General features: G+C 44.8%; 148 protein-coding genes across 148 annotated transcripts; 72 read left to right on the top strand and 76 right to left on the bottom strand.

Moving 5' to 3' along the window:
- Positions 1-31,022: 31,022 nt before the first annotated feature.
- Positions 31,023-33,853, bottom strand: K444DRAFT_7330 (Rho GTPase activation protein). The gene is made up of 5 exons (XM_024888672.1): positions 33,558-33,853; positions 33,369-33,502; positions 33,064-33,312; positions 31,414-33,007; positions 31,023-31,358 (listed from the first exon to the last, which is right to left on the bottom strand). Exons 1-5 carry the CDS (start codon positions 33,757-33,759, stop codon positions 31,198-31,200), a joined length of 2,340 nt encoding a protein of 779 aa, XP_024744069.1. The 5' UTR covers positions 33,760-33,853; the 3' UTR covers positions 31,023-31,197.
- Positions 33,773-34,451, top strand: K444DRAFT_7390 (uncharacterized protein). The gene has a single exon (XM_024888674.1). The coding sequence runs from the start codon at positions 33,949-33,951 to the stop codon at positions 34,339-34,341; it is 393 nt and encodes a 130-aa protein (XP_024744068.1). The 5' UTR covers positions 33,773-33,948; the 3' UTR covers positions 34,342-34,451.
- On the top strand, positions 34,452-35,523 carry K444DRAFT_7391 (uncharacterized protein). The gene is made up of 2 exons (XM_024888675.1): positions 34,452-35,019; positions 35,128-35,523. Exons 1-2 carry the CDS (start codon positions 34,561-34,563, stop codon positions 35,215-35,217), a joined length of 549 nt encoding a protein of 182 aa, XP_024744067.1. The 5' UTR covers positions 34,452-34,560; the 3' UTR covers positions 35,218-35,523.
- Positions 35,524-35,828: 305 nt separating this feature from the next.
- On the bottom strand, positions 35,829-37,007 carry K444DRAFT_578564 (transcriptional regulator, MarR family with acetyltransferase activity; the record flags this gene model as incomplete). The annotated part of the gene is made up of 2 exons (XM_024877620.1): positions 36,098-37,007; positions 35,829-35,941 (listed from the first exon to the last, which is right to left on the bottom strand). Exons 1-2 carry the CDS (start codon positions 36,939-36,941, stop codon positions 35,829-35,831), a joined length of 957 nt encoding a protein of 318 aa, XP_024744066.1. The 5' UTR covers positions 36,942-37,007.
- Positions 37,008-37,349: 342 nt separating this feature from the next.
- On the bottom strand, positions 37,350-38,633 carry K444DRAFT_639196 (glycosyltransferase family 25 protein; the record flags this gene model as incomplete). The annotated part of the gene is made up of 3 exons (XM_024884349.1): positions 37,350-38,070; positions 38,125-38,415; positions 38,539-38,633. The coding sequence occupies 3 exons, from the start codon at positions 38,631-38,633 to the stop codon at positions 37,350-37,352; spliced, it is 1,107 nt and encodes a 368-aa protein (XP_024744065.1).
- Positions 38,634-38,898: 265 nt separating this feature from the next.
- On the bottom strand, positions 38,899-40,898 carry K444DRAFT_7335 (uncharacterized protein). Its single transcript, XM_024888673.1, has 3 exons — positions 40,757-40,898; positions 39,435-40,704; positions 38,899-39,352 (listed from the first exon to the last, which is right to left on the bottom strand). The coding sequence occupies exons 2-3, from the start codon at positions 40,663-40,665 to the stop codon at positions 39,078-39,080; spliced, it is 1,506 nt and encodes a 501-aa protein (XP_024744064.1). The 5' UTR covers positions 40,666-40,704; positions 40,757-40,898; the 3' UTR covers positions 38,899-39,077.
- An 808-nt stretch (positions 40,899-41,706) lies between these two features.
- On the top strand, positions 41,707-46,936 carry K444DRAFT_658273 (uncharacterized protein). Its single transcript, XM_024886242.1, has 3 exons — positions 41,707-41,898; positions 41,950-44,935; positions 45,055-46,936. Exons 1-3 carry the CDS (start codon positions 41,880-41,882, stop codon positions 46,652-46,654), a joined length of 4,605 nt encoding a protein of 1,534 aa, XP_024744063.1. The 5' UTR covers positions 41,707-41,879; the 3' UTR covers positions 46,655-46,936.
- A 1,106-nt stretch (positions 46,937-48,042) lies between these two features.
- K444DRAFT_623368 (uncharacterized protein) lies at positions 48,043-48,574 on the top strand (the record flags this gene model as incomplete). The annotated part of the gene is made up of 2 exons (XM_024882273.1): positions 48,043-48,304; positions 48,378-48,574. 2 exons carry the CDS (start codon positions 48,043-48,045, stop codon positions 48,572-48,574), a joined length of 459 nt encoding a protein of 152 aa, XP_024744062.1.
- A 93-nt stretch (positions 48,575-48,667) lies between these two features.
- K444DRAFT_7290 (uncharacterized protein) lies at positions 48,668-50,507 on the bottom strand. Its single transcript, XM_024888669.1, has one exon. It carries the CDS (start codon positions 50,399-50,401, stop codon positions 48,761-48,763), a length of 1,641 nt encoding a protein of 546 aa, XP_024744061.1. The 5' UTR covers positions 50,402-50,507; the 3' UTR covers positions 48,668-48,760.
- A 158-nt stretch (positions 50,508-50,665) lies between these two features.
- Positions 50,666-52,523, top strand: K444DRAFT_658271 (WD40 repeat-like protein). Its single transcript, XM_024886241.1, has 3 exons — positions 50,666-51,246; positions 51,294-52,078; positions 52,132-52,523. The coding sequence occupies exons 1-3, from the start codon at positions 50,724-50,726 to the stop codon at positions 52,381-52,383; spliced, it is 1,560 nt and encodes a 519-aa protein (XP_024744060.1). The 5' UTR covers positions 50,666-50,723; the 3' UTR covers positions 52,384-52,523.
- Positions 52,524-53,045: 522 nt separating this feature from the next.
- K444DRAFT_639193 (glycosyltransferase family 1 protein) lies at positions 53,046-57,437 on the top strand (the record flags this gene model as incomplete). The annotated part of the gene is made up of 5 exons (XM_024884348.1): positions 53,046-53,730; positions 53,776-53,873; positions 53,919-54,362; positions 54,415-57,210; positions 57,258-57,437. The coding sequence occupies 5 exons, from the start codon at positions 53,046-53,048 to the stop codon at positions 57,435-57,437; spliced, it is 4,203 nt and encodes a 1,400-aa protein (XP_024744059.1).
- Positions 57,438-58,573: 1,136 nt separating this feature from the next.
- On the top strand, positions 58,574-61,990 carry K444DRAFT_550343 (uncharacterized protein). The gene is made up of 5 exons (XM_024876506.1): positions 58,574-60,504; positions 60,552-60,620; positions 60,714-60,764; positions 60,812-60,971; positions 61,021-61,990. Exons 1-5 carry the CDS (start codon positions 58,895-58,897, stop codon positions 61,693-61,695), a joined length of 2,565 nt encoding a protein of 854 aa, XP_024744058.1. The 5' UTR covers positions 58,574-58,894; the 3' UTR covers positions 61,696-61,990.
- Positions 61,991-62,168: 178 nt separating this feature from the next.
- Positions 62,169-62,819, top strand: K444DRAFT_639191 (uncharacterized protein; the record flags this gene model as incomplete). The annotated part of the gene is made up of 4 exons (XM_024884347.1): positions 62,169-62,219; positions 62,360-62,466; positions 62,548-62,700; positions 62,771-62,819. The coding sequence occupies 4 exons, from the start codon at positions 62,169-62,171 to the stop codon at positions 62,817-62,819; spliced, it is 360 nt and encodes a 119-aa protein (XP_024744057.1).
- A 226-nt stretch (positions 62,820-63,045) lies between these two features.
- K444DRAFT_516331 (2-dehydropantoate 2-reductase) lies at positions 63,046-64,164 on the bottom strand (the record flags this gene model as incomplete). The annotated part of the gene is made up of 1 exon (XM_024873677.1): positions 63,046-64,164. One exon carries the CDS (start codon positions 64,162-64,164, stop codon positions 63,046-63,048), a length of 1,119 nt encoding a protein of 372 aa, XP_024744056.1.
- A 545-nt stretch (positions 64,165-64,709) lies between these two features.
- On the top strand, positions 64,710-67,556 carry K444DRAFT_606083 (uncharacterized protein). Its single transcript, XM_024878917.1, has 2 exons — positions 64,710-65,740; positions 65,888-67,556. The coding sequence occupies exons 1-2, from the start codon at positions 64,988-64,990 to the stop codon at positions 67,433-67,435; spliced, it is 2,301 nt and encodes a 766-aa protein (XP_024744055.1). The 5' UTR covers positions 64,710-64,987; the 3' UTR covers positions 67,436-67,556.
- A 476-nt stretch (positions 67,557-68,032) lies between these two features.
- Positions 68,033-68,749, top strand: K444DRAFT_516196 (nucleic acid-binding protein; the record flags this gene model as incomplete). Its single annotated transcript, XM_024873664.1, has 2 exons — positions 68,033-68,161; positions 68,261-68,749. 2 exons carry the CDS (start codon positions 68,033-68,035, stop codon positions 68,747-68,749), a joined length of 618 nt encoding a protein of 205 aa, XP_024744054.1.
- Positions 68,750-69,125: 376 nt separating this feature from the next.
- Positions 69,126-71,550, bottom strand: K444DRAFT_515807 (AAA-domain-containing protein; the record flags this gene model as incomplete). Its single annotated transcript, XM_024873628.1, has 2 exons — positions 69,126-69,346; positions 69,396-71,550. 2 exons carry the CDS (start codon positions 71,548-71,550, stop codon positions 69,126-69,128), a joined length of 2,376 nt encoding a protein of 791 aa, XP_024744053.1.
- Positions 71,551-72,701: 1,151 nt separating this feature from the next.
- On the top strand, positions 72,702-74,376 carry K444DRAFT_489832 (uncharacterized protein; the record flags this gene model as incomplete). Its single annotated transcript, XM_024873188.1, has 2 exons — positions 72,702-73,141; positions 73,215-74,376. Coding segments are annotated over 2 exons (1,602 nt in total), but the record flags the coding sequence as incomplete, so codon positions are not given.
- A 2,322-nt stretch (positions 74,377-76,698) lies between these two features.
- K444DRAFT_639187 (mitochondrial RNA splicing protein-like protein) lies at positions 76,699-78,045 on the bottom strand (the record flags this gene model as incomplete). The annotated part of the gene is made up of 7 exons (XM_024884346.1): positions 76,699-76,735; positions 76,791-77,262; positions 77,424-77,516; positions 77,568-77,700; positions 77,770-77,805; positions 77,868-77,937; positions 78,008-78,045. 7 exons carry the CDS (start codon positions 78,043-78,045, stop codon positions 76,699-76,701), a joined length of 879 nt encoding a protein of 292 aa, XP_024744051.1.
- A 1,413-nt stretch (positions 78,046-79,458) lies between these two features.
- Positions 79,459-82,333, bottom strand: K444DRAFT_515533 (autophagy-related protein-like protein 9; the record flags this gene model as incomplete). Its single annotated transcript, XM_024873604.1, has 3 exons — positions 79,459-80,796; positions 80,845-81,565; positions 81,621-82,333. 3 exons carry the CDS (start codon positions 82,331-82,333, stop codon positions 79,459-79,461), a joined length of 2,772 nt encoding a protein of 923 aa, XP_024744050.1.
- Positions 82,334-82,781: 448 nt separating this feature from the next.
- On the top strand, positions 82,782-84,976 carry K444DRAFT_578535 (oligomeric Golgi complex subunit 6). The gene is made up of 2 exons (XM_024877619.1): positions 82,782-83,091; positions 83,138-84,976. Exons 1-2 carry the CDS (start codon positions 82,801-82,803, stop codon positions 84,932-84,934), a joined length of 2,088 nt encoding a protein of 695 aa, XP_024744049.1. The 5' UTR covers positions 82,782-82,800; the 3' UTR covers positions 84,935-84,976.
- Positions 84,977-85,739: 763 nt separating this feature from the next.
- K444DRAFT_639184 (GMC oxidoreductase) lies at positions 85,740-87,850 on the top strand (the record flags this gene model as incomplete). Its single annotated transcript, XM_024884345.1, has 5 exons — positions 85,740-85,938; positions 85,991-86,022; positions 86,072-86,130; positions 86,181-86,510; positions 86,563-87,850. 5 exons carry the CDS (start codon positions 85,740-85,742, stop codon positions 87,848-87,850), a joined length of 1,908 nt encoding a protein of 635 aa, XP_024744048.1.
- A 1,787-nt stretch (positions 87,851-89,637) lies between these two features.
- Positions 89,638-91,144, bottom strand: K444DRAFT_578530 (uncharacterized protein; the record flags this gene model as incomplete). The annotated part of the gene is made up of 2 exons (XM_024877618.1): positions 89,638-90,454; positions 90,791-91,144. The coding sequence occupies 2 exons, from the start codon at positions 91,142-91,144 to the stop codon at positions 90,080-90,082; spliced, it is 729 nt and encodes a 242-aa protein (XP_024744047.1). The 3' UTR covers positions 89,638-90,079.
- A 1,904-nt stretch (positions 91,145-93,048) lies between these two features.
- On the top strand, positions 93,049-94,640 carry K444DRAFT_516106 (glycosyltransferase family 20 protein; the record flags this gene model as incomplete). Its single annotated transcript, XM_024873656.1, has 3 exons — positions 93,049-93,352; positions 93,402-93,774; positions 93,821-94,640. 3 exons carry the CDS (start codon positions 93,049-93,051, stop codon positions 94,638-94,640), a joined length of 1,497 nt encoding a protein of 498 aa, XP_024744046.1.
- An 850-nt stretch (positions 94,641-95,490) lies between these two features.
- K444DRAFT_510290 (acid phosphatase/Vanadium-dependent haloperoxidase) lies at positions 95,491-96,601 on the top strand (the record flags this gene model as incomplete). The annotated part of the gene is made up of 2 exons (XM_024873434.1): positions 95,491-95,794; positions 95,850-96,601. Coding segments are annotated over 2 exons (1,056 nt in total), but the record flags the coding sequence as incomplete, so codon positions are not given.
- Positions 96,602-98,288: 1,687 nt separating this feature from the next.
- Positions 98,289-99,048, top strand: K444DRAFT_623352 (uncharacterized protein; the record flags this gene model as incomplete). Its single annotated transcript, XM_024882272.1, has 3 exons — positions 98,289-98,307; positions 98,375-98,678; positions 98,880-99,048. 3 exons carry the CDS (start codon positions 98,289-98,291, stop codon positions 99,046-99,048), a joined length of 492 nt encoding a protein of 163 aa, XP_024744044.1.
- Positions 99,049-99,275: 227 nt separating this feature from the next.
- On the bottom strand, positions 99,276-102,226 carry K444DRAFT_550313 (VID27-domain-containing protein). The gene is made up of 2 exons (XM_024876505.1): positions 102,080-102,226; positions 99,276-101,959 (listed from the first exon to the last, which is right to left on the bottom strand). The coding sequence occupies exons 1-2, from the start codon at positions 102,096-102,098 to the stop codon at positions 99,534-99,536; spliced, it is 2,445 nt and encodes an 814-aa protein (XP_024744043.1). The 5' UTR covers positions 102,099-102,226; the 3' UTR covers positions 99,276-99,533.
- A 1,598-nt stretch (positions 102,227-103,824) lies between these two features.
- On the top strand, positions 103,825-105,750 carry K444DRAFT_639180 (cytochrome P450 monooxygenase-like protein; the record flags this gene model as incomplete). Its single annotated transcript, XM_024884344.1, has 8 exons — positions 103,825-104,222; positions 104,273-104,454; positions 104,510-104,685; positions 104,731-104,886; positions 104,937-105,165; positions 105,196-105,363; positions 105,414-105,515; positions 105,560-105,750. The coding sequence occupies 8 exons, from the start codon at positions 103,825-103,827 to the stop codon at positions 105,748-105,750; spliced, it is 1,602 nt and encodes a 533-aa protein (XP_024744042.1).
- A 1,117-nt stretch (positions 105,751-106,867) lies between these two features.
- On the bottom strand, positions 106,868-111,635 carry K444DRAFT_550311 (TPR-like protein). Its single transcript, XM_024876504.1, has 2 exons — positions 111,405-111,635; positions 106,868-111,321 (listed from the first exon to the last, which is right to left on the bottom strand). The coding sequence occupies exons 1-2, from the start codon at positions 111,521-111,523 to the stop codon at positions 107,172-107,174; spliced, it is 4,269 nt and encodes a 1,422-aa protein (XP_024744041.1). The 5' UTR covers positions 111,524-111,635; the 3' UTR covers positions 106,868-107,171.
- A 175-nt stretch (positions 111,636-111,810) lies between these two features.
- K444DRAFT_578516 (glycoside hydrolase family 5 protein) lies at positions 111,811-114,696 on the top strand. Its single transcript, XM_024877617.1, has 3 exons — positions 111,811-112,509; positions 112,564-113,814; positions 113,862-114,696. Exons 1-3 carry the CDS (start codon positions 112,123-112,125, stop codon positions 114,510-114,512), a joined length of 2,289 nt encoding a protein of 762 aa, XP_024744040.1. The 5' UTR covers positions 111,811-112,122; the 3' UTR covers positions 114,513-114,696.
- A 631-nt stretch (positions 114,697-115,327) lies between these two features.
- K444DRAFT_516004 (ARM repeat-containing protein) lies at positions 115,328-119,620 on the top strand (the record flags this gene model as incomplete). The annotated part of the gene is made up of 11 exons (XM_024873641.1): positions 115,328-116,227; positions 116,276-116,464; positions 116,520-116,985; positions 117,037-117,161; positions 117,211-117,282; positions 117,337-117,561; positions 117,612-117,715; positions 117,782-118,040; positions 118,096-118,238; positions 118,290-118,891; positions 118,947-119,620. The coding sequence occupies 11 exons, from the start codon at positions 115,328-115,330 to the stop codon at positions 119,618-119,620; spliced, it is 3,759 nt and encodes a 1,252-aa protein (XP_024744039.1).
- Positions 119,621-121,546: 1,926 nt separating this feature from the next.
- Positions 121,547-123,923, top strand: K444DRAFT_6614 (uncharacterized protein). The gene is made up of 4 exons (XM_024886579.1): positions 121,547-121,909; positions 121,972-122,583; positions 122,630-122,770; positions 122,818-123,923. The coding sequence occupies exons 1-4, from the start codon at positions 121,850-121,852 to the stop codon at positions 123,634-123,636; spliced, it is 1,632 nt and encodes a 543-aa protein (XP_024744038.1). The 5' UTR covers positions 121,547-121,849; the 3' UTR covers positions 123,637-123,923.
- A 1,162-nt stretch (positions 123,924-125,085) lies between these two features.
- On the bottom strand, positions 125,086-125,816 carry K444DRAFT_550300 (uncharacterized protein). The gene is made up of 2 exons (XM_024876503.1): positions 125,628-125,816; positions 125,086-125,579 (listed from the first exon to the last, which is right to left on the bottom strand). The coding sequence occupies exons 1-2, from the start codon at positions 125,675-125,677 to the stop codon at positions 125,258-125,260; spliced, it is 372 nt and encodes a 123-aa protein (XP_024744037.1). The 5' UTR covers positions 125,678-125,816; the 3' UTR covers positions 125,086-125,257.
- A 113-nt stretch (positions 125,817-125,929) lies between these two features.
- On the top strand, positions 125,930-129,269 carry K444DRAFT_649198 (transport protein-like protein SEC24). The gene is made up of 2 exons (XM_024885554.1): positions 125,930-126,861; positions 126,914-129,269. Exons 1-2 carry the CDS (start codon positions 126,214-126,216, stop codon positions 129,137-129,139), a joined length of 2,874 nt encoding a protein of 957 aa, XP_024744036.1. The 5' UTR covers positions 125,930-126,213; the 3' UTR covers positions 129,140-129,269.
- On the bottom strand, positions 129,200-129,686 carry K444DRAFT_6571 (uncharacterized protein). The gene has a single exon (XM_024886129.1). The coding sequence runs from the start codon at positions 129,560-129,562 to the stop codon at positions 129,302-129,304; it is 261 nt and encodes an 86-aa protein (XP_024744035.1). The 5' UTR covers positions 129,563-129,686; the 3' UTR covers positions 129,200-129,301.
- A 565-nt stretch (positions 129,687-130,251) lies between these two features.
- Positions 130,252-130,929, top strand: K444DRAFT_578502 (uncharacterized protein; the record flags this gene model as incomplete). Its single annotated transcript, XM_024877616.1, has 1 exon — positions 130,252-130,929. A coding segment is annotated over one exon (460 nt), but the record flags the coding sequence as incomplete, so codon positions are not given.
- A 238-nt stretch (positions 130,930-131,167) lies between these two features.
- K444DRAFT_6435 (mitogen-activated protein kinase) lies at positions 131,168-133,001 on the top strand. The gene is made up of 4 exons (XM_024884866.1): positions 131,168-131,487; positions 131,646-131,841; positions 131,912-132,293; positions 132,344-133,001. Exons 1-4 carry the CDS (start codon positions 131,375-131,377, stop codon positions 132,718-132,720), a joined length of 1,068 nt encoding a protein of 355 aa, XP_024744033.1. The 5' UTR covers positions 131,168-131,374; the 3' UTR covers positions 132,721-133,001.
- A 307-nt stretch (positions 133,002-133,308) lies between these two features.
- Positions 133,309-134,064, bottom strand: K444DRAFT_489224 (uncharacterized protein; the record flags this gene model as incomplete). Its single annotated transcript, XM_024873180.1, has 1 exon — positions 133,309-134,064. A coding segment is annotated over one exon (756 nt), but the record flags the coding sequence as incomplete, so codon positions are not given.
- Positions 134,065-134,318: 254 nt separating this feature from the next.
- K444DRAFT_515017 (uncharacterized protein) lies at positions 134,319-135,233 on the top strand (the record flags this gene model as incomplete). The annotated part of the gene is made up of 1 exon (XM_024873563.1): positions 134,319-135,233. One exon carries the CDS (start codon positions 134,319-134,321, stop codon positions 135,231-135,233), a length of 915 nt encoding a protein of 304 aa, XP_024744031.1.
- An 83-nt stretch (positions 135,234-135,316) lies between these two features.
- Positions 135,317-136,472, bottom strand: K444DRAFT_515454 (NGG1p interacting factor 3; the record flags this gene model as incomplete). The annotated part of the gene is made up of 5 exons (XM_024873599.1): positions 135,317-135,863; positions 135,908-136,088; positions 136,145-136,267; positions 136,317-136,360; positions 136,408-136,472. 5 exons carry the CDS (start codon positions 136,470-136,472, stop codon positions 135,317-135,319), a joined length of 960 nt encoding a protein of 319 aa, XP_024744030.1.
- A 180-nt stretch (positions 136,473-136,652) lies between these two features.
- On the top strand, positions 136,653-137,334 carry K444DRAFT_606065 (bola-like protein). Its single transcript, XM_024878916.1, has 2 exons — positions 136,653-136,794; positions 136,865-137,334. Exons 1-2 carry the CDS (start codon positions 136,701-136,703, stop codon positions 137,101-137,103), a joined length of 333 nt encoding a protein of 110 aa, XP_024744029.1. The 5' UTR covers positions 136,653-136,700; the 3' UTR covers positions 137,104-137,334.
- A 228-nt stretch (positions 137,335-137,562) lies between these two features.
- K444DRAFT_515755 (uncharacterized protein) lies at positions 137,563-137,794 on the bottom strand (the record flags this gene model as incomplete). The annotated part of the gene is made up of 2 exons (XM_024873623.1): positions 137,563-137,643; positions 137,693-137,794. 2 exons carry the CDS (start codon positions 137,792-137,794, stop codon positions 137,563-137,565), a joined length of 183 nt encoding a protein of 60 aa, XP_024744028.1.
- A 403-nt stretch (positions 137,795-138,197) lies between these two features.
- On the top strand, positions 138,198-140,551 carry K444DRAFT_515659 (Adaptor protein complex beta subunit; the record flags this gene model as incomplete). Its single annotated transcript, XM_024873617.1, has 4 exons — positions 138,198-138,427; positions 138,483-139,120; positions 139,169-139,914; positions 139,961-140,551. 4 exons carry the CDS (start codon positions 138,198-138,200, stop codon positions 140,549-140,551), a joined length of 2,205 nt encoding a protein of 734 aa, XP_024744027.1.
- An 86-nt stretch (positions 140,552-140,637) lies between these two features.
- On the bottom strand, positions 140,638-142,503 carry K444DRAFT_6425 (uncharacterized protein). Its single transcript, XM_024884744.1, has 2 exons — positions 142,247-142,503; positions 140,638-142,193 (listed from the first exon to the last, which is right to left on the bottom strand). The coding sequence occupies exons 1-2, from the start codon at positions 142,442-142,444 to the stop codon at positions 140,724-140,726; spliced, it is 1,668 nt and encodes a 555-aa protein (XP_024744026.1). The 5' UTR covers positions 142,445-142,503; the 3' UTR covers positions 140,638-140,723.
- Positions 142,504-143,889: 1,386 nt separating this feature from the next.
- K444DRAFT_623336 (uncharacterized protein) lies at positions 143,890-144,758 on the bottom strand (the record flags this gene model as incomplete). Its single annotated transcript, XM_024882271.1, has 3 exons — positions 143,890-144,041; positions 144,118-144,486; positions 144,593-144,758. 3 exons carry the CDS (start codon positions 144,756-144,758, stop codon positions 143,890-143,892), a joined length of 687 nt encoding a protein of 228 aa, XP_024744025.1.
- Positions 144,759-146,756: 1,998 nt separating this feature from the next.
- Positions 146,757-147,809, top strand: K444DRAFT_516469 (HET-domain-containing protein; the record flags this gene model as incomplete). The annotated part of the gene is made up of 2 exons (XM_024873688.1): positions 146,757-147,282; positions 147,334-147,809. Coding segments are annotated over 2 exons (1,002 nt in total), but the record flags the coding sequence as incomplete, so codon positions are not given.
- Positions 147,810-149,024: 1,215 nt separating this feature from the next.
- Positions 149,025-152,312, bottom strand: K444DRAFT_578488 (uncharacterized protein). The gene is made up of 9 exons (XM_024877615.1): positions 151,584-152,312; positions 151,342-151,534; positions 151,249-151,292; positions 150,643-151,201; positions 150,352-150,587; positions 149,823-150,304; positions 149,658-149,766; positions 149,516-149,609; positions 149,025-149,462 (listed from the first exon to the last, which is right to left on the bottom strand). Exons 1-9 carry the CDS (start codon positions 152,142-152,144, stop codon positions 149,059-149,061), a joined length of 2,682 nt encoding a protein of 893 aa, XP_024744023.1. The 5' UTR covers positions 152,145-152,312; the 3' UTR covers positions 149,025-149,058.
- A 1,121-nt stretch (positions 152,313-153,433) lies between these two features.
- Positions 153,434-154,352, bottom strand: K444DRAFT_649191 (mitochondrial FAD-linked sulfhydryl oxidase-like protein ERV1). The gene is made up of 2 exons (XM_024885553.1): positions 154,204-154,352; positions 153,434-154,148 (listed from the first exon to the last, which is right to left on the bottom strand). Exons 1-2 carry the CDS (start codon positions 154,317-154,319, stop codon positions 153,710-153,712), a joined length of 555 nt encoding a protein of 184 aa, XP_024744022.1. The 5' UTR covers positions 154,320-154,352; the 3' UTR covers positions 153,434-153,709.
- A 139-nt stretch (positions 154,353-154,491) lies between these two features.
- Positions 154,492-155,955, top strand: K444DRAFT_606058 (uroporphyrinogen-III synthase-like protein). The gene is made up of 2 exons (XM_024878915.1): positions 154,492-154,820; positions 154,871-155,955. The coding sequence occupies exons 1-2, from the start codon at positions 154,523-154,525 to the stop codon at positions 155,500-155,502; spliced, it is 930 nt and encodes a 309-aa protein (XP_024744021.1). The 5' UTR covers positions 154,492-154,522; the 3' UTR covers positions 155,503-155,955.
- A 720-nt stretch (positions 155,956-156,675) lies between these two features.
- K444DRAFT_658242 (uncharacterized protein) lies at positions 156,676-158,880 on the top strand (the record flags this gene model as incomplete). Its single annotated transcript, XM_024886240.1, has 5 exons — positions 156,676-156,694; positions 156,779-157,019; positions 157,112-157,474; positions 157,525-157,883; positions 158,316-158,880. The coding sequence occupies 5 exons, from the start codon at positions 156,676-156,678 to the stop codon at positions 158,603-158,605; spliced, it is 1,272 nt and encodes a 423-aa protein (XP_024744020.1). The 3' UTR covers positions 158,606-158,880.
- Positions 158,881-159,111: 231 nt separating this feature from the next.
- Positions 159,112-160,289, top strand: K444DRAFT_515612 (TLD-domain-containing protein; the record flags this gene model as incomplete). Its single annotated transcript, XM_024873612.1, has 2 exons — positions 159,112-159,651; positions 159,726-160,289. 2 exons carry the CDS (start codon positions 159,112-159,114, stop codon positions 160,287-160,289), a joined length of 1,104 nt encoding a protein of 367 aa, XP_024744019.1.
- Positions 160,290-160,879: 590 nt separating this feature from the next.
- On the bottom strand, positions 160,880-162,376 carry K444DRAFT_623329 (uncharacterized protein; the record flags this gene model as incomplete). Its single annotated transcript, XM_024882270.1, has 2 exons — positions 160,880-161,969; positions 162,048-162,376. The coding sequence occupies 2 exons, from the start codon at positions 162,374-162,376 to the stop codon at positions 160,880-160,882; spliced, it is 1,419 nt and encodes a 472-aa protein (XP_024744018.1).
- A 531-nt stretch (positions 162,377-162,907) lies between these two features.
- K444DRAFT_623328 (DUF1917-domain-containing protein) lies at positions 162,908-164,089 on the top strand (the record flags this gene model as incomplete). The annotated part of the gene is made up of 4 exons (XM_024882269.1): positions 162,908-162,983; positions 163,028-163,566; positions 163,614-163,860; positions 163,911-164,089. The coding sequence occupies 4 exons, from the start codon at positions 162,908-162,910 to the stop codon at positions 164,087-164,089; spliced, it is 1,041 nt and encodes a 346-aa protein (XP_024744017.1).
- Positions 164,090-164,251: 162 nt separating this feature from the next.
- On the bottom strand, positions 164,252-164,875 carry K444DRAFT_639159 (acetyltransferase; the record flags this gene model as incomplete). The annotated part of the gene is made up of 2 exons (XM_024884343.1): positions 164,252-164,614; positions 164,678-164,875. 2 exons carry the CDS (start codon positions 164,873-164,875, stop codon positions 164,252-164,254), a joined length of 561 nt encoding a protein of 186 aa, XP_024744016.1.
- A 233-nt stretch (positions 164,876-165,108) lies between these two features.
- K444DRAFT_578475 (LACT-domain-containing protein) lies at positions 165,109-167,242 on the top strand (the record flags this gene model as incomplete). Its single annotated transcript, XM_024877614.1, has 3 exons — positions 165,109-165,534; positions 165,601-166,729; positions 166,782-167,242. Exons 1-3 carry the CDS (start codon positions 165,223-165,225, stop codon positions 167,240-167,242), a joined length of 1,902 nt encoding a protein of 633 aa, XP_024744015.1. The 5' UTR covers positions 165,109-165,222.
- Positions 167,243-180,334: 13,092 nt separating this feature from the next.
- K444DRAFT_516123 (uncharacterized protein) lies at positions 180,335-180,505 on the top strand (the record flags this gene model as incomplete). The annotated part of the gene is made up of 1 exon (XM_024873659.1): positions 180,335-180,505. A coding segment is annotated over one exon (171 nt), but the record flags the coding sequence as incomplete, so codon positions are not given.
- Positions 180,506-193,726: 13,221 nt separating this feature from the next.
- On the top strand, positions 193,727-194,430 carry K444DRAFT_6083 (uncharacterized protein). The gene is made up of 4 exons (XM_024879353.1): positions 193,727-193,853; positions 193,907-193,956; positions 194,028-194,216; positions 194,312-194,430. The coding sequence occupies exons 2-4, from the start codon at positions 193,953-193,955 to the stop codon at positions 194,395-194,397; spliced, it is 279 nt and encodes a 92-aa protein (XP_024744013.1). The 5' UTR covers positions 193,727-193,853; positions 193,907-193,952; the 3' UTR covers positions 194,398-194,430.
- Positions 194,431-195,220: 790 nt separating this feature from the next.
- On the top strand, positions 195,221-196,050 carry K444DRAFT_6070 (uncharacterized protein). The gene is made up of 2 exons (XM_024879091.1): positions 195,221-195,937; positions 195,997-196,050. The coding sequence occupies exon 1, from the start codon at positions 195,426-195,428 to the stop codon at positions 195,885-195,887; it is 462 nt and encodes a 153-aa protein (XP_024744012.1). The 5' UTR covers positions 195,221-195,425; the 3' UTR covers positions 195,888-195,937; positions 195,997-196,050.
- Positions 196,051-196,102: 52 nt separating this feature from the next.
- On the bottom strand, positions 196,103-196,877 carry K444DRAFT_606053 (uncharacterized protein). Its single transcript, XM_024878914.1, has 2 exons — positions 196,224-196,877; positions 196,103-196,158 (listed from the first exon to the last, which is right to left on the bottom strand). Exons 1-2 carry the CDS (start codon positions 196,420-196,422, stop codon positions 196,154-196,156), a joined length of 204 nt encoding a protein of 67 aa, XP_024744011.1. The 5' UTR covers positions 196,423-196,877; the 3' UTR covers positions 196,103-196,153.
- K444DRAFT_6072 (uncharacterized protein) lies at positions 196,608-197,068 on the top strand. Its single transcript, XM_024879129.1, has one exon. The coding sequence runs from the start codon at positions 196,793-196,795 to the stop codon at positions 197,027-197,029; it is 237 nt and encodes a 78-aa protein (XP_024744010.1). The 5' UTR covers positions 196,608-196,792; the 3' UTR covers positions 197,030-197,068.
- A 96-nt stretch (positions 197,069-197,164) lies between these two features.
- On the bottom strand, positions 197,165-197,926 carry K444DRAFT_623326 (uncharacterized protein; the record flags this gene model as incomplete). The annotated part of the gene is made up of 1 exon (XM_024882268.1): positions 197,165-197,926. The coding sequence occupies one exon, from the start codon at positions 197,924-197,926 to the stop codon at positions 197,165-197,167; it is 762 nt and encodes a 253-aa protein (XP_024744009.1).
- A 1,101-nt stretch (positions 197,927-199,027) lies between these two features.
- Positions 199,028-199,189, bottom strand: K444DRAFT_606051 (uncharacterized protein; the record flags this gene model as incomplete). The annotated part of the gene is made up of 1 exon (XM_024878913.1): positions 199,028-199,189. One exon carries the CDS (start codon positions 199,187-199,189, stop codon positions 199,028-199,030), a length of 162 nt encoding a protein of 53 aa, XP_024744008.1.
- A 5,269-nt stretch (positions 199,190-204,458) lies between these two features.
- On the bottom strand, positions 204,459-207,291 carry K444DRAFT_639157 (ATP-dependent RNA helicase CHL1; the record flags this gene model as incomplete). The annotated part of the gene is made up of 5 exons (XM_024884342.1): positions 204,459-205,724; positions 205,775-206,479; positions 206,525-206,892; positions 206,938-207,031; positions 207,166-207,291. 5 exons carry the CDS (start codon positions 207,289-207,291, stop codon positions 204,459-204,461), a joined length of 2,559 nt encoding a protein of 852 aa, XP_024744007.1.
- A 1,389-nt stretch (positions 207,292-208,680) lies between these two features.
- On the top strand, positions 208,681-211,524 carry K444DRAFT_516101 (HCP-like protein; the record flags this gene model as incomplete). Its single annotated transcript, XM_024873654.1, has 3 exons — positions 208,681-208,775; positions 208,869-210,621; positions 210,769-211,524. 3 exons carry the CDS (start codon positions 208,681-208,683, stop codon positions 211,522-211,524), a joined length of 2,604 nt encoding a protein of 867 aa, XP_024744006.1.
- Positions 211,525-211,878: 354 nt separating this feature from the next.
- On the top strand, positions 211,879-212,936 carry K444DRAFT_514948 (TBPIP-domain-containing protein; the record flags this gene model as incomplete). The annotated part of the gene is made up of 3 exons (XM_024873557.1): positions 211,879-212,253; positions 212,327-212,444; positions 212,500-212,936. 3 exons carry the CDS (start codon positions 211,879-211,881, stop codon positions 212,934-212,936), a joined length of 930 nt encoding a protein of 309 aa, XP_024744005.1.
- A 2,578-nt stretch (positions 212,937-215,514) lies between these two features.
- K444DRAFT_515219 (uncharacterized protein) lies at positions 215,515-217,448 on the top strand (the record flags this gene model as incomplete). Its single annotated transcript, XM_024873576.1, has 3 exons — positions 215,515-215,656; positions 215,711-215,829; positions 215,877-217,448. 3 exons carry the CDS (start codon positions 215,515-215,517, stop codon positions 217,446-217,448), a joined length of 1,833 nt encoding a protein of 610 aa, XP_024744004.1.
- A 1,617-nt stretch (positions 217,449-219,065) lies between these two features.
- On the bottom strand, positions 219,066-220,802 carry K444DRAFT_515873 (uncharacterized protein; the record flags this gene model as incomplete). Its single annotated transcript, XM_024873633.1, has 2 exons — positions 219,066-220,349; positions 220,401-220,802. 2 exons carry the CDS (start codon positions 220,800-220,802, stop codon positions 219,066-219,068), a joined length of 1,686 nt encoding a protein of 561 aa, XP_024744003.1.
- A 966-nt stretch (positions 220,803-221,768) lies between these two features.
- Positions 221,769-223,096, top strand: K444DRAFT_550250 (putative 60S ribosomal protein L27a; the record flags this gene model as incomplete). The annotated part of the gene is made up of 3 exons (XM_024876502.1): positions 221,769-221,800; positions 222,005-222,203; positions 222,399-223,096. 3 exons carry the CDS (start codon positions 221,769-221,771, stop codon positions 222,615-222,617), a joined length of 450 nt encoding a protein of 149 aa, XP_024744002.1. The 3' UTR covers positions 222,618-223,096.
- Positions 222,928-224,392, bottom strand: K444DRAFT_623317 (kinase-like protein; the record flags this gene model as incomplete). The annotated part of the gene is made up of 2 exons (XM_024882267.1): positions 222,928-224,075; positions 224,125-224,392. 2 exons carry the CDS (start codon positions 224,390-224,392, stop codon positions 222,928-222,930), a joined length of 1,416 nt encoding a protein of 471 aa, XP_024744001.1.
- A 229-nt stretch (positions 224,393-224,621) lies between these two features.
- Positions 224,622-228,612, top strand: K444DRAFT_649179 (uncharacterized protein). The gene is made up of 4 exons (XM_024885552.1): positions 224,622-224,936; positions 225,012-225,526; positions 225,579-228,223; positions 228,279-228,612. The coding sequence occupies exons 1-4, from the start codon at positions 224,704-224,706 to the stop codon at positions 228,447-228,449; spliced, it is 3,564 nt and encodes a 1,187-aa protein (XP_024744000.1). The 5' UTR covers positions 224,622-224,703; the 3' UTR covers positions 228,450-228,612.
- A 2,363-nt stretch (positions 228,613-230,975) lies between these two features.
- Positions 230,976-231,820, bottom strand: K444DRAFT_5710 (uncharacterized protein). The gene is made up of 2 exons (XM_024877292.1): positions 231,487-231,820; positions 230,976-231,425 (listed from the first exon to the last, which is right to left on the bottom strand). Exons 1-2 carry the CDS (start codon positions 231,643-231,645, stop codon positions 231,021-231,023), a joined length of 564 nt encoding a protein of 187 aa, XP_024743999.1. The 5' UTR covers positions 231,646-231,820; the 3' UTR covers positions 230,976-231,020.
- Positions 231,821-234,185: 2,365 nt separating this feature from the next.
- K444DRAFT_658227 (uncharacterized protein) lies at positions 234,186-240,576 on the top strand (the record flags this gene model as incomplete). Its single annotated transcript, XM_024886239.1, has 9 exons — positions 234,186-234,352; positions 234,401-235,214; positions 235,273-236,867; positions 236,919-237,233; positions 237,287-237,592; positions 237,651-237,968; positions 238,016-238,660; positions 238,706-240,152; positions 240,232-240,576. 9 exons carry the CDS (start codon positions 234,186-234,188, stop codon positions 240,412-240,414), a joined length of 5,790 nt encoding a protein of 1,929 aa, XP_024743998.1. The 3' UTR covers positions 240,415-240,576.
- A 9,840-nt stretch (positions 240,577-250,416) lies between these two features.
- K444DRAFT_689589 (uncharacterized protein) lies at positions 250,417-250,744 on the bottom strand (the record flags this gene model as incomplete). Its single annotated transcript, XM_024887751.1, has 1 exon — positions 250,417-250,744. One exon carries the CDS (start codon positions 250,742-250,744, stop codon positions 250,430-250,432), a length of 315 nt encoding a protein of 104 aa, XP_024743997.1. The 3' UTR covers positions 250,417-250,429.
- Positions 250,745-251,472: 728 nt separating this feature from the next.
- K444DRAFT_606040 (uncharacterized protein) lies at positions 251,473-252,579 on the top strand. Its single transcript, XM_024878912.1, has 2 exons — positions 251,473-252,065; positions 252,144-252,579. The coding sequence occupies exons 1-2, from the start codon at positions 251,532-251,534 to the stop codon at positions 252,426-252,428; spliced, it is 819 nt and encodes a 272-aa protein (XP_024743996.1). The 5' UTR covers positions 251,473-251,531; the 3' UTR covers positions 252,429-252,579.
- On the bottom strand, positions 252,254-256,640 carry K444DRAFT_689582 (Coatomer, alpha subunit; the record flags this gene model as incomplete). The annotated part of the gene is made up of 6 exons (XM_024887750.1): positions 252,254-252,944; positions 253,000-254,123; positions 254,175-256,073; positions 256,128-256,447; positions 256,495-256,544; positions 256,605-256,640. 6 exons carry the CDS (start codon positions 256,638-256,640, stop codon positions 252,702-252,704), a joined length of 3,672 nt encoding a protein of 1,223 aa, XP_024743995.1. The 3' UTR covers positions 252,254-252,701.
- Positions 256,641-256,958: 318 nt separating this feature from the next.
- On the top strand, positions 256,959-261,950 carry K444DRAFT_550235 (glycosyltransferase family 24 protein). The gene is made up of 4 exons (XM_024876501.1): positions 256,959-257,325; positions 257,372-257,725; positions 257,776-258,607; positions 258,656-261,950. Exons 1-4 carry the CDS (start codon positions 257,180-257,182, stop codon positions 261,821-261,823), a joined length of 4,500 nt encoding a protein of 1,499 aa, XP_024743994.1. The 5' UTR covers positions 256,959-257,179; the 3' UTR covers positions 261,824-261,950.
- A 1,601-nt stretch (positions 261,951-263,551) lies between these two features.
- Positions 263,552-264,929, top strand: K444DRAFT_623310 (uncharacterized protein; the record flags this gene model as incomplete). Its single annotated transcript, XM_024882266.1, has 2 exons — positions 263,552-263,883; positions 263,915-264,929. The coding sequence occupies 2 exons, from the start codon at positions 263,552-263,554 to the stop codon at positions 264,927-264,929; spliced, it is 1,347 nt and encodes a 448-aa protein (XP_024743993.1).
- Positions 264,930-266,323: 1,394 nt separating this feature from the next.
- K444DRAFT_623309 (uncharacterized protein) lies at positions 266,324-268,192 on the top strand (the record flags this gene model as incomplete). Its single annotated transcript, XM_024882265.1, has 1 exon — positions 266,324-268,192. The coding sequence occupies one exon, from the start codon at positions 266,324-266,326 to the stop codon at positions 268,190-268,192; it is 1,869 nt and encodes a 622-aa protein (XP_024743992.1).
- A 1,286-nt stretch (positions 268,193-269,478) lies between these two features.
- K444DRAFT_639147 (uncharacterized protein) lies at positions 269,479-270,418 on the bottom strand (the record flags this gene model as incomplete). Its single annotated transcript, XM_024884341.1, has 3 exons — positions 269,479-269,758; positions 269,812-270,000; positions 270,156-270,418. 3 exons carry the CDS (start codon positions 270,416-270,418, stop codon positions 269,479-269,481), a joined length of 732 nt encoding a protein of 243 aa, XP_024743991.1.
- Positions 270,419-273,143: 2,725 nt separating this feature from the next.
- K444DRAFT_623307 (uncharacterized protein) lies at positions 273,144-274,305 on the top strand (the record flags this gene model as incomplete). The annotated part of the gene is made up of 3 exons (XM_024882264.1): positions 273,144-273,216; positions 273,269-273,516; positions 273,568-274,305. The coding sequence occupies 3 exons, from the start codon at positions 273,144-273,146 to the stop codon at positions 274,303-274,305; spliced, it is 1,059 nt and encodes a 352-aa protein (XP_024743990.1).
- A 1,712-nt stretch (positions 274,306-276,017) lies between these two features.
- K444DRAFT_5553 (uncharacterized protein) lies at positions 276,018-277,040 on the top strand. The gene has a single exon (XM_024876697.1). It carries the CDS (start codon positions 276,098-276,100, stop codon positions 276,635-276,637), a length of 540 nt encoding a protein of 179 aa, XP_024743989.1. The 5' UTR covers positions 276,018-276,097; the 3' UTR covers positions 276,638-277,040.
- Positions 276,688-277,629, bottom strand: K444DRAFT_5523 (uncharacterized protein). Its single transcript, XM_024876580.1, has one exon. The coding sequence runs from the start codon at positions 277,434-277,436 to the stop codon at positions 276,738-276,740; it is 699 nt and encodes a 232-aa protein (XP_024743988.1). The 5' UTR covers positions 277,437-277,629; the 3' UTR covers positions 276,688-276,737.
- Positions 277,630-279,461: 1,832 nt separating this feature from the next.
- Positions 279,462-281,899, bottom strand: K444DRAFT_689566 (uncharacterized protein; the record flags this gene model as incomplete). The annotated part of the gene is made up of 7 exons (XM_024887749.1): positions 279,462-280,009; positions 280,059-280,112; positions 280,271-280,727; positions 280,947-281,213; positions 281,327-281,409; positions 281,527-281,647; positions 281,700-281,899. The coding sequence occupies 7 exons, from the start codon at positions 281,897-281,899 to the stop codon at positions 279,746-279,748; spliced, it is 1,446 nt and encodes a 481-aa protein (XP_024743987.1). The 3' UTR covers positions 279,462-279,745.
- Positions 281,900-284,432: 2,533 nt separating this feature from the next.
- Positions 284,433-285,055, bottom strand: K444DRAFT_623304 (uncharacterized protein; the record flags this gene model as incomplete). Its single annotated transcript, XM_024882263.1, has 3 exons — positions 284,433-284,558; positions 284,613-284,818; positions 284,890-285,055. The coding sequence occupies 3 exons, from the start codon at positions 285,053-285,055 to the stop codon at positions 284,433-284,435; spliced, it is 498 nt and encodes a 165-aa protein (XP_024743986.1).
- Positions 285,056-285,768: 713 nt separating this feature from the next.
- On the bottom strand, positions 285,769-286,745 carry K444DRAFT_689564 (uncharacterized protein; the record flags this gene model as incomplete). The annotated part of the gene is made up of 4 exons (XM_024887748.1): positions 285,769-285,828; positions 285,879-286,217; positions 286,267-286,455; positions 286,503-286,745. The coding sequence occupies 4 exons, from the start codon at positions 286,743-286,745 to the stop codon at positions 285,769-285,771; spliced, it is 831 nt and encodes a 276-aa protein (XP_024743985.1).
- A 4,727-nt stretch (positions 286,746-291,472) lies between these two features.
- K444DRAFT_689562 (uncharacterized protein) lies at positions 291,473-293,332 on the bottom strand (the record flags this gene model as incomplete). The annotated part of the gene is made up of 2 exons (XM_024887747.1): positions 291,473-292,828; positions 292,886-293,332. 2 exons carry the CDS (start codon positions 293,330-293,332, stop codon positions 291,713-291,715), a joined length of 1,563 nt encoding a protein of 520 aa, XP_024743984.1. The 3' UTR covers positions 291,473-291,712.
- A 2,198-nt stretch (positions 293,333-295,530) lies between these two features.
- Positions 295,531-297,105, top strand: K444DRAFT_578439 (MFS general substrate transporter; the record flags this gene model as incomplete). Its single annotated transcript, XM_024877613.1, has 1 exon — positions 295,531-297,105. Exon 1 carries the CDS (start codon positions 295,744-295,746, stop codon positions 297,103-297,105), a length of 1,362 nt encoding a protein of 453 aa, XP_024743983.1. The 5' UTR covers positions 295,531-295,743.
- Positions 297,106-297,278: 173 nt separating this feature from the next.
- On the bottom strand, positions 297,279-300,190 carry K444DRAFT_689560 (uncharacterized protein; the record flags this gene model as incomplete). The annotated part of the gene is made up of 7 exons (XM_024887746.1): positions 297,279-297,819; positions 298,122-298,176; positions 298,235-298,416; positions 298,815-299,230; positions 299,278-299,562; positions 299,626-299,652; positions 299,708-300,190. The coding sequence occupies 7 exons, from the start codon at positions 300,188-300,190 to the stop codon at positions 297,279-297,281; spliced, it is 1,989 nt and encodes a 662-aa protein (XP_024743982.1).
- A 5,203-nt stretch (positions 300,191-305,393) lies between these two features.
- On the top strand, positions 305,394-305,573 carry K444DRAFT_516307 (uncharacterized protein; the record flags this gene model as incomplete). The annotated part of the gene is made up of 1 exon (XM_024873674.1): positions 305,394-305,573. A coding segment is annotated over one exon (180 nt), but the record flags the coding sequence as incomplete, so codon positions are not given.
- Positions 305,574-307,032: 1,459 nt separating this feature from the next.
- Positions 307,033-308,193, bottom strand: K444DRAFT_516281 (acyl-CoA N-acyltransferase; the record flags this gene model as incomplete). Its single annotated transcript, XM_024873671.1, has 2 exons — positions 307,033-307,704; positions 307,771-308,193. The coding sequence occupies 2 exons, from the start codon at positions 308,191-308,193 to the stop codon at positions 307,033-307,035; spliced, it is 1,095 nt and encodes a 364-aa protein (XP_024743980.1).
- A 994-nt stretch (positions 308,194-309,187) lies between these two features.
- K444DRAFT_550225 (uncharacterized protein) lies at positions 309,188-311,633 on the bottom strand. Its single transcript, XM_024876500.1, has 3 exons — positions 311,135-311,633; positions 309,764-311,073; positions 309,188-309,715 (listed from the first exon to the last, which is right to left on the bottom strand). The coding sequence occupies exons 1-3, from the start codon at positions 311,430-311,432 to the stop codon at positions 309,572-309,574; spliced, it is 1,752 nt and encodes a 583-aa protein (XP_024743979.1). The 5' UTR covers positions 311,433-311,633; the 3' UTR covers positions 309,188-309,571.
- Positions 311,634-313,356: 1,723 nt separating this feature from the next.
- K444DRAFT_578430 (uncharacterized protein) lies at positions 313,357-315,849 on the bottom strand. The gene is made up of 2 exons (XM_024877612.1): positions 314,081-315,849; positions 313,357-313,978 (listed from the first exon to the last, which is right to left on the bottom strand). Exons 1-2 carry the CDS (start codon positions 315,692-315,694, stop codon positions 313,721-313,723), a joined length of 1,872 nt encoding a protein of 623 aa, XP_024743978.1. The 5' UTR covers positions 315,695-315,849; the 3' UTR covers positions 313,357-313,720.
- A 740-nt stretch (positions 315,850-316,589) lies between these two features.
- On the bottom strand, positions 316,590-317,516 carry K444DRAFT_639143 (uncharacterized protein; the record flags this gene model as incomplete). Its single annotated transcript, XM_024884340.1, has 1 exon — positions 316,590-317,516. The coding sequence occupies one exon, from the start codon at positions 317,514-317,516 to the stop codon at positions 316,590-316,592; it is 927 nt and encodes a 308-aa protein (XP_024743977.1).
- A 1,398-nt stretch (positions 317,517-318,914) lies between these two features.
- On the top strand, positions 318,915-320,827 carry K444DRAFT_689548 (uncharacterized protein; the record flags this gene model as incomplete). Its single annotated transcript, XM_024887745.1, has 5 exons — positions 318,915-318,979; positions 319,026-319,665; positions 319,828-319,834; positions 319,991-320,082; positions 320,150-320,827. 5 exons carry the CDS (start codon positions 318,915-318,917, stop codon positions 320,402-320,404), a joined length of 1,059 nt encoding a protein of 352 aa, XP_024743976.1. The 3' UTR covers positions 320,405-320,827.
- A 1,030-nt stretch (positions 320,828-321,857) lies between these two features.
- Positions 321,858-323,289, top strand: K444DRAFT_515649 (uncharacterized protein; the record flags this gene model as incomplete). The annotated part of the gene is made up of 3 exons (XM_024873616.1): positions 321,858-322,666; positions 322,716-323,124; positions 323,191-323,289. 3 exons carry the CDS (start codon positions 321,858-321,860, stop codon positions 323,287-323,289), a joined length of 1,317 nt encoding a protein of 438 aa, XP_024743975.1.
- Positions 323,290-325,763: 2,474 nt separating this feature from the next.
- Positions 325,764-327,326, bottom strand: K444DRAFT_550213 (FAD-binding domain-containing protein). Its single transcript, XM_024876499.1, has 3 exons — positions 327,251-327,326; positions 326,787-327,205; positions 325,764-326,734 (listed from the first exon to the last, which is right to left on the bottom strand). Exons 1-3 carry the CDS (start codon positions 327,309-327,311, stop codon positions 325,769-325,771), a joined length of 1,446 nt encoding a protein of 481 aa, XP_024743974.1. The 5' UTR covers positions 327,312-327,326; the 3' UTR covers positions 325,764-325,768.
- A 6,955-nt stretch (positions 327,327-334,281) lies between these two features.
- On the bottom strand, positions 334,282-337,796 carry K444DRAFT_5283 (FabD/lysophospholipase-like protein). The gene is made up of 8 exons (XM_024874711.1): positions 337,471-337,796; positions 337,274-337,418; positions 336,970-337,224; positions 336,823-336,906; positions 336,289-336,767; positions 336,056-336,085; positions 334,603-336,009; positions 334,282-334,555 (listed from the first exon to the last, which is right to left on the bottom strand). Exons 1-8 carry the CDS (start codon positions 337,496-337,498, stop codon positions 334,422-334,424), a joined length of 2,562 nt encoding a protein of 853 aa, XP_024743973.1. The 5' UTR covers positions 337,499-337,796; the 3' UTR covers positions 334,282-334,421.
- A 718-nt stretch (positions 337,797-338,514) lies between these two features.
- K444DRAFT_481443 (HET-domain-containing protein) lies at positions 338,515-338,901 on the bottom strand (the record flags this gene model as incomplete). Its single annotated transcript, XM_024873004.1, has 1 exon — positions 338,515-338,901. A coding segment is annotated over one exon (387 nt), but the record flags the coding sequence as incomplete, so codon positions are not given.
- Positions 338,902-340,492: 1,591 nt separating this feature from the next.
- Positions 340,493-342,040, bottom strand: K444DRAFT_689534 (uncharacterized protein; the record flags this gene model as incomplete). Its single annotated transcript, XM_024887744.1, has 5 exons — positions 341,536-342,040; positions 341,260-341,473; positions 340,932-341,216; positions 340,602-340,839; positions 340,493-340,550 (listed from the first exon to the last, which is right to left on the bottom strand). Exons 1-5 carry the CDS (start codon positions 341,605-341,607, stop codon positions 340,493-340,495), a joined length of 867 nt encoding a protein of 288 aa, XP_024743971.1. The 5' UTR covers positions 341,608-342,040.
- Positions 342,041-343,315: 1,275 nt separating this feature from the next.
- K444DRAFT_606019 (uncharacterized protein) lies at positions 343,316-344,035 on the top strand. The gene has a single exon (XM_024878911.1). The coding sequence runs from the start codon at positions 343,590-343,592 to the stop codon at positions 344,004-344,006; it is 417 nt and encodes a 138-aa protein (XP_024743970.1). The 5' UTR covers positions 343,316-343,589; the 3' UTR covers positions 344,007-344,035.
- Positions 344,036-345,984: 1,949 nt separating this feature from the next.
- K444DRAFT_550204 (HET-domain-containing protein) lies at positions 345,985-348,029 on the top strand. Its single transcript, XM_024876498.1, has 2 exons — positions 345,985-346,486; positions 346,550-348,029. The coding sequence occupies exons 1-2, from the start codon at positions 346,038-346,040 to the stop codon at positions 347,976-347,978; spliced, it is 1,878 nt and encodes a 625-aa protein (XP_024743969.1). The 5' UTR covers positions 345,985-346,037; the 3' UTR covers positions 347,979-348,029.
- A 3,377-nt stretch (positions 348,030-351,406) lies between these two features.
- Positions 351,407-352,478, top strand: K444DRAFT_639138 (Phosphoenolpyruvate/pyruvate domain-containing protein; the record flags this gene model as incomplete). Its single annotated transcript, XM_024884339.1, has 4 exons — positions 351,407-351,448; positions 351,530-351,697; positions 351,752-351,804; positions 351,857-352,478. 4 exons carry the CDS (start codon positions 351,407-351,409, stop codon positions 352,476-352,478), a joined length of 885 nt encoding a protein of 294 aa, XP_024743968.1.
- A 622-nt stretch (positions 352,479-353,100) lies between these two features.
- K444DRAFT_493259 (uncharacterized protein) lies at positions 353,101-353,999 on the top strand (the record flags this gene model as incomplete). Its single annotated transcript, XM_024873237.1, has 3 exons — positions 353,101-353,368; positions 353,453-353,865; positions 353,925-353,999. Coding segments are annotated over 3 exons (756 nt in total), but the record flags the coding sequence as incomplete, so codon positions are not given.
- Positions 354,000-355,574: 1,575 nt separating this feature from the next.
- Positions 355,575-356,640, top strand: K444DRAFT_5093 (uncharacterized protein). The gene is made up of 2 exons (XM_024873419.1): positions 355,575-356,031; positions 356,081-356,640. The coding sequence occupies exons 1-2, from the start codon at positions 355,844-355,846 to the stop codon at positions 356,592-356,594; spliced, it is 702 nt and encodes a 233-aa protein (XP_024743966.1). The 5' UTR covers positions 355,575-355,843; the 3' UTR covers positions 356,595-356,640.
- K444DRAFT_5082 (uncharacterized protein) lies at positions 356,641-357,411 on the bottom strand. Its single transcript, XM_024873410.1, has one exon. It carries the CDS (start codon positions 357,080-357,082, stop codon positions 356,687-356,689), a length of 396 nt encoding a protein of 131 aa, XP_024743965.1. The 5' UTR covers positions 357,083-357,411; the 3' UTR covers positions 356,641-356,686.
- Positions 357,412-359,207: 1,796 nt separating this feature from the next.
- On the bottom strand, positions 359,208-363,539 carry K444DRAFT_5133 (uncharacterized protein). Its single transcript, XM_024873509.1, has 3 exons — positions 363,333-363,539; positions 359,871-363,234; positions 359,208-359,701 (listed from the first exon to the last, which is right to left on the bottom strand). Exons 1-3 carry the CDS (start codon positions 363,412-363,414, stop codon positions 359,512-359,514), a joined length of 3,636 nt encoding a protein of 1,211 aa, XP_024743964.1. The 5' UTR covers positions 363,415-363,539; the 3' UTR covers positions 359,208-359,511.
- A 3,829-nt stretch (positions 363,540-367,368) lies between these two features.
- On the bottom strand, positions 367,369-368,285 carry K444DRAFT_497585 (uncharacterized protein; the record flags this gene model as incomplete). Its single annotated transcript, XM_024873304.1, has 2 exons — positions 367,369-367,668; positions 367,719-368,285. Coding segments are annotated over 2 exons (867 nt in total), but the record flags the coding sequence as incomplete, so codon positions are not given.
- Positions 368,286-369,524: 1,239 nt separating this feature from the next.
- On the bottom strand, positions 369,525-370,376 carry K444DRAFT_5007 (uncharacterized protein). The gene has a single exon (XM_024873343.1). The coding sequence runs from the start codon at positions 370,181-370,183 to the stop codon at positions 369,653-369,655; it is 531 nt and encodes a 176-aa protein (XP_024743962.1). The 5' UTR covers positions 370,184-370,376; the 3' UTR covers positions 369,525-369,652.
- Positions 370,377-371,371: 995 nt separating this feature from the next.
- Positions 371,372-372,926, top strand: K444DRAFT_639137 (uncharacterized protein; the record flags this gene model as incomplete). Its single annotated transcript, XM_024884338.1, has 2 exons — positions 371,372-372,403; positions 372,489-372,926. The coding sequence occupies 2 exons, from the start codon at positions 371,372-371,374 to the stop codon at positions 372,924-372,926; spliced, it is 1,470 nt and encodes a 489-aa protein (XP_024743961.1).
- Positions 372,927-373,564: 638 nt separating this feature from the next.
- Positions 373,565-376,625, bottom strand: K444DRAFT_550193 (uncharacterized protein). Its single transcript, XM_024876497.1, has 3 exons — positions 376,315-376,625; positions 375,612-376,234; positions 373,565-375,482 (listed from the first exon to the last, which is right to left on the bottom strand). Exons 1-3 carry the CDS (start codon positions 376,508-376,510, stop codon positions 373,866-373,868), a joined length of 2,436 nt encoding a protein of 811 aa, XP_024743960.1. The 5' UTR covers positions 376,511-376,625; the 3' UTR covers positions 373,565-373,865.
- A 565-nt stretch (positions 376,626-377,190) lies between these two features.
- Positions 377,191-377,513, bottom strand: K444DRAFT_606004 (uncharacterized protein). The gene has a single exon (XM_024878910.1). The coding sequence runs from the start codon at positions 377,501-377,503 to the stop codon at positions 377,222-377,224; it is 282 nt and encodes a 93-aa protein (XP_024743959.1). The 5' UTR covers positions 377,504-377,513; the 3' UTR covers positions 377,191-377,221.
- A 228-nt stretch (positions 377,514-377,741) lies between these two features.
- Positions 377,742-380,051, bottom strand: K444DRAFT_649165 (allantoate permease). The gene is made up of 7 exons (XM_024885551.1): positions 379,730-380,051; positions 379,475-379,671; positions 379,200-379,421; positions 379,063-379,141; positions 378,532-379,016; positions 378,261-378,480; positions 377,742-378,206 (listed from the first exon to the last, which is right to left on the bottom strand). Exons 1-7 carry the CDS (start codon positions 379,823-379,825, stop codon positions 377,952-377,954), a joined length of 1,554 nt encoding a protein of 517 aa, XP_024743958.1. The 5' UTR covers positions 379,826-380,051; the 3' UTR covers positions 377,742-377,951.
- A 494-nt stretch (positions 380,052-380,545) lies between these two features.
- K444DRAFT_4952 (uncharacterized protein) lies at positions 380,546-383,345 on the top strand. Its single transcript, XM_024873269.1, has 6 exons — positions 380,546-380,723; positions 380,773-380,843; positions 380,890-380,970; positions 381,025-381,626; positions 381,672-382,225; positions 382,275-383,345. The coding sequence occupies exons 1-6, from the start codon at positions 380,626-380,628 to the stop codon at positions 383,290-383,292; spliced, it is 2,424 nt and encodes an 807-aa protein (XP_024743957.1). The 5' UTR covers positions 380,546-380,625; the 3' UTR covers positions 383,293-383,345.
- A 92-nt stretch (positions 383,346-383,437) lies between these two features.
- Positions 383,438-385,228, bottom strand: K444DRAFT_639133 (glycoside hydrolase family 88 protein; the record flags this gene model as incomplete). Its single annotated transcript, XM_024884337.1, has 5 exons — positions 383,438-384,223; positions 384,303-384,567; positions 384,668-384,846; positions 384,933-385,100; positions 385,166-385,228. The coding sequence occupies 5 exons, from the start codon at positions 385,226-385,228 to the stop codon at positions 383,438-383,440; spliced, it is 1,461 nt and encodes a 486-aa protein (XP_024743956.1).
- A 1,934-nt stretch (positions 385,229-387,162) lies between these two features.
- On the bottom strand, positions 387,163-389,331 carry K444DRAFT_550182 (HET-domain-containing protein). The gene is made up of 2 exons (XM_024876496.1): positions 388,912-389,331; positions 387,163-388,859 (listed from the first exon to the last, which is right to left on the bottom strand). The coding sequence occupies exons 1-2, from the start codon at positions 389,318-389,320 to the stop codon at positions 387,199-387,201; spliced, it is 2,070 nt and encodes a 689-aa protein (XP_024743955.1). The 5' UTR covers positions 389,321-389,331; the 3' UTR covers positions 387,163-387,198.
- Positions 389,332-390,348: 1,017 nt separating this feature from the next.
- K444DRAFT_516081 (HET-domain-containing protein) lies at positions 390,349-392,629 on the top strand (the record flags this gene model as incomplete). Its single annotated transcript, XM_024873651.1, has 2 exons — positions 390,349-390,940; positions 391,005-392,629. The coding sequence occupies 2 exons, from the start codon at positions 390,349-390,351 to the stop codon at positions 392,627-392,629; spliced, it is 2,217 nt and encodes a 738-aa protein (XP_024743954.1).
- Positions 392,630-397,464: 4,835 nt separating this feature from the next.
- Positions 397,465-399,010, top strand: K444DRAFT_649162 (uncharacterized protein). The gene is made up of 2 exons (XM_024885550.1): positions 397,465-398,101; positions 398,162-399,010. Exons 1-2 carry the CDS (start codon positions 397,575-397,577, stop codon positions 398,898-398,900), a joined length of 1,266 nt encoding a protein of 421 aa, XP_024743953.1. The 5' UTR covers positions 397,465-397,574; the 3' UTR covers positions 398,901-399,010.
- A 94-nt stretch (positions 399,011-399,104) lies between these two features.
- Positions 399,105-400,448, bottom strand: K444DRAFT_689522 (uncharacterized protein). The gene has a single exon (XM_024887743.1). It carries the CDS (start codon positions 400,284-400,286, stop codon positions 399,390-399,392), a length of 897 nt encoding a protein of 298 aa, XP_024743952.1. The 5' UTR covers positions 400,287-400,448; the 3' UTR covers positions 399,105-399,389.
- Positions 400,449-401,416: 968 nt separating this feature from the next.
- K444DRAFT_689519 (phthalate transporter) lies at positions 401,417-403,746 on the bottom strand (the record flags this gene model as incomplete). Its single annotated transcript, XM_024887742.1, has 11 exons — positions 401,417-401,504; positions 401,557-401,776; positions 401,869-402,163; positions 402,217-402,259; positions 402,313-402,365; positions 402,416-402,781; positions 402,836-402,851; positions 402,916-403,017; positions 403,071-403,194; positions 403,253-403,298; positions 403,408-403,746. The coding sequence occupies 11 exons, from the start codon at positions 403,744-403,746 to the stop codon at positions 401,417-401,419; spliced, it is 1,692 nt and encodes a 563-aa protein (XP_024743951.1).
- A 1,075-nt stretch (positions 403,747-404,821) lies between these two features.
- Positions 404,822-405,792, bottom strand: K444DRAFT_550173 (carbohydrate esterase family 5 protein; the record flags this gene model as incomplete). Its single annotated transcript, XM_024876495.1, has 2 exons — positions 405,181-405,792; positions 404,822-405,131 (listed from the first exon to the last, which is right to left on the bottom strand). Coding segments are annotated over exons 1-2 (906 nt in total), but the record flags the coding sequence as incomplete, so codon positions are not given.
- A 1,307-nt stretch (positions 405,793-407,099) lies between these two features.
- Positions 407,100-408,451, bottom strand: K444DRAFT_605997 (uncharacterized protein). Its single transcript, XM_024878909.1, has one exon. The coding sequence runs from the start codon at positions 408,067-408,069 to the stop codon at positions 407,149-407,151; it is 921 nt and encodes a 306-aa protein (XP_024743949.1). The 5' UTR covers positions 408,070-408,451; the 3' UTR covers positions 407,100-407,148.
- Positions 408,452-411,235: 2,784 nt separating this feature from the next.
- On the bottom strand, positions 411,236-411,651 carry K444DRAFT_658197 (uncharacterized protein; the record flags this gene model as incomplete). Its single annotated transcript, XM_024886238.1, has 2 exons — positions 411,601-411,651; positions 411,236-411,547 (listed from the first exon to the last, which is right to left on the bottom strand). A coding segment is annotated over exon 2 (237 nt), but the record flags the coding sequence as incomplete, so codon positions are not given.
- Positions 411,652-412,198: 547 nt separating this feature from the next.
- Positions 412,199-417,046, bottom strand: K444DRAFT_4861 (uncharacterized protein). Its single transcript, XM_024873114.1, has 6 exons — positions 416,985-417,046; positions 416,760-416,911; positions 414,184-416,710; positions 413,076-414,119; positions 412,895-413,030; positions 412,199-412,840 (listed from the first exon to the last, which is right to left on the bottom strand). The coding sequence occupies exons 2-6, from the start codon at positions 416,798-416,800 to the stop codon at positions 412,293-412,295; spliced, it is 4,296 nt and encodes a 1,431-aa protein (XP_024743947.1). The 5' UTR covers positions 416,801-416,911; positions 416,985-417,046; the 3' UTR covers positions 412,199-412,292.
- Positions 417,047-418,030: 984 nt separating this feature from the next.
- Positions 418,031-419,232, bottom strand: K444DRAFT_516102 (glycoside hydrolase family 28 protein; the record flags this gene model as incomplete). The annotated part of the gene is made up of 3 exons (XM_024873655.1): positions 418,031-418,399; positions 418,449-418,833; positions 418,880-419,232. The coding sequence occupies 3 exons, from the start codon at positions 419,230-419,232 to the stop codon at positions 418,031-418,033; spliced, it is 1,107 nt and encodes a 368-aa protein (XP_024743946.1).
- A 925-nt stretch (positions 419,233-420,157) lies between these two features.
- K444DRAFT_4645 (uncharacterized protein) lies at positions 420,158-420,897 on the top strand. Its single transcript, XM_024872874.1, has one exon. It carries the CDS (start codon positions 420,302-420,304, stop codon positions 420,764-420,766), a length of 465 nt encoding a protein of 154 aa, XP_024743945.1. The 5' UTR covers positions 420,158-420,301; the 3' UTR covers positions 420,767-420,897.
- Positions 420,898-421,217: 320 nt separating this feature from the next.
- On the top strand, positions 421,218-422,633 carry K444DRAFT_4695 (uncharacterized protein). The gene is made up of 3 exons (XM_024872877.1): positions 421,218-421,448; positions 421,635-421,668; positions 421,721-422,633. Exons 1-3 carry the CDS (start codon positions 421,309-421,311, stop codon positions 422,372-422,374), a joined length of 828 nt encoding a protein of 275 aa, XP_024743944.1. The 5' UTR covers positions 421,218-421,308; the 3' UTR covers positions 422,375-422,633.
- Positions 422,634-424,013: 1,380 nt separating this feature from the next.
- On the top strand, positions 424,014-424,557 carry K444DRAFT_605989 (uncharacterized protein). The gene has a single exon (XM_024878908.1). It carries the CDS (start codon positions 424,082-424,084, stop codon positions 424,259-424,261), a length of 180 nt encoding a protein of 59 aa, XP_024743943.1. The 5' UTR covers positions 424,014-424,081; the 3' UTR covers positions 424,262-424,557.
- Positions 424,558-425,795: 1,238 nt separating this feature from the next.
- On the bottom strand, positions 425,796-427,753 carry K444DRAFT_605987 (uncharacterized protein). The gene has a single exon (XM_024878907.1). It carries the CDS (start codon positions 427,591-427,593, stop codon positions 426,019-426,021), a length of 1,575 nt encoding a protein of 524 aa, XP_024743942.1. The 5' UTR covers positions 427,594-427,753; the 3' UTR covers positions 425,796-426,018.
- A 14-nt stretch (positions 427,754-427,767) lies between these two features.
- K444DRAFT_4627 (uncharacterized protein) lies at positions 427,768-430,985 on the bottom strand. The gene is made up of 3 exons (XM_024872873.1): positions 430,361-430,985; positions 430,090-430,307; positions 427,768-430,036 (listed from the first exon to the last, which is right to left on the bottom strand). The coding sequence occupies exons 1-3, from the start codon at positions 430,500-430,502 to the stop codon at positions 427,943-427,945; spliced, it is 2,454 nt and encodes an 817-aa protein (XP_024743941.1). The 5' UTR covers positions 430,503-430,985; the 3' UTR covers positions 427,768-427,942.
- A 1,654-nt stretch (positions 430,986-432,639) lies between these two features.
- K444DRAFT_605985 (uncharacterized protein) lies at positions 432,640-434,976 on the top strand. The gene is made up of 3 exons (XM_024878906.1): positions 432,640-433,271; positions 433,322-433,554; positions 433,604-434,976. The coding sequence occupies exons 1-3, from the start codon at positions 432,669-432,671 to the stop codon at positions 434,580-434,582; spliced, it is 1,815 nt and encodes a 604-aa protein (XP_024743940.1). The 5' UTR covers positions 432,640-432,668; the 3' UTR covers positions 434,583-434,976.
- A 505-nt stretch (positions 434,977-435,481) lies between these two features.
- Positions 435,482-436,839, top strand: K444DRAFT_658191 (uncharacterized protein). Its single transcript, XM_024886237.1, has 2 exons — positions 435,482-436,418; positions 436,474-436,839. Exons 1-2 carry the CDS (start codon positions 435,628-435,630, stop codon positions 436,535-436,537), a joined length of 855 nt encoding a protein of 284 aa, XP_024743939.1. The 5' UTR covers positions 435,482-435,627; the 3' UTR covers positions 436,538-436,839.
- Positions 436,840-438,231: 1,392 nt separating this feature from the next.
- Positions 438,232-440,095, bottom strand: K444DRAFT_578371 (NAD(P)-binding protein). The gene is made up of 4 exons (XM_024877611.1): positions 439,498-440,095; positions 438,809-439,416; positions 438,548-438,749; positions 438,232-438,500 (listed from the first exon to the last, which is right to left on the bottom strand). Exons 1-4 carry the CDS (start codon positions 439,712-439,714, stop codon positions 438,445-438,447), a joined length of 1,083 nt encoding a protein of 360 aa, XP_024743938.1. The 5' UTR covers positions 439,715-440,095; the 3' UTR covers positions 438,232-438,444.
- Positions 440,096-449,441: 9,346 nt separating this feature from the next.
- K444DRAFT_4540 (uncharacterized protein) lies at positions 449,442-450,447 on the top strand. Its single transcript, XM_024872868.1, has one exon. It carries the CDS (start codon positions 449,837-449,839, stop codon positions 450,380-450,382), a length of 546 nt encoding a protein of 181 aa, XP_024743937.1. The 5' UTR covers positions 449,442-449,836; the 3' UTR covers positions 450,383-450,447.
- A 1,748-nt stretch (positions 450,448-452,195) lies between these two features.
- On the bottom strand, positions 452,196-452,970 carry K444DRAFT_4543 (uncharacterized protein). The gene has a single exon (XM_024872869.1). The coding sequence runs from the start codon at positions 452,896-452,898 to the stop codon at positions 452,425-452,427; it is 474 nt and encodes a 157-aa protein (XP_024743936.1). The 5' UTR covers positions 452,899-452,970; the 3' UTR covers positions 452,196-452,424.
- A 272-nt stretch (positions 452,971-453,242) lies between these two features.
- Positions 453,243-454,175, top strand: K444DRAFT_623264 (uncharacterized protein; the record flags this gene model as incomplete). The annotated part of the gene is made up of 1 exon (XM_024882262.1): positions 453,243-454,175. The coding sequence occupies one exon, from the start codon at positions 453,243-453,245 to the stop codon at positions 454,173-454,175; it is 933 nt and encodes a 310-aa protein (XP_024743935.1).
- Positions 454,176-454,722: 547 nt separating this feature from the next.
- K444DRAFT_689480 (uncharacterized protein) lies at positions 454,723-455,887 on the bottom strand (the record flags this gene model as incomplete). The annotated part of the gene is made up of 4 exons (XM_024887740.1): positions 454,723-455,441; positions 455,499-455,561; positions 455,613-455,765; positions 455,831-455,887. The coding sequence occupies 4 exons, from the start codon at positions 455,885-455,887 to the stop codon at positions 454,764-454,766; spliced, it is 951 nt and encodes a 316-aa protein (XP_024743934.1). The 3' UTR covers positions 454,723-454,763.
- Positions 455,888-456,759: 872 nt separating this feature from the next.
- Positions 456,760-457,146, bottom strand: K444DRAFT_515747 (uncharacterized protein; the record flags this gene model as incomplete). Its single annotated transcript, XM_024873622.1, has 1 exon — positions 456,760-457,146. One exon carries the CDS (start codon positions 457,144-457,146, stop codon positions 456,760-456,762), a length of 387 nt encoding a protein of 128 aa, XP_024743933.1.
- A 1,496-nt stretch (positions 457,147-458,642) lies between these two features.
- K444DRAFT_689458 (uncharacterized protein) lies at positions 458,643-459,591 on the bottom strand. The gene has a single exon (XM_024887739.1). The coding sequence runs from the start codon at positions 459,533-459,535 to the stop codon at positions 459,098-459,100; it is 438 nt and encodes a 145-aa protein (XP_024743932.1). The 5' UTR covers positions 459,536-459,591; the 3' UTR covers positions 458,643-459,097.
- Positions 459,592-460,185: 594 nt separating this feature from the next.
- Positions 460,186-461,261, bottom strand: K444DRAFT_623262 (uncharacterized protein; the record flags this gene model as incomplete). Its single annotated transcript, XM_024882261.1, has 3 exons — positions 460,186-460,229; positions 460,295-460,452; positions 460,855-461,261. The coding sequence occupies 3 exons, from the start codon at positions 461,259-461,261 to the stop codon at positions 460,186-460,188; spliced, it is 609 nt and encodes a 202-aa protein (XP_024743931.1).
- A 1,021-nt stretch (positions 461,262-462,282) lies between these two features.
- Positions 462,283-463,233, bottom strand: K444DRAFT_623261 (uncharacterized protein; the record flags this gene model as incomplete). The annotated part of the gene is made up of 6 exons (XM_024882260.1): positions 462,283-462,443; positions 462,520-462,778; positions 462,837-462,883; positions 462,935-462,947; positions 463,002-463,064; positions 463,129-463,233. 6 exons carry the CDS (start codon positions 463,231-463,233, stop codon positions 462,283-462,285), a joined length of 648 nt encoding a protein of 215 aa, XP_024743930.1.
- A 4,390-nt stretch (positions 463,234-467,623) lies between these two features.
- On the top strand, positions 467,624-468,469 carry K444DRAFT_623260 (uncharacterized protein; the record flags this gene model as incomplete). The annotated part of the gene is made up of 2 exons (XM_024882259.1): positions 467,624-467,737; positions 467,951-468,469. 2 exons carry the CDS (start codon positions 467,624-467,626, stop codon positions 468,467-468,469), a joined length of 633 nt encoding a protein of 210 aa, XP_024743929.1.
- A 365-nt stretch (positions 468,470-468,834) lies between these two features.
- K444DRAFT_515942 (uncharacterized protein) lies at positions 468,835-469,575 on the bottom strand (the record flags this gene model as incomplete). The annotated part of the gene is made up of 2 exons (XM_024873635.1): positions 468,835-469,232; positions 469,290-469,575. The coding sequence occupies 2 exons, from the start codon at positions 469,573-469,575 to the stop codon at positions 468,835-468,837; spliced, it is 684 nt and encodes a 227-aa protein (XP_024743928.1).
- A 205-nt stretch (positions 469,576-469,780) lies between these two features.
- Positions 469,781-471,488, bottom strand: K444DRAFT_658186 (uncharacterized protein). Its single transcript, XM_024886236.1, has 2 exons — positions 471,098-471,488; positions 469,781-471,036 (listed from the first exon to the last, which is right to left on the bottom strand). The coding sequence occupies exons 1-2, from the start codon at positions 471,222-471,224 to the stop codon at positions 470,222-470,224; spliced, it is 942 nt and encodes a 313-aa protein (XP_024743927.1). The 5' UTR covers positions 471,225-471,488; the 3' UTR covers positions 469,781-470,221.
- A 570-nt stretch (positions 471,489-472,058) lies between these two features.
- Positions 472,059-474,668, bottom strand: K444DRAFT_649156 (MFS general substrate transporter; the record flags this gene model as incomplete). The annotated part of the gene is made up of 6 exons (XM_024885549.1): positions 474,520-474,668; positions 474,099-474,470; positions 473,946-474,068; positions 473,854-473,866; positions 473,321-473,769; positions 472,059-472,293 (listed from the first exon to the last, which is right to left on the bottom strand). The coding sequence occupies exons 1-6, from the start codon at positions 474,657-474,659 to the stop codon at positions 472,059-472,061; spliced, it is 1,332 nt and encodes a 443-aa protein (XP_024743926.1). The 5' UTR covers positions 474,660-474,668.
- A 2,011-nt stretch (positions 474,669-476,679) lies between these two features.
- Positions 476,680-477,907, bottom strand: K444DRAFT_658184 (uncharacterized protein). The gene is made up of 3 exons (XM_024886235.1): positions 477,370-477,907; positions 477,249-477,316; positions 476,680-477,190 (listed from the first exon to the last, which is right to left on the bottom strand). Exons 1-3 carry the CDS (start codon positions 477,723-477,725, stop codon positions 477,174-477,176), a joined length of 441 nt encoding a protein of 146 aa, XP_024743925.1. The 5' UTR covers positions 477,726-477,907; the 3' UTR covers positions 476,680-477,173.
- Positions 477,908-486,139: 8,232 nt separating this feature from the next.
- Positions 486,140-487,824, top strand: K444DRAFT_515155 (allantoinase; the record flags this gene model as incomplete). Its single annotated transcript, XM_024873571.1, has 2 exons — positions 486,140-486,706; positions 486,754-487,824. The coding sequence occupies 2 exons, from the start codon at positions 486,140-486,142 to the stop codon at positions 487,822-487,824; spliced, it is 1,638 nt and encodes a 545-aa protein (XP_024743924.1).
- A 2,286-nt stretch (positions 487,825-490,110) lies between these two features.
- Positions 490,111-490,344, top strand: K444DRAFT_515411 (uncharacterized protein; the record flags this gene model as incomplete). Its single annotated transcript, XM_024873596.1, has 1 exon — positions 490,111-490,344. A coding segment is annotated over one exon (234 nt), but the record flags the coding sequence as incomplete, so codon positions are not given.
- Positions 490,345-491,900: 1,556 nt separating this feature from the next.
- K444DRAFT_510514 (uncharacterized protein) lies at positions 491,901-492,209 on the top strand (the record flags this gene model as incomplete). The annotated part of the gene is made up of 1 exon (XM_024873439.1): positions 491,901-492,209. A coding segment is annotated over one exon (309 nt), but the record flags the coding sequence as incomplete, so codon positions are not given.
- Between the last annotated feature and the right edge of the window lie 12,275 nt (positions 492,210-504,484).

Here is a 504,484-nt window from a genome sequence, read left to right as displayed (position 1 = left end):
CTTCGACAAGTACGCTAATGAGTGCGGCCGAGGCCCAGTGTCGTCCGGTAATAGCGTTAGTTTGGCGGAGGGGAACGCTGACTTTACGCAATGTGTGGTCTTTTTAATAGAGATGATAGTAGGGTAGTACTAGTTATATAGAGTTACTTGCTTCTCTTAATATTCTTGAATACTAATTAGTTTATTATAGAGTATTTATTCTTTATTAAAGAATTAAAACGGCGAATTCCGGAAAGTATTAGCTAATTCTTTATTAAGTCCTAAATAAGACCGGTATTTAGTATTCTTGCTTTAGGAATTAGGAATTTATAGGAATTAGAATTTATTTATTTAAGATACTTATAGCTAGTTTACTTATAATAAATCTTTCTTAATTCTAAACTTTTTTCTAATAATTTAAATATAATTCTTATAAGCCTTAATAAAACCCTAGAAAACCTTTATAAGTAAAAAACCCAGAGAAAAAGTATCTCTATTATAGTTCCGGGCTCTTTCTTAGCTATCTAGGTTCTCTTTTTCTTTTAAGTAATCTTTTTCTTAGTAGTTTAGAATTCTTTTTAATCTTAAAAGATTATTAAAAGATAATTTCGGATTCTAAGCTATAATTTCGATTATATAATTTTAAGATTAGGAAAAGCAAGTAACTAGGTATTATAATCTTTAGACTAGGCTTTCTATTTAATTAAATACTATTACTTCTTACTTTTACTATCTTATTAGTAATTAATAATAGCTTTTATTTCCTATTCTTATTCTTTATTATTATCTACTAATTCCGGAAGTTTTCTAAAAAAGTATAGGTATAGCTCCTAATTCTTTTTTATTATATATTTTTTAAGAAAAAATATATAGAAAGTTAGATATAAATAATTATATATACTTAGTAATTCTAACTTATATACCAAATTACTAATATATTTAAGAATCCTAAATAGATCTATAAATTTTAACTCAAGCTTTCCTGCCTTAAGTTTAATATTTCTTATTAATAGTATTATTTAGGCTTCTTTAAAATAATATTTAGCTTACTAGTACCTATTATAATAGGTTTCCCAGTTATTTTATATATAATATTATAAATCCTTAAGCTTTTTCCGCTTTATTTTAAGGGTTTCTAGCCTCCTATATATAGCTAGTATTTTCTTTATAATTCTATTCTCAGGATTTTATAGAATTAAAAGTAATATCCGTAATATATATAGAAAGATATATTTTATAAAACCTAATATTTTAAGTTATTATATATAAATTCCGTAAAAGATAACTTCTTAAACTAGTTATTTTTTTAGGTATTATAATAATATTTTAGGTAATATTCTAGGGCCTAGTTCTACTTTTCTATCTAACTATTTATCTAAAAATAGTAAGCTATACTCAAATACTATTTATATATTAAGTAAAAGTAAAAAGCAAACCAGAACTAGCTAGTAAATACTATTTCTCGATCGGAAATAATTCTATTAAAAGAGCTAAAAATTAAGAAAATATATTTCTATATAATCTTAGTAAGCTCTAGAGAATTAATAGTCTTATAATATATAATATACCTTATTATTTTAGAGTACCGGTTAATAATTACAAGAATTATATTAAAATCGGGATCTTTTATTAGGTTCTTATATAATAGTAAACCTATAATAAAATCTATAGAGATCTTATCTTAGGATCTCTTAGGCTATAGTAAACTACTAAGCAAACTATATAATAAATACTTCTTTATCTTAACTTTCTAGTAAATATTATATTCTTAATAATAATTATAAATATTTTCTTTTATATTCTCTTAATACTAGAATCTTCTAAGAAGTTCGAAAGTTTTCTTTATTTTATAGTATTCGGCTATTAGGTTATTATAATAAAGCTTTATAACTTCTTAATATAAAGCAGGATTATTAGATATAATAATTCTTAAATAATACCTAAGTAGGCCCGAATTATTTTTCTAGATTTCTTTTCTCTTAGTATTTTTCTTACTAAGCCTCTATTTTATAATATTCTAATATCGAGAATTATTTCTCTAAGCTATCTAGATAATATCCAGAAGGAATTTAGATAAAAAAGCTAGTACTATAGCTCTTTTAGTAGCCGTATATATCTATATATAGGGAATTAGATATTTATAACTATCTAATTCAAAAACTCGAGGAACTAAGAAGTCTTTAGTTTTATTAAATAATATAGTTATAGATATCCCTATTACCTTAGCTATAGTAATAAAGCCTTTAAGGCATTTTCCTATATCTTATTTCTTAACTAATTCTATAGTTAAGAAATCTATAAAATAATTTATTTACTTGTCTTATAATAAATATTTCTTCTTAGCTATTACGAATATAGCAAGTATTAAATAATACTTATTTTAAAGAGGGAACTCTTTAGATATTTATAAAAATCTCTGAATTATAATTATAAAAGCTTTTTTTAGCTTATTCTAAAAAATTAGAAGCCAAGTTATATTAATAGGACCTTTTTTATAATTAGGTATTTTACTAGGTTCGTCTATTAGATTTAAGGCGCCTTTATAATAAATAATATTAAAATTATATATTATAAGATATATTACCTAATATACTTAATAATTCTTTAGATACTTTATTTCTATAATGTATTAGAGATTATTATAGTCTATAATAACCTTAATTATAACCCTGGACTTTTTAAAGTAATAGTACTAATACTTAAAGGCTTTAATAATTATAAGTAGCTCTCTATTATAAGTACTATAATTATATTTAGCTCCGGAGAGTTTCCGGGACTAGAATACTATTAGATACTAGTATTTTTTTGGGCTATTACTAGAATTAACTTATTATAAAATAGTACTAGTAATTACAAATTTTAATATATTAGTTTTAATATAAATTTTCTTAGAAAAGTCGAAATAGACTAGGATAAATATTATAATAAAAGCTTTTTTTAAAGTCTTAAAGCTTTTAGTTACTTTATTTATCTATATAAAGAGACCGGATTTCCGGCCCTTTTCTATTTCTTTTAAGAGGTCTATTAAGCCTATAGTTACCTAAAAGTAATAATAGATAAACCTATAGTAAAAATTAGTAAATCTAAAAAATACTTAAATATTATTTATAAAATAATTCTAGTTCTGGGTTTATTAATAATATTATAAACCCTGTTTTAGGATCCGTATAAATATCTTCTATTCTAATAAGAAAGCCTAAAAATTCAATTTCTTTAATATTAAAACTTGTATTTTTACATAAGTTTATAAAATAGGTTATTTTTTATATAGGCCTAATTAAGTTTCTAGTAAATAATTAATTATAGGATTACTTATTTAGTTTTATTTATAGAGATATTATCTTATAGAATATTATCTAAATAATAACTATTAAAAATAATTTAAGGAGTCCTATAAATATAGTATTAATATATACTTAAAATATAGGCTAGTATACTTAGCTAGCCCAAAAGATATTATAAGATATTTAAAATAGTATAATAGTTCTAAAGCTATTTTTTATTTATATTCTTTTATAAATTCTTAACCTAATAATATATATTCTTGAGATCTAGCTTTATAAAAAATCTTGGCTTTCCTCGGAGCTAAGTTTAAAAGTTTTTTTTTTTTTTTTTTTTTTTTTTAAAAGAGCTAAAAATTAAGAAAATATATTTCTATATAATCTTAGTAAGCTCTAGAGAATTAATAGTCTTATAATATATAATATACCTTATTATTTTAGAGTACCGGTTAATAATTACAAGAATTATATTAAAATCGGGATCTTTTATTAGGTTCTTATATAATAGTAAACCTATAATAAAATCTATAGAGATCTTATCTTAGGATCTCTTAGGCTATAGTAAACTACTAAGCAAACTATATAATAAATACTTCTTTATCTTAACTTTCTAGTAAATATTATATTCTTAATAATAATTATAAATATTTTCTTTTATATTCTCTTAATACTAGAATCTTCTAAGAAGTTCGAAAGTTTTCTTTATTTTATAGTATTCGGCTATTAGGTTATTATAATAAAGCTTTATAACTTCTTAATATAAAGCAGGATTATTAGATATAATAATTCTTAAATAATACCTAAGTAGGCCCGAATTATTTTTCTAGATTTCTTTTCTCTTAGTATTTTTCTTACTAAGCCTCTATTTTATAATATTCTAATATCGAGAATTATTTCTCTAAGCTATCTAGATAATATCCAGAAGGAATTTAGATAAAAAAGCTAGTACTATAGCTCTTTTAGTAGCCGTATATATCTATATATAGGGAATTAGATATTTATAACTATCTAATTCAAAAACTCGAGGAACTAAGAAGTCTTTAGTTTTATTAAATAATATAGTTATAGATATCCCTATTACCTTAGCTATAGTAATAAAGCCTTTAAGGCATTTTCCTATATCTTATTTCTTAACTAATTCTATAGTTAAGAAATCTATAAAATAATTTATTTACTTGTCTTATAATAAATATTTCTTCTTAGCTATTACGAATATAGCAAGTATTAAATAATACTTATTTTAAAGAGGGAACTCTTTAGATATTTATAAAAATCTCTGAATTATAATTATAAAAGCTTTTTTTAGCTTATTCTAAAAAATTAGAAGCCAAGTTATATTAATAGGACCTTTTTTATAATTAGGTATTTTACTAGGTTCGTCTATTAGATTTAAGGCGCCTTTATAATAAATAATATTAAAATTATATATTATAAGATATATTACCTAATATACTTAATAATTCTTTAGATACTTTATTTCTATAATGTATTAGAGATTATTATAGTCTATAATAACCTTAATTATAACCCTGGACTTTTTAAAGTAATAGTACTAATACTTAAAGGCTTTAATAATTATAAGTAGCTCTCTATTATAAGTACTATAATTATATTTAGCTCCGGAGAGTTTCCGGGACTAGAATACTATTAGATACTAGTATTTTTTTGGGCTATTACTAGAATTAACTTATTATAAAATAGTACTAGTAATTACAAATTTTAATATATTAGTTTTAATATAAATTTTCTTAGAAAAGTCGAAATAGACTAGGATAAATATTATAATAAAAGCTTTTTTTAAAGTCTTAAAGCTTTTAGTTACTTTATTTATCTATATAAAGAGACCGGATTTCCGGCCCTTTTCTATTTCTTTTAAGAGGTCTATTAAGCCTATAGTTACCTAAAAGTAATAATAGATAAACCTATAGTAAAAATTAGTAAATCTAAAAAATACTTAAATATTATAAAATAATTCTAGTTCTGGTTATTTAATAATATTATAAACCTGTTTAGGATCCGTATAAATATCTTCTATTCTAATAAGAAAGCCTAAAAATTCAATTTCCTTAATATTAAACTTGTATTTACTAAGTTTATAAAATAGGTTATTTTTATATAGCCTAGTAAGTATCTAGTAAATATAATTATAGTATTTACTTTTATTTTAGAAATAAATAAGAATATTATCTAAATAAATAACTATAAAATAATTTAGGAGTCCTATAAATATAGTATTAATATATACTTAAAATATAGCTAGTATATTAGCTAGCCCAAAAGATATTATAAGATATTTAAAATAGCTATAATAAGTTCTAAAAGCTATTTTTTATTTATATTCTTTATAAATTCTTACCTAATAATATATATTCTTGAGATCTAGCTTTATAAAAATCTTGGCTTCTCGGAGCTAGTTAAAAGTCTTATTAATAAGAGAAAGCAAATACTAATTCTTAATTATAACTTAGTTAAGTCTATAATAATTAATATAAAAATATAGTTCTCTATTTTTCTTGGAAATAAAAAGAATAAGTACTCTTACTAGGCTTTTACTAGACCTTATCTAATATTTACGAAATATATCCTATAAATATAGATATAATACTTCTAGTTAAGTCTCTAATAAATTATATAAAGGCCTATACGGGACTATACTATTTATATTAATAGAGTATTTAATACTACTAAGATTAGGAAGTTCTAAAGCTTTATTAGAATTAAAAACTTCTAAAAAGTCTTTATATTTATTATTCCGGAAATAGACAGGTATCTCTAAGGCCCCTTTCTAAAGAATATTAATTTACTATATTAAAAACTCCTATTTAGTATTACTAGAATTATATAATAAAATAGAGATCTAGTAACTATTACAAATATATAAAGCCTATTATCTAGGATAATTATATTTGCCTTTAGTTAAGAATAAGACTTGAGATACTAGTTTAGGGTACTAGTTAAGCTCCTTACTAAATTCTTTTAGTATTAGGATCTTAATATTATTAGGCTATATAAGTATATATATCTATTATTTCTTAATATAGTCTATATATTATATAAGGGTTACTTTATAAAATTTTATACTAAAGATAAGGCTATAAGAGCTAATATTTTTATACCTATAAAACTAGAGTTTAAAAAGATATATCTTACTATAATTATTTATAATAAATACCTTAAGATTATAGGCTTAATAGATCTTAAATTAGTTCTTATAAAAAATTACAAATTCTTAATTATATTTAGCTAAAATAATAAAGCCCTGGCTTTAAGTCTAATTATTATTAAGGAAGTTATAATCTAATCCGGTATTACCGAGTTTACTATATATTTCTAAGGTACTTATTTCTGGCTATATTAATCTTACTTAAATAATTATATAAAATAATATATCTTTTTTATTATAGCCAAAATTATTAATATTTAAGATTTAGCCTTCCCTTTTCCTTATTTTTTAGGAGGATTTCCTCTAGAATATTTCTTTATAGCTATAGTATTAACCTGCTTCTATAAATACCTTAACTCTTCTATAGTTTTGGCCTTATTAGAGTTCTATTAAGCCTATTTAGTATATTTAAAATACTTTACATTTCCTAAGAAATATTCTTTCTATTTATAAATCTAATAAATTATACCTAAAATAGAACTAGTATTCTATTAAGGCCTTAAAAGAGCTAAAGTATTATCTAAGGATTTCTTATATAATCTTTAGAACTTATTCTTCCTTTTTTAATAGCCTTATAAATCAGAATTCGCTAAGTTAGGGTCTTTGGGAATAGAGTTACTCTTACTAGACTTCTCTATTTTTACTTTTCTTAATTTAGGATAAGTAATATATTCTATTTTCTAAGCTTTCTTAAGCTATTTGAAAATAGATACTACCTTATTTTCTAAGAAAATAGATATAAGTATCTAATAAGTCTTATAGTTAAATAAAGTAATATCGAGAGTCCGGATCCGGTTTCTCTTAGGATATAAGTTCTAGTTAATTTCGAAACTAATTATCCGAATATATAACTCAATAACTATCTTACTATTTTTCTAATAAAAATCTCGGAGTTCCTTAAAGGCATTTTATTAATGGGTTTAAGATACTTAGAGTATATTAGCTAAGTAGGCCTTAAATTACTTCTAATAAACCTTATATAATAATAGGCTTTACTTTATTATAGCCTCTCAAATATTATAAGATTCGTCTCTAAGGGCACTTATAGTAGAGTTAACTCTAGAAAAGTATCTATTATAAATCCAAGATTAGGTTCTAAAAACTACTTTCTAGAAAAATATAAATATTCTCTATTTCTTAAAGAACTTTCTATAATATAAGTTAGGTATCCGGATTTTAAAAAGCTTCTCTTAGTTTAAATATATCTTTAGGATATTATATAGTAGCTTCTAATAAATAGTATTAAGATTACTTTCAAAGCTTATTATATTAGGAAAAGGAATAAGTTCTAATCCTATTTTAGGAAGTTCCCTAATAGGAATTACTAAGGAAAATAAAATAGATTTATAAATAGAGTTTTTATAAGATATAGTAAACCGTAAGGTATTTCTAAGGGTACTCTTATATTACTCTAATTATAGGATATATTAGTTAATTATATTTACTAATTCTTGCTTTTATTAGAGTGTTTTAACTTTAGTATATAAGCCCTATTTCATAACTTGGGTAATAGTAACTCGGGTATTAATCTTAGTATTTTAATTATTACCGGGATTATTTCCATTATTATTACTAGCTCTCGGAGGCTCCTAAAGGGCCCTATTAAAAGTATTAGACAAGCCTTTGCTATTATCCGTATTAAGATTAATCTGGTCGACTTCCTCTATAGGAATAGCTTTAGTAAGGGGTTATATATTTCGCAGATTTCGAGATATAATTACTTATTAAACTACTTTCTTTAAGGGTAAAGAGATTAGCTTATAAGGTATTTATTAGTAAATAATAAGATAATAGAATAAATTAGTATATTATAAAACCATAGTATTAAATTTAGTATAAAAACTAATCTCTATTTCTCTTATAAGGTCTAGGGAAGCCTCCTCTAAATAGGAGGCCCTAATAGTATATATATAATTAGTAATTTATAAGCCTAATATATATAATATAAATAGTAGTTAGTTAGGATATTAAAGGGCTACTAATCTCCCTAATTAATACCCGTAATATCCGAGGTTCGTTATATGTTCTTAAGTTACATATAACCCTATATATATTATATCTAGTTCCGAAAACTTTCCGGAATTAAATATAACTATAATATCTATAATAAAAAGCTATTTATAATTATTAAAGTTTTTAAATATTAGTATTATTATTTTAAAGAATTTAGATTTATAATTAAGATTATTATAAACTATAATAATCTCTAATATTTTATAGAAATAAAATATTTAGAGAATTATTAAATATATTAAATAATATATAATTTTATTATTATTTATTATAAAGATATCTTAAATCTAATAAATAAATCTAATAAAAAGTCTAATTATAAAAAAAGTTCTATTAATATAACTTGGCTTCTAATTTTTTAGAATAAGCTAAAAGAAGCTTTTATAATTATAATTTAGAAATTCTTATAAATATCTAAAAAGTTCTTTTTTTAGAATAAATATTATTTATTATTTATTATATTTATTATTTATTATATTTATTATTTATTATATTTATTATTTATTATATTTATTATTTATTATATTTATTATTTATTATATTTATTATTTATTATTTATTAAAAATTATTATTTATTAATTATTATTTATTATTATTATTTACTTTATTATATTTATTATTAATTATATTTATTATTTATTATATTTATTATTTATTATATTATATTTATTAATTATTATTTTAGTTATATTTATTATTATATTTATTATTTATTATATTTATTATTTATTATATTTATTATTTATTATATTTATTATTTATTATATTTATTATTTATTATATTTATTATAAAATAAGTAAATAAATTATTTTATAGATTTCTTAATTATAGAATTAGTTAAGAAATAAGATATAGAGAAATATCTTAAAGGCTTTATTATTATAGTTAAAATAATAAGAATATTTATAATTATATTATTTAATAGAACTAAAGACTTTTTAATTTCTCGAGTTTTTAAATTAAATAATTATAAACATATACGGCTATTAAAAGAGCTATAATACTAGTTCCTTTATCTAAATTCTTTCTAAATATTATTTAGATAATTTAGAGAAATAATTCTTAATATTAAAATATTTTAAAATAAAAGCTTAATAAAAGAAATACTAAAAAAAAGAAATCTAGAAAAATAATTTAGGCCTATTTAGGTATTATTTAAGAATTATTATATTTAATAATTCTACTTTATATTAAGAAGTTATAAAGCTTTATTATAATAATCTAATAACTAAATATTATAAAATAAAATAAACTTTCGAGCTTTTTAGAAAATTCTAATATTAGAAAAATATAAAAAAAGACATTTATAAGTATTATTAAGAATATAATATTTATTAGAGAATTAAGACTAAAAAGTATTTACTATATAGTCTATTTAATAATTTATTATAGCCTAAAAAAATTTAAAATAAGATTTCTATAGATTTTATTATAGGTTTATTATTATATAAAAACCTAATAAAAGATTCTAATTTTAATATAATTCTTATAATTATTAATTAATACTTTAGAATAATAAGATATATTATATATTATAAAATAGTTAACTTTCCGAAATTTACTAAAATTATATAAAAATATATTTTCTTAATTTTTAGTTCTTTTAATAGAAGTATTTCTAATTAAAAAATAGTATTTACTAGCTAGTTTTAATTTACTTTCTACTTTTATTTAATATATAAATAATTAAATAAAAAGACAGAATTAGATCTCGAAATATTATTTGAAATATTATTATAATACTTAAAAAAATAACTAATTTAAGAAATTATCTTTTATAGAATTTATATATAATAATTTAAAATATTAGATTTTATAAAATATACTTTTTTATATATATTATAAATACTATTATTAATTTCTATAAAATTCTAAGAATGAAATTATAAAAAAGATATTAGCTATATATAAAAAGCTAGAAATCCTTAAAATAAAATTAAAAAAACTTAAGAATTTATAGTATTATATATAAAATAATCGGGAAATCTATTATAATAAATATTAGTTAGCTAAATACTATTTCAAAAAAGCCTAGATAATATTATTAATAAGAAATATTAAATTTAAAATAAAAAAGCTTAAATTAAAATTTATAGATTTATTTAAAATCCTTAAATATATTAATAAATTAATATATAAATTAAAACTACTAAATATATATAATTATTTATATTTAACTTTTTATATTTCTTTTTTAAAAAATATATAATAAAAAAAAATTAAAAGCTATATTTATATTTCTTTAAAAAACTTCTAGAATTAGTAAATAATAATAAAAAATAAAAATAAGAAATAGAAGCTATTATTAATTACTAATAAGATAATAAAAGTAAAAAGTAATAGTATTTAATTAAATAGAAAGTCTAACCTAAAAATTATAATATCTAGTTATTTATTTATTTTTATTTTAAAAATTCTAAGAAACTTTTAAAATTTTATAACTAAAACTATAGCTTGAAATTTAAAATTATTTTTTAATAATTTCTTAAAATTAAAAAGAATTCTAGATTATTAAGAAAAAGGCTATTTAAAAAAAGAAAAAAGATCTAGATAACTAAAAAAAAGGCCCGAAATAATAATAGAAATATTCTTTTTCTAGGGTTTTTTTATTTATAAAGGTTTTCTAGAATTTTATTAAGGTTTATAAGAATTATATTTAAATTATTAGAAAAAGATTTAGGATTAAAAAAGATTTATTATAGATAAACTAGTTATAAATATCTTAAATAAATAAAATTTAATTCTTTTAAATTCCTAATTTCTAATTCCTAAAATACTAAATACTGGCCTTATTTAGGATTTAGTAAAGAATTAGGTAATACTTTCCGGAATTCGCTTATTTCTTAATAAAATATAGTTATATTATAATAATATTAATATTAAAGATATTAAAAAAAGTAAATAAGGAATTTATAATTATTATATATATTTTATAAAAGACCCGAATTTCTAAAATCAGGTTTTAAATAATTATAAATATTATATTATTAGTATTTAAAATACTAGTAATAAATTATTTAAAAATCTTAGTAATAATCTTAGTAATAAGATTAATATTTTAAAAATAGGCTTTATAGTATTTCTTTAAGAAATTAGTAAATATCTAAATATATTTAAAAAAACTTATTTTTAGAATATTAATTCAAGTAGTATTATTATTTACCTTATTAAAATAAAAAAAAGAATTCCGTAACTTATTAGTCTTTTTCTAGTTTTCGAAAACCTAATTAATAATATTATTTATATTAGTATAATACTATTTAGAATATTCTTTAAAAAATTTCTTAAAAGTTATAATAATATTTTTCTAGAATTAATAAACTTCTAATAAATAATAAGAAATCTGAAATTATATTAGCTTTAATAAATATTAAAGCTAGAGAACTTATTAATATATAAGATTTAAAGCCCTTATTATAATAGTTATAATTCTTCTTATTAGATATTATAATATATAAGTATTAGTTTACTAGTAATATATAATACTATTATATAGGTATAGAAATGCTAGTTATATTAATTAGTAAAGTTATTATTTAAAAGTAAGAATTATAGTATTATAGTATTAATATATAATTCTTAAATCTGCTAAGCCTAAAGGAATCTAGTTTACTAGTCAAGTTACTAATAAAATATAAGGTTATATAACTATATCCTGTATCTCATATCTTATTATCTATATTCCATTACTTATATCCTATTACCTATATCTTATATCTCGTATCCTATAACTATATATATAATTCCTAAAGAAATAGCTATACTAATACTAGAAACTTTCTAAAAAATACGAAAAATAATATTTCCTTCTAATTATATATAAATTCCCTAATCCGGCCTAGTACTAGATTTCCTAAACGCTTTATATATTTATATTACTTCTGAGATTTTAGTTATATATTAAAGGCTATAGCCTTTTATATATAACTTCCCTTCTTATAATATCCTCTTATCCTATATATCTATTTCCTGTTCTATTTATACTCGACTTATTTCTCTATATCTAATTATATAATATTCGTATTAATTAGATACTTAAGAGTATTTATTAGTTTCGATTTTATTATAAAATCGGCAGGATTCGATTCTCCTTTAATCTATTTAATTTCTGTAATCTTTTATTATTTATATATCTAGTAAAGATATATTATATTAATTATTAGATGCTTTTCTCGAGTAGTCCCTAATTTAATAAGGCATTTATATAATAACTTCGAATTTATATAGACTATTAGTAATAGTTCTATTTCTAGTACTTTATTAATTATAGATTTAACTAAAGTACTTATATTAAAGGTATAAGCCATACTATAAAGTTCCGAAACTAGAATACTTCTAGTAACTCTCTTATATTTAGTAAAGAACTAGTAAATAATATTAGTATATCTAATTCTGTTTACTAGAACTAAAATATATCCGATTTAGGAAAAGAGGTCTCTATTATTTATAAATAAAGCGTCTATAAAAACGATTAAATATAAGGACTTCTTTACTAGCTTTATAAATTTTAGTTCTCTAGTAATATTCTCAATTTGCTATTAAATATACTTATTAAGTATCTTTATATTAGTTTCTAAGGATTTAATAGCTTAAGTAATAATTAATAGGTTATATAAAGCTTCTGGTTAATAGACTAATATAATATATATTCCTCTAGTATATTAAGTAATATATTAGTTCTTAATAAAGAGATCTTAATAAATAGTATCCCTATTACTTATAATAGTAGTATTTTTTATAGAAATAGTTCAGAGGTTTTTATACTAGTATTCTTATATAAAAGTAATTCTAGTAGTATTTATATAAATAATACCTCTATTAAACTTGAGATTATAATTAATAATAAGGTATTTATATTTCTTAGCTAAGAACTTAGCCTTATAAAGCTTTAGTTACTTTGCCTTTATAAAATTATTAGTTCTAATAAATAGGATATTATTAGTTTAAAGGCTAATAATTCCGAAAGATTACTTACTATAGAAAAGGCAAGAGTTATAAGTTAACTGTTCTATAAAAAGCTTATTAATATAGTAGAAATAATAGATCTTAAACTAGTAGTTCCCGGCTTCCGATATACTATATAGTAGTTTTATAATTTTTAGAACTAAATTATTATTCAGATTTAGCTCTCTAGTAAGCTCTCGAGGTGAATTAATATAAAAATTACAATTAAGTAAGATTATTAATTAGATATAAGCTTATGAGATATTATATAAATATAGTTCTATAGTATCTATTATTATAGTAATAATACTAAGAATAATTCTCTAGCTAATATATTAAATAGTAAGCGATTATATTAATACTATATATTTATTACTATTATTATAAGCTTGAATAACTAGTCTCGACTTTTTAAACTCTTTCTTTATACTCTTATTTTTAATCTCATTAATAAACCGGGAATTAAAAATATATATTTCTTTTAGTACCTGAGATCTAGAAATAACCTCAAATATATCCTTTTCTAGAAAGCTAGTAACTTTAACTTAATGAGAGTTCTTATATAGGTTATTATTCTATAGAAATACTATAAAATCCGGATTCTTATAAGAGTATTCTCTATTATACTTTAGTAAAACAGCGGGAATAATAGAAGGAATTATATTTGTATTACTTTTAGCCTTATTATAAAATTCGGGAATAGATTTAGGTTCGGAGCTATTAGTAATAACCTTAATATCTCCTATATAAAAGGACTTTATAGAGGTTAAACGGAAGGTAGTATTACTATATAATAGAGCTAGTATATAGTTCTTTCTATTAATAGCTATTAGCTTATATAGCTTATTCTAATTACTAGATTAACTAGTATTTCTTTTATACTATATAAAAATATTCGAATTTAAGGAAAGTTTATAGATATTAGTAGTACTAGAACTATTTCGGGTATTTAGGGTATTTATAATCTAGTATCTAGCTTAAAGCTTCTGAATTTCTATTATTATTTTCTTAAGTACTACTAATTACTATAATATAATTAGTAATAGGATATTATATTTAGTTATTTAAAATAAAGTACTATAAATTAAAAAAGTTAAAATAATACTATTAGGTCTTATAGAATTATTAATAGCCTTAAAAGCTATTTGAAGTATAGTATCCTTATTAATTTTATTAATTTCGGCTATAATAATAAAATAAGTATATTAAATTAGGCTATAGTAATATTCTATAATTCTAATAGAATTATAAGCTTCTATAGAAATAATTTTAACTTTAGTTCTTATAATATTTATAAGCTAAACAAACTTCTTATTAGTAAATTACTTTCCGGTATTTACTAAAATCTAATTAGGAAGGCCTAAATAGGTATTAATTTAATACTATTTTAGGGTATCCCAAATATATAATATTCTAATATTTTAAAGTTATTAGCCGGCTTAATATCGAGTACCTTTATTAATAATATAGAATATAGGCTTACCGGAAATATAGAAAATATTAATAATAATAGAATAGTTAAAGCTAATATTATTTCTTAGGTTAAACTTGAATTATTCTAGTAATTATTCAAATTTCTAGTATTACTTATAGTACTTTATAAGGTACTTAAGGGCTTTTATATTAATATTATAGCCTGTTTATTCTAGTATATTTCGGAGCTTATTAATAAATAGATAACTAAAACGGTAGTATAAATATTATAATTCGACTTCTATAAGAAAGCAGGAATTATAAATAAAGAATTCGAAAATAAAGCTTTATAAAATAGTATTTTAAAACAGGAAAAAGTATTTAAAACATTATACTATAGATATAAAGCATCTATTAGAAATAATAAGATAATTAGTAAGATTATTAAAGTAGACCTCTAGCTTGTCTATATTAGTTAAACTAAATAGAAATAAAGTCTTTATAAATATAATATGGAATTATACTTATCTAATTAGTATTCTTACTATTATAGATCTAATAAAGAATATAGATCTAATATTAAATTAGATATTAACTTAATCTTTAGTAATTTTATTAAATTTAATACTATTATTAATCTATTATAAAGCTTGGAATTAGTTAGAACTAGTAGTTAAGAATCTAGAAGCTCTAGTATTAATTATAACTTTATAAAAGTAATAAGTATTATATCTTAATATATTATTAATTATAAATATCTGAGTATCCTCTATCTATTTAGTAAGCTCTAAGGTATGGTTTTCGCCTATTATTTAGTATATAAGAGAAAGGGAAGTAAGATTATTTATAAAAGTATTAGTTATAGAAATAGTAGAAATAGGAATTATAAGAGTGGCTAAGAAGCTTTTAATAGAAATAAAATAGAAATCAGAGTAATATTTCTCTCCTTTATTTATTTCCGCTAGTAAGGCTTTAAAAATATTATTTACTAGTTTATTCTTACTATTCTTATTATCTTTTTCTCTTTTAAATTCAGTAATATACTATATATAAATACTACTAAAGCATTTATTAAAGTTATAGGTATTTCGGAATCTAAATTAGTAAATATTTCTATTCTTGAATTAAGCCTTTTTAGTTTCTTATTTCTCTAATATATATTTCTATAAATAGTATTCGGGTCTCTTATATATAAAATATAACTTCGAAATATAATTATTATAATTATAAGATTCGAAATAGTTATTATAGGTTCCGAAATTATAGCTAGGTCTATATTAATAATTTCCGGACAAATAGTAGTTTAAAAAGTTTTGAGAATAATATTATTAATTAATAAAGAAAATATAGGTATTAATCTATTATTTCTTCTTATAAGTTATAATAAATAATTAAAGCTTATTAATAAGCTAGCCGAGATTATTAGGAGAATTCGAGACTATATATTAGTATACTAGTAAGCCTTAATAGGAGGTAATAATCTTATTATATAGGAATTTAGTACTTTATAAGATAAAAGTAAGGCTATACTATAATTTATATAGGTTATTAATTAGTATTTAAATAAGTTCAAATATTGTCTTTTTAGAATTCTTTATTACTATAATTACTAAGGTAATAGTATTTTATTTATCTAAATTTTAATAATAGAAACCGGGGCCTTTAAAGAAGCTATGAATATTTATATAAGCCTCTTTATATATATGGCTCGAGAGCTAGTTATTATAAAAGTAGTCTTATACTAGTTCCTTTAATATAATAAGAAAAGCTCTTACTAGTACCTCTTCTAGAAGCTTTATATATTAGTAAATATTAAGGAAAATAGTAAGTTTATAATTAAAACTATTATTAGTTCCGTTATACTTCTATATTTCGGAATATATTTATAATAAATACACGTAATAATATATAGACAGGTATTAGATATTATAGATCTAGTTCCCTATTTTGGATAAAGCTTGCAATTAGAATTATATGAATTATATTAGCTTGCATTTCTTAGTTAAGTAAAGGGCTTTATATACTTGGCTAAATACTAGGAAATATATAGAAAGATACTTCTAGCTTTAGAAAGGGGTATTAATTAGTCTTTTATTAGAATTAATTCTTGGAATTAGTTATACTTGCAAGTATTATTCTATAACTTATTTATTTTAACTACTTATATATTATCCTACTATTAAGTACCTTATATTCTAATTAATTCAACTTTCGGGAAGTAGTTTATTATAAGGTAGTCAAGCTATTAATAGATAAAAAATTAATAGCTAGAATATTAATTAGGAGAAGCGCCTCTATTATTACTAAGGCAATCTAACCGGGTATCTAGGGAAGTACTCAGTTAAATACTCTTTATACTACCTAATTAGGAAAAGGAAATAGAACTCAGATATCCCCAGAACTAGTAGATAAGATAATAATAATAGAGAAATTAGTAGCGGCTCGCTATTATATTATTGAGTTAGAAATAGAAATATAATAGAGAAAAGATCTAGAAAAGCTAGAAGCTCAGATCTATTATCTTAAAGATATTCAGATATCTAGTATAGAACCCGTTATATCCCCGGTAGTATTCTTAGTTCAGAGGGCTCCAAAAATCCGAGAATTACCTATTTACTAGGGAAAGAGTATTAAAGAAGCCCAGGACTTCTTTTATTAGACAGAATTAAAATAGTATAAAAATAATAGGATTATTTAGGCTACTAATATAGTAAAGGTTATATATTATATTTCCTGTTTTAAGAATATAGCCAGGAATATCTAGAAGTATAAAAAGTAATTAGTAAGTATTAATACTATAGATTAGGAAACCTTTATTAAGTTTATAAAGAATTCTATTTTAAATCCGGAAAACTATAATAATAATACTTTTACTAAGTTTAAGAATACTAAATAATAGCTAGGCTAAAGTATTTAAAGCTTTATATTTTATTTAGATAGCCTATTAAATAACTTGGAATATACGGATTTATTATAAGAATAAGATAATTTATTTAGTAGCTTAAGGCAGGAAATTCGGGATAAAATTAATTATTAAAAGAATATCCTATAAAAAAAAAAGCTTATTTCTATAGCTATAAGAGTTAAGAATAATTTAAACCTGTCTACTTAATAGGAATATAATAATAAGCTAATAGGATAGTAAAAGAAAAAGAATAAGAGAAAAAAAAAAGGAAATAATAAAAGAAAATAGAAAAGAAATATATTTCTATTATAAGATTTATAAAACCGAAATAGTAAAAATATAATAATAGAGTTTAATATAGTACTTATATTAGGATCTATAAAACCAGATATAATTTATTTTACTTACTAGAAAAAGAATTATTATATTACTACTTGCCCTAATTAAGAGAAACCAATTTACTATAACTATAATAAATCTAGCTATAAATTATATAAATATCCAGAACTAAAGAAGCCAAGAAACGAATATATCCTATAATAGTTATACTCGTTTATATTATAGAAAATAAGGTCTTTAAAACGAGAATAGTAATTAAGGTTACTATTAAGACAAGGAAAAGTAACTAAAGAGTTAGAGTATTAGTAGACTTAAATATAGAAGCTAATTATATAAAAGGGAAATTAGCTTTAGATATAGGTATTCTATTAATATTAAGGGCAATTCCCTTATTCTTACTAGAGAAAAAAAGAATCTATTTATATAGAAATTATATTTTTGGGATTATTATTAAGGATATATTAGGGAACTAAAAAAAGACTAATATATACTTTATATTATATGATTTTAATCTAAATTATATTAATATAATACTTGAATTCCTATAGCTTTATTAGGTTAATTCTCTAATTTCTTTTAGGGAAATAATATAGAGATATTAGATTTAATTATAAGAGATTAAAATTCTAAATACTAGGAAGTTTATTAAAGTAATAAAATATAAAATATATGTTTTTTTATTAATTACCTATTTTATAATAAATAGCTAAAGAATTATTACTATTACTACTAATAGAATAGTTATATTTCCTAAAAAGTATTAGGACCTTTTTCAAGTATTCTTTATAAAAGCTATAAATATATTATTTAATTATTATATAATAAAGTATTATATAGATCTGGAACCAGGATTCTAATTACTATATAGTTCTATATATACTTTATTAGAAAGAGAGCTTAAAGTTCTTTGGGAATATCTAGATACTAGCCTAGAAAAAAAATAGATCTATTATTTTACTAGCCTAGCTAGTATTTTAATTATATTTATTCTAAAGAAAAAAGGCAGCCTATATTTATATATTAATTACCGGAGTCTAAATAGAATTACTATTAAAAACCAAATACTATTACTACTTATTAATAAGACTATAAATAGGCTTTATAGAATAAAGATATATATAAAGCTAGATTTAAAGAATATTTATTATTAGTTATAAATACGAAAGAGTAATAAATAGAAAATAGTATTCCGAATATACTATAGATATTTTAAATACTATATTATATTCTTTAAACTATCTAATATTCCGGTAATATTTCAGGTATATATTAATTATATATTAGTAGGCCTTATAAATATTATTTATATAATTTATCTGAATAATATTCTAATTTATTTAGAGAACCCAGAATAATATATAATAGTAGTCTAATATATACTTAAATAGCTATAATAATACTAGCTCTTTATAAACTTAGTAAAATATAAGTTTAATATTATTAGAGAGTGCCTGGGCATCCTTGGTAGCACGTGCGTATGCGGGTGGTCCGTGTGCAAGCCCTTAAGGCTTCGCACCTCCCACACCTCACTTCCTTCTTCAAGTTTCAGTTAATTAATACAATTGGATTGCTTCCTAACTGGCTACTTTTGGTAATATCTATTACAAATATAGAGAGAATAAAGTTCCTGGGGTTTATAATTAGCCTAGATAATATAGAAATAGAAGCTAGTAGAGTTATAGCTATTAGGAAATAGCCGGTTCTAAAGAATAATATTCGAGAAATTCAAGTATTCCTGGGTTTTACTAACTTTTACTAGAGGTTTATTTATAGATATTTCAGGGTAATAAAAGAGTTAATTGATTTATTAAGAACTAATAAAAACCTATAATATTATTTTAGCTAGATAAATAAGGCAAATAGGGCTTTTAGAAAATTATAAATTATATTTATAATAGTACTAATCTTTTATTATTTTAATCTAGCCTTAAAAATTTATATAGAAATAGATATTTCAGGATTTGTAATTATAGATATAATTTCCTAGTTCTTTAGTAAGAGAATAAAAGCCAGGTAATACTCTATTATTTTCTATTTAAAAAAAATAACTATAATTAAGAATAAGTATAAAATATATAATTCTAAGCTCTTGGCTATTATTCTAGTATTTTATACTTAGTAATATTACCTAATATATATCTAATATATTATTATTATTAAAATAAATTATAATAAATTGAAATATTTTATAACTAAGAGAAAACTAAATAGTTAATAGATAAGATAGACAGAAAAACTAGCTATTTTCGACTTCATTTTAAAGTACTAGCCGGAGTATAGTAATCCTACTAATAGGCTATTAAGAAAGCCAGACTTTATAATAAATATAAATAAAGATACTTTACTATTTATATTTTATAATAAGCTATAAAATATAAAATAGAGAGCTCTATAGATAGTAATAATAGAATACTATACTATTTCTATAATACTATAATTTAAGGCCTAAAAGAAAGAAAATAGGTATTTCTTAATTAGTAAAATACTAAAGAATTCTAAAAAGGAAATCTATTTTAGTAATAAAATAATACCGGAAATACTATTACTTAAGCCTATTATTAGTATAGCTAGTTATAAATAGTATATATTAAGGATTCTAGCTATATAAGTAGCTAGGTTCGAAATAGTATATAAGGAAAGCAAAAAGATACTATTTAAACTATTATTATAATACTACAGGCTTAATCTATTAGTATAATACTAGTAATATAAATAGTTCTTAAAAGAGATTTTTATTAGAGCTATTAATATTTGGGAATTTAATATATTTGGGTTATTAAGATATTAGGGTATTATCTATATATTAAATAAGCCAGTTCTTAAAAAAGAATTATTATAAGCTAATTATAATAATTCTATAAATAGATATTTTAATATTAGTAAAATACTAGAGATTTTCTAGAAAAAGTACTTCTAATAAAATATAAAAAAGAATATAAAAGACTATATTAGAACTTGTTCTATATATTAATAAACTAAAATAAAGAAATATCTGCTATATAGTATATTTAGTTTATTTCTCCTTTCCTTTAAGCTATAGTAAGAAATTACTATAGACTTTATTATAGAACTATTTCTTTTTAGGTTTTATAATAAGATATATAATTTTATATTTATTATTATTAATAGATATATGAAAATAGTATAATATATTCCGATTACTAAAGAAATCTCGGCTCCTGAGTTAGTAAAGCTATTTATATATTATATTATTAAAGACTTTAGTATATCTATAGATATAATCTCTAATAAAGAATTTGTTTTTATAAGTAAGTTCTAGTCAAGTCTATATTTCTATTTAAAGGTTTAATAATAGCTAAATATAGTATTTTATTTATAAACTAATAAATAAATAAAGAATCTAAACCAAACTCTAGAATAGTACTTGAGGTATTATACTAGCTACTAATAAGATAACTAGGTAATAAAGCTTTTTTTTATAGAATTTATATATAATAATTCTATATATTTAATAATAGAAATTTCTTTATTCTATATATTATATAGATTCTATTCTAGTATTAAATTATATATTAAAAATAATATTTCAGAAAAAGAAATACCGGTAATATAAGAAAGAATATAGAGAATTTAAATAAAATAGAAGATACTAGAGAAGTAATAATAAGAAGTAATAAATATATTAATAAGGAATTTAATATATATAATAAAGTTATATTTTATATAAAGAATATTTAATAGCTATAATCTAGTATAAAGCTAGTAAATAAATATCTTAATTTCTTTAAAGTTCTAGAAATTATATAAATATATAAATAGATATATTACTTAGAATTATTATTATTATATTAGATCTATAATATTTTCTATATTTCTCTTTTAGAACTATAGTATTTATAAACTAGTATTATAATAAAACTAGAACTAGTCGAGATTAAAGGTAAAGAAGAATTTGAGGTAAAATCTATTATAGCTTATAAAAAGAATAGAATAGAAAAGAAATATTTTATTTATTAAAAGAGCTACTTATTAGTAAATAATATATAAGAACTACTAAATAATCTAGAGAATATAATTTAAGTATTATAAGAATATTTAGAAAAGAGTAATATTATAATATTATTAGCTAAATAGAAATATAAAAAATAAATACTTTTATTAGGAAACTATTAAAAACTATATATTTATTCTTGGAAAAACTATATAAAAATTATTAAAAACTTTAAAAACTCTAATTTTTATATCCTATAAATATCCTATTCTTATAACTATTTTCTATTATTCTTATTATTATTCTTATTAGGATTCTCTTAAGAAATAAGTAATAAATTAGCCTATAAAGCTATTAGCTATTAGTAAGAAATAAAAAAGAAATAAGTTTACTTAATACTAAAGAATATTAACTATATTATTAAGAGTATTTTATATTTATATTAAACTAGTAATAATTACTTAATTTATTTCTTGAATTATTAAGGGAATTTATTAGTCTCAAATAATAGCTTTAATATAAAAAAAAATATTATTTAATATAAAAGAAGAATAGTAATAGCCTTTTCTCTTTTAGGTAAAGAATAAAAAAGATACTTATATATATTAATAGCTTAAAAAAGGTAATTTAATTATATTATATATATTTAAGAAACCTTAAATAGTATTAGAATAAGAAATAAATAAAAGAAATTATAACTTATAGGATTATATTTCTTATTCTTAGAGTAATAATAATTATATATTAAGTAATTATTACTTTTAATATAAGTAAGATTAGGAAACTTAGTAATATTTTTGGAATATTAAAAATAATAAAAATAAATTAAGAATATAGGAATATTAGCTAAATAGATAATAATAGGCTAATAAGTACTAAGAGAAGTATTTATCTTAATAAATAAAGAAGTAGAAAAGAGAATTAGAAGGAAACTTAAATAAAGCTTAAATAAAGCTTAAATAAAGCTTAAATAAAGCTTAAAGAAGCTTAAAGAAGCTTAAAGAAGGCTTAAAGAAGAAAGACAAGAGATAAGGAAAAGCTAGATATAGTATTATAGTTAAGGAAAAGGAAGATTAGTTAGTAGAAAAAGAAAAGCCTTTTTATAATACTTTTTTCCTAAATAGTAATTACAAATTCAGAACTAGTTCTATACTAGAAATATCTAGAAAATTCTAAAAAAGGAATTTATAAATAAACTAGAAGATTAGATTAATTTTTCTAAGCTCTTAGGCCTATAAAGTAATAATTTATTTATAAATAGAGGCTAAGTTAGGATTTATAAACTAATTAGGAGACCGGAAGAGCTTTATATCTAATAATATATACTATATCTATATTATTTTTATAAGAAGGAATTACTAAAGGTAATTTATAAGTTAATTAGGTAAGATTAGTAAATTATATTCTTAATTCCATTATCTAATATAATAATAGGGTAATTATAGGAAGTTTTTGGGAAGAATTAATAGCCGGAAAAGTTTTAGGAGATTATTTATAAAGCTATTTATAGTTTTTTCAGGCCTCTTATAAATAAGAGCCTAGAGAGGAAGTTAATATAATAGGTATATATAATAATATATAAATAGATATTAGATATTATAGATCTAGTTCCCTATTTTAGGTAAAGCTTATAATTAGAATTATATGAATTATATTAGCTTATATTTCCTAGTTAAGTAAAAGGCTTTATATACTTAACTAAATACTAGGGAATATATAGGGAGATACTTCTAGTTTTAGAAAGGGATATTAATTAGTCTTTTATTAGAATTAATTCTTAGAATTAGTTATACTTATAAGTATTACTCTATAGCTTACTTACCTTAACTACTTATATATTATCTTACTATTAAATACTTTATAATATCTTTACTACTTCTCTAATAAGCTTTCTAGTAAAAATAGTAAGTACTAATTAATAGTAATTCGGGTTTAGTAGTAATACTAATAGTAGTAAAAATAGAAGTAGTAAATAGCCTTAATTTAGAAAAGGTAAATAAATAGCTTGATTTCTTAACTGAGATTATTTAGTTCTCTTATATCTAGTTCTATTTAGAGTAAGATAAACTAATATAATAGGTCTCTAAAAAAGATCTATTCTAATTAGATTATTATTAATAATATTAGCTTTATTTTATATATTCTTTATTTCTTTTTAGGTAAGATTAATAAAGAATTATATAATAGTAAGGTTTCTATAGTTCTATTTAATATAGATACTATTATACTAAAGTTGAGCTCAAAGATTTTATATGAGTATATAATTAATTAGGCTATATACTATAGTATTAAAGTTTTTAAAGTTATCCTGGAATAGATCCTATAGATTATTATTACTCTTCCTATATAAGATATACTAATATATCTTAGTAGTTATATATTCCTGAAGTTTAGCCTTTATTATAGTTACCGGATTAATACCATTCTCCTATTTCTTAATTAGTTCCTTTCCCTCGTTAGTATCCATACTAAACCGAGTTCAGGTTCTTCCCAGTATATATATGTGGTTCATAGCAGGAGGGGTTCGAAGGTAAGGTAGTTCGTAGTAGGTTCGTGGAAAGGGTTCGGTGGTAAAGGTGTCCAGATGCCTGGTTCAGATGCCAGATGCCCAGTTTAGATGCCTGGTTGAGATGCCAGATGCCTGGTTCAGATGCCTGGTTGAGATGCCTGGTTGAGATGCCTGGTTGAGATACCAGATACCTAGTTATTGAGATACCAGATATCTGGTGGTTAAGATGCCAGATGCCTGGTTCAGATGCCAGATGCCTGGTAGGATATTAAAGTAAATATTTCGCCCTTAAATATTTCGTCTATAATAAGAAATTTAGGAAGTGAAATATTACGATTCCGGGAGGGTCTAAAGCTCGAAGGACTCGATTTAATAGTAAAATCGAAGTAGTAGTTAAAGAGCTTTAAGGGTATATGCAGGGCATATATTCCGGAGAGGGGTTCCCGTAAATACGGGTATTATATAAGTAGAAAAGATAGTTTCCAAGAAGGTAGTCTTGGGGCCAAAAGAAGTTGGTTTTGAAGGATAGTAGAAGTTAAATAGATAGATAGTCAAATGGCTAACTGCTTATTAATTAGCAAGAGCTAGATATCTTCTCTATAGGCTACCGAATGCTTTTGTAAAGTTAATAAGTAGTTCCCCCCTTTAATATAGAATAAACTAGATTTGTCTTAGGCTACCGAATACTTTTAGGATTAATCTAAAATCTTCTCTGATCTATATATACAAACTAATTAGTATTAGTTTACTAGTAATATATAGTACTATTATATAGGTATGGAAATACTAGTTATATTAGTTAGTAAAGTTATTGTTTAGAAATAAGGATCGCAGTATCGTGGTATTAATATATAATCCCTAAATCTACTAAGCCTAAAGGGGTCTAGTCTACTAGTCGAGTTACTAATAGGATGCGAGGTCATATAGCCATATCCCGTATCCTATATCCCATTACCCATGTCCCATTGCCCATATCCCGTATCCCGTATCCCGTAACTATATACGTAACTCCCAAAGGAATAGCTATACTAATAATAAGATAAAGAAATTAATAAATAAATACTTGAAATATTTTAAGTATTTATTAATAATAATAAAAGAGATTATAAGATTACTTTTATATTTATAATTATATTAGTAAATAATAAAACCAAAAGATATTATAGAAATAATTAAAAATAATTAAAGAAAACTTTAAAAAAAAAGCCAAAAAAAAACTAGAAAATAATAATAAAAGAAGTTATTATATATATAATTATTAGAAAAAAAGAGAATATATAATAATATAAAAAGGTTCTTTTATAGAAACAAAGAATTACCTGAATTAATTACTAGTTTTTATACTAGTTTTAATTAGTAATTAGTATAACTAATTAATATATATTTCTAGAAGTCTATAAATAATTTTTAGGACCTTAGAAATATTTATATAAGTTTCTTATATAAATATTTTATTAAATTCTTTTTATATAGCTATTTAGATTATTCTAATATAAGATCTAATAAATTTTATTAATTTTATAAAATAATACTTTAGTATTTTAAATTAAGCTAATTAGAATACTTAAATCTTAAATGAAATTATAATTACTAGCTAGTTTTTATATCTGAAATATAATTACTTTTTTTTTACTTATTTAGTTCTAATTTAATTAAATGATTTTTATATCTATTATTTAGATTATATTAGTAAAACTACTTTCTAAAATATTAGAAGTTTATTTCAATTAAATAATTAATTAAATATTTACTAGAATAAATTAATAAATCTTAGAAATAAGATCCTAGAAAAGAAATATAATTATAATATATATAGAATTATATATAACTTAAAAATATATAATAAATCTCGAATATTACAAGTATTAATTAGAGAGATTAATAGCCCTTTAATATTATAACTAATTATTATTTATATTATAAGTATTAAACTTATAAATTACTAATTATATATATATTATTAGGGCCTTTTATTTAGAGAAAGCTTTCCTGAATCTTATAAAAGAAATAAAGATTAGTTTTATACTAAATTTAATATTATAGTTTTATAATTTACTAATTTATTTTAATGTTTTATAATTTCTAATAAAGCTTAATTATAATATATATAATAATAAAATATTTATTATAATATAAATATTAGAAAAATAAAAACTAAACTAAAAAGTCTTTAAAATACTTCCTTTAAGATTTATTCTAATTATTATATTTTAAAATACTTTATAATTATTAAAAGGCTTTTTTTTTAATAAATTAAATAGGCTAAGCTTTTATTTTATTATTATTTTAAGTTTATATATTATTTTAAAAAAAATTAAATAAATAAATAAATACTTTATTATAAAAATAAAATAAAATAAATATTTAAAAACAAATTAAAAAGAAGTTATAAACTTAAATATTTCTTTTTAGTAATAAAATTAATTTAGAGATTATTTATAATTTATAGCTATAATTTATAGCTTATAATAATATTTTATAAAGTCGGCTTATTTAATTCGGAATTCAGTTCTAAAAATTAAATATATATTAAAAACTTTTTAAAGAAATATATTTTTATTAAAGATATATATTTTTATTAAAGATATATATTTTTATTAAAGATATATATTTTTATTAAAGATATATATTTTTATTAAAGATATAATATATTTTTATTAAAGATATATATTTTTATTAAAGATATATATTTTTATTAAAGATATATATTTTTATTAAAGATATAATTTCTTTAAAAAAAAGTATTTTTTTAAAAGCTTTAATAGCCTCTATTATAATTACTTTTATAAAACTATTATTAAAAGCTCTTATTAAATATAATAGCTTCTAATTAGTAAATAGAATTTTATAAACTAATTATATATTACTAGATTTAGAAAAGCTATATATAATAACTTAAAATAAAAATAATATTTAAATATTATAAAATAATCTTTTTTTATATTATAAAAGACTTTATATTATAAAAAATAAAATAAATCCCGAATTATTTTTATAAATTATTTTAATTTATAAAATATATAATAAATTTCTTTTTAAATACCTTAAATATATAAAGCTTTATTAATTATTTAAAAAATAATATTACTAGCTATTTATAAGTAAAAATATTAATTAATACTATAGTAATTATTATATTTATAAGAAATAAAAAGCCTAATTTATTTTATTTCTTTCTAGTAATATATTATTATAAATTTTAAGAATTATTTAAAAAATAAAAAATAATAATAATATAATTATTATATTTATAAATTAATTATTTAAATATCTAATTACTATTTTTATATAAAATATAATTATAATTAAATAGGTAATACTTTTATTTTTATTTTATATAATATATTAAATAATTATATTAAATTAAAAACTTTAATTTATATTCGATTTTTAAAGCAAATTTTATATAAGAATTAGTATTAAGCTTAAGCTTTTAATAACTAATTACTTTTAAATAAATAAATAGAAATTATTAATTAGTACTTTAATTAAAGATTATATTTATATATTAATTATTATTAAATAAATTATTAATAAACTTTTTTTTAATATAAAATTATTAACTAGTTTTTATTTATAACTAAAAAGAATTATAAGTCTTCTATTTCTCTAAACTAGAATTTCTTTATTAAAGCTAGCTTATTTAAAAAGAAGCTAAATAGAAATAAAACCAAAGTATTAGTAAATTAATTATATGAATTATAATAATTTACTTAAAGTTATATAAAATAAATATAGAAATAATATATAATATAAACTAATAAATATAATTATTTAATTAATTTTAAAATCAGAAATAAAATATAAGTTATTATAAAATACTAGAAATCTAATTATTTGAACCGGAAATTAAGTAATTAAATAAAGAATTTATTTGAGATTTTAGAAAAATACAATTATTTGTTTTTTTAAAAATTACTAAAAACTTTAAAAAAATATATCTAGTCTTTTATATAAAGAAGCTATAAAAGAATTCTTAGAATTCTTTATTAAGTTAAATAAACCCGGAACTACTTTTATTAATACTAGAAAATAATAAATAAAAATATAATATTAAATAATTATAATTAAACTAATAAAAAATAAATTAAAATACAGAATTTAGTAAATTAATTAAAATAAGAATCTAGTATAATATCTAGCTTTAATATTAAATAATAATTCTCTAATTTTATAAAGCTTTTATAATAATAATATTAATATATTAGAATTTTTATAAAACCTATAATATTAGTTAAATTATATAAAAAATTAGATTTATTCGAAATTATATAGAAATAATAATAAATATTTTTAGGTTATATATTAAAGATTTTTATCTTTTATATATAATATTTATATTTAAAATATTAGTTTATTTTAAAAAAGAAAATAATATAAAATTAAATAAATTAATAGTTTTTATAAAGCTTAAAAATAAGCTTATTTTAAAAATAAAAATAATATTATAATTTAGTTTTTAATCTTATTAGCTAATATAATTACTTAATATAATTACTTATATTTTATTATTTATATTTTATTACTTATATTTTATTACTTATATTTTATTACTTATATTTTATTACTTATATTTTATTACTTATATTTTATTAAAGAAATATATTTGAAATATTTAGAAAGCTAAATTCCTTATAAACTAGTATATTATAAGATATATATATTTCCTTATAGCTTCCTATATTCTAGTTTTCTTTTTTTTAGCTTTAAATTATTTTTATAAAGAATCTTTTATTTTACTTTTTAAGCCCTAAATATTATATTTATAATAAATAATCAGAATTATAAAAGGGCTATTAAAGTACTAAAATATACTTTTTTATTATATTACTTATTAATTAGTATTAGAGACAATTTAATAATTAAATTAATTATTTAGAAATAATTCAAATATTTCCTTTTATTTAATTAGATATTATAATTTTATTGCTTTTATTATAATTGAAGCAAAATTAGTCTCGAAAAGAAGCAGAAAACCTAATAATATTGAGTTACTTAGAGCGGGCTTATTAATAAAAGAATAGTACTACTATTATATTCGGGTTTAGTTATGAAAGCAATACCTCACTCGTTAGCCCTAGCAATATAACTCCGTACTCTATTCTATATATTTAAAGTTAAATACATTTGATAAGTAATTATAAAACGTTCATAACTCATGTTTTTAGTATCTCTTATTTACTCTGAGTCTCTCAACTTAGCCTCGAGAAGAAGGGAAGATGCCAAGAGGTCCAATCCGGGCCAGGAGAATGGTTGGGGGAGGTGTTTCCTATTGGGCCCTTCCGTTTCGCCCTTCAAAGTCGCGATTGCCTCCCCAGCACGGACAAAGTTACCCAAAGTCATGGCCACACCCAAAGCCTTATTCTCCCTCAAATAGAGAAGAGACAGAACAAATGGGCTAAGGAAGATCTCAAGCCCAGTCCACGCGGCGATCCAGGCTTCGTTGAATCATAGTCCTTGCTCGAATCGACTATAGACTCATTCTTGCCAGTGCGTTTGGCGTTTGGCACTGGAGTGCTCGACTTTAGTGGTATGCCGTATTGATTAGGGAGAGTTGCTAGAGAGAAGAGCCCAGGTCAAACCGGTTGAAAGTCTCGCCAGCCCACTGATTGTGGCTGATGATCGAAAGACAGGCAGCAGGACATCAGCGTTCGAGTCGACGGGCTTTTTGATCTGAACAATGGCAGAGTCCATGCTCGAACGCGAGATGGAAGGCAATGCAGATTGAAATAGTAGTACGATTTTCGGAGAGGCAACCAGGAAGATATAGATGGAAAGAGTTGTTTGGCTCTTCAATTTCGATGGTTTGGGCGATGTGAGATACCCAACCTACCCCTCCTTGCACATGAGAATGCCTCCATCGGAGTGTGCTAGAGAAAGACGTAATGTCCAGATAAAATCAATGCCATCCCCATGGGGAAGCTAGCCTTTAGCCCCCATAAGGATTTCAGCAACATTTTACGATCCAATCCAACCTCTTCAGAACTACAGAAGAGTGTGCCGCCCAATAATCAAAATAGATCCTCTGCAAAACAGAGGCTCAAACAATGTCTGCAGCTGAAAAGTTGCGAGGAAACCGCCATCAAGACAGCAACGGGCATCCGCAGACATGGCGAGGCCAATCATCGGATTCAAGGCTAGTTCCCCATCGCGAGACCAATATGGTTACTCGTTCATGATATTACACGTAAATCCTCCCAAGACTTCACATAACCGTTCCCCATGCCGTATGAAAGCATAAACCCCGACCTCCGCCCCCAACCATTCGCAAAGCCGTGTATAAAGTCCACCAACCCATAACTCGTACGCCTCCGCCTCTTTGGCCTCCAATTAGCCAACCATTTCATCCTGTACTGTCTTAGATTGTTCCACAATCATGCCCCGGACCAGCAAGACATAGTTTTCACTCAGTCCAAAGACGACGTAACAGACTTCCAAGCACAGTCGCCATCGATTAAGACAAGGATATTTGAACCAATGCAAAAAGTAGGGAGAAAGGTATAGATCGAACCATTCGACAACTCCACTTACGCCAATTCGAGCGACCGACCACCAAATGTAATATTGAAGCAACACGGCATTGCCAACCCGCCAGAAAAGTATTTCATCGGTCATCTCAAGACCCCTAAAGCCGGCAACGGCCGCCTCACACGTCGGACCGGTTTGATGCCGACTGGCACACATTTCGAACAGGATATCACCATCCTTTCTTCCGTGCGAAGCGTTTGTTCAAGAGAGCTAAAACTTTCGGGACATTGAACTGAACGTATTCAAGATCAAGATCTTCTTGGTTATCCTTTTGCATCTCAAGCAGATCATCGAGCTTCAGGTCAAGCTCTAGAAGTCCACGATTTCGTCCTACGAATTGTCAAATTTTTGTCCTGCCGTACGTAACATAAGCAGAAGATCATACCTTTGTAATGCAGTGAAATAACAAATGTCCCCGGCAAAGGACTTGTGAAATTGAAATAGATATTCGCTCGTCTATTGTCCGGCACATTGCTCTTCTGGATGACGCCCTCCTTCTCTAAAGCTTGGTGTGTGAACTTGTATGGGCCCAGAACTTGATGTTTCTGCTGTTTTCTCCGGGTGCCTTCGCTTTGGCTTCGAACGTTGTGAAGGTAGCTCTTATAGGTCTCCAATTGACCTACCAGATAGGTGTTGTGATCTCTGATCGTCTTGAAAACTTCTTCCAGCTTTTGTGTCTCCACGATCACCCCATCTTTGAGGGACCCGAGATGCTGTAGTTCTTGCTCAACCTCGTCTCGGAGGAGACTGAACTGGTCAGACTTGTCAATCACTTGAAGTTCTTGTAACTGGCTAAGAAGTTCCATCGCTCGGATACCCTTCCTCACCATAACAGCATCATTGCGAGATGTTGCCGCGGCGTCCGCAACTCGCTCAAGCCGAAGAGGTCTTCGGGCAACTGCACTATTTGTTGGTATAGAACGCATAATCTGCACAAATGTAGATTTAGCTTCCATGAAATAAACCTCTTCTTGCGTTATGTCGAGCGCTGCCGTCAGATCATCGATTGCTGTCTCCCACTTGCTGAACAGAGGCAAATTGATTGCTCTGTTCTCCTTTCGTGGTAACTGTGCCGGGGCGGGGCCCAGATCGTTCAGAATGACTGCCAGATGAGAATTTTCGTCCCTGTTCAACTCGGCACTGTGTTTTTCCAGTAAAGCATGCGTTGCGTAAACCTCGTTCAGGGTGATGGAGAGCTCCAAATCCTTCTTTGAAAGGGCGACGTAGTTGTCCATCTCAAGGCTCTCATAGAAATCTTGCACTTCACACAGGTCCAGCATGAATTTGTTAACCCGCTCCTTGTTGTGTTGAATGAACGGCTGTAGTTTGGCCATGTAGGGCTCTTTGGCATATGACGGCTTGTTTGCAAGATTTTGAAGCATCTTCGCAATCAAGGTCAGCGTCCTCCGTGGTCTTTCTGCCGGTGTTCCGTCGATGAGCATGTATGATTTTGGGGTGACAATGGCGGGATTGATGAACCGGAGGAAGAAGAAGCCCCCAATCAAGGTACAAATAACTTGATCGTTTGCATCTGGGTATTTCCGCTTCGTCAAACTTCTGATTTGTTTGCAAATCCACCGAATTCCGTAAGGTGTTTCCTCCAGCCCGTCAATGATCGTGGTGAGGAATCCATTGGCAATTTCCATAAGCATGGTAAGTCTTGGCTCAATAATGGCCTGCACTTGCGCATTCTCTGCGGCTTGCTCGGCAGTAACTCCCTTTGGTAGAGAGGCTGGCAGGTTCCCGGTGTCTTCCTCAATCTGCTCAATCATTCTCTCATAGACCTTCAGTGGGTTGATTTCGAGATCCAGATCCTTTAATTCAATCAATCCGTTTATGCGATCAGCTAACACTGTCTTGAGGTAGCTCTGCCCAGGGCCTCGCCGGGTGTAGGTTGTCATCATTCGTGAAACAGGGGTATTTGCTCGGAGGAGTGAAGAGTATTCGGGGGTGTTGTCGAATTGATATGTCAAGACGGACTAGTTAAAACGAAGTAAGCATTGCCCACCGGGCTTGAAAGGGTGCTTGGTTGTACCTGAAACATGGTCAGAAGTAAATGTTCTTCACGGCTTTCGTATTGGTTCCCGTAGATTGTAAACATGACAGTTTGGAGGAGGGAGTCGATCTCAGCCATCGTGACTAGACGGCAAAGGTGTGCGATGTGTCGGGGCTCGGATTGTAAGAGGAAGAGTAGGTTGCCGTATTTCTGAGTCTTTTCGTCATTTGGAAAGAACCCCTCTTGCAGATCTGCAGCATCTTCGAGGTGGCTTGCCACTTCATTTTGCTGTTTACTGTCAGCGCCGTGTACAGAGGACTGGGAATTGGGAATTCGCTACAGACCTCTTCCAGGGCCATCCGATTCTGAATCAACAACGCAATACGAGAGTCTAGATATCTAACATCCTTCTCCAGAACGAAATTCTTCTTCGATTGTGAGGAGATCTTGGACTTCAGGTCCCGAAGTATTTTCTGGGCTTGGAGGCATGTTAGCAGGTGTACTCGAACTCCTCCGATGGGAATAATCCATACCCTTTGCCAAATCATCTTCAATTTCCAAGTCTTTCTCATTTGCCGACATAGACAGATACAGAGTGGTCATCGAATAACGCTTCGACTGTCGGACAGACCTTCCCCCATCGTGCGACGACATTGTGTTCTGGCGGGAGACTGGCTGGAAGGAGGAGGAGGAGGCTGTTGAAGCCCGCGAAGGGGTCTGAAGCATGACGCTCATTGCCGCAATCGGCTTGCGCAATGAATGTTGGGGAATGTAGGTTGTTTCGCGGTGCTCGGTCGCGCCTGTCACGGATTATTGAGATGAGATCAACGGCGTTGTTGGTGGGATACTGGATTACCGTGGCTGATGGTGTGGAGGGAGGGGTGCCGGAGGTGAAGGAGCGTTTATCGGCCAGCGATCGAATCGATGCGGTCAAAGACGAGGCTGGGAAGCTGTCGCTCCTCAGCTGGGCGTTGTCGAGATTCAGAGCTTGCTGGTGGATGGAGTTTCTTCCGGATGTTGGGGCGGAAGTCGATGACTGACTGCCTTGGTCGCAAGGTGCGAGTTGGCCCCTTCACGGGTCAACAACTTTCAGGCCCCTCGGCGGCAGGCGCAGGTGCCGGTGCAGGTGCAGGTGTAGGTGTAGGTGCAGAGGTGCAGGCGGCACGCGAGAATAGGTCGAGGAAGCTGGCTGGGGCGGGGGAACCAGGCGCAGATGGAGGAGGGAACGACGAGAATGCGATGTTACAGTATGTTGGGGCGGGAGCGATTGCGAGGGTTGGAAAAGGGAAGGGGGGGTGGGGTGGTATCTTGTCTTGAAACACTCACGCAGGGCCAATCATTTGGAGCGAAGTGTAACCCTGCTCGTGCGAGTGCAACTTGGTCGTGGACAAGGAGCGGAGGGGATTGAGGACTGGAATCGCTATCTGAATCTGAGTCTGAATCTGTTTCTGTATCTGTACAGTATCTGTATCTCTCTCTACCTTAGTTTACCTCTGTACCTCTGCGCGGCTATTACCGTTCTGGGGAGGGGCAGGCATGCAGGCATCAGCCCTTCGCACTTTAACCTTCACTTCACTCTTTGTTTGGTTGCCGTTTCCGCTCTGCCCTGCCCTGCTCTGCTCTGCTCTCCTCTACGCTGCTCTACGCTGCTCTACGCTGCGCTGCTCTCTTCTGCGCTACTACTACTGGACTTGTGGGATTGACTTCGCCTCTAACAGCCCACCATGCCGTCTGTCGAACACTATTGGACGGCCCTTGCCTCGATGCAGCGAGGTGTGGTACGCGGTTCGCGGTGCGTGGTGCCCTGCACCGGTGTGGGTGGAGGCCGCGCACGGTCCTTTCGTTTTGTTCCTGATTTCATTGTTTGTTCCTGAGCACGTGCACGTGCACGTGCATCTTCATGGGGCGCAGCGAGTAGCCAGAGGCGGAGGCCATTCTAGAAAGCGAAGGTTGGGTCGGCTATCATTTGGGGCTGGATTTATTAGTGGGCGAAATGTGAGTGAGTTTCGTAGCGCATCGAGAAGTGCGGTGCATGTTGCCTTGCTTGCTTGCCTGCTTGCCCCCCCCCCCTCCCCCCGAAAGCGAAGCTAAACGCTAAAATAGTGCCCGTGCCCTTCTCTGACCAGGATCGGAGGAGCTTCTGCGAGAAAAGTACGGGAGTGTGGCCAGCCATCGTGCAAGAGCTGTCCTTAAACTTTTGGAAAGCTGCAGCGTTGTTCCCAGGCCTCTTTCCCGAAGCAAGGAGCAGCGCTTAAAGCGCTAGGAACCCAACGACACAGGCCTCCGATCTATGGTTTCATGTTTTAGCTTTGTTGGTCTTTGTCATCTCTTCCCCCCCTCCCTTTCTCACTCTCACCAGCCGCCCTTCGCGGCAGAATATTCCCTCAATTAATTGCACATCAATATTCAAACCGCACACTATTCGAATATCTCGCAGACATTCTAATATATGAAGGTCCTACGCTCTCCGACTTCAGACAAACGTTTGAATTGGAGTAGGGACGGAAGTTTAACGTCGCCTTTTCAGTCTGCGCGAGGTTGCTTTCTCCTGATCAGTTTCTAGGGAGACCCCCCTCACGATAGCAATCGAACGATTCGCCGGCTGATGCAACCACAATAGCCTCTTCCTTGCAGCTCTGGTGGCTGTTCCTTGCACTATCCCCGATCTAATTTAGTAGAGGGACGAGTTCAAAGCAAATTTTCATTGGGGGCTTTCGCCGGGCCGTCCCGAACTGGCGCACATCGAGAAACACCAAACCCAATGGGGGATTAAGGTAATGTTCGACTACTGTACCGGAGTCGGATTATCTAGAAGGAGTGCGAACAAAATGTTGGATCATCATTTCCTTCCCCCATTTATTGCTCAGAGCCTCTTCTGCCAAGGCAAAGCCACAAGACTCGTACAATCTCCTCGCCGCTACGACCCCGAGTGCACGCATTAGTATTGTGTCAAAGGAGGTTATGTAGAGTAGGGAGGCGCTGTATTGCGAGCAGTCTCCCAAGAGACGTCTAGGGAATGGGTAGCTCCCAGGACGTGCGAAGTGGGGAGTTTTGCTCAGAGAAGTTGACTTACCATCAAGTCCCCTGAAAGTGTACAGGTGCGTCTCAGTAAAGGCATGATCATCTACGAATGAGATGGCCTTTCCAATGAGCTTCCGACCCAATCCCCGACCTCTCAAGGTATCGTCCACGATGAAAGCCCTGAGGTGAGCTTTGCCTTCACCCAATCCTTCTCCATCGATGAAGACTGTCCCACAGATCTTCGTCCCATCTGTCACAACCCATGCCTCACTCCTCGGGCTATCCAGCCTGTTCAGCAACTCTCCCAATCCAGTCGCAAGCTGAGCTTCAAAAGCGCCTCCAAAGCCAACAGCGCGGGAATAATACTGCATGTGCATCTCCAAGCAACGACCAAGCAATCCGGGCCGATATCCACTGATAATGGCCATTCCCTCGACAGGCTTCACCTCCTCACCAAGCCTTTGCGCTCTCAATGCCGTAGCATACGCCCGAATTCCACCCAAGATCTGCTCCGGTGCTGAGCCAGCTGGCAGGTTCTTCAAAGCCTTCATCACCTGCTCGTTGGCAAACTTGTCAATCCTGCCCGAAATTTCCTTGCCTTCGTCCGTAATTGACAGTATCTTTTGTCTTCCATCCGAGGCATTTGGTGTCTCAATCACGGCGCCTGCTTCCACAAGCTTGGCCAGTACTCGGCTGATGTTTGATCGATCAAGATTCAATGTTTTGCTGAGTGATGAAGCCGTCGTTGGCGTGGAATGGCTGATTTCTATGATGGCATGAACGGCAGAAGCAGGAAGTTCTGTTCCTGCTAGAGTCGGGGACATAAAACCCAATTCTCGCACGAGAAGGCGCGATGCTTCGCGGATATTGGACACCATTTCGTTAGCGGTATGCATTTTGATGGGGTTGAGGTGTGGATTGATGAGATTGTTGCTTATCGCAACTAGTTTTGGGGAAGCTGCAACGCGTTTTACCAAGGCTGAACTTTCCTGTTTCGGCCAGTGTGACAAGTCAGTGGGAGACCGACGTCGATAGTGGTGAAGTGTGTAACTAGATTAGCATAACGGCAGGCGCGCGAGTTGCTTGGGTCTGTGGTGTGGCTATTGTATGGGCAGCATCACAACAGTCTAACGCTGAAATCAGCTCCTTGGGGCAGAGGAGTTTTGCAGGCAACGCATCTTGATTTCGTAGCACGTTATGTAGTTATGCATTCATTAGCCCATCAATTTTCCGAACGTCTCCCCTTGAGCTCCATGCTCGGACAATTTACCGGTCGTGATCACAAGTATACCCTCGAACACTCCCTAGCTAAACTGGCTCTCCATTATACCGCCGACCAAACTGTTTCTAATGTTACGCCTCGCACTCCAGACAATATTCTCAGTTGTACCGACCTCCCTCAACTCCCCAGCGCCGATCGATTGGATGTCCGAATCACCATTGACCGCCCCTTTTGCTCTGTGATGCACAAACAACGGCGGCGTCACGCTTAAGCATCTCATCCCTAGCCTCTCCTTCCCTCTTCCCCATCTGCAAAGCCCAGCTAGCGCATTGTCAAACGGCCCTGCCAAATGATCAACGCTAAGATCGAAGAGAACTTTCCTCGCCCCCTGCTGAGACAAAGCATAGGCGAAACTACAGATTGGGCCTCCACTCGTATGGACCCAGCGTGTATATGGATGTGCAGAGAAGTTTTGAAAGCCACGAGTATGTTCTGGAGGTGGCACCGTCGAGTCTGGATAGATGGTATACTTCCGAAAGACAGACACGAGATCAGGATCCGTGGGAGGTTCTATTGCGTTCTCCTCGAGCAGCTCAGGGAAGACCTCGCCGCAGTGGCCGAGCCATAATATATCCCAATCATTGCCATATGGAGAGCTTTCTGGAAGCGGCGACGTCTTTGTGGACGGATATTGGAGATCGAGGGCACCGACAGCGATCAATTTGAGTTGGGACTTCAAGCGTACGTCCCAGTCCATGTCGTCCTCTAGGATCAAGGCGGTGGATATTCCTTCCGCCACGATTCTGAAAGAGATGGGTTAATACTTCCTTTCGTATATTAAACTGAAGAGAACTCACGTTCGCACCGCGTTCATATGCCCTCTCCAGCTTCCCAAATTGGTTTCCCACAGCTTCAGCCTGTCAACGCCGAAGGGCAAAGCCTTGTCCGGAATAGTCTCCCCTCTGACTCCGTCGATCCAGTCAATCTTGAACCCCGTCAAGCTGCTTGTCAGGGCTAGTGCGTCTCTCTTGTCACTCCGCTCCGGAAGGCCAACTACAAAGACTTTCTCGAAGCCCAGGGTGCTGTTCTCAATATTGTTCGCCAGTGGTTGTCTAGCATGAGGCCCGATAATATGATATGGGTATTGCCTGGTTAGTCCAACGGTCAGCGATTGCTTGATACAAATTGTCCGGGGAAAACTAGGACATTGCCCCAAAATATAATCACAAAATAGCTAGGAATTCGGATCGAGTTTCTCCTCCAACACCCACCTGAAGAAGTACAGCTTTGAAACGTAGAAAAAGAGCAGCAAGAGGAGACTCGTGAAAAAACCGAGGCCGAACGGAAACGAGCGTGGTTGAATCATTGCCAAGGGCCTAGAGAGGGGGGGGCTTGGGATAGGGGGGATTGTATCAAACGGAAGGGGGCGTCCATGAGTAGATGCGGAGGCCATATTGCGATAGAAGGTGTTGTTGACGAAATTACCCGGAATTGACTTGATAGCCCCTGCCTTATTTACCTCACAAGTTCCGCCACCAAGAAATAGCCCACCAAGACGTAATTAGCACTGAATAACCTGATTCTGTACTGTATCGGCCGCGCTCTCAAAAGACCAACTCGCTGGGGGGTCATGTCCCGATGCTATGCTAATTGTAAGTCATAAACTCATTACCAATGCTGCCATCCAAACCCATGCGCCAGAATGCCTGACCCAAGCCTACGCTCCCAACCATTTGCCCAAATCGATGGGATTCTCCTGCCCCTGAAACGCCGCACTCTATATATGCTTGAAAAAAGCAAAGTAAACTCCCTAAAACGCCAAGGTATGTTTGGAAATATACGCAGCCAACATCTCTTCGCAGAAATCATCCAACTCGATCACTTTAAATCGACCTTCCCATCTGTTTACGAATCTTTGGGATCTATACTCTTGGCTAAGCCCATCGCTCCAGGCTACAATTTCGACTTGCCATCCCTTGGAAAGAGCACGTTCGACGCATTTGAGAAAGCCCCCAGAAAATTCTGCTTCAGCAGCATCTCCACTGGCAAGGACAACTGTCGACGGATTGTGTGTATCAACCAAGCCTAGAAAGTAACGGTCAGCGTAGGTGCCCAATTTTGCACCAGATGTTCGACAATTCGATAGTTAATGAACTGGGATACGCACTTTCGAGGAGTTTCATTTGTAAAATTTCGTCTACACCCTGCTCTGCAACAACAGGCATGCCCGAAAAGGTTGTCTCGGAACCAGATGACTGCCCTGAAGTTGTAGCATACCCATTGCCGGAGCCATTCTTTTTCTTTCGTAGCGTTGGCCGCTTCAGCTTTTGAACCCGTTCTAGCATGTTCACCTCGTAACCGCACATCTGAGCTTCCTGCATGTAGTCGGGCAAGTCTCGTTCTGAAGCATAAGGTCGCGGATTTGATCCTACGAGGACTCGTCGAGCGACGGTGCGCCCTCTCTCGAGGAGAAGAGCCAACGAATGGTAGGAAAATGGTGGTTGTCTCACATATGCGACTGGGCTGATCTTCCTGTTGTACTTCAATCGATTATAGAAACCGATGATGATGTTCGAACAGTCTACGAAGACATGTATGCCGTCATCGTCTTTGTTTCCCACGTGAGATATTGAGTTTGAAATGTCCGACTCGTCAGGGAACCTTCTGAGCAATTTTTTGACGAGTTTGGCCTTCTGTTCGTTGACAGTCAGGGTGTAGAATGGTTGTATTACTGATGGATCAACTCGTATTGTTGGGATAGGAGGAGGAGGTCGGCCGATAAAGGATCTCTTGGGTGGTGTCACAGACGCTGGGAGAAACGCTGTAGGATCACTTCGATGACTGAGAGTTGGAGAATGTACGGATCTCTCTCGATTTGGTGAATGTATGGGCCGCCGAGTATTGGAAGATGGTTCGGAGTCAGATTCGTAGCCATCGTCCTCGATCAATCGAGCAATGACAGCGGCGTCAAAGTCTCCAACTGCGCCATGTGCGCTTCTCCTGCGTACTTCTGTGAGTTCTCTGCCTAACTGGTCCTTCCACCGAACCTCCTTCCCCTTCGACTTGCTGTTGTGGTTGTCAAATTGTTCAGCCGTAACTGGAGCATCGTCATCAGGAGCGGACGAAGGTGGCGTAGACCCCGTTGATCGGGCGGATGAGGAGTCATTGGATCTGCGGTGGCTTCTCGGCGTGGTTATCTCCAGTGGTTTTCCGCAGAAGGAGAAGAATCTGTCGAAATCACCCAGACTCTTTGGGACAGTGCTTTTCGGGTTGTAGAGGAGCGGATCAGGAGCGGACGAAGCTTCAGGAGCGTCGGTCTCGGAATCGAAGGCACGCAAAAACTGGCGCACGGGTCGGAAGCTCCAAAGCCCCAATTCATTGTCGGATTCTGAATCCATTATTCAAGGTGCGACTTTGGAAGTAGTGATGTGTGGGGTCTCTTTGCCATTAGCTTTGTTTGGGGGGAGAAGTGCAGGGCAGAATACATACGACGCGGAGGGTAATCGAAGGGGGGCATGTAGGCACACTTGGAAGTCCATGTCTCTATAGTTTTTTGCCAAAAGCAAGCTGAGTTACCGCACGTACAACCTTATAAGTGAATTGGAAGCAGTCCGAGTTGACTCGATGTCAACTATGCGATGACTGGGCAGTGCCACTCGGCTGTCTTCCGGGAGTTCGGCGCTGCTAGCCCCCGAGGCTGAACCGAGAGTCATGGGGCTCTTGGAATGGGCGTTGGTAGCAACTGTGACCTGGATTGAAAAGATGGAAAGAATTTGTTGGACAATGATTAACAAGTCAGCATCATGCTCTCGACATATTCAGTCACTATTAAATAGAAGATCACTGTAGCAGTTTCTAGAAAGAAGTGGCAAGAGCTGTTGCAATTACTCTATGTCCAACGTAGTTCCACATTATATCGATGTAGAAGAGGTTCTGGTACATTCATTAACGCCTCCTATTCCGATGTCCCTCGAAATGCTATACATTCGATTATTTGATTTGAGCTAGAGATTTGGAATGTACGAACTTTTGTGGGACATTTTGACATAGGTACGTGGGCGCAAAGCTTTGAGCAGTGCATTTACTCTTAGGACATTCTTACTATACTTCTCACAAGGCAGAGGTGTAAAGAAAAAGCCTTTATATTGCCCTCAGATCGGAAATCAAGACAGCAGCTCTGGCGCAAGGGTTCCAACACAGTGCTCATGGGCAAGAATGAAAGACATTCTGGATGTAAATTTTGGGTTGTGTCTGACTTGCGCCATCGGCTTACCTAAAGCGGAAGTGTGTTTAAAGAGTGGCTGGGACGCGTTCCCTTGCATGTTGAGGGAACGCCTGGAGACGTTTTCGTGCCTCCAAAGCCACCACCAGAACAGACAGTCTGAAGACGGGTGGACTTCGCCTTTGACTGTCTGAAAATGTTAGCATTATGTCCAATTAATCTTTCGAAATTCACCTCAATCACTCGAGATGCCTCGAAGTTTTGTGCACGCTATTTCAGATCTCGATCTAATCGTGCACCTCAAACATATGCCTCTCCTCCCAATTTGCACAATTAACTGCAATCTGGCTGAACTGGATTGCTTCTAGGATTGAGGTGCTTTGAATAAACATGCCGCCTATGATATTGGGTAAATCTGCTCCATGTCGAGAGAGTTCACCCAGTACTGACAAGAAACCAGATCAATTCGAGAACCCCTTCCGGTCTTCCTCGAGCAATTCCTTCCATGATGCTGCGAACTCATTCTCTCCGAACCATGTCGCTACCGAGCCTCTGTTCAAAGACCAAGACGAGATTAGTGAAGAGGGCGAAAGCTCCTCAGCGTCCAGCACACAATGGGCAGGCTTCTCAAGCCCAGCCGGATCGCCAGTCTGCGAGTCAAACCAAGATCCCGACAAGAGTGAAAGCGAGAGCGAGCTCGATGAAAATGTTTTCGGTTCAGATAGCCACGATCAACCTCTTGTATCCGAGTCGGAAAATCTCCGGGGAAGTTTTCAACAAAGTCATGGCCAAGCATCCCTTCAGCCTTCGCAATTGACGATCCCACGATCACAATATTACGGATACAAACCTCCTCTCGATATTTGCGAGGAAAAAGTGGCTGTTAAGGATCTGATGGATGCTCTGAAACAACAAAAGCTTGCCAATCAGTCTTCGGGGCCCAACAATGGCGAATACGATGCATATTTTGAAGAGCTCGAGCTTTCAAATTTTGCTGTATATCTTCCGCCGAGCAACACATGGCATCCGTGTGAGATGCAAGGTTTGCAGGTTCTTGCGACCAAAACCGGTCGCGGGAGTTTTTATTTTGACGGAATCCTGAGCACAGGCAGTACAAGACGTTATGTGCAAGGAGTTCCGTTCGAGATCTGCTCTATCGGAAATTATGGCAAGGATTCTGACGAAGTTGGAAGGGATATTTGGATCCAGTCAGTATTGAACGAAAAGTCAAAGTCGAATATCTTTTACAGCTTGGCAACGCCATCATCCGAATACGAGCGCTTCCATGAAGGCTTTCTCTGGTTGGCAAATCTGGCAAAACATTTTGTGGATTTTTGCCAATCGAGCGAGCATCCAGTTTCTATCCACCATTTCAGATTAGACTTTTATGCCTGGTTGAAGCAGACTCATGGGGCCTCGTTGGCGTTCAACAGTTGGTACCAGGAATATGGTAACCAAGATTTTAGACGAGCTGTTGCTCGAAATATCCCCTTTCTTTTCAAGGAGAGCATTGGGGTGGACGGGGGCCTGAGGTCTCAGCCGATCTGGCGCGAGACCATGGAAAGAGATTCGGTTCCAAACCAGCAAATACAAGAAAAAATGACGGTGGTCACTCCGTATGTCTATGAGTGCTTCAAGGACATCAGCTTTGGGCATCACTTGCTTCCCATCGAACCGTCAAGCATCTCAAAAATGCAGCAAACAACGCAAGGCAAAATTCTAGACCTGACTACCAGCTCCCTATCAGCAAGCAAACCCGATAAATCACCAGCGAGTCGCATTCCTAACCGGCTCACCGAAGTCACAGTTCAGGTCCACACAGTGCAGAAAAAGATCAAACACATCAAGATTGGCGATGTTCTATCTGTCACTAAAGATGGGCGGGGCTCAGTCTGGAAGGACGAAGCCAGTCAATGGAAAGCAGCTAGCGACTGTTGGTATGTTTGCGTTCAGGGGATCCATGAGCCAAACAATGGCCAAAAATCCTACGACGCAATCTGGCTGTACTCTCCGGCGGACACCATGTGCGGTCTCATGAAATACCCATGGCCCAATGAACTGTTTCTTTCAGACAACTGTACTTGTTCGCACAAAAGGATTGAAGAGGACGAAATTTTGGACGTTGTTAGCGTTCTATGGCATGGCTATCCATCAGAAGCAGGCCGAAGACTTGTTGTTCGACAAACCTATCTAGAGAACGAAAGATTTGTCACCTTGCAGGAAGCACACAAAAAGTGTGAGCATCTGAAGGAGCGGGACCAGACTGGGACATCAATAAACCTGAGCAAATACCCAATCGGCCAGACTGTCCTTATCGCTCCATCTCAGAAGTCCCGGCACGGATTGGAGCCCTACGAGATTGTAAAGTATATCACAGAAGGGTCTAAACATTTCGCAGTTCTGAACCGCCTTCGGAGGAGACGAGAGATCGATGGCACAGGCCGGCCCAACGAATTGGTCTATACCACGAGCCACACAGAAAAAGTTAGCGTCAACAAGCTTGAACGTACATGCCTCGTTCGTCTCTACCGAGAATCCGACGCGGAAGATCGTCGTATCCCAGCTCCATACAGTAGGGATGGTACTGGGAACGCATTTTACATCACCTCTCGGTTAAGGGAAGAGAATGGCATCTCAAAATTGATTCCCATTGAAGAAGATCTTCCACAAACTCTGATACAGGGCTTTGATCCAACCAGCATCCTGCCGGAAAGCCGCAAAGTACTCAGAGGGATGGATCTTTATTGTGGCGGTGGAAATTTCGGCAGAGGTATTGAAGAAGGCGGTGCTGTTCACAACGAATGGGCTGTGGACCTCAACAAGAACGCTATCCACACATATTCAGCTAACTTGAAGGACCCTGCGGGAACGAAGCTTTTTTATGGCTCAGTGGACGATCTCCTCAAACAAGCATTGCAGGAGAATCCCAAGAAGTCTGACCTGATACCATTTCCAGGTGAAGTCGATTGTATCTCTGCTGGAAGCCCTTGCCAAGGGTTCAGCAAGCTGAATGTTGCACGGAACAATGATACTGGCCTCAAGAACCAGTCTCTTGTCGCCTCGGTGGCGTCTTACGTCGACTTTTACCGACCCAAGTACGGCATCTTGGAGAACGTCATGGCAATGGCACAGAAGTCCGGCAACCGAGACAAAGACGTCTTATCTCAACTAATTTGTGCTATCGTTGGGATCGGGTTTCAACTTCAAGTGTTCGTTCTTGACGCTTGGAGCACCGGAAGCCCTCAGTCGAGGACTCGACTGTTCGTCGCGTTCGCAGCTCCTGGTCTCGAGCCGCTCAAGCATCCAGAATTATCCCATTCTCATCCGCCAAAGGTTAGAGATTTTGGGCTTGGTAAATTAGCAAACGGCCAGAGCTTTGGTCATCGAATTCGAGGGCTAACCCCATTTGAATATGTCACTGCTGGTGATGCGACAAAAGATCTCCCGTAGGTTTTGGGCGAGAAACCCTTTCCTATCTTCAACTGTTTCATGAGATTCTCCTAAGACAATACCTCTCCCGAAACAACCCTAAATGAGCAATTGCTGACTGACTCCCCCGTTACAGAAGAATTGGAGACGGATGCACATATCAGTGCACGAAGGAGCCTGACCACGTCTCGGGATCTGGGATGTCAACAGACCTCAGAAACCAGATCAGAGCAATCCCCACCTTTCCCCGAGGGATGAACTTCTCAAAAGCCTGGAATGAGTCAAATGGTGTAATGACACAAGAGCAAAGAGATCTCTTCCCGCTGTATACCAGAGAAGGAAAACTCCGTGAAAACACAAAGCACGGTTCCCATGCATGGGGTCGAGTCAGTCCAAAGGGGCTCTTCCCAACAATCGTCGTCGCCCTCTCCGCAGCTGACAGTAGAGTCGGTTGTAACTTGCATTGGGACGATCACAGATACTTGACGACAATGGAAGCCAGAAGGGCCCAAAGCTTCCCGGATGACGAAATCCTTCTTGGTAGCCCTGCTGAGGGGTGGAAGTTAATGGGCAACAGCGTTGCTAGGAGTGTTGCGCTCGCCCTTGGACTCTCGCTGCGGGAAGCATGGTTAAAGAACGATCCCGACAATGAACCGCTGCCAACGAAAGACAACATTTCCTCACCTGTTTTGAAGGAACGACGATCCGGCATCGAGATCGTTATACACACCTCGGCTCGGCGCAGTAAACCTAAGACAGAACAGGTCAAAGCCTCCGCAAAGCAGCAAACTACCCCTGTTGTTGATGCCGAACTGGCCTCGAAGAGTCTTGGTAAGGCAAACCGTCGGACCGTCGCACCCAAAAAAGCTCGGGGAAGTAGACTTGTGCCAGATTTGGAATCACCCATGGGCGAAGAGGGTGCATCATCGATTAGTTCCATTAACCGACCTGTCTTTACCAACACGGGTCGAAGCAGAAGAGAAATTCCCGATTCTATGGAGGCTTCGGCCGACGAAGACAGTCTTCCTAAGGAGACTTTCCATCGTTTCCTGGGTTCACTTGAGCTTAGGACCCCTAGCAGTCGCGATGAGCTCGCGTTATCCGAAAGTGGCGAAAACTCGAAATCTAGGCAAGCCAAACTCACGTCACGCAAAAGACCGCACGGCATGATACAGAAATCGGAGGAGATGGCACATGAACGGAGTCGCAAAGTGCCCAGGGTCATAATTCCCTCGACCACGTCCTCAAGCGGTCCGGCATCCCGCCCTACAAATCGGCAACACCCAAAAGCACAATCCTTGAATGCATCAACTCTCGTTAAGAAGCTAGACGATGTTAGGAGGGATCAGAGTCGTCGAAGACCGGAACCTCTCAGCAACGATGACGACGATGGGGATTCCAACAAAGAGATCGCCGCTGCCCCGTCTTACTCAGCTCAGCCATCTAGTCTGAAGAGCAGCGTCAAGTCAAGAGCGAATCAAACAGCAAACAGCAGCAGTTCTAAAACTCCATCGAAGGAAAATGCTAAGGATCGAGTTGTTATCAGTCTCGTGACCGAGGACGAGCACGAGGACGAGGATGAGGATCTGGGAACTACAGCAGGACTACTTGGGCGGGCAGGTGTACCCTCAGCCTCCAAATATGTGCCAGTTGACAACGGCAACCTCTTGGCATATGCACAAACAAATCGATTCATGAACCATGGGAAGAACAGGAAGCGGGTTACAGTGAGATAGCGGGACCATACAGGAGAGCGAGAGGTAGCATTTGCTTTGGTTTGTAGTCATTTAGCGAGCATATGACAACACGGGCGTTCAGGGTCAACGATTTGAGGTTACAATGATACCCGTTCCCGTGTTCACACGGAGCACTTTCCGTTCTTGTACTTCCAGACGGCGACTTCTGGACGCAGATGGGATTCCGGTTCTGAATGGGGGAGATCTCTCTGACGACGGGGGGATTTGCAGCATCGCAGATAGGACAAAGTAATCAATCAATCAATCGTAATAATACTTTTTCACATGTCTTCGAATATTGATCGATGTGAGAGGTGTGGTGGGACTTTGCAACCGTGTTCTCGAACATTTCTGCTTTTGTGCGAGGCTTCGGGATGGAAAGCTGCATGGCAAGCGATGCCGTCAATCTCGAGTAAGATTGCCTCGAGGGAGGCGGGAAAAGCAATGTGGGGGACGGGTAACTCCACGCCACTGGCCATTTCCGATGCGGACCGAGTGAGACTTTGCTGTATTGTATTGCACTGTGCTGTATTTTTGCGTTCTCTCTCTCTCTCTCTCTCTCTCGCTTGCATTCTTGAGTTGAAGAAGGTGATGGGTGTCGCGTGAGGGCGTGAGAGCGTGAGAGCCGTGTGCAACCCCGCCTCGCCTTATCTCTCCCCCTGCCGCCCCGCACTGGGCGATTGACCGATCAGATCTGCATTCCTCCATGCTGCCGCAGCTCCACGGTCCACCAGAAAAAGCTTGTCATTGCTTGCCAGGCTTGGCAGGGGTTTGCCGGCACGGCAGCGCTCCATGCGGCCATGCCACTGAAGCCAGACCAGCCCCCTTCCACACGCTTGCACACGCCCTCGGCCAGCCACCGATAAGCATTCTGCTCCGCATTGGGTCCCGCGCCCAGCCTCCACGCCTCCACACCTCCACACCTCCAGTGAGGAGCCCCCCTGGGCAGCCCTCCTCCTCTGCTCTTTCCCGTTCTGTGGTCCACGATCTGCCCCCCCGGGCCCCGGCCCCCCATTGAACGGCAGGCGGAGCGAAATGAGGTCAGGAGCCATCAGCAGCCATCAGCGGCCCATCAGCAGCCATCAGCAGCCGCAAGCAGCTGCCCGCCACGGCGAATGGCGTTGTGTCCGGTTATCTCTCTCTGTCGCGCGACGTGTTGCTTTCCTGCCAGAGAGGATATATATGTATGCCAGTGCCAAGCCCCCAGTCGCTGACAGCTCCCGCTGCACCCCCCTCCCTTCCCCAACGCTCCGACTTTACTCTCATCCTCCTCCCTGTCAGTCGTCGATCACAGCCCTACCTATCGTGCCATTGTGCCGTAGTTTGCCACCCCCCCGACAGGCATGATCTCCCTATCTATATCCGCCTCCTCGTTGCATCTTGACCACATGTCTGCCCCTCCCAGCCTGAGATACCAAGCGAGCATCTATAGCACCCATTCCCACAGCCACCCATATCGATACGGATACAGATCGAATCGCAATACGAGTCTTGAGCAGTTGGTCCCAAAGAAGAGAGTGCGGTTTGACGGGAAAGCTCCGCCAGCCGACCGAACACACAAGTCGAAGCCAAGGATGTCTGCATCTGAGGACGGTGGGATTACCATTGAGCGGAAAAAGAGCTATGGCATTGGTGGTGCGGGAAACATTCGTAGGTTCCATTCTTAGTGGGATTGGCGGTCGGGGCGCTTCTAGAGGCTGATGTGCAACTTTTCGTCTTGCAGGGCGACCTTCGGATGTGATATATCCCGTTAGGTTGAATGCGGACGGCACAAGACGGCGATCCAGTGTCTTCTCCACCAGCCCAGATGGCAAACGCGCCGGCATCATGAGTTTCTTCAGGAGGAGCAGTTCGCAGAGTGAAGCGTCGAATGGAGCTCCGGAAAGAGACCCAGACGAAAACGCAAATGGACGAGGGTAGGATAGGGGAATGAAAGGGGGCCACGATGACACCAAAAGACCGTGCTTGTGAAAGAGTGCATGTGAAAGCATATGATGGGGAGGGCATAAAACGATACCACAGATGATATATTAAGGTCTGGTTGGTACAATGATGTTATACAAAAGCGTTCCCCAAGCACGTACGCCTTCTGCTCGCCTTGATCGGTCAATGCCTGGCCTCGTTCCTCTCGTATATTGCTCTGTGAATGCTGCCCCTCCAAAATTCGAATTTGCGGTGGGAGAATTCAGGCATGCTCCACAAGGCTTTTATAGCAGGTCCCTTAGCACCGAAATGAATACTCCTTTGGGCCTTAATGACATCGAGAACAATCCCAAGGGTCTCGTCGTCGACGTCAAGAGCCGAGCTTTCCATCTCGGCCAGAAGATCGAGCATCCCGCGAAAGTCGTCTTGTCGGTAGTGGTAGATCCTGAGGAGCTCGTTGTAAAATTGCGTACTTGCGCCCAGCACGTGTGAGGTAAAGCCGAAGGATTTGATTCTGGGTAGGAGAGCGAGTGCGAGGGGAGACGGTTTAGCAAAACCGCGGTCTAGGAGACGGAGACCAAGGAGGAGGTACGATGGATACAGGGGGCCATATAGCGACAGAGGCGAGACCCCATTTTCTGCTTCGATGAGTGGGCTGGGCTCGGCCAGTTCTTTCACCTCTGGGGTCTCTTCGGTATTTGTTTTCTTCGCACCCTTCTTCTTGCTCTTGGCCACTTTAGTAACCTCAGAATTCTGGGAAGTGGACGGCGCGTCCTCCAGCCCCAATTTTGCAATCAAGGGGAAAACCTCCACCTCCATGACGTCCCACAGTTCGAAATCAGTCTTGGCCTTTTTCATCAACCCTTCAACTCTAGTACACTCGGGTTTCCTCAAAGCCTCAAGTGCTTCCTCACTCAATTCCTGGCGGTCTAATGAAGCAGCCCTTTCCGCTTCACCAGCAGTGAAGCCCAGAGCTCTGGCAGCGGCTGGCCGGAGAGCTGGAGGATATCGTTCGATTACTGCTTCTAAACTTTCTTCGTTGCCCAGCGACTCCCTTGACTCCCTTAGTATGGCGCTGGTGAGAATGTCATCGAGCTTAGATTTCGCTTTCTTTTTACTTTTCGGTCCGACAACCATTTCCAGATCATCATTGCCGAACAGGCCTTCCTTTCTGCGGCTTGGACGCTGAGAACTCTTCAACATGTCTGAAAAAATCTTCTGGAATGCGTGTCTCTCGGCAAGTGTTATGGTAGATCCGCGATTTGAGTGCCTGTCAGTCAACTCGTGGATTTCGTCTTTGCCCCAGAGGTTACCGGCTTGACCATCAAATTCCTCATCGAAATCAATGTCTTTCGGCATCGTGAATGCATTCCCGTCCAAATCTTCCAAGTCTCCCACTTCATCCGGTTCGAATGACTTCGTGAAATGTTGTCTGATCTTGAATTCTTTCTGTCCTTCCTTCGAGCTGCGAAAGGAGCTCTTATCAAGATCATATTCCCAGCTGCCCCTCGATGGGGGCTCCGAACCTGACATATTGGTGGTTCTCTTTATAGAAAACCCGCCCTTGTTACCAATTTTTGGCGCGGAGGTTGTAGTGGCTATCCTGGCTCCCTCTCGCAATCGCTGAAGTCGACTTGAGCCGCTGAAATTCCTATACATGCATCTGCTTCCACAATTGGCCTGGCAGATAGCATTGTATCTTTTCCATGCGAAACTGGTCAAAGTCCTGGTGTGGTACAGGAATGGCGCCGCTGTTGTTGCTGTTGTTGACATTTGAGAAAATGGGACTGGCATATTTTTTGCCGCCGTCCGGCTCGAAATCATTGCTGCAAAAAGGTGATGGAGCACCGGGAGATCATAATCGTATTATTCGAGTCATGGAGTCTGCGGATCGTTGTTTCGTTGTTGAAGACTAGGCGTTGAAAATGAGAAGGTCAAGTGAGATTCGAGAAAAGATGTTGACTTGGTCCGGACAAATAGTAACTCCGCAAAATAAGCTATCCGGATACAGTTAGCTTTTGTCCACGTGCCATCGAACGCGTCAGGGTGAAAGCGCGCCTTTTCGCGTAAATCACTTTAACGACTTCAACGACCTCGACCGTCGTGACAATCAGATCCATACACATAGGCTCACAAGATCGGAAAGATGCCTCCAGTCAAGAAAGAAAAGGCTGAGATGAGCGCCTTCGAGCGCAAGCGCCTCGAGAATATTGCTGCCAACCAGGCAATATTGAAAGACCTTAGTACATCCGCGGAAAAGATTATGCCAAAGCCCGTCTCAAAACCAAAGTCAACAACCACTCGAAAGAAGGCGACTCCCGTAAAGAGAGAGGAGCCGCGGCCTACGAGGACAAGTTCGCGGATTGCGGGCTTGGAAGCCGATAGTGAAACTGCGAAACGCAAAGCGGAAGTCGACTATGAATTTGCCAAAGAACAGGCCAAGGCCAAGAAACTGAGGGTCTCGGGAGACCTCAATTTCAATGACATTGTTGTTGAGGGAAAGAAGTGGAACAAGGATGACAACTTCCTGTCTGGCATCATGAGAGGCGCGCAGCCAAACGTGAGAACCTTCACCGAGGATGATATCCAGGAGACGACCGATGAAGGCTTGAAGGCGTTACGGGAGAAAATGAGTGGATTGCAGTTATACGAAGGATATGAACCGAATCGTATGTATGGCCCCACACACTCAGAAATCTTTGCTGATTCGTCCCAGAGATAAAAATAACTCCTGAGAGAATATACTCACTTGGATTTCACCCCTCACCAGAGAAACCTCTCATATTTGCTGGAGATAAAATGGGGAATATGGGGATTTTCGATGCATCACAAACTGGACCCGAAGTGAAAGCCGAGGATAATGGCGATGATGAAGAGGAGCCAGATGCCCCTGAGCCTGCTATTACTGCTTTAAAGCTCCATTCGAGAACAATCACATCCTTTGTCTTTCCTGCAGACGGCAATCATTTATACTCTGGCTCCTACGATTCCTCTGTGCGAAAATTCGATCTTCAGAAGGGCCTTGCCGTGGAAGTATTTGCTCCCGCCTCTCTTGATGAGGATCTACCAATATCTAGCATCGCCATTCCCTCCACGGATCCAAACCTGCTTTACTTCTCCACACTGGAAGGATCATTTGGCAGGCACGATATGCGCACGCCCTCTAACACCGAGATCTGGCAGCTCACAGACAAGAAGATTGGTGGCTTTTCCTTGCATCCACTCCATCCTCATCTTGTTGCAACGGCCTCTCTGGATCGGATGCTAAAGGTCTGGGACTTGCGGAGCATCAAGGGCAAAGGAGATGCACGAGTACCAGATTTGATGGGAGAGCACGAGTCACGGCTCTCAGTGTCCCATGCTTCTTGGTCAGCTGGTGGCCATGTCGCAACAGCCTCTTATGATGATACAATAAAGATCCATTCATTCCCCAGTGCTGGATCCTTCAAAATTGGCCACGATTTGGATAGTGATGCTATGGAACCAACCTCCATCATCAAAGTAAGTGACTTAACAGAACTCAAAATAAAGCACATTAACCTAATACTTTTCAGCACAATAATCAAACAGGTCGTTGGGTAACGATTCTCAAGCCGCAGTGGCAGGAGAGGCCGGAAGATGGAATTCAGAAATTCGTCATTGGGAATATGAACAGATTCGTGGACGTATTTAGTTCTGATGGAGAGCAATTGGCACAGCTTAGTGGTGAGGGCATTACTGCTGTCCCAGCTGTTGCCCAGTTCCATCCAACGCGGGATTGGGTTGCTGGTGGAACAGCGAGTGGGAAACTCTGCTTGTGGATGTGAGACTGGTATTATGATATGATTGTTTGATTATAGGCTGTGGATATACCGGAGTTGTGCGGAGACTTCTTGTAGTAATGAAACAACGGTCGACTTCTCTTTGACTAGAAGTGATTTGTTATGTTTCGCCGCAGCACTCGGGTGGAAAACTCTCTGCGAAACCCAGAATGATGTCATGGGAAGAAGAACAAAGGCTCTTTGATGGAATGCCGCAGCCCTGGAGCCCCTAATTACTCTACGGATGGCTCTTTGTGGAGTATCCTTCAAGTGAAGGATGTACGGAGTGACTCAACTGACTAGGCCCTGCAGCCAGTGACTTGACGCCAGGCATAACTGGTCAAGGCAAACCTTCTTGCTGGCTGGACCCTTGTCCTGCCTTCACTCAGCAAAATTTCACCACAGTCAACAGTTATCCCGCATGCCCAGTGATTCGCCGCAAGCTCGTGAAGTCGGCAACATGTATCTCTATTTATCCTTTGTTGGCCTCTGATCGCATGTGACAGTGTTTCGGCTCCCGCGTTCTTTCACGGCTTTCACGATTCCGGTTAGCTCAAGGCTTATCGATAACCTTCTTCTTTTCCCTACCTCACATACCTTGCACCTCGCCATCTGCTGAGCACGCTGCACGCCTGGAACTCGACGTGCTGTCGCCAGAGCCAGTTCCCATGGCGCCGGAGGAGGATCTGAAGAAGCGCATGGCGCGCAAGTTGACCAAGAGGAGAAGGGAGGGTCACAAGGTCACTGTCGAGCTTCCGGAGCGATTTCGAGATGGCGACGACGTGGAGGAGGACTGTACAGCCATGCATGGCGCGAACGCGTACATGAACCAGTCTGTCTTTGGCATGATCGCGGCTGCTGGATCCCAGGTCGACTTCAATGCTAGATTCGATGGACAGTCGAGCGACGAAGACGATGATTCGGGAGAACCCTCCTCGCAGGCCTCCGACTTACAGGTAGACAAGCCTCGACGGGGGAAGATATCCCCCAAACCAGAGCGGCATCACAGACGAAAGTTCTCGGAGAACAGACTTCTGCGATCAATATCTGGGTTGGGGTCCAAGTCCAAATCGAAATCCTCCCCAAAACGATCCGACACTTCCACACCCGAGTCTCCCAGCGAATCTAAAACCCCCGGAGCGCAAGAGTCTCGAATACACTTTAATCATGCACCCGTTATGAGTCGAATGCTTGAAGCGCGTGCAGAGTTATCTATGAGGCCAAGTTTTGACCTGCAGCGGACACTGGATGGTCCTACGTCAATGGATGATTCCGATGAAGGAGTATCTAGCAGCCTGGCCAAGAGACTCCAGGAGATCTTCCAGTTCGAAAAAGCTGAAGATGTGATAGAAGGTAAGGTTTAAAAGCCCTGCCTACTGCCATGCTAATCTGAGATAGAATATCCCTGCTGGCTATTAAAGAGCGTTCTCCTTCAAGGTTATATGTACATTACGACCAAGCACATTTGTTTCTATGCATACCTACCCAAGAAATCTGTGGGTCTCCATCTACTGTCAAAGATTCAAGCTGACCTTTCTTAGAATGAGGTTGTCAAGTCCGGATACCTCTCTAAATCGGGTCGACGAAACCCAAAATTTAATCGATACTGGTTCCGACTTAAGGGCGATGTCTTGTCTTACTACTCAGATCCTTCCGACTTATACTTCCCAAGCGGCAATATAGACTTGCGTTACGGCATTTCAGCGAACGTTGTGGATAAGGACAAGGGCAAAGACGCAACACATTTTACAGTCGTCACACATCAGCGGAAATACAACTTCAAGGCGGACAGCATACCGAGTGCCAAAGAATGGGTGAAGGCTCTGCAAAAGATTATCTTTCGCTCTCACAACGAGGGTGATAGTGTTAAGATATCATTGCCCATTGAGAATATCATCGACATTGAAGACAGTCAAATCGTCGATTTCGCTGATACTTGCAAGATTCGTGTCATCGACAATGATGAGACTTATGCAATTGACGAGGCAAGTGATGTCTATCTCTGGTCTCAAGACTTTTTCTGACGGTTTCTCGCAGTACTTTTTCTCCTTTTTCAGTTTCGGGAAAGAAGCCTTGAATGTTCTGAAGATTCTGGTAGAGGATACGACAGCTCAACAGATCCCTGATCACATGCTAGTCCCACCAACGGTCGATGGAACCCATAGCCCAAAGAGTGCTTGCAGCTCAAAACGTACCTCTATGCAATCCCCTAGGGAACACCGGCCGCCTGCCCCTCCGCCTATCCGCACTACGACGCCTCTTCTTGAGGAGAGTGTCAGAGCAACTCTGTCACCAATCGGTGGTCCAAGTCCTCGTCCAAGTGCAGAACTTAGCCGCGCAAGCTCTGATGCTTTTCGAAGGAGCATGGACCTGAAGAATTTTGGCAGGCGAAGTGTAGACCTCAGCAGACTGAATATGGATGGTGCTGGACCTCGCAGTGCAAATACAAGCCGACGAAGCTTTAGCAGGAATCGTCTGGAAGGGGAAAAGAGGCCATCTGAAAAGCAAGGATCATCCGACTCTTATGTGCATTCGCTAGAAGAACCTGGATCCTCAGGAGCTTTACCTTCCGCAAGCGATGAAACTCAGGCTTCGGCAAGCCAAATATTAAGGGATTCGGACGTGTTCCTGTCGCCAACTATTCGGCGGTCAGCATCAGCCTCTCGTTGCCTGGACCGAGAGGTACCGGGGAACGTCGACTCAAGGTCTGATTCACCGTCGCGGAATACAGTAAATTTGGGGACTGTATTACCAAGATCCAAAAGCACTAACACAGTCGCACACGCGGAAGCTTCTCACGCAATTCCGGCTGAGCCTTCAGCCTCGGCACCGACATTGCAAAGTCTTGTAAAGGCCGGATCATATCCATTGCAACGAGCTGCAGGCTTTGCAGGATATCTCAACAAGCACTCGAAACGCATGAGTAACCTACTGGCCACGGAATCGATGGGTTACGTCGAGAAAGTATCGGGCATGTGGAAAGGAGGCAAGAAGCATTACGATGAACCACAGGGCCTTGCGCCAAATGATGACTTATATGACGATGCCGACGATGAGCAGGCCGCCGGATCCGGCGATCGATTCAGAGATCACTTCGCTCTACCCGCTACGGAGAAACTCCAAGCTGCATATTTTGGATTCTTGCATCGAGTCTTACCGTTATATGGCAAAATCTACATCAGCGACAGGTCTTTCTGCTTTCGTAGTCTTCTACCTGGCACAAGAACTAAGCTCATCCTGCCACTGAAGGACATCGAGAACGTAGACAAAGAGAAAGGGTTCCGATTTGGCTATTCTGGCCTTGTTGTGGTGATTAAAGGCCACGAAGAACTTTTTTTCGAATTCAGTCAGCTGGATACTCGAGACGACTGCGCCATTACCCTCCTCCAAAATTTGGAGACTATGCGGTACCTCAAAGAATCTGGATTATTAACAATGGAAGAGAAAGAGAGCGCTGAAAATGCCAGTGCAGAGCACAAAGCCCTCCAGCAAGCTAGGTACGAAGGTCACGCAGAACACGATGTCCAGATGCCAAAGACTGCAGAAGAAGTCAGGGCTGAAGCACCGGCAATATTGTTTGATGACCCTCGAGCTTCGATTCTCAATTTCAAGCCGAACGAGTCTCTACGGATTACTTGCTTAACCATTGGATCACGCGGCGACGTCCAGCCCTACATTGCTCTATGCAAAGGATTGCTTGCCGAAGGACACAAACCGAGGATAGCCACTCATAGCGAATTCAAGGTCTGGGTTGAAAGTTATGGCATCCAATTTGAGCCGGTAGCCGGCGATCCTGCCGAATTGATGCGATTATGCATTGAAAATGGCATGTTCACGTATTCATTCCTGAAAGAAGCATCAGGAAAATTCCGCGCTTGGATCGACGAGCTACTTACATCTGGCTGGAAAGCTTGCCAGAACTCCGATATTCTGATAGAGAGTCCAAGTGCCATGGGCGGTATCCATATTGCTGAAGCCTTGGGTATTCCGTACTTCCGAGCATTCTCTATGCCGTGGACGAGGACACGAGCGTACCCGCATGCGTTTGCTGTCCCAGAGCATAAAATGGGCGGGGCGTATAATTACATTACATACGTTATGTTTGATAATGTATTTTGGAAAGCTGTCGCAGGCCAAGTCAATCGTTGGAGAAAGAGGGAGCTAGGTCTGCAGGCAACGAACCTCGAAAAGATGCAGCCGAACAAAGTGCCCTTCTTATACAACTTCAGTCCCTCAGTTGTTATTCCGCCACTCGATTATAGTGACTGGATTCGAGTCACTGGCTATTGGTTTTTGGACGAAGGCACGGCCTGGACACCTCCGAAAGAATTGTCAGACTTCATCAAGAAGGCTCGGGATGACGGCAAAAAACTAGTCTATGTAGGTTTTGGGTCGATAGTTGTTCAAGACTCCGCCGCAATGACGAATACGATCATCAAATCCATTCTGAAGGCCGACGTAAGATGCATTCTTGCCAAGGGATGGTCGGATCGTCTCGACAAGAAGGATGCCAACGAAATCGAGGTTCCTCTGCCACCTGAAATCCTTTCCATCAAATCAGCTCCCCACGACTGGCTGTTCAAGCAGATCGATGCCGCTGCTCATCACGGCGGCGCTGGGACCACAGGTGCCAGCCTGCGAGCTGGAGTCCCTACCATTATCAAACCTTTCTTTGGCGATCAATACTTCTTTGGCTCGCGTGTTGAGGATCTAGGAGTTGGTATCCACCTCAGGAAACTGAATGTTAGTGTCTTCTCTCGAGCATTATGGGAAGCCTGCAACAGCCAGAGAATGATTGTCAAGGCCAAAGTTCTCGGGGAGACGATCAGAAAGGTAAAAACAGGCCCTCGCTGGTGGTGTAATGCTAATTGTGAATGTAGGAGGACGGAGTTGACACGGCAATTCAATCTCTCTATCGGGATCTGGAATACGCCAAATCTCTCATCAAGGGGAGAAATGGGAAGACCGTTGACGATCCACTCGAAGATTCGGAAGAGAGCTGGACCTTCATCGGCGATGATGGAGATCCAGAACTCGTCCGACGCATTCATGACTGTTAGTATTGAGGCGAACCCCGTTCCCTATCCCTTATTGCCACCATTCTCTCCAAGACGATATCCTTCTATTGACCCGATGTTTTTCGATCAACTGCTAACTCCTCCGTCACGCAAGGGGAGACAATGGCGCAGAGTGGGTCTCTGGCGACGAAACGCACTATGAGCTCCGACATGTCAGGAGTCAAGATATCGGGGAACGAGATCCCCACTGGATAATGCGTGATGTTTAATAGAGAAGAGGACGGTTTGAGTATTCGGAGTGTGAAGGGTTTTTTTCCGGGCTTGGACATCGAATCTCTCGAAGCATCATTGAGATGAGGAATGCATTGTAACGCAGCGATAATTTGTATACAGACAGCGAGCCCGCACGACGGCATTGGGGATCATGGGTGGGCATTGGGTGTAGACTTACAGCGATAGAGACTATATTGGACATATGCTAATTGAAAGAACGAGGTGCATTTAAGTTCGCGCCGAGCAGCGTTTGTCGGACACCACGGTTTAGTTCTTAATTTCTCGATCCCGTCAACCTTGAATAGCTTGCTTTGTTTAGGCCGCTCACCCCAAGCAAGTTTCCATCATCACACAATGCGAGCCTTTCTCCAGCTGCTTTCGGGGACTTCAGGTTGAGGTTGACCCTTCGCGAGGCTGAACATCCCATTCCACCGCGGCGATGAGCGAGTCACGTTGTGAAAATCAGCAGATGAAAGCAGCCCGGGCCGCCCCTGCATGACCGATGAGCAGCAGCCAATCAGAGGCTCATCCGTACGGACCCACTTTTATTCCACAACACTTAAGGCGGCCCTTCCGCTCCTGACCAGCAGCAGGCAGGCAAAGCAAGCAAGCTCTACCGAACGCGAAGCGACCACCGCACACCACACCGCACACCGCGCACCGCCCGCAACGCGCAGAACGAACGTCACCCGTCGTCTACGGCACACCATAAAGGCCTCGTGCGCAGTCGCTTTCTCCTGTACACACATCGACATACATTTTGTCGCCGGCCCTCTTCGCATCTCGATCCACAACCAGTAATTGCATCGCGCAACGAGCTTCCGGGCACCTCTCGCCATCCCAAATCAAGAAGCCGCCGGACCTGACTGTCAAAGGTGAATATTGCGTGCAGGGGAGGTGATGCACGGGAGCCTATACATCGCTGTAGCTGTACCCCACGCGACATCTATGAGAGCTCTTACACGGCTCAAATTGAGATCGTAGGTCTTCCAACAGCTTGTAGACTCCCACTCGTGTATGCTTGGAGCATGCGCAAGCTCTTCCGACGTGCCTCACGGTCTCCCTTGCGGAATTCGTAGACTCGCTGCTTGCCCCAGACTCGAGACTCGCGCGCTTCCCCTCTCTTCCACCCATCATCGAGCATTCACTAATCGCGCGTTGGAACAGGCCGCAAGACCCAGAAACCGCATGATCACAAGAGGTGCGACACCGCGACGGAGGACACCATGGGGAAGCTACTGAGCTTAGGGACGAAGCTCAAATATCCCATCACTATCAATAAGCTCCTCAAGCATCCCGGCAATGAGATCAAGCGTAAAGAACCCATCCTGTCATACAAGTTCACGTGGATGCAAACAGTTGGCGACCCCCTTGGGGAAAATTGGGAGGAGGAGCAGACAACCATCGCGGACTGGGATAGTCCAGCAGATGGCACCATAAAGGAGTGGAAGATTAAGGAAGGAGCAGTCATCCAGAGTGATCTGAAGTTCGTCGATATCGAAGAGACATGTCCACACTCAGTTCAGTTCCAGGGACTCTGCGGAATGTGTGGGAAGGACATGACGGAAATGAGCTGGGCGTCCGCGTCGGACGACACAGATCGAGCGAAAATCAACATGATCCATGATCAGACTGCCCTTCGAGTCAGTGAAGATGAAGCTTCAAGAGCTGAGGAAGAATCACAACGGCGGCTGCTCAAGCACAGAAAGCTTTCTCTCGTGGTCGATCTAGACCAAACGATTATACACGCATGCATCGAGCCCACTGTTGGAGACTGGCAAGACGATCCGAACTCACCGAACCACGAAGCTGTCAAGGACGTGGCAAAATTTCAGCTGAAAGATGAAGGTGTCCGAGGTCTAGCTTCAGCTTGCTGGTACTATATCAAGATGCGGCCTGGTCTGAAGGAATTCTTAAACAAGGTTGCGGAGATGTATGAACTACATGTTTACACCATGGGCACTCGCGCATACGCCATGAACATCGCCAAGATCGTCGATCCCGACAGAAAGCTGTTTGGAGATAGGATTATCAGCAGAGACGAGAATGGCAACATCACTACGAAAAGTCTGGCACGGCTTTTCCCGGTGGACACAAAAATGGTGGTTATCATTGACGACCGGGCAGATGTTTGGCCAAAGAACCGACCAAATCTGATCAAGGTCGTTCCATACGACTTCTTCCTCGGAATTGGAGACATCAATTCAAGCTTCCTACCCAAGAGAGAGGAACTGCCTAAGATGACACAAGCACCGAAGAAGAAGCACACGAAAATCGATACGGATGAGACAGATTCAACCAAGAATGGAGAAGATTCTACCCCGGACCCGGACGCGAGCAAGCCAGCGGACCAAGAAAAGGCACAGGAAGAACCGGAGGCAGATGGCTCTCGAGTCAGTGCTTTAGAAGAGCTGGTAAGAATGGGTGGTGGAGATGATCTGGCATTGCGACTCGAACAGGCTGCTGAACAGGAGAAATTTTTGGAAAAGCAATTGACTGAACGCCCATTATTGCATATGCAAGAGAAGCTCGATCAGGAAGAAGACGATGATGCTACCATTACGGATGAGTCCAGGAATGGAGATACAGCACATGAACATCCACACCACAAACACAATCTTCTCAAAGATGACGATGTTGAACTGACATACCTTGAGAAGCATTTGGCTCAATTGCACAAGGCGTTCTATGAGGAGTACGATCGTGCTCTTGTCAATGCACATGGAGGACGTGTCGCACAGCTGAAACCTGGACACAACAAGAAAGTATCCATCAAAGACGAGTCAGCAGATCTGAGAATTGTTCCTGATATCGGAAATGTCATGCCGCGACTGAAGTGAGTGTGCTGATGTACTATTGTGGACTCCACTAACGGTCTAATAGAGCAAAGACTTTGGCTGGCTGCACGATAGTAATGTCCGGTTTGGTGCCACTCCAAGCGGATATTATGAGGTATATAGACTTTTTTTTTTCGCAATATCATTATGATCTTAAGTTGTCACCCCACGAGAATGGTTAGAATGCTAAATCGCTCGCGCGTCGTAGAACCGAGATTGCTATCCAAGCCATTAGCTTTGGGGCAGAGATCCAAACCAAGTAAGTTGTCATCCGGCTAATTCATTGGGATCACTAATAGTGGGTAGGGTCAATCGAAAGGTCACCCATTTGGTTGCCTCAACAAGCAGAACTCGCACACATAAAGTACGGCAAGCTGCTAAATACGAACATATCAAGATCGTGAATCAACAATGGCTACTCAATTCTATAAGCAAGTGGGAGAAGGATGATGAAACCTCATATCTTGTGAGAACTACTCACTGAGTACTAGTAAGTTCTCGCTGACGCTTTATAGGTGGAGATTCACGAGCAAGACAAGATCCGAGAGGAGGGCTTCAACTCCAGCGCACCGTCTTCCATTCATGACTCCGACGAAAGCTCTGAAGACTCCGCTAGCGACGAAGAGGAGAGTGATCATGTCCCGGCCAGGGAAGAAGAAGTAGCCGAAGACTTAGAAGGTGTTATGCCTGAAGCAATCGAAGAAGGTCATTCCCCAGTCGACGATCTGAAAGGTTTCAACTGGGGTGAGATCGACGAAGAACTTGAGTCTTTCATGGGTTCTGACGATTCCGAGTCAGAAAACGACAGTGGTGCAGAGAGCGTCGCTTCCGATATCAGCATTCGAAGTCGAACGAGCAACAAGATCGTACCGAAGAAGAGAAAAGTTGGTGATATAACCGACGACGAAAATAGCGGAGACGAGAGCACCTTGGCGAAGAAACAACGAATTGCAAATTCGAGGTCGACGGGATTGAAGACTGTCAAGACCCCGAATAGTATGCAATCTGAGAGCAGCTTGCCCACACCGGGTCCAACTGGTGATGAGGATGGCGAAGAAGATGCAGTAGATCAGATTCCTACTGGAGATGATGATGACGGCGACGATCCATTTGGTGACGACTTGGAAGCTGATCTGATGGCCGAATTCGAACGAGAGGAAGAAGAATTTAAAGATGGCGGGGGTGGATAGCGAGATCCAATACCTTGGAGAGGTGAAACGATGTTAGGAATTGTCTTCTTGTTTATTACCCTTTTTACGTATTTTCAGCAGAGGAGCAGCAGAGTTCTTGCATACCCGATGGTGAACGGGTTGGCGTTTTACGGCTCAACGGTATGGATGAATGGCGGCGTAATTCCTGCTGAGATGTGGACTGGACCTGGTGTTATTTGGGTTCTTACTTTTAGCATAGCAGGATGGCGCGACATTGTCGATTCATGAAACTCGAAATCCGTTCCTCGTAGAGGACCCCATACATAATACTTCCATTCTCACCTGGAGCTAAAAAAGTGATCCTGAATCTGTGTCAGAGACGGGGCGGGGTGGAAATAGCTGGCAGAAAATCCCGAATTAGTTTAGCGTGTTTCTCTATGAGCTCCATCACGGGACGAACCAACCTCACTCAAGAGCACAAGGAGGACAATTGGAACAGCCACAGCGTCACAATGCCTCAAGATTTGCCCCCATCTGGCGGCTATGGGCCCGTTCAATACAAGGTGCGTCGTTTACCGCACAATTTGCAGATCACAACTCCTAGGCTCCGAATTAGACGATCATACAATCCCCATGAACTCACCTTCAACGGGAAATCGTAGGCAAATATGCGGGATACGCGCTAACGAAGGTGTGAATCCAGAGAAACCTTCCCGCGCGGGGATTTAGACCGGGTGTTATGCTGTTTGCGGTGGCGGGCGTGATGACGTTTGGATTCTGGAAGGTTGGGAAGGGAATTCGGGAACAGAAGTACGCCCTCGTACACCATTCTCTTCAGAAACCCTCGGAGGTAGACGAGCATGGGGCATTTTACTGATGATGGCGCAATAGTGAGCTTGCGCGCGAGAAGATGTGGTCGAGGATCCACCTCATCCCTTTGTTGACTGCGGAGGAGGATAGGGATTTGGTTAGAAGGCATTATGCGGATCAGGCAAGGGAGAAGGAGCTACTTGGCAGCCAGACGAGTCCTTATAACTCGGACAGGTATGTTGTTCCTCCCCGTCCTGGATTGACGAGTTGGAAAATGGATTGCGCTCTTGCTAACAATCCACAGGTTCGTACGACCCACATTCGCAGTCACGCCGAGTCAGAAATCGAAATAGAAGTGGAGGTGGAGGATCAAATTGAATACAGAGAGGGGTATGGTTACTGGGTGAGAAGAGAATGCTGTATATATTGCATCCGCATCATGCAACAATGCTGAATCGTACCGAAAGCCAACTTCCCGGCTCAACTTCGACTTTTGGGTCGTCAGCACACACCACTTTCCCTTCCTTCACTAGCTGTGTCAATGTTTCATTTGGCTTGCATTCCTGCCCTGTCCCTTTGCTATCTCAACGATGAAGCCGTTGAAAGAATGTCGAACACATCGAACACATCGAACACAACCTCAAGCCAACTTTCCGGCACAAACTCTGACTTTGTGTCCTCGACCTCTATCACTTTCCCTTCCTTTACCAACTGTATTAATTTCTCGTTCATGTTGCATTCTACACCTTGTTCCTTTCCCCTTTTCACAATGTACCCATTGATGTAGTCAATTTCTGTAGCTCGACCAGCGCGGACGTCTTGTAGCATGGAACTTGTGTTCTGGGCTGTCTTCTCCGCCACATCCAGCACTATCGTCTCGAGGTTCTGCGTTGAGAATCTTGAGGCAATTTCTGGGTCATCGCGAAGCTCTGGTAGGGATTGTATGACTTGGCTCGCTTCTGCTAGTAGAAGTCTCATCAAGTAGACGATTGAAGCACGATTGAAGAGTACTCCGTTTTTGCAATCGAAGATAACTGTCAGAGGATTGATCATTGCGTTTACGACGAGCTTCTCTATTTGGAGGCGGATGAGCTCTTGTGGGTCGACTTCTCTTGCCGCAAGCCCTGGAGAGCTGACGATTCTGTCTATGAGAGATTTGGATTTGGAGGGATTTCCGGTATCAGATTGTCCTGGAAGAATAGCTCGGCCGATCGTGACGTTTGCTAACCCAGCGTGGACGGACCGAAAGGGGCCGAGAGAGTAGACTCCGTGCGATGTGATGCTTTTTAGATAATGAGGTCTCGTGGAAGGACTTGGGAATACGGCACTCGTGACCTCCTCAACCGTGCCCATTCCATTCTGGGTAAAGAGGACCGTGGAGTTGTATGTGAGGCGATGCCTGACAGATGACAAAGCCTTCACTGTATTGAGAGTCTTGGTAGCCACAATCAAGCTCTCAATAACCCCCTCTTGTGTTTGAGACACAAGCTCAACATCGTAATTCGAGGACGAGGAGACGACACCATCAGTCGTAATCTCAATCTTTTCCCCAGCCGCTTCCCATTCATCGAGCAGACCTTGCCTGTGCAGTAGTAAGGTAATAGCCGGCGGTTTTGGTTGTAAAGCCAGTTCGTGGGCGAACAGCCTTCCAAGGTTGCCAAGGCCCAGCACGTGAATTCGGCCAGAGCTCGCGCTCATGATTCGGGATGTCTGACTCTTCCAAGACCTTTGTGGGTAACGCTGAGTGTCACGGAGGCGGCCTGTGACTCGTGAATGGGCAAGGCGTCTCAGTGAAACTACTTCAGGACGAAACAGCCAAGGTTGTATCGAAGTCCTTATTCGAACTCCGGTGGCCAAGGCAGCATTCATCGGAGGGATTGAGCTCTGGGCTCTGAGCCCACAGAATGAGGTGGCGGCTTATAAATGTATTAGGTTGGCACATTGCTCTTGCTAAAGGTATACTGTAGCAGTTGTCGAAGCATTCTACTTTCTCAAGAAGATGTGGGAGAGCAAGCCACAAGCCACAAGCCAAGCCACACTCTTAATTAATCCTAGCCCTGGCACGTGACCAGCAGGACAAAAGACTGTCCCAGGAGCCCTCCTCGCACCTTCCTGATGCAGCCTTGCGGCGACGAGCGTCTCCAGCAACCAATAATCCGGCTCCCTCTCCCACCACAATCTATCATCGGTGGGGAATCTCCAAGGTGCTGGATCTGTAGCATTCATTCGTTCATTCATTGCCATTCTTTCTGCCTGCCTGCATACCTGCTACGCACCGGCACGCCATGCTCTCCATGACACACACTGCTTAATTTGACATCTTATATTCCCCCGTGCTTACGCCTCGGTGCTTGAAGTGTTTTGCCACAAGTATCTCGTCCTTCATCTTATCTCCTCATCTTTTGCGACCGAGAGGCGTCTGGTCTTGCTTCCTCCAGGCAACAATTTATTGCTTCCCACTTCACACTTTCATCGCGTCGACATCTCCAGGCTCCAGCATACGGACCCTGCGGAAGCTCAGATGCCCCACCAAGACAACCTTTACTCTGTAGAGGAGTCGGACAATGAATCGTTTAGTGACGAATTAAGCCCCGCAGATGGATACTTCAATCGTGGGGAGATCTCGGCCCAGGCCATGGTCCCCGACCCTTCAATTGAGGATTCGAAGGAGCCAGAGGCAAAGACGTTGATCCCCCCGCATCTCCTGGAAAGCATGGGAAGAGACTCGAGGATATCGCAACACTCGTCGTCGTTACCGTCACAGAGTTACGCGTCAGCGCACTCCGCTGGCACTTCCGTCCCCTCCCACTCTTCATATATACCGACGTCTCCAGTGTCCTCTCGTCGACTTGATGACTTGTTTCCAAGGCGGCCTGCTTCGATGAACGGTCCCCCTCCAGCATACACGCCGTCCCCCGAACCAACATCCTCCCCCACTCAGGAACCAAGCCAACCAAGCCAACCAATTCAGCCAATTCAACCAATTCAACCTCCACCAAGTCAACCTGTTCAACCAAGTCAACAGAGCCCGCCAAGCCCAATTACCTACAACACATTCCCAGAGCAACACCTTGAGCGAGGATTCCTCCCACGACGAGAGGAGCCAGAGAGCATGGGAAGTCCAGAAGAAATACCCAGCGAGTCAACTTCCCTATCACGGAGTACTAGAAGACGTTCTCCCTGCCGAACTTTCCTTCGGAAGCTGCTCCTGGTTGCGCTTGCCTTTACTGTGACAAGCACTATCTTGACTGCCATCTTCGGTGGTTCTAAATCTGTAAGCTCAAGCTTCCCCGCCCAAGCACAATTGTGGCCTATATGCGACTTTTTCCAGTCTCCAGTGGAGTGAAACAAACATCTCATCACATCTAATGGCCTCTTGAAATTAACGTTCGCATATTATAATTGGCTGATAAAGTCCTAGGGCCACGACCTAAACCCACCAAAAGACATGCCGCCATCTAATGATCGGCCGGACGATGCTGCGGGACCGTACTGTCCCTCGGCTACACATAACGAAGATGTGGCTACCTACGAATTCCCAATTGGTGCGGACCTGACTATCGTTCAAATGACTTATGATGGAGATGACGGATACCGCACGGTCAACGTGGGAACTGCGGGCGAGATCCGTTTGAGGCGAATACCAAAGGATTCGAGCCATGGCAACCAGGCATTCATCACTGTTGACGCCCGTGTCAGCGACCCCAGTTTAAAGGTGAGGAAGACTTGGAACCACGCAACTAGAGTTTTGCATGTCAGTACCCCAAAATATGCTCGACTTGATGGCAGAGGCCCGCATTGCGTCTCTCTCGAGATTACAGCATGGTTTCCAGAGGATGCAGAGTTTACGAGCTTAATGATCGAGGCTATCCATCTTACCTTGAGGGTGGTGGAAGACATTAAGATCAATGTGAGTGGACAGTCAATATTTGGCACCACCACTGGTCAAGTGGCGTTTCCAGAGACCAGCCTTTTGGGGTCGACCACCGAGCTCCCCGCATTGTCCGAGATTTCTCCTTCCACGGATTTGGATAAGAGTGGTGGCGTTTCGTCGTCTACCGCCCGGGCCAATCCTCCCTTCTCATCACGGCGCATCCTCGTGGAAACCGTGTCGGGCTCAATTACTGGATGTTACCCTCTCATGGACTACCTCGGCCTGTCTTCACAATCGGGATCCATAAAAGTAAATGTATTCCCACAGCCCGTCTTGCCTGCTGCGCCAGCGCCAGCAGAACTCGAGGCCCAGACTGCTTCCGGTTCGATCGAAGTCAATTTGCCAGTTAGAGGCGCAGTAAATCCGACTTACGTTCCTCCTCCTCGAAATTACACCACTCGGGTCCATTCAAGCGCCGGTAGCATCAATGGGTCATTCTACCTCGGCTCGGTCAGCAATTTCAATTCCGTATCTGGCAGCATTCACATCGCCACGATGCCAGTCCTGCAAGCGGGGAGCGCCAACGTGTCGGGACTCCCGCCAAATTCGTTCAACACCCATACCGTCAGTGGAGGTATTGACATCGATGTATTGGACCCCATCTTCATCACTATGGTACCGTATGTAGATGAAAGACCAGAGCGGCGGCCTCAGTCAAATCCTTACCTTCCCATCCACGACGATGATCCTTACCTCATTTCCCCCCCAAGCATGGAGAAGGCGCTATTCACGGTGGATGACCCAGATGCCTTCAAGAAAAAGACGCTACGAAACCTCCAGTCAAGCCATGGTTCACAATCCTCAAGTATCTCCGTTCGCTATCCTGCCGTATGGGAAGGCACGTTATACGCGAAGACGATGACAGGGAGCATTAAGGCGGCAGGTCATGGTCTGCGAATGATTCGTGAGAAGAGAGGTTTTGCCTCCAGTGAACTCTTGATGAGGAAAGGAGTTGATACGGATGATGATGGCTGTTTTGTTGAGATGTCAAATATTGCTGGGGGCTTGAATTTCCTTGTTGGGTCCCCTGTTTGATCAAATATGATTAATGCCTTCGCTTGATGGCGTTCGGTATACACGAAAGGCAAGGAATTTGGCGTTTTGGGTCTGGTCTGAAGTACAAAACAAACAGTACAGCGAATTTACAAAAATATATCTCCTGATTTGAGATTAATTAGGTTGATCAGGGAATACTTCCACCCCTGGTCCTACACATCGGGTTTTAGCGTGTTCGATTGCTTCCGACCAATACTTAAGCTCATCAGCTTCCAAGTCTGGATTTAAACAAGCCGGCCGTTCCATTCAGACAGAGTCAGGGAATAAGCTGAAGCGCCAACCACAGCCAGACTCACCAAACTTCCGAAGAAAAAAAGCCAAAGACCCACTTCCCAAAGAGGCCTTCTGTGAGTGCACGAATACACAGCTTGTACCATCCTCGTTATATGTTGATGTTCAGATCCATTAAAGGTTCCTTTCTTGGACATTGAGCGCATCACGTGCCAATCTCGGAACGGAAAAATATTCTCCCGACCAAAAGTTCAATCTCGAGCTCACCTCACGCCCCCAGCTCCCATCGTGATTTGTGAACCCAATCGACTCCACAACTCGAGCACGAATTGACATTTGATCAAGATGTCTGTTCAAAAGATTGCCGCATCGGTGACACGGCAAACGAACGCCGTTGTCGTGTCCGCGGGCCTCATGGAGAAGACTGTGAAAGTGAGGGTCGGCGTGCAGAAATGGAACAACCATATTGGAAAAGTGTGCCTTTCTCTCCATCCTATTTTATTCCCCTCCCTCTTCTTGCCTTCCTCCGCCCCTTCAATTCAATAGGACTCAGGTGCTAACAATGGTGTCTAGCATTTCAACCAGTCCCGCAACATCCTCGTCCACGACCCTAACTCCTCCCTCAGAATTGGCGATGTGATCTCCATCTCTCCTGGCTGGCGGGCTAGCAAACAAGTGCATCATGTTGTTAATAGCATTCTCGCGCCGTTTGGTGAGCCGATTGAAAGTCGCCCGCCCGTACCGACGCTGGAGGAGAGGCTGGGGATGAGAGAGGAGAAGAGGAGGGCGAGGGAGGAGAGGAGGAAGGCTAAGCGGAGGGAGGGGGCGGCTGGGGCTGAGAGTGAGAGGGCAAAGGGAGGGGAGAGTAAGGAGGGTGGGGAAGCCGTTGTGCAGGCTGCGCGTGTGCAGGAGGTGAAAGAAGCAGAGCAGATACAGGTGGGGAGTGCGGAGGGGAGAGAGGAGAGTTCTGTTTCTGAGGATGAAAAGGCAGCGAAGGAAGCGAAAGAGGAAGCGAAAGAAGAAGATGAGGCGCAGAAGCCGAAGTCTTGGTGGCGGTTATAGATTGGTGGGAGGGGGCAAATTTGAAGGCGTTTGGGACTGGGTGTATTCTATGACGGGCATTGCATGGAGTGATGCATTAGATGAGCAGTGTAAGAAACGAAAGCTCTCATCGGTTTCCCCGATACCCCGAGTCGAGATATGATGATTGAGTTTTGTATTGGCGAGAGGTGAAGAGTGAGATTAAGGAAATGCGACCTCATCAATCAGAGTCCGCGTTTGAATACCTCTACACAACCATCACAGTTCGTATTATCAGGGTACAGACATCTAAATATAAGCATTTGTCTTCTTCATGATCCAATAACGGTATCATCAGACCCGGTAACCTTCTATTCCTTTCCTTGACCCTAATATATTACAGCAAGAAAACGAGACCCTAGCCACCCCTCTCGCCAAACTCCCTTGCCCATTCTTCAAATTCCTTCAGGCCTTGCTTACTAACACTAGGTCTGATATTGATCAAACTAGCTTCAAAATCCTGGAACTGGATCGGTCGAATTTGATCCATGGACATGTGGAGTAAGGCTTCGCCTAGAGATCTTAAAGGGCCCATTGCTGCATCTTTTGCCAATGCAGTGATATCAGAACCAGAGAAACCTTTCAAATAAATCAGTATTATGTCCATAATGAAGAACAGGAAACAAACCATCAGTTAGTTCCACCAGTCTCTGGATATCATCTTCGTCTAGGTTGTGTTTCTGATGTCCTAACAGGGTCCTCAATTGGGTAGCTCTTGTCTCGTCTTCCGGCAACGGAATATATTGCCTTCTCACAAATCTTCGTCTGGCCGCCTCATCAATTGCCCAAGGCAAATTTGTTGCAGCCAGTACAAGCACCCGACTCGCATCGCCTCTTTCCTTTTCTTTCTCGCTTTGCTCTCTCCCTGCTGCAGCACGTTGCAAATCACTCCATTGAATCAGAAACTCGGTCTTAATCCTTCTTGTCGCCTCATGTTCACCTGAACCGGACCGTGAAGAAAGTAAGGAATCGATCTCGTCGACAAAGATAATGCTAGGGGCGAGAGCTTTCGCCAGAGAAAACAACGCTCGAACGAGCTTCTCGGACTCTCCAAGATATTTGCTTGTTAAGCTACTTGCAGAAATCGAGAAAAATGTTGACCTCGACTCGGTGGCCACAGCTCTGGCTAGCATGGTCTTTCCTGTGCCAGGGGGACCGAATAGCAGCATGCCTCGAGCTGGTTCACGAAGACCCATGAAGAGATCTGGTCGTAGGAAAGGGTACACAACTGCTTCTTTGAGAGCATTCTTGGCGATGTCGAGACCCGCGACATCGTCCCAATGAACCTCATCGCCATGGACTACAATCTCGTTGAAAATTTGTTTTGCAGCGCCCTCATCAACTCCTTTGGGCAAATGTTTCATAAGCTGCTTGACTTTCTCTTCCCAAGCCTTCTTCGCATCGTCCGTGTCGGAGGCTGCAGAATCATCAGAAGTTGGAGTAGTGGGTTCGGCGAGTATCGGTTTTTCTTTCTGTTTCTGTTTCAACTTTCTCTTCGGCTTTGAGGCCTGACCTCCACTGCTATTTGTGTCATCGTCGACACTCTGGGAAGATACCTCTTCATCTCTGGGCTTCTTGGCTTCCCTCCTCTGCGCTCTTCTTGCATCGTCCCTTTCTTGATGTCGATCACGATGTCGTGGTGGCAAAGTATTTGCAGAAACAGGCTTTCTGGAAACTTTGCTGGAAGAGCTTTCAACATCTGTTCCTTCCTTGGCCACATGTTTCCGCCGTATGGGCAAGCCCTTTTCTGCCTTACTCCTCCTGGAGCCAGTCTCCGGGTATTCTTTCAAATAGGTAGGATAAGATACAGGCTCAAACTTTGTTGGTGATCTTGAGTGCGGTGGAGGTGGTGGAGGAGTCTTTCTTGGTTCAGCGACAGGAGGTGTTGGAGGTTCGAGATCTATCAAGTCTCGAAGGGAAGATGTACTGAGGATGGACCCAGAAACCAGACCTGGTCGGCCTGGGTCTGTTGGAGGGAAAGGGTAGCCGTTTGAGCGGCCAGTAGTATTAAATAGCTCCACCTTCCCAGTCAGCAGATCCGGAGGGCTTGATACGGGAAGATGTGAGTGAGATTCGTGGACAAGAGTTCTCGTTCTGCTATCATAGCGAATATTATTCGATGACGATGGTCGAACTGGTGCCGGATCGCTAGTGCTATCTTTTCGACCAGGCTCTGGGAGTGTCGTAGAGCTTTGATCAGCTTCCGCATCGAGGCTACGTCCAAGCCTATCCCTGCTTGACCTCCCCACTGATTGCCATGCCAATGATGCAGCCTTATTCGTGATAGGGTTTTCTCTTTTGACGCCTGATGCCCGCGTTTTCCTCGAACTCCTATCGCCAGATCGTAATGTGTGGAGCATTGTTCGGCCCTTCTCGGGACTTGGACTTCTCGAGGTCTTCGTTGGCGGTGCTAATGTAGCGGAATAAGTAGGTGTGATTGTTCTTGAAGAAGACGAAGGAGGATATAAGGATGGGCAATTGGCTGCTGATCTTAACCCCACGACTGCTTGTTCAGAGCTGTTCTTGGATACCATCGCAGGTCGTTGAGGCAGAGGCGGAGCAGGCCTCGAGAGGTCAGGGTATCCAACAGCCGGAATGGTCCCATTTCCAATGAAGCCTCGATCACGATTCTCGGACTCAGAGCTCTGTCTTGGTATCCTCGACGAACTCTTATGTATTTTCCCACTGTGTTCTTCTGTGGACGCATCTGCTGCTGCTTTCTCTTGTCTGGACTGTCTCAATGCTTCCAACAAGTCAACCCGCTCTTTGCACTGCATTTCCATGTCCCGAAGACTGTCTTTCAGCGCCTTTTCGGTCTCGGATTTCGGGACATAACCTGCAGGCACGCGGTACGCGTTGTGATAGTAGATTTGGTCGAGGGCGGAGCGCCATGATCGTAAAGCCTCTGCTTCATTTCCCTGCCATAATCGCCGTTAGCCTATTGTATTTCACTCAAGTATCTGAGCTCCGGCAGTGTTTGAGAGCTCAAAGTCCATAGGAATTCTGACCTGGCCCTCGAAATACACGGCAGTCGAACATATCAGATAGCATTCATCGTACGTCTTCTGCAAGGACGACGAGGTCTTGTTTCGCATCATGGCCGCACCGTTCGTGAGTCCCCTTTCGCCGGCTCATGAATGTCGTTTCGTAGAGAGGATGCTGTGCTCGAAATACCGTCTTTGTATATGTTGAAGGTCTGAAGAGAGCTGATCATGTGCTTCCTGCCTGGGTGGCCCTGGATGACGTACGAAGCGAGACAAGTCCCTGCCCCGCGAAGTTAAGACTAATGGGGGCTCGTGAATAATCCTCCCCTCTCTTCTTCATTTGTCCTCTCGATCGATATGATGAATGTCGCAGCTTCCTACGATGAGGGAAGCCTCGCAGAGGTGAATCGTGGAAGAAGACGAGGCAGGCTGTGTTGAGTTGAAGCGCTTTCTAGCGGCCGATGTTGATCCTGTCCAGAGGTGGGGCTGTGGTGGCCTGTGGCGGATGCAGCCTCACGCCTCACTACACTCGCCAAATCCGATCTGACTCGAAGGAGCATACTCTTCGCTACAGTACACAACACAGCACAAAGCAAGGTCAACAGTGAGAATGGGGCGTGAGCACGAGCCAGTGCTACGTGAATATTGAGGTTGATGCTGCTTCCACATCGACCTTGTCCCCACGTGGGATCAACGACTGCATTCCACAAATTCTCAAACCTTCTGAGCAGCGAAGTACAAAAGCTAGCCTGGGAAGAAAAGAGCTACATGTCGACGAATCAATAGTATTGGGTGGTCAAGCGACTCTCGCGATGGGCGAACCTCAAGGCTGACTGCGGCTGTGTTGGCAAGTGGCCTGTCGATTTCTTCACGACCGTCAACCTGCCTCTTTTCTGTCCTGCAAAGCCTCGCCTCTCCGTTCATGATTTTTCCCCGCATTTTCGGCTGTGATGGACCCGCTCTCGGCGCTGGATATTGCGGCAGCTGTCGCTCAACTCGTCCAGTTTGGTGGCAGCCTCGTCTCGAAGTCGCAGCAACTCTACAGGCATGGAGCGCTACTGGACCATATCGAGTGTGGGAATGCCACCCGGCGATTGATTGAATTAACAAACGGTGTCAGGAGTTCGTGGAGAGAACTTGAAAGATTGGGCGACCTGTCGCCCGACGCGAAAGCGCTCGAAATTATCTGCTGCGTTTGTGTCAAGCTGTCTGGGGAGCTGCTTTCCCGTTTGGAAAAGGTTCAACTTGATGAAAAAAATACATCTCGGAAGTGGAAGAGCTTCAGGCAAGCACTCAAGGCCGTGTGCATGAAAGATGGTGTAGACTCTCTGGCGAGGAGAATTGCCGATTGTCGCGAGGAGCTCAATTCACATCTCATTGCCTCCATCAGGTATATCTTCTCCTTTCCATCCCGAGGCAGAACATAGATTTTCTCCTGCGCAGAGGCTCATCACCCCATGTAGGAAAAAAGCCGGAGCTCTGTTACTTCGGCAAGATGAGGTTATCTCATCCTTGAATGCGTATGCTTCCAAAAGTATAGCAGCCCTTCTCGAGACCCGCACCCTGATTAGGGAAGACCTTCTCAACCACAGAGATCATATTTTTCGGAAGTCAACCGAGAACGCTAGCAGTACTCAGTCCTCAACTTTGCTAGCAATATCAGAAGCGCAGACAATCGAAGTGGAAATGGTACAGAACCTTCATTTCACCATGATTGATGATCGCCATGATGCCATTCCTGAAGCGCACCGCCAGACTTTCAGATGGATTTTCGATGAAACCCGAAAAGAAGGCTGTCCTTGGAGCAATTTCCGGGAATGGCTCAGGACAGGAAGTGGGCTCTATTGGATCAACGGCAAAGCTGGCAGTGGCAAGTCGACCTTGATGCGATATATATTCAATAACGCCAAAACTCGTCAGCAGCTCAATTATTGGGCTGGCGAGTCAAGTCTCGACATATCAGGATTTTTTTTCTGGAACAGTGGCTCTCCCATCCAGCGATCACAAGCAGGACTTCTCAAATCCTTACTTTTTCAAGCTTTACAGCAACAACCAAACCTTGTTCGCGTCGTGTTTCCGGAGGAATGGGCCATGTATTCCTCTTCTACGGTCAATCACACAAAAATTCGCGACCATCTTTACTCCTTGTCGACACTACAGAAAGCTTTTAAACGTTGGATTGTCCTTCTCCCCAGCTCCTCAAAGGTGTGCTTCTTCATCGACGGGCTGGATGAATATGACGGTGACCACGAGGAAATCGCCGAATTCTTCAAAGGTCTATCCTCGAGAACCTCAAACGTAAAGTTATGTGTGTCGAGTAGACCTTGGGTGGTATTTGATGATGCCTTCAAAGGCATGCCCATGCTTCGGCTGCAAGACCTCACATTCGACGATATACAAGCTTATGTCTTTGACAAACTCGAAGGCCATGATAGAATGCGACTCCTCAAGGATGCCGAACCTGCCCATGCTGCAGAATTGGTGAATGAAGTGGTTACAAAAGCTTCTGGGGTCTTTCTATGGGTCACGCTCGTTGTCAAGTCACTTTTGAATGGGCTCAGAAATCGCGATTGTATCGGCGACCTTCGAAGGCGACTTTCTGAACTCCCCTCGGATCTAGATAAGTTCTATACGCACATGCTGACCCATGTCGATCCTCTCTACCGGGAGCAAGCCGCCCGAACTTTTCGAATCTTTGAAACACTTGTGAGGTTGTCTTGTAGGAACGTTTCCGCACTCGAATTTGAATTTGCACTTAAGGGAACATTCCAGAACATGCTACTTGACGAGGGCAAAGGGCCAATTGGCCATGATGAAGCCAACTCTCGAATTCAAGAATTGGATATTCATTTGAAAAGTCGGTGCGGTGGGCTGCTAGAATTACACAATTTGGACGGCGCCAGTGTAGTTCCCAACTGCTATTCGACGGTGCATTTTATGCATAAAACTGTCAAGGACTTCCTCGACACAGCGAGGGCGAGGGTTCTGATCTCAGCCGCAATCAGTACCCCCGACTTTGATCCTAACCTATCTATAGCAATATCATGTGTCATCATGATAAAGAGGGATCTCTTTTGCGGTAATGCAGGCATTCAAATAATTATGCCTCCCTACGATAACGCTGATGTATTGGCTTCAATAAGCACAACCATGGGCTATGCTACGGAGGTGAAAGACGCTGATAAGCTTAATTATTTGTCCGTCATTGACGAGCTTTCTCGCGTGGGGATGCAAAAATGGCGAATAGATGGGGGGCCGCTGAGTGCAAGTCTTGTCTCCAGTTATTTTCTTCCCATTGAGTCATGGATGGCCTGCGACAAACCACGGAAATGGAAACGAAACTTCATTGTACTTGCGATCCGACATGGGCTTCACTTCTATGTTGAGAGGGAGGTGAGAGAAGACAGATCGCTCGTACTTGAGCAGCGAGTAACCCCATTACTGTTTGAGGCACTCATCCGTGGGAACGATCAACAACTAATGCCATGGTCTCCTCGAATGGCCGATATACTTTTGAGACATGGTGCAAACCCCAATCAACTTTGGCGCGGGAACAGTCCATGGCAATACGCCTTGACCAATGCTCACATAAAATACTCACGCTATGATCCACGTCTTTTCACAACCATGCTGACCTACGGCGCAAGTGTATTCACTACATGTACACTCAACCACCCAATCAACTGGTCGTTAAGAACCCCGGACCATACGTCTCACACGGTCGAGGATGTGATCGAGGATATGATCGAGAATCGTTGGAGAATCCTGTTTCCTTCAGATTTTTCAGAACTTCAACGGGTCTTGAGATATCAAAAGGCCTTGCAACAGCCGAGCCCAGATCCCATAGAGTTCAAGGGTGATGCTGAAAGAAAGACCAAGAGAAATTGCGATGAAATTGCGACTTATGAGTCGAGGAAACGTTGGAGAAGATGATGCTCTCGACGATTCATAGTTAAGAACTTGAACCTAGATGTTCGCAACTATTCGACACGTCAGAACCACCCTCTTTGATGCTAAGAGGACAATCTAAGAGGCGGACAAAGTAGTCTTACTTTTAGTGTGCATCCCTTTTCTAAACTCGTTAAAGGGGCGAGGCACGGCATTTGAAATTTTGTTTACCTATACCCATGTATCGTTCTATCCGAATATATCTATCTCTATCAGATACGCTGTCGCCAGAAGCATCCGACTTGTTTAAAACCCCCAGACTCTTTCCTTCCTTTCTCGTAGGAACTTTGCCTTCTGTTCTTGAACCCCCTTTCACTCACGAAGTTCATCGCTGTAGAGCACACTTGAAACCAACACAGCACAACTCGCACCTCTCTGCAATTCTCATCTAAGACTGAACACAAAATTCATCGAAAGCATTGAAATCTGGCGATTAACTTCTTTATTCATCAACACCTCATCTCTCCCAGATATTCCCCATTATCATCGATGATCTCTCCATCGTTCGCTCGCCAGTTGCCTGCCTACTCTACAAGTACAAATCACACATTTCATGATATTTTCTCCTCATTCCTCTTTTCTGCCCGTCTTTGCTCACAGCGCTCGCTCTAAACACACTGCCTCCCTTCTCCACCCAAGTCCACATTCAAAGTGTTGTGGACCGGAAACGAAAATGCCATGCACGCAGCAATGCACCGCACCATTGCTCAGATTAAAGAAACTCAAGTCAAAACGCCATGTAACCCCTGCCAGCTACTATCAGTTTAGCCAGACGTGCGAACCAAAACAGAATGTGCGTGCGTGAGAGACGAACACCCCCGGAAAGAGATCTAGTGGTTGTAGAAGAAGTATGTACAGATGAAGGTAGGTGGAGGTGGATGAATGCTTTTGTGTAATCCGTACGCCGGAGGTATCCAAGCAAGTAGGGGCAGATCGTGGATGTATTATTGGTGGTTGTTTTGGTGTGGTGATCCTCGAAGATTGTCAAATGGAGTGGCATTAGACTACTGAATCGTTTTGGCGGATGAAGTAAGCCCTGTAATTACGTTAGAATTTTGAGGTGGAACATGGATAGGGGGGAGAGGACTCACTTGCAAGCCTCGTACGCCGACCAACAGATTGCTGTACTCGGCATCGTGGTCACAACTCTTGGTCTTACTCCCTTAAAGAACCCTCTTAGTCCCTCTCTCCTCTTTAGTAATCTGCAGCCCTCTAGAAAACCATTTACATTCCTCAACTCCGGATCATTTGCCGTTCCTCTCGTCTGCAGCATCGTCTTCACTACATCCATCGGCGTCGTGAGTGCTGCCGCAAAACCTCCCGCTACTCCTCCCGCAGCGCAATGTGTCAAGGGATCATAAGTCTTCGTTGGGTTCATGGCCGTGGAAATCGATTCGTAGGCGAGGAATTGCAGCGCGGTGAACGGGACGGTCATGGATAGCGTGGTGGGGTATGAGACGTAGAACGCGGATAAACCTTCGCTTCGGTAGACGTATCTTGCGCAGTCGGCCATCGATTTGTACATCTTTTGGGAATCATGGATTTGCATTCGTTGCTTGATGACTGCTAGATATTAGCATAGCCAAGACAAAATTATGCAGGTTAGCTTGCCGTCGAATGGGTTCATGAGGGCATCGCTTGCAATTGTTGCGCAAGCTCCACTGGTGGCTGGAGCTTCATTAGCAAAAATCCGCCCCAAGGCCAGAAATTTTATGTCAACATACCTGCTGCCAGAGGATGGTGTACGCCTGCTTGGTTACCTCCCATCAGATGCTTTACAGCTTCATAAGTAGCAAAGTAGACGGCATGTGCCGGACCTGGAGTCACTCTCAGTCCATGTCACATCTAGTTTCACCCAGTTTACATACCAGCTCCTACCACTACACTGGACATGCCACGCCATAAACTGAGGACTCCCTCCCCGGTGGCTATTCGGTAGCCTCCTTGTATCATGCCATTGACGACTGCGGAGGGCGTCGGGTTTAGAATCTGCATCCGGGTCTGCGTGGCGGTCAGTCGGCACAAACTCCTCACATCATGATCCCAATGTAGATATTAAATATTGCGCACCTTGATAGCATCAATCGGGTACATGACCGTATGCTCCTGTAAACTCATCAGTCTGCGAGATTCGTGGAATGGCTGGTGGGGAGGCCAGTGACGCCTACAGCTATGCCAGCAAAAGCGCCCGCGGTCATGTTCTGCAGCAACGAAAAATTGGGCGGCAGTCCTTCATAGCTATCGAGGGGGTCAGCGATCTGAAGGCTTTAGACAGGAAAGGGGGGGTGTGATGCTTGCGTGCACATACTCGTACTCTTCTACTGGCTCTGCATTTGGCTGGGCCATTGGGGAGGCCACGGCCACAGATCCTCCCGCGTACGTCGTCGATTGCAGAGCCAGGATGTCGACTGTCTCGATAACACCGGGGCCAACAAGAGGAGGATCGAAGGCGTCTGCTGGAGATGCTGTCGCAGATGTCGGAGGGAGGGTCGCGGCGGCGTGGTGGAGGAGAGGGCAAGAGGCTGGAGCGAGACTCACTTGACTTTTCGTGGTGATGATGATTGTCGAGAAAACAGATTCGGAGAAGGGAACAGGGGTAGGGGGGGAGGGGGGTAGGGTCACCGGAGCGCGCAGAGTCGCAGACGGCGTTTTGGGGTGGAGCCTCTCGCCTCTCGCCGAACTCTCCACCGGCTCTAGAACACCACTTTACCAATCCAGCAACTGAATCTTCAAAATGCCGAAAAGCTATGGCGGTAGCTCTGTGCTGGCCCGACCATCGCTGCTGGGGCAGTGACACATCGGAAGGCGCGCTCTTTCTTATATGAATGATATGAAGAGTTTTCCATCTCACTCAAAAGGCAGCGTCCTGCATCACCAGCATGGCTTCTCCGGAGACAAAGATTCCAGGTCCGCTTTCGCAGCAGCAGCCGCCTCACGGGGCACTTTAGACGTCTCCACCACTTCGGACCCTCAGAAAATCCGTCGCCAGGGGCATTCAGAGCGCTATTCCCAGCCAGCACGGACCAGCCCATCTTGCATGAAGGATCTGGGGTAGCTACATTTCGTCATTGTGGTCTTCACAAACATCGTACGACTGTGAGATCTCAGCATACATTTGCATGCAAATCAGAAATCCCATTCCCAGGAATTCGGGATCCCATCAGAGTGGTCAGACGGCTGTGGAGAAGGTGGCTGTGGGGAACTTGCTGCCCAATTGTGGCTCCATTTCGTTTTTGGCGCTGTGAAGCGTGCAGATAACGTTAACGTTGTGCAAGCGCCTCATCTATGAGCCGTGCGACCAACCTGTGAGGCTGACGCCATGTTCTACTGCGGGGACAGATATAAAGAAAACATTGTGGGCTTTCTCGATTGAAGGGCGGACCTCCTCAGCAGCGGTTGGCATTTGGAAACGGCTGCGGGACATGCCTTATGTGAAAGGATCAAGGCAACTCGCTTCTTGCTCTTATTAGGGTCCCGCCTTTAAGGGGTAAATACGGCTTGCTACCTTACATTGGAGCTTTCGACTGTTGAGTAATTTAGGAGCATGAAGTTCTTTGGTGTACCCCTTCAACACCCCTTTCAAGCCCAGGTTTGTGAAGATTGCACCCCATTCAGAAAGTCTTCCTATCAAACACCAGAATACCAGTGCAAGGGCGATCGATTTGATCCAGCCTACGATGAATACATAGTTAATGCAATGCCCCTAACCCATGCCGTATGCCTTGCCACCAAAACTCCGCAAAAAATGCACAAATACCCTCAAATATTAACACCTGGTCTGCCGTCCGTTTGTGCTTTCTGAAATTGATACAGCAACCCAAGCACTCCCCCTCCAGTAGGCCCATTGTCTAACTCTTCCTCTTCGGCATCTTTGGGCGCGTTTCTCGTGGGTGACACCTCCCATCTAGACTCATCAAGCCCAGTCTCACTCTCATACGCACCTCCCGAGTCACCACCTCTACCAACCCCGGATTCGTCCTCATCTTCAATGGGTTCCTCGATAATATTGCGTCGTGTCTGGTACCGGGACCGGGAATTGCGTCGCCCGCTGCGAGCCCCAAAGCCTGAATTCGAAGGCTGATGATGAGGATCAAGCAGGATCGATTGCATTGGTGATTCGTGTGCTCTAGCAGGCGGGAATCTTGGGGTCCGTGGTGGTCTGCCAATTGGCGCCCGGCTTCCCGGGAGTCTCTCACTGCGTCCCAGTCTAGATGTCTGCATCTCTGCAGCCAGAGTGGGTGACATGAGTCCGGGAAAGGCGGGCGGAGGATGGAATTGGTGGCGCATCCCAGGAGGTATGTGACCCTGAACAGCAGTCTTCGGATTGAAGATGTAATTATCCAAGAATCCATAGTATGAAGCAGCCATCTTGCCATGCTTTGTTGAATAGTAGTCGTCTCGTACATCGGCGTTTCCGCCGCCATGCAGCCCCCCCTTTCTACCAGCACCCTTTTTGAAGTCAAAGACTGCAAAAGAGCATACGTATCCAACTCCATCCACGTGAATAGTGAACTCCCTGAAGAAGTCTATGATCTGGTCGCTGCAATTTGGCAGACTAAACCAGAGAATGAACGGGGTAATAATGATGCTGAAAACCTCCTCGAGGAAGATGACGATCTTCAACTGATAGAGAGTGGCAAATTCCCTCTTGACTTCGTCGCTGTGAAGTCGGTCCTGCCAGTGATTTGGCATGTAGTGGGTGTACTCAATGACCTGACGCAATGCGTATTCGGGCTCGAACACCAGATTCTCCTCAGGGATCGTCCCATTTACAAGAGCCCACAGGCCACCAAACACCCCAAGATAGAAAAGGGCAGACTTGTCGTGGGTGATTTCGAAACTCAAGAAGTTGTCGGGATCCCAAATGGAGACCAGAAAAAGGACCGACGCAATGGCTCCAGAAACGAACGCAACAAACCTCGCACACCTCTCGGTTTTGACTTTCGGGAACTGATCAAGATATCGTGATGCAAATGGGTATGACATGTTTATCCGCTTGTGGAATAGGTGATGAAGCTCATTAAACTCTCTGAACTTCCATTCGGCTAAGGGTGTGTATTGCCGTGAACCGATTTTAGATGGGTTCTTTTGATATTCCTAGGTTTCCATTAGCCACGGATACACATAGTGAGAAGGGGGCTGTACGTTGAAATATCTCAAAAAATACACAATCATAAGGTAGATAACAATGATGGGTGCAAATAGGGCATTCATGAAACCGGCGAACAAAAACCGCTGCCGCAGGCCATCACTCAACTGTCTTCGATGGGAATCCTTCAGGATCAGTTGCCTGACTTGGCCGGTTTCGTTGAATACCAAGTCCATGATGCACCAATCCAGGTTCCATAACAGAGTTCTCGAAAACAGCTGACGGCCTTGCAAAAACGGCAAAGGCAGCGTCAAGTCTAATATCTCTTTGTTGAACAACGCAATGAGATAGTTCTCCTTTCTCATCAGTCTATTGGCGATATCATGTGCATCTAATCTTTGCTTCGATTGACTACCGAGGTACTTTCGATTCGACGGTGATATCTTTTCGACCGTAACAGGGTTGGCGTCTCTCAAGGCCATGATCCTTCCAACAATATCTTGCCATGAGATGGTTTGCATGTCTGTATCAGGGATTTCCAGAAGATACAAATAGAAATCGCGAACGCGTATCAAACGAGGAATATCAATCAAGAGCTCGTAAACCCTCCAGAAGACATGCAAGGTAAAGAGCCAAATGGCAACGTTTGGCATTCCCGAGATGTTCTTGGTGCACTGGGGCACAAGGACTTCGGATAACTTCCTGCTCTGGGGAATAGCTTTGAAATCAACGCACTGCGTTAGAAAGGTGACGAAGACTGCCACAAATATCGTTTGGCTGGGCCCGCCAAGTTAGCTACCGCCAGTAGATATGGTTGATTTTAGAGACTTACGCTAGACTGAGAGCTCTTTCGAGAGTGATACACCGAAGTCCGGATCCAGTATAGTAATCATAGACCTCCTTCATAAAGTTGTCCAAATTCGTAATGTTTATCCATCGCCACATTGCCTTTTCTCGAGGACTGCCGGAAAATGGTCCGATGTTTTGTCGGACTGGCTGTGGCCCAGCGGGAGGGTTGTCGTCATCCTGATGTAGCCTTTGTTGAGCCTGCGCAGCTTCCCAATGTGCCCGAGTCTCTCTATTTGATGGGCCTGGTATTGCAGGTTCTTTCCTCTTGGCCGCCCCTTGTATAATGCGTGGTTGAGCTGGAGAACGGGGACCTGCCATATCGTCCCCCTCTATTAACAAAGACGCCGGTACATCGTCATCCCCATCCTCTTCGAGCAGCCTGGGAGATTGTGCAATCCATTTTGATCGCCGGCCTTGTGGTTTGCCTCTCGAGTCATTCCCTGCTCCTTGGTTTTGGGTTTGTCGTTGACCGGCCAGGAACGCGGTGCTTCCAGTCGTAATGCGGCTATCTTCCAAAGCATCTGCATTGCCAAGATCGTCATCATGAAACCTGAGATTCTCCTCATCTATAGCCAGGCCTGCGTGTTCCTCCAAGTCTGATTCAGATGCTTCGTCATGGGCCCGGAGGTCATCGTAAATCGAGCGGCCGGTGGGGTTGGAGGGGAGGAGGCGGGAGAGGAGGTTTGAAGTCATCATCGTAATGAAAGGATCGGGTTCGTAGGAGGAGAATTGAGGCCCGTACAGTTCAAAGTGCCAAAGTAAATCGGCGAACTTTGAACGCTGGACTGGCGGATTAGCAAGAAGCCGTTGTGGTGAACCACACAAGTAGGCAGCATGTGAATGAGCATCTGGGAGGCGAGAATGCTTGACTACCGGTGTCTCAGTACGATACCCAGAACACGAATTATGCCATATTGTTGTGATCGGTCTGTCACCTGGGTCATGAACTCGTGGTGGTGGATGCCTCCAGGCATGGGGAAGGGGAGGACGATGACCACGAGCGGCAGGGGAGTGACTTGCCGCCTTCAGCCTCGTTTTAGTCTGAAAACAGACGGGCAATGGGGCGAATCTATCAGCTGCTAAACACACCCCAGCCACGACAGTTCGCGAGATTTGTCCACAAACTTCAACAACTATGAACAGCACCGACTCTCACGATTACAATGACGACTGACTATTTCCAGACTCGGAAACAGTCAGGCTTGAGTGATGTCGTGGAATCACCCATACCACCAGCAAGCTCCCAGGCAAGGAGCAATCCTTTGACAACGAAAGTTACGAGCGTCCTCTCGGCGTCCTATGCCGATTCCGATATCAGAGATGCTCTGAATCTGTTGGACAAGCGTGGCGTCCAGAACAGTTCAGAGACTCGGCGTCAACTTAGACTTGACGTTCAAAAGGAGGTTATCGAAAGCAATGGGGATATCATTCGAGAATTTGGTCACGTGGCCGAAGTATGGTTTCTTCAAGCTTGAATGTTCACTGCTGACCCTCCTCCAGCAACTCAAACGCATCGGGCTCACAATAGCAAGCCTAAATCAAGGCTGTGAGGAGATGAAGCGGCATATTTCGGCAGCACACCAAGAGACAGCTCCAGTTCTGGAAGAAGCCTCTGAGCTCATGAAGCAGAAGGAACAAGTCGAGGCAAAACAACAACTTCTGAAGGCATTCAATGCTCATTTCATCATGTCAGACGACGACATTGCACGTCTCACTTCTACGGCGGAACCGGTCAACGACAAGTTCTTTTCTCTTCTAGCTAGAGCGAAGAAGATTCAGAACGACTGCGAGATACTGCTCGGTACTGAAAACCAACGCCTAGGGCTTGAGATTATGGAACAGACCTCGAAGAATCTTAATGGAGCCTTCCAGAAACTATATAGGTGGATTCAACGAGAATTCAAATCTCTCAACTTGGAAAATCCCCAGATCAGTTCGGCAATCCGGAGAGCTCTCCGAGTTCTTGCAGAACGTCCTTCTCTATTTCAGAATTGCCTAGACTTCTTTGCTGAAGCTAGGGAACACATTCTCTCTGATGCCTTCTATACTGCTCTCACGGGCACGTCGGCAACTGGCGAAGAGGATACGTCCGTGAAACCTATTGAGTTGGTTGCTCATGATCCGTTACGCTATGTTGGAGATATGCTAGCGTGGACCCACTCTGCAACCGTCAGCGAGAGGGAAGCTCTCGAAGTCTTGTTTATCTCGGACGGTGATGAGATTGCCAAGGGCATTCAAGCTGGTCGCGATAGTGAACCATGGAATCGTATCTCTGACGAAAATGAGGCCAGCGACTTTGACGGGCTGAAAGCTCTGAATGAGTTAGTGGATCGAGACGTCGCCGGAGTTGCTAGGGTCTTGCGCCAACGCATTGGGCAAGTGATCCAAAGTCATGAAGAAACGATCATGGCTTACAAAATTGCAAATCTACTCAATTTCTATCGCGTTACATTCTCAAAGCTGCTCGGGGAGGATTCAGTCTTGCTCGAATCACTAACGACGCTCGAAGAGTCCGCTCTGCGGCAATTCAGGATCCTCATGCGTGACCATGTTGCTGGCCTGCAAGCAGAAACTCACACCGCTCCTCCAGACCTTGGACCGCCAGACTTCTTACAGGATAGTTTGAAGCAGCTTACAGCAATTATGAAGACTTACGAGACATCTTTCATGTCTCTGAATAGTAGAGAAGCCGACTTTCAGCCAATCCTGGCTGAGGCTTTCGATCCCTTCATGAATGGTAGCGAGGCTATCGCCAAAGACCTTGAGGCACCGGCAAGTTCCATATTCGCAATCAACTGCCTGCTGGCAGCTAGGAACATATTAGCACCTTTCGATTTCAACAGCGAGAGGCTTCTTGAAATCACAGGCAATATCGAGCAGTATTCCGCCAGCCTCGTTGATCATCAGTACTCTTTTTTTCGGAACAGCTCTGCATTACAGCCTCTACTTCGGGCACTGACCTCACTGTCAGATACAAAAGAGGGCTTGGAATCCATTCGAACTTTAGATACCTTTCAACCGGATGCTTTGACACAGGCTAGCCAAACATTGGATAATTTCCTCCCTTCAGCGTTGATGGATGCCATGGAGAATTTAAAAGATCTCCAAAGCTCCAAGCTAGCAAGAGAGATTACGGAAGAGGCTGCAGACAAGTTTTGTGACGACTTCGAGCAAGTGGAGGAGAAATTGATTGCGGCAGATGAACTGCTGGAAGAGGTAGACGATGGATCAGCACCGGAGCCATTGCGGGCTTTATTCCCCCGAACCAGCGCAGAAATCAGGGTTTTACTTTCTTGACAAGCAAAACTTCAGACGAAAAATATCAATATCTCTCAAACCTCTGCGCCGCGAATCGCGAGTTGATACATGACCCCTGGGCTGAGATGCAGACCTGTGGGCGCCGCGTGCGTAATATTTTGTCGAGATCGACCATGCGCGTCAAGTTACGAGCTAGCCGAGCTTGAAGAAGCATCCGGACATTAGTACGAACTTTCACTTTTGTCATCAGCCCTACCTTTATGGAAGTTGCAAAACTGTGGCCGCTGACGGCTCACCTCCCCTGTGCGGCGCATCGGCGACCAATAGTGTCAGTTCGCGTCAATGAGCCAGTCGCTGTCATCCAGTCAGCTTACTTAGTAGTCATACGAAGTCCCTGTCAGCACATGTCATGAATCCCCCAAGGCTGCTGTCTTCTCAAATACGTACTACTCCATACATCAGAGCTACAAACCTAGAATAAGTGTTCAGCTCTGCTGACGTGTTTTCGCCTCCGCGTGAGAAGTCACGTATGCAACTGACCAGCGTATTTAGACAGCCTTCGATATAGGAAGTAGTCTAATCGTCAGCTTATTTCCCTGATTGATTCGATAGATTCCTGACCTGGAATTCTCAGTCTTTCTTTAGAATCAAAGGAACTCGCAAGTGCCTGTTCAGCCCTGGCTGACCACCCTGGTGTCTAAGCTTGTTCCGAAGCGAGTGAAGTTGCACGCGTATAAGTCTATGCCCCGGACCAATTGATATTCCTCAGATTTCATAATTCTGTTTCCCGCTTCACTCGTTCTTGTACCCTTTCTTTTAGTAAAAAGTATATCTTCCAATCAAGATGCTCGTGGATTCTCCGGCCGAGTTTGCCGCTAAAAGATACGACTTCGTTATTGTTGGAGGCGGAACTGCGGGTTTGACATTAGCTGCTCGCCTCACTGAAGACCCCAAAATTACAGTTGGCGTCATTGAAGCTGGGCAGAATCGTCTTGCTGATCCAAATATATTAATTCCTGGCTGTAAGATGTCAGAAATTCACCGTGGGTTTCGGACTAACGACGACAGTGGACTTTAATGCAATTGGACATCCAGAATACGACTGGGGGTTCAAAACAACTGCTCAAGTAGGGTTCAACTCCTCAGACAGCACTAAAATTGCTAACACGTATGTAGAAGTACATGAATGGCCGTGTCGTTTCGCAACCACGTGGAAAAGTGTTGGGAGGATCTAGGCAAACAGTCCCCTGACATCAGATAAACCAATTCTTCTAACAAGACTAAGCGCGATAAATGGAATGATGTGCACCTACTCTTCGAAAGAAGATATTGATAGCTGGGAAAAGCTGGGCAATCCTGGCTGGTCTCATGAAGATTTAGCTCCTTACTACAAGAAATTCGCAACCTTCACGGAGCCATCGAAGAAGACTGCTGAATTCTACCATATTGATAATAAAGTTATCGACAAGGAACTACATAATGCCAATGGCCCAGTCCGGACAGCTTTTACTAACAGCAAAAGGGTTGGGGGAAACGCCTGGGTCAAGACATTTGACAAGCTTGGTTTGAAAATGAAAGAAGATTCTCAGTCAGGCCACGGCAATGGAGGTTATAGGTCAGTGTTACTCCTAATTTCGTTGGACATACTTTAACTAATGGTTCTCTAGCAATCTAATAACTATTGACCCCGCTTCAGGCACCAGAAGTTACGCAGGAACTGCATACTACCAACCCAACGTTAATCGACCCAACCTCACAGTTCTCACAGAAGCACAAGTTAACAAGATTACGTTGAATCGTCACGATGGTGAGATCTTTGCGAGCGGCGTTGATTTTACTTCGTTTGGTTTCAAGTACCATGTTAAAGCAGAACACGAAGTTCTGCTTTGTGCCGGGAGCCTTCAAAGTCCTCAAATTTTAGAGCTATCTGGCATCGGTTCAAGAAATGTTCTTGAACCACTCGGAATAAAAGTGGTGGTCGAGAACGCAAACGTCGGGGAGAATTTGCAAGACCATGGAATAGTGCCCTTGTCTTTCCAGGCCGCGGAAGGTGCGACAACTTTTGACAGTTTTAGCATAGCTGGCGTCGAAGCAGCCGCAACGACAGAATTCTACGCCAGTCAGACAGGTCTCTTGAGCTCTCTCATCGACAGTAATGCGAATCTCTCCTATCAGCAAGTCGACCAAAGAACAGGCCATGTATCCTCAACGCCAATCTCCGAACTTATACAAGTGGCTGTATTGAAAGCACCTCCTATCTTACAGAAGCAGTATAAGTTGTTGGGCGAGGCGCTCCTGAACCCAAAAGACAGCGCATTCCAAATGATGTATATCCCACTCGGGATACAGAAAGGTTTCGATAACGGAGGAGGAACTTTAAGTCCGGGAAATTTCATCACTCTCTACGTCTCTGTTTCTCGACCATACTCTCGCGGAAGCGTACACATTACCTCCAAGGACCCCACTGTTCCTCCCATAATTGACCCGAATTACCTATCTCACCCTCTGGACGTCGAGCTTTTCAGCGATGGTGTCCTTTTCCTGCAATACCTCGCCACCAAAGAGCCATTTGCATCTCTTCTGAAAGACGGAGGGAAGGCCTTCCACCCTGGGTTTGAGCACCTCACGAAAGCAACTGCCGGCGAATTCTGCAGAGAATCGTTGACCTCTGAATATGATCCTCTTGGCACCTGTTCAATGATGCCAGAAGAAGAAGGTGGTGTGGTAGACCTGAAACTCAAGGTCTATGGGGTGGCGAATCTGCGGGTCATTGATGCGAGTATCTTCCCACTAGGGATCAGGAATAATCTGCAGAGTTCTGTCTATGCGGTTGCCGAAAAGGCGGCTGATATTATTAGGAATGATTGGAAGGAGAGCAAGGGTGTTAAGATTGGGCGTAAGAGGGAGGCATCACCAACGGTGAAGAAGAGTGGAAAGAGGGCTAGGAAGTCCTAGCCAGCTCTGTGTCTAAGTATCTTTTTATTCTGGAGGCGTTCGGTTTTTGCTTTTACTGGGCGGCATATTTGCATTGAGCACTGGGTGTTTATTTTGTGCCAGCCGGCCTACTAGGCATATTTCGCATCGAGTTTGGGATATATATTTACAACCACTTGATTTTATCGTTCAGCAAGGCTCTATAGAGTATTTTTTTAACACCAAAGGAGTCGAGCACGGGCCCAAGGATGCGCCACTGGAGGGAGGGAAAGTGGAGAGCAGGCCAGGAAGCCCTGGCAAATGGGGGTCTGTCTGTATACCTGTTCATTCTGTTGCGTCTTGACCTGTTTCATTTCCTAGTCATATTTCATAGGAATTTTGGGTCCCTCTACCATCTGGTTCTATCGTTCAGCAAGACTCAATAGCGCATAGTTAACAAGTGTTTTCCCACGCAGAATTATACAGCTTGAAATCCAATATTAAACCTTCACAACGGACAATTCTCTACAGCCATTCATAGCGATACCCAAATGCTGACACAAGCCCAAGCCAGTAATATATGAAGACTGGGACCTGGGGCTCGAACAGATACCCCGGATTTGCCATTCCCCCACTCCATTGTTATTCCCTTGAATAATATTCCAAAAGGTGTAGTAGAAAAATAATCTGGTTTGTTTTCTTTCTTCAAACTGCCCTCTCTAACTGCAATTCTCCTCAGTCGAGGCTTCCTGGAAGCACCGTATGATGGCAACATCGTCCTTCCCATGTACACCCTAGCAGAAAACTTGCTAAGGTGAATCTGCTCAGTTCTGGCATGCCAGGTGAACTCCATTTCCATTCTTCTGGCAAGCGCATCTGCTTACTCTCAAACAGCGCCTTCATACACTTCCATTTCCCCCGCCAAAAACCATACGCAGTACACGACGACGCGACTATTCACATCTCCATCCGTAGCATCAACTCTCGAAGGTGATGCTTCGCGATCCGCTCGTGTCCCTTGGAGGCACCAACACTGGATTCGTTGTCCTTGTTGCTTGGAGACTGTAATGGGGAAGTGGTTTGATATGATTACGGTGTTGGATACTGTGTTTTCTGCTTTAGATACAGCTGTTGTGAATGCGAAGTTGGCTTAGTTGAGGAAGTGAGGGTTAGGAAGCTTTGAGGGTGAAATTATTTTTTGTGATTTTGCTTCGATTTTCAAATACAAGAGCTTAGAATATGAATAAGGACTGGGATGCTAGACGCACTCGACAATCATTCAGCTCACGGAAGACGGGATAAGGTAAAGCTTGTGATCACGTGAATGCATACCCCTTTCTTGATGCCCTGTGTTTAGCGAGCCTCATCTCCATTTGAGCGATGGAAAGAGAGACAGTCGTTGATTCGTAAGTAATGGGAGGTCCCCTGTTGCGCACAAGCTCTCGTGGGAATCGTCCCCCTTGTAATCTTCCGAGATTCCTCTCAGCTCTTGTAATACCTCTTCCCTTCCATGTTTCAATTACGCGCAGGCGTTCTGGACAATCAGGTGCAGGAGGTCGGGGGCCCCTTCCAGATCAATCACGTTATCCATATCTTGTTCTCCCGAGTTCAATAGCGGCTTCTGGTCTGCTGCCGGGCCCCTCGCGTAGTCCGGTCTTCACCTCCTTCGCGCTCTGCCTCTGCCACTTCGTTCTCTGGGTCGTTTCTCTTCAGCCAGTTTCTGAATTGTATCCAGCTGGCGTGGTGTTTGGCTAAGTACCAGTTATGGATGTGGCGGATGGCTGCCGTGCCTGCTGTTGGAGAATTCACATCTAGATCTTCTTGCTGCCAAACTTGCCTCCTTTTACCTGGTACGCAAAGAATCTGCGGTTGTTCTCGTCATTGAAGTTTGGGCTCCAAAGGGTAACTCTTCCGTTAGCTGTTATCAGAGCCTCGATGCCTGCTTCTCTGGTTGCTTCATCCTCGAAGTCCATATCCGGCTCGGGTTCTCCGAAGGCGCCGGAAATGTACGCAGCCCCGTCCCACATGTGAGGTGGCTTGATTCGTCGTGCCATCTTGCTTGTTCCCGGGAGGCCCCCCGGTGTTGGTTTGGCTATTGCTGTCGATATTAGATAATATGGGGAAAGGTTGAGCTCTGCTTTTGCGATAGAAGCTTGTTGTTAGTTGTTGCTATTGCGCGCCTTTCCTGGGGAAAGTTGTGAAGTCGGAGATCAACAAAGGTGAGGGTGAGTTTTGTGCTCTTAGCCTCGCTCACAAATAGTGCTGCAACCATTACATTTCGAAAACTCCTCTTCTCCCACTTGGCCTTCCCTCTCTAATGAAGCTATCTGCACGGCGAGACTTAGAATTGTCTCTGATATGCTGCAACTGGGCAGCCAAGGCTCTTCGTTGGTACCATAACGCAGCAATACCAAGCAAGAGAGCAAAAACACCAATTACGATACCGGCAGTCTCTCCGTTGGACAGGCTACTGCTGCTGCTAACCCCAGATACCGCCTTCGTTGGCGGCGAGGAGGCAGGTGTAGATGATGATGTGGGAGAGGAGGCGGTCCGAACAGTGGAAGATAATGTGGTACTCGTTCCCGCTGGCGAGTCTACTCGGATGCTCTGTGTTGTCGCAGGAGTTTGTGTTTGCGGTGGGGTTGTCTGAACCGCGGTTGACAATGGCGCCGTATTCGATGCTACAGCTTGGAAAGCATATGGATGTCCTGTCTCGGAACAGTGGCTGTAGTAGATGGCTACTGCTGTTGATACGTCGAGGTTGTCGGTGCACAGGTTTGTGATGCAGCTAGATATATGACTTGTTGCCGACGGAGCGATGTTCGAAGAGCACCAGTATTAGTTGTAAAATGGAGATCCGCACCCAGCGCTTGGAGCTACGTCGCCGTTGCCGTATAAGCAGGAAGTAACGCATGGCCTTAGGGCTCTGAAGTCATTGCGACTGTAAATTGAGACTACATGTAGATCAACAGAGGTGGCGACAGGTCTTGCGACATCTTTTGGGATGGGAAATCCTGCCTTCGAGCAGTAGTCGTAATATATATCTATCCCAGTGGCCACGTCAATGCTGTCGGAACATAATGTCGGAATACAAGTCGAGATGTATCTGGTTGCTGAGGGAACTATATTGATCGAAGAGCACCAACACTGGTTGTACCATGGGGCTCCACAACCGTCGCCTGGAGCGACATCGCCGTTACCAAATAGGCAGGTGTGTATGCATGGACGGAGGACTTTGAAATCAGCACGATCGGCAATTGAGACAGTTTGTAGATCTTGAGATGCAGCACAGGTGACAAAGCCGTTGATGAGAAAGCAGTAGAGTAATTGCTTCATAGTAGACCTTGCAAAGAGGATATTTGGCGAAGGCCACCAGGCATCGCCCGTGACATATATTCGGATCATAGGCAGTGGCTTGGAAAACATCACGAGGAGGCCAAGGTAACCCAGCCCCTCTGGCTGCTTGCTGTGAGACATTTGTAACGAATCGAATGGGTGAACTTCCGTTGTATATCTTCGAGATCCCAGCCTGGCTGACTACCTTCGAGTAGTTCATTGCGTTTTCCGCCTCGTTATGCCGGTGAGCAGGCTGGGCTTGAGTCGCCCATACATCATTCGTGGGTTCAAGGCTGAGCTGGGGAGCTTTTATAAACGTCTTACACCACACGCAAAGTGTGACGGAAATAGGTAGAAGGCTGGCTTGTGGTAAATAGATAGGGCTTTGAAAACCTGTATAATCACAGGGAAATCGCCCAAGAAGCTGCCGTACTCTAGCGCCGTCTGAGGATTGGACTTCGCAAGTTGAAGTTGAATAGACTTCCTCCCGGCCGATTTAGCAACTTGTTGTCAAGCGGCTATAAAATGCATGAGCACCGCTCGGTGTTAGGATCTCAGAGAACACGGCACCAGAAAGGATATCAAACACAGATATGGGATTGCAATTTGCCGGCATCAAATTTTAGATTGGCCGTCATCCTCAATCAAGCCTCTTGGGAACACATCGACAAGACTGCACAGATGACAGAGAAAAGGGAGATCTCGGACAAATATGGCAACGCGGTTAGTTGAAAATGGCTTTATGTATCGTGTACATCCACTCAGGCCACTCGATTCGAGTTGAAGTGGTGAACAAGCTCGGAAAGGTCAACGTGTAGTAGTCACGTGTTTCTACCCCTGTCTCTGAGGTAAGGTGCAGTCTTTAGTACCTACCCAGGTATCGAACCTGGCCCTCACATGCGTCGACTTCAAGCTTTCGCCGCCTTTTCTCCTTGTGTTCGATTTATTCAGCCTTCATCAGAGGTGTCGTGAAATGCTCAGTTCGTGCCATGTGGAGTTGCGGAAACCACGCAGATGCTCCCGCTGCACGCTCAAAAATGTGGCAATTTCGTTGGCTCCGGGCCTCCTGCAGAATGCCATGTTTGGCAGCCCTGCCAGTCGGTCCCTGTTGATCGAGCCCATGTCGGGTCAGCAGCGGGTTTGGCAGCTGTTAAAAGACTCATAGGAAGACGAAAAGAATTGGGCAGCACTGGGCCGGAATGGTGTGACGGAGCCAGAAACGAGTGTATCTTTAACTGCATGGGCCCCTTTTGAGGCAGAAGCTCTCCTCCCCGCTGCTTGGAACTAACTCGGGCATAAATGCACAAGATACACCATACAGTTGTTCTAAGGCAAGCCATAAAAAAATACGCTGCACCCCTGCAAGAAAAAAAGAGGGCGCTGGCGCTCTGCTGGGCAATCGTCATCGGCCCGCGACCCTCTTCCCCCTCTCCGCAAGCAAGGCACGGCAAACCAGGACAAGGTTTGAAGGTGCTGCGAGTCTCCCATGGAGTATTTCCCCATTGCGTGTATCACAACTCGGAAAAAAGAGGAACGACCTATTGACCGAGATAGAACACCTCACCTCTCCTCACCTCTCCTCACCTCACCTCTCCTCTCCTCACCTCACCTCTCCTCTCCTCACCTCACCCTGTCGCAGATGTCCTCACCCTACCCTTCTCCAGCAAATATTTCTACGATAGCGAAGTAGCTGTAATCGATCTTAAAGCTGCGCAGCTTCGACATCGAAAACAACATTCACCCTACTCTGCCTCTCTATCTCTCTCCCGAATTGCATCATCCCGCCACCGAGCATAGCCGTTCGGACTACCTAAACAGCATCTCGAACTACGTTTACGCAGCCACAGCTGCGCAGCATTGTTTCCGCCTTCCACGAATCTCCCGATACCTCAAACATATCCCCGATGCCTTCCGTAGTCCAAGAGCCCCATGTGCAGGGCAGATTGCTCCTTGTGTCGAACCGGCTCCCCATAACTATCAAACGCTCTGACGATGGCTCGTACGCCTTCTCTATGTCGTCTGGAGGGCTGGTCTCTGGCCTCAGCGGATTGTCCAAAACTACAACCTTCGTATGGTATGGCTGGCCGGGCCTGGAGGTTCCAGATGCAGAAGCTGGACCTATGATCCAAAAGCTACATGATGAATACGGTTCTGTACCGGTCTTCATTGATGATGATCTTTCGGAGCGTCATTACAATGGCTTTTCCAGTAGGCCTTCGTCCAAAAGGCTCTTGACAAACGCTGACGAGCTCTGCAGATTCTATCCTCTGGCCCCTCTTCCATTATCATCCCGGTGAGATTACGTTCGACGAGTCGGCATGGGCTGCATACAAGGAGGTCAATCGCCTGTTCGCGAGGGCAGTGGCTAAGGACGTACAAGATGGTGATCTGATCTGGGTGCACGATTATCACCTGATGTTGCTGCCAGAGATGCTGCGGGAGGAGATTGGAACAACGAAGAAAAATGTCAAGATTGGTTTCTTCTTGCACACGCCATTCCCCAGCAGTGAGATCTACAGAATTCTCCCAGTTAGAGAGGCTTTACTGCTTGGGGTTCTTCACAGCGACTTGATTGGATTTCACACATACGACTATGCTAGGCATTTCCTGAGCAGCTGTTCGAGAATATTGTAAGTCTCTGAGCTGGCCGTTGAAGTAGCTAGCTAATGCAATCAGGGAAACACCAACTACCCCGAACGGCGTCGAGTTCAGAGGAAAATATGTCACCGTCGCTGCATTCCCAATTGGAATTGATCCCGAGAAATTCGTCGAAGGCCTAGAGATGAAATCAGTCAAGGACCGAATCGCTGTTTTGGAACGCAAATTCGAGGGAGTCAAGCTTATTGTTGGGGTTGACCGGCTTGATTATATTAAGGGAGTCCCCCAAAAGCTGCACGCTCTCGAAGTCTTCCTCACGGAACACCCTGAATGGATCGGCAAAGTAGTTCTCGTGCAAGTGGCCGTTCCTAGCCGACAAGATGTCGAAGAATACCAAAATCTTCGCGCCGTTGTCAACGAACTTGTTGGTCGAATCAACGGCAAATTTGGAACCATCGAATTCATGCCTATCCACTTCCTGCATCAATCTGTCTCTTTCGAAGAACTTACAGCGCTATATGCTGTTTCCGATGCCTGCTTGGTGTCCTCAACCCGAGATGGCATGAACTTGGTATCCTATGAATACATTGCTACGCAAAGAAAACGGCACGGCGTCATGATTCTGTCCGAATTTACAGGCGCAGCGCAATCTCTTAACGGTGCACTCATCGTCAACCCGTGGAACACCGAAGAACTCGCAGGCGCCATCCACGATGCTGTCACCATGTCACCCGAGCAAAGAGAAATCAACTTTAAGAAATTGGAGAAGTATGTTTTCAAGTATACTAGTGCCTGGTGGGGTGAAAGTTTCGTGAGCGAACTGGTACGGATCAGCGAGCACGCGGGGAAGAAGCACAGGAAATTAAGCAGTGCTCTACCAGGGCTTCTTGACGGATGAAAAGCGAAGTCTTGAGCAGCGTTTGTTGAAGGAGAGGATACGAGTTATGAGGATACGATATGAGTCGCTCGCTCTGCGCTGCCTGCGCTGCTGTATAATGATTGGGCTGGGATAGCGATGCTGGGAGTTTGTGCGTGGGAAATGAAGACTCGCATTCAGAATTGGATTTTCTTGCACCAGGAACCAGTTCTTGAGAGCTTCAGGATGCAGGGTCTGAAAATTAGATAAAGTCATAGGATGTGGCTCGAGCTGTTTATTCCCAGGAACCGCTCTTCTTGCACCTACCTCACCTACTCTCATTTTGAAGGCCACGTGAGAATCCAATTGACTGCCTGAAGGTACTTAACAATTTAGAACCTGGAATCCAACCCAGTGGGTTGTGGAATTCTCAATTAAACCATCTCGTCATGCGCATCTCCCACCCCCATTCTCGTTTTCATCACCGATTTACTTGCCCAGTCTCAAGCGAGTGACATCTTTCTCGGCGCCAAGTGGCTCTAAGGATTCCCCCGGCTTTTTGAACGACAACCTAATCACGACTTCAAGTCTACATACCTCCCATCTGCAATATTTCACGCGTTAAGAAGGCGAGGTCAATGGTAATTGTTTTTACAACTGCGGAGGCAATTCTCCGTCTCAAACAGATCGAGATGCAGGACCTAATTTCCCTGCTCAATTTCCTTGTTTTATGACGTACCGCGTCTCGGCAGACTATGCTTCGTGAATATCAACGCGACGCAAGACCGCCTTTTCAACTTTCCCATTCTCATTCTCTGTGCCTAAGAAAGTATCCGTCATTTGGTAATAATTTAGTAATTGAGGAGCGTACTTCTTCATTGAAACTGACGTCATGGGCCTCTTCAGCCGCCGTCAGCACGGCGCTGCGACTGCAGACACAACCACCACCACGACTACGCGCCATCGCGAGAAGAGAGGACCGATTGTCATGGATATGAGCAGACGCCCGAGTTTTGGGCAATGGCTTAAAGTAACATGGCTAGACATTGCGACAATGGCAGTCATGGGTATCATCGGACTCGGTGTCTATGAAGCCCATCCTGCACCTTCGCGGTCCTTCCCTGTTTACTTCCAGGATGGAGAGATCGTGTACCCGCAGTTTGCGTACCCAATGCGAAAGGAGATTGTGCCGATTTGTATGATTATATCATGTTATGTTGTACAATGGAGAGGAAGACTAACTGGATGAAGGGGCTGCTGCACTCCTTGGATCGCTTGTTCCTATTGCTGTTATTCTCATATGCCAGATACGGATCCGCAGCTTTTGGGATGTCAACAATGCTGTCATCGGCCTGCTCTACTCCCTCATCACGGCTGCTGTTTTCCAAGTGTTCTTAAAATGGCTCATCGGCGGTCTTCGACCCCACTTCCTCACAGTCTGCAAGCCCAACATCCCCGAAATCACAGCCCAAGAAACAGGCAACGGCCTCCGCCAAATAATGTACGACCGCACAATCTGCACCGGCGACCAGAATGAAATCGACGACTCCCTCGAGTCCTTCCCATCGGGCCACTCCACTGCTGCCTTCGCAGGCTTCGTGTTCTTGTACCTGTACCTGAACGCCAAGCTGAAGGTATGGTCCAACTACCATCCTGCGATGTGGAAACTCATCGCCACCTACGCCCCGATTCTCGGCGCTACGTTGATCGCGGGTGCGTTGACGATCGATGAGTATCATAATTGGTATGATTGTTTGGCTGGCGCGATCATTGGCACGGTCATGGCGTTTAGCAGTTATAGGATGGTTTATGCGGGGATTTGGGATTGGAGGGTTAACCATATCCCGTTGAATCGCGCGGTACCGCTCTCGGGAGCGGGAGCGGACCTGGAGAACGCTGTTTTTACACGCCAGGCGGGCTGGGGAGGTGGTGTTAGAGGGTACGAGGAGAAACCTGTCATGGGCGGTGGAAATGGTGGGAGGGTTGGCACGGGTAATGGGCATGATTATGTGTCGTCTCCTTCAAGGAAGCCTGTTGGGAGTGGACCTCATGCGCGTGTTGGGTCGGATAACATTGTGTAGAGAAGGGAGAGAATTCTTTTGGTGAGGGGGCATGGAAGGATACATGAAGGATATACCCAACGCCAGTTATCGTGAGCGTACTTCTGCATACAGGTAATCAGTTGAAGTGAAGGAAAGTTTTAACAATACAATTTCAATCCTAGTGATTTTTGCCCTTGTCTAACGTAACTAGTCAAGCAAGATTTAGATCGTCAGGTAGTGCCTTCTCTTCTTATATGAACGAGTGTTCTTTCTTCGCAGATGCAAACCACTTCTTGAACATAAGTTGATGCATCTTCTTTGAATTCGTTCTATCTTGGGGACAGATTATTCATTCGCGATTAAGTGACCCCCTGGAGCTTTGCGAACTATTGCAATGATGGGTTTCGCTTTTAACAGAGACATTGGTTATGGAGCAGGAGGTATCTGCTGATCTTAGGACAGGGGAATGCGCTTTCATGTGATGGCTTCTACTTTGCTGTCGGGCATCTGCGATCCAAGAAGGTGGGGAGACTGGGGAGGCTCGTAAGCAAATTGAACTCACATGCTTTTGTTTTCAATAGAGGCGTGGCGTGGTTATGGAGCAAGAAGTTTCTGCTAATATCCCTATGTTGAGTCGATTTATAGTATAGGACCAGGGACTTGTGGTGCGGCTCGCTTGGCAAGTGCCCGAGCAAGAATGATGTGCATGTCCCGTTGGACCCGCCGGAAGACTAGCTGGGGCCACGGCCGGACCATGGCGAAGGGGTAGTCCAGACTTTCCTTTGACTTTCATCTCGGTGATTTCGCCTTCGGAGACTTCCAATCCCATCACTTCTGCTGTTACGAGGAAGAGCTGATGAATATAGCAGAATGGTAATTATTCCAGCGATCATTCGGCTCGGTAGCGAGCTCGCTAATTCTTAAATAGGGGTAATGGGAGACACGAGCAAGTTTCATTGGTGGCTCGTCAGAAACGGGACTTTTCCACCACTAAGCAACGGAAATCCTTCACGATCGCCTCAAGGATTTCTATAAGTCGGTATGGAGGCTTTGGGTTGTTTACTCATATATACGATACGTATGAGGCTTTTGGACATGGTGTTCAGGTACAATGCGGCGGGTATTTACAGAACATCTGGTGGGTCTATTCCTACATTTGGGTATTTTACCCAAGCTGAAATCCATAAATGGTCGGTATCAACCTATTCTTGGCGTTTGGAACGTTACGGAGCGCTACGACCGAAGATCCATTCTAGCATGCTTGCTCAAAGTGGACGGTTGAAATATTCAGTGGCTTTCATTCGCCCACCAAAAAAGAAAAATCGCCCAGAACTGGCATGGATGACAAAATTGATGCATTTGATGAAGCCACAACGGTATTATACTGCCGATATGCCTTTCGAACAATACCATGGGCATGTTGATGATCGTGGTGAAACTTTCCATGTGCGATTATTACTACTTCTGTCTTGCGTGGATTCATACCAACGGAGATCGGATGTTTTAAGTGAAAGTTGGGGTCAAAGCCTGAAGGGGCTTGGGACCACCTTAAAATGAGCCCAGTTCCTTGATTATCTTCCTATTCTTTCTTTCGATTTTCTGAGTTTTCGGTTGGGTTCCAGTGCCAGATTAGTGAGGATAATTTGCAATGGCCAACCAACTCGGCGGTATGTTGTATGGAATGCTGAAAAGTCCAGCACTGTGTTCAAAGTGACAAGAAACTGACGATTTCAGAGATGGCTCCACCGGCATCCTATCTGGTAGCAGTCCTGTGTTGTATTTGTGTACTTCTCACTTCAAACATTGTTCCAAGTTTCAGTCTTCCGGGATTCGCTCTCAGGCATAGAGATTTGAACCCGCCACCCAATGTCATTGGCCCCTTTTTGGAAAGAAAGGATGTAGTGAGGGAGGATACTGAAGAGGATGGAAGTGATTTGGGGGCCGAGTTCTTAGATGCAGCGTCAACAACGACAGAATCGGGATCGTCACAACGACGTACATCGTCAACTCGAGTTGTCCCGCCTCCTAGGTCGACGACGTCAGTGAGAAGGTTTGCACCTACAACATCGGCCCGGGCCCTCTCATCAACATCTGTGTTCCCTCCCCCCCAACAGAGTTCTTGTCGGCACAGCGTCAAGGCATCCTGTTCTTTCACCATGACCGCCTCCACGGCAGTGGCCCCCGGAGGGCCAGCGGAGCTTAATCAACGTACTGGTACCTACTACCTCACTCAATGTAGCTTACTCACTTTGTTCCCTACTTTCTCGCTCGGTGACCCGGTAGCCAAAACCGAAATTAGCTCGCTACTTGGCACGGGCTTGTCGCCTACCCTGGACTCGACACCAGGGAATTATGATAACACTTGGGTGGATCAACTCCTAGTGCAAGGCTGGTATATTGCTGTCTGATACAGTTTTAGATAATTGAGTATGAAGTGAAAGAAAGATGGGGCATAATAGGAAAATTCCAAATTTTGCCCATAATTTGGGTATTATTGTGTATATTTATCTCCTCGGGGTGAACACTTGTTTTTGGGATGAGGAGTCATTCAGATAAAAAGCTATTAGTGGAAACACTTGTTGAGAGGACGCGACGGCGATATTGCCTTCAGATAAAAGTACTTTTACATTTTATTCCCAGTCCAATGCAGTGCGAAAAGATTACAAAGTTGAGACTTAGACTTCGGGCTGAAGTGAAATTGGGGTATTGGTATTTCTCTGCTAAATACATGAAGTGTCGAATAATGCTGACAAGTTCAGCTGCACTGAATGACGCATTCGTCATTAATAAAAGAATCCAGGGAGATTGTCGTCTCCGCCATCCATCAACCCATACCAGAATGAAGCCAAAACGCCCGCCGTCGTGAAGTCGTGAAGAAAACAAAATTCCCAGCTCAATAAGGAGAATTAACCATGTCGTCCTTTCCAAGCTTGTATCTGGCACTGTCTCGGGTCCCGACTCTACCAGAGCTTCTTCTGCCACCAAGGCTGCTTCCGCCGATCCTAACTGGGGTAGCAATGCTTTCCCTGGTTGGCTTCTTGAATGATTGCTTCGCAACCATGTTGACCTCATTAGGCAATGCCACAATGACATTCTTGTCGCTTCCATACTTGAAATTGTCCGCCTTGACCTCTTCAGCATATCTCTTGATGCTGTACGGATCCTTGCTGCCTCTCAACACCTTCTTCATGTTCCAAGTGACGATGAATGGTCCCGTGGCAGTAATGATAGAGGTTTCTGACAAGCCCTCCCCGGTATTGAATCGTGCAGGTGTGAATGATAATGGTGCTCCAGTCTCGTGTTGGAATTGTGCAACATGAGAAGGAGTCAAGCCCAGGCGGCGAGGCTGAGGCTTCGAATCCTTGCCAAAGGACTTCTCAAAGCCGAGCTTTCCTTGGTTCTTGCCTTCCTTTTGCAGAGCATCAATGAGCAGGAGATAAGTGCGGCAGGTCGCAAGAACCCAGCGACCATCAGCGCTGACATCAAGACCGATGATAGGCTCTCCGAGGGCGGGAATATGAGTTTTCGCGTTGATGCCAAGACGATCAAACATGCGGATATCTCCTTTGTTGCTGGCGACTGCAATATATCCCTTCTCGGTTGTGGCAGCTGCAGAGAAATCGTTCTTGGAGACGTACTGCTTGAGCTCGGAGTCGACCAACTTGTTACCAGCGAGACGAGGATCAATTCTGTAGAGAGCATTTCGGGACAGACCAAGGAAGGTTTGCTCGCCAGTCATCTGAGAGAATTTGCTCTCGGGAGCGAATGTATTGACCGGGATATCATCGTGCACTTTCCATTCGTCTACAATCTTTCCATACTCCAAATCCATACGATAGAGTGAGTTGGGGTCGGCCTCATTCTGCAGGATCATGTTTGTATCCTCGGCATGCAGCATGACTTTCTTGGGACTGAAAAGCTTGCCCTTGGGAGTCTCCACCTTCGAAATATTCGTCGAGAATTCGAGATTATTGTTTGGTGTATGCTTGAATACGCCAATCTTAGATCCACGAACGACAAAGGATCGATCATGCTTGTAGCCGACTGCAAGTTGCGAATTGACGTTGCCATCGTCGTCCCTGGTGACCACATCGTCCTCCTCCTCATCGCTATCGTAATGCTCGCTTCGCTGACCATCATCTTCGACCACCTCCTCCTCTTCTTCCTCACCCTCGCCTTCCGGAGCATCGTCCATTGCAAGATCTTGGAATGCCTCAAGAACGTAATCACGCTCTTCTTCCTTGTTTTTGTTCCACTTGATCTCATTCAATTGTTCCCACAACGCTTGCATTAACCCTTCCTGGAAACGAGTCTCAGTCTCTTGGTCTTTGAATCGAAGAAGCCAGGAGTATGCATCCCCGTTTGGGGTGTATGCATTGAAGATGAAGGATAAGTATTCAAAGTTGAACACTGGATTGATATCAGCAATGACTTCTTGACCAAGCCAATCTTTGTCTTCGCTCGAGATCTGCAACCAGTATTTCCACGTCCCAACTTCAGCTACAGTTGCCTCGACGTTCGGGTCCTGGAGAATGAATGCCCCTGATTGGAAGTCAAAGAGGTGTAATTCTGCATGCTCAACAGCCAAAACAGACCTCAATTCAGGATGTGTAGCGACCGGTGGTGCCGCTGTGGGAGTCTCTTCTCGAACAGGAATCTTGCGAGAAGCCTTAGTGGACGTGCTATCCCTCTTCAGTGCCGAATTGGCAGTACTTCTTGTTCCCGATGGTCCGGGCATAGTGGCTACTGGCGACAGAGCAACGGGACTGTGTGTAGGACTCGCACGGGGTATGGGTTGTTCGCCCTCGAAAGCGAACTCGGCAAGATCTTGTTCGGATGCTGTGTTGTAATTCTTGCGGTGCTTTCGCTCATATTGGCAGTGGACAGCAGTTATCTCGAACTGCTGAACTTGAGCGTCGTCGATCGAATTGTCGCAAACGAATTCGTAGAGGTCACCCGCGTCCCCACTCAAGTCTCTCCAGGCCAGAACCTTCTCTCCACCTTCCCGAATCTCAGATCTGAAATGCAGGCTTTCGTCAAGCAGGAATGTTTTCTCGTCTCGCTCGGCAGCTAAGGCAGCAAGTTCTGGGTCTTCACCATCTTCGTCGTCAGCAAGATCCTCCTCGCCTTCTTCGTATGCCCGCTGTATGACCAGTTGGTATTGGTACTCCTGGTTCGTTCGTCGGATTCTCGCGGCAGCGTCTTTGAAGATGAGCTCTGAGTATCCCTTAGGAGAAAGCGGTCGGACGAGGTAAAGTTGCCCTTGCGGTAGTTCGACCAAAGATTCCTTGGAGGTATCGCCGAAGATCAGCTTACCCACTGCACGATATGTTAGCACTGGTTTACAGACGGAGTATCGGTCAAGCGGTCGCGCCTGCATTTTCCGACGCGACGAGGGGGGCGTCACTTCCTTTGATAAACAAAAATTAGGGGACTTACCATTTCTGAGGACAAACATTTTCAAAAGAACGTCGCGCGTAATCTGGGAGTATATCTTTCTCTGGAGTACCAGAAAATACCTTGAGCTCTCTCAGATTTTATGAATGGATGTTGCGGAGAACGATGGTCGTGTGCGGGCAGTCAAAGAAATACTCAATGAAATCTTGCTGGTAGAGGGGTTGATCGCCGTCGCGTCATAAAGTGGCTAGATTGGGTTTAGCCAGTGCCACCTTGTGGCTGATTCATCACGTGGACACTCACACTTTCTCGGTGGCAAACTGTTCCTCGCAACCAGATCTTTGCCACATCAATACGGAGTCTCAGAAGAAATTTATTTGAAACTTTAGCACTCCACCCTCTCGGTCAAAGGCGTTACTTCAGGCCAGATTCGCACCAAGTACCATTAGTCATGTGACAATGCGGGGTAAAGGGGTTTGTTTACTTGAAACCTGTTCCTTTCTGAGCTGTGGTCTTACCTGCTTTTCATTGATCGTCGCAAAAGGCATTCCCTCGTGAGGAATTGTGATTGTGATGGGGTGTAGTTTATTTGGGGCCGTATGGGTTTGATGCTCTTCTTTTTTGAATACCACTCGTCGTTAAGATGGGAGCTGGATTCGTCCTTTGTGTTGTGTTTTCGATCCATCTGCATTTTGGAATACTTCTATTGTATACTGTTTGCTTTGGTAAAGAGCAAATACCTATGATAAACAAGGTGTGCCTCGACTCTAAAGGTTCGAAAGAAGATCTGAGGTGAGCTTATGTGTGAGACCTAAATGGAATTTGGCGTACCACTATACGGTGGCTCCGGACTTGCAGGAGGCGAGAATTAGCACGACCAGATGCAGTTCTGGTTATTTAAAGGAATGAGAGAAGATGGGTTCAGTTATCCAAAGAAATCTTTCTGAGCGAGCTGCGCAACTGTGGCTCGAAGCCGAGCCTTCGAACACTGCGATAGTAGACTTGAAGTTGAATGCTCTTAGATAGTGCAAAATTGCTGGACTTCCTTACCTGATCCATCATCGACTCTGATTGATTGTTACTCTTGAAATCCTGGGTTCGGAGCCATTCCGCTTGTTATCGATTTGTTTACACGAAGCGGTGCCTATTCCGTCAAGCGAAACCTGTTCGTCATTCAAATATTCAAATAAGGATTTTTCTGTTCAGAGATCTCCAGTCGTGAATTAAGATTCGAGTATGGTATGGGTTAATAACCTAGCTATACTCACCCTAGCTGCTACATCGGGTACAGCTATAATGGGTTCGGCTTAGAAGAGAGCTGCTCTGCCACAGACCACATGCATAGTTTCTGGTCCCAAGGCTTCAGGTTTCCATAATTCCTGGCCTTGTGGATTCTTTTGCCATTATGAGGTTTTGCGGAAAAAGGTTTAATTCCCTTCTCTTTTTTGTAAATTTTGGTGGTTTGCGATCTGGTGAAGGTGAAGGCGAAGGAGAAGCTCGCTTAGCGCTTCCCCCCTTTCAAAGGTGGGCGCATCCAGCTATATCTGGTCTGGAGAAGTCTGCCAGTCAAGCCTGTTCCTCAATTTCTCTTGAATATAATCCAGCTTCCTTTCTACTTTTATTTCGGGACGTTCAAACCCCTTACTGTAGTGCTTGTGGCGGACTTAAGAAACGTTTCGTGTTAGAGAAACGTAAGGGATGATATAATCGTGCATTCTCTTCACGACGACAATGCTCTGCAAAGCTTGATCGACTTTATCTAAACGCCACTGAGATTTGTTTTCGAGATGCTGACACCAGGAAGCCTTGCCAGCCTCGGGGCCGTACTTGGCGTGAGCTCTCATTTGGGCTACTTCATACATGGCGAGCATCACAGGCAAGCCGTCCGTCTCTTCACAGTCCTCACTACTTCACCGGTCGCTATTTTCATACTCATCAGCAAGCTCGACGAACCTGCATCTATCACATTCGCCGCACAGAAAACCGCAATTGCAATGCTTTCATACCTGGCTTCTTTGATCGCAAGCATCTTGACCTATCGGATCTTCTTCCACCCACTCCGACACTTCCCTGGACCATTTACCGCAAAACTTACCAAGCTCAGCCATGTACTACGCCTTCTTGAAAAATCGGATAATTATATTCAAGCAGATCAGCTACATAAAGAGTATGGAGATGTTGTGAGGTGAGTTTTCTGTTCAATTAATATGCCACGGACCGCTGAACCAGCACCAGAATTGGACCCAACGAGCTGTCGATTAAGATTCCCGAGATCGTGCCTCTCATCTATGGACCTGGTTCAAAATGTTCCAAGATAGCATGGTATGATGTCGTCGGCCTTCCGAATAAATCGTTGCAGCTAGAGCGTGACCGTCTTACTCACGATAAACGAAGAAAAGTTTGGGATCGAGCATTCAGTGCAAAATATAAATTTCTTCCGATTTTTCTTCATAGCTTTGACAGACTTTTAAGCACTTCGTGACTACGAGAGCCGCGTAGTCGGACACGCCAGTACGCTTATAAACCAGCTGCAGGCTCGCTCCGGCCATGAAGTTGATGCTTCCCTTTGGTTCAACTTCTATTCTTTCGATGTCATGGGTGACCTTGCATTTGGGCGTAGTTTTGATATGCTCATATCCGGCAAGAAGGTCAGGATTCGTCCACTCTTTTAGAAGTATTCTAACACGGGACAGCATTACGGTCTCGAGGCATTGCAAGAAGGAATGGCACCCCTTGGTATCATCAACCCCCTTCCATGGGCCATTCCGATTTTCCAAGCCCTACCACAACCTGCTGGCATTGATCAGTGGGTTGAGTTCTCGAACAAGCAAATTCTGGCTCGAAAAAAGGTAGGTTTCTCCTCAAACCTATGTTGGGGCACTGATAAATTTGACTGTAGTATACCCCAGAAAACCCCGACATAATGAGTTGGTTAATTGAAGCTGAGAATGGACACACGGATCCCGTCGCCAGCGATCCACGGTGGCTCTGGGGCGACACTCGCCTCGTGATCGTAGTCGGGAGCGACACTACCTCATCGGCACTAACCCATATCTTCTACCACTTAGCTAAAGAACCTCATATTGTTTCTAAGCTCTGGGCAGAGCTGGAACTAATATATACCCCTGGTTCCGAGACTGAGGTGAGAGATATCTAAGATGCGAGGTATCTGAATGGTGTTATAAATGAAGCGCTGCGCTTGCACCCTCTTGTTCTGAGTGGGTTGTTGCGACAGACGCCGCCGGAGGGGACTATGGTCGGAAATACGTTCATACTGGGAGGTATACGCATAACGGTGTTAGCTCCTACTTGGAGTATGGGGAGATGTAAGTGTACTTAATGTTTAAGAGGTGATTGTGTTACTGATGTGGAGTAGTGGAGTCATGCTATGAGAGTGCTGAGGAATTCTTGCCTGAGAGGTGGGGTGAAAGACCGGAGCTAGTACTTAACAAGGCAGTTTTCATGCCTTTCTCATTAGGTCAGTTCGTCGAGAGATCATGAAATCTGCTGACCGTTCTCAAGGAACGTACTCGTGTATTGGAAAGCAGCTAGCATTGATGGAGCTTCGCGTAGTCACAGCTCGGATTGTGACCCAGTTAGATATTGCATTTGCTCCCGGCAAAGATGATACTGATTTATTGGAGAAGACGAAGGATGTCTTTACTTTAGAGGTTGCTCCACTCGGAATGGTGTTTTCGCCGCGAAGAAAATGAAACTCTGCATTGCGGAAAAGTGCCTCGTGTGTGAGCCGAATAATAGCAGCTACGGTGCGACTAACTCCTCGAGATGTCGAACTACCCGAGTGGGGTGTGTTGAATAACAACGCAAAATGCGCCTCTTTAAAGGGTCTAAAATTCCTATTGTAGTTTTTTCTTTCCTCAACATTACCAACACAAAATCAATTTCTATCAAGTCTCTCACATTCCTCTACCAATTCCAAGACCAACAAACGCTGCATGGGGATGTGCGGAAGGAGAATGCGTGTGTGGGAATGCAATCACTATACTTGTGGCAACACTACAAATGCGGCTTGAAGGATTGTTCTCGCCAAAAAAAAAATCCTAAAAGCAACTGCCTATAATGTCCGAATATTTCGAAAAGGGGACATGCGAGGACTGCAGAGCCGGACGCTGGAGCTGGCTCCCCATTTGCGTACCAAAACCGCAGAATCCCTTGATGCTGCCTCCCCTGCAACGGCATATCAGAAAGAGGAGGGACAACGACAAGGGCAAAAACAGCAGAGGAGAGTCGGGAGACAAACCGCCACCAAGGAGTGGCCACGTCCGGTAGGAGTAAAGGAAAAGCCAAGATTGTTCGAGAATTGCCCACGTTTGATTGAATAGTTGATGCTTCTGTATTTACTTTCGGCACTGCAAGGCTTTCGGAGCTTGGAGTCTTCGCTTGTACAACCCCCATGCTTTGGCATGGTTTTTCGTATGGTTTTCTGCATGGCTTTAGCAGTCTCCCATTGTTCGGACACAATATGTACGATTCAGCTTCTCGATTTCTTTGCATGGCTTTTGGGAACTTGGGTTTGATGGACAGGTATTTTTGGCGCTCGGAAGGTCCTGTACTTAGTCCTACACTGCAGGATTACTGGCATTCTCTGGCACATCTTGTCAAGCAATTGGCGTTGAATGTGTAGACTTTGTAATCTTACAACCAATGGTTTCGGTGAACAGGACTTAGGTTGCAGGAGTAGAGACATTTTGGCATGGAATTTGTAGGCTTGTAAAATATTTATAACACATGGGTTGTGTTACCGCGTTACATGATTACAATGAAAGAGTCGCGAATCATCAAGCTTCTTGAATCAGGAATTGTGGCCATGCAGGAAAACAGCGACCAACGACAGCAGTTACTCATACCGGAACCCGAACATGGAGCATTGCCTTGGTCTTGAATTAGGATAATGAAGAGTAATAGCAGAGAAGAAATGCAGATGCATCTGCAATATGAGAGATTTGGCCACTACCCCTATTCGTTGGCTAGCAGGAGGCTTCGCGAGATCCCGGGGTCCACTAACCACGATACCACTGCACCGGATCAGGGGGTGGAATTTTCATATGACATTATAATTTCTCATCATCGTATAAGAACCTCCATCTATCATGCACCAAGTCTAATGACTTCATCAATCCCGTCCAGACAATGCAGCGCTCAAAGATAACCACCCCTCATTACCCCAAGGCGCAAACATAACCGCCCTCTGCGCATCTCCAACTTTTCCCGTTCCCCCAAACGCCCTCGAAAGATCATCAGCCTCAAGCTCACCCCTTGGAGGAACAGCCTCTAACGCCGTCTTCAGCGCCATCTCAGCCGTATATTCATCGCCCTCAATCTCAGCAAGGCGACCCCATCCATGAGGGAGATTAGGATGTAAGAAGATATCCGTCTGGACCTTCGTCAAGACCTCCTTCTCATGATTACTTCCGGATAAAGCAGCAATGGCGCGAAGCACTTCGCCAACCTGTCCCTGTTCACGATTACTTATTGTGCTCGTAGCGCGGATATCTTGAAGGCTGGCAGTGACAGCCTCGAGGCTTTCACTGTCTTGGTCGAGGATGGCGATAATTCCGAGGAGGAGGACGGACTGCACATGTTCTGGGTGGTTCTCAACGCAGTCAAAGAGGTTGTCTCGAGCTTTGTTGCGGGAGCCTTCGTCTCCTGTTGCCCACAGTACTTGTGCCAGCAGACAAAATGCATCTGGATTTCCATTTGACTCTTCGAGGGCAGGTAAGAAGTACTGGAGAGCAGTTTCTGGCTTCTCGGAGTAATAGTGGGCCAGACCGACCGTCAGATGGGCAGAGAGCCGACATTTCTGGCGAGCTTCTGTTGAAAGTTCATTGCCAGCATCATCGGCACTTAGTTGAAGAGCAGTTTCGCCATTATCGATAGCTTCTGGATAAGACCTAGCAGACAATTGAGATCGAGCAAGATCTGCTTTTCCAAGGGCAAATCGAGAAAGCGATGAAGGAGATTCAGAGACTTCGTAGTCAGCCTCAACTGTTGTGCAGATCTTTGACAGTGCGACCACGGCAGAAGGAAGATCATTAATCCGCTCCAAGAATAAGGTGGACAGATGTTGGTATGTTAGATCTGTAGGAGCCATAGCCTGCAGCTGATTAAGTGCAAACAAAGGTTGAACAAGTTCTGTAATACTAGATGGCGTCTTGGAGGCAAGAATCTGATCGAAGGCAGATTGTGCGTATTGCCGCTGTACGATTAAAGAGGAAGACTCGGATATCCCCATGGCGTGGGTGAAGAGTAGATTTGCTTCCTTTATATCTCCTGTCATCAAGAGAGCAAGCAACCCTTGTCCCACCCAGGCATGGGCGAAGTCTGGGTCACTGGACTGTGCACGCGTAAATGCATCATTGGCAAGGCCAAAGTCATTTTGCAACAAGTACAAAGTTCCGAGATTCGTCCACGCCTGAGCGCTTCTCTCGTTCAAGAATAAACTCCGGACAAACGAGTGCTGAGCAACCTTCGGATTCAGCTCGCTGGTGACCGCACCTAGGGCGTTCCAGAACTCGGAATTGCCTGCTTCAAGTTCGATAGCTCTCTTGAAACAACGCACAGATGCCTTAAGATATCTTGTAGATTTCTTCTTGAGTTCGGGACTAACACAAACGTGAGCCCGATGTTCGGCCCAACCCAAGTTGTAGTATGCAACAGCCTGAGCATGTAAATCATGCGCTGAAGCATGGATAGCTCTCTTGTGAGCAAGAATAGCTGCATGGAAGCACCTCGTAAGATTCAACCCGTCTTCCTCGGCGGCAGAATAGAGTCCGTTTGCGAAGACAATATCCACCCCAACACCATCGACCTCGTCGAAGACACTGTAAGCACTTCGATTGTCTCCAGCTTGTAAAAGCTGTCTGACTTTTGCATGCGGGAAATCTGAAATGCGACTTTGCACCCATGTGAATATGGAGCAAGCATCTCCCGCTGCTCTCCAAAGATTAAATGCATCAGCTCGGCTTTCGACGAGACCGAGGGCTGCATCAATGGTTTCCGTGGCGCGGCGGATAGCATGTCCAAATAGACCCTTCTCGACGCTATCCCAGGCACTCTCCACCAACGCTTGAATCAATGCCATTGCGACCCCAGATTCGGTCGGCCGTCCCTCCAGCACTCCTTTATATCCCTCAATTGCTTCATCGTAGTCACCCAATTCCCGCTTGACATTGGCTAGCATATGCTTGGCGAACCATGTCTCACCAGACTTCCGTTGTTCAACCTCGTGCTCGAACTTTTCTGCGTGCTGAAATGCCTTGGTTGCTGCAATGTATCTCCCAGAATTGTGGTAACTCTCCCCAAGCCCGACCCAGCAATGATAATCACTGGGTGTGATCCGGAGTGCTGATTGAAAGGAAACAATGCTTTTCGCATACTCTTGCTTGTTTAATTCGGCCACCCCAAGTGCCGCAAATGGCCAGCTGACACCTTTCTTCTTTGATCCAGGCGACGGCCTTACCTTGCCGGAATCAACAACCCGCCGAGCAACAACTTCTACAAGTTCCCATTCCCCTTGCTCTGCGAAGATCCTAGCCAGTCGTTCGGCTGCCTCGACCTCTGAAGAAGATAATTCGAATGCTTTTTGGAAGCATTTTCTGGATCTCTTTTTGTCCTTTGAATAGTCGGCATAGTAGATTCCGAGACTCGTATATGCAGGTGCAAAGTTGAGATTGCTCTTCAAAGCAGCCAAGAAGTAAGAGTAGGCGCCGCTCCTATCTTTCCGGGCTGCCTTTGTAGTATCGATGTTCCACATGCAGACTCCAATCCGATATTGAGTTTGGGCAAGTAGTTCTCGCATTTTTTGATCCTTAGTGTCAATATTGGACATCGAATCTTCCAATTCCTCCTTGCCTTGAGAATAATCGCCGTTCAACGCCTTTACCCATGCAGCTTCTGTCTTGATTTTAATATTGCCCGAGTCTCTTTTCAGGGCCCGCCCCAGGAATTCTATAGCAGCCGGATAGTCTTCCTCCTCTTCATAGATGAGCCCGATACCTATCAAGGCAGGCGTTGAGCTAGGATTTCGGACGAGCAATCCGTCGAATAAAACCTTCGCCTCAGGATGGTTTTTCGGCGATTGGTAGAAGACCAAGGCAGTTGCAAGTAGAGCAGTCATTGACTCGGAAGAGTTTTCAAACTTAAGGCCAATTTTGTTCGCCTCCTCCATCACCAAGCGTCGGCCATTTCGCATGAGTTCTACCACGCTCTCGTACTCCTCAAGAAACTGATAGTATTCTCCCATCAGCCGATGAGCAAGAATTGACTTTCCTGAATCTGCCATCCCTTCGGTCATAATGAGTAGGCGGTCCTCGAGAAGCGCTGGGCCCTCAAGAGAGACTCCACCCCCTTCGTCTTCATCGCCATCACTTTCGTCTGATGCGGTATCATTCTGAACGGGTGTTGGAGGTGGAGGCTTTGGGAATGGCGATATTTCGCTGCTCAAGAATCCTTGTAGAACTTGAGCAAGGCCACTAGTAGGAAATGCCATGCAATATTCGCGTAAGATGTTCACATCTAGCTCTTGAATATTTTTTGGGTCTGTCCATCCAATTGCAATGTCCCATGCCAGTTTGTAAGGGTGCTTGATGATGACCATGTCGTTTGCCAATTTCAAAACTTTGTTGCGTCTCTCGACCTTTTGCTCTCCTGGTGGAAGGATAATCAATACATCTAGACATCTTTGGAGGAGCTTTTCTTCATATTGGCGTCGTATCTCATCATCATTACTCCAGTCAATGATTTTTTCGTATAATTCTTCCAAATCACTGTCTCGTAACACCTCGCGTTTGACCTCAACAGTGACTTGTCCAATTTTCGCTCCAAGTCTGGTCCTTCGTTCTCCAATATCCTTGTTGATGCGTTCTTTCTCCTCAAACTCCGTAATCTGTGCCATAATCTGGTATGTGTGGCCTGGGTGCGGGATGCGACCTTCTAGGTAATCGTAGATGGGACTGGTTGGTAGGACAATCTCTTGGGCTTTCTTACATTGGAGACGAGTGCCTTGGTTCTTTGCAAATCCGAGGAACGTGTCAACGACAACTTGACATTTGTACTTGTCGTCCGCTGCTTGGTAGATTTCGGCCAATCTCAAAGCCGCAGTCTGGTATAACTCCAATTTGTGACTGCCCTGCTTCTCGTATAGCTGGATAAGCCCTTGCCATGCTTGAGGATCGGAGGATTTGAGTTTCGTCGCAGACTCGTACGCCTTCTCGGCCTCTTCGTTTTTATTCTGTTTGCTGAGGGCGAACCCTAGGAATAGAGACCTTTCAAAGAATCAGCTGCGCTTCTACAACAAGCTACATCAGTTTCGTGACCCGATAAGGGCCCATCCAAAGACACAACATACCCTTGATAGCTCTTGGGGTCTGCGGCCAGCAACTTCTGGGCCTCCTGGATGGCATCGTCATATTTTTGGGACTTGATGGCCGCGCCGATGGCTTTCAGCGCTGCCTTGGGTCCTGACATGATTCAAATGCCTCGATGCCTGGCATATCTGGGTTCAGCAGAGAGCGGCACGTGCGAGTGATTTGCTCTGTTCTGTTGCGATGCGTGATGTGTGATGTCTGTGGGCGATGCTGATCACCCCTCGTTTTCGACAGCCTTGTGTTCCTGAGATCATCCCCCACCCCACGGCCATCCCTGTTCGGAATTTGGCCCGAGTTCGTCTTGCGACGGGTGAACTTCGGGCTGCGGCGACGAATCACCTCCTTCACGAACGCCATTGCTGGGGTTATTCAGCAGCTTCACTTGACCGAAGACACGCCTTGGCCGAGCATAAATTACCTTGGAGTCCTACGTCTGCCATCCTACACCTCTTCCTATGTTCTATAAAACCCAATGATTCCTTCATGCGCCACCCAGGATAGCAGATGACCGGACACCTCGAAAGTTGAAGCTCTGTACGAGGATTCAACAGTGTCATTGATCAGCCTCCGCCTGCATTTAGCCCTGCCACGATTGGAATTCCCGTTCTGGCCGGCCGTATCTTCTCGAGAAGGCTTCGAATATATCAAAGGCCTATCCGCAGCCTTTCGAGATTGGAGACTAGGACAGCACCAGTTTCAATGATGTCGCCCCTGAGACTTACAATTGAGGACGGCCACTTCCGCGATTCCCACAGAAGACAAGTAACACTGCGTGGAATCAACGTTGCAGGAGACGCAAAGTTCCCGAGCAATCCAGATCAGCCTTCTCATGTCCCCGAGGACTTCTTTGACGGAGACAACGTCAATTTCCACTCGCGACCATTCCCGCAGGAAGACGCCCACCTCCACTTCTCTCGACTAAAACGCTGGGGTTATAACACCATAAGATATGTCTTTACCTGGGAGGCAATTGAGTCTGCGGGCCCAGGGATCTACGACGAAGAATGGATCCAGCATACGATTGAGATCCTGAGACTGGCAAAAAACTATGGCTTTTATATTTTCATGGATCCTCACCAGGATGTTGTATGTATCCTTTGCCTCTCCCCACCCCTGTCCTTACTGACGTTTTCCATACAGTGGTCTAGATTCTCTGGAGGTTCTGGTGCCCCAATGTGGACGGTCTATGCCTGCGGGTTGAATCCCCAAAGCTTTGCTGCAACAGAAGCTGCTCTTGTACACAACACATACCCGGACCCAGAAAACTTCCCGAAAATGATATGGTCGACAAACTACACTCGGCTGGCATGCCAAGCAATATTCACAATGTTCTTTGCGGGCCGGGACTTCACACCTAAATGCATCATCGACGGGAAGAATATTCAAGACTATTTGCAGGACCACTTTGTCAATGCTGTTGCGCACCTTGCCAAGCGAATACACGAGGCTGGGGACCTGGAAAATGAGGTTGTCATTGGCTACGAGAGCATGAACGAGCCAAACCGTGGGCTGGTGGGATGGCCTGACATTACAGCAATCCCCAGCGAGCAAAAGTTACAGAAAGGCACGAGTCCAACGGCATGGCAAGCTATCTTAACGGGCTCGGGTAGAGCATGTGAGATTGACACTTGGGACATGGGTGGCATTGGTCCATATAAGTCAGGACGCGTGTTGGTAGATCCTCAAGGTGAAAGTGCATGGCTCCCGGCCAGTTATGACGACTCGAGATACGGATATAAACGAGACCCTGGATGGAAGCTTGGAGAGTGTATCTGGGCTCAGCATGGCGTTTGGGACCCGAGTACGGACACAATCTTGAAAAAGGACTATTTCAAGAAGAACCCACGGACCGGCGAGGTTCTCGATTACGAGCAATTCACAAACATCTACTACATGGACCATTATCGGAAATACAGAGATGCGATTCGAAGCCATCACAAAGAGTCCATCCTTTTCTGCCAACCTCCTGTTTTGGAGATCCCTCCATCTATCAAAGGCACCAAAGACGACGACCCGAAGATGGTTTACGCACCTCATTATTATGATGGTATCACCCTTATGACCAAAAAATGGAATCGCTACTGGAATGTGGATGTTTTCGGCATTTTGAGAGGGCGGTACTTGACCCCTGCCTTCGCCGTCAAAATTGGAGAAACTGCTATTCGGAATTGTTTCAAAGATCAACTATCGGCCATCCGACAGGAAGGACTAGATTACATGGGTAATCACCCTTGTGTTTTGACCGAGTTCGGAATTCCTTACGATATGGATGACCAATATGCGTACAAGACTGGCGACTACTCCAGCCAGTCTGGTGCCATGGATGCGAATCACTTTGCAATTGAAGGCAGTTCAATGGCTGGTTATACCCTTTGGTTGTACATGTGCGAGGTAAGTAACCTGCGTATCAACATTTAATCAAGTTCTAACAGAAGTAGAACAAGCATCATTTAGGTGACCAGTGGAATGGAGAGGATCTGTCAATTTTCTCTTTGGATGATCGGCCCCTTCCACTCTCTACAGTTCCCCCCACGCCTTCGAATGGATCTACTTCCAGCCTAGTGCAAAAACCTGGACCTGGTATCAAGAGAGAGCTCTCGGCCGAGTTGAACGTAAATCCTGGGAATTTGAGACAGAACCTCAAAACACCCTCGATTTCTTCGAAGACGGCCGAAGAAGCACCCGAACTGAGAAACGCACCCGGCTTCCGAGCAGCCGAGGCATATGTCCGACCTTCGCCAATTGCAACCGTGGGAAAGATTCTCCATTCTGGATTTGATCTGCGGAATTCTATCTTCTCATTCGGCCTGCACGCCCATGAAGCTAGCAAAGAACACGCACCTACAGAGATATTTCTTCCCGAGTTTCACTTCCCAAAAGAGCAATGTGAGGTCGAGGTCACAGCAGGGAAGTGGACGATCAGCACTGACGAGTCTGATGGTCATATGATTCAAAGACTTCGATGGTGGCATGTGGAAGGAGAGCACCATATTAAAGTTACTGGCCAGAAACGGCAGTACGCTCTTGGGAAAGAAGATGAAGAGGGGTACTTGGACCAGTGCCAGCAGAGTAAATGCTCAGTTATGTAGAGATGAAACGGGTTACGATGCAACGATTCTGCATATCATTTTTTTTGGCGCTAGGGAGCATCACATTGCTGCTGGATGATGCATGGGTTCAGCGTGGCTGCTTCAAATATGCCCTCCGAGCAATTGGATCAGGTTCTAGGAATATAAACAGATTGTATAATACCATCTTGTAATAATGACAGCTCCAATTGATTTCAGATATTTCTAGGTGCCGAAATGTGATTAAATTTACTAAAATTGGCAGGGCTCTTTTACGATAATAAAGCGAGGATTGGCGGTGATCCGTCGCGTGGTCCCCATGCCACCAACACGAGTTTTTCGATTCGTACTGCGTCATTGAGTAAGACGAAACATCCATGCCGAGCAGACGAGGCTCTCGCAGCAACATCTTACTCACATACACAGCACGTTAAGGCACGAACCGAGTTGGCCTGATTGGTTACTCGGCGATTTTGGAGTTCATCTAGCGGTGGCCGCAGCAAGCCCCCAGGCGGCCGCATTTCAGCCTTCTGAAATTCGAAGGTTAGGCCACGGCCGCCGTTCACGAATTTATCGCCATCTTTGTTTTCTCAAGCCCACCTTTCACTTTTTGATTTTAACCTACCCCCCGAGAAAATATAGACTATTGCATGGTCTATTCTACTCAACTCTCTCCCAGGCTCTGGAGCTCTTTGCAATTCAACAACCAAGCATATGACGCGCGCGATCAGGTCACGGGCTTGACTAGTTTCGCTCTCGACGACTTCCCCTTTGTATGACACTTCCTTTGACAGGGCAAATCTTATCTGCAGTCCGCAGTAGACCGTGAATACAAGATGAACGGGTCCGCCAACGGCCACAGCGCTGTAAGCGTACACACCGGCGACCGACCGAGCGGGCAAGTCGACGGAGGTAGCACAACCCTATTACCTCGAATCCACGAAGCTCTTGAGATCGTCCACGGCCCATATTCCTCCAACGAATCACGCCGCCAAGCTTCCGTTTACCTTGAAGAAATCAAGACCAACGATGAAGCTCCCTACCATGGCTTCACTTTGGCCTCCGATAAATCCCAGCTACCCGTCGTTCGCCACTATGCCTTGTCGCTGCTCGAGCATGCTATTAGACACAAATGGGCTGGGTACTCGGAAGAGCAGGCAGCATTGCTGAGAAGTTGGGTCCTGCAATTAGCTGAGCACATCTCGCTAGATGATCCCTTATACCTTCGAAATAAAGCGGCTCAATTGTGGGTCGAGATTGCAAAGAGAAGCTGGGCAGCGGAGTGGACTGATATGGATGAGCTTCTGGTACGACTTTGGAATCTTCCTGGATCTGTGGTACACAAGGAGTTCGTGCTGTTCGTCCTGGAGACGCTCTCAGACGAGATTTTCAATGGCGAGGATACAGTGGCCGTTTTGCGAGAAGGTGCTCTGAGCAGAGCTTGTGTGGATATTTTCACACCAGCCATTGTCCTGGCTGAACGATTTCCAAACCGGCAGGGTGGACCTGCTGTAAGGTATGGTGAAGAAGGCTGGCTGGTTAGATTGGGGGAACTGCTCAACCAATGCCTCGACAATGGTCTTCAGGCGAACCCACAGTACCAAAGCTGCGCAGCGAAGACATTAGCAGTCTATAAGTCTGTGATGCCCTGGGCAGTCCCTCAGGCTATTTCAAGCGCATCTTGTGTCCAACATATGTGCAAAAGTCTCGCTGCCTCTAGTGTAGCCGTGCAACTGGTAAGCACCGTAAAATTCCATTACTATGTTTCCCGCTGACACTTGCAGGGTTCTGTTGAGGCCCTCCACGCGCTATACAGTCGAATGCACTTTGATGATGATGAGTTCTTGTCCCTTGTCTGTCCAATGTACACCAGTCAGATGGTAGAACTTCTCCGCAAACTATTTGAATGGTCTGTGGTTGATCCACACGATATCGATGATGAGAAGTACCTATTTGCAAAGAAATTCTCCGAGGTAGGATGTTTAGATGATTTAATCCTTTTACTTTGCACTCTCTAACCTTGATCAGATGATATCAACGGTCGGAAATTACATCGAGCAGAAAATCTCAGCAATACCTGAGGACTGCGATCTCCCTAACTTATTGAATCTTTTCCTTGCTATTGCTCAGAGCCCAAGCTTTGTCATTTCGATACCCGTCCTTGTCACATGGACACGATTACTTCGTTCTGAAACTATTGGCGGATCTCCAACTATTACCCCACTAATTGCCCCTTTACTTGAATTGTGCAGCTCACGACTCATACGATATGAGAGCATGCCAGAAGACTCCGACGATCCTTCGTTAATTTTCCTCCTTGAAGATATTGACACCCAGCCAGAGCGACACGCATTTTTGGGTAACTATCGTCGATATAGTACCCAGGTCATCGAGTACATAGTTCGGCAAAAGCAGTCAGAAGCCATCTACCACATTTTGAGCCAAGTTGATCAATCAATGCACCATTTATATGATGGTCAACCCCCATTCGCTGGTTTGTCTTGTGCTTTGGCGGAAGCCGTGGAACCTCGCTAACATTCTGAAGTTGCGACTTACTCTAAAACTTCCATGCCAGTCTTGCGCGTTGATGCTCATTTCACGGTTGTGGAAGCGGCGTTGAAGGGGTATATGAAATGGAGATCGGCACATGGCTCAAAGCCCCAACAGGATGTAAAAACACCTGGAAGCTATTTTCGAACTAAAAGCTAACATTATGTAGGAGCAAGAACGAATTGCTATGGAGAACAACCTTGAAGCATGGTGTGAGAGACTATTAGAGATGCAGTTTGAGGTATGACCCCATTCTGATTTCTTACTGATTGAGCAAGAGATTGACAATCCCTAGGATCCTATCATTCGCAAGAGAATCCTTCAACTTGCTGTTGCATTTTCGACCACAGCGCTGGACAAGAAAGTCACCTTTATGTTGAAGGTTCTCGAACATATCCTCATGAGCCGCCCTGTTGAACAACCTGAGTATAATGCGTACAACGAGGCTGTGAAAGAACTACAGACCGATGGGATGTACGAATTGCAACGTTTGGCTAGTAAGATGCCTGACCAACTACTGGTAAGCCTTGTCCCGAAAAGGCAAAATGCGCTATATTGACAAAATTTCAGGACGTCTATGATCAACTCGAAGCTAAAGTCAACGAAATTATTTCTTCGGGATCGTTAGATTCAAAGCGCCAAGTGGCATATCAAACGTTCCTGTTCACGATCATGTAAGCATAGTCTCGTGCGTCTGGTCAGGCGCCGTCGAGTATGAACAGGTAACTAAGTTTTTACAGTCATCGAGCTACGAAGATAGATACAGAAGTTCGATTACAAAAACTTCATGGCTTCATCAATCCCGTTCAGCAGCTTTGGCAGAACCCTAAGATGGACGAAGCGATCTCATCATTTAGTGGATTCTGCGGGCTATTAGGATTGAGCCAAGTTAGAGATTACTTGGTCACTCGGCATGTTCATGAAATCGATGATTGGGGATTGTATCAGCTTGATGCTCAAGGCCAGGCCATGCAAAAGGATCTCGAGGAGCGACTGAAGGTTGTTGCCATTCCACATTAACATCAAAGAATGTTTGGCTGACGTTGGATTTCAGGCTCTCCCACTTCGGACTACTAAATCGTTCCTTGCCTGCTCAACAGAAAAGGTCGAGAAGGATAGTGCTCCTCATAAGGTGTCTTGTGCGCTGTGGCGGGAAGCTTTACCAGTGATCCTTCCCAGCCTACTGAAATTCTTGAGGTCGGCCTAACCACATCGACTGTAATGAAATTGAGCTGATAAAATTTCTAGCCACGCACATGCGTTTCATAATCCAGCAAATTGGGCTGGACTTCCGCCCGAGATGCGCTCAGTAGTGAGCCGAATCTTGACCGACCGTTTCTGGCAAGCCGGTATCTCGGTAGGCAGTAAGGATGACTTTTATGCCCGGGTGACTGGCACAAAGTCCACTATGGAGGGCTTTGCTTCGTCAATTCGAGGCTCTGTCCGCACGGTCCGGGAGTCTTGTTACTCGATCCTCTGGTGCATGAGCAAGCTCGATGTCGATTTCTATGGCTTCAGCGAACTCCCAGGACCTCTGGCACATGCTCTGTTTGCAGATGCTCACTGCTTATCCTCCCACCAACTCATCGCCCTTCTGAATGTTGTTCGCCTTATGGTTGATGATTGTCCCGTTGAGCTTCGAAGCCATTTCGTGCCTCCGATCTTGGCAACTTGCTTTGCTCAGATGGATGCAAAATGCAGTTCGGAGTGGGAAAAGCTTGCCCAAAAGCAGGTCGCGGCAACGGAAGGGGAGAATTTGACAGATGAGATGAAAGAAGAGAGCATCTTGCGTCAACTGACCCATACCGCAGTCATGATGATCGGCGGCTTCCTCGACCCAGCACGGCAAAGTGAGAGCGTTCTTTTCTTTCTTGAAATGCAAGCTGACATTTGCAGACCCCAAAGCTGCTCCCAGCAGTGCAAAGGATGCCTCTACCTACATCGCCGAGGGTAGTCCTGCATCCGCCTACCCCTCGATGCGTAAATTCTGCCTTACATCGTCAACCATCCTTGAGCCTCTTCTTATGTTTCTGACTCATGCCATTCGTATGCGTGATGGTCGATGCTGTGGGGTCGTCCTGCGAGTATTCCGTTCTCTGATTCCCGAATTCGCAGATGACTCGCCACTATCGGCCTCGATTCGTGAATTCATCAGTACCGACGTCCTCAAGGCGTGCATTTCCTCACTCAATGAGCCTTACTTTGTCGACCTTCAAAAGGAGTTGGCCCAACTCATTGCGTCTATACTCACCTTTTATTCTCCACTTACTACAACACCCAGACAAATCCTCCTAAGGCTTCCAGGGATCGATGAACCTTCGGTAGACAAGTGCATCGACTATATCATGCGACAAGGCATGCAGCAGCGACAGCAACGAGCTTTGGTCCTTGACCTCCTGCGTGATATCAAGGGAGTAAGCATTAGCGAGCAAGGCCGAATTACCAAGACTGCATCTGCAGTTCGCAAAGAGCGGAGCAAGATGCAGCAAGAGTTCCTCAAAGAACAGACTGCAACTGCCGAAGAGAGGAAGGTAAGCCCAGGTCTAGAAGGCGTGGCAGGTATGTTCGAGGAGCATTGAGATACCCCGTTTCCCCACTAAGCGTGCGTTATTATGATGGGACGGGATTGTGCATATTCTGGCGGCCATGGCGATTCGGTCTTTCTGGCGGGTTGCTGGCAAGAGGGGAAAATTCGTGATATTTCAACGAGACATTTCGCATTTGACAGCGGGACGAGGCGCATGCTGGGAAAGCGCTTTTCACTTTTTACTGGATGTAGATGATATATGTAAACGGAGTACGCTTATGGCTCCAGGTGTCCCGGCAACGGTCAATCAAATCTGTTTATACCCCTGTCGCTTTGCCTTATCGAGCAGCAGAGCAAAGCAATCAGTGGAAATGTCCATCAGATCGCAGGAAGTTGTGGCCAAGCAGGCGCCAAAAGGAAAGGATTCACGGGATCTGCGTGGTGAAGCAATTGAGGAACAGGGATGCTCGAGAGGATTACTGGATCCGGCCCGCTTGGCGATCGTTGGTGGGAAGCGTGAAACGGTGCACCGGCCGCCCGCCGACAACGCCTTCGCGTGCGGCTTCAACGCTTGGGCCCGGCCCTCAGGTGTGTTTTATTTGCTTTTCGTGTGCGTGCAGAGATGGCGTGAACAACTGGACAGCAAGGCTGCTGCCGCTGTGCTGGTGAAGAAAGGGAAGGGGAGGGGGACGTCAGATTCAGGCCTTGATATCCACGGCTGAACGTTCGTACTGGACGAAGTTCTTCATGTCCGGGCATCGGATTTATTCCGCGAGAGAAGTTCTGTGCGGCGCTCCTCGATCTCTGGAGACGAACGATGGAATCGGCATCTTGCATTGCATCTGGCCCTCTGGGATTCGCCAAATCCTTCCTGGCTGCCACGACCCTTGAACGGCTGCGCTGAGTAACTGAGTTGATACTGTACAGATGGACATTATTGCACATGGCGCTGCAAGGTTTGAAATACGTTGTGTCGGGACCCCGAGAAGGCCGCCTTGATGTCATTAACCTTATGTGTTATGCGTCCTGGCATATTCGTGTTCGGGAAGCAGTTGCCCTCGACGGCGTCAAATGTCAGTGACATAGGCCCGCTCTGTTTCGAGCTAAATGCTCGGGGTCTGCTCCGGCGCCTCGATCTCAACGTGGTGAGTCAGGGGACTTGACAATTGAAGGTTAAAATCCGGGGGGTTGATATCAATTTTCACCAACTACGGACGTAAGTCCACTAACTCACTTGCGGTATCACTGGCGTGTCTCCGTCCTTGAGGTTTGTCTCCCCGATCAATTTGCCAGGATCTCTTCTCCATCTACAGTATGCCAATGGGTCGCGGGGCTTCTTGCTGCAGACTTGGTGGACGGTGGAGCTCGTGCGTTGCAGGGGGACAGGGCGAATCATGACCCCCGCCTCGACCTGGTTACTGGGAAGAGCTAGTTCGCTTTCTGCACATCGTCTTTGCGACTTGCGAGGCCCCTCAAAAGCCTCGAGTTCTGTATCAACCCGCATCTTCCCTTCTCCTTTCTTTCGTGAGCCCCTGGTCCTAATGTGCCCCCCCTTCGTGGCGCACACTAACAGCTCTTTAAGGCGTCAATCGTCGAATCAAAGTGTCTGTTGGCCGCCACTTGCGGCCACTTAGTCCCAGCCCCTCCAATTGGCAGGAGAGCTTCAGATGAGAAGCAGGCAGCTTCTCAATGACAACCCCTCTGTCCTAGGAACACCCTAGCCAGGCACATCAATTCCACCTATGCAGCCATGCCACAGGCCAAACGAGATCCGCACCTGGTCTGATACTGCACAGCCTCCCCCTCCGTTTTCGAAGAGCCTCTTGGTCTTGTAAACGAATCGTCCCAAGATCGATTTTCTCCCGGTTTAACACTGACGTCTAGCAACATTCTGGTACGTCCGGTGTTTCTTTCAACCGATCAAAGCGAACCATCGTGGACGGAGGATTTTCGATCCCTCCCGTCCTATCAGTCGATCAATCTGGAGCAGGCGGCGGCACATCACTCTTCCCGCAATACTTTGTCGACCGTTCGACCGTACTCCATCAGCACCTGCCAGGGTTTCAAGTCTTTGCACAGCCATCTGTCAAGCAAGAAGCAAGGTCCACCTCAGCCCAGAACGTCCAATATATTTCTTCATTGTGTGGTTTTTGTTCAGACCAGAAACTCTCAATCATCAACTGCGACCCTGAGTTGGTTGTCTCGCTGGTTCGAAAGATCTCCAACGCCATCCGAGGATCGCCAGGAAAGCCCTGGTATAGTCGGGATACTATAGGTCAAGATGGTTTACTGCGGGAAACCCAGTCGAGGCTGCCAGATGTGCAGGACTCGGAGGATCAAGGTATGCTCACTCTTCATCGCAGGACTATTCTATAACAGCTTTACTAACTGCTGCCTCCGCAGTGCGACGAGACCAAACCAACATGTTTACAATGCCAAAAATCGAGACGCCCTTGTCCAGGATACAAAGACGACTTTGATCTTGTCTTCCGGAATGAGACTCAAGCCACCGAGAGGAGAGCCCGGAAGGCCAACACTGGAAAGAAAGTCCATCCAACGGTTACTTTTACAGGCGCCCATACATCCTTCTCTACTGCGCCAGAGCTCATCATCGAGGATGGATCGCAAGCTCTCAACACACCAAGTTCGGACTCAGATACGTTTATGGGATTTGGGCCCCTGCCCGCCCTCACTATACCGGTGGATCAACAGGCTCCATGTTACTTTATGTCGAATTATGTCATTACACCGCGCCATGCCGCGAGAGGTTATTTCGATTTCCTTATGCCGATGTTGAAGAGTGAGAATGCAGATTCGCCAATAGCGCTTGCCTTTTCAGCGGTCGCGTTGGCTTCGTTGGCAGGAAGACCGGTTGGTAGAGGGACACGGTGGTTTGGGGATTCTTGTCTTCAATACACGAAAGCATTAAGGGCTGTCAACCTCGCTCTTCAAAATCCAGCTCAGCAATTGAAGGATTCAACTCTTGCGTCTATCATAATGTTGAGTTTCTTCGAGGTAAGTGGCGTGCTCGTACAACCGGTTTGGTACTAATATATTGTAGAACATGGCTTCGGAGCGGGGCAATGCCTCGGCGTGGTTCTCACACGTTGAAGGTGCGGTGCAACTTGTTAAGTTGCGAGGGAAAAAACAGTTGCGCACCAAAATCGGTTATTCTCTCTTTGTTTGCGTTAGAAACGCAATGGTAAGCAATTTCTCGTATGCCATCATGACTCTACTTACTGGAGGCAGGTGATCCAATGTATGTCCTCTGGCAAACCACCAGCTTTGGGAAGCGAATGGTGGATATCCGACCTCGCAAACGATGACATCGGAGTCTTCACCATAAAACTAAATCTGCACGTCGCCGAGCTCCGGCACGAAATCAACGTAGCACTAGCAACCTATTCTCGTTCGCCTGAGAATTTTCAAAACGTCGTAAACCTGATGAAGCGCGCGCAAGCAATGGAGCAAGAGTACCAAGACTGGGAGGCCTCCCTCCCAGACGAATGGAAGCCCCGGACCGTGGCGTGGGTAGACCAGATTCCTGGCGGCGAGATCTCTAAGGCGGAGGTGTGTCCAGGGAAGGTGGACATGTACGAGGACGTCTGGCTTGCAAATACATGGAACCACTCGAGAGTAGCGCGGCTCTTCATCTCAGGCTCCATTGTCCGCTGCGCGGCGTGGATTTGCAGTCCCGTTGATTACCGCACGACGCCGGAATACGCACAATCGGTACGGCTTTGTGTGGATCTTGTGACGGATATCATTGCGGGTATTCCGTACCATCTTGGCTGGCGTGTTGGCTCGAATGGGACGTTGGCGACGCCGGGTGATATGAGCAGTCCTTCCACAAGCGAGGCATTCAGCTGTCCGAAAGCGCTGGGAGGGTTCTTCTGTCTCTGGCCACTATTCGCAGTCAATAACTCGGATTACTCGTCTGACTCTCAAAGGAATTGGGCAAAAGGGAGGCTGCATTGGATTTCGGAGAATCTGGGCATGAAGCATGCGAAGGTTTTGAGCTGGGTATGTTCCCCTTCCCTTTCCCCCTTCTATATCTCCCGTCTTTGAGATGAGATGGAGGGGATGAAGGCTAACTGAGGAAATAGTTCCAACTCCGGCTCCCCTCCATGGTCATCCGCCGCGACTGCATGCTCCACACGCCCCCGTCCGCACAAATGATCACCGCAGCAGCAGCGCGTTCCACCTCTCACGGGACCTTCTCCTCGCCTCCCACACCCCACTCACCACTCTCCAACTCCAACTCTAACTCCAACAGCAGCTCTCCAATCAGCGTTGACCCTCGAGGCAACAGTTGGATGCCGAGCTCGCCGAGTAATGGGGGGTTGGGTATTGGGCTGACAGGTCCGTATACGCTTAACCCGCTGCAGCAGAGAGAGGCGATGCAGAGGGAGGCGTGGGAGAAAGAGCGGAACAGCCTATTGAAGAAGGCGAGTAATTCGGGTGGGGATTCCGTGGAGAGATTGGTGACGGCTTATTTGGCGGTTTGAGTTTGAGCTGGGGTTGTTCATATGAGTTGTATGTTTGAGTGTATTTTTGATGGTTCTTGTATATTTGTGATTTGTTGGGGTTGGAGGAGCTTTGTGCAGGCGTGGTTGAGGAACTGGGATTGGATTTAGGGCGTTAGGATTTAGGGATGGGCTGGCATTGGGCTTGGATAGAAAAGCAAAGTTGGATACCATATTTTCTAGAGTGGGAAACTTCTAGACACAATTGATGATTTGATGAATGCTTTGTGAGGGGGTTGGGAGATTGAGACTTGGTGATTTGTGGGGTTGTGTGTGGTAAGGCTACTGATTTGGGGTGTGCTATAGGAGGCAGTGAATAGTGAGGAAAGGGGGAGTGAGCGGGAAGAGGAATGGGATGAGATAAAAAGGGGCATAGGATAAAAGTTAAGTGGCCAAGAAGAAAGTGAGGAATAGGTAAAAAGAGAGACATCAGATGAAAGAAAACTTCAAAGAGGACCTGTAGGTGAATTTCGTCCGTCCCTTGTTGCAGGTCGACTCAATGTCCAGGCCCATGTCCAACAATCGAATCCTTGCTGGCCCTCGAATCGCACATAGGAGGGAAGTGTTGAAAGTTGAGCTAGACTCCCAAGGCCTTGCTGCTGAACTTCGGATGCGAAAGGAAGAAAACAAAAGCAGAGAATGGGTTTTGATCAGCTACTGCCAGATATCACGCAGGCAACGCTCAACGATCCGTCTTTGACGAGGTGCTACACAAATCAAAATTGTGTGTAGGCCCAAGAACATCTCTTCATTCATTGTAAATCAAACACTCCTGCTTGGCCGTTGAGTATGAAATTCTTTTTTCCCTGAGAAACCAATATCGATATGCAGGGGGAAAAATAAAACCCTTATCAACGCCCTCCTTTATGAGAATTGCGCCGAAGTTTTGGACCCAGAGAGAACTATATGCATGCCACCTAGTAGACCGATTGTGGCCCTAAACCGCAGAGTGTAGGAAAAGTATTCGTCAGGGGTACCAGGGGTATCGTGGGTTTGGAGAGGTTATTTTGTGGATGTGGAGGAGGAGTGTCTTGAGAATCTGCCTCAGAGGTTAGCTTACGTCCCCAGGTTTGTATTGATTTGTAATTGAGTTGCAGCTTTCCAATTAGATCGCCACGCCGAAGGACAACAATGGCTCTGGATCTTTCAATTGAAAAGAGTACTCACGGATTTCTGGACTCGGCTTTTGGTGTTTCTTTTCCGCTGTTGATAGCTGCCTCTTGATTCCAAAGCCTCGACTTGTAGCTTGGCCATTCGGCTAGATTCCACGCCTTGACTAAGAAGCCCTGCGTTGTGTCGACGTAGGTCTCGGTCTTCATCTCCTTCACTCCCACCTTCAGGCCGTCCTTGGTGAACACTACATTCTTAGATTGCATCTTCTCTGAGGTCGTATCGGATATCTTTTGGAACGTGAGATAGAGGTGGTATCCAACGAAGGCAAATGCGCCGAGAACAATGAAGAGTATAACGAGAGGGAGGAGCTTGCTATGCACTGTGTCAGTCCGACTCTTGAAAGGGGCGCGCAATACTGACCTCAAGGCTGAGCGAGGTGGGGGAGGGGTTGATGAGCGTCCCCATGCCATGATTGCGAGAAAGATTGTGCGACAACTGTTGCGCAAAGACTTGCTTCGCAAGGAGAATGATCGATTTTGAATGTTACCCAGAGGAGATCTCGTTCTTTAAAATTAGTCGTGTGTAGCTAGGAGGAATGTGGCTTTCAGCTCCTTAAGCTTGCATGTGTTCCATGTGAAGTCGAGCCAACACGTGACTGAAGCGATCAGTGATCAGCCAGATTTCATGCGTGCCGACAATTTTATGAGGACATTGAAGGCCAGCTTGTACAAACCACAAAGCAACATCGTCCTTCAATGTCATGAATGCCGACACCATCGCACTCGTATTCCTCCGTGGTAGCTGAGGCCAGATTTTGACAATTGCAAGTCGAGAGCATATCGCAACGTGTTCCTTGAAGTAGACCACCTTTCGAAGCGTTGGGGCCGTACCTTTCCTCGAGTTCGCCCACACCACAATTTCACAGGTTCGGACGATCACAGCATAGCTTTGTGATTCTTTGAAAGGCTGAGAAGAAGTTCGTATCAGTCTGCAAACTCACCAAACAATGGCAGCGCCACAGGATGGATACGGTCAGGGCTATCCTCCCGCAGATCAATATGCCCAACAGAGCCCTGTGCAACAAGGTTTCGCAGCAACCACATCTCCACCTCCTCCCGCCGGACAGGAACATGAGGGCGGGAAGAAAAAGAAGAGAGGATATGCGGCGCAAGCTTATGACTTCGGAGCAGGCGCCAACTCTGCTTTGGGTGGTCAACCTCAAGCTGGGGGAACATTTCAACCACCAGCTCCAGCGTTTGGCGGATATGCTGCTCAACCAGAAGCGCAGCCAGGATATGGAGCGCCGCAATACGGAGGCCAAGTAGGAGGAGCTACCCCAGGAACGCCTGGGTCAGGTTACCCTGCGGCAGCACCCTATGGAGGCGGTGTGGGGTATCAAGCTCCAGAACCTGGGTATCCAGGACCTGGAGCTCCTGCAGCAGGAGGTGTTGGTGGAATCACTCAGGGAATGGGCCAGATGAGCGTTGGGGGGCAGCCACCTCTCCCAGGAGCTCAACCCGGGCAGCCTCAAGCAGGACAGGCTGCTGCTCGCCCCGCCATTTTGAATCAATTATACCCAACGGACTTGCTCAATCAGCCTTTCAACGTGGCAGAATTAGACCTACCTCCTCCTCCCATTATTTTGCCTCCCAATGTAAGTTACCATCTTTATAATAAAAAGGTTGCCTGCTAATGCCCTTCTCAAGTCAAGCGTCACCCCTTCTCCAGATGCAAATTGCCCCCCCAAATACGTCCGTTCTACTCTTAATGCGGTTCCTACCACACACTCTCTCCTCAAGAAATCGAAACTTCCTTTCGCCCTTGTCATCCAACCATACACTTCACTCCATGATGTCGACGACCCAGTTCCCATCGTTCAAGATCAGGTCATTTCCCGTTGCCGAAGGTGTCGGTCCTATATCAATCCCTATGTCACCTTCCTTGACCACGGGCACAGGTGGAGATGCAATATGTGCAATTTGACGAATGATGTTCCGCAGGCCTTCGATTGGGATGCAGCTGCGCAGAAAAGCGTTGACCGATGGCAAAGACCTGAACTTAATCATGCCGTTGTGGAATTCGTTGCGCCGCAAGAGTACATGGTCCGCCCTCCCCAGCCTTTGGTGTACCTTTTCTTGTTCGATGTCAGCTATGCCTCCGTATCATGTGGTCTTCTTGCTACTAGCGCTAGAACAATTTTGGACAGCCTTAACAGAATACCAAACGCCGATCGAAGGACCCGTGTCGGATTCATGGCGGTAGATTCAAGCCTGCACTATTTCGCCGTCCCGAAAGATTCCGAGGAAAACGGAGAGACCCAGATGCTTGTTGTTAGCGATCTTGACGAGCCATTCTTACCCATTCCACAGGAGCTTTTGGTCCCCTTGTCAGAAAGCAGATTGAGTGTCGAGAAATTCTTGCAACAACTTCCCACCATGTTCCAGAACAACACAAACAATGGCTCATGTATGGGTTCTGCTTTACGCGCTGGACATAAGCTCATTTCTCCACTCGGAGGAAAGATTACCGTTGTCACTGCTTCATTACCAAATGTTGGATACGGAAAGCTGGAAATGCGCGAGGATAAGAAACTACTCGGAACCGGCAAGGAAAACAGTCTTCTTCAAACTGGTAACAGTTTCTACAAGAGTTTTGCTGTGGAGTGTTCGAAGAATCAAGTCTCGATCGATATGTTCCTTTTCTCTTCCCAATACCAGGACGTGGCGTCTCTCAGCAATCTTCCGAGATACACTGGTGGACAAACTTATTTCTACCCTGGGTGGAATGCTGGGCGAAGCGAGGATGCCATCAAATTCGCTACCGAATTCAGTGATTACCTCTCTGCTGAAATTGGTCTCGAGGCAGTCCTCCGTGTTCGTGCTACTACTGGTTTGAGAATGAGCACCTTCTACGGCAATTTCTTCAACCGCAGCTCGGATCTCTGTGCTTTCCCCGCTTTCCCAAGAGACCAGAGTTACGTTGTTGAAGTTGCTATTGACGAAAGCTTGACGAAGAACTTTGTTTGCATGCAAACTGCCGTCTTGCACACAACAAGCAATGGAGAACGACGAATTCGAGTTATGACTCTCGCTTTACCGACGACAACCAACCTCGCCGATGTTTATGCATCAGCCGACCAGTGCGCCATCACGACGTTCTTCAGCCACAAGGCTGTTGAGCGATCCTTGAGCAGCGGGCTCGAGGCGGCCCGTGACGCCCTCCAATCAAAGCTCATCGAACTACTCCAAACATTCAAGAAAGAGCTTGCTGGTGGCAACATGGGGGGCGGTGGTCTACAGTTCCCTGCGAATCTTCGCGGGCTGCCTGTTCTATTCCTCGGTCTCATTAAGAACGTTGGTCTCCGGAAATCTGCTCAGATCCCATCGGATCTTCGGTCGGCTGCACTTTGCCAATTATCAACTTTACCTCTTCCACTGCTGATGCAGTATATCTACCCAAGACTATACTCATTACATGATATGCCTGATAATGCTGGCGTCCCAGATCCAGAGACGGGCCTAATTGTCCTTCCACCGCCTCACAATCTTTCCTCGGAGCGACTTGTGCCGTATGGTCTTTACCTTATTGATGACGGCCAAACACAGTTCCTCTGGGTTGGCCGTGAAGCAGTACCCCAATTGCTGGCAGATGTCTTCGATATCGCGGACCGGACTAAGCTCAAGGTTGGAAAGAGCACGTTGCCGGAATTGGACAATGATTTCAATGAGCGAATTCGGGCAGTTGTCCAGAAGAGCAAAGACTACAGGTCTCGAAGCGTTGGCAGCATCATCGTACCGCACTTATATGTCATTCGGGAAGATGGAGACCCAAGCTTGAAGTTGTGGGCGCAGACGTTGTTGGTGGAAGACAGGGCAGATCAAGGAATGAGTTTCCAACAATGGATGGGCACATTGAGGGACAAGGTGAGCTAATCTTGCTGTCGATTGGAGTCATGGCCATATGCTGATATCTCTAGATCATTCAATGATTTGTTAGTAGCCGACGTCGGGAAGTAAATCATGTAGCACCATAGAAAGAATATCCTAGTCACGCAACTGAACTGGCTGCGCAATATATCTTCTTGGCACAGAGGTCTATTGAATCTTTTGCCTCGCGTAGACTATGCCTGTATGATGTCCCAGATTAGATGCCATGTCGTTGATCTGCAGTAGCAGATGTAAAGATCGGTCTTCCCGAAGGCCGTGGCCGTGACCGGGGTATAGGAGACGATAATATAGGGCGGTCAGGGTAGGGATGCAAGTTGAGACGAACAAGCGTTCAAACCGAAGGGTCAAAACATGGGCAAAACAACCATTCAGTGGACGGACCCAACCACCCTTCTCGTGGCAGCGCATGATTCTACCGGCACTTAATAGCTTCCGAGACTATTCGATTGAAGCTTCGGACCTTAATGCGGAAAATTTGGGGATCTTTGAGACACTTGGGGGCTGATCTGCCGCTGAGGACCAACTCGATTAGATCCCACAATGGGTGGTCGTCACCCCGATTGGGATTGATTCTGGTACAGAGCAGAGCTCGGTCTCCGCGAACGGGGTCACAAGGTTAGTCGAACCCTCACGGGTACTGCAGGGAACGATTTTGCATGCAAGGCTGCACGTTAGATCGAAAGTTAGACACCCTGGCAGGCCGTGCAGGAACGGGCGGCGGGCAGCTACAGGAGTCCATCTGCCAGACGTACCGTACCTCGCTCGCGTCGTCTGGTTGGATGGTGTGGCTGGCATCTGCAGATTTATTATACAAGGCAACACTTGGTCACAACTGTTGGTCACATCGGGGGCCAGTCATGAAACGGTTCTCGAGGGTGAAACAGGCGCCCTTTGCCATGAGGGGGGGCAGTGGCGTTCTCTTTCCGACCCCAAAGCCAGGCCCGGCCCGAGGAGTGATGTGTGATTGAAGCTGGCGCTTAGAGACCAAACATCAAAGGCCTCAGCGAGCCAGTGACGATCGAGGGCGCACGCCAGGGGCTCTGATACGCTGGCGGGGATTCCACACAGGGGCGGTACTACTGAACAGGATCGAAGGGGACGACCCAGAGGAGGACCCAGAGGACCCCGGGCCCAAAAAGGTCCAGGGAGACTAGTAGCAGACTACAGTACAGTAGCCACGGACCCACGCCGACTAGGCCTGCGTCCGGCCAAGCCCCCTCCTTGCTGGAGTTGCAGCCAGACCGTGGACCTCCAACTCCACTGCAACTCCAACTCCAGCGTTCAAAGCAACATCGTGACGAGTCGCCGCTGCCCTCTGCCCTCTGCCATCTGCCCTCTGCCTCTCTCCAACATCTTCGCGGCCTTGCGACGTTGATCCACCTGCCCATCCACCCCGAGCTGCACTCGTCGGCCTCTGCGCACTCTGCACGACTGGAACACCCGAGAAAGGCGCTGCATCCTTGTAGCGGGGCAACTCGACGTCGAGATCTGCATCACAGAGCTGGAGATTACAGGTACGGCCACTTCTCTTCTAGAACCACGGGCAGTATCAGATGAAGCATTTGAGCCTCAACCTCTGCGCACGCATTCGGTAGAGCAGAAGCGCAAGCCCAGCCTTCTCGAAGCTTGCACAAAGGGCAGGAGAACATGGGGAGACGAGAAGAAAGCGGACAAGAACTGTACTGATTCTGCGCCTTTCATCTAGAAGACTGTCAAAGCAGCAACGAGCGGCGAACCGCCTCCACATCTCCTGCGGCTGCTCTCTGAACTTCCGAGGCACACACAGAAGCTGCGACAATCGAGCATTCCTGGCAGGGCCGAGCGCAAATTTGTGTCTTGATTGACGAGAGACGAGAGACGTCCAACCTCAAGACCATCCCATCAGGCTGGACGAAGTTATATATCGGACATACTTTGGATGATAAAGAAGTGCGGAGAATATACGACTAGACGGGATATTTGACAAGACGTTTCGGGAAGGCTGAAGTGCAATTCACTGTCTTCTGCTTTGACGCTAAGAGTTCACCACGAGCTCGACAAAGAAACAGAAGAGACTTCGAACTCGGCACACTTTTCGAAACGAAAATTTCGATACTCCCCTTCGAACTGCAAATTTGCACTCGCTGTCTGCAACACCGATTGCAGCCAGACGAAAGCAATCATTGCAAAGCTGCTTGCTCTATCGTCTAGATAAAGACTGCGGGATATATCTTCTCCAAGATGTCTTCCCGTGCGCCAAATCCCTCGACGGGATCGCGTAAGATCTCCTTCAACGTCTCTGAGCAATACGATATTCAGGATGTTGTAGGAGAGGGTGCTTATGGTGTTGTCTGGTAAGTCGCAGAGTCTCTATCCACCCCGCGATCTGGTCCTCGAAGACCGCCTACAATTGTTCACTCTTCTACATTGTAGATGCAGCTTCCCCAGTTTTCACTCAAGCCGCATAGTAGCTACCCAGATTTCGAATTCTGCTAAGACAATTTCTGCACAGCTCTGCTCTTCACAAGCCTTCGGGTCAAAAAGTCGCTATCAAGAAGATTACGCCCTTTGATCACTCCATGTTCTGCCTTCGAACCTTGCGTGAGATGAAGCTGTTGAGATACTTCAACCATGAGAACATTATATCTATCCTCGACATCCAAAAACCCCGCAGCTATGAGACCTTCACCGAAGTCTATCTCATCCAGGTACGCTTTTTCGGGTTTCCCCCACATTGGTGTGTGGATAGCCCGGGTTCACTTTTCTAACATCACATAGGAGCTTATGGAGACCGATATGCACCGTGTTATTCGCACACAAGATTTGTCTGACGACCACTGCCAATACTTCATCTACCAAACCCTCCGCGCCCTCAAGGCTATGCACTCCGCAAACGTTCTCCACCGAGATCTCAAGCCATCCAACTTGCTCCTCAATGCCAATTGCGACCTCAAGGTTTGCGATTTCGGCCTCGCTCGCTCTGCCGCCTCTCAAGAAGACAACTCCGGTTTCATGACTGAATACGTCGCAACCCGCTGGTACAGAGCCCCGGAGATTATGTTGACCTTCAAGGAGTACACCAAGGCCATTGATGTTTGGTCCGTTGGCTGTATCTTGGCTGAGATGTTGAGTGGCAAGCCTCTGTTCCCCGGAAAGGATTGTAGGTGAATTCTGTGTGCTGAAAATCTTCCCTTTCTAACAGCGCTTCAGACCACCACCAACTGACTCTTATCCTTGATGTTCTTGGTACGCCCACCATGGAGGACTACTATGGAATCAAGTCACGCCGTGCCCGCGAGTACATCCGCTCCCTCCCATTCAAGAAGAAGGTCCCATTCAAGCAAATGTTCCCCAAGACCTCCGACCTCGCTCTTGACCTCCTTGAGAAACTCCTTGCTTTCAACCCGGTTAAGCGTATCACCGTTGATGAGGCACTCCAACACCCCTATCTCGAGCCATACCATGATCCCGACGACGAGCCAACTGCCAGCCCGATCCCAGAGGAGTTCTTCGACTTCGATAAGAACAAGGATAACCTCAGCAAGGAGCAGCTGAAGGAACTCATCTACCAGGAGATCATGCGATAAATGGTGCATCGGGTGCATAACTTTGCTTATGGATCCTGCTGGAAAATGTACCATTTGGACATGGAGCATTTGAATTGTGGTCTTTAGCTTGATTGGGTACGGTTCATCATCTCCACACATTGCTTGCGAGGATATCGAGAGGCTGGTCGTAAATGGCGTGTGTAGTTTCATGATCGCTTTAAAGCGGAGAGGATATTGGGCAGCAATTGTGGTGTTGGTGGATCTCCCTTTCATACGGCAAGTACAAAGAGTTACGACTGGCACGAGATCATGTTCATTCACGCTTCGAGCTGCGTTTTCATGAAAGGATGCGTCAACTATGTCTGGTGCGGTCCGGTCTTCCCTAGGATTGGGCTATAAAACTCATAGATCGCAATGTTTCACTTTCAAACAGCTAATTGTATTTGTGTGACTTCTTGTTGATCAGCCTTCCGAATCTTCTATGGTATCATGAACCTTCTAAATGCTCCCTTGCGTCCCCAGTCCTAACACCTGTAATGAAAATCATGCAAGTCCAACACTCCATTTCTTTACACACACTACTCCACACTCTCGCAACACTCAATCCTCGTCCATCAAATCCTCACCTCCACCCCTCCCCCTTGTCTCTCTCTCAACTAGCTCCCTAAGTCTCTGCTCCCACCCCTCCCTCCAAGCTTTGTCCAACCCGTCAATCCTACCCCCCAACACCACCGTCCTCTCCGGCTCTAACAGCACCATCCCCCTAGCGATCTGACTCCCCCTCTTCAACAAAATCTTACAGCCAATGCCCATCCCCGGCGGATACTCCACCTTCTGTACCTTGTGCAACTCAAATCCATACACCCTATTCCCTTTACAATCCTGCATCAGCAATTTGAACGGTCCCTCTTTCCCTCCCTCTCCTTGCCTACCCGCCGCCTGGGTTCCTATCGCTTGAGTAGAAGCAGAAGAAGGCAGCCGATTCTCCTCATTCGGAACAACACGAATAACCTCCCTCCCCTTGGTCGTCTCTCCCTTCCTCACACTCTCAAGCAACTCAATCTGCGACCATTTGCTCTTCCCTATATCCTCTACATCTAGCACCTGAACAACCACATCTCTGTCCAGTTTCCGTGCTGGAATCTTGACGTCGGTGATGTTTGGTGGGAATGCTGGGGGTGCAGGGTTTGATGCGAGGATGAGAGGTGAGGAGAAGTCGGCGCAGAGGAGACGGAGCTTAGCGGTTGCGATGAGGCCGGGCAGGGGGGTCTTCTTTTGGAGGCCGTTGGCGAGGATTGGAGATAGGAAAGAGGGGTGGGGTGTGGGGAGGCCGAGGGAGGTCAGGGACGCCGTTAGTTGGGCCAGGGTTGGAGGGTTGGCCATCTTGTGTTAGGTAGGACTGGGTTGAGAGAGCGATACACTCATCGTTAAGTTTTGAGGGGAGGGTTGAAGATTGCCCCAGGGATGTTGTAGGTTGGTAGAAGAGAGGAGGTTATGAACGCAAGGCTGCAAGCGAGCCTCGCCTCCTTTTTTGAGGTCACCTCTGTTCAACACCACACCTTACATCAACACAAACCCCACCACAACATCACCTCCAATGCATTCTCGATAACAGCATATCCGCTCCCGCAACCAGAATGTCAACCATAGCCAGCCCCCGCGACACCTCCGTGAACGGCCGCCGAATCCCTCAGATCTCCACCCCGACCACCTCCTCGCGGCCCTCTCTCGAACAAACCCGCTCAACAGACGGCTCTCCCTCACGGGCTCCCCTCCAAGCCCCCCCAAAACGCAACCGCGCCGCGTTGCGCGAGTACTACAACCTGCAATCCCAATCCACCGGCTCTCCGAACCCTTCCGCATCCCCAAAACTAGCAGACGACTCCAGCTCCATCTCATCGATCCACGACTCCGCCTCCGACGTTCTCGACTCCGAGCTCGACGCACCGAACTTCTCTGCCCCACAATACACCAAACATGTCCTCGAAACCCAGAGTTTAGGGGAGTTGTTGCGGACGTATAATGGCATATTAACGGATATCAGAGCCCTGGATGCGGAGAAGAAGGCGTTGGTGTATGATAATTATAGCAAGTTGATTGCGGCGACGGATACGATACGCAGGATGAGAGAGAATATGGGCCCGTTGAATCCGATGGCTAGTACGCTTGATCCCGCTATTGCGAGGATTTATGAGATGGCGGAGAAGGTTAGAGAGGAGATGAGGGGGCAGGTGGAGAAAGGTGGAGGAGAGGGAGGGGATGAAGAAGAAAGGGAAAAGGAGAGTAGGAGAGAGAAGATGAAGGAGGTGGTGATTAGGGTTTTGGGGACGCCGGAGAAGATGAGGGCGTTGGTGAAGCAGGGGAAGGAGGAGGAGGCCAGGACGATGTGGGAGCCGGCGTTGACGTTATTGGAGCGGTGGAAGGAGAGAGGCGTTGGGGGTCCGGATGTTGTGGATTGCATTGAGGATGGAGAGGCCGCGATAAGGGGTGAAGCGCCAAGTGAGAGGAGTTGGGAAAACGTGAAAGAGTCGGGAGAATCAACATCATCATAGGTTCGGGTACAATACAGTCTTAACAATGATACCCCAAGAGGCAAATACTTTTCAGACGCCAACACTCCCAATTTTGTCTACAATCACCATTCCTTTCGATGACTAGCAACCATCTCGAAAGGATCTCTATCAACATGGCTCGCGTCGATTTGAAAGTCCATCGTCAGGCCTTGTTCCCAAGTACCTGCTTTAATCGAGGCATCGATCTGTTTTCGAATCTCCGGAAACAGCTTATTTTGCATGGTCGTCATCAAGTATAGCCTCTCGGTATTGCTGTGAAAAGTGGTGATGACACACTTCCCTTGTTCAATCGCAGCCAGTGCTTCGTGATGGCTTAGTTCTCCCGTGAAGAGCAAGTCGACATCCAGTCCATTGAGCATGCTACCGGATCCTGCACAGAGTCCAATGGAAGAGATCTTGATCTGAGACTTGTCGGCTGTGACAGATTGTGGAACGGCAACGTGGAGACTGGGGAGTACAAGCCCAGAGGTAATTCGACCGATGATATCTCCAAGCTTTTGCGGGGTGCGGAAACGCACGATTTTGCCATATCCGGCACCTTCGAATCCTTCTACGGCATCTTTGATGGGAGTGATCACGGATCTCTCATGGACAGTGGTTTTACTTGCTCTGAATACCGTCAGAGAAGAATGGTGGCTGGGCTTGAGACTTACCCAGGATTTCCAAACTCGTTACTGCAAGTCACGATGTCTGCTAGCCATTCATTCAAACCCACAGCATCTACTGCCGTATGAGGGCTGTACACGCTGATGCCTTCTTGAGCGAGCCGTAGAAGGGAGTGTTGCTGAGAATTTGCTTGAGTGAGGGACTTCAGAGGCCGGAAGATGATTGGATCTTTGCATTTGTTACTTTGTGATAATCCAGCACAATTCAAGAAGGATAGAACCCACGATATGCAATAATCACCGAGTCTCCTCTGTTGATTGCTTCATCTGCTACGGCTTTTGTGAGGTCCACCGTGAGAAGGACTGAGTTCTTGAGATGTTGCTGTCGATACGGTGCTTCGAGAAGGACTTTAAAATGTTTAGTCTCTTCAAATGGTACAGAGAGATAGCTACGTACGTCCGGTATTGTCAAAGCTGCTGTCTGCGAGCTTCTCGGGGTACCTATCAACAGTTAGTCTCCAGTGAAGCCCACAAGAAACGTGACTTACAGCTTCCGCATTGCCTGTACAACCGCCTGGGTAAAGGGTGACACCCTTGGGATTGACGCAGGCATTGTTGACATCGATGCTCGAAAGGAGTGAATAGAATTTCGAAGCACAGATCTATAAATCATGGCATTTTTACATTTACATGTTTTTGGGAAGTCACGTTGGCCGAATTGGGAAGCGGCCGCCTTGAAGGCATTGTTTGCGAGGTTTGCTCGTGAGACCGGGCTTGATTTCGCATCAACTTTCTTGGGAGAACAACGACAATTTTGTCTGGTGCCAACCTGCATTTTACAATGGTGGGAGAGCCTGGAGTCACGGAGGTTGGTCTGAGGGCCAAAATTACAGAGCAACTTCAGGCTACGCATGTCGAAATCGAGGATATGTCTGGTATTTCTGCCCCACTATGCCCCTCCATTGTCCCAAACTTGATACGGACACTTACTGATCAGAATTGCAGGTGGCTGTGGTCAAGCATTTTCTGCAATCATAGTATCGCCTCAATTTGAGAAGAAGACAACACTGGCAAGACATCGGCTGGTTAATACTGCACTGAAGACCGAAATTGCGGCTATTCACGCCTGGACCCCGAAATGTTTTACACCTGAACAATGGGAGAAGCAAAGGCAGGAGGGGAATCAAGCGGTGGCACCGGGCAAAGATACAACGGGGGAGGTTGTGACGGGGACCAAGGACTGAGGGGACGAAGCTGGATTCGATGAACATATTGAGGCACCAGCCAAGGACTTTGGGACAGGATGCAGGCTTGTTTGTATTGATGGAGGAAGGCCATGATGAGGTCGGAGGATCAATGGTGGGAACTTCGACGGCAATGTAACCGATTATGAAGACGGTTTTGGCGTGTATTAGAGTTGAGCTGTATGCTGAATAGGACAAATCATCCACTGACATCCCCTCTTGGCAAGGCTGTCCATTTCAAGCTTCGCCAAGACTTGCAGTCTTCAGACCCTCTGTCGATAATCGTGCCACTTCTTTCGCAATGCGGTCATCCAACCACTTACGTTGCGTAACCATATCTGCACAGCACCAGAACCTACGCCTCACCCAGCATCGGGAGACCTTGAGGATGCCAAATGGTAGAGCTCTTCCATCCAGACTCGTAAATAACTCGAGGACAGTCTTCGTTGGCAGCTTTCATCAGGAATTTGCCTTGTTGATACGTTGTGCAACGAGACTGAACACGGCCACAGAAGACATGAAGAGGACAATGTTGTAGAACTGCAACATATAAGCCTAATTGGATAACTTATGAAACAACATGACTGACCGCATTTCTTGAATATTGACTTTCTTCTGCTTCAGTTCTAGCTTCGACGAACAGTCGGCGAAGATTTGGTAGATTTGCCTGTGAGAACTTGATCAGACCCATGATATTCAGTTGAAGAAGAGAAGATGCCCCTTACCATTTCACTTATGGACCAGTTCCCGCAAACACGATTGTTTCATGTTCCCATAAATTTGCAGGGAATCCTCGTGAAGGTTGGAGGACGAGAGGATGAACCCCCCTGCCCTCAACTTCACTAGCGTCCTTTTCAGAATATCACCCACAGAAGGCTGAAGCTGGCAACTTTAAGATAGCCAGCTCGACATCATTATACGCCACTTCTCCCAGAACAATATTCGAACGTACCTTCTCGAACCTGCAGCAGACTCTGCCAGCCTGATATCATCGATTCGGATCTAGCGATTTGCACAAAGCTGCTACATTACCAGACAAATCATCGAAGCCGCCGGCGTATGAGGGGTACAACCTCTCGCCATCTGTGTGAACGATGGCGGTGAACAGAATCAGAGGAGCCTTTGCGGTACCCAAGAAAGGAGAAACGTTCGAGCTGAGAGCAGGGCTGGTCTCGCAATATGCCTACGAGCGCAAGGAGGCGATTCAGAAAACCATCATGTCCATGACCTTGGGCAAGGATGTGTCAGCTCTCTTCCCGGATGTGCTGAAGAACATTGCAACGCCAGACCTGGATCAGAAGAAGCTTGTGTATCTGTATTTGATGTATTTCTACCTTCGTTAGTGTAGCAGAGAATGCTCAGCTAATGTGTGCTTACAGGAACTATGCCAAATCGCATCCAGACCTCTGTATTTTGGCGGTCAATACATTTGTTCAAGACTCCGAGGACCCAAATCCTTTAGTTCGAGCTCTGGCAATAAGGACGATGGGCTGTATCAGGGTAGACAAGATGGTAGACTATATGGAGGAACCATTACGGAAAACACTACGTGACGAGTCGCCATACGTGCGAAAAACGGCGGCGATATGTGTTGCCAAGCTCTTCGACTTAAATCCTACTATGTGTATAGAGAATGGGTTCCTGGAGACATTACAAGAGATGATTGGGGACTCGAATCCGATGGTGGTGGCCAACTCGGTGACTGCGTTGGTGGAGATCAATGAAGCAGCTCCAGAAACGAAAGCTCTACGAGTGACACCTGCGATGCTGAAGAAGATGCTGATGGCTCTAAATGAGTGTACGGAGTGGGGGCGAGTAACGATCCTGACAACGCTGGCCGACTACAAAGCGCAAGATGTGAAGGAGTCCGAGCATATCTGCGAAAGAGTATCACCCCAATTCCAACACGTCAACCCCAGTGTGGTGTTAGCGGCGGTGAAGGTGGTGTTCTTGCACATGAAACATATCAGTCATGAGCTTTCCAAGCAATACTTGAAGAAAATGGCTCCTCCTCTAGGTATATATACCTCCCGTAATACTTGTCGAGCTCTGCTAACATTTCCAGTGACTCTCGTCGCATCAGCTCCAGAAGTCCAATATGTTGCTTTAAGGAATATTGATCTGTTGCTCCAAGCCAAGCCAGACATTCTCAGCAAAGAGCTTCGAGTTTTCTTCTGCAAATACAATGATCCTCCGTACGTCAAGCTACAAAAGCTAGAGATCATGGTTCGGATAGCAAACGACAAGAATGTGGATCAACTCTTGGCAGAGCTGAAAGAATATGCTTTGGAAGTCGACATGGATTTTGTCCGAAGATCAGTGAAGGCTATTGGGCAAGTAGCTATCAAGATTGAGAGCGCAAGTGAGAAGTGTGTCAATACTCTCCTTGACCTCATTGCTACCAAGGTCAACTACGTTGTCCAGGAGGCGATTGTCGTTATCAAAGATATCTTCCGAAAATATCCGGGATACGAGGGAATCATTCCAACCCTTTGCAAGTATATCGATGAGCTGGATGAGCCAAATGCAAGAGGAGCTTTGATCTGGATTGTCGGCGAGTATGCTGAGAAGATCAGCAATGCCGACGAGATCCTGTCAAGTTTTGTGGAAGGCTTCATGGAAGAGTTCACGCAAGTTCAACTGCAAATACTGACCGCAGTTGTCAAACTGTTCTTGAAGAAACCAGACAACAATCAAGGCCTGGTACAGAAAGTGTTACAGGCGGCAACAGCTGATAATGACAACCCTGATATCAGGGATCGGGCATACGTCTACTGGCGATTACTATCAGGCGATCTTTCAGTTGCTAAGGTAATTTGAATTTTCTTCTAACACGAACAAGGCTAACACTTTATAGAACATCATCCTTTCTGACAAACCTCCTATCACTACAACAATGTCCTCCCTTCCCCCAGTCCTCCTCGACCAACTTCTAAACGAACTCTCAACTCTCGCCTCCGTCTACCACAAACTACCAGAGACATTCGTCGGTCACGGCCGCTATGGCGCTGATGCCATCCAACACGCCGCAATCCAAGAGCAAAGGCAAAACGCCGTCGACAACCCCATCGCCGCAGCAGTTGCCGCCGCTCAAAACGGCGGCACCCAAAACGCCGAAAATCTCCTCGACATCGACTTCGATGGGGCTGCTCCTGCATCAGCTGACCTTCCTCCAAGCGGTGGTGCGTCTGGCCTTGAAGGTCTAGCAGGCACGCCTCAGAGAGTCGCGAGTCCACCAGCAGGTGCACCGGCAGCAGCTAGTGGCTTGGACGATATGATGGGCTTGTTTGATATGAACGGAGGCAGTTCGAGTTCAGGGGCCATGCAAAACGATATGATGAATGGGTTTGCAGGGCTGGATCTGAGTAGTGCGCCGCCTCCGCCTCAAACGCAGTTACATGGTGGAGCGCTGAAGAAGACCAACGAGGATTTGCTGGGCATGTTTTAGATAAATTGCAGACGGTGAGGAAAAGAACTTTGCATCGTCAATCGAACTGAAGTGTGATGATTAAGTACGTTCCATTAAGAGTATTTGCGTAAATCTCGTGACTTTTCGTTGCTCCAAGTCTGTTATACTGATACACACGTCACCTCATATCCAGGACACACTTCACTCGTACTCAATCACTCTCCTCTTCATCATCCAAGAACGCCAAATCTGCGCGAGCGCTAGGTCTCCGCAGGACAGGCTGCTCGTCCTCGCTCTCTGATTTCTTCCCCTCATCCGCACTCTCCTCCTTCTTGCCTTTCTTCACCATACCCTGGTCCCCATCATCCACCCCACTCCCACTACTCTCCCTAAAACTCTTCGCCTTCACCGCCGCCCGACTAGCCCTCTTCCCCCCACCCAAGCCCCAGCTCTTCTCCCCCTCCTTCACAGCCTCCAAATCCGCCTGCAGCTCCCTCATCTCCTTGATCTCCCTCGCCCTCGCCTCGCTAAAGCGCCCGCTCATCCCAATCTCCTTCAGCACCCTCTGCAGATGCTTAATCTTCTCTTTGCTATCGTCGCCATATTGCTTCAGCTCAAACTGCCAGATTTTGTTCACGCCGCACTTTTTGAGTTGCGATTGGAGGGTTTTTATGCTGGCTTCGTCGGCCGTAAGGTCTTTGGGGGCTTTGGCCGAGCCGGATGAGGATTTGGGGCGGCCGGGTTTATTGGAAGAGGATTTTATCTTGGCCTCCTTGGGATCCGCCGCCATGTCGGATTTCGAGCGACGCTTGCGTTTGGGTTTGGGTTCCTCGTCGAGAACGATGGACATTTCTGACTCGGAGCCTGCGTCTGGTGCGGGCTTGGGTATGTCTTCCGAGTCTGAACCGACTTTCTTGGTTACTGCTTTCTTGGGTGGAGAGACGGCAGGAGAGGGCTCCCCTTTGAACGGGGTAGCTTTCTTTGGAGTTTCCTTTTTAGTGGGCGCTTTCCTGGGTGTTGCTTTCTTGGGGGAGGCTTCTTCTTCCTCCTCGTCCTCAGATGATTCTAATTTGGCCTTGCTTTTCGATTGCCGTTTGGCGGGAGCTTTCTTCTTTGGAGAATTATCTTCCTCCTTCTCTTCATCTGAGGATTCTACTTTGGTTTTACTCTTCGATTGGCGTTTGGCAGGCGCTTGACGCGTCGCAGGAGCCTTTGCCTTCGCATTGGGATTAGGTCTAGATTTCCTCTTGGCGGTTGAGTCATCGCTGTCACTCAGCTCAGTCTCGTCGCTGGGGTCCTCATCTTCTTCCTCCTCGTCCGACTCTGTATCCGCCTTCTTCTTGCTTCCGCGTTTGACAGGAGTCTTTGATTTGGATTTCGAATTTCTCTTGCGCTTCGGCTCATCGCTATCTTCATCAAACTCGGACTCGGATACTTCGCTCTCTTCTGGAGAGGGTTCGCTGAGATCACTCAATTCCTCTTCGGATGGGGTTGCTTCTTTCTTCTGTCGTTTCCGCGGTGGGGCCTTCGATTCTTGAGCACCTCGTTTTGTAATTTTCTTCGTGGGAGCTTCTTTCGTAGGCGTAGGAGTTGGGGTAGGTTTCTTCTCGGCTTTTGGGTTGACCTGGATCGTCTTTGAAGCAGCGTCTGATTCAGCTTCTTGCTTGTCAATCAATTCTTCCTACGAAACAGAAAAGTCAGCAAATGAAGAAGAGGTGATGCCGAGAATCATACCGCGTATTCTTTAATAATCTTCTTGCTCTTTTCTTTCCATTCTGCTTGTGTGAGGAATCCCTTTTCGAGGCCGAGTTTCGGCTCCACAGTTTCTCGAACAACTCGTACCGTGAGGTTCTCGCGGCTTGAAGGATCAGCATAGATCCGTTCAATGACCGTATGGATCTCAGCGATGATCTGTTTCTCGGATGGCGCCATAATGACGAGTTGGAAGGTCAATTGGAGGAATGTTTTTGTTGACAATCGCGAGGCTAATGATTTGGAAGGCGCGTCGCGTGGAGACTCGAGTTTTCGCGGAGGTTGAAGTCGCGTAATTTAGCCGGCTACGGTAGCCGAATCTGTGCGCATCATCCCCTGCTTCCCAGCTTCACCCCCGTCCTTTTTTACAAGCAAAACATGAATTTGTCTTTAAGCTGCTATTTCCTTATGTTTCATTTCATTGAAAGCTGACGATACTCTTCTACTTTGTCTGTTTAACGCCACAGCTAGGAATCTCCATCGAACGTGGCCCTGACCTGTCAGCTACCGCATTCTGAAGCCCATCGTCTCAAGCGAGTGCTCTGTACGATGAATGTTGTCTCCTGTTTTCCTCTAAAGCACTATATCTTTCAGACGGTTGAGCCATTGCGAATCTCGTGGTCTTTCATGTGCGAAAGCACAATCCAGTGATCGAAATTGAGAGAAGCAACAGCAACCAAGAATAGAGACGAAATAATACCATATCTTGAGATGCACAACTCCAAGATGAGCGGTGGTAAACGACTAGACCGTTCCATCCATGAGATAAAGATAACCCCTCTGAAAGAAAATGCATCCGAACCACTGGAGTCTTCTCTTGATGAAGAGACGTTTGACTATATCTGGGAAGGTATGGTGGAATTTATACGCGAGAATAAAGCTAGCTCAGCAACCAAGAGGCCAGAGTTTCGACTCGATATTGAATGGCGAGGTTGAGGCTACCACAAACGTGGCAATTATGGTCCCCAAATAAGCCTGCCTGCCAGTTGTGGAGTTCGTGATCTGCTGTGTCGCACGTGACTTAGCTTAGCGCGACACCCTGTATCTTAGTTCTCGAGCTCCCCGCTCCTTCTTCTTCCCTCTTTAGACGTACATTACACACCCAACAGAGCTGTTTTCTCTTGAAGACACCAGCCCCGGGTCGTGATATGATCCGTCGACGCGCGGTGCTCACGCTTTGTAGTTGACTAAAAGCAGAGCTATAAGTGGTTGGTGATACACAATTACAAACAGCTTCCGTTCTTGCTACTTGCCGTGTTCTTCCCAGGAATGATTATTTGCCTATGTTAGATGACATTTGAGGAACAAAGATAACTACCACCAACTCCGTCATGTCACCAATCGCGCTCTATATGACTGGATCGACATATTCGGCTTATGAGAACTGTAGCTGGGCATCGATAGATAACTTCAAAGACAGACAATTCAACGAGATGTTCGTAAAGTCGTTCAACATGTTGACTCAAGGTACGGGGCCTTGGACAGCGAATGGAAAACAACTCAAGGATGAGAGCCAGACTTGACTTGGCGCTGAAGTGAGCATGAAAAAGATGGGATGCACTTGATTTGCAAAAGAGTGGTTAGAACATCAAGTTGATAGTCAAATAATAGGGCTCATTCCCAATTCAGTACCGATGCATACAATTAACACATGCAATTATAACCCCAATCACAGAGGGTATACCAAAGCCAATACCCACTCCAAGTGCTATCTTATTCGATTCGGTCAACTCTTTCCCGTTCGTGCTGCTTGAACCAGGGTCTCCTGTCGATTGGGCTGCCATTGCAGAGAAGAGTATCAGTTGAGGAAGATCGAGAATTGGAGGAGATGAATCATGTTGAAACCCGCTTACTATTTTCCCCAGTCTCTACTGCTCCGTTACTTGTCGGCGTAAAAGTCTGGCCAGCAGTGGTCCCAGCAGGGTTGGTGGTAGTCGCGGCGACAGCACCAATGACCGGCGTTGCCCCTACAGCAGTGAAGCAGTAGTTATCATAGACCGAGACAGCACCATCTACATCAACAGTTCCTGGCCCGCAAGCAGATGTAACGCAGTGAGTGATATACGAAGACGCAGAAATGTGAAGATCTTCGCGGCAATAGCATTCATTCTGCCCATATGGCTGAGCGGGACAGCCGATGAAGGACCGCACGTCGACGTAGGTCTCGGCATCGTTGAGACATAAAGCTGCGCATTCGCGGAGGGAGAGGTAGCCGTTAGAACCTGCAATGGAGACATTCGTGTTGAGTGTGGCGTCGCATAAGAGCCATACAGCCAACAGAAAGCGGAATGGATAGTTCATATTCAGAACTTTAAGAGCGAGACTGACGGTTATGAGAAGTGGGACAAGCATCAGCGTTGCCAAGGACGCGGGGATTGCCTTGTGCAATATATGGGTAGCTTGCGCTACTCCAAAAGCAGGCGTTGCTTGTCTCAATAGAAAGCCATCCAGCATCGAGCGAGTAGAGTGGCAATCGCAGAAACATGGCAACCATAATTACTTTTTCAGCAGCCTCATATTTTCCTGTCGCTGAACCGCTGCCAATTGAGTCTGAGACACGGTGTCAAGCTCTTATCAGGGTGCGGCAAATCCCATTGCTCCAGTCGCGTTTGCAGTTGTTCCTCGCAGATGCAGCTTCCGTATTGGATAAGAGACATTAACTCTCAGCCGTCGGCTCTGGGAGGTCGGCAGTCAATTCGAGATGACGGTCAAACTCAAACTGGGGCTAAAAGGAGCATGGGGAAGAAGAGACTCAGAAAACATTCCCAAGTGGGAGAAGGCCTTCTAACTTTGGACATAGACCTTGAGCTGTATGGAAAGACGACTGATTGATAATAAACATCCACAGTTAGGTTTTGCTGAATATACACGGCTTTTAGATTGGGAAGATCGAATTTTATGGTATCCGTAATAATACCAACCATTGAAAATGAAGGGTTTTCGCAAGAAATTTATGCAATTGTTACGTATAGCTCAACTTTGGGCTGGCAAGGCAAAACATTGAAATGTCCAGTTTTATAGGGAAATGCTACAAAATCGCAGAGAACTCGCTATGCCTTGCTGCTCTTCTCCTTTAAATCGGGATAGGATTTCTTCTTTGCATAACTAGAAAATTGGCTGAAGCTCGAGGTTGAGATCTGCTTTTGAGTGTTATTGAAGTGGGGCAAGTGCGGGGTGCCCTGCTAGTGCTTGCAGTTGGTAACCCCGCTAAACCCGCCAAATTTCTCGACTCTGGTTTCTGTTTCCCACCATTATATTCCTTCTACCTCAGCTCGGCTATTAACAAAGTCCCGAACGAAGGCATAATGCGTAAGGATAATACGGCAGACGACGAACCTTTGGTCGACACCACTGCACCTCTCCCTCTTCGATCCAAGCGCACCAAACAACAACAAAAGAAACGCCACCAAAAAGAAGCCCCCCTCCAAGGGGAATGTGTAAAACGACACCCCCCCGGGTGTCGATTGGGGTGTCGATTGGGGGGCAGAGTATTTTCGGACCTTAAGTTAGATTTTCAAATATAAGTATAAGCTAGTATAATATAAGGCTTATAATAAAATTAGGTGCTTCTCAGTTTATAATAAAATAATTCTTTAAAATAGAATTTTAATTAAAAGAACTTTATATACTAATTAATTAAGTTCTAAATTTTTAGGCCCTATAAGGGCTTGTAAATTAGGTACCTATAGGGCTCTCAGGTCCAGTTTTAGGGACTTACTCGCTAAATTTCTAGGCTTTCTTAAGCTTACCTTTAGGCTATAAAATATGAAATCTTTAACCTTTTTAATTTAAAGGACTATTACTAATCCAAATTTAATAAAAAGCTTATATTCGAATAGCCCTTAATTAGCGCTATAAGTAAATGAAACAAGTATTAAATTATATTAATTTTTTATAAAGTTAAATTAAACTAAAGAGAAAGCTAGATTTTTGGTGTTCCTGTCTGAGCGCCTCTACTTTGGGTTAGTGGCCCCCAATCGACACCCCAATCGACGCCCGGGGGGGTGTCGTTTTGCACATTCCCCCTAGAGCAGACTCGGCTTCGCCTCATCCAAGCGCAGCCTCCAAAGCATGCGATGGAGACTCTCGGTGATGGGCAATCAGTATTGACTGTAAAGGATTTCTCGTGGCTTCTCACTGCTGCCCCAACAATATGAGACAGCAGTATACGAAGGATTGTCGTCGAGGGCACGGTGTAGATTTCACATCGAATCGACTGATCAGAGTCGCCAGGCTGCAGCCTCAGAAGCCTTACTGACGAAGGTCCTTCCAGCTGAGAATATTGGTATGCCATGTGCTCCCAGTTCGCAGTATCCACATCAAAGTTGAGGTTTGTGCTTGGGATGTTTTCACTACAGTCCAATGACTGGCTCTCGTGGCGTTTATTCGAGTCTATTCATGTCACGTGGGAGAGCTCAACCTCATCCCAGTCATGTTGTCTCAGAAAAGGAACGGTGTTATTCCTCAGTATCACAATACCTATCTCTTCAAAATGTCATCAGAAACTAGCTCCAACGAAGAAGACCGTGTCTCAAGTGCAGCATCCTACTCGGAATTGCCAATCGACCCAAAGTTAGAAATTCGGATCCTCGAACTACTTCCGCCAGCCTCGCCCGACCCCACAGAAATCCATTGCAACTTAACGACGGCGAGACTAGCAGACGAGCCCTCATACGAAGCTTTATCATACGCATGGGGAGATCCTATCTTCCCTGAGGAAATCTACCTGCCCACGGGCTACCTTGCGATCACGAGCAACCTTGCGGCAGCCTTACGGCAGCCTTGGCTTCCGAACCGGCCACGGAGGCTCTGGGTTGATGCTGTGTGTATCAATCAGATAGACGACAATGAGAAAGGCCATCAAGTGATGCTCATGGCGCAAATATTCAGTGCGACGACTCGCGCAGTTGGGTGGTTGGGTGAGGGAAATGCTGAAACGGAAGCCGCAATCGACATTATCAAGGAACTCGCATCAAAAGCGTGGCGATTCGGGATTTATGAATCCAAAATAAGCCTAGGTCTAGTTGGTCTCAAGATCGCTGGCGCAGGGGTCAAGAAAGCTCTGAGAGAGGTTACAGACCAACTTGACGTCCAGGCCCTCAACGCTTTTTTAAGCCAGCCTTGGTTTTCACGCCTCTGGGTTGTGCAAGAAGCTTGCCTTCCATCTAAGATGATACTATGCAATGGATCAAACACGCTGGATTGGAACGATCTCTTGGCTACTAGCACCATTATTTTAAAATGCGTGACCAGCACTAAGTCTTTCCTGGGGGGAGAGTTTGATCCCAATTTTGAAGGAGTTGCTCTACTTGCTGCAACTCGGCAAGAGTTTGCCTTGGCCAAGTCTGGAAGAAGAACAAATGCAAAATCCGGGGATTTGCATGCGATGGTGCATTTGCACCGGGACAGGGCATGCTCTAATCCTGTGGACAAAATTTACGGACTGTTAGGCTTGAAAAAAGCCGATGAGCTTATCGAAGTCGTCGTCGACTATGGTAGAAGTACCGAGGAGGTGTATCAGGCCTTCGCTTTGGCGTATCTTCAGAAGAACAAGATCTTCATTCTTCAATATGCCGGAATAGGCTATTGTGATCCCCTTCACGGCCATCGATCTGGCAAACTTCCGACATGGGCGACTGATTGGAGATCAAGGATACCAAACCGCTTTAGCTATAACTGCGTTTTCAATGCCGGCACAACCTTCACACCACGGCTTCAGGTGGATCAAATTACCTTGCCCCTCATCGGTGTGGCAGGTGTGCAGATTGGTGTGGTGGTGGGCGACATTTCTACTCTGGCTTCCGAATCGGAGTCATTACAAGATATTTGGGAAGATTACCCAGAACAGATAATGAGTATCAAGCGACAGGTAACCAAATCGAAAAAACTGTATCCCACCGGAGAGGTTACAGGCGATGCCTTTTCCAGGACTCTGGTGCTAGATTACCGCCTAACAAGTACTGAGACGTTGGTTGGGAAACCGCGAGAAAATGAGAGTCAGGTCCATTGGACAGAGGCCGAGCATTCTATAAACAGCAAGGAGCCCATTACTAGATTTGGGTCTTCAGGGGCGGATAATTTTCGCTTTGCTGCTCGCTTAATTTCTATGAATCGAAACTTTTTCATCACAGAAAGTGGCTACTTTGGAATGGGACCTCGCTATACCAAACTGGGAGACGTGTTGGTCGTTTTTGATGGCAGTAAAACACCTTCCGTGCTTAGACAAATCAAGTCTGACAAGCATACCGTGGATCCGAACATGGAAGAAAACACCGAGGGACGATTCTCTCTGGACGAGCAATACGAGTTGATTGGAGAATGCTATGTTCATGGCTTCATGGACAACGAAGTTGTTGCGCCGGAATGGAGGGCAAAAAAGCAGACATTCTGGATCAGATGAGCTGGAGTGGCCTATACTACTTCTTGTGGGCAAATCGGACGCACAGCAAACGATTTACCAAAGCGCGCGGCGTTGAAAACCGTCCATCTGGCAAAATGCGAGGAACACCAAAATCGCTACGTTCAGAAAATCACACCAAATCTCAATGGAACGCCCGAAACTCTTCAGAGGTGCCTTACGTAATAGAAAAGAAGCAGATCTAATTTTGGCGAAATTTTTATAATAATATAATATAATGCGGAATATGAGAATTTTTGTAATGCGAGCATTAAAATTACGCCCGTCCTCGCTTATCGAGTTGGACGGATTTCAATGCCGCGCGCTTTTGTAGTAGTCCGAATGCTCGAAACTTGGTACTGAGCACTTCAGTTAGATTACTTTACAGATTACGCGACTACGTTCTCGGACTATAATACAACTGGTTCAGATTCACTTCCGATCCAGTGCTTTCTCCCCTCTCAAGATCCTTCGGCCGGGTTGGGATCTGCTCCATCTCCCGCATCTCCACGGCATCCTCCATCCAAAGCTTCTTCATGGCCTTCAGCTCCATCTTCTCCCGCATGGCATTCGCCTTCATTATCCCCGTCACCTTGTGGTCCCTATCCTTCAACGCATTCGCTTTGGCCTTCAAGTCTCGAGATAGTGTATACAGACCCGTCTTGGTTAGTACCCAGGTTATGGCTACATGGGCTGGGTGGGAAATGATTGCCCAGAGGAGAGAGAAGAAGGGTGCTAGGAATTCGCTGCGGCTGAAGGCGAGGATGAAGGAGGTGCCGATTATGGCGACGGAGATGGGGACTTGGATGAGGTTAGTAATCTTATAGTGTTGAATAAGTTTCCGTTTCACTTACACATGTAGTAGAACTCTTCACGCAATGTCATCACACCACCGTTAAACTCCTTGGTGTTCATTCCGAACAAGCTAGCACAGAACGACAAGGGGAGCTGGTCACCTTAGCAATGCATTCGGGTGGCCAGAATAGGGAAACTTACGAAGACGATCGTCACAACCGTGAACAGCATGATCGATCGTCCTTGCTTTAGCGTTTCGGTAGCTTGCTTGACGGCTTCGCGAGCTTCTACCACGCCTGCTTGCTGTTGTCTATAATTCCGAGTCAGCCATCTCAAGTTCAGAGTATCTATTTTTGGGGTGCATACTTCAAAGTCAACAAGTCCTTCAAAGCAGCAGATGTATTTCGAGCTGCATCCTGCAGCGTGTTCAGCTCCGAAATCCTGCTCTGGATCCCAGCCAAAAGATTATTCGCCCTCACCAACGTCCACTTGGCACTCTCCAACTGCTCTCTCCTCAGAGCCTCATTTTTCTCAGGTCTCAGGAGCTGATCTTCGCTCAGCAAAGCGAAGTTGGGATCCCTAGCATCATTGACTTTAGGGAGTAAGATGTGTCGAATGTGCTTGACGAATGCCTCGGCTACTTCCTGCTGCTGGATCTTGATTCTGCTCATAATATTTAGCTCGTCAAGAATGTCTTTCGTTTCTTTGAGCAGGTTGCCTTCTGGGTTGATGTTTAGCAGCGTGTTTTGCGTGGCTGAGTTGCCGGTTTTGTCGCGGGAGTTGTATTCTTTTGACGCGAGATGAGTATATGTCAGAAATTGATCGAACGCAGCTGTTTGTTTATATGTCTAAGTTTCTATCAGCTCTATGTTCTAGTCTCAGTCAAGGTGCTCACCACTCCGCGAATTGCGTCAGCAAAGAGATCTACCAAGTTTGGTTGCCGTTCAAACATTCGCGATCGGTCGAAGAAGACTCGAGAGCACTGGTCCACGATTATTAGGGCGAGATCGAAAGCAGTCCTGATCTCGTCCTTTCTAGCGGCTTTGAGCCGGGTTCGAATACTTTTGTGGATTGCTGATGAGTCGGCTCGATTCTTGCCCCATCTTTTTGGGAAGCAGCTTATTATAGTTTCTGAGCTTTGGTCAGTATGTGTACTCTGCAAGCATTTCATCTTGATTCCACGAACTCTCATCCAAAATCCAAAGCCACAGTTGGTCCACCATTATCAGTCGAGGAACCTTCCGGATTCCATCATGGCAACCTGCACATTTATCCTTTGGGTGTATCATATCACACTCATGTGGCATCGTAGTCGTTGCCCTATACACTACCTGATCTCTGTCTCTTGCCCCGGTGTTCTTCAAAGCGCCATAATACGACTGATCCAACGTTCTCCGAGGCTGGAGTGGGGGATCGGCATGCAGATACTCATACATCAATTTCTCATCCACATGAGAATTCATAGCCTCTGAAACATTCGCAGCCAAACGAAGAAGGTGACCTAACGCAGCACGCCGCAGATTCAGTGGGGCTTTGGTAACGTTGTAACTTGGAAGCGAAAGATTGCTGTCTGAACCTTTCGAACCTGGCGTCACGTTGACGTGACCGGTTTTAATATTCTGTTCGTTTGCTGTTGCTTGGTCTACGACTTCTGCCATGTTGGAGAATCGGATCTTGCCTGCTTCTTTCACGACGCTTGCGGCTTTCATTCTCCCCCGGTCAGTTTCCCAGTGAAGGTATGGCATCTGGAATTATCAGCTGAGGGCTGATATAATAATTCAAGGAGTCTTACAAATAGTGCAAGATTGTTGGGTGATGGTTCAGTTGAGATGGGGTCTATCACAATGAGCATGATTCAACTACTAAAGCTTCTTCACGCACTTACCGATCGAGATTGCTTCGCAAAGTGGTTTCATGGATCGAGCATGCACCTCACAGTCCCGGTCGCCCTGCTGCTGTCCCTTCCAAAATTCGGGAGAAAGCAGCATTTGAGTTTTAGTTCTATCTTGGGGTCTGAATCGAGCAATGAAGTCATCGGGCTTAGGTCTTTGCTCGTGGTAATATCGCGCGATGGCTTCCTGTAAGAAGTCACTTAAAGCCGACACCGTGCATGACTGCCCCACTCACCTCGACCCATATCATGTTGTTTGCTGGAAAATGAAAATATCGAATCATGTTATCGTTGCATGACTGCATCAGAGGATTGTTCTCTTCATCGCACAGCAAGTCCTTGACAGAGATCTTCTGATTCGGAAAATTATTGTCCACTCCAGGAACGTCGAATGGCCTCGAGTTCTTGAAATATATCATCGACGCTTTGATATCATAATCAACACTCATATCAGGGAGGTCTTCCAAGCGCTGTGATCTCTCTGGTTCCGGGTCTCGTCTTAGATTCAATTTTCGCCAGTCGCTGAGACTGTTCTCGAACTTCTTCAACACCACGCCATTCTCTGTTTTTGGCCGAGCTTCGAAATGCGTTCTAAGGCGTCGAACTCGTAACTTTTCTTCCACAATGCGACGTTTGGATTTCTGGGGCAGGCTGGTGAAATATGCTTCGTGCTCTGAGGCCTTCAGACAGCCAAAATAGTGGAGGGTCACGTCCAGAACGCGGTCATCGTGCTTCTCGGTACTCAGGCAGGTTTGAGGCAGGGCCTGCGTGGCCATTTCGAAAACACTTTTTGGCATCTTGGACAGCCAGAACGCTGAATGACAAAGATTAAAATGAAGAGGGGGCCAAGACCATATATCTCGTTGAGAATAAAAGTCCGATCATTGCAGGCCAAGGATTCAACAGCAGGGGCCCATGGAGCTCGCTGCACCGTTGACCCTGTCAGCTTCTAAAAGGGGAGGGAGGCTGAAGGATCCGGGTTACACAACCTATCACAGACGGCCCGTGCGAAAAGGGGTAGGGCTGAGCCAATTATGCGCCTCCGCGCCGCATCTTGCACAGGCCATCTTGTACTTCCCCGAAAAGGAGCTGAACGTTTTGCCTGTCTGCCACAAACGCCAACCTCCTTCATCACGGTAACACGAGTCTTTGGACGAAATAAGCTCCACGCTGACTGGATATTTTCCGCGCGAAAAGAAACCCGCTGTCCGACGCATTTGGATTTCATCCCTGCTCAGTTGCAATATCCGACGCGGTGCAGAACAACCATGCCACAGAGTTGCCACGCATCGCATCGTTCACAAGCACTTTCACCTTCGTGCACTGCGCCTTCTTTCAAAAGGAGATTGAAAAGACGAGTTGTTGCGAATAAGAGGTCGATTTAGAGTTCTTTGGCGCCTGTTCGACCTTTCCTCTTTGAGCGAGTGCGGGCGGCATGGGAAAGGGGGTTCGTCAAGGGCCGATTCCGAATTCACCCTCCCACGTTCAAAATCAATCTCTACACACTTCATATGCCGACTTTAAAAATCAAAAAAAGCTCCGCTCTGCAGAGCTGGTATAAATGCCTTCCATAAAACCCCTCAGGAACCTCCTGCAACATCAAGGTCACGTGAGATCACGGTCTTTAATTCTCGAAGAACTTCCCCCCTGTCTCTTTGATTTACAATCGTCTCGTTACAAGGGGCCGCATTAGCAAGTGCAAATGCGAAGAGTGAAACCCAGATTCACCCACTTTAAGAGATTATATTGTAATCTTGGGGGGTCCCCCGGGTAACAAAGCTATTCAAGAGAAAGTATTCTTTTAAAAGAGGGCTTAGTTTAAAGAGCAGAGTGATTATTCTTGGAGGAGGGCCCCCAAAGCCCCCCAAGGGAAGGAGGAAGTAGAAGAAGGCAAGAGGGGTCTTTAATCTTGGGGGGAGACCCCCAAAACCCCCCCTTAAGCCTCCGGCAGCTACCTAGTTAAATATTCAGTGATGATTGATTGAAGGTGAAAATGAAGAATGATTTACCAGTTCGCCGTTCTGGAGAAGGCGCGGCTTGCTGTAATAGCAACTGGATAGGCGACAGATCATCCCAAAACAGGAAAGGACACTGAAAACCAAAAATGAAGCGCAGAGAGTGCACAAAAAAGGAAGTCTCCAAGTTTGTTCAAAAAGAATCAAGGGCGCAGAAGTCGCCATAATTATCCAAATGTGCAAGGTTTGAGGGCGAGGAGAGGAAAGTAAGATTTCTGAGTTGAGGTTTTCAAAAGACCTCTAAACGCAAAACCCATATGCCCAACCCGCTATGCAAGACAGAATGACCCACCATAATGATACAAACATCCATCGTACATATGGTACAGGAATGCGACAGTCGGCAACTAGTCGCACCTGCCGTCCTTCCAACCAGTCCTCCACCTCTCTTCCCACTTCGAGCAGTCGAACTCCTTCTTCCCAAGCTTCCTATTCACATCGTTATGTGCCTCACACATCCACTGTCCAAACTCCTCCCTGCTCTCCGCCCTGACTCTATTCTTGGCCATGAAATCCTGGAAGTCCTCGGCGCAGACCCAACACGGATACAGCTTTGAGAAAAGCCCCATAAATTGCCTGACCTGACTTTGCTCGGTAAGCGTAGGAGAAATAGGGTATGAGGCCGTTATGGAGTGGAGGAGAGTCCAAGAGGAACGTCCTAGCTCCTCGACGTCTGGTGGGCAAGCTAGTGGTGGGCCGGTGGCAACAAGAGAGTGCCCTATAGTCGATTTGGTAATAGTTTTGGTCTGCGAAGTAAAGTCTACGAAGGAGTTACACGATCGACAGCTTGGAAAGACGTCAGATTTGCATTTGAGAGCGTCCGAAGGATATTCGAGCTCACGGTTTGCCATCTTTCCCTAATACCACGCCTCTCCGGAGTTTCTTAGGCGGTGCTCCAGAATCCACGACTGTAGAAGCTGTTCCATTTTGATTGCTGTCTCGTGTATCGTCCGCCATGTCTTCCACGAATATTTAAAGAGTCGAAAAGAGTGTATACTGTATTGAGCGAAGCTCGAGAATCGAGGTGGGGTTCCTGATTTGTAACTTTGGGTTCACCGCCCGGCCGGCAGAATCTCTTCTCGCCGTGTTTTACCCGAGGAGTTGTCACTTTTACCTTAAAGGTCGGCCAATGATTTTCAATCAGACACAATGCGACAACGATGAACTCAATTGGCAGTGGAGGTGAAGGGCCGACTCCGATATTGCTATTGAAGACGAAGTCGAAGCCAGATGATGGCTACCAGGACCAGTTTTCCGGTGAAAAGGATTGCCTTCTCTTCCAGCCATCATTCGTGCCTGTGCTAGAGCACAAATTCCTAGACGAGGGTCTCGATATCGTGAGGGCTTTGCTATGGAAGAAGCAGATTGGAAAAGGGCCCAGTTCGAAATATGGCGGCTTGATATTTACATCACAGCGTGCAGTGGAAGCATTTGCAAAGCTTGTTGAAGAAGGCAAAGGTGCGAAATTACGTCCAGCAGTCGACTTCAACAGCATCTGACGACTGCAGGTAACGACAAATGGCCATTTATACAGGATATTCCGGTATACACAGTTGGGCCTGCTACATCTCGAGCTTTGCGAGCAATTCCTCACGAGCCGCCACTCAAAATATTTGGTTCCGATACTGGAAACGGAGAAGCATTGGCACACTATATGTTGGAGCACTATGGCGAATGGTATCACGATAGGAATACCAAGCCCCCTCTACTATTCTTGGTGGGAGAGCAAAGGCGGGACATTATTCCTAAGACTTTGATGGACCATACCTTGCCGGACGACCGGCGGATACAAGTGGATGAGTTGGTCGTTTATGGCACTGGAGTGATGGAGTCCTTCGAGGAAGATTTCACAAGAATTTTACTCGAGACGAAAGACAAAGCCATGAGGTGGGTGGTCGTATTTTCACCCACCGGCTGCGAAGCCATGCTAAGGTCACTGGATCTATTGGATCCTGAGACTGGCAAAGCAAAGGCAAGCCAAAATTCGACGAAGAGGAACACTTACATTGCCACCATTGGCCCTACCACTCGAGACTTCTTACGGTCAAAATTTGGCTTCGAGCCCGATGTCTGTGCTAGTAAGCCCAGTCCAGCAGGCGTGGAAGAAGGTATCCGACAATATCTCAAAGATAAATGCTAGAACTATTCAAGTCCAATCGAGGTTCCATGGCGCCAGGTTCGCAACTGGTTGCACGGTGCTGTCGTAATAGAAGAGAATGTCTGCAGGCTTTACAAGAGAGGAAGTCTCGTTCCGATCCAGAGAGTGTTTGCCAAACGTCTGGTGGCTATGATTTCCACAGTTTTGAAACCACCAGTTTGAATACTTCTCATGCCAGTCGAAGTATATCGTATCCCCAAGTGTCATCACTTTATAAATTACGCAAGTGCCTGTCATAAGGTGCTCAACGTTTATCCGAAAACCAATTGCCATGCGGCCTCATGTTTTACAGTCGCTAATTTACCCCAATTTCATTTATATTCTTTCCCGAAGGCTCATGTTATCAGCGGTTTTTAATATAATGCATGCGATTGCTCGGGGCTTGGGAGAAATTGATGCAATGGTTTTGAAGATTCAGAAGATGCCGTGCATTACCCCCTCTATCGTCAATTCTGACCAACAAGTCTCTTCTGCTATGACTGAATCGATTGACACATACCGAACGTCACCGGACCAGGAAAAGGCATTTTATGATGCATCACCTGCTTTCCAAGGCCAAGTTGCCTCTCAAAAGCATTCGAAAGAAGAACTTGTCAAGGCACGGTTCAAAAACCTCGAGTTATTAAAGAATTCGAAACCTGCAACCAAGGAACTAATACTACCAACTACATATTCACCCTCAAGCGCCTCATTGAGCACTCTCCAGAAAGTATGAGAACAACTATAAGGCTCTACCGGATAATGTTGACCGATTCTGGATCTCACTCAATGAATTGAAAGTTGAAACTCATCACCGTAGCTGTGTTGTGACCGCCAAGACCATCACTCCTCCCTACCAATCTACCGATGTAGTCACAATCATAGAAGAAGAAAATGGAACTGTGGCAAGGCTTGTCCTTGGCTTTCAAGATGATTCGCTCTCTATTTCGGGGCCTACTCTTCCAATCAACTCAACTGTGGCAATCAAGGAACCATATTGCAAGTTTTCTGGAGAGGGCGACTATATCATCCGTCTTGACCATCCTTCTGATATTGCAAATTTAAGAGGAGATGGTCCTGCCGTGATACTGATAATGCAATTCGTGACTGAAAGGAAAGAAGTCACGGCCACGTAATGGAAAGGTGCAGGAAACAAAGCCTACTTGGAGAAGAACTATGCCTCGGCAATCGAGTGGTAAGCACCGCTTTGTGTTATCAACTGTCTGATCTTGAAGTCTGTTGAAAGACCAACTGACTCCTAGCTATACTCAAGTAATAGACACCAGCTCTCAAGAACACAGGGCCTTCTATCAAGACGTGCATCGCAAGCGTGCCTTTGCAAATCTGACAGCCAAATTCTTCAAGGCTGCGAAAGGCGACGCTTTAGCCTCATGCGCGGAAGAGGCCATGGATGAGAAAGAATACTATTGCGCGGGACGGCCTACCTACGAACTTGGGGATTACGCAAAGAGCAAGGGGTATTTTGAGAACGCTTTGACGCTCAACCCAAAGGATTCAAGGTACAAGAAATAGCCCAGCCGAGCAAACGCCTTCGATAACAGGAGGAAGGACACTATAATTTCCATTCAACGGTGGCATCGGTACCGATCAGAAATATCCATCTGAATCATGCGGACTGGACTAAGAGCACTATTGTCAAGTCCACTGCTACTCACGGCCGTGATTTGTTTGCTGCACGAGACATCGAAGCTGGCAAGATGGTCTTGTGTGAGAAGGCTCTATGTCGCCCAAACCTTTATCATGACGAGGAAGGCAGCGGCCTGATTATGTACAATCTGGACACCACTTCCCGAACTCAAAGGCCAGCACAGGCAGCTCTGTTTCTTGCATTAGTCCAAAAGCTGTATAACAACCCCCATCTCAACAAGAGTTTCTGTGACCTGGGTGGAGGGCGCCGATACCTGCGGTCTGGGAAGGAAGGAGAGCTGGTCGATGGAGTGCCAACAATTGATACGTAAGTTTCATACAAGACGCCTTACAACATGTGTGCTAACGAACCCATAGGTTCCTAGTCGAATCCATTCGACTCACGAATTGCTTCAGCGGCCCTCGGCCCTCCCTCGAACTCCTCAAAGCACGCTTGGCCGCGAGCGACGTAGAGCTCTCAACCGGCTTATGGAGAAGAGCTGCCTACATCCACCACTCCTGCATCCCCAACTGTTCACGCGCCTTTATCGGTGATATGATGCTTATTCGCGCCACCTGCGCCATTCCAGCCGGTACAGAACTCGTCCAACAATACTCCTCTCCCGAAGCGCATCCCACATTCCGACGAGAATTCTTCCAGAGTGGCCGGGGTTTCGAATACGATTTCCATCTCTGCACCGAGAAACGATCCCCTGAGCCCATGCATCAGAAACGTCGTGAGCTGGTGGCGAAGATTAAAGTTGAGGTTTTTAAGTCACCGGTCAATAGGAAAATTTCTTGCGCTATCCGTTACGCTGCGGCCAGCCTTGGGTTTCGCTTAAATTAAAGGAACATCAAAAGTCCTACTTTTTCAACTCCTTCTAATCTCTAGAATATTAATAAAATTTAAGCAAAGCTTGCTCTATATATAGTTTTAAAAAGTTTCTAAAAGTGTATAGGAATATTTATACCCGTTATTTGTTTGTGGAAAGGTATTTGAAGTTGAAGTTGAGAGAAAAATTATAAGCAAAACCCAAGGCTGGCCGCAGCGCAACGGATAATCAAGCACATCGAGCGCCTGACGAAGACACTCGAAGACTTGCATGAAACCTCCGTCTACGCCTCACTCCCTGGTCTACTTCCGGTCCACCCAACCATTTAGCTCACAGAACAGTACCGCTCTCCCCGCAACCCGTCGAAAACCCTCAAGTACGCCTTCGAAGTCCTGAGGAATTTCGGGTTCGTCGACGCGGTAAAATATGGCATTCTAGAATTGGACTATGAGAAGAGGATAGTGAACAGCAAGGGCTTCAACGCTTTGCGGTATGCGGCGGAGGCGTATCTGGCTGTTGGGAAGGTGGAACTCTCGAGTAGGTGCGAAGGGGAGGCGAGGAAGATGTTTGCAGTGCTCACGGGATGTGATGTTGGTGTGGAGGAGGTGTTTGCTGGTTTGAAATAGTGGGCAACATGTTTCAGTGAAGGGGCTCATTTGTGCTTCTGGCAGTCTTGTGTCCTTTCAGCGTTGAATGGGGTAAAAGCAAAAGCTATTCAGAGGGAGTTCGAATTTTCCTATCTCATCCATTGAACATATTTAAACTTGCGAAATCATCTCATACCAAGAAAACAAGCTTTGAGGCTCCATCCGAATAACTGTAGTGGGTTGACCCCACCACCCGGCATCCACATGCCCACGTCACGATTTGAGTCCAAGAATGAATATAAACACACTCTCTAGAATAACTCGTTGAATAATTTGCCCAATTGAGAATAGAAATAATTACTTTTTAGTGGGCGTTAGGCGTGCATACACGCCCACTAAAAAGTCGTGTTGTGGCATCATGCCATTGTCACAACCCCATGACCAAGCATCTCACAGGCACAAAACTTGCCACAAACACTCCATAAAGACGCCCCCCTGGCCGCCCCTGCCCGCGACCTCAACTTCACCTGAATGCAGCATACAAAATGTCGAACCGCAACTATTTCCACGAGACGCCCAGCGCGTCCTCTTCAGGTTCGAGGAATGCCTCCAGAAATACAAGCCCCCCACCCACCTTGTCCGCCAGCTGGAGCGTACCTGCTACAGTCTCACATGCTGCCGGAGCTCTGGGGGGCCTCTTGAGGAGATTCAGCACAGATCCGCCGAAGAGCAATAGCGACAATAACTCTCCTGGCTTCCCTCCATCGAAAGTCAACGACGGTACGAATGGCGTTTATACCCCTCCCTATCGGACTGCCTCACCTTTTCAACCCCCTCCTTTGTATCCGGTCAGTCTCAAGGGGTGGAACGAGAGTACGCCTGAGTCTGCGAGGTTGTTGACACGAGCGTTGGCGGAGGAGATACGGTTGCTGGTCCCTGCAAGACTACAACTTTGCGAGGATTGGAACCTCGTCTACAGCCTTGAGGAGAACGGGGTTAGTCTTGGGACGCTGTACAAGAAGTGTGATGATTTAAGAGGACTGAGGAACGGGTTCGTGTTGATTGTTAGAGATGGAGAGGGCGGTGTATGTCTTCTTTCCTCTCCCTTTCCTCCCCTCCCTATGCCTAAACCATCTACTAACAAACAATCTCTACGCAGCTCTTCGGCGCCTACCTAACAGACGCCCCCCACCCATCCGCCCACTACTTCGGCACAGGCGAATGTTTCCTCTGGCGGGCCTCCATCCTCTCCCCACAGACGATGGCAAACCACCTACCTCCCCCCCCCTCAACCGACACAACCCACCTGCAACGAAGCACCACAATCGGATCCTCCGTATCCTCCCTCCCTCAAACCTCACAAACCTCGTCCACCCTCCTCTCCCCAACGCACCAACCCTCATTCACGACCATCCCCTCCCCCACCCACTCGACTTCCTCTCTCGCACCGCCCTCCCCCTCCTTCCAATCGGGAGCCAGCACCCCCGAAAGAATACGATTCAAAGCCTTCCCCTACAGCGGCGTAAACGACTATCTAATGCTCTGCGACCATTCTTTCCTCTCGGTGGGGGGAGGAGATGGACATTACGGGCTGTGGCTCGACGATACATTTGAGAAGGGGGTTAGCAGCCATTGTCTGACGTTCGGGAATGAGCCGCTTAGTGAAGAGGGGGGTAAATTCTGGGTTGTGGGGGTTGAGTTGTGGAGTATTGGGAATTCGTAAGTGCTTGGATGTTGAGAAAGGGAATGGAAAGGAGTTGCAAGCGTTGTGGTGATCAATGGAAGGAAGGAATTTGGGCGATGATCAATTAATGAGGACCGTATCTTCGGGAAATAGATTTGGAGGAGCAAGCAGTGAAATGAAATGGCAATAAGTGCATGATACCCTTGAGCATTTTGGTTGGATACCTAACTTGGGAGGACAAGGCGTGAAGGGTGGTATTTTCGGGCATGGGTTTGGAGTCTGTACTGTACTTCAAAATAATACTGGGAAACAAAAAGGAAATAAAGACTGGTTTCCGAACGCAAAATCTGTTGTTGTAAGGGTGATGTATTAAGCTTTCTGCAGAAAGCTCTCCTCGGATATCTAGCTAGTACAGGAAGCCAATCTTGTTGTTCATTTATCATTCATAACGCCGTCTGATGCAGAATCACTTCCGTCTTTAAACCTCATCGAATGCATACTTTTCCTTCAAACACGCTCACAATCATGCCGAAAAAACCCCATACGATGCAATCTGCTGTTCTGACCATATTCACAATCTTTGGCCGGTGACTCGACACTCCTCGAAGCTAGAGAGTAGCCTCCGTATCCTAATTTGGCTTCTCAACATCATCCGGATTGAAAACCCAAGCACACAGCAACTTATCGTAAAAGCTGGCACTAACACAGAGGCGTGTCTCACCCCATCCCAAAGGAGGATTCATAGCCAGAGGCTTGACATCAGCAGCGTAGCACATACTCTCGTGGATCTTCATGGTTGCGATTACTTCGATCTTCCAATCTCCCGTTTGACTCCCAGAAACCTCGAGAATTCGGGCCCCTTCATGCATGCACGATGCCAGAACTCGGTACTTGACGTTGACGTCGCTCTTAGTTGACAGGGGGTAATCTTGAAGGAACTTCAGACGCCAGACACCACCCCCAATCTTCAGTTCTGCGAGGACCTTTGGTTTAGTATTCGCAACGTATGGTCGGAAATCGTGTTCGGCATAGACTCGGACGGAGTCGTCATAGCTACCGGTGAGAAGTATGGATCCCAAGGGTGAGCTGGGCAATGGCAGGACCAGGATAGCAGTCACGCCCGCTTCGTGACCAGAAAATACAGTTTGTCTTGAGACTTCCTGAAGTTCGACATCCTTCGCCCTGTTGAAGGGATCGCGGTACAGTGGAGTAGCCCGTATTTTGCCATCGTCACCTCCAGAATAGACGGTGCCTTCGGGGCTGAAAGTACAACACCAGGCTTCCAGGTCATGCTTGTTGATTGGCTGGCCATTGTTGAGAATATCGAAGTGGTAATGGTAATCTTGTTCTGCGTCTGGACAGTCCTCGTCCTCAATGACCCAGTTCAGCCTCACAAGATAGACAGAATTGTCGGATGTCGTACATGCCATCAAGTCCGACGAAGACTGTTTGAAATTTGATTCACCGGTGGCCCGATACCAAGCGAAAGAGGTGATGATTGTGTTGGGAGAGAATACTTGTAGTGTGGCCCGATGCTTCAGCGTATAGATGAAGGGGCTGTCGCCAACATCTCCGTGAGATGCGGTGACCAACTCCTCGGCCAGATTGTAGATTAAGATAGCGCCCGTGCTCGTGACAACTCCGAGTGTGCTAGCAAACACCGGGTGGAAGTGAAGATCAAGGACTGCAGATGGGCAAGGCACTCTTTGGATGAGACGCCTGATTTCCAGATTAGCTAGGTAGCTTGAGTGAGGAAAGAATGAAATGTGAATGCCATCAGAATAAATGAGATCTTACAGCTTCTGCCCATGAGCTCTGAATTTATGCCCTGTGAGCTTGAAGAGATTCAAGCTGCCATTCCTAGATTGCAGCTTCGAATCCTGATACGATTGAGGAGATGACCCAGTAGCCTCGGGCTGCTTACTGTCCTTTGTACCAACATCCGGTGTCAAAGGTGTTTCTGCTTCTTTCTGTAGGTGGTACGTTCCAACGACAAAGTACTCTCCAGTCTGGAAACATGGAAGCTTGTCGCGGGATCGTGGGACGAACTCGATGCAACTGGGAGGGAGGTCCAAAGTGGTTGAAAGAACGGGATTCACAGCTTTGCTCCATTTCTGGACAGACATCTTGCCTACAGGAAGACTGATTGTGATGGGTGTGGGGAATGTTGTGAAAATGACTCGATGAGAAAGATGAACGGATCCGACGGACGGTTTGAGAGACAATTGGAAAGAAGACCTGAAAGGTGCTAATTTAACGAAAGTTGATCTCGAAAAGAATGTTTCGAAGAAGTAAAACCTCTGATAGGATTGTTGGAGCGAAGAATAGAAATGCGAAGTTGAAGTTGAATGTTGTTAGAAGGATGGCGAGAGAAGGAAGGAGGAGCATTTTAAAGGTCCGAGCGTAGCGTGACTTCCTCCTCACAACCAACTTTCGCTCCTTCCTCGTCCACGGATGTCCACACGAAGTTGATCCCTCGAGGGGCCAAGATTCTTTGTGTATCGATATTCAAATATGATGCACTGTTTTGTTTGAATATTCCTAGTGTTTCCAAGCTTCAATTGCGCTCTTGGTTCAAGGTCCTCTGCGGCGCGATTCACAAGGTGGAAGCGGACTGATCTTGCATCACTACTCGTCATCCTTCATGTGATTTCAATATGGCGATAGGGAAAGGAGGAAAGGGGATCAAGCTTGAAGATACTGGATACTTATCAGACGAGTCCGACTTTTATGGTACCCACATCCCATTTACCTCCCCTGGCTGACAAGGCTGACAGAATCAGGAGACGAGGCTGTCAAGCAAGAATACGGAGTCCGGGCTCAGTCTTTCGACCCTGCTGAATACTGGAAACACAAAATCCCTTCTCTCACAGAGATCGCCAACGCAAATCTGGAGAATGCCACAGTTACCAAGGCTGCCACGCTTTACAATCCCTACGAGGGTGCCTTCTCGGGAAGGCAGCTTGGGGAAACTGTGGATGAGTTCCTGGAGAGGCTTCCGCCTGCTACGACTCCGATCACTGATATCGTCCACTGGATTTACATCGCAAATCCGTATCGAAAAGCTCCAAAGCGGGACGAACATGAGCAGAACGAAAGTGACGAGGCACCACCGGACGAAGAGAGTGACTGGGCTCGGTTTGTTGTGCTTGGGGGAAACCTTCTTGAGGAGTTGACTACCATACGACACACTATTGAGAAACAGAAGGCAGGGAAAGCAAAAGCGATCATCACAAGAGCCGTCAACCCCGAGAAAGAGAAGATTGTCAAGAAGTTGTTGGATACGGCTGTGGAGTTGCATTGTACTTCCGGCAAGGTAAGCTTTCCTGACCACTTGTAAGATCTCCCCTAATCCATATCCAGTGGATGATATTCTGTCAAGCCAGTGAAGTGAATGCTGTCTGGGCTGTCGTTGCTCGAGCCACTGCCAACAATGAGCTTGGCATCGCCGCGAAAGTTTCTCCTGACGACGGAGATGATAGGCAATCTCGAGTGATCTGTATCTACACAAGAGACTTCACGGATATGAAGGATGTTTCCCGCACGGTCCATAAATTGAAAGACCTTGGCGTTGTTGACTCCCGAGGTAAACCGATCTATTACAAGTGCGGTAAGCTAATTTTGCCTCCGTCCTTACTGCAAACAACTCATAAATACTAGATGCGTACACATACTTGAGACTTGGATCGGGCAACGAGTACAACATCAAAGCTTCGCTGTACAGCTCGAATGAGATCCTTAAATTGCAGCCCGGACAAGCACAAGATGGTAAAGTATCCGGATTCTTCAACAAACCGAAGAACGACTCAGGCGATTGGCGTCAGATGAGGTGGGAATAGTTGCTTTGTAGATACCCATTTACTGGATATCTTGTCTCTTTTAGCGTGGGCGGACATCTGCTACTACAGTACAATACCCAACTTGCAAGATCTCCTTCTCAAATTTATCGCTTCCTCACAACTTCATCCGTATCCAGGTGGCCGGACGCCTTTACCGGGTCGTCAAACCAATTCTTGCCCTGACATCTCAACCATCTTTTTCAAATGCAACACCAGCCTATACGCACTGTTGCCATTCAAATAATACCTGTGCAACTTCTTACTCCTAATGAATCCCAGCCTCTCATACAGCTTCATGGCAGGGACATTCGTCTCCTCAGTCTCCAGCACAACCTCATCCGCGCCCCGCTCAATCATAACGTCAATCGCCTTCCTCACCAGCGTCGTTGCTATGCCGTGATTCCGCCATCCTTCTGATACAGCTAGCATAGCAATATATCCACGTAGCGTAGGAGGAGAGTGAGACTGGTGAGTTTCGAGTTTGCAGATTATGACGCCGAGAAGGGAGGAGTTGGAGCCTTGTGCCTATTTAGCATTAGTTTAGGATTTGGAATTTATGACAAAGGAGCAAGAGGGAAAGGGCAATACCATGAAACATAAATCCCCCCATTGGTACAGAAAGTACCGGTACACATAGATACTATACGGCTCGCTCAGATCCTTCGAGATCAGGGCTCGGATTGAGGGGAGGTATTGCTTTTCGAGCGCGTGCTCGTATTGAATGTACCGTAGCTCTGCAGGGAGCTCTGCCGCTTTCCCCTTATCTTTGGATTCTGAATCTGCCATTTGTGCTTATCGTTTGTATTGTTTCTTGGGGGAGAGAACGGGTGAGGCTGGGGTTGTGTAAAGTTTGACAAGACATCACGGCTTTCACATGTGATGAAACACAAGGCTGAATTTTTACTTTGCAGCGGCCGCGTTTCGGTATGAACCCCTAATCGGCTAGCGCCAGGGGATAACTCCGGCTATTAAAGCTTAAAGATGGCTACGTAATGACCGTGCATGCATGTGAATATAACAGAAAACCCCATGCGAGGCACTGTCAGCACCGAGTTTTGCTGCCTCAACATGATCTTGCAATAACCTCATCCTCTTCCTCTCTCCCTTATCTTTGTGTACATACTCACGCTATCATGTCCCACCACCTCCGCAAACGCATCCCCGGGCTCTCCTCCAATCCCCTTCCCTCTGACTCCCGCGAAGAATCCCCCGCCACAGCCGAAGAGGTCATCCTCGCTCCCAAATCGAAAGTGCACCACGGCAAGACGCGGAAACGGCGGAATGGATTCATCTTCTTCCTCGGTGGAGTGTTCGGGATCGTGGTCGCAGGATTCTTTGCAGGAAGAAGTGATCTCATTGATTTCCCCGAGTTTGGGGAACTGAGTATGGATAATTTGCTCGACGTGTTGCCTGCCGGGTTTGTGAGCGATGCGCGAGACCTGGCGGTATGTATTATCGTTTCTTGGAAAGAAGAGGAAGTTGGGCAATGAATAGGGCTGACTTCTGGATAGAGGGGAGAGAGGGAAGCGGTGAACTATGATTCTTTCCAGGTAGGATTGAATCTCGTCGCACAAGGCGTCCGAGCAAACCACCCCGTAGTCATGGTTCCAGGCGTTATATCCACAGGGCTCGAATCATGGGGCACAACCAATGCCTCCCGGCAGTACTTCAGGAAACGACTTTGGGGCAGTTGGAGCATGATGCGTGCCCTAGTCCTCGACAAAGAAGGCTGGAAAAGGCACATAATGCTCGACAAAAAAACGGGCCTTGACCCCCCAGGTGGAATTAAACTCCGCGCTGCGCAGGGTTTCGATGCTGCAGATTTCTTTATCACGGGATATTGGATCTGGAATAAGATTTTGGAGAACTTGGCCACGATTGGATATGATCCTACGAATAGCTTTACGGCTGCTTATGATTGGCGGCTCTCGTATGCAAATCTGGAGGTCAGGGATCAGTATTTTTCGAGACTGAAGATGTATATTGAGATGTCGAATGAGGTGTTGAAGAAGAAGGTGGTTATTGTGTCGCATTCGATGGGAAGCCAAGTATTGTTTTACTTCTTCCATTGGGTTGCTTCGAAAAATGGAGGAAATGGTGGTGACGACTGGGTTGAGAAGAATGTTGATTCTTGGATCAACATCTCGGGGTGCATGTTGGGTGCCTTGAAAGGGCTTCCGGCGGTCTTGTCGGGAGAGATGAAGGACACAGCCCAACTCAACGCATTCGCAGTCTACGGACTCGAGAAGTTCCTCAGCAGGGAAGAGCGCGCTGAGATCTTCAGAGGAATGCCAGGAATCAGCTCCATGCTTCCCATCGGCGGAAATGCGGTCTGGGGCAACGCAACCTGGGCGCCCGACGATCTTCCAGAGCAAAATGTCAGCTTTGGTACTTTCCTCAACTTCAAAGAGAACAACGGCTCTGCCCATTACCGCAACTTGACAGTGGAGCAAAGTTTTAACTACCTCATGGACGTCTCAGAAGATTGGTACAATGACCAAGTAAAAGGCAGTTACTCGCGGGGAGTAGCACATACCACCGCTGAAGTGGAAGCAAATGAGAAGGATTCGAGGAAGTGGATTAATCCGCTCGAGACGAGGTTACCGCTTGCTCCGAACTTGAAAATTTATTGCTTCTACGGTAAATTCCCTTCTGCTAACCATTTTGTATGGACATTGTGTACTGATGAAAGCAGGAATCGGCAAACCAACGGAACGCTCCTACTTCTACCGCAAACCCGACAACCCGCTCTCATCCCTTAATATAACCATCGACACAACACTGACAACGGGTAACATTGACCACGGGGTAATCTTAGGCGAAGGCGACGGGACCGTCAACTTACTTTCCGTGGGTTATATGTGTAATAAGGGGTGGAATATGAAGCGGTACAATCCCGCTGGTGTGAAGATCAAGGTCTTCGAGATGCCGCATGAGCCAGAGAGATTTAGTCCTCGAGGAGGACCGAATACAGGCGATCACGTTGATATCCTTGGGAGGAGCAGTTTGAATGATCTGATTTTGAAGGTCGCGGCGGGGAAGGGTGACGAGATCGGGGAGAATGTCGTGAGTGATATTAAAACTTATGCGGACAGGGTGAAGGTTTATGAGGAAGAGGGGTTCTTCCAATCTGTGTTGGATGAGTTGAGTTAAGGACCGGGTTGACATGCATTTACGGTGTTTGGGGGTACTATGGTGGGATGCGATAGGCGTAGTTGGAATTTGTGATGATAGATTTATACCCATGTGTGAAATGTTTAGGGGATGGCGTATATAGAGATAGAATTAATGATTTCCAACTCCTTCTCGCTCAGAAGTTTTTGAGCTTGTTTTGAAATGATGTTCTGCGATACTCCCAATACATGCGATAGGAACTGGAGCACTCCCAGTGCCAGCCTCGAAATCTAGTTTTTCATTTCTCGTACCTTGTGATGCGTCTGTATATTTCTAAGCTGCCGTTTCATAACACCGCTTTTCTGTTAATCTTCGGTCTTTATCGTTAGCTAGGGGCTCGACGCTAAATAAAGGTTTGGCTCTTAAAACTAGGTATAACAGCCTAGTATAGAACCTAAATCTCAACTTGCTTGGAGTCTAGTTTAGTTTAAAAAGGTGTGCGGACTGCATCATCGTAAGCTTTTGCCATGTACTATTTTTGACTTCCCGCAAAACGCATGTAAATACCTAATTACGCATAGTGTTGTATGCACTATATCGTATGCATGGTGTCGGAGCAGCCAAAATCTTTATTGTTTGCCTTTCCTTCACCGAATTTACCACATGGCACTCCATATCTCGAGTCCCCTTGCACAGACCAATTGGCAGGGCTTGAGTATTCAATACATACAGGCGTCAGACAAACCTTTTGAAGTAGGAGCGGGCCGCGTAGTTGCCACAGTGCTTAATCTGGGCATGACTACAGCCTAACGATAGCGTTGCTTCGGGAATATTTCATTCTGCCTTCTGGTTTCTTAGTAAGGCGTACGCTTGCTTGCCAAATACTATATAAACGCTCCTTAAGCACAGTACACAAACCGAGTTGTAGCTTAACATAATCTTACCTATAGACCAACAGTTGCCAAACTAGTTCAGACCCTTCGTCTTTCGAATATGGCCCATAGTGGGTCTTTAGGCCAGCCGATATTGAGACGAGCGTTTTATAATAGGATTGAACCCACCCAAAAAGCCTCTACACCGCTCCCCCTCCCCCTTTACACCCCTACGTCTAAAAGTAACACCTGTATACTCGCTTTCCACAAATTTTTGACACTCGCTGAGGTTATTTATCTGAATGATCGACTGTGGCCATATGCGGTGAGGCTGATAGCACCCCACGCTTAGTGAAAATCAGTAAAATTGCCTCAAAGGCACTTTTTGACGAATTTGTATGCAATCGCACCTATGTACTTCGCGATATTACGTTGACCGTTATCACACCACAGCTCCGATTTTGTCTACATATCAAGATCGATCGGCTCAACCGGTTCCATTCCCAACCCTCCCACAATGAGCTACTCTTCACACCGAACCCTTGCTTATAGGATTGCATACTAGCATCAAAGTCCAATATCACACTTACCCACCACCGAGTCATCATGCGTCTCAAATTAGCTCTTAGCCTCTGTCTTGTAGCCGTGGAAGGTAGCCTTTTGTAAGTAATTACCAAACCCCCGCCGTCCTCCACCACCCTTGCTTTTGATTATGCTCCCCAATTTCCAACCATATTCTTCAATTAACTCTCCTAAGGTCTTGAAATGCCTCCTTCGTACCTTAGCCTTCCCAACACTTTGCCATCTCGAATAATCCGAGCCAGGGTGAAGGTTGGCACATAATCTGCAGAATGCTTCAGGCTTAACATATCAGACCCTGTTGTGACGTCAGCGTCACATGACCTGGCCCTAGCGTGGCACCCTGTACTTAGCTCGAGCTCCCCGCTCCTCTCTTCTTTTCTCTCTTTAGACGTTTTACATATACACCCAATACAGCTGATTCTGTTACCAGAACACCAGCCACGGGTCGTAATATGGTAGCAATGCCCCAAGATTCTTGATTTGACCTCCTTTTTTCAAGAAAAAAGCTCAATTTCCGTATATATAACCAGACTCGCGATTCCAACCAACCCCTATACACCTCTTAATCCGCCACCGATTCGAATCCAAATCGCTAATCGAAGAATCACATAGTCTTTAGTAGTTACACTATATGCACTGTACTATAACGTCTCCTATAGATTAGCTAGATGCCGACTGGAAATCAAAAGAATCGAAAGTACAGAGCTCGAAAAGCAGACGGCCGGTTCCGGAAGGAGCCTTTAGAACCTTCCCTAGCAGGACCCTCTTAAGCAGAACCCTTTTTAGCTCTCCCTATTACTCCGAAACCTACCTTAACCGTTCCTATTTCCCCTCCGAGAGCTCCTTAACCTATAAGAACGAGACCTCGAACCGCTATACCTCCTCCTTAAGCTGCCCCTTACCTAGCTATACCTCGTCCGGCTCCTTGGGACTACCGAGAGCCTATATAAGACGAATCTCCTATTTCCGAGAACCCGCTACTTAGATAGTATTCTCTATCTTACTAAAACCCTATATACTTATTACCTATCCGCTTCTAATAATTATTACCGGTCTGCCTAAATCTAGATCTCAAAAGCCCTCTTAAGTCTATTTTTTTCTCTGAAATCTTCTAAAGATACTAAGAAAAAGATCTGCTAGAGATACTTGCTTCGGAGATATTAGATAATATAGCTACTCTTATAAGAAGTACAGAATATACTATAGAATAATGGGCTAAGAATATAGCCTTTATTAAAATGGCTTGGGAACGGGTCTATATGGATTATTTAAACCTTAAGGTAGCAAGAGTCTTTAATAATACTAATAAGACAATAGCTATAGCTACTACCTGTATTATTAAGCCAAAGATCTATACTCTGAACTATACTAGAGCTATATAGGATCTTATAAATAGAAATAGCTATATTACTAATATTGGCTAGTTTATAGCCTTTATGAAATAATTCCGAAATAGTCCTATATATTTCGATTTACCTAGCTAAGGAAAGTATTAGTAATAATAGTACTAAGGTACTCCCGTAAAATAATCCGGAACCTAGTATACTAATAAGCTTAAAGCTAATAATCTCTAGTATAATAGTACTACTTAAGTTATATTATATATTAATTACTTGGAATATATAATAGAGCTATATAGTAAGAAGACAATTCTTAGCTTACTTCCTAGAGCTATAAAGAAAGTAGCTTAGTTATAGTTTAATAGTCTTTTTACTATTACTTAACTAGCTATAAATAACTCTCTAGAAATATAGATAACTAAGCTTACTATATAGTTCCGAACAAATATATTAATTATACTATAAGAAGCTAATTATATATAGTATTCTTTTAATAAGGAATTCGAACTTCCTATATAAGACTATTTATATAAGAAGTAGGCTTTATATATTAAAGCTAGAAAGGTTAATAAGGACCTAATTATCCGATATCTCTATAAAGAACTCGACTTTACTTTTAGACTAGTAGTTAAGCTTAATAGTACTAATACTATTAAGTAATTTATGGCTAGTATCTATATATAGGAAGTATTAGCTAGAAACTAGTATATCTCTATCTATAAGATAGTTAAGGAATCGAATATAAAGAGCTCTACTAATAATTCCGACTAGTATAGCTAGTATAACTAATATAATTCATACTAGAACCATTAAAATAATAGAAACTAGGGCTATTAAAACTAGAAAAACCCTTATTCTATTAACTCTTCTTACTATATTCTATAAGAAGCTATAATATAAATTCTTAGTAGTCTATACTAATAATAGCCAAATGCCCTAGTTATTATATAGCCTAATTAATAATATCCAAATTAAAAGAAAGATAATAAAGGCTATAACCGGAAAGTATATAATAATTATAGAGGTAAATAAGGCCTATATAGTAATTAAAATCGGTTTAACTATTATAGAGGATATAAGAATCGCAATAGATATAATAGCTATAGAGGATATTATAGTAGATATAGATATTAAGACAACTATTATAGAGGCTACTATAATTATAGAAACGGATTTTACTAAGGAAGCTATAATAACCATAATAGTAATTTCAATTTCTGTAATAATAACCTATAGGTACTAGCCTACTATTTATATAATAACTATAATAATAAATATTTAGACTTAGTTCAAGTTCCCAAATTAGTTTACTAAACCTTTTATAATATATATATTATATATTAAGGCTTATTTAATAACGATTTACCTAGTAACTATCTCTTATTAATATTTATAGATCCTAATATCCTATAGGAAAACGAGAATAGCAGCTATATAGGGCTAGTAAACTACTACTCCTAAATTAAATAAGAGGGCCCCTTATCCTTAATCCTAACCTTATAATTATAAATTTAGTACTACTTACTATATAAAAGTTACTAGCTATTTCTTATTCTATTTCTCATTCAGAAATACTTTTCGATCTCGTATCTTCTTTATTATAGAATAGTAATCCTATATAATTACCTTATATTCTTAATACTTCTAGTAGTAATATCTCAATTATTAAACTATTAGATAGTTTCGGTTCTGTTTTATAGGAATTAAGATTTACTTCTTTACTAGTAAAGCCACGAGTAGTATTATTATAAAAACCCGAGCTATTACCTATAAAGAGTAAGCCGCAGCCTATAAAATCTATTCCTTAATTATATAATTAAAGAAATTCAAAGAAAGTAGTAATAACCGGAGAAATATACTTTATTAATAGTAAAGCCTATAAGTTTTATATAAATATACAAATTATAACTTATAATTCAGAAAAAGATCTAGTATCCTATTATTTCAATACTAGTACCGGTATCTGCCTTATTAACTACTATATTATAGATACTTATTTTCCTAATATTCTATAATAAATAAATAAAGATATTATTAATCTATCTAGTATTAGTAATAGTTCGGCTATAATACTATTTATATATATTCCTATATAATTCCTAATAATAGAAGGAGATATAATTGAGTTTATAGCTAAGATATATATTATTAAAGAGTTCTAATATAATATTCTTCTTAGAATATCTTTCCTTAAGCCTAGTAAAATAGATATTATTTAATTAAAAACGGATCTAGATTTTAACTACCTTATATATAATAGAAAGAAAATCCGGATTTCGTATTTGCCTAATACTAAAGCCGAGAAATAATATATTATATAAATATAATAGGCATACGTAATAGCATATGGACAGGTATTAGATGTTATAGATCTAGTTTCCTATTTTAGGTATAGCTTGCAATCGGAATCGTATAGATTATATGGGATTTCCTAATTAAGTAAAGGGCTTCGTATGCCTGGCTAAGTACTAGGAAATATATAGGGAGACACTCCTAGCTTTAGAAGAGGCATTAATTAGTCTCTTATTAGAATTAATTCTTGGAATTAGTTATACTTATAAGCGTCACTCCGTAGCTTACTTACCTTAACTACTTATATATTACCCTGCTATTACGTATCTTATATTCTAATTAATCTAATCTTTGGGGAGTAGTTTATTATAAGGTAATTAAGCCATTAATAGACAAAACTACTAATGGCTAGAGTATTAACTAGAAGAAGCGCCTCTGCTATTACTAGGGCGACCTAGTCGGGTATCCAGGGAAGTGCCCAGTTAGCCACTCTAGCTACTACCTAATCAGGAGAAGGGAATAGAACTCAGATATTTCCAGAACTAGCTGGCAGGATAATAATAACGGAGAAGCTAGCGGCGGCTTATTATCGCATTACTGAGTTAGAAGCAGAGATATAATAGAGAGAGAATCTAGAGAATTTGGAAGCTCAGATTTACTATCTTGAGAATATTCGGGTACCTATCGTGGAACCTGTCGTGCCACCGGCGGTATATTTGGTTTATAGGGCTCTAAAAACCCGAGAATTACTAATCTATAAGGGGAAGAGTATTAAGGAAGCCTAGGACTTCTTCTACTAGGCGGAGCTGAAATAGTATAAAGACGGCGGGATTACCTGGGCTATAGATATAGTAAAGGTTATGCATTATACTTCCTATTTTGAGGATATAGCCAGGGATATCTGGAAGTATAGGAAGTAATTAGTGGGTATTAATACTACGGATTAGGAGATCTTTATTAAGTTTATAAAGAATTCTATCTTAGATCCGAAAAACTATAGTAATAATATTCTTGCCAAGTTTAAGGATATAAAATAGCGGCCAGGTTAGAGTATCTAAAGCTTTATATCTTACTTAGATAGCCTATTAGATAACTTGGGATATACGGGTTTATTATAAGAGCAGGATAACTTATTTAGTAGCTTGAGGCAGGAGATTTGGAACGAGATTAATTACTAAGAGAACGCTTTATAAGAAAGAAAGAAGCTTATTTCTATGGCCATAAGAGTCAAGAATAACTTAAACTAGTCTACTTAACGGGAATATAATAATAAGCTAATAAATTAATAAAAGAAAGGAAATTAGAGAAAAGAAAGAGGAAATAATAAAGGAAAATAGAAGAGAAGTATATTCCCGTTACGAGATTCATATAACCGGAATAGTAAAAATATAATAATAGGGTCTAATATAGTACTTATATCGGGATTTATAAGACCGGATATAACTTGCTTTACTTACTAGAAAAAGAATTACTATACTACTACTTGCCTAAATTAGGAAAAACTAACTTACTATAACTATAATAAGTCTGGCTATAAGATATATAAGTACCTAGAACTAAAGAAGCCGGGAAACAGGTATACCCTATAATAGTTATACTTATTTATACTATAGAGAGCAAGGCCCCTAAAACGAGAATAGTAATTAAGATTACTATTAAGATAAGAAAAGATAAATAAAGGGTTAGAGTATTAGTTAACTCGGGTATAGAGGCTAATTATATAAAGAGAAGATTAGCCTTAGATATAGGTATTCTATTAATATTAAGGATAATTCCCTTATTCTTATTAGAGAGAAAGAGGATTTATTTATATAGAGATTATATTCTTGGAATTATTACTAAGGACATATTAGGGAACTAAAGAGAGGCTAATATATACTTTATATTATATAATTTTAATCTGAATTATATTAATATAATACTTGGATTCCTATAGCTTTACTAGATTAATTCCCTAATTTCCTTTAGGAAAGTAATATAAAGATACTAGATTTAATTATAAAAGATTAAAGTTCTAAATACTAGGAAGTTTACTAAAGTAGTAAAGTATAAGATATATGTTTTTCTATTAATTACCTATCCTATAATAAATAGCTAAAGAATTACCGCTATTACTATAAACAGGATAACTATATTTTCTAGGAAGTATTAGGACCTTCTCCGAGTATTCTTTATAGAGGCTATAGGTATATTACCTAACTATTATATAATAAAGTATTATATAGATCTGGAACCAGGATCCTAACTATTATATAGTCCTATATATACTTTATTAGAAAGAGAGCTTAAAGTTTTTTTGGGAATATCTTAATACTAGCTTAGAGAAGAAATAAATCCATTATTTTACTAGCCTAGCTAGTACCCTAATTATGTTTATTCTAAAGAAAGAAGGCGGCCTATATTTATATATTAATTACCGGGATCTAAATAGGATTATTATTAAGAACCGAATACTATTACTACTTATTAGTAAGATAATAGACAGGCTTTATAAAGTAAAGATATATATAAAGCTAGACTTAAAGAATACTTACTATTAGTTATAAATACGGGAGGGTAATAAGTAAAAAATAGTATTCCAAATATACTATAAATATTTTAAGTACTATATTATATCCTTTAGACTATCTAATACTCTAGTAATATTCTAGGCATATATTAATTATATACTAGTAGGCCTTATAAATGTTATTTATATAGTTTATCTAGATAATATTTTAATTTATTTAGAGAACCCAGAATAATATATAATAGTAGTCTAATATATACTCGAGTAATTATAGTAATACTAGCTCTTTATAAACTTAGTAAAATGCGAGTTTAATATAGAGAGAATAGAGTTCCTGGAATTTGTAATTAGCCCAAATAGTATAGAAATAGAGGCTAGCCGGGTTATAGCTATTAGGGAATAGCTAGCCCTAAAAAATAATATTCGAGAAATTTAAGTATTTCTGGGTTTTACTAACTTTTACTAGAGGTTTATCTATAAATACTCTAGGGTAGTAAAAGAATTAACTAATTTACTAAAAACTAGTAGAAAACTACTATATTAGTTTAGCTAGACAAATAAGACAGATAAGGCTTTTAGAAAGCTATAAATTATATTTATAATAATACTAATTCTTTATTATTTTAACCTAGCCTTAAAGATTTATATAGAAACGAATATTTCAGGATTTATAATTATAAGTATGATTTCCTAGCTCTTTAATAAGGAGGCGGAAGCCAGGTAATACCCTATTACTTTCTATTTAAAAAAGATAACTATAATTAAGAGTAAGTATAAAATATATAACTCTAAACTCTTGGCTATTATTCTAGTATTTCATACTTAGTAGTATTACCTAATATATACCCGGTATACTATTATTATTAAAATAGATTATAATAACTTAAAATACTTTATAACTAAGAGAAAACTAAATAGTTAATAGATAAGATAGGCAGAGAAGCTAGCTACCTTTGACTTTGTTTTAGAGTACTAGCCAGGGTATAGTAATTCCGCTAATAGGCTATTAAAGAGGCTAGACTTTATAGTAAGTATAAATAAAGATACTTTACTATTTATACTTTATAATAAGCTATAGAATATAGAATAGAGAACCCTATAAATAGTAGTAATAGGATACTATACTATTCCTATAATACTATAATATAAGGCCCAGGAAAGAGGAGATAGGCACTTCTCAATTAGCAAAATACTAAGAAATTCCAAAGAAGAAGTCTATTTTAGTAATAGAATAGTATCGGAGATACTACTACTTAAGCCTATTACTAGTATAGCTAGTTATAAATAGTATATACTACGGATTCTAGCTATATAGGTAGCTAGGTCCGAAATAGTATATAAGAAAAGCAGAGAAATATTACTTGAATTACTATTATAGTACTAAAGGCTCAATTTATTAGTATAATACCAGTAGTATAAATAGTTCTTAAAAGGGACCTTTACTAGAGCTATTAAGACTTGGGAACTTGATATATCTGGGTTATTAAGATATTAGGGTACTATCTATATATTAAATAAGCCGGCTCTTAAAGAAGAATTACTATAAACTAACTATAATAATCCTATAGATAAGTATTTTGATACTAGTAAGATACTAGAGATCCTCTAGAGAAAATACTTCTAGTAAAATATAAGAAAGAACATAAAAGATTATATTAGAACTTATCCTATATATTAATAGACTAAGATAAAGAAATATCTGCTATATAGTATACTTAGTTTATTTCTTCTTTTCTTTAAGCCATAGCAAGAAATTACTATAGACTTTATTACGGGGCTACTCTTTTCTAGATTTCGTAATAAAGTATATAATTCTATACTTATTATTATTAATAAATATATGAAAATAGTATAATATATTCTAATTACTAAGAAAGTCTTGGCTCCTGAGCTAGTAGAGCTATTTATATATTATATTATTAAAGACTTTAGTATACCTGCGGGTATAACCTCTAATAGAGGATCTGTTTTTATAAGCAAGTTCTAGTTAAGTTTATATTTCTACTTAAAAGTTTAATAATAGCTGAGTATAGTATTTTACCTATAAACTAATAAATAAATAGAGAATCTGAACTAAACTCTAGAATAATACTTGAGGTATTATACTAGCTACTAGTAGGATAACTAGGTAATAAAGCTTACTCTTACAGAATTCATATATAATAATTTTATATATTTAATAATAGAAATATTTCTATTCTATACCTTATACGAATTCTATTCTAGTATTAAACTATATATTAAGGATAATATTCCAGAAAAAAGAGCGCTAGTAATATAGGAAAGAATATAAAGAATTTAAGTAAAACGGGAAGTACTAGAGAAATAATAGCAAGAAGTAGTAAATATATTAAAAAAGTACTATAATAAGAAATATATTAATAAGAAGTTCAAGATATATAATAAAGTCATGCTTTATATAAAGAATATTTAATAGCTATAACCTAGTATAAAGCTAGTAAATAAATATCTTGGCCTCTTTAAAGTTCTAGAAGTTATAGAAATATATAAATAGGTATATTACTTGGAATTACTACTATTATATTAGATCTATAATATTTTTTATATTTCTCTTTTAAAACTATAATACTCACAAGCTAGTATTATAATAGAACTAGAGCCGGTCGAGATTAAGGGTAAAGAGGAATTCGAGATAGAATTTATTATAGCCTATAAAGAAAGTAGAAAAGGAAGAGAGTATCTTGTTTATTAGAAGAGCTACTTACTAGTAAATAATATATGAGAACTATTAAGTAATCTAGAGAATATAGCTCAAGAATTACAAGAATACTTGGAAAAAAGTAATATTATAATACTATTAGCTAAATAAAGGCATAAAAGATAAATGCTTTTATTAGGAAATTATTAAAAAACCATATATTTATTCTTGGAAAAACCATACGAAAATTATTAAAAACTCTAATTTCTATATCTTATAAATACTCTATTTTTATAACTACTTTCTATTATTCTTATTATTATTCTTATTAGGATTCTTTCGAGAAATAGGTAGTAAATTAGCCTATAAAGCTATTAGCTATTAGTAAGAAATAAGGAAGAAGTAAGCTTACTTAATACTAAAAAATATTAACTATATTATTAAGAGTACTTTATACTTGTACTAAGCTAGTAAGAATTACTTGACCTATTCCTTGGATTATTAGGGAAATTTATTAGCCTTAAATAATAGCTTTAATATAAGAAATATATATAGTTTAGTATAGAAAAAGAGTAGTAATAGCCTTCTTTCTTTTAGGTAAAGAATAGGGAAGACGCTTATATATATTAATAGCTTAAAGAAGATAATTTAACTATACTATATATATTTAAGGAACCTTAAATAATATTAGAATAAGGAATAAAAGAAGAAATTTATAACTTATAAGATTATATTTCTTATTCTTAGAGTAATAGTAATTATATACTAAATAATTATTACTCTTAATATAAGTAAGGTTAGGAAACTTAGTAATATTCTTGGAATATTAAAGATAATAAGGGCAAATTAAGGATATAGAAGTATTAGCTAAACGAATAGTAATAGGCTAATAAGTACTAAGAGAAGTATTTATCTTAATAAATAAAGAAGTAGAAAAGAGAATTAGAAAGGGACTTAAATAAAGCTTAAATAAGGCTTAAAGAAGCTTAAAGGAGCTTAAAGAAGGCTTAAAGAAGGAAGGCAAGAAATAAGGAAAAGCTAGATATAGTATTATAGTTAAGGAAAAGAAAGATTAGTTAGTAGGAAAAGAGAGGCCTTTTTATAATACCCTCTCCCCGAATAGTAATTACGAATTCGGAACCGGCTCTATACCAGGAATATCTAGAAAATTCTAAAAAAAAGATTTATAAATAAACTAGAAGATCGGATTAACTTTTCCAAGCTCTTGGGCCTATAAAGTAATAATTTATTCGCAAATAGAGGCTAAGTTAGAATTTATAAACTAATTAGGAAATCGGATAAGCTTTATATCTAATAATATATACTATATTTATATTATCTTTGCGAGAGGAAATTACTAGAGGTAATTTGCAAACTAGCTAGAAAGAATTAGTAAACTATATCCTTAACTCTATTACCTGGTATAATAATAGGGTAATTATAGGAAATCTTTGGGGAAAGCTAGTAGCCAGGAAAGTTTTAGGGGAATATTTATAAAGCTATTTGCAGTTTTCCCAGGCCTCTTAGGAATAAGGGCCTAGAGGGGAAATTAATATAATAGATATATATAATAGTATATGAATAAATATTAGATATTATAGATCTAGTTTCCTATTTTGGGTATAGCTTATAATCGGAATTATATAGATTATATGGGATTTCCTAATTAAATAAAGGGCTTCGCATGCCTGACTAAGTACTAGGGAATATATAAGGAGATACTCCTAGCTTTGGAAGGAGCATTAATTAGTTTCTTATTAGAATTAATTCTTGGAATTAGTTATACTTGCAAGCATTACTCTATAGCTTACTTACCTTAACTATTTATATATTACCCTGCTATTACGTGCCTTATAATAAATTAATTAGTATTACTAAGCCCAGATCTATATAGTAGAAATAGTTATTATATCTCTAGGTTATAGCTAGAATATTATAATATAATACTATATCCTACTATATCTAGGTTATAAATACCTTATAAATTCTTAGCTATAATATAATATTACCTTAAATACTTTTAGTATATTTATTAATAGTATTATAGATAGGACTATAAGGCTATTACCTTATATAAATTTCGGAAAGACCCTAATTAAGCTTCTAGTAAATAAGGTTATTAGTTTACTAAATTGCCTGGAAACCGCTCTATAAAATATAGATAAAGAGGCTAAAATATATCTCGGATTAGCTAAAGTTTTCTAAGATCTATTACTAATATAATAAGATATAGAAGAGAAATACCCTAATAGCTATCTATATTTAATTTAGCCTTTACTAGACCCTAGTATTAATCTATTCCAAACTAATATCTCTAATATTTGGAGAGAAAATAATTATTAATATATTTTATAAGTTATTAAGGAAAATATTTGTCTTTTTTATAAAGAGTTAGGTTATTTTAATAATAGAATCGAAATACTAATTTCTTTCTATAAAAATACTAATATCTTAGATTTCAAATAAATACTATATGGCTTCTCTAAATATAACCGGGATACTATAGATATAATCCTTAACCTATTATAAAAAGCTAGTATTATTAAACTAGTATTATTAGGATAGCCTTTATTTTATATATTACCGGGATTTATTATATACCGGAATAGAAAGCCCCGATTTATAATAAATCTATATAGGGTAAATACTAAATTATACTAGGATATATATTCTTTATTAAAATAAGATAATATCCTAGAAGCTATAGATAAAGAATTAGTATTCTTATATCTTAATATAATTAAGAGCTTCTTCTAGTAGCTAATCCGTATATTAGACTAGTAGAAAACAGCCTTTATAACTTTTTATAGAGGATATAAGTAGCTAATAGTTAGTATAATAAGTCTATTTATATTTCCTGTCTTCTTCTAGTACCGGATAGAAAAACTATTTAGTAGCTATCTTTGGAAGTTTATTCTAGTTTATATTAATAATATAATTATTTTCTTAAAAAATATTAAAACCTATATTAATTATCTTTTCTCTATTCTCAGAATCCTATTATACTCCGGAATTACCCTGAACCTATTAAAGTACTATTTTATATAACTAGGTCTAAAAGCTTTAGGTTACTAGATTAATTATTTTGGACTAAGTATATTAGATAAAAAAGTTAAAATAGTTAGAAAAATATAATTTCCAGGTACCCTGGCTTAATTAGAGAATACCTTAGGGTTTTTTAACTATTATAGAAAGTTTATTAATTACTATACCGGGATTTTGTAACTAATATAAGTATTAAAGACCTTAGGATTTAAAGGGGCTCCTATATAAGGTTCCGGATAAGATTACTAGACCAAGAAATAGCTAAATAAAATAGTAAAAGAGTAGAAGGAAAATCTCGTATTTAATAATATAAAAAAGGCTTTCGTAATTCTCTAAGAATATCTTTATATTACTTTTTAGCTAGGCTATTCTAATTTTAATAAGAACTAGATTATATATATAAATAGTAATAAGAAATAGGGATTTAGTAGTACTATTTATTAAATTGGACTAGACGGATTAGAGTACCTTATTCTATATTTATCTAGAAACCTGACTTTAGTAAAATATAACTACTAGCTAACTAAATTAGAAACTATAGCTTTTATATAAATATTTTAAAAGATTTCTCATTTCCTAGATAATAGCAAAATTATAGTCTATACTAACTATAAGGTAATTATAGATACTTTTAAAGATATAGGCCTAGTTAATAAGTATTTTATAAGATTAGTAAACTAGTAATTATTTCTCTTTAAGTATTAGGATTATATAGAGATTAAATATTATTCTAGAAAGACTTATATAAATATAGATAGCCTATCTCGCATTTTAGAAAAGCCTATTTAAGTAATGAATTATATTTTATATCTTATAAAAGGACTAATATAACTTTAGAAGTATATATTCCTAGTATATATATTCCCGGTTTAGATATAAATAGTAACTAAGAATATTATTAAGAAGTATTTAGCTAAATCCAAAGATCTTATATAATTTAATAAACTAAATCCATAGCCTCGAGGCTTTTTATAAGCTCAAGAGACTATATAAGTCAAAAAGGCTTTATAGGTTCAAGAGGCCCTAGCTAAAGAAACTTTATATTTATAATTACTAGAGTATATAGTCTCTATTTTATATATTTAACCTGGATTTTTAAAGTAAGTAGTAGAAGCTTTACCTAAAGATATTAGTTTCCGGAAGATATATTTATAAATATATAAAACCTATAATAATATAATCTATAATAAAAATAGTCCGGTTATAATCTTATATAATTTCTACCGGGATATAAAATCCAAATTCTTCTTTTTCCGGAATAATAATAGGAAATACTTATATATATTATATAGATACCTTAAGATCTTATTTAAGATAGTATATAATTCTATTATATATATTAGAATAGAATATATATTTTAGGTTCTCAGATAATATATATTTTTCCTAAGAATAAAAAAGGAAATCCTTAAATATACCTTAAATTATCTAGTATATTCCTAAATAAAGCCTTTTCGAATTCGACTATAGGAATTCCTATAGCCTATTAAGTATCTAAAGATACTACTATTAGTATTATATCTCGATTTTATAAACGGCCTCTCTATATTCAAGAACAGGAATAATAAAGCCTTACTAATTATAGACAAATACTCTAAATTTATCTACTATTTTATTAGGAAGAAAACTAATATAGTAAAAGTCTAGGTAGAAAAGTATTTCGAGTATATTTTCTATAATTAGAGACTACTAGATACTATTATTTCTAATTGAGATTCTAAGTTTATATTAGTATTCTAGACTAGGCTTTTCTAGTTATTTTATATAAATCTAGTATTTATAGCTATATATTATTTTTCTATAAATAGATAAGCTAAGTATATAATTCAAACCTTTATTTATACTATATAATATATCTTTAGTAATTAATATAATTAATCTGGCTAGGAGAATATTATATTATAGATATAGCTTTCTATAAATAGTACTATTAATACCTTAACTAGTATTATACCGTTTTCTATTCTCTATAATAGGGAAGCTAAGATAGCTTTTAGTAAGACTACTATAAATATAAATGATTTCTTATAGAACCAAAAGGATATCCGGAATAAAATAGTAAATATAATTACTATTATTTAGGCTAGGATAAAGATCTATTATAATATAAATCATATATTATTAAAATTCGGAGAGTTTATATATCTCAGGATTAGTAAGAAATATAAAAAGAGTTACTATTTATAGAATTAAACCAAGCTCTCTTTTAATAAAATAGGCTTCTTTTAAATCCTGAAGTACTATAAGAGAGATCTCTTATTTAAAATCGAGCTTCCTAAATAGCTTACGGGAATATACCCAGTTATATTAGTTAAATTCCTCGAACTAGCCTTACCTAATTCATATAAGTATTTATAGCCAGAGCCTGGATATATTACTATTAAGGAAGAGAAGTACTATATAATCGAGAAAATTATAGGTAAGGAAATAAGAAAGGTTCCAGGTATTAGAAAACAAATAGTATTCTATAAGATTAAATAGCTAGACTATTAAGATATAATATAGGAGCCAGAAATTTTATTATAATAAGAAGTTCTATAGCTACTTAATATATTTAAATCCGAGTAAAGATACTATTACTAATATTACCTATCTATAAAGATATTAAACTAACCTTTATTTATAATAATATTAAACTATAATAATAATATCTAGTATAAGAAGGTAATATCTATATATTAATTAACCTCGAAATACTAGAAAAGTACTATTAGATTCCTTATATTACTTTTTTTAATATCTTTTTGGAAGTTTTTATAATTATAAATTATTTCTATTATATTATAAAAGTAAATTACTATTAATTTACCTTATTTTGCTTCCCGATTTATCTTAAAAAGCGCTTATATAAATATCTTATTACCGAAAATTTTTCTTAATACTATATATTTATAATTATAATTATAATTATAACCTTATTAATTTACTAACTATTTAAGTAAATTATTTTCCCTTATTTAGCTATTTAAGTTCTCTTATTTAATTAATTCTACTATAGACTTTTAATTCCCTGCTAATATTACTAATATATTTATAGAAGCTCAGAATAACTATATCTTTAAAGATATTACTAAAGTTAGTAAAGCTCCTATTACCGAAGTTATTAAAGCTTCTACTACTAAAGTTATTAAAGCTCCTACTACCGAAATTATTATAGCTCCTGCTACCGAAATCATTAAAGCTCTAGCTAAAGATACTACTACTCCCGCTACTAAAACTATTTTAGCTAAAAGTACTACTATTTCTATTATTCTAATTACTATAACCGAACCTAAACTACTAGTATATATTATACTAGTTTATAAGATTATTCCTAAGGTTTCTATATATATTATATTTAATAGAAAGATCTTTAATTAATTATATTAGGCTAATTTGAGTAGTAATAATAGCAGACTTTTACTAGTTATATTTATTATACTAATATTTGAATAGAAGTATTTCTATAATTAGCTTTCTATAAGCTAAACCGGTACTCGTACTATTAACTTACTAAATACAAAGCCTTCTAAAAAGGTTAATTCTTATAGTATCTATAGTTATACTCTCAAGATTAATATTAGCTCTCTTAATATTAAGGCTTTTATAATTATTAATACCGCTAAATATGGCCTCTTACTAGAAGCTTTTAGCTACTAAATTACTAATCCGAAGGCTAATAACTATTTTAATACTATAGATAAGGTATATATTATATTCTATATAAAGTAGCTAAATATTACTAGTACTAATATTCTATATATAAATATATATAATTATTCGAAATACCTTAAATCCATTTCTAAGAAGATCTTCTTTATTAAGTAATAGAAGGAACTCATATTTATATTCTTTCTAGTTATTAATAATACTACTTATAGAATAAAGATATTTAGAAAGCTTAAGAATAAGATTCTTATAGATAAGACTCTTAATTCTTTTAAGGCTTAGGTAAAGAATTCTCTAAATAAGTAGTTATTAATAATCGGAAATATTTTTTATTCCTATAAATTTCTATTTATTTCTAAAAAAGGCTAGGTTATTATAAATAAGACTATTTAGTAAAACTAACTAGAGACTTATATATATTAAATCTATATTATTACTTATAAGTATAATTTTTCTAAAGGTTATTATACTAAGTAAAAGGCTATATTATTTGAAACCTCTTTTATAGCCTTACCTGAAACTTCCTTTAAGAATAATAATTTCAATAATAATCTTTCTAAGATATATTTGCTATATATTAATTAGAAAGACTTAAAGCTTAATTATCCTAAGGCAAGTAACTTAGTTTATATCCGTATTCTATTTAATATCTCTGACTGCCCAGAATATATAGATAAAAATGCCAAGTATCTATATATATTCTCTTAAGATTTTAATAATAATAGTACTTTCTATAAGGATTTTAATAATAATATATAAGAAGTAGCCGAGGTCTATTAGGAAATCTTAGTAGAAGCTATAGCTAAAGAAGAGCTATACTAGCTATAAATATAGATAGGAATTATTTAGTAAGTAAATAAATATACTCTAGTAAATATTCTATTTATTATTATTTTTTATAGACCCGATTTCTGCTTCTGAGGCCCTAAAAGCTGCAAATATTAAATAAATACCGAAATTCTAAGCTATAAAACTAATTTTCGTAATCTTAAATATCTATATATTGAATTTAGTAAAGTATTAAGATTCGGTATCTCTATTAAGCCTAGCTATTCTAATAGGATATATCGGGATCTTATCCGTAATCTGAATAAATTCTTCTAGCTTGAATTAGATCCAAGTATGGCTCCTATAAATATATATCTTACTAAATATTTCCTTATTTTTAATAATACCTTGAAATACTTAGTTATTAATTTCTTTAATAATTATACCCCAAAGAACTAGGAAAAGATATATAATAAGCTCTTAGATTAATAAAAGAACTCTCTTATTAATAGTATATTTAAGATTTATTATACTTATTTATATATTTAAGGAATAGTAATATTAGTAAAGTCAAGAATAAGTATATTACTAGTAGCTATAATAATTATAAAGAATATCTAGGAGAAGTATATTAAGAAGTTTAATACTTTAATTATTCAGGAAATAAATATTAGAGTTAATTATCTTACTTTGGAACTAATTAAGAAGCTAAAGTATTATAATATTAAAGCTATTATTATTTGTCTTAATTCTTTACTAACTAAAAATACGAAGTTTAATATAAAAATATTAAAGCCGTATTTTATTAATAACTTTTATAATAATAATAAGGAGACTAAGATATTTATTATTATATATTATCTCTATAATATTACCGAATCTACTAATAAGACTCGTAAGGCTAGTAATAAGCGTTTTATAGAATCTGTTAAGAACCTTACCCTCTATAAGGCTATATAGTTTAAGGCTAATACGGAATATAACTCTAACTAGTAATATATAGTATTACTAGAGAAGTTAGAGTATATCTAAAAGAACCCGGATAATAATATAGTTAATTGGGCTCTCGTTTGTACCGGTTATAAGTAATTATATAAGGATACCTTGGATAGTACTAATATAATAGTTACTATATCCGGACAAGCCTTACGAATTATAGTATAGTAAGTAGTTCCTTTCTATATAGTTATAGTTCTTAATAAAGGCAGAAAGCATATTCCTGCTATAACCTATATACTTATTAGTACCTATAGAATTATTAGTTTTATAATTAATAATAAAGATCTTATTTAAATAGGAGTTTTCTTTAAATCCGTAGCTAATCCCGAATACTGGAATATGTTCTATAAGGCTAAGACTATACTAATCTTAATAAAAACCGGCCAAATAACCTTATATAATATATTTTTTAATAAGTAGTTCCGTATAAATACCCTAATACTTATAAACTTTATTAATTATACTTTTTACTATAGCCAGATAATTAATACTATTAAGACAGTTACTTCTTTACTAAATATATTATTCTTTAAGGAATTATTTAATAAGAAGCTTAGTATTTTATATAACTTTACTATAGTTATTATTAAGGAATTAAAGAGTTTTATTAAATCCGGTAATAACTCTATATATAATCCGACTACTTAGTACTTCGCAATTGAACTTATAGAGGAAGCTTAATATATGCTTTAATTAGATAAATATACTACTAATAAGGATATGTCCTTTATATTTATTAGTTCTTATAAGGCAGAGGCTATAATAATTCAGATAGAAATTAATTACTATAATCTAAAGAACTATAATACTCTTGTCTCTAAAGTTATATAAGGTATTAGTAGAAATGGTATTTTCCTAATACTACTAAATACTTACTATCTAACTGAATTTAGTACGGAACTCCGTTAATTACTTATTAAAATTACTAGATACTATAATAGTCTTATAATTATTATTCCAGATAATACTTTAGCTTATAAAAACTATAATTTTAATAGTAAATTTAATATATTTAGATTATATATTAGGAATATTAAGATACTAGTAGAGATAGCCAAGATTCAAGAAGTCTATATTAAGCTCCAAGCTTTAGATATATTAGAGTATTTCTAATATAGCTAGAAGAATTATATTAAGAGTACTTATATTATTTCTAATAAGAATTACCTGCTCCCTTAATATTGGAACTATCTAGAGCAAGGCTATAATACCTGTAAATATAAGGATCTAAAAAATAAAGCCTTATATCCCCGAGTTAAGAAGGATACTAATGGAAACCTTCTTAATAGAAAGAGCTATAGATAATATAGTTCTATAAAGTATCTCAAATTCGAGATTAATAGCTATAAGAAATATAACTCCTATAAGTACTAAGAAGACATATACCTGTTTATTAAGTATAAGATCTATAAGGAAAAGGGTTATATAGCTCAGAATTACCTTAAGTATTAGTTCTATAAATATTATAGAGGTAATTATAGTAATTATAACTATATTGCCCCTAAGAAGCCCCAGATATACGGAAACTTATTAAACTATTCTATAAAGCCAGATATAATTAATAAAGTCGAGGAAATTAATAAGTACGATTTTAGTATTAATAAGATTAATAGAACCGTTAAATACTTATTTATTATAGCTTAATCTTTACCAGGTATTCTAATAAACAAGCTCTAAGAGGATATAATAATTAACTATATTAAGTAATTATCCTATAAGAATACTTCTACTATTTCCGAAAAGATAGAATATCTTGAAATTATAGATATATTATTCTATTATTCTTCTTATAATATAGAGGATTTTAATAATAAGAAGGACTTTATTAAAGCTATCTTTATAATCCCGGTATATAAGGAAGGTCTCTTTGCTTTTCTCTTTAGTAATAAGGTTATTATCGAATTTCCAGATAATATATTTATTAAAGGTATTTAATAGTAAGAGGAGAAGACCGGAAAGTAATATATTATTTGGTTTGAGTAAGCTTAGTTCTTCTCTTTTAATTAAGAGGCTAGTAGAGGTTATACCTATATCCCTGAATTCGATATCCGCTTAATTACTAATACGAAGGCATTTGAGGACCGTTATATAGCCTGCGAATTCGAAATTGAGGATAAACCTGAGGAAGTTAAAGCTAAGGAAGAAGTCGAAGGAAATTAAGGCAATAGCTGGGGACAAGCTATTTAGGATAAAGGAAAGGAGACTGCTAGTACTAGTAGTTAGGGATAGACTGGAGCTAGCGAAGGAACGGGAATAGGATGGTAGAAATGAAGGTTTTTTCAAGGGATTTTAGCTAGTTTGCTCGAGTTCGGAGAACTCTTATAGTTGAAGGGGGGATGTTGTAACGTCAGCGTCACATGACCTGGCCCTAGCGTAGCACCCTGTACTTAGCTCGAGCTCCCCGCTCCTCTCTTCTTTTCTCTCTTTAGACGTTTTACATACACACCCAATACAGCTGATTCTGTTACCAGAACACCAGCCACGGGTCGTGATAGACCCTCTTCGCACCCCGCTCAGGTACTTCAAAGATAATGACATTCCGCTGGCAAATTAATCTGCGCGCCTTTCATGCCGAACTTCGCATTATCCTTCTAATCCTCCGTTGGGAATAGCTTTGAACATGTACAGCCCCACACCCATCCTGCTGTGTACAGAAAAAGAATAGAGCTGCAGGGTATATGCCAGTGCCACATGAAAAAAAAAAAAAAAATTTCTTCGTTATCAATTTAAATTGAGGGCTCCATGGTGGAATTCAGTATACGATGTTGGAGAAGGTTATGACGAATGACGTGGATGCGGTAAGCATCATGAAAGGGGCAAACAAGGCATCATTGATGCCTGGGAATGGCACAGCAGTTTCTTTTCTCCTTTCTTTTCTCCTTGGTGCGTTGCTCGATGACTCGAGATGATTTTGATTTCACATCTTCTTTTGAATGTCATTGGTCTTTTGTCAATCTCCTTGGAGGGAGATGAGGTGGTCCATGACTGCTTGGGGATCGTCGATCATAACTTGATTGAGCTCTGAAATATCGACGATATGATTCTTCTTCGGCAGTGGAGCGATTTGAGAAGAATCGGTCGGCATTTTGAATTTTGTTTGTGAAGGATATCAGGTAGAGGTGGCCGTCTGGGAATTTGTTGCTGATTCTTGGCCTTGACAAGGGTTGAAGTGGGAGGGAGATACGAGGGAAACCGATGATGCGGGGCTTAAAATAAGTTCATTCTCTTGTTGGGAAAAGAATAGGGTTTCCTCGGTGCGAGCTAGGCTGGGGCTGGCTAGCTGGGCCCGTTCACGGTAGCGAGATTTTAGCGGAAGAAAAGGGGGAAGTAAGTTTCAATGTTCTGAAGCTGCATTGGACAATTCGCAAGAGTGCAAACTAGTCAGCTCTATTTGGGACGCTAAGTCTCTAATATAGCAGAAATTCCCCTTTAGTCCCAGTCGCTAATTAGAAAGTCCCATATCTTAGAGTCTAACTCACTCCCAGGAACGACTCTCTGGCAACGAAACATTACATTGAAATTTCGCCTCAAATTGATCTCGCACTATACAATTAAGTTTTAAATTATTACATTCTAATCATAAAGATCTACTGCTTCAGCTCAGAATTTTGTGATCGTTTTGTGCCAGATCCCATGTCCTAAGTATGCAAATAACAGACACTTGACGGGATCACCCGACCCTGAGAGCTTGGGGAGGGAGCAGGTACAACGAAAGCTCAGTCAATAACTGATCAATGATTAGATGCATCAATTTTAACTTTTTATGACTTCTTGAAGAGGTAAAGAGGTATGAGTATGTCGAACACTGAGCCCACCTCACCCCCAACACTTTAAGAGTTGAACACCTTCCTGTTACTAAAATTTGATCTACTCCAGCAGAATGAACTCTCTTGGGTAGTGTGCTTCCTATACTTCGCAGTAGCGGCGCAGCAACAGGTGAATTCCTTGAATCGCCTCAAGGGGTTCTTCAGCCCTGTTACTCGAAATAATCTTACATCCGACTTCCGACTTCCGACAATGGGGCATCCCTGTCCTCGAAAACGCTTATCTTTATTTTCGTTACGGCTGAATACCAGAAGAGCATTCATCAATCTAGTGGGGTATCAGATGTTGGAGTCACGAATTAGCTTTCACGTGAATCGAGATTGCGGAATCCTTGAGCACGTTTGAACCATATGGGTAGGTAGTAAACACTCCCGAAGAGAACCAAAGGAAAATTTCACTTCCGAACTTTTTAAATGCTTGAAACATCAAGCAGATGCTTTTCTAAGGTTAGATCTGATTAGAAATCGTCAATTTTAGTCACTCCAGATGGACCCCGCTGCGCGCTCTATTCCATCCAGCGTGGAGATTTCTCACAAGCAATCACCAGCTACGCCCGGCTTCTGCGAGGCTTTCAAAGTCGATATTAATAACTGATTTAAAAAAGATTTGGGAAATGGTAATCTTCCGAGACTGCCGTAGCCTCTTAGCCTTGTGTATAGGTGTTTTCCGTCAGCCGCACATCAGCTACGCCCGGCTACTACGTGACTTCCAAATCTGACGCTAACAAAAAAACCTGGAAACACTCTGGCGTCCCAGCCTTGTGTGGGAATATCCTCGTTAATCCCTCATATCACGTGGGTAGTGACGAGGGGATGGTCATATCTCTTTTCATTATATGTGATTGGGCAAGTTGTACGCAGATCGCGATATAAAGTGACGGGATTACAAGGGTATATGTGCTTCCGGTCCACTATTTGCCCTGTCTCTACGATCATTAACTACTTGATTCCCCTATATTTAAGGCCATGGCCGTAAAAGTACCATAAGCCACAAGCAAGGGGGTTGATTTTATTGTGTTATGGCGTCCAGTGAAGATCGAGAGGCAGACGATTCGGAAGTTTGGCAAGCCAGTCGGGCAAGCGTGCCGCCATGATTGGACCTGTGCTTTGTGCAACACCAGAGATCATCTCGTGGACAAAAATGCATCGGATTACCATCGATCGAGAAGCGAGGACCTCAAGATTGCGTTCCGTGGGAGGGCGACCACAAATGAACTCATACCAGAAGGGGGCACCACACATTTTCACGGCATATCCCCTGTAATCCTCTCGCTTCATGTGGTATTTTTTGTAGAGCCTCGCGTTTCATCTTGCTAATCAGGTCGAACTACTCTCTTATTCCACAAAGACCATGCATTCTCCCCCAAAAGATTCTTGAAAAGGATTTCGTTTCCACAACTTCTTCCTCCGACATCCATGAAGATCCATTAATCCAAGGGCGAAGAGCACCCAAAGTAAAGATTACTTATCCAAGTCATACACTGTCACACGCTGCATCTTCCAAGAAAATGAGTAAGTCGATAATTTGACTTCGGTTGATTCAGCGTGACTGACATAACCTTCTTGAGCAGCTTCAACGCCTAGTAGGCTATCTATCGATACAAAGATAAACCTGATTATCGGAGTGTTCACCATAGTCACTGGAGCCTTGAGTACATTGCTTGCCTGGGCAATGTGGAAACTCACTCGAGGCCGCAGACATCGACATGGCTATCAAAGTCAGTCTCTCCAAGCCCCATTTAAGATACTTATAGTACCACCACATAGGCCTTCAATGAGAACTGACAACTAGTAGGCCCAACAATAGACTCAACTCCACTTCAACACCTCCCGGAACCGAGGGCAAGGCTGGGGTATGAAGTTGCATTGAGATTTATGAGGAATGTTTAACGGGATGGAACATGCTGACACAGTGGTCGCGGGGATGAAGCCCACCCCAGCTAGATATAACTACTTCTAAGAAGAATAAAGGGCTCGTTCGCAAGACTGGCTGGAACATTGGAAAGCGTTTCCGTATTTGAAAGCTGTTATCTGCTATATTCAGCCGAAAGGAAAAGGGGAGGACCAAAGCAATACCGTTCAAACTTTCTCTTTCACATCTCGAGCCCAACTGTGGTCTTGCTCTTGCCCTCCATCTAATCTTCATGTCCTACAAAGTCATGCCAACACACCGCAACCAACCACCAGCCTTCCTCCCACATCTTTCTCCCGTCCCCCTCCAACACAAGGGTCAGACCCTGGAACCTTACTTTCTATCGACGGAATCACCCAACGGAAATGCCGTCATCGGCATGAATCCATCGAATGGAACGGCCAGGAGTGATGCAAGTTAGATCGGCGGGGTCCTCGATCTGTGCCATTGCTGCGATACATCTGGTTGCGAATAGTGTAAGCCAAACTCGATATGTTGACAGGCACCCCACAGCGTGCACGCGTATCACCAGCTGTCTGGTTATTCGGCGATGGCCATAGCTTGCAGGAGCTCCAAATGCACGAGATAACAACGGGGCGATGGCAAGCTCACCTCAGCTGAACCAACATCGAACCCTAGTCCCCCAAAACCCTGTGCACGCAGAATTTCACAAATTTGAAAACACTCGCGATTGGATCCATAATAATTTGGCGACGACCAGAAGTTTACAAGAGCTCCGAATGCACGAGACTACAACCGGGCGAGGTAATTGCCACTCGCTAGGATTCTGTTACGAGTTACGAGAACCCTTGCACATGTACGATAGCACGGACATGTGAACACGCGAGTTTCCGCTGAGCGGATATGGAGGTGATGGCAACCAGATTCAAGACTGGAGCTAAATGAGGATTGGGGAAATTGTCATATCAATCAGCGCTTCAATGTCTACTTAAGACAAGGTCCATCTTTGGTTTCCAGACAATTTATCTCTGGCTCGATCGTGGTTTATGTGTGGTCTGGGATAGTTTCACAGCCACAGCCACAACCCGAATGTTCTGGACGCCACAGAGAGCAAACGCGACGGACAGAGAATAGCAACGCGGCCGCGGGTGGAAGCAAAGGCCGGAATCTCGGTTCGTGGGGCTGCCAGTCGCTCCGACGACATCGTCTTTTGGTGAGCCCAGCTGGAGTGTTGCATAGAGTACTTTCTTGGAGGGGTGACGTCCAGCTCCGTTGGGCGGAGAGTCATTTGATGTATCTGCAAGTTGAAGTGCATGGTTTACCTCTCTTCCATAGGGAGTTCGTGAAAGCGAGCTGGGGCCCGAGCGATTTTACTAAGTATTTTACATAGTAAATTTGTATGGGGGGCGCGGATTCGGTGCGGTGTGGTCGGTCAGTTGTTCGTTCGTTCGTTATCGATTCGATGGGCCTTTCTTTGCGTGTTCTCGAAGGTGATTTGATGGCCGCAGTGATTGGCTCTATAAATGTTGATGGAGGAAAAGGAAGAACAGAGGTGAGTGGCCGGGAATGGGAGGGAGGTGGACTAGTGGTGAGTCGACTCGCTTGGGCTTTTTTGAGCCCTGGGGCTTGAGCTTGAGTTGGGGTTGGGGTAGGAGGAGACGGGCAAGGGGTGCTTCAAGCTGGCTGCGCTAGCTGATCCGTGCGGTACGAAACCTGTCTTCCGCGGCCCAAATTGTGGGCGGGGGTATGAAATGAGTGAAGCCCAAGGATGAGTCGACAATGCGATGGATTTGCAGTTTGTCCTGCAGAAATTTGCAAGGGAACCGTGTAGTAAAGGTAGTCCCTTGAACAAGAAGAATCCCATCAAAAGTCCGTAACCAGGGGATTTGCTCGATTTGGAGGATTTTGAGGATTTTGAGATGCAAAATACCCAGCAGTGGTATCGGCGGACAATAATAGTTCTCTGCCCCAATCCCAACTCAAATGGTGCGGCGCTCAGGCGGGGCGCACGCGCAGCTCATCCAGGCGCGACTGCTTGGACCTGGGCTTCTGCATACGAGAGCCGGGCCGCTTTAAAGGCTTGCCCTATCAGAGTTGTACTATGGTGTATGCGACATCCCACGGGGGTTCCGCCTCCTAGTCGGCCCACCGCTCCATCATTTTCCTTTTGCTTAATGTTGTTGGCGTTGCTCTAGGAAATGGGTTGAGCAGACGAACTACTGCGTAAGGTATAAGAACAGCAAGTGCCTCCACATCTATGGACTTTTAGACATTCTCTCACTCGTAATATAGTTCTTCCTACCATTGCTTCAATTGAAAGATCGAAGCAACTTCTGAGATGGGTAAGCCACGCACGTATCATCATCAGGTACTGTACATAAGCCACAGCCTTGCTGACCCACTGGGCTAGCAGCCTTGTCCGGGCCTTTGCCCACAACCTCGCCTTCAGTAGAGGACATCCCCTCAAGGAGCCTGTCGACTGATACGAAGATCAATCTCATCATCGGGATCTTTACAATAGTAACTGGGGCGTTGAGTACGCTATTTGCATGGGCGATGTGGAGGCTTACTGGAGACAGAAGACGGCGGCGCGGGCATGAGAGTAGGTCCGCTCGATACAACGTTTCAAGCACATCTTTTATTTTGCGTGTGCTTCTTTTCTAGTGAATATATTTGACCAACACTGACGTATGACAGGCCTAACTGTAGACTCAAATCCTCTTCAAGTCATCCCTGAGCCAAGGGGAAGAATGGGATATGAAGTTACTTTGAAGCTACTTTGAGATCTAGGAGGACACTTGACAGGCGGGATACTAGCCGAGGAGTATGTTCCTACGGACGTAAGCGCCTAGTGAATCAGAAAAGATCTTATTTCAAAGAACGCGAGAGAACAACCTTTCCCAAAGTTTGAGAAGTGCAAGCTTGCAATACGGGCCGCGGCTCCTATGATACGACAGGCATGCCGAAACCTCACATACCTCATATTAAAACGAATAAAACCAAATAAATTTGAGGATGACCAAATTGCTTCAACTTCCTCGTACAGTATTCAGAAAACTCAGAGAGTATTTCTTTTCGTCGCTTGCAAACATCAATCTCAACACACTGGCGACCAGGTATAATCGCCTGGAGAGGCGAGAAAATGATCAGTCAAAGTACTAAAAACTCGTCAATATCTCCGAAACCACCAACGCCGAGATCCCACACATAATTGCGTAGTAATATCTTTCACTTTTGGCGAGGCTGGGCTGAGCCAACATCTCTTCATGTCCGGGACAGACTTTGTTGATGAGCTTAGCGAGGGCTCCCCCTGAATTTCAACTAAGTTGATTCGCGATTTTTGGGTTTCTGGGTTTCGGTTCAAGTTTTGTGAACGCTAAGCCCGAGTCCCCGAAATTTTGGTCAACGAGAAAAGGTACTAGAGGAAGATGGAGAATCGGTGAGGTGTGCCTCTAGGGCATAGGTAGAGTATTCTGTGGTTGCCTGAGGCATTCAACTTTCCCAGCGAGCCGCGAGTCCGCGTGCCCGACCCCTCGCCAAACGCAATTTTCTCCGCTTAGTAGCCCCTTCCCAGAGACGTGCACTGCTGGAGCATGCGAGTGTCAGAACCCTGGCCAGAGCTAAGGATCCCTGCAAACCTTTATTATCCCACTTGGTGCGGGTAAGGTGACGGCGAGCTGCGAGCAACTTGCAACTCACAGACTATTCAGAGTGCAGCGGACTGGCACTGCACTGGCACTAGCACTGGCACTGGCACTGGCACTGGTGCCGGGACTGGCAAAGCGGCAGCAGGCACTGAGGCATATCTCCCATGGTCCCATCTGCTGCTGCTGCTGCTCTTTGCGGCCCGTCTAGCTGCCAGTTTACCCCCTCGGACATACCTATTCGAGCCATCGTGGGGATGAGGGGTCGGCCTCTCGGCTTGCCTGCTGCCCAATTGCCCCTCGTGGGCCCCGTCGAGTTTTATCATATCAGCAACATCCACTACTCATCTCAGCAGCTCTGCCCTGCCCCGGACACTGGACCCTCTCGCGCCACTCAAGTACAAACTACAAAAGCTACTTCCCACCAGAGCTTCAGCCCCAGCCCCCAGGCTTCGGGCCCCAGTCTAGCTCCCCCACCACCCATGCCCACAATTCCAACAACTTCTGCCCGCGTTCTGTCCCATGGGCATGGCGAGCCGGCACAACCAGCCATTCTAATCACGCACCTACTATGTGGTTGTTGCCACCTGGCTTTTCCGAGAGGACACGTGACCGACCTCCCTACCTAACACGACTTGATTGATCCAGCCATTTCGTATTCATCCAATGATCAAAATGGGTAACAATCCAATTGCATCATTTCACTTTTCTCTGAAATAACATCTCTAATTTTTCAAGTTTCCGCATCCTTCTCCCTCGTAGCCTTTCAACAGACACAAAAGTAAACCTCATTATTGGAGTTCTCACAATTGTGACTGGTGTACTTAGCACCTTGCTTGCCTGGGCAATGTGGAAACTCACTCGAGAAGGGAGACAGCGGCGTGTGCGGTGCGCATCAAAGTAAGTCGCACGACTTTCAATCCAAGTACATCATTTAGACGAATTGTGAAGCTAATAACCACTAGCTCCAACAGTTGATTCGGGGGAAATTGAATTTCTTCCTCGTCCGAGGCCGCAGTTTGGATATGAGGTTGCGTTGAGATTTGGGAGAAACGTTTGATGTGGGATGGTGGGATGGTGGGATGGAAGGCGTTTTAGGGTACGTGGTTGGATTTGGGTTTCAAAATCTTCCTTTGCTGGCTCATTAGAGGATGTTGCGTGCATTAAGTTGAGCTAATGAAAACATGACTGGAATCACGACATCGAAGTTTCGCCAATCATCTCGATCCTTTTGATTGATCAAGCAGCCTTGCTTCTGAAAAGTACTCCGAAAGCTCGGGCGTTCATCTAGAGATCATTGCACCATCGTACAGAGTCTGCCTGGCGAGTACTGGTATTGCGGCTAAGATGCGGCCTATCAGTGGTGCAGTCCAGCCGAACGTTCCTACATGCGGCATGATCTTCTGCACTCTGCAGAAAGGTTGAGGAGAGGAAGGCGAGTGTGGGTAGAAGCAGAAACCAGGTCTCGGATCTTGGGATTGCCAGCTGCAAATAGAAGCCGGGCGATGCGGCAGGTAAAATTACCTTCCCACGTATGCTTCCTGTGCTGCTGAGGGTTGGAAAAAGAGATCAAGAAAGGATGGGCATCAGTGGCCTTTTATTTGTTGGCAGTTTTGCGGCCAGTAGCAGTGTACCACTCAGAATCGAAGTGCTCGGTGAGCACTGTTTTTTTTTGGTAGAAGGGTTCCCTGGTCAACCGGCCACCCTAGTCAACCGGCCACACCAAAATATCGACTTTTTTGGCCATAATCGCAGTATCTTTTTTATCTAGGCTTTAATTCGTAATATAATTGATACTATTGATATGGAAGCTCTTCGCCTATAATTAGAAGCTATAAGAATCACTTGTAAGCTCTTTGGTCAACTTTTCTAATTAAATTACTACATAATTTATAGAAAATCAATTTTACTTCTTCTTTACAATACGCTTTGCAGTGGGCTTAATTATCCTTCCACTTGAGCTCTTGATCTCCCAAATCGCCTTGATTCTATTCGCTATCTCCTCTGTCCTCCCATACGTCAAAATCACTACTTTTGATGTTTTCTTTACTACCTTTGTAGCTTTCCCCCGAGATACTCCTGCAGTAATTACAGCTTTGGTAGCCTTTACTGGAGAAATGGCCTTCTTGATTGGCGATACTGGCTTTATAGGAGAATTGAAGAGAAGAGTGAGGTTCTCAAAGGAATCGGGAGTGGCGTATAATGAGGGTTTTGATATATGCGAAGGAACCTTCTTTTTTCGTACTTTCTTGACCTTAAAATCGAAGATTATAAGAGGGTATTTCATGAATCTAGCAAGTAGCTCTTGCTCTTGCATCTCGTGACTCCAAAGGGCTCGATTTTCCAAGGTAGAACCATTATAAGTTCGTACTTCCTCTGGTGCCAGATTGCCCCCTTTTCGATTAGATCTCTCTTTCTTTCGTACTGCAGCCTCCTGAAATTCGGTATTATGATTTTCGAAAGTAATACGTGAAGCCATATTAATTTCAGCTGCCTTGCACATCTTCTCAAGTACTACTTTAGGATCTTGGATTTGGCCAGTCCTATTGAGCTCGCAAATCCTTCTCATATCAAGGATATTAAAAGGGGTTTCTGCCTCCGATTTTGGTACTACTATGAGAGGTATAATTAGACGCGAAGTAGCCGGAAGAGGAGGCAAAGTGCTCATAATTAATAAAGGGAGGAAGGGAACAAGTCCTGCTTTTGCCCAAGCCTTTTGAATATTAATTACAGAAAAAGCCCGATCTCGTGCCTTGATATATACCTCCAAAAATATTAACTTATTAACTGAGTAATTATATCCAAACTTGCAAGTATCGCGAATAAGGCTTTTATAAAAAGATGCTAATATAGCAAAAATGCCAATATCCAAAGGTTAAAGAAGATGTGTTATATGAGGTGGTAAACAAAGGAGTATAATTTTATGAGTAATGCAAAGGCGTATAACCTTACTGCTTATATGTGAAGCATATCCATTAAAAAGTATGAGAATATACTCTCCCTTACGTCTTGCTGAAGACTCAGGAATAAAGCAATCTCTGAACCATTGTACCCCAATTGCATTATCTGTCCAACCATTATATATTATAGTAATATGAGAAAGGGGGTTGTATAATAATAATCGTTAAAGCCAGGCCTTCTTGTACTATACTCCTTTGAATATTATCCAAGGCACCATTATATATCCATCAGTTAATATATACTCAATGACAGATGTCCATTCGCGATTTCCGTCTTATATGTAATAGGACTTTCCCTTGAAGTGTTCCTCCCGAGTAATGATAACCTTGGCCTTTGTAATAACGCCTTGTATAAATCCCTTCTCGTCCATATTATACATATCCGCAGGATCAATATTATAAATCGTAACTAGCGTAGAAAACAGGTTGAAATATCGCTGAAATACTGCAGGATCTTGAGCTGTAGCACGCTCTTTATTTAAGGGAGGGACGAATTTCGATTTGAGTTCAGGGTGGCGTTCCAAAAAGTAAGCTTGCCAATTATGCCCAAGTGGTTTATTATCCTCCTTTGCGAATAATATTTTAACCATCATTCTTCGTAAAGATTCTATTCTCGCAGGGAACCCCCAAGCTTCTAATTGTTGGTACCAGTCCTTCAAAGCTAGCTCTTCCAATACCGTAAGACGCTGCCGCTCCTGTGCCTCCTGAGCCTTCGATTTGGCCCCTTTAATTCTGTCCTGCAAGCTAGACTTGCCAATCTTGTGTTCCCGAGCCAATTGTCTTTGTGATTTCGTATTTTGTGGATCCTCCTATTCGGAATATGCATTATCGAGTCGTTGCGAAGTAGGAATGTCTACTAATGAGAGGGTATCTTCGTTATCTGATATGGAGGGTACTTGGTGAGGTGTAAGAGGTTTGGTGTGGATTTTGACTGTTTTGCGCCCCGCAGGCTTCTTAGAAGCTTTCGTCATCGTGGATCAATGTCTCAAGAGGTGGATAAATGCGAATCACGGAAAGAATGCACCCAATTAAGGATAAAAATGGTGGTGTTGCTGATAAGGATCAAAAAATGGGGAATTTGGGGTGGCCGGTTGACTAGGGTGGCCGGTTGACCAAGGAACCCTTCTAAGGGGACGCGCTCGCTAGAAACAGTGAGTGCCTTACTCCCCCAACTTCAAAGCATTCCCAAGTCTGCTACGCCTCTGCGCCGATAGGCTCCTGTGTGAATCGTGGCCACGCGCAGCACGACCTCCTCTCCACCCACGAGATGCTTAGCTCCAGCCTTTAGAATTGCGCCTCGAGCTGCCGGCCGCCGCCCAAGGGCCACGAAACTCAACTTGCTTCTGCGGCTTCACGAACGCCACGGCTTTTTATTGGAGTGCGACGTCACACAGGCCGCATCATACCACGTGGGACTGCACATCACTGTACGAGTACTCTTCCCCCTCCCTGATTAAAACCAAGCCTTAGCAAGGTAAATAAAGCCACCGTCTGTCTAGAAAGACCTCATGATGGCCAGTGCTAGGTGGCTGATCAGGGTTTCAACCATTCAGAGCACTGATATCAGGGATTGGCCCCACTGTTACATTTATTTGGGGGGGGGGGGGGGGGGGGGGGGAGAGTATTGCACTCTTGAGGTAAACTCCTCTTACCGCTGCTACTGCGTAAGATTTAAAAAGCGGAAAGGCCCCTCTCATTCCACAAACACCCAGACTATTAATTACTAGATATCTAGTTGCTATCATTTTCTCAACTCGAGAACTTCCAACCAGCGTCTGAAATGTGTAAGTAATAAACGAAACACTGCCAACAAACAAGCCACAGCCTGACTGAGCTCATGACCACAGCCTTGTCCAAGCACATCCCGCACCTGCTCCCTAGAAACATCTCGACGGATACAAAAATTAACCTTGTCATCGGAATTTTCACAATAATCACTGGAATACTCAGTACATTGCTAGCTTGGGCAATGTGGCGCCTCACTCGAGACCGCCGGCACCGACATAGCTACCGACACCAAAGTAAATCATACTTATTGTGTTCCCTCGTCCATCGTCCCCCCCCTTCTCTTCTTTTGAATTTGGAAAACGAATTTTTCTAAAAGCTACTAGGTCCAAGAATTGATTCGCCGAGGACTGAATTTGAGCTCTTGCCTACTCCTAGAGCACCAAGACCACAGCTAGGATATGAAGTTGCGTTGAGGTTTGGTGGGACGTTGTGATAGGCTTTCTACTCATCACATCTAAGTGAGCAACTAGGGCTTTCCAAAATACTCCAAAATATTGCTTTCACCCTTCACACGTGCCTCATCCCCGTGCAAACATTCATTCATTCGGCTGACTCTGTCGTTTGTCTCACCACCTTCAGCCATTTGGTTTCACTACACGCGATATTTGCATTCACTGCCACCACAGCACTTCTATTTTTACCCCTGTTCGCTTCCTAGCTGGTCGGCATGTGGAGACGGACAACATCTCTCAACTAAACATAGGCGCCATTTGCTATCAACTACCACGCTGCAAGAAGACTGAATCAGCACTGTATTATATACCCTCCACCATTTACTCAAATGGGTAGGTGTTCAGTGGTTAGCCCGCAAGCCTCACTGCTGCCCCAAGAAATAGCCATTGACAAATGCAACCAATTTATTCCGTGGAGCATTATTCTCCAATCAGCTACTGACTTCAATAACGCTATATCCCCGAGGCATCTCAACTGACACGAAAGTCAACTTAATCATCGGCATCTGCACAATTGTCACAGGTGTACTTAGCACCTTGCTAGCATGGGATATGTGGAAACTCACTCGAGCTGGCAGCCGGAGACGAGCACATGAAAGTAAGTAATTCAAAACAAAAACATAGCTGGGATGAATACAAAATAACAAATGCCACTAGGCCCAACGGTTGACTCCGGAGCGATTGAACACATGCCTAGGCCAGAGCCTCGTTTGCAGGGGTACGAGGTTGCTTTGAGATTCGGGAGGACTCCATGATGGCTTCAAGCTTGTAATAGAGCATATTTGTGATGGATAAATGGTCCTTGAAAAGAAAGAGAAGATATCTCAAAGGAGTTAGGCTGAACGTGGAAAAGGGCGCGGAGGGAGCAGCAAACCTTTTCACGCGAAGAACTTTCCCGGTGGTGGGAGGTCATCGCCCAAACAGAGTAATTGATATAATCAATCCATGCACAATTAAGCCGTCTGTTGGATAGCTCGAGCTCTAATGTTAGACTATGGATCGAGTTGAACGATATGAGGTCCCACTCTGCTTCCACGTCAGCCACTAAGCGCACTGTCCATTGCAGCAGCTCTTGATGCCGAGAGAGGGTAATCCGTAGCTTGTTGCAAGGGATACTTCTGCTGATTAAAAATAACATTGCTACTAACCATTAGATGGACTTTGCGGCTATGCCGCTTTTCTGGTCAACCGAGAAGCTGGGAGGGAGCTCGAATGGGTGGTCCTCTCCTCTGGGGGTCAAGTTACTGGTGTGTCCTCTTCAAACATGGACCCGAGTGGAAGCTCGTCAGGCAGTGATGATAAAATCCTCCTCGAGGGTGAAACATGCAAATTGACGCAGAGACAAGTTAGACTTTTCCAGGTACCCGAAAGTAGAGAACACCCGAGTGAGACAAAGATCTTGGAAAGCGCTTTCTACTGGGCATAAAGTTGGATGTTCACAGAGTATGAAAATCATACGATCCAAAGCCGCGCTCTGATGTCCCTACCCTTTTTTCCAGTCGATCAAATCTTGAATCCAGAATGAAATGGGTATTTGACCGATGGTTGAGGACGAGGCTGAGAGGATTTGGCATGGCCGTGGAATCTGCCTCGCCAATTTTGCGAGACTGTTTCCAGCGCCCAGCTTCAGCCGGGCCCGATCCCATAATAATGAATCCGAGTCTCTGTTCTCCCGCCTGCCGCATTGGGTCCACTCTTCCACCTCCCCTCCACGACGGAGTTGGAACAAAGCCTCTCGGCCTAGCAGGCAGGTTGTGGTCCTCGACCGGCAGCCGGCAATGAGATCCTGGACCCGGACAGATTCACCGCTATAGCAGCAGGGAACATAACGCGCACGATAGGCGAAAGGCCGCACTCCCGCATCCGTATGCTTTTGTGTGCTCTTGTGGGTGGTCGCACGTATTTGTTGACGGCGCAGAACCAGTGAAGAATGAGGATCAATGGTCCTCCGTTTTGCCTTCCATCAGCAGGCGGGGATGATTTCATGGATCCTGATTTGATATGATTCGCGCGACAGTTCGCAGAATGTACATGTGAAGGCTGTAGGGAAACTACACGCTCTTTCTCCCCTCCAAACCCTACCTAGCTACCGTAGCGAGGACCTTTCCTCTATGGTACGAGGGGGGCTACGATGGCGACGAGGCGACAGCGGTGACGAGAAGAGTGGCTCTGCTGTATATGCAGGCCGCGATGGCGACGAGGCGAGAGCGGTTACGAGAAGAGTGGCTCTGCTGCATATGCAGGCCGCGATGCACCTGGCGTTTCTTCCGGAAGACTGGAACGTCAATCTCCATCCCTCCCTCCCACCTGGCAGCCACTCGCGCACTATTTAATTGTCTGGATGGCCTCACCCGCAGCGCTGGATCGCTGCGCACACAAAGCAGATCATCCTCGCTGAGCCCTGCCTTTGGCCAGTCTCATTTAATTTGTTTTGGATACGGGGGTTTCGAACAGATTGCATGGGCCTGAGAGGTCGCGGCCCCGGCGGCGGCGCACCAGGGGCTCAGGGGTGTACCGCCCTGGCGTGGAGGAGCGTGGTGGGTAAGACCACGACCTACTGGAAAAACCCGATATACCCTGCGCTGTTATCAGTAAATCTGATCTACCCTCTCCACCCGCCGCATTAAGCTGACCAATTAATTAATTCGATGAACCTTATGGGCTCCATAACATGTAGGAAGAGTAGGTTTAGCGATGTTTATAGGGCCTGTACGCTATATTTTGGCCCCGGAAAGCTTATAAGGCCTTGTAGTTACAGTGCTTCCTCGCTGCCGGGCAACACTTCTAGCCGCGACCTCCATAGCTATTCCCAATTCTCAAACTCTATAGAACTTTAATAAAAATCTTACTAGAAGTATATTTAAATCGTGAAAATGAAATATATAAGTAATGTATGGAAGTACATAAGTTTATAATATAGATCGCGATTTAATTAAAATTGCGATCACTAAAAAGTGGCAGCGTTGAGGGTATTTAGGGTACTTTAGGGGGCGATGGCGATAGCGATAGCGACGTTAATAAGGACATTAATGGCCTAATAATCCCCACCGACCAATTGGCCAGCTTAATGCAGCGGGTGGAGAGGGTAGATCGGATTTACTGATAACATAGCAGGGTATATCAGATTTTAGGTCGTGTCTGGGCGAAAGGTCTGACCCTGCATTAACAGGGGGTCAAGGGTCGGATTACTGTTGGAACCAATGTCTACGCGAGAAAATTGTTGTTGGACTGCAGGTGCGAACTGGTGCTGCTGCTAGTGCTGCTGGTGCTGCTGGTGCTGGTGGTGGTGGTGGTGGAGCCGTCCAGAGCTCGGGCAGAAAAGGCAGGCAAAGGTCGTCTCCACCCCTGCTCGCGGGAAGCCGTCACCTGGCGCATGCTTCGAATATGCTTCGAGATGAGCACATCTGATAATAACGCCAACGCAATATTTAAGAACAGCAAATTCCCCTCACACTTCGCAACATCCAGCCTATCATTTATATGAAATCGACTACTCAATCCATTCCCTCAGCCTTTTTAAAGGTTCCAACCAACTCCTGAAATGGGTGAGCATTGTACCAATCATAACCGAACACAGAAGCCACAGCCTTGCTGACCCCTCTGCCACAGCCTCGTCACTATCAATAGACACGAAAGTAAACCTCATAATCGGGATCTTCACCATAGTCACTGGCACACTCAGTACTTTGCTGGCATGGGCAATGTGGCGTCTCACTCGAGATCGGCGGCATAGACATGGACAGGAACATGGACGTCAAAGTACGACACCTTAATGCAAAGAAGTTTTGGAAAACAAGTACTGATAGCCACTAGGCCCAACAACAGATCCAAGGGCGATCGAACTCCTTCCTGCTCCCGCAGGGCCAAGACCAAGGCTGGGATATGAAGTTGCGTTGCGGTTCGGTGGGACATTGTGACTCCCAAGGCTTGGGAAAGGAGTTGGGCGTCTGTACTCTGCAAAACAACCTCCACATCGAACAAAACAACAAACTTCCTTCCCTCAACCACCCTTCTTCCCCCTAAAGAAACCCCCTAAGCTTCCCATCAACTCGCCAAATTTCTTCTCCCCACTCCCCTCCACAAGACCCTGCTGAATCCATCCCGGTAACTTCCCCTTCACTCTCGCCCCACTGAACCTCACATCAACCATAACAATAGCCGCATAATCCCCCTTATGCCTAATAGCCCGTCCAATACTCTGGTTAACAGCCCTCATACAACTATTCTCATAGAAGTCCCTCCCCGCTTCCTTCGCCCTCTTCTCCACCTCACCCCTCTCCACCCCCTCCCCCTGCAACCTCACTCTCGTAGATGTTTCGATATACTCCATCTTCGCTTGGATAGATGCGGAAGCGATGTTTGGATATGGCAATCCAATGATGAGGACGCAGCGGCCGAGGGCATCGGAAAAGTTGATTCCTTCGGACATTTTGCCTCCTACTACAGACAACAATAACCCGCCTTTTCCAGAATCGATGGCTTGAGCATATTCTTGCAGAACGCTCTCAGAGCTAGCTTCTTTGCTTTCTTTGAAGAGTGATTTCTTGCCTTCTAGTCTGCTTAAGATTGATGGTTGAGTAGGGCTCGGAGAAATTCCCCACCGTGAGAGAATGGTTGAGAGGTAGGCGTAAGAGGGGAAGAAGACCACGAGGCCGTCGGGAACAACGGTACATATGTTCAATAGAGCACGACCAAGCTCGTCGATCATCTCATTATCTCCTCGATTGCTGAACGTGAAGTTATATTCTTTTCCTGAAGGACCGCGAGATAGGGTCCAAGCAAGGAGGTTCGATGAAGGGATCACGTGGCCGCATGATAATGTGGTGATTTGTGAGGGTGGGAGAGAGGGGAAGAGTGTGGTGTAGTAGGGTGCGAAAGGGGACATTGTTCCGCCCGCTAGGATGACGGAGCGGCATTCGGAGACGATCTCGGAGAAGGAGGTGGAGGGGTCGAGAAGTAGGTAGGAGAGGGAGATGTTGCTGGGTGGGAGTTTGGTGAAGAAGAGGCGGCCCTCTTTACTGGGGTTAGTGAGAGCTGAAAGGAGGGACGAGATTTGGTGGAGGACGGGTGTGCTGGTCGTTTGGGAGTTCTTGGGTGCGGAAGATGGTTGGGTTCTGGTTGCTTCGGTCTCGGTGTAGATCGCGTAGCTTTCTACTTTTCGGGCGAGTTTGCTTTCTGAGAGGTAGCGGATTAGTTTGAAGAGGTTGATTTGATCGACACCATTCCCAGCTAGGAGCTCTTTTTCGGAGACTGTGCCATCTGCTTTCTATCCGGAGTCTTAGCATTGCAGCATTCTCAGAAGGACGAGCAACATACTGGCTGTGCCACCCTTCCCTCCAGATATCCAACAAGAGAATCAATCACTCGTACCGCCTGAGCAATATAAACTCGATTCTTGCCCTTTAACCGGTTTCGAAATTTTTGCAGATACACGCCCAGCTGTGTTCTTGCTCGCTTCAGTTGCTTCAGGCTGACTTCAACACCATGAATGCCTGAGATAGCATCCATCAAGTTATGCGCTTCGTCAATGATTACCACATGACCCTTTAAGCTGATACCAAGGGCCTCTCTTGCACTCTTCTGTAAGAGTAATGGATAAGGTAGGGTCACAATCTCAGCTGGCTTGATGGCCGCTCTTGAAGCGTAATATGGACAGATACCAATCTCTTTCCCGAGAGCACCCATATCCTCGATATCGCGGATACTAGCGAGAGCATGATCTCGGAAAGTGTTGACGAGAGGCTGATTCTCTTTGTTGGGAAGAAATGCACATTTATGTTCTTTAGCGGTACTTGACTGCTGAAGCTCCGAGCATCGTTCATTGATTGCTGTCAGTGAGTTGAGTTTGTTGACGGAAGGGTTGATGCAGAGGTTCTTGCGTGATCCAAGAGTGAGATGCTTTAAGTCTTCGATGTCGGTGTCTTTAGTAGACTCATCCCAAATAGCCGGTGGGAATTTCGGTCGCCGGAGTTCGTTGATGAATTGAGTGAGTTGAGAATGAGTTCGAGAACAGTAGAAGATCTGAGATGTCAAAATAATTCGGATGAGTGAAGTGTGATTGCTTACTTTGATCTCATCTTCAACCTCATCTTCTTCCTCGGCGGTATTAGTGAACCCCAGTCCGAGTTTGTTCATCAATTCTAATGTGGCCGCGGAAAAACCAGTAGAAGCCACTCCCTTCTGGACACTGCTTTGCTCTCGGTCACTATCATAATCTTCTAGAACGAACTGTTCTTCATCATCATCGCCTCCCTTTTCCGCCTCTGTTTTTCGTCTCTTGAACGCTTGGTCACCTTTCAGATACCTTTCCCGTTGAGCTTTCTCCTTGGCCCGGATCTTTGCTAATCTGGTTTCCATATCTTCGCGCTGGCGAAGTATTTCTCGCCTCTTCCGGGCTCTGGCTTGCTCGATGATCCATTCTGGTTCGTTGCTATCTATTCTGAGTCAGAATTGGAACGCTGTACCATGACGCTGCATACCATTTTGACCCCAGTTTAAGCCTTCTTCGAAAGCTTTTCCCTTAAGGTCACGAAGCCAAGTGAGAGCTCCGCATATGAGACTTAGAGATTTGCCCTATAGAGATAATGAGCTTCGATATCCATGAAGCCAAAGTCAGGAACGAATCGAGCAAAACGCAAATGCTAGGAGTTGTCTTACTGAGAGCAGCTTCAGCTATCACGTGCTGTTGAAGTAGAGTCGGCACTCACAGTTCCAGTTGGACTCTCCAAAATCCCCACTTTGCCCTCTTCCAGTACTTGATAGACCGTCTCCATGAATGTCTCCTGAATAGCATAAGGCGTGTATGGATGATGGAAATCATGTGACTTCTCCATCCTGTCTCCGATGCCCGACATGGTTGCAGAGGGCTCCCGAAATAGATATAAGCATGAAGACCGAACTGGACGCAATAAAAGCCAGTCTCTTTGGCGTTGTATCGGTGAGATTGTCTCTGGTAGAAATGATCGCGTGTTGGGGCTGTGTTCAAACGCGCTTCACGCTTCTGCTTGGGGTGAAGAAACCCTCAGCCTCACCACTTGAGACACGACGGCGTAGGCTCTCCAGCCTGTCAAGGTAGACTTCCTCCCGACGCCTCACTCACAGCATCTGTAATATTGCTGTTTGCAGCTGTCAAATCATCATCGTGTGGCAAGTTGACATTAGGACGGGGTAAATGGTCTTGTTGAAGGCGCGGCGATTAATCTTGGCCGAGCTCCTGCCGCCAGCCGTGTTCCGTTTGTGCTGTGAAGTCTGAATGTGATCTTAGGGTTTCGCCGTTTCAGGTGGGATCTTGATTGTAGTGCTGGCACGGCTGGCTCGGCTGGCTGTTTGCTCAGCGCCAGTGTTGACGTGGTGCTACAGTAAGTACTTCGTATCCTGGAGCCGAAAGCACCGGAACGTATCCGAGGAATCTCGAGAGAGCGAAAAGGGGTTCATCCCGAGTAGTGCCCGTCCACGTGGAAGTGGTTGACAGGGAAAGTACTGGGGAGTCTGGACTAATTTCTGCTTTCGAGAGGGCAATGAGCGGAAGCACAGGAGACCTGATGTCAAGGACGCGTGGAAACGGGACAAACCCACAAAATTTGGTTTCGCCAGGGGTTGTGGCTCAGCCTCGCAGCCACAGGCCGCCACGCCGCCTCGTGGTGTTTCCGTGATTGCGTTGTGCCCAAATCTTGTGTGGTCTTAGGTGGCTTCATAAACGACGAGGCGCCCCTCCTAAAGTTCTATTTCCTCGATCTTGCGATACCTCAGAATCACTTCCTGTCGTCAACTGCGTCCGGCCGCCCCACGCACCTCCATGTTCTCGGGGAAGATCAGCAACGATGTCATCCTACCAGGGGTGGTATGACCGCAGGCCGCATCCGGAGACGTATCAGGGGCGACAGGGGCAGCAGTCCCGGCCCCAAGCAGGCGAAAGCCTTCCTCAGATCAACTGTGAGTAACGTGAATCTGTCTCCCAATTTAGGCCCAATCCTTCGCCGACAACGAGCCTCAAAAGGAACGTCTCGCGCCCCAGCATCCGACACATCTTCTCACCACCGACGGGTTCTCGCCCTTGTTTGTTGCTTTTTTACGTTTCACGCGCCGCAGATTCACCCGTATTCGTTGTTCCGGCATTGACGAAGCTTGCAGGTCGTATCAGGGCTAATAATAATCTGGCAGATCCCCCAGGCCCTTACAATCAAGGCAGTCAGCAGAACCCCTCATATGCCCAGCCCGAAAGGATGGCAGACAGCAAACCGCAACTCGGTGCCACCTTTTATCCCGGCGGAATGGACGACTTTTATATGCCGGAGGTCATCTCTCCGCTTCCCCAGAGGTATGATTGAGCCTTCAACATTCCATCGATATTTTCGCGCAATATGCCGCTCAGAAAGAAAGATGCTGGTCCCCAACTGACGAATTCGAACAGGCACATGCCAGAAGTTCCATCAAACATGCAGGAAGGCCTGGCGAATCTCGAACTGAATGCGCAGAATTCCAGAATAGGCTCATCATCGGCCACATTCTCTCAGCCAGCGCAGTCGCCATACCTCGATCAACGAAATCTTGACCAGCGAAGGTCGAATCCACAGCGACCGATCCTCCCAGGCTTCACAGCGAGTTACGAACATACAAACGCTTCTGCGTATCAAAACATAAACCGGGATCAGAACGGAGGGCCACGCGCAGACCAAGAGTCGCCCAAGTTCAGCCCCTTTCCGAAGCCACGAAACCCGGGGCCCAATGTGCCACTCTCTGATGAGGACAAGGAGGAAGTGCTCGAGAGGGCGAGAACTATGGTCTTAAAGTCTACGGATCCGGAGATACAACTGGCGTGGGCGCAGGATGCATTGTCTTGGGTCGAGGTGGCTAGCCAAAGTGCTTCGCGGGACGTTGCAGAAGGGCAAACAGGAAGGCCTATTACGCCGAAGGTCGCGCATCAGTTGAGGGAGGATGCGCTGAATATTGTCAACTTTCTAGCAGACCAACACCATCCTAAAGCCGAATTCATGAAGGGAATGTGGCTCGAATTTGGAAAATTTGGCTTCCGCGTAGAGAAGAAGGAGGCATTCATGGCATATAGGAGAGCTGCGGAGAAAGGATATGCTCGAGCCGAGTACCGGATAGGCATGCAGTATGAGTCGGCGAACAACTCAGCAAAGGCCATCGAACATTACCAGAAGGGCGTGGCATTGAAGGATTCAGCTTCGAGATACAGACTGGGCATGATGACTCTGCTCGGCCAGCATGGGATGTTGCAGGATTATCAGCGCGGGACTGATCTTATTCGACTTGCTGCGGCCACTGCAGATGAGAATGCACCTCAAGGAGCTTACGTCTACGGCATGCTACTTTCGAGGGAGTTGCCAAATATCGATGTTCCGGAACAATTCCTTCCATTTGACATGAATGACGCTAGATTATTCATCGAGAAGGCAGCCTATCTGGGTTTCGCCAAAGCACAGCTGAAGATGGCACAAGCATATGAGCTTTGTCAACTCGGTTGCGAATTTGAGCCAGCTCTCTCGTTGCATTATGCTGCCCTGGCAGCCCGGCAAGGGGAATCTGATGCTGATATGGCAATCAGTAAATGGTTCTTGTGTGGATACGAAGGCATCTTTGAGAAGAATGAGGAGCTGGCTTTTACGTACGCCAAACGAGCCGCTGGAGCAAAAAACGCCACTGCAGAGTTTGCCATGGGCTACTTCTACGAAATTGGCATCTATGTGACTGCGGATCTGCGAGAATCGGAGGCTTGGTATCAGAAGGCGGCTGCGCATGGCAACACAGATGCACTGGGAAGAATTGAGAGCATCAGAAAGAACAATACATTCTCAAAGAAAGATCACGAGCAAATTGCAATTACGAGGATCAAATCACAATACGGATCTCAACGGGGAAAGAGACCTGAACGATTTAAGCAGAAGCCAGCTCCTATGCAGTCCATGGCGGAAGCGGAGGAAAGAACAGAAATGCCAGATCCAAGAGATCCAAGAAATTCATTTGGAAATGCGGCTCCTCCTAGGCGGGTTTCGCCAGCCGGCAGGCCAGCATCTACTGCACCATATCCTGAGGACGACGGACCGCCAGTGCCTAGTGCTTTCAATGCAGGACTGCGACCGAACCCTGCCTCTGGACCACAAGCAGATAGACCTTCCTCAGCATTTGGTATCCGGCCTCTAGTTCACTCTAACACAGAGACCATGAATCAAGGTTTGAGGCCTCGAGAGGCGATGAGACCTAATACCAGTATGGGCAACATGCCTCTTCCTGTAGGTCGAGGCAGCACGCCGGATGGTAGGGGTCGAGTCATCTCCGCAGGATGGGAGCCACAAATTCCACCCCAGTTCCGCCGTGACCCTTCTCCAAATCCAAACCATCAACGACTCCCCTCCCTCAATGTAGATTCTTCAAACTACGGACAGAAACCTCTCCCTTCACCAAACTTGAACAAACCTCAACCATCACCAGGCTATGACCAATACGGCAGACCGTCGCCTCAATCAGCAGGATTCTCACCTCAGCCGGCGGGATATAATTCTCCAGTCCAGAGACGAGACCCAGCTGCGAATTATGCCCAGCGACCTGAAAAAGGAAGTTCGATGACACCTACAACTGGTACTCCCACGATGCAACAGCGACCAGATCGATTCGATTCTATGCCACCTCCCCAGCAACCAGGTCGTGCAACGCAACGCCCGCCACAGATAACCATGTCTTCACAAGGAAATGGTTCAAGACCATCTCCAATCTCATCTTCGCAAGGCAGACCCTCTCCAGCCCCACTTTCACAAGCTTCTTCCGTCCCACCATCAGCTGGTGGTGGATCAAATAATTCTGCTTCATCAGGACCACCGAAAAAGCAGGGCCCAGCCACATTCGAGGAAATGGGCATTCCGGCCACGAAGAAGGACGGTGATTGTGTAAGTCTTTCCCATCCATCCCATCCCCCAGCAAGCTTACTAACGATAAATAGGCGATTATGTGATTTTATTCCAAAAAAGGTGCGATGGTTTGGTTTGGCGCCATCAGAGAGCGAGCATTGTTGGAGTTTAGGGATTGCATACATATCATGTCTGCTATGAAAAGGAAGGACGAGAAAGAAAATCAGGATTGGAATGAAACGGGGAATGGGAAGGGGATAAATATGCTCTGAGTAGAAATGATACCCTCGCGTTTTCCACGCTACTTCTATCGCTGCTTTTTGCGTGTCGAGGAGCTAAAAAGTGGCTCTCGCTTAGCATGCATTCCCGATTTGTTGACTTCACTTCTTGGCAAGGCTGCAGCTCTCCTCCTCCTAATCACCGTGGAGGTCTTCCATCAATTCCTATAATTTCCTCATCAACTCGTGCGTGTCAATTGCCTCTTAATCATTACCTACTACTGAAGTACGTCTACAGTTCGATCTATTCACCTCCGGAACTACACGTGCTGCCAACATGGCACCGCGCAAACCTAAACCCGACGACGATGCCTCCAGCAACACCTCGGAACTCCCACCTGTCCTGAAGCCCAAGAACGAGAAAGCGAAGGTTACGAAGCCTAAGGCTGAGAAGGCGAAGAGCGATAAACCCAAGGTTGAGAAGCCAAAGGCTGTCAAGAAAGAGAAGGTCGAGAAGGATGGCGAGGCTGCAGGAAAGAAGGAAGTTAAAGCTGATGGAGCAAAGAAGGAGGGCGATGGCAAGAAAGTAGGGGAGAAGGAGAAGGTGAAGGCGGTTAACGGTGAAGAGGCGATCGAGATCATGGCTCGGTATCTGAAGGAGCAGAATCGGCCGTATAGTGCTACGGAGGTCAGTGCTAATTTGCATGGGAAGGTTTGTCTCCTCTCTCTCCTTATCTTGGTGGTACCTCCGTGTAAAATTGAAATGGGTGTTAATGGGAAGACAGGTCACGAAGACGGTAGCGGACAAGCTGCTCAAGGAGATGGAGCAGAATGGGCAGATCGTGGGGAAGGCTACAAAGAAGGATGGCGGTGGACAGTGGGTTTTTTGGGGTTTGCAGGCTTGTTCTCTCCTTCTCTTCCTACCAACATCCCTTGCTAACTACGAGGCAGGACGCAGCAGATACCCTCTCCCCCGAACAACTCGCTTCAATGGACGAGCAAATCAACACCCTCAAATCCAGCATCCCTTCCCTGAAAACCACCCAACGCAATTTAACACTCAAACTGAACACGCTCCTCTCTGCTCCAACAACTGCCGCTCTGCACACCTTGATTTCTTCCATACAACAAGAAAATAAGCTCAAAGCCGAGAAATTGCGCGAATTCAAGGAGGGAGCAGTGAAGATGGTGACGAAGGAGGAGGTTAGCAAGGTTGGCAGGGAGGTCAAGGAGTGGGCGGTCAAGAGGAAGAAGAGGATGGATGCGTTTAAGGGGTTGGAAGCTATGTTGATGCAGGGGCCGTGGTCAAAGGAAGAGCTTTGGGAGAAAGCTGGGGTGGAGGAGGATTGTTACGTGCCGCCGAGTGAGAGGCAATTGCTTACTCCTAAGTACTGAGGGAATGTGAGGTGCGTGGTTTTGAGGAGAGATAAGTTGATGATTTGATGATCCGATTTGCTGGAGTGGAGTAGAGTGGCATTTGGCTTTGCATCTATGGATTGATAGAAGGGGTCCGAAGTGAGATGGATGGCGTTTATTGCTGGAGATGGGTGGATAGAGTTCGGGTATACCCACACATTGCTACCTAGACTCGCTGCTACTTTACTAGCTAGATGATACGATAATACAATACTTGCGGATGATGCCATGTTCTCCTTAATCCAAATACCCGGCAAAAAAGAACAAGAAGTTACACACTTTAGGTAGATAAAAAGGTGGAGCATTTTCAATGTCCCAGTATTTCGAATGCAAATCTTACCAAGAAAGTACGGGCATTCAGACCCGGATTCAGTAGCATCATCTTCTCACTCTCCAGAGCAAGTCCCTCCATTCTTCCCCCCCGCGCCCCCTTCTTACAAAACATACTCAAGCCTAGGTAGGTATGGCCTCGAAGTACCACCCTAGTCAGCTGACCCGTCCTACCCCTCCTTTCCCCTCCAAGGTTCCCCGTACACAAATACACAACCTTCGCACATGGCATCCACACCTCCAGACCTCCGGCACTTCCGAACCCAGGAGCTGATCAACAATACTCCGTGCCCCAAGATTTGCAAAAATAATCCGGATCTGGGTTGAACACCGGAGAGCACGTGGCAGGTAGTGCAGCCTCGAGTGAGACAGCCTTACGAATTGGTGAGGGGGTGCGGTGTTGCATGTGACACCCTACCCTTGGCTACCCCGGAAACGCCATCACAGATTCTGGAATCCTGGAATTGTGGTAGTGGGAGGGAGGGAGGGAGGGAGGGGGAGGGACCGAGCCTTTCGGTACGGCTGAGAGCGAGGACGGCCGGCAAAAGGGAGGGAGGAGAACGGGCCGGTGACCTGGCGCTCGTATCCGTGTCTCAGCGTTCGTGATACTCATGCCTCCTTTCCCACTTTCTAGATTCAAAACTGTGCGCCGAGCAGTGTATTTAGAGTCTGTGGCGGCGCGATGGCGCAAAGCTGGGGACGGCGCCGGACGTCGAAGGGGGTGCGAGGTAGGTAATATGCGTCTTGATGTGGTATTGCGAGAAAGGGGGGAGGGTGTGGACAGGTGTGGCTGAGCTTGGGCGTTGCTCCAACCAGTGAGCGTGGTACGCGGTGGAGGTGTGTGGGGGGGCGAGGCTTGTGCCGAGCGAACGGAAATGGGCGAGTCAGGCTTGGCTTCACATGCTGGATGGGAGTAAGTGCGCGCGAGTCGACGACAGGAGTCAGATGATTGATTTCGAAGATGGCGATGATGGATGTAGATCATGCTTCTAGTGCATACTTATGGCATTGTTCAAGGCATGTTTGGCCTTGCCTTGATTTTCGAAAGTGTAGGCAGAGGGGGGAGAGTGGGGGAGAGAAAAGGCGAGAGCTCGGCTACTTGCAGCAGTCCTTCAGTTGGATCGTGTTCGAAACGCGGTGCGATGTGATCGATATTCGTGTTAGTAGTGTCTTCGATTTGAGGCTAGCAAGATGCAAATGAAACAGAACACCCTCTAAAGATAGCTATATGGAGACGCTGATAATGCGGCCTTGCTTGATCGGGTATGGGGAGAGAGGATGCGTGATGTGCCGGTGAGTGTGGCTGTCATGCTGACCCGGATGGGAGCGACGACGACATGATAAGAGAAGTGTCCTCAGGGAAAGAACGGAGGGTAGATAGATACAGGAGAGGAAGATGTCGTGCTCAGATTCTGTGGGACATTTTTCGCGGTCACGAGACTGCCTCGTTGTCTGTACCTTAACAGCCTTCTCCCGCCTTTTGCTTGTCCCAAGCCCAGCTCCCAGTCCAATTCAGCCTATCAACGGTCGGCGGCCCTCTTGAATTGATTGTTACACGCGTGAAGCGCACATCTTTCCTCAGAGATAGGACGAGAAGCCGCCCCGAGCTGGACCCTTTGCTAGCCGTCTTATAGGCAAGGATCCGTCGATACACTGCAGGAGACTGGAGGAGAGGTCCGCCTCGTCCCACAGCTTCCTTATTAACCGCAGAAAAAGCACATTTGTGCTAAAGCCTCCACCGACTCTTCACCTCACCGAGCACCGACCGGACGAGAAGGAAAGAGAAGCACAATCGAAGGAAAGAGGCGGGAATCGAGCCATTAAGCTTACTACCACTTGTGATTTCCGTTAACGGGGCAAAAGTCGTCACTAGCGTTCCCGTTTCGAGGACCCGGCGGTGAATCTCGAAATTCGTCTGTGCTTGAACGTCGACCAGAGCTCGCCCTGCTCCCACAACCCAGTCTCGAACTGTGTCACAGCCCCATACCGAAATCAGCGTCGACAAGGCGATCAGCCAACCTCGAGTCTTGATCTGCGTGTCTACCTAGGACTCATTGTCTCCATTCTCTTCCTTAGGCGAGGGTTCCAAAGAGCAGCCCTCCACGCGACAGCAATCCCCCACCTCGGCGCGGGGTCGCAATACCAGCCTCATCTTTTGCACACTTCGACAATAAGAATTACTGCTCTGCGACTGTTGGGAACTATGTTGAGCCAAGGCAGCCAGAGAATGCCGACCGAGTACAGGCATATGAGTACAGGCTCTCTGAATATTCCTCCGCCAAGTGCGCTTAATGGTTCCGGCGGTCCTACAACACCAGTTGGCGGTATGGGAAGATTTGAAGGTCCTCGGAGCCCGCCTGGAAGACAGAGTGGGTTTATGGCATGATTTGGCACAGTGAGAAGTTCATGCTAACATCCAAAAGACACCTCCCACGTACCGTGCAAGTTCTTCCGGCAAGGCGCATGTCAGGCTGGAGCTGCTTGCCCTTTCAGCCATGATCTAGCAAGCACAAATGACAATGTCTGCAAGTACTTTGCAAAGGTGAGCAGCTTTCCCTCCAGCATTTCGTTAATTAACTAATTGTGAAGGGTAACTGCAAATTCGGTCCGAAATGCGCAAATATACATGTCCTGCCCGACGGTCGCCGAGTAAACTACAAACAAGGAGGAGCGATGAGTGGCGGACATCTGAATATTGGAGGGCGGTTGCACACTGAATTATACCACCCGCAAAACTCGGGCTCGGCCTTGACAAACTCTTTCATTCGTGCCAATGCGGTACCGCCCTCGCCATATGGCACCCAATATTCACCCTTCTCGAACCAGGATGAGAGTTTCCCACCTCTCGGAAGTCGTCAGCAGAGCGTCGATATTATGATCCCGACTATTGACACAACTCACCCCGGCTCGAATTATGGTTCGCCGAGAGATGAGGATTTGAATCGATTTGGTCTGGGACTATCTCCCGGTGGCCAGAAGGGTTTGAGTGTCTTGGATGCCCCATTGCCGGCTTCGTTTGATAGCAATGGTGTTTCTTGGATTGCAAGAAATGGCCCGATAGCTTCGTCTGTTCCAGCAAAATTCGGCCTCGAGTCACCACCTGGATCACTTGGAGCTGCAAAGGATGGAAGAACATCAGAAGCATTGAAGAGTCTACACAGCTCGGCATTTGGAGACGATACGAGAGACCGCTTCAACGGCATCGCAGCCTCGCCACCCGCACCTCCAGTAGAAGAATACTTCGGCAAGAGAGTCATGCATTCCCAGCGTTTCGCCAAATCAAAAGCCATGTCAGCAAGTCTGCCCAAGCAAGTCGATCACGACTGGGAGGCATCCTTCACATTTGAAGAAGACTACCTGCCCGAAACACTCAAAGACCTTATGACGCCACAAGAAAAAGCCCGCCGCGGCTCCCGCAATGCAGACGAGGAAGGCCGCCCCATCAACAGCGGCACAGGAACACCCAACAACGACACGCCCTCTAAATTCGGGTCGCCATCCAACGCAAGCCCGTCGAGATGGGGACCCCTATTCCAGCGACACCAACAGCAAAAAGAAGAGGAAGAGCGAGCGGCTGCTTCAAGAGCTTCGGCTTTTGGACACGTTGGGTCGCCGCTTCGCAATTCGAGTCTGCATCCTGGTGCTAGCCCTAAGAGCCGACCGATAGCGAGACCGAGTAATTCAGGCGATATCTCACCGTACCTCGCTTCTCCACCTCGACAATCGAGTATGAGCATCATCTCGCAACAACTCCAACGAACACGCCTCTCGAGAGCTGAATCCTCAGGTTCAGATTCCGGTCTTCATCCGAGCAGGGTGTCGAGTAACCCAATCGGTAGTGGGGCCGCGAGAACAGGCCTGATGGCTGAGCGACAGGTGAGCTCTAGTTCGATCGGTAATGGCGGAAGCGGCAGGTTCACAACGCCGATCGATGAAGAAGGCGGCGACATCATGTTCAGCATGGAAGGCATGGATGACGAAAAGAGTGGAGGCGAGAAGCGGAATAGTGGGGGTTGGACTTTCACAAATAGCGGGGGAAGAAGTCCGCATTTGGGGGTGGTGGGGAGTAGGAATGGTGTCAGTGGTGGTGCGGAGAAGAATGGGAATGGGAATGGGAATGGGGCGGTGAAGGGCGTTGAGGGGATGTTTGGCGCGCGGTGACCGCCTTCTCGACATCTCGACAGACATCTCAGCAGCACAGGAACTTTTCTTTTCGTTCATACTTTGGCCACTTTTGCACACTTGTACCATAGACAGGATTCGGCATTTCACGCATTGGGTTTAGGTAGTTGGTTTTGGCTCGGCATCAGGTTGGGAAATTTGGCGTTCAATTTTTTTTCGGACTCTTTTTTTTTTTGGCGATTATTTTGGGAGAAGTCATATCTGGGGTAGAGGGGAAGACTTGAACCGGAGATAGAATGGCATAGGGAGTGGAAATACAAGACAGTCTGATATAAACATTGCGTGTGTGCGAGTGAGTGAGTTGTGCGGTGAGAGAATGAATGGGAAAGTGGTGAGTGCTGATTACCTAGCTTGGTGAGTCAACGGCGATTGAATAGAGTATGCGAGGAGAGAGAGAGAGAGAGAGTCCTTCTTCACATCCCCGGACTAGCCAGGGAATGCAATGAAAGATAATGTGGGCATCGCTCAGAGGCAGTGTAATACTGAGGATACCCCTTTGAAAGTTTCCAAAAATTATGTTATTGGTGACCGAAGTCTGTGTTTTTTTGGGGTTTTTTTTGGTTTTTTGTGTGCGGGCGCGAAACCCGTAAGGCAGCGAGTGTGTAAGAGGGGGAGACTGCATGTGCTGATGTCTGTTTCTCAACGAAGCGGGAAAACTGCCTGGTTGGGGGAAGGCTGTAAAAATGAAAATAAGGAGGGTGTACTAGAGGGATTAGCTGGCGGAAGAGATGGTGAACGGAGGATGCGTGCGTGTGCTAGGAAGGGTTGCGAGAAGGAAGACGGGCATAGGCTGATGTCTGTTAGATTTGAAACGAAGAAACAAGAGGGCGTGATAAGGGCAAAGAATGAAGAATGCGTGCGTGGGTGTGTGCGAGTAGGGTTGGGGAAAGATTCAAAAGCAGACGCGCATAAGCAAATGTCTTATATTAGTAAAAAGGAATAAGAAGGGGTTGCGGTGAAGAAAAATATGAAGAAAGCGTGCTTGGAGGCCAGGGATAAAATGAAGAATAAACCCAGATGTGAAAAACGAAGCTGGCAAGTAAGGTTTATAAGATAGGTCTTTAGATGACAAAGATGGTGAAGATGTAATAAATGTAAATTGCGAGATATATTTGAGGCTGCAAAACGGAAGGGTGCTTGATGCTAAGGGTGCTGAAGAAACAAATTTGAGGAGATTGGAGAAGGGAAATGGAGTTCTGTGGGGAGATGGGGGGTTTTTAAAATGTGTGGATGGGGGAGGGCTAGTTCGGATGGAAATGAACTATGGATCGTTGTGACTCAGAGAATTCACGTTAGGATGATTGGGACTAGGTACCGGACTCATCAACTACTAGACCACTGGTGTGAATCACTTTGGATGAGTTTCTGGGTTCCGAATTCTAGGCTAGCTCTGTTTTGGTGGATGACTACCTGCTGTTGCCGAAGGCTATTGAGGCAGTCGCAGACGCATTCTCACCACCATGACGTGTAAAAGAAAATCGAGGAAGGTAGAGCCCTTCTCAAAAATCTCTGCGTAAACTCTTTAATCGTACGGAAAAGCTCGCACAGGATACATCCATACAATTCTCCGTATCTCCCGTCTCCATCCCTTTAATACTACTCATTCTCAACCCAACACCTCCCAGCGCACCACTTCCCAAACCCCACACTCGGACTATCAATAAACCGGGTGAACAAGTCCGCGCTCCAGATAGTCGCGCCTCCCCAAACAATAACACACTTCACAAAATCCCACCAGAACATCTCCGGCGGTTGCGAGTCCGCGTGTTTGCGCATGTAATGTCCGATGCTGTAGAGCATGGGGCCGTGCATCATGTACAGGGAGTACGAGATGTCTCCTAGGTCTTGGGCGAGGGGGGTTGTGAAGGGGAGTTGTAGCAGGCCGCTAGGGCTGGAGGAAAATGGCAATGGAGGGGAGAAAGATAGGGAGACAAGGAGGATGAGCGAGCCGACCGTGCCCCAGAATTTCGCAGTGTACCAGGGGGCTATCTCTGTGCGGTATTGAGGTGGTGTCATGGCGTGGATGCGTCGCCATCCCGGGGTGGACTCGGGTTGTTGGTCTGGGATTGAGATGAGGTAGAGCCCAGCGAAGAAGAGCGGGATTGTGAGGAGGTGGAGGAAGAGTTTAGAGTATTTGAGGAGGAAGGGTCGGGGGCGAGGAGGTGTGGATGTAGTGGATGGTGGAGAGAGGAGGCTAGTTGAGTGAGAGGGGAAGAGGTCTCGGCGGAGGAACTGGAGTTCGGCGAAGAAAGCTCCTCCGAGAAAGAGGCCAAGGTCCCATTGGCCTATCCAGAGCGTGTATAAGACGAACATGCCTAGAAAAAATGTTTTAATTGAGTTCTTTGTTTTGGCGATGGCTAGGAGCGTGAGAAAAACGACCATGGATCCACGGAATTCATAAGGGATCGTCCAGAGATGGACGTCGTAGGGTGTTTCTTGTGGGATCGGATTGCCGGGATTGATCATCTGGAATGGGTTAGTTGACGCGAGGAGGTTCAGATACCAGTCATAGAACTGGGCTGGCCATGTTGAAGCATGGATGGGCAGCTTCCCCTTATATTCTCGCGGATATACATGAGTAAGTTCGAAAATGAGGGACAAGAACGTCGAAGCCGTGATTGGGAGGAAGAGCCGGACGCCTCGTCGGAAGGCTGAAGATGCCAAGGTGTCGAAGATGGCTGAGAAGTCGCAAGGGCGAGACCGCATGAGTTGCAGCGACTTGTTGGCGAGAACGTAGCCTGATATGACGAAGAAGACGCAAACCATTCCGCTACCTGAGTACCAGCAGCGGAGGATGGGAAGTTGCATGAAGTGGTTGCTATCTGGCACTGTGTCGTATCCATGGAAGAGAATGGGAAACCAATCATGGAATAGATGATCCTGTAGAAAGCATGAGGATATTTGCAAGATAGCTAATAACCACGCTCTTACCTGTGTAACAAAAAATGCTGCCACTCCTCGAAGCCCATCAAGGTATGATGTTGGATATAATTTTCGTTTCTCTGACTTTCGAAAGAAGCTTGGTATTAATGCAAGTAGCACCGGAGAGATAATCTTGACAGGTCTAGATGTACTCCAAGATTTGCATCGTCTGGACCACCGTTTCTTCGTCGCCTGTGATACTTCCGCTCCCTTGGCGAGAAGGTCTTCTGTTTCGAGATCGCTGAATGCTGTTGAAGCCGAATCGGTGGATAATCTGCGGATCCCAATCTCGTCATATTCTGTTATTGTAGTAAGTTTCGTACTTGTAGATGATGGTGAAGGATCGGTGGTGTCTTTTTCAGGAGCATCGTGGTAAGAAGCCAAGGGAAAAGACTCTTCCAGGTGCGGCATCTTGACTTGAACAATGGATGATCAGGAAATATGGTTGGCTTTCAGGTTATTTAAATTCGGAGTGCTAATGTAAGAAAAAGTCCACAATATTGTTCGGGTGAACGCGTCGACAAGTCCTGGAATGCAGGAAGCTTCTTCATAAGTGCCGGGCAGATTTGAGACATTCTCGATAGCCCTTGAATGCTTGTCGAAAATCATCACTTTTCAACGACCTGTTAAAAAGCAGACAATCAGATGAAACTCCCGTACCTCGCCTAGCAGAGATGGAAGTAGGTTTCCATAGAGATCGGTTGAAATCTGACGTCGTGGATGGGATCGTGGGAGCCTACGTTCGAGGCCAGTACCTGCACCTCGAAACCACGTACTTAGCCCATCCCCAGAGAAAAATGATTTAACTAAAATAAAATTCCCCTTGAGCACTTGCTCTCGATCTTCATTTGGATCCGAAACAATGTGTTGTGGATTTGTTTTTGAAATGTCGAACGAAGGGAGTAGGTGACGAGGGGGTTGCCCGATTGGCGCCTGGGCTTAAATGACATGACAGTAGAAAAACGGGTTTTGTAAGACGTGCAACAAAAAGATTGAAACTGCGGGATATCATGTGCTGTTCACATGATTGAGATTTTCGTCTAGGCCTCAATATTGAGGCGTTTAAAAATGAACGTGGTGGAGATCAATAATTTTGAGAAGACTTTGGATGGTTTCCAGTCTTCGATTCTGACTTGAAAAATAATTAGTCTTTTAGATAAATCACCGATTCACTGTATTCAGGACTCTCTGTCTCCTGAGAGTTCCCTTTGAATATCCACTCAAAAATTAGGGCTTCGACCTACCCTTTCCGTGGGCTCGCCAAAAAAGCTACGCTAGTACGAAAGCGGTTTCGGCCGCTGAACAGAACTTCCAGCTCAATTTTTGAGTTGACGAGAAGATCACGACAACAACGGCATCCCGCAACACGACGTCAAGATGCCTACCCACTTGAGCAAGACCCGCAAACAGTACGTATCCCCCTATTCTCAAGTTCGCTCTCATTCTGCCAGAAGGGAGGGAGTTGGTCGTTGCGTGAGGAGTGAGGTTGTGATCAACACACTCAACATCTTCGGAAAAAATTCCCTTCTCCGCCGCGGAACCCAGGATTGCGATAGGAATTGGGACTCCGGAACTGAGCTGAGAGATTAAATGCTGATGATAGTGTGAAATAGTCGCGGACACGTCTCGGCCGGTCATGGACGAGTAGGCAAGCACCGCAAGCATCCTGGTGGACGAGGTCTCGCAGGTGGACAACATCACCACAGGACGAACATGGACAAGTACCATCCGGGTTACTTTGGGAAGGTCGGAATGCGATATTTCCATAAGCAAGGCAACCACTTCTGGAAGCCGGTTATCAACTTGGACAAGGTACGTTCGGCGGTTTACTCTGTTGAGAGCGATGGAAGATTTGCACAATTGGAGGACATATCAGGATGGCAAGAATATCAATCGGGAGGTTGAAATGCCACGGAGGATTGACATCCATATATCATGGATTGTGCAGTGGCGGAGGGATCAGGTGTCATCACGCATTCCAGAAAGAGATGCTAACACCCCTCCCAGCTCTGGTCTCTCGTACCCGCCGAGAAGCGCGACGAGTACCTCTCCAGCAGCAAGAAAGACGTTGTTCCCGTCATCGACCTCCTCCCCCTTGGTTACTCCAAGGTCCTCGGCAAGGGCAGACTCCCCGAAATCCCACTAGTTGTCCGGGCACGATGGTTCAGCAAGGAGGCAGAGCGGAAGATCACTGAGGCTGGTGGTGTCGTAGAGCTGGTCGCATGAGCGAATCTGGTTTTTTATTGCATGGATGGGGAATTGAAGATGGGCTTGAGAAATAGCGGTCATTGATGAAGGGTTGATGGCATCGCTTTGTGGCTTCTGTTATGGCATGGGAGCCCATGAATGAAAAGCACAACTTCAAACCACATGTTGCGAGCGAGATCTGATGATGTGGTTTATTATTTTTGGCTGCTATGGTATCTTGGAGCTGACTGACAGATGCCCGCACTCGATGCTACAGCGCTAACTATGTACTCGAACGCCTCTCTATGCCCCTTTCACCAACGCCACAGCGACTCCGTTCCATGCTACCTTACAACATATGCATCTCCTCGTCATCTGAATATACGTCTTCTCTCAAAAACTCATGCTCAAGCGCCTCTTCCGCACTGATACGCTTGTTGGGATCCAGCTCAAAGCACCGTTCCAAGAATCGTACTGCAGACTTCTCTTCATCTGTCAGGGGGTCCTCTTTTCCGTCCTTTCCACTGTCGTTCCTGCACGTTGACCATAAGATGATCTTCTCCAAAGTGAAACCCGCGTTGCCAATGGTCGGGATATTAGTCTCGAACATGACCCCATGCAGATACCCAGTAGCTTTCATCCTCTTAATGCCGAAGATCGTAGCGATCTCAATCATTGCCTCGACATCGTCCGCTGAATTAAAGAATGGGAATCTTTTTGATAGGATTGTCAAGAGGATGACACCAGCCGACCAGATGTCAATCTTGGTCGTCTGGTCGGTACACTTCAGCAGGACTTCAGGTGCTCGGAATCCACGCGTTCCGGCACGATTTGCGCGCCGAGAGGGCCGAGAATCGTTTTTAGGATACCCATTTGAGGGGCCCATGGCGGCTGTAACACTGTTTGCCACACGGCGACGGCGGTGATCTGCGTTCTCTGTACACATACATGGCTTTGCATCCACCCCTTGACGCTCAGCCAAACCAAAATCCACGAGGACTCCTCGGCGCTTCTCAGGTTCGTAGAGGAAGTTCGTGGGTTTTATGTCTCGATGGATGATCCCTTTTGAGTGAACAGCTGCTAGCGCTCGGAAGAGTGATCGAAAATAGATTCGCATATCATCGACAGTCATATTCCGGAAGTACTCCCGGAAATCTGTATGTTTGAAATAAGGTAGAACGGCAACAACCTGATCCGTGTGTCTGAAAGCCGTGATCAGAGGGCAGACAGAATCGAAACCTCGAAGGTCATTGAGAAGGTCCAGCTCGTTAAGAATTCGTGAAGGGCTGCTGGTAACATAAATCTTCTTGATCGCAACATACTTCGGCCGTCGTCGTTGTTGCGCGTAATCGTTCATATCCGCTAATGCTTGCATCCCCATGCGGCGTTTCTTCAAGGGTGGTGATGTCCATTTATTTTCCTTTTCCTCAATGTCCCAATCATTGTCGTAGGCTTCGTACAACAAATCCTCAGCCTTGTATACAGTGGAAAATGTGCCTATAGCGCGTCAATATGGCACCTGGAAACAAACGAGCAAGTGAATTACCCTCTCCAATTCGGTTGATCAGACGAAACCGGTCTTTAATCCCTTTGAATGTCTCCTGAAACTTGTCCATGTCTTCTTGAACCTTTGGATCAACAACATCGTCGCTATCGTCGGAATAGCCGTCGGAATATTCGTCCTCCTCGTCCTGCTCAACGTCCTCCATATCGCCTCGTGACTCGTCCATTACCTCTTCCTCTTCCTCGAGGGACTCCTGGTCGTGGTGAATTTCAAAAGGCGTTTTCGCGTTCCGAGGGCGAATTATCGCCATCTTCGAGCTTTGGAGCTTCAAGTACGAAGGTACTGGAAGAACAACTTAAGAAGCAAGAGGAGGGACTGGGGAAGCTTCGCAATTGGTTATTTAGTGTCAGGTACAGCCTGCAAGTAACGACGGCGGGGTGGTCAAAACAGCCAATTAGGAGCTAGCCGAATCGGGACGCGAACAAAACAACGCGGTTTCCCGGGACGAATGTCAACACCGAAGAAAGCATCACCACGTTGCGACAACCTCGAAATACGGCCCATTCCACCATTTGCTGATGCTTGTTGCGTTGCAGCCGACTGCTGTGCCTAAGCTCCATCATGAACTCAATTACTTTCGACATTAACGATGCCCTCAAACATTACATGAGCGATCCCGCAACAATCTCTACCCCCGAAGCCGATGTCAACCTCGTCGACTGCGAGAACGATCCTGAATCCCTCACAAACTCCCTGATCAACACAGTACTGAATCCCATTGTCGACTCAGTTGCAGAAAGCCCAGATGCGATAACAAGAAGCTCGTCATTTGACTCGTTGCAATTCTTACTAAAGTGTGCCCCAGTTTCCCTTAAATCCAGTCAGAACTACCCTACAGAGCCAGATTCTAAGCTCTTCAAACTATCTAGATCTTCCTCCGTCCTACCCACACATGCCCTAAGCAAGATTCTTGATCTTGTCGTCTCGGGGCTCTCGACGGAAGCCGACATCATCCACAACGACCTCGAATCCGACGAACAAGAACTCATTTCACACCATAAGCAGCTGCTGGAGGCCTTTGGGTTCTTATTACAATGGACTGTTGCGGCTGTCGAGACGAAAGCGGCGGAGAAATCGAGTACAGCCCCGGCTGCAAGAGGCAGAGGAAAGGCTGCGAAAGCCAAGAGCACTGGGAAGGATAAGGATGGTAACTGGGACTCATCTGCTCAGTTGCAGACTGCACTCGATATCATGTGCAAGGTTCTTAAATTGAAACTGTCGAAGATATTCCTCACCACTTCCGAAAGAGATACATTTATCAGTCTCTTCACTAGGCCGGTTTACATGGTTCTGGAAAGCGAGCAGAGGGTCAAGAGTACGGCGATCCGGATGCACGCCTTCAAGGTTCTGTGTATTGCAGTGAAGCATCACGGTCATGGATATGGTAAGAGTTTTGGTGAAGTGTGTCTTGACTTCAGTACTGACTCTGGTTCTAGCTGCCCAGATTTCCATTGTCCAGAATTTGACCTATTTTGAGCATCTTGCGGAACCTATGGCCGAATTCCTGCACATTCTCTCCGAACAATATGACTACCCACAACTCGCCGACGAGATCCTCCGAGAATTGAGCAACAAGGAATTCAACAGCAATGATACTAAAGGACCGAAGTCAGTCTCTTCGTTTATTGTCAAGCTCTCCGAACTTGCTCCTAGATTGGTCATCAAGCAAATGACAATGTTAGCAAAGCAACTGGATAGCGAATCTTATGCTTTGCGTTGTGCTCTGATCGAAGTTTGCGGCAATTTAATTGCGGACTTGAGCAAGCAGGAAGAGCGTGGAGACAATCACAAATCCCAACTCAATGCATTTTTCGATGTGCTTGAGGAGCGCTTCTTGGATGTCAACCCGTACTGTCGATGCCGGACCATTCAAGTTTACATTAAACTGTGCGATTTGGAGCAGAAATTCCCGAAACGCAGACAAAAGGCCGCCGAATTGGCAGCCAGGAGTTTGGAGGACAAGAGCAGCAATGTTCGACGAAATGCCATCAAGCTGTTGGGGACTCTGATCAAGACCCACCCTTTCAGTGTATTGCATGGATCTCAATTGTCTCAAAAGGAGTGGAATGCGCGTTTAGATGCAGTGGACGCCGAGCTGAATGCTCTAAAGCCTCCTGCGGGCACACCAGGATTGGTTGAGAGCAAATCAGATCAGACAATAGATCCAGGATTGGTGGATGATGCCACAGTCATTGAATCTAGCTCACCGGAGAAGCCAATGAGTGACGAGCAGAAGATTGCTGCAGTTCGAAAGGCTCAAGAGGATGCCGCCACATCGGAAGCCATCAACAAGTTGACTTTGACAAGGAGATACTATGTGGAGGCTCTCAAGTTTATTGAGGTCCTGCATGGTGCCACCAGCGTCATCTGTCAGCTTCTTGGATCGAAGAACAAGAGCGAAGTCATTGAAGCAATGGACTATTTTGAGATCGGAGATGCATATAATATCGAACAGAACAAGCTTGGTATTCGACGAATGCTGAGGTTGATCTGGACGAAGGGAAACAGTGACGAAGGCAAAGGAGTCCAGAATCATCTCATCGAATGTTACAAACGACTGTTCTTCGAAGCCCCAGATTCCTACAACACCAACGATGCAGCAAATTATATTGCTCGAAATATGATCAGTTTGACTTTCGGAGCAACACCTGCCGAGTTAACATCTCTTGAACAACTCCTCAGTACCATGATGAAGGCCAATCATATCACTGAACTTGTCGTCTCAAAGCTATGGCAAGTCTATGGGGTTCAAAAGAGAGAAATTTCGAAGAGTCAGCGACGAGGTGCTATCATCGTTCTTGGTATGCTCGCCACAGCAAAGCCAGAGATCGTAGTTGGAGAGATGGAGACTATGTTGCGGATTGGTCTGGGTGGTCTTGGACGATCCGACTTGCAATTGGCCAAGTACACTTGCATCGCCCTTCGAAGAATCAACCCAACTGGACGGCAAGCAAAGGAAACCAATGTGCAGACTTCCAAACTTCCAAACGACCATGCGGTTCTGGTGAAACTTGCAGCCATTATCGAGATCGAATCTGACAACAAGGAATGGTATGGTGTGGCTGAGCAAGCTATTAGTGCCATTTACACCTTGTCGAACCGCCCGGATACACTCTGCTCCGAGATCCTACGAAGAAAGACAAGGCACGTTTTTGCACAACGGACTGCAAAAACACCTGAGCCTGAGCAAGAGGCAACCCAGCTTCAATCACCACCTCCGGAGCCGACCACAGAAACCGAACCAAAGCTGAAGGGGTCCATCGCTTTGTCACAACTCCTGTTCATCGTTGGACATGTCGCCATCAAGCAGATTGTTCATCTCGAACTTTGCGAGCTCGACTTTAAGCGAAGGAAGGCCGAGTCTGAGAAGAACAAAACGTCAGACAAACCTGAAGACAAGGCTGCAAAGGAAGCTGCTGACGATCTCGATATGATTGGTGGTACGACCGAAGATGATTTTACTGAGGCCATGACTCACATTCGTGAACGAGAGCTGCTTTATGGCGAGAGCTCTCTCCTTGCGAATTTCGGGCCTTTAGTTTCTGAGATTTGTTCGAATAACACTACCTATCGAGACCGCAACCTTCAAGCAGCTGCAACTCTTTGCTTAGCAAAGCTGATGTGCGTAAGCTCTGAGTACTGCGAGGCCAATCTGCCACTTCTTATCACCATTCTCGAGCGTTCCAGGGATCCCATCACTCGATCCAACGTCGTTATCGCGCTTGGAGACATGGCCGTTTGCTTCAACCACCTTATCGACGAAAACACGGACTTCTTGTATCGCCGTCTCAATGACAAGGACGCCAGCGTGAAGCGAACATGTCTCATGACTCTCACCTTCTTGATTCTCGCCGGACAAGTAAAGGTCAAGGGCCAACTTGGAGAAATGGCCAAGTGTCTCGAAGACGAGGATAAACGAATTGCAGATCTTAGTCGCATGTTCTTTACAGAATTGAGTACGAAAGATAATGCGGTGTACAATCACTTTGTCGATATGTTCAGTTTGTTGAGTGCGGAGAAGGATTTGGAAGAAGATGCATTGAAGAGGATTATCAAGTTCTTGGCAGGATTTATTGAGAAGGTATGCTTCCGCTCCTTACCCCTTTCCGAGGAATCTTTGCTAATCTGTTCTACAGGATAAACACGCCAAGCAACTCGCAGATAAGCTCGCGGCCAGGTTACCTAGATGCGAGACCGAGAGACAGTGGAACGATGTTACGTATGCGCTCAGTTTGCTCCAGCACAAGAATGAAGAGATCACGAAGTTGGTTACTGGCGGATTTAGAGTTGTCCAGGCTAGTGCTTGAGGAAGGAAGTGAGCTGTATGATATATGAATAATGTAGAGTGGAGTTGGACTTGGGTTGGAGGCCCGGCCCTTAGGAAGCGGGTGCTGGCGTTTGTTTGCCTGTTTGTAATGCATGATGAATTGAAGACTTCAAATCGCTTATAAAATAAAAATTTGCAAACGGAGCGAGTGACACGAGACCCACGAAGACTGAAGAATAAATAGTGCTTCTCCCTCGTCCGCCCCAAAAAGATACTAAAAAAGGTCAAAAAAATGAGCTTTTTGGTTTGAAAGTATTTGTTGAAGGTGAGGTTTGAACTCACGATCTCCTGTGACCTCACATCCAGCTCTCTGGGGAGAGAGTTGTTTGTGAGACAGGCGTCTTAACCCTGATCGTCGTGTTAGTGAAATGAATTGAAGATATGGCTGCAATATGCTTACACTGGACTACTCCAACACTTGACAAATTTATTATTTTGCATTATGAAGGTAGGGGCTTTTGGAAGTGACTTTTGAATGAAAAGGGGAGAGCTAGGCTAAGCGAGGCAGGGAGCCGAAGGGCATTGCTGCTTGACCTCTTACGCTTCTTCCCCTTAATGACATAGATTCATGCAGTTTAGATTAAATAGTGATCTCTGCGTCTTGAGATAATAGGAGTCGTAAATTTCCTTTGCTAGCGCTGGGACGAAGACCTAGAAGTTGAGGCGGGCCGTGCTTGCTTACGGTTGACAATGTTTCGGGGGGAGAATTGGAGTGGCTGGCAAGAGGACACACTGGGTATTAGGGTAGAGTACTGGGTTTGGCCGTAGAACATGCAGGTAACCGGATGGCTTCCATCTGACCCCACAGGTTCGTGGAATTTACCCAGTGTGCTCGCCCTGAACTTGCTTCACGTAGGGTTGGATGACGGTCCCTCGCGCTTCCAACCCGTCAACGAGCTGCATTTGCATACGTAGGGATCAACGCAAAGAGATTTGCTACCAGGATCTGTCAGGGTACTTCAGCTGAATGGTCTGATTTTCATGTTCTCTTAAGAATCGGGCGGAATCCGATTTTCTTTTTTCTCAGCGGCGGTGGTTTGGTTTTCATCCACCGCTGTGTGGGGTCTTTCTTCAGAACTCCAAACTTGGCAACATGGACTGCAGAGTAAGTTCAGTAGGCGATATTCTTTGCGGATTCGAGTTTGGTATTGATTCCTATTTGTGCGATAGCTCGAGAGTGCTTTGAGGTAACTTTTGGCCCATTAACCCCTTTTCTTCCCACACGTGACGTCGCGACAGTGACGCGTGAGTTTAGCGCCACGCAGTTGACGACGACGACATAAACATTCTCTGTTCCTTTCCCCTTTCTCTGTGTTCAGTACATTGAATGCATACAATGTATGATCGCTACATATACAATTGAACTGGAAACTGCCTCTACCAGCCGACTTTCCAAAAGCAAAGCTAGAAATACCGCCTTGAGCCTTCGGCGCTGGAACCCTTGCAACCACATTCACTATGCCTTCAGCGACCGAAGCCGAGTGATTGAGGTCGGAGGGAAATGCTCACTACATGTCCAAAAATCTGGAAGAAGGCATGAATGATACTTCAATCTTCTTTGCGAGCAAATCTAACCTCCTGTAGCAATTCGGAAATATCGACTTGCCGCTAAACGAGACCCGAACGACCCTGCTCCCCTCCGTAATCTGTCAGCTCCATACTAAAAGATTGGAAATCACAGACAGTGTATATTAGTACCGAGCAGGCTCTAAAACTACTTGAATCAGCTGAGTAAAAAGATGTGCACATACACAAGGAGCAATTGAGGGACGAATTGAAAAAGCAAACGATATGCTTCGCCGGCCGCCTGCGGAAGAAAAGAAGAAGAGAAGGATCGAGATACTGGAAGCAATAATGAGATATTGTCCATTTATGTGCCACTAACAAACCTGCCCAGGGGACGGCTTCTACCTCTCAGCCTGTACCTCAACTGAGTTCCACTTCACCAACATCACAACCTCTATACCTGCCATCAATCCCCTCCACATAAAACTCGTCTCCATATTCCTTCACAAAGACGAGAGCACGCCGCTCCACAGCGACCAGTCGAAAGAAGCATGGTTATTCTTCCTTCACGAATCGAAAGGACCAGCAATCGTCTATTTCACCCAGATATTGTGTATGTTGGTTGTGCGAGGGGTTCAGGTTTTGGGTTAGGGTTTGGGGTAGAGTTTAGGATTATGACCTTAGTCTGACGGTTGATCGGTTGATGGGATACCACGGGAAAGGGTGCTTAGTTCGTTGGCCTAGCATCCACAGCTGAGAAGTCTCTGGGTGGGATTTTGATGATCCCGTTAACTTGATGAGCTTTGTGAGTGTATTTTTGTTTCCGGAGTGAGATTCTGCAGGGTGTTTAGGAGAGAGACATTATCGTCGATTCGTCAAACACAACGAGCATTGGAAGGGGGCAAGTGCCCCGGACTTAGCATTTCAGCACAATATATGGATCTCGAATGATGGGTTTAAAGTAGCATCACGTAAGTTCTGAGAGAGGTCTTTGGTGTTAGAGGAGACTGCAACGATAATCTCGCAACTACCAGTACCTTCTTCTTTAACCCTGCATTCTTGCCATATTGACATGCTCCGGCTTCTGATGATACATGTTGGATTCAATCTTTTTGCTCAACGAATCCGCAATGACGTGCTCATCTTTTGGCTCACGATTCAAGCCTTCCACGACGTCGAAAGTGCAATCTTTGTAACCCTGCGGTGGCAGCTCCCCGCCAAGGATCAGTCGGCACACTACTCTCAGAAAGCGTGCGCGAAGCCATGGGCCAGGTACTGCCCATAGAGCACCGTCTTTCTGGAGGCCTCTGGCCCAATCCAGACCGTCCGTTCCGTCCTGCTCTTCTTCCCTCTTTACCCAATACATGTAAGTGAGGATGAATCGAAAGTAAAGGTATCGAACTGCTGCTCTGTTCGGTCCTAAGAAATTGAGCTCCTGGCCATCGAATTGCTAGGACTCGGAAATTAGACTGGAAAGCTCAATCTAACCGCACGATCATCGCTTTGCTTACCTCGTATGTAACGCGTTGAGGGACGCCGTTCCAATTTTTATCTGCCGTAGGTTTCCAAGTCAAGACAAACTTCCACCTGATCCGAGTCCCCTCAACCGGCGTAAAAGGAACAATGACAGCTCCACCAGTCGACAGCAGTACTCCCAGATGCTGGTGCATTGTCGAAGCTGTAACTTGTCAGCTGCTCAGTCACAAGACCTCCCTTATCTCTGTGGTGGGCACTGTTTTGTGGATCTGCAAGCAAGAGCCTCCAAACCCCAAAGAGATAGCTGAGTTCCTCGCCCCCCAGACAGTCGGGGATAATTTGAAACACTTCCACCCCTGAGACTTTGAGCTCCTTGTACTCAACGCCATCCACCAAAACGGAAATTGGCTCTCCTTCCGCAGTCCACCGTGGTTCGATCCTCTCGTACTTCGATCGAGTGACCATACAGTATTCGAAAGTCTGCCCAAACCCACTGGGTACGAACACCTGTCCAAGCCACCCGAGTCTTCGGGAACTATAATGTTCAAAGACGTAAGGTCTGCGCTTGGCGAGCGATTCCTCGGCCAGAGCTAGCGCTTGGTATTTGGACCCACAAACAGATTCGTACGCCGCTTGCACGACAGGATGCACTCCATCGAACACCGTCCCACGTACATCGAATGGGTAATAAGCCCTGTGAGTTTTGTAGGGGTAGAGGTATTTGTTTTTCGCCCACCACTGCAGTCTCTCGATATGGTTCAGCAGTTGGTCGGCCATATCTTCGAGTAAGATCTTGTCGTGTTTAAGGATAAGGCTGAATTCGTCGTCGATAGGATTTTGGCTGCAATCTTGAGGAGCATCGCCAGGAACCACTTGTTGTGATCTGAACTTCTCGTGGATTTGCTTGATGTAATCGTGCAGAGAGTACCTGGCCAATCTCGAAGTCAGTACATTTGTTAAAGGAGTGTGCATACGGTTACCAGTCAGCATGATCAAGGGAGTGGATTTAATCAACTGCGTACTTCTTGATGGCCTCGTTGATTTTCGCACTGTACATATCGATACTGTGTGGCAAGGCCAGGATTATCGGCGGAAGTTAAGTTGGATCGCAATCCGAAGAGTAGGCTGTGGAAATGAAATGCGTAAAATGCCGGGAGCGGAGAAGACGGGATCGGTTGGGATTCATTGGAAACCACCTGCGCCACCTTGTTTGCTTAGATAAAGTTTTGTTTGGGAAGTCGCAATTCGGTTGTGTGGGTATGGTGGTGAGATAAGGGGAAGGAACAGCCGCACGTGACGTGCACCTTGCACATATAGGTAGAAACTGAGGGAAAACCCTAGAGTTGAGTGTAGATTCATTCTCCCTCTTTCAAGTTATAATATAAACAGTTTATCCTTCCAATGTCTTTCCCTGCGATGAGATCACCCGCAACTATTTGAGAAGCCACTGGCCAGTTTTCCGAACTAGTTAAACATGTATGGTCGAGGACTTTGCATGCTGCTGCGCTGGGCGCTTCCCCGATTTTGACGTTTACCACTATCTTGTCCTTCGGCATGTAGCTTCATATCACGTGGATATTAAGAGTGAGGATATACTTCTTAAGCTGTCTTAAGGGTAAGGGAGGGGCGTGCTTCTTGCCCGCGCGCCCGGGGCTGAAATATAGCCGAAAAAGAGGGCTTTACCTTCCAATTAAAATTATAAAATCGCCCTCTTATTGTCGTGGGAGCTTAGAAGCGATAAAACAATTATCTCTTTGCATAAGCACCCTTCCACGGCTACCCTGGAAGGGTGCTAGGTGTATATCTAAAACGGAGTTGACCTCAAGTCGTGCACAAAATTACTACTTTGGGCGGACAATCCTGGTTTGGGAATGCTACGCGAGCTGAATAGGGGGTTAGCAGGAGCACAGTCCTTTCGAATCCATATAGGGGCAAAGGTAACCAAAGATAGTCTTCAACATCATCTCCTTCCTTCTAACAATCAAACATCGAACGTGAAGAATCAGCTGTGGCATCTGGCCTGTATCACTTGAGCAGAATTGAATATGCGGTGCGTTCTCCTGAACGAAGTAATGAGGCACTATCGCCTACCCACAACCTTTGCTCGTCCGCCCCTATCTTCCTAAGGTCAAAAATCCCCGCAGGCAGAGCTGGTGCGCCCGCCTCGGCAATTGAAACACACGTCAACGTCTCTGAGCGCCCCCGCAGCCCGTTCGTCCAAATGTACTGTCAGCCTTCTCGAAGGCTCGACTCAAAATTCTGACGCGAACATTGTTTCAGATATCAGATGAACATGTTCTGTTCCCCTGGCACTCCTGCCTTAACGAGGACGAACTTCGGATTTATGATGTTTCAAAATTGTGAAACGTTTGCCAGCTGCCTATTTCGGGATGCATACGTCTCAAATTCGGCCTGGATGCAACGGCGCACTGATTAAACCCGTGATCCTCACTACTGCACATCATGGCGGCTCCCGGTCGCCATCTCCGGACGCGTTTCATGCCCATGTGATGCTGAATCACAGTGCAAAACATTGTCATTCTCCCGCGTTTGGAATTGTTATCGATATTCGCGGGACAAACATTATATGAAATGTCAAGTCCCTCCTCGTAAAACTCCTGTCGTCACAACTTGCTTACGATTATTTCAAAAAACGACTTTCTATGATTTCTTGAACCCAGGCTAACCTCGACCGTAACACAAAAGGGGGGCAGTCTCCACAACATCAAGAGAAATGGCGACCACGTTGACTGAGCACGAGTCACTAATTCTATCCTTAGCTGCAAAGAATGGTGTTTTTACAGAGGAGATGGTAGAAAGGGCCAAGCATGATGTCGTCTTTGGCTCACTTCTTAAATGCGCTCAAAATCTGAAGACGATTGCGAACAATGCTACTTTCAAGTAAGCTGATGTTTGTAGTTGCTGACCGGATTCCGCTAAATTCTTTAGACTGGCAGAAGACCTCTATTCTGTAGATACTCATTTTGTGCTGGAGTGTATTCAAAATGCAGCCGACAATCACTACAAGCCTGAGGTTGAACCGTTTCTTCGAATATGCGCACGACCAGACAAGATCCAACTAGACTGCAATGAGACAGGATTCACTCCAGCGGATGTCGAAGCGATTTGCCGTGTTGGTGGTAGTAACAAAACCTCAAAGGAAGGCTTTATTGGAGCGAAAGGGATCGGTTTCAAATCCGTGTTCAAAATTGCCCAGGAGGCCCACATCTACTCCCCTCCATACTCTTTCAAGTTTGACAAGCGCCGAGAACTCGGAATGATCATCCCAATCTGGGTGCCAGAAGAAGAGATACTGGTGGGCTCGACTAATGACTGCCAAACATCAATTCTACTCCTTCCGCCTGCCGATGAGAACTTCACCGAGTACCTCCACACCTTCAAAGCCATCTCACCCACCTTGCTATTATTTTTACCTAAGTTAAAAAGGTTGGAAATCCTCATTCACGACAAGCAAGCGCACGGTGGAGAGGTGATAACACGGCGAAACTTGAGATCTAAGGTCAACGAAGTGGACAATTTTATAACCCTCACGGTGGAAGATAGCGCCTCTCCTCATCCTGAAATCGAACATAGATACCGGAAGACTACAGCCAGATGGAAAGCCAAGGGAGGAGAGAAGCACCGAGAAGGTGTTAAAACCTCAGAAACCGCTCTAGCATTCCCTGTCACAAGTAATGGGGCTCCGCTAGGAAGCTCTCAGCCGGTTCACGCTTTTCTCCCCATTCGTGATTTTGGATTTAAGGTATTCTTCTCTTCGAAAATTCCTTGTGCGAATGTAGGCTAATGGATTCTATGTGCAGTTCGTTATACAAGCAGACTTCATTGTCGCATCCAATCGGCAAGATATTCAGGAATCAGAAGAATGGAATGTTTATCAGAGATTGTGCATCGGCCATACATTCCTGCAGGCGATACTTGAATTTCTCCTTTCGCCCCACGACCCGCTTCGATACACTTGGATGCGTTTCTTGCCTCGAGGCATAACAGATCCGTTTTGGAAGCCTGCTGTGAAGACAATTTGGGAGCTCATTCAGAAGTCTGAGGTTCTTGAATCACGTGCCAAATCGCTCCATCGACCCGGCACACTGGAGCGCCTCGAAGAGACGTTCCTGGACCGAGGTGGTGAGCCGCTTGTTGGTTCGCCCTCAGAATACCTGGCACCCTGTTATGGTGAAGAGGATTTTGAAATCTTGAAAGAGCTTGGGGTTCACCTTATAACTTGGTCGTCTTTCCTTACCCGTCTCTGCAAAATGTCAGATTCGGAGCTGAAATCAAAGGATCGGCACTGGCACGAAGATCTCGCCAAAGCACTTCGTGGAATAAAAAAAACACCAATTTGGCGGACGTTCTCATCGAGGGTCATATCAAAAGCTTTTATCCCGTTGCTCAATGGAAACAACTGGATTCCCGCAGTGGGTTTGGATCTCCATCCTGTTTATTTCCAAGAGGGTGTTGGGCGAATCAAAGTTCCGTCCGACATAAGTCTTCGGTTTGTGGAAGAAAGTGCATCCAAAAATCCATACCGAAAGAAGTTCTTCAAATTACTGGGTGTAAGAGATTATGACCAAATCGAAGCTGCCTCCGCAATACTACGGAAGCATCGGGAAAGCGTCGTGCCAACAGTCACAGAGGATGAAGCCGTTGCTCATGCTCTCTATCTCTACGATCTAGATTCCTCCATAACAAATAAGATGGATCTGACCGCGCTTTGGCTTTACGATGAGCAAGGTCGTGCGGCAAGGGGTCGGGATCTCTACGTCCGGGACACATCAGCTTATGGTCCGGCCTCCCTGTTTGACGGACACGACACAGTCGCCCGATTCTTATCTTCGAGATACTTAACACCACGGGATTCACAACCAAACAAACCGAGATTTCTTCAATGGTTAATGAGAGGCACCGGTCTCACTGATATTCCTCGGCTCAAAAGGTCCGGAACACTATCTCCCGAATTCCAATTCATTCTTCGAAACTACTCAGACAAAGTACTTTACATCTTGAAGACTTTCTGGGGGCAATATAAAAAGTTGATGGCTGAAACGACGATACTGGACGCAATAAAAAACCACCCCACTGCATGCTTTGATGGGCAATCTCGAGCGTCAATACCACTCAAAGACTGTTATGTACCGGATTCTCGAATGAAACTGGTGAGTTCGGAATTGTGTGGATCCTTGGTTGGACCTCCATTTCTCTCCATCGAACCCTTCAACACCTATGAGTGGGAATTTCTTTCCACCTTTGGGGTGGGCGTTGCACCGGATCTCTCCTTCTACCTCTGGATAGGAAGGCAGTCACAATTTCAGAAAAGCTGCACGGTAGATGGCGCGAAAAAGCTGCTCAAATACATAGCAGATTTGACGGGTTTCGATGAACCGAAACAAACCCAGGTTCGGTAGGATTTGGCCAACCTCCTTCCTAGGCACAAAAAATTGACTATTTCTAGGTCAGCTTTCAAACACGACAGATTACTTCTAGCCCCATTGAGTGGTAAATTAACTTTTACGTTTCCCAGTCTGTGTGTCTGGAAAGCTCCCCAAGGGTTTCGGAAAATGGCCTCCCTTGAATCGCTGTACGGTGGAGACCCCAGTGTGACGAGCCTTATTAGGACAACCCTCCAAGTCGAAGATGCCTCAATTGAAGTTGTCGTTCATGATTTAGCATCGAATTATCCCTCGGACTCTCATTTGAAAGAATCATTACAGTACATAGCGCTTAAGTTACATTCGCAACAGGATCATGGTCCCTTGCACCATCTCCGGTAAGTCTTTGTTTCTTAAGGTTTCTGATACAATTAGCTGATAATTACCTCAGAGATGCTTTCAGATTGAGTCCTTTAATCACAGTTCCGCTCTCAGGCTCTGGAACTACACGCGTCTGCTCCACCTCTTGTGTCTGGGGTGGCCCACGCGTGACCCACAAGTGGAATCTCCAACCTCATTATGAAACCGATATTGGGCTTCGGGTTTTACTCTGCTCTCACTTGGATATTAGACCCCCGACGTTGGATGATTTGTTGAGGGAATTGATCCTGTTGAAGACGGACCCTGAAAATGCCGTTGGTCAGACTGAGCAGATTTACTCATACATTTCTGAAAAGTTCTCGGGGCCTGAGATTCGGTAGGTGTTTCCTCAGCCCGCTCTGTCCGAAAGAAATCAACTAAACTTAATATTATAGGGAACGATTTGAACGAGATGCATTGGTATGCGTTCAAAGTCTTGATGGCATGAGGTTATGGAAACGACCATCCGCATGTGTTTGGACTGCGCCTGGCTTTCTCCGATGCAAAATCGCTATAGCCGAACGGCACGGATTCACCGAAGCGTCTGCAATCAGCTTGTTACAAAATACCCTCAGCATTGGGAATGCTAGTTTTACCGACTTTATTGCTGATTTAAGGATTCTTCGAGATCGGGAGGAGTTTGACGAGGACGGATTAGAACTCTTGTACAAAAGTATCGAACTTAGCATCGTTGGGCATGAGAATGAAGTCAGGTATGGGTCCGATGGAGATAACTTACAGTTCGTACTGACTTTGGCAGGAAAACTTTCGATGAGGAAAATCTTGTCTACGGCCACCAACTTGATCCACCCCGGTGGGTGAAGTTGGGGGATTGTGTATGGTCAGGGCCAAAGTGCCTGCAAACAATCACCAAATTGGCCCGCTGCTATCCCTCACTCGATAAACTCTTTACGAAATACCTTGGGGTCGAAGATGCCACGCCAGAAACAGTACTTGATGAATTGCGTTTCGTCGTAGCGGACTTCGAACAAAAGCGCACTTTTTTTTGCGTCGTTCCCGAGGCCTTGGCGCGAAGAGTCACAGACCTCCTCTTGGCTTTTACTTTCAAGTCATTTACATTATCGCCATCCATTCTAGAAGCCATCGGATCTGGAAAATTTTGGCCTTACCAACCCTGGACGAGCGGTCTCTGCTTCGGTCGAATAAAGGATGAGTTCATCATCCCAGACCACGAGTACTTTCTGGACTTATTTCATGCGAAGTTTCCAGTTTTAAGATTGACGTCGACAGAAGTGATGGCTCTTAAGCCATTATTTATCAAGCTTGGAGTAGAAAATAAGTTTCTGTCAAGTTGTGTGATGGAAATTGTAAGCGGAAATGATGTGTCAATGCCAGCCGAGGACTTATCTCATGATCTGAGTCAGAGAGCTCGAGCTCTCTCTTGGTATGTCTCAAACACTCCCAAGCAAATTAAACTAACAAAATACAGCTGCGTTGAACATTTTTCAAAAGACATGCAAGCCAACCGAGGGAGGGGCCTGTATCAACTACTAAAAGATATTCAAGTGTTTCGGGCATCCGACATCTCTACAACATATACGATCAATGCTCATGGAATCAACCAATCAGTCACAACTAAAGGCCTCATGCGTTTAGATGAAGAGGGAGGCCAGCTGAGACTTTTTGTTCCTCGCGATGAGAATGATCAGAAAGAAGCCTTCGCTATATGCCTTGCAAAAGAGATGATTAGTTTCCTAGGACTTCCCGAAGCTGAGTCGTGGCATATTATCACTGCTGTCCTGGCCGTGGAGCCCGAAAGACTCGATTTTTTCTTGCATCGACAAGGCATCTCGACCAACCACAGCACCGCCTCCTCGGATGCGAAGCAAACGAAGGAGATAGCTGTTTGTTCAGAGGAGGATGAAACCATCATCTTAGACCAAAAGTTCCAAACACTCAGCCTCTCATCCCAGCAGAACAAGAACAAAGACAACGAGGTTTCGGCCCATGCCCTCTCTACTTCAACTATGACTATCGTTCAGAGCGGATCTGCAAATACCAAGGCAGATATTAATCAAGATCCAACTTCTAGTGGGACCACCTCCCAGAGCCCCCTAGACTCTACCAATAGATTTGATCCCGCAAGACAAGAGCCCGAGCCGGAGCTGCTGTTAGCAGTCTCTGAACTAAACATCGAGAACGCACCTAGAGTAACCGCATCCAACAGCAGTAGCGATGCACAAAACGATTCACTTGCGGAGAATAAAGTGATTCAGAAGGGGATAAATTCGAAACATGAATCGTTATATTGGGTCTCTAGTCGGTCCCGAGGAAGAGGAAGCTCAGATATATCACATACCACAGAAATATCGACGGTATCCTCTGATGATTTTGACGCTGCATCTCATTCTTCGGCTATCACATCAAGTTCCGATGACGCCGAAATCTGGAACACACCAAGCAAGAAAACCACAAAGACCTCAAACCAACGTCAGATCGAGAAAGCCTTGAATGGGACTCATCAAGCATCCAGTTTTTCTTCGACTGGCTTGATGAAATCTGTTTATTCAACTCCACGCGCGACTCATCAAGGCCCGGATCAAGCAGTTGGTTACGCTGGCGAGCGATTCATTGTCAACATCCTGAAAACGGAGATTGAGGACTTTAACGAAATCGAACACTGGACAAGTAAACTCCGTCGACATGCAAATCTTTCTCCCTATGGCAAGGCGGAAGACACCGATCTAGAATATCAGGACAGCACGGGGTGTTTTAGCAGGCTTCTAAGAACTTGGACTGATGGCGAGGTCCCGAACTGGCTTGAAGAAGCCTGCATGCCTGGAACTACAACCCGACCGAAGTATTGGCTTGAAGTGAAAACAACGCCTGGCAACTGCGAGACAGTCTTTTTTGTCAGCGCGCATCAGTATGAGTTGGTAAGCCTCCGGGCGCTTTCTTCCGCATTCTCCTACTTCTGCACAGTCCTCCTTCTCAACTGTTACTAATATGATGCAGATGAAAGAATTTGCTATTGTTGGTAGCGATATGCCTAGCAATGTCTATGTGATACTACGCGTCTTCAACGTTAAAATTGACGGAGAGATAGGTGTGAGAGCGTACCTCGATCCTTGGTGGAAGGCCCAGGAAGGAAGGCTTAAATTCGATATTCAGTATAAGGTTACAGTGAGGGGACATTGAAATTAGCCCGTTTACTAAAACCGCACCAAAATCAGCTATTTTTCACCATTTTCACCAAGCGATAACTTTACAACCACACCCGGTGCAAACTTAGTACTTATTTTCGGTAGAGAATCAAAGCCTGGGAACCCCCCCTTTAAATATAATATAATACATTTAAAGCGCGCATTAAGTTATATAGCTTTAAAAATTTAGAGGTTTGATTTTCCTAAATTTTCGCTTAATTTTGGTATAAAATTACGAAAATCAAAGAAGTCTCTTATAATCTAATAAACTATTTCACGAGAACGACCTAAATTAAAAAGCTGAATTGAGTAATTTAAAGGGCTAGTTCGATTTAAGAGATCTGCTAATTACGATTCTTAATTAGAAGGTGGGGTTATAGTTTTCTTTTAAAGTGGTTCAGTGAGTTTTGGCTGTAAAAGAGCGTTCGGGCTAATTTCAATATTCTAGTACTATACCACTGGCCATTAACTGGGGATCCAAATTGTAAGAATAGTGCAACTTTAATGGCAATGATGAAATAACGAAATTGATATCATTCCTGACTATCTTACGAGTCATCTCCTCCGGGTCCTCATCGAAATCTCTTTTATATTACTCCGTGTATTAAGCAATTCTTGAGCTTTATGCTGCGTCTTCCCCTGAAATATTGGGAGTTAAAGTCTTCTTTATGGGGATAAATTTCTTGTAAAATATCAGAAGCTCCCTTTCCAGTTAGTATTCTTTTTCGGATCAGATAATCAACCGATATGATATATTGAGAGCTTGCAAGCTTTAACGAGGCCAAACCAACAGGCAGTGTGACGGCTGGCGTAAGGGCATAATCTGCCAAGGACAGGATATTGGAAACAGGCACAAAACGAAGCTAAGCCGGAATTACTTAGGCGGAATAATACTAAAGGTCGAGGCATCCTCCCTACTTTGTTCCATAGCTTAGTATTTTCCAATACATGAGATTCTTTAAACTTTGAGCCTTCGACTATTACATTAATCCTGCCGTTATATAATACTAAGCTTATTTGACTCGGCCTATAAAGGCAATATAATACTACCGGCAAAGGACCCGTATTTATTCTTAAAAAGCGAAAATAGAATACTACTTTTAATATTTAATAACCTTCTCGAACTATAAAGAACTAGAGAGCTTAACTAGAAGCATAACGTTCTCTATAACCTAGTTAATCTCGGAGCCTGACCCTTAACTAGAGCAGATAATATTCTCCTTTTAGTAATCGGTTCTCTACTAATATAAAAGAAGAAAGATATTATCCTTTATAATCCGGTTAATTTCGGAGCCTGACCCTTAACTAGAATAGACAATATTCCCTCGATATTAACGAGAGTAAAAGAACTAGCCTCTTCTTCTGGTATAGGAAGAATCGGTAGTAGTTTACTAATTTAAAATAAGAAAAGATAATAGTTAGTTTTAGTCTACTGACTTAAAACTAGATAAGATAATAATCGGTTATAGTTTACTAATATTAAATAAGAAGAACTTATTTAGTTCTTATCTCTATAACTAATACCTTTTCTAAAGCTACTATAAATAGCCCGAAGCTAAATACTACTACTAGAAGTATATTAGATAAGAGGCTCTAGTATAATGAAATAGAAAAGCTAGACTTTAATATTATAAACTTATATTACTAGGAAAACTATTATAATACTATTCCGGAAGAAGATATTAAGAAACGGCTAGCTAATTTGGAACTCAAAATTAGTATAAATACCCCAAAAATAGATAAGGCCTAGTAAAAACTACTTATATAGGATAACCTTATTAATAAATACTATTTTATAGCTAATAAATAAGCAGAATACTACTAGAAATTCCACTTATATATTAACCAACTTACTAAGAAAATTAATAAGCTAGAGGCAATTACCGGTCGATTTTATATAAGGAAAAGACTAGTATAAGAAGAAGTAATAAAATAAAGATCCAAATAGGCAAATATCTAGAAATACTATAGGTTCTTATTAGAAGAACTATTCGGGAGCTAATACTAAGGCTTTCTCCCGCTTTTAGTCTATAGTAATTAACTATAGCTTATTAGAATTAAGAATTCTGCCCTATTTATAAATAAGAATAATTACTAGATTAATAATTAAATATTTAATATAAGAAATAAACTAATATAGAATTCCTCTGAATTTAATAGTAAACTACTAAAAATTACTTATATAATATAACTAGTTACTAGAGATACCCGTAACTTTATTTATAATTAACTAGAATCTGAATTAGTTAGACAGATCTCGGTTATTAAATAGATCTTTAAGATTCTCTAATAAGCTTATAATAAAAGTAAAGAGATAGAATACTAGGAAGTAAAAGAAGTATACTAGTACCTGAGATAAAGAAATAAGCTATTTCTAGTATTTTAGATAGAGTTTACTTACTTAAAAATAAAACTAGGAAAGTTACTAGATAATTAATATAATAATTTAATAAATAAAATAAATCTTGAGCTACTTAAGAGCTTGAGTAATAAGAAGTTTAATATATTCAGGAATCTTACTAAGTAATATATAGAATAAAAAAATAGGCTTCTTTTAATTAAGAATAAGTAATTTCAGAAGAAATAACTAGTAGAAACTATTTATTATTAAATACTATTCCGGGCTAGAAAGCCTACCGGAATCTAAAAAGCTATAATAATTCTATATCTAATAAATTAACTTTAGTAGCTAGTATTCTTATAGCCAAAAGAAGCAGTTTATCGAGAATTTAAAAAGAGATTAGATTAGCTAGAGAGTCTTTATTATTATAGCTATAAAAAGCCTAAATATATAAAAAGTATTTATTCTGACTTTAATAAGATTATATTTATTAAAAAGAATTATTTAGAAAGAGCTAATAATTTAGAAATAGATAATAAGAATACTAATTCTTATCTATTATCTAATAAAAAATATAATATTAATAAATTAGGAAAAGTCTAATTCTAGATATAAAAATAGCCCTTCTAGAATAAGAACTTTACTAAGGACTTATAGATCTCATTTAGCTAATTAGCAGGAACTAGTTCCTTATTAATTATAAAGTAAATTAGAAAGGTAAAACTATAACCTTTTAATATTTAATAAATACTAAAGTAAATATATATATTCTAATTAATTAAAAGTATATTTGCCTTTTAATAAAAGTACTATAAATACTTTTATATAAACTCAAAACTTCTATTTCCTTATAAGGTTTTAATAAATAACCTAGTAAAGCTATTTAATATCTAGTTACTATAGATCTAGCTATTAATTAGTATTTCCAAACTTAATAATATTTACTTATTACTAATTTTGGCTCTTATAATATAATTCTGGAAAGGAAATAGCTAATAAAATATAATATTTTACTAGACTATTAATAGAATTAACTTTATTAACTAGAGAACTATAAGGTAAATTAGTCAGATCTTATTTAGAAAATCCGATATTTTAATAAGAAATATTAAAAAAATAACTGCCCTAAAGATATTCTAACTAGAATTCTAAAAAGAACTAATAAAACTAGATCTAAGAAGTAAAAGAATATACTTCTTACTTTTCTATAAAACCTTCTTATAAGGAAAGCTAAATACTAGGCAAGAAAAAAAGAGCTAGATCTTAATACTCTCGAAATAGGTAAGCTATTAGACTATTTCTACTATTTTATTAGAATAGCTATTTTCTAATTAAGTACTAAAGATTCCGGTAATTTAGTCGGATTAGTTACTATTAATAAGATTAATTATATACTTAAGAAATAGAATTATAAACTAAAGAAATACCTATTATTATTTATAGTAATTAGATAACTAATATTATAGCTTACTAGATATTATATTTAAACTAGTAATCTAATATATTTCCTAGATATAAATAAACCTAATATTTTTAGTAATATATTATTTTTTAATTCTAAAGAACTTTAAAAGCTTTAGATATTTTTTCCTATATAACTATATAATATAACTAGGGCATTTTCTAAAAAAAGTAATAAATAAGCTTCTCTAGTCTTAATTCTTTAACTATAAGCTCCGTTTTAATAGGCTAGATCTTTTAATAAAAATAGCTTATTTCTATAAGATAAGCTCTAGTAAACTCAAAAAAATAAGAGAATATCTTATTAAGAATCTAAAAAAGAATTTTATTAAGCTATCCGAATTCTTTTTTTTATTACTAGTTTTATTTATTAAAAAGAAAGATAATAGCCTATAATTTTATATTAATTATTAATAGCTAAATACTATAATAAAAAAGAACTACTACTTCCTATTACTTATTACTAAAACTCTTAATTAATTAGCTAAATTATTAGTATTTACTAAATTAGATATTTAATATACTTTTAATTAAATTTATATAGAACTAGTTTCTATAGTATAGGTAGCCTTTAGAATAAGATATAGATTCTTTAAACTAGTAGTTCTATTATTTAGATTCTATAATAGTCTAGTAACCTTTTAGTAATATATTAATACTATTCTAATAGACTATTTAAATAACTTTTATTTGGCCTATATTAATAATATATTTATTTTCTCTAAAAATAAGAAGAAATATTAATAGTATATTAGAATAGTTCTATAAAAGCTCTAGAATACCGGATTATAAATTAATATCTATAAATATAAATTTGAAATCTTTAAAATAATATTCTTAAGATTTATTATCTTAGATTAAGATATATAGGTAAACCCTATTAAAACCTTTATTATTCGAAACTAATACTAACCTATAATAAAAAGAAAAATATAGTTATTTTTAGGCTTTTATAATTTCTACTATAAGTTTATTTAAGCCTATAGATATATCTCCTGTCTTCTAAATTATCTAATTAAAAAAGATATTTTACTAAAGTTTATACTTAATAAAATCTAGCTAGATATTTTTAATTAGCTTAAAGATTTGCTTTTTTTTATCCTTATACTTTTCTATTTTAAATATAATAGGGAAACCTGCCTAAAAACTAACTATTTAGACTTAGTTACTATAGATATACTCTTTTAAAAAAGCCCGGAGAATAAATAATAGTATCCGGTCTCGTTTTACTTTAAAGCTCTTTAAGAAGCTAAAAGCTATTATGAAATTTATAATAAAGAACTTCTTATTATTATCTAAGAATTCCGGGAATAGTAAGTAGAACTAATTAGCTTACTTAATTTTCTAATTATTACTAATTATAAAGCTCTTAAATATTTTAGTACTAAGAAACTTTTAAATAAATAATAAATCTAATAAATAGGTTTTCTATTATAATTCTATTACTAGATTACCTATTAGCTAGGTAAAAATAATACTATTACTAATATCTTATCCTAAAAGAATAAGCTTATACTAATTCAGAAATAGGTTAAGGAAGCTAAAAAAACTAGATAAGTTATTTTATTAGACCTAATTCTTGCTTTTATTAAAACAAAAAATATAGCTTATATTCTTACTAAAATAGAAGAAATAGATAAGCTATTTATTATAATTAAAATCCTATAAGCTAATTAGATAGATCTAGCCTTAAAAAATAAATATAGGAAAGCCTAGAAAAATACGGATTTATAAGAAATATTAAATAGCTATATATTTTATAATAAAAGACTTATTATACTAGATAGATATAATAATCTATAAACTAGGCTTCTATAAAAAATCTATAGTATAATAACTATTATATATTCCGGTTAAAATAAGATAAAAATTCTAGCTCGAAAACTTTACTAGTAGCCTATTTTCTTTATAAATATTAAAAGTCTTATAAGCTAAGAAATAAAATACTAGGCCTATTATATCTATTACTAGTTCTCCTAAAAATATAGAATAATTTATCTATAGACTTCTATATCTCTAACTTTATAAATAAGAAATATAATAATATACTTATTATAATTAATTAATTATTTAAATAATATATAAGCCTACTAATAACTAAGAATACTATAGCTAGAATTACTACTAGCCTATTCTATTACTATATCTAGTAATTCCGAGGTTTTTCTCTTACTATTATAAGTAACTAAAAACCCTAGTTTATTTTAGACTTTATAAATAAACTATTAAGATTAATTAGAACTAAGCTAAAGCTTTTGACTATAGAATATATCTAAACTAATAGATAAATAGAAATTATTAACTAGATTATTAATACCCGATTTTACTTCTTTATTAATTACTTCTAGAATAATTAGATAAATCGATTTCTAGTATTTAATACTATAGATATTACCTGCCCATATAAATTAACTAGCTTATTTCTCTTAATAGTTAATTATAGATATAAATTCAGGCTAAACTTTAACTAGATATTACTAATAATAGAGTTTAAAATATTAAAAGAGAAATTTAATTAGAAAGAAGTATAATAATAGGCTAAAAGAATTAATACTACTATTAATTATACCCGAAAATATATAGTAATAGCTCAGGAGTATTAAGCCAAGTAAGCTAATAAGAAATAGTAAGAACTAGATTTCGGTTCAGGAAATATAGTCTATATAATTAAAAAAATATAGAAAACAGATTATCTATCTAATAAATTAGATTATTTCCTTACTAGACTATTTAAAATTAATAAAATAATTAGTTATTTATATTAATTAGACCTTTTCCTATTATATAGAATTTGGCTAATCTTCTATATAAATAGGCTTTATAAAGATCCTACTAATCTATTATCCGGCCAAACTAATAAAGAGCCTGGTTTTACTAAAATTAATAGTAAACTCGAATAGGAAGTCAAAAAGATTCTTTTTTTAAGGTACTTTATAGTAAGCTTTATTATAAGATTAAATAGAAGAGATAGAATATAGATAATAAATAATATCTTATATTAAACTTTAAGAATTTAATACTTAAATTATATAAATTCTATAAATAGAACCCCGGTAAAATAGGACCTTCTATTTAGCTAAATAAATGAATTTAGTATATTAAAAAAGATAAGTTTAATAAAAATTACCTAGATAATAATAAATCTTAATAATAAGGCTTCTATAACTAGAGAAAAAGAAGAAAAACCTAGATATTTCCCGGATTTTATTTAAATTCTAATATATTTCCTTTATTTTATTATATTAGTATTTATTCTCTTTTTTAGAAATCTAAGTAAAATATTTTCTTTTACTATACTAGATTATATTTTACTACTTAGGCGAATTATATAAAAAAGTAAATTCTTAAAGCTAAGCTAAAAATAAATACTTACTTATATTAGTTCGAAATATTATTAAAAAATTAAGAGAAACCTTTCTAATTACTTTAATTTTTATAACTTTAATTATTTATATTACTATTACTGCCTTAATAGAACTATTAATAAAGACAAAATAGATAAGAAATCCCGGTAATATATTATTTATAGCCGGACTAAGTAAGGCTATTTACTAGATCCTGAATAATTTAAATAATAATAGTAATATCTCAAGTTTAGTAGCTATAATTATTATTAATATAATTACTGGCTAAATTACCTTTATAGATAAAAATAGTAATTCCCTTACCCAAGAATAGGTTAATATATAGAATATAGCCTGTATTACTTTTGAAAATATACCTAAAATTACTATAGAGAATATCTTAGTAAAATATTCTAAGAATAATAAAATAGAGGCTTTAGTTACTAGTAATAACAAGCCTAATAGCCTAATAGGCAGAATAAATAATACTAATAAGGGCTTTCTTATTAACCTTATTAAGCTAGCTACTAAAAAGATTAATAAGAATAAGGCTAATATATCCAAAAAATATAAGATATTAGATAATAGCAAGAATTCCAATAATAAAAAGACTAAGAATAGAGAGAATTCTAGTAATAAAGGAGACTCTAACTATAGTAAAGGTAGCTAAACTAGTATTAAGATACCTATTATAACCAAGAGATATATAATACTAAGTAATAGTTATTATATAAAGTACTAGTCTGAAATCAAGAGCTAGTAAATAATCCTAAAGGCCGAGTTAAAGAAGTAATACCCTATAGATATTAATGAATTAGTATATAATACTATTTAAGAAGTTGGAAAACCCCTCAGAAATTCCTATAAGACCAGAATTATAAAGCTCAAGGCCCGGGAATTCGATAATAAAATAGCTTAAGTATCTGGCCTTAATATATAAATCTCTAAAATAGAGAATTAACTTGAGGATATATATATTAAGCTCAAAAAGGCCCAGAAGTTAATTAAGTAGCTCAGAAGCGGTATAATCAAGCCAAATATTACTATCCTAACCAAGAAAAAAGGCAAGCAAGCTACTATATTAAAGCCTGCCTCAACGGATAAACTTAATCTGCCACCCCTATTTAAAGACCGCCCGATAATAATAGTCCTAATATTGGCCATGGCCTATATAGTACTCCCAGACCACATTATTAATATGAGTATAGGCATAATACAAGTAACGGATACTAAGGACTGGCCGGAATATACTAGGAACTGGGTTATTTTGGCGGAGTCAAGATTATGCTTCGATTACAAGTAAGCTATAGGGATTGGACGGAATGGGGTCGGTGGCTATTATTTCTTTTTTTTCTTCTTTTCTATATTACGGCTAAATGATCCCCTAAATAAGGGCATTTAGACTTCTCTTTAGGGGGGGGGGTAATGTGACGGCTGGCGTAAGGGCATAATCTGCCAAGGACAGGATATCGGAAACAGGCACAAAACGAAGCTAAGCCGGAATTACTTAGGCGGAATAATACTAAAGGTCGAGGCATCCTCCCTACTTTGTTCCATAGCTTAGTATTTTCCAATACATGAGATTCTTTGAACTTTGAGCCTTCGACCATTGCATTGATCCCGCCGTCACAGGCAGACTTGTGGCTGTCTTCGCTGATGCAAAACCCAATGAGGAGTTGCCGTCATCGTGCAGACATCCAACCCAGCCCGTCACCTCAACCTCAATTTTTAACAATGCCAAAATTTCTACCAGTTCGAGGCGTTGCTATCCTACAAAGTACCGGGGATGTCGTTGGGATGGTCGGCCGTGACATTACGACAGCCGTCAAGCTGATATACAACCTCATCCACGCTCTCGACAGTTACGACGGTGCGGCGAGCGATTACCGCGAGGCTGTGGCGACGTTTGGGCTTTCCCTTGGACAAAAGAAATCGCCAGCTTATCATCACAATGTCTTCGAGAATCTGCACTAGCATATTCTGGTACCCAAGAAAGGGTGCTCAGGCTACTCAGGCGAGTTGACTGAGCCGAGGGTGAGCCGAGGGTGATTAGCGCCTGAGCAAGAGTAGGAAACTTACTAATTCTATACAGAGCCCAAGAAAAAGAAAATAGATTCACGATACCTGGGTACCATGAAGGGAAACCATCCCTCTCAACTGAGAGACTCGGATCGGCGAAGGAAAGAGAGACAAACGATTTTCATTGATAAGACTGGGCCTGGTGCCCTCAGTGAAGAGTTTAACTGGAGGCAGACCGTAATATGGCTGCGTTGTGAATGTTTTCCGATCTTGAAACATGCTCAGAACTCCCTATATTCGGTCTCTCGGGTCGGTGTCATCAGATCGCCTCGAGAGTGTAAATACACCCAGTGTGGTAAGCCGCAGACCTTCTTCGAGCCATTCTTAAATTGTTTAATCGTACGAAGCGTAGTTATGCCTTGCGGCTTCTTTGTGATGAAAGGATTGCTAAACATCACAATTTCTAGCAAAGCTTGCCAGATTTCGAGAAGCGTAAACAAGGCAACTGTTTGGCTACCGCAATTGAACAATAATTGAGGTGCAATTGTAGCTTCCTGTGTCACCCACACGCGGTAGAACCATCGCTTGTCCAGGAAGGATGAAAGAACAGTCCAATCCGGTGCTTCCTAAGGAAGTAAAACTCCAGTTCTTACCGCATCTCTGACGAGCGGAGGACGATCTTGCGCTTCGTTTGGCAAGTGCTGCTTAAATAGGCGATTTTTTGAGCCAGATCTAAAGCGAGGGTATCCTCAGGCTGAGCTTCGCCAAGCCAGACCAATGCGTGAGACAATTGAAATATGTGCGAAGCATGATCCCCACTTGATGCTCTTGCTCTTGGTATACTCTTAATTTATGCACACGGCATCAACACAGGGAACAAGGTCTTCAGCATCTTTCCGGAGATGTTGTAAGGTTGAAAACAGGTTCGGGGGAATGGGAGTCTGGAACTCGCCACATAATATGCAATAATATTCAGCAGGCTGTCCTGCCCTTTCGTCGAGGTCCCAAATATATAACAATGCCTCGTAAACGGGAGAATCGGGTAAACAGGCGCGATGAATTTCGCAGGTTATAGTGGTGCCCATAGTGCCAGGGCTGACATGAATCAAACGTACGTGCTCCGGACTTTCCAGCCGAGAGTATTGGTAAGAAGAAGACATGGTAGCACGCTCGCATTGACCAGAAAGTGATACTGCATGCCAGAGTCCCACGTAAAGCTGAACATTCAAATATTTCTGAGACTCTCCGGATGCTCCTTCGACATGTTGTACATTCAAGGTCTCTTCCCTAAGAATGCCCTGGAAGATCTAGAATATTCAAGTGGAGGACAATACGTTGGTGGAGACTTCCCACAGACAGTTGATATCAGAGGACCTCGATGTTCCAGAAGCGATAGAATAGGGGAACTGAGGACCGGAACAACATGCGGTAAATGATTGAGAAGCTGATGGAGCACTTGCTGTGGAAGAGCTAGAATCGTGCAGCGAGGATACAAATGTTCGACGGAGTTCCGGAAGTGAGGTTGAAGACACGGCACAGCCAATAGTTAAGGAGCAAAACGAACACCTACCGCGCAAGAGCTAGAATGTTAGAACGAAGACCCAAATATTCCAGGAGTGCTAGAATATTGAAATTGAGGACTAGGTGCCACGGCAAATGGCGGAGAGGCTGAGGAGCACTTGCGTTGGAAGAGCTAGAACGCCGAGACCAAGACCCTGTGACCCTGTGATGGCTTTTATATTGTTCTGAGAGTTACACGAACATTTGGATTAGAGGTACTTTGACGTTGACGGGGAAGAATAGGACGAGGCCGAACGACGTGAAGTTAAGCCCCGGTCACGTGCAAGCCACGCCAAGATCAACCGCGTCCTTCGAGCTGCCTTGTGTTGCCATTCTCGCCACATTTGGAACGTTCTCTCCCCAACCACCACCCACAAACCCCTCAAAATGTCCGACCGCGATCTCCAAGACATCCTACGCAAGCTGAAGTCCTCCCGTGACTACGCCGACATCCCGTCCCTCCTCTCCAAAGCCAAAATCAACCTCCTCAAGCTCAAAGCCCTGACACCAACCCCCAGCACACCCTCCTCCACGCTCCTTCTCGCACGCGAAGTCTTCGAGACCGGCGCCTTGCTCTCGATTCGCGCCAAAGACCCAGCGGCATTCACACGCTACGTGCACCAACTCACACCTTTCTACGAGCTCCCCTCTTCACGATTACCGCCAACAGGATCGGAGAAAAACAAGATTACGGGGTTGTATCTACTCTTGCTATTGACACAGGGAGATTATGCCGGTTTCCATACGGAACTTGAGGGTTTGGAGTTGAGGGAAGGCAGAGTGGGTGATGTGGAGAAGGATCGGTATTTGGGGTATCCGATTAAGCTGGAGCGGTGGCTGATGGAAGGGAGCTATGATTTGGTCTGGAAGGCGATGGCGAGTCGGGAGGTACCAAGTGAGGAGTATGGTGTTTTCAGTGAGGTGAGATGCCCCCACCTCATCATCTCTTTGCTTTCATACTTTCAGACAAAGGCTAGTAGCTGACAAAACGGATTCTAGATCCTGACCTCCCAAATCCGCAGCGAAATCGCCTCTTGCAGCGAAACAGCCTACCCGTCCCTTCCAATCTCCTCAACCAAGGACCTCCTCTTCCTTGACAGCGAAGGTGCCGTGGTCTCCTTCGCCCAGAACAGAGGCTGGCTCATCAAGGACGGCCGGATATACTTCCCGAAGCAGAGTCTGAAGGCCAATGTCGATGAGGAAGGAAACGAGAAACAGGAGTTAAGCGCGATGGCTATTGAAAACACTTTAGGCTACGCGAGGGAGCTAGAGACGATTGTTTGAGCCAATCTTGCTCCTCTGCAGCGATATTGCGTCGCATGGTTAGTGCATGATGGAGATGAGGCATGGCCTGAGCATCAAAGATGTATTCTAGACGGCGCTTTGGCGTACCAAACAAGACGACAATGGACTGCATATGATATGATTCAACCCCTTCTACGTTCTTGATCAACTAACCGCCATTCGCTCGATCAAATACTCCCTACATGCAGCCTCAGAGCAGTCAATCAGATCTACTTTTTCCGAACTCCATTTTCTTTGCCGCGCAAAAGATTCTCACGCAACAAGCTTCAGCCCACTCCCGTTTTTCCCCACCTCGCAAACACCACAAACAGCACAGACAGTACCCTTGTACTTGGAGTGATATTTGCTTCCGTCAAAGGCACAGACTTCGAATGCTGAGCCGGAGTAGATAGGTGTATGTGATGCAGCACAGATATCAAATTCAGCGAACTGATCAAACTCAATTTCGATAGCATCGTTGGGATTCCGTTCGCACTGGGCCTTGATCTTTTTTGCCTATATAGTTGGTCAGTAAATGGTTGATATACCAGCGAAATGATAGATAGCTTACGTTGTCAAGCATCTTAGCAGCCCCACCATTAGCCAACATCCTGTTCGCAAAGCTCAACGCTGAGTTGAAGTTTTTGTTCTGGTATGCAAGCTTCATGCCACTGGTCAGAGCTATTTGCCGATGTGGCACCTCAAGTTTCGGGATTGTGAAGTATGCAGCCAGTTCAAGACTTCGCTTTAACTTCTCAGGTGACTTCGCGACCTCTTCGTCTGTGCCAAGTTTCCGTCGCTCCAGCTCTATCGACATAGCAATGGCATATTCGCATGCGGTTGTGATCAGCTTCTTCGCCTCTTCGACTTCTGATGCCGTCGAGACAGCGTTTACAAGAAGAGCATGAAGGATACCCTGGAAAACGACTTCTCCATCTTGAAGTTTGTTCGTACGCATAGCAGTGTAGCCCTTTTGTAAATCATTGGTGGCGAGTGACTCGATGTCTCGGGGAATAATCGGGAGAACTTTCCGAGGATCAGTCTCGTCGACAGTTCGACGAACGTAGTTGATGAGTGGAGGAAGACAGACAGAAGCAGGGAGGTATGTCTTCGTAGCTTCGTAGATCTCCAAGAAACGTGGCTTCAATGGTGCGAAGTTGACCGCACCAAGTTGTCTGTTCAGCAGTTGCATTGCGGTCTCAAAAGAGCCTCCAGCCACGTGATCAGCAGCTATTGGTGAGTTGCGAGCCCATAAGTCGGCTTCGCTGCTTCCAGCGCCAGCCTCAGCGCTGTCGACATTGACAAAGTCGCTCTCAACTTCTGGAACAATGTCATCGCCCATGTCCCAGCCTGCTGCATCTTCGTCGTCATCAGCTTCGGCGAGACCGCCATTTCGCTTGGCACCGTCTTCCTCTCCAGCTTCATCAAATCCGAAAGCATTAGAGGCGGCTATTGGTTCGTCTTCTAACGACAAACCTTCAACTTGACCGAGTAACGCCTTCTCGAAGAAAGATTGGGAAGTGGCTTTTGTTGGCCAATTCGCTTTGAATGTAGACACGATCGGCTTTGGAGGAGATAGAGGAGAGCCGAGTGCTGGAAGAGTAATTTGATCCTCAGTAAGACCAGTTGCCTCCAAGATTGATTCGCATTCTTCTTCCAGACCATGAGATTTAGCGGTCATGTATGCTAGCGGATCTGTGAGAGGTCAGCGGGGATCCCGTCTATTGTCAGGACTGCAGAACTTACAGAGATCAATTTCCTTGAACATTGCTATCCGGTCGTTGACATCTCCGAGATACAGGGCGTTTTGGAACCGAGCAGTAAAATCGCCACGATGCTCAGCGATCTTGGCCATGCGGGTGAGTTTTGCTTCATCACCCGTAGCTAGGTAAAGGAAAGAGAGTTTGTCAAATTGCCTTAGCTTCTGATACGCCATCTCGACAATTTGGTGGTTGCCGTGGGCGAGGGCTTCGGTTGTCAATCTTGACCAGAGCTTGGGTCTGTCGAGCTGCTTTGCCATTTCTACCGCAACATCAAGGTTTCCACATTCAATGGCGAGCTCAAATCGGGTCTGTGGATCTTGAACGAACTGCAGGGCAATCTCAGGGTAACCCTTCTTTTGCAGGTAAGAGATGATGCTTTGGCCAACGAGACTTGAGTTCTTGATGATTTGCAACATTTCCTCATAGTTGCGCTTCACAAGCGCAAGCTTGAAGCGATATTCTGTCGGGTCGATATTCAGGATCTTTGGCTTTGCATTGCGGTCGAGGCAGTATACTGTGCGTGCTTTGACCCGGACGAGGTACACTGTTTGATCCAAGGTTCGAACGATTCCATTATCGCCGTTCAGAAGAGTATACTTGATGTGATTAAGGGTGGAGTAGAGGAGAACTCCGGCATCATCCCAAGTTGCGCTCTTGATTCTGATAGTCTCGTGAAGCGTGCTGACCTGCTCCAAGGTTTTCGTGACGATGGTGACATTGTGCTTGCTCAGCAGTGCAGCATAGAGCCCATCGTTTGACCAAACAACGTATTTGACACCTGCTACGGTCAACTCGGCAGTAGCTTTCTTTTGCTGGATATCGTAGAGATGAACGGCAGTTGGAGTAATTAAGAGAAGATTGCCAGTTCCACCAAAGTAAATATCAGTAGTTCCGGTTGGTGGCTTGATGGTTTTGGTCGTGGAATTTGAGAGATCTCTGATATCAATCTGTTGGCTGGCGGCGTTGAAAACAGCAAAACGATTGCGTGCCACAAACACCGCTGAAGTTCCCTGCCCTCGTTTCGTGTCTGTAGCATCCATAGAACCAGAGCCATCTCGGGGCAGATTGATCAACTCGTATGATCCGCCATCCGCTGGGGATGTAACAAGAATAGCGCGCTCAGCCGGGTTATAGGACAATGAACGAGGTGGAACCCACGGGCTGCCCAGCTTCTTGAGGGTCAAAAGAGTTGGACTTTCAACATTCTTTTGGAAATCATATGACCGAACATGCTTCTCTCGTGTGATGAAAAAGAGGTTGTTCTGATAGAATGCAGATGCAGGCCTTTCCCGCTCCAATTTGAAGACCATAACACCATTGTCGTGGCCAGCGGCGAAAAGGTTGATCTCCGGATGCGCTGCAATAACCCAAAATCTATCGTTCTCTCTCTTGAAAGACTGGACTGAAGTACGCTTATTAAGATCCCAAACCCGGATGGTCTTATCCTCACCGCAAGATAATATCAGATCTTGGTGAGGGTGGAACAGGCAGCCGGATGCATTCTGAAAGTGACCACGGCAGGTGTCGACCTCCCAGGCCTTCGTTTCGCTCATTCTCCATAATTTGACAAGTCGATCATCACCAGCGGATACGATCAAGGGTAGTGTAGGGTGGAAGGCGACCCAGTTCACGCCTCGGTCATGTCCTTCTAGGACGAATTTGACCACCGCATCCGTATTGCCAAACATATCCGCCTGGTTCTGGTTTCCCCGGGACATCTGGTCTTCGAAAGTCATCGAAGTTGGTGCAGAGTGTTTCTTTCTGAGTCCTGAAATATCCCAGACACGTACTGACTGATCGAGGGAGGCCGAAACTACCAAGTCGTCTTTAGGATGGAATTGGGCGCACATTGTGTAATGGTTGTGACCTGTCATAGTGCAAACTGGAAAACATATCAGCAAAGAGGATCCTGCCGCAATGGGCTTTGGAAATATACTCAAAGATCTATTCTGCCAATTCCAGATTCGGATGGTCTGGTCATCGGAGCTGGAGATAATCCAAGGAAGCTCATGGTGGAAGAAAACTGTGCGGACATAATCCAAATGACCGTTCAAGGTAAACAAGCATCTTCTAGTCTGGTATGACCAGACCTTGATCTTGTAATCATCTCCGCCAGAAACGAAGAGGGGTTGTGTCTTGTGGAAATCGACTCCTCGTACGGGTCCATCATGCTCCTCGAATCTGTCAATCAATGTTCCCATGCGGTAATCCCAAAGTTGAATGGTTGAAGAGTGAAGAGATACAAGAATCCATGGTCTGAAATTTGTTAGCTGTGAATGCGCCTAGGGAGTAGCGGGGGGGACCTTTTGGGATGGAAAGCAATTCCCTTGGCTCTCGAGGACTTCGACTCAAACTTCGTGGAATATTAGCACATGGCAAGTTACATCGACAGACCGATCTGGGCAATAATTACCTTCGTCAGCATGTTGGGGGAGGAGTTGGTAGCCATCTTGACCGACGCTGCAAGAAACCAGAGAGCCTAAGATTCGCGCATGAAGGACAGCGGATGGTTGCTGGTGTGGACCTTCACTTATGTATCTTGCTGCGCACGCCGTATAGACAATGGATTCGAAGAGGGCCGTGGGCAGGTAGCAGTCGGAGTCGAGAAGGGGGAATTTGTGTGCTCGTGGAAATCGAGTTACGATACGTTGCGATTCCAGTGTGGTCGGTTCTTGCCGGAACCGAAATGTCAGGCACCAATGCAGCAAGCTTCCAGCTGGTGGGCAGGAGCTCCTTGCGGACACCTTGCCAGAAAGAACGTCAACTGTGTAAATATACTCAGCCTTGTCCAAATGTTGTCGCAGACTCCTGTACAATAGAACAGCATGCATACATTCCCACTTGCTTGACTACAGCTTTTGACTCGTTCCGCTGGCGGATATTTCACCTTTCACTGCCTCCAAGATCCAGTGTTCTGCACCCATCTGGACCTTGCCCCCTGAAAGGACAGCTGTCGAGAAATTCCGACAACTTCAACACAACGCAAATATGGGAGTTTTGAGACTGCCATGGGGTCTTACTGGAGCCCTTTTGGCATCTACCTATCTACACTCTTTATGCGCCTCTGCGAGCCCCTCTATAAATGTGGGGTTAAAAGCATCTTTCTCTTCAGCTCCGTACCTGCTTGAATTGCTGTGAGTTTGCCCAAGGGCTCTTCGAACACCAACTTACTCCAATTAGAGAAACTGCTGCAGACGAAAATGCTACCTCCTATTTCCCCCTTCTTGACCGAATTGCAGACGGGTATTTTTCGAAAGCTTCGACCGACCAAGAGCTGTACGACAAATTCATACAAGTTCTCAAAGATGACGGCCACATGGCAGACCCAGAAACACTGTCAACATACAAATTTGCCCTATCTATGCACTCCCTAGCACCTCGGATCGAAGCCCACTATCAGTATTACCATACAGCTGTGGAGCCATCACTGAAGGGTGAACAAGATACCTCATGCCCGGTCTGGGTCCTATTCAATGGAAAGCAGTATTGCTCTCCAACTTTAGACGAGGCACATGGTGAAATCAGTGGGGACTCGTAAGTTGGAATTCCTGAGAAGAGCTGCAGCAACTAACGGAATTTTCCAGACAAGTGCAAGAGTTACAATTTGACAGAGTTCTCGGCAATCATTCTGCACCTGCCTCGATTCTATACGCTGATATCACTTCTACCGCCTTTGGAAAATTCCATAAAACTTTGGTTAAGACTGCCCGTGAAGGGAAGAGTTCTTACCGAGTTCGACATAGAAAGTTCATGACCGCAGAGTCTAGGCCACTTATTGTTCCTGGATATGGTGTTGAACTTGCCCTCAAGAGAACGGACTACATTGTGATTGACGATCGCGAAGAGGATGAAAGCAAAACCGTTACTGCCACCCCTGAAAAGGAGGTGAAGTTTGAGGACGAAGAATTGGCAGATCTCAAGCCACTATCCTCATCGGAGCTTTTTGGTCTCGGCTTGAAAGCGTCAAGTTTTATCATGCAGAGCGAAAATCCGTTTGATACGCTTGTGAAGCTGTCCCAAGACTTTCCTAAGTATTCGAGTGCTGTAGCCTCCCACAATGCTTCAGAGGATTTCGTTGCGGAGCATGATTACAACCGAGGTCAACTTGTCCCAGGGGGCTTTAATATTTGGTGGATGAACGGTGTTCAGTTGATTGAACGTCAAATTGAGGCATTAGAAATGCTTAACATGCTTCGGAAGGAACGAAAACTCATCAACGGGGTTCGCGATCTTGGCTTATCTGGCCAAGAAGCAATTCAGTTGCTATCTCACAACGAAGTGGCAACGGCAAAGGCTGATAGTGATGCCCCAAGATTTGACTGGAGAGATGAGATCGAAGGAGGCAATGTTATCATCTGGATGAACGATATTGAGAAGGATAAGCGCTACGCGGACTGGCCTCGGGTTCTCCAGGCTGTAAGCATGAATGTGTACCGACCTGGTGAATTTGCTGACCTATCGTAGATGCTTCAGCGCACATATCCCGGCCAGTTACCCCAAATTCGAAGAGACTGCTTCCAGTTAGTCATTCCCGTTGACTTCACAGACGCTGAAGATGTTCTGCTCGTCGCAGATACACTTTTGAATTTCGTTAAACGCAAAATTGCGATTCGTATTGGGCTTGTGCCCATTACAAAGACGAAGGAATCACTGGAACAAGCGAGGGTGGTATACCACCTGGCCAATACCTACGGACTGCAAGCGGCTCTTGTCTATCTTGAAACTTCATATACTTCTAAGATGGTGACAGGACCGAGTAAGTCAGCCTTCGACACTGCAGTGAAATCACGGCACGTGCGTCAAGAGAAGGTAGCGGTGCCCATGGATGAGATGCTCAAATCCGAAGATTATCAAGACCAAATTGAAGCTTCCAAGAAATGGATGCGCAGACTTGCCGCCGACAGCAAGATTCCGCCAGTGTTTGTGGATGGAGTTGCAGTCCCTCGGGACGAGAATTGGCTTCAATTGATGAGCAACAGAGTCTCCACTGATCTCCAGTCCATTCAACAAGGCATTTTCACAGATGCATTCGAGGCGGATGCGTGGCTTCCTTCATACTTCCTCCTCCAGGCATCGCAGAAACGCAACCCGATAATCTCTCCTGAAGATGAGAAGACGCTCAAGATATTTAATGTTAACAAGCTCGCGGGCGAGAACCAAGCTCTTCTGGATACTTTGCCGCGGATCCGAGTTGATGCATCAGCTAATAAGACTCTCTGGGCTCATATGATTCTAGTTGCGAATTTGGAGTCTGAAGTTGGCTCAAAGCTACTTGCGACTGCAGCCGTCTTCTGGGAAGCAAATCCATCTGTGGAACTCATTATTGTGCACAACCCAGTGTCTAATACAATTGACACTGGATTGAGCAATGACTTGTTTTCACATATGCAGAGTAATTCAAACAAAGCCTTTGCCAACATGAACGATTTGACTGCGATCCTTGCGGGAGAAAAGACAGCTGAAAGTGCTTTGACCCAACAAGGAGCAAGCCAGTACTGGCATGGAGCGGATTCCCTCATCAGGTCACTAGCTTTGAGGCCTGGCGAAAACGCTGTTCTTCTCAATGGCCGTTTGGCTGGACCTATTCCAGCCGATACCGAGTTCGACCTCTCCGACTTTGATTCATTATTATCGTATGAGCGATCGAAACGTATTACTCCGGCATATAATGCAATGGATTCACTTGGATTGTCCGACAAGATTGCGGATCCTTTAGCAGCAGCAAAGATTTCTTCGATCGTGGCAAAGTCCACGATATCGGATACTCCTGATGGAATCTTTGAACAGGCATCAACACTTCGGATGAGTCAGTTCAATGTTTGGAACTCTTTTCACACGGTCATCGAGACTGGTGACATCTCTACTGCAACCATTCAGTTCACCATACTCTTAGATCCTGCCAGCGAGCAAGGTCAAAGATGGGTGCCAATTGTGAAAGTGCTCTCAGAACTTGATGGAGTGTATATGAAGCTCTTCCTCAATCCTAAAGAAAGACTCCAAGAGTTACCTGTCAAGCGATTCTACAGATACGTTCTGGATTCTAAGCCAACCTTTGATGAAGCTGGAGCCCTTCTGCCACTCGGAGCTACTTTCACGGGCGTCCCCCAAGAAGCACTACTCACTGTCGGGATGGATGTACCTCCAGCTTGGCTTGTTGCACCTAAGGTTTCAGTCCACGATCTTGACAACATCAAGCTTAGCTCTATCAAAACCAACGTTGAGGCTCTCTACGAACTTGAGCACATCTTGATTGAAGGCCACTCTCGTGAAATTCCTGGTGGCAGTGCTCCGCGTGGCGCCCAGCTTGTCCTTGGTACTGAACGAGATCCGCATACTGCAGACACTATTATCATGGCCAATCTGGGTTACTTTCAGTTCAAGGCCAATCCAGGATTCTACAAGATTGATTTGCAGGAGGGTAGAAGCGCTAAAATATTTACCATTGAGAGCATTGGCTCACAGGGCTGGAGCCCGGTTCCTGGCGATGAAAGCACGGAAGTTGTCTTAATGAGCTTCCAGGGCACTACGTTGTACCCTCGTCTCTCACGAAAACTTGGCATGGAACTAGAAGATGTTCTCGAAGCAAAGACCGACTCGCCGATGGACTTTGTCTCGCAAGGTCTCAAGTTCGCCCAAGGCATCCTCGGGAAAGGCAAGGCAGATGTTGCAGCAAAGCAAGAACAAGCCGAGATCAATATTTTCTCTGTTGCCAGCGGACATCTGTACGAGCGCATGCTGAACATCATGATGGTCAGTGTCATGAAGCACACCAAGCACACCGTCAAATTCTGGTTCATCGAGCAGTTTCTGTCCCCATCCTTCAAAGACTTCATTCCCTACATGGCCGCAGAATACGGCTTCCAATATGAAATGGTTACATATAAATGGCCACACTGGCTCCGACACCAGACCGAAAAGCAGCGCGAGATATGGGGTTACAAGATCCTCTTTCTCGACGTTCTCTTCCCCCTTTCTCTCGATAAAGTCATCTTCGTCGACGCCGACCAGATTGTTCGAACAGATATGATCGAACTCGTGAACCATGATCTTAAAGGTGCTCCCTACGGCTTCACACCCATGTGCGACAGCAGGACTGAGATGGAAGGCTTCCGCTTCTGGAAGCAAGGATATTGGGAGAAGTTCCTTCGCGGGTTGCCGTACCATATCTCCGCCCTCTACGTCGTGGATCTCCACCGCTTCCGCCAGATTGCAGCAGGCGACCGACTTCGTCAACAATACCACCAGCTCTCCGCTGACCCTCAAAGTCTGTCTAACCTGGATCAAGATCTTCCAAATCACATGCAAAGCGTACTTCCCATCCACAGCCTCCCGCAAGAATGGCTCTGGTGCGAAACCTGGTGTAGTGACGAAGCGCTCGCTGACGCCAAAACAATTGATCTGTGCAACAATCCTCAAACCAAGGAGCCGAAATTGGATCGAGCCAGGAGACAAGTTCCCGAATGGACGGTGTACGATGACGAGATTGCGGCTGTGGATCGAAGACGGAAGGGCTTGCCTGCAAATGGAAACGGAGAAAAGAATATGAAGAGTCGCACATTGGAGGATATCGTTAGTACGGCGGCGACGAGCGAGGTGCCGGGGGAGACGAAGAGTAAGAAGGATGAGCTTTAGATTTGTATGTAGATAGAAGGAGTTTTGGATTGTAATGAACGTAGATTGTATGTGTACAATGGCTTGAACATTTACTGTGCGTCGTACCCCTGAGTAGCATATCAACTAAGTGTACCTTCCTCCTAGGTTATCGATCGCCACACATTTTCAATGCTTCTAAAAGAGTCTGCAATTCGTGTTCATTCCACTTCTGTACTAATTGTAGGTGAGGGGTACTTACTCGCCGCCTGAAGTATTCGTTGCTGCTGCTTTAACCCCCTTTTCTCTAGACGCCACCTTTCAATAAGCGAGCACCTGTCAACAACGCCGTTTCTTAACCTCCTCGAACCTCGATTTCGAGATACTATAAATCAAGTGCCTATCGGAGAGTGTAACGAGAGGTGACTGAGTGTCGTTGCCATTGTATTTTCAAGATGGGAGAGTGAAAGAGGGAGCCAGCTGCCCATAAAAACTCCTTTTTGAGACGGATTTTTTTTTATTAAAAAAAGTCAAGCTAATCCCTTTGTCCGTATCCTTACACTATCTCCGTCAGACCACGGGGACCGTAGCATACAAGAGACGCAGACAAAGATGAGAGAAACATCGCAATATGAACAAGGAAGAGCAATATCAATACGGAAGAGGAACAACAACAAAGACTTGGTCGTGCAAACAGCGGTACACAACCTGAAGCTCAGACATAATATCAGAGCAAGGGATATAACCCTACGCCAATTTTTAGAAGGAAGAACTTCAAGGATCAAGAATTTTCAAAGCACGGTTTTAGATATCTATGGGAATGTGTGTCTTCACTGGTACAGCTTCCAAATCAACAAGGCATTGGACAAGTGAAGCACCAGTTTGGTTGGGTTAAAGGATGGTCAAGTCATCGAGTCCAAAATATGTGTGCGAATGCCCCGATTTTCGTAATTTTGAAGAGCGTTGCATCCCTTCCGATGAACTCAAGTGGATTTAAGAGTTTAGTTCATATACACAAGTTTATTTAATTCGAAGTCGGGTGCAGGTGCCTCCCTGTTTGCCTTCAGATATTTCGTCATCCTTATTCACGAAATGAGATTTTCTCTGGCGACACAGCCACTAATATCTACAAAGGCACATACTGGCTTACTCTTGTTGTTAAGTACCTAGTTCTTGCCACTCGACCTTACCGTCTAATCTTTTTCTCCTTCCTCCTTGGGTCTTTTTTCGGAGAAACTTGAGCGTCACGCCCCGAATTTCCGAAGTCTTTTTCCTCGTATCACTTCTCCGCTTTGAACACGTCGTCTCATGCTTGGCCCTTCTCGCAAAGCCAAGGAACCAAGAAGCCCTGGTACGACTCATCTCACCATTTGTCAAGCTCCCTAAGTGTATGAAGCCTGACACGTTCACTCATTTATATGTGTGCTGACTTCATGCACAGAAAGACAAGATGTCGAACAAAGATCAGAGCAGTACGAAAACCGGTGAAGGAGAATCCAAGTAAACGAGCTTCGATGGAGAGGAGCGAGGCTCTAACCATCCAACACCTTCTCCGAGCCTAACCCTCCCTCGATCTACCTTTCATCCACGAACTCCGAACGAGACTGAACGGCAGTCGCTCTCCTCCCACATGGAGAGTATGGTTGCACAACCCTCCCTTCACAAATCCCAAACAACTCGAACAGGCTATTCGCGTACGTCGACCGAGTTTGTTCCCACGCACAAGACCATGAAATGGGTGTCTTCTGCCCTTATTGCAGAGGCATCCATATGCCATGGGGCGAGGACTTGCCGAAAACCCACCAAGATAACGGCGAAAAGCTCTTGAGGGCACCTGTTGGCACGATGTTAGCTGGAGTAAATCTCAGAAGCAGAGGAGCGATCGCTACCCTCTCGACTGTAGCCTATCTCGAGGTTACACGCCAACCACATACGACCGTTGATGGTTTGGCCAGATTGGAGTCACTGTATCCAGCTTCTGCCCAAGCTGGACGCCGTGTTGCAAGACTTCAGAACACGCTTCGAAACATTGCTGGAGGAGCCTTCTTCTGTTCCCAATCATTACGATATCATCCATCGAGCACTGCTGGAACCTTTCTTGAGTGAGAGTGCTCTTGGAGATAGCCTTCTCAGTGGTGCACCCAACACAGACTACCCAATGTCCTCCGCGCCACCGATGCAGCGCCGAGGCCTCGGCGGAGCAACTCATCACGGGAAGGAATCCTACGATGACGAGCCGACCGACTCAGACAATGAAGCTCATAGCGATGGCAAACTGCGAATGGAGAAGAGAATTATGCCAAAGGAGAAACATGGATGGAATAGGCCAGCCAAACGCCGAAATTGGGAGTTTGTCCCGGGAACAGACCTCGAAGTTGCTGAAGTTGGCAAGCCAGATCCCTCTAAGTTCTTCCTCGTCCGCCAAAACAAGGACAATCCTTTGGAGAAAGACATTCGGCAGTACGCTGGCTGGGAGACCTTAGATTGGGACGATCCAAATGATATCGAAAGCCTCAACAGCGCTCGACGTCAAGTACGCAAACGTACGAGTGGGAAGATTGCCGTGTCGCGAATGCCATACACGCAGATGGAGAAGGACGTTCTCAAGAATCTGGTTCAGCAAGCCATCCAAAGCGGCAAAGACAGACTTACCATCGATTGGGACGAGATATCCAGGAACATGTCGAAGCATTTCGAGGGGATCGTTCAAGAACCTGGTCAGCCGATGGCTCGAACATCCAAGGTAGTCGCCGGACAGGAGAAAACTCCCAAGCACAAAGTGCAGACTCTGAAAACTCGGAGAAATGGCACTGCAAACCGTGCCGGCAGAGCCATCCAAGCCCAAGCCGAAAGTTATGGCGATATTTGGCTTATGTTGATTGCCTCCAAGCCTTTAGGCAAGAGAGGTCGCAGAAAGAAGGAGACCGAGGTTGCTGAGAAGGAGAAAATTGAGCTGGACAATGCTGAGGAGGAAACAGAATTACCATCGAACCCGAAGCGCCGTAGGACTGGAACAGAGGATATCGCGCCCGGTCCAAAGATGCCTCCTGGACCTCCTCCACCTCCTGGAGGAGCAGGCGGGATTGCTGGACCCATGGGAGAAGGATTTAGTCTGGCTCTGGCGCAGACCACTCTTCCGAGTCATTGATTCTGGTATTTATAGGACATTAGGGCTGAGTGAAGGACATTCAAGTTTCTTTCTGGTACTTGACAGGCGATTCTGGCATCATGTCTAGTGTTGAGACTCATCTTGGCCTCGGTTTTGACTCCATCCACCAAGGCCTGCTTAGTACAGCGCGACGAGATTAGACATGTGACTTTCACAGACTTTTGTAGGAAATGGATTCTTTTATAAACTTCGGCCTTTCTTTGCAGCCGCGATATCACCGGTAATTTGAATGACCCTATTGAACTGTTTGTAAAGGAAGCCGCAATTGCCAGCGAATATCTAGGTTGCGGCCCGAGTACCAGCACATTCCACAAATATGGGGCGGTTCAAACACTGTTCCTGCAAACTCCACTAATCGTTGAAAGAGCGACCAGCCTTAATGGAGAAGAGAGTCATGGAACAAACTATTTGTGTTTGTAAATTTTTGGAAATCAACAACGAATCTTCAAACAGGATGTCAAAGAGAGGGACGTAGTCATTCCCTTTGCCTCAAATAGGGTGAATTTCAATTACCAACATTCAGTAATTCATTATTAATTATGTATAATCTCCTTTGAGTACTTCTTTCATAAACCTGATCAAGCAACTGGAGCCCTCTGGGCAAGTAAACATAAATTCGAGGTTTGAGATCGAGCGGCAAGTATAAAATTGTTGTTGTGAATTTCTAGTCAGATAATTTTGAAGAATTATCTAACTTACCAATGAGTAGCGAGCCATACAGGCAAGACAAAAGATGCGAATTTAGCTGTGAAATTCACATATGCAAGTTTTCTTTCGCCACTGGAAGCTCGTGCCTCATTCCGCACCTACAAATATTCCCTGACCTCGCGCCTCTGCTCGAACACTCTTTCCACAACAAACATCCACTCGGAGCACTTGAGACCTTCCGAATCAACAGGACAGTCTTCTTCAAATCTCTTCAGTCTTTGTCGAACCTCGAGGACTCCACGTCAACCTGTGTTCCCATCAACCACTTTAGACCTTTCCCAGAAATTACTCTGTAAGTGCTCTCCTGTTGCTGTCAACTAGATGTTCATTGCCACTTGGACCCGTCTGAACATCCCCACTTACCGTCCTTTTTTGGGACCTCCTCTTGACTTTCGAGTTGGCCATCGCTCGCGCCTGCGAAGTTTCGAGTCCCTTCTCCTGGAAACCTTTTCCTCGACTTGGCTTTCCAACTTCAAAGCATCTGGCTCGTCCACAAAATCAAGAAGTCTTGGTGTTGAGACCTCTCCACCCCCTCCTTCTGATCTCTCCAAACGACAATTTTTGCTGTTAAGTTCTTGGCCGTAAGAACATTAACGGCCTGCCCCGAGAGTTCCGTTTCATCGTTTGTATGAGCAGAGAACTGACTCCTTCAATAGTCTTGCAACATGTCTCAACAAAACCGGTCTTCCAGTCGCGATGTTCCTGCTTCCGCAGGTCCATCTCTCGAAGGCGACGATAATCCCCAAGAACGAGGTTCTTTACCTACCACGCCAGAACGTCCTACACGTACTCCAGCAGCGTCACGGATACAAGAAGAAGAAGGAGAAGAAGAAGATTCTAGCTACGTGCAAGCTCCTCGAGGAATGCCAGTCCATCCTGGACAAGTGGAGCGCCGACCACCGTCCGACTTACAAAGAAGCATGATCCAGGAGCCTCTTCAATCGACCATTGCTAGACAGCAGGATCCAGCTAACCGCCTTCTTGCTACTGTCAGCTCCAATTGTCTCCATGGCAGAGATCATGAGATGGGGATGTTTTGCCACGAGTGTAGAGGTATCCAAATGCCTTGGGGAACATCGTTGCCTCAAGTTAGAGATGACCTTGGCGAAGATCTCCGTAGAGGCCCGAACGGATCAATCTTCCAAGGTGTCCAACTCCAAAATTTCAATGCCATCGCCACGCTCTCAGCGCGTGCATATCTCGAGTTGACCCACCAGTCGGCAATGTCAATTGACGGGTTCAACGGCTTCGAGGCGAGATATAAAGCAGCTTCAAATGCTGGACGCCTGGTTGCACGCCTCATTGACTCTCTCCGAAGGGTAGCAACAAATCTCGAACGAGTTCCAGCCTTCTACGATATTATTCATCAAGCTTTGCTGGAGCCCGATCTGAGTTACGAGAACCACCGAGAAAATATCCTCCGGATCATCGAGACGGATGAAGAGAACGAACGACCACATGGCCATGACAACGCGGCTCGAGGAGCGAGAGGAGAAGGCTTGGGAGGAATTGATTCTCGGCACGGACGGAGACAATCGCAAGCCTCTGCTTCCAGCGGTAACCTGGAAATCGGACCAGGAGGTACCACTTCTGCGCCCTCGGGATCAAGCTCTTCTCCGACAGACAACTCAGAAGAGCTGATCTTCGAGCCGATGCGAGATATATCAGGACCTCAGTCCCATCGACCACCGAAGCGGGGTGATTGGGAATTCGTTCAAGGAACTGATTTGAGCGACGCTGTTTTGGGACAGCCTGATCCATCCAAATATTTCCTCGTTCGACAGATGCATTCGAATCCCGCGGAGAAAGATGTTCGCCAGTATCCAGGCTGGGCAAAAATGGACTGGAACGACCCCACGCATATTACCGATCTGAATAGAGCAAGAAGACAGATCCGAATGCGAACAAGCGGAGCAATTGCTGAGCCTCGCCTCCCCTGGACCAAACTGGAAAAAGATGTCCTGAAGCGTCTTGTGCAAAACGCAATCAATGCTGGCCAAAAACGAACAACTATCGATTGGGAAGCCATCTCTTCTAATATGTCCAAGCACTTTGACAGCCTCGTGCAGAAGGAGGGAGAGCCTCTTGCACAGACGACGACAGTCGTCGGGGGCATAGAACAGGCACCGAAATACAAGAGGGCGCCAAAGTTGAAGACCCAACGAACGGGCTCACAGCAACGAGGTGCTAAAGCCCTTGCAAACCAAGCAGAGAAGTACGGTGACATCTGGATCATGCTGAACAATACGCAGCCAAGAAAGGACCGCAAGAAGAAGCGGACAGCTGGTGGTAGCAACAAGCAGGATAGTGAATCACCTGAGTATCAGGATGAGGACGTAGCTGAGGACGTCGACTCCGACGATGAACCAATCCAACCAAAACCAAAGCGGGTCAAGGGTCCTAAGGACATGCCGGATCGTGGTCCGAAGAAACCTCCTGGCCCCCCTCCTCCTGGTGGCGCTGGTGGTCTTGCAGGACCCATGGGAAAGAGCCGGAGCATTGCGCCAACACGAACTCCCATGGCGGCTCGATAATTTTTTCTATTCGACGTATTGGTGATGGTGAATCTGGACTGGCTTTGCTGCTTGTTTGTGAATTGTGCTCTGGTGTATTGGTTTCAGAGACTCTTATCTTGGGAGCTGCTCCTGCTTGGTTATCGGTCAATGGAGTAGGATCTAGTGTCACTGGAGATAGGGAGACTTATTTTGAGTTTGCCTCTGAGAAGGAATTGAGCACCATGCTTTTGATAAGCTTGATAGGAAATCAGGAATCAGGATCTTTCATAAACTTTTGCTGTCCTTCGAAGTTGTGAACCTATTGTGATGACTCGAACCTGGCTTGGCTTGCCATCGAAGGTGATTCCGTGCATTTCGGACAGCGGTACTTTCCTTCATCTCTATACTGGGAACTTCTATTCCGCTTCCCCCCGCCATCTTGCTTGGATGTGGCTCCTCAATTGCGCTGTCGAAGGCGAAGGAGTTGTCGGGTTGTATTCCAGAATTGCAAATAATATATCTACAATCTGTTGGTCAAGCTTGAGATTCGAACCTACCCATGCCTTTCTTCAACACTCCTACCAAAGATGCTGCTTCACTGGGTAATCGTCTGACCGCGTGGTTGGGTGACTGGTAAAGTCGATGGAATTGGGAAGGGATAATATGGGACCTCTGGGACTTGAGCAGAGCCCGGAGAAGTGTCTCTGCCTCGACATCCTCTCTTGGTATGTCCCTGGGCAGCATGGGAAACAAATCTTGGAGGCAAGCTCCAAGTGGAGCTGGGCGGGGTCTCTGCTTCTGCTACAGGAAGAAACGGTGGGAACGTAGGGAAGAGGATGAAGAAGAAGCGACTGCTATCGCTAAGGGATGAAGGAAGGGCTCGGGAAATGAGAAGGGCACGGCGCGCGCCAGTTGGTGATCTCTACAGTATATTTCTCAATTTGTCTAGGCAGACTCTTTGGGTCAATGGGTGCTCAATGCTTGCTTCAACTTTCATTTTGCCTGTGTACAATGGCAATGTCTTTGGCAAGAATGCTCTAATGGAAGTCTGTCATGCTGGCGTTCGCGCTGCGTGAATTTTAATCCGGGATCACAGAACGTATTGGGGGATCGCTTGAAGGGATGGCGCGACCTCATCACCGAACCCCTGCGGCCGCGTCGCTTACAGTGCTATGAACACTTGTGGCAGGCAGGCGAAGCGTGTTAGCAACAGGTCTCCCTATCCACTTTTCCGTCGTGTCGTTGGAAAGTCCTAGTTGTATTATTTACAGTGTTCAGCTTCTAGTTAGCGCTAATAGCCACACCTCGGATCGAGAACCATAAATTCACCGAGAGCAAGAATCCTTTGACCCGCCTGCCTCTGCTTCGTTGTCCAACGGTGGCTGTGGTTCTTCATCTTCTTCCCCAATCTCTGGGAGAGTTGCCTCTGTCTCTGTCTCTGCCCCTGCCCCTGCCCTTTCTTTGTTCTGCTTCTCGAGTCTCGCATTCTCCTCTTCTATACTCATTCTCAGTGCCAATGCCAACTCTGGGTCTACTGAAGGATCAATGCCGAATTCAAATTCCCTACCATATCTACCCTCACTTGTATCACCCATTCCACCAGGCCTGAGCCTCCATCGCCATTCAATATGGGAGATATAACAAGCTGATCACTTAACAATCCAGATTGAGGTGACATGATAGCAATATGCGATCTAGCACCACCTTCAACATTCTCGTTAAAGACGGTCAGCTTGTTCTCAACCTTGCCGTTCAGTTCTCCGAATACAACGAAGTCGATGGAAATACTATTTTTCTTTATCTTCTGCGCGAGCTTGATGAGTTTCTTCTCATCTTCGAGAACAGGGCTGCAGGTGAAGATATTAATGCGTTAGCGTTGTGCTTTGTTTTGTCTGTGTTTTAAGGCCAACTGTTACGCTATTCATTAGTATACTCGCAGCTAACAAGGTAAAACAGGGAGGGGACCGTACACCGGCAATTTGAATTGCAGTAGCCAAATGACTTTCTCCATGAATCTTGGACTTGGTGCGATGTAAATAAAGCCTCTAGGATCTTGCTATGATCGGTTGTTAAGGTGACGAGAACCTCAGGACCTCTGCCGCCCATGCTCATTAATCCGATGGCGGATTCGGGATTCGCTTGTGTGATGGCAGAGAAGATTACAGAGACTGCATCGGCTTGCGCTTCGTATCTGGTGGGTGTGTAATCGCTATTTCGACTATTTTCGCTGTTGTCCACGACGACCATAACTGCTTCGAGCCCCATCTTGTTGTGTTGTGAGGCGCTTGGGGCGATGTAGAATGTGTGGATTATTGAGGTTAAGTTTGAGGTTGAGAGTAAATATTATGGATAGGAGATGGAGAACGGAGGATAGAGGATGAGTATAAAGTTGGGGTTAATAGTAAGTATAATTTTAGGCAGATATAACCACACGTACGTGAGAATTTCCGGCCTGAGGCTTACTTGAGCTCCCACTGACATTCAGCGCCCTGTCACGTAACGGCAAAACGCATATCAAATCGCGAAAACTCACAACTTTTAAATTTTAATGTATAATTTTTTTTTTAAATAATTAACTTATAACGTATTTTTTTTAACTATAATGTCGGAAAATAGCTATATTTACAATATATAAGCTAAACAATGAGAGGTTTGAAAATATAAAACTCTAGATAAAGAATTAAATATAAAGTTTTAAAGAAAAGAAAACCTTAATAAAAAAGATATTTATATAAAAATAAGACTTTTAAAAACAAGCCTCTATATATATGAGCTTAATATTGCATTGAGTTTATATTTTTATAATAAACTTAAGAAATTAAATTTATTTAATACTTGTTATTTTAATTTTTAGAAGATATTTAAATTAACAAATTAAAATAAATCATTCAGGTTATCCCAAGTTTCTGGATTGCTGTCAAGCTACCATCTCCCAAGCTTCTCCTCAAGTATGTACACAAATGTTCGTGGCGACTACCACTTACTTATCTTCCCAATCTTCTTCTCAACCTCCAACCCTCCCACCATCTCCACCCCCAACCACTTCGTCCAAGAGTGCATGCTTCTCACAGTACTATTTCAAGCATGTAACAACAGTCACATTGTTGTTGTTGTCAGTCCCTCCTCCATCCCATGTATTCGAAATCGAGTTCGGTCAAGTCACCCAATCATTTCTTCAGAGGTCGTCTCGGGACTGCCTGCTCGTATGGCCTTATTCGGGGAGTCTCGTCTGGTAAAGATGGTCTCTTTTCGTAGGCTGTGACCACTTTGTTTCGTATGGCGTGCCAGCTCACATCGCAGGCATAATCTGCCCAAGTTAAAGATCTTGCTTTGCCTGATAGCCTGATATGTTACAGTCTTTGGGGGCAAAAAAGCCAACACACCTTCAATTTGTCTGGATTGTCGAAAAGTAGTTTGAGAAGTGTATTCCTCGAGTGTCAGGCCTCACATAGGTCTTCCTCTTTGCGAGAAACGGCTCCTGGTTCAAACCCCTGGCTCCAGCTCCAACTCCTTCTCGAACATCTCGACTTGATCTTGACTCACCCAACCCTCAACGGTTTATATGGCCTAGAGTACAGTGCTTGCGCCGGTACAATTCCTGCTGGCTTTGACAGCGGGTACGAGCGTTTTGCCTGGTTGCTCTTTATTGCTAGAGCTAGGGATAAGTGTATGGCTCAAAGGCTTTGAGCAATATCGTAATGGAGATAAACATAAAAAAAACTATGTACATCTTCAAGTCGAAAAGTGAACGGTATAAATTAGCTTGTGGACCGTGCAGGGTAGTGACGGGATTCGTCATTGAGCCCAAAGAGGGTGTTCTCAATGCGAGCCGGTAGCGACGGGACTTCACAGACAACAACCACCTTGATCGCCATCATCTCTTCGTCAACAACACAACCCAACTCCCAACTCCCAGTAACAACAACTTCCTGCATTGTGAAATACCTTGTCGAGTAAGTAAACCTCAATCCTTTTGTTGTTGTCAAGTCTCTTCATTTGTTCTTCTGGAGAGCGTCCGATCTGCTTTCAGACGACTTGGGGATCGAGAAATCGAAAGTGGTGACTCCCACTTAAATTATCTCCTCTATGCTCTTCCGCACCTTTCCTTTCATCCTCCAACACCAATCTTCTACCCCCTACTTCCTACATAACAGCCCCAACTCCACCTCAACGACTTGGTTCTCCAACATCTCCACAATTGTAACTCCACTCCTCCCTCTGGTGGACTTCGCATCTCAATACCAGTAAGGCCACCCCCCCTCTCCTTCATGCCATCGTAATCATATCGATGGCAGACGCCAGTGGTATTTCCACTGCGCTCTCCAGGAGAGATCTCCACTTCCAGCATCAAGAAGTACACCCTCGCATTCCCCATCTTCGCTCTTCGCGTTGTTCAAACTCTCTACTTTCTCATTCCCCAAACCACTTGATCATCCATCGCCACAGCTCCACCTCTCCATACCGGCATGATTCTTTCATTCTGATCCTCTGCTTCATTCGCGCGACATTAGGAAAGAAGATTCTAGTGAAATCGCTTTATCCCGAACTTTCGCGCTTTCAAGCACATTGTCGCTTTCCCACCATCACCAGAAGCACCTTCTCCTCGCATCTTTAAACTTCTCCACTTTCAACATTTCTAATTCTTTTACACATCATCACCGCAAACCACCGCTTCGGCTTCTCCGTGTTGGTGTGGTCCTTTCCCGTCTTCATGCGCGGTTCGTCGCAAATGTGGAAAGGAGGAGATGATCGCAAAACCTCGCACCGCAAATCACAGTCTGCATGTTTTCATAATCAAGATGCTCCTCTCCTTCTGTCCACCCCTCCTCTTCCGCAATACACTCCGCTCAAACCTCTCAAACCGGGGTTCGGACCGTTCTTTCGTCTTCTCGATTTCCAAGAGGCATCGCATTACTTTTGACTGAAGCTGACTGGCCCTTCTAGACAATCAAGTTGTTACTTCACAGATCTCCGTCTCGATACCATCACAATGGCCGACAAGACCATCAAGAACAAAGCGGCTCCGGCCAAGGAGGCCACAATCATGGTCAAGACCACCCAAGGTAAGCACGCATCGGTATGGTGGTCATTGACTTGGGCTGACCACTTTCGAAGCCTCGAATGACTCTCAACCACCAACACAGGGTGTTGCTCCAGCAGCGCTTGTGCCTACCGCGACCGGAGCTCAACCCCGTATGCCTACTGCGACCAAAACCACCACGAAGATCACCCTTAGAGTCAATGCCGCTACTCCAGCCACCAAGCCAGCCACTGACTATCCTGCTGCGTCTGCTTCCGGAGATAAGGTTGGCAGAAATCGTCCTAAGTTGTATCGTATCCCTCGCACCCTTCCGCGTGGCAACGTAAGTCTCCCTGAACTTCTTTCCTTCCACCTCACTAACTCTGGGATGCAGGCTGGCACACACCGCCCAGTCGGTCCCCGTGGTTCTGTCGTCCTTGTGAATGACAATAAGAACATCGATCATACCAAGGCTGTCACCAACAACCCCGAGCCCAAGAAGATGATCATTCGCTTCAAGGATGTGAAGGGAAATGTGCATCAACACCAATATCCCGATCATGCCTCGCAGAAATGGGACGATGACGCCTGGGTTGCCAGCCTCAATAAATGGCGCTACCAAACCATTTCGAGGAAGTTTAAGTATGACCCGTCCGTTGTTCGAGGTCGTCGTGGAAAGTGGACAATGGCAGAGAAGATTTTCCTGAAAGAGCAGATCACGAAGAAGATTGAGGATAACGGCGGTCGTCTGGTTGGCGAAGACTGGAAGGCCATTGCCAAAGCTCACAATGAACGTTTCGCGGGCACCGTTGTCAAGAAGGGCGAACAGCTTATCAAGGGCTTCATTGCGGTCAAAGATTATACTCTCACCGAGCGCTCTTACGTCGCGATCCGCACTCAGTTCGACAAGATGGCTGATCTTAAGCCGGAGGTGGAGGATATGGTCGCCGAATACACTGACGGCGAGAGCGAGGAGGGCAGCGAGCCAATGGAGGGAGTCGTGAAGGAGGAGGAGCATACCCATGGCGGCGAACTTGATCATCACTTGGAGGACCCATCTGATGATGAGGATGGCGGTCAACAACCAGCATCCAACCAGACCGGTGCCATTCTCGTCGAGGGTGCTTGCTAAGTCTCCTCTCATGTTCTTCATTCGGAGTACCGTTTCCACCACTCGTTTTTGCATCAAATCGCCATGCAGATTTGATCTTTCTATTCTCATGTACATACTTTCGATGGCGAGTTTGGACGGTACACACAATGGATAATGATAGGTGTTTCCTCTTGGAATGCAGGCGTTTTGGCTTCTTCCGACACATACAGGTGGATTCTTCTGGAGTTTGGTTTCCTTGGGAGTTTTTGACTTCTTTCATAAAATCTCGGTGGCCGGAGCTCTTGGCATAGCAGACACTCTGATTTCCTCTAGCCCTTACACTCTGATTTCTGGAGTGTGGAGTTTCTTGGAGGATCCGAGTTCTTTCACAAAATCTGACATAGCGAAAATGTTTCCTATTTACTAGATAGACAATTCCGGTTTCCTCTGGGAGGTACACCTTGGTTCATCAGGAGTTTGGGGCTTTTCTTCTTCCTGATTTCTTTAATAAAACGTTTTGGGATGGCTAGAGTGGGACAACGCTTTGTATCGAATCGAAACCAGTCGAATATCGACGCAGCCGGTAGATCAATTCCACAGCATTCCATGAACTCTTGGCTTTGATCTCGTGATCCTCGATGTGATATATCATAAATGAATCTGTCAATGACTTTGTGCTGGACTATGGCTATTTGAGCGGCGCCGGGTATTCGGTAGCGTTGGCATCTCAATTTGGTTGATTGCGGTTTGCTTCCTTTGTTCTTGGGGGATTCCCTGGCTATCGGACCTAAAACGTAACATTAGGGCGCTGCTACTGTTTTGCCTTTCATAAAGAGACTACACATAGGCATCAATGAAAATTAATTAAATAACTCCCATCCCTTCCGTGAGGGTGAGTGAGTATACTGAGAATAACTCGATGTTTGAATGCTTGTTGGCTCGCCGCCGTTTTCGCGTTGGGCATCGCTACAGAAGGCTGTGGAAGTCCTGGCAAACTTCCATTATGGAGAATTCATCGAAACCCGGGACTTCCAGGAGGATTGCTTGAGATTTGGAACGTGTAGTAACGGTTTTGAGGAAATTTAAGGAAACGACGGTTGGGATGTCGTTCCAAATCAGATGGGGGCTTACTCAGTGCTTACTAATTGAACTAAGGTTGTAACGTCCTTCCTTGAACTCAATTTAGTCAACTCTTCTTCAATGCATACCAACGTCTGCTGAACTTTCTATTTCTGCAATTCGAACGTTTCTGTTGAGGAGAAGAGGTTGACTTCATATGCTGGAGAAATTATTCGTCTGTTTGGACCGTCTTTACAATTGCCCAACTGTCTCGTTTCCTCTTTAGATCACTCTCTTCCAAGATGTGATCTTCCGTGAAAGAAACCTGAGCTTGGGCATCAAGACATCAGAGAGAAATCAGCTCGGCTGCGTGATACCGTACAGCGTCTTCTTATCCTCCGAATTGTAAAAGAAGCTGGGAACGAAGAAATCAGTACTTTTCGTGAAAGATGGGAGTGAAACAGAGTGTCCAGACCGAAGCATCAAGCTTTCATTTGGTATTAGCCTCCGCAGAGGTGCGAGATGTCTCCTTATCTAGGAACAGACAATAACATAACAGCAGACAGACACCCCTCTCTACCCCACTACCACCCCAACCGCAGAACAATCTAAGTAAAGCCTTTTTTACGTCTCTTGGACGATTCTTCGCCAACACCGCCACCACACCACGCACCAGGACAATCTAAATGAATTATTTGTTTAACGTCTCTTGGACCATTCACCCCCAGATCTCCAATCCCTCTCATTCCACTCCCAGCCCCGCTTGGATGCAATGAGAGCATCCTCAAAGCTCTCGTCCTCATCCTCCTCATCGCCCTCGTACTCGCCGTCGTCACTCTCCACCTTCTTCACCTTCGTCTCTGGCTTCGGCTTCGGCGCCGGCTTGCCCTTCTTGGCAGTGGCCTTTACTCTGCCTTTCCCCTTACCCTTGCCTTTGGGCTTCCCGTCCTCCTCGTCTGACGCTTGGTCTGCCTGCTTGGCAGCCGCGACGAGGGCGCGGGCGGTGGGGTCGGTGAAGTGGGTTAGCCTAGATGGGATGATAGTCAGCTTATTGCCCCAAGTTCAGAGCGAAGCAAGCAGAAGGATGGGAGCGAAGGAAGTTATAGTGTGCAGAGCTCAGATGACGATTAAATATGATAGTTTCTCGTCTTCTGAAGACCAAGGAAGTCCAGAGCGAAGCAAGTTATCGCGTGTAACCTCGGATGACGATGAAACACGTCAACCTTTTGTCATCCGAAGGCAAACGAAAATCTGTGCGCAACACGGAGTTTATCGTGTTGACCTTGAGACCGAAACATGGAACTTATGCTGAAGTCGAGATCGAAACAAGGAGATCGAAACGGGGAGGCTGAAGAAAGCAAATCATGGAGGTGAAGATACGACCGAAGCAAAACTTTAGATCGAGAGGGCACTTACTGGTTCTCAATGGCCCCAGCACTGCGCTGAAGGTGTGGACGGTCAGCCACAAGCATCCGAGACTTTGCGGTATTCTCTTTTCCTCGTTGGTTATACGAGGTTTCGGCGGTCATCTCACCCTTCAAATGAGTATGATTTTGGAAAAAGGAGTTGAAGGCACGTTCGATCTCCTGCCACTGGATGTGCGAGTATCTGCCACCAGTTGAAGGAGACTTCAAATGAGAGTCGAGGAGGGAGAGGAGCTTAGTTTGCTCATTGATAGTCCACGGAGGGCGAGATACCCGCTTCTGTCCCCAAGTGCGCTTAAATACCTGGTAACGCCAGGAATTGAGCTTACCGATTGAGGTCTTGTCGTCCCAATCGATGGGCTGGGTATACTCGAAGAGGACCGGGTCCGATGGGAGGTATGATCCGGGGTTGTTCAGGTCAGGTCGTTCGGTCTGGAGAGTGAAGGAGACTTTCGATAGATCTGGTTGACCGACGATGGCATTATCACGGCTGATAATCGGATCAGGGAGGCAACGTTCGCCGTGTTTGCGCCTGGCGCTATTCTTATGCTTCTTCTTGGCTGGATCGTCGCTGTTTCCGGTCTCTGACTTGATAAATTCGTCGGAGTCACTGCACTCGTACTTGAAGTCGTCGAGAAAACTCTCTTGCTCATCCACAGTTTCGTCATCAGACCAAGAAACACCCATTCGGCAACGCTTGTTGGATTTCTGCAGTATTTTCAGTTAGGTCTGGAACTGAATGCAGGCTGCAAGAAGGAGAGGGGAACCTACGGAGGCAGCATTGCTTGATCTGGTTCTCTTGCGGCCGGTCTGGAACCAGAATAGTCAGTAATTGATCCTTCAACAAGCTCAAACCTGGCCGGAGAAGAGCAAGGCAAGACAAGCATCAAGTATGGACTGGAGAAACTTACACTCGGATCCTTCTTATCCCTGTTATCCTTCTGCTCACTGTCACTGTCAGGCTCAATGTCACCATATTCTTCATCGGCTCCCACACCATATGTAGCAGTACCACTGGCGACGAGCTGATTGAAGAATCCCTCAACTATAACCAACTCTCTCTGGGGACGGGTATGTGGATTGAAGACAGCTTCGGTAGCAACGAGATCCAATTCTCGAGCAGCTTCGCGCACGGTGCGGGAGTTGGCATATCGGGCAGAAGCAAACCGAGTTATCATTCTGCTCAGGAGATCGTTGTGTCTGGCGTTGTACGTGAGGAATATCATTGCGCCATGTTCGTTGATATCGAGATCGTCCATCTCGGCAACACTGCCAGCTGGGACACCAGCGAGTCGGTGCATAATGGCATTCATGAGTTTTCGGAGCGATGAGACATCGTGACCATCGATGCCACGAAGAGCGGAAGTGTTGTCAAAAGGAGGCATTGCGATCTGGAATCAGACACAAGTCAGTACTTCGTCTTTACATTGGGGAAGCTGTCGATGTTGAATGCATCTACTCCAAAGACAAACAGGGAACTTTCAATAAGGAAAACGACGGGAATTCTCCCTATCAGCCCTAGGAATGGAGAGGAGGGAAAGATAGACACACGTCTGCGAGATTTGACCAAAGATTCAGAGCTTATATGACCAGTAGCTTACTCAAGTTTTTGCTTGGTCAAGGGAGATGGAAAGCGACGAGCAGCAGCCACAAAAAGGGACGGACACGCATCCGCGGGATCTCTTGACACACCTGTCCCTTCTATAGCCAATAGCTCAAGAGACTGTCTTGATGTGATGTGTACATTGGGTAGAAGAGAGTACAGCGACGAGCAAGCGTTGGGGGATAAAACAAGGCAGTTGAACTTACAGGCTGTGGGAGCTGTGGGATCTTTTCTTTTCTGAACAGAAGGGGCGATGCAAATAGCGCTGGGTTTTGGTGTCTAATTGTACAAGACACGTCTTGAATGGTTGCAGGTTGTGGGTTGTGGAGGATTTGGTGAGAACAAAGTGTCGGGTCGCCGCTGCGCTTCGTTATGGGCTGATACTTGTTTATGCCAATATTCAGGAAAACTAGAAGGGGGTTGAGTGAAATGCTTTAACCTATGACGAGGGGTAGTTTTTTGGATGATAAAGTTATCGGGGAGTGGTCGAAATCGTGGGCATTGAAGGTGGAGCTGCGTCACCTTGGCCGTGGCCGAATATTATACTCTCTGTCGTACGATAACGGAGAGCTTAATTGTAGTGAACGAGTAAACCGAGAAATATTTGAAGGGAGGGAAGCAGCTGGTGAACGATGTCCTGATGTTGTGGTATTAGAGATTGGATATTTGAATACGGGCGGAGGGTTGTGGCCTTGCAAAGCCGTCTCAGCGTTGCCTTGTTGTAGATCAAGTGTTGCAATCTCTCTTGCAAAATCTAGGGAGCTTAACCACTGTGAAGATTAGTTGAAGTAATCTTCCAGTAGCGCAAGAAGCAAGCGGTGAACGGTGTCCTGGCGTTGAGGTAGAGGAGTTCCGAAGTTGTGGTTGCGATCGGGGTGCTGCCAATTCCTCGCTGCTCGAATGGTTCTTTCTGGCTGTTCCGAGCTCTTCTTTGTAATGAAGAGCTTGAGTACGGTAAAGAGAAACAAGAACAATTCTGAGATTGGCGGAAGCAAGTTGGGGTTGGGGTTGGGGTTGCGAAGTTGCTGTTGTCTTGGAAGCCAAATGTTGTGGGTTGAAGCTTTCTGTCTCGGCTGGAGTAATGAGGTGTCTAAATATTTCAGAGGAGGCTACGAGTTGACGAGGCTGAAGTCGAATCAAGTACTTATTATCAAGGAGTGAATTGAGCTAATTTTTATTTGCATTCACAAGGCAGACAGTCGTCGGCGCGTCACTTTTGATATGGAAATTTTCCTAATTTCAGGTTGCTTGTATTTCAGTGTCTGCAAAGCCCCTACTTGCCTCTGGAAAGCAGAAGATGTGGAGAAAATGCACTGATGTGGTGCTGATTCTATTGTACAAAAGACGTTGAAGTAATGAGCACGGCTTAAACTATTGTTTATCGCCTCCCATATCAGTCATCAATTTCCTCGTCCTCATCAACGAATTTGACCTGATGAACCACTGGATCCTTAGGCTTTCCATTGGGAGACTTGATGATCGGCTTTGGAGAATCTGTCATCGGCATGGAGGTCTCGAGCATAGTCTTAAAAGTCGATGCCTTGTTCTTGGGAGTGGCCATTGTCTTGGAAGAGCTAGATCTCTTAGGAGTACTTGGTGTCTTGGCCGGAGAGGTCTTCAACTTCTTTGAAGGTTGTTGGGGAGCGAAGGCTGAGAACTGAACATTGTTAGCAACAGATCTTATCCAACAAGAGAGGCTGACATACTTCTTTGCCAGTCCGAGTCTTTCTGCCAGGGAGCTCTGTAGTGGCGAAGATGTTCTTGAACACGGATTGTTAGCAAAATCCAGCATACCAAGGTCGAACCACTTGTGCAAGCGGGCAAAACCAGGAGATCAGATAACTATGGCGTATGACCTTGAACCCAAACATTTGCATTGGCTCAAGGAAACTGCAAAGCAGAAAAAAAAAGTACTTACAACTTCCTCGTCTCTTTCATCGGGGTCAGAGTCCGTCGAGACGTCTTCATCAGCAGCAGTGAAGATGTAAGGAAGTTCGATATCTTCTTGCTTTCTCTTTTTCGTTTCAGCGAACGATGTCTCACCCCAACCACCGGTGCGATAGTGTGTTTTTGCTGACGCTGCATTCTTGAAGGTAATATCCTTTCGCCAGGTCTCAGTCTTGTAAGGGTAGGACGGTTGGAAGGTGGTTTCGACACGTGGCTTTATTCCACGGAGGGTGTTTCGAACAGATCCTCGAAGTCGGGTGGCATCACCATTGTCTCCTCCTTGTGGCTGATGAATGCTGGTAATGAATTCGGATGGTCGGGAAACGGTTGTAGACAATCGGATGCTGCTGTCCATGCCCCCCATCTCAATATCATCATCCTCTTTTCTGCCCAGAAATTCGTTCCAAAGCTTTCGTTGCTTGAAGTACCTGGAGAAATAATGAATTAGTTTTCCTGTTTGAACTTCGTTGAAGTGATTTGAGTAAGTGAAACCTCTTGTAGTGCTGAAGTTTTGAAGAGATATAGAGAAGGAAAGTGGCGCAGCCCCAAAGGCATGACAGAAGCTCTGTTTTGTAATCTGCTCACTAGAAAGGAGGGCAATAATATAGAATAATGAATGAGCGAATACGAAAAGCAGTTCCACTTACTCGACTTGGTAGCTCTTGGGCTGGCGGACTGCATTGGTGACATGCTTTCGCAGAGTTTGAGTAGCCTTCTCCACGTCCTTGTCTTCTTCCATGAACTTTGCAGAGAACCAGCGAAGCATTTCAACAAGAAGATCATTGCCATTGGATTCGTGGATCATTGTAATGACGCGCTTCCTCTCCTCGCGAGTCAGGAATACCCAATTGAGATGAGGTATGGGAAAGAGCTTCTCAGCGGGGTTGAGCTTGTGGTAGGTGAGGATCATGACACTGTTGAAAACAAAAGGATCAGTAAATTGATGAGAGAAATGCGACAATACCAACTCCAATCAATCAGGTAGATCAATCGGGGTACGAGTAGAGAGGAGATCGAGGATACGTACCGGCGCATTGTTGGGACATGTCCAAGGGGCAAGGCAGCCATGTAACGCCATGGATCTTCCGCCTCAAACTCCTCCTTCCGTAGCTTTGGAGGCATGTTAGCTGAGTTGCTCTAAAATGAGACTGAGGTTCTCAAGATCGTGGGTGATCACCGATCGGTAGTGAGAATCTCAGATTAGCGTCGGTGGCCGGAGTCGTTTACCTTCTTCTCTTCCTTGTCGTCCTCCTGGCTGAGGATCAAGTCTCCCTTCTCCTTCTCCTCCTCGTCGACCTCTATGTCCTCCCAGCCTTCCTCATCTTCGTCGTCCTCTTTGTCGTGCACCCTAGAACAACTGATATTAGCGTTGCATTGCACAGCTTTCAAGCTTTGCTCACTTCATCTTCCTCGCTGTGCTGCCACGTCCGCCACCGACAGTAGTCCAGGTGCAAGCAAGTTGCTTGCGTGTGCACCGAATGCATGGAGGTGGACCCCCGGGAGACATCTTCCTGGAGCAGGGTTTTCTACTCGCAGAACATGCGTCACAAGGGACACCACGTCCGTTCTTGACCTTCTTTCGAAGGTGAGCGTACATCATTGTGGAGGGTTGGGAGATGAAAGGAAGCTGAAGACAGAGTGGCTCAGAAGTTGATCACTTAAAAAGATTTGCGCGGCTTTTTTGGACAGAACAGTCTTAGTCTATATCTTGAGTGACGCTCGATTGGGCAGAAATTCTTAGTTCCCGCTTGTATTGTTTATTCCTCGGATTGAGACGCTGAGCTAAAGTCAGACTCTAATCCATTACACTGCTAAGGTGTTCTGCATCATTGCTATTGGTAGCTGAGCTATTGGGACTTGTTTACAACTTTTTGTCATGACTTATAGAATGTTTATTATCATTTAGACGCATTTAACGTTAATGTCATCTTATTCGAGAAGCTCTTCGTTCTGTGAAAAAGCTAACACGGATGCTCAGTTTCGTATTCCTGTTTGAATGGTTTTGGAGATATTGTGACGGTTGGTAGAAGATTTTGATGCGGAGGCTCAATTGAAAAATTCTGTTGTCAAGAAAGTCAGGCACGCCGCACGCAGGCACTGTTTTGCTGAGCCTTCTCTACTTCGAGCCAAAATCAGCAGGAAGAGAATGCACACAGCTAAGTGAGACAATGAAATTAATGCACAGTGCTGTGAATGATGAATTTTCAAAGTGGCGATTGTATAGTCTCGGTCTTGAAGAATAAAGAGCCCATTTATCGCATTTGTTGCCATTTTGGCTAAAGTAAGCATGTCATACTCGATGTCCTTGATTTATCGGGGGCGAGGTTTTAGACTCAGTCCACAATTAAGAGGGACAGTGCAGCAATCTGACTGTTTATGACTCAGATCAACAAAGAGTATCTTTAGCCTCTGATATATTCCTCGAAGTTTGCAAAATAGCTAGTGGTCACGTGATTTGACTGGAAATCCTGCTCTTTCCTCGCATTCCTTTGCAAGGGGGACTCCAATACGAATAGTCCTATAAGAATATTTTCGGATTTTGGGTAGTGGCTACAGTGGGTAGAGCGGTGCTTTAATGACGCTGAAGCAGCGGAAGAAGAGAAGGATGTCGTTGTGAAGTTTGAAAAGGGGGGTTCTTCGCTTAACTTAGCGCGGTGGGGTTCCACTGACATGGCATCATTTCACAATAGACTACCACAGAATTATAATTTGTACCTAGGACATTATATTGTATGGTGTTGAAATTCCATGGGAAATGGAATTCACCGGGATTCTCCAGGAGATTTAGATTTAGAAAGAACGATAATTCTGTCGCAAGGATTGATGGAAAGAGCAATCATTACGACCAGCCTAGGTAGTCAACCTAAATAAGATCCACTTTGTCTAAGTTAGCCTTCTCATAGAAAGGGCGATTGCTTCAGCCACCTCTCAAATAGCGCTTGCTGAGACGGTCCTTGGCAATTTGTTGTGGAGTCGTCAAAGCATCTATTTAGGCCGCTCTTCAGCAGCAGCAGCAAGACTAGCTTCTCTCTGCCGACGCTGGGCTTCTTGAGTTGCAGCGGTACTCGCCTTCGTATCATAGTTGCGCTCAGCAGTAATCCTTTCAGCTCTCCGGGTCACTCCTTGGAAGAGTTGATTGAACCGCTTTGCGACTTCTTGCCGATCGATGCTGGACCAAAGCCCACCAATCTTGACCAAGTGTTTTTGCAGAATATCGAATAGAGCATCCCACTCAGAGTTAAGCCAAACCATACGGCGGTCTCTCTTCTTTCCTAGGGACCGAAAGAGAATTTGGCTGCGCTATCTGGTCAGGGCTGCAATGCTCTTCTTATTGTGCTGGTCGACTTCGTGCGGGTAGCGAAATATAATATTAGGCCGCAAGACCGATTTTCCAGGAGTATCTAGATCACCACGTCCGACTTTGAATTCCAGGATAAGCTTATTTAGCTGGGGATTTCCGATTTTGCAGGGATTCCGTTCGTGGGTGTCGTCATCGATGGCTTGATCTCAGCCTGTCTGAAGGGCTTATTTTTGCGGTCTCCAGTCTGTTATGGTCAGGATATCATCAGAAGCATGATAGTTGGGACAAACCTCTTTGCTATCCACTTCAGCGCCCGCGGAATGATCAAATAATTCCATTGACAAGGGTGCGGTACTTAAGCCAGAGTCAGATGGAGAGCTGGCGCCAGATTACTTTCCTTTGTTCTTTGCAGTCGTCCCACCAAGAGCTTTTTGCCCAGTCTTCGCTTTCCTCTTAATACTGTTTGTTTCCTATTTCATTTGGCTGGAAACTCTCTTCATCGCTCTCGTATCCACGCTTCCTCCCTGTCCCACAAGCTGGAGAGCCATTCCTGGTACCTTGTTTCGAAATTTCTCCCGTCTGTGTGCCAACAGTCAGTTATTGCATTTACAAAATTGCGCAAATACAAACTTAAATCCTCCCAGTTCTCTCTCGGCGATTTATCATCACCCATATCTTGTAAACCGTCACGTGAAGACAGTGGCAGAAGAGGAGTTCTCAGGAACCTCTCTCCAGGAAGTGGATATTGGCATTCAAGGTCATTTCCTCTGCAACCTCAGCATGCAGGCTCCTCTCTCGTACACTTGATCGTAGCCTGTACACATCTCTTACACTATGCAACGTTCAAAGTAGGAGCTCCGAATTTCTTCGACGACTTTGACTCCAAGTTTTGCTTCAGCTCCTCGAGCTTCGCCCCATTGTGGCTGCTGTATTTTGGTTCGCCGAAGGAGCCAGGAGCCTAAAAGAAAGCCGTCAGTTCTACTCGCTCTCCAGCATAGAGAAGGGTACATACCCGTTGCTGAAGAGTTTGAGAACTTTGCTGAGCAGTCATAAAGCTGTCAGTAGCTTTTCCTCCGTTGAGCCGAGCCTCTGCTGCTGCATACTCCTCCGGGAAGGCCTGAGGTACTGTGAATACTATGCCAATGACTAAAATCTCCATATCTCTTGCTGCAGCCAAGACTTGCTGATCGCTCCCATTCGTAGCTTCGATGAAGCGTACTGTTGCTTGAAGGAGAAGAGGCTATTCGGGTTGCATGCGGATTCTGAATAGAATGATATCTGCAAGGAACCTCTCTTGGAATTTTTCTGCCTCTTGAATAGCTCTGACTCTGGGGTTGCATTGTTGAGCATTCTATTCGCGAGGCAATAGTCCAGCGCAACCATGACCCTGCGGATAGAGCCAGCATCGTCGAGATCGACACTCTTGAAGATGGAACTGGTATTGATTCTGACCATTTTGCGTATTTTATTTAGGCTAATGTTAGCATCTTCTACTTATTTATTGTCGCCCTTATACGTATACATTAAGACGAAAGTCCACTGGCACCTTGTGCGTGAAGTTAGTCGTCTCATCGAAGCGACGAGAAACGAAGCTGCATAATTGATAACAAGGAGGACCTCGACAGCAAAGAATAAGCAAGGTATCCAAAACAAGTGGTGCACAAGAATAAAAGTTGCCCGGGAGCATAGTAGAAAAGCAGCTTACTGTCAATTTTTGAAAAAGCAAAAATCGCTGATCAGCAGGGTGGCGCACAGCGGAGTTTTGCCAGAACGAGATCCCTTGGTTTCAAGGAGAAATTTGGGTATGAAATCCGAGAATGAATGAAATTCCCAGAAGGAGAGGGATAACTCCATGGGAGTATTTGTCGTGGTCAGAAGTTACAAGTTGTGAGGTGTGTTCATGAAGGAAATTTAAAAGATGCTGCGAGTCGAAGTCAGTTGAAGCCATGGGAATCAAGAAATTTAAAACATATTCAATTAACAGCACAGGCGCCAAACATAATGGGAAATTTTTTTAATTTGCCTGCAATAAGAGAAATGGAAGTAACACCCAGCCGTTTGTTAGGCTGCAGAGCCCGCGGTTCTCTCCTTCGCAGCTTCAGAAGCAATGCATTTTCTATGATCAGGATGACCTCAATACCCGATGTTCGAGAAGAGTTTGATGCAGTCTACTTCTTCTTATTGGTCTTCTTCTCCACCTTCGCATCCTCTCTCGCCTCCTTCGCCTCCTCCAGTCATATCAGCAAGCGTTTCCATGCAAAGAACTTTTGAGACTTACCGTGAGGTCCTTGGGGACGTCCTTCCAAGTTGGCGGACCCTTTCTACTTTCCTCTAACATTCTTGCTTCAAAAGCCTCAACCATCTTTCCTTGGTCCTTCTTTATGATGTTGACCGGCTCCCAAGTGGTATCTCCAGTCTTGGTATTGGTAGCCTCATCTTCTTCCCACTCGACAAGATAGCACCACCGAGGTGTGGAGAAGCCCAAGGGGGTTTGCCAGCCCTTAGCTAGGATCTTGAGAAACTGGGAACCCACTGTCACAACCTCAGAATCACTTTCAACCATGACCTTTGCCGGACGCTTCTGGGTTGACTTGCTGGAGGATGAGGCATTCTTTTTCTACAACAGCTGTCAGTCAAGGAATCCCCAAGTGAATCTACCGTCATACCGGTGCTGCTCGTCTCTTTAATTTCTTTGGCTGTTCATCAGAGTCTTCAAACGAAGATCCTTTGCGTTTGGAAGCAGCAATCGAGGACTCTGTCGAGTTGGATATGCCGAAAGCTTTCGCCCATGTAGCCTGACTTTCTGCTTTAGATTTGGCATTCATCTCAGCAAGGTATGGGCCAGGTTCGATATCCTATGCGAAAGTGAGTCTTATGTAACTGCAATTGGAATACTTCCTACCGAGTTGCCACTGCTATCTGTATTGCACCGCTCGGTGTCATATGACGGGTAGCTCTTGTAGGCCGAGACATTTGCACCTGGTACTGCTGAGCCTTTGCCAATGGATGATTCTGGGACAGCAGAGGACTCGGTAGCTGACGGGGTAGGAAGAGTCGAGGAGGACTTTTTGACGTGCTGGGCTTCAGATTTCCCGTCCGCTGGAGAAGAATTTGAGACTTTTGCTGGAAAGGTTGAGCCTGCCATCTTGATAGGCAAGGCGCAAAGCGTTTTGACTGGGAGTGAAGAAAGAGTGGTGGCTCTCCAAGGATTCTTGTCTCGATAATGTGTATCGGAGCTCAACGAGTTGAGCTGTCGGAAAGTCTTGATGAAGGGTTCTGTGACGAGGTAGTGGAACTGTGGAAGCTGCCACCATTTATACCCCGGCAACAACTTCCAGTAGACAATTTCAAAGCAAAGCTGTTGTGCCCGAGATGGGTAGAGAGAATACTGGAAGGTGCGGGTCGATTGTGCGAGATCGCTCGCTTAGGGCGAAATTGGTTCCATTATTAGCTCCTTCCTCATATTCACCGTCCATATTACATAACAAACTTCTCTCCAGACTGTGCAGTTGACTTCAAGTCTTTTCTGGAACAACGAAACAAAGGGGGGTTTCCTTGATCTGATGTTTACTGAAGACTTTGCTGAGATAATCTAGCACTTGAAGTAAAGTTCGAAAGAGTCATACTGCAAGGAAGTATCAACAAATAGATTCCACTTGAAGACAAGTGGAAAAAGCCAATGTCCAACTTCTAAGCCTTTATGACTGCTAACTTCTCTCAAAGCAATAGCCCTTGTTGTGAGATTTATAAATTCAGTTGGCAAAGCATTCACCTCTCACCCACCTCATGGAGTAACTCTTCTTGTGATAAGGGTGGCTGGGGTCATCGAAACAAACCAGAGACATTTCTCTAAATCGAATCTTCCCCAGTTTTTAGGAAAGTTCTTCAAATGGCTGGAATATGTGGTACATGCCTTTGCTCCAAGTTGTTCTTTCGAAACAGTCAAGTTGAAGGAATGACACCAAGTTTGAAAAAAAGCATCTCCTTTAATCTGACACAGCTCGAACACTTCCGCCATTCCCTGTGATAGCTTTGCAGAAAAGGAATAGACTACTCCTGGAGACTGTTTCAAAAGTCATGGGACTTTTCCCTGTGCCTCTTTGGCTTGAACTGATTTTTTCCCCTCCAGATCTCAGAGGGCACACGGTCAGTTTCGGTGTCTGGGTAAAGCTCTCAACAGATGCGGTTCTGTTAGCATCTAGTTGAAGATCGAAATACCATCTTTGAGACGCTATTTTTGGCAACCCAGAAATCCCTATTGTTCGATGTACTTCTGGAGAACCTGAAGGATGCCCTTGGGCTCGCGGAAATATAAAGGCGGTGTTTCATATTTTGTAAGATCCTTTCTCTTCTGCTCTCCTTTTTTCGTTTGGATATCCCGCATTCCCAGAACCATCGACCTTCCTTGAAACCTTTGCGCTATAGTGGCACGCCTGCCAGACTGATCACCTATTCGCAAAAGCTGATCTCATTCCTTTGAAAGCCAGTGCTGCTGTAAACGCAACCGCGAATAAATAGCCAATCAGATACTTGCACCTTCAGTCGAACTCCGAGCTCCAGAGCTCGGAGTCTAAACCTATTTCAGTTAGCGCGGCTTCGAGACCCGATTATATGCTTGGCTGGAAGCCGAAGCCGGGTCACATGCCCACGGACAAGTTCGTCGTCATGTGACGCGCCCCCTTTAATTAACTGAGCAGGAAAATCGTTTCTACGATCTTGCAGTCCTGTTACTTCAGACAGCATAGCTCTATACCACTTCGATCAGCGAGAGCAGAAAACCCCGGGGTCTACTTTGAGTCTTCGGGCAGAATGTGGGTCCTTAAGTTCCGGCAATTCGTCTTGGGGATTCCGACCCGTTTGCAGAAGAGCGTACAGACTCACAAGCTTCCATTATTACCATAGAACCAAGACTTCTAAGGATCCAAGTCCCCACGTCGAAATGTTAAAGCAGGTCGTAAGCCGGCATTAAATCATTGATCAGTATGCCAAGTCGTACCTCGGGTGCTACTATGCGTCAATTGGAGACAATGATGCAGCTAAAGGGCTTTTTTTGGACAACTTCATGTCAGCTCTCGCTTTACTTTCTGATGAGTACGAATGGAACGACTACCAAGGATATCTTTACCTCGCAGATACTATGATGCACTCCGGCGACTACCTTAACTCTTTAAGTGCGTGGTCTCTCATTATTCCTGGAGACATCGATCAAGCTGTCATACTTCTCGACGAATGGAAAGACGAGCCAATGAGAAGTATAGCCAACGATCTGAGACCCCTGATCCCAAATGAGGTTCAGATTGGTTCTGTACAACGCCAAACTTTTAGCCGTTTAATTGAAGAGGTGGACCACTAAATTTCGCAATTGGAAGCCATGAGTGAGCCCGATAACACCCAATTGGATGCTTTTGGACTTGCTCACACTCTATTGAACAGGCCGGAGCCACCGGACGGTGCACCACGAGGTGGAAACTTAGGCCTCTCCTGTGACGGAGAATGTGAGAAGTCTTGGAGCTATGCAGACGGTTTTTATGCTTGCAAGTCTTGCCCAGACGTGCAATTCTGCAAAGACTGTCGAGATAAGCTGGTCGCCGGGAAACTCCCAATATTCATGTGCAGCTCAGAGCACGACTGGCTGCATATTCCGAAATGGGACGATGAGGAATGGGCAAAATTAGGAAGGAAAATGTGAAGATAGGTGGAACGTGGGATGGCGAGGCTCGCGTGGGTGAGGTAGTAACAATTGAGGCGTGGCTGGACTCGCTCAGGGATGCATGGGGAGCTCCACGCGTGGGAACAAATGAAAACCCCACTACTGCTGAAATTACCAAGGTGTAGCGTAGGAGAAAATAATTTGAGCTCTTCATTGTGCAATCGGCTGACACAGTCCTTCTACGCTTGCTCGTATCCCCAAGTTCAAGTCCACAAGGGCTGAATCGGACTGTCTGTTGATCACACATTTGAATCCACAATCATGATCTAGTATTTATCGCGAACTTGCCATTTAATTTCCTCAAGACAGCAACTTAAACTCAAAAATCATTTGTTGACTTCAAATTCTTTCAATTGGCCAATCACGTGGCTACGGGTGAACTATACGATGTCATATGACGAAGTGTTGAAGCTCATTTCTACATTGCATCGTGACGCTTGGCACTATTTTGATTCGGGAGTGGCTTTCTCTTTGAATGAACAACAGCTTCACAAGCTTGTGGCGCGACCCCACTTTAGCCTAATGAGACAGGGGGTTCTCTCTAACGTGGTAGCTGGGCCCTTTTCACAATCTCCAACTACAACTACAAAAGCCTCAAGGCGGTACACTAGAAGCCAAACCTTCCTCACTCTTAGCTGCCAGAATGCCGGTCGACCGCCTCTTCAGCTCAGACCAGCTCATCTATCGCGCGCTAAGGAACACTTTCTCAACATGATGCTCAACGGCCCCACCACGTTTGGACAGAGCGCCAACAGGTTGTTGAAACCACTTACTTCCGCTGATGTTGACAAAAGCTTCAGCGGTGCATCTGACTCTTTTCTCTCCGCTGTAATGTATCTCAAGCAGGAAGGCGTCCAGCCCTCGTCCGGCACTACCACGCCGGGTAGAATGACTTCCCCTCGACTCGCCACCCACTTCTCGCCATCATCGCTCCTGTGTTATGGGTATCACCATCTGTTCAGATTATCAAAGAAAGGGATACGTAACGGAAGCTATCACCGGGGCTTTAGACTGGGCGTTCCGGGTTGCGGGAATGCATGCAGTGTAAGTTATTTCCCACATGGAGGGCACATTGTTGCGGAAACATACTTCCTCATCGTCTCTTTCAGGAGGTTAGGATGTTTTTCGTTTAATGAACGAGCTATGGAATTGTATGAACGGATTAGGTTTGTTCGTGGCGCCTTAATCGAGAAGTCAATAGATACAAAAACAGTGTGCCCCTGCCAATCCCTGCAACATCCCTGTTTTGCTCGCGTAGTATTCCTAAAACATGGGTATATGCCCAAAGGGGAAATAACAGGAGGCCAACTCTGATTAGAATATATAAGCACCCTCTCTGGGTAAACCCTAGAACGGGTGCTTATATAATTGAGAATTGGATTCCCTTCTAGCCCCTTCCCCCGCATATAGTAAGCTAAATTCTGTAATTTTATCGTAAAGTAAGACTTTTCTTTTTCGGCTATTTTTTAGCCCGTAGCGTGCGCACAGAAGGTGAGCAAGACGCACGTCCCTCTGTGCCTTTCTTACCTTCGCTTAAGAAGTATATCCTCAAGGTATACGCTCCTGTGAGGCGCCGAAGGCGCCAAACGCCGTGCCCCTAGCCTACTAAGCTCCTAGTATTAGTAGAGAATATACTTTAAATATGGATGTGCTTCGTACGCAGATGTGTCCCGTACGTAGATATGTCCCGTACGTAGATGTGTCCCGTGCCCCACACGCCGTGATGCGCCGAAGGCGCGGCACGGGGTGCCCCTAGCCTATTAAGGTCCTAATATTAGTAGAGATAAGCTTTAGAACTCCCAGAACTAGCGCTCTGTCTAGTTATTATGACTTCAAGTGGCATGACCCGCATTCTCTTCTCCCTTCTAGAGAGTGAGTGGGCTGCGATTAAGAAATCTTGGATACACGAAGTCTTTGAAGCATATATATGCTTGAATGGTCTTGCTGGTTTTGGTACATTCCAGCTTATATCGTTGTTCGATGCACCGTGAAGAATAGAACATTGGGGATATAAATATTTCGCATTGTTCCACCAACAGTACACCGTAGAATAATGAGGGTATGAGGATGCATCATTTTCCCACGGTTGAGGCAACAGGAAAACTGAATTGCACTAGATGGCGCGTTCACTTCACACGATACCAAAGAAGAAGTCTCAGCTACGCATTTATTATTGTCAAGAACTGCTTGACGCACTGGAACGAAAAAGAAAAATCTATCTGTCTGATCGGCCTATCTGACCAATCGTCTTCCTGCTGCTTCCTTCGCTCTGATAGTCTAGTCCATACAAGTATTAGGTGATCCAAACAACCACCAATATTCACCTTGCTTCCTCCAACAGCTCCTTCCATATGCGCCTCCCCCTAAATGCATTTCAATCCCTCAGATGACATGCGAACCTCCTATTTGAGGCCAGGGAACATTGGCCCATCGTCTTTGTCGTCCCACTTTCTGCTACCTTTGTTGCTTCCCCGCTTTTTCGCACGCTTAGAAGGACGCACTTTGGCCGGGATATCCTCCTCACTGTCATCTGACGACAGCTCGAGTTCTTCCTTCTCCTCCTCCTCGACATAGTGTCTTGTTCGCTTTCCACCACTACGTGTCATGACATTGCTACCGGCCGTATCTGCCATCGAGGTGGTGGCCTTCGAGGTAGACGTCTTGATCTGCAAGGTGATTTTCGGGGCAGTCATCGATGAAGTGTTCGAGGGAGTGTTCATGTTGGAAGTCTTGGACAGGGCACTGCGTGCTTTAGCCTTGGCTCTCCAACCGATGACATCAGATCTGGGTCCTGGTTGAGGATCAGGGATCTCCTCTTCATCATCAGAGTACAATCCAGGGGAGTTGTCATTGTCTTGGCCATTCTCATCGCCATCACTTGCGGAAGGCTGGAAGCTGGCGACAAGGTCACCATACTCCGGCCATTTGATAGACTGTCCCATGATGGCTTGCTTAGATCTAAAGGGAGCCTCCCTGTCTTCTCTCAAAACTGAAGTGTTGCGGTTTCCATGCTTGATAAACTCCTGGCCCCGGCCCTGGACCACATTAGCCAAGTGCATCTGGAGGTTGTAGCGGTTAGAAAGCCGGTTCCATTGCATGAATCCCCGCTGTTCGAGTTGCTCGCGCATCAACTTCAAGATAAGGTCCTTCTCAGACTGCAGCCATAGTTCTCTGGTCTTCCGAATCGGTGCAAAGTTGCGGCCAAAGATTTGTCGGCGCCAGGTGTTAAGGGTTCGAATTTCCTCCACATTATTCCAGTCCGGCTCGGCGTGATTTTCGAGGTAATCATACTCGACCGGATCACCAGGAATAACCCTACCCTCACGCTCGGGATCATCTCGTTCGGTATTGAATCTAATCTTCAACTTGCCTCTGTCGACGACTCCAGGGGCTGCGTTTGTGCGATCGATTCCGGCAGCAAGGGGACGATCTCCAATAGTCTTTTTGGGCGCGTTCTTGCCTCTCTTTGGCGCATTTTGTGTCTGCTGAGTGTGCTGAGTGAGTCGGATCTGTTGAATCTGCTGAATAAGTTAGCATCCGATGGAATAGTCGAGAAGGTGATTGAGCAACTGTACCTTTCTTGGATCACCGGACTCCGTGGACTCAGAGGGATTGTTGTTCATTCGCAGGTCACCTTCTCCTACAATGATCCAACCGTTCCTCAACCCTAAGAGTGCTTGAGCAACCACCAGATCCGGATCCTGCTGAGTTTCACTGCCGGAATTCAGAGACAGAGACTGTGCATGACTGCCTTTGTTCGCGCGAAGCTGGTTTTCTTGCTCTTCCTCCAAACGGCGTGCGACTTCCTCGTCGTTCTTGATCTGCTTCTTCTCTGCTGGATTCAGCTTCTTCTTTGACTCTGAAGCTCTCTGTATAGTCTGCCGAACGCGACCACTACGGCGAGGTTCAGAAGGTGCAGCAGCGGGCGCAATATACGTGTGGGAGGCTGCTGCGCTGGCTTGAGCGAGAAGTGGGTTCTTCTTGATTTTCTTGGCTGGCTGCTCGTTGGTAGTATCCTCCATGGTTCTAGAGTGCTATCAACAAAGAAGGGAGTGTTGAAGCCCAGTTGGTAGTAGAAGAGTCTTGTGTGGTTACGGTGGCGCAAAGGCGAAACGACAAACTCGCGGTGCCACCGTTTACTTTGTTTTTTTGGTTGTTCTTTCTTTGTTTTGTACAATAAGAGCTCAAAGACGATCCTCCAATGTGCCGGGACTGCGTAGTTGGGTGCTCAGTGCAAATGTTGTGTGTTGGAGAGGTTGTGTGGTGTGGTGTTGAGGAAGATCGGGAGTGCCACCCGACAAGGCTCTGCCAATAAAGCGATGCGAGACTGCTCTCGAAATTTGTCGAATTGACTGTAACTAAAAGACACGTGAGCTTCGTCATAGCGTCGGTCTGACCCAACACCGATGTAGCGTTTCAGATGAAATGGGCATCTTTATTCTGCCTCTGAAAAATATAACGCTTTAAGAGCTCACTTCACTAGAACGGTCCATCTGTGGGGAGAATATTAACTTCTCTTTCCCTCAGCTGATGCACTACTTTAAAAGGCTTTCCTTTGAAGCACCGCAGGCAGAAGCTTTAGCAGCACTGGGTGAAGTAGCTTCGGTTCTTCCCAGGAGTGACACCAATATTGCCCCTTTTCACAACTCGCTTAAATTTTTGGGTTTCTTGCTTCTCTTGCACAATGATCAACAAAGCCAACACCAATTTTTAATGTCCCCAATCAAAATTGGGCATATATCTGAACTTATAGTGGATAGCAATTTGATATATGAGGACAGATGGGATTTTCAAGGAGGCAGTAGTCAGTTGTACGAGGACTCGAGGGAGCATTCGGAGAGGAAGCAAGGAGGTCTGGACTTGGGACATGTGGTAGCGAGAATGGACTTATAAAAGATTGATACACCAAACGCCAGAATCTAAGAGGGAAGCATTGAATCGAAACACTCTTCGTAGCGGTGTGGAAGATGCTTGCTTGCTTGTTTGCTTGTTTGCTTGTTTGCTTTTTCTTTCATAGGCATTACCTACTTTACAAGTTGTTACTACAATAACTGACTTTCAAACGACAAGACAAGACAAGCATTGCAAGTAAGGCCAGACAACCAACTTCATTCTTATGAATGAAAAGTTTTTGTTGCTGCTAGAATATCGAGAGCTTGGTGGGTAGATGCGGGCACCGGATGCTAATCACACGTGATATTGGGATCAACGGCCTTTTTTGGCGACGCGAAAATGCGAGTATTTGGTACAGCTTTCAACGCCAGCTTTTGTATATTAGGAACTAAGGTGTTTGGACGATTTCGAATACCGGCGTTCGAAACTGAGTATTTGATACACAATATTCGTTCCATACTAATCTCAGTATTCTAGAACTCACCTATTATAGTAGGTGAGTTCTTAGTTGCTCAGCATCCAAAGCTGGCTTTTGCTGCCTTTATGAGCCTTCTTTTGGGGCGATACCTTAGTTATTCTAATCGCGAAATAGGTATTCCGCTTCTCGTGCGATTTATTCGCGACTGTTTTTTTAATAGAAAATTTATAAGAACGTAATTTATAAATTAATTATTTTTACTTTACGAGAAGAATAAGTATTAGTCTTTAATGCCATAACTATAGGGGGGTAATCACAATAAAGAATAGTAATCCGAAGGGTAGGCAGTGCCGGAGATTACTCTGAAACCTCCCGAGCCGAGATCGAATACTCAGTAATTAGATCCCCCAAATGCTCCTAATTAATACGAACACTGGCTTTGATTATCGAGTATAAAAGCTAGAGTCGGTTGCTAGCAATCAAAAAGCAGAATCCGTTCCAAACGGGCCCTAAGGGACTTGGGCCTTCTCCACTGAATCCTGCTGATACTTTCCTTGTAATATTGCGGATCCTACGCCAGATCCTTTCAAGTGAAACCCTCCCAAAACTTCTTATCTACACGTGACGAGCATTTGGTCCGGTGAGGTATTGCTAATCTTTGAATATCTTTCCAATTCTTACGCCTCTTGTATTTCGTTTCAATTCGAAAAATTATTCGAAAACATTCTTTATTTTGATAGCAAACAGAGATCCCAGAGCTGAAAAAAAGTCAAGTTCGAAGGTAGGAATAAGGTTAGAATACACGTGATCAAGTGTTTCAGGTGTTGGCGCTAGCTTCCAACTTTCCAACTTCTCCGCCTCCCAGCTTCCAGCTCCTAGCGTATAGTTTACAACTTTCGACGACGAATGCGGATCGCGAATCTCGGCTTTAAATGATAGACATAGCTTCTATTCCCTATCTCCCAACTTCTAGCTTGAACGACGGATAGAGACTTACATCAGCTTCCGCCTCATCGCTGCCGCTCCCAGAACATCTCGATGCCTACTGGTTCTTAGCCTCTTGTCTCTCTCTCTCTCTACTCTCACGCATTTTTCAATTTGCTTTCTCTCCTACCGCCTCTCATGTCAGACCTTTGCGATGAGGCTGAGCAGCCTCTATTGGCCCGCCGCCAAGGCGACTGTGTCTCGCAGGTTGGCGCCGTCACGGCCGACCCTGAGAAGACTGACAAGTTTCGTGCTTTAGCTCGCATCGTTGGCTGCTGTGTTTCTGCTGCTTCCGCTGGCTGGCACGATGGCTGCATAGGAGCCCTCATTCCATACCTACAAGTTTACTATGGCGGCGTCAGCGATGAGAAAGTTTCCCTTGTCTTCATCGGTTCGTTCTCGGGATACACTCTCGCATCGCTACTGAACGTCAACCTTAGCACCCGCCTTGGACTTGGACGCCTCCTTGTTCTAGGCGCTGCCATTCAAGGATTAGGATCCGCAATCATTGCGTTCCGACCACCCTTCACCGCCATCCCGGTGTGCTACGCGGTAGCTGGTTTCGGCATTGCCCTCCAGGATGCCCAGTATAATACCTACGTTGCACGCCTCCCTGGCGCTTCGACGAAATTAGGAATCGTGCATGCGCTTTATGGCGTTGGTGCGTTGGCGTCTCCAGTAGTAGCTACACTGGTCATGAGGGCGAATGCCCCACCGCCACTCTTCTACTTTACCAACCTCGCATGGTGTGTCGCAAGTATGACTGTGCTATCAGCAGGCTTCGTATTCAGCAGTAACAACTCATCGGACCGCCGATTTCGATCTACGGCAGAGAACGATGACGGAATTGCATCTCTAAGGACCGTTATTTCCTCTCGTGTGGTATGGGCAACATTACTTTTCGTCAGCTTGTACACCGGCGCCGAAACTGGCGAAGCAGGCTGGGTCGTGTCTTTCCTGATGAGGGAACGAGATGGAGGAGCGATATCTGGCTACGCCTCTGCTGCTTTCTATGGTGGTCTTACGTCTGGCCGCGTCATGCTTCTGCCTCTCACAGCTTATATTAGTGAGAAAAAAGCGGTGCCTCTATACGCCATTATTGCCCTTATTATGCAAGTAGTTATTTGGAGCTCGCCATCCTTTCTCATCGATCTTATTGCCGTCGCGGCCTGTGGATTCGTCATGGGCCCTTGTTATCCTATCACCGTAAGCCTCGTCACAAAAGCTACGCCCCATGGACATCACCCCGGAGCACTCAGTCTCATGGCTTGCCTTGCGCAGTCTGGGAGTGCCTTGTTTCCGTTTTTGGTGGGATCACTTGCCGACATTTACGGCATCAAAGTGCTGCAGCCCATGCTCGTAACGCTGTTTGGTGGTATGGTCATACTTTGGCAACTGGTGCCATTCCCCAAAGTTCAATTGCATCGATCTCCGATCCTGGCCAAGCCGGCATCCGTCGGCGAAGGTGTGGATCCCACGACCACTGATAGCTCAGCATAGCCTCAATAAAACTTTTTGGATCATTACTCAAGCGCATGACAGTCAACGACTTTGAGCAACATCATGTGCTTTCTTCCTTGGGGTTATAGCACTGGTAAACCAGACTCTGTTTGATTGAAATCAGGTACGGTTCACTCAATCGTCGCCCTGCATCCCTTTTTGTCCTCAGAGCCCTATTCCCAGTAGCCCAACGCAGCAAAACAAATTCCCGCCGTTGTAACTACATAATGCCGAAGAATTTGAGCACAGTTTCCTCTTGAAAGGGGGAAATATGCCCAGATTTCTGGACACAAAAGCCAAGGAGCTTTGATCCACCCCCATAGACCATCTCTGTCCAGCTCTGGAGTCTGGCCGGGAGTGCTGGCCATGTTCTTGGTGAAGCTCACGTCAAGAACATTGCTCCACTGGGTCAACTTCATGCCAAGGAGAGAATAAAGAACAGCAAGGTCCTGGGTTCCGTGCACGGCGGTCATGCGGGTTCGTGTGTCGTTGCGACCTGGGTAACAGCCCCGTTCAATGACATCCCATTGCTGGGCGGCCTGCCTATATAGGTGTTGTGGCTGATATGTCGATCCAAATTCAGATAAACCAGGGATTGAATACAGGCCACGACCATCTAGAGCTACACGGCATCCCGAAGGTTTGGCCAAGATCCTGAAGATGAGAATCGCCCAAAATTCGAATCGAGCCGACAGTTTTATACACCCCCGAAACCTAATAGTGGGAGAGCCTCTATATTATTAGATATAAGTGGTGTCAGTAACTCGTAAAGTGATAGATCGGCATAGTCCCAGTCTTTATCTCGAGCCAGAGGTGTTTCCAGGCGCAGGGACGCAAGTTAACCCCCCCCCCCCCCCTTCCTTTTTTTTTTTCATCGAATTGGAAGTTGCATAGAATCATCGTCGAGGTTGTATATCTCAGCCATATCCTTCCTCTAGACAGAACTTCCTGGGTCCGCGGACGGGAGTTGGAGATTGAGCTCGATCGACGTGCGAATGAAGTCCGCGACGACATACTGTTGATAACCGACCCAGAAGAACATTACGGGGATATTCTGCAGCAAATGCTGCTCTATATTCATGTCAGTCAGCTCCTGGCCCTTAAAAACCCTACTACGAGAGGCTCGCACCTGCAATCCAGAAAGTAAAACCCGTGCCGCACAAGCCATGATAATATTTCGAGAATTGAAAATCGAATCCGGAGGTGGACCCGTCTTCTACTGGCCGGTAGCTATTCTCCCTTTTGCGGTCCAAAGGGAAGAATATTTTGGCTTCGGAGGGATAAGCTCGAGGTTGTATGTTTGGCCTCGTACTGTGGTGAAGTGCAGCGAGTGAGGAATGCCGTGGAATTATTTTGGGAGAAGATGGATACCAGGATAAGGACAGTAGCCTGCTTGTTCGGTTAGTTCTACGTGGTGGATTGTTTAAGTATCCGAATCTGAAGGGAGGATTGGGGGAAACCACTCTGAGAGAACTTGTTTGGGCCAGAAGTTCAAACAGGGAATTTCCTGCATGCAATTGTGGAGACTTATAGTGTACAGCAATCTCATATTCACTAGGAAGCTTTAAGAATCTACAAAGGGAATTTGTTCTTATTATTAAAATTCTAAAAGAATTCAGGTTTACAAAACAGGCTATCCATTGCCTTACTCAACTCCGTACAATTCAAGGGGAATTTATCTTGCACCGTAGCCAGCGCCTGGCTCTCACATCTCCTCATCCCCATACTCTGAATCTGCCACGGCCTCCTGAATGATTTCACCCTTTTCATCAATATTCTTATCTGCGTCGACAGTCAGAGGGTAAGCTGCCAGCAAAGCATGATATTCCTTCCATCTGTCACTGCTTAAAAAGAGCGCTTTCTCGTTACGCACCGGCGCCACCCTAACCTCCCGCAAGAGGCCCGATCTCCAACGACCCGATGTGGCGAGCTTTTCTCCCGGACATTGCGTGACTCCTGCCATCATTTTGTTGTAAGAATTAGCAACAGCGTCCCATCCCAGATATCCATGGTTTTCCAGCTGCTCTTGTATCAAGCCAAGCACAGTCTCTTTCTCACTCTGGAGCCAAGGGTGCAGTATACGTTTTCGATTTGCTCTACCACTGGTGGCTTTTGTGGATCGGCCCTACGACAGATTAGAGTGACCCACTGAAGGAAGGAACAATGACTTACCATCTTCTTCATTTCCTCATCGACTGGTTGCGGGCGGTCCGTTGATCTTCGGCTTCCAGATGGAGATGTTTGTGTAGCAGGAGGAATGTATGTCCTGCTTCCTTGCGAGGCAGCTTCGGCCATGATTTGCTTCATGGTCATTGATACCCTCTTTCTTGGTCTCTCCTCTTCACTCGGCTCATCTTGTTGAGATGGCTGGCTTGGGATGGCGTAATGAGAACTAACTTCGGCTAGATAACTCTTCTTGCTCTTCTTATCTCCCACCTCTCCTTCGGCTGAACCGCCCTGTTAATATAAGTATCAGTACAGAGTGTGCGCAACAAGACAAATAAGACTCCTTGTACTGACACCGTCTTCTCCTTCGTCCGTAGGGTACTATTAAGACAAGTATTAGCATTGAGTGTGCGGAAACAAAACTGGTTGTACTTACATCGTCTATGACAACACCTCGAGTTTGCATTATCTCTTCATATGCTATAACTCTCTGCGTCTGTTCATAAAGAGCTGCGTGATTGGCAAGTGTATGTACATCGGGAGGCTGTAACGGCGAACGCTTTTGCCAAGCAATAGTAGCATCTTGGTATGCCGCAGCGCGTGGTTCTGCAGATCCTGGGACTGCGTAATCTCTCAAGTCTCTTCCTGCCGCAAGCAAAACTGGTGATTGGTAACGACCGCCTGGTCGAGGTGCTTGGAGGAACCGCATGATAATCTGGGTCAGTAATGGATTGTTGGCCATTCTCTGACCTAGCATCTCGACTGCACCTTGCTGAAGTTTAGTTAGATGCCCCAACTCCGCGCCCGAGTAATTCCTGCCACCGTGTATCCAATACTGGAGCGCAATTGCCAGTTTGCGCAAGGAACTGTAGCTCTCTAGATCGTAGCCTGCGAACAGGCCGGAGCCTGGGCGCGCCATTGCTGTAGAATTGGTGGGAGCTTCAATCCTTGTTTTGGAAGAGGAAGAAACAAGAAGGTCGGGCCTTGTTGTAGCAGATCTAGGGAAGGAGGTGGTGTCGGCGCGGGTGAATGTTAATCCGAAAGGTGAGCCCCTGCGGCCGCCTCGCTAAGACTGTCCAAGTGTTAATCCGAAGGGTGAGCCCCTGTGGCCGCGTCCCCTCGAGGACTGAGATCTTGTGGAAGTCAAGAGAATGTACACTGCAGATCTGTGTGGGAGGGGGGATGGCGTCAGTGCTTGTGAATGTTAATTCACAGAGTAGCCCCTGCGGCCTCGTCACTTCAACAACTCCCAGTGAACAGAAAAAGCAGCACTCATTTTCAGTGTCCTAAGTTAAGCTAAACAATGCAAATACCACCTCTCAAAATATGCGCATAGGATGTAATACATTAAAAGTCTGCTCCTTAGGGATAATCTAAAGATTCTAGGAATTAATTCCAGCTCCTCATTACTACTTTAATCAAATGTTCCCGTCGACTTGGAACATTCAAGATAAGTGCAACTTTTTCAGTCTACTGGAGGACCGCCAGGCCCTGCGGTCACGTCGCTTCGGTAGTCCGGAAATCCACCTTTGTCCAGGGGAAATGTCGGAGGTATGAGAATTGGTTATATTCAAAATGGACTTTAAAATTTCTAAAAACTTATGCGAGCTGAGGAAATTCCGTATTCTCAATCCTAAGTACGATAACTCTTCAATTTGAAAACCACTTCTTTCAAGAATAAAGAGGATATGGATGGCAAGCATCTTTAAGTCTAAGCAGCGTCTCTTTCTTGTATTGTACAGCGACCATGCTGATTAGTTCCCTTTTCGATTCGCTTCCTATTCACTTCGTGGGGAAACACCGGCCTAGATGAAAGACATTCTAAGTAGGGAAAGGAGCCCCGGAAGGTACTGGAAGGAAACACAGACCCTGGGGGGGGCATAGTGAGACTGTTGCATGGACATATAACCAGAGGAGCGGAGCGCACACAGTGTTACCAGGGAGCAATAGTTGTGGGCTAAACTCTAGGGGAGTGCAGTCAAGCAGTGTAGGAAGCAGAATTGACATATATAGTGGCAGAGTGATATTTCGGGGGATTGCAGCTTTGAAAAGACTGGGGGAGCTTGACTCCAAGGGAGGACAGAATACGCAGTCAGGAGCATGCACGTTAGTGGAGTACAGGACTGGAGGAGTGCTCTGCTGGGGGAGAGCAGGGTACTATAGAGAGATTTCAGGGCATATACCGCGGAGTGTTATGTCGTTCTGGAGACCCTTGAAAAAACTCTAAAAGAGAGGAAGAAATCAGAGAAGGCGAGGAGGAGTCTACCCTTGAAGAGGGCACAGCACGACAACAAGACAAACCAATCAGAGGCCTTCACTATTTCGATTATAGGAAATCTTTTCAGCCCTAGTCGTCGGATGCCGTAGTCATTGTAACCTAGTCTTCGACTCTTCTACCACCTTTTTGACCCTGCTATGCTAGTCTCTTGTGAGGCTATACTAGACCCAATGATCCTGCTGCAAGAGTTAACACTGAGATAAAAATTTGCAAATACCGTCTAACAAGTAAGGCTTGTGGCTGTACCTTTGAGTATCCTACAGTTGTGCTCGTTGAGATATTCATCGATTCACAAAGTGTCTAACATTACAGATTGTTTGGGAAGAAAGCATGTTTCATCGAGAGGCCCCGAATAGTCATTTTATGAGACAACGCCTGGGGATAAGGGTATTACTTCAGGTTGCTTGGGGGGGGGGGGGTCGGAGTTGAGGATATGAGGGTTCGTCTTGCAAGAAGTATAGTTTACTTTGATCTTTCCTTTCCCCATTGTCCATTCTCATTCTAGTTATCAAAGTGCATAGCAATATTGTCTTTGAACCTATTACAGCATCAGCAGAAGCCAAGATTCAATTTGTCCTCGAGTATATCAGCCACCTTAGCCCAACCAAGGAATCAGTCGACGACTGCCGTTCCAGTCTCAGACTGATGCAACAATACTTTCAGCCTAACGAAGACATACCACAAGACTCGCGGACCTCTAAGAAGCGTGGAAGAATGGCACCACAAGCACGAGTTCAAAAAACAGCGGCAGCCTTTCCACCAGTTTCAAGTACAGTGGCCGCAAGCCAACCATCTCAGGTTCAACCGCGGCAAGTACAAACGAACGACTTACCTTTTATTTCGCTTTCGGAATAACCAAGGAAGGGCAGGAGCTATAATTTGAGTCGTCATGTCTTGCCCGGATTATACGAAGTAGGTGATCCAGGGATCCTCAACCGCGGGGTGTACCAGTTGATGTGCTGACTTTCTTACGAGTAGGAGACTAGATGAGATCAAGGGTGATTAGCTTCTAGACGATGTATAGAAGGCAATTCTCATAAAAGTACATAGCACACTAATTGATATAGAAAATTATAACAAAAGGATACCAGGAACAGTGAAGGGATGGGGCAATCCTCTGGTTTTTTAGTGGAACTCTGGATCGATAACAACAGAAGCAAGATCTTGAAGATTACGAAATGAGACGTTAGCTTCGTAACTTGTCTATTGAAACAGACACCACCAGCACGGTCGGACGCATGAAGATACCTATCATCCCGAGTTCCATACCTGCCATCAACATTTTCACTCGGAGCAATCATATCAATTAAGTCAACAACCTATCACTTGATAAGGAAGTAATATTCGTCCAAAGTTCATTCACCCGAAAAGCTGAACATCCACTCAATAATCCAGTACTCTGTCACAAACATGACTTCGGGAATCTGTACCTCTCAGTACAAACTTCCCTTGCACAATTACAAATTCATAGATGGTCCAGATAGTAGAACAATGACGAACTAGAATTCGAGAGGCTCTACCTAAACAGACTATCTCAGCTCTGAGAACTCTGTATGGAGATGACGAACGACTAGAGAGTGAGACCCGTTGTCCAAGACCTTTTCCTAGGGATTAGAGAATCTGAATTGCGAGCCCTATTTGTTGCGGACCATGCTTACTATCGAAGATTAGGTCTAAAGTAGACTATCTTATTTAAGCTGACATGAGACGAGTTTTTCACCTCTTTGAAGCTTCTCTACACAGGGCATCGTGCAACATCAACCAACGTGGGTAATGACCTTGTAGTTACATCATGGGGAATATTATCCGGTATCCTCCTGAGCATTGTGAGATCTATGCAGATATAAAATTATATTACGAGAGAATTGTACTTAGGCCCTGTACTAGACGCTAAAACTATGCAAGCTTATGGAAGTTTAGATGAGTTTTGTGCCTGCTGGCTGCCGTTTTGTAGTGAAGAAATTGGCAGAAGGAGGTGACTTCGTTGCAGTGCTACCTCCGAGAAGGCGATACAAGGCAAAATCATTTTGGCGCAGCTGGGAGATTTATGTACAGCAAGCGAGTAGACCTGTATCAATGATCAGCCCGCTCGAGCGGTTGTTTTGAGAATTCTACTGACAGGCCCAAACTGATATTGAGGCAAGGGATTTTACGGCAGTCCTCATCTATTTTTTGTGGTATGGCAGTACCCTGGTATAACTAGAAGACATCCTAGAGGACGGAACTGCAGCGCTGCTTGGGCCATTTTGTTATACTGCCTAGAGTGAAATAGGTAGCATAAGAAATACTGCTCAACCTATCCTTCTGGAATACGATAGATTAGTATCCCAGGACCTATAGAGGAAGGAATTTATAACGAGATGCTCGCATCAGCCTATTACGAACCTCCTCAGCCAAAGTATACTTTCAAACGTTCATACGCGCATCCCGACCGTTTCTGTCTGCTTGCTAAGCATTCCTAGATAAGTTTGTGACCCACGGTCTCTACTTAACGTACGTAGAGACCGGTTTGGGATGGAGGAGTAGTAGTAGAAGAAGGGTAGAAGGCACAGTCTCCTTGCCATCGTTCTCGTTCTCGATTTCAAACCTTAGCCAGTGGAAACTTGGCCTGAGTTAATCTCAGAAGCGAGGGAGAGCAATTGTAAAGGCTAATAAGGGGCATTGCTAATGGCAGCGTCTATTCCATACAGCCTTTATCTACGGAAGTCATGAGCTCTTACTTTTCTCTGTAAGTTCTGATCATCATATGTCTCCTATTTAAGGATACGACTGTGATAACGGAGTGATTTTGTTCTAGAACATCTGATGCAGATTTCTTGAGGTCTGGATCCTTCGGTATGAATACTACGCCGCCGAAAGGAGCTAATACTACCTCGCGTCCGCTCAGGTCGGCCAATCGAGGAAAGAAATCGAGATCTTTGCGTAGGCAGCAAGAAACCATAGAAGCCGGGTCCAATGATGAAGAGGTTTACTGCATGGCTTCGTAGCCTTCGTTCCTCGTAAAAACAACAGCCCTATAGAATGCTGAAAGGGGTTATGCGAGACTAGAAGATTCATTAGAGGTTGAGAATGGATACGCGAGGCGAGGCAATGTAGAAGCTTTCACATGAGCCTCGCATCATCGTGCCATTCAGCTACCTGCAGCTGAACCTGATTAGGCTTTGGTGAAGGGGAGAGGTACAGATTACCAAATCCTCGTCAATCGTACAAGAGAGTTGGTGAGTGACGATGTCTACGTAAAAGATGGTGGTTCTGCTGATTCTATTCATGGGCCATTATGATAACAGAAGCTGTATGGAGACGAGACAGCTGTGACTAGCTAAAATGGCTTTGCAGGATACAAGATGGTAAGTCTATAAAGAGTCGCGTACGCTCCATTCGTCCGGAGAATTACTCCATACAATCCCGAGATTTTGAAGTTGTAACAATACCAAACTTCAAAAACATATGGTTATATCTCGCCAGCGTCTTTCTGGGCTCTCTTGTTCTTCCAGCACTTGCTCTCCCTTCTGCTTCATCTCAGAACAATCATGTCGTACATGCAAAGAGAGATATCCTCCAGCCAAAATAGGTCCAGAGTAATGCGTTGGATCCGGATTACAGTATTTCGGCTCGTATCGGTTTGGCGCAAAGTAATCTTGAATTAGGGGCAGAATATCTCTCTGAGATGTAGGTTGCTCTCGCAATCTCGAGCTTTTGTGGAAATGTCATACTAACCGAAACAACTGCAGCTCTGGTCCCAAGTTCCCAACTCACCAAAATATGGAAATCATATACTATTAACAAGGCTACAGATCTATTCGACCCATAAGTGGCGACGGTCGAAATCGCCAAATCTTGAATCGTTGATTCTGGCATACGAGAAGAGCGTGTTTCCCAATCCACAAATAAAGCTTGGCTGAAATTTGACTCTAGCATCAATGAGATTGAACGATTGTTTCAGACTAAGCACTATTACTACGAACATGCTAACGGAGGACCAAACAATATCGGCTGTGAGGACTACAAGGTTCCCGTAGAGTAGTCCGCGCATATCGATTATGTGACACCGAGAGTCAAACCATTAGCCGTAAGGGCTATGGGGGATATCATGAAAAGGAATTTGGCCTCAGTACAAAGCCCAAAACCTGTTCGAAAGCCCATTCCGGACAATGTGCTAGCTACCAGACAAGACCAAGGTAGGATTTTTCAATATTGAAGCTGAATCGCTGCCTTGGCTGGTTTATCGGAATAGGTAGTCTAACCAATTATTCATCCTTGGCCACACCTGCTTGTATCAGAGTTATGTATAACATCACAGTTGGCAAACTCTCAAATCCAAACGACTCGCTCGATATATTTTCGCAAGTTTCTACCAATGCTCAGGAAGACTTGAATATGTTTTTCGCTACTTATTCTCCATAAAGCAGATTAACCTTCTTTCAATGTCTAAAATTGCTAACGCTATCCCCGCAGGAATATCCCGAAGGGTACCCACCCTGTTTTGGCATCTATTGATGGTGCGACGGCGCCTACAGACCCAAACAGTTCCGGTTTTGAAGCAATGATTGATTTTGAAATGGCTTATCGTGAGTATCCTAGCCAATCCCTACTAGACTCGAAGTTGGCAAGGAACAGTGTCACAGCTATCGTTTATCCCCAGACTACTACCGATTACCAGATAGGACCAGAAGCTTTGAGGGTGACTGGATACAAAGCACTAGGGCTTTGACTATTCAGAGACACACGAATGGACATGAGAAGAGAAGACAACTAATAGGGCTGCTGGTGAGGCAGATTCTGTGCACATCTACCCTGTATCAAAATGGAAGCAAGCCCCAGATGAAAGATCACAAAACAGCGCCACCACTCTGCATTATATGGCGCTCTTCAGCAAGTACAGTACAAGACTACAGGAGGTGGGGATTGACGACGGGATCCCAATGGATGGGATGAGAATTCCTTCGCTCTAGGGGTGGAAGTGGAAATGACAACAGCAGGACTTGAGTTTTGAGTCAGGAGATGCTGGAAGCCTAGGACAAAAAGCCAGACTCTACGTCGCCACTCGTGCTATGGCAGAACAAAACGACACTGAGAAGCTACGAGACTCCTTCTCTCCTGGAAACTTATCCCCATAGCACTTCCCGGCACTCGCTTATTCGTTGATATGCCTCGAACGTGATGCTCTCCAGGGGTATTTTATATCTGCAACCTCTCAAATAAGGAGAATAGAGAGAGGCGACCTCGAGCTCGACTTTGAGAGCTTGAGGTAGTCCGCATTGGATTTTCAATTTAATGTACGGAAGAATAGCTAAGACAAGGAGATCACCGCGCACACAGGACTTCGGATTCAAAAGCAAATGTAGAACAACGGATTTCGTTTCAGGTCAAACTTGACTGCAATTGGGTATTGAACTCCAGAAGCCTACAACCCTTCCTCCATGCTTTCGGTGCCTCCCGCCTTATTTTACAAGTTCATTAGCACACTCGAACTCTATTTTCCCTCACTCCTCGTCTACTTCCTCCTCATCCGCTTCCTCTTCTTCGGCTTCAACCTCCTTCAGCGCGTAACCCTCCATGAACCCCTCTTCATGCACCACCCTCTCAAGCCCCAACTTCTCTTTAGCAACCCACTCCCTAACCCTCTGTTTATCAACCCTCACCCTCTCCACCGTGCCCTTTCCCCTCCCCGCTTTCTCAACAACGCCCATCTCCCTTAACACACTCAGACAATCATCCGGCGCAATCCACGTCTCTTTGCTAATGCGTTCAACATCCACCATCCCCTTACCTTTCTTGCGGTCTGTATCCCTGACGCCCAGTAACCAGCGTGCGATTTCCGCGCCCCAATACCTTTTGTATCCCTTCTTGCCGAGATCTGAAATCGGTTTCTCGGGGCCGCCCATTATGCCCTCCCTTTTCGCAATAGCATAGGAAACACCCATAAGTAAAGCACCGAGACCTTTCCGTTGCCAAGGCGGGAAGATTAATATGCAGGCGAGGTTGTTGTTATCCCAAGACATCTTTTCTTTTGAGAAGAAGCCGATGATTTGCGTTTCGAGGGTGCGGGGGGAAGTGTGTACGAGGAGGAAGTAGTTGAAGCCTGAGACGTCGAAGAAGACGGATTTGTTATCTAAAAAGAGCTTGGCGAAGAGGGAGAGGCTTTGGCAGAAGAGCTGTCCGCCGTCACATCAGTACTCGTCTCAAAATGTGATCGATGGGAAGGGAAGGGTAGTACTCACAGTCTCAACACCCCCATCGACCTCCCAAACACTCCATCCTCCTCCCTCCCCTTCTGCACCATGACTATACACTTTCGTTCCCGGCACCTCTCTCTCACAACACCTACAATGCCGAACCCATTCGACAAGCGCCTTAGAATACCCAAAGCACCGCCTGCAAATATAAAGCTCCTTCACGGTGATCCCAGGCCCCTTGCCTTCACAACTGAGTGCCTTCTCCCCAATGATTTCCTTGGGATACCAGGACGGATACCAAGCTTTGAACGTCACGTCGCCGAAGATGACGCTGTCGATATTCCTTTCGAGGTCCTTGTCTCTATCGTCCTTTTCCTTTTCCTTCTTCCCATCCCTCCCCTCTTTCGCGTTCTCCTTCAACTTCTCTACATTCTTATGATTCGTCGTCTTATCATCTCCATTGGGCATCGATATCAACATATCGCTTTTATGACTCGTCCCCCCACCATTAACTCCATTCATAAGCCTCTCCTTCTCACTCTTCAACTTGCCCTTCTTGTCATCCTTCAACCCCGAACCCGAGCCCATGCCGTTCACAAGCGCCGCCTCAAGAGAAACAACATCTTTCCTCCGCCTCCCCCTCGGTTTCACGTTTGGTAACTGCACAAACGTTTCCACTGTACTGCTTGCTCTCCTCCGTTTCCGTGTGAGCGGTGCTTCAAGACTAGGCATGGCTGCAATATCTTCCTCGGTCACGAATTCCGACACACAAATTGTTCCTTCCTTCAGCGGTGTATCCTCCTGCTTGTCGCCTTGTGTCTCCTTTTCCGTGCCTTTTTCTTTCCCGGCCGGCTTGTTGGGAGACCGAGCTGGGGTAGTGGGTAGTTTTGGTGCAGTATGAGAGAGCCCTGGAATCCGTACTGCTAGGGTGATAGGATTTTGTTTCTTGGTGACGATTAATTTGATGATGAGCTTCTTTGGGGTGGGAGTCGCAGGGAACCGAGCAACAGCTTCAGGAGCTGCTGCAACTGAAGAGGAACCGATACTTAGATTCGACAGATCTGAGACTAGATTCGAGGCTTGCGGGTGCAGAGGAGTCGTGGGGGCAGAGCGTGAGGGCGTGGGCGGAGGAATGGTTGGTGGCGGTGAAGGGTGGTGTTGGTGGTGGGGTTGCGACGTTCCTGGTGCTGCTCCCGTTCCTGCGCGTCTGGCGCGGGCGCGGCTCTTGGGGTATGATGACATTGTTGCTTCCTATCTTTGCTCCCCTTACACGTATCAAGAATGTTGTGCTCGATCACGATCTCAATTGTAGGTTGAAGATGAGGATGATGTTTGAGAAAAAATTTCTTAGTGAGATCGTATCAAGTGGTCAAGGCAGCGGACGGAGTCGTTCCTTTCCTTTCTTGAGTTCGCAAGGTGAAGTCAACAAACTCAAGGGCAAGCTGAAGCCACACGGACTCTTGCATACAGTCACATTTAATGGCGCATGGAAGAATTCTAAGGAAAAGGTAAAGGAACATCTATCAATTACTACTCGTCATGCCGACGCCCGCAACGTTCACGCAACAGGCGCGCAATCGAAACCAGTGCCAGCGCGAAAACTAATGTAGCAGTGCTTCTCTCCCTCGAATGGAAATTACATGCTCCACCGCCATGTCTATCCCATCCAAAAGAGAATGACTGTTAGGAGTGTAAGGTGCAGTAGCAAGACAATATCGTGAAGTGCCACCAAACCCCATCCCCATCCTCGTCTCCACCTCTCACTCCCATCCCCCAAGTCCATGCTACGAAAAGGCCCCATTTGTGTACATTGAGAGATTCTCACCCCACCCGGTCCAAACCCATCTTACATACCTTCGAATTCGCCACCCAGATCGTCCTCGTCCAGGTCGCCATCTTGGATTTCCTTGGCCATTTCGCGCTCGCGTTCTCGTGCTTCTTGGGCGTTCTTGAGCTCTAGTCTGTGCTGGTTCATTGGGAAACGCATTGCCTGGCAAAGTCAGTATATCTCTAAGTAGGGGATGATGTGCAAGCATACCATGACGCTCTCATCATGGAGGGCGAGACAAGCACGGATACGGTCATGGAACGCCTCTCCTGGCTCTCTCGTAGCATAAACATCCCCAACCTCCTTGCTCTTCATGAAGCCTCGCTCACGGTCCAAGGAAGCCTCAATGACACCATCCCGAATAGCCTTTGCAACGATGTACTCCGCAGACTCCTCGCTCTCCAACTTCAAGCGTATGCAGATATCTCGGAGGGAAATTCGCGAGTAGGACAGGGACATCATTCGGATACCGGTCTTGATGACGTTTTGTCGGAGGCGCAGAATGAGAGTGTATGTGCCGTCACGTCTGAAGGTATCGCCGTGTTGCTTGATGGCATGTTCGAATTCTCCCAATTGGCCTACTCGCACGGCTTGGACAAGCTCCAAATAAGGTGCCAAGGGACGTTCCATGCTTGTGAGGCGGAAAATAGCACGGTCAGGAATATCACCCATCAACAACTGTACCACAAGCAACAACTTAGTTGCAGTCTGCGTGAAACCAGCTGCGCTTGGACTTGAAGGAGCCTTTCGTGTTGCAGACGTTAAATGCTCGTGGGCCTCGGTATAACGCAGCTGGATAGCTCTGATGCGGCCTACGTAGTATAAATATCTGGCAACCTGATTATTTGATGCATCCTCTGGGAATTGCGTATGTGTGACTAGCAGATCAGCTTGGGCGATATGGGATGTTGATAGGTAGTTTCGTAACAGGAGGACGATGACGGTAGATTGAGTGTCGATATCCTTTCGGAGAACGGCTGTTCGAAGGGCAGAGAGAAGAGCGGGTCGGATAGACACAACGGGCGAAGAAGTAGATGGAGGCAAGGGAGCCATTTGTTCGCAGAATAACGAGTAGTAAAAGTACACGCGGGCAGAGAGAGCGTCCAAAGTTCGGCGGTTCTCAGAGTGTATTCGCTCAGCAAGATGTGCCGAGAAATCAGCGCCCTTTCCATTGATCTTGTTATCCAGGTAGTAGATTTGAGTGAGGATTCCAAGGAAGATTTCGATTTCAGGAATGATGTCTTTTTGCTCCTTCTTCGGCGACTTAGACTTGGAATCTCCATCAATCTCCATCTCGGCCGAAACCGGTTTTGTGAATGTAGCATTTTCTCTATCGACGGCAACCAAGAGAGATCTCGCAGCAGGGTTTGTAGATGGGTACGTTTCGGTGATGACTTGCGCAAGGATATCGGGTGTCAGGCGTTTGCGGATTGCAGAAATGGACCGAAGGGCTCGAAGGGAGAATCTGGCATCAAACATCGTAACAGCGCGCTCCAATAACGGGAAATTGCTCTTGATATCTGTGATAAGGCACCGAGCATCAGGTCTGCCGGTTCTCGAGGGGATGGATGGGATACGAACCTGATACGGCCTTGGCTACTGGATCAATCTTGACGGCGCCAGCATCCTCATCATTAAGGTCCTCTGGCCCATCCATAGCCACATCACCATCAGTGTCCTTCAAAGGAGGAGCCGACAGCTTTGAGCCTTTTGAAGGTGGCACAACAACAGTCATCTCTTCCTCCTTTTCGTTGAGCTTCTTGCCCTTGCCACCTTTCAGTGGAGCAGGCGCATCATCTTTCATCTCGACGTCTTTCGTACCGTTGACACCATTCTCGAGGGGTTCGTTGCCGTTGGTATGAGGTGTCTTGCTGGGCATATCGTCTTGTGAGCGTCCGGGAGGCGCCCTTCTGTGACGTATTCTGTTTTCTTCGTGAGCGCGTCGACGTCTTCTCGAATGAGGTGGATGAGTGTTCGGGAGGATAGTGGTGCAACCTGGGAGTACGGCAGAGTGTACTTCGTGTTCGATGAAGGTCGCTGATGGTGTTGATGGGATGCTTGGTTGAGCTGTGGCTCCCAGATTACAACTCTCGTGGAGCTCAGGCTTCATTGTACGGCAAGCGAGTTGCACTTTAGTGCAGAACAGACGCGAGGCGCGAGTCAGCCTGGAGAAAAAGCGGCGCCCATCAATGTTCCAACCTGAGTCGAACATTTCAAATTCCTTCAATCCGAATGTTCCCTCAAGTTATTATGCATTCAAATTCAGCCCACCCCCTTAGTATATCTCGATGAATACCAGCACCTCCATCCGAGCCCAGAGAATGTCCACCTGACTTATGATCTTGAAAGTCACAGGAGTGCTGCTTTTTCAGTTCATCATGAGCCCCGATTTGGTAAGCACGTCACAGGAGTCCTCCAGTGCTTCCACGTTTCCGAGAATTGCTAAGCTTCTTGCATTGACCACAGGTCTCACGGAACAACCAAACCAAAGGGGAAGTTCTCCTAAGGATGACACGGTGAGGTCAACTGCGCCGTACGCCTGATTTCGAAGACAACATTGTATCACGTGCTTGAAATGAACAATTGAATGTATGATGTATCGGTCTCGATCTCCTCAGTCAAAGTTACGTTCGGTAGGAGCCAGAAGAATTTCACATACGATGATATGCTGCTCGTGCTGATCCCAATATGGAATTCAACAGTCTTGAGTTGTATGGCCCTGTTGGATCCCACGTTCGTGGCGCTCAGCATGAGCTCCTCGACCAGAAGTATCTAGTCAAGGCCCAGTGGATGAACTTTAGGTTTTCTACCTTGCCACTCTTGGAAGAAGAAATCGTTCGCCTGTGGGGATGCTTAAAACCCATTCAACCATCTCATGGATACGTTTCTCTTTTCTTTGACATCACGATCGGCGAGAAATCAAAGACTAGGGATGGTCTGTTTCCAAGATTGCCGTCACCAGTTTCCTTTCTATAGGACTGATTCCGTTCATGGACTTTGGGGCATTCGAAGCAGTAGACTTTGGATGTCCGATGACTCAGAGAAACTACACTTTCAAGGGATGGGGATCACAATGTACGGAGGGCGGACAGGCATTCGATCCTCCAAGCAGCACTCATTTTTGCTGTCTCATGCCAAGTTCGGACACATATATATATATGCAACTCAAAGGGAACATACTTAAAAACTACACCGTAAAACTCATTTTCAACGCCCAAAGTTACCTTGGAACATTCATCCTCCCTCCCCCTTTCCCTCCCTCTCGAACCCCTCACTCCTCCCGCTCAATCCTATCACCCCTAACACACATCCCAGGCCCTCCCACCACACATCTTTCTTTAACCCCTGCGCCAAAGAATTTAACCCCACTGATGAAAAAAAACCCGAACCCGAAACGCTATGAAGGTGTATGGATATGGCCCAGAAGCCGACTGTGAAAGATTGCATTGCGGTCGAGTCAGGGACCAAGCAGGCAGCCTGAAGGGGAAACAGATAGCCAGACTCATGGTCGGGATGGTGAGACGGAATGATTTGTTTGGGCAAGGAAATGTAAATCTTAATTTATTTCGCGAGATGGGATGGGGTGGATGGATTGGAAAGACTGTTCTGAAGGTCTATGTAAATTACCAGGAAGAGAAGAGAGATGGCTATGTCAAGGCTTGCACTTGTTAGAATAGAAATGAGTTTATGACACAGATAATTTGATGACCTTGTCTCTACTTGTCCAGTACTAGTTGGAGTTTTAAGAAGATAATGCACTTACTGCTTGGGAAGTCAGTGGGAATACTGTGGAACATTTTTCCCGGAATTTTCCTAAGTGCCCTCAGGAATGGCAAGACCTTGAGGTCGGAGTTCCCTCTGGTCAAAGATGATATGTACCACGTGTAAAGGCAAACCGCATTCAGTAAAAAAGCGTTGCATTGATATCTATCCGTATCTCCAGAGCTGCCAGCTGAAAGAAGTATGTAGTGCAGAATACACCGCAATCATCAAAGTCCATGAACGCCCCATTCCATGCCATGCTCCCATATCCAGCCCTCAACGCCAGACTCAAATTGAAGACCATGCCATTGTCGCGCAGAATTACTCCAGAAGCGCGGAAGAAGTGTGTACTGCTTCTCATTAGCTTCTCCCCCTCTCCCTTCAAGGGGATGCTCACAGGCTCGCTCAATCACCCCCCTTCCCACCAGTGACCTTTGCTGCCTGTACAGCGCTCATCTTCGCAATCCACGCCGGGCTCGGCTGAATCTTGCGGACGGTACGGATCTCATCAGACGCATAGCCTGGGATGCGGATATTGTAGCCTCGTTCAAGAGTGAGCTGGATGTCGCGGATCTCGAGGACCTTGCTGCCGCGCTCCTTGGCGTTCTTGCAGGCTGCTTGGAGGACTTGGTCTACGAAGTTGTCGGCAACTTGGAGGATGGACTTGATGAGGTTAGTCAGCGTGGAAATTCATACATGTAGAGGAGTGGGTTAGGTAGATCGAGGGGACGTTGGAGATTGGGGGAAGGTGAAATGGAAACAAACCTCCTCAACATCAGGAGCCAACCCCTCGCCCTCACCCTGCCCACCACCCGTAACCTGTCTAACAAGCTCATCTAGCTTCTTCTTACTCAACACCCTATCGCCCTCGCCCTCCATATTGAAGCCCGGGGTCCTAGCCAGAACCGGTTGGGACAAGACACCATTCCCCGCATTACTCGGGCCACCAGACAACGTCGGACGCCCACCTTGAACAGCAACCTGTTGCGGCGGTGCGGCAGCACGGTCAGGTAGGTGCTTAGGAATCGGCATCTTGTTCGTGATGATGTTTTGGCTCTCTCGTGGTTGGGAGACGGACGGGTGCGAATGGCCCATAACGTTCGAAGAGGATGGTTGACCTGTGGAGTAGGAGCGAGCCGCTTGGTGAAGGGCATCCGAGTGCGAAAGCGCGGTGGGGATTTGCTGTGCTTGCGCTTGCGAGGTTGCGCTTTGTGGGGGGCCGACTCCTGCAGAACGAGGCACAGCTGATTGAGGTGAACTGAGATTTGTTCGGTCTTGGCTTCCTTGCTGCATTTGCGTTACGGCTCTGTTGCTTTGCGGTGCGACTCCCGCTTCCGTCTTTATGCTTTGAGTCTGCTGAGGCATGTTCTGGATAGAAGGAGCACTCTGGTTTGCCATGTTCTGGGGAACCTGTGGCCTTCCTCCACTCAACTGTTGGTTTCTTGCAGCTTCGATGGCTGCATTGACCGTTTGCGTGTTTTGAAGGGCAGGGTTTGGCTGCTGTGTGGACATCTGTGGCCTAACAGGAGCGGCCTGACTCGCATTGTTGCTCGCATTTCCAGCTCCTTGTTGAGCAGCATTTCCTTGTTGGTTTCCAGCAGCAGCATTCTGGGCATTCCTTTGTGCTGCTTGTTGTGCCCGGAAGTTATCCACAAACTGCTTTGCTTCTGCATGTCCCTTCTGCGCTTGTTCCCTCTTAACCGTCAACTCCTTTTCGTCTTCGGGACTCAGTGGGTTGCCTTCCTCCTTTCTTTTTTGCATGTGGCTATCCATGGCCTGAACTCGGGAAGCAGTAGTCTCCATAGCCACCAAGGCCTTCAAGTATCTGGATTTGGCATCTTGAAACCATTTCACGGCGTCCGGGGTACCAGCCGTCAGCTGGGGAGGTAGAACATAGGGGAAGTTGCTGACATGCTCCATAAGTTTTGGAGATATCTTCGGTTGGGGTCTGGGTTGTTGTGCAGCATTCTGGTTTCCACCACTGCCTTCTCCTTGTGTCTGCTGTGGTTGTCCTTGACTCGGTGGTCTCGCAGTTCCAGCTTGTTGACCAGAACGCTGGGCTCCAGCCAACTTCGCAGTCAAGGTCTTTGAAAATTCGAACAGCTTTCTTTTTGCCTCCGTGTGTTGTTGCGAGTCCTGCGGGTTCTTGTCTATTTGTCCCCATAATTGCCTCAGTCCCTGCTCCCACTTGGCTTTCTCTTCGGCGGTAAACATATCGGGGAGGGCTCGCATTTGCTCGGGTCGAAAGAGTGTAATCTGGCGTTTGGGTTGTTGGCCTTGAGCTTGCGCCTGGGCCTGGGCTTGTTGCATTTGCATCATTGCTTGCTGCTGAGCAGCAGAGGGCTGGCCCGGCTGGCTCCCCTGTGCACTGTTGTTCATGATGCTAGAATTACCGTATAGAATGTAAATATGTTGATAGAGGTATTAGAACGTGGGCCAGTACTCCCCTCAGTGTCGCACAATTGAGGAGAGACGTCGAGATTGCGAGGGTTGTGCTACAGAAAGTGAACGGTCGTCGTTGGGACCCAGACTTTGATGGAGTCTTACGGTTGTCCAGGGTGGCACGGACTATTTCCACAACCGGACTTCAGCCTGGCTTTCGAGCCTCGTACTAAAGGGTTGGCCTAAAGAATCTCTGTTGGAATCAAGGGCTGAACGGAAATATGATGTTCCTTTGACAAGGATAAAATGTTGGATTGGAGTAGGAGATGTGGACATCTTTGTGTTCTAGCAGAAGGCTTCACTAACTCAATGTATGACTCCAAGCGCTGTCACTTCCCCTCCTCAGCCTCCCGAAATCGCTCTTTCCCTTTGCAGTTTATCTTGGAGGAGCTAATTTGTTTACTATTTGTTGCCTTAGGTGCAGTACCTTCCTAGCGAAAGGTTTTGCTGAAGAAATCACCCCAAAATTCACACCCGCCTCGGTTGCACTCCTTTTTACTTTGGTTCACAAGCCCGATACTAGCTGGCTTTCAAAGGATGCATCACCTCCTTAGAACTGCTGTTGAATTTCACCGAAAGCCCGAGTTGCTTCACAATGCTTTCCATAAACCATTGGCAAAAGGCCGATCAAATGTATTCCCAAGGTATACGCTATCTATTCGCTATGCAGACCAGAACCCACTCGCTATGCAGCACAATACCCCGCTCAAGCAATGCAGTTGATGCCCAATGCCCATATTCACATCCATCTATATCATCAATCATCATCAATCGTCATCATCAATCGTCGTCATCGTAACCCATCCTCCAAAATGTGTGCCATCCCTCGGGCTCACTCTTCCTCCGAGTCAATTTCCATCTCCTCCAGGACATACCGGTAGTATGGCAGCTCCCGCATTGTCCTCCTATCAAGCTCGTCTTCGTTTTCGTTGATGTCAATCACCTCCTCACAGCCCTCATCAACCTCCTCAATCCTCGGTGGCGGATCATCAAAAATCAGACTCGACCTCTCCCCGACCTTCCTCCTCAACCTCCTCGCGCTACTGCCCGCCTCATTCGCCCCATCAAACATAACAGGCTGCAAATCCTCATCATCAGTATCACTCCCAATACTCTGGGTCAAGGTCCTCTTAGTCCCTGAACTCCTTCTCTTCCACTTCTTCCGCGCCCTCTCAGCCCTCACCCACTCCTCGCGCGCCTCCTCCTGATCCCCACAGCCCAGGTCCCTAATCCCATCCAGTATCCTCGGGTCTAGATCACTCTTCCTCCTTCCTCCAGAGGACTTCACAGATTGTGCTTTCTCGGAATCCGCGTCTTCGTATTGGTATGGCCGGATCACATCTTCGTCTCCTGACTCCCATTCCTCGTAGGCCGACTCGTTGAACTCTTCGAGCGTGAAGTTGCTTTCGGTGACTATTTTTGTTCGGCGAGGTGGTGAGGAGGTGGTGTGCACTGCGGGAGAGGAGGAGAGGGAGCGAGGCGGGCTGCCACTGGAGGAGGAGTGGGCGGAGGATGCGGGCGAGGAACTCGATCGAGGGGAGAGATCTTCGGGTCTGGCAGACGGCGTGTAGGAGAAGTGGAAGGGCCCGTTGCCGTTGGGTGTGATTGTGCCGTCTTTGGTGGGTATCGTAGGCTTGGAGAAGTGCATTCCATTCCGCCGGTTGGCTTTGGATGGGAATGCTGAGGTTGTAGGCGTCTGCGGAGGGGATGAGGGCCCTGCCTGCGGGGCAAAGTTGAAGTTGGGGGTTGTTGGCCGCATGGCTGCGGATTGCTAGGTTGTCGTTGAATGGCAGATTGGTGGTGTGTTTTGGTACACAGATAAATAGATGGATGCGTCAAGGCGTCAACGCCCGCGGTAGATATCTCCAGCAAGGAGAAAGAAGTCGAGGAGGATTGCCGTTCATGATAATCAGAATGAGGGAGCTCGGATGCCACGGGGCTTCTGGCGCTCGCAAGGTGAATCAATTCGAACCGAGGAGGACAAGGACAGCTTCAACAGGCTATTCTTGGGGGTTCGTAGAAAAGGGGGTGTCGGATCTCGAGATCTGAGGTGATGCGCAGTCGTGCGATTCCTTCTGGCTGGTCCTTGCCGTCGTTCCAACTGTCGGGACTCGCTGGCTCGCTCGTTGCGCCGGGATGCAAGGATGGGGCTTCGCTGCCAGATCAGCAACTGAAAGCAGCCAATGGGCAGACTTGCTTTTTGGGCAAATAAGAAGGACGTGAGAATTGGACGAGGGCGTTGCTTGTACGTTGGGCTCTCTCTGCCTTGCTCAAGGGGAAAAGGGGGTTACAAGCTTCCACTTGTTTCGGAGTTGAAGGTGAGCTTGTGCGAGATATATTTCTGGGATGGGAGGGGGGACGATGTGCTGTGCTGGAAAGGAAAGGTGCGGCAAGCCGAAAACTTATACTTGTGCCAATATTCTCCAGTCCAAGGCTGCAGCTTCTGCAGGCCGGGGCAGCTGCGAACTGACTGATGCTCTGGGCTCTCGCGATAAGGGAGAAGGGAAGGGAGCAGGACAGCAGGCGCCGGGTTCGGCCTGTGTCGGGCAGCAATGGCCCAGGTTGTCCCTTGCTGAGGACGTGTGTGGTTCCCAGACGCAGAGGAAGCGCAGAAATTTCTGCTTTCGTGGTCAGATTATCGCGAGTCGAGCAGCGAAAAGTGACTCGACCGAGGGACCGAGACCCCCTGGCCAGGACATTCCTGCTTTGCCTATACTTAAGTGTTTTAATTTGAAAGGGCGGTTCTGATGCGTTGTCATGAGCAAGCAAATCTCGGAAGGGCAAGGCAGAGAGAAAGGATTGAACGGCGTGCGCATGGGTACGCTGCAAGCAGAAGCCAATCCAATCTGTCATTGTATGGGAATTTGGAAAGAGATGCATTGTAAGGCTAAAAGAAGGCCCGGTGAAGGAAGTTTTTGGGTCGTGCCAGTTCGGGTTTCCTGATGCGGTGGCCTGCAGGCGGGAGATGCGCGGCATCAAATTGAAGGAGATATTAAATACACGTGATAGTGCCATAAATTGATTCTGTGAGGCTGTCATTGGCTGTTCATCCCTCACTGGATCTAGCCTTGCGCATCGCGACTCCACGCGCCAAAGTAAACATCTTCAATTCTGCAGCAATTGAACACCCCCTTTTCAGCAAACACAGCCACCCACAATGTCCCTCCTAGAACGACACCTCGAGCAGATCTCCCTCTCCTCAGAATCAATAGCAACCCTCCCGTACGTCTCCCATTTCCTCCCTGAAACCCTTCTAACCCCACCACAGGTTTCCCCCTCCCAAAATCTTTACAAATGCGCTGCTCTCGACACCAGACATAACCTCGCTAATACGAGACACCGAGCCTCACGAACGAGCCCTCTTCTCTGTCCCTCCTCCCCCTCCGCCTGTGACATCCACAACTCCATACCCAGACCCCAAATCCAGCACGCGCCGGCAGACAGTCTTCAATGTCGCGCAGGGAGAAGTAACAGCCGGGGGTGCAGTCGGAGCACGCGCACCTCGACGAAATACCGCCGTTGCAGCGGTGCTAGGAGCAGAGCTCCACTCCGAAGTTAGGAAAACGGAAGGGAAAGGAGAGGTTGATATCGAGGTCCTTTTGAGAGGAGTAGAGAAGCTGAATAATGTATACTCGGTCCCTGGTGTCCCCGAGAGGGTGCAGAGTTTAAGGACGAGGTATGTGCAGATTGTGGGTAGTGTGGAGCATTATGAGAGGAAGGTTGAGAAGCAGCAGAGGGAGTTGGAGAGGATGAATAGAGGGGAGGCTTGGGATGAGGATGAGGATGAGGAGGAGGGGGATGAGGAGTTTGCGCAGGAGGAGGAGGTTGAGGTGACGGAGGAGGATTTGAGGAGGGAGGAGGAGGAGATTAGGGAGTTAGAGAGGAAGAAGAGGGAATTAGAGGAGAGGGTTAGTGGGATGGAGAGGGATTTGGGGGGGTTGTTGAGGTGAGGAGGGTGGTGGGGTGAGAGTGTATGGCGTTTGATACCCTTGAGGATTGATTGATGATTACCCATGAGCATTGAAGGCATCTATGGCTGGGCGAAAGTTAGTTTAGAGAATGTTCCACAGGCCAATGGTACACTCAAGTCCCGTGACACGACCCCTGCTATCAGGTGATGACGTGACCTCAAAAATCATCTCAATCTCCGCCCACCAGCAACATTTCTGTCAACGCGGCAATGTTCCTTTCCCCTGTATATCACAATGTTTCGAAATATGATACGTCCAGCAGTGGATAATGTTCTGAGAGGTGGAATGATTTTAAATCTGGAGAGAGGGGTGGCAACAGGATTTGCAGACCGAAATTATTCGGGGGACACAAAGGTAAGTCAAGTCAAGGGTCACTTCTTCAAACTAAACTCAATGGGTTGCATTGATTAACAGGATACAGCTCCCTCCCAGCAGAGAAAAATCTCCCGATCCGACTGTTGAATTGCCGAAGGAGGGGGGGAAGCCTGCCTCAGTTCAGGAGGTCAAGGGGGAAATCAAGGAAATGAAAAAGACCATGGCTGAGCTGGATGAAGAATTGAGATTGAAGTTAGAGGGCGTGTCTGGGGAAGGAGGCACTGCTGGTGTCGAGTACGAAGGAGGTAAAGCTGTCGGGTTGAAGCGATCGGTAAAAGAGAACATGTTTAGGATCATTTGATGGAAACTTGTTGAACAAGCTGGTGTAGTGCACTCCAATTTACTGGGCAACCTGTCAGTCTTATCCCCAAAGGTGGTGGCAAGCAAGTGCTGAGTATGAAGAGGGCAAAGCTGTCTGGTTGAAAGGGGGGGGGGGACTTGGAAGGGCCATTGAAGCTCCATCTCCTGGGCTCAGGACCGTGCAAACTATCAATGGCCGTTGTTTGAAGCGAGGATTAAGGGGAGAGGTATGAACGTGGCAAAACCGGTGGGCTGCAAAGGGGGGGTGAAAGAAAACATGTTCAGGGTCGTCCACAAATATCTTTCAACATGCCACTGCAGCGAATTCAACTTCCCAGCCCGCAAAAATGTGCTACAGAGTCTGCTCAAGCTCCTCGAAAGCGAAAGTAGATCGTCACAGCGCTGCTCTATGGCTCACGTGAGCTGATGTCCACACTAGGCGTCATTGAGCGAGGTCGGGCAACAAAGATGCGAACCTCTCGTCTACAAAACCTCGCACGCCTCGTCTCCTTCCTTCCATCATTTGCATCTTCCTTCCACAAACCTCCAACTACCATCAACAACATCATCAGAGGATAGCCAATTCGGTCAATACATCCTTTGAGAACTCCCTCAGTACAGCGAAAGCATCAACAAAGCAAGATACTTTGATATCACAGGTACTTTCTGTGCACCAACAGGTGAGCGGTTACCGTCCCCCCATTCCCCATGCCCCGCACTTCACTGCACTTCACCGCACTTCACTACACTGCATCCTTTCCCTTCAGCAGTGCGTAAGGGTATCTCTTAGTTCAAGGGACCAATTGGTATCAGAATAGTCGATTTCCTTACCCAAAGAATCTGTTTGCTTCCCTCTCTCATACTCCTTCTGTGTACGGTTCCGCTTCGCTCCCTTGTTCAATTCTTGGACTTTAGATGGCAAGAACTTATCGTTTGGGTATCATCTAGAGGTTTGAGAATCGCCTCGGCTTCGTCTTCAATTCTTGGACTTCTGATGACGAGAATCGTAGTCCGATGCCTCTCGGGGCTAGCTCGGGTTTTGTTTACCTTCGCTCCGATCTCTATGCACAATACTTCCTTCGCTCCCATCTTTCTATTTGACTTCAGATGACGAGAATGGTTGTCTGATGTCTGACGAGCTACCTCGGTCTTTGTTTTCTTTCGTTCCGATCTTTTTACACAATGCTTCCTCCACTCGCATCTCTACTTGACTTAAGATGACGAGAAGTGGTCACCTGGGTGTCATCTGATGACTCGAGCTGGTGTCGCCTACCCTCTTTGCACGATCTCGCTTCCCCCCTTTCCACAAGATACTTCTTTTGCAGCATCGTTCAGTTGGCAGATCGTACCACAAAATCAGATCAGTGTTGCTCCTTCCCGCTCACATAACTCAACTTCACACCATCGTTCCTTTCACTTTCGATGTAACAAGCTCACCACGCTCTCAGGAAATCATGGCTACCACCCGTAGTTCCACAGGCTCTGCCAAGTCTTCCCCAGTTCCTGCAAAGAAGGCCAACAGAAAGCGTTCTGCTGAGTCTCAATCTTCTCCACCTGCCAAGCGCGGCCGTCCTGCCAAGGTAAAGAAGGCCAAGCAACAAAAGACGGCTGAGGATACCATGACTGGAGTTGGGAATGACAAGGATGTTGCCAAGCAGATCAATGATGCCTCTGAAGAACAAGCCGACGGCAATGGCAAGGATGGTGAAGTCGATTCGATGCAGGTCAATAAGAGTCAAGAGCAAGAGAATGAGGAGAGTGAGGATGCCAGTGCTGACAAGACCGACGCCAAGCCGAAGGGTGCTCAAGATGGGGAGAAGAACGCCTTTGGTGAAGTCAAGGCTGATGCCAGTGAGGTCAATGCTGATGCTCAGAAGGAGAAAGAGGAGAAGGGCGAGCCTATCACCAACAACAGCAAGTCTGTCCTCGAGGATGATGCACATGCAGCTGTAATTCCCTCCTCTATCCTAGAGCGGGGTATCATGTACTTGTTCTTCCATGCTTACGTTGGTGTTGAGAACCCTCAAGGCATCGAGGATGTTGCTCAGTCGTATATCGTTCTCCGTCCGCTTCCACTCGGAACCCAGCTTCACGAAGGCCCGCTTGAGGATTCCGGAGACGCGAGACTTTTGGCTCTGCCAAAGAATGTGCTTCCCATGAGCGGCAAGGATCGGTTCTTGTTCTTTGTCGAGAAGACGAAGACCACTGTCAAGGAAATTCGGGAGTACTTTGCTACCAATGAGTATGCCGCCAAGATTGCTGAGTATGTCTCCATCTTTTCATGTTTAGCACCTTTGTCTAATGAATATCAGCCCAAGCGTCATTCTGGCAACTCAGCCCATTGTAGAAGCTGCCTATGCAATCACATCCAATGGACGTGAATCACACCTCGCGTACTATATCACTCGGCCCTCAATATCCGATGAACTCCAAATCGAACACGGTCTCCACTACAAGGGCAGTTTTATCTGCTCAGTCAAGAATCCAAGCGCTCCAGGTCCTGCCAATGCGACATTCGACACCCCGGCTGAGTATCCGGAGGGCATCCAAAAGAAATTCAGAAACTTGAGATGGATGCCGCTTGAACCTGAGCTTCTGAATCATCAAAACACTCAATTGTTGCTTATTGGCGAAGGCGAAGGTGGCATTGGTCGTGTTCTTGTCGAGCAAAGCAAGGATGCGAAGTATGACGAGAAGGAGAAGGAGAAGCTAGATGAGGAGGTACGTTCTCTCTTTCAGTTTCCCTTCACATGCTCTTATAATTTTCTTGCTGACAAAATGTGACAGGACCATGATCGCGTCAAGCATCTCGAGCAAATGGATCCTGTCTTCGAAAGCCTAAATCTGAGCTCCGACTATCCAAAGATGCTGACGTCCTGGAAGTAACGTCTCCTTTGCTTTAGCATAGTGCGAGATTTGCATATGTGGGGTGGGAGGATCTTTGCATATGACTGCTGGCGTTCTGGGCGAGAAAATGGCGTTCATGAATTGGGGACGGGATTGCATTTGCGAACATGGGAAATGAAAATTGGGGACTGGGGTACATATGAAAAACGAGCATGTTTATTAGCTGAGCTCAGACGGATTGCATGCAGCGAACGGAACCTTTCGGGGCTGTTTAGTAGCTGATGGAAATGGTCTGGCTGCATATGATGGGACGAAGAATCAGCGAATGCGTTAGCTAGTAGTTGAATCGAAACGTCTCACTCTGTTCTTTTGCACCACTCCATGCTGACAGAATGCATAGCTGCTTCGAAGAATGGAAGGAGATACCAGGGGCCCCGCATCTCAACCAACACTTTCTGGATTTCGGACGCTTCTCTAATCTTCCGATCTTCTCCAGCATCACTTTCATGGGGTCGATGACAGCTTTAGCTGTATATCCAAGCCTTCCTTCCTTCATTGTCACAACAATGGTTCATTGTTCTTCTTCGGCCGTTCCCGCTACAGGGTTCTCTGTGACGGGCTTGGGGGGACGTGGACTTCGTTTTTACGAAGTGCCATGGCGCCTTGACTAGAATTGCCCTAGACAACAGCCCTTGAATGAAATCATTCTCGATAATAGAGGATACTTGAAACATCATATACTTAATCCCATCTACCTAAATTCGTCTCCCAAGCTGATCTTGGCAGCCGCTCGCAACTTCTAAAACAGGTTGCACAGGATCGTTTTCCAACCGATTAACTCAACACTCACAACTCTGAAGTGGACTTTCAAGCACTAACCCATACCAATAGCCATTCCAATCTGCACGCGGTGCATCTTTTCCCCGCTCTTGCAGCCTTTCTCTAGCTCTTAGTTTCCGGGTCTTCTTGGCAATGCTCAAACAAACCTCGCGCTTCACTCTGATTCGCCAACCCCTTTTCCTTTCGTCTAATCTAAATACAACATGTCATCTTGCATTGAACCTAAACTCGGTTACAACGATCTTTCATTCTCAAACGGCAAAAAGGCAACTTCATTTCGGCGTTTTTGGGGGAATAAGGGAGGTGTGGACAAATGGGTTCTATTTTCGGGATACTGGAGCGGGAAGCGGGACGATGGAGGATGGCAGTCTTGGCGTGGATAACAAGCTGCCCCTCTCGTGTGCGCTAAAATTGCAGTGGCACAGCATACAACGACTGTTACGATTGGGACAGCAGTCTTGGCTGCATAGCATGCTGCCGTTCTCGGGTGCGATAAAATTGCAGTGAGAAAGAAACAACATGGCCCAATACCTCTGCGTCTGGGGACGCATATGGAAGTTGCGATTAAAATATTCTGGAGGTATCAGGTGTCCATTGTAAACATCAAGAATATGAACGACGTGTTCCTACGACCATCCGTCATTATGCTTGCGTCGCCAGCCAGCCAGATGACCGACCCTACGTTCCAATCTACAGACAATGTCACCCCCTGAGAGTCATAGTATTTGATTCTAGGATTTCCAACTTTTACCAAATGGATTGTCACAGCTGATATCTGGTTCGGTATCCGAAAAGACTCGCCGGTAAAGACCCATGGTGTGGGTTGCCACCATGATTTGATTTTGTTTGGATCGAGGATTGCAGCGGTGGGGGAACCGGTTTGGATCTGTGAGAAAATCATTACTCGTAGCTCTAGCACTGCAAATGATACGATTTACTAACCTTGTCCAGATAACTTCATCTAAATTCCATTTGCACATCACCGCAACTGCTAGTGAAGTCAACCCTGTTTAGCCAGTTTCTCTTTGGCAGAGATCGTTTTGTCGTGTGTATCGCGGGCGGCCTTCTGAACTAGGCCCAGGAGAGTGGGTGTTGGCTGCGAAGTTATATGAGGCACCTCTCTACCAGCAGACATGGTCAGATTGCACGCCCTGTTCACAGGATTATGACAGATAATTCGATTTAGTTATGCCGTATCGCGTTCGGATTGGTTTGCGTAGATGAGGTCTTCAAATGTGGCAAGCGCGGCACGGATGGGTTCCAATTGACGAAAACCAGCTGAAGACCACGCGATATCACATCAACGGAATTGACCCCCTGGCATCTTGCCCTTTCAAAAAAGCTCACATTACGCCCTTCATGGAGAAGAGATTGGATGGCACCTTCCGTCCTTGCGGAGGAACAGTTCAAACCGGCTGCCAGACTACCGTACGCGCTCAAGTACCGCAACCTCGGCTATCACCCACTATGTAGTACATCCGGGGAGACTCCGAAGGAAAGTGTGGGACGTATTTCGTCTTCCCATTAAATAAATCCCATGCTTATCATTGTGGCCTTGAATTTGAAAAGGGTGTAATGCTGGGTATGTACTGTGTAAGAACAAATTATTGACTCCACAATAAATATACGAATAAAAACATTCGAAAGTTTGAAGTTATTACAGCATTACTCAGGACAACTACGCATGAGCAACCTTCCATCCGCCGGGCATCAAATCCGTAAACACCCTCTCGGGATCATACTTATCCCTAATCCTCTTCAATCTCTCCACATTAGCAGCCGGATACCCCCCAAACACATTCTGGTCCTGATCCGCATCGTTCAAATAATTATACGCCCTCGTAGCATTAATAGCCGCAAGCTGAGCCGTGATATTCGCATTTACCGCAACCACAAATTCCTCAATAAGAGCATTATCCGCAGCATCTCCCCAGCTAAGCGCCTCCTCCACCCAGAAGACAGGCTCTTCGTCAATACCCTGAGGACACCCGATTCCCGAGTTCGAAGCGTTGATGAATTGCGTGGTGATGGCATTCCAAGCTAATCCCACGATGAAACCAGTTTTATTTGCGAGATTGTACGAGGCTATGCCGTCGAAGAAAGTGTCATGTACGATATCCATCGCTTCTCTTGTTGCAGCGTGGGAAACGACGTGGAAGCGTTGCTGGAGACCGTAACTCTCCCCCCCTGATTGAAAGGCTGGGAGCACGGCTTCGGAGAACGCGGCCATAGTGGTGGAAGTGAAGTTTGTCAGGTCACTTCCAGGGAGCAGCCCGCCCTGGAAGTCAGAGAATATGGTGGGCGTGCTGGCGTTGCCATTGTAGAAGAGGATAGCATCGTAACGGGGCCCGATAGCAGGGTCGAAGCCAACTCCGTAACGCACCACGGGGATGATGGTTGCTTTTGGGTCGGAGGAGCCGTTGAGGACGTAGTTAAGGAGGCTGGTGAGGAATTGGTCTTTGGTTGTGCTGCCGAAGCCGTATGAGGGGTTGGCGAGCATGACGGAGGGGCTGTCGAATGTTCGGAGGTCGAAGCTGGTGAGGAGGCAGAAAGAGTTCCCTCCGCCCTGGAGAGCCCAGAAGAGATCGGCGTATTCGCCGTCTGCTGTTACTTTGGCTATTGTTCCGTCTCCTAATACGCACTGCTTACGGGTTAATCTCCGGAGATCATGAATGTACGGTCAAGGAATGCCTTACGTTGAAGGATTTTACGTTGCCGTTGGTCGATGAAAATCCATATTCGTAACTGAAGAATGACATCCCACCCCCAAGGAGATAACCAGGGACTCCGACGGGTGCATAGCGTCCACCCACAACCATTTTCCCTGTCTGCGTCTCGTTCAAGTAGATATATGCGTCACCCCATCTCTTGCCAGGTCCAATAGACAACGTGCTTTGGTCTTCAGACAGTTCCAACGTTTGAAGGTTCGTGCTTGATATCAGGATACCGGTTGAGTTGATGTTAGCTGCATCAGCGATGGGCATGTGCCCGCCTCCTCGCATGGCGAATGGTGTTTTGAGCTTCACGAGGTTCTTGACTGCGCAGGACATTTGCTCGGCATTGGATGGGACGAGGACGCAAGCAGGACCGAGCCAGGCTCCCGCATTCCATGATACTGAAAGAAGTCAATACGGTCAAGTCAGGGACAGAAGTGACTTACCCTCGTTCTCGGCAGTGTAATTGCTGTCAGATGGAAGTATTGTTATAGTTGGGAAGTTCATTTTAAAAAACTCGCAGGTGGCAGCAGGTGAAAACGTATCATTGAACCGCAGACTGGTTGGATAAGTATATGCCAAAGCGCCCGCTGCCATCCCAACGGCGAGAAAGGGGGCATTCTGGAAATTGAAGAACATCTTGATGAGACCAAACAGACGTCGGTGCTTGATAGAGATGAGATAAACTCTGCTGATTCCAGAACCACTCGAGAGCAGCCTCCATTATATACTCATCCTATCCTGCGGACCACCACATGTGGAATGGTACGCATCGTCGCATCGTCATAATTTCTGGAAATTGGTTTGCTGGACCGCAGAAAGCTTCTTTGCACCTGCCAAGTGTCATCACAGCCTATCAGATACTTGATTCGAGCATAGACAAGAAGTCAACAGCGACCGGAGCTCAGGGTCTGAGTGCAAGTTCCCTGCAAACATGTCAGCAGGCGGGCACAGCCCCACATTAGGTTCATGGAAGCCTTGAAGGAGCCCTATACGTCCGATCATGTATCTCGCATGAGGGCAGAGCTGTGAGGTTACGCAATAAAGCCAAGCCTTTTCCCGTCTGCGAATCCGAGATCTGGGTGTGTTCGAACGAGGATGCGAGTTCGAATGAAACAGCTTAAAAAATGAACAGCTCAGAGAAAAGTGGGTAAAATTGGTTCTGCGACCAAGCCACTTGATAGACGCAATCAATCTCGGTCTCTGCTTGGCTGATTCTCCTGAGCGGAGACTTTGTTGATGTCAACAAGTAAATACTTAGGTGAATGCTACACAATAAAGCTGTTCATCGGGCCTGGATACGAATACGGGGTGCAAAAATGCGAGTGCGAGTACGACACGCTGAAACACGGCGATATATCGCCCTAGGAAACGTTGCTCCGACGCTCACCCCATTTCATATGTAAAAGAGGGTGGAAGCATCGGCTTGGACTCCTGTACGTGCAGCTATATGTCGGAGACGGGTGTTGCTACAATGAACGCACGTACACACCCTAAAGCCCCTACGGCAACAGCACAGCGACATATGATCTACGTACAGGCGTCCAAGCCGATACTTCCACCCTCTTACCAATCGAGAACGAGAATGCTATGATCGACGGCCAAATTGTTCAGTCAGGCTGTGGAAGCCAGCCCGTGATCGACCATCGTCCGGGCAATCCGTCTTTGAAGATAAAAGAGAGGCCAGCTCGAGCCTGGGGACGGTGCCTCATCAACATTAACGTGTTACCGGACTCTCTCACCATCTCCTTTATATTTGATGAAGTGCTCGGAAGGAATTCTGCATTGGGGGAGGTTGGGGAGATACTGCTTGACTTTGAGCAAGACTTCATGAGAGAATGTATGATGGGGTCAGTCTGTCTTTTATCAGCAATGCAAGGGCATCTGAATCCATGAGTTGACATTACCATACTTGATAGGATCACTGACTGCCTCCTTCAAAACTGCATATAATTCATCAAAGCCTCAACCACTGCCTCCCCCCGAGTGACATTTGATGTTGTTGCTGGAATGAAAGACTGCTTCTGAGGTTTAGCGACAGCGAGATGTCTAGGCGGCCGCCCCGAAGGTTCACCCACTAGGTACTCTCCCTCTAATTAAATGTAACTGTGGGTCAAAGTGCTGGGGTTTTTTTGTATGGCTTAGAACTATGGCTTATGACTCGTGCTCACCCACCAAAAATCGCAAACGCCCACACACCACACACCACGCCCCTCTCCCTGTGCTTCTATTACTACTTAAAACATTTACTCTCACTTTAATTCTTATATATATATAATATATAGGGCTAGGAGAGAGGGGATAGGGGCGGAGGGGGAGTAAAATGGGGGAGGAGGCATAGGGAGGGCAAGCGAGTTAAAAGTTAAAAGTTAAAAGTGAGCTTTGAGGCATGTGAGTCGCGAGGAAAAGGAAGCCCTATAATTATAGGCTACTTATTGCTAAATTTTAAGGCCACGATCGCTAAATTATAGGCTACAGGTACTAAAATTTAGTGCTTGACTTTTTCGTGGGGTGAGACAGAGATTTTTAGTAAGGTCCCCTCGCCTTGCCCCCATACTCGTCGGCTAATCCTCACCCAGTTTGGGCCGCCTCGCTATGCTCGTCGGTAGCAGCAACTCCGACATACCACCAACTCCGACATTTTTAAATAACTAAGTAGCCATATTAGATATTGTAATAAATTATATATATATATATATATATATAGACCTTAATTAGCTTATTAAGTAGATTTAATATCTAAGCTATATATTGCGTAGTTATAGTACAATTAAATCCCTGAGTAAAAGTCGTAGTGTCGGGCTCGCAAACGGCAATTTTCTCTAAATTGCGGGCGAATCGCACATTGTAAAATTAATTATTAAGCTATACAATGTGCGCAAATTGAGGAATAATATATAGCGCGATTATAGATCTTAATTAGGGCTTCCATTATATAAAAACCTTATAAGCATCTAATGTGTGGTTGCTTTTTAATTTAATTAAATATATGAAAAAAGCGATGTCGGGGTTGCTAGAATGTCGGAGTTGCTGCTACCAGCGAGCTTAGCGAGCTGGCCCAAACACGGTGAGGAATGAATGGCCTGCGAGTAAAGGCGGGCTGTGACCCCCCGTTCACCAATACGAGCGATTCCCCAATCGTAGCGTCCGATTGGGGAACGGGGGTCACAGGGCGACATTAAAAATCGTCCAATTCGCTAAGCGAGGGGGGCACAACCTTGACTCTCGCAATATAAAAGTTCTCGTAATTTCGTATTATATTTAATTATTGAGAAAGTTCTACGAAACTTAGATATGCTTCTTTTTTGCCTCACAAAGCTATTTTAAAGAGTTTTAGGGGTTGCATTGAGATTTGGTGCGATTTTCCAAAGGTAGCAATCCTGGTGTTCCCCGCTTTTCAGCGGATGGACGATTTTTAATGCCGCCCCCCTCTCTTACCCCTATACTTATAGAGAGAGAGAGAGAGAGAGAGAGGAATTAAAGAGAGGGTAAATGTTTTAAGTAGTAATAGAAGCACAGGGAGAGGGGGCATGGTGCATGGTGTGTGGGCGTTTGCGATTTTTGGTGGGGTGAGCACGAGTTGTTCACGCCCGTTCGTCAATACGAGCGGTTTACCAATCGGGCGCTACGATTGGTCAATCGGCCTTCCGATTAATCAATCGTAGCTCCCATTGATTAATAGGAAATGGAATACGATTCGCAAGCCACAGTAGGTCCCGATTGATTAATAAGGGGGCCGATTGATTAATCGGGTAATATTGAGGTCTCGGGAATAGCAAAAGCTTTACTATACATGCCTCCTACTACGTCTAGGCGCTCCTATAGCTACCCTAGCCCTTTTTGGTGCCCTCCCCTCCACTTGATCACCTGATTCTCCTCCTTCTCTAGCTCCATTCTCACGTACTTGCTCCTCAGCTACTCTCTTCTTTGCTCTCTCAGATGCTCTTCCAGCCTTCTGAACTAATGCAATTGAACCACGATTATTCTCCTTTGCTACCGCTTTAGGGAGGGTGATTTTATCCCTCTTATGGGTTGCACCAGTAGTAGGTAAATCAGGATAAGTTGATTGGGAGGTGATTTTATTGAGGGTACTATGCGGCCAGAGAGTAGTAAGCTCGCCATACTTAGTAGCTAAGCAGTAGCCCTATTTTAATTAGCTTTTATTAAAAGTAAGGCTTATAAACCACATACCTTTGGAGTCTTTTCCAGAACTCTTACTGGAATTCTAGCCATTTCCGTACCGAATCTGTATTGCTTTGGGATCTGGAGGGTTGTAATCTCTTGAATATTATATTCAAGAGCTTTGGAATTCGCTCTCTTTACCATATTCTCCTTCTGTTTTCTCATATACTCCGTAACCCTCCTAGTTAGCTCAGATAAAATCATCTCCTCAGCTACTTTCTCCTGTTCTGCTTCCTTATCTACGAAAAAGCTATCCTCTCCATCCTCTCCATTCTCTCTATTCTCTCTATTCTCTCTATTCTCTCTATTCTCTCTATCCTCTCTATCCTCTCCAGAAGCGCTACTCTCAGTAGTACCTTCCATAGGCCCTATGGCCCCTAGGGCCGCACATGTGCAGCGAGTACTCTCCTTATGGTCTAGGAAATCAGTAAGTAGCTTTCGTCCAAACCAGACCTCGTATAGTGTATTTTCCTTAGGAAGAGCTAGTATAGCTGTGATATTAATTACCCATGCGATTAAAGGAAGTAACTATATCTATGATTAGATACCAGTATCCGCTCGTACGGCCCGTAGTCGTTTTTTGAAGATTCGATTAGCCACTTTAATAGAGCCCTGAGATTGAGGGTAATAAGCTCGTCTGCGAATAATCTTTATCCCTCTCTTCTTGCAAATCTCAATTACTTTCCCCTTAAACTCACCCCTATTATTATAGGCTAAAATGGAAATATATCTATTATTATTTAGCCATTTAATAAGCTCGTCCGCAGCTTTGTCTATAGTCTTAGCCTTAAGCCCACGGATCCATATGAACTTGGAAAAGTGGCATTTCAATTACCAGATCCACGTATATTCTCCGTCCCGATTATGCTATAATAGTATTAGTAATAGTAATACTATAGTATTAATGAAGTGTGAATAAAAAGGTTCGGAATTTACGAAAATCGCAGGAATCGCGAAAATCGCAGGAAAAGCTTAAAAACGCACGAAACGTACGAAATGCAGGAAATACAGGAAATACAGGAATATAGGGGTAAATCACATGACTTAAGGGATACTTATACGAAAATCCATTAAATCCAGAACCATACGCTCGCCAGGATAATGAGATTAAATAGGTATAATTCCCTTAGGATTCTTCTGAGCCTTTTCCTTATTATAGTAAGTATAGCAGGTACTTATCTAAGCGTGGTCATTACGGGATAGGCTATACCAAATACGTCTTGCATACTCAAATATAGTATTAAAGGCTATTATATAGGTTATTAGTATAAAAATTAGTAAATTCAAGGGGTACTTACCTATATGCATTAATTTCTTATAAATAGTAGTCAAAACCTCAAAGGTATTATTATAGTAAAGGATATACCGGGCTGGAATAATCTTATTACGGCGGGTATTGTGATATTCCTTATAATATACCTGATTATCCTGAAGCTCGTATAATTGGGATTCGTACTTAATATTAGCCTAGTAGCGCTTCTCTGCTTTTGTTCCACTAGGGAGTAAAGTATCAGGATTTTATAACCACTATCTAATATCTATACGCTTCCTAGTAGTAAGAATTTTCCTACTACCGCCCTTAGCAAGCCTTTGATCCCATATAGCTTCGTCTTTAGCGGACTAATTATTAGTAGGGTCTTTAGTAATAGGGGAGGGCAAAAACTGAGTACCAGAGGAATATACTCCTGGTATAGTAATATTAAAATATTACTCTGCTCAGCCATAGATACGTTAACGAGGTGTATATAGGGCTGGAGATAAACGAAGGATTAAAAGAGACATATTGGAAGTAAGGTAATTAATTAGGAGATATATAGAATCAGTAATTGTATTTGGAAAGTAGGTGCTTGTACTGTGAACTATGTGCTATGAACTGTATCTAGGTAGTAAAAAGGGAGCAGAGGCCCTATACATATCTAGAAGCTCTGGAGAAGTGTCTTTACCCCTATTACATACTGAGAACTAAAGGGTTTCAGCCATTAGTCTTAAGGATATATTATTATATACTGAGAACTAAAGGGTTTCAGCCATTAGTCTTGAGGATATATTATTATATACTGAGAACTAAAGGGTTTCAGCCTCCTCAGCCCCGAAATCCCAATATTACCCGATTAATCAATCGGCCATTCGATTGATTAATCGGCCCCCTTATTGATTAATCGGGACCCACTGTGGCTTGCGAATCGTATTCCATTTCCTATTGATCAATGGGAGCTACGATTGATTAATCGGAAGGCCGATTGACCAATCGTAGCGCCCGATTGGTAAACCGCTCGTATTGACGAACGGGCGTGAACAGAGTCATAAGTCGTAAGTTAAAAGTTCGCCTGGTCTTTTGATCCTTACGGCTTTCCGTAATTGAGGTGCATTCAAAATGCTTCATCTCACTTGTACTTATTCACCACTCATTTAAATCCCTGACTTCCACCTTTCCCGTCTTTCTTGTGCCGCTTCGAGTGCCTTGTAGGTAGTGGCACATGGTGCTTGGGTATCTCGTCAGACTCTTCTCGCGGTGGACGATGCTCATGATGTCGACCGGCCAGAGGCTCGGATTTTTCATCTTCAACCGCACTGTAACGCCTCTTGAATAATTTTGAACCAGGTTCTGCTGTTTTCCTGCGATGCCTTTGCGGTGGCTTTGGGGTATGCACATTGCTGCCTTCGGCAATTCCATGGGAAGACCCCTCGTTGTCCACCAGCACATTTCCAGAATTGCAGATTGCGTTTGCTATGGTCGTACACTCATTCTTGGCGTAATCAAATGCGCTAATATGGTCAGAATTCTCAACTTCTCCTTTTGCTCCATGGTCCAAAAGCATTAAAAAAGCGTCCCTGGCCTCATTTTTCCTGTCCTGGTCGACTTTTCCATATTGATCAACGAGCAAGTGCAGAACCGTGGTATAACGTCGTCGATCACGCAAGTAAATATTTTGATTGGGATTAGCGCCATAATTGAGCATGAGCTCAATTACTTTCTGCCATTCCTGGAGTGGGCGCGCTGACCCGATGCGCAGGAAGTGCTGCAATGTGTGTTCCCAGGTTGTCTTTCTAATTCCGTTGTAATTATAAGACTCGTTGGGCTTTGCTCCGGCCTTGAGCAATATTTCGAACAAATCCAGATCCACTTCCTCGTGAGCCCACCCTGGTGGGTTCATAGCATAAAAGAGGAGAGGGGGTTGCCGTTTCTTCCGGTGCTGGCGCTCTTTTATTTTCTTCTTTACGTAGTATTTCAGCTTCCAGCAAACAGCAAGACACAGCACGTCAGGCTGCGGGATGTCATGTAATGTCCTCCAGATGTAAAATTTGGATGCCCATCGTTGGTCTGCTTTCGTCAAGAAGCGATCGAGTTCATCGATGTAGCATGTACATGTTTCCGCATTCTTGAAGAATTGTTCTAGATTCTCTGCGTAGTTGAAGAATTTGGCGATCAAGTTGTCAGGTGCCCTCCTGCAGATCTCTTCTGTGTATTCTTCTTCGTCGTCCTCGTTCTCGACCTCGCCATCGAGAGTAGGAGTCTGGAGTCGTCCTAAAATTTCGCTCTTGGGGCTTCGAGGGACACCTTTTTCGTGCTGATTATTGTTAATATACTTGACGTCGGTCCAATGGGGGATATAACATTTCTGGGTCTTCAAGAGTAGTAGACAGGATGCCATAAGCAATAAGTCTGCTGTAGGAACAAGTGGCATCCCCCAAGGTTGAATTCTATCTTTGATTCCTTGCTGCACCGAGTCTCTACTGATGTACTCTTTGAATGAAAGGTGTATGAATGTCACGTTCTCTCGCCTGGTCGGTTCCCATCGGCGTGGAGCATTTCTTCTGGTTTGGACTTGGATCAAGTTCCCGCAACGATCTCGAAGATGATCTTTCAAAGAGGCGAGCTTTTCCAAAATCTCTTCTGGAGAAGTTTCGATTAAACCAGGCTCATCAAGATTTTGAAGACACTTCTTTGGGTTCTGGGCTGCCATTAAAAACTGAAGAAGCGTCAGTGTGCACGTTTTTCCAGGTGCTCGAAGGAGGAGCTGAAAGTATTTGAAGGCCGTGTGAAGGTCTCTGCAGGGAATTCGACTAATGATGTGGGCGTAAAGATCTTCCAGTTCCGGTGGGAGGCTTTGTAAACGAACTTCGAGATCTTCCTCATCTTCTGCAGCCTCCAGGCCAGATACAAGATCCGCGACCACCAGCTTGACCCACACAAAGACGCCTTGTGCCTTGTCAACAACGCTTTTAATAAGATTCCTAGTGATGAGTTCATGGCCATGGCTGTCGAGTGATATCGATTTGCTCTTTGTCTTCAATAATTCTTGGCTGACAAAGTTGGTGATGTCCTTTCTGGTGAAGAGGTGAAGTTCCAAGCTCTGGTGGGTGTCGAGACGCTCCCTCATCGCCGGTATGTCCCTACTGGACAGACATATCTTGACCGAAAGGCCGTTTCCTATCATTTTCTGAAGCCAAGATTTCAAGAAATCAAGGTAATTGCCACGTTCTCCTTGACATTCATCAAACCCATCAATAAATAAACACACTTTTTGAGAGACAGAACTCTGCGTCGCCAAACTCATGAGTGCTTCCTTCAAGTTTTCAATAGTCCAAATCGATGTAAGGCTTCCAGGGGCTTTGTGTGGATGGACTTTCTTTCTATACATTGGCCGTATTGTTCGAATGAGTTCAGGGAATAACTGCAATAACTGAAAAAGAATCCCATGTAGAAGTCCAGCGATTGAGCTCTCTTGTCGCGTATCAAGCTCGCTCAATTCGTGAAAGAAGTACTGGCACATTGAATATTGTCCTCCTTGGGAATTTAGATGTTCGTTAGTGCTATTATGCCTGAGGAGGAATTTCATGAGTGTTGATTTGCCTGAGGCTGGCTTCCCAAAAATCCAGAATATGCCAGAGCCAGATTTGAGCCAGGGAACAAAGTTGTGCTTGGCATCGTCCCAGATCCACTGAAAAGAGTTGGGATGGGCCAGAGGGATTGTATCTTGACGCGGGTTGGCCGCGTAGGGCCCAAGGCTTTGACAGATTTCTAAAACTGTTAGACTATTTTTCTTCATAGTGTTTATCTCACCTACCGCTATTAGAAGGGGTACCAAGGTCCAGTCCTAGCACGAAGTCAGAAAGAAGCATTTGGGGTAAAGAAGCTGCGGAGAAGAATGTCTCATTCCAAATCTAGCTAGATACATGACTACTACTAGGAAGAAGGTAGAAAACCACTAAGACCTCAACCTATCAAGCCTTTCTTGTAAGTCTGTAGCATTATTCGGAACGGGATCACTACTCGATGTCTCTGGTAGTGTTAGCTCACCTCGAGCAAGTTGTTCCGAACAACTTGTTACTTTCATTCCAACTTCTGGGTTGTTCAAAAACTTCTCGCTCGCCAGCTTGATTTGAAGAAGTTTGTCTGCTTCCTCCAAACCAATATCGCCAATGCCAGGGATATCAAATCGGAAGTAGCGCTTCGCTCGTGCGGCCTTTCCCCCTTCTCTTCTGATAAATGTATCGGCCTCCCCTTGCGTTCGAGTGGCAAGGCCAACTAGCTGATTTGTGATTGTAAAGAGATGGGGATTGTACTCTTTGTCAGAGGCAATCCCTGTGCCAAGACTAATGAGGAGAGTTTCATCGTCCCTAAACATCTCACTGCCTTCTGCATGCACATGTGATACAGGGTTGTTGTATAGAAGGCCGCCATCAGAATATCTTGTTCCGTCGATAATGAGAGGTTCGTAGAATGTTGTCGCCGCGGATGTAGCCCGGCAGGCCTGCCAGATTTTCATGGTATTTATTCTAAGCAAGTTAATTGAGGTTGCATCAAGAAATCAAACCGGGGGAGGTAACTCACGACTGTGGCGGTTTCTCAAAATTATCGTACGAACGTAAGATGGCAGTTTGATCGCTGATATTTTGGAGGTGAGAGACAACAAAACTGTAAATAGGATGAGCGAAGTCTCCGACTTCATGCAATATACGTTGGACAAGTGGAGCTTACACTTTGCAAGCAGCATCATCCTCTTTCAGCAATGCGTCGGCTGGACTAACTCCAAGGTGCTCTCGAGCCTTGTTAAGGACCTCCATGATTGCCTCCTCAAGGGGTTTTGTTTCGAACTTGGGTCCTAGTCCGGCGAATCCAGCGGCTCGAGCTAAAATGTGCCTTTCCGAAAAGGCTTTCATGGACAGCGTCATGTACGCCTCCTTGCACTCCTGAAGCGACATGTGAAGTCGCCCAAGCATAATTGCAATCAGACTACATGCTGTTAGAATACCAGTAATTACACTCGTTTGGGTTTTTTTACCCGCCTGTACTCGTCCCCCCAATCATATCAAACATTTCCCATGGTTCTTGTGGGGGTAGATTATTCTTGCGTCGTCCCTCGTTCGCGGCACCCATAATCATCTCAAGTACGACAATTGCAGCCAAACCACGAACTCCGCCTCCATCTTTAAAATAGAAAATTAGTTGCTAGTAGAGGCAATGAGCAAGGAGTCCTACCAATAGACAATAGCTTCTTCAAAGCCATATTTTCGATGATCGATTGATAGACCTGAATCAAATTAAAGTGACGTTTGGAGGATGCCTTGATCTTTGCTCAATGTTGGAAACGTTGAGTGGAGATGCTCATATAACTGCAAGGGCTGCAACAGCAGCGTCAGTGTTAATTAAGGCTGGCCCCGGGTTGTGCCTCGAAGAAAGTCTTGAGCCGCACAGCCTTCCGAATCGAGCGCCTTACGGAAACAAATGCGCTAAACCCAGTCCACTCACCGAGGGTGGACAAACCAGACAACGTCCTGGATGACACCCTACTTTGGAATGAGCCTCCACTACCTATGAGGTGTTTCAGCTGCCCCCATTGTCTCAGCGGGCGACGAATTGGCTTGGGAAGCAAGAGCGCCCGCACGGCACACCTGCGTAGAAATTCTTGTTTGTGATTGCATGACACTTGTGGTATTCAAATTGGGAACTTGCACCGTGACGTGCGTCTTTGATAATGATTTGTGTCACACCAAGCTGAAACCCTCTGCAATTGCCCAAAGATACCCATTACAACCCGAACCAATTCTCTGTGTTTGATATGTGGATGGATAATACAACAACAAGTCACACACAGAAACAAGTTTAGTCTAAGGGTGGAGGATCGTACCAAATCCTTTGCTGGGTTATTTTGTCGTCATGGTACCAATTGCCAGTCTCCTGATCCTTGGTCCAAAATTCATTGAACTCGTCAGCCCAGGATGGTTCAGTCTTTGAAATTGAGATCTTTCCCTTGGGCCCCCTTTTTCGTTTCGCTTTCTTCCCCGGTTTCTCGGCCGACGGTACTTGGTCGAAAGTTGTTGCGGGAGGAATGACGCCCTCCTGGGACTCAGGCCGAGTCCCAGGCTCTTGAGGTGAGAGTGATATGGATGAGCCATCATGCGAGATTCTATGACTTGGAGAGTACTCTCTGCTCATGCAAGAAAACAATATTTCGTCAGGAACACTGCTCATATCTTGTTCGGCCACTTGGTTCCCCTGCGAATTAGCAGTGCCGTTGCCCTCTTCTCCGGGCCAGAATAAAACATTCTTGGCAGCTCTGAAGATGTGTGACATTTTTTGAACCTGGTCATGGCGCTCGGATATGTCGTCTCGATTTATGCAAATGGCATCAACCCAGAGAGTTCTGACCTGGCTGCAAAGCCGGAAACCCCGTAGCGCAGCAAAAAGATTTGCAGTCACCGGGAAGTCCAGGTCATCGATTAGCACTCTATGAGGCCGCTCGTTCGAGCCCCAAGTGTATGACAAAGCCTCGTACTCGCAAGAAGGTTGCTGCAACTCCTCTGACAAGAAGGAAAGAGAGAGGGAACAATGTATATCCTCATTGCTCTCCCCAGGCAGCAGACTCAGTAGACGGATGTTGTCATTTCGGGGCAGCGGTTCATATTGATATCTTTTCGCTGTTTCAAGGGAAGGCTTGGTCTCTTCCAGAAGAGGTTGGCTGCTGGCGATCCCAACGGTGTGTTTCTGGGCGACGTGTGAATTCTGTTCGGTCTTCGAGGTAACTGCAAGAACATGCTTGAGTTTGTGGTCGAAGGTTGCATGAATCGACAGAGGTCTGGCTCGCACATAACGAAGTTTGGGAGATTTGGGGCAGTCGGCTGCATCTGTCGACGGTGCACTGTGCTCCCCAGAGTGAACACGTTTGTTACCCTTGAATACCGAACCGTCGGTGACATCAACAGATTCGTCTCGAACAATGGGAGTCTCCTCGAGTCTATCTTCATTGGGTGACTGAAGAGTAACAGTGTGTGTTGTCGTCTCCCCGTCTATTCTACCTAGCATTGACTCCTCTGGACTCATCATCCAACGTGGGTCGTAGATGTTGAGAGCCCGTCGCCTTTTGTGCTTCAGCTTCCGTTCGGGACTGCACCCAAACTGGGCTGCGAGTTGCTTTTTTATTTCCGCCAGCGAAGGCATTCGAGATCTTCCAGCAGGGTCGAAGGTATTTGATCGCTCTACCGGCAACAGAAATTCATCGTTGATACCACCCTGGAACGATTTTGGCGGCTCTCTCCGCGGAAATTCTTTGGATAATATTCCGCTTTGAATGCCATAGTTGAACTGGTTGCTCTCGGATTGGTTGTTGAAGTCATCTTCCCGTCCAAACAGCAAGTCAAAGTCTGCATCGGGTGCGATCCAAAAGACGGTTCGCTGTTCGTATCTGCCCAGGCCTTCACACGCCCAGACCAAGACGCAATCGCCATCATCGCTCGGTTCGTTGGTTTGAACTTGGAGTTGATCTCTAGCAAATCGCCTCGAAATATAGTTGCAAGTGCATGCTTCGTTGTAGAGTGCAAGCGCTTCTACCTCGGGAGGCTGTTGATAATCGGCACCCTTCACGATCCGAACGAGGAAAGCGTACGTGTTCTGGGTCAAATATGAGTGATAAAGGCATTGAATAGTATTGGCGATGCCTGCTGACTGGGTAACTCACGGTATTCTTGCTCTGCTGCCCACTTTTGGCTCTGTCGGGATCTCGAGGTTTGCTCCAGATCCGAGAGAGTTGTCTATACATAGGAACCACCTGCGACACCTGCAGAAGTGATAAGAAGTGCTCAATTGCGTCTCTAGTAAAAATCCGGTTGAATGCATGTAAAATAGTGTATCATCACCAGCGCTTGGTTGCTCCCATTATGTTAAGTCGGTCAGATCCAGCGATTTAGGGCGTTCGGGAGAACAGGCAACAGTAAGGGAGGCGGGACTGCAGGCAGATGATCGAGGCAGACCGTGAGAATGACTACTAAATTGAGACGCTATCCGAGGGGCGTTGCTCCATGCCTAACGCATCACATTCCCTGCGACACTGGAACTGGGTTTAGTCCATGAAACAGCCTCAAAGGACATTGTGGCTTGAACTGACGACTCCTATTTGTCCACTAATGCAGGCGCTTATCAAAAGGATGTGCACACCATATCACCGAGTACTCTCAGCTGAGGGGGGTGACGTGGTGATCAACTTGAGCCGGCGATTGGGCAGAAATCAACCCCCAGACGAATTGCCAACACTTCCAACGAAAACAACCTGTACGCTCGCAAAACTGTTTCGCATTAGCATGTGCGTGATTGTCCAGGAAAGAGGAGCAACCCACGCCGCAGTCGCCGCAAAGATCTCGATCCTTCTTGCTTTTGTCGCCAGTGCTAGAACCAAAGAAAAGAGGAGGGTGAAAACACATACAAGACCAAGCCTGATCCTCGTGCTCTGGATAACATACAGTACGATGATCGAAATCATCGGTGTCAATGATGATGCAACCGTGCCAATAATGTTAATGACCCCATTGACGTGTTCATCGGAATAGTAATACAAGGAGCTTCTATTTTCAGGTCCTAGTTGGATTTCCGGGTCGAGGGGAACAGGTTTCTGCATATAATAATAAGTCAGTGACTTGGAGCATTACTTCTGGAGTTGAATATTTCACGGACTTTGTACCGCTGCCAAAAGGTGTGAAAAAGCCGCAGAAGTGGGCCAGAGATGAAACTAGTCAGCATATCATCTTCCCCAAGCTCTTCAGAAAGCATGACGAGGTCGCCAACATGTTTGGGGTCGTACGCGGCCTCCTGTGCAAAGCCACCAAGGTCCCGCCCTAGGAATCCGCAGCCTCCCCCAAGGTGAGGACTTTCGATCCATTCACGGAGTGATTTGACCTGAGAATCCTTAGGCCGCTTCATCAGGGAAATCTCGTTGTATTGATGTAATGAGGTGTCTAGCGAATTAGAAAGTCAGACCTAAATTGCTTGATAACTCACAATACTCCCGCAGTTTCGTTCTGATTTGGAGAGCCAATGCCCATTGCTCTCCCTCAAACCCACGAGCCTCCGATTGACTGAGGTGCCACCATTCGAAAGCATATAGATGCCTCTCGTCGTCGTCTCCAGACTCTCTGTCAGCTTTCGCGACTCTTTGATATTCGGATTCTAGGTGAACAAGCTCGGCCTGTAGATATAGAAGATCTCTGGCGGCCTCCAGGCCTCCGACTCAGCATTGCTCAAGCTCGAAATCTTCAGCTCAGAGGTTACACTTACTGCCTCCTGAAATTGGCGGAAAACTGGGTAATTCTTCGTCGCCATAAACTTTGAAAGCTTGATGTATCCCATTGTAGAAGCTAGGGTCCAGTTACGAAGGCTCCAGAGAACTCCTACACCAGTTTAGGGGAACAAGAGAGCCCATAAGTTGTGGATAACCAGTAATCATCTGCAAAGACGAACTGAGATCAGCTCCTATGGTGATTCGTTTGGACTGATGCGTTGGACATCACCCCCAAGTGGGTTAGTGGCTGAAAAGAAACGAATCGCGAGGAGGAGAAGCTCGCCGCAGACCCCGACCACGGATGAACAAGTTCAAAAGCCTCGTACTCTCGTTTGCAACCGACTCCTGCTCAACAACAACACAGCGCTTTCATTCCCACAACCACATCAATAAATTATGAGCCCTCCTGAATATTCCAGACCCCTTCATTTCGTCTCGTACTTTGACTCCTGACAGCCAGGCAGCTCATTACCTATTCGGTGAGTGGCCAGAGAGCTGGATTCCCCGATGACGGCCGGAATGGAAACTTACAAAGATTCAAGATCATAGAGTCATTACATCCCATCACATCCCATCGCATCCCATATCATACCCACTCCTCCTGTCGACATGGCACGTTCACGAGATATAAACGAGAGAAAGAGAAAACCGAAAGAGGACGATGACGGGTCCAGCGATAGCGGTGACGACGGATTCGCCCATATAACTCCAACAGCCAGTACCCACGATCTCCCTAAATCCCCTCCAACCACTACCTTGCCAGTCGAATTTACCATTAGCAACAGTCGACCTCGTCGATCGACGGCCAAGTACACTGTTGACAATAACTCCCGCCATCGAGGCAAGCGCAGACAGACTGAGCGCAGACAGACCGAGCCGGCTGATCTCAAATCATCAAGACGACGTTGTTTGCAGTCGCCTGCTCTTGTGCATAACTTGCCTGCACAGACACCAGAGGTCCAACAATTAGTTAACGGCGAGACAACGATAGACGAATTGCATGTTGAGCATCCAGGTCGTAACAGTTCCTTATCTGTTGCCAACCTCGCACGACAACTGACACTGCCAATCTTTGAAGGTTCCCGTCTCATAGCTGGTGTAGTCAACAGTGTCATCCAGCATTGGAGACAACCCGACGACGGGAACGATGCTCGCCCAATTGGCGAAATTGAGCTGCCGATGACTGAGGCAGCCATAACGATACCGCCAGCTGTGGGCCGTGAGGATGGAACGGTAACACCTTATTCGAACACGAGTGGCCTTTGGGAAACGGAAAGTCCTGCTGAAGGAACGAATGAGGTGGCATCTCTCAAGGAAGGTATGAGCTCGAGTTATGTTAAATGCGAGGGCACTGTCGACAGCGCAGAAATCTATGATTCGCCGAGTGATGAAGAAAGTCAGGCATGGGACAGCGAATCCACACAATCTAATACCGAGACCACAATGGTACCATGGACACCCCCGAAAGAAGCTCGTGCACCGCCAATCCATGGTTATCCCAGAGCGAACATACCATACCAAAGAGACATTCCACCCCCAAATGCAATACGTCCTGATGATTCGGCCTTAGTCTGGGATCGGCGGGGTGACGTGAGCACTGCCCGGGTCCTTTTCGACTCAGGAGCAGAGCTCAACTTCGCTTCACGCGAGAAGGTCGAGGCCCTCCACTTCTCCCCACTACCCCTCAACGAAAATGATATGGAAATATGCGAAACGCTTGGTGGTCATGAAGGTTTGGCCACCCACTACGTCTCAATGGATATTGAAATCAAGACTCTCAATCTGGAACGCCACTCGGTATCCTTCTTCGTTGTAGACTCAAACCGGATCGAAATTATTCTGGGTCAGAATTATATGGGAAGCAGGGGAATCTGGGAGAAAAAGGTAGAAAAGAAGGGTTCGATGAGAGCCTATGCCACTTTCTCAAAGAAGCCCACTCCAGGTAAGAATCCCCTTCCTGTCCACTGTGGGAAACTCGCTGACTCGTTGTCTTGCAGAGCAGAGAAAGTCCATGCTAGAAGAGAAAGCGCGCTTAGCAAAGAAAGCACAAATGGTCGAAGCAACTGTTCGAGGAGAGGGTACCGCAGCGACAAGTGTCGGAAAGCCGACCTCCCGGGCGAACTCAACCAGTTCAACAGGAAGTACTTTGAGCGTTCAAACGACTGTGGAAATAAACTCATCTATCGGGTTGTCCATGCCAAAACTTCAGGACCGCTCATTTCCCAATCGCAGACTGGAATCGGTGACCGAGTCTACTGGAACCTCTATGTCGGACAGTTCATCCTGGCGAACTTCGTTCGATTCTTCGCAGGATCAGGGAAGCTTCTGTGTCAGCCCCGCAACGACTTTCAGCTCGAAATCAACTGCAAGCTCGAGCTTTGGCAACAATTCGGTGATAAGACTGCCTGAGAGGGTCAAGTTCAAGCGACCCGGGAAGGAGAACGGTAAAGAAATACCGTTTATATAAGAGCTAGGGAAGTGAAGGTGTGGTGTCATGGTATGTTGTCGTCACCCCACCCCACTTTTCGTTTGGTTAAGGCGGTTGAAACCCTGGAGACACGCGCCACGATCCATACTAACTGCCTCCAGTAAAGTCAGTTTCCCTTTGTTGATGCGAATCATTCACGACCCGACAAAAATACGCGAAATAATGGAGGACCAAAATAACGCCGCTTCATGGAGCAGGAATCGTCTCTGCGTGAAGGTATCTCGAATTCGCTTGTCCCTTGTATCGATTTCGAAGGTCTCACCGCGCATGCGAGGAGGAGGTGTCGATTTAATACCCATCTTTGTGTACGAATACCTCTTGCAGCCTGGGGATGTGGCCACGCCTAATTGCCTCCACATCACCCCCCCATACCTGCAAAACGCGAGATCCTATAGAGAACTAGAGAGTATGTGATGGTGGGGTACGAGGGACGACAAAAGTGATGAAATTATTTTGGGTCCATACTGGCACAGTCGTGTACTTGTGCTCTTTGAAAGCATTGGGGCGTCCTGGCATTTGATAGCATTTTATGCGTGACGGCGCGTTGCATGTAAGACCATGATTCCGATTGGTTTTGGCTTGTCTGAGACTGGGACTTGTGGGATAGAGAGGTAAACCTCGAAAGAAAAAAAAACGAGTCTTCTGCAATCTAATTGACTGTTCTACGAGAGAAAATGTGATGCTGGAAGGATGCAGGGATGCGTGCTGACTCTTTCTGCATGATTCCGTATGACTGATGATCCCCGGTGCCTGGCAACGGCAAACGGCAAGCGGCGGACGGCAAGCGGCGGGGGGCGGGGGGGCGGGGTTTATTTGAGGTGCGTGTACTTCATAGAAACTTTTATTTAGAAGATTCTATCATAGACGTCAGCAACAGAAGTAGTCATCCCGGGCAGCATGACTTTCCAAGCAAAAATATATATTATTTTATCTTCGCTGATGTCGTCAAGTCGAGGGGAGCAAAATTCGTGATGGGCGCAAACAAGCGAGAATCAAGAACACTAAAAAGACCCTCTTTTGATTTAAACACTCGGCGATGCCAACGCTACTGAACAGTTTTAAATTTAGCACTAGCAATTCAAATTACTAGCCCTTTCTTACCACCAAATTTTTTGTTGCGAAATAACTTGTGGTTGTTGAGAAATCTTTGATCAAAGTGTGGGGGATTCGTGACCTCGACTGTTTGTGCCCATCACGAATGTTGCTCGCCTCATCCCGCTGTTGCTTAGAAATCCCCAGGCGAGCAGGCCAATTTTCAGGGATTAGTGATGCGCGAGGAAGAATCGGGGAAGGAAAAGACGTTACCATCACATTGATGCAGGCTTCCGCAAAAAACTATGACGGAAGAAGTTATATAAGCTCTTTGTGGGTATCGGATAAAGGAACATCGAAGAAGTTTTGAATTCAGGACTAATGTTCGGCAACCTAGAGTTCATGATTCGAACCATACAAGCCCCCCTATACTATTTTCAACGGTAAACATGTTCCTCGACTTCTTGGAGTCGCGAGATATCCGGCCTGGCTGCTGCGTCCAACATCTACGGGACTTAAAAATGGAGCTTCTAATTTGATAGAAATGGCGGCACGACCGGAAACCCACGATACGTCGGATTCGGAAGCCGCGGTAATAAATTTATTCTCTCCTGTTGCCCAACTTGGATCTTTCGGATTGTCGGAAGCAAGGGAGACGCCACGCTACAATTGTCAACTTTACAGAATGAACTATGAGGGCATTCATGCCACATAAAAGGGTCTACTGGTGAGAAGTGCATGAAACAAGTGTTGGGTGCCTTAGGCTACCGGGTACGCTGCAACAAGTATCTGGTGGTATTTCGTTCATGCTTAGTCATAACAGCATAGCCTGAACAACCATTGGCCGGGTCTCATCGCGGTACCTCCGTAGCGAGCCGCACCTACAGCACCACCAAGAGAGCCCGCAAGTATTATTCGCGGTCAACTTGCACAGATTTTTGGCCCAAGTGAAGCGGCGCACCACATTTCATCCCTGCAATGGATAAGAAGGAATACGAATACATCGACCTGGCCTCCCACAGGCAAGAAATGCGCTTGGTACATCTTCTCCCAGGCGCATGGCAAGACAGGGTATCATGCACCCTTGAAGTAGTAACCCTGAACGACAAGCCGAGATATGAAACCCTGAGCTACGTTTGGGGAGATACAACAGGAACATCGCCAATTTTTCTTGAAGGTTGCTCATTCCCGGTAACACACAACCTCCAATCCGCTTTGCGCCGCCTCCGACACACCAATGAAGAACGGGTAATGTGGGTGGATCAGTTATGTATCAACCAGTTGAACGACAATGAAAAGACGCAGCAAGTCATGCTCATGCCAGCGATATACAGTAATTGTCAGGAAGCCTTTTGTTGGCTGGCAGAGCTGGATGCTAGGGATAAGGAGTTTGTGGTTGGAGAGCGGGAACCTGAACCTGAACCTGGGTATGAATTTTCTGAGTTTTCTGAGTTTTCTCCTTGAGAGTGCCCCATCTGACTTCCAAAAAGCAGGCACTATGGAGGTGGCACCATAAAATCAGCTTTTAATCTTTTGAGCCTCATAGCCAGTGGAGATCACATGTCCGAGCTCTCTTGCTTCCAATTTACGAAACCCTCATCACTTCATATCAAACCTGACTTTGCTCCCGCCTTCCAGGGGCTTCGAAGAATTGTGGAACAACCATACTGGGATAGAATTTGGACCATCCAAGAGCAGATCCTACCTCCAAAAGCAACAATAACTTTCGGACCCTACACACTTCCTTTAGAAGTTCTCATCGCAGCTGGAGAAAGCATCCTTCTTCATCACTGGCAGACATGCTGTGCGCTCGCGGTAGATTCCCTCGGACTGGAGGAACGAGTAACACTCCAGCAGGTTTTTTTCAAGACCACAATCATGGGTAACATCTTAAGTGGATACAACAAATCCCAGAACATCCTCATCGAGGTTTTGCAGACCGCCCGAAATAAAAATGCTACAGATAGTAGGGACAAGGTCTTCGGGGTCCTGGGATTGGTAAATAATTGGCTTACGACAACGCCGATATTGCCGGATTATACACTCACCGATATCGAGGTGTTCGCCCAAGTTACAGTGAACTGGATCACAAATAGGAGAGATTTGTTCATCCTGACAGGGAATATGTTGCGTCGGCCTCATATTCCTTCCTGGATTCAAGACTGGGCACCAGCGGCAACATTTGAGGGGACAGAGTACCACCATGAAACAGGTTGGAACGCGCTGTATTGGAAATACAGCGCATCTCTTACAAAAGGAGCACGGTCGAAACTACTTTCAAATTCCGAGTTGCAACTAGAAGGGATCTTCGTGGACAAAGTGTCAAGAGTTGCATTGCAAATGGTGACAAATGACTGGAATGATGCCAAGTTCTTCATAGACTCTTGGGAAGAGTTTGTCGATATCTCCAATAACTCGGAGAGGGAGTATGTTGGAGGAGGAAAGTTTTATGATGCATTCTGGCGCACTCTCGCGGGAAATCTCTTCTGGACTGGAGTCAAGACAAGCAATCTTATTGATGCTTACCGCAAAGCTGTTCCTGAAGATCGACGGGTTTTTGGTCTTCTAAGGGAGCAGATCAGACTTGCGAAACCTCAGCAACATGTTCTGTCGGATGAGACTGCTGGCTTCGAGAAAGTCCTTCCTGTCACGGCTAGATATCGAACACTGTTCGTCACGCAGAAAGGGTATCTTGGTATTGGTACTACAGGTATTAAGGAAGGAGATGATGTTTATATCTTCTATGGTGGGAATATTCCTTTCATTACTCGGTCCAAGGAGGAGACAGGTGATCTGTGCTCAACAGAGACGACTCACAAGCGATGTGAATTGATTGGTGACTGCTATCTTCACGGGGTTATGGAGGGAGAGTTGATGAAGGAGCCAGAAGAAGATACGGATTCAGTCATCTTGTGTTAAAGTAGGAGAGTGACGATGTTTAATGGAATTAAAATTGGTTATACCACCGTGCCGATTGTATTGCAAAGAAGCTGCCGGCTTTCTTATCCTTTCTTCCGGATTTAGAGACGACCCCTTTTTTGCGTAAGGCAAGGAAAAGGTGACTCTCGAGGTAGACTTCGAGCACACTCAAGACCGCGAAGGAGAGCACAAACGAACTTACTTGACTACTAATATGAGGCAGGTAGAGACTGTAAGTTGCAATAATGCAAACTAGCTAGGCGAAGGTTAAATTCCAGAACGATCAACGAGCGGCGTGGTCTCCTACATGAGATAGGAAAGAAAACAAATAAAGAAGTGAGTGAGAGCTTTAGTCTCGAAAGACTATAGAAATCTCATAATCGTCACTACGGCTAATGACTTCCTTGCCACCGCTGTGAAGAAGAATTGTCTGATCGAGACTCGAGAGTAGTCCCTGATCCCTCTTGTAACGTCAAATGGAGACTCACATGTTCAAATTGTGCCGTATACGAACCCCCCACATCCGCAAGCGGCTCATGAGACTCCATAATCCCATTATCCAGTATATTTCTCATCTACACTTTACAATTAGTGCTTGCAAAATGAAGGATGGGGTGATGGGTGTTGAATTGATGGTACAGTACACTAGCTTGGCTGGCTTACCATTCCTTCCAGCACCGGGTTTAATTACTAATTTAGTCTTTTCTACTCTCACTTGTAATGCGTTACTTGCAGAGCTTACTAAACGTTCACTAATATATAGTTGTTTGCTTTATTAGCTGTTTTATAATATATCGGAGAACACGTGCTTGGAATACCCATATCACCAAAGGCTAAGGGGGATAAGAACGAGGCTTTGGACTCCTTTCCCTCTCTTTTTACACTTCACTCCGCCCGTATTTTAGTCATGTAGGCCTTGTCAACCATCAATATTATCGTCTTTGGACCTCCATATTGCTCCCATTTCAATAAATACGCTACATCATATGCGCTGCCATCACGAAGGCCACTCCTGCTGCACACCTTTCCGCCACAATCCGTGGATCGGAAACGCACCATGGAGAGCACGGGGAAGCGTGCTTGCCCAAGTCGCACCGGAAGTTACAATTTCGAATTGTGTTAGGAGTTTGGCTGTTTGTATATGTCAGATCAACACCGGAACAAAGACGCTCAACTTTGCCGATTTCGTCTTGATGTTGAAGAAGTTTCAAGCGCTTGAGCAGTTGATGATTGTACCGTCAAATCTTGAGGGTCGTATACTCCAAGCAGATTGGCCAGGGTACAATCTGATAGGACCAACTGAGAAGGGACGGTGGGAACACAACGGAAGCGGTTGGTGGTTTGTTGAAGGCCCCCACAGCTAGAAACTTGATGTGTGGCTACACCCAAATCATGGAGTGCCTCAAGACGGTCTTAGATAAATTCATTTAGAAGGTGAGAAGTGTGTGGAAAGGGCCGCGGATCAAGTTTATTCTTGTCAACCAAGGACAATGACCTGGGAACAAGAAGGGGGGGTACTATCAGAGCGATGAGCTGCTCTCAACGTTGTCGACTTGGTTCGAGTTACCCGCCTATGCATAGCGCTCAACGGTGCAATAAAGGGCTCATTACCGGTGTTCGAAGTCAAAGTCGGGCATTTGTCTAGGCTCGGAGAAGTAGGAATATTCTCATCAGAATTCCTGACACAGTCGGAGAGGGAAATTTTGATTCTACCACAAGTCAAGGGAACATTTGAGGGAGGTCTCTTTAGAATGTCCCCTCTCGACTTGAAACATTGAGACTTCAAAGACGCATTTTTGTGTACCTCACAAAGCAGTTTACGATCCCTTCATTTTGCGGCTCGCCAACCTGAACCACTTCCCGAAGGGCACACTTCTCAAATATACCAACCACATCACCAACCCAATTGCGCACAACGGGAAAGTAGACACCCCAAATAAGAAATACTAACTCCAATTGCTGTTACCTGCTTCCATTGGTCAGAAGAGACGACATCAAGTAAGACGATCGAGGGGTCATTTCTTCTCAAGCTAGCATTTATACGTCGGGTTGAAATTCATCCCAAGTCATGTTTCTTGGGAATAAAGTTTATAGAATTTTGCAAATTAGATAACTGCTAAGCCTCTCTTCAGCCAGTGAGCCTCCCATTTCTATGCCCACGGAGCAGACAAGAAGGCCGAAGAAGATTGGAAGGTGCGGCAATTAAGAAGCGCCACCACTGAGTGCATATCGATTGCCTCCAGTTAGCTTCGCGGCCGACAATGTTTCGAAAGTTGTGGATTGACGCGCAACAAACTACGTAAGCGCTTACTGTACTCATCGGTCGTCAGCTCTAGGTCAAGGCTTTCAGCCTACACCGTTTCCAAGTCTACTCGGGTATCACCGAAGAGACAGTTTGACGACATTGAGAAAGATATACTAGCTGTAAGAATTCTTAGATATTAATATATCTTAAAGCGTTTGACCATGTTTTCTTGGGGGTGTCGGTTATATTTACAACAAAATCGGTCTTCTGTATAGTAAAGTCTCGAAGTTTCTCAGTGGCGGAACTAAGGTCGGAGTGAATCCCTATCTCCTTGATATTGCCGCTTGCTGCCGAAGTTGTCATCAATCTTAAAATAAAAGCGTAGAGCTTGCTCCTTCTAGCTTACGAAATGTCCAGTCGCTGACATTCTCGTAAATTGCGGGCCGATACCACAGCGCATCCGCGGACAACGCAGAACTTTATTTTCCATGGCCTTACGTAATAACGTATACGGGGCCAATGAAGGAGTAGAAGTCACGTGCGTGTGAGATTTAAATGTGGCTTAGTCTGACTTTGGTAAGTACTTTGATTTGTGGTGGCGGGGTTGCTCCAGATAAGGGGTTCGCGTAACCTTAGCATAAAACCTAAATGGGAAATTCAATTCGACGATCTTGGTCTTCGCTGCCATCCCAAAGTCGACAAGTCCTTTTGTCTCTCTCGCCAAATGGACAATACAAGAAATTGATAAAAAACCGATTCCACACAGTCATTACCAGCATTTATTGCCTGAAAATCGCCGCAGGGCTGAAGCTGGATGCTGTTTGATGCCCCCTAGATGTGGATACCCGGCTCGGCTTCTTAACGCCGACCCTCCGCAAGGTCACCGCCTGTATCGACGAGTTAGCGGTACAACAGTGAAAGTTCGGGAATGCCACATCTTCGCAAAATCTTGCATAAGCTGATACCAAGGCCAAATAAATAGAAGAGCAGATCCCCTATCTGTTCCCAACTTCCTCTCTTCATTCCGAAGAACATTCCCAGCTGCACTACATCTCCACAGATTATCTCCACAATGACAGGAACAACCATCACAATGAACGGCTTGGCAAAGAAGGGTGGAATAGCGAAAGCCAAGAAGTTTGATTTTAAGCCAGTTAACTATGCGGAATTCGCTGAGAAGGGCATGGCGATATACCGTGCACCTTCCCTACTTCAACCCCACAGAGTACGTCCTCGATTTTCTTCCAAAATACAAGTAGTTAAGATGGTACAAGCAATTTGGATCAAGTAAAACTAATACCGACAGGCTCGCGAAGCTCTCCTTGATGCTCACGAGGGTAGAATCCCCCCTCTTCTTGGCTACTACTTGGGACTGTCCTCACCTCCTCTTGCGAAAGTCGTCGCACAACTGGGATACGACGTCGTGTGGATTGATTGGGAGCATGCTTCCACCAATGTTGAGACCATGACACAGGTGAATAAGACAAGACTGGGTGAAATGCAATCAGGAGTTCTAATGAAACCTTAGATGGTGCATGACATCCAATTTGTCAGTGAGGGAAAGAGCCATGCGGTCGTTCGGTACGGAGTTGTCCAATTCTAGATAAAAAAGAATTCCATTAATACGCAACAGTGTCCCTGGCCACGACCACGCAGCCATCGGCTTCGCTCTGGACGCCGGAGCTTCCATCGTCTGCCCCCAGGTCGACACAGTCGAGCAAGCCCAGCACATTGTCTCCGCCGCAAAGTACGGCGCCATCCGAAATGGTACTCGCTCAGCACCTCCCGCCCGCCTGATACCCGGCCTCTCAGACACCCCCCTCGACCCATCCAAGACCCTCCACGAATGCGTCAACGACCAGGCAGCTATCATAATCCAAATTGAGACCTTGGAAGGTATCAAGAACCTCGACGCCATCCTGACCGAATGTGGCGAGTACATCGACAGCGTCTGGCTGGGCTCGCTCGATGCCAGAATCAGCATGGGTTTCGCTGGAATTGGCGGGATGGAACCCGAGTGGTTGGAGGCCGTTGCACTGTTCGAAAGCACCCTTACCAAGCATCATCAAGCTGCCTCCGGCTTTGCGCTTGGTACCCCGGAGGCGAAGGCTATGTTGTCGAGGGGCAAGAGCTTCTTGATGGTTGCTGCAGATTTCTTTAGCATTGTGGGAACCGGGCTGGCAGATTTGGCGAGCTCGAGGAAGGATTACAAGCAGCAAAACTTTAATGGAGTTTACAAGAGGATTGATGTCTAATTTTGGCTTCGAGGAGTTTGGAGAATTAGACGTTAAATATAAAATTCAGGAGTTTTTGGGTATTACCCTCCAATTTTCTCTCAGTTGTGCTTCGAAACAAGTTCGTGAGTTTTCTGTTTCTCTTGCTCAGACAAGAGTCATCTCAGCTCACCTGGCATTGCATCACGTGATACTACTTCTACTTCCACAGGTTCATGTTTTTGCTGACTGACGCCTTGGTTCCTTGTCAACAGAAATGACGTTCTTCTTGAATTTACCAGACGACTTTTGGCTTATGCTTTGCTAACTGTAAATGGGCCATTGAAGTCGGAGAAACCCCAAGCCAATATCGCAGAACCCCCACTACCCCTCTCCCCATCCTTGCATTCTAAATCGTAGAACGGCAACCCCGCAATCCACCAAACAGTTTCCGCATAAAATACTCGACAACAGACCCTTCTGATCTCGAATTCCCACTAACGGCACACAAATTCCGAAAAAGCAACTCCAACATTCCTGTCCAATTTCTCTTTGTAGTCTTCTCGTCAAAATCACAGTGAACAAACATTCGTCGTCCTGCATTTATTACCATCAGCCCATATCAAGCAAGCATATGTCAGAGGCAAACATGTTACCCAGTATAAAAACTATAGGCTTCGTAGGCCTAGGGAACGCCGGCTACCATCTCGCCGCCAACCTGCCACGAACTGGCTTTAATCTCGTAGTTCGAGACGCAGATCCTTCTCGCACCAAAAAATTTGTAGACGAGAATCAGAAGTCCACCATGGCAGGTGAAAGTAATGGAGATGCATGGAAAGAAGTGGATGCACTGATCACAATGCTGCCCAACGGTGAGATCGTCCGCGACGTGCTGTTGGGTGAGGCTGGAATTGCGAGACATTTGAGACTAGGTAAGATTCACCACTTCAAAACAAGAACTCCTGAGAAAAAAGGATAAAGAGGAAAGATTTGGATCCGAGTTGATCTTGAGCCAGGAACTGTCGTTGTGGATATGTCCTCCTCGTCACCCTTCGACACCCGTTCTCTCAACGAGGAACTTAAAGCCATCGGGCTACCCCTCATCGACGCGCCGATCACACAAACTCATCTCCACGCTATTCGCACAGGCGATGCTACCTTCATGTTGGGCTGCGATTCACCCGAAGCAATAGATCGGGCCATGCCCTTGTTCGAAGCCATGGGAAAGTATATATTTCCCATGGGTAGTTCCGGCTCTGGGCATGCGATGAAGACTCTAAACAACTATGTTTCGGTGGGGAGCATCATCGCGTTGTGCGATAGCTTGGTTGCGGGGCAGAAATTCGGGCTCGATCCGGCGACTATGATTGATGTGCTAAATGTTGGGACGGGGAGGAACTTCTCGACGGCGTACTCGATGCGGGACGAGGTATGCTTGTTTTCCCCTGTTGAGAGATTGGCGACCTCGGGAAGCTGATTGGAGAGAAGGGACTTACGAGGAGGTATCAATCGGGGTATCAACTTGCACTGCTGATCAAGGATATGAAAATCACGAGAGATGTGATCTCGTCGACGGGCTTTGAGACGGATCTACCGCAATTGGCAATCGGATATCTTGAAGATGCACTTGTGGGCTTGAAAGGTGACGCTGATCATACGGAGTGCTTGAAGGGGTGGGAAAAGAGAGCTGGAGTCGAGTTGAGAAAAAGTGGACAGCCGACAGAGAAGATTGTGGAGGAGGAGAGAGGGTTTAATTGAAGTTACTCTCTCTCTCTCTCTCTTTCCAAAACCCCCAATTAACGTTCGTTTCTCTTTCTCCGGTTCAAGAGCTCTCGTTTGCTGTCGAATTGATTCCTTAGTTCCAGAGCTCTTTGCTACATTGCGATGCTTCATCGTTGGGATAAAAACTATGCGCACGGCTCCTTTTCTCCACCTATTGCTGTAAACTTTTCTTAGTACAATTTTCTGCTTGGTCACCTACAATTCTCTTACTAATCCTGCGAAATCGTCGCAAAACGGAAGTTTGTTCTTGCTCTCTCGGCTGTAGATCTCCCTGGAATCAAACCTGTAAACGGAGCATATTGCGCGATGTAAAATCAGCTCGATCTCATCAGACACTCTCTATTTTCCATCTCTCTGAGAAATCTTCTGATTTTCCACATTCTTGATAGCTTCCCGAACCACCTCCAATATTGATGGTTACGAGTCACGTGACTCAGTCGCCAAAAAAAAAAGGGGGGAACTAGGACCACAGCATTATCCCCGACACCATGCATAACCACGCCCGGAAAAGTGAAATCAACCTCGCAAGAAGCCCAGGCTCGTCATCTGCAAATATAGACCACGGATCAATGGGCCGAGACTCGCGGGTCTCTGGAAAATGAGGCTGGTCCTGCCGGCGCGTAATGGTTGGCTAAGATGCACATTGCTTGCCTGCGAGGCAGTTAAGGCAAACGGTTCGCATATTTGCAAACCGGGCGTGGCCATGCAAAGCAAGTGAGGCGAGCGTGATCAGGAATTCTGCTGCACCAGTCCTGCAGATCCTGATGACGCAAATGTGACAATTTTTCTGGGTTCTGGGCCTGGGTGGTCGCCTTGCTGGATCTTGTGGTTTTCGTTCATTGCGGTGGAAGAAAGAATGACCTTACTTAAGCCATGAACCTCCCCAAGCAAGATGAGGCACTCCCACGGGATCTTGAGGTGTGGGGGCTCTACTTTGAGATTTCAGGAGAGGTAACCCCTTTTCTTTTTCCGGGGGAACTTTTTCTCCTTCCGTCCTGGAACTTTGAGATCGTGAGGGTGTGTAGCCCCCTGGGCTCGGTACAGGTAACCATCCATCACATGGCGTCCGCGCCCATCTTATAGACATGGATTAACCCTCTTTAAACGTGGTAACGGGTATTCAGAGGCCACACATGTACAGCACATGTCTCTCGGGAGAAAGATAAGGGCGAGGCTATGAGTGATAGGATTGGAAGAGCTGGAGGATCAAGCTCGGCAAAGCAAAAGCCTCTCCGGAAAATTTCGGTGGCCACCTCTCGTCGCCCCGAATATCCTTTGGCTATTGAACTGAGAGAGAATCCGTGATGGCCAGAGTAACAGAATCAATCAAATGACGACACCTGTGACTGTTACCGTGACCGTGAGTGTGTGACGAGGATTGTTCGCCCCGTGATATATCACCCAATCAAGCATACTTGATCGTAGTGATACCAGTCATTGAAACTGCCCCACATAGGCTTTGGGCCCCGACCCCCAGACCATATATACTGATAGCCCGCCCAAAGGGGTGGCCATCGTTCTGGCCTCCTCGGATCAAATTACCAAAGCTGGCGGATAGCGATGACGAAGTTGGAACACTGGATGAACTCACGCCCCGCCCATCCTGCGCCCTCTTCAGAAACAGCATGTCTCCTAGCGGCGACGATCCAAATCCGTGGTACTTTGGGAACGAAATGACGATAAACGGGTGTCAAGGCTGGAGATCCTCGGCTTCAGCCTCGCCGGCCAACGACAGCACCAAACCGGGCAAGCCGCGTACAAGTGACAGGCAGCCAGTCCCCGAGGATCCAAACGCCACAACGGGCACCAACTGGTGAGTGATCGCCCAGCCTGTCTTTGGAACGTTGATCTGACTCTCCCAGTCACGCACCAACGCGAAAACATAGAAAAAGCTCGGGGGCCCCAACCGACACTCGGAACACTTCCCAAGGTCTGAGAGCGGAGACACTCGATAATGGGCAGTATATGTGGTGCAACGGATCTTCCCCCCAGGCGCCCTCTTCGGAATCGTCACGTGGATACTTGGGGGGAAGTGTCTCTGGACAAGTCATCCGAGGGGAAAACGTTCCCCGCTCATGCCCTCGGCTCGATAATACTCTACTGGCAGAGTATTATTCAAGCAGAACCTCTTGCTTGCCTGACGTGCGAACCCAGGAACAAGATTTGACATCAGGGAGCAACCCGGAAAACGTGACTTCTCACCAAGGAACCAATAATTCGCCAGGATCAATGGATCAACAAGGACCGAATGTACAACGTAGATTGCCCAAACAACAGAACGCACCGGACATGAAAGACCCCGCTGCGGAATATCGACAGCTCGATATAGATCAGGACCCGGAAGAAAATGCTGACGCCGACAAAGAACTGGCCTAGGACCCGAAGCGCACGGAAAAATTTGTCGTGAGAACTGGGTCAGAGACATGTTTCTGCTCTCTAAGGTTCCTCGATCAACAGGATGAAAACATTCATTTCGATGTATGAATTTTGGATGGATTATTTGTAGGATGGTTGTTGGGAAATCGGTATTTCGGGGGTCCTATGAAGTCTGGTGGAAAAACGGAACATTGGACTTCGAGAACACTGGAGGATTTTGTTGTATATCCTTTACTTTCTTTGTGTACGTTCTTCTGGCTCATTCGTTCACTCCTGTAATTGGATCCACGGGGTTGCTTGTGTTTTTGTTTGTTTGTTCGTCGGTCGGGGCTTTCGAAAATATCTATGAATCGTTGGCTATCTCGAGAAACTTTGTTTGCCGTGTGTGATGTCTGCCCAACGCAGCCGACCCACAGTTTTGATGCTACCGGGCCGGAGGGATGACTTGAGGGGACCCAAAGAATTGATGTTGCAAGACCACGATTCATAACTTCGATCCACGGTTGTCCTTCCTGAGTTTTGGGTGATATCTGGAGAGTCTAAATCGTGAACCAAGTTGGGCAGCAACATCGGTACAGAGATTCCTTGCCTCAGTTTGTGAGATGTGCCAGCACACTTCGAGTACATTGACGTTTGATCGCGACTGGCCAGATTTCAAGGCGCAGTATTAGTGGTGTAGGTTCATAGCGAATGGAAGAACTTCCCCGCCCTATAGTGTCATCTGACTTCCACTGACTTCCACTCGTGAAACCACCAATCGGCAATTAACAGGGCAGGAGGTTGGCATAAAAGCGTTGAGATATACCTAGATTGCGTATCACAGGTCCGCCCCAAGCAAATGTATAAGTAGGTCAGAGACTCTTCCAATACCCAACTTTGGAAATTTTCGTGAAACAATCGGCCGCCACCACGCCAATGACCACTACGCAGTCGTCGTCTCCGGCATCGCCCGTAGAATGGGGAATGTTGTATCACGACTTTCATGCACAACTATTCGCCAGCCGGTACCGTACAACGATTAAAGTCTGGATCGAAGGTCAATATGTACTACCACATTCTGAAGCGTTATCAGTATCGGTGGTCTGATTTTCAATGACTGCTGTCTGTAATGGCATGATCAAGATGAAAGCGTCCTAGATTCAAGTTCTACACCCGCCATTCTGCAGCAAGGATATAGGGCACCGTTGAGGCTGGTCGAATGCCGTGCGTTCTTGGCAATGGGGGACCCACCAGATTTGCAGTGGGCCTCGAATTACGGGTGGGAAAAGTTTTCCCGTGAACGAACTTGTGGCTTGACATGCCAGCCAGAGGAGTCATTCATTGATTTCAGGTGCGTCCGTCGTGCTCTTACCTGCATGCTTCTGCCATGAGCCGTTGAACTATTGCCAGCTCGCAGTATTTCAGGCAATCTGAGGCCCTTCTGGCCTCGGGATGTGAATTCGGTGGTACGTCCAACCGAATGAAATAAAAGCCTAAATCTGCTTGAATGAGATGCAGCTGGTACTCCAGTGCGCTTCAACAAGGCAGCGAATATGAGTTGAGATTGCACCCTTAAGGTCCATGTTGAATGTTCAAAGCCCCATGAGCGAATATGACGGACCGAGCCAATCGCAAAGAAGAAACCTCCATTTGCCCTTCAGCAATACGATCGACATCTGGAGGAGACAGTGCTGGCGAGAACAGTGGCGCTGGCAGTGGAAGTATTGACGAATGGCAAAAGATTTCACCAGCTGGAAGCGTATGTCGTGGGAAGTAAGTTGCTGAATGAGCTCGCGGTTCGAAGCTTGACTAATCTCCATCGCAGCTTCCAACATCTCACGTTTGAGAACCTCTCGCATCAAGCTGATGGGCCTGGTCAGCTGGAATCATGGGAAAACGGCCAACAGAGACATGAGTTCATTGCGTATCGGCTGGAGAGACGGGGCGATTCTCGCATACGATGACTCTGAGGCGCTCTTCCGTACGAAGCTGTGTATAATGTCAGTCTAAATGGTGCCAATGAATAGGTGAGGAGTGTGTCGTTGCTTTTGCTGCGTTAAACTCACCGGAGTCATTTCTTTGCGCGCGAAGGGGTTCAGTCCATCGGGGTACAGATCGATGTTGAAAGAGATGAACAGATGGAGAGAGAAATGTATAGGTAGAAGAAATGGAATCTGCAAGGGGAATATAAATTATAATGTTGCGATGTTCCGCATTCGGACTTCTCCACCCCTCGATCCTGCCTTTTTGCTCAGCCGAGCTGCAGACAGCCGAGATCGCACGAACCACTTCGTGGAGATCTTGGATTCGAACAAACAAGACCAGGACTAAATCCCTCTCTCAGTTGACAATCGCCTCTCAAACGGCTCACCAAAAGAAGACAAATATGCTATGGCTATGTTCATGAGTCCATTATGTGCGCTAGTGACACTACGCAAATAGTACTTACTAAGACAATGCTATTCGCTTTCGTTCTGCAACCTTTTGCGCACCAAGCCTCGCCCCAGAGGCCTTCCCATAAAAGCAAATAGCTACGGATTTAGTGTATCCATACCAGTCATTCCCTAATATGTGATGAGAAAGTATGCACCTGCAAAGCCACTTGTACGCCCATCCATAAACACCGAACTTCCCATTCCTATGCAAACTCTCAGGTGCAATCAACGGAACCCCACAGGTCTCTTCTGCTTCTTCGACTTGGACTTTTTCTCTTTCTTTGTCCTCTTCCCTTTTTTCGTCTCAAGAACCTTGACCTTCGGCGCAATCTTGGCCGGGATATCAGACATATCATCGTCATCGGAGGATACTCGCTCCTCCACCTCGATTTGTTTTTGCCTATGGCCATTCGTAAGACCATTGACCTTTGGTGGCTCCTTCTCAAATGGCACTGGCGAAGCCACCTTCTTCCTGTGATCTGATTGTACGGGAGTATCACTTCCTACGTCTTCTTGGAATCCGTGGAAGTCGGTCTCCGCGTCCGAGCCTTGATTCTCAACCTCATTATACAAGCCATTCGTAGTAGGTTCTCCATCCGCAATAGGCTCTTCATCTGCAGAGATGAGGCGCGCTGCATCCAGATCAACGCTCTCATTGTCATGATGATTTGTATTCTCTTCTTCGTTCTCGATTTCGCTGAAATCAGCACTCTCTTGGTCGTCATGGATGGCCTTGTCTGCCTCGTCGTCAAAAGAAGAGTCGTCATCCTCAGCGGCAGGGCCTCCGGGAGCAGTATATGTGTCATGATTATCCACATCCATTGCATCCGCATCGGCCTCAAGGTTATGGTTTCCAGAAAGCTCATCTTCATTCTCAGACGGTGTCTCTTCGTCCGCAAGCAGCTCTTCTTCATCGGCCCCAGAGACCTCTGGGACAATTGTTGTATCGTGCCTATCCAAATCCATCTCGTCCTCGTCAGCTTCAAGGTCTTCATTTACTGATGGCTCTTCCCCGTTTTCGGACAATTCTGAATTGACAGGTGGCTCTTCCTCATCCGCAGATTGTTCTTCTTCGTTCTCGATCGGTTTTCCATTCGCAATTGGCTCTTCATATTGAAGTTCTTCGTCCAAAATTGATTCCTCTACATGGACTGCCATGTCTTCGTTCGCGGACTGTTCTTCCTCGATCACTGGCCGCCCTTTTTCATCCACAGCTGGTTGCTCGTCGACTTCTATGGCGTCGTTCGAAGACTGTTCCTCATCACTCGCAGGCCGCCCTTCCTCATCGCTCTCAACGCCTCGCTCCTCGCTCGGAAAACGCTTGCCCAAAGAAGGATCGTGTTTCGCTTTGGCAGCCCGTACTGCATATGGCTGTTCATTCCGGGGTTGCTCTTCCTCGTCATTCTCAACGACTCGCTCGTCACTCCGAAAGGGATTACTCTTCGATTTGGTAGCCTCTTTTGCAGCAGCACGTCGCGCCCTTGAATTACCAGTCTTGAGAGTCTCCAACGCGGTATGGACATCGCTGACCTCCGAGTCACGTTGATCATCTCTCTCTTGACTTTGACCCTGGCTTTGACCAATGCTCTTCATACGCTCTCGCAGTTTCCGCTTGTTCTTTGTAACAGAGCTACCCGCCTGATTGCCCTCAGCTTGCAGGCTCGAGGACGTCTTTCTGCGCTTGGAGTTCGACGTGGACGGCTGTTCGTCTCTTGGAGTTGCCCAGATATCATCTTCCTCGTTGTCTTTGTCCACCACGTATTTCTCACTCAACCTCGTCTTTCGCTTCGGTTTTGTTATGGTGTTTGGACCTTCGCTATTGCCATCCGAAGAAGACTCAACCTCGACTTCATCTTTGCTTTTGTTCTTCTTCTTCTTTGACAAAACCTTTTGAGAAGACCTGAAACGCTCGAAATCGTCATCAAATCCGGGGGGTTCGGACGGAACGGATGCCTCAAAAGCGTCGATGAGAACGTCGACAATGTCTTGCAGCGCCATGTCTTCGTTGTCCTCGATGTGCTGACGCATTTGACGAAAGGCAACCCTCATTGCCATCTTACGTGGCTTGCCAGGGACATCTTCCTGCACACGTTTCCAGGGAATCTTGCCTTCTCGACCTGCACCGCTTTCCCGGACAGAGTAAAGAAGCAGAAGTTTCTCTTTAGCTTTCATTTTGCGCGCGACATGCTCTGCTTCCTCAATTCTCCACGTCTCGCTGATGGGCTTAGCCAAGACTGGATCATCGACAACAACTTCCTCTCGATCCTTGATCTTCTTCCATTTATTGATGCATTGAAGTCGACTCCTGGTGTGGTCCATCTTTTGGCTGACGACATTCCAATCAACCAGACTGTCGTCAGATTTGGCCTTATCACGGGGATCCGTAGAGACTCGTTTCATCTCACGAACCATCTCGATACACTCTTGAACCACCTCCTTGAACCGCTCTTCCTCTTCCTTATCCCACGCGTCTTTCCGCATATTATCACCGCAAACAAGATAATTCCTCCACCGATCTCGGCAATCTTCCGGAAATCGGTGCACCGTCTCGCCGATTTGCTTCCACTTGTTAGGATGCTTCTCGTATGCCTCGCGAAGTTCTTGATCTTGTTCATCAGTCCATGAACCTCGAGCTTCGAAGTTGTGGAACTTCCGTCGGCACAGTTGCTGGATTTGGCGGCGAGGTATATTCGGGACCTCTTCATAGATGTGTTTCCACAGCCCTAAATCATCTGTTTTGGCGCCCTTTTGAATCAAATCGTTGATCTCAACTTGAGTTAAATCGTTCTGATAACTGTAGGTTTCCACGGCAGTGGTAATAGCCTCGATCTCCCCGATCGAAAGTCGACCTCTACCAGTAGTTGCAGGAGCTCTGGGCTGAGAAGTTTTGCTGGCCGACTTTGGCGTTTTTGAGTTTCGAGGTCCCTTCTTTTGAGGCGTCTTGGGATTTGCCTCATAATCGCCGACTGGAAGGCGACGCTTCTTTTTCCGTTCACTAGATTTGGGAACGGCAGGTTCTGGTACATATTCATCATCGTCAGAGTCATCGTCAGCCAGAGGGTCAACAGGTGGTCTTTGATCAGAAGGCGGCAGGATCGATGCTCTTGGTCCGTTGATAGGTGTAAACATTGGTGTTGCCCTGCGTTGAGGCTCCGAGGATACAGAGAAACCAAAGGACATCAATTCAGGTGCACCCGCAGCTCTGTCTTTCTGCGTCTTCCGCTTTTTGCTGGTACTGACGCCGATATCTGACGCCTTCCGCTTTCCCAAAGCTTTCTGCGATGGCTTTTTCGGTGTTGTCTCTAGTTCCTCTTCGGGATCAGCGGAGACTCTTCGATCGACACCCTTCTGGAGTTGGGCCACCGCTTCTTCTTGTGCATTTAAACTGGTTTGGTGATGGTCCATGTGTGCTGGGGTGAGGGGTCTGTGAAGAGCTGCAGCTGAATCGTTGTCGTCCTCCATAGCGGCGGTGGCAATGACGGCCTCAATTGACTTGTGTGGAGACATTTTAGCTTTCTTTTTCGCTCGTCTCAGCTTATTTGGCAATCCAACAAGGTCTGCAGGAACAAATTCCTCTCCATCCTCTGCAATCACATCCTGGGTCGGTACGTGTTGCACAGGATTATTCTTGCTCCTGAGTTGTGTCGGCTCATCCTCGTTGGCGCCTTCCTCCATAAGAGCACCGCGCGAATTTCTTGATCTTGTATTCTTGCCTTTATTCTCTGCCGTCTTGAACTCAACCAGCATAGAAACATCTTCCTCTGGCACAGCCCCCTCAAGCTCAATCGGCGTATCTGAATCTCCCGATTTCCGCTTCCGCTTCTTAGTCGTACCATTCGGTCCTCCCCTCTTCTTCGACTTCTCTGTATATTCGTGAACGTCGAGATTGGCGCCCATGGTCGCATTCATAGCTTCATGCACAGTTTCGACGAGTTCCGGCACCTCCTCGTCGACATCACCATTCGCACCCTCCCCACCCAATTGCTCTTCGCCCTGTTCCTCCGACTCCTTCAACAAATCCTTGGATCTTCGTACCCTCCCTCCCTTCTTCTTGCCTTTCTTCCCTTTCTTTCCCGCCTTCGCTGTTCCGCTCACAGCCCGCTCATCCCCGCCTTCATCGACGCCCTCTCCATTCCCCTCGCCCTCCTCCTGCGCCTTCGCAATTGCAATCATATCTTCCATACCCATATCAACATTGCCCGTTGCCTCATGCTCTTCATGCGCATCTGCAGTTCGCCACAGTTAGCCATGTTGCACAAGATCCCAATCCACCGCGTGCAGATCCCCGCCGAATGTCCATCCCAAAAGTAAACATTGAACATACCAGGAGCTTCGTTCTCTTCAGCTTCCTGCTTGATAGTGGGCTGACTGCTTGGCCAAATGATGCCCATGAAGCGCCGCATCATCGCGCATCCCTGGTCGCATTGAAGGTGAGGAGTTGAATCGCGCAATTCACGTCGCGTCGCGATATTTTGAGCTTGGAGCTCCACGATAAGCGCACGTACCAGTGTCACGTGATGAGAGAGGAAAGGGGGGTTCCTACTACGAGTACTGTAGAAGCTACGAATGTAGAATGTTTTAGAGAGAAGAGAAATCGATGAGTTAGATGGGCCAGACGGGGCCGCTTTTCGGTGTTGAAATATCGAGCATGATGTTTTTGAAAGGTTTTATAAATTCGCAGCAAGCTCTCACTTGTCAATTCTCAGGGGTAGATATTGGAATCACATCGCCAACCAAAATCATTCAAGTTTTTGAATTTTCACTTCATTTTCATTATTAACTAGTACACAAGGTTTATATACAGAGTATACCGTAACCGTCCTCGATACGCCATTTTCTCCTGCCTTGTTCTGTTCATCCATTGATCCGTTCACGCTCAATAACCTCATTTCCCCTTTGCACACCATAATCCAAGCCAGCAATTACAACCCGCCCCTCTCTCATCCCTAATCCTCTTCCCGGCCATTGCTACCACCCTTAAGCAGCATCCACAACGTCCCTCCCCTCTGCCGCTCCAGCTCCTTCTCTCGCTGACTCTCCCTCTCCTTGGGTGTCCACAAGAAGGAATTATTCCTGTTCTTCCGTCCCTCCGGCATCTTCGGGGGCTTGGGCGTCGCTCTCGGCTGCTCGAACTCTCTTCCATATTCGCTCCTCGCTTGGGGCAGGATCCGGACTCTTTTTTGGGCTAGTCGGGGTTGAGATTTCTCTTCTTCGATGAGACTTGAATCCACATCCTCGTCCTCGGTCGATCCTCGAGGCAACAAGCTCACATCACTATCATACACACTCCCGTAGACGCTTTCGATGCCTCTCACCGTTCCTTGCACGGTAGAAACAGCTCGCAGACTCAAATCTCCCCTCAAGCTCGGGGCGGGGCCTTCCTCCTTAACAGCCTCCATCTTCTCGACCCTCTTCATCGCCTTTAACATTTTCCTCGGCACCTTCCGATCAACACTTTTCCCCGTCGGCGGATCAAGATACCAGTCCCCCTTCTTCGCCCTCGCACTCTCCATCAGATATTTGCGAGTATAATCTTTGCTCAGCTCCGTCTCAAGCTGTTCTTCCCATTCCGGAAGCGCAACCAGTCTCGGACTGGAAATAGCTGCTGTTGTGATGCCACCACTTGTCTTTACTTCATCGGTGGATTTCTTCTTGACAAGTTTGGCTAGCTTCTTGTGGTCTTTGTTGGAGCAGTGCAGGTCGCCCATCGATTTCGACGCTCTTAACGTGCTTTGTGGACCGAATTCCTTCTCTTCGAGAAAGGGGGTTTCATCTCCGAGGTCAGAGGGAGAAGGACAGTCTTCCTCGCCATCGCCCTCAAGCACCACAATAGTGGGCTTTTCATCTGCGGCAATAATCGCCTTGATCTCCTCAACCAGCGGCCCCAAGCGCTCTTCCGTGGTAGTGCGTATCAGCGCATTCATCTCAGCCTCCTTCCCGCCATCGTTCGGCTTACTCCTCCCCTGCCCCATCACCCTCCCCATAAACCTTTCCTTCGCTCTCCTCTTCGGCTCCTCAATCCCAACCTGCTCCCTCATAACCGCTGCCAGACTCTCTTCGGGCCTTTCAAACTCCTGCCCCACATACTTCCCTTGCCCGAACCTCCCGCCCTTCTCTTTCATTTTATCCCATCCATCCCTCTCCTCTTCCTCCCCCTCCTTCTTCCACTTCTTCTTCTTTGGCGGTATTACCTCTCGTCTCATCAAGCCCACTGTGCCGGGGTCATACCTGGGAAATTCGCCAAAGCGTGGGGAATCAAGGTCTCGCGGAGTTCGCGGGATACTTTGGTCTTTGATCATGTAGCTCGGCTTCCAGCCTTCGATTTCGACTTCGAGTTTCCCGCGCTGGATGAGCTCGCCTTCGGACATCTCGTCTTCCGAGTCTTTCTTGATAACTGGAGAGGTTTCGTCATCTGAGTCAACTATCGCCGAGGCTGCAGAAGATTTCATGTTAAACTTTGCTCTCAAAGATTCGCCAAAGCTGCGCTGGGCCTTCAAAACCGGCGCAGGCCGCTCATCTTCAATTTTGGCTTTCGGAACAGCTTCCATCGATTTCGAGGTCTTGAGTATAGGTCTGAGTGGTTTCTGCGTACTCGATATCCCCAGCGCATCAAACTCGGGGACGGCTACTTCTTGCTTGGCATCCTCGCTCTTCCTCAGAAACAACGAGCTGAAACTCGGTCTCTTCCTCAGTGATCTTTTGATGACAGGTGGTTCTACGTACGGCTTGCTAAGGAACGCACCGCCATCAGAAGGAAGCGGATTCTTCGGTCCATTTCCCCTCGAAACTGGCAGCGGAATTGAAGACGGGGCCGGCTTTCTCGGGGAAATGTATCCCAGAGAGGATGGAGCTGGAGGTGGCTTCTTTGGCGGATTCGGTCCAAGCGGTGAAGGTTCCAGCTTCTTCAGGCCGAGAGAAAGCGGTGGTGGCATGGACGGACTATCCATGTGCGCATCATAAAAACTGATAGTCCTCGATGGCGTCAACTCAGCAAGCGGAGCGGGAACAGTCTTTCCTTTTCCCCTTCCACTGAAAGTGGATGAGCGATCGCGAGGTGCAGTCGCAGTCGCAAAGTCGATCACCTGTGGGCTTAGCTTGATGGTCGATGATCGCCACCGTTGATCTGCAGGCGCGAAGTCCCGTACTATTGTGCTGCCCATGTCCATGAGCCGAGATGCTTTCTCTCCATGCGAGGCTGTAGGTCGTCGTAGCTCGGGCCTGCCTTTCGCCTGCCTTAATGTCTGGTTTACAGGCAAAAATTCCACTCTTGGGCTTGCTATGCGTTGAGAGGTTGGTTCTCCAGGGAAGGTCGACGATCGGTTCGCACGAGCAGGACCGAATTCCACTTTTGGGCTCTGCACTCGAGAGGTTGACTCTCCAGGGAGAGTCGAAGATCGATTCGCTCGCGCAGGAGAAAGCGCAAATTCCACCCTCGGGGTTCGTGGCCCTTGAGAAGCCTTCTCGCCATGCGAGGTTGTCGGACGACTCAACTCCGGTCTGCTCTTTTTCCCCTTCAACATTTTTGTCTCTTCCGCCTTCGGAGTCTTCTCTCCATGAGAAGTAGTAGGCCGCCGTAACTGAGGGAGGCTTTTCTTCCCCTTCAACAACCCTGCTAATTTTGGCTTCTCCTCATTCGCAGTCCATGGCCCCTCGGAATCCTTGCCATCTCCCTTTGGCGATTTCTTCTCTTGGGCAGAGGTCGAGGGTCGATCAATCAGATCAATACCGCCTTGGCTTTGCCTCCTCCTCAACGTCTTCCTCTTATCTTTAAGTACGATCGTGCTGGAGAAAGCCTCACTTTGCGCTGCAGGTGAGTCAGGTACCACGAACGGCATAACAGGTTTCGAGACTGCGCGTTGTCGACTGCGGATTGAGTCCGTGTCGAGTCTTGGCAGTGGTGGCATGGGCTTTTGAAAGGAAGCAGAGACATCGTTGGCAGCGTAGATAGATTGTCTCGCTGATGAGGCGGTGCTTGAGAAGGAAGTTGATGGGTTGGTTGCGTCGAAGGAACTCGTCGGGGTTATGCCTTGAGTGTTGACCAAAGTCGATGAGCTTGAGGCTGATTCGAAAGACGTATTTTGTGGTAGACTTGGGCGCTCGAAAGTCGACGCAGTGTTATTCGTATTCGTTCTTGAGCGGCTGTGTGTTCGGAATGACAGATTACTAAAGCTCAATCCTCGCATCATGGTTCGCGATCGTGTTGAAGGGCCTTGGAACGATGAATCGAAACTGGCTTCTGTAGTGTCGCCGAGGGAGGCGGTACTCAAGTTTGATGGCGGCCGATCTATCAGGCCAAGGGGAGACGAAAATGTGTAGTCGCCACCAACGAACATGTCAATGCCCAGGTTGATAGCTACTTCTGCTTGCTTGATCATTTGCTCAGCCAGCTCCATATAGTGCGTCAGATTGTCCCAGGTATTTCCCCATCTATGTCTGTTGTCACTCCCCTGCAGCTTCTGTTCAAAAGCTTTCATAACCGAAGGGCCGTTCGCCTCAACCGCAGTAATGTATTGGTAGAAGGAGCTGCGGTATTGGTGCAGGACCTTTGGTTGGATTCGGTCATTTGGCAACTCCTTTACGGCAGGAGGGAAGAGTGTGTTTAGCATTGCGAGTACATTAGGTTTGTAGAAGGGCGTGGATTTAAGTTCAGCAACCATTGTCTTTGCAAAGTCAGCTTGCTGTGCAATCCCAAGGATTGTTCTTGACTTACCCATATCCGGATATCAATGAAGATATTTGCATATCCTTCTTCAATGATCAATTCGTATTTCTGCACCAGCTCAATCCACCGCAAAGCATCGGGATTGTCTGCCAGCACCGATTTCCAGTTTCGCAACGAGATATCGAGGCGCTCCGCAGCATGGCGTAACTTGTCGCGTCTGGTGAACTCCAAATCGCGTAGATAATCAAGAGCAGTCAAGGAGTGTCCGAAATCTACGTTTTCGTACTTTTGTGGGAAGACTCGTCTGACTGTATTTAAGATGACAAGAATAGGTAGGCGTTTCTGGCTTTTGTCCGGTATGCCAAAGCTAGCAAAGTCTATATCGAGCAGTGCTTCATTTCCAAGGTCCATAAAACGGTCACCAGGAGCATGATCCGGGCTGGCCTTCGGTTCGGGTGGACCTTCGGACGGGTTTCGCAGCTTTGCTATCGTGGTGTCATTGATTGAGGGCGAGATCTTATCGAGAGACGAAAAGAACTCCGTGATGAGCTTTCCTTGGGTCTCATGTTTCCAGTAACCGTTGACGCTCTTGAGCGTTGGGAGCTTTTGACCTGCACATGAATGTCAGCGATCTGTTCCTGGAAGGTGACGCCGTGACCGGCTTTCATCGGATGTACCGGTGTTAAAGGAGAACATGATGCGGAGTGGAAGCTCGCATGGTATTGTTCTTCCGATGAGATGATAGATGATCCACGGTGGGGACGCCTCTGAATCTTTGTAAGTTGATGGTGTTGAAGACGTGGTAGAGGTGGTAGGTGACGAGGAGTTTGTAGTATCAGAGCCGGCCATTGAAGGCGAGCTCGAGCTTATCGACATTGTGGCCACAGCTGTTTATGGTAAGTTAACATAGTCTAATTCACTTTTCCCCTTATCGTAGATTGCGGCACCAAGTTTTGCACATCTGAAAAGACCAGTATCTCCGACGATCACAACTCCTCAAGATGGAAGCTGTCCCAGGAGATCTCTTCTTTCCCGCTCCTTCAAAATGGGTATGGATCTAAGTGTAGAGTTACACAAAGATCTGGACCTCTGCAATCGCTTTGCAGGACAAGTCTGGTCGACAAGGGAGCCCAAAGCTGGCCAAAGCGTACCCAGCCCACTCCAACTACCTTCGGATCTGCAAAGTAAAGGGGCCTCCTCAGAAAGATATATATCACAAATCTGCCACTTGGTATGCACCTTAACCGTCGTTGAACGTGTTTTGCACAGACGGAAACAAACGCTTGGGGAGCAGGTCTGACCGTCTGGGGATCCTTTCAACTGCAAAGTTCAGATAAAGTCGACATGCGGAGAAGAAGTAACGCCAACAAGGAAGTCAAAAAATGCACAAGAAGTGAAATGTTGATGGCGGCAAAAATCCCCCGTCTAGTGTCCCTACACTGGTGGGTTCCATCTCAGTAATATCATCGTTCCACGGCACTCCACTCCACTCTGACAGACTAAAGAGGAAGAAGCCTGCAGAAGGAGAGATCGGGTGGTTTGCCATAGCTTGCCCTTGTCAAAGACATCTGATAGGTCAGTTGCCATCTTTTTGAAGAGGTTGCATTAACGTAATGCGTTAACAGGGTAATAGGCGGATGAGCCCAGAAGGGGTCTTTCTGGTACCGGCCCAATCCATCGATGGCATCTGACGTTGAACGGACCCTTCCTGGGAGGCAACCGTGCATCCTTCCCGAAGTTTGGCGGAGGTGGGCGCATTCATCCCGATTCAGAGATCCTGAGGGGTACTGCTCACAATGACAGAATCTGACAGCAGCAAGCAACAGTCCTGTACATGCAGGGAACAAGTTCCCGGAAGTCGTCCCAAAAGAACGCCTGAGAATAGCTTTCTAGACTCGAAGTCTATCTATGCTATTTCGTAGAGGGTGGGCATCAAACCGAGCAGAAACATGTTTCTCACCCGAGTCTGTGTCTGAGCGGCCTCAGCCTTGCCGTCCAAGCGCGAGGTTGTCTTGCTGCCATGCGGTGCACCATTTATTGGCGGGGCAATCAGGAAGGGCCCAAGCAACCCGGTTTCCACATCTCGTGGAGGCGTAGGGAGGTGTAGGGAGGCGTTTGGTACTGGTACTGGTACTCTCGGAAGCCCAACGGGAGAGATGATCGGGTGGAGGCTGCCGGCTGCAGCACGCCGGGCTCTCCTGGTCTTCGTCCTCTACCTCACCCGCTCGCCCACGCCGGGCGAAGCGATATAGATCTCGATTTCGTAGCCGGCTGCTGTCTCGACGCTGGATCGCTGGTAGTATGGGCATCTTTGCGGATAGGATCTGCCCCTGGCACAATTTATTCTGCGACGGGCTCGATGCTGGGTATTTCCCCACAGTCCGCATTTGGCTGGGCCAGACGCTGCAGATACTGCAGATAGCACCACATCTAATTAAAGCTTCCACGAAGCTGGTGAAGGGAGCGCAGTATGGACATGGGCAAGATAGCAGGAGGCCATTCCACATATGCATCTCGGATAATCAGGACAATCAATTGTCGCTGTGCATACCCGACTGTCACGAATCGTTTGCATGGCGATAGGGAGAAAGACCCGAAGTATTGACGTCTGCAGCGCGCCGTCAGATCTATTCCAGGAACATGCTGTATCATGGAGATCAGGTACGAAAATGGGAGGCTGACGAAGGTTGATGTGAGGTTGGAATTCTGAGGGCGTTGGTGATCTCCACGCTTCACTGCGGTGACTGGTTCCGCCCCTGAACGCAGATCACTATTGGACGCCAACGCCTCAAACCACAGCAATCGCTGACAACAAGCGCGACAGCATGATTTTAAAGGTTCATCTGAACGTCTAGAAGAGAATATTTATCCTGTGGCTTCCTATCAATATGACGGTTGCGGTTTATGTGAGCGGAAGAGGACGTTGCTACGGAGTGACTGCCTCGGCCTCATGGAATGACGGATCTAGACTGCCAAGGAGCTGAGCAGTGGATTTCCGTTTGTCGACACCAAAGCAAGAAATGAGTTTTGACAATTGCCTCAACACACCACTTCGTCTCGACTCCCTCGAGTCTAATCTCAATCCCCCCCATATCACAGACGATGAGGCCGGCCCTACGCCCTCGGCACACCTCACGATTTCTCCCCGCGCGTCGAGTTCGTGCGACGCGCTCCACGTGGAGATCATATGGACTCGAACACCAGAGAAGGCTATCCACGAGCCAACCTGGACGAGGATCTGGAGGACCCGGAGAAGTCGGGGATTCGCGTGAGTCGATCATACCTCTCTGTTATGCCTTACTCGACACCCACTATGTCAATACCTTCCTGCTGCTCACCGCCAAAACCGCTAGTAGGCAAAGTGGGTGTCATGTATCAGAACCTGCAGGCCCCAGTTTTACGTTAGCAATATCTCCTTCTCGAACACCAGAGCCTGACAATGTATCTTCGGCCTGTGGCGGTCTCAGCCCCGGTGGCGTCCAGGTTGCGGAACCTTGACAGCCACATTGTCAGGCAGGCGTCGCGATGTCTCATTTGATATCACGTGATATATCTGATTTGGAGTCTTCCATCTGCAAGCAGGTTTATTTCGAAACAATTACTAATGAAATATAGATGAAAACAAGTCTTCTGATGGGTCCAACGAGAAATCGAGATTCCATCCAAATTATACCCAAAATGACTCTCCCCTCTCCTCCAAAATGCTCGAAGCGGCAGCAACCGCACTTGCCAGCATCGTCGTCCTTGGAACCGGCTTTGGACTGGGCGGCTTCCTCTACCACAAATTCTACAAATGGCTCGTCCTCTACAAAATGGAGCGAGCCTTCAAACCCGGTGATCCCGTGCTAGAGCTCGCAGCAATCGGCAAGCAAATTCCCACCTCCATCGCCTCAACCCAAGGTCCGGACTCTGAAGAAGACCACTGGATCCTACGAGACGAGCAATCCAAAATCGACGCTATTGTCAACGGCACCGATCGCGGACACTACCATTTACTTATTGGCGAAAAGGGAACTGGGAAATCAAGCATGCTCCTCGACGCCATGCACAAGGTTAATGGTGAAGGAGTAAGCATGTTCGAAGCACATGCCGACCTCGAAATCTTCCGCATCCGGCTTGGGAAAGCGCTAGATTTCGAGTTTCACGAAGATTACATCGGCTCGTACTTCTCTGAGCGAGGTCCCAGAGACACCACTGCATTGCTGGACATCGAGCGCGCATTCAACAAGCTCGAAAAAGTCGCCCTAAAACGACGTCGAACGGTGGGTCGACCCCTAATCCTAATAATCAACTGTGTTCACCTCCTCCGCGACGACGACGACGGCCAAGATCTGATTGAACTTTTGCAACAACGGGCAGAGCAATGGGCTGCCGCAAACCTCGTGACCATGGTCTTCAACTCAGATGATTACTGGGTCTACGAGCGTCTCAAAAAGCTAGCTACACGCATGGAAGTGACATCCATCACCGACCTGCCTCGGTCGCAAGCCATCGCCGCCCTCTCAAAATACCGACAAAAATATTTCCGCGAGGCTCCCAACCTGGACATTCTCTCCGAAGTATATGATCGTGTCGGCGGCCGTTTAACGTTTTTAAACAGAGTAGCGAAGTCACCTGATATGCTGAAGACGTGCGATAATATCATCGACGTGGAACGGCGCTGGTTCTTAAACCAGTGTTGGATTCTAGGAATGGAGATGGACGACGATGTCATGGATCAGCAGAAATATGCCGTTCGCCTCGCCCACCCCTCTCCCTCTCTTCCCTTCTCCGCCCTTGCTCAATTATCCCCTTCTCTTACTGACTTCAACATGCCAGTCCGCAGCAATGGTCCTAGCCGCCGCCCTCGTAGCCGCTGAATCCACCCAATCCGCCTCTCACGACGACGGCTCGCACAACATCCCCCAAATCCCACTACACATCGCACGCCAGATCATGACCCGAGCGGACTTCATAAAATCTTATGACCACATAAACCTCTTCACAATAACCTCCACAGCATTCGTGCGCGCCGACAGCGTCCCGATGCAGCGCGCTTTCCGCTCCATCTGTAATGAACCAGGGTTCGATGAGCATCTAGAGAAGACATTGCAAAGGATTGGGGATATTGAGAGTTTAGGGAGGACGAGGGAGGTTGTTGCTAAGGATTTGGTGCTTGGTGGGAAGTACAAGATCCTGTTGAAGGACGGGGAGAGGAGGGGAGAGAAGGTTACCGAGGTTGTGCTTGAGGAGAAGGAGAAAGAGGACGATGATTAAAATCTGGGAGAGGATGTGGGGGCATGAGTGCTGATGAAAGGGCGTGGTGTTTAGAATATGGAGGGGAAATGTGAAATGAGATTTGTTGACAGATGGATAGATGGATGTGTATATGCATTGGATGAGTGATTGTAAACTCTGTAGGAATATTTAAATATGTATTTGTATATGTATAAAGTAGCAAACAACGCCAAGCGCTCTTCCGATGCTTTGTGCATGGCGGATGCGAGCCAATTTATGCTCTTTTGTTACCCATTACGGGCCCCATTAGCTCCTCCATGCCTTCCAGCGTGAGGAGCGAAGTCACTCATCTGTTCCCATAATATTGTATAGCTCATATTACCTTTCGCAGATGTCTTATTCCCAAGTACGGCATTTCAACCAGACCGCCTCTCACGGTAGACACAAAAAGAGATGCAAATTCTCACTGTTCTCAGTTGACGCTAGACAATAAGATAATCGAAATTTTGAGAACAGAAAACGTGGGTCTTCTAGACCTTCCTAGATTTTTGAAGTACTTTTTTCTTCTTCAAATTTATGAGATAGAATTGTGTCACTGGACTTGGTACTGTACATTTGGTAGCTTTGCCTTTCTAGCGCAAGCCCGCTTGAGAAACAATCCAAAAGATTGAGCAGAAGCGGCGTCTTCCAGATAATCATGTACACCATCAGTATGCGACTGGTTCATATCCCTACCGACCGATGACTTAGAAGAAGACGATAACCAGCCATCGCAGTTTAGCGATCCCGACATCGATAACGGAGGAAGGAAAGAGGTGGTTAATACGAGGTTGAGTGCGATCGACATTGCAATCAATGCGGGGGAGGGCAAGCAGGTACCGATTCCAGACGGAGGGGATTCCGTTCTTGGAGTCGGAACATCGCACGTCGGAGCACATCCCACGATTGCATCCGCATGAACTCAGTCCACGACACGTCCTAAGAGCTCCAAGAGGTTAGCGGAATCGGCTTCTCAGCGGGCTGCCTCTCCAGCTCTCCCATGAACTCATCCATGATGCCCCCAGCCTTCTCAAGCAGCCTGCTCCCCGCATCCGGGATCCTCATATCCTCCGCCGCCTGTTGGGTTCCCATCGCAGCCTGCACCACGTATATTCCCACGAACGGCAGCTGACTCTCATCCTCAATCCGCAGCGCGCCAGGGAACTTCCTCAGATCCGCATCTAATTCTCGCTTCAAGCGGCGCAGCAAGCCGATGCTCTGGTCGTGCAGCCGGAAGTAGTTGACCTCCAGCTTCTTCAATTCTGTGGGAATGGCAAAACGGAGGGCTTCGAGGACTTCGACGGGCATGAGCCGTTTGGTCTTTGCCCATGAACGATGAAAGCGCTTCGAATCTACGCTCTGGGATTGCTCGTTGAGGAGTTTCTCGATGTTGTGCACGGTCAAAGACATGGTTCCGCCGCGTCGAAGTTCCTCTTTGAATATCTCGTTCATGGCAGACGTGTCTTTGAGGCCTCGGGGACCCTTTTTAGATACGACTAGGTTGCGTTTCCGTTGACTGCGGGCAAAGTTCTCGACAGACACTCCGAGAGTGAGACAGATTTGCTTGAAGCAGTCGACAAGTGTTGTTGGCTTTTCGCCTACGAAAATCCTATCCTCTCCGTGGATCGCTATCACTTGGTCCATCAATGGCCATGGACCGATAGGGTTGGACTTTTGTCTGAGAGAGTTGTAGAATTGAGCTGGGTAGATTGCTGTCCCCATCGCGTTGGCCAGAGTCACTCCGAATTCTTCCATCTCTAGCATGATCGCGAAGGCTGTGACTCCACATAAGATGGGATGGCGCTTATAGAGGTAGAACTGCTCGCTATCTGGAGGTGGAGGTTGATTTGTAGCTCTCAGTTGGTCCCTCTTGTGAGGCAGAATGGCGTCGCTGAGCACGCACTGATCGATCTCCTTGACAAAAATTTGAAAGACCTTTTCGTTATGTTCCGGCCACGTGTCTGGCTTGACGAGCCCTCGAGAGAGCTCGAAATAATGACCCATTGTTTCCTTAGCACGGGTAGCAACGGCTCTCATGACAACTGGATTTCCGTATACTTCCATTCGCAGAATGTGGTGGATATCCAAAAAGACGGTGGTCGCGAATGTAAGCCAGACGGGGATTTCCTTGGTCAAGGCCATCTTGCACAGCCCTCGGGTGAGTTCATCCGTGGCGACGAGATGAAGTTTGTATTTTGCGACGAAACAAAAGTCTGGCAAGAGCTCCATAAGAAGGATGAGGTCCTCACGGTTCTTCTGCAGGGAATCCAGCGAGTTGCGATCTTGCAGAGGATTGTAGGTACCAAAATGGCCTCGTTTCACCAAAGGGACTTTTCTGGGGCCAAGAATATCGCAAAAGCTGTCCAAAATGCTATGTACTGGTGCGAACATCCACTGAGCGACGTCGTCGTCGATCTCGACTTCGTCCTCCCTTGGGTCAGTCCCTTGGGCTTTGGTGAATTGATTCATGATCGTCAACAGGACATCTTGATAATCACGATATTGCGGGTAGGCCGCCAAGATTTCGTCTTGGGTACGAATAGCGAGTTGAAAAGTCTGTTTGCAAGAAACCGGAGTCAGTATACTTCAATCAGGTGTTTTTCGGAGTAGAAGACTCCAGCTGCTGGTGGGAATTACTAGTAGAATGTCCAAAGAGCGTTAAAACTTCGAGGACTTGAGACTTACTATATTCGTAGTCACCGAGGCAGTAATAAGGTCAATCTTCTGCTTCTTGTACTCGGCCCAAATACTTGAGACATAGGAGCGAAGACGATCGAGATCATCAAACAGACAGAATATCGCGAAAAGCCTCTCTTCCTCCAAATCTGCCTTCTCTTTGTTCGACTCAATTTCATAGATGACTTCTCTTGTCGATGGAGAAGATGGTGGGGCATCTGGGGTTTCGCCGTCTGATTCCGCCAATTCTTCCACTTCAAGTGCTGCGAATCGGTTCTCGAGAATCTCCAAAATACTCAAAGAAGGAGCCCTAATTGCTTCTTCTTTAGGTTCGCCCCCAGCAGAGACAACAAAGCGGGGTTGGAGGGCCATCACAGCCTCTTCGATTAAAGAAGTAAAATAAGAATGCTGCTCATTTTCTTCGACTGTGGAGTGGTCCCCATCGGTTTTGGAGGCAAAGTAAGCGGTACAGCGTTTGCGTGCGGCTATTGCGCGAAGTGCAGCCCGAAGGACCTCAGATGGAACTGTAATCAGGGGGTTTTTCGAGTTCACGATGGAATTCGCAAGGGCAAGAAGTTCTTTGGGGCTGACCAGTTGAGGTTGCGATTGGTCGATCGTGGATGAAGATGGCCCTGAATGCTGTCAGCGTTTCACCCATCACTATGCTGGTGATGGGTGGAATTCGGTTCGCTAATCATCGTGGAAAGTGTACCATTGTTGGCAGCTTCCTTGGCCTGCTTGCGTGCCTTTCCTTTCAGACGAGGAGCCGTCTTTGTAGGCGTCTCATTCTGGGTCGATTTTGTGAGGTGATATCCGCACTTTGCGCCATTATCGCAAAGCCATTTTGTGAAGATGGACGTGTCCTCCTTGTACTTTCGATAAGTACTTACGAGAAATCCTGGCAACATGGCGCTGAACAGATCAGTAACCTGGTTGGCACTGAGGCCCTGCCAAACAGAATGTCCGATTGTTTTGTAGATTAAGGGATTCAAGCGTGGGAAACCAGGTAGAACTTCAGCAAAGCTTAAGGATACTACGGAGCGGCCAGAGTTGAGAGCTTGTGTTCCAACCACCAGGCTTTGGTGCGTGACTGTTTGTTTCTGGTGTTCTGGGGAGAAGGAAGACGCTGAAAGAGGAGGCCCTGACCGTAGTCTGTTTGTGGACTAGCTTCACGCTAAGATAGGATAGGGCAGGCGCCATCCGCCCCCAAATTTTGAGTCTCGCTTACCCCCTTTCCTTTCCTTCCCTTATCAGCATTTTCAACTTTTCAATTTCATCATCTCGGAGACATACTTGCATCAACATCCACGCATATTCGCAAACTCGCAAACTCGCTCCTATCGAATAACAATTCAGAGAGCATTGCAGGTCCAAAGACGGGGGAATCAGCAAGCACGTGCAGCGAAAAACTTTACCCCGCTCTCGCCGTCAAGTGATGGGCTCCTTTCCCATTTTGAAGATTCTGAAGTTCGGCGTCTTGACCCAAAAAAATTTCTTATACAACCCCCACTGCGATTCATTCCGACGGTGCTTTCGATATTTTTGGAAGACACCTCGACTTTGAATCGGCCGATTGGCTGGAGAGATGCTCTTGCAAACGCGGTGCCCCCAGCGAATCCTCAGGCGATGAGAAGTCCAGGATTGGCGCGGATATCTATTTCTTTAACTAATAAGTCATGGTTCTGGAGCGCTATTGTGGTGTGGTGGTGTTGGATTATCCTGGTACGCCGGCGGCTACTCATTTGTGACGCCGTGTCGACTGCGTATTTGACCATTGCATGAAGTGTTATCGGTGACGAGTATTTTGGGTGCTCCAATTGAGATGCAAAAGTTTGTGAAGAGGGGAAAACGGCTAGGATGGAGAAGGAAGGGAAGAAACAACGAACAATGCACCCGGCCATTGAAGTCGGCACATTCAGTCCAATTGATTGATACCTTCCACATACACACTTACAGGCCAGCTCCTTCTGACTGTATTGACGGATTTCCACCCGTTCTTTCTCCCCTTCTCTCCACTTCTACCGCAAAATAGCTCACCGTCCATCTCTCCACTGTCCAAGTTCAAAATTCCGCACTAGGACACTTAATAAACTTTTAGTTTCTCGAAGCCTTAAGAAAAGGAATACAGATAGTTTATATCCTTATAAATAGAGCTATCTTTTAAAGGCAGTAAGAGAAGCCGTTAGAAGCCAGGTAATTGGCAAAGGAGGGTCTGAATGCAGACCGTGGGCCTCGCCAAATTCTCGCTTCACTCTCCTCTCCCCCCTTTCCCCCGCAGTCTCATCTGACAACAGCTCTTAAAAAGATTACGCAACGCATCTTTGTCCCACAGAACTCTCAATTACATCCTCAGAACACGTATCTGAAATCGGGATTCTCCTTGTCCGTTAGATCATCGAACGCGAACGTATGCGCAATCTTCTCATCACTTGCCGCCACTCCGGTTTCCGTTGCCAACGCTGCGGCAGCCTCAGCACGCTTTGCTTTGTTTCGCCGAGTGAGCAGGACGCGGAGGATGGCCAACACGATGTTGAAGAGCACGTAGAGGCAAAAGTGAGCCGTAAATCCTTTTCTGTATCTTGGTGCATCTTTTGCTTGGAAGATCTAATAACTCGTCAGCAACTGGCATGAGACTTTCAAGAAGTAGGGCAAACTTACTTGCGGAGCCGCCATATTTCCTGCTGCCCAGGCTACGAAAGTTATGGCTAGAGTAGTCGACTTCTTCGTTTGGCCGGCTACATTCCGAGAGATCAGCGCAAAGATCAGGTTACCTTCGGCCAGATAGAACTGCGTGAAGTAAAAGGCGATTAACAGGCCGACTCTTGTGTGGTGGGTCGGAGGAATTGAGTAGATGACCGCAGTGCCGATGATTGCGGGTCTGGAAAGTCAGCACATTCGTGAGCGTCAGATCCAAGGAGCGGAATCTTACATGGTCCATGCATGCATCACCCAGACTGTTTGTCCCGTCGTCTGAGCCAACGTCGCGCTGCCAATCATGACGATAATTGTCACTGCGCCTTGAGCGATGTTGAGCAGTTGCGTCTGCAGTACCGAGAATCCAAACGATGCGATAATCAGGTTGGAAAAAACACCCAGACCGCCAATGACCAGAGTCGAAGTGATTTGCAGCATGACGTAGCACCAGATTACTGGATCCTTGATGGTCTCTAGCATCTGGTATGTCTTATACGTCTTATTCTGGATACCGGTCTCATTAGCTCGCACTCGCTCGATCATCATGCGCTTCTCGTCTTCGGAGAAACAGCGCGCTTTCATGGGAGAGTCTGGCAGCCACCACCCAATGAAGAGCGCCCAGGCACAGGTCGCGCAGCCCAAGACGAGGAAGAGGAGTTGCCACGAATAGAGGGCATGATGTGTGTAGTGGCTTGCGCCCCATGCCACAATACCTCCAACCTGTTAAAGTTAGCAAAGTCATCCTCGATATTGGAAAATATATCACCATGAGTTGAACTCCAGTCATGCAATACCAAAGGGAGGTAAGCACAGACTGCTCCCGCTTAGTGTACCACATTGTGGTCCTTGGAACGTCAGTCAGCCGAGTTCTGAACCGGAACAAGGATAGGAGGAGCATCGTACATGATGATGAAGGATGGCTGCACACAAGATTCGAAAATTCCAAGCAGGAAACGAACGACCATTAGTGACTTGAAGTCTTTGGCAGCTGCGGAGCAAGCAATGACCACGCCCCAGCAAAATACATTTGCAGATAAGTATTTGGCAACCGGAAGCTTCTGGAGTAGCATGTTCGTTGGGTACTCTCCGACTAGAATTCCCATGTAGAGGATTGTGCCCAGCCAACTGCACAGGTCAGCAAAGTCGTGCTGCGGTCAACATGGAGCCGAACTACTTACCTGTAATCTTGACCAACGAGATGCGCATCCTTCCTTATTCCCATGATTGAGGAGAAACCAAGAGTCCCCTTGTCAAGGGACTGGCAGAAATAGGTCCCGAGCATGCATGCGAGGATTCGTCTGTTGATTGTCCAGAACAGCTTCTGGCCGGTTGCGTCGTCGATGAACGCCCCTGATGCATCGGTGTATGCTGCTATCTACGACACTTCAACACCCTGTTTACGATAAACGGAAACTATGGGACCAGGAACTAACCTCCACATCTTTGTCGATATGACTTGGTGGAATTGGGGGCACATAGGGCTGGATGTCATCTTGGTGATGGATCTCTGATGCGGTTTCTGAACCCATATCGAACCGTTTTGTAGGCTATTCAATGATGTCCGAGTCGAGAATCGAAATCATGAGATCTGGCTACTGGATTCAGAAGAATATCCCAGGATGAACACCAAGTTATATGAGGAAGCTGTCCGGGTCGGAATAGCTGGCGGACTGGGCATCGCTCGCACACCACACTTCAGTGGCCGAGTTGAAAATCAATGGTTCCCGTTCCGTTCCCCAGTTCCCCAGACTGAACAGTGAAGGACTGTGGATGAGGAGACGGTCAGCAAAGCCTGCAGGCCGTGGCATTGGTTCACAGGAACCCCTGTCCGGACGAAGTCCGAGAGATCCTCCGCCGGCCGGGAGGCGGAAATAACCAAGGTTAATCCTCGCGGTAGACAGAAAAACGGCACTAAATTATCAATCTCCCCAACCAAGCTGAACATTAAAGGAGACAAATTTTAAATGTTCCAGAACCTCATAGACATTAGATGGAAGTAGAAGGAAAGCACCTGAAATAGCCCAAGGTGACTTGGGACTCTGAGAATTTAGTGCTGCCTTTTGGGTCCACCCCCAGGGGGTGTCCATTTTGAGCATGGCGCTTCCCCACCTTACGGAGGGTAATCTTGAAGGCAGGGGGTTACCCCGCAGTGCAGAGCCAGGCCCTGCCCTACGCCACCTTGTCATGCGCGAGCTCTAAAGTGAAGCTTGTGTTTGGCTTCAGAACTTCTTGCTTCTCACTCATCTTATTGGGAACAGCCCAAGGTGCACGCTTCCTGCTCACATTCTCCGCCAGTTGTAAACGGAGCCTGTCCTCAAGCATCGTCGCAATGAAGACTAATACCGATGACTCAATGCGCCATCATGCCGAGGATGAGAATGCGCGTGGGAAAGGGAACAAAGCAGACACGGAGGATGACGGCCCAGCGTAAGTTTCCTCGGATTTCAGGACGCCCAGAGGCTGACCAAACCCTGAGATGCCAATCCTGTCGAAAGAAAAAGGCAAAATGTTCGAGAAAACAGCCCTGCTCGCATTGTGTCCGGTTCAGTAGGGTCCGTCAGCATCCAGGCAGAGTTGCTCTGATCGCTTCCAGATATTGATTGCGTGTATGATGATCACAAAGCCAAACCAGGATTACGAACAGGTGCAATAGAGAACCTAAGCCAAAGAGTCGGTAAGTAATATTACTTCCCTCCAGCCCAAGATAACATTTGACATGGTTGGGCAGTCGCCTTAGAAAACATGTTTCTTGGACAAGGAGTTTTATGGCAGCAAGTTTGGAATTGCCTCAACGCAGTCCAAGCACACACACCGTCGTCGGAATGCGGTATCGGGGGCGGAAGTGACTCCTTGAAAGAATGCACGGGTCGACTACGAGCGACTCTGTCAACTCTGTCAACGGACCCTAATTCAACAGGATACGTACCGCCATTGCAAAGTCCGCTCAAGCGGCGGCGGAAAGACGATGTAGAAGAACAACCCCGGAAAGCACCAGCTTTCCACTCAGAGACTGAATATGAGCTCCCTCCAGAAGATCTCATTGACTCGTTGGTTGAAATATACTTCGCGAACATACATCCGTGGATCCCAATCCTTCATGTGAGGCAGTTCCGCAAACGAATGGCCGTGCCTTCCCAACGGACGAAGCTCACGTCGATTTTTCATGCCATTGTATCGCTCTGTGTTCGATTCTCTTCCGATTCCAGACTCAGCAATGCTGATATCAGGAACACTTACGCGAAGCGAAGTAGGCAGACTGTCATTTTGCAGAGTATGGAATCATTCTCCGTCGAGAACTTGCAAGCACTTGTGATATGTGCATTTGATACGGTAGGACCCACCAAGCGTGCAACAATCTATCTAACAAGACTTCAGATTGGTAGCGGACGCGGACCATCCGCCTGGTCCATCGTTGGAAGTATGACGAGGACGGTCGAGCAGCTGCAGCTGAGCGTGGAAGACGAAGATCAACCTCGTGCAGCAGAACTGCTCATCAAACGTATGGCATTTCTACCTCCGGCCACGACATGGATCGAACGAGAGGAACGACGCCGCGTCTTCTGGAATGTATTTCTTATGGATCGCTTTTGCAGCATTGCGACTGGGTGGAACTTTTCCCTCACCAGTGCCGATGTCAAGCGACGGTTGCCATGTGAGGGGGCCTTGTGGGAAGAAGGCAAAGCTCTACAAACACCAACGCCATATTTCGGTATCGCGGACAAATCTTCTGGTGGAGGTGCTTTGCCAACTCGAAGACCGGAACTTGACGATCAAGCTTCACTAGGAGGCTTCGCATTCTCAATCGAAGCTTTGGAAAGTTTGAGTCTCGTGACCACTTTCTTCTTGAGACACGAACTAGACGTTTCCAAGGTCCAAGATGTACAGATGTGGCTGATGAGATTTAAAGAGCTTGATTTGAGACTTGTGCAGTGAGTTTAACGAGATATAATTTGGATTTAAGGCTTACAAGGCTCGTAGATGGAAAATATTCCTGCCTGAACAATGGCGAGAAGCATGTGCACGAAACGTTGACGGGATCATGGATCCGAATCTGACGCTTGCACACATAACGCACAACACTGCTGTGGGCCTACTGCACCAAGGAATTGCGTACCCTTCGCCTGAGTGGCAAGTATGCCCTATTCGATTACCTTCTGTCTCCAGCGCAGAGACATGCATGACAGCAGCAAAAGAAGTTGCAATCATCGCAGAAGAATACCTCCAAGACTCAATAATACCTACGAGCCCCCAATTTGCGTTCTGTCTCTTTATCTGCGGACGCATGCTTCTCGCACATGCACTCCACTACAACACTTCTCTCCCTACAGAAGTCAATTCCCTTATCAACAGCCTCCAAGAGCTCTCTCGAAGGTGGAACGGGCCCCACATCAGCGAAAACCATAGCAACGGGTCACCTAATCTTGCGTCCAAGTTTGCCGCAAGACTTGCCCAAGCTCGGGATCAAGGCCCACATGCGCTGGATATTCGTCAATCTGCCTATTCCGACGAACAAAGTCTCTCCCAAGAAGCTCCTCCCGCCTTACAATCACGCAACAATAACTTCCACAACAATCAAGGTAATTTATCCAACGATACTCGTCACACAGCGACAAACACCAATGACATCACACACGGTTCCCTCGTGAACGGGCAGCGGGTCAACGGTGATAGCGGCGCAGTTCTAGCAGATCAAGAAGGCTCACCAGATAGTATCTCGTTAGCATTCCCACCGCTGCCGCTTGCATTTCAACCACACTGTGCCAACGGCGTGCCCACGCGGATCTCCTCTCCGATTTCCAACCTGGCATACCCGATTCCAGGGAACGGTGAATACGGGTCAACCAACACATTCGCCGATTCAAACAATGGAGGGTATGACTTGTCCGGCAATGGCTTTGATGACTTGAACTCATTCTTTGACTATTCTTTCTTGCCGATGCAGAGGATAAGTGTGTTTTCTGGAGCAAGTGAGAAGCCGACGGAGCAGGAGCATTAATCTACTCTCGCTTAATCCCAGGGGCTGCGACCCCAACAACGGCAATCGGGCAGCGTCCTTTCTGACGTCGCATTCAAGCATAGCTAAATCAGAGGGCAAGAGAATTTCATTTATGTAAATATAATCTGTAAGTCTAAACACCCAATCAAAAATTTCCATTTCCCAGAATCTCCCCACCGATGCCCATATCTAACAACTTATTCCCGCAAAGCAGAAAGTAATAATCGGCATACACCAACCCATGCATCGCCCACCGTCTCGGCGCAAACTCATAGTTATTGATCGTTGCACCGGCCAGCACCGTTTCCAGACCATCTCCCATATCGACCTCCAGCTCGCCCGCCTCTGCTGACTCTCCGAGTTCCGCAGACGGGATTGTGACCTGCGAAGTGTGGAATGAGGCCTTAGGGCTTAAGCACCGCTCACAGACAGCTGTCAAGATGCGTAGGGCGCCATCTAGGTAAATACTTGGCTCGCTGCGTGCCATCACCGCTTCGTGCAGGAGCAGCATTCCGTGGCACGCTATGACCGCTGCGCTCGTATCAGTCGGGGTCCTCTCATCCCTTGGGCAGGTGAAATCCCAGGGTGGGATGCCACTCTCCGGCAGGTGAGCAAGGAAGTAGTCTGCGCAATTCCGAGCTGTGGTGAGAAATATCGGGTCCCGGGTCCAGAGGTACGTCTGCGCAAAGCCGGTGATAGCCCATGCTTGGCCGCGCGACCAGCACGAGGCGTCCGAGTACCCTTGGTTCGTCAACTTGGCTTTGACTGCTCCGGTGTGCTGGTCAAAGTTCACGACGTGGATGGTGGAGGAGTCGGGTCGGATGTGGTGGAGGCGGGTTGTGTGGGCGTGCGCGGTTGCTATGTCTCTCAGCTGGGGACTGCGGAGCTCTGCTGCCGCCCAGAAGAGGAGGTCAAGGTTTAGCATGTTGTCCTTGAAATCCATATCAGCGCATGGTTTCTAATCCCAAAACATCACCTTTAACTATAAATGGAGGTAGTTCAGAACTTACAATAATCACCAAAAAGTCCGACTTAGGATCACTAAACTCATACCGCTTCGTGATACACGTATCCCACGAGCGCAGACATCTCGTCGTGGCATTATACCGAGTAGCCAGCGTCTGTGCGGCTGTGATCAAGGTTTGGTGTGCTCGTTGGTCCCCTTCCAGTTCCCAGGCTTTGCGTGCCCAGGGCGAGATCATGAAGCCGAGGTCGTGCGTGCCTCTTAGACGGGCGTTCTGATGTAGGTTTGTCGTCCACCAGTTGCAAGCAAATCTAGCCCAAATTATCAGTATCAATGTCATATATAGGCACATTTCCTACGAAAGAGGGAATAACAGAGGAAAGGAGGGACGCATAGAAGTGAGGACTGTACCTCTGCTGCAAAATATGCAGCCCCATCGACTCCATTGCTAGTGGATATTTCCTCTCCCTCTCTAACAGCAAATACAAACTCCCAGGAAAGAAACCAGAGGTCCAGAACTCGAGGTCTCGATAAATGTATTCGTTGGAGCCAGGTTTCGTATATTCGGGGTAGAGAGTTGGGGGGCTTGACTATGGATGAATTGTGGATGTTAGCGGACATAGCTGAGGGGAAAGGGGCGAATTGAGGTTGTTCGCAGCGGAGCAGGCAGACGCACTTTGTTTAACGCTCGTTGAGCGATGCCCCAAATTTTTGCAGTGGTGGAAGGGGAGTAAAGGGCTGAGAGGGATGGGTTTGGAGGGAGAGATTTGGTGGTGGCGCGGAAGGTGGAGGGTGATTTTGCAAGATCAATGGTTCCTGTGTCCACGTTGCCATTTTTGCAAATCTGGAGGAGGGAGTCAGAGCACAATAATCTTTGATTGAGGATATGGAGAGAAGATGAAGAGATACCGGAAAAGAGACGTCAAATGGCTCATCTGTTTGAATCCTACTTCTCTTTTTTGAGGAGTGCATATTTCCTTTTTCTAGCAAAGAGTTGAAATAAAAATATTTGAAAACGACACAATCAAAAAGCGAGAGCAATTTAATTCAAAGTAAAGAGGAAGATGGAACAAGTTGCCCAAGAGATGGACATGGAGAGCGAGGTGGTACAGCGTCATTAGCCTCACCGAGCGCTGAACCGGAACCGGAACCAGATTCCCTTGCGCCAATCTGCAGTACCTATCCCAGACGGACCTCCCAGAGACTGAGAGTTTGTAGACTGACAAGGCGGAGGTAATTCCAACGCCACGTTGAAACATCTCACAAGTAACCGGCAGGGGGATTTCTGCCCGACCGGGATGCGGAGCATGTCTCGGGCACTCCGCCGGAGTCTTGGCCAAGCCACGGCCGTTGCGTGTGGTATCAAGCGCTCGCGTTGAAGAGGAGTCTGGCAGTATAAATCCGGATACGGCTGTATCGAAGATTAAAATTCAGTGTAATAGCGGGGTAAACAAAGATTTTTGTCATATCCAGCTCTTAGGGAGCATCCCATCCTTTTCGATCTCTTGCTTCTTTCAAGAGCTCGCAGTGGACAGAAAAAGTGGCACACATTTCAATGCCCCAAGTCTAAGTCCAACATTAAGCTGGACGTTGGAGCAGGAATGGACTTGGGGGACGAAACATTTAAAGATTCCTAAGACACCAAGACATTTGAAAGGACCGCCTTTGAATGTACGAGTGTGCTCAAGGGCACATTTTGTGGACAGTGGGAAGATACCTAAAATAATCCATCTTGAACCGGGACAATCAGTGCCACTTTTCCTGCCCACCACGTGAATAGCTTTAGGTTTCCATTCCGGAATTCACTGTTGTTCATGGACTGTAAGGCAGAGTGAATAATTGTATTAATTCAGGCACAAGTAACGCAGAAACCCAACCCCGTCTCCGCCTGGTGACAACCTCCCTAAGCAACTGCTGGATAACGTGCTCTCCAATTTGGCGAATATGAACTAGCAATAGAACCCCTCCCTTGAAGGCGTGGCTTTGAGAGAATCCCAGACCACGGGTAGGAGCAGTAAGTCACATTTCACCTAGCAAACGCTATTGCCTCGTGTCACAATAGTATTGTAACCGCCATACGCGAATATTTGAGTACCAGCATAGCGGCTGTTAGGCGTACAACCGTTTACAATAGCTTGAGCCATGTCTCCACATCAGGGGGTGGAACGGCGAGCTCGTTAGAATTCCGGCGGAGGAAGGGTTGGCCGAGACCGTGTACGCAGAGTGCAACTGAAAGAAAAATGTGGTATCGAAACGATGAGGGGCATTCATGGGATGCTCACATCATTGCAGAGCTATATTTCAGATGAGTAATTTGGGGAAGTTAGAGTTGCTAATGCAGGAACAGATCCCGCAGGTGCGTGGGCCTGCGTCGATGAACATCCATTCATTGATACTATTGAGATAGTCAATGCTGTACCCGGTTTGGCCAACAATTGCCGGAAACCAAGGTTGATCCTGGATGGGGACGCTGATAGGAGGTCCGGAATTGAGAATAGAGATTTCAAATTTCCCAGGGGCTACTCATTTGCCATGATTGCAAACTCACTATGGTACGAGTCTACAAGTTGAGTGGATCAACATGTGTCTTACTCTTGAACTCGAAGTCGGGATATTGTTTCTTGAGCTGACCCCAGGTTGACTGTTGTTTTCCAAATTAGAGGTGAACTCAGTGCAGGAGAATTGAGTGAATTCTTACCTGTAAGGTGCCATTCATCTCCATATGCTGGCAGTGAACCTGCCCTGACTACTTGAGTGGCTGGGCCGGATGTGGCAGGGGCGAAGCATCAGTACGGATGACGCGGAGAGTCAGGCCAGTAGAGTGGGCGGAGAGGGCCTGTCGTGTAATGAACCCATGCCCTACGAACACTATAGCAACTTGACCACAAGATAAATAAGAGCAAGCACACGGAATTACATCCTTTGCATAGCGCTACTTCCATTCAAATAATCGTGATCTCTTGATATTGCTCATCACCAAATATACTCTCCTGCGTGGAGTCAAGGTTGAAAAGCCCAACACGTTGAAATACCCCCTCACCAACCTCTTCCAGTATTAGTCCCACAGGTACACCATAATTGACTGTGTTCTTCTGCGTACTATTCATAACCTTAAGCAGCCGCACATTCTCACCAGACGATGAAGGATGCCGACAATCGAGTGAACAGTCACCAACTTCCTCATTATTGATCTTCACACGATTATCCCATGCCCCGCCCGTCTCACCATCAAGAACAAGCCTAAATTTGTCCCCTCTAATCTCCCCAGTCCGAAAAATTGTTGCCTGCTTCAAAAGTCCTGATACCTTGAGCTTCGCAGGAGCACTCATCTCTGGTGGAGTGAAACCGGATGTCCTCGGGTCAACCTCTATTATACGAAGGCTCTGCCCCTCGCTATCCCCCGATAGCTCACTGGAATAGTATGATACACCGCCGTTGTATGCAGCCCATGACCAGGAGGGAGCTTGGCGTAATCCTCCCTTCGATACCCTTGGGTAGCCTTGTGACATGTTTATGATATTTGGTTGCCACAATAAGCCCCTGACCAGATCATTCAGCCAAAGGCCGAACAGGTAATTGTCTTTGAGTAAAGCTCCTATTTCGACCGCAAGACCAGATATGGCAGGGAATTTATCCGACTCAAACGTGAGTTGGCGTCCCGAGAACATTGTCACCAGCGTATACCAAAGATTGTACGCTGAGCGAGCAGCAGCCTCATAACCGTTAACTTCCTTCATCGATGAGATCTGCTTAGTGAGCCCAAGTAGGTGTTGGAATTCAAGGGAAGCCATCATTGTATCCAGCTCCCCTGGCATATCTCGTGTAATGTCCCCTTCTTCTGAGCTATCGGTGGTGCAGCATTCAAAGTATATTTTCTCGGTTGTGAAATGAATGACGCGCCTCGAAAGTAATCGTTCCTGGAGGGTCCAGCCACGCATGTTCCATGGTGACATCCCAATGTCTTGGAACCATCCTCCGCCCCCAGCTCGTGATTGCGGTCGGATACAATACTGTCCAAGCGGGGAGCCATTTACAGAATGGAGTGGCATTTGAACAGATGCCCTTACTCCGCGGACGAGAAACCCTGAGTTGCTGGAGGATGATGATGTGGCGGCAATGACGAAATGAGCCGTACCGTATATACGACCCATTTTTCTAATCTCCACCTTCCAGTCATCTTCACTATCTTGGATAATACAGACGGAATCAATCCACAAGTACCTCAGACCCAGTGCTCGCGTGACAATGATTGCGTCTCGGAAATTCTGCGGAAGTTCAGATATCGGCATTCCCTCTAAACTATGTTCTATATTAGACAATAATGTCTTATATTGGTCTTTTGACGAAGGCCCCCAACAATGGCTAAGCGCTGCATAAACCCCAGTGATACCGTGAGTAATGTACAAGCGTGGATCACACGATCCATCAGGTGGTCCAACGTCAATAACACGAGTAGGTAGGTATGGCGGGTCCTTCTCCAGGCGGCATCTTTCGTGCAATTCCTTGCATTCTTCCATCCAGTCGGTAATACGCTGCAAGTTTCGAGGATCAAGGGCTGTTGGGAGTGGCTGAGGCTGCTTGATCTGGCTCGTGGCAGGGCTATCTGGAAGAAGGGGTCAGAATAGGCCTAAACTTAAGCGGGAAGCTGGTTATACCATTACAACAATAAAGGTTAAAGTAGATCGTAGTAAGAGATGAGGAATCATAAGCGCTATCTATTGGGCGGATTGAAAATTGCAAGGTCGTCATTCCCCTTCTACCTCCCACGGAAGTGATTTTGGCTCCGTATATCTGAACAATACTTTCGAATGGCTTCTTACCATCGGTAGATCTGGCGAACGGGTCACCGTATGAGCAGTGTGATTGGCACGAAGCTCGCAGAAGTCCACAAAAGGCACAGCCATCTTTGGTCGAGGCTTTAAGCTGGGGGAAATCAGGGAATGTGTCAAGCCGCTCGTAGTCAATGGAAAGGTCACCACCGGTTTTCAGGAAGGCTTCAGAGTGATCAACTGTGAGAATTAAACAGTATTTGCATGGGTTGTTGAAACAAAAAGAAGTCGCCATCTTTAATGCAAATTGTTTGCCGTGATTTTCCTTAGTGGAAAGTCAAAAATCCCAATTTATATGTGTGCTTTGTCACGTGGTCGACTTGTAACCGAGATCCCATCCGTTGACTTAAATAGTCGGACTTGACGTGGCGCTAAAGGGGCCCTTTAGCGCGACGTCAAGTCCGACTATTGAACCTCGTTTCGATATTTGCCGGCAACTAGGGAAAGACTAAAACGACCCCCCCAGGGTGTCGATTGGGGGCCACTAACCCAAAGTAGAGGCGCTCGGACAGGAACACCAAAACTCTTGCTTTTTCTTTAATTTAATACAATCTTAAGGAATTAATATAATTTAATAATCGTTTTATTTACTTATAGCCCTAATTAAGGGCTATTTAAATATAAGCTTTTTATAAGCTTTGGATTAGTAATAGCTCCTTAACTTAAGATTTTTGAAGAGCTTAGGTAGCCAATCACAAGTTTATCAACACCCCTAATCGACAGCCAGGGGGGGGGTTGTTTTAGTTTTTCCCGTCAAGAGCGATAACTTCAGCAAAGCCATGGTTCGGGGTTAGTGGTTATACGCGACGAGCCGAGGAGAGGAGACGGGGCGCGGGAAGCCTTGCGACCAGGCCAGCAAATACCAAAGATCTTTGTCAAGAGAGCCATGGCGATGTAGCCTGAAAAGGATCTACGGCCGATCAAGAATTTGGATGTGAAAATGAAAGATGGTTTTTGAAAGGTTGGGAGGGGCCGGTTTCTGCCACCGATCGCCATGCCAAGATGCAAAGTCCTTGCATCATGCAGTGCTGCGCCACGTCCTGAAAATATCCTCATTGAGTTAACTCGGCCCTTCTTCATGTCCGTCTTACTTGTTTATTCCTCGATTGAGCTAGGACAGTATGTATCTAGACGTCAAGTCAAAGGCGCATCAGCTGGTATATTTACTAAACCCCAATCACCTTCCCCATCTTCCGATAAGACATAATTACCACGACAGAGGAGAAAGCCAAAATGTCTCAACAACCGGCACCAGCTGGGTCGATGAGGATTTCAACCGCCGTTCCATTCGAGCAATTACGCTCACTTCTAGCCTCACCAGCAACAACCTCACCCGTTACAAAAGCCCAAGATCTCATCCAAATACTACCCCCAAGCAAAGTGTGCACAGTATGCTTGAACTTCGACCCATACCTGGCCTCCAAAAAAGGCGATTCGGATCAGCACAAACCATGGGCTGAAACAGAGTACAGAATTCCTGCCGGGACACCAGTCGGGAAAATCACCATCGAAAAGTCGAAATATCTAATTGATGCGGTGAAAGGTGGTTGCTTTTACTGTTCTATGGTCCAATCTGCAGTCGGGGCTGTATGTCCTGGGTGGGAGAAGGAAGGGTCATACATTCATATCTTTCTTGCGCTTAACTTGCCCGTGGTTGTGCGGTTAGAGTTTGGAGTTATTTCCACTTTGCCTATTGGCAGGGAAGCTGCAGAGGGCTTGTTCCGGGTCGAGTTACCGGTTGACCATGATTTAAATTTTGTTATTACGGTTGGTTCTGCTTCGGACACTTCGAAATCTGCTGTAGATGTTGAGATTTATCGACCTCGACTCGCTGCCGATCAGTCCACTATTGGTGGTATGTTGTCTAATTAAAATGGGAGCGAGGTTCAAGACAAGAGATTGCTAACGGGGATGCCTAGATATTGCCCTCTCAGCAGTTGTCCCTTACTTGGGCTTTGCAGAAGATATACCGAGACGTGTTGGCGATAAAAGATGCCTAACCTTCATACAAGGTCAATTGTCCCGCTGTCTCAACGAACACAACTGTTGGGCTCGTAAATCTTTGCCTTTCCTTCCAGATCGCGTCATCTGGATCGAAGCCAACAATCCAAGTCGTATTCAGCTCATAGAGCCAAAAAGCGTTCGTGCTATATATCTTGCACTCAGTTATTGCTGGGGATCTGTGAACTCAGATACTTACTTAACAGACGCGTCCACATATGAGGCAAGGAAGGCTGGAATGCGGTTGGACGACTTACCGCCTCTTTTTCAGGACATTATTGAGTGTGCTCGTGCGCTTGGTATTGAATATATCTGGATCGATCGATTGTGCATCATCCAGCAAGATGATGACGATTTCAATAAGCAGGCTCCAAAAATGGGAGAGATATACGGAAATGCCACTGTGACCATAGCAGCCGCTTCTGCTAGTTCCGAAATGGATCGTATCTTGGTGGAGCGAGATCGCAAATGGTCCCCTTTCGACATAAGCATGACTGTCAATGGCATTGGGGCTTTGAAACTTCAATGTCGGAGGCGATCACACCCTTTAGGGAAGGAGGACACGGGAGGCGATTATGGCAAAGTGTCTACCAGGGCATGGATATGGCAAGAACGTCTCCTTGCTGAAAGAACGATGTTTTTTACTCCCTCTGCCTTGAAGTTTGAATGCCATTGCCATTCTGTTTGGGAAGGATTCGATCAGGGGGTCACAGGCCACTCATGGTCCGCGCAACTGGAAATCATATCACACAGCTCATGGACATCGTTGGTGGAGGAATTTACGAGAAGAGACATCACTCGACCTTCAGACCGGCTCCCAGCCATGGATTCTGTCATGAAGCGCATTCAAAAAAGTACTGGTTGGACGCCTCTTTGGGGTTTGTGGGAAGACATGCTCGTGGAAAGTCTGGGCTGGGAAGCACAGCTCCCAGAACGCCATGGAATGCATTCATGCCGCATGAACCCTGGCCATTACGCTCCGACCTGGAGCTGGGCAAGCGTTGATGGCCCAATTTCGTACATCTCTACTAAACCTTCGAACGTTAGCTCCCAAATCGACCCCTTCACCTATGACCTAGATTGTCGAAAGGTCAAGGCTACTCCTCCGGGTTCGATCACAGTGGCTAGCTACCTCGTTCCAATCGAGCTCAATGTTATAGTAGAGCGTAATGAGCCCTCCGAAGGAAACTCGATCGAACATGAAGAATTTACGTATGATTATGTGGTGAAAGGCTCAAATAGAGTCGGCCCAGAAGATGCTACACTTAAACCCGATGTTGTCCTGAAACCGTGGAGCGGTAAGATCAGTGGACAGCTGATATCGACTGTTGTACGAGTTCCATATGGAGAGACTCCTCCAAAGACATCTTGGACTGGTACCTGCCACTGCTTATTAGTCGGCAAGACGAAAAGACGATGCCTTGTTCTCTATCTGGGCCGCTCGCTGGAGAATCCAGGTGCTTGGGAACGAATTGGAATGGTGGATGGGATATCACCCACTATCTTCTCGATGTCTCAAAGGCAGATAATCGACATTTTTTAATTCCTCGCTAATTTTGGAGGTATGCCTTTGAACCCACAAGTCCAAATACTACCACAAATGACTTAGACCTTCGTGGTTACACAAGCACGGCCGCCGAGGACGTGAAACTGACAATGCCAGCATACATAACATTCCACTCTCCCCTCGGCCATCCCCATCCATTTCTCGCCTCAGAACTGCGAAAAATACTCTTCGACACGTCCACTATTGTCCTATCCAACAAACTCACGCGACATCGATCCCAAGCCAACAATGTCATGGACGTTCCCTCGTGGCCGCCTTTCTCGGGAACATGTAAAACGACACCCCCCACCCCCGGGTGTCGATTGGGGGTCAGGGTGTTTTGGGACCTTATAGCAGTCACAGGGTTTGGCGCTCACGAGTGGCCATTAGTATAATTGCAGACAACGATCCTCACTTTCCCCCTCTTTGCATTTCCTATTCACTAGCTCTTCCAGTTTCTCCACTTTTGTTCACATTTTCAATACAACATGAACACGTCCCTCCTCGTTGGCTCCGATTTAGAAATACACGCTTGCATCTGTCGTGCAACTTCACTTCGGATGTCGCTTGCGCCTGATTGGTACCATTAATACGAGACGAGGCCGAAGTGCTGCAGTAGATCGTTAATTCTCCTCACGTGGGTCGAACATAGGGATGGCAAAATTATATAATTTAGGACTTCAATATGGAGAATGCGGCTCTAACTCGTAAGTCTTGGCAGTTGCTGTAACAGCCTGGGTCTGGAGCCATGTTTGCTTGAATGGAAAGGTAGTGGCATAGCAACGGGAGGGCGATGTAAGTAGACGGCTTTATAGGCTTTACATGCTGACGGATAGCGCAATGGCCCTATAGATATCGCTAGAGAGGACAGCACTTTAGGCTATCAAACCCCTAAGCCTGGTTGCTCTGCCATGTCTCTATGGCGTCCTGAGGCCTAGCACTCACCCCTGCCAATTGCAAGACTTATGGTCATGTCCTTCGTACGTAACGCAATAAAATCCGCTAGACATGATTATACTATTATTATTTCCCTATAAACTTGGATAGGGGGCTCTGGCTAATAGGAGCTCCGAGTAAGAATATCAGAATTTTTGCCTTAAATTATGCTTGGTTTGTACTTGACTTATTCTTAAATTATGCTTGTGTTATGTTTAGAACGTATATAATTTTACGCATTGAGTTATGCGCTACGTATTTGGCGACTTGATTATTATATAATTTCGCTGGACTTGATTATTATACAACTAGCCATCGTGCTAATTCTGGGAGCTCTAGGTCTTATCTCTACTAATACTGGGACCTTAATGGGCTAGGGGCATGGCGTTACGCGCCTTCGGCGCGCAACGGCGTGCGGAGCATATAGGTATACCTTAAGCGTGCTTGTCGTAATCGAGGCTCCTTGTGTAATGCTAGAAGAGCTGGTAGACAATTCTGAAAATGCAGCCAAGGATATCGAACTACTCCTTATTGCAGCAGCCGTACGCGTATATTGAGGATATACTTTTTTAAGCGATTATGGGGCAAGAGAGGGACATGCTTCTTGCTCACCTTTTGTATGCGTACCGGGGCTAAAGAATAGCCGAAAAAGAAAGCCTTACCTAATAATAAAATTACAAAAATTAGCTTGCTAAGTGCGGAGGAAGGGGGCTAGAAGGGAATTAAATTCTCAAATACATAAGTATCTGTTCTAGGGTCTATCCAGAGAGGGTATTTATGCGTTCTAATCAGAGTTGGCCCCCTGTCATTTCCCCTTTTTGGCCTATACCCATGTTTCAGGAATGCTACGCGAGCAAAACAGGGGTGTTGCAGGGGTTGACAGGGTCACACTGTTTTTCTTTCCAACAGACATAGTTCTAAGTCGCCACATAACACAGGTCTCCCAAACTAATGGATCCACTCGGCCCGAATATTAATACCGAGAGATTGAAATGATGATGCTAATCGGGAGTGTGTATATGTATGTCTGATACTAGGTTAAAGTATTTATTGAAGTTGCAGCAGCTTGATATTTTTATGATTTACAGCCGTCCAGTGAGGACCCTGAACTGTTCGATCACAGGTAAGGGGAGACAATGTATCAGACACGGGATGGTCTTGGGAATCCCTCTATATCCTGCCTGGGAAGAAGTCATTGTCCCCCCCCCCATTTCTTCGACAGTCTTTTGTTCAAATTGCTGCCCGTCTGTATTTAACCCCCTTGACTGCTGCATAGAAACTACCGACTACATTCACCGAATTGTTTCATTTGAGCCTGCTTAGCTTCACGCGTTTAGGTACCGAGCTTATTAAGCTATATACATCCGATAAAAGTAAAGAACGCAGTTCTTAATTATATAACTTTTTGTCGGACTATGCGTAGGGGCGATTCAGCACCCGAAACGAAAATTTAGCTCAGATGTCCGGCCACACCTCATTTCTCCTCTTCATCTTATTATATTACAACATAACCAACATTGACTGCAACATTAACTTACCTTCTTTTGACTTTCAATCATGGGTATCAAGATCGATTTTCAAGATGAAGCCCCACTGCCATGTTTGAGTAATGAACAACAGGAGAAGGTTCGCACGCAATACCCACCGAATAAAAGCCACGCTAACCACCACCAGCACAAGTCTTCCCTCTACCACCTCAACACACTTTACCTTTTCTCCAAAGCCAACATAAAATGTGTGACGGTCCCACAAACTCTCTTTGCCCTCTCTACCGCGCTCTCAGGCCCTCTTCTCACAACAAACTCCACACCTTCTCTCCTCTCAACCCTCTCTCATCTCCCAATCCTCCTTCTCTGGATTAGCATCAACCTCCTAATCTGCGATATCTCGAACCAGCGCCTCCCCTCCTCAATCATCGAAGACTCTTTAAAATAAATCATGGCGCCCTATTCCCTCCGGCCGGATAACGCCCGACTCAGCAAGACGCCTCCTGTTCGCCATCCTTCCACTCTCCCTTATTCTCTCAGAATATCTCGGCAACTCCCAAGAAACGCTTTCAATCGTGGTCTTGGCATGGGTCTACAACGATCTCGGCGCTGCGAACGAGAATTTTCACCTCAGGAACCTCACCAACGCATTGGGTATTGCAGCCTTCAACGCTGGCTCCATCGTCGCTCTTACTGGTGCTTCTGGACTGAATAACATGGGATATGGATGGCTGTGTATCCTCACTGCCGCAATTTGCTCCACGATCTCAATCCTCGACCTGCCAGATATAGCTGGGGACTCGGCTCGCGGACGGAGGACGATGCCGATTGTCTATGGACATGAAGTCGCACGCTGGCGACTCGCTGTCCCGATTGCGTTGTGGTCTGCTGTCTGTCCTCTGTTTTTGGGTGTGGGGGTTGCGGGATACGTGTTCAGCGTGTGCTTGGGGTTGGGATTGTCGCGTCATCTGTTGGTTTTCAGGACGCAGAAGAAGGATGAGCTTAGTGAGAAGTTGTGGTGTGTATGGTGTATGATGCTCTATTGCTTGCCATTATTTACCGGTGGGATTACTGTTATTTGAATCTTTTATGGCGTTGTGATATAAAGGTTGGATGTGTGGCGGTGATCAGAGTTGGTAACAATTATAGAATTAGAAAAGCAGGAATACAACATGAGAAATAAAAGATAACGAGTTTGCTTTTAATACAGATCTGTAAATGAAAGTGCTCGTTTATTAATATTTCAGCCTCTCTAGCAGGGCTGAAGCGCGAGGTTGAGTGTGTCTATTAAAAGTATTCCCCCTATGTACTAAAATAAGGAATTCTTCTCCACTCAACTTGCAAACTCTGTTTGTAAGTTAGAACATGGCTAAACTAACCCTCCATATGGTGTAGAGATTAAACTAGCCAAAAAGCACACAAGCTTCAACATTAACGTCCGCAATTGATGTTGAACTAACAGGAAACCCCCGCTTCCCCTACTTTGTACGTACCTGGTTTCGCCCACTTCACAGGGGAGGTAGAAAGGTTTCTCCTGAAAAACTCAGTTCGTCTTGGTTTCCTTACACCCTACCCCTGCTCCTCGGAGTTTGGGAAGTTGGCAAGGTTTTTGCCTTTTGCTTCTTTTATTTAGCGTGTCGCGTACAAAGCCAAAGCAGCGACATACTCGTGGTGAGGATATATTCTTGGCAGAGAACTAGACAGAGCGCTAGTTCTGGGAGTTCTAAAGCTTATTTCTCTACTAATATTAGGACCTTAATAGGCTAGGGGCACGGTATACAGGGCATAACTACATACAAAGCACATTTATATTCTCTACTAATACGAGGACCTTAATAGGCTAGGGGCACGGCGTTCAGCGCCTTTGGCGCCTTACAGGAACGTATATATACGTATATCTTAAGTACAGGAAGCATACGTATATTCTTGAGGATATATTTCCTAAGCTATTATAAGTAAGGGATAGAGGGACGTATGTCTTGCCCACCTTTTGTATACGTACCGGGGGCTAAAGAATAGCCGAAAAAGAAAGCCTTACCTTATAATAAAATTACAAAAATTAGCTTGCTAAGTGCGGAGGAAGGGGGCTAGAAGAGAATTAAATTCTCAATTACATAAGCACCCGTTCTAGGGTTTACCCAAAGAGGGTGCTTATGTATTCTAATCAGAGTTAGCCTCCTGTCATTTCCCCTTTGGGCGTACACCCATGTTTTAGGAATGCTACGCGAGCAAAACAGGGATGTTACAGGGATTGGCAGGGGCACACTGTTATCGTATCTATTATGCCAGGGGGTTCCCGCTAAAACGCCACGCCTCAATCTCATTGGTAGCGATATCATTTTGTGGCACAGAACACATTATGTAACGAGTAAGCAAGGAGCTCCAAATCATCAATATCCTGAACATCAGATTCATGCTCCACGCGTCATTCCAACAGCACAACTCTCGATGTTGATTAGCCACCCCCATCCTCGTCAGAGACCGACGGCCTCACGAGCATCTAAACATCAAAGGTCCCAATGAAAGTCCCCTCTCCCCGCCAAATTGTGACCTCTCCCGCCAGCCGCGCGCTAGTTGCAACGGCGATCGCCTGGCTCGTCGCCTTCATTTACTGTCACGGGCGCTACTGGCGCGATCCGCACTCCGCCTTCTTCCAATCTGAGACCGTCTACGAACAGCACTACTCCAAATACCGAGCCTCGCAAGCGCAAGCCTTCATCGAGCACGCTACGACAGACACAAAATTAGGGAAGGTGAAGGGGACACCGGAGATATGTGCAGCGTTTGTAACGGTTAAGAGGGAGACGACGCAGTATGTTGATAATGCGGTTGCGTCTGTGATGGAGGGGTTAGCGGTTGGAGAGAGGGAGAAGCTGCTCTTGTACGTGCTGTTCGCGGACACGGAGCCAGGGATGCATCCAAGTTGGAAGCAACCGTGGTTGGAGAACTCGGTTGATTTGGCAGTGGGGTACAATGTTAGTGAAGGTGTGATGAAAGATCTGAAGGAATGGGAGGAGAAGAAGGAATGGCATAAGAAGGGCCTGTTGTACGTATATTGCTCTCCCAATTCGTCCGGTTCTGCATGCTGATGTCTCTTCGTCCACAGTGACTATCTTTACGCCCTCGAATTCTGCCAGAACACCGATGCCCCGTACACCGTCATGTTCGAAGACGACATCATCATTGCCGCGGGTTGGATGGCCAAAGTCCGCCAATCACTCGACCAAATCAAGACAGGCGCAGTCACCAACCCCTCCCTCCGAGACTGGCTGTACCTGCGACTCTTCTACACAGAAACCGCCTTAAGCTGGGAAACCAAGGCTGACTACTGGTACGGGCACATGGCATACACCTTCCTCCTCGCCTCATTCTTTGGCGCAAGTCTCCTAATAGCACTTCGGCTCCTCGTCCCCCGAACACAGCGCTATCTCGACGACCCTACCATTTTTGTACTGTCAGCGATCACGATCCCCGCTTTCGTCGTCCTCGCCTTTATGATAGGCAAATACTCACTCTTCCCGCTCCGTGGCGTGGTAACGATGAATGTGCACGGCTGCTGCACGCAAGCTCTCTTATTCCCTAAGGAACAAATCCCAGCGTTGATAGAGCATTTGAGGGGCATCGGAGCTGGACAAACGGACATGATGATTGAGGAGTATGCCGACCATACGGGGAAGCAGAGGCTAGCGATGGGAAAGCAGGTTGTGCAGCATGTCGGGCTGGAGAGCTCGAGAGGCAATAACTTTGTTAATGGACAGAGTACTTTCGCATTTTGGTTTGAAGAGTATGATAGCAGAAGGTTGGAGAGGGAGCATGACGAATTATTAAGGATGGGGTTTGATTGATTGGCCATTATCTGATATCCTCGGTGTATATTGTATAACAGGGAAATATCTTCTTGCTGGTCATGATAGGCATGCGAAAAGGTGCTAGGTTTGTACGGGAAGACGTGATGAAATATTCCTCGGTTACATTCGACGCCTCACTTTGAGGACGGAATCCGAGAGAAATTTCCAGCTTCTCCTTAAGCAACAAGCGTTGCAGACACTTTCTTATCTGCTGCAAGGTCATTTATCCCTTCACGTCTGTCCCGGCCAGTCAGTCAGTCTCGGAGAATTTCTTGCTCTTCAAACGTTTTCACTGCGCGTTGCTAAATAAGGATTCACTGGCACAAGTAATCACACGAATTACACTCGTACAAGATTGTTGGGGAATCCTGGGGAGGTTCCATTCCCCCCTTGCAGTCATCATCTCATATCTCTCTGCTGCTATAATACCAGGTCGGACGTACCAGCCACCAGCCCAAAAACAAATCAAGTGAGAAGGAAAACAGCTCACTCGACCGCAAGGTGATGAGTCGCGTAATAAGCATCCGCAGAGACGAAACCAATGAACATGACCAAGAACACAAGCCCAAAACCCAATCCCACCCAGTCTTTATGCATATTAGCCTTTACTCTCGTCCACAGAGATCTCCTCGTCCCATCAATTTCTGTTCTACCCCAAAAATCTCTTGTCCGAATGGCGTTGTTGTCCTCAGGACCAGCCTCAAGATCGACATTCTCAAAGGCTCGCATCTCGATATCTCTGCCTCGGTTGTGGTGCATGGTCCGCACGGAGGGTAGATCTTTGTTGAGATTAGGAGCACGGAGGATGGCACGGGGAGGCGTTGACGGGCTGCTGTCAGGATTCTCGTATTCTGGATGCAGCTCCCGTCGAATGTACGAATCGTTTCTTCTTGCGGCACGCGGTGGTGGGTTTGAAAGGCCAGACAGAGGAGGTGGGGTAGATTTTCGTCTTCCGCGCTTGTCCCAGTAGTTCGAGACCGAATCAGACGGCGCCACGGGTTGCTGATCTTTCGCTCTCGGTCGATATGTCTCAGAGGACAGCTGTTCCAAAGGACTGGGAATGGGGAAACCGTCGTCTCTTGCACCGTAGCCGAAGTTACCTTGGTTTTGATAGCTCGCGATGCCCTCCGAATTATCAGTTGGTTGCCTACCCTTACCCTTGCCTCTTCTCGTATTCTTTGGAGAGATGTCTGAAGATCCTATCTCGCTTTCCTCAGAATTGAGTATGGGAGGGCCGTTGCGAAAGCCGCATGAAAGGCAGTAGCCGCCGAGGATGGGCTGGCCGTTTAGGCACTGTGGGCACTGCGAAACGGGACGGCCTATTCTCGTCTCTCTGTCTTTTCCCGTGCCCTTACCCACGAACGGGTTTGTGAAGTTAACCATTGGTGCTGTGATCTTTGGTTGTTTCGGATGGAGTGAGGGTCTAGTAGATTTCTGGGTTGGAAGAAATGCGTGATGCTGTAATGGACTGAGAGAGTTTCTGAAAGTAGAGGAGAGCTTTCAGCTATGGAAATGGTTTCGCTTTTAAAGGTACCGTTGGGTCGCTGAACGGTGTTTGTTCTTTGATGCAAATAAGTTGTTCTCGATGTTTCTTGGTTATGAGAGCAGAACATTCTTCGGATTGGTTCTCTAACACATGAGGACACTGTCAGGACAAGGACTTGAACAATGCCCTTGTATTTGCTTTGCGGCTCCAATAAAATTTGTTCTATTTCGAACAAAGATATGTATAAATTTATTCTTAAATTTAAGAAAGAAAATTCAATTAGAGTGTTCATGTTCGCACAAAGCAATTGTTGGGTACCTAGCGGCCAAGCTCGCTAAAGCTCCCTTTTAGCGACACATCGCTTGTTCAGGGGCGAGATCGCTCTCGAAGACACTAAAATTGCAGTGCTTTCAACGTGGATGGTTGCCTTAGCGAGACTCACCTAGCTCTACTTATCACTCCTCGCATACCATCAATTGGTAACCATCCTCGCTCCCAATTATTTTCCAACAAGTATTCCACGCCAAACTACTTGTATCTGCCTCGTGTGAGCTAAAATTGCAGTGCAGGCTGCCCGAGGAAACGGGGAACATAGCTGGACCCAGTCCTATCGCACATGTCCATTGGGCAGGCTGTAGCCGCAGCTATTTCTCACCTGTGAAGAACGCACGGTGAGCACTGTTATCCCAAGAACGAACTGTGGGGAAAGAGGGGTTTGGTTCACGTGATCTAAGGGTATTCTGAGGACCGGGCAAAGGATTACGTCTGAAGAACTTCCATGATTAAATTACTGGAGAAAACAATTTGGTCCTGGAATATGTCAAAAAGTGGATTTCGTCCGAGATTCAAAGTTCTTAAGCGATCAAGTCTTGAAACTCTCAACCATCTCTTCTCGAAAAAAAAAGTGTCCGATCACTTCAACCATATTCACTTTACAAAGAATAAAAACTTCTCACGAAGCAAAACGAAAATCAAGCCTAAATCTTGTATTAGTACCTCTGATCTCATTGACATCGAAGGAGAGCACCTACCGTTTATTCCCCTTGTCCTTCGTTGTGGCAAGGTAATTCAGCTTCTGCTCCCTCGTCATAGAATCCCAGACGCGATCTCGCTGACTGATTTTTTATTAGCCTCTTCCATTCCCCGCATTAATGAGAGAAATCCTACTTATTCTTCAAAGTATAATAAACCTTCGCCCCGATGAACAAGCAAACGTTATACGCCGCAAGACCAAGCAGCACCTTATTGCCCGTGTAGTAGAGCGGCTTATCCTTGTTCTGGTAGATCTGAGTTGAGATAATGTTGCTGGTCTGCACGGCCATGTTGTACAGACTCGAGCCAACGGTCCTCGTCCTGACCGTTCCGGCGTTACGACTCGTGATAGCCACTGCCAGCTATTAGCATCACCTCCAAAGTCAAATCACTCCCCTACAACGTCCTTGACCCACAATCAGTAAAGAGAATCAGAAGAGTACTTACCCAAAATAGCTTGCACATAAGGATACCCAACAACCAGCGAACTAATCGCATACCTCACCCAATTGCTGTGCGGAAACTTCTGCGGCAAGGTCTCGAGCGCAATCAACAATGGGATTACCCATACTTGGCTCATCAGTCCTACCAGGAACCTTTGGTTGATTTTCTCGGAGATACAGGTCCAGAACTGCAATTGGAGGATGAAGAGGACGGATGAGGGGATCACGAGGAGGTTGGTGTTGAAAGTTGAGAAACCGAGAGCTTTGAGGGTCAGGGTTAGGTAGTTCATTGGTGGTGTCTGAGGGCGGGGGTTAGCGAGAGGGGAAAAGGCGAGTGACCGGGGAAAGTTACCATGGGGATTGTCCATGTTAGGCCAATAAGGTAGATTGGCCACCTGTCGATATTAGATGAACATTTCAGAGAAGCTAGCTGATGGCAACGACTTACATATCGTAATCGGAAAGACTGGCCCATAACAAACCCGGAGTAATTGCTTGTCTCTGGATCTGCATCAGCGGTTGTGCTTCTAGGGAGAGGAAATGTGACAGACGTTATGCATAGTCGACTTCCCTGGGTCATCGCGCAAGATACGCGTAACCATGATCACTTCCTCTCTCTCTGTAAACCATCCTCTCTTACCACGCAAGTATCCTTTGAGTCCATGGCTCTTCGTCTGAGTCGGAGATGGAGGAAGATAGAACCATGCCAGAATACCGAGCAAAGCAGTAAGACCGCCTTCGATTGCAAAGAGGTATCTCCATCCTTCACCTCTCAAGCCGGAGTGCCCACGTAGGTGCAGAATTCCATAAGCGAGGAAGGAGGAGACGATATTGGTACTCATGTAGGAAGTCCAGAACCATGCGAGGCGAGCAGGCAGTTCTTTGTTCTTGTAGAAATAGCTCAGGTAGAGGATAACCTATCGCTGTGAGTAATCTTGATGGTGTATATTCTAATTATGGAGAGGCCTTACATCAGGGATAAACCCTCTTGAAGATCAGTGAGTCAGTTTGGAAGTTTTGAGAGCAGGTTCCGCGGTGAGGTTGTACTTACCCCTCAAGAAGTCCAAGCAAGAATCGGGTAATGTAGAAGGTATTGCGACCTGTAATGAGACACTGACAGATGGCGACTATGCTCCACAAAACCATTTGAATGCTGCACGTCTCATGTTAGTGCACACCCAGCTTCATAATTCCGAGCTCACTTACGGAATCCAGTTGTCAGGCCCAACTTTCTTGCTAATGAGCTGAGAAGGAAGTTCTGCTGTGAGGAACGAGACATAAAAGATTGTCATGCTATTGTTATAATCATTTGTATTCATTTTGAGATTATCTGTTGCACATTCCATTAGTGGCCCTGCGAGAAACTGCGGAATTTCTTTAAGACTGACTCAGCATATTATCAGATAGGGCTTGTGAAATGTTTCCTCGATCTAGCTGCAGTGCGAAGAAGAAGGTGCAAGCCGGGAGACAGATCCTCCAGTCAAGCTATCAAAAGATTATTAAGTATATTCGGTATACTACATGTTTACCTTCGATGACTTACAGTTCTCACCAGTGCTTTCTCTTCCACAGCAGTCCATGTAGCATTGGGGTCAAACCGATGAGCGCCCTCATACTTTTCAATCGGCTGATAGAACTGCGCAGCACCGGAATCATCAAAGACACTCCCATGAATGTTGTGTAGTGTCGATGTCTCAATGTCTTCGGTCGACGCAGTGTTGGACGTCGCTACCGAATCGGGATCCACGGGTGCGAAACTGATGTCTTTTCCGCCAAGCTTCCACCAGGGGCGATGGGTGGTCTTGGAAGTGGTAATGGCATATATTGCCCCCGGCTTTCCGAGGAGCCCAGGGTCGGAGAGCTTCTCGTCGGCTGCGGACATGTTGGCCAAGCTGCTCGGAGGTAATGGAGTGCTTCAATTTGTTCTTGGCGTGCCAGTGTAAACAAGTTGCAAGACACTCTCGAAATTCCGACGACTGCATGACCAGCTTCTCCGCGGGTACAACCATTTTAATATCCCCCAAGGAAGAGTGGGGAAGATCTTGCCCCTGGAACCATTTCCAGATCGTTGGGTGGAGGAACGATGCTTGCGAATTTCATCATTTGCAAGCGCGATCACGAATACTTAGATCCATGTGCAGCTCACACAACAACCAATAACACTACAAGGATACAAGAAATCGTGGGGAATCCTCATCACTCAATTTACGGCGCAATGACGAATGGATAAGAAATGCGAAATTGATTCGTGAGATTACAGATGAGGACAGAAAGGGCAAATGGTTCTTGAAGGAGCTCGCTCCGGCGTGGATAACAAGTCAGGTAATACTTCCCCAGACCTCAAGTAACCATGACTTTTGGGCAAGAATTTGACATGCAAACCCATTTTGAGTTCCTCTTGGCAGTCTCGTCATCTTGGGTTCCCAATCGGATCACATCCTTCGCGCCAACGTTGTGAAATCCTTCTCGACTTCGGACCCGAGATCCACCCACTTGGTCTTGGGACGTGATCTATTCGGGGGACAGATTGGCAACCGAATGCAGTCCGCCAGGATCCTACAAGCATGTAGGTGGTCTGCATTCGGTCCATAGCCACGAAAGAGATTGGACCGGTTTTAGCCTGCAGTTCAGTTAACCTGTTCTCGAATCACAGCTATTGAGATCGGCTTTTCCCAAAGAGCATGGATTTCAGGCGATAAATGCGACCTGTTGGTACCTGGAAAGGATTTCCCTAGGTGTACAAATCTGTCACTGGAAGCTGCTCACCAGGGTCTTCGGTGCAGTAGATGATTCGCATATGAAAAGATGGTCAACTTTGACTTACATCGCAACTGGCTCAAGCCCGGACCTCACTTGGGACCAGCTCTTTTCAAGTGAAATTAATTTATATCTGTGTACAGTTTATTTATCATTACTTCCTCTTCACTCTCTTAATTCCCCAGCGACATCCCAGCGGCAGTAGCAACAAACGTCGCCGCTTCTGTTGCATTCATTGAGTACGTAAGATGTGCAAGCAATATGAGGTCCCCATGCTGGCAGATATTATCGTCTGGATGGCAGATGACCTTTGTCCTCGAGGAAGCAGCACCAGTCACAGCTTGCCCGAAATCTGGGTCCCCGAAGATCACAACGGAGCTGACTTTTGCCATCGTGCTTGCGGGTAGCAGCTTCGCGGCATTGTGGACGAGCTGTCCGCCTTGGGAGTATCCGCTCATGACAACTTTGGTGTTGGGACATGTCTTCAGTGTATTCATTATCATGGTTGCCCTGAGATGTATCAGTTACGTTCGAAAAAGGAGGTATTCGAAAGACTTACATCGTCTGACTACCCGTCGCATCTCCGCCCTGCAAGAATCCCTCAATACTAGCTGGATACTCCACGCCCTGAACCTCCATTGACTTGGCACCGATGATAGAGGTTATCGCATCAAAGAACGGTGGACCAGTAACGAGTCCAACGTTCCCAGGTTCTGTTGTCCCGCGAGCGAATACCACTCTCATGTCTTTGTATCCGGAGACCCCGTTCTCGGTTACGTCGACGTTCAGAGTTTTGGTGAGAACGCCTTCGAAGTCGGTCAGAACGCCGGAAATGGCGGTGACGCTTTGTCCAATGATAGGAACCATGCCGAGTCCAGCGAGGAGCCCGTTGATAAGATTTGAGGCGTCTGCTATTTGCGCGGCTGTGGAGGCGGCGGCGGCGGCTACCATGGTTGTATTGCTTGCTTGTGCATCTTGGGGGACTGGAGCTGCATAGACGCAACTGAAGATGGTGATGGCAGTAAATGATACTAAACTGGTATGCATCTTGATCGAAGATTGGTTTCGAGCTCGTGTGTAATAGAGTTGATGTTGTGATGATGCTGAAAGTATCGAGCAGACGCGGTCTAGATATATTATTTCTTGGAGGATCATGAAGGGTCAATAGTGGTCTACTACATCATACAGAGTCAGAGGATTGATGTAACCACTGCATATTCGCTCTCGTATGAATATTCCCAGGCACACTAGAAAGGAAATCTAATCTCGCCAAATGAGATAATGTATTTCAGCGTCTTCCTTCGATCTCGAGAGTGAGTGGCGTCTAAGCGGCTCACAGAGAGACGATCTCGCCTGAGAATGTCGATACACATTTCTCGTGATTGACGGGAGAGTACCCAGACAGATGATTAAATCTGACGATTTGGCTCTGTGCGGAGCCAACCGGGAAGCAAGATAGCTACGGGGGCAAGGCATCAGATACATCACTGTTTCTGGAGCAACTAGGATGTACTCGGCGATGCTAGATACAAGTGTCGTAATTCTGAATTGAACACGGATAGCCATGTCTTCTGCAAAGGAGAGGGCATCAGCCAATGTCACGAAGACTTCATGGAGCTGTACATGACCTTTCCTGGCTGAGAATGTGCTGAGACAACAAACCAAGCTGGAAAATGGATGGTTTCGTCCATAGCCTGAAACTATATGATCATGAATAAATCAGATTGGTCAAGCATTTCGCATCAAGATCGACCTGAAACGAAGCGAGGCTAACTCTCACGTGATCGTGCTCCCAACCTCGAGACTTTGTCGTTTGTTAAACGAGAACCATGCAAGATTGAGGTTGATAATTGGACACCGATGTTGACTGCCTGGAAAAGCTGGAGGCTGCCACTTGGCGCCGTACACATGCTATTATCCAGTGGCGGCCTCAAGTCGACATCTTCGTCCACTGCTCTCACCGCTAGATATGACGGCCGAGCATGGATTGTATAAAGAGATCTAAAACTCATTCCCACCCAAGACTTCTCTCTCAATTAATGACGTGAAATTGTGCTCTTGGCGAGCCTATCTTCATCAGAAGTACCGTGGGTTGCGAGATGCTCAGCGATGCCAAGAGAGAGCGTGAGATCAGATGGATTCTCACCGATCACGCCCTTCAGAGTCATCAGGTTCGAGGACATTACTCAGCTTATGTCTATTCGGGGATAGTGGGCTTGGAGTCGATATTCGCGTTCGCTTCGGCAAGTGTTGCATGCCTTGCGACGAGATACTGGGCAAGATGCAGAAATCTCCTCTTGCGAAATCGAGCCGTGACATTTGTAACTCCTCGAAGTGCCGAGGAACATTTTTACACCGATTAATTCAAACCCAAAGGGGCAGAGACATTGTTCGAAGTTGGATCGCTTGGCCTCACATCAGATCCTCTTAAGCTTGGAAGATATTGGTTTGGTCCTCCCATACGATAATCGATCAATTCGCAGTTTTAAGTCTTGGATTAAAAGACTGCAGAGTACAGATAGTTTCATTAGAGGGTATACAATAACGCAGCGAAACCAGATAATGCACTCATTAACACAAACAAGTCCACCCCAATATTTCCGCTTGCACTCTTCGTCGGCGAGGGGGTGCTTCCAGTGGTCGTGGAGGTAGAGGTCGATGATCCAGAAACAGATGTCGATGTCGACATTGTTAACGCCGATATAGTCGATCTTGGCTTGGTCGTCGTAGTTGCCGACTTCGTCACTGATGTACTCTTCGGGGTTGAACTGGATGTGTCTGGTCCTCCATCGTCGGAGCCCGGGCTGGTTGCGTTCCTATACTTCCAGTATTGTTCGAGCAGATAATCCCAGCTCCTGTATGTAGTTCCCGGACAAGCTAGCCAACCACTGTAGGTGTTGTGAAAGTCCTCGATAGTCGTTGCGTTCCTTGTTTCAGAATAGAACTTCTGGCTGCACTGTTTAGAACAACTGTATGCAGAACATGGCGTGCTGTCAGGGTCATTATCCATATCGTCCTCGAGCTCATATTGCGTCCACTTCCCCGTATCTCCAGTGAAGCTAAAGGTATCGCTGTAAGTTATGTCCGAGTCGTCTCCCCGGGCGCCGAACTCTTGTGTGGCGATAGCATAAAAGCCTGGTCCGGAAGGTCCAACGGAGGCAGGGATTTGGACGGTGAACTCTGTGATGCTGATAGCGGAGGAGTTGATGAGGTAGCAGACAGGTTCAAGGGTCCATTTTATGTTTCCTGGAGGTGATATTGCGAGGTAGACGCGGTATTCGGTGAAATGAGGGTCTGAAGATGCAGATTTTTCGGGGTCAGGGTTGACGGACACCACGAAGTCCGTCTCAGCTTTGACGGACGAGGGAGCATTGAGGCTATCGATTGCAGCTGCACATGGAAAGTTGGATAGGAGCAGCGCTGTGATGGTAACGAGTATAGGATGCATATTGAAGGTAGCACTAGAAGACTGCTGAGAGAAGAAGAGAATGAGTGACTCCGTGTGAGCGCTGAGGAAAGACAGACAGACAGACAGGAAAGCTGAGGACTACTCAGAGAAATGGGGAACCTCATGATGGAGCGGTCAAGAGAAGGAGATGAGTGTTGGCTTGGCAATTGAGGCACGGAAGAAAATGACACGATAATCCTGCTTTTGGACGCGCCGAGATTGCAAAAGTTGTCAGCCTTGGCGATTTGGCGCTAGACCGAAAAAGGACCCTGAGATCCAGAGAATAAATAGGCAGAAGTGAACCATGTTCCAGGTCAACCGATCGACCGGGTGAAAATACATTTCACGTAACAACAGAGAGATTTCTAGAATTAGAAATGTGGTATTTTCTAGAACAGAAGCGTGAAGCTCGTAGAAGCTTGGGAGCAAGGCTAAATACTCCTTAGCGCGATAATTAAGCGAAATGCGTGCCTGAGGCTTAAGCAATTTTCCCCCCTCACAACTCACCCCTCTAAGCACGTGACCAGGACCCCCTTTTCCCAAGGTTTCGGTTGACTTTGCCGAGACCAGGACCGCAACGTCTAGGACGAAACCATGCGACTTTGTCTTTAATCATAGATAATGTGTTATCTCATGCTCCCACTAGCTTGGTAGCCTAATGACACATCAATATGTACTTTTGCAGTACATTTCCTTCATCCTTCCGTGATTCTGTTTCGGCAATCCGGGTCTGTTTCTTTCCTTGGGCTCTACATCCATATTCTATTCGTCAAAACCCGCCCAAAAAGGAGGACAAGTATATTCTACTAATTCGAAAGAAATTGGTTTGCCCTCGATTTCTTTGTTCCATTCTGGTAATCCGAAGCCCGTGTGCTTCGTCTGAAGCCATGGCACGTAAAAGGGAGCACTACCTCACCGCCAAATGAATATCTTGAAACTCACAGTTAATACAAAGAAAGATCAGAATATATATCCCGATTCTGAGACCCTCGACTTGGATTAACAGATAGAATTATATGGACTCACAAGCTCAGCAACACTACCTTCGCAACTCCACATTCCAGCAGGCTAGCCGGCACATCTTGCCTCTCGCCTACGATCCAGTGCCCGAACCAAATCTTCTAGTTCTGCAATCTGATTATGATTATGTCATCAAAATCTGACATTCAGAACGCTTCAGAACACAAACCCAAAACGCCGCCTCTCTGCTCTAACTGTGGACTTCGTCACACGGACCCTTGCTAATTCACGCACCTCCCTCGCCCGGATGAGGACTGAAGCAATGATAGACGATATGGAAAGGCTCGAGTCACTTATAGTAGGCTTATCATCAGTGAGGGCTTGTAGATATCTTGGATTTTCAGGAGAGTAGGACGAAGACTTGAGGATTAGGGGCATAGGAAAGGTCGAGGAACAGAGCCGGCGCGAGGGTTGTTTGGACAGCCACTGAGATCGTAATCGGACTACTGATATTGGATGTTCATACCGGGTTTGATTGCGGTAGATATCATTCTTTTGCAATCTTTTGATTCCTCTGCTTTTTGCAGCCTGCCTTTGTCGTTTGCTCCTCCTCTGTACTTCCAGTCTGGTTGGGGATTGGAGACTGTGATCGGTGCCCGGGGGTCGAGCGTTCGGCGTCTCGATTCGAAGTTCTTGAAGTTCCCGTGTTTGGACTCCAGGATGAAAGGCGTCGGAGGCACTTCCTCTAGCACTCGTGCAGAATTTGATCGAAGGTCGCTCAGGCAAACTTGGTCGGCACGTCGAGCTCGACGTCGCGGAAATCGTCCTGCAGGCTCTACTTTTGCCCGTGCAATTCATCGTGAGAAGGTTTATGATAGGTGCTGAAAATCCACAGCTTTCGTTAAATTTTGAATCCTTGGGATATGCACAATTGTGAGAACCTCTGCACTAGCGTCTAGAACGAAGTCCTCTTTTGCTTGCTCCTTGTTGGGCGTTCGCCCACAATTCGTTTATCGATGCTCATATCCTTTCATTGCTATATATCAAAGCTTATTTATAAGATCGATGTCGCCACCAGTCATGTAGCGTGCGTAAATTCTCCAAATAGATCCCGTAGACCCCAGTCGTCCGACTCCATCCAGGGCGTCCAGTGATATCTTATGGTGTGATGACAATCTGTGTTAAGGACATAGTAGTGGCACGAGGCACTTGGGTTCTCCGTGTCGAAAGAACAGATCCAATCTAGGGGGCTGGTGCTCGAAGGGAAAGAACCAAAATAACTTCGACTCAATCGAAATTCCTTCATTAGATCCGGACGGGAGGTATCGAATTACCCAATGGATGTCTACATATGTCCGCCTATCTTCTCGGAATCAATACCTCTAGCTTGACAAAACATGACAACTAGATCCGCAACAGTTGTGAGCAAAGAGACGGATACTTCGAGAGAATTGTGACCTTCGGCTGCCAGTGTTAATTCCACCCTCTGAGCGTCCCTGTCTGTGTCATATTTCTGTTTGTGCCGGAGAAAATCCAACTTTGTCTGGGAAGACATGACCGGTTTGTGATATAGTTCGGGTTTCGTCCATTGTGACAGTTCGTAATCGATATTATCTGTCAAACGCGCGGCCCAGCAGAAAGGGGTTTGGTTCCAGAGCCACTTAGAAGAGGTCCAGAGTTCAATTTCGCGTTCTAAATTAGGAAATACCTCCCAAAGAACAGGGTGTAGCTCTTCTTCAGGTGGGAAGAGCTGATATGCGGGAGTATCAATTACGTCCGACCATTCGAGAAAGACAAGATCGGCACAATCGTCATCTTCGTGTTGGGGTGATACCATTGTCAGGTTCCGCACGTTGCCAAAGTAGCTCAAGACGGCATTGATCCACTCCGAAGCCAGTCTTCCCGCGGGATACTCCCCACTGTGTATTGCGAGATTCTGGACCTTCTTGACATCTTCACCAAACTCCTCCGGGAAGAATTTGAAAATCACGTCGCCATCACTATTGAGATGGTATCCCCAGTCCAGGTACAGAGTATCGAGTTCAAAGTTGAACCAGGTTGTTGGAATTCCGGAGTCGGTTCCAAATGACTTTGTGTATATCTTCTCCTTCGCCACTAGATACGATTCTCTGCATACGGAGAATAATGGTGGTATGCTTCGTGTTCTCAATCCCTACGGAGGATATGGCCCTATGTCAAAGCAAACCTCTTCAGGCTGGTGATCCAGGTCAAAGAAGCCCATACTTTCTGGGCCTTCAACAGTTGTCTCCGACCAAACCCGCGAGCATGTGTGTTTCTCCTTCATAATAAATTCGAGGTATACAATTCGTGGAGAGGCAGCACTTTCCCAAATTATTCGCCGGATCTCGGGGGGCAGAGAGGAGAATTGAGGAAATGACGTTGTTGCCATTGGCAGAGCTTCAAGGGATGAGTCCGTGGACATGTCTTCAGTAATGAAAGCCAATTGATGTGTCGTTTCGAGGGCGAGTCATTGCACAATGGCAAATTCGGTACTGGACTGCAAATAAGAATGAGTTTAGCAGCTCTGGCTGATAATGCAATGCATTTTACCTGCCTATTGAGGCGTCCTGGGGGGGTGTGAGGTAAGGAGGGAAAAGAGACAAAGGTCGAAGACGCGTTTCGCGTCTAGTGATAGCGCGATGGGTTTAGGAAAAGCGATTCTGCACGTGAGACGCGCCTTTTATGGGCTTCCATGAGTCGAGCTTCTCTCTTCCATCTACTCCTTCCAATGTAGCAAACACCTAGGTAGTATCTTTAGATGTCCAGTTATAACATCATCATGAAAGGAGTTCACAGGTTGTAGATGGAGCGCCCCGTTGAAACTCTCGTACCAGCTACACGTGCCACACCCCATTTCGCTTCTCACTCATCCCCAAGCGTCCAGAGCACGCTCAGAAAACCACAACCCCCCCCCCCAAAAAAAAGGTTCAGAGTCCCATTCCACAGACGGAAAGCATCTTCTACGTCTTATTTATACCCATGGCCAACCATCTTCCTTGTACCCAATGCCAATTGGAGAAATCAGGAGACAGCCAGCAACCTGCAAGTTCCTTGATTGGCTGGGCTAAGAAACCCGAGGCCCCGGACTCAGGAGTATCGGCGCTGAACTGAGTACAGATCCAACTTTCGACGTTGAATTTACTGTACCGAATTCTCTCTCACTCCAGACTCCCATTCGCAAATGCACGCTACCCCCCAACGCCTCGAAATTCTTCTATCCCATCGCAATTCAATTTTTATACCTAGCCACTCCTCTTCGCCCCATTCGCCTGTTCATCCAAGACCCCCTTCTCACGCGAGCTTCCCAGCGTCTCCTGTTCCTTGTCCCTACTCTTCACCCAGCCCTCCAAAATCCTGCCCACCTCCCGAAACCTCACCGGCTTCGTCATGAAAATGTCCACGCCCGCCTCAAACGCCATCTCCTGATCCTTCCGACTGCTAAAGCCCGTGAGTGCGATGATCAAGCTCGGAGCATTGAGCTTCAATCTCGGGGCCTGGAGATGCAGATCTATCGCGCTCGGCTCGAATGCTGATGGCGAATTGCTGTTTGAGTTAGAGGAGGCTTTTGAGGTGGAGGAGGAGGTGGAGGAGATGGAGAGGTTTTGGTTGTGGGAGAAAGGGGTAGCGGGACCGTGGAAGGGGAACGAGGTTGAATTGGCATTGGATGTGAGGGAAGAGAGGTAGGGGGATTGGATGAGGTTCTGGTGGTCGTATGCGAGCTGGCGCTCGATTTCGACGCTGCGGATGTGCCGCGTTGATTCGTAGCCTGTCATTATTGGCATAGAGACATCTGGGTTTCGCGATTAGGTGTCTGTTAGATTTGGGGATGAAGAGGGAGGCATACCCATGAAGATGACATCGAAACCTTCCGGCCTCCTTTGGAAGGCCTGTAGAGCTAATAGCCCGTTCTCAGCTTTCTCAAAGTCCCATTTGTTCTTTTTCATGTATGTTGCTAGGAGCATCATGTTGACGGGATTGTCCTGGGGGGTCAGTAGTGTACAGTTCCAGGTGTGATCGCCACTCACCTCGACCAAGAGCATCTTTGGTGTCCGCACTGGGCTCACCACCTCGTTTGAAAGCGATCTAATTCTGGGATCGATCTTCTCAGCGGAGTTTATCAGGCTGAGAGAATTGACCGAACTCGGTTCCGTGCTAAAGTTGGTTGGCGAACTCCGTGTGAAATCATCCAGCTTCTGCGAAGAGTGAGAAGCGTTGGAGGCGATGGAGGTACTGGAGATGCCCCGCTTCGCCATCGAGGGTCGCCGCGAGGTGTTAGTTATTGCACTTCTCGTATGCGATGCCGGTAAACTGATGATATTAATGGCAGTTGGCGAGAACCCGATAGATGACTGCAAATCACCGATCAGCCTGGCATTGCTACTAGTACCTGCAGTCACCAGCGTGGCATCTTTTGACGAGACCACTCCGTCATGCGGCCCTTGGAGACTTACCTTGTCTTCTGGTGTCGCTATTGGTGAGGCATCTTCAGCATCCAAGCAATTTAACAATGCCTTTGCTAGACGGTGAGGCCCGCATGGTTTGCTGGCGAATTCAAGTGTCTGTCCCATCCCGAGTCTACCAGAAGATATGTTTCTTCTGGCGCCGTTGCTGCAGAGGATTATTAGAGACCGGAAGCTGCTTTCTGCGACTGTTGAATGCCGGAAGATCGACTCGTCTGAGATCACGATATCAGGCGTCTTTCCTGCAGGAACGATTTCAAGTCCGAACCATTCCGTGACGTATTTCTCGATTGATGCCTTCAAGCCAGCCAGAGCCGTTAATTGAAGGGGAGGATGGCTTCCCAAGGTATCGTCAAACCCGCGAATGGTAACGGTTCGACCTTTAGCACGACGGCGCACAGCCTCGACAGGCTCTTCAAGTTTGATACGTGAATCTCGTTTGTTATGCACAGCTTCTTGATCTGGATGGCAATTCTCCAGCGGCAAACTCAATCTAATTTCCGTACCCTTGCCCAGGTCACTTCGAATGTCGATTCTTCCTCCCGATAAGTCCACAATTTGCTTTACAATGCTCATACCTAGACCTGTCCCTGGAGCAGTAACATCCTCCTGGATTTAATTAGCATTCTCGAGAACAATCCACCAGCTTTAGGTTGGAATTCAGATTTCAAACCTGTGTGAAAGGCATGAACACTTTCGTCTTTAGGAAATCACTGGACATTCCTCGCCCTGTGTCAGATATGGTCAAGGTCACCATCGTTCTTTCAGTTGGATTGTTGTCAATAGCAGAAACCACGGAAGAAATAGCTCGCGCCTCCAGCTTGATTCTGATATAGCCAGAGTGAGTGTACTTCAACGCGTTGCCGAAGATGTTCATTGTTAGACGTCTCCAGGTTCCTGGAACAGTCGGGAATTTCCACGAGTCCCTGAAGTCTATATCGATAATTACCATGAGTAGCTCATTACTCACACCAAACTGAAGTCCATCGGGCAAGTCTGTCTCCTTCGGTGACGAAGGAACAGCCCTCCGACTCTTGGTAGTATCCGCAAGACCTTGCGAGGACAGGCCATTGAACTCAAAGCCAGCATGCACGCCCTCGAGAACTTCTTCGATCACGGCTGAAATATCAAGATCCGAGACAACACCCATCGGCTGAACTGTCTCCTGTCCAAACTTCTTGATCTTTGAGAAATCTAGCACATGCTCAATGGTGTCCAGTAGAGTGCGACCACAGATGTCCACCGTGTCGACTAAGTTTCTCTGGAATCCATCTAGGGCAGTGTCTGCCAGGAATTCCACACTTGCAAGAATACCATGGAGTGGGCTTCTCAGCTCGTGACTGACATTGCTGATGAAGTCACCCTTTGCATTATCTGCACTCAGAGTGTTGAGTCGGCTGACTTCCGACATGACACTGTGGCCGAAAGCAATGAGGTACGATAAATGGTTGTCGGTGGAGAATATGCGAGTTGCCGAGGTGGACCAAGCGAAGGATCCGATGAAGCAGCCTGATGTTGAATCATAGAGAGGAACGAAGAAGATCTGCCTCGATCCTGGAAAGGCAATTAGCAGTCGGAGAATCTCCGCTCTTTTCCGTGCCGTATGGCGGACTTGCTTCTCGTCCGCCGCTGATGTGATGGTTGCCTGAGACCCATCATCGGCAGTAGCCTCTGGAAGAGGCGCAATTGGTCCATCCTGATTGAAAACGAACAGCTCGCCTTGCGGATACCGTCTCACCAGAGAGGTCAAGAGACTCTGGTCAATGGCAGTGAAGTTGGTTATTTGGCTGTTGGTCTGATTGTTCCAGGAGGACGAGTTGAGAGTTGAATACCCCAGTATTTCTGATTTGAGCCCCATTGATGTTGCGATGCTGGATGATGCTCGTGACCCTGAGAGACTTGTACGGCTAGAAGGACGTGACTGGTGGTGACTTGCCGGTAAGACATGGGGACTAGGGCCAGGTCGAGCGTCCGGGTGTTCATCGTCCTCGCTCTCATTTGAGCTTTCTGACTCTTGGTTACCGGAGCGTCGAGTGTCTGTCTCGAGTGTACTGCGGCCTTGATAAAATTTGAATGGGGCATCGAAGAAGACTGCCCCATCCACCTCCATTCCCTCTCTGACTAGATTAGACGCGCGAGAAAAGGTAGTGTGCAGGAGGTTAGCGAAACCACTGTTTATAAATTCGGTGTCTCGGCCCCCAGTCAGAGCAGCAGCGGCGTCCTCGACTCCGTCGAAGACTGACTTGAGCGGAACCTGCGGGACCTCTTCAGATGAGCTCCATGGGGAGTTGTTGAAATTGTATCTGGGGTTAAGATTCGTGCCTGTATGTTGCAGCGGTGACTGCCCGTGATTCGCCTCCAGGTCTGGTGATAGATGGTGCTCAGGGGAGCCCAGCTCCTTCTTCCCGTTGACATAGCTGCCAGCGCCATCGTTTTTGTTGCTCTCCCAGTGAAATCCAATCCCCGCCCCGGCTGGAAGATTGTATCTCTTGAGACGCTGCCAATCGCCATTCATTGTGCCATCCCCCTCGATGAATGCGTGCAGAGCTTGGCTCATCATCGTTACCCTGACAATATCTTCTTTTGCTCTGATGTTTTCCAAGTGATCCATGACAGTAGCAGCCATCTTGGTCAAGAATTGAGCTTGCTCGAGACTGAAATCGGTGCGGGCTCTGTCGTCGACAACGTAAACACAACCAATATTGATTCCCTTCTTGTTCGTCAAGGCGACACCACAGTAGAACCTCAGATAAGGCGGTCCCCTCACGCAATCAAGCTTGCTCATCTTCTCATCGAGCCGTAGATCAGGGACTAAGAACCACGGAGTCATCTCCGCCGTTGTATCTTGGTTTGGTACCAAGCGCAAAGTCTGCTCGCACAGCGATTTCTCCCGCGGTACTCTCGCTCCACTGATGGATAGCCACGCATTTTGTGCCGGCCCCTCATCGTCAATAAGGCTCAGTGTGCTTGTGGACTCGGCCAGGAAGTATTCGTTCTCGTGGTCAATGAGGGAAACAATGGCTCGCTGGGAGGCCAAGCGAAGGGCGATGAGCTGCGTGAAGGCAGTAAGGGCAGTATCGGAGAAGGACTGCTGGGTGGTAAAGTTGTCTGCGTGTGGGAGGACATGGTTCGCGAAGTCTCGCTCGAGACTGGGAGGAGCGGTCTTGGGGATAGCTGCTGGATCCTTCGGTTGGTAGTACCTATATCACATAAGCTCCTGCCGCCAAACGCACCCCCGAGGGGACGAACCTGTAGACCTCTCTCGCTCGAAAGGTCTCTGCCGACGTCATGTTGGAAGGCGGGGCTGCTCCGTGATTGTGATTATCTGCCAGCCATCTTGATGCTGACGGTCTGTAGACTGACCAAGTATAGGTGGAGGAGGGCTTGGCCGCAGATCAGGACTGTCTTGGGTGTTGGCACTACTCCTGAAGCTCCTAGGAAAAAGGGTTGCGGTGGGACGTTACGCGAACGTACGATTCTCGAAGCGAGAGACTGTTGGGGGGGAGGCCTCGGCAGGAGAGAAGGGAGGGAATCTGGATGGGAATCTCGCAAGAACAGCGAACAAAACGGCCAGAGCTAGTATGTGCAGGTGTAGATGCAAGGAGGTGCTCTTGGGATCAAGGGCTCTTGAGTGTTGATGCCAAGATGCGCATTCGCGCTATCATGAGCGGAAGAGGGAGGAGATAAAGAGGCCCTGCGACTCGTGCGCATGTCAGTACCAGTGCCAGTGCCAGTGCCAAAGCCTCAAATCGAGATGCGATTGTGGTGTGGCAATTGTGGCACTTGTGGGAATGCGGGTATGGATCTCGATGCGTCTGCTTCCACGTTCCCTGTTCTCGAGAGTCCAAGAGCCCACCGCCCAGTCCAGAGCGCGCAGAGCAAGAGACACCGGCTTGAACGGGGGGGGCCAGCGGATAGAGGAGTCGAGGACGCAGTCGTGATTGCAAGGGTTCTCGCCAATATCCCATCAAAGATCAGGAATCCAGAATTTCAGGGTCCTGCAGGGTCCAACGCTTGCAGGTTGTGGCTAATCACCATCCCCGCCTCCCCATGCCGTGGCTGGGTCTCGACATCTGGGCCGCAATAGCCAAGCAGAAAATCGGAGAAGCAAGCAGCCACAAAGCGAGTACGATAGCCCCTGTCTATAACGCTGAGGACTCGATTCTCGTAAGAGAGCCGGAGAGAGCCTCAAAGAGGTTCCTTCAGTGTAATCTTACTTTAGAGCCGTGTTTCCTGTGAGCGGTGTGGGAAACGCTCATGCTGAAACAGCAAGGACAATTGATTGGATAGCAATTGGAAGAAGGAACTAAATTGTCGCTTCACTTGGGCAAAGTCATGCTATCTAGGAGTCGGGCAACAATCAGCTGGTCTTTAAATGGCCCGCTTCTGCTGATTGGATGCACATCTCCTGTGACAAGATTGGTATATTTTACATCAAAAATATCTGTCCCAGCCAGGAATTGTATAATATACATGCGGAGAAAATATCGCTGTCCCACTCCTCAGAGCCCGTTCGGGCTCTAATAAGGCACCGGACATCCACTCGCCGGGTAATTACAAGAACTATTCATCCCACCACCCGTGATGCTCACATCAGTGAACATAAAATTGCTGCAGCTTCCACTGCCACAGAGAACATAGTAGTCTCTCGCACTTGCCGTCGCCGTGCCGGTGAGGTTCTGGAACAGAAGGTTGGAGATGATGACTCCGTTCGAGGGGGTGCCCTTCGGTCCGCCGTTCAGGTAGTCCTGCTGTACATCGATGCCGTAGATGGAGATGTTGCTGACGAAGATGTTGCTGTATGTGATGTTGGAGATGAAGCCTGTAGTGTTGAAGTTCGACTTGATGCGTGCGCCGTTTTGGGAGTTGAGGATTTGGCTGTTGGTGAACTGCGGATTGTCAGTATTCTGTTTGGATGGAAGAGGAAGAGGCACGGACAAGGATGTTGGTAACGTTGTTGTTGCTCTTGCCTCCAACTGAGCCAATGCTCAGACCATGTCCTCCTGAGCAGTACATATTTGACACCGTGACATTGTTTCCACTTGAGATGGCCACGCAGTCATCCTGGTTGTAGACTATGCTATCGGTGATGACGAAGTTGCTGCTACTGCCAAGGTCAAAGCCATCCGAGTTGTGGGCAGCTGGAAGGCCTTTACTTCTAGCGTTCGGCGCATCTCCTGCGGAGTTGTCCAGAAACAGATTCTGCATGGTCGTATTGGAGCAACCGGAGATGCTGAAAAGATGTGAAGGCCAGTTTTGAATGTGGAGGTTCTGGATCTTTGATCCGGCTGTCATCTTGCTGACGACAATAAAGTGATCGGGTCTGGAGATGTTAGCAAGGAGATGTCAAGAGTAGCCTGAAGACTCACTTTGGAACTCCCCCATTGGATCCTTGGCCATCCCAATAAGCTTGTCCATTCCCATCGATGATTGCCCCTGGCGCTGAGGTAATAGTAACATTCGCCCCACCGAATATCATTGGGTTGAAGCCGCTTGAATTAGTGAACGCAAACGTCGTCTTGCCGGCAAAAGTAACCACCGAGTTGGCTTTCAATTTCGAAAGGTCGATGGAGCTATCTGTCGGAGCAGCGATGTCCTGTAGCGTGATGGCGCTGCAGGATGCCACAGCCGGAGCAATTTGCGAGTAAGCCGTGCAGGTACAGGTTGTTGTAGGCGAACTGGCAACCGTCAAGCCACCGCCTGAGCCAGAGCTGCTTGACATGGTCGAGATTGTTGGGGAGGCAGGGCTGGAGGATGTGGAGCTGCTAGATGGACTTGGTGCCGCAGTAAAGAGGCACGAGCAGGCGGTGGAGACCTTTGATACTTTGTTTGAGCAGTGAGTGGCGTATGCTGGGAGTGCAGCTGTAGCAGTTACAGCTGCAGTCGTGAACGTAGCACAGAAAGTGGCGGCATTCGCAGAAGATGCAATGAAGGCCTTTAAGCACTTGTCATGGCTGCAGTCTCGTCGATCAAGCTGAACTCCAGCCAGGGCAGCTGTGATAAATGAAGAAAGTATAATGATTGAACGCATCATGGCTGCAATTGAGATCCCAAGACCGAACCCTTCTTCGGAGTATGAGATAGGACGATATTGAAGACGTTGGAGAGTTGAAACTTATATGGAGAGGAGAAACAATAAGAAGGAAGTCCAGCCACTCACATGGAGGCCGTCGCTAAACAACTCGTGCCTTTTTCGGGAAAACTATACATGAGGATCATGCTCCGGGATAAAAATGAAACCCTAAACCATGGTGGAGGTCCTCCGGCTTTGGGAAGTCTCGTGGTGTCGTGTCCGACAATTGGCCCGTTTCTTCTCCGCATTCAATTTGCAGAAAGGAGCGGGCGCTCCCCATACTGGAAAGCGCGCTAATGCAGGTCCAGAAGAGACTTCATTCCCAGAACACTGGGAGAGGTAATATATCTGCGATGGGGCGGGAAAAAATTATCCACGAGTCGAATTGCGCGAAATGGAACGCTAGAATTGGACGAAAACGGGATGAAACTTTGAGCAGATCTTCATCTTGAGTAGGGGAGATGAGCACAGAGGCCAAGGCTCAGTCGATGGTGCACTCGGATGAAGAGATCAATGAAAAGATGAGTGAGGTGAGGTTTCGTTTTGAGTGAGGAGGCCGGAGGTTACCCGGACGCACGTGGAGGTTTCGAAGCGAAGCAATGTTTTGAGCTAAGGGTAGCGAGTCCAGTCACGTGATGACTCAGAGAGAAAAGTCGTTCTGGCTTCACGACCAATTGCTGCGCTTTATCAACTCCAACACCACCTGCTCGTTTCATGCATGTGGCCTGCACTTGAGGGCAACAGGCCTCTCGCCTGGAATGGATGCTGGTCGAGTCAGTGGGAATCTGACAGCCTCAAGCAAACACACGATGCACACCGAACACGTACGGCTACACTGTCATTGGCGTCCCGCCTCTTCAACTGCAAACACGACTTCCCGGGTGCCACCTCCGTATTTGAGATGGGATATTTCTACCAACCGCCTCCCACGTACTCTCGATATTTGAGTCTCGAATTCCCTCATGTCTCACAACTCCATCAACTGTCATCGCGGAACCAAAGGATTTCAGTGCGGAACGTCGGCTGCACCTCAGCTGTTGGGCACATGCAGCATCCTTTCAGCTCTCGAATAGTACCCGCTGCACCGGTGCCACTCGCTCCAGGCTGCCGCACCTCGTCAACACCGGGATCCTGGCCAAAGTTGGCTCCCTCGCCGATCTCGCGATCCCTTGCTTCTGCCTGAAGCCGTGGTCTCACACCATGGCTGCGCCATTTCTTCCTTCCTTGTCAACTGTCAGGCGATCCGCGCTCTACCCACGAGCTATTCTCAGGGAGCAAATCAGTGTTCGCCGTGGCGGGCAGTGAGGATTCTCAAGTGGTTTTGTCCCATGCTAGGTCACGATGAACCCCTGTAGCGGTCGCTGTGTTGCATAATCTCCACTGTTTGGGACGATGGAGCGAGGAAAGCTATAAGGGAAGGGTTCTCCAGCCCAGGAGCATGAGAGATGCTTTCCGCGCTCGACGACTGCGCAGGACGGGTCTTTTCACAACGCTCGCCAGACGACTTCTGCCTTGCCCGGCACCCTCTGGCACCCTCTCGCATTTTTCGAGCTATTTATGCACTCCCACCCAGTCCAACCAATGGCGTCCTCGGACTGCATTCGAAGGATTGGCTACAGCCAAAGATTCCCGCGACCCCTCATTGGCTAATCCCAGCTCACACACAACTCTACACCGAACTGCTCGACACGCACGCTCAGCACGAGTGCCAAGCGAAGGGAAATCATGAGCCCGGAGGGAGTTGGGAGTGCAAGATATGGATTCGGGCACCGCAATATGGCGGTACCATGCATTGCCTGTGGAGACCGTGATCAGCTCGATCAGTTTCCTCGCTCCCGCAGGTGTGCCATATTGTCGGCGATACTGTAAGTCCTTCCTCACGTGGGGTCGTGGGAGAGTCCTGAGGTGGGTGGATCTCGTCTCTCGCAGCACCCCGTCCAAGCTTTTGCTTGATTCCCCTCCTCCCTCACCAATTTCTCTCTCTCTACTTTCCACTCCCACATCTGCCACACCGTTGGAGTACATCATTTCAATCGATCCTCATCGTCCAGGACCTTTCATGCAACACTACTCGCGTCTCAAAATGTACGTCCTACCTTACCCCAGGAATCTTCCCCATGCTGACCTCGTTGCCTAGTCTTCGCTCTCCACCATGGCTTCACCCCAGATCGTTGGGCAATTCGCCAAGATGACCACGAACGAATACAGCCCGAGTGAACACACAAAGCAGGGCAATGAGGTTCTCGAGTCTTCACCCAAAGGCAACCCCCGAGCTTCGCCCGCTACGGGCATCGAGACCAATTTCGACGACAGCGGCATCTGCGATTGCGAGGATGAGACAGATGTCCGCAAACATGACTACACGGATTGGATTCTGTTCCCTGGACAGTATCCGCTCGTCGAAACCGACAACTTCTTCGCAGATCTCGAGTCTTCGACAAACGTCAATCGTGAGGGGGAAAGTGCTTCGAGTGTTGAGCGAGAAGCAGCCTCCCGCTCACAGAATCGTCCCCGCACATTCTACGATCCCGTTCATGACGCCGCTCGTGTGGCGATTGATCAATCTGTCTATGAGGCAATCAACGACTACAACACTCGTTCGCAACCAGATTATTCTCGTCCTACTTACGACGCACCAATTCTGAATCCCTTTCAGAGATGGTACAGTTCAAACGAGAAGCACGAGGCGCTTGCTTATCGTCTCTCGCAATCGCAACCCTCAAATTCTCCCCGTATTCAGCATTCTAGGCAGCCGTCACAACTTTCGGGTCATGATTCTCGATCTCGTTAACACAATTTCTTTTGGGCTCATCAGTTATGGTTTAACGGCGTTCTTCATGCAGTCATTGCATACTCATACTGAAGCTTCAGGTGCATAATGGCGTTGGCAGCAGTCGCGGGGACTGAAGTTCATATTCGTATTTCAAAATTAGTTCATGCCCTCTCCGCCATAGCAAAATTGATACCATTTTCTTCACTCTTCTCTCCACATAGTGACTCTCATCCCTACTTTCACAATTCCCGCTGAATTCGAAACATAATGTCAAAAGAACAAAGTTCCCTATCAATCAATCAACCCCGTTTTACCCTTCCACATCGTCATTCGCCATTCGCTATTCGCCGTCGCCACAGCTTGCTCGATTGATCCCCACCATCCTTGTCAGCTGTCAACCCACCCAAGCTCCCGGTCCCGTCGCTCGCCCAATACTCAAAAATTTAAGCTTTTGGAACACGACGGCGATCATCCAAATGCATCACCACCGCCACTGTCGGAACATTCTGCACAGCCACGATCATCGTCTGGTAGGCTACCTGAGTGAGAGATGGACTGACAGTAATGAAGATAGATTAAATGATTTAAATGATTTCTGAGCGTTCATGCGCGAGGGATGGAACAGAAAAAGGTAAGAAGGGGTCGGTGGGAAAGAATAGGGGTTCCAGCTTCCTGTGAACGGAAAAATGCTCTTGAGCTCCCATCGCTCAATCCAACCTACCATAAGCACATCCTCACAGTACGTCTCTCCGTCTTTTCCCTTCCCTCTCACCTCACCACCCGTCGCATAATCTCACCTGACCCCGCCTCTCCCCACATCCCCCCCAAAACCCAGCACATCTAAAAATAGCCCAGAGTTTCCCGATCGCGGCAAACGCAAACCTGGCTCACGCAAAATTTAAAATCCGGGCGTTTCCTTTTCGAACCACGCTCCGCACCCTACTTGTCGAATCACATCCAGATAACGCGTAATGCTCTCCCATTAAGCACACACACAAATGTATCTCACCGCTGCCAACCATGCACTAAATTCCAACCAGATGCAATAGAACTAGACTCTTATTATTCACATCTTGCTGACTGAATATACATCAGCCTGATTGATGGGAGACCCAGCCTCTGCCTCTTGTAGCCCAATCCCCATTGCTTCGGGCAAGCACAGCAAGGGTTGGTCTGGTAAATCGATCTAGCAGTTAATATATCTAGAGTTTTGCTACAAAAGGTTTTTGCTTCCTTCCTGGATTGCTGGGCCGAGGTGGAAGGGGAAGTGGAGGGTCTGGTGATCAGCTCTTATGCTAGCATTATTTGCCTGAAGCTGCAGGAAAGCCAAGACAGCAGGCAGCATAGAGGTGCTGTTAAGTGAAGTGCCTGCGTTTAATATGTTCATGCATTTTAAGATGTGCAACAAACGGTCCATTTGCTCTCTGTTGAGGCTGGCCGTATTCTCCGCCAATGGAAGGGAAAGGATGGTATGGGTTGACCCTCCAAAACTTAAGGCTAGATCTAGAGACTAGATCTCTCCCGCCTACGAGATGAGAAGCAGGCTAGCTCTGAGCTTTCTAGATTGCAGTACAATAAGCGTGCAGAAATCTCGAGATTTGCAACAAATGCTTCGTTCTCTTTTCTGGCACTATGGTAACGTTATCCAATGGGCATGCATTCCCTCTCCTCCGGTGAGCAGCCACTCCGAACCTTCAACCAAATCGGGAAGCATACACCGTCACGATGTCCCCAGGTTCCTTCCTCCCTTACTTGCACGGACAGAAGTTCAATATACGGAGATTCCTCCTCTTTTTTTGCTTCCCCTCTTATCCAATGATCACTCACCTGCAGATCTTATCTCGTATCTTGCAATCCACCTGCAGCTGCACCTGCATTCTCGTGGGAATCTGGATAACGACGTAGTATGGCAGCGCCCACCCCCCCGGGATTCACGCCGTGAAACCAAAGCCACTAACATCAAGCAAGCCCGGCACTCCTCTTCAAATCTCCTCAGAAGACCAGTTTAATATATTCCCACATTTGCAACAAAGACTCTTGCATTTTCCTTCACGTCTCTCTCTGCATCCAATTGCAGGTTGCGGTTTGAAATGAAGGTATGGAAAGCACGCGATGACAAAAATCCTGCATGTTCTTCGTCAGCAATGGGAGACCTGTTCCAGCCTCACTGCAACATCGGAACACGCCAATCTGTACTAGAGGCCGACATTTAATATATCATGCAGAAATCAGACTTGCAACAAAGACTTCTTTCCAAGTGCAGTTTATCTGTCGATCAAATGTCGTGCGGGGTGAGGAAATGACAAGGAGCGTGTTGGGGCCTTAATACCACCCTCTTATCTCCCAAACCCCATCCACAACTTCATCTCCAACCCCAGATTAATCTATCATGCATTTCTACGACAAGCAACAAAGCTCTCTTTCTCTCTTCACTTTATCACTCCATAAAATTCCATGCCCACACTATGAAAAACTCATGTTCGACGTCCGCGAATCAAAGCCGAGGCCTGAACATTTATCACCACACTCTTATTTCCCACTTCCCAGCTGCTCTAGAATTTAAACATGCCGTGCAGAAACTCGACTTGTAACAACTCTGTCTTTCTTTCCCTATTCAAACGCCTCCGAGAATCGAAAGCCGTCTCGGGAAACCCATGTGGAAACGAATCATCGAAAATTTGAAATTGCGTTCGTTTCCCCCAGCGCCAGCTCAGATCAGGAGGAGGCGGAACGTTACCGCACCGTCGCTAAACGCTCCTCCCTTTTCGGGCTCGCTCCCCGCTTCCCCACCGCCACCTCCTCCGAAAATAATCTAATCAAATTAAGGAGACGAAATTGCTTCCCAGCCTCGCCTACCTCCCAAAGTTACAAATGAGATGTCCTAAGAATGACTAAGACATATGAGGGAGACCCTAGTATTTAATATAATGGCCTTTTTTTGCGAGTTGCAATGAATGGAGAGTTTTGCGGGGGGTAGGCGCTTGAGCTAATTTCCGCTCGGTCATTGGTGGGTTCTGGACGTGGCCTCAATAACAGCGGAGTAATATACATCAGCCAAATTCCCCGTAACATTGCGTGCATGGTTCTGATAATGATATAAACTTAGGTTGAAAGTGAGCTTTGTTGTAGAAATGCAGGATAGATTAATCTGGGGTTGGGGTTGGGGTTGGAGCTGAGTAATAAGAAGGGTGGTGATATGCCGAGCACGTGATGGTATTCAGGGGTCTCGCTTACCCTCGCATGACAAAGGACTTGAGCAGAGGGGTATCGTTGCGCGATGAGGGGGCAAGCGGTCCCGGCGAATCGTCATGTGTGGCCATGGCTGGAGTTATGTGTAGGTGAGATAGACCTTGCTTGTTAAAGGATGGTGATGATGGATCTTGGGCGATTCTGGATTTTTGAAGGGACAGCTAGAATGGTGTAAATAAGGAGATTTGTTGGCGAGATCAGAGTCGGTCCACTATCTTCTTTAACCTTGTCACTCTGTCTTTCTTTCCTTGTGGAAAAAAATGTTTTCCAATTCCAGGTCTCCCTCTAGGCCCAAGCCGCTTCTGCAATCACAAGATCCCATGCACCGCCATCACCCCTTCAAGAGATGGGGTTGCCTCTAAAATCTTCCCGTTAGAGTCTAGTAGCAAAATTTCTCTTCCATTCATACACTCTCATAAAATCTTCTTCATCCCCGGCACGTAACCTACCAAGCCCCTCGCAACCGCAAATGCTACACTAGCATTCATACACCCCACAACGGTCGTGAAGACAAGTGGCCCTACAAATAGGCTCCACCACACCGCATTCGATCCACACCAGCCGTTCTCCCCACATAATAACCCATCAACACCCACCTCAATACCCACACTAACCAAAGGATGCAGCAAATAACTTCCATAGCTGAACCTCGGTTGCCACAACCAGCTCGTCGCAGGTCGATCGTAATGATTTTGGAAGTAAAACATGACAGACGGCCCAAGGACGATAAACGAAAATTCGTTCCAGAACGCGTAGGTGAGAGCTGAGGGGCTTAAGCCACCTGCTGTGGGGTTGGAGGAGGGATCGAGGGGGTGCCCTGAGCAGCGGGCCCAGAGCTTTGGGATGATGCCGCAGAGGGGAAGCGTAAGGAAGGAGATTGCCAATGCGCGACGTAGAGGGATCGCTGTGCGGTTTTCTTTTGCCTTCGGTTGGATCCTCTGTGTAATTACTTCTGTTCCCAGGGCCGAGGTGGAAGTAATATCCGGGGCGAAGGGGAGAGGACGATCAAAAGGCCCAGCGAACCTCTCTTCTCCCTGCCCCAGAGAGAGAACCCCCATCGTGTACGCAAAAACATATTGCGGTAAATAGGCAACCTGGATACACAATGGATCAAGCACGATGCCGACTGGATACCAGATCCTAACGAAAAAAGAGATTGCAGCCACGAGGAGCCAGCCCCAGGCCCTGAAAGATCTGTAAATCACTTCTGCCCAACTACTGCTCCTTTCTCTTTCCTCGTCATCCTTCAACTCAATCCTCGCCTTTCGAGACCGGAAAACGGATAATGAAAACGCGGAAACGCAATCAAAAATCAATAAAACAGCACAATACCAAACCACCCCTTTAACCCCTCTCAATCCCCTCCAATACCCCACCAACTGCCTCCAGTTCGCCTCAGCCTCTCCCACCTCATTCTCATCCGATTTCCTCACCATAATAGCCAGTCCCCACACCAATGGATTCAGAAGAACCGTGTAGACCACCGTTGGGATGCCTAATCTCACCACCTTCCTCCTCACGAATTGAAAGGGTGGTGAGCGAGAAAGGGAGTGAGCGGACATGCGGCCTGAGATCCAGAAGAAGAGGCCCATACCGCAGCTTTGGGCTACCGCTTCGAAGGGGAGGAGCACTGGTGACGCGGTGGCAGGGAAGCAGGAAGAGTGGAAGGGCCAGAGGCCGTGGCCGCCATAGGCTATGGTAGTGTGGTGGATTATGACGGAGAATATGAGGAAGCTGCGGAGGTTGTCGAGGTCGTGACGTCTGATGAACTTGGCGGAGGTGATGGGAAGGGGCTCCATTGCGAATTCATGTATTGGAATTTTTGTATTTGTAAGTGAAGGGCAATAATCGATGCCGTCGATTGACCTTGGTGTTGGTGAGAGAGACTGAGATGTCAGAGGTTGGCGGTTATATGAACTCATGTTGGCATGCGCCAGTGCTGATACGGCTGTGTGTCCCAGTTCTGGGTTCTGTAAGCGGGGAAACATCTTCCCGTTGTCGGGACCCCCCGATTTGACCGAGCTGAAAAGCTGGGTAAATGCATTTCTTAGCGTTCGAAGCAATGCGAGTTGTGAATATCGTGTACAATGTCGAAAACATACAGCTTTCTTAGCTCAAATGCTGCACTTGTTCAATATGCAGATTTTGAGTCGAGACTGGCAGGGACTGCAGAAGAAGTAGGTTAGAGGATTGGAACCCTCTCGTTTCCTATTCCCTTGCAGAGTCCCGTTCACGAGGAGAAATTTGGATGGAAGACAGGTCCATTCATGAGTAATCCAAGAGAAGAATACCTCAACAGGATTCAATCACTATCTGAAGCCAGTAAGAGGTTGTTTCCTAAATGCCCCACGTTTCGACGAATTCGGTATCAAAAGACCCAGAATCTACGGCCATTTGAGTCCTGCGAGGGAGGCAATCATCATCCCATTCAAAACACTCACCATACTTATTTACTTCCCAGAGGTCATCTGCATCTCCCATATCAGCATCAAGTGTGGGTTCCGAGTATCGCTGATCTTCATTCGAGGCTAAGGAGGCAGCAGCAGCTGGCTGTCGACGATTGCCAGGCTGGGTTGTGTCTGCAACCAGATCTGGATATTTTGAAATTTCCTGTGCCTGTGCCTGTGTAGGCAATTGACAATTGCTCTCTTGATTTATCTCGCGATTATCAAAATGAGGTTTTAGAACGGCAGTGGTGCTCGCTTCTACAGAGTTTTCAAAAATGGTGTCGGATGACGACCTTGAAAGTCCTAACCCTTCATTTGCTTGTGGGTACTGGGAACTTGACGATCCTTCCGCAGCAGTCCCTCTCGGAGCAGGCGGATCTTGTAGAACACTTGGCATGTTTGCTGACCACCGCTCGAAAATCTGTTGAAGGCCCTCTTGAATTGCTGCATGGAGCAATGCTGCTGCATCATCCTCCACATTTGCCATGACAGAGACATCGAGTCCGCTCGATCTTATTGCCTCCCAAATAATACTCGACCCTTCAACGTACATCAGGTCTTGAAAAGCCTCCAGCTCTTCCGTCAATTCAACGTTCATGTACGCGGATTTTGGTCTTGGGTTGTGGCCAGGAAAAAGGATATCGAAGACGTTAAACCACTGATCCGATGGAGACATCTTTGAAGGTGCTCTTTGTCCTAACTGTGACTTCTGTGCCCTTGTAATTCCTTCGTGAACAATGGTGTTCTGGACCAGACACGAAGATGCCCTGATATGTTCGTCGCGGTCATCTTCGACGTCGAAAGCGCATGCGCAGCGAGGACAGTAAATTGGCAGTTGGTGGAATCGGGAAAGATGCTGCTTCACGTCTCGAATCCGCTTCAATACGTAGGAATAGCAACTTCGGTACTTGAGTGGGTTCTTCTTCGCGAATGGGCAGGCGAATGAAGTGTGATTTCCGGACGCTTTTTTCGAGGTTCGCGACCGCTTGGCTGGAAGCTCTTCATCATCCTCGCTCTCTCTCGGTTCTTCACTGCCACCCCCTTTTCCACGAGTTCTCTTCTGCCGTGTTGTGGGAACCTGATTTGTTCCACATGATGACTTTGGTGGATTTTTGGCTGTTGTGTTGTCAGAGCCGGTTTGCTGGGACTGCTTTGAATTCTCAAATGCCAAGAGTCCTTCTTGAACAACAATGGGCTTGACAAACATAAATGGGTGGTTTTGGCTCAGCAATGGAATGTTGGAGTAATCAGACATCCAAGCAGACTCAGACTCAGTTGATTCGCAATCTGAGAGATCGGGATCGATTGAAGATATCCGAGAGTCGATACTAATAGAGACCTCTTCTAAGGAACCTACTGCTCGTGAGGAGGGTGGCTTGGCGCTGGCTATTGCGCGGTTGTTTGCGTCCTTGGCTTCCTCCAGTTCATTTGGAAACTGCTCAGTTCCGGTCTTGTTCTCTATTGAACTAGTATTCAAGGGAAAGGAGCTGCTCGTTTCGTGGACTGTAGGAATGCATCCAGTCAGCTGTGGGACCGGAAAGAGTCGATCTTTGTCAAGTAATGGTCCTGTTAAGACAACATTGGCATGGCTTCTCGAGGTCATTATCGACGGCGCTGACTGCGAAGATACCGCGACCCATTTAGCAATGGTATCACTCCATTTAGAAATGGTATCGGTGGCCATCAATTTTGGCGTACAGGACGAGTCACCTTGACCGAAGACCTGCGGTGCCGCCACGGTGGCCTCCTCTTTCACCTCTTGTTGATAATAATAGTTACTAATGCCCTGCCTCAAGTGATCCACGTTTTTGACTCCATAAGGACCTAAAGAATTTTTGAATTGTTGGCAAGGATTTTTCAGACCAATGGTACCAGTCGGTTCGAGGTGGTGAACGAGAGCATCGAGTTGGGAGAATTGATCTCCACAAAAGCATTCGAAAGATTGATGTCGACTGATGCTCCCATGTTTGGAAGATATTGCTCTCTGGTTCGCCGTTAAATCGTCAACAATATACATCAGGACCATTTGACGCATGCCTCTCGACGTATTTGGCCATCAGACGCAAGTCTTTGAGTCTCCATGCCCACGTCGTCTCCTCCTTTATTCATCTCAGAGCCGTGTGTAAAGTCCATGCGACCAGAACTCAACCCTGCATTTTGGTAAAGTGGTGCTGATGTTGATGATGAGACTGAATGCTGGGTTCCGTAAAATGGACTTGCGAAAGGGTATGCGTGTTCGGGGTATCGTTCGTAACCTGTAGAAAAGTGAGCTAGCGTGTATGACGAAACAGGGGGCTGTGAGGCATACTATCTCGCCCCTCCCTCTTTTTCAAACTACTATCGCTCTCTTCGGCACACTCAATCCCACAAAATGCAGAAGGGCCAGCCTCGCCAATCCCCCCAGCAGAGATTGAGTCAGCGCGCCTTCGAGGAACTGCTGGAGTTTTCATGTTGTGCCCGATGAGGTTACCAAGATGAAAATAACTTGTATAATGATGAAGATGGGATTGTTTCAATCAGGACGAAATAGTTGAAGTCGTGGGAAGGAGGGCACAAATGTGCTCTCGACGTTTCAGTGACATGCATGCAAGCCGCATAAGATCTGTCCAATCACTAATTCTCGGAGCCTCATCCCTGGACACATTAGTGCTCAGGGCGATAAACTTCAAGTTTGCGCTTGCTTTAGTTCGAGGAACCGACTGTAAGTGAGGAGTTGTAACAACAGTGCTCCATGCCTATTTTCAACAGCTTTGGGGGAAGCACTTAAACATGGAGGGAGCTGGGCCTTACAAATGGTACCCCCCCCCCCCCCCCAAAAAGCGCAAACTATAATTGCATTGTCACCTTTACACACCTGCTCAAGCAATTCAACCCTTTCCGATCTCGACTAATTCTCAGGAACTTTCTCAATGTCTAAAAGATCGGCTCCTTCACCCACCGTCGCTGATGACGGCCAGTAAGCCACTGCCGCCCAAGCAAAACAATATACAGACTGATATAGATTGAGAAATACCAAGTCAAAAGAGCCTTCGAAACCTCTGAAATCCTATCTGGAGAGCAAACCAGACACAGACCCTCCGGGAGCAGCAATTGCCGCTGGCCAAACTAAAAGCCAGAACCCGGGTTCCAAAGATATGAGCGACAAGCTCCGTGAATGGGACGCTCTCTGGGATGAAGCGGCGAAGCATTGAGGATGAGGCTTCTCGGACTGTGAGGGTCGGTTATGAAATTCCCCCCCACAAGGGACATTGATACAATGAAGTGATTTCGGCGATGCGCGGGCGGTAGAGATTTGGCAGAGAACACATCAACTGTAGAAGGAGAATCGGCAGGAATAATTTTGTACGAGAATCGTATTCATTTGCAGTTGGAAAGTACGCTTGGGTGCAGAATCTCTCTAGGTTAAGACAATTGACGCAAGCACCGGGAAATTTTTGGTTGCTCTCAAGAAGTTCTACAGACTGCAGTGAAACGACCTAAGCCTACATCGTGCTAAGGGAAAATGATGTCGCGAGAGAGCCACAGACAAGGGGTGAAAGCCAATTAAAAAGTCGTATTGTTTGCTTTCTGGTCTGTGCCAGCGCGGAACACCCCTGCCTCGCTACATTATTTTTCCCTCCCACGGTGTGGACGCACCGGCCTGTATTAACCATTCCGTCACTCAAACTAGACATAGAGCCTCAGACCTAGCTATCGCATGACTTGACTGCAAGAGGGCTGATTGTAGGTCTGAGTCCTGGAAGTACTGGGATACAGAAAAAGCATGTGAGGAAAGCAAAATCCTTCATTCTGTTTTTCTTTTCCTCTCCGCACCCACAGACCCTCCACACTTTCCAGGGTTCCTAAATCACCCCACATCTCATCCCCTCGTCTTGTCCTGATCATGCCTGCAGCCATGTTTGCATTAAACATATTTCCAAGGATATTGTTCTGCACCTCTCAAGCCTTATCATATATCTACAACAATGCAAACAAAAAGTGGGCAGTTAGCGTAATCGCGACTCCTATGGCTACGTTTTCGAAACGCTTTGCGAATCGGAACGGATGAGCGTTTCTTTCCACCTTCTGAGGAAGATCTAGATCGACAGTGAGTTCGTCTCGTCGTTTGCATCCCGTTGACGATCTTCTTCAGAAGGGGTAAGTGGTGGTGCATCCACGGGAGGGTGACCCCCGGGCCCGGTTTCGATGCATTGGCTGACAGGTGCCACCGAACTTTCTTCTCCAGGCACCACTTCGGCATTGCAGAGCAGATCTTATGGAAGGTTGTCGTCAGCATGTGCCCCTCGCATGGGATGCCTGGCTTACATTCCTCGTCCAGTCGTCGGATTTCACTCAGCCGCCTCGGGTACAGTCAAGTCTGGATATAATCAGATTGGATATAAGCCTGCGCTGGGAAAAAGCTTCAAACCTCCGGTTCGGAATTTTTCTACAGCCAATATCCTCCCTCGGTATTAATTATGCCTGAATATATGCTTGGATTCGGGGCTTTCCGCCACGTGCTTATATCCAGGTTTTGCTGTCCCTCCGGATATCCCTTGGCGAGCTGATAACAATGGGCTAAGGCGGGATACCGTGCAGCCACACGTCACAGACTCCCGTTTGCTAGTGAAGGTCCCATGCCGCTGCTTGATAAAAGTGCAGATCTTCCTTCGAGGTGCATCTTTAGCTCTCTGCTCCTCGTTGAGACGCTCCCAAAATCAACCTCAAGGCGTGATTCTCCTAGAAATCAAGCCAAGATGGTTCACATCAACCCCCTTGGACGCAATTGGGGATTGCTGGTCAACTGGGATGATCTCGGGAAAATTTACGCTAGCTTTGCCATATCATGGACCGTCATCTTGTATTCGGGAGTTGCATGGCTTGTCGCCCATCGAAACCACCCATATCTCAAGATGCGGAATATTCCGCTTGCAGTTGCGGCAACCAGCTTCCTTCATCTGTATCTGGTCAAGATCATGCTGGCGTACACAATCAACGGACATTTTCTGTGCTCGGTTGAGTTCTGGATAATGAGCATCTACCTCCCGTTCGGTATTGCTCTTTTCCAAGCCAATCAGGTACAGCTGTTGAGTATCAGTATTCAGCAACGGAAGCTGCTGGATGGAGACAGAAGGTCAATTCGAGGACCTCCACGAGTCTGGGGTCTTCGGTCCAGATGGCGGAGTCTCTCTGCGCTCAAAAAGACCTACGTCTTCATTGGCATAGGAATGCTGCTCCAGGTGGCTAGCTCATTTCCAGTATTCATGACGGTGTATCTGACAGACTTCAGGTCGTGGTAACAACGGCCATCTTTGCAACAAACCACAAACTACAAGGTCACTGGGGAAAGATACCGAAAGCACAAGGGCAAGCGGCCTGCCGAAAAGGACCCGAATGGGTCCCATCAGCGTTCTGGCAGATGTTCTGGTCTTGCGTATATGGCCCATACCTCCTCTATAAGATCCGAGATGTCCGAGATACACATCTGTGGCGTCTTCAAACCACCCTTTGCGTGATATCGGGGTGAGCGCATTTCCACAATCCCACGACAGAAACTCCACTGACTTTACAGGATTCCCGGTTCTCCAATCTGGCTTACATCAGTCTTCTCTCCCAAATTCGCGCCCATCAATAGATACTTCGTGCCGCCTATGTGGCTCGCCCCAGGCATAACCGTCATGCAGGCTTGCACAATATTCTTCCCAATCTACTCCACCTACCGCTCCAACCACCTCTCTAAAACCACCCTCTCGGCCATCCAATCCTGGGAAGAAGGCTCTCGCTTGTGCCCCGACTCCACCACACTGGGCTCAAACTCAACACATACGCACTCCACTCCCACCATTCATCAAAATTCCTCCTTTAGGACCGAGAAGTCGCAGCACAGAGACAACGAAATGTACGAGATGACCATCACGGCGCTGGAGAACGCCATCGCCATGAACCCGTTACCGCTCCTCCAGTTCGCAGCCACGAAAGATTTCACAGCCGAGAACATCATCTTTCTCATTCAAGTCAGAGACTGGAAAACGTTGTGGGCTGCTACGCCATCACCACCTGCGTTTCATTCAAGAGCTTTACTTTTCAATAAAGCGGTTGAGATATATGCGCAGAGCGTGCACGAAAAGCTCGCTATGTTTCCTATTAATATTGAAGGAGGAATTCGCAGTCGCCTTGATGCGATCTTCGAACCTGCTGTGAAGAACTTGAGGGAAGGGAATCGGGAGATATTCGATCCGTACAATGAGATCACACCGTTTGCTGGGGATGAAGGGGAGTTGCCGCTCAGTCCCATGAGTCCTGGAAGTCCTGGAAGTCCTATGAGAACGAGTTGGCCACTGTCATCAGCTCCTTCGACGCCAAAATCAGCCTTTAGTGGTGAAGTGGGGGAATTTGTCAGGAACATGGATGACATTCCTCGGGAGTTCGATGAGAAGGTCTTTGATGCCGCGGAGAAGAGCATCAAGTATCTTGTTGTTACGAATACATGGAGAAAGATGATTAATGAGATGAAGGGGAATTCTAGGACTTCGCACGAGAGTATGCCATGATGATGGTACGAATAGAATGATATTGATTTAGTGTTCGCAGAGTAGGGTGGGGGTGTTTGGACAACGGATGATATCCATATCGGTGTGTATAGTATATTCAGGAGTTTTATGGTGTGTGCTTGGATTGAGAACGACTTATGGGCGGAAAAGGTATTCTTATGATCGGAGTTGGGGCAGGTCTGCAGGGGTAAGGGTGGGTGAAGGCGTTCTAGTGCCAAATGCTGGAGGGTGGAATCGCAACACCCTCCGTACCCTCTCATTGAGACAAATTAACTCTTGTACATGTTTCAATCTCTCAATATTTGTTCCTTTCGATACGTGTCCACCCTCTTGTCAAGCAGCGAATACTTCAAGAAATGGGTTCCTCGACCTTGATTTCCCAGGTAAGACATCTCCCGGCCCGCTTTGACCTCGTCACTGAGCGCTCAGCAGTATAACCCAATTAAACAACAATTTTTGTCCTGCAGTAGAACTTGAGTTATTAACTTTGCTTCAAACCGCGGTCGACATTGAGTTAGGACGCAGAGAGGTACCTCTCCGTTCACTGAGACTCAGGAGGAGATATTTATCATCATTGAGATTAAAGTCCTGGAGATGCAGGCGACACATACCCAGTTGTTGGGAAAGGGGGTCGAGCACGTGATCTACGCCCCTGAGCGATTTTCTCGGCTTGCACTGCCAGCCCAACTTGCCCTTAAAATCCGAACTCTCTTTCGGCAATAACTTCCCCTCCTTCTTATGGTAAATGAGGGCATTCCCAGTTCTTGACACGGCCGTGCACGCACAGACACAACATGAGGCACGTTTCGCCACCGTCACCTCCTGCCCCCGTTTCAGATCGCGAACGGCGATTCGACCACAGATCTCCGACTGGAAGTCTGATGCTCACTAGATAAGTCCCGGGTTTGCGTGTTTGGAGGTATAAATCCATCTCATCTCCTTGTCGTTCTCATCTGAACTTTTCTCTCGGCATTAATATTTCTCTCCGAGCCTCACCTCACCCACCTCACATTATTGTATTAGGGGAAGGGAGGCAGCGTTCAAAATGGGCCTCACATCCCGCCGCGTGCAACGCCTCGCCACCTTCGCCATCCGGCCGCTCCTCGCTGCAGTCGTTTTCACACTCGCTCTTCGCTACTTCACCTCTTCCTCCTCCCCACAGCCCAAGAAGCCGAAAGACACACACCCCCACCTCACCAAACACCTCATCATAGCCAGCACCCGCTCCTCAAACCTAACCTGGCTATACCCCTCTCTCCGCACCACCCACTGGACACCACACATCTACGTAACCGACGACCCGCACGCGCTCACCGTGCCAAAGAACAAGGGGAACGAAGCAATGGTCTATCTAACTTATGTCATTGACAATTATCACAACCTGCCTGATGTGATGTTCTTCCATCATGACCATCACCAAGCTTGGCATCAGATGTTCTCTTCTTCGTACGAGCTCGCGCACCTGAATCTCGATACGATTTTAAAGCAGGGGTACGTGAGTCCGCGCTGTCTCCCGGGCTGCGAGAATGTATTTGAACTCCCCGGCAACGTGGCGCCAATGTCAGATCTCCGGACCGCATCAATAGATGTCCTTATTTCAACGCTATTGAATGAGTTCTTGAGAGACGAGAACCGGAACCGGGTTGGGCTGCCGGAGAAGATTGCTGCGCCTTGTTGCGCGCAGTTTGCGGTTTCTAGGGAGGCGGTCAGGAGGAGGGGGTTGGAGACTTGGGTGGGGCTCAGGGAGTGGTTGCTCGAGACCGGGGTTGAGGGGAGGCAGGCGGGGAGGGTGTTGGAGTGGACTTGGCATTTGTGGTTTGGGATGGAGGCTGTGCAGTAAGTGGATTAAGATGGAGAGAGGAGAGGAGGAGAGAAGGCTAATGTGATGCAGTTGTCCGGGTGAGGCGAAGTGTCTTTGTGATGTTTATGGGGTTGGAGATTGCTCGCAAAGTTGATCCGGAAGACTTGGGCTGAGTAATTGCTGGATTGGCGGAAGTGATGGCTTCGGCGAGAGGAGTGTGTTGCTCATGAGTCGTGGGGATTGAATGGGGTGTTCTTCAGCTGAGGGCTTGCGGGGATGGATGAATAAATGCTGGCAGAGCTGAAGTACAGAGTGCTCGTGAAGTTTTGATACTGAAGGTTTGAGCCGAAGTGCTGGGCTAGCCTTGCTGGAGCGTTGTTTTCACGGTGAGGGTATTGGATGTTTTGCATAGCCTTGGGAGTTCTGCGTTAAAGAATAATTTCATTTGCTGCCAAGACCTGACTTACCATCGTTCGTTCCTTTCCGATTACCCAAATCAGAGAATCGGAGCTGCTTTCGCCCCTTATGCCCTGGCCAGCGCAACTGTATTGGCATCTTTGAGGTGAGCTTACGATCCCTCGCGACTTCTTCAACTGATCGTGACAGACTTCTCCTCTCCAGCTGAGGAACTTCTGTTGAGGAACAACTCAAATCATCAACATCACCAACAAACATCAACAAATATCAGCCAACACCAACAAGCATCCCCGACAATATCGATACATCACCATGCACTGCAATAAACCACTCGTAGAGAGCGTTCGGCGCCATTTCAGGAGGACAAGACCAGAACTCCCAGGACTCCCAGAAGTTCCAAAAGTTGTAGAAGCCCCAGAGGTCAATCCCTATCTCGGCACAGCTTGTGGATTCCACCGCGAGGATTCCCAAAAGTGTGGTCTGCTGCTCTCGAAGCATTTCTAGGGAGTACAAGAGCATGCGTCTTCCATTCTTGATACCAGAGCAGTCCTGACAACTGCCCAGTATTCCACCGTTCATACTAAGCGTTGGAGCCCTACCAAAAGAGCTTCTTGACAAAGTTTTTGATTACCTGCTACCGCCGCGCCTCAGAGGTAAGAGAAATTGCAGAAAGCTCTGGCTCGACTCAATGAATCGCATCCTATTTCGTGACTGGATCCCCTCCTCTCGCACCACCCTGCCCGGCCTCCGAATTGGCAAAGGCAAAATAACGCAATTCTGCTTCATTCAAGGCACTGCCGAGAAACTCTATCGAATATCGCGGGGAGGAACTTTCAGTTTAAGAATGTTGGAGGGGAAGACTCCCCCTGAGGTAGCTCGAAAGCTGCTCGATTTGTTCCTTACCTTCGTCGGAAAGAACCTTGTTTTGCAATTGACCTGCTGCGAATCGAAGAGAAAACGGCCTGTTGGTGTGTGTCAAGCAGCCCCACAACTTTGAAGGGCCAAGCTAACACCGCACAGTCATCTCGTAGCTGGCTGGCCTCTCTTGCTCCACTGTTGCAGCATATCCAATACCTTTCTCTCAATTTAGCTGTCACGAAATCCCGCCCATTCAGCTTTACCCTGGAGTCCGTTCGTTTATGCCACTACATTAGTCAAGAGTTGCCGAACTTGAAATGGGTGTTGTTCTACTTACACATTGCGAAAGAACAGATTGAGCTTGCAGTCAATTCTACTGGAGATCAGGGTTGGGTCTGGACTTGTCGGGAAGTGGCAGACGGAGCGATGATGGAAAAGACGAGAGTTTTCCTGGCGATCGTTCCGGAGGCCCAAAAACTTGGTTGGTTCAACATGAAACATCTCCAATCAGCCAAAAGAACTTGGGAAATTTTCATGACCCTGAGAGAGTTGCATGGAGACAAATATTGGAGGGACAATTTGGTGGGCATTGAATGGGAACTCCAGCGGCTGCTCGAGGCAGGTGCAGAGAAATCACCTGAAGCCTGGACTTCAAGCTCAGAATGAGCATGGTTGACTAGTGGAGAGATGCATGATGGAAACACAGAACTATTCCGAACAAGGCTAATTCTTACGTGTCAGTAAGGCATAGAGAAACATTTCAATCCTGCCTTCTGCAAAACTATCCTACAGTCTTGATTCCACCCCAGCGTCCTCAGCCTTAACCTCAACCAGCAGTTTTCCTTTCACTGTCAGCTTCTCATTCTAGAATCTTCACAACGAGACATACCTGTATTGATACCATTGTACAAATCCATCAGCGCTTGCTCAGCAGCCTTCAACCCACCCTTAACAATTGTCTCTTTTCGCTGGAGCTTGCCTTCTGCCAGCCATTGAGTAAGTTGCTCTTTGGCAGCCGGGTATTCCTTCGCGTAGTCAAAGACGAGGAACCCTTGCATCTTGATCCGCATAGCAATAACCATCGAGATATTCTGTCTTCCATCAGCCTCTTCCCCATTCCTCGCCTTAAACCAGAGAAAAAAAACCATACCTTCGGCCCAACAGGCTTCGCATTATTATACTGACTGATAGCACCACACATCACAAACCTCGCATGCGGCTTCGCCCTACTCAGAGCCGCCTCCAGAATCTCCCCTCCCACATTATCAAAGAAAACATCAATCAGCCCCTTCGTCGCCTCCTTGAACTTCTCCCTGAACTCCGGATCTTTGTAATTGAGCGCCTCATCACAACCCAGCTCTTTCAACCACGCTACTTTGTCATCACTTCCCGCCAATCCCAGGACTGTGGCCCCTTTGATCTTTGCGATTTGGCAGGCGACGGATCCCGTGGCTCCTGCGGCGCCAGACACGGCGACGAAATCCCCGGGTTGGATTCTGCCGATGTCTGTCATACCGAAGTAGGCTGTGAGGCCGGTGCCGCCGAGGACGCCGAGCGCGTCGGTCACTTTTCCGTGGGGAGGCACTTCGAGCAGGGAGACGGCTTTGGCGTCTTGGATCGAGAGCTCGGTCCAGCCTGGGCTACATGTAACGTAGTTCCCGGGGGTGAAGGAGGGGGATTTGGAGGCGACGATCTTGCCGATTACGAAGCCGCGCATGAGCTCGCCGATTTGAACGGGGGGCACGTAGGAGCGTGTATCTGTTGATGTTAGCCATTTGTCACGTGAGAGGGTTCGATGCGGCTTGGTAGGGGTTGAGAGGAGGAGAAAGGGGGAGGTACCGTTGAGCCATCCTCGCATTGCGGGGTCGAGAGACAAGTAGAGGGTCTCGACGAGAACTTGTCCATCTTTCAGGTCAGCCTCTGAGATCATCCTGTTCTGCTTCAGCGTGAAGGTCTCGCCGGGGACGATAGTGGCCTTTGGGCGTTGAGCCAGGACGACGGATGTGTATGTTGATTGAGACATGATGTTGTGCTTTCTCTTGACTTGATTCCCCATCTCTACTTCTCCTGGGGCTCTCTGGTTATATACCTCTCAAACGGGGATGTGGCAGCTTTGAGATGACATGCAGGAGAGGCGGCACGGGAAAAGCGATTACAAACAGGAAGACGGCCGCAAGAGTAAAGATTGGGATGATCCTATAGATGGTGAGGCGTCTCAGCCGTTGCTGAATTGCGTATTGGTTGTCAATCCTTCATGCTGTGGAACTTTTCATGTCGTAACAAGCAAGAGGGGAATGACTCGTGGGCCGAGGTTACGGTCCACGTCCGAATCAGGATACAGAACCGAAGCCAGTGGCCATTCTGATAGAGATTTTGCTACCAAAACAAGGCTCACCGGTGCAATTGAGAGCCGGTGCTTTGTAATGTTTGAAGTCTGGCTAGGATAGCAGTTTCGAACTTTTAAAAGATGGCTCTCTAGGATCTTTCGACCCGGTCAAATTCTAGCTCCCTACTGAGGCCCACAGCTAGCTAGCGGACAAATCCGAGAAGCGAAAAGTGATTTTCTGATTTTCTGATTTTCGCACTGGCGCCCCGCCCCCCCCCCCCCCTCCTCCCCAAGGCAGAATTCCTAATTAGGGGTATAGCACCCACACGTGACTTTCGGCTTGGATAACGCAATAATAGTAAGGCTGCTTGCTTGTCTAATTAACGAAGTGAGAGCCCATACTACCGTGTGAAATCGTGCCAAAATTAGGCCGGGTAGTATAATATAAAATTGAGTATTTATTACAAATTACTATGGTCAGGTGATTACAGGCTATAAGCCCTTCTAGGATAACGCTATTAACAGGGTCTAATGACTTCCTTAATATTCCCGAGGTTAGAAATAAGAAAATTAAACTATTAAAATAACTAAGAAGCCGGCTAATTACTTTTTTTTGGCAATTAATTAACAAAATTATATAGGAGTAATATTACTCGAGTTTTTTAGTACTTATATTACTAGAAAGTATATTATAATAGTAAAGTATACCCTGAACTTAACCCCTATTAAAATAACTTAGTAGATTTTATTAAAATAATACTATAACTTTTAATAAATCTATTACCATATTACGAAGCTATTACTAAATAGGCTCATATAAATATTAATTAAGAAGAAATTGCAAATAGATTAAAAGATTTATATAGAATCTCAGTTAATTCATATACGGTCTAATAGTAACTATAAGAATAAAATATCCAAATATATACTTAAATAGTAAATATACCTTTTCTTTATATATAGATTATAATCCTATATTATCTGGAAGATATAGATAAGGAAATACTTAAGGATCTTGAGGATTATAGTTATATAGCTTTAATTACTAGAGTCGTCCGTATATATAAGAAGCTTAGTCTTATTTGCCATATAACTATAATAGACAGGCAAGCGGCGGACGAGTAACTATTTATAATACTATAGAATAAGCTAAATAATAGGCGGGTTACAGGTTATAGACGGCGGTATTTATATATATACTTCCGTTAATAAGGTTTACTAGTAACCCGGTTAGTCTTTCTATACTTTACTATTTTGCCCTAGCTTAGAAGATTAGAGCCTTATTTACTAATATATTTTATTATCTATAAGGAGAGCTTATATATAATATTATAATTCCTGGATCCCAAGGCAATTATACTACGAATATAATAGATATAGTCTAAGAAGGGAGAATATATTATACCTGGGCCAGACTAGATTTAGTTAATTAATAGATATAATAAACTATTACTATTTGGGATCGAGATATATACTTATATTAATACTTATTTACATAATATTATCTAGGTATATATTAGAATCTCTAATTAGACTATCTATTTGGTTATATAATAATATCTTTAGATTTATACTCAAATAGGCTACTATCCTTACTTCTTTAGGGCTAATCGAGGCTCTAAACTCTCCCTTATTACCGAAGTATATTTTATATTCTCGTAAATAGCCAATCCATTAGTTATATATATAGAGAACTACTTTATTTCTAGGAAAAGTACCGAGAATTAGTAGGTTAAATCCTGGTAGCAGGAGCTTTAGAAGAGCTAGCTATACTAGTAGTATATAAGTAATTCCGTTTCCCTATATCTGCCCCTTATTCTTTCTATTATTAGAAGAAAGTATTAGATACCAATAATTATACCGCTTTTTATTAAGGCTATTAGGTCTAGTATTATAGTACCGGATTATATAACTAATTCTAATTAGTATATATAGAACTACTTTTAGGAACTAGCCTATACCGGGGATTATAATTACTAATACCTATAGGATCGGATTACTCTACTAGTACTTTATATATAGCGAATCCAAAATAAGATATATAGGTTTATAGACTTATAGAATATCTATAAGATTAGAAAAGACAGATCTAGGCCTAATATAGTAGCCGGTAAGCTATTTAGACTATATATAAGGCCCCCAGGCAAGGTATAGTACTAGGGTCGCCCTATAGATATAGAGCTTTATAATATAATCCTTAATAATTACTTAGTTTGGGATAAGTAATATAACCTTATATAGCTCTATACGAATAGTTTACTTATATACTAATATAGATATTAACGAGTTTCTGCCGAGAGAAATACTAGAGTAATACTATTAGAAGCTTATATCTTATAGTATAAATATAGCCAATATTTATATAGGAGATACTAATAGAAATAGTAACTAACTATATATTTAAGCTTACTACTAGCTCCAATATATAGTCCGGATATATATAGCCTCAGGGCAGCTACTAATATTAAGAGAGTCCGAGAAGCTAACTAGTAAATATAATATTACTATTATATAGAATGGAATTCTTAAGTAAGTTATCCTAATAAATATAAAATATATAAATAATATATAGGCCAGAAAGATACCCGTATAGTTTCTAATAGTCCAGGACTTTATCCAGGAATAGCCCTTTATTAGTAATACTTCTAATAATATAGGGTAGTTAAATGAGCTAGTTACGAAGTAACTAGATATATTAAGATAGGTATTATTTATTATTAAATATATTATTTTCGAAACCCCCTTCTTACTTTTAAGAGTAGTACTAATAGAATTATTAAGTTTATCTACTATATAAATATTCTATATTCTCAAATTCTTATCTCTCAAAATAGTACTATTATTTCTCAAAACCTGCTCTAATACTATATATCTTGCGGCCAAATACTAGTATAATAATATCTAATATTATAAGTTCTATTAATTTACTAATAATAAATATAATATAGAAGCCGCTGCTTTACTTGCCCAGAGTAGTAATACTAGTAGACTTGAACCTTATAGCTCTAGAATTCCGTCCGTATCTATTTCCCTCTTTATACCTGAAATACTTTAAATCCCTAGCTCTTCTTAGTATCCTTATCCCGTATCTTTTCTTCCAGGAATATCTACTATACCTATTCCTCTAGTTACTATTACTATATAGCCGCCAGGTACTAGTTCTACTCTATCCCAGGCTTCTCCTACTCTAATGGCCCTATAACTACTTCCTTCCGTATTCCCTTTTATTATAAGCTATATTACTCGACCTAATTACTCTTCTAGTAATACTTATACTACTATATAAGCTTAACGGGCTATAAATACGAGAGTTACTCAGGCCGCTACCCAGGCTATAGCTCCTTATACCAGTAATAGGCTACCTAAAGTCTTTTAAGATCTTATAAATCAAAATATGGCCGGATCTAGTCTTATGAAATTATAGACCGTGGTTTTATAGCTAGTTCTCTATAAGTAGATATTTAATAATATAAAGAATTAGAGAGCTAAATAAAGAACTATCTAACTTTCTAAAGAAGTTAATAGTAAGTTTTCTTCTATTTCTTTTACTAGATTCTCTATACGAATTCTAATAGATATTTTTTAATAAGTGGCTTTTGATTTAAAATAAATAATCGAGTTTTTTCTATTCTTTCTAATATAGTTTCTTAGTAACTACTCTCTTACTTCTCTCTTTATATTAGCGGACCTATCTACTATTATTAATTTATTAATAATACGAATAAATTAGTATTCTATACTAGTCCTAATAGTAAAAGAGCCCAGGAACTTACGGTCTTACCAGGTTCTATTTAAACTATCTTTAATCTTTCCTACTATAGTATATATCTGGGTCCTAAGGGCATCTGGATAATTTTCCTTATTTTATACCAGGATAAGACTTTATATAAAGATATTTGTCTTAAAATTGCTTATAAAGAGCTAGAAAATACTTAGAAAGAAACTCTATATAAAGATCTTTGTCTTAAAGTTACTTATAAAGAACTAGAAAATATTTAGAAGATATAGTAACTTGAAAAGATTAAATAATAGATTAAGGAGGCCCAGAGAGCCCAGGAGAGTATTACCCGCTAGTATAGGTATAAGACTTTAAGAGTAAGGAGGGATCTAATAAACTAGTAGGCAAATAAAAATATATATATAATTCTTTTTTTTAATTCTGGCTTCTACTTTTTATTTCTTCTATAGACCCTTTTTTGTTTTTAGGTTTAATTAACTTATATATACTAGGATTCTTCTCTACTTACCGACTTCTAGGAGCCATAAGATAATACGGAAAGTATTACTAAAAGTACTACCAAAGCTAATTCTAATAATAATAATAATAATAATAATAATAGTAGGTTATTAGATTCTTCTTTAATTTTACTATTCTCTCCTCTAGTAGAGGGAACTATAGTTAATCTTATAAACCATATAAGTATTACTCTATAGTAATGGGTATATTAGAGATATAAATATACTATTTCTTTTTCTTATTAGATATAGAGAATTAACGGGTATAATATCTTTAGCTTTATAGGTAAAACCCAAGGTATCCGGGCTACTACTAGTACTCTACTTATTACCCCGAACGGAAGTCTAACTATTATTATTAAACTTCCTAGGCTAATTAACCTTACTTTTCCTAAATAAACCTATTATATAAGATCTAATAAATTATATATAAATATCTGCCGAGATTAAGGTAATTAAGAAAAAATAGACCTAATATCTAATATACTTTTTCCTATATCTTGTAATTAGCTTAGTATTATTTTGGGTCTTATTTCCTTATAAATATATATATACTTGGAATTTATAATTAATACTTTAAAATAATACTCTTTAATTAGTTCTTATATAATTTAAAAGTTAGGCTACTAAATTTAATGCTTTTATAATACTCAAATTTACCTAAGTTTATAAAGTCTTATAATTATTAGGGCCTTTATAATTCTTTGCCTTTTGAGTTTAATATTCAAATAGTATTATATATTCTGCCTTTAGTATAGAAGAGGCTCCTAAAAGTCTAGGGTTATAAAAGGATTTTTATATTAAGAATATATTAAGGATATATTATATTATAATAATAAAATTATAGGCATTTATATATGAATATATAATATATTAGACTAGCTATACTAAAAACCATACTATATCTATATATAAAGTTACTAATTACTTTATATTAATACCGGACCCGTATAGTTATATAACTCTATATAATTAGCTAGCTATAGAAAAGTCCCAAAGCCTGAAACTTATAAAGAGTCTTAAGGGCTTTAGGGCTTCCGGACTATTACTAGTATCCGGTACTCTTTGGGAAAAGAGTATAATATATTCTATAATAGGTAACCTATTATAGACTATTCAATTTTCAAGTTAAGCGGGAAATCTAAGGACCGGGCTTATAATTCAAGTCTTATTAAGGTTATTAAAGTCTTTACTAGCTAGTACTATAGATTTAATAAAAATATTACGGGAATCCTATAGGTTCTATTCTAATCTATCTAGAAAGTATATATAGTATATCTCCTTATTCATTCTAATATTTATATATGATTTCTGAGAGCCGAACTATTACCTAAGAGGAAAGTAAGAAGGCTAAACTAATACTTTTAAAAACCAAGGCCTTAATAAGTCTATCTAGAAAAGCTTACTAATTCTTCTAAAGATAATCCAAGAAAAGTTTGAGTTTATTATATATTATAACTTATATAACCAGGAATAAGAACTACTCTAATAGGCCAGAAAGAGTTTCTTATATAGCTCACTCGTATAACCAGGGACAGGGACTTGAGTTTATTATATGAAATTACTTATATATAAAGATTCTTATTATAAACTCCTTATTTGAATTAATTAGTTAAACCTATTTTTAATACTAAGTCTTTATTAAGGTAACTTCCCGCTCCTAGAGGCTTTAGATAAAGTAGCTAATAAGTTTCTTAGCTATTAGCCAAGACTTATTAGCTAGAAAATCTATAAGTAGTAAATAAGATTATAAAGCAGAACTCTCCTAACTATAATACTAAGACATTTTACTATAGTATAAAGCAATTAGATATAGAAGCCCTATTAAATATAATATATCTCAAATTATAAGTTTATAAGATAGGTATAGGGAGTCTTAGTACTTAACTAGTATTATAGTCTAGCCCGAAGGCGCCTATTATCCTTTATACCTAATTTAATAGAAATAAGAAATACCTATACTTTAACTCAAGGAATAATTAGGACTTTTATATAGACTTAGGGCAGCGGTTTGCTCTATAGAGAGAGAATAGACCAGAAATACCTATACTATATTAATCTTTAGGAAGGGTTATAGTAAATACTATAATTCCTGAAATACTCTTAAGAAAGCTTTCCCGAACCAAAGTAGGCTAGTTTATAATCCCGAAAGATCTATAGGAGTCTTATATACCCGAGAGTATAAATACTTAAGGTAAATACTATTTGAGTCCTAACCTATAATAAAAGAAAAATAAAGTATATAAAACAAAATATATAAAGCAAAAATAAAATAAAATACCCGGATATTTAATAAATAGAAAGCCTAACTATAGGCTATAAGAACTAGTACTAACTAGATATATATACGGTAATATTAAAGGAAAAATAAGGCAAGGGAAACTAAAAAGTAAGTTAGTATATATTCCGTAAAAGCAAACGGGAAGATATCTAAATAGCCTAAAGGCGAGAAGTATATATTAAAGAAGTCGAGATTAGAGAAAAAAGGGCTATTTCCTATAAAAATAAGTTAGTATATATTCTAAAATAAAGAATAGGAGTACTTAGTAGTAGCCCGAAGGCTTTTATAAGTATTAAAGAAGAGGAAGAGGTATTAAAGTTCGGAGGAATCTAAATAGAAGTTAGCCTCTTTTTTGGAAGTTCGAGAAAAAGTACTCCCAAAGGGCCCAAAGATATAAAAGGTATTAGAAAAGGGAAAAAGAAGATATTAGAGAAAAGAAAGAGGAATCTAAAATTTAGCTTTCTAAGAAATAAGTAGGTTAAAGACTTATAGTATAGGAGTTCTGGATAAAAGTAACCCGGAAGTAATAGTTAGGTACTAGCTTTTAGTATTATTAGTAGAAATATTAAAGGAGAAGGGGTTTAGAGAAAGGGTTTAGAGAAGTTTAGAGAAGGAAAAAAAGGTTATAAGGCAGTCAGATACTAGTTCTTGGTATTAATAGAAGAAGTATTAAAGAAAGAGGAATTCGGAAAAGGAATTCGGAAAAGGGATTTAGAAAAGGAATAAGAAGGGGTAAGGAGGAAGAGAGGAAGGTTATAAGGTAGTTAGATACTAGCTCTTAGTATTAATAGAGGTATTAATAAAGATATTAATAAAGGTATTAATAGAGAAGGTATTAGTAGAGGGCAGAAGCTCTTGGTATTAATAGTAAAGTCGAAAAAATATAGAAAAAGAATAGAGGTTTTAGAGCAAAGATAGAATAGAGTTATAGTTTTATAGAAAATAAAGTTACTAGTATAGGATAGTTATATTATTATATAATTCTATATTTACTTTTACTATTTATTAAGGATATATATCTCTTAAGAGAAAGTATTATTTAGAATTCTTAAGTCTCTCTAATTTAATAACTATATATTTGAAAAATAAGAAATAAATATAATTATATATACTAGAATAAGGGAATTCTTCTTATCTAAAAATTATAATTATAGTATTACTAAATATAGAAATATAGAAGTTTATATAATAAGCTATATATAGAGATTTAAGAAGATTTAAATTACCTCGAATTATTTATAATTAGTAAAGTAAATTAGCTAACTATATAAGTTAAGTATAGTTTAATTATTATTAGTATACCTTAGCTTTTATAAGTTAGTAAAAGAAAGAATATTTATATCTTTATCTTTATAACTATAATACCTAAAATTATAATTTTTTTAATATTTAAATATACTTAACCTAGAGCTATTAAATACTAATATTTCCATTTTCAGGCATTATTTATTATAAATTTATTCGGATTTAAATAATTATATTAAATATATATCTTTATATCCCAAAGGTAAATAATAAAGATATAGCTATACTAGCTTTAACCTTAGCCTTAACCTTAACCTTAATTTCCTTCCGAAAACAACTTCGATTCCGATATATAATACTATTATTAAAGCTTTCCTTTATTAAAGATATATTAAATATGGCTTTAGGCAGCGGCTCTAGTAAAGGCAAAAGCAGTAGAAAAGGCAATAAAGCTATAAATAAGCAGAAAGATAATATTTATAATATATCCTCTAATAATCCAGACTTAGTCTATAATATTCTCTCCCGTTAATATATTTAACTAATAAACCCCTTTACTCCTCGATTTCCTCCTTATATATAATCTTCTCCTCCTCCTCTATAATAATACTTTAATCTCCTTATACTACCCAATAATACTACTAAAGTAATAAAGTGAATTAATAATAAGGCTAAAGTTAGAGAGATAAAGCTATACTAGGGCAGGGAGCTAAAGGGATTAGAGAAAGGCAAGGCAAATCTAGAGGCAAGCTTAGTATATACTTATAGAACCGAATTCTCTTAAGCTTATACTACTTATAGTAATAAGAAGAGACCGAGGGGCCCTTTTAAATACTATATAGTTATAGAAGGGGTGTGGAGTGATTTTTTTTTTTCATGTCATATATGCGGAATAAGAGCTGATGAGGATTGGGGGGGAATCGAACGCACCAGGCATTCCGTTTAGGGTACCTAATGCTCTATATAGAGGTAGAGGGAATGAGAGATATAGGAGGCATGATGGATATAATGAGCTTAATAGATATAGAGGAAGCAGGGGAAGAGGAGATCATAGGAATGGGAGGAGACGATATTGGAGGAAGGGATAACGGAAGACTGGAATATAGATAGAAATATGAGCGAAAGATATAGAATATCCGCCAGCTCCGAAACCATATTTCCCAAAACGTCTATGCCTCGCTCCGAAAGGTCTGAATCATCCTAATCATAATTCAATTATCTTTCATATCTGAAATGATAATAATAATGGGGGGGTGGGCGCGAAAATCAGAAAATCAGAAAATCAGAAAATCACTTTTCGCTTCTCGGATTTGTCCGCTAGCCCGCTAATGGCCTCAGTACTCCCGGTCCCGCCTTAAGACGCCGAGGCATCAGAGGGTCCGATTCCCCGCGCGCCTCAAAATCAAATCCCCGATTGCTCTTTAACGCCAGCACACTAGGTTCCCGAAAAGATAACATCAATTAATGCTCAGTCTATAGGATTACCGTCGATAAAATTGCAAAATCTTAATTGTAACTGTTATCGAAGTTAATATAAAAAACATTGATTTTCGGCCCGGATTTCGGTGTATCACGACTAACCGGAGGCGCGTGTCCCCGATCCTCCCCCTTGTGCGCCCGCTTCGTCCGCTGCGGTGTGGGTGCCCGATTTGTAATTTATCAAACCCTAGCCTCACGACACAAATTGAAACTACATTTCAACGTTCAAGATGATCTATTGCGCAAGGCCAGTGGTGAATCGCCTACCTCCACTTAAGATCGGGGACTTCTACTCCTGGCTGGGATCAGCCCCTGCAGTCTCAACCCAAGCCCAAGATGATGCACATCTGACGAAGAGCTCTCGTCTCCTCAGCCTCGTTGACTTGACTCTCCACTCATTCGAAATCGGATCTTCTCCGCCCTACATCGCATCTCCCATGTTTGGGCCGAAAAGGTGTCTGTCGATCGGGCTCATTTTGATTCCTCTCTAGGCGGCCGAGCAGTGAGGAAAAGCCTTGTCTGTGAGGTTCCCAGCAGTGAATTATTGCTGGGTGGACAACTTCTGCATCCTTCAAGATAATGAGAGCGACAAGTTCGAGCAAATCCCTCTCATGGCAGATGCCTATCGAAATGCGGACGAAGTCTTGATCATACATGCTTGTGAGCTTGGCCTCACTCAAGATAAACTCGACGAAGCGACATCGGAAGTGGAAGAAGCTCTGGAGCTGTATAGACTCGGTATTCCGTTTTATGATGAGCGATGTCGACCCTGGAGAGACGGTGAAAGATACACGAGAATCGTGAGAGCGATGGAACCCCTCGCCCGCTTCGCCAAGTCAGACTGGTGCACTCGCGTATGGACTTTGCAAGAATTCAAATTCGCTCGTACAATCGTTTGGATTGGGGCTAATTCGATACCTCTCACCTGCGAGGAGATCTTGTTTGGGGCCATTCCACCCATGTGTGAGTGGTGGAGGTTGAATAAACTTGTACGTTCTCCAGAGGTCGATCGGCTCTACACCTTATTTGTTTGCATGGCCGCCATGCGAATCCCTTGTTACGAACCCACCGGCGTGATGGTGAGCGCTGCGAGACGCATTCATCAATTCCCGTTGACGAGTTATATGGCGCCATGGCTGCCTCTGGGGTTCAAATAACTCCTCTGCCGGATGAAACTATAGAGGAAGCATGGTCGAGATGGTGCGAGGCGGCAATTTCTAGCGGACACATTCGATGGCTGATGTTTCCACCCAAAGCAACAACCCTATTCCTTGACACTGCCAAAGCCTACTCTAACTGCTTATTCGAGTCTGCGAGCACACGACATCTTGTAGCTCTTAATTTGGGGTCGCCTACGGTGGTTCCGTACGCACCGCCAACAATCTCAGCCGGAACTGTGAGACTTGCTGCAAAATCCACTAGTCGCTGTAGACTAATTCTAAAGCTTGGCTCCCTGTACCGGCTTGGTGAACAATACTTTCCGATAATCTCTTTAATTCTCTTCTCGAAGGGAGACGGGCACCTAGCTGTACGTATCGCGGAATCTTTTAGATCGGGGCAGTTTTCAGCAACCCAAATCCACGCCATTGGACAGGTATTTGTGAACAGTTACGAGTCCGCTTTGTGCTAGTCCAATGGAAACAGGCGTGCTCCGTATCAAGCTGTGGTGTCATCAGCCATTGAGGGAAAATCATTCCTCGCCTTCGCAGACTACGTTAGTTGTGGGCCCATGCGCGTTAACTATGGATCCATCGCGTATCTCGCACTTATAGAGGCCGAAGGACAGATATCATATCTGGTGCTCGTGGCGCTTGGTGATCGGGTACCAACTGGTCCTCTTTTCGCGCTCGATGTTAATGCACGAACAATCTATAATAAAACTATCTTCTTGATCGCAGAGGCAGCACATGAAGATATGTAAAGGAACCAACAGGATCCGGACTTCAACATGGGTGATTGTGTCCTTCACAAGATCGGCGTCACCATTCCGCATGAAGTGAGTATCGATGGCTCTTTCCTCCCATTCAACCTGGGAGGCTCACGGTGCCCTGTCTGTCAATCTGAAGGACGACAAGTATAAGAAAGAAGACTCGGCGAAAAGCAAAACGGCCGCCAAGATGAGACAACGTTGGTATGCTCAGGGCAAAAGCAAAGGGAGGCACCAAAAAGCGAATCTGAGGGCGAATAGGAAATGAATATACTCCCTTGGTCTGATTGAGCCAGCCTCAAACCAACCAGCAATCTTGAAGTGTTCAGCCGCCTAGAACCTCTGTCTTTGCGTGGCTCTTGCTCTCTCTATGCATAGAACAAGGTATCTAGGAGTCTGAATGGCTTGGAACTTTCCATAAATGCCAAAGGCAAGTATCCAGAGCAAGCTGTATTCCAAGGCAAAGGGCTTGTAACAACATCCCTGGGCTTAGCACACCTATCTTGTATTATTATACATCGGCGTAAATCTCATAGGCAGAGATGAGCCGATGTAAGTCATTCAGTTCCTGAGGTTGAGACATGAGGGATCGTTCTATCTGGACAGGTCTGGGAAGCCATTTCGGAGGTGGTTGCGTCCCCTTTGAGCAGGAACATTGATCCTAGACCTGCCTTGGATAATTAGTAATGGCTTGCAGAAGATGTTGAAACAAATCTCCTGGAAGAGCAAAGCACGATCCATGCCCAATAGTCAACACGGCCAACGCGATTGCAGCCATACAACCATCAATTGCAAGACCTATCGCGCTCGCCATTTGGAGATATCGCCATCACAACATCGCTATATTTTCCTGTGGCTCTCAAAACTTGGTTAAGAATGGCAGACCCGTTCGGAGCAAATGCTAGAGCTTCTTGTTGATAGGAGAGTCGGAGACTGGAGGTCGCGCTGCGATCAGAGACGATCAGCTCGAATCTGTTATTGATCATCAAGTTGTTGCAAGTTCCTTTCCCGCCAATATCAACAGAAGTTGGAACCCTCACTCTCATTGGCGAGTCGATTGAATACATATAGCACTATCGAATGCTGGAATGTTGTGCTGCATGATGTTGTGAGACGCGTCCACTGCCGAGGTTGAGAAGTTTTTAAAGCTCAGGGCACTCACGCGCTAGCGCTAGCCACAGGCAACCCCTGAGCAACCCTCGCTTAATGAAATTCAGGGGTACCATCTCTCAACACTCGCTGTAGGGGGAAAGGCGCTACAGACGATGCAAGTCATGGATCCGCTACACCCACGGATGAAATGGGGAGGAGCTTAATATGTCTCTCTCTGACTTGGAATCCGATTCTGATGATGAGCCTCTTCCTGGAGACGATAACTGTGTCTCTAATGAGTAAATGACTCGCCAACGAAGTACACATCGCGTGAAGCAGCCTGTTGCCGGAGGATGTCTTCGCAATCCGTAGTCGAAAACTGAAGAATAAATATAAAATATGGTTATAGCAAAAGCAGCTTCCCAAGGAATGGAGGTAGTACCTAGGGCACTTGAGCTTTCCGTGATTGTGAGAGAATTGATGGATCTTCAAGTAACTGATGAAAAACTTATTGTCATGGCCCATGGGTGTCTCTGGCAGAACACGGAAAGCGGCACTAGGTCCCATCAGAATGCGGAACAGAAACTCCAGCTCGAATAAAACACACGACGAAAGAATGTGACTGTTGTCCAACGAATTATAGAGTCTTTTCATGTTTCTCGATCCGCGTCGTAAGAATGCGTAAAGCAAGACCTAACATTTATTAACACAATTCAAGTAACAAAGCAGACGAATAGTATAAACAAATTCTTTATCGCCCGGAAATATTTCTATTCTTAGTAATGGCAGTAAAATACTTATCGTAAGCAAACAATGAACTCAGCATTAAGACAGGTATCCTCGACAGAACAGAGAAATTCCATGAATGTCAAATAGATAGACTTGCTAGGTTAAAGAATTATTCATTAAACCTTCACTCAAACACTTCACAACGCTACAATTGCAAAACCTCCAAACCTCGACTCAAACTCGGAAGCTTGATTACTCAGTAATTCACAATGCTGACCCACTGCACGTCACGCGTTCAGTTCTACCACGAGTGTGGCCACGTGGAAGAGCTTTCCACCGCCCATCGAAGACAATGCAAGGCATACCTTTCCCAATTATATCCTACGCACATTCCATCTCCCGATATCTATTGGGAGCCCCCCTTGTTGGCTCGACAGAATGGGTCGACTTGCAAGAGAAGAACCACGACAGTCTACTATGACGGCACCAATTTATGCAAACACTGCAAGGAAAGCCCAGAAGCAGCGTCCACAGCACCATTGCCCGAATCTGTTCTTCAAGAGAGCAGACTGCTGTGGCGGAGACTTCATCTGGAGTCTATGCAGGCTAGGGATGAAACTGTTATAGCTTTCACGGGACTCAAGAAAGAAAGAGAGGCGCGTGGAAGGGCGCGGGAGTGGGATATGACACCAGAGGAGAGACGAGAAGAATGGCTCAAGGATTTTGCAGCCTACAGGGCCAAAGAAGAACGAAAAGGAACGCCGATGAGTGAGCGCTTGTTTGTGAAAGAACTCCCTGACCATCTCTGGGGTATCGATTGGAACAAGTCTTACGTTGACTGGGATAGCACAGGAATCTTCCGTCTCGTCAATGCCGACGAGGTTGCGAAGAACGGTATGTGTGGAGTGTGTGAGGAGCCTCTCAATGTGGAGTCCGCTCGAAAACTTCCCTGTGGTCATGCCTTCCACAAGGACTGCTGTGTCCCATTTCTCGAGGACGATTATGATGGCTGTGATTCTCATTGTCCGGACAAAGAAGACGGGTGCAAGGGCGAGTGGACAGTCAAAACAATGCCCTCCTTCCACTGGGATTCTGTTTACCCAAAACACAAAGCCCACTTGGGCACCGCTGCTTGGGACAATGCTGGGCTTGACCGTTTTAGACGCTTCAAGACATGGATTCGATGCATGTCTGAAAGTTAGGGGTGGCGGTCTAGATATCAATGGGAGGATGATTGTGCTGAATATTTCTCCGACTTGGACTCCGATACTGATAATGAGTCCCTCCGTGAAGAGGGCGACCGCGTTCTGCAATGAGTAAGTTGCCCGGCTTCGCTCGCTGAGGCACACACCCACTCATTCTCCCACCGATACTGGAACATCGATCACTGAAGCCGCTCAAGCGAGCCTAATCTTGCCTTCAACCAGATTTCCAATCTTCACTTCATTAATAAATAACATTCCCGCTTTACCACCAAAATTGTACTGAACTACGTATTTGCTTCCTACTTCGTGCATATGACTAATTGTGAGAACTTCAGGTAAAATAACACACGTGCAGGGGTGCAATCACAGTAATGAGGGTATTTCTAGACAAATACTTGGATTCAAGTACTCAATCTAATCCCAAGTTAATGCAAGCAAACTGGAAGTTCAGTCGAGACCTAATCTCCACTAACCCTATCTCCAGACTCAAGACTCCAAGTGCAGATCCCTCACAAGTATCAGACATCCATGCTCCAAGAAAGTAAGATTACCACTCTAAATGCCAACACCTTTCACCTCTGAAATTCATTTACCCTTCCGACCGTTCGCCTTCAACACCCTCCTCATCCCCACAATAGCCCTCTGCATCTCCAGCGCCACTTCCTCAGGCTTCGCCAAACACGCCCTCATCAATCCTTTCTCCCCTTCCTCTTTCAACCTCTCCTCCCCCTCTCTATTTACCTCTCCACCCGCTTCTTTCTCAGAAACAAGCTCCAACGCCCCAACCAGCGCCTCCAACCCCCTCTCAACAGTACAAGCAACCTTCACGGTCCCCAACACAGCACCCGCACTCTGCGGGTTCTTCTTCTCCACCTTAAAACTCGGTAACGAGAAATCATCTGCAACTGCAGGTTGAGGGTCAGTGGATCTGGCTAGGGTAGGGAGTTGGGCGGAGATGTTTACTGAGATGGCGGATTCGAGGGTGGAGAGGTGGTTGCGGATTTGGGTTAGGGAGATTTTGAGGGCGTGGAGGTTGGGGAGTTGGCTGTCTTCCGGGAGCTGAGGGGTTTGAACGCGTTGGGACGTGGATTCTGCTGTGTCGTTCTTAGGTCTTAACGGCATTGAAACGAAAGAGAAGCTGGTGCTGTTTGTGAGAGCGTCGGCAAGTAAGTAGTGGTGATTCGATGAGTTTGTGCTGGATTCGGGGGCCGAAGTTGAAGGTTGCCATGACTCTTGTTCGGGATGAGCGTCTCGTTTCAGTTCCTGGAGAAGTAGATCTCGGTGTGGGTTTGCTGTTGAGATGATCGAGCGAGTGCTTACCTCGACTTGATTTCTGATCGTCCCTCCAAGATGTAGTAGCTGGTTGACATCGTCTCCGATTTTCTGTATACTATTAAGAGCACGTCCACGTTCTTAGGAAGGGGGGAATTATACCTCGACATCTTCATCAACTCTTCCGCTCGGAAATCTGAGAAATGGCAACGGCAGACCGGTTTCTCTTCTTTTCTTCTTCGTCTTCTCGCCGCCAGCTACAAGTACCAAAGCACTCTGCTCTAGGAATCCCAGCGGAGTAGATGGATGAGATGTCTGTATATCATAGTTAGAATTTCGCGTCACCAATCTTTATTTTTGAAAGTGATAGATCGACTTACAGCTGGCTCGTATGCTGAATCTGAAAGCACTTCCTCGCTGCTTAAGGAGAACGTCATTTCGTGACTTCAGCCTTGTGTATTGGGTTGCCAGTTCTTGAGTGTCAATATGAAGGCACAGCGTTCAATGACCGATGATGTTGTTGCTTGGGAAGAAGTTTCCAGGATGACGCTCGATCATATAAAGTGAATGCCATCATGACGTGCTCTTGGCAAGAGCCGAGCGAGAATCATGAACGTAAACTTGAAGATTTAAAACTGCTAAACGTTGTAAGGCATTATTCCAGTCAACATGGAAATTCACTTCAGGAAGTGATTGTGCTAACTTTTCCTTCCCTTGCCTTCGACAGGCCTGATCCGAAACCTAACAAAGAAAGCAACACAACGCAGCAATCTCAACGATGGCTTCCTCGCTCGAGATGAACGACATTGCGAACGAGGTTATTAGTCAAGCGTTGACTGCTGAAGCAAAATCTGACAAAGGTGAGTTCGTGAGCCCCTGTCTCCTAAGCCTGTCTAACGCCTCTTTCCAAGGTGTCGAGAAAGCGATGTGAAGATGCAACTCATGGGCATACCGGCTGACCTCCACCTCGAGCTCTTCAAATAGTTGTCTCCCATCACCTCAGCTTGCCTTAGCCTCACATGCAAGGCATTCCGCAGTATCCACTAGTCTCTCCACGGAACTCAGGAACGCAGGGCACGAGAAGAAGAGGAACGTTGGCAGAGAGAGGCCTAGCTGCAGCGGGATCGCCGAGCTATGGCGGAATATTGGGAGCGAGTCAAGGCAGCTAGACGGCTGGGAAGCTGCATAGAGACGTGAACCAGAAAGGTCTCTTCTTGTATAAATATTGAGTGATCGTTTGGCAAACGATAGATGCGTTACCCAGCAGCACGCGAGCAGAATAACGCGGTGTTCCTAAAAGCGAAACGTGTCAAATCCAGTGCAGACTGATCATTGTATCTGTATATCCACTGCCGCAGTGACCATAATGCCATCCCCGGGTAGGATGAGTTGTCCAAGTGCTCCTGTGGGTGGTAGCAGGCCAAATGATCAAAGGTTTGAGATGCCGACTATCTGCAGAGATACACTCTATTGAAGTGATCAAGGTTCGTTCTACACATGCCCCTCTATGTGTCTTCAACTCATGCCTGCCTGCGAGGACCTTGAGTGAGTTGAGGACACTGGAAAGAATACCCGCCTCATCCACACTATATGTATTTTCGGCGAGAACTACAGGGCTCGCCAGCTCCTTTCCAATGACGGCGAACGAGTCGATAACTTTATTATATATATGACGATTATGCCTATCCCAATCCATTGCTTTCACTTGCATAGCTTTAAGCTCTGGGTGGCGTTTACAGAAGGCCTGTGGCCAATTCTTTCCAGGAGGTTTGATATCGTTGCGATTAGTCGCGGGAATCTGGAGAATGGAGGAACGGTGAAGCTCAGTAGCATGATAACATGTACTAGACTCCTTGCAAATTTGACTGGAATTTGATACCCGTTAGCTGACATTCGAAGAAGATAACTTACTAGGGCTTTCTCTTCTTGTGGGCTAAGGCGTTGCTGCATGGTTGCCCGCTCTGGAATTGATATTTGTCCATGATCGCGATGCCAAAACGTTGTCGCAGGAACTCTACTTAGTTCGCACAGAGCAGTATAAGTGTTCTCTGGAGAGTATCTAATCCTTTCGAGAATGACTTTCGCCAGGTCCCGGTTGCGGCCGTCATAACGCTTTGCTGCGTGCAGATGATGACGATCTCAAGTCCAGCCTTCCCAATTCGCATTGAGGGCACCCGCCTTCATGTCACGTAACGGATCTACAGTATTCTTAGAATTAGCTTATCAATGGCATGCAGCCCAAGCCTTAGCCTTAAACTTTTTATTAACCTCTTCAAACCAGACGAGTCTCCACCAACTTGCAATTCCTTGCTGGATCATATAGCTCCTTAACTAAACACCCCCAACTACGGCTCTTGCTATATTGAATTCCATACGTACAAACCGATTAATGCTCAGGCTCAGATGCGGCTTTTAAAGCTGGAAGAAACGGGCGAAATTAGCCTTACGAAAGATATTACCTACCCCATAGCGCCTTATGTGATACTCTCACACACCTGGGGAGAAGATGGCGAAGAGGTCGACTTTGGGGACCTGATGGGTGGCTCTGGGAAGACGAAAGACGGATACAAAAAGCTTTATTTCTGCGGAGAGTAAGCTGCTCGCAATGGCCTATAATATTTCTGGGTGGACACTTGCTGTATTAATAAAACGAATAGTACTGAGCTTTCGGAGGCCATTAACTCCATGTTCCGCTAGTATTGCAATGCGGCAAGGTGCTACGTATATCTGACAAATGTTTTAACGAATGATTGAACTGGCCTATCTCCTGAGCCATGGGAAGCACCTTTTCGGAATAGTCGGTGGTTTACTCGTGGTTGGATACTTTAAGAGCTTATTGCCCCGCCATTAGTTAAATTTTTCTGCCCGAATGGGAAACGACTTGGTGATAAGAAATTATTAGAGTAATAGCTTTACAAAATAACGGGGATTCCGGTTTCCGTTCTTCGAAGTAGTAGCCCTCTTTCTGATTTTAGCTTCGACGAGCGAGTATTATGGGTACGAAATCGAGATACTAAGCGTAAAGAAGACCTTGCTTATTCCCTGCTAGGTATCTTCGATATCTCAATGCCGGTTATCTATGGCGAAGGGAAGGAGAATGCGTTCCGGAGGCTGAAACGCGAATGGAAATATTGACTCGACGAACTTTTATAGGCTATCTTGAATTATGCGAAGCGGCTAGGCATATTATAGCAGACGCTTGAGGGGCACAGCCGTGGGGTCTGCTGGGTAGCCTTCTCGCCAGACTCGAGACTACTAGCATTAGCGTCCCGTGACAAAACGGTACGGCTCTGGGATACGGCTACCGGTATGCTGCAGCGGACGCTCGAGGGGCACAGCGGTGGGGTCTGGTCAGTAGTCTTCTCGCCGGACTCGAGGCTACTAGCGTCAGCGTCCCAAGACAAAACGGTGCGGCTCTGGGATACGGCTACCGGTGCACTATAGCGGACGCTCGAGGGGTATAGCGGTATAGTCTGGTCAGTAGCCTTCTCGCTGGACTCGAGGCTACTAGTATTAGCGTCCCAAGACAAGACAGTGCGACTCTGGGGTGCAGCCACCGGTGCGCTGTAGTAAACACTCGAGGGGCATAGCGGCCTGGTTTGTTGGGTGGCCTTCTCGCCGGACTCGAGGCTACTAGTATTAGCGTCTCACGATAAGACAGTACGGCTCTGGGATATAACTACTGGTGTGCTATAGCAAATGCTCAAGGGGCACAGCAGTGTAGTCATCTCGGTAGCCTTCTCGCCAGACTCGAGGCTACTAGCGTTAGCGTCCCGTGACAAGACAGTACGGCTCTGGAATGCGGCTACCGGTACGTTATAGCAAATACTTGAGGGGCATAGTAACGAGGTTAGCTCGGTGGCCTTCTCGCCAGACTCGAGGTTACTAGCGTCAGTGTTATTCGATAAGATAATACAGCTCTGGAATACGGCCACTGGTATACTATAGCAGACGCTCGAGGGGCACGGTGACGGGGTCTGGTCAGTGGCTTTCTCGCCAGACTCGAGGCTGCTAGCGTCAGCGTCCGGTGACAAGATAGTGCGTCTCTGGGGTTCGGCTACTCGTATAATATAGTAGAATATCATAGTTGACAACTACCTCTCGACTATTGCTTGATATTACATATAGCAGGAAGATGGCCAGGTCGTATTATATAATATTACTTTGATTTAATGAGAAATATAAACATTTTAGTGAAACTCAACGCCATTGAAAATCATGTGATCTAAAGCCCTCTGATTAGTACGTAGGAAAAATATTGTCCGTTAACCAGTTCCCCCTAGTAAAGACTTAATATCTTGAGCTTAAATAAAGAAACGACGTTTTATTCCTCCGTCTGCTGAGACATTGCCACATTAGCGGCCGTATATGAATATCCCTAATTTGGATTATGTTTTGGCCGAATTAGGGATATTCATATACGGCCGCTAATGTGGCAATGTCTTAGCGGACGAAGGGATACATCTAGGGGAGTGGTTATTCTAAGTATTGTAAATTTTTGGAATTCATAGGATATTGCTCAAGTTTTGTAACAGCGTGATATTCAAGATAATAGAAGAAGTCAGTTTAGGAGAGACCAAAGATAAAGTACAACGATATATTCCTACGCTAAGTTTTCCTTGAGAGAAATGCTCAATATACAAGAGGTAAAGGAGTCGAATGGATCCTATAGCGGAATTGGCTTTAAAGTCATTTCTCACCGAGGTATTTATTTTTTTCATCAGGGTGACAGGGATCACGCTTCGGTCTGCAGGGATTTTCGCTTCACAAGGGACGTCTCTTAGGTGATATCAGTCAGCCAAGATGAGAGCTTCGCTGAAGTAATCACGTGTGTGGGCACTCACTGCAACCATCAGCACACGGCAAACGCTCATGCTCCTCGGCAGTCTCCTCATTAGAATCCTTATCCAAGTCCGAGAACTCCACCTCTTCTCCCTCAGGATCCTGCTCACGGACCCATCGGATCCACGATCTGAATCGTCGGAAGCGATCAGGACCAGAACTACATCCATTGTCCTCATCAGGCAGCTCCCATTTGGGATACGTATGAACCTCCCAAGCTTCCTTGCAGTTTGGATAATGCGGGTTCAGGGCATTCCAATCCATCAATTTGGAAATGCAGACCTGATGAAAGACATGTCCACATGGTAATTTCTTTCCCGAGTGAGGACCAAAGGAGACACCAGTAACGCACACGTCACAAAGTGCGCAAATCGGCCGGTTGATAAGCTCCCCGGCATCAGCCTCTCGCAGAAGTCCAGAGCCATACCATTCTATAGGCGCGTACTTACCTAATTTGTTGATGAAATGCGGACGCTCGATGACGAAAATTCGGTCCTTGAGAGAAATGCCTTTCTTCACTTCTCTCTCACGGAAGCGAGCGAGCTCGGTGATTCATTCCCACTGTCTCTCCCATGGATCGAGGTCTTTGTCCGCAGCATCTCGCTCCTGTCGAGCTTTGAAACGGCGGTCAGCCATCTCCTTGCAGATGTTCTGCACCTCTTTCTGGTAATTTGACCAGCGGGTGCGGCGCTCCCCGAGGAGGGGCTGAGAAATTGGCGCGATAGACGAGGTCGACTTGTCAAGGCAGCGAGAGCAGGTGGAGTGGCTGATTGTGACGACCAACTCGAGTTTCTTGCAGTGTCGGGTCTCTGGCTGAGTCTGTTCCAGTGGGAAGTCTACCGGTGGGATATTGGGTGGCAAGGAGTGGCAATGCACAGCTTTGCACTGTTTTCGGTGCTTAACGGGACGCTCCTCGACATGTCCGCAGATGTAGTAGAAAGTCACCCACGTTTTGCATGCGGACTCCATTTTGAGTGTGTCTCGGATGATGTTGTTGGGCAGTTAGCACGTTCAGTTCTCGATAAGTTGGCCTCTGTGATGAGCTGAGTTGATCGAAATCTGGACTGTGCAATGGCTGAATGAGTAGAAGCTGATGAAGAGATGCTGACGAGGTCGATCCTTCGAGTCTATTTAATGCTATCATTGCTATGGTGTTCTGCTGTTCTATCGAAACAAGGAAAGGCACCATGACTTGACTCCAATACAGTTTTTCCCTTGGTTGTGAGACTTCTGTTCCCTGGGCGAGAATCAAATGCTTAGTGGGATGCGAAAGGGTGATTACACTCCCAGAGAGGTCGTTCGACGACGCGAAACGTTGAGACGATTGTTCAGAGGGTCCAGTGCCACCCAAACAAAGGCTTAAAGGTCGGCTACAAAGAGGACAAAGATTGGACTTTTCATCTCTAGTAAGCGAGATTGTGAATGTTCTCAGCTGGATTTTAGGAGATGGCCAGGCGAAGGTTCCCCAAACACATTAAATGAATGTACGGGATGCGGTTAGCTAAATGAGAAGGAAGACTTGGCTTTGGAGTCGTGAGACTGCTGAAATCGCAAGCAGACGTGATGCGAAAGAATGATAAAACGAATGAAGGACAGAAGGGGATCAGTCCTCTCAAATAAATCCCTGTTGAATCGGGAACATGCAATAGCCTCACACGTGACTGTAAAATCATCTATTTCACACAGCAAACAATTCAGATCATCAAGACCGCATCGATTAACTACAAGTTCCCATTAAATAACAATGACCGGCATCAAATCACATGCAACAAGCCAAAAAAATTATCGGGGTACCGTGTCATCCAAAGCCGGCTCCACCTCCCAACCAATCAACCAATCAACCACTCACTCACCCATCCACTTCCCATCGAACCCCTCAAACTAATTCTCCTCTCCACTCATAATCACAATCTCCACACTAAAGACCGACTCATAGATATACGCCTCGAGCTTCGTCGCGCGGTACATGTAATGCGTGTGGCTGTATTTCCTAAGCAGCAGGGGCCGGATAGCTCTGCTGTTGCGGGACCTGGTTCAGTTCGACGGGTTGGGTGGTGACAACGGTGTTGTTTTTCTCGGTGTCGGCAGGTGCGCGGTTGCCTCCGAAGCCTGCGGAACCGTGTGCCAGGCGGTGTTGGTGGAGGAAGATGCCTGCCAGGAAAATGCACCATTAGCTTCTGCGGACAAAGGGAGAGGGTGAGAGTGAGAGGGATAGGGGCGCACGCACCAAATGAGATGAGCGTAGCGATGAAGAGAGCCCAGTTGATGGCCCCCAGTGCGGCGCCTGCTTTGGTGGCTCCGATGGCGGCGTTCCAGTTCCCGGGCAGTAAGGTATCGAGTCCGAAATCGCCTACAATGCTCCAGCCAGCTGCTTCTTCGGCGAGAAGCGCGAATGTTGTGAGCCAGAAAATGTTGGTCGTGATTTCGAGGCCGAGGTGAGCCCAGTAGTTATACGCTTCCGGGAAGAACAGAGGAGCGGCGAGGATCTGGATCTCGAAGTCAGTGGAATTGATCGGCGAACGGGTTTGAGGGATTGCTACGCACATATCCGAAGAAAATCAAGGTCCATGCGAAGACGAAAAAGTTCATGCCTGGCGCGTTATGTTAATTAATATTCTCTCGCCCTGTTCGTTTTTACTCACCATATCCGGGAAACTGAAGTAATCGTCAGCAGAGTTACTTCTAGGAGAAATGTCAGGAGAAACCTACAAAGGCGGCGCCAAACACCGAGGAAGCGAATGCAGAGAGGGCCGTGACGAGAAGTGCCAAGAGCTATAATATATGTTAGCTCTGAGTAGGTGCGGGCCATTTCTGAAGCAAGCAAGCAGTGGCATACAAATTGGAAAGCGCGAATAATCGCCATCCAGAACGGGACTGCGGGTATGTGATCCCTTCCAGCGTCTCCATTGCGAGCCAAGACGTTGTCGTGCATGTCGACCATATTGAATTTTGTCGTAGGCGCGACGTTTATGGTGAGTTGTTGATATTTGAACGAGATTTAATATCGAGGTTTTGACTGAACTGAACAAACGGGAAGAACAAGACAGAAGAAACCAGACCGGAGGAAGCTAGGGGAGCTTAACAACAAACTGATGGCTTGCGACGGAGCAGCCTCTCCCCAAGGCTCTCTTTGTGACAACTGGGGTCTCGAATAAAGTAAAACACCTGCAGCCCTTACAGCAAGGGTTCATCACGCTTTCTGGGGCTCATGCTTGCCAGAAATTTCCCAATTCTGCAGCGAGCCTTGACGTTATTGGAGAGCTGAGGCTCTCAAGTTTCTCAACGCCAATGAGTCAACAGGTTTATGCCGATCAAAGTCGCGGGCTGCGCGGGCTGAAGTCGTGGCGCTCCTGGCAAAGATTTGAGGCTCTGTGGCTTGAAGTAAAGCGGGGGCTGACCCTGGCTAGTGCAACCCTTGACGCACATTCAATAGAATGCAAAGCATGCGAGACCCGTTCACAAAAATAGCCACCTGATATTGAGTGATAATTCTGATTGGTGCGGATGGCGGGGGTCTTCCTTCATCCGCCACTCCTCGTTGGCGGAGAAGCTCCAAAGTCTATGCGACCCATGTCTACCAAGCGTCTAATGTTAAAATAACCTTTGGATTATTGGTCGCACAGAAACGTCAAGCGTGCTTATTGGAGAACTTTTCTCAGCCCTGGGCATTGGGCGTGGTCGGATGCACTTGCGTTCAACGTCCCTGCCTGACTCCTGAAATAAAATCACAAAGATACGAGGTGACTTGGCCGGTCCATTTTTTCGAGAAACGCTAGCCGTGATTCGTCGATTCGTTCCAGATAATGTGACCTGGAGTGCTTCTTCACAACAAACAAAAATAGCTGCTGGGGGCCGAAATAAGGGACGATCGACTTCGACCGCCTTGCTAAGAAGCGACAGAGCACGCGCACTGTTCACTAGCGTACTTGGTATGATTCCTCGCTCGATGTCTTCACCGCACGGCAAAGATGGCACTGCTGCATGTCAACGGTGGGTTGGCTGTCGACATCTCCGGCGGAAAATCAGATGGCCCCGTGAGACATGAGAGGATGGCACTCAGATGTCTCAATCCAGCTTGGAGGGAGACCGCGGTGGTGCCATTCAGTCCTCTGCCACGCGGTTACTGAAGGAGAATGCGCAACATTCCTTAGCCTCAGCCTACCGCCGAAGGCAAGTTGTCGGACGTGCCCAACGAGGTCATCCGCCAAGACGCAGAGACATTCAGCTCAGGTGTGGCATCCGGACCCCGCAAACTTAAAGGCTGATTATCGAATTTCCGACTCGTTTGAGAATCTTGTGAGGCAGACTGATGGATCTGAAACTTGGGCGAGGCTGAGTTGAGAACCGAGCAAACCGCTTCGGCACATCGGCAAGCCGGTTCGCTCAAGAAGTGACGAGCTTGCTCGATAGTTTCGGTCAGAGGAGAGCAGAGGGGCGCATATCGAACGGAGATTGAGAAGGAGCGCTGGTTGCTCATTGTGAGTTACTTCTTCGGACTGAATCGTGATGATCAAGAGAGGAGATTGAGATGTCGTTTGGGGAGTTTTCCATTTCTGGGCCTCGCATGCTAAGATTTTAGCGTCCTCCAAGCGAGAATTAGCGCCGGCATCATGTCAAGGCTGCAAAATGTGGGGAGATCGGACCTGCATCCACCAACCGCCCAATGCTCCCTCCAATGACACCTCTGCAGACGAGTGAGCTCCAGCTCTTTCTCTTCGATGGGATATTGACAGTCTTTATATTGAAATTCCGAATCTTGACGGTTGGGGTTCAGAAGATCTTTGATGATCGAGTGATTTCGGCTTTCCTCCTGTTGCATCGGAGCCATTGATAACACCTGGTAGCCATAAACATGATGCAACCCGTCTTGCTATCCATTCAGAGGGATCTCCAATATAAGGAGTATTGATACTCTGCATGCCGTTCGACCTTTGACACCGCATGTATTTGCATGCAGGATTCTGCCATCCGCAGCGAGCAGAAAACACTCCCAGGCTATTACGGGATAGACATCCCGGTGGGCACCAACGATGGCAAAGGCCAGAGTAGGGGCAGAAAGATAATGTATTCCTATGGGGGGCAGCTGGCTAAAGTAATCCTTCCTTCCCTAGCGGCTGCTGACATAACACAGACGTGGGACGATACAACAGGGTTGGACGTGGGGAATGGACATCCAGATGGTTGATATGTCCCTCGATCCACTTTATTATTCTTGAATGCAAAACCACGCAAGGGTGTCTTCAGTCCTGCCATCCAAAACACTGATATACGTGCATCAGCAGAGGTCATGAAAAGCAAGTCGGAGATGATTCTAGATACAAAATGTTAGCTTTGACCGAACGGACTCAACGGTACAGATACATGCCACTACACCTTGTCACAAATAACCTCAGGCTTCACTCAGAGACGCGTTCCATTGTGAAGACCTTCTTGGACTGTTTGCTGCCACTGGCGTTGAGGCACTCTATACCGTGCCTTGGATTCTTCCAGCAATCCAAGATGCGGTTTTCTAACCAGTTAACGATGTTGACCAGGAATAATTACATGGTATAAATGTTTTCAGCAGAGACAGAACCGAAATCCTACTACCGCATTACTTCTGGCAATTTATTCTGGCACACTTCGATAGCTCAAGAGTCTGGGAAGTGATCTGAGTTATTCGGAGCATAACCTACCGTTCCAGAGGAGCAACAAGATTTTTGAGGAAACGAATCGACAATCGGGAAATGAATCGCTGGCGGATGCCATGGTGTGGAGTGGCGAATAGGAGAAAAGATATGTTGATTGGGCCTTGCGGCTTCGGAGAAGGTGAGAATGTCCTCAGCACGCCCATTGGCAGACGAAGTCTCGCCTTGATGATATCGGCGACAGAACACCTCAGCAAAAGGCTAATGGGACTAGTTGGGAAGCACTTAAATAAGTGCTTTGCAAGACATTTCTTGTCATTGATGACACGACGGAGCCAAGTGTCTCTGCTCGAAAGTTCTCCAGCCGGGGACTGACGGCGGGCTGGGAACGGGAGAGCATACATACCCGGGTGATAAAGCTGGACCCCATATCCGATTCAAGTCGAATTCATTGTTGAGGAGATCAAAGTCCAAGTGGGCCTGCCAATCTTTCAGAAAGCAGTCACATTTCAGCGTCAAACCCCCTTTATCCAAGCGACTCGCTGATCTCTGGCTACCGAGACACTCTCAGTCCGTGTCTTATCATATTGAAGAAATTTCATACCTCCAAGTACCCCGATGCGAGAGATGAGCCATTTTGGAAGCCGAGTTGTTGCAAGAAGAGGTTCCACAGGGACCCCAGCTCATATGATCGCACCTTCTGGATATTTCCCATCATGTTAATGGGGTCCACGGGCTGTATCGAACTAGAAACGAAGCAATACACTGCTAATTATAGGACAATGTTCACCTCTGAACCCTCATTGTCTAAGATCGCTCAGTTCCTTGGCGGCGAGATCAATGCCCCGGATGAAGCTTGGAAATGTCACTGACTTGGGCGTAGAAAAGTTTGGATGAAATGTCATCCGTCTGACCCTGAGAGCTACCTTCTACGCTCATCTGCTTGCAGCATGTGATTATGTCTCTGCAGAACTCTGAGCATTAATACTGGCTTCTCTCTTCTGGTCGACGCGTCCGTTTCATCCAGCAAAAGGCTCACCATATTATGGCGAAGATTTCGATCCTAGCGTCGCAACCACAACTCTCAAAATCAGGTTCCTGAAGTCTGTCATCCATATCTCTATTTGAGCGATGAAGAGGCAACAAGCAATGCCACATTCAAATCGGGCCGGAAGTTCTGTTTGTTCACTTTCTCGATACTGTAGCCGGGCCTTGGCCTCGGTTTCAGCCTCCATTGGCAGCACTTGGCCTGCAGCGATCGCCTTGGCCTCAACCACCTCAACTCAAGAAACTCTCTCACTCCCAACCAACGCCAGCGAGTCAAGAAAATTCGATGAAAGAGCGCGCAGTAGTTTTGAGTCAAGATAAGCTCAATCGGGTGAGATCGTCGCGGTACTTGAGCGCCAGTACCGCAGCCTCGACCTTGGCTGAGTTTGGTGTTTATTGAGGTGATGCGGAAACTGTATTGACGCACCGTGGAGCATGTTGGAACGAGTGATTCACAGCCTCGCGAGAAATAAAGTTTTTAGGCAAGTAGCGGTCAGCACATTCACGTTCTCCACTCGCACTCTCCGGAGTCCGTCTGCTGGCGTCGTGTATACCGCTCCCACACATCTCGAATCATTAAGTTGCGGGATTCTCTTTATTCGAGTGCATCTTTCGGTCAAATTATGAACTATCGTTTAACGGGATTTCCTTCTCAACATGACGGGAAAATTCTCTGAGAAGGACCCTGAGCGGTGTAACCACTATGCTCGATTTATGCAGCACCTTAACATTGCTGAGGCAAACACAGTATTCTGGCTATTGTTCGTCATCGTAAGTATCTTCCGAAATTGAACCCCCTCTCCATAATTGAAAGAGATCTTCAAAATGGACCCAGGAAAGGAGGACTCACGACTAACACTATTCAGGTCTTGGTTTTAATGTGCATCAGTTCACTACAATATCACAAGTGCGTCTCGCAGATTTCAGTTGGTTCCTATAACTCCCTAGAGTGTCTCAATGCCGCTGGACAACCACAATTAATAGTCTTCCAGATCTATCGCCCTCGGTGCCCGCCTCAACGCCCGCCTTAATGGCCTTGAAAGAGCAATCTCCGAAGAAGAGGCTAGACAAGAAAAGAAAAAGGTCAAGCGCCTTCGAAAGCACCAACTTTCCATCGCCTCCCTATGTCTCGTTCTCGCGGCAACAGGCACAGTCTTCGAATGCTTCGCAATACTAAACATCCAGTACTGCGATGGAGAAGACCTCACGCAACTTTACTGGGGCTTCTGGACGCTCCTTTCAGTCGGTAGCAACATAGCTATTCTCGGCGTCATGGTCCATCTCTGGATCGTCCTCGGTGACCACGAGACACCCAGTTGGGCCGTCGCTTTGGGCACGCCTGTCCTAGTATTCGCTTCACTAGGCTTCGTCTTCCATTCCATCGGGGCACAGACCTGGGATCGGTGCCGAGGAAAGCGCGTTCAGGAAGGAGAGAATCCGGAGGAGGTCAACGAGACGGATGTGGAGAAGTGTGATAGAGTGAGATCCATGAGCCAGGCGTGAGCCATTCCGCCTTCCATGCGCCACGAGTATCAGCTAAACGTATCAACCAGGCCGACCATCGTCTCCAACACGAGAGCTGCGTCGGGAGACGGCGAACCAGGACCATCGACGTTCTGGTCACGCGACCTGCATTCCCTGCTACATCCGCCGCCAGCGAGCAGCAGAGATTTAGAAATAGACATTCATAGAATGGATTGATTGGATTGGATTTGCGTGGCGTTTGTTATAGACAGGCAGATGGGGTATAGAGCTAAATCAGCTAGATAGATAGACTTAGACCGCCCATTCACGAATTCATGACTTTCCACCTCTCCCTGCTCCCTCCCCCCTCCACTTACTTATGTACACCCCCCTTCCCCCATATCCTACATAACCACATTCCTCACCGCACTCTCCATCCAAAGCTTCGTATACAACCGATGCGCAAACTCCACATGGCTCGGCATCGGCGGCGCTGTCGCCGTCCCCAAACCTTTGTAAAAAATACTCTTCAGTCTAAACTCCGCGACGCCCTCTTCCCTATTTATCTTAACGCCCATCTCGAACAACCCATCGCTATCCCTGACCCCTGTTTTCAGTGGACTATCGCCGCATCGAACGATTATTGATGAGGGCGTCTTGGACACCACTTCGAAGTGGTCGGTGATCTGTGTTCCGACGTCGTACGACGAGGATAGAAGCTCGGGGGTGCTCCAGAGTTGGTGTGCTGTTGTCGTGGAGTTGCGGTACTTTTTCTCGAGGTAGCGGCGTTGGTACGCATAGCCTTTTCAATTCCCAATCAGCATGCATTTCCATCAAAGACGGGGACAGAAGAACGCACCTATCCCACCCCAAACTCCCGCACAAAACGCCTCCACCAACTTCCCCTCGCCCTCTTTCTCAAGCAGTTGCGGTTTTATCTTGCTTAGCTCTACTTTCCTCACACATAGATCTTTCGTTTGTGGGTTCTTGTTGGGATTGTTTCGTAGGTAGGCGGCGGAGGAGAAGATTGGGTCGTCTGCTGCAATTGGGACAAACTTGGAATTCCGTGTCCAGAATGCGAAACTACCAACACCACCAGCGCCCCCGAGGATGAGCGTGTTGAGGGTTTTGCGGATTATCCCCATGATGGATTGAGGTGGGAGGAGGGATGTTGGGAGGATGAATGGGAGAGGTCGGTGTTTGAGCTTGAGTGGCACGTGATAATGCGGGGTCTGACGGGAGTTGAGATGGTGACTCCCTTTTTGGGCGTTTACAAGATAGAATGCCTGGGTTTGATATAGTTTTCTGGAAATCATTTCACCTGAATATCGCGGGAATAATAGGATATCAATCGAAATCTTGTTGTCGGGTTTCTTCTTTAATTCTCGTCCCCGTAGTTTGGCCCCACATTAACTCCTCCAGCTTCTCTTTATGGTCCATCGGAGGTCACAAACCAATTGTTGGTACCATTCATGTCTATGCTTCTTCTGTGTTCCTGCAACACCCGAGTACAGATCGAGCACTGTTTCTTCTAAGTACAGTTGTCCAAAACGCGTTGCCTCGCCTGATCCTCGCTCATCCTCAGACTCATTCTCGAAATCCTGGTCCCTGACTGCATTTGTGTCTGCGGTGCATTTTCTATGCTCGTATCCTCCTGTCCAATCTCGCGTGTGGGTCGGTCGTTGCGTTTGAAGCAGTGGTGCGATTGCCGCTCTCGTTCTAGCCCCTTTCATCTGATGTGCAAGAGTCAAACGAGGCTGAACCCTTGGATTCGAAGATGACCTCCACCATTCAATCCAACTCGCTCCCAATCATATTCCTAAGCTTCGCCCGCCAATCCTTTAACTCAGCGTCTTTCCTCTCAACCAAGCTCGCCAGATTAGCGTTCTCCTCTTTCAATCTTCGATTCTCAGCCTCAAGAAGACTCGACTCCACACGCTGTCTTTTTGCAAATTCAAGCTCCTTGATGCCCAGTTGAATCTGCCCATCTTTGAGCTTCAGCTGTTGCTCCAATGCCTGGATCTTGTCTTGGAGGCCTCCTTCCGCTCTCCCCATATGAGCTGCTTTCTCGAGTTCTCTGTGGATGACAGTCAACGCCTTGTCGACGTCGGCAGAGAAGGTCGAGTACTTGGATTTTTTCAGCGGGGGTGAGTATGAACGCCGCTGACGACTATTGTTGCCTTTGTGAGGAAGTGTTTTTGTTGAATGAGTTCCCGCTGGTTGAGGAGGAGCCTGTGGCTGAAAATTCTGCTCTGGGATGGCTTGACTTTGACCACTGCTGGCAGGTTCCTCTGTGTTTGAAGTGGCTGCTGGTCGTTTGAGAGAACTTACTACAGAGCTGGTAGCACTGATTCCTGGGGTCTTTGGGGTGCTCGCAGGAAGGGACGACCCTTGTGGAGACACAGGTGTGAAGTAATGCGATCTTGGAGAGCTTGGGGGAATGTGCAGCTCTCTATCTACACAGTGCGGGCAGAACCAGAAACCTGGGACCTCACTCGGGGGCAACGATGGTGTCATGCAAGTCGCATGGTAGCAATTATCACACGTTTGGCACTCGAATAGCTCCATTGTGCCGCCACATACGAAACAGAAGTCGTCGTGTTTTCCTATACAATCATCAGTCACGTGGGGATTATGGCAAATAGGGTGAATAAATAAACCACGAACCATCGAAGAAATTCTCCCCACCCTTCCAACCGATAGATTCTGCCTCACGCATCTGTTCAATGGCGTAGTCACTTGGCAAATCCGTAATGTCCATAAACACTGGGTGAAGGAAATCATTTCTAGCCATTTGGGCCTTTGGGAGGTTGTGTTGCTAGGAAGTCTTCTTGATAATGAAGCTCGGGAAGGGCGTCAATGTCTTCCGCTGGCCTCGTCTCTTGTTGACGAGCCTGAACTAACAATGCTCACGGAGGCCAGAATTCAGGGGTTGGTTAACTTTAATCTCAAGGGATGTGATTCCAAAGCTCGTTGCACCGATCTCTTAGATCGGTGGTAGCTCATCATTCACGGTCAACGCTGAGGTAAAGCAACAAGTTGACAGAGAAAGAACAAGTAGGTTGGGGCTTTCTGGTGAAAGCAAGGTTCTGTCAGATGCGGGGCAAGATCTTCAGCTAGTTCGAAAAGGGGGCAATTATGTCAGCATCGAGCTCAATTTCTCTCGTAAGCGATCGACGACCTTCCTTCCTTCCTATCATGAGTCTGGGGACACCAACTTCACCCATCGGCAATTGCTATTGAGAGTCGAAGCACTGATCGAAATATAGGAGTTTCATTTGTCCCTGGCAGCTCGTGAGCATCGAGAGGCCTCAACCTTCTATGTCAAGCGCACCTTGGAAGCTCCGCCATCTCGCGAAGTTTTCTTCCGAGATGAGGTAGGTCTTCAATGGCGGAGGAACTCAATATCAAACCCCGGAGAGATTCATCCTCAACCCAGGTTCAATTTCTAGTCCTTCCATGCAGAAATGCTGACTTCCACGATCGACCCTCAGCTTAGTGTCCACACACAAACATATTGCGGCTAAAGTAGCATGAGTCTCACATCTACAATTTCCGCCCATTCAACCCGACGTATCTCACCCGGCCTTCCTGGCAGGCACTCTCTAACTGCTGGAGTTGAGGATGTTCAGTCACGTGATGAGAGGTCTGTAGGTTCAGAGGTAACTGAGAAGTTTACATCTTCTGCCCATCCTTCTCGTGTGTCCTTGGGCACTCGAACGAAAAGAATGTCCAAGACGAGTGCGGCTAGAGCGAGTCCAATTGCGAGGTATAGAGCGCCGCGATATCCACGAACAATTGCCATCCCATCCTCATTCGTTTCTGATTCGACAGTCCCAGCGAATCCCAACCCAAGACTTGCGCTATACAACAGAAGCAATGAGATTAGAGCAGTGTGGGCTCCGATAAGCTCGATAAGCGACGATTAGATAATCGCGCTAATTTTTCGATAATCGATAATCGACCATCGATTACGATAATTATCGAACTAAGGCCTTGGCAATACTACAGGGCCACTACAGGGCCAATGCGCTATATTTATAGGCCTCATACCACCTTTTCTTTACTATAGCAGAATTCCGATTTAGTAAAGGCGGTATAAGGCCTATAAATATAGCGCATTAGCCCTGTAGTAGCCCTGTAGTACTACCAAGGCCCTGGACCCCAACTATTTTCACCCGGGGTCGATAATTCGCTCGGGATAATGTACTTGTAGAGCGAAAGATCAAGTTAATATTTGGCTAATCATATTTCTAATCATATTTTCATCTGATAATAATGATATGATAATATAAAGATAAATTATCAGATAATATATTATATCTATTATATTAATAACGATTATGATAGTTACGTTACCCCGAGCGAATTACCGACCCGGGCGAAAATAGCTATTAAGGTAACTATTTTCACCCGACCGGTCGGTAACTCGCTCGGGTAGTTATTAAGGTAGCTATTTTCACCCGGGCGGTCGGTAACTCCTCGGGTAGCTATTAAGGTACTATTTTCACCCGGGTCGGTCGGTAACTCGCTCGGGTAGCTATTAAGGTAACTATTTTCACCCGGGCGGTCGGTAACTCGCTCGGGTAGCTATTAAGGTAGCTATTTTCACCCGGGTCGGTCGGTAATTCGCTCGGGTAACTATTAAGGTAACTATTATCACCCAGGGTCCCGGAACCGTTATGATGTCCCGGTGATGTCCCGGTGATGTCCCGGTGATGTCCCGGTTATGCGATATAAATGTCCGGAATCTGGCGGAAATGTCATGATTTAGATAATTATTATCACCCAGGTCCCGAGATAATTATCGATATCGATCGTTTATCGATCGATTAGCCGATAACGATTACTAATCGATAATCCCGATCGATAATTTATCGGAGCCCACACTGGATTAGAGATCCAGCGATCCCCTGCTCACGCCTCTTGACTGAGTTGGTTGCAATTATCTGCGCCGCAGTGTAGATGAAATCCGGACACAACGCCATGAGTATGGTCGCTGGAAATACTTGTGCCCAATATGTTTGCTGAGGAGGCATGGTCGCCAGAATGATGCTAGAAATAGCGACTGCAAGTGCTCCGAATCCTAGAATCCATTGAGCTGCCACTCGGGATATTAGCCAAGCTGCGATTGGTGCTGAGAGGCCGCCAACCAGTCCATGAGGCAAGATGCCAATTCCAAAATGGAAAGGCGACCAGTGACGGACAAGTTGCTGCCATGCGACTAAGTACCAGATAAAAATGCCATAAGATATGATGCTGAAAAGAACGACCAGAATCAGCGGGAGGAAGGATGGAGCCGTCCAAATGCCCAGTGGCATGATAGGCTCACGAGCAAACTTATGTACCCAGAGACCGAATGCGGCAAAGAAAAGGAGCGAGACAAGGAGAAGTGCTATTTAGTATGGAGTCGAACATTCGACAGCTGGCGCTCGACTACGAAGACGTTTAGTCAATTTCAAGTGCTGAGCAACATCTCAGCGGACGGGACACTCAATTCCAGACGAAATTGAACAATATGAGAGCACATATTCCCAAACAAGTTCCAATCCAATCCACGTTTCCGGACTTATCAACCGACGACTCCCGTGGTAATGCCAACCACAAAGCTGTAAAGAGACCGGCCCCAAGAATCGCCCTGGACAAAAGTCAGTACAGATCCGGTCACCAATGGCCGCCAAGTACCAACATTGAAAAGAAAAACCATCTCCATTCCGCGAACTCCATAAAGACCCCCATGAAGAATGCACCAACTGCGCCTCCCATGGGACACCCGAACCCGAAAAAGCCAAGAGCGAAGTTCCTCATCCTGCCAGGAGGGAAAGTTATTCCAATGATGGCGACTATATTCGGCATCACAAACGCGGCACCAACACCGGCAAAAGCTCTCGCGATCGCGAAAGTTACGAGACTCCGGGTGCAGAAGCCATTAATCACCGACCAGAGAACCCACCAGGCTCCTCCGAGGAGCACGATTTTCTTATGTCCGTAAACCGCTCCGATACGACCGCTTATGAGGACAAATGCACCATGGGTGAGCCTGAGACTTGGTCAGTGATGGGATGCTAGGAGGTGGACGGCTGACTGACGGATAGGCGGCTGGGATCCAGGTTGCTGTCGTTGGATCATAAACTCCAAATGACTTTCCAATTTCGAAGGCTCCCCCAAGGCAAGACCCGAAGGAAAGGAACTGAATCAAGCAGTCAGCATGTGTGCAGCCCAGTGGCATGTATGTCTAACCAGCAAGCTGTTGCACAGAATCAAGAGAACTGAAATGCCAATCTTTCGTCCCTTGGTCAGTTTGTCTTCTAGTCCTGATGGCACAGGAGCATCTTTCAACTTCAGTGTCTGTTGACACGGTTTCGTATCTTCGGCACACTTCTCAATATGTTGAGAAATCTCGGAGCTATTTTGTGTTGTTGGGACTGTCATATTGACAACAGGAAATGAGTTATATCTTGGTCTTTGTTTGAGAGTTGCATGAACAAATTTGACAAGTGTCTCTATCTATTTGTATCTGTGACCTGACTCTCATTTTAAGGGTCCATTGATAATCGATCAAGATTTCAGACCAAAATGGAGACATTTTGAGCCTAGTGCTCATCGTGAGACTCTGAACCTTGCATTTGCAGAGAAAGAAGTTGACATGAACTCACGATGCGCTCACGATTGAGCTCATTCCCCATTCTCTTATCGACTGCTTTGAGCTTGCCTGAGTCCGGAGCATAGCTCCACGAAGTCTGCTTATGTCATCCTTGAGCACTTCTTCATCAAGTAAGCATCCCCCTTTCCAAGTATCAGGATCATCTGACCAGTACTTCGATCTCACAACGCTTGGATCTCGCATTCATCTATATTCATTTATCCTGGTCGTTTCAGACTTCGATCGATCGAAATCCATACTCAGACTATCAGTGTGTCAAAGAACTACTCATGCTACTCATGAATATTCATGAGTAGCGTGGGTAGAATGTAAGTAGCGTAATATCCTAAAAATTTGAGTAAAGTAGAGTATATATACTCATGAGCAGTATAAGTAGTTATAACGGCCTGCGACGATTCTGCACTTCCTCGCAGTGCAGGCTGGGAACTAAGGGCTTCCATGCTCTTGGGCTAAGACTGAATCACAATGACTCTTTGAGTCTCGAACCGGCGATTTACCGTACGAAGAGGTTTTCCTCTATCGACTGACGACCTTTCAATCCTACTACCGTATCCTCTCGCGCGTTACGAGCCCTCCGAATATATATATATATATATACAGAGATAGAGGGAACTGGGGAAGCGTTTGGCGGAGCCGCAGGAAGGATAATTTCGTGCCCGAGAACGCTTCGTAGTTATAAGGAGGGAGAGAAGGGCAAGGGAGGGAGGGAGTTGGAATTAGGGGAAGAGGTTAATATTGCGCCTTCGTATGCGCCCGCTATTATAGAAAATGAGCCTGTTGCTCTATTATAGAAGTTATTAAGAAGGCCTTTAACTCGCATTGGGTCATCTGGATTCGTACTCTAAAGCCTTACTAAATTAAGCTAGTTTATTATATATAATAATTATATAATAAACTAGCTTAATTTAGTAAGGCTTTAGAGTAATTCGGGCCTAATACTAGTATACTATCTAATGAAATAATAGTAAGGCTTAATAAATAAAATAAAAATCTTTAAAGTTCTTTAATTACTAGAAAGAAATCTTATTTCAAAATACCTGTAATATATATAGGATTATATATAACCTAAGGGCATATAACAAATCTCGGATATTACAGGTATTAATTAGGGAGATTAATAGCCGTTTAATATTATAATTATATTACTAAATATATATATATATATATTATTAAGAGCTTATATTTAGAGGAGGCTTCTCTGGACCTTATAAAAGAAATAGAAATTAGTTCTATACTAAATATAATACTATAGTTTTATAACTTATTAATTTATTCCATTATTTTATTACTTACTAATAAATACCTTATAATGCCCTTATTATACCCAAACTATATAATAGGCCTAATAATAGTACTTTTAAGATATTATTTTACTATTTTATTTAAAAAGCCAAGGGTTATTTAGAAACAAATTAAAGGAAGTAAAAAAGCAAAAAAAAAAAGAAAAGAAAAAAGAAAAGAAAAAAGAAATTCTAAAGGGAAATTCTAAAGAGAAATTCTAGAGTTTTTTTTATAAATTAAAACTAGTATTTAAGTAGCTTTATATAGATTTCCAATCTAATTTATATAGTACTACTTAATAAGTGCCTCATTTATTTATTAATAATTAAATAAATATTAATTTACTAGATTTTTATAACTTGCACGTGACTACTCTTGAGCAACTCTAGAGTAGTACTTTACTCTACTTTACTCAAGTACCATATTACGCTACTCAAACCCTACTCTACTCTACTCTACTTTAATTAAGACTACTCTAGAGTAGCTTGAGTAGCTTGAGTAGCTTGAGTATTTTCCCCCCACACTGTCAGTGATTCATACTGGGAAATTGATAGACGACTTGATGTGCATAATGACCTACAAACACCTCAATCTCAGGACGCGCTAATTTCTTGTATAGTTTGAAAATTCGCTATCAAACAAACAACGCTAAGATATAATACAAGTGGATTTTAATAAGATACTGGTACAAAGTCGGCCAAGAAGCAGAGGAACTGAAATCGACCGCTTGGGTATTTGTTTCTTGGAGTGCAAAATAGACTCGTGGTAGTGCGTATCCCGTCATCATAGGGAGGGGCTCTAGATGTGATCGTGACCTGTAATAAAGCATCAGCATCGGCGTATTATTCAAAACCAGAAAACAAGTAAACATACGACCAAGACCCTTCCCCCGCTTCGTCATCGACCTAGCCTGATCCTGCTTGATTCTGGCAAGTCTCGCCCTACAATTCGATTAGCACGTCTCCCTTATTAACTAGACACCAGCAGCACTTACTCCTCAGCAGCCTCCCGCTCCAATCTCTTAATGTGCTCCCTCGCTTCTCTGACCGCATGCTTCGCAGCAGCCAAGGCACGATCCGCATCCCGTTCCGCAGCCTCGGCACCCATGACCCTCTCCCTCGCCGCAATAATCGTCGGATCCTCATCTCTTCTGTGCAAGAGGCCGCTTCGCCGATGAGGACTTCCCCCGGAACCTGCTGAGTTCTGCGTTTGTGTCGTATTGCGCGTGTTGGTCGTGTTAGCAGGCGAGACGTCGCGGTTACGGCCGAAGAGGGTGGAGCGGCGCTTGGGTGGGTCAACTTCCTTCTCTTGAGCGGGGACTTCGTCTGCGTGACGCGTAAAGAGAGGCATTCTGTAGATCTTTGGGACTTGGCTGCTGGATTTGGAGGTCTTGGAATTCTGTATCGGGGAATTTTTCAGGGATGAAGAAGGGTTGAAGAGAGAGAAGTTGGAAAGAAGGAACCTGCGGATCGGGATGGAGGAGATATAGATCTGCTTTTGGGGTGCTTGGGGTGTTCAAATGCAGGTTTTGGGAGTGTTCAGAACGATGACGTTGTTGGCAGGGGGTGAAGCGGGAGGATCGACACTCGATAAAATAAGCGAGGTTGGCTCGGGGGTAACACGTGACAGGTTAGCCACATACAAAAACAAACAAGGCCAACAATTCTGGCAATGAGGTATAGTGTAACTGAAGGTTTTCGAGAACATGGTTGGTCTTCACTTCGCTTTTTGGCAGATGAACATGACTAGATACGTACTTGTGACCAATTTCTATCTTATCCAGGTTCGTTTAAGGGTTAGCATGAACCGGAACATTTCAGAAGTGAGACCTCTTCCCTTACGAATGAGGACGATAATCTATTTTAAGATGTTTCGAAGCAAAGCTCCAATCAGATCCAAGTGGTTTGAAAGCCTACTAAAGATACACCCCCCAGCTCGCAGAGGATTCTTCTCATCTAACACCAGCAAAGCAGCCCGTGAACCAAGAGAAGACTTCCATACAAAATATCCAGAACCACAAGGTACCCAACGATCCCAACGGCCACAGCAATCCAAGCCGGGATAAGTAACGCACGGATGACGTCTTTAATAAACCAGACCGGGTGGTAGTTGACGTTCGCATAGGGATTATATCTGTACTGGTACATGATATATTGATCAATCGGCATGCAGATCTCCGGAAGTACAAGATTGCGAAGTATAACAATAGGGAGGCCACTAATAAACCACCGTCCGAGCCGAAATACCCAAAAATTAATATCAGGGAGTCGATAGAATTCGTCACTCCTTTTCTTTTTGGGCTTGTTGTAGGGGTTGAGAAGGTCCATGTAAAACTGCATGTAGGCTAATACCGGAGCTGCGTTTGGAATAATAGTCTGTGTCTTGAACCTTTGGAGGATCGTCTTGAGGTTGATTCCCAGGAGCATGGTGCAGAAGAAGAGAAAGGCGAAGACGATGAAGAAAGATAGGAAGGTCGCTGATTTGGGAAAGACGCTCATGCTATAGAGGGACTTATACCAGTACATTAGCTTGGGAAATGTAGGGGAGAACTGCGAAACATACTGAGGTGGCTGTCAGCGGTAAATATATCGTTGCAAGGTATGCTAAAGTTTTCATACGTTCTCCTTGTTGCAATGCTGTCCGGGCTTCCAGAATTGATGTAACTCCATGCAACTATTGAGATGTTAGTATAAGGCCAAGCCAACATGAGAAGGGGGCTTTTACGGCGTTACGCTGAGAATACAATTAGCACTTCCAGTTCTCTGGGTAGTTTTGAGAGGAGACGACCTACACTCTCTTGCACTTGAACTCTCAGTGCAAGTATTTGTGCATGAAGATCTTTTAGCGCGAAGATCTCTTCTTTCATCCGCTCTAGCCAATGATCAATCCCACGCTTCTCATAAGCATGAGCCTCGCGACAAAGTTTGTCAACAGCATTTACCGCCCTCATCCGTATAAACCTGAGGGTTGAAGCAATGGACTCACTCAACTCATCACACGTCCTGACCGCCCAGTGGTATGAGGTTGATTTTGTGAACTGTTCATCATCAAAGATGCTCTCCGATTGGAAATCTTTAAGCCATTTCCTCATATCCCCATAGATTGTCTCGGCGTTGGTTCGCTGCATGTGCAATGATGAAGTTATTCCACGCACGTATTGAGCAATGGGTGTCAGATACTGCTTCGTTTGATGATCGGAAGCAAATTCTGTTGAGGAGTTGATAGCAAGCACTGCCCACAGAGCGCGAGGAGTTCGCAGTAGGTGGACTTCTTCCTCACATGACTTTGATTCTTCAGGAGTACATAAGGTAAGTAGTACTGAAGACGAAGCTTTGAGGAGAAATATCTCCCTGGAGCCAGCTGGAGTTTTGCGGTGATGAAATGGGAATATGCGAGCACGGTCGAGTTGATCTTCAGTGTTTTCCTGTTCGTCGGTATTGCTTAGGGTTAGGTAGGTAATGTGGCAGGATATAGTGACCCTCTTGTAGCATTTTTGTCGCGACTGCGTGACATATGTAAGCAATGTTCCGTATTCATGAAGAGTTGAACAAAATGTCAAGGGAACGTTGTCTCACAGAATCGATCTCCGGAGGAGATTTCTCTTGCCAGTGGTAAGGAAGTTTGAGTCCGCATTTTAGGCTCAAATGCCTATCGATGAAAGCACGGGCAAAACCGTAGTCTTCATTTTGCAGGCGGATGCAGAATAGATACACAAATAGAAGTGTTATTCTTTCCAGGTACGAAATGTGGCCCTTGACATAGCTTTACCAAATGGGAGTTAGGAACAACAGAGCCGGGAAAAAATGATACGCTCATGGTGATGAAGTCAGCACTTACATAATTCGTCCTTGAGCAAGGCTCAACGAATTTGTACCTTCTATACTCGACGCTTTGCCACCTATTTTATCGTCTCGACTTTTTGTCTTCTGAGAAGTGGGCAAAGGGCTGACTCCTTTGCCCGAAGCCCTCTTTGAAATGTGATGAGCATTCAACACTGAGTCTTTGTTCGGGGCAGGTTCGAACCTTCTTAAAAAACAGATAACTGTCGACATTCCCAGCATCTTCTGCCGGAGGAGGTGGATTATTACCTTCGTTGCTCGAAATATCTCCTATCTCCTGACCGGTTGAATGCGCTATCACGGAGGCTAGTGTGCAGCGATTTTCACCCCAAGATCTGTGCACAACCTTGAGGATAGATTTCAGCGGACCCTCGAAAAGTTTTTCGTCCCAGTTGTGAATGTGCTTGAACGTAGACATGTCTAGGAGAATCTCGTGGAGGATACCTCCGAAGGATCCGCTGGAGAGGCCATAGTGCATCTCAAACTCGAATCGCTCTGGTGCTTCCGATTCCTCGTTGGTTTGTGGTATCACAAGATCGGGACCCGTTGTTGGCTCTATTACATCGAATCTCATTTTCCCCTTCTTGGGTTGGGGTATTTGTTCCTCGACAATAGGGCGGTTTGCTAAGCTTTGGGGCGTCTCCACTGCTTTCTCGACTTTCTCGCACTGCGGCATCTCGTCCCCACGAATCGCCTCTGGATTATGAGAATTTTGAGAAGTACCCCTTGCTTCATCGACCGTGTCGACTTGTGAGATCTCATCCTTGCGAGTCGCCCCTGGCCCTTGAGACTTTTGGGAGAAATCTACTGCCTTTTCAACTCGAAGCGACGAGGTTGGCGAAAGTGTTTTCGCGGTATCTTTTGTCGCTTAACATTGAAAATGGATGTCAGCTCGCAATGGATGAAAGAGATGATGTAGTTCACTCACCCTGTGCTTCATCCCCGTCCGAAGCGTTTGAAGGCTCCATGGGATGAGGCTGCAATCTAATTATGCTCCTTGCCTCGTGAGGGGAAAGGCAGAAAGCGTTGTAAGATAGCTCACAAATTGCACAATATGTATGCCATTCTGCCCTTCAAAGGTTCTTTCGTTCAATCCTAAATTCCAGTGCGATTGTTGATTGGGATGGGGCTTCGTGTGAGGAAACTCCGGACACGTACCTGATGGGATGTGCCGTGTGTTACGCCACCACTCTCGCTTGGAGCAGGACGCCTTGTGGAAAGCCCCTGGCTGTTCCCAATCTAATAATTGGCAAGGCTGAGGTAGTTGTACCTATTTTACTTTCAAAGTTTGCCTCGCAAAAGGACAATCTCAAAACGCCATACACGCGAAGGATTTCGAATGGCTGGACTACTGTAAACGAGCTGAGGCTTTAAGCGACGTACAGGGGAACACGTGACACCCCTTTCTTTCTCGACTCCCCCATCCTAGAGATGCCCTACTTTCATTTATCCCGGCGGCGAGACAAGCATAGTAATTAAATTGAATAGGAGTTTTCTCTCTCGATATCGAGACTGTATAGAAACAATTGACTTAAGGTGGATCCAAGCTGTGGTGAACTTATGTACAAGCGGAAGGCCCGACCCTCTCCAGATATGTCATCTTCATTACTTACTACCATTTATCATTAGACATTATCCATTATTCATATTGTTGTCCACTTCATCAGTCCATCTCTATCAAACGCAAGCAACGGCCACATCATAACTCTTGACATGCGAGACACGCTCATCGATCTATGCTCTCCATTCATCGTCACAACCAGACCATAACACCCACTACCGCTCCCACCAACACACTCCACATCCCAGCACCTCCTCTGCCGATCCTCCCAGCGCCACTACCAGGCCTAATCTGACTCGGCGACACAAGCGGACCTGAGCCAGGAGTTATAATAGCGCCGCCAATCTGAGAAGTTGTGCCCGCGATCACAACCTGCGTGCCTCCCGGCGCCAACGAGACAACTGTTCCCGAGACAGTAATGGCCGAACCGCCAGGGGTCAACGTAGTGCCGGCGATGACGACGAAGCCTGAAGGGTTTACCGAGAGAGTTGTGCCGCCTACTACTGCAGTTGGGGTTGGTGAGGCAGGAGCGGGGCTCGCTGGGTTTTGGTTCTGTGTTTGGTCTGGAGGAGAGTTCGGGCTGGGAGATCCTTGGCCGGGATTAGGTGGTGACGGGCTGCCGTTGATCGGGGCAGTTGGCGTTGAAGACGAGGGTATTGTAACGGGTTCAGGGGTGGTTTTAGGACCTCCAGGGGATGTAAAAGTAGGTGACGGCGATGCAGATGAGGCGGGTGATGTATGCTCTGCAACAGGCGTAGTGATTGGCGAGAAAAACCCTGTCCGTTCTTGCAAAGATATCGGTGGATCAAAGACGCCTTGGAAAGCAACACCACAAGTTGCCCAAGCAGGATCCAGGGCTCTGACCCCGCCTGGCATTTCGAGCTGCGGTGTGCAGAGGTTGGTCTGTGGGCCAAGGAGCGCATCTGTTTTGCACTTCTTGGTACATGTGCATTGACTGAGAGCATGTAAGAGATTTGGAGAGAGATACCGGGGCTGAGGTGGAAGGATTAGAGACTTACCTGCCAAAATCGGCGAAGTCTATGGGTGTCCACGTTTGCTGTAGTTTCGACCAGCGGTGGACTTCAGTGGCGATGCTAGATGTGGATAGCCATGTAGGGTCAAAATACCCCGTGCCCCAGGCATGGGAGTTGCCCACGTCACCGCACCGATCTGCAGCCCAAACATCGGTTATGTAAACCAATACTGTTGGCGAGTGTCTTTGAACATTTAGCAGACGCCAATCGTGTTTAATATGCAATAGCCTTACAATGTGTAATTATCAGGGAGCAGGTAAGCTGTTACGGATGGAGTTGGGTTTGGAGTTGGCCAGTAGAATAGCTGTACTCCACCTGCATAAACAGTGCAGGACCCACAGCATGGCGAAGTGGCTTGGTTGAACCACAGATTTCCGTCGGTTGAAGATGCGGATTTGTGGGACCAGTACTGATTAGTGCATGTGGTGAAAAGACATGCGTCAGTTGCAATCTCACGGAAAGGAGCAGCTGCCTCGTATGAGGGACCCCACAAGTACTCGGTCTCTGATGAGATGGCAGTATAGAGCGACGTAAGGTACGAGTATACTTTGGTGACCACAGCTGGATCGGTTGCAAATGTCAAGGATGGAGCTGCAGCGACTTTTTGGAAGTATGCATCGTCTGTCAACCAATTCTCATACATGGAGAAGAATGACTGTTCGAAGTGTCCGGTGCCCTCTGCTGAATAAATCGACAGCAGTGATGTCCCCAAGTATGTGTCCAAAGGGACAGGGCATGAAGTAATCTATACACTGGTACATCAGGGCGCAAACTCATGGCCAATATGCACAGGGGAATCATACTCACCGAGGCGGGTTGAGTAGTGGTTTTAGTACCTGCTTCTGTAGGTAGTGGAGTCACCGGAGTGGAGGCATTCCTTCCTCGCGGGTCTATTTGAGAAAATCCGGTGAGCAAATCGCAAAAACAAGGAGAACTAGAGTGAATAAACCCACAAACATAAGCTGCTGCATGACTTCTAGTAAATAAGAGTCCGAATACAGTGCAAATGCGAATCGCTTTCGAAGACAACATTTCGAATGTGGAATGCAGGTATTGTTGCCAGTAGGATGATAACGAAGCTTAGCAAAAAAGATTAGATTAGAGAGCGTGGGACTTGGGCCCGGGCCGCTTTTTGAACGAGGTGAGGCTCTCCAGAACTCAGAGTGATGCCCACGGGGTTGGAAGGAAACGCAGCCCGCGCGTAAAGACTGACGACTCCGCCAGAAGGATAGAAAGCCATGTTGCTGCACAGTTCCATTTGTGTGCATGAGGACGACAATAAAGGAATAGTTTCGAGACCAAATTCTGGGAAGCCTGAGGCTGATGTCTCATCCCATCACAACCCCGCAGCTACAACGGCTTGGCATGGTGGGATGAACTAAAAGGCAGAACGATAAGGTACAGGGAGGCTTGATCTGGAGAAGATGTTCTAAACCCCGAATTGTAATTTCGCCGCGGGAGATTCCTCGTAGCTTTGGGAGGCTGGTTGAGCCAAAGAGCGAGACAGAAGAGTTGATCGCGCAGGGCTGGAGGACCTCTGTGTAGGTCCAAGACATCTACAAGTCTTGTCCGAATCCAGTCAAACTATTTGGACGGACCCCCTTATGGCAGAACTCGGCCTCTCTAACGGCGGGGAGGTCTCAAGATTGGCCCACGCTGCAAGCCTAGCACCCAAAGCACATCATTTTGTAGACGGTGTGCCGGCTGAGTAGCGGCAGCGAGAGCTTCGATGACATCCCACGATGCCCGTGACTCAAAGCCCGAAGGTATTGAGTGTGGTTGGACTCCGGTATTGGGCACTTAGTAGGGAAAAAATGGCTTGCCAAGTATTGAATTGGGCCCTTAAGGGCCATGATGTGTGGCGGAATGGCAGTTCCCGGTGATTGTGAACGAATGATGGTTGCTTTTTCTCCTTACCGAGTCGAAGAAATAGCTGGTCGAGGCGGAGACTGCTACCCAAGTTATTTGAGCTTGAAGTACGCGTGAAAATTAAAGTTGACAACCCCACGTTCCTATTTCCTTCTCTCGAGGTAGGAAGGACCAAGGGTGATGATTCAGGGGGGACATTTCCATCACGTGATCTCTCAAGAAGAGCACAACAGGAGCGAATTTCGGAGAGAAGAAGAGATCCAACTTGGCTATCTTGCCGCAGAAAGGTAGCTGCCCTGAATATTGTTGGCACAGCACGTGCAAGTCACCTGACTTTCCAAAGCGAACAGAGCAAACCGAGCAAACCGGAGATTTGGGAAACCAAAGGCGGCGTTACGTAATGTGGAAGCAGACTAGCGCCATCACATGACTATTCACAAACTTTCAGACTCTCCCCTCTCCTCTGCACAAACCACCAACGTCACCGTGAATCGTATCTGCAAGAATGTATCGACTTCGACAGTAGCATCACGTACAACGTGGCAGAGATGATAGGAAGGAGAGTTTCCATCGAGTAACGATCGAGTAATGATCGAGTAAGATAAAGTCCCGGTCGCGCCGCGGCCCTGAAGTTTATCGGCAGCGCTAACCTTAACCTCGAAGGACACACTCAATCGCCGGACATCGCCTGGTTTCAATTCGCTCAACGACCGCCCTCTGCTCTTCTTCCTTCCCACGACAGCGGCGTGCTTATATCATCCCCAGCCAGATCTCGGATGGCATGGCATGGCAATCGATGTTGGGGGGAAATAGCCATGAGTTCCAAGTCGTTGGATTCTCGCTTGGCTCTGGGGCGGCCGACTTTCCCCGAGGTCGTCTCGGCCTCTGCCCGAAGCCGAGACGACCTCGACGTCAGCGCAAGCCTCAGGGACTAAGGCTGGGCTAGAAAGGGGGTTACTTGATCAAACTGGCTATAGGGCCATGAGGTAGGATCTAGGACGCGTCCAGGCGTGGTTCCTGGCGGTGCGGCTCACTACGCAGCGCTGTTCCTTGGCAAGGTTACCGCCAGTTTCCTGGATGGCCTCAGAGATAGGAGATAAGGATGTGGTGGGCTGTTTGGCTGTGCCAGACTGTGGATACGATGCACGCCTGCACCCCACAAAACCCTGGCTCTGTTTGACGACGGTGAGCATATTCCGGCCGTCTTCTTCCTCTATTCACTCTCTCCTTCTCTCTACTCTTCGCCTTCACCTTCAAATTGTGAATTTCTACCACTTTCTCTCCCCAAATATTTTCAGCCTTGACGTCGAGGCTCGCTTCTTGTCATTCCCCACCCCTCTATACCACGATAAGCATATTGCAAGGCAAAAGTGCCTGTTTCTATCCCGGAAACGCCTGACTCCACCCCAATTTACCTCTAGGAACTTACTTTGTGCAAATCCGTCGACAAACGCGCTCACCATGGCTTCCCACGGCATCCCGAACCCTTTCCCCTACCCAACACCCGCTCACACCCCACCGCACGAATCAAACATCCCACTTACCGTCCTGGTGTCCTCGAGAGCCGTCATCTACGACCAAGACAACAATTTGATCGTGTCTCCTGCAACTCTGTCAATTTCTCCCCAGACGGGAACAATCCTGTCGATCCTCCCAACAATTCTTCCTGCCTCGAGTTTCCCTCCGAATACGACCTATATCGATCACAGCCCTCATCTGCTGCTACCAGGTCTGGTCGATGCACACGTACATTTGAACGAGCCGGGCAGAACGGAATGGGAGGGGTTCAATACTGGGACGAGGGCTGCGGCATCTGGCGGAGTGACTACGGTCATTGATATGCCATTGAACGCCATTCCGCCGACTACAACAGTCTCCGGATTGCAGGAAAAAATTAAGGCTGCACAAGGACAATGCTGGGTTGATGTTGGGTTTTATGGAGGGGTGATTCCTGGCAACGCCCATGAATTACTCCCCCTGGTTGAAGCAGGTGTCCGAGGGTTCAAAGGCTTTCTGATCGAAAGTGGAGTAAGTAAACAGCCCGGATCTGCAGAATAGCATTGACATATTCACAGGTTGACGAATTCCCCGCTGTTTCCTCCTCAGACGTAGCACTCGCAATGACAACCCTCGCAAACTCCCCTACAACTCTTATGTTCCACGCCGAAATGATACCCCCGATCACGGACTCTGTAGGCGACGATGTGCAAGTCTCTCAGCCGCCACTGTCCCCCTCCGGTCCTCTAACCTCCTACTCCACCTTTCTGTCCTCCCGGCCCCCAGCATTCGAAACCTACGCCATCGAAGAAGTCCTCTCCCTCGCACACCTCGCCCCAAACCTCCCGCTACACATTGTCCATCTCTCCGCCATCCAAGCCATTCCTCTCCTCCGCGAAGCCCGCGAACGCGGAGTAAAGATAACAGCAGAAACATGCTTCCACTACTTGGCCCTCACCTCCGAAGACGTAGCCGATGGCGACACAAGACATAAATGTTGCCCCCCAATTCGAAACAGCATCAACCGTACCGGTCTCTGGAACGAGCTCTCGCACCCAGATTCAGTCATCCGAACCATCGTCAGCGACCACTCACCCTGTACGCCCGAACTTAAACTCCTCCCTGAACACCTAGGGCATGGATGTGGTGCCAGCCATGCGACAGAGATCGTCGGCGTAAATGGCGAGGTCTTAACGAAGGAGGAAGCTGAAGAAAAAGAGAAAGGCGATTTCTTCGCTAGTTGGGGCGGTATCTCATCCGTTGGCCTCGGTCTCCCAATCTTGTGGACTGAAATCACCTCTCGCTCCTCCACAGCTAAAACTCCCCTTACAATTACAGACGTAGTTCGTCTCTGCGCCGTCAACACCTCAAAACAAGTCGGTCTGTCCCATCGCAAGGGAGCATTGAGACCTGGCTTGGATGCAGATATATGCGTCTTTGACGATCAGGCGGAGTTCACGGTTGGCAGGGAGCAGATGCTTTTTAGGAATAAGGTGAGCCCGTATCAGGGAAAGAAGATGAAGGGAGTTGTGAAGGAGACGTGGGTTCGAGGGCAGCAGGTGTACGAGAGGGGAGGAGAGAATGGTGGATTTGTGGGCAAGGGGGGTGTGCCTGTTGGGAGGTTGTTACATGAGAGGAGGAAGGTTTAGGGGAGGCGGGCTTTTAGTGTGAGGGAGTCATTGGAGGGCATGGGGTGCATATTGAGGGACGAGGGAGGTAATCTAAATTGCATTGGGGGAGCGAATCATTGGATGGGGGCATATGGTGGCATACGATGGAATGGACCATGGACGGTAATTTGCATGATGGGATGGGCGATGGGTATAATGGTTGCCAATGCCATATTCGACGCAGATACTGAATGAATGAATTTCCTTCACGTCTCCGATTCTTCCGAGGCACCCGTTGCACGGGATCTTGTCACGTGTTACACAGTTAGTAAAAGGGGTTTTAGAAAAACCTTCCTTCGTGTTAAAGAACGGAGTAAGAAGTATACAACTTTCGATCAGCGATCCGACTGCAGGCGTGAGCAATCTGCTTTGTGTTAGAGGCAATCTTGTTTGAGAAATGAGATAATTGTGTGCTTTTAAATAAGAAAGACTTGAAGTATTTGGGTTAAAAAGTCGTGGTTATACAAGGGAATAAAGTAAGAGTTAAAGCTTGGAAGTCAAGTAAAAGGATACTTAAAACTATTTAATAATTCTAGTTTTCGCTAAACTAATATAAAAATATAGTTTCTAAGCTAGTTATAAAAAAGTATTTATTCTTAACTCTATTGCAAACCCTAGTTCTGTACCTCATATTTTTCTCCACAATTATCCGACTAAACTGTTGGCTTAGAAACATTCAAAATTTTCCCCAAGAAACTTTACTTTGAGATATATCGTCTAGTTATCTATATTTTGAGTCCTATAATTTTAAAACTCACGTGGAAGTGGCGAGAGCGTACACGTGCCAGAGCCTCGAGAAGTCACGAGTGGAGCGATAAGCGGGGTAAAAGATAACCATAAACTTGGATCCGCAAGTACATCTCAGAAGCGTTGTGAAGCGCCCAGTACTATTACACATAATCGCGATGATTACCTGGTCGCTCGCAATACTAGCTCGTGTACTCTAATTATCGCAACTGGGAAGCACGATTGACGTCAGCGACATGGCAAAAAAAAAAAGCCAGCCAACTCCCACAGCACCTCTGCTCCGCCTAAAAATAGACCTTTGACTTCAAGAGCCTCTCAGGTTCCGCCTACCCCCTCAAAACCCAAAGAAAAGAATGTGAAGAAGGCGAAGAAAGGTCAGAGAGCAGTGTCAATTAAAAACAGAGAACGTGGCAAAAGACAAGACCTGACTGACCCTGAGGCAGAAAATGCCAAAGCATCACAACTAGTAGCGGCTTTCAAGACATCCAAGAAGCCCGAAACCCCTCAAATCCTAGAGAAAATACGACAGTAACTCAGCCCTCGATCCAGAAAGGCAAAGGCGTTGAGACACCAGAAACTCCGAAGCAACCCAATTCGAACGCGATAGCATCAACTTCAACCAATGGAGCGACAGCCGAGCCATCACCAGCTGTTACGACCCTGGCTATTTCGTCAAAATCAAGCATTTCAAGGGGTTCCAGCAGCTCACTGCTATTCAATCGAACCCCAAAGAAGCCACACGATTCGGCGCCAAATACGAAGACAACGGCATAAAGTATCGGGAATACAGGGCATTTTGACCCTCAGCGCTCTACAGGGCGTGAATTTAGGGCAGAAGCTCGCTACAAGCCCCTATAACTCTAGGTAGTGCTCCCTAAATCTACGTAAAGAGGCGCTATAAGATATTCGCATGGGGTAATCGTTCGGCGGTTCCCACCTACAATTCGCCTAGCACGCCTTGTAGGTGAGGGATAGCAATACGCACAGAACAGCAATACGCAAATTTTTTACCCCACTTCCACATATCACTCTACCAAAATCACCAAAATGCCACCCGAACCATATGAAATCGAGGAGCGTATAGCTAAAGCCTCTCATATAATAGATAATAATCCTTACCTGAGAGGTACGAAGGCTGCAAAGTAATTTGGGGCCCTATACGAACGTCTAATAGCTCGTTAATATGGGTATCCACCTAGCTACTTGCAAGAGGGGCAGAATAAAAAGCTCTCCGTATTATAAGATAATGCCCTAAAGAAGTATATTCTTATACTCTAATATTCCGGCCATAGAGCCAATATATACAAGATTCGTATAGTAATAGAAAGGCTCCTTTTTTGGAGCTCTGGGGATCCCAATTCGTTAGTATTAATTTAATAAACTAAAATATAAATCGTCCGGCAAGCCGAATTCCTCAAATTATTATAAGAGAAGCCTTTATCTATAAAGTAATTAGCTATATATATTATAGAGGATATTAAGAGACATTTTCAGGAATTTAATTAATATAAAAGAAGATATAATATAGAGAATTATAATATATTTAACTTTAATAAAAGTGGGTTCCAAATTAGAGTAGTTACTAGTAATCGAGTCTATATTTCCCATAATTACAAAGCTATATATAATACAGATCCAGAGAATCGAGAGCTTGTAATAGTAGTAGCTATAATTAATTATAGAGGAACTAAGGTACCAGAAATAATTATTTTTAAAAGAGTATATTATTTGCAGAAATATTTCAAAAACTAGCTTAACGAGAATATACTCTTTATATTATCTCCTATAGGATTTACTAATTATTAGCTTAAAATATACTATATTAAGTATTTTAATAGATTCTATTTCTCTTCTAGACCCGGCAGATATTATATCTTGATTTTCAATAGCTATAGCTCTTATATTAGTTACGAATTCCTAGACTATTATTAGAAGTATTATATATAACTATTTAAGCTTCTTATATATACTACTTACCTTCTCTAACCTTTTAATATAGCCGTTTTCCAAGCTTTAAAATATTAGTTCTAAGTCGAATTATATAGAGAGATCTGTATAGATATAGAGATAATAGATAAAAAGGTATTTTTTATAATATTCCAGAGGTTTTGGGATAAAGTATTTAATAGCTATATAATTATATGAAATTTCTTTAAGAAAACAGGGCTAATTTCTCTCGAACCAGAAGTAGTACTCTCAAAAATAAAGGAGTATAAGTAACTCTAGAAGCAAATAAGATAATAAGCTCATATACTATCTCTTCTAATTTCTCTAATTTAATAATCTTTACTAATTCTTTTCTTCTCTTCTCTCGTATTTGCTATCCCGCTACTCCGTACTTCTTCTCCTGCCGAGAATTAGGTTAATTAGGCCATGCTATTAATAATTCGCATACGAAAAAAGGGTATTATATATATAAAGGAGCGGATAGAGGTAGTAATAAACGGTATACTAATTATACTATCTGTAAAGTATATATAAGAAAAGATTAAGGATATAGTAGAGCAATTTATACTATCCGGTACTTTAGTAAAGTAAAGAGTCTATAATTTGAGCCTTATAGAGCAAGAAAGGGAGAAGAGAAATAATAGGAATAATAGAAGAATTATTTAAAAGTATAGAGAGATTTATATATATTAAGGGCGAGTAGATATTACGGCAGATAATAAGGATAAGGTCAAAGTAGTTAATATACGGAATGCCTGATTGGCCAAACCATAGAGGAAAAAGTATTGACAGATAATGGTATTATTTCCAGAGGACTATTAGAAGACAAAGGCTTAATGCGCTATACTTTCCATGATTTATGGGAGTGATGCGTGGGGTTTAAGGCAAATAATAGTAGATTTTGGTAAAAAATTTGCGTATTGCTATTCTGTATATATTGCTATCCCTTATTTATAAGGCGTGTTAGGCGAATTATAGGTGGGAACCGCCGAACGATTAAGTAGATCTTCTAGGGTTATAGCGCTATTAGTAGAGCAACTACAGCACTCGGACGCTAAACAAGCAACTATTATAGGCCCCTTTAGCAAAGGCTCACTTGTAAGTACAGGGAAGAAGCCCTGAAAAGGTATGGTAGCCCTTGTCGAAGGCGTAAATGTGCTTTTAGGGGGAGGGCCTGGAAATATAGGGCCTTATAGCGAGTTTGCTACCTTGATCTGTACGCTGGAGAGCCTGAAAGTCTCCCAATGCCCTGTATTCCCGATACTTTATGCCATTGTCTTCGTATTACCCCGAAGATCACTAACATGGATCATGAGATCTTCCGTCTAGCAGCAGCGACGCCAGTGCCAATCTCACCCACGGTCAAAAGACAATTCCACGAATCGCAGCTGCTACTCTACGTGCTAGAAAGGGTCCGAGGAGAGCACAAGAAGCAACAAAACTACTACGGGGAACTCGATCAAGGTGAAACTGAGCTACGGAGATCATTTATGGATAAGCTTGCCTATATCTGTGACTTTAAGAAAGGAGGTTCTACGGCCACTGCCTTGGCATTACAGAAGACTTACCAAGGAGCCACGTTCTGGATCGCTACAAACGAGACCGTTAAACTCAAGGTTATAGAATTCTTGCAGCAAATACTACAGTTACTAAAGAATATGGATAGTAGTTCAAGGAATAATACTAAAACGCAACTATTGGCCCTGGTTATTCCATTTAATAAGGAGAGATTAGATTATTACTGGTCTGCTCTCGAGAAATATCTACCTATATATATGGAGCGGCTAGACGACCTTGAAGGCTCTACTAGTAAGCTCTCTCCAAGATTGACATTATGGTAATTTACTAATCTAGATATCAAGCCGTCCTCAAAAGAGCTAAATGCCCTCAAAGGCTTACTAAGTAGACTACCAAGTTTGTCAAAAACAAGGGTAGACCTAGTACGGGAATGCTTCGAGGCACGAAAGCGAAAATTCTCGGCTTTCGAGACTTTAGTACAGCTCACGGCGAGCGGAAATGCCAATAATAAATTCTTTAATAACATCCGCCACCTTCTCGGCAGATTAGCCAAGCACTTACTCGAGCTCCCGCTTAAATGCACACCTTGCTTAAATGCACGCGCCCTCACTAACTTTATTCCTCACTCTCACCTACTTCTAAATTAAATTATTAATTAACCACAAGACCAATTAGCTTGAAATCAAAAACAGAGATAGATTAATAGCTAATAAATAATATCTCAAATTAATTATACCCCTTCTCAAAAATTACCCGTAGTTTTATCGCATGCCCCCGGGAGCTCTATTTTACCGGTATTTCTAGGACCCCCCTATTAATATTACTATTAATAAAGGAAATAACCTTCTTTTTGAGAACTAGTACCTTTCTAGGTTTCGCAGGAGTCTTAATTCTTACTAGAAGAGCCTTTGGAACCTTCTTTTACTTAGCTTCCTTCTCTTTTTAAGCTTGTAATTTAGCCTTCTCCTTAATTCTTATTTCATTAATATTCTCCCTCCTTACTACTACTTATAGAGCTTTCTCTGCCTTCTTAGCTTCGTTCTTTTGCTTTTTAAGAGCTTAGGCAGCCTTTTTAGTATTAATTCATATCCGTTCAGATTTCGCAAATACCTCCTTTTTAGTAAAAAGCTCCTATATATATCGAATATTATCTATAAAGAAAAGTATTAGCTTTGTATACTTCTTTCCCAAGACATTTAGCCACTTCCCACGAGCCTTACTCTTTTTTTCGTTCTTTAATACCTCAAGTAACCCTTCCTTTATATATCTATTAAGTACGGCTTATATAGCTAGCTTTTTATTAGCTCTAAAGAGCTTTTTAAGCTTTACTTGGAACGGATTTTTGCAAAAGTTAGCTTGGAAGTATTAAATTAATTTCGCAGATTATAGAGTCTTTAATTATTAAATTAATAAAGATATAAGTTAAATGGCCTCTGGGAAAGTAATTAGATAGTAAATAACCTTTAAAATAAAAGCAGAATTATATAGCCAAATACTAGGCTTTGCAAATATCTTCTAAATATTCTTTATAATAAAGGCACTATTTTAGGCTAGATAAAATAGCTTCAGGAATTATTTCTTTTTTATTAATAAATAGCTAAGGCTTTACTCTTGCTATTTATTAAGTTTCTTTAAATATATAAGAAATAAAAGACTAAAAAGTACTATATCCAAAAATTAAAATTAATATATTAAATAAGGAAATAAAATAAGAAATATAATATAAAGATTCTAATACTTATTAATAAATATTATATTTATATAGCTTAAATAGCTATTAATAATTAAAAGGCGCTTTATATAAGGAAAAGAAAGTTATATAACTAGTTTAAAAACTTTAGTAAGCTATTAAAGCCCCTATATATTACTACTTTATCTATTATTTAATATATTAAAAAAAAAGTCGTTTTACTCTTATAAATCTTATATTTAGATATTTCGTAAATTAAATAATTCGCTAATATATAATAGAATTACAGGAATTCTTTTTTTAATTATAGTAATATATACTAAGTAAATAATAAATTCGCAATTTCTATTAGAAATAACTTATTTAATTTTCTTTAATTTATATATTTCTTTAGATATAATTCTTTTTATTACTTATATAACCTTAATTAAAAAGCTCTTTTTATTCCAATTATATATATTATTAGCCATAATATAATTATATTTAATAGTTTAGAATAACTAAAATAAAATATATATTAATAAATAATTATTATAAAATATAATAAAGTAATATAAAAGAATACTTAACTAAATTAAAAAATAACTTATATATAGGGCTATATTTACTCTTAATATATTAATTCTCGATATTATATAAATATAAGCTTTTTAGCTCGCTTTAATACTACTAATAAAATTAAGAAACCCAGTTTTTTCTTATAATATATTTAATTATCTCTTCTATAAAGTTCTTAACTATTTAACTAGTTAGAGAGATTCTGTATTTAGTAAGGCAATTAATTTAATTAATTAGAATATATTTTTAAATATTAGTAAAATATTAGTAAATTTAGAACTAGAATTCTATTCGGGAAGTAGTTTATTCTCTAGTATATCTAGTATAATATAGCAAGTTGTATTTTCCAAAAATTATATTATTTTAGCGGTTTTAAGGTTTTAATTATATAATAAAAGCTATAGTCTTTTATATATAACTTGCAGGAATTATATAAGAAAACTGGTTTTTCTATAGTTCTAAAGAATAATTCCTTCTTAATATTTAATTAATAAAGCTTTTATATACTATATACTATATACTATATACTATTTATACTTTACTATTTATATTTTTAATCTTATTATTTTACTATTAAGTTATGTTTTATACTCTAATATACTTTATATAGGTTTTTGTTTTATTATAGTTTCTCTCTTATACTAGATAATATAGATTATATTAATTTATACTTTTTAGCTATTATAAAAGGAAAACTATAATAAAACAAAAATCTATATAAAGTATACTAGAATATAAAATATAACTTAATAGTAAAATAATAAGATTAAAAGTATAAATAATAAAATATAAATAATATATAGTATATAAAAGCTTAATTAATTAAATATAAAAAAGGAATTATTATTTAGATCTATAGAAAAATTAGCTCTTATATAATACCTACTACCCGCAAGTTATATATAAAAGGCTATGGTTTTTATTATATACTTAAAATATTAAAACTATTGAAATAAAGTAATTTTAATAAAATATAGCTTATTATATTATATCTGATTTTTTATTTATTTATACTTATTTATTAAATATTAAAAACTAATAGAAAATCCCTATTTAAAGTCTAAAATAATAAAATAATTAGAATTTATAAGATATTTATTAGTAAGTAATAAGACAATAGAATAAATTAGTAAGTTATAAAACTATAGTATTAAATTCAATATAGAACTAATCTCTGTCTCTCCTATAAGGTCCAGGTTGCCCCCTCTAAATAGGAGGCCCTAATAATATATATATAATTAGTAATTTATAAGCCTAATACTTATAATATAAATAGTAGTTAGTTATAATATTAAAGGACCTTTAATCTCTCTAATTAATACTTATAATATCCGAGGTTTATTATATATCCTTAAGTTATATATAATTCTATATATATTATAATTATATTTCTTTCCTAAAATCTTATTCCCAAGATCTATTAATCTATCCTAGTAAAATATTTAATCGATTATATATTTAATTAAAGTAAATTTCTAGTATTTTAAAAAATAGGTTTACTAATATAATCTGGGTAATAGATATAAAAATTATCTAATTAGATTAGAATTAAATAAGTAAAAAGGAAAGGTAATTATATTCCAGGTATAGGAACTAGCCGGTAATTATAATTTTATTTGGGATTTGAGTATTTTAATTAGCTCGATCTAAAATACTAAGATACTATTTTATAAAATTAATATTACCTATTAGATCTTATATTAGAATAATCTAAATAGCTATATAGAAAGAATTTAATAAATATTTATATAAGAAACTTATATAAATATTTCTGAGATCCTAGAGATTATTTATAGGCTCCTAAAAGTATATATTAATTAATTATATTCTATAAAAAGACCTTTTTATATTATTATATATTCTTTTCCTTTCTAATAACTATATATATATAATAACTTTTTCTATTATTACCTTCTAGTCTCTTTTTCTATTCTTTTTTAAATCTTCTTTAATTATTTTTAATTAATTCTATAATATCTTCTTCTAGCTTTATTATCTATTTATATAATAATAAGTATAAAGGTAACCTTATAGCCTCCTTTCCTATTACTAGTAAATACTTGAAATATTTCAAGTATTTACTTATTAATCTCTTTATTTTATATACTATAATATCTAGTAAAAAGAATTATAACTATTATAATAAGAGTTCTAAATCTTATATATTAGTAAATTCTTTAGCTTTAATATCTATTAAAGCTAATATAATTTCAGATTCCTTATTATTTATTAGAAGCTTACTAGTCCTAAAAAGATACTATTATAACTTTTAAGAAATTTCTTAAAATATATTCTAAATAGTATTATACTAATAAGAATAATACTATTAATTAGGTTTTTAAAAACTAAAAAAATACTAATAAGCTTTAGAATTCTTCTTTTTATTTTAATAAAATAGATAATAATATTATTTGGGTTAGTATTTCAAAAATAAGTTTTTTCTAATATATTTAGGTATTTACTAATTACTTAAAAAAATATTATAATATCTATTTTTAAGATATTAATCTTATTATTAAGCTTATTATAAAGATTATTAAGTAATTTATTACTAGTATTTCAAATACTAATAATATAATACTTATAGCTATTCGAAATCTAATTTTAGAAGTTCGGACCTTTTATAAGATATATATAGCTATTATAAGTTCCTTACTTACTTCTTTTAATATTCTTAATACTAATATTATTATAATATAATTATATTTTATTAAGAAATAAGTAAATTCCGGAAAGTATTAGCTAATTCTTTACTAAATCCTAAATAGAACTAGTATTTAGTATTCTTCTTTTAGAAATTAGGAATTTATAAGAATTAGAGTTTATTTATTTAAGATATCTATAGCTAGTCTATTTATAATAAATCTTTCTTAATTCTAAATCTTTTTCTAATAATTTAAATATAATTCTTATAAGCTTTAATAAAATCCTGGAAAATCTTTATAAATAAAAAAATCTAGGAAAAGAATATTTCTATTATTATTCCGGATCTTTTTTTTAGCTATTTAGATTTTTTCTTTCTTTTAAAAAGCCTTTTTCTTAGTAATCTAGAATTCTTTTTAATCTTAAGAAATTATTAAAAAGTAGTTTTAGATTCTAAATTATAGTTTTAGTTATATAATTTTAGAAGTTTCTTGGAATTTTCAAAGTTAGAGAAAATAGGTAATTAGATATTATAATTTTTAGACTAGACTTTCTATTTAATTAAATACTATTATTTCTTATTTCTATTATTTTATTAGTAATTAGTAATAGCTTCTATTTTTTTATTCTTATTCTTTATTATTATTTACTAATTCCAGAAGTTTTCCGGAAGAATATAAATATAGCTTCTAATTCTTTTTTATTATATATTCTTTAAAAAAAGAAATATAAAAAGTTAGATATAAATAATTATATATACTTAGTAGTTCTAACTTATATACTAAATTACTAATATATTTAAGGATTCTAAATAGACCTATAAATTTTAGCTTAAGCTTTTTTATCTTAAGTTTAATATTCTTTATTAATAGTATTATTTAGGCTTTTTTAGAATAGTATTTAGCTAATTAGTATTTATTATAATAGATTTTCCGGTTATTTTATATATAATACTATAAATTCTTAAGCTTTCTCTATTCTATTTTAAAGATTTCTAGCCTCTTATATATAACTAGTATTTTTTCTATAATTCTATTTTTAGGATTCTATAAAAGTTAAGAATAATATCTATAATATATATAGAAAAATATATTTTATAAAATTTAATATTTTAAATTATTATATATAAATTTTATAAAAAATAACTTCTTAAACTAGTTATTTTTTTTAGATATTATAATAATATTTCAAATAGTATTCTAGGGCCTGGTTTTGCCTTTTTATCTAATTATTTATCTAAAAATAGTAAGCTATATTTAAATATTATTTATATATTAAATAGAAATAAAAAGTAAATTAGAACTAGCTAATAAATACTATTTCTTAATCAGAAATAATTCTATTAAAAGAGCCAAAAATTAAGAAAATATATTTCTATATAATCTTAATAAACTTTAGAGAATTAATAGTTTTATAATATATAATATATCTTACTATTTTAGAATACTAGTTAATAATTATAAGAATTATATTAAAATCGGAATCTTTTACTAGGTTTTTATATAATAGTAGACCTATAATAAAATCTATAGAAATCTTATTCTAGGATTTCTCAGGCTATAGTAAACTATTAAGTAGACTATATAATAAATACCTCTTTATCTTAATTCTCTAGTAAATATTATATTCTTAATAATAATTATAAATATCTCTTTCTATATTTTCCTAATACTAAGACCTTCTAAAAAGCTCGAGAGTTTTCTCTATTCTATAGTATCCTATTATTAGATTATTATAATAAAGCGGAATTATTAGATATAATAATTCTGGAATAATACCTAAATAGGCCCGAATTATTTTTCCAGATTTCTTTTCCTTTAATATCTTTCTTACTAAGCCTTTATTTTATAATATTCTAATATTAAGAATTATTTCTCTAAACTATCTAAATAATATTTAGAAGAGATTTAGATAGAAGAACTAGTACTATAGCTCTTTTAGTAACCGTATATATTTATATATAGGGAATTAGGTATTTATAACTATTTAATTTAAAAACTCAAAAGACTAAAAAATCTTTAGTTTTATTAAATAATATAGTTATAAATATCCCTATTACCTTAGCTATAATAGTAAAGCTTTTAAGATATTTCTCTATATCTTACTTTTTAACTAATTCTATAATTAAAGAATTTATAAGATAATCTATCTATTTATCTTATAGTAAATATTTCTTTTTAGCTATTATAAATATAATAAGTATTAAATAATACTTATTCTAAAGAAGAAACTTTTTAGATATTTATAAGAATCTCTGAATTATAATTATAAAAGCTTCCTTTAACTTATTCTAAAAGATTAAAAGCTAAGTTATATTAATAGAACCTTTTTTATAATTAGGTCTTTTACTAGATCTATTTACTAGATTTAAAATACCTCTATAATAAATAATATTAAAATTATATATTATAAGATATATTACCTAATATATTTAATAGTTCTCTAGATACTTTATTTCTATAAAGTATTAGAGATTATTATAGTCTATAATAACCTTAATTATAAACCTGGACTCTTTAAAATAATAGTACTAATATTTAAAGGCTTTAATAATTATAAATAGCTCTCTATTATAAATACTATAATTATATTTAGCTCCAGAAAGTTTCCGGAACTAGAATATTACTAGATACTAGTATTTTTTTAAGCTATTACTAGAATTAATTTATTATAAAATAATACTAGTAATTACAAATTTCAATATATTAGTTTTAATATAAATCTTTTTAGAAAAATTAAAATAAATTAGAATAGGTATTATAATAAAAGCTTTTTTCAAAATCTTAAAACTTTTAATTACTTTATCTATTTATATAAAGAGACATGATTTCCGGCTTTTTTCTATTTCTTTTAAAAGATCTATTAAGCCTATAATTACCTAAAAGTAATAGTAAATAAATCTATAATAGAAATTAGTAAATTCAAGAAATACTTAGATATTATAAAATAATTCTGGTTCTAGCTATTTAATAATCCTATAGACCTATTTAGGATTCGTATAAATATCTTCTATTCTAATAAGAAAGCCTAAAAATTCGACTTCCTTAATATTAAACTTATATTTATTAAGTTTATAAAACAGGTTATTTTTATATAGCCTAGTAAGTACCTAGCAGATATAATTATAGTATTTATCTTTATTTCGGGAATAAATAAGAATATTATCTAAATAAATAACTATAAAATAATCTAGAAATCCTATAAGTATAGTATTAATATATATTTAAAATATAGCTAATATATTAGCTAGCCCAAAAGATATTATAAGATATTTAAAATAGCTATAATAGGTCCTAAAAGCCGTCTTCTATTTATATTCTTTATAAATTCTTATCTAATAATATATATTTTTAAGATCTAGTTTTATAAAGATCTTAATTCCTTAAAGCCGGTTAAGGGTCTTTTTTTTTTTTTTTTTTTTTTTTTTTCAAAATGATATCCGGACTCTATTAGGATCTTAATTTAAAGATTATCTAAAATAATATCCAATGATATGACTAATATATTTTTTGGATCATTTTCTACAGTATTAAGTAGACTATATAATAAATACCTCTTTATCTTAATTCTCTAGTAAATATTATATTCTTAATAATAATTATAAATATCTCTTTCTATATTTTCCTAATACTAAGACCTTCTAAAAAGCTCGAGAGTTTTCTCTATTCTATAGTATCCTATTATTAGATTATTATAATAAAGCGGAATTATTAGATATAATAATTCTGGAATAATACCTAAATAGGCCCGAATTATTTTTCCAGATTTCTTTTCCTTTAATATCTTTCTTACTAAGCCTTTATTTTATAATATTCTAATATTAAGAATTATTTCTCTAAACTATCTAAATAATATTTAGAAGAGATTTAGATAGAAGAACTAGTACTATAGCTCTTTTAGTAACCGTATATATTTATATATAGGGAATTAGGTATTTATAACTATTTAATTTAAAAACTCAAAAGACTAAAAAATCTTTAGTTTTATTAAATAATATAGTTATAAATATCCCTATTACCTTAGCTATAATAGTAAAGCTTTTAAGATATTTCTCTATATCTTACTTTTTAACTAATTCTATAATTAAAGAATTTATAAGATAATCTATCTATTTATCTTATAGTAAATATTTCTTTTTAGCTATTATAAATATAATAAGTATTAAATAATACTTATTCTAAAGAAGAAACTTTTTAGATATTTATAAGAATCTCTGAATTATAATTATAAAAGCTTCCTTTAACTTATTCTAAAAGATTAAAAGCTAAGTTATATTAATAGAACCTTTTTTATAATTAGGTCTTTTACTAGATCTATTTACTAGATTTAAAATACCTCTATAATAAATAATATTAAAATTATATATTATAAGATATATTACCTAATATATTTAATAGTTCTCTAGATACTTTATTTCTATAAAGTATTAGAGATTATTATAGTCTATAATAACCTTAATTATAAACCTGGACTCTTTAAAATAATAGTACTAATATTTAAAGGCTTTAATAATTATAAATAGCTCTCTATTATAAATACTATAATTATATTTAGCTCCAGAAAGTTTCCGGAACTAGAATATTACTAGATACTAGTATTTTTTTAAGCTATTACTAGAATTAATTTATTATAAAATAATACTAGTAATTACAAATTTCAATATATTAGTTTTAATATAAATCTTTTTAGAAAAATTAAAATAAATTAGAATAGGTATTATAATAAAAGCTTTTTTCAAAATCTTAAAACTTTTAATTACTTTATCTATTTATATAAAGAGACATGATTTCCGGCTTTTTTCTATTTCTTTTAAAAGATCTATTAAGCCTATAATTACCTAAAAGTAATAGTAAATAAATCTATAATAGAAATTAGTAAATTCAAGAAATACTTAGATATTATAAAATAATTCTGGTTCTAGCTATTTAATAATCCTATAGACCTATTTAGGATTCGTATAAATATCTTCTATTCTAATAAGAAAGCCTAAAAATTCGACTTCCTTAATATTAAACTTATATTTATTAAGTTTATAAAACAGGTTATTTTTATATAGCCTAGTAAGTACCTAGCAGATATAATTATAGTATTTATCTTTATTTCGGGAATAAATAAGAATATTATCTAAATAAATAACTATAAAATAATCTAGAAATCCTATAAGTATAGTATTAATATATATTTAAAATATAGCTAATATATTAGCTAGCCCAAAAGATATTATAAGATATTTAAAATAGCTATAATAGGTCCTAAAAGCCGTCTTCTATTTATATTCTTTATAAATTCTTATCTAATAATATATATTTTTAAGATCTAGTTTTATAAAGATCTTAATTCCTTAAAGCCGGTTAAGGGTCTTATTAATAAGAGAAAGCAAATACTAATTCTTAATTATAACTTAATTAAGTCTATAATAATTAATATAAAGATATAGTTTTCTATTTTTCTTAGAAATAAAAAAAATAGATATTTCTACTAGGCTTTTACTAGGCCTTATTTAATATTTATAAAATATATTCTATAAATATAAATATAATATTTCTAGTTAGGTCTTTAATAGATTATATAAAGGCCTATATAGGACTATACTATCTATATTAATAAAGTATTTAATATTACTAAGATTAGGAAGTTTTAAAGCTTTATTAGAATTAAAAACTTCTAAGAAATCTTTATATTTATTATTTTAGAAATAAATAAGTATTTCTAAGGCCTCTTTCTAGAAAATATTAATTTACTATATTAAAAACTCTTATTTAGTATTACTAGAACTATATAATAAAATAGAAACCTAATAGCTATTATAAATATATAAAGCCTATTATCTAGAATAGTTATATTTGCCTTTAGTTAAGAATAAGACTTGAAATATTAGTTTAGGATACTTATTAAGCTTCTTATTAAATTCTTTTAATATTAAAATTTTAATATTATTAGGCTATATAGATATATATATCTATTATTTCTTAATATAGTCTATATATTATATAAGAGTTATTTTATAAAATTCTATATTAAAAATAAGGCTATAAAAGCTAATATTTTTATATTTATAGAACCGGAGTTTAAAAGAATATATTTTACTATAATTATCTATAATAAATACTTTAAAATTATAAGTTTAATAGACTTTAAATCTATTTTTATAAAAGATTACAAATTCTTAGTTATATTTAGTTAAGGTAATAAAGCTCTAGCTTTAAGCCTAATTATTATTAAGGAAATTATAGTCTAATCCGGTATTACTAAATCTATTATATATTTCTGAAATATTTACTTCTAGCTATATTAATTTTACTTAAATAGTTATATAAAGTAATATATCTTTTTTATTATAGCTAAAATTATTAATATTTAAAATTTGGTTTTCTTTTTTTCTTATTTCTTAAAAAAATCTTTTCTAGAATATTTCTCTATAATAATAGTATTAATCTGCTTTTATAAATACCTTAATTCTTTTATAGTTTTAGCCTTATTAGAATTCTACTAAGTCTATTTAATATATTTAGAATACTTTATATTTCCTAAAAAGTATTCTTTCTATTTATAAATTCAATAAACTATACCTAAAATAGAACTAGTATTTTATTAAGACCTTAAAGAAACCAAAGTACTATCTAAAGATTTCTTATATAATTTTCGGAACTTATTTTTCTTTTTCTAATAGCTTTATAAATTAGAATTTACTAAATCAGAGTTCTTAGAGGCAGAATTACCTTTACTAGACTTCTTTACTTTTATTTTCCTTAATTTAAAGTAAATAGTATATTTTACTTTCTAAGCTTTCTTAAGCTATTCGGAAATAGATATTGCCTTATCTTTTAAGAAAATAAATATAAGTATCTAATAAGTCTTATAATTAGATAAAGTAGTATTAAAAGTCCGGATCCGGTTTCTCTTAGTATATAGGTTCTAGTTAACTTTAAAACTAATTATTCAAATATATAATTTAATAACTATTTTACTATTTTTCTAATAAAGATCTTGGAACTTTTTAAAGATATCTTATTAACGGATTTAAGATATTTAAAATATATCTATTAAATAGGCCTTGAATTACTTCTAATAGACCTTATATAATAGTAGGCTTTACTTTATTATAGCTTCCTAAGTATTATAAGATTTGTTTCTAAAGGTACTTATAATAAAATTAACTCTAGAAAAGTATCTATTATAAGTCCAAAATTAGGTCTTAAAAACCGCCTTTTAAAAAGATATAAATATTCTCTATTTTTTAAAGAACTTTCTATAATATAAATTAGATATCCGGACTTTAAGAAGCTTTTCTCGATTTAAATATATCTTTAGGATATTATATAGTAGCTTCTAATAAATAATATCGAGATTATTTTTAAAGCTTATTATATTAGGAAAGAAAATAAGTTCTAATTCTATTTTAGGAAGTTCTTTAATAGAAATTACTAAGGAAAATAGAATAAACTTATAAATAGAGTTTCTATAAAATATAATAAACTATAAAATATTCCTAAAAGTACTCTTATATTACTCTAATTATAGGATATATTAGTTAAT

Source organism: Hyaloscypha bicolor, assembly GCF_002865645.1.
Source record: "Hyaloscypha bicolor E unplaced genomic scaffold K444scaffold_10, whole genome shotgun sequence".
NCBI classification, from domain to species: Eukaryota; Fungi; Ascomycota; class Leotiomycetes; order Helotiales; family Hyaloscyphaceae; genus Hyaloscypha; species Hyaloscypha bicolor.
Note: the sequence above shows the minus strand (reverse complement) of the source record. Positions and strands in the feature narration are given on the sequence as shown.

Bases quoted from the DNA above. Each gene is read 5' to 3' on its own strand.
- K444DRAFT_649198 (XM_024885554.1), top strand. From the start codon at position 126,214: ATGGCAGCGCCACAGGATGGATACGGTCAGGGCTATCCTCCCGCAGAT. The intron at 126,862-126,913 runs GTAAGTTACCAT...GCCCTTCTCAAG, and splicing joins CCATTATTTTGCCTCCCAAT to TCAAGCGTCACCCCTTCTCC.
- K444DRAFT_689522 (XM_024887743.1), bottom strand. From the start codon at position 400,286: ATGGTTAACTTCACAAACCCGTTCGTGGGTAAGGGCACGGGAAAAGAC.
- K444DRAFT_578516 (XM_024877617.1), top strand. From the start codon at position 112,123: ATGATGTCGCCCCTGAGACTTACAATTGAGGACGGCCACTTCCGCGAT. The intron at 112,510-112,563 runs GTATGTATCCTT...TTTTCCATACAG, and splicing joins TGGATCCTCACCAGGATGTT to TGGTCTAGATTCTCTGGAGG. The intron at 113,815-113,861 runs GTAAGTAACCTG...TAACAGAAGTAG, and splicing joins TTTGGTTGTACATGTGCGAG to AACAAGCATCATTTAGGTGA.
- K444DRAFT_550343 (XM_024876506.1), top strand. From the start codon at position 58,895: ATGGGGAAGCTACTGAGCTTAGGGACGAAGCTCAAATATCCCATCACT. The intron at 60,621-60,713 runs GTATATAGACTT...CGCGCGTCGTAG, and splicing joins CTCCAAGCGGATATTATGAG to AACCGAGATTGCTATCCAAG. The intron at 60,765-60,811 runs GTAAGTTGTCAT...AATAGTGGGTAG, and splicing joins GGGGCAGAGATCCAAACCAA to GGTCAATCGAAAGGTCACCC.
- K444DRAFT_658184 (XM_024886235.1), bottom strand. From the start codon at position 477,725: ATGCCTCTCTTTACGCGTCACGCAGACGAAGTCCCCGCTCAAGAGAAG. The intron at 477,317-477,369 runs GTAAGTGCTGCT...ATCGAATTGTAG, and splicing joins GAGCGGGAGGCTGCTGAGGA to GGCGAGACTTGCCAGAATCA.
- K444DRAFT_6614 (XM_024886579.1), top strand. From the start codon at position 121,850: ATGGTTTACTGCGGGAAACCCAGTCGAGGCTGCCAGATGTGCAGGACT. The intron at 121,910-121,971 runs GTATGCTCACTC...CTGCCTCCGCAG, and splicing joins GCAGGACTCGGAGGATCAAG to TGCGACGAGACCAAACCAAC. The intron at 122,771-122,817 runs GTAAGCAATTTC...TACTGGAGGCAG, and splicing joins TTTGCGTTAGAAACGCAATG to GTGATCCAATGTATGTCCTC.
- K444DRAFT_658273 (XM_024886242.1), top strand. The intron at 44,936-45,054 runs GTAGGTTTTGGG...CCCCCGTTACAG, and splicing joins GATGCGACAAAAGATCTCCC to AAGAATTGGAGACGGATGCA.
- K444DRAFT_4695 (XM_024872877.1), top strand. From the start codon at position 421,309: ATGAGCCCGGAGGGAGTTGGGAGTGCAAGATATGGATTCGGGCACCGC. The intron at 421,449-421,634 runs GTAAGTCCTTCC...CTCATCGTCCAG, and splicing joins GCCATATTGTCGGCGATACT to GACCTTTCATGCAACACTAC. The intron at 421,669-421,720 runs GTACGTCCTACC...CTCGTTGCCTAG, and splicing joins CACTACTCGCGTCTCAAAAT to TCTTCGCTCTCCACCATGGC.
- K444DRAFT_6072 (XM_024879129.1), top strand. From the start codon at position 196,793: ATGCTTCCTGTGCTGCTGAGGGTTGGAAAAAGAGATCAAGAAAGGATG.
- K444DRAFT_605987 (XM_024878907.1), bottom strand. From the start codon at position 427,593: ATGTTTCCCCGCTTACAGAACCCAGAACTGGGACACACAGCCGTATCA.
- K444DRAFT_5082 (XM_024873410.1), bottom strand. From the start codon at position 357,082: ATGAATCGTGGTCTTGCAACATCAATTCTTTGGGTCCCCTCAAGTCAT.
- K444DRAFT_4540 (XM_024872868.1), top strand. From the start codon at position 449,837: ATGGCAGATGCCTATCGAAATGCGGACGAAGTCTTGATCATACATGCT.
- K444DRAFT_4952 (XM_024873269.1), top strand. From the start codon at position 380,626: ATGAAGACTAATACCGATGACTCAATGCGCCATCATGCCGAGGATGAG. The intron at 380,724-380,772 runs GTAAGTTTCCTC...CCAAACCCTGAG, and splicing joins ACGGAGGATGACGGCCCAGC to ATGCCAATCCTGTCGAAAGA. The intron at 382,226-382,274 runs GTGAGTTTAACG...CAAGGCTCGTAG, and splicing joins CTTGATTTGAGACTTGTGCA to ATGGAAAATATTCCTGCCTG.
- K444DRAFT_5553 (XM_024876697.1), top strand. From the start codon at position 276,098: ATGAGAGCATCCTCAAAGCTCTCGTCCTCATCCTCCTCATCGCCCTCG.
- K444DRAFT_550204 (XM_024876498.1), top strand. From the start codon at position 346,038: ATGGATAAGAAGGAATACGAATACATCGACCTGGCCTCCCACAGGCAA. The intron at 346,487-346,549 runs GTATGAATTTTC...ACTTCCAAAAAG, and splicing joins GAACCTGAACCTGAACCTGG to CAGGCACTATGGAGGTGGCA.
- K444DRAFT_550193 (XM_024876497.1), bottom strand. From the start codon at position 376,510: ATGTTGCCAGGATTTCTCGTAAGTACTTATCGAAAGTACAAGGAGGAC. The intron at 376,235-376,314 runs GTACACTTTCCA...GACAGCATTCAG, and splicing joins CAAGGAAGCTGCCAACAATG to GGCCATCTTCATCCACGATC. The intron at 375,483-375,611 runs GTAAGTCTCAAG...TCTTGCAAACAG, and splicing joins CCTCGGTGACTACGAATATA to ACTTTTCAACTCGCTATTCG.
- K444DRAFT_658186 (XM_024886236.1), bottom strand. From the start codon at position 471,224: ATGGCTAGAAATGATTTCCTTCACCCAGTGTTTATGGACATTACGGAT. The intron at 471,037-471,097 runs GTTCGTGGTTTA...ATGATTGTATAG, and splicing joins TGGGGAGAATTTCTTCGATG to GAAAACACGACGACTTCTGT.
- K444DRAFT_606040 (XM_024878912.1), top strand. From the start codon at position 251,532: ATGTCCGACCGCGATCTCCAAGACATCCTACGCAAGCTGAAGTCCTCC. The intron at 252,066-252,143 runs GTGAGATGCCCC...AACGGATTCTAG, and splicing joins AGTATGGTGTTTTCAGTGAG to ATCCTGACCTCCCAAATCCG.
- K444DRAFT_606065 (XM_024878916.1), top strand. From the start codon at position 136,701: ATGGTGGGAGAGCCTGGAGTCACGGAGGTTGGTCTGAGGGCCAAAATT. The intron at 136,795-136,864 runs GTATTTCTGCCC...TCAGAATTGCAG, and splicing joins CGAAATCGAGGATATGTCTG to GTGGCTGTGGTCAAGCATTT.
- K444DRAFT_578371 (XM_024877611.1), bottom strand. From the start codon at position 439,714: ATGGGGAATCAAGTCAAGAGAAAGCACAACATCATGTCTCAATCAACA. The intron at 439,417-439,497 runs GTACCTCCCCCT...TAACATCAACAG, and splicing joins AATGCGAGGATGGCTCAACG to ATACACGCTCCTACGTGCCC. The intron at 438,501-438,547 runs GTATGTCTCGTT...TGACAGTGAAAG, and splicing joins GTACAATGGTATCAATACAG to GAAAACTGCTGGTTGAGGTT.
- K444DRAFT_606058 (XM_024878915.1), top strand. From the start codon at position 154,523: ATGAACTCAATTGGCAGTGGAGGTGAAGGGCCGACTCCGATATTGCTA. The intron at 154,821-154,870 runs GTGCGAAATTAC...TGACGACTGCAG, and splicing joins GCTTGTTGAAGAAGGCAAAG to GTAACGACAAATGGCCATTT.
- K444DRAFT_5523 (XM_024876580.1), bottom strand. From the start codon at position 277,436: ATGGGTGTTTCTTGGTCTGATGACGAAACTGTGGATGAGCAAGAGAGT.
- K444DRAFT_4627 (XM_024872873.1), bottom strand. From the start codon at position 430,502: ATGAAAACTCCAGCAGTTCCTCGAAGGCGCGCTGACTCAATCTCTGCT. The intron at 430,308-430,360 runs GTATGCCTCACA...ACTTTTCTACAG, and splicing joins AAAGAGGGAGGGGCGAGATA to GTTACGAACGATACCCCGAA. The intron at 430,037-430,089 runs GCATGCGTCAAA...ACGGCGAACCAG, and splicing joins ATGGCCAAATACGTCGAGAG to AGAGCAATATCTTCCAAACA.
- K444DRAFT_6435 (XM_024884866.1), top strand. From the start codon at position 131,375: ATGTCTTCCCGTGCGCCAAATCCCTCGACGGGATCGCGTAAGATCTCC. The intron at 131,488-131,645 runs GTAAGTCGCAGA...ATTTCTGCACAG, and splicing joins GGTGCTTATGGTGTTGTCTG to CTCTGCTCTTCACAAGCCTT. The intron at 131,842-131,911 runs GTACGCTTTTTC...AACATCACATAG, and splicing joins CCGAAGTCTATCTCATCCAG to GAGCTTATGGAGACCGATAT.
- K444DRAFT_606083 (XM_024878917.1), top strand. From the start codon at position 64,988: ATGCCCCACCAAGACAACCTTTACTCTGTAGAGGAGTCGGACAATGAA. The intron at 65,741-65,887 runs GTAAGCTCAAGC...ATAAAGTCCTAG, and splicing joins TCTTCGGTGGTTCTAAATCT to GGCCACGACCTAAACCCACC.
- K444DRAFT_606053 (XM_024878914.1), bottom strand. From the start codon at position 196,422: ATGCACGCAACATCCTCTAATGAGCCAGCAAAGGAAGATTTTGAAACC.
- K444DRAFT_649165 (XM_024885551.1), bottom strand. From the start codon at position 379,825: ATGGGTTCAGAAACCGCATCAGAGATCCATCACCAAGATGACATCCAG. The intron at 379,672-379,729 runs GTTAGTTCCTGG...GAAGTGTCGTAG, and splicing joins ATATCGACAAAGATGTGGAG to ATAGCAGCATACACCGATGC. The intron at 379,142-379,199 runs GTACGATGCTCC...TGACGTTCCAAG, and splicing joins CAGCCATCCTTCATCATCAT to GACCACAATGTGGTACACTA.
- K444DRAFT_6571 (XM_024886129.1), bottom strand. From the start codon at position 129,562: ATGCGCTGCCACGAGAAGGGTGGTTGGGTCCGTCCACTGAATGGTTGT.
- K444DRAFT_606004 (XM_024878910.1), bottom strand. From the start codon at position 377,503: ATGGCCGGGTGCATTGTTCGTTGTTTCTTCCCTTCCTTCTCCATCCTA.
- K444DRAFT_649191 (XM_024885553.1), bottom strand. From the start codon at position 154,319: ATGGCGGACGATACACGAGACAGCAATCAAAATGGAACAGCTTCTACA. The intron at 154,149-154,203 runs GTGAGCTCGAAT...CGTCTTTCCAAG, and splicing joins TTAGGGAAAGATGGCAAACC to CTGTCGATCGTGTAACTCCT.
- K444DRAFT_578488 (XM_024877615.1), bottom strand. From the start codon at position 152,144: ATGCCAAAAAGTGTTTTCGAAATGGCCACGCAGGCCCTGCCTCAAACC. The intron at 149,610-149,657 runs GTAAGTTTCCCT...TAAGGTGACCAG, and splicing joins CGGTTGTGACGATCGTCTTC to CTCCCCTTGTCGTTCTGTGC. The intron at 149,463-149,515 runs GTAAGTGAAACG...ACCTCATCCAAG, and splicing joins TGAAGAGTTCTACTACATGT to TCCCCATCTCCGTCGCCATA.
- K444DRAFT_7290 (XM_024888669.1), bottom strand. From the start codon at position 50,401: ATGATTTCGAGCCGGACGGCGGCAAAAAATATGCCAGTCCCATTTTCT.
- K444DRAFT_5133 (XM_024873509.1), bottom strand. From the start codon at position 363,414: ATGATGCGGCGCTTCATGGGCATCATTTGGCCAAGCAGTCAGCCCACT. The intron at 363,235-363,332 runs GTATGTTCAATG...GGCGAACTGCAG, and splicing joins TGAAGAGAACGAAGCTCCTG to ATGCGCATGAAGAGCATGAG. The intron at 359,702-359,870 runs GCTTTCTGGAAA...GATTTCAGCGAA, and splicing joins CCGTCTGAGAATGAAGATGA to ATCGAGAACGAAGAAGAGAA.
- K444DRAFT_606019 (XM_024878911.1), top strand. From the start codon at position 343,590: ATGGTCGAAGCAACTGTTCGAGGAGAGGGTACCGCAGCGACAAGTGTC.
- K444DRAFT_7390 (XM_024888674.1), top strand. From the start codon at position 33,949: ATGCGGTCAAAGACGAGGCTGGGAAGCTGTCGCTCCTCAGCTGGGCGT.
- K444DRAFT_5710 (XM_024877292.1), bottom strand. From the start codon at position 231,645: ATGCACCAGCATCTGGGAGTACTGCTGTCGACTGGTGGAGCTGTCATT. The intron at 231,426-231,486 runs GTAAGCAAAGCG...TCCGAGTCCTAG, and splicing joins CTCAACGCGTTACATACGAG to CAATTCGATGGCCAGGAGCT.
- K444DRAFT_649179 (XM_024885552.1), top strand. From the start codon at position 224,704: ATGAACTCAATTACTTTCGACATTAACGATGCCCTCAAACATTACATG. The intron at 225,527-225,578 runs GTAAGAGTTTTG...CTCTGGTTCTAG, and splicing joins GCATCACGGTCATGGATATG to CTGCCCAGATTTCCATTGTC. The intron at 228,224-228,278 runs GTATGCTTCCGC...TCTGTTCTACAG, and splicing joins TGGCAGGATTTATTGAGAAG to GATAAACACGCCAAGCAACT.
- K444DRAFT_649162 (XM_024885550.1), top strand. From the start codon at position 397,575: ATGAAAGTCCCCTCTCCCCGCCAAATTGTGACCTCTCCCGCCAGCCGC. The intron at 398,102-398,161 runs GTACGTATATTG...CTTCGTCCACAG, and splicing joins TGGCATAAGAAGGGCCTGTT to TGACTATCTTTACGCCCTCG.
- K444DRAFT_6070 (XM_024879091.1), top strand. From the start codon at position 195,426: ATGGTCCCATCTGCTGCTGCTGCTGCTCTTTGCGGCCCGTCTAGCTGC.
- K444DRAFT_658191 (XM_024886237.1), top strand. From the start codon at position 435,628: ATGGGCCTCACATCCCGCCGCGTGCAACGCCTCGCCACCTTCGCCATC. The intron at 436,419-436,473 runs GTAAGTGGATTA...AATGTGATGCAG, and splicing joins TTTGGGATGGAGGCTGTGCA to TTGTCCGGGTGAGGCGAAGT.
- K444DRAFT_578535 (XM_024877619.1), top strand. From the start codon at position 82,801: ATGACGACTGACTATTTCCAGACTCGGAAACAGTCAGGCTTGAGTGAT. The intron at 83,092-83,137 runs GTATGGTTTCTT...ACCCTCCTCCAG, and splicing joins AATTTGGTCACGTGGCCGAA to CAACTCAAACGCATCGGGCT.
- K444DRAFT_5283 (XM_024874711.1), bottom strand. From the start codon at position 337,498: ATGGCTTTGAAGAAGCTATTGTCTATTG. The intron at 337,225-337,273 runs GTAAAAAAACCC...AACAGCATGTAG, and splicing joins GGGGGGACGAGTACAGGCGG to TCTGATTGCAATTATGCTTG. The intron at 336,907-336,969 runs GTAAGCTCCACT...TCCTATTTACAG, and splicing joins GATGATGCTGCTTGCAAAGT to TTTTGTTGTCTCTCACCTCC.
- K444DRAFT_7330 (XM_024888672.1), bottom strand. From the start codon at position 33,759: ATGAGCGTCATGCTTCAGACCCCTTCGCGGGCTTCAACAGCCTCCTCC. The intron at 33,313-33,368 runs GTCTGTAGCGAA...GACAGTAAACAG, and splicing joins ATCGGATGGCCCTGGAAGAG to CAAAATGAAGTGGCAAGCCA. The intron at 33,008-33,063 runs GTACAACCAAGC...CGTTTTAACTAG, and splicing joins TACTTCTGACCATGTTTCAG to TCCGTCTTGACATATCAATT.
- K444DRAFT_605985 (XM_024878906.1), top strand. From the start codon at position 432,669: ATGCCGCTGCTTGATAAAAGTGCAGATCTTCCTTCGAGGTGCATCTTT. The intron at 433,272-433,321 runs GTGGCTAGCTCA...GACAGACTTCAG, and splicing joins GCATAGGAATGCTGCTCCAG to GTCGTGGTAACAACGGCCAT. The intron at 433,555-433,603 runs GTGAGCGCATTT...CTGACTTTACAG, and splicing joins ACCCTTTGCGTGATATCGGG to GATTCCCGGTTCTCCAATCT.
- K444DRAFT_578430 (XM_024877612.1), bottom strand. From the start codon at position 315,694: ATGAACAACAGTGCACAGGGGAGCCAGCCGGGCCAGCCCTCTGCTGCT. The intron at 313,979-314,080 runs GTTTGTTTCCAT...AACCTCATCAAG, and splicing joins TGGCTCCTGATGTTGAGGAG to TCCATCCTCCAAGTTGCCGA.
- K444DRAFT_658271 (XM_024886241.1), top strand. From the start codon at position 50,724: ATGCCTCCAGTCAAGAAAGAAAAGGCTGAGATGAGCGCCTTCGAGCGC. The intron at 51,247-51,293 runs GTATGTATGGCC...GATTCGTCCCAG, and splicing joins CGAAGGATATGAACCGAATC to AGATAAAAATAACTCCTGAG. The intron at 52,079-52,131 runs GTAAGTGACTTA...AATACTTTTCAG, and splicing joins AACCAACCTCCATCATCAAA to CACAATAATCAAACAGGTCG.
- K444DRAFT_550182 (XM_024876496.1), bottom strand. From the start codon at position 389,320: ATGGCGACTTCTTTTTGTTTCAACAACCCATGCAAATACTGTTTAATT. The intron at 388,860-388,911 runs GTATAACCAGCT...CCCTTCTTCCAG, and splicing joins TAACCTTTATTGTTGTAATG to ATAGCCCTGCCACGAGCCAG.
- K444DRAFT_4861 (XM_024873114.1), bottom strand. From the start codon at position 416,800: ATGACGTCGGCAGAGACCTTTCGAGCGAGAGAGGTCTACAG. The intron at 416,711-416,759 runs GTTCGTCCCCTC...TATGTGATATAG, and splicing joins CGAGCGAGAGAGGTCTACAG to GTACTACCAACCGAAGGATC. The intron at 412,841-412,894 runs GTATGCCTCCCT...CGCGAAACCCAG, and splicing joins TTTCGATGTCATCTTCATGG to ATGTCTCTATGCCAATAATG.
- K444DRAFT_4645 (XM_024872874.1), top strand. From the start codon at position 420,302: ATGTGGCCTGCACTTGAGGGCAACAGGCCTCTCGCCTGGAATGGATGC.
- K444DRAFT_550311 (XM_024876504.1), bottom strand. From the start codon at position 111,523: ATGTCAGGACCCAAGGCAGCGCTGAAAGCCATCGGCGCGGCCATCAAG. The intron at 111,322-111,404 runs GTATGTTGTGTC...ATTCTTTGAAAG, and splicing joins GACCCCAAGAGCTATCAAGG to GTCTCTATTCCTAGGGTTCG.
- K444DRAFT_550300 (XM_024876503.1), bottom strand. From the start codon at position 125,677: ATGGCATGGGGACGCTCATCAACCCCTCCCCCACCTCGCTCAGCCTTG. The intron at 125,580-125,627 runs GTCAGTATTGCG...CACAGTGCATAG, and splicing joins CCACCTCGCTCAGCCTTGAG to CAAGCTCCTCCCTCTCGTTA.
- K444DRAFT_7391 (XM_024888675.1), top strand. From the start codon at position 34,561: ATGCAGGCATCAGCCCTTCGCACTTTAACCTTCACTTCACTCTTTGTT. The intron at 35,020-35,127 runs GTGAGTGAGTTT...ACGCTAAAATAG, and splicing joins GATTTATTAGTGGGCGAAAT to TGCCCGTGCCCTTCTCTGAC.
- K444DRAFT_605997 (XM_024878909.1), bottom strand. From the start codon at position 408,069: ATGCATCCTATACTCGTTACCATCACAGCGCTGCTCCTATCCAACTTT.
- K444DRAFT_5007 (XM_024873343.1), bottom strand. From the start codon at position 370,183: ATGCATATGTGGAATGGCCTCCTGCTATCTTGCCCATGTCCATACTGC.
- K444DRAFT_6425 (XM_024884744.1), bottom strand. From the start codon at position 142,444: ATGGCGCCATCCGAGAAACAGATCATCGCTGAGATCCATACGGTCATT. The intron at 142,194-142,246 runs GTATGATTCTCG...TCTGTTTCGTAG, and splicing joins AGATTATTAAAGAATACGCG to GAAGAATTGATTGACAAGCA.
- K444DRAFT_6083 (XM_024879353.1), top strand. The intron at 194,217-194,311 runs GTAGGTCCGCTC...GACGTATGACAG, and splicing joins ACGGCGGCGCGGGCATGAGA to GCCTAACTGTAGACTCAAAT.
- K444DRAFT_550235 (XM_024876501.1), top strand. From the start codon at position 257,180: ATGGGAGTTTTGAGACTGCCATGGGGTCTTACTGGAGCCCTTTTGGCA. The intron at 257,326-257,371 runs GTGAGTTTGCCC...TACTCCAATTAG, and splicing joins CCGTACCTGCTTGAATTGCT to AGAAACTGCTGCAGACGAAA. The intron at 258,608-258,655 runs GTAAGCATGAAT...GACCTATCGTAG, and splicing joins GGCCTCGGGTTCTCCAGGCT to ATGCTTCAGCGCACATATCC.
- K444DRAFT_550225 (XM_024876500.1), bottom strand. From the start codon at position 311,432: ATGCCCAGCAAGACACCTCATACCAACGGCAACGAACCCCTCGAGAAT. The intron at 311,074-311,134 runs GTTCGTATCCCA...GCCTTATCACAG, and splicing joins AGTAGCCAAGGCCGTATCAG to ATATCAAGAGCAATTTCCCG. The intron at 309,716-309,763 runs GTATGCTTGCAC...TGACTTTGCCAG, and splicing joins TCCATGATGAGAGCGTCATG to GCAATGCGTTTCCCAATGAA.
- K444DRAFT_550213 (XM_024876499.1), bottom strand. From the start codon at position 327,311: ATGAACTTCCCAACTATAACAATACTTCCATCTGACAGCAATTACACT. The intron at 327,206-327,250 runs GTAAGTCACTTC...GACTTCTTTCAG, and splicing joins TTACACTGCCGAGAACGAGG to TATCATGGAATGCGGGAGCC. The intron at 326,735-326,786 runs GTAAGGCATTCC...TTAACCCGTAAG, and splicing joins GCAACGTAAAATCCTTCAAC to CAGTGCGTATTAGGAGACGG.
- K444DRAFT_605989 (XM_024878908.1), top strand. From the start codon at position 424,082: ATGTCCCCAGGTTCCTTCCTCCCTTACTTGCACGGACAGAAGTTCAAT.
- K444DRAFT_7335 (XM_024888673.1), bottom strand. From the start codon at position 40,665: ATGGATTCAGAATCCGACAATGAATTGGGGCTTTGGAGCTTCCGACCC. The intron at 39,353-39,434 runs GTGCGTATCCCA...GTTACTTTCTAG, and splicing joins ACAAATGAAACTCCTCGAAA to GCTTGGTTGATACACACAAT.
- K444DRAFT_689458 (XM_024887739.1), bottom strand. From the start codon at position 459,535: ATGATATTCTACTATATTATACGAGTAGCCGAACCCCAGAGACGCACT.
- K444DRAFT_4543 (XM_024872869.1), bottom strand. From the start codon at position 452,898: ATGAAAAGACTCTATAATTCGTTGGACAACAGTCACATTCTTTCGTCG.
- K444DRAFT_5093 (XM_024873419.1), top strand. From the start codon at position 355,844: ATGTCTCCTAGCGGCGACGATCCAAATCCGTGGTACTTTGGGAACGAA. The intron at 356,032-356,080 runs GTGAGTGATCGC...TGACTCTCCCAG, and splicing joins GCCACAACGGGCACCAACTG to TCACGCACCAACGCGAAAAC.